Consider the following 576716-nt stretch of genomic DNA (forward strand, 5'->3'; position numbering starts at 1 on the left):
CTCTGGGGTCGCGGACGGACTCAAGTCCGTCCGCGATCCTAATGACCCCCTTAGTGTATGAGGGTGTAAGTCACTTGATACATTTTTTTGTAAAAGGTGAGGACTAGAAACATGGAGTCCTGCCCACATTCACCGATTTCACAACCCTACCATTAAGGCTTCTCGCAGCAGAGGCAAGGAAGAAAGCATGCAGTGTAAACATATTTGAAATTAGTGATCCCAGGGCAAGGACTCAAGGCTGATCTTTTGCATGTGACTGTAGTCATGAATGTCGAGGGAGAAATAACAGGCCAAAGTGGGATGGTCATGGTCATAGCTTTGGGGGCGGGGGGAGGTTAGGGGTGTGCACTGCCCAAATGCAATCTTGGCTTGGTAGTAGGGTCTGGGAACCTTGAGTCGGATATGTTATCTTTGTATCAGTTTTCTATTCATTCCCATTTCACTTAACAGGTTTTAACTTAACTTGTTAATTTCAGAAACTTTAATGTATACACTGACTGGTTTACCAAAAAAGTAGTAAATCTGTACCCATACAAGTACTCCGTGAATGGTTCAAATTTACCACTTTTTGGAATTCACAAACATTGGCAGTAGTAGGCTTGGAAAGCTGCACCAGTTTCAGATTTCCAGGCATACTACTGGCAATCAAACACCCAAAAGGTGATTAGATCAATGCTTAAAATAGTCTACCTAATGCCAATGGCTTGGAGTAGCATTCCAACCCATTCTTTTTGTCCCAATATGTCACTCTAGACAAAGCCCCGCCTACTGCAAATCAGTACTGACCCTGTTCCTCATGGAAACAGCAATCTCATCCCTCTACCCGGGAGCTCACTGCTTTTTTAGTTGGGACATTTGAGATTCACACCCAATGAACTGACAAAGCTACACCTCTGGCAATTCTTTATGCACAATTACTCTATATGTTATTACCTCTTCACATAATTCCTCATTCTGCAGAAATGGAAATTGCCAGCCAACTCAGGAATTTCATAGCACTCTTAATGTGGGTCTCCAGCAGATCTTCATTTTGTAAATACAGTTGAAGATACATTTAACACTGACTCCCATTTCTGTTTTCCCCTCCACTGATACTTTTGAACAAGTGTCTTGCCAAAACGATCCTTACTGATTATCTGAGTCAGTGACTCATTGAAAAACAGCGAATTGTTATTTAATAAAAATAGAAAATCAAACTTCTGCGACAGTATTGCGGGATCAGATACCAAATATTTTAGAGCAGCCATCTCATTGGCCTGAAGTTAAGTGACAAAAGGGTGATTTGCCATAGTTATACACCCACGTCTCATTGTTTTTAGCACTGGGTTTTATCAGCAGAGTGGTCAAAAAGACCTATTGTTTTCTATATAGATATGGCCTAAGTTACTTTATTTTGACGCACAGCAGCACAGCAAGCCTTCCTGCTGCACCACCCTGCATGGCAATAAAAGGACAGCAATGCGCCGTATTTACAAGATGTGGCCCATCCCTGTCCTTTTCCCCTGCACTGGCGCACAAACAGCAGCCGTGCGCCAACGCAGACACCCTTGCGTCATGTTGCATGGGTGCCTGCTTTGTGGGGATAAGTGTTTTTGTGCTGGGAGAGATACCTTCCTGCACAAAAACAATCCTTGATGGCATTTTCCACTTTCTGTTCATGCTGCAGAATGCCTGACGCATAGAAAGAGGAAAAAACAAGGAGAAATAAAAGTTTTTCTTCTCCTTGAGCCACTCCTCTGCCTCCCGTGGGGAGGTGTAGGATTCTTACAAAACGCTGTAAATCTTTGAATTTCAGGTTCCATGGAAGTTGCGTGGGAACACCCACAGCAACATCCATGGAACGCCCATTTCACTCAGAGTAATACGTGAAAGGGGCCCATATTTACAAGGCCATGAAAGGTAACTCAAGGTGACTTTACCTGGCCTTGCAAATATACCCATTGCACTGTCAGTGCATCTTAAAAAAGTGGCGCACTAGCGGCGCAATAGGCTTGTAAATGAGGCCCAGAAAGTGGACTTTGGATGTACCCCTTTTAACCAGTGGCTCACTCTATTCAGTCTCTTTCAGTCATTGGTTTGAAACGTTGTCAATCCTGTCTTGACTCAGTGAACTATGCATTTTTCATCTAATGCTATTGGCAGTGTGGGTACATTCTTCTGTCTTTACTTGAGTGCTTACACTGAAATGCATGAAGGACTACTTTACAAGAAGTCTTTCTCTTTCTGCTCCCCCGTCTTGCTGTAAAATACAAACACTTCCTGCATGACCGCTGCAAAATGCAAATGCCTCAATAAACTCATACTTATTGGCTTTGCTAATGTTTTTTAAGGCTAAAGGTTGCCAATGTATACTTTTTGATAGAGCAGATATTTCCAGCATGGTATAGTGGCGTAACATCTCCCTGATGTAAACTGTAGTAAACTTATACTCCTCGCAACATGGCCACCTTTGTTCATTAGACCTTTCTCTATGTTCACACCTCTTAAGCTTCCCAGTATACCAATGTGCATTCTACTTTGTACCTGAATGTTCCACACTTGTCAGGTGACGTGAACCTGTCCTGTAACTTATCCAGAAGTATCTTGTGATCCATCTACATTTATTTAGAACATAAATCAAACTTCTATCCCCCAGGAGGTTGTTCATATCCATGACTGGTTCTGGGAGTACACAAGACTAGGCGGACACCCAAGGATTCACCAAATAGAAGCATCTAATTATTCATTCAAGCACCATGGGAAGGAGAGGAAGTCAATACATACTTTCACTGCACATTGTTTTGTATTATTTGTATAGCACTTTCCACACCTCTTTCGAGATCTAAAGCATTTTCTGTCTGGTCATGTTTGTACTCACTTTGTTATTTTAAAGTGGTCTTTCTGCATAGAGTATAGGTGCTGTGCAAGAAACTAGGAGATGCCCTCCAATCTTGTCTCAGCTAACTTGTTGCCATGCTGGAGTATGGTGTGTAGTGGAATGATGTGTATTATGGTGTCATATTTGCAACGACATACCACAATTACCTTTTTAAGTTTACATCGGATGTGAGTAACAGGGCTGCAGCCATCAAGAACCCGCAAAAGGTCCCCTCAAAAAAGGAGGTGTTACAACCCATGGAAAAAGCAAGGACTCTGCAGTAGACGGTCTATGAGGCCACCAGAGCACGTGCGTGCAACCCAAGAATCAAAGCACAGGCATCTTGATGGTGGGTCTATGTGGTCCAAATCAGAAGAGTAGATAGTGCCACAGAGCTATGATCGAATACATCACACTAGTATGTCTATGGGGCGATACAGATGTGGAGATGGTGCAACCCAGGAATAACCATAGACATCAACGTAGTGGGTCTATAGGGCAACTCAGAAGAGATAAATGGCACAAAAAGAGATAAAACCATAAACTCCAACGTAGATGATCTATGGAGCCCATCCTGAGGTTGAAACAACCAACAACACCATCCATAGCTGGTATATGGGGTCAGCCAATTATTGGTAATGGTTCAACCCAGGATCTGTACAGACAACATGATATTGGGACTCTAGGAGAGGATAAGATAATTTTCAATGAGTACCAGTGGCAGTAGTAGAATGGAAGAAAAGAGGGTGAAAAAGTAAACATAAGACCTGTTGAAGAAATTTGTGGTTAGATTTAAGATGACCAGGGGGAGCTGGGGAGGATCTTTAAATGGACGTGGGAATCCAGCACTTATTTTGGGCAATTCCAAGCTAAGAACAATGCAAGACTGCAATGCTCAACATAAGCAGCGTGCACTTGACAGTAGTGAAACTCCTTGGCAAAGCATAATTGTCAGCTAAAGTGTAGATCAATTGGACACAAATGCATTACAATCTCAGTTATGGCAAGTGCTGGGCATCAAAAACGCAGAGGAGTGGTTTTCTTTCTGTGCCCCCGACTCTGGTATTCAGACAAAAATGAGTTAGGCAGTTAGTTATCGGTAGCATAGACTCACTGCAGGTGCTTCCCAAGCGGGGAGCATCTTTATTACCTAAGCAGAAGCAAGACAAGACACATTTACCATATGCTGAAACCAGAACCATCAATTCTGCACACTTAATCAACAGTGCGTTTTGTAAAAGAAACATTTAAAGAATGCGAGCAAATAATCATCTTTCTGAACTGGCACGACAGAAGAGACCCTGTAAATAAATGGATGCCGGGGCTATTAATCCCAGAGAACGCCTGACACCTCCTAGGGGCGGCACAGCCGTTTGCATACATGCAATTACCGGCTTCCATTTTCAAGCCAATTCGTATTTATGGCATCTCCGCTCAAAGTGATTGTTTATGACGACTGGAAACCGATTTTCCTCTGAAAGGAGGTTAGAAGCTTTGGAGATAATATTTCCACGTCTCTAGAAGAGAGATTATGGCGCAGGCGTTGCAGCAAGAAAAGATTAATGGCGTCCCAGAGGCAGAAGGACAATGCTGAGGAATATTCTCGATCAAGAGCGTGCGCCGTTCCCGGCGTTCCACTGAGCGAGGCAGCTTGTATAAGCGGGCCTGCTCGAAACTTGCGAATGCTCTGACATCACATCAGGCAGAAATGTGTGAGTCCATTTCCCACGTCTAAATTGAGAAAATTGGAGCTCATCATCAACATTGTGCCTCCTATCAGTGGGTTTGATTGGCTCCTTTTTCAGATTATAAAGGGTCAACAAAATATTTATAACAAGAAAGCAAGCCAATAGTAAAATGGATAGGCCCCCATACCCCCCTCCCCCTCCAAGTATTAGTATTTTCCGTAATACACTTTTTGTGTGTGTGTAAATTTTATTGATTTTAAAAAGTTAAGAAGAATACAGGAATTGATATCATGTCAGGGTTAGAACAACATGGAGCTAAACAAACAATTCTCATATAAAAAACATAAAATGAAGTATTTAACCCCATGGTAGTACAGAGAAACGAACCCTATTAATCGACAACCAAAGCCAGACATAACAAACTGGCCTGGAAGAAAATGCCCATTTGATTTTGGCCTGTGAATTTGCGGACATTGCTTCTCCCATCCGTTTAACTCTGGGAATAAAATAGGTTTTCCCCTTCACTCGTGGTCATTTTCTATTGCCGAGGCAAATTAAATTATGCTCCAATGGAGGAAAAATTATGCAGCAAGGTGCATTAAATTATGCCGCATGAAAAAGAAAACTCTGCAACCATGAAAGACAAATAATATGATATATTATCTTAGTGAAGCCACTTTTCTAAATTCGTTGGTGCTATAAACTAGGCATTTTGATATTTTACTACGCATTACTAAATGCTATTAAATAAAAAAAAGGAAAGAAAGCTCTACCCAGTGACCTGGTCCTTTTCAAAAGGTTGCTTGCCAGCAAATTATATTTTCTTTCATGAAGCATTTGAATGTTGTTTTATTATTTTGAATAAGAACACAAGTATAGAGAGAGGTAAATAGTCCACTGGAGTAAATTATTCCTATATCAAACAAAAATTATTCTCGGAGAAGGAAAATGAGTTCCCGTATGACCAAAGAGGAGTCATGGTTCCCAAGAGTGTGGGTGTGTGTGTGTCAGAGAAGTATTATTTTGAAGGACACCGGCAGCTCAGTCTAAGGCAGAGGTCTTCAAACTTTTTGATGCCGAGACCCCCTTGTAAAACCTTTTTAGGCGTAAGGACCCCCTTCCGACAAAAATTTCTAGAAACTGGTACTCCTCATCATCAACTTTTGACAACCATAAATGCGCCTGTTAGACCTCATCACATCCCTCCATCATTCATCCACCCACACTTTCACACATTCATCCATCCACCCTTTCATCCTTCCATCCATACATCCATCCTTCATCCATCCACCCTTTCATCCTTCCATCCATACATCCATCCTTTACCCATCCACCCTTCCTTCCATCCACCCATCATTCATCCACCCACCTTTTCACACATCTATCCATCATTCATCCATGCAACCTTTTATCCATTCATCCATCCATCCACCCTTTTATCCTCCCATCCATACATCCAGCCTTCATCCATCCACCCTTACATACTCCCATCCATACATCCATCCTTCATCCATCCACCCTTTCATCCTCCCATCCATACATCCATCCACCCTTTCATCCATACATCCATCCACCCACCCTTTCATCCATCCACTCATCATTCATCCCCCCACCTTTTCAAACATCCATCCATGCATCATTCATCCAGGCAGCCTTTTATCCATCCATACATCCATCCACCCTTTCATCCTCCCATCCATACATACACCCATCCTTCATCCATCCACCCTTTCATCCTCCCATCCATACATACATACATCCTTCATCCATCCACCCTTTCATTCATCCATCCACTCATCATTCATCCACCCACCTTTTCACACATCCATCCATCCTTCAGCCTTTCATCCATCCATCCACCCATCATTCATCCACCCACCTTTTCTGTGCTTCACTCATGGGGGGGGGGGGATCAGTATCTCTCTGCGTCGTCTTCCTTCTTCTTTCCCGCTCATGGGAGGGCATCTCTGTGCCTCCCTGCTGGGGGCGGGGGAAGTGTCACGGGACCCACAGCTCCAGGTGCGCAACATCCATTGAACTCAAAGGGCTACATTACAGCCACTCCCCCAGCCCCACCCCCCCCCACCCCCAGCTCCCCACAGCTCGTGTATGTGAGCCCGGCTGTAACAGCTTCAGGGACACACACACAGTCACATCCAAGTACTGGACAGGTCTTTAAAAGACCTTTTACTTGTTAATGAGGCGTTGATGTTTTTCACACCTCGGTGTGAATTAGGCCTCCGCCGTGAGCACCCTCAGCCCAATGCCAGGTACTGCACTCTGCAGAAACTGCTACCCCCTTCCCAGGACTCCACGACCCCCCTGGGGGTCGCGCCCCACAGATTGAAGACCGCTGGTCTAAGGTGACATGGTTTATTACTTGTCCCACTCCTGACAAGGGGAATGTCATTTAACATGGGTGGGTTCCCTTAATTATGAGGCCGTTCTATTTGCTCGAATATGAAGTGATGTGACAATTAATCAAGAGCAGAATGAGGGCCAGTTTCCAAGTGTCTTAAATTTATGGGTTACACAGTCTCTACCCTATAAAACAACGAGAATTGCCTCATGGCATGCCCATTTATTGCTTTCTTGGGTTCACCTAAAGGCAATTTTCAACATCAGGGGAGTGTATTCTTCCTACCTGGTGGTCGACATGTTTCAGCGTTCTACATGTGCCCCTGCAGGGTCAAAAGGATTTATCAGGACTGTTATCTCTATGATGTCTACAAAACACTAGTAGAAACAATTTTAACTAATTGCTTAGTGGATAGTGAATCGAAGTGATGTGTGAAGAAATTAAAACAAACAAACAGGAAAGAACTGAACTCGCATTTCTTGTCCAGTTGGGGTCATTGAAACAGCCTACTAGCCCTGTCAGAAGTAAACCATATACTGGGAGACACAACTCATAAATTACACAGCGAAGGTCATCAATAAGACCAGTCATTTGTAATACCTAGGCCTCGCCAGAGTTAGCGTAGTTCTGCTATGTGGAATTCCACAAAGTGAGTAAAAAACTCCTCTGCTACATGAGGTTCACAAGCGGCGGAGTGTTTGGTCATGCCGTTTGCACTGATTTTAGGCGCCGGATGTTTGCTCCCCGCTGTAAAGTAAGAGGAACAAAATGGAGTGGTGATGGACGGAGCATCTGAATCAATCAAACACTCACACCAAGTCAAAAGATCTGGGTTTAATCCATCACAGTTCTTTAGCCCACTCTGCCACCCCAGTTCAGACATGGCTATATGCAAATCAGTCTGACCCTGACCCTGTGCCTCATGGGAACAGTGCAGCCCGATCTGCCAAGCCATGTCTTCCCTGGACCAGAAACAAGCCTCCGAGGACCGGTTTCTGGCATTCCAGCCGCCTTCAGCCCGGCTTGCTTGAATCCAGTGGCAAAGTGAGCAAGGGACTCACGTCTGAGCATACCGTGCCACACTTATGGTGGCCAAAAGCGGTACAAAAGGGGGTGGTGATGGATGGAGAATCTGAATCAATCAAACACTCACACCCAGTCAAAAGATCTGGGTTTAATCCATCACCGTTCTTTAGCCCACTCTGCCACCCCAGTTCAGACATGGCTATATGCAAATCAGTCTGACCCTGTGCCTCATGGGAACAGTGCAGCCCGAACTGCCAAGCCATATCTTCCCTGGACCGGAAACAAACCTCCGATGGATTTAGGCCCAGATCCTTGTACTGGGGGGAATGTATGACATTGTTCTACATTCTGTCCATCAACTGTGTTTTTTGCAATTTTCACCCAGAGTGTGCTGGGTATACTCAGACGTGAGTCCCAGGCTCTCCACACCACTGGAGTCAGGCTATCCAGGCTGATGAAGGCTGATAGCCAGAAACCGGTCCTTGGATGCTTGATTCCGGTCTGGGAAAGACATGGCTTGGTAGCTCGGACTGGACTGTTCCCATGAGGCACAGGGTCAGAGCTGATTTGCATATAGCCAGTGTCTAACCCAGGGTGGTGTGGAGTGCAAACAAACAATGGATTTAGGCCCGGATCCTTGTACTGGGGGGAATGTATGACATTGTTCTACATTCTGTCCATCAACTGTGTTTTTTGCAATTTTCACCCCGAGTGTGCTGGGTGTACTCAGACGTGAGTCCCAGGCTCTCCACACCACTGGAGTCAAGCTATCCAGGCTGATGAAGGCTGATAGCCAGAAACCGGTCCTTGGATGCTTGATTCCAGTCCGGGAAAGACATGGCTTGGTAGCTCGGACTGGACTGTTCCAATGAGGCACAGGGTCAGAGCTGATTTGCATATAGCCAGTGTCTAACCCAGGGTGGTGTGGAGTGAAAAAAAACGATGGATTTAGGCCCAGATCCTTGTACTGGGGGGAATGTATGACATTGTTCTACATTCTGTCCATCAACTGTGTTTTTTGCAATTTTCACCCCGAGTGTGCTGGGTATACTCAGACGTGAGTCCCAGGCTCTCCACACCACTGGAGTCAAGCTATCCAGGCTGATGAAGGCTGATAGCCAGAAACCGGTCCTTGGATGCTTGATTCCGGTCCGGGAAAGACATGGCTTGGTAGTTCGGACTGGACTGTTCCCATGAGGCACAGGGTCAGAGCTGATTTGCATATAGCCAGTGTCTAACCCAGGGTGGTGTGGAGTGCAAAAAAACGATGGATTTAGGCCCAGATCCTTGTACTGGGGGGAATGTATGACATTATTCTACATTCTGTCCAACAACTGTGTTTTTTGCAATTTTCACCCCGAGTGTGCTGGGTATACTCAGACGTGAGTCCCAGGCTCTCCACACCACTGGAGTCAAGCTATCCAGGCTGATGAAGGCTGATAGCCAGAAACCGGTCCTTGGATGCTTGATTCCGGTCTGGGAAAGTCATGGCTTGGTAGTATGGACTGGACTGTTCCCATGAGGCACAGGGTCAGAGCTGATTTGCATATAGCCAGTGTCTAACCCAGGGTGGTGTGGAGTGCAAAAAAACGATGGATTTAGGCCCAGATCCTTATACTGGGGGGAATGTATGACATTGTTCTACATTCTGTCCATCAACTGTGTTTTTTGCAATTTTCACCCCGAGTGTGCTGGGTATACTCAGACGTGAGTCCCAGGCTCTCCACACCACTGGAGTCAAGCTATCCAGGCTGATGAAGGCTGATAGCCAGAAACCGGTCCTTGGATGCTTGATTCCGGACTGGGAAAGACATGGCTTGGTAGTTCGGACTGGACTGTTCCCATGAGGCACAGGGTCAGAGCTGATTTGCATATAGCCAGTGTCTAACCCAGGGTGGTGTGGAGTGCAAAAAAACGATGGATTTAGGCCCAGATCCTTGTACTGGTGGGAATGTATGACATTGTTCTACATTCTGTCCATCAACTGTGTTTTTTGTAAAGTAAGAGGAAGCAAGACCTCTGACCTCTGGTCCAAGATCTGCTCTCTCCCCGGCAGCTCCACTGTACCTCTCCTCGCCGCTGACCCTGTGCCTCCACCTGCCTGGTGTTCGGGACTGCTGCACTCCTACTGTGAGCATCCCAGCCTGCCAGCTCGCTCCTGCCGGTCAGTGCCCCTCGTTGTGTCCTGCATCGTTGTTGCCTCTCTTTTCCTTAACTGTACTGCCCTTATTGTGTAGTTGTTTAAATCCCTTTGCCAGTTTTGTATAGTTGGAAATCCCTGTGCCAGCCATCCTAGCATGCCCGATGCTGCTGCCCCTGCGGCTCCTCCCTCCTGCTGACCCTTTTCCCACCTCCCAGCTGCTCGTCCCTCTCCCCTCCCCTACTTAATGGCTGGTGCTACATGGTCACTCGCCACTGGTGCACCGAAGGCGAGCTAAAGACAAGCCTGTCTGCACCCGTCTGCAACCAGGCCAGGACCCATGGATCTCTGACCATCCAAGATCCAGGAAGAGACCATCCCAACCATCTAAGAGGAGGACTTGAAATCGCACACAAAAACTCCTTTCGCCTTTACACCTCGAGCAACGCTTTCTCCACCGCAGAACACCTGCTTTTCCAGATCCAGACCAGCCCCAACTCCACTACCTGGGGCACCCTTGACTTCAAACCCCCCCAGCGCCCATGCCCTCTTTGCCGGCACCATCACCGACCTCATACCACCCCACTTCACTGCCTCCATGGACTACATACTTGTCGGAGATCTTAACTTCCACCTCGACAACCCCATCAACCCCAACTCCACCACCCTACTGGACAACCTCACCAACATCGGACTGAAACAACTCATCACCACTGCCACCCAAAAGGCAGGACACACCCTCAACCCCATTTTCGCAGGAGGAAACAGCATCCACTTCAGCCAAACCACGCAATCACCATTGACTGACCACCACTGATTACATTTCATCGGCGACAAACCCAACCCACCCAAACCAACTCCACGCCATCCACGAAGGAACTGGAGCATAGTCACTGAGGAGCATCTTCAGAAACTCCAAGGAACTCTTCAGCATTATCCAAGAATCTACCAATCCCCCAGTGAAACCACAGATATCACCCCCTCCCAGGGCCTCTATGACAAGCTCGGAACTTACTAGCATATGAAAATCAAGAACCTCTACGACAACTTCAACTACCAGACCCCTCCATCGCCTAACCCTCAGCCAATGCCAGCCAGCCCAGCATCTCTTCCTTGACACCGGTCACAATCGAAGAGCCTGCAGTAACCATGAAAAGTATCCACTCAGGGACCTCCACAGACCCCTATCCTCCTCACATCTACCACAGAGCCGCCATTGCTCCAGAACTACGACACACCATCAACGCCATTTTCAAAACCGGCACCTTCTCAGATAACTGGAAATGTGCAGAATTCAGGCCCCTCTTCAAGAAGCCCTCAGCAGATCCCACGGACCTCAAGAACTACTGGCCCTTCTCTCTCCTGCCCTTTGCAGCAAAAGTAGCTGAAAAAACTGTCAACCCACAGATAACAATGTTCATTGACTACAACTCCATCCTCGACCCCTCCCAATCTGGATTCCATAGCAACCACAGCACTGAGACTGCCCTATTCGCCACAACCAATGAAATCCAAACTCTCCTCGACCAAGGCCACACCGCTGCCCTGATCCTACTCGACCTGTCAGCAGCATTCAACACTGTCTCCCAATGCACACTCATCCCCAGACTACACGACGCCGGCATACAAGGATTCGCCCTCAACTGAATCCGCTCATTCCTCACCGGGCAGAAGCCAATGAATCAGACTGCCACCCTTCCTCTCTGAACCCATGGAAATCAACTGCGGTGTACCCCAGAGATCATCATTCAGCCCAACTCTCTCCAACATCTAGATGGCCCCCCTCGCTGCCATCGTCAGACAGCACAGGCTCAGCATTGTACCCTACGCCGATGACACACAGCTCATCCTCTCCCTCACCAAGGACCCACCATCACCAGACTAAATTTACAGGAAGGAATGCAGAACATTACATCCTGGATGAACAACAGCTGCCTGAAACTCAACTTTGATAAAATAGGAAGTCTTTGTAATTGGAACCACCCCATCAGCATGGAACAACACCCAGTGGCCCGCTGCCCTCAGCACCCCTCCAACACCCACAGACCACGCAAGAAACCTCAGCATCATACTCAACTTCTCCCTCTCCATGAACCAACAGGTCAACGCTGTCGCCTCAAGCTGCTTCAACGCCCTACGCATTCTCCATAAGACCTTCAAATGGATCTCCCCTGAGACAAGGAAGACAGTCACACACACATTAACAACCAGCAGACTGGACTACGGAAATACTGTCTACACCGGCATCAACCAGTATCTTCTCTGCAGATACAAAACAACGCAGCCAAACTTGTCCTTGGCATCCCTCAACATGAACACATCAGCCAACACCTACAGGAACCTCCACTGGCTCCCCGTCCAATAAGAAAGTCACTTTCAAGATACTCACCCACACCTACAAATTACTCCACAACACTGGACCCTAATACCTCCACGAGAGAACTACTTTACAAGCACCCAAAAGAGACCCCTGATCCACCAACCTCACTGTCGCCGAAACCCTGCACATCCGCAAAGCCAGGACAGGGGGAAGAGCTTTCTCCTACATCGTGGCCAAGACCAAGAACGAGCTCCCGATCAACATCAGATGCACCCCCTCGCTGAACACTTTCAGGAAGGCCCTCAAGATATGGCTGTTGAACTGAATGGAACTGCTGTCTCCTCATGCCTTGAGACCCTCGCAGGTGAGTAGTGTGCTTACAAAATCCCTGATTTATTTATTTATTTTATTTATTTAGTGTTTTCTATAGCGCAAACATGACCCAGTGTAGAGTATCAGACCGCTTTGCAGTAGCGTTTCATCAGTCATTAATGTTTTACACCTCAGTTTAGCATATAAACATATATACATTCAGTAATAAAATTGAGCAGTTTATAGACAGCAGACCTCCAATATAGTCTTTTGGAAGAAATTTGCTCATATAGTATGATTTTGCTTCTTTTTTGAAGGTAGCGATGGATGTAATTCTTCTGATGTTTGGTGGGAGTGCATTCCAAATTCTTGGTGCTGCTCCTGAGAATGCTCGGTCATAGGTCTTTTTCTTGCAAAAGTGAGTCGGTTTCAGAAGCATGTCTGATCTGCTCATAGAGGGTCGGTTACCTCCGGAGAGCAAAGTTTCTGGGCCAGGTAACCTGGAGTTTTGTGGTGTATTGCATTATGAGTGATGCATGCCAACTTGAATTGAATTCTTACTTCGAAAGGCAGCCAGTTTAGCATTTTCAGGTGAGGGGTGATATGGTCGAATTATTTGGATCCCGCAATCAGCCTTGTGGCTGCATTAAGACAAGCTTTCAAAGGGGCAGTTGAGATATTGGGGAGCCCAGCCAGGGTAGTGCACCTGTATTCGATCCTTGATATGACGAGCACTTGAACTGTAGTTTTAAGATCTGTTTGTTCAGGAAAGGCTTAAGTTTTCGCAAATAGCTTAAGTGGAACCTGGCGTTTTTTGCCATTGTATTAATATGTGCTAACATGTCCAGGTTTTTATCTAGGGTAATTCCCAGTGATTTTGTGGAATCTACAATCTTTGGAGTACAGTTTAAATCAGTGATAAGGTTGGCCCATTCTGCTGACTTTAGTTTGCTTTTATGTGGTGTAATCAGTAAGAATTCTGTTTTCTGAGGGTTTAGCTTCAGGTGATTCTTGGTTAGCCATTGGAGGGTTCTTGATAGTGCATGGTTCATGGCCTTAATCTCTTCTGTTGATGCGACCTTGATGTACAACTGAGTGTCATCCGCATACATGTGGAAAGCATTGTTTGCTTTATGTAATAGTTCTGTGAGTGGTTCAACGTATAGATTGAATAGCCCCGGTGAGAGCGTTGATCCCTGTGGAACTCCGATTGTATTATTTGTTGAGCCAGAAAGGGTTTGGTTGACCCTGAATTTTTGTGATCTGTTCTTAAGAAAGGAGCTGAACCAATTAAGGACTGTACCCTCTAGGCCTATTCATTTTTTCATCCGATCCAAAATTTTTTCATGGTTCACCGTGTCAAACAAAATCCCTGATTGATTTATTTACAGGTCCAGCAAGATTAGGAGGCATGTTTCATTGTGGTCAAGAGCCAGCAGTGCGTCATCTACGATGTGCAAAATTGCAGTTTCTGTGCTATCGTTTAGACGGAAGACCAATTGACAAGCATTTAGCATGTTGAACTCAGAAATGTGTAGACTCAATTGTTGTTAGACACATTTTTCCAGAACTTTGGCTAACATGGGGATGTTAGTTACAGGTCTGAAATCTTTGGAACAGAGGGGTTCTCGGAAGGTTTTTTTAGCAAAGGAATGACTTGTCCTGTCTTAAGTCAGGCTGGGATTTGTCCTTGTGACAATGAGGCATTTATGATCTTTGTCCAAAATGGGATTAACAGGTGGTACAAGGAGGACCAGCACTTTGCTGGTAGGGGATCATTAAAGTGGTTGTTAGGTTTAGATCGACATGATCTTTGAGATGTCTAATTCACTGAGCACTGGAGGGCCCTGCTTCTTTTCTTGCCTCTTGAGTAGATTTTCTACCCCAGCAGCAGTGTCCTCAAAGCGAACGTAAGGTTCCTCAACGCGAGCGGTAGCAACCATCCACAACTGCCCACTTTGCGAAATCTCGCCAGGAGGTGGATTTCCCTCACTCGTGCTTGCCAACTTGACTTTGGCAAGCGAGGAAAAAACTTGGAGTGGAGTTTTGTAGATCTCCGCGTGCTCCCTGGGGGGTGGAAATCTCTGCAAACTCAGCAAATGGAGTGGAGTTCATTGCCCAGACCTAGAAATAACTGCAGTGTTAAAGAAATGTGGTCAACAAAGTATGAGCATGCTGATATATGTAAAAAAATGTGTTAAAGGCCTTGAATAGTGCAGGGACTAATCTAAAAAGTAAGGCAGATATCACTCACCACCACACTTGTGAATATACTCCATTGTGACTTGTGGCCTGGAAACATGATGGCCCAGGTTCACAAAAATGGCACACAACACAGGACACCACCCACATTTACTGCACAATGTTACATGAAATGGAAAAAGGCAGAAAGCACCATATATACTTAGATATGGTACTCCCCTGCTCTCTCTTTTTAGCTGGCACAAGATCAGACTTGCTAGATCCACTCACACCCCGTTTTACCTTAGTGCAAAGGAGTCTGCATCAGTCTAGCATACTTTTTTACTGGAAGATTACCTTCCAGTAAAAAATACCATGGACAAACACACTTTGAAGGTTTTCCCTTGTCAAAAGTGTGCAAAAAATGCAGCACACATACACAGTGGGAAACTGTTAGAAATGGGGTCTCTAGTTGGCAATGGTTTTCACCTTTTTCTAAAAAGGAGCCTTCCTCCCAGTCAGAATAAGGGGAAAACCCTTCTAAAATAACCCCTGCTCACCCCCTTGGTAGCTTGGCATGAGCAGTCAGGCTTAGCTCAGAGACAATGTGTAAAGCATTTGCACATACTACACAGTAATACAGTGAAAACAGTACAAACGACACCGCACCAATTTTTGAAACACAACTAATATTTATCTGTGCAAACCAAGACCAAAACAATAAATGTCCAACATACAATGATCAGACTCTATTCTCTGCAGGAATATCCTTAAAAATGCGGTTCCTTGAAGGCAGTAGCTCCGCCCAGTTCTACTGTGGTGCTGACAACAACCAAATCCACCAGGGTTTGTCGACCGTGTTTGTGCGGACCAGTTTCGGCGTCAGAAGACTTTTAAACAGTACCTTTATGTTCCAGCTGACCGCAGCTGTGTGCTCCGGTGAAGGCAGTCATCAAGGCTGCAGAGTGAATTGGAGTGGTGCAGAGTGCTGTGCCCACAGCCCACGGTGCAAGCAGCAGCTCAGTGGCGGTGGTGGTCATCGTTGGTAAGACCAGGATTGCGGTGTGAAGTGTGGTGTTGCCCTCTGCGGTGCTGATAGTCATGGTACAAGCTTTGGCAGACGTCAGGGGGCAGCAGCTGCGGTGTGGGACGGGCGGTGCTATTAGTGGAGCCCCCAGACCACAGTGCAGGCCACGGTGTCAATGTCAGCTGGCAACGTTGTCGTCGGTGAGACCAAGGTGGCGAAGTAAATGAAGGCAGTGCAGAATGCAGTGCCCACAGGTCGCTGTGCAAGCAACGGCTCAGTGGTGGTGGCGGTCATCGTCATTGGTGAGACCAGAGTTGTGGTGCGAATTGCAGTGGTGCCCTCTGTGGTGCCTTCAGGTCACAGAACTGCCAGTGGTCAGGTTGGCAGCATCCAGTTGTGTTTTCCCTCTGTGGCAACTGAGACACGCGGTCTCTGAGGTTGTGCTCAGAGGAAAATGAAGTTGTGGCTGTCCCTGAGACTTTATGAACAGGAGGCAAGCTCTGTCTCAGGATTTGGAGATACTCAGCAACAAGTAAAGAAAGTTCAGTCCAGTCCTTTCACTGCCTGAGGCAGAAACAGCAACTGCAAGCCAACCCAGCAAAGCAGCAATACAGCAAAGCAGCAGTACTCCTCCTGGCAGTTCTTCCAGATTTTCTTCTTCTTGGCTGGTTCCTTGATCCAAGCGAGTTCCCTGAAGTATGTAATCTCCCTGAGACTTCCAACAGGAGGCAAGCTATACTTCAAGCCCTTGGATAAAGCTCTAAGTGCAGGATAATGAAAGTCAATCCAGTCCTTTGCCTGCCCGAGACAGAAGCAGCAAGCAGCATGCCAACACAGCAGAGCACGCAGCAAAGTGGCAGTTCCTCCTGACAGCCTTTCCAGCTCTTCTTCCTGGCAGGTTCCTTAGTTAGTTCAGCACTAACCTAACGTTCTGTGGTCTGGGCCCTACTATTTATACTAAATTTTCCTTTATTCTCTTGTGGCAAAATTCTTTCAGCTCAGGCCAAACCAGTTCTGTCCTTTCTGGCCCAGCCTCCTGGCAGGGAGTGGAGACAGCAATGTGCGAGGGAGAGAGGGCCTATTCAGGTGCAAGATAAATCTCCTCCCACCACTCTGAAGGCGGACCAGGCCAATTTAAGACAGCCCTGATTTATCCAGGAAAGGATGAACACACATCGAACCTCCAGTGGCTGTCTACAGTGAATGCACATCCCCAGCCTCTGTAACTCCAAAGCCAGACAGTCAATCCACATACCAACAGATTCAGAAAAGGGGGTGGTGATGAACAGAGTGTCTGAATTAAGCAGACCACTCTTACCCAGTCCAAAGATCAGGGATTGATCCATCACCGTTTTTTAGCTCACTGCACCATCCCAGCTCAGAACCTGGCTACATGCAAATTAGTCTGTTCCTGTCCCAGTGCATGATGGGAACAGGGCAAACCAAACTACCAAGCCAATTCTTATACTGGGAAGGAAACAAGCTTCCGGAGACCGGTTTCTGGCATTTCAGCCGTCGTCGGCCCGGCTTGCTTGAATCCTGATGGTGCAATGAGCAAGGGACTCACATCTGAGTATACCCTTCCACGCTTATGGTGGACAAAATGATTCAGAAAAGGGGGTGGTGATGAACAGAGTGTCTGAATTAAGCAGACCACTCTTACCCAGTCCAAAGATCAGGGCTTGATCCATCACCGTTTTTTAGCTCACTGCACCATCCCAGCTCAGAATCTGGCTACATGCAAATTAGTCTGTTCCTGTCCCAGTGCATGATGGGAAGAGGGCAAACCAAACTACCAAGCCAATTCTTATACTGGGAAGGAAACAAGCTTCCGGGGACCGGTTTCTGGCATTTCAGGAGTCGTCGGCCCGGCTTGCTTGAATCCTGATGGTGCAATGAGCAAGGGACTCACATCTGAGTATACCCTTCCACGCTTATGGTGGACAAAATGATTTAGAAAAGGGGTGGTGATGAACAGAGTGTCTGAATTAAGCAGACCACTCTTACCCAGTCCAAGGATCAGGGCTTGATCCTTCACCGTTTTTTAGCTCAGGGCACCATCCCAGCTCAGAACCTGGCTACATGCAAATTAGTCTGTTCCTCTCGCAGTGCATGATGGGAACAGAACAAACCAAACTACCAAGCCAATTCTTATATTAGAAAGGAAACAAGCTTCCGGGGACCGGTTTCTGGCATTTCAGGAGTCGTCGGCCCGGCTTGCTTGAATCCTGATGGTGCAATGAGCAAGGGACTCACATCTGAGTATACCCTTCCACGCTTATGGTGGACAAAATGATTCAGAAAAGGGGGTGGTGATGAACAGAGTGTCTGAATTAAGCAGACCACTCTTACCCAGTCCAAAGAATCAGGTCTTGATCCATCACCGTTTTTTAGCTCACTGCACCATCCCAGCTCAGAACCTGGCTATATGCAAATTAGTCTGTTCCTGTCCCAGTGCATGATGGGAACAGGGCAAACCAAACTACCAAGCCAATTCTTATACTGGGAAGGAAACAAGCTTCCGGGGACCGGTTTCTGGCATTTCAGCCGTCGTCGGCCCGGATTGCTTGAATCCTGATGGTGCAATGAGCAAGGGACTCACATCTGAATATACCCTTCCACGCTTATGGTGGACAAAATGATTCAGAAAAGGGGTTGGTGATGAACAGAGTGTCTGAATTAAGCAGACCACTCTTACCCAGTCTAAAGATCAGGGCTTGATCCATCACCGTTTTTTAGCTCACTGCACCATCCCAGCTCAGAACCTGGCTACATGCAAATTAGTCTGTTCCTGTCCCAGTGCATGATGGGAACAGGGCAAACCAAACTACCAAGCCAATTCTTATACTGGGAAGGAAACACGCTTCCGGGGACCTTGCTCACTGCACCATCAGGATTCAAGCAAGCCGGGCCGACGACGGCTGAAATGCCAGAAACCGGTCCCCGGAAGCTTGTCTCCTTTCCGGTGAAGAATTGGCTTGGTAGTTTGGCCTGGACTGTTCCCATGATGCACTGGGCCAGGGACAGACTAATTTGCATATAGCCAGGTTCTGAGCTGGGATGGTGCAGTGAGCTAAATAACGGTGATGGATCAAGCCCTGATCTTTGGACTGGGTAAGAGTGGTCTGCTTAATTCAGACACTCTGTTCATCACCACCCCCTTTTCTGAATCATTTTTGGCCACTACAGGTGTGGCAGGGTATACTCAGACATGAGTCCCTTGCTCACTGCACCATCAGGATTCAAACAAGCCGGGCCAACGACGGCTGAAATGCCAGAAACCGGTCCCCGGAAGCTTGTCTCCTTTCCGGTGAAGAATTGGCTTGGTAGTTTGGTCTGCCCTGTTCCCATGATACACTGGGCCAGGGACAGACTAATTTGCATATAGCCAGGTTCTGAGCTGGGATGGTGCAGTGAGCAAAATAACGGTGATGGATCAAGCCCTGATCTTTGGACTGGGTAAGAGTGATCTGCTTAATTCAGACACTCTGTTCATCACCACCCCCTTTTCTGAATCGTTTTTGGCCACTATAGGTGTGGCAGGGTGTACTCAGACATGAGTCCCTTGCTCACTGCACCATCAGGATTCAAGCAAGCCGGGCCGACGACGGCTGAAATGCCAGAAACCGGTCCCCGGAAGCTTGTCTCCTTTCCGGTGAAGAATTGACTTGGTAGTTTGGTCTGCCCTGTTCCCATGATGCACTGGGCCAGGGACATATTAATTTGCATATAGCCAGGTTCTGAGCTGGGATGGTGCAGTGAGCTAAATAACGGTGATGGATCAAGCCCTGATCTTTGGACTGGGTAAGAGTGGTCTGCTTAATTCAGACACTATGTTCATCACCACCCCCTTTTCTGAATCGTTTTTGGCCACTATAGGTGTGGCAGGGTATACTCAGACATGAGTCCCTTGCTCACTGCACCATCAGGATTCAAGCAAGCCGGGCTGACGACGGCTGAAATGCCAGAAACCGGTCCCCGGAAGCTTGTCTCCTTTCCGGTGAAGAATTGGCTTGGTAGTTTGGTCTGCCCTGTTCCCATGATGCACTGGTCCAGGGACAGGCTAATTTGCATATAGCCAGTCTCTGAGCTGGGATGGTGCAGTGAGCTAAATAACGGTGATGGATCAAGCCCTGATCTTTGGACTGGGTAAGAGTGGTCTGCTTAATTCAGACACTCTGTTCATCACCACCCCCTTTTCTGAATCGTTTTTGGCCACTATAGGTGTGGCAGGGTATACTCAGACATGAGTCCCTTGCTCACTGCACCATCAGGATTCAAGCAAGCCGGGCCGACAACCGCTGAAATGCCAGAAACCGGTCCCCGGAAGCTTGTCTCCTTTCCGGTGAAGAATTGGCTTGGTAGTTTGGTCTGCCCTTTTCCCATGATGCACTGGGCCAGGGACAGACTAATTTACATATAGCCAGGTTCTGAGCTGAGATGGTGCAGTGAGCTAAATAACGGTGATGGATCAAGCCCTGATCTATGGAGTGGGTAAGAGTGGTCTGCTTAATTCAGACAGTCTGTTCATCACCACCCCCTTTTCTGAATCGTTTTTGGCCACTATAGGTGTGGCAGGGTATACTCAGACATGAGTCCCTTGCTCACTGCACCATCAGGATTCAAGCAAGCCGGGCCGACGACAGCTGAAATGCCAGAAACCGGTCCCCGGAAGCTTGTCTCCTTTCCGGTGAAGAATTGGCTTGGTAGTTTGGTCTGCCCTGTTCCCATGATGCACTGGGCCAGGGACAGACTAATTTGCATATAGCCAGGTTCTGAGCTGGGATGGTGCAGTGAGTTAAATAACTGTGATGGATCAAGCCCTGATCTTTAGACTGGGTAAGAGTGGTCTGCTTAATTCAGACACTCTGTTCATCACCACCCCCTTTTCTGAATCGTTTTTGGCCACTATAGGTGTGGCAGGGTATACTCAGACATGAGTCCCTTGCTCACTGCACCATCAGGATTCAAGCAAGTGTGGTTCTGAAATTCTGGGCCCTGCTCTAATATGGTACCGAGGCCCAACACTCGTGTCACAAAATATCGTCGTACCATGACAAATTTGGTATCGGCAGCCCGGTAATGATTAGGACATTATCCCTATGCATTTGCGTCGTGATCGAGTGATGCTAACACCCTTAAATCATGGTTTCTGTTCTAAACCCTCGGACTATAAAAACGAACTGGCTACATATAAAAATCTGATAATCACAGAAAAAAGCCAATTCTTTGTACACAAAATAAATGAATCCAAGAACTCGAGCAAAGATCTGTTCACAGTAGTCAAAAAACTTGCCAAAATTGAAAATAATAATCCAGTAGATATATCATCTGACTTCTGTAACACTTTAGGCCACTTCTTCGTAAATAAAGTATCATCAGTGTATGAACTATTTAAAAACAATCAGAGTGACCATACAACTCAAAACGCCATAAACAATACAATACTAGACAATCAATCCAGCGGTACCCCATCCTTTAACTGGTCCTTACCCACAGTGACAACCAACTCAGGCAGTCCCTTAGACCCATGTCCACCGAAAATATTTCAAATATGCTCTGAACAAATAGGACAAGCACTTCAAAAATTGTTTGAAGTAATTCTTAACACCAGCATATTTCCAAACGACTGGAAAACCATTTCGATCAGGCCACTACTGAAAAAACCCCATCTAGACAGTGAAGTCCCCAGCAATTACAGGCCCATAGCCAGGATTCCTTTTGTCGCAAAAGTGCTGGAGAAACTACTAAACAAACAGTTCTCACGGTACCTACTGGACAACAATTGGCTTGATCACTCTCAATTTGGATTCCGGGAAGGACACGGAACGGAATCAGCCCTCCTCACGGCCACCGAGGAACTTAGAAGCATACTGGACAGAGGAGAAAAGGCCGCCTTGGTGCTATTGGATCTCTCGGCGGCCTTCGACACGGTCAGCCACGAGATACTAATAAAACGCATTAGGGAAACCGGAGCCAGTGACCACGTGTGCAACCTCATCGCATCCTACCTCAATGAGAGGAAATTTAGGGTTGAACTAGGAGAAACAAAGTCAGACTCCTTTAAAGTACCATGCGGCGTCCCACAGGGCTCGTCATTAAGCCCAACACTTTTTAATTTATATGTGGCCCCCCTTGCCGAATTAATAAGAGAAAATGGCTTCACACCAATATCCTACGCTGACGACATACAAATCGTCATCTCTATAGGCAAAGACAGTAAAGTAACAGCCAATAACTTCCAACTATGCATGCTAAAAATCAGTCAATGGATGCAACAAAATTGCCTCAAACTCAACGGAGAAAAGAGTGAGGTAATGATTCTAGGAGGTAACGCAGATATCTGGTCCCCAGACTGGTGGTCTCCTGAACTGGGAATAAGACCAGAACCCTCTGAGAAAGCAAAAAATTTGGGAGTCATAATAGACACCAAACTAACATACGAAGCCCAAGTAAACAAACTGGCATCGTCTTTCTGGCTGATACTAAAAATGATTAGAAAAATTCTCCCATACCTGCCTCAAGACACACGCAGAACGGTAGTGACAGCCCTGGCACTGTCTCGACTGGACTACGGTAACGCATTGTATGCCGGAGCCAGAGTAAAAATCATGGAAAAAATGCAGCGACTCCAGAATGCAGCGGCTCGACTGATACTGGAAATCCCAAAGTTTCAGCCTATCAGTCACAAACTAGAGACACTCCACTGGTTACCCGTAGCCAAAAGAGTCAAGTTTAAAACACTATGCTTGACCTACAAGGCACTACAGGGCAAAGGCCCTCAATTCTTGAAAACTCACCTGAAGCACTACGAACCATCAAGGCTTCTTAGATCAGGTCAAAAAAAAATGATAGTGATACCCAAGTTCAAACGATCAAACTGGGGAGGAAGAAGCTTCTTCGTGCATGCGGCACGGACATGGAACTCACTGCCACTTGATGTAAAAAACAGCTCAACTCTGGAGATTTTCAGAAAGAGAATCAAGACCTGGCTTTTCACCGCATAAATATCTACTAACTCCAGACCTGCACCGGAAACTGGACAATTCACAGCGCCAAGACACCTACGGGCATTCGTGCGCTTTAGAAATAGAAAAATCAAATCAATCAAATCAAATCACTCTATTTTGTGAACGGCATCCATCTTATGGCTTGCCCTCATATAGTCAATTGATTGAGGCCGAGCTAGATCTGAAAGGACACGTCCACCTTAACTGACTTCCCCATGACCTGGCCGAGCTGACTCCACTGCCTCCAGCCAAACCTGTTCGGGCAGTCCCTCGCCCAGTGGCCGAGTGAGATAGCATCAAGGCACAACATGCCATAAACCATTCACCACATACAAACCATGCTTTATCATACACACACCTGTCCCTGTTTCTTGTTTATGACTAGTTTTACGATGAGGAGGTGCCCGACTTTATTGGGGTTTCATCGATATCTGATGGTAGTTCTGGGTCGGGCTGGGCCATCTGTTACAAACTGGACATCTAAAATATGGGTTGGCCGACATGACTTCGCTTTTTGCCTTATTGTGGAAATATGTGTATGACCGTATTGTCAACTGAAGAATTCTTGCCTGCAGCTATTATTTTTGTATAAAAGGAGAAGGCTGGTTCTGTAAAAATGAACAGTCTCCTGAGAATCTACGACCCGTGCTGTTGTACTTCTAGGACCCCTGTTACTTGGTTGCAGCCAATAAAACTCGATCTCTGACTTCACCTAGAAGACTCTGTGTTTCTGTGGTCCGGAACAGGGAGAACTCAGAGGTCTTTGGGTGCGATCCCCTGGCACCACCGGGTTCCTAAAAACCCGGCACCTCAGTTTGGCGCCCAACTTGGGGCGGTATCAAGCTGTGACGGTCCAAGCCAGATGTTCGTGAGTAGCTTCGTGTGAAAATTCCAGAGGACAGCCAGCCACTTCAGCGACCCCTGTATGTCGACATGGTTCCGAAGGTCTTTGCTGCGAGGTTCCCCGCGTCCCGACGGCTACGAAGGACTGCTGCCCTGACTATCGCCCTGTTTTGGACCCAGTGATCCTTGGTAGAGCAAAACGATAGACGAGTCTTCTAGTGACGTCATCGATCATCAATACTTCAGTTAAGTATAAGTGGAGCGTCTCCCAGTCCTTAGTTTGATTCTTAGTTTTGGTATCCTTGAGATACACCTTGTTTGGAACTTGCAAGCGCCAAAACCGAGGGACTCGTGTATTCGCGAGAATATCATAAATAGATAATCCCTTGAAGTTTGAAGCTAGACTAGTGGGCAAAGATGCCTGGTCTTAGCAGACTTGGAAACTTGTTTTGTCTTGGTTGTAGTAAGGACTCCCGATTAGAGGATTCGTGTCCGGTTCCTCCGATTGGAACTCCAACATATGAACTGTATGTGAAGCACGGAGTAGGCCCTATAACGTACAATGAAATATGGATCAGATACACCCGCAAGGATGGTGTTTTAAAATGGCCCCAATATGGTAGCTTTGACGCAGAAATACTAGATAATCTAGAGGTTAAACTGTTTAAGAAGAAAGCCCGGCCGGCGATGTTTGACTCTTTTCGCTTATGGCGCAAAGAAGCCAAACAGAAAGAAATGAAACTAGCTAAGAAAAATAAAAGAGGTATGTCAATGATGCAAGCTGCCATTGCATACAGGGATAATGAGGAAGAGCAGGAAAGTGAACAAATGCTCAGAAGCAAGAAATTAGCGGTAGACAAATGCTACCCAATGTTGCCCCATGAAGGGCAAGGTTCAAAGGGAACATCCGAGAAAGATCCATTAATGTCCCATTTATTGAATTCACCACCCCCATATACATCGAGTATTACTGCACCCCCGAAGCGCTTTGTTATACCGCGCCCTAGTGCACAAAATGCAGCTATTGCACAAGCACCAGCTCCTCTTCAGCTGGTTCCTACTTCTCCAGTGCAGCCTTGTCAAGGGCCGCCGCCTTTGCTACATACTACCTCTACTGTTCCTACGACTTTACCTACGGCTCCGACTGTTTTTCATGATACTACTTCTGCCACTGCCTCGACTTCCTCTGCTATTGCCTCGACTTCCTCTTTTCACCAGCCTGTCTTTTCCGGCAAATCTGCCTCTCCGCAAGCTTCTTCTTCTGTTCGACTTCTCTTTCAAAATTGCAATTAAAACAGGACGTAGACAGTTGCGTAGCCAACTACCTGATTATGAGGAAAGAGTAGTGCTGAATGAGTTAGCACGCAAATGGGTTACTGACACTGTAAAATATGATGTTCAGTCCGTTATGGAAGTTTTCAGTCAGTGGGACGCACCCACTCAGAGATATGTATTTGAAGAGATGTGTGTATATCTCTGCGAAGATTTGCAGGACAATGATCCCAAACGAAAAATGCAGGAATTATTCCGTATGCAATTCAAATTCTATGAAGGCATGATTGTAGGCGCCGATGTTGAACGAGCAATAGATTTGTTGTTATCTTATAGGAGTAAGGGAAACGTTTCCAGATCACTATATGAGGATGACATATTAGGTAGGAAAAAGGCGCGACAGTACCCCATGAGAGAAGTTCCTCCAGTCTGGAGGGAAGGTGACGCAAATGCGAATCCAGCAATTCTGCCACATTTCCAGCGTGTATGGGTACATGTCCCCTGGAAAAGATCAGAAGTTTTAGCACTCAAACAGACATTGCCTGATCCTCGTAAAAATCCTGCAGGGTATTATAAGGAGTTATCACAGACTGCCAGCTCATGTATAATCAATTTAGCAGATGTAGACATGTTGTTTGGGAATGTTGTTCCACAGCCCTTTTGGAGTAAGATTCGTCATACAGATCATGATCAAGAATTGGGTGACACATGGGCTAATATCACTGCTGCTGATGCTAGACAAGTTGGTGGCTCTAAACCCGAGCCTTTGGTAGTGGATCTTCCTGGTAGAATTATTACATATATGAAGACTTTAATGCCTGAATTGCGTGTGAATTGGGACAAGTTGTCTGCGTGCAAGCAGAAGAAAGATGAGAATGTGTCTGACTTTTTCACAAGGTTTAAAGAGACTTTCGTCGACCACAGTGGTCAGGATATGGCTACCGAGGGTGGCCAAAGATTGTTTGTAGATAAGTTCGTACATAATCTGCTTCCCGAACTATGTAATAAATTGAAAGATTCAGAGAGTGCATGGGCTGTTTCCACGTCAGCACAGATTTTAGCCACAGCCCAGTACTACGAAAATAGGCGCAAAGACAAGCTAGATAAGGCAGACAAAAAGACCAAAGATTTGAAAACTAAAGTTCTTCTCCAGCAAGCCTATCCGCCTCGTACTCCTAGTCAGCCCAATTATCAGCAACCACAGCAGTATTCTAGAAACCCGCAAGGGAACGAGTTTTCTCATCAGCGTTTACCGTATGGTCCGAATCAGTGCGCGTATTGCAAGGAAGAGGGTAATTTCAAGAATAATTGTCCAGCTCTGGCGCGACGTCTAAATGGTGTTTCCAGTGCAAGAGGTAGAGGTGTTCAACAGGCTCCTAGGGGTAGGGGCCGTGGAAATTTCCCCCAGAATACCACTTCTTTTCCGCCTCAGAGTTCTATGAATAGCTTTGATCAACAGAATAATGCGTCTTCTAGGTCAGCTCAGTACTATGCTGATGACTATTACGCAGAAAACGAGAACGAGGGTAATAATTGCTAGGACAGCCATGGACAAAGAGAGGGAGTTGTTTCAGTTCCAGTAGATCAGAATGGACCTTATGTTGAGGTGATTACATCAGGAGTGTCAGAACCTTTTCTGCTGGATACTGGTGCTACAAAAAGTTCGATTATGCACTCAAAACATCCTGGCGCACCTTTGTCTGGCGAAATGAATGTTTCAGTAGGTTTTTCGGGCGCCCCGGTTAGAAACCCGATTTCTAGTCCTATGCCCCTTTCTGTTGGCCCATGTGAATTGGAAGCGCCCCTCATTCTTACAACAGGTTGTGGTGAAAACTTGTTAGGTTTGGATTTGTTAAAGAGATTATATGCGACTTTGTACTGTTCTCCTTCGGGAGTACAACTTACCCTAGGTAAGAAAGTGATCTCACCAATGTATTTGTCAAAGGAAAATATTCCAACAGAATTGTCATCACTTCCGGACATACTTTGGGCTACTGGTTCTAATGATGTGGGTCTTTTGGAGATAGCACCGTATGTCATAACATTGAAAGCCAATGTTAGGTTGCCACGTATTCCCCAATACAAAATCTCTAGCGAATGTGAAAAGGCACTGTTAGCTATCATTTACGATCTGATCGAGAAAGATGTCATTGAAGAGACAACAGGCAACATTTGTAACAGTCCTGTTTTGCCAGTCTTAAAGTGTACTGATCCTTCACAGCCCCCTGTGTACAGATTTGTGATTGATCTCAGAGAAGTGAATAAGATTGTTGTACCACAGTTTCCAGTAGTCCCTGACATTACTGCCTTATTGACTATGGTTCCAGCTTCAGCCACTTGGTTCTCGGTGATTGACCTGAAGAACGCTTTCTTCAGCATCCCAATTGCTGAGGAGAGCAGAGATATTTTTGGCTTCAATTTAGGAGGACGAAGCTTCCGCTTCAAACGCGCTCCTCAGGGCTATTGTGAAAGTCCATCCATATTCAGTCAGGCTCTGAAAACACAACTTGACACGATTGTTCTACATGATGGTGCAACTCTGATTCAGTATGTAGACGATCTGCTGATCGCTGCAGATACTGAGGAAATTTGCAAACAAGCCACATTGTCTTTGTTGCGTCATCTATGTGACATGAAGCACAAAGTCTCTCTTTCAAAACTGCAATTTTGTCGACAAGAAGTGACCTACTTAGGTCACATCTTATCGAAGGAGGGAAGGAGACTGACCCCAGAAACAATATAGGCAATTGCAAGATTGAGTGTCCCAAGGACACAAAGAGAAGTGCGTGCTTTCTTGGGCATTACATCGTACTGTAGACAATGGATACCGAATTTTTCACTATTGGCTAAACCTTTGCTGGTACTAATCTATAAAGACACACCCGATCCTATGCCTTGGTCTGAAGATTGTCAGACAAGTTTCCACGAGTTGCGTGATGCATTGTGTTCGGCTCCTGTGTTGGGCAACCCCGACTACAGTAAGCCTTTTACATTATATGTCCACGAGAAGGAAGGTTGCGCATTATCAGTCCTGACACAATACTTTGGGGACAAACAGCGCCCATGCGCATACTTCTCAGCGACTCTAGATCCTGTGGCTAAGGCATTACCAAGTTGCTTGAGGGCCACTGCTGCAGCAGCTGTCTGTATTCGACAGTCTGCTGGGTTAGTGATGAACAACACACTGATCGTTATGGTCCCACATGCAGTAGACATTTTGCTAAACAGGACAAAGACACAGCACTTAACTAGTGCTCGACTGTCAAGTTATGAGCTGACACTATTAGCGAGTCACATACACATAAAGAGGTGTGATACACTCAACCCCGCTACGTTATTGCCCATTCCGGCAGAGACAGATGAGGTTGAAAAACAAGATTGTTGCTTTAGGACAGAAGAAGAGACAAAAGGGAGAGTAGATTTGCAGGACACGCCCCTTCCTGAATGCAATGATACTTTATGGGTTGATGGTTCATGCTTCAAGTTGCCAAATGGTGATACGACTGCAGCATACGCTGTAACCACATTGCACACAATTGTAGAGACTGCACGTATACCGCACAATTCTGCGCAAGCAGCAGAATTAGTTGCACTTGCAAGAGCGTGTGTGTTGGCAAAAGGAAAGCGAGTGAATGTGTATACTGATAGCCAATACCCCTTTGGCGTGGCCCACAGTTTTGGAAGATTGTGGCGTGAACGTGGGTTCCTGACGTCACATGGTGCAAGAATCCAACATGGTCAGCTAGTGAACGAGCTTCTCAAGTCACTGACCTTGCCACTACAAGTTGCAATCGTAAAGTGCAGTGCACACAGAAAGATTCAAGATGATGTTGGTCGTGGGAATGCATTTGCAGATGAAGTTGCGAAAGAGACTGCAAGGAACACGATGAGTCGAATGTATGTTGTAGGTCCTGCGAGATGGATTGCCGATGTAGGTATGTGTGAGGACACTATTGAAAGTGTGAAATCCATACAGTCTGAGGCCACTGAGAAAGAGGTGAATGAATGGAGAGAAAGCAAGGGTAGATTGGATGCAAATGGTTGTTGGGTCGAATTGTCAGAGCACCAAAGATGGCTGTTACCCGATGCATATGTGCTTGCAGTGGTGACAATGGCCCATGGAACGGCTCACATTAGTGCGAAAGGAATCTGTAAGTTGTTGGCCCCAGTATGGCAGAATAGTGGTATCCCGAAATGCACGGAGAATTTGGTCAGGAACTGTATGGTGTGTTTGAAGTACAATCCCGGTAGGGGAACCCCAACTCCAGCTGGTCATTTTGCGCCTCCAATGTATCAGTTCGAGGTTTTGCAGCTCGATTTCATCCACATGGAGAGATGCAACAATCTGAAATACGTGCTTGTGGTTGTTTGCGCCTTCTCCAGGTGGGTGGAAGCGTATCCCCTTAAGGACAACACTGCCTTGTCAACTGCCAAAGCCCTTGTCAAAGAATTCTTCCCTAGATTTGGTATGCCTAGAATGGTCTGGAGCGATAATGGAAGTGAATTTGTGGGACGAGTGATGAAGAGAGTGTGTGAATGTCTAGGCATACACCAAAAGTTCCACGCTGCAAATCACCCCCAATCAGCGGGATTAGTAGAGTGCTACAATGGCACGTTAAAGTTAAAATTGGCCAAGATCCAAGCCAGCACAGGCCTTAAATGGCCTGACGACTTGCCTTTAGCACTCCTATCTACCAGAACGACTGTCCATTCTAGACTGGGACTTAGCCCCCACGAAATCGTGTTCGGGCGCCCAGCAAACATATGGGGAGTGCCAAGGCCCAAGAAACTAAGCGAGATAGAGCACCCTGTACTGCTTGACTATTTGTGCGAATTGACAACTAAATTGCGTGTTTTACACCAACAGGTTCACAGTTCCTCTCCACCAGCAGCTGATGTTCCAGGTCACGCAATCGAACCTGGCACCTGGGTATTGGTGAAAAACTTTCAGAGAACAAGAAACGAACAGCCCAGGTGGACCGGCCCATACCTCGTCCTTCTTTCCACGAGATCAGCCGTTCGGGTGGAAGGAAAGAAGAACTGGATCCACGGGATCCATTGTAAACGGATCCCTCTGCCTCTTCCATATGACCGGTGGGTCCAGGAGGGAATTGCTGACTCTGAGACCGAGTCCGCACCACACTTTGCACCCTTCAGCGATGCACGATTGAAAGGGACTGGTACCGAAAAGGAGAGTGATCGTGTTCTGCAAGGAACTGTGCCACCGTCAATGCAGTTGGACACTACAGAACCTAAAATCTTGTTTGAAGACCACACCGTCCCTGGGAAGCAACGGTATAATCTGAGGCCAAGAGCTAATAAAAAATAAAACTGATTAAGTTCCCCCCCCAAGAACTATTTTTGATTTTACAGCTCTCTCGCCCAGGGAACTTGCTCATTTTTGATTTTCGAACCGCCATCCGGTTCTGCTGCTAGGGTCGCGGTTGACAGTCTGGGGAGTGCAGCTGGAGACGTTTAGGTCAACGTTTCTGGTCGGTCTGAGGGAATTACCCCGGGCTGAACAGAAAGCACTCTTTGGCAGAATCAATCTCCCACCGCGGGCAGCAACTAGAGGATGGAGTTTCCAAGGGTAGAGAGACCTGCTAGATCCACGAACTTTAGAAAGAAAATATGCACTGTGATGGTCAGAAAAATATTTCTGATAATATGTATTTTAATGTTGTGTAGCATAATGATGTTCTTGATTGGCTATACTTTACTCACATTTCGAGTTACCTTTGTAAATAACACTCAGCCCACACCTCCTCCTACTGTTTCTCCGTACTCCTTTCACCATCTACCTGAACACGAGTCTGCCAGAAGACTAGAATTTGTGAATAACTCATTCATCCAGCTCCTACACTAGCACCAGTCTATAATGAACACCTCGAACTGTTGGATCTGTGGACTCATGCCGCACACAACAGATAAGGGCATCCCTTACTTCGTCCTGCCATTCAGTTACTATGGTTCTCTGTGGGCTTTCCAGACAATGTTCCTGTTTGCCATAGAACCATATCCCCCGCGTCCCACAGGAAGCAATTCCAGCAACAAGGCACTAGTGGCAGGAATAAGGAATATGAGCAGGGATATTGACACGTATCGAACGATTCCCAAGGATGAGTTTACCCCGTACAGTAGATGGAACATCACTAAGTATGGGATTTCCTTGAGTGAGAACAAGAAAACGAAGAAATCCTCCCCGGTTTGGATAGTACCCCACCGAGGTCACCTATGTCTGCAAGGTATTGGCAGGGATCCCAAAGCAAAGTTGGGGAAGAGCGTATGCACGGAAACGTATGTGTTTGCATCCCGAACTTCCCCTCCATTCTTAGCGGCTAAGGGTACCTACTTCATCTGCCATGACAAAGCATACACATGGTTGCCCCCTGACTTCTCGGGCACATGTTTTATCTCGTTTCTGCTGCCACCCACCTACACGGCCAAGGCAAATTACCATCGGACAAGGACAGTTAGGGGTGTTGTGAGTCAAGACGACACTGCGGGTCAAGAGTTTGGAGACTTCGCAAAGGGTTTTCTGCCGTTTTGGGGTCCTATGGTGAACAGCAGGAACATTTGCCAGTTAATGAGGGTAGTTGAATCTGCCGTGACCGAAACGGCCAGTGCCCTTAGTAACTTGACAGCTGAGCTCAAGTCGGACCGACTTATGACTCTTCAGAACAGGGTTGCCCTAGATGTCATACTTGCAGACCGTGGTGGTGTATGTAGAGTGATCCAATCCAGTTGCTGCGTTTTCATCCCTGACAATGCTCCGACAGTGTACCAGGCCATCTCCAAACTACATAAAATCTCTGATTCCCTTCACGTGGATAAAGGGGATTGGTCCCTGCTAGGGTGGTTCTGGGAACTGATCTCTGCCTGGGGATGGAAAACTCTGATCTTCATTGGGATGATCTTAGCCATTCTGTTTATGTTCTGCCTGTTTGTGCAGTGCGCTCCTGCAATATGTGGCCTCTGTGCTACTTCATGTGTAAGGAAGCCTGTGTCAAGGGACGAATTGAGCAACAGAATGATGCTACAGCAGCATCTCCATGACTTCATGAATACAGATTTGGACTCAGATTAGCATGAGTTATTGCCTAATATGAGGGCAAAAGGAGGGTCTGTGGTTCTGAAATTCTGGGCCCTGCTATACTATGGTACCGAGGCCCAACACTCGTGTCACAAAATATCGTCGTACCATGACAAATTTGGTATCGGCAGACCGGAAATGATTAGGACATTATCCCTATGCATTTGCGTCGTGATTGAGTGATGCTAACACCCTTAAATCATGGTTTCTGGTCTAAACCCTCGGACTCCATTTTGTGAACGGCATCCATCTTATGGCTTGCCCTCATATAGTCAATTGATTGAGGCCGAGCTAGATCTGAAAGGACACATCCACCTTAGCTGACTTCCCCATGACCTGGCCGAGCTGACTCCACTGCCTCCAGCCAAACCTGTTCGGGCAGTCCCTCGCCCAGTGGCCGAGTGAGATAGCATCAAGGCACAACATGCCATAAACCATTCACCACATACAAACCATGCTTTATCATACACACACCTGTCCCTGTTTCTTGTTTATGACTAGTTTTACGATGAGGAGGTGCCCGACTTTATTGGGGTTTCATCGATATCTGATGGTAGTTCTGGGTCGGGCTGGGCCATCTGTCACAAACTGGACATCTAAAATATGGGTTGGCCGACATGACTTCGCTTTTTGCCTTATTGTGGAAATATGTGTATGACCGTATTGTAAACTGAAGAATTCTTGCCTGCAGCTATTATTTTTGTATAAAAGGAGAAGGCTGCTTCTGTAAAAACGAACAGTCTCCTGAGAATCTACGACCTGTGCTGTTGTACTTCTAGGACCCCTGTTACTTGGTTGCAGCCAATAAAACTCGATCTCTGACTTCACCTAGAAGACTCTGTGTTTCTGTGGTCCGGAACAGGGAGAACTCAGAGGTCTTTGGGTGTGATCCCCTGGCACCACCGGGTTCCTGAAAACCCGGCACCTCACAAGCCGGTCCGACGATGGCTGAAATGCCAGAAACCGGTCCCCGGAAGCTTGTCTCCTTTCTGGTGAAGAATTGGCTTGGTAGTTTGATCTGCCCTGTTCCCATGATGCACTGGGCCAGGGACAGACTAATTTGCATATAGCCAGGTTCTGAGCTGGGATGGTGCAGTGAGCTAAATAACCTTGATGGATCAAGCCCTGATCTTTGGACTGGGTAAGAGTGGTCTGCTTAATTCAGACACTCTGTTCATCACCACCCCCTTTTCTGAATCGTTTTTGGCCACTATAGGTGTGGCAGGGTATACTCAGACATGAGCCCCTTGTTCACTGCACCATCAGGATTCAAGCAAGCCGGGCCGACGACGGGTGAAATGCCAGAAACCGGTCCCCGAAAGCTTGTCTCCTTTCCGGTGAAGAATTGGCTTGGTAGTTTGGTCTGCCCTGTTCCCATGATGCACTGGGTCAGGGACAGACTAATTTGCATATAGCCAGGTTCTGAGCTGGGATGGTGCAGTGAGCTAAATAACGGTGATGGATCAAGCCCTGATCTTTGGACAGGGTAAGAGTGGTCTGCTTAATTCAGACACTCTGTTCATCACCACCCCCTTTTCTGAATCGTTTTTGGCCACTATAGGTGTGGCAGGGTATACTCAGACATGAGTCCCTTGCTCACTGCACCATCAGGATTCAAGCAAGCCGGGCCGACGACGGCTGAAATGCCAGAAGCCGGTCCCCGGAAGCTTGTCTCCTTTCCGGTGAAGAATTGGCTTGGTAGTTTGGTCTGCCCTGTTCCCATGATGCACTGGGCCAGGGACAGACTAATTTGCATATAGCCAGGTTCTGAGCTGGGATGGTGCAGTGAGCTAAATAACGGTGATGGATCAAGCCCTGATCTTTGGACTGGGTAAGAGTGGTCTGCTTAATTCAGACACTCTGTTCATCACCACCCCCTTTTCTGAATCGTTTTTGGCCACTATAGGTGTGGCAGGGTACACTCAGACATGAGTCCCTTGCTCACTGCACCATCAGGATTCAAGCAAGCCGGGCCGACGACGACTGAAATGCCAGAAACTGGTCCCCGGAAGCTTGTCTCCTTTCCAGTGAAGAATTGGCTTGGTAGTTTGGTCTGCCCTGTTCCCATGATGCACTGGGCCAGGGACAGCCTAATTTGCTTATAGCCAGGTTCTGAGCTAGGATGGTGCAGTGAGATAAATAACGGTGATGGATCAAGCCCTGATCTTTGGACTGGGTAAGAGTGGTCTGCTTAATTCAGACACTCTGTTCATCACCACCCCCTTTTCTGAATCGTTTTTGGCCACTATAGGTGTGGCAGGGTATACTCAGACATGAGTCCCTTGCTCACTGCACCATCAGGATTCAAGCAAGCCGGGCCGACGACGGCTGAAATGCCAGAAACCGGTCCCCGGAAGCTTGTCTCCTTTCCGGTGAAGAATTGGCTTGGTAGTTTGGTCTGCCCTGTTCCCATGATGCACTGGGCCAGGGACAGAATAATTTGCATATAGCCAGGTTCTGAGCTGGGATGGTGCAGTGAGCTAAATAACCGTGATGGATCAAGCCCTGATCTTTGGACTGGGTAAGAGTGGTCTGCTTAATTCAGACAGTCTGTTCATCACCACCCCCTTTTCTGAATCGTTTTTGGCCACTATAGGTGTGGCAGGGTATACTCAGACATGAGTCCCTTGCTCACTGCACCATCAGGATTCAAGCAAGCTGGGCCGACGACGGCTGAAATGCCAGAAACCGGTCCCCGGAAGCTTGTCTCCTTTCCGGTGAAGAATTGGCTTGGTAGTTTGGTCTGCCTTGTTCCCATGATGCACTGGGCCAGGGACAGAATAATTTGCATATAGCCAGGTTCTGAGCTGGGATGGTGCAGTGAGCTAAATAACCGAGATGGATCAAGCCCTGATCTTTGGACTGGGTAAGAGTGGTCTGCTTTATTCAGACACTCTGTTCATCACCACCCCCTTTTCTGAATCGTTTTTGGCCACTATAGGTGTGGCAGGGTATACTCAGACATGAGTCCCTTGCTCACTGCACCATCAGGATTAAAGCAAGCCGGGCCGACGACAGCTGAAATGCCAGAAACCGGTCCCCGGAAGCTTGTCTCCTTTCCGGTGAAGAATTGGCTTGGTAGTTTGGTCTGCCCTGTTCCCATGATGCACTGGGCCAAGGACAGACTAATTTGCATATAGCCAGGTTCTGAGCTGGGATGGTGCAGTGAGCTAAATAACGGTGATGGATCAAGCCCTGATCTTTGGACTGGGTAAGAGTGGTCTGCTTAATTCAGACACTCTGTTCATCACCACCCCCTTTTCTGAATCGTTTTTGGCCACTATAGGTGTGGCAGGGTATACTCAGACATGAGTCCCTAGCTCACTGCACCATCAGGATTCAAGCAAGCCGGGCCGACGACGGCTGAAATGCCAGAAACCAGTCCCCGGAAGCTTGTCTCCTTTCTAGTTAAGAATTGGCTTGGTAGTTTGGTCTGCCCTGTTCCCTTGATGCACTGGGCCAGGGACAGACTAATTTGCATATAGCCAGGTTCTGAGCTGGGATGGTGCAGTGAGCTAAATAACGGTGATGGATCAAGCCCTGATCTTTGGACTGGGTAAGAGTGGTCTACTTAATTCAGACACTCTGTTCATCACCACCCCCTTTTCTGAATAGTTTTTGGCCACTATAGGTGTGGCTGGGTATACTCAGACATGAGTCCCTTGCTCACTGCACCATCAGGATTCAAGCAAGCCGGGCCGACGATGGCTGAAATGCCAGAAACCGGTCCCCAGAAGCTTGTCTCCTTTCCGGTGAAGAATTGGCTTGGTAGTTTGGTCTGCCCTGTTCCCATGATGCACTGGGCCAAGGACAGACTAATTTGCATATAGCCAGGTTCTGAGCTGGGATGGTGCAGTGAGCTAAATAACGGTGATGGATCAAGCCCTGATCTTTGGACTGGGTAAGAGTGGTCTGCTTAATTCAGACACTCTGTTCATCACCACCCCCTTTTCTGAATCACATACCAACAGAGGCAACCGGGATGGTTAGCAACAAAATACCCACTTTCTAAAAGTGGTATTTTCAAAAACACAACAGAAGAATCATCTTTACTTAAAAATGCATTTTTACATTCTGAGTTTAGACATACTAAACTCAATTCCGTAATCTCACCCCAATGGGAAGTTCTACTTGTTAGATGTTGCAAAGTATCTCCCATTCTATCCTATGGAACAGATAGCCTTTCAATAGTGAAAATGAAATACACTGTATTTCACTATCAGGACATGTCTCACACACCAGTACATGTCCTACCTTTTGCATACACTGCACCCTGCTCACAGGGATACCTTGGGCCTACCTTAGGGGAGTCTTACAAGTAAGAAAAGGGAAGGTTAGGGCCTGGCAAGTGGGTGCACTTGCCAAGTCAACATGAAAGTCACAACTGCATGCAAACACTGCAGTGGCAGGTCTGAGAACCCTTTGAAAGGCTGCATGTGTGGGTTGCACAATCAGTGCTGTGGGCCCCTTAGCAGTATTGGATTTACAGGCCCTGGGTATACACGATGCACTGTACTAGGGACTTAATAGTAAATAAAATAAGCCCATTATGGAAACACTAACCCATGTACATAATTTACCAGGAGATCATATTGACTTCAGCACTGAACAGCCATGGTAATGTGCCCAGAGTCCTAACAGCAACAAAAATAGGGCCAAAAACAGGAGGCCAAAAAGCAAAAAGTCTGGGTGTATTCCTGCTGAAAAAGCCATGTTTAACAGAATCATTTGTAGGATTAAATGTATTTCTCCTTTTAAAAGTCTGCTTCTAGGAGGCATGATATTCTGCTGCAAAATCATGTCTACTTTTGTTAGTAGACAGGGTTTTGTTTTGCATGAAAAACCGTGGCTGGCTGCATGGGAACACCATGAAATGCTCCTTTGATGCATAGAAACGCAAAGCAGAGCTGATGCTTTCATTTTTTTGAGGCACGTTCCAGCACAAAACAAGTTTTGCACCGCAATGTAAATAAAAATCAACAATATTTTGCACAGATTTAAGTCACTTCTGTGAGGAAAACCAACAACAAAATGTTTGTAAATCAAGGATGATGAGTGTTTAATTTTTTAATACACAAACCAACTCACCTTCCACAAGACACCTTCATACTTAATCTCCCCAGACCCCAAAGGCAGGGCTTAACTTGAGCCGGTGGTTGCCAATGGGGTCCACAGGGACTTTTTTTTGGGGGCCAGCATGTATTTTCCTGCTCCAGATAATTGTTGAGGGAAACAGAGGGAACAGCACATAGATTGGAAATAAAGAGGAAGACAGTGAAAATTCACAAAGGGAGAAAGCAGGCATCTGCAAAAGGAAGGAAAAGGATCCAGGAGTGTCTACGAATGGATTAAAGACTATGGGGTCAATATTCAAATATTTTGCGCTGGATTAGCATCACAAAAGTGACACTAACTAGAAGGAAATGTTTTTTTCCTGATTTACTTTCCAGTGCAAAACTTTTTTTGCGCAGGAAAGTACCATGAAAGTAACGCAAATCACCAAAATCCCTGCATTGCCTTACTTAGCTTCAAGGGGGCTTTATATGGATGGTATGGCGGAGGAGCGTTGCCCCACTGCTTTCATGCAGTGCTAGAAGCAAAAACATAAAATGATCACTTTCAGTTACTAACATTCTATGTTTTCTTGGCGGGCGGGCAGGCAGGTGGGGATGCTCTGCGAGCAGGGCAGTGGAGGAGTGGTTTGCCCACTCCTAAGTGTGCAGTGACTGTTTGGTCTGCCCTATTGGGCGGCGTAAACCATTAATGCTCACTTTCCCACTTCCCCATGCAAGCAGCATTACAACCTGCATTGAGAACGTGCCCACTGCTCAAGCCCCTGGCTGAGAGCCATGTCACGGCGCTCAGACCAATCATAACACTGCATTGCAGCATTGTGATTGGCGTAGGATAGGGATCCTGGCTGCCTGCTTCCTGTTCCTGAAGTCGGAGCAGGAGAGCAGGAGCAAAGACCAGGGACCAGCGACGGCAAGGTAAGTGATTTTTAATTTTAATTTTGCTCCTTCCTGCAAATGTGACCCACACACAACCCCCTTCCTCCCCCTCATGATCGCCCGCCCCGCCCCTCCCATCCGCGATCCTTGCCGGCCGCAACTGATTGTGGTGAATGCCTTGGTAGGTGATTGTGATTTGGCACACGTCTAATTCTCCAATCAATGCTCTTTACATCCCAGAGAGAATATATATTATTCTAATTTAACTTTAAAATTACAGATTCATAATATATTTCAGAGTTGTGTATATTACACACGGACACATCCTGCTTACATGCCTACACTATGGAAAGTTCAACTACTGACCCTCGTTCGATAAATAATGCATTTTTGAAGGGTTGTTGGGAAATTATACATTAGAAAGAAGAATAAGGTGCAGCAACAGACAGGGAGCGAGCAGTGTGGTCCTGGCCATGGGCGCACTCTGCTGTCTGTGTCTTCTCTGAATCCTCCTAAATTGTAAGTGCTTCTTTTTGACTGAGCTAGAATATATGCCCTTAGTTCACTGCCCTGCTTACTTTCTCTAGATGTCAATGTTCACTCTTTTCCCCCCACCTTTCTGGTGTTTGTTAAATCTCACTATTGTCTTTTATAATGCTCCAAGCATACACTGGCTCAAGGATGTAAAATAACGTATCACCACTATTTAAAACACCAAAAGTAGAACCGTGAACTTTTCAAACGCATGTCTGATATTTTCTTACAAAAAGCTTTGTGAATCTGCCTGATTAAGTTTTCATCAGAACACGTGACAAGCAGTAATTTTCATGTTAAGTGACAGTTTTCAAAGGGTCTTTGATTTTTTATGCATAAATTCTTGCTCATACATACAAAAACAAAAAGAAACATATTACAACTCAGGATTGCATTGCTGCACACTTTTTCTCCAGTTTTACCAGTTACTAACAGACAACGTATTAAAGAGTAGGGCTTGATATAACTGTGCAGCCTGTTGATATGTGATAAGAGAGATTAATCAGATGAAGTAGAAGATATTTATGAGTAAGAACAGATTTGTGAGAAAGAAAAGACTGTATTACTGATATGATATGAGAGGTGAGATTTCTGTGATGAGGGGAGAGATTGTTGTCTTGAGGGAAGAACAATTGCTGACATGAAAGAAAAAAATTAGTCAAATGAGGTTGAGAAACTGATGAGATCATAGGAGAGTGGTACAAAATGAGAGAGAAGAGATTGATGAGATTAAAATGGGGATATTTATGAGAAGAGAGGTAAGAGAGATAAAAGGAGGCAAAGGCAATGTTGAGTTTGAAGATATTGCCGAAACAAGAGTCACTAGATTTGTGCTATGCGAGATATACATTAGTGACACAAGAGAGGAGACATTAACAAAATCGGATTGGAGAGATTGTTAAAATGAGAGTGGCAACTCGGGGAAATAAAATAGGAGAAATTGATGAGGTCAATTTGGAGATACTGATGATATATTGATGACATGAAAGATTCATAAGATTAAAAAAAACTTTTAAAATCAGTTTTCCAAAATCCCATTATATGCTAACCATGTCTTCCTTTTCTTAGCTGAACCGGCCCAATCTGGCCCTCACTGTCTCCGGACGTTATATCTAATTGGACAAGTCTCCCACTGAAGCTAAATTCCAGTAAGTCAGAACTGGTCCCTCTTCACCTCTCAAGAGACTGCTTTGATTGGCAATCCACAATCCCAATCAGAAGACAGTCTTTCAAATACCAGGGAATCTGGGTGGCCCTGCTCCCTGACCTCTCCTGGTCACTTAACATCACCCCACTAGTGAAGAAAGCTCGTGCTGATTTCCATAAATCAAATAACAAGAACAAGGTGCCAATACTGACATCAATAATTCAAATCACAACTGGTCGTCCAAATCAAAAAAAGCAATTCAAGAATGGGAATCGCTATTTAATAGCAGTTTATTTCAATGTTAATACAAAACACTCATTTCTAAATTCAATACATAGTAAACAAGGAACATTGAAAAGTTTATAGGACACACCACACTACCATCACTTAAAAACATCCATTCAAAAACTCAGGCATATCACAGTCAAACAAATCAACACACTCGTACAGAAATATTCAAACACGTTGGAGAGACTACTAAGCCACAGTAAAAAGGACCTAGGTCTGCTTCTGTTTTCAAACTCAAAAGTGAAAAGTCACTTTTAACTAGTACATTCCTATGTATCTCTCATATTTGATGGCAACCAATACAATGAATCACAATAAGGTAATGTACAACATGGAGCTCCAGGGATGTATGTCATTACAACGCATACTTTCACAACGCATGCCATTACAACGTAACTTTTACAACGCAGGATCCATTACAACGAATACCATTACAACGCATGACATTACATAGCAGATGCTATTACAACGCAAGCCATTACAACGAAAAAAAAGGTAAGAATATTATTTTTTTTTTAAATATAATAAATAAATATTTACTAAATCAATATTAAAATTACTTACATTAATTTATTTAATTTTTAATAAGTACTATTTTTAAAACTAAACCCTTAAAATACCCTTGTACTCCAAAACCCAAACCTAGCCCTAAACCCTAAAAATACCCCTGTACCTCATAACCCAAACCTAGCCCTAAACCCTAAAAATACCATTATACCCCAAAACCAAAACCTAGCCCTGAACCCTAAAAATAAGCCTGTACCCCAAAACCCAAACCTAGCCCTGAACCCTAAAAAGACCCCTGTACCCCATAACCCAAACCTAGCCCTGAACCCTAAAAATACCCCTGTACCCCAAAACCCAAATCTAGCCCTGAACCCTAAAAATTCCCCTGTACCCCATAACCCAAACCTAGCCCTGAACCCTAAAAATGCCCCTGTACCCCAAAACCCAAACCTAGCCCTGAACCCTAAAAATACCCCTGTACCCCAAAACCCAATCCTAGCCCTGAACCGTAAAACCTAGCCCTGAACCCTAAAAATACCCCTTTACCCCAAAACCCAAACCTAGCCCTGAACCCTAAAAATACCCCTGTACCCCATAACCCAAACCTAGCCCTGAACCCTAAAAATGCCCCTGTACCCCAAAACCCAAACCTAGCCCAGAACCCTAAATTTAGCCAAACACCCCAAAACATATACCTCAGTACCCCAAAACATATACTCAAAAAGTCATACTTATTTTTAAAAATTACTTAAATTAATATATTAAATTTATTTAAAAAAAATACATAAATTATTTTTTTTTAGTTTTAATATTAATTAAATTAATTAAATAATGTTATAAATTAAAAAAAAGAAAAAAAAAGAAATACTTACCTATACTTACGTTGTAATGGCATGCGTTGTAAGAGCATCTGCTATGTAATGCCATGCGATGTAAAGGCACGCGTTGTAATGGATCATGCGTTGTAAAAGTTGCGTTGTAATGGTAGTGCGTTGTAAAAGTTACGTTGTGATGGCTGTTTCCCTTCAATTATTTAAACACCCAGATACTAAAGCAGACCAGCTAGGAATTGGGCCTACGCGTTTCGAATCCCATATCGTTCATGAGGGATTCTAATCAGGGCCTCGACATATCTGTGAGAAAAAATGAAAAATATACAAAAAGCAATGTTAGAGAGGAAGTGTTTGGAAAAAATAAATAAAACCAAAGGACACAGCAAGAACACTACATTGCACTACTACACCAGCCTCCGCAATCAGCTTACCCAAGTTACTAGGAGCATAGGGCGTTCCTTGGTATATACCCAAACTGGTGGAAAGGGAGCCTCGAAGGACTAATTTTGAGCCTAAAATGAAAGGGTGTCTTTTATTATAATTCTGCACGAGATGTCTAATTACATGCTGGGTTGCGTTATAGAAAAACGTGAAAAGATGTAAGCTTACCGGCGAAAACATCAATGGTTTCGCGCTTGAAAATACAAGGAAGGGGTTACGACGACAGTCGAGTGGCCTGAAAGATACGCATTATGAGACTCCATTACGTCAGAGTTTAGTATAAAGTTGAAAAACATCAACGATGTTCGTACATAATAGTATACTCACCAATTGTACAGTGTTCTTTGATGTACGAAGGACGAACTCGGTAAACGTTTTTACCTGCAGAGGTTTAACATTAAAGTAAGCGTTAGCCAGGGGCGATGCTCCACAGCAGGGGAGAAGAAAGATTTATTGCGGGACTCTCTTACCAAGTCCCGTGCTCCTCGTATCTTCTATTTCCCGATGTTATTACTCAAAGCAATATGTGGTGACACGACCTGAGGATGGAAATACATGGCCAAATTATTAAACCTGATAGGAGGAATCTTTACGATTTCATATATATCCACACCAGTGAAGCGTGTCTTACCACTACTATTTTATGTGGTTGTTTCGGGACCGGTATTGATGTAAGCAGTCATACGGTTTTACCACTCGGTCTGGAATAAGATAAACATCACGTCATCTAACTGAACAGATGCGCGTTGAAGAATCAAAGTTCGAATCAAGGAGTGGTTCTTACCGCTACTATTTCATGCAGTAGTTTCGGGGCCAGTATTGGTGTAAACAGTCGTACACTCAGTCTGGAATAAAGTTAACATCACGTTACCTAACTACAGAGATACACGTGGGGAATCAAAGATAGGAACATAGAGTGGTTCTTACTGATTAAGACTATTGGCGTTTTAAGGGCAGTAGGCGGTCCTGCAAAATGTCCAGAATGTTATCTCTTCGACGGCACCTCTACGGGAAAATAAAGTAGATAGCTGTTATGACGGTGCATTACTGATGAACCGGTTAGGGAACAGGAGGCATTACTTACCCGGTCAGAATCTCACGACGATGTAAATGGCGTCTACACGGGCAATACTTCCTCGCGCATGCGTGTTACAAGCAGGCGCGGTAGTGTGCAATGTAACGGAACACGTCAAAATGCGACGCCCACAATGGGCGTGGCCTTGCTCTGGTGGATATTACTATCTGGCCATCAATTGATGTGAAAAAATAGATATATATAAAAAAAGGTTTTTTTTTTACATTCAACGGATTTCATTAAATGGAATGGCAACCACTGTTGAATGCACAATATGGGGGCGGCCGATATTCAAACAAATAAAGACCACCGTTTCATGAGGGTACTCAATAATGCAGGTAAAAGACAAGGCTTCAGTCTAAAGGAGGCAGGCCTTTCTGGTACTCACCAGTATAACCCGAGGTGTTGGATACATTATACAGGACGCAGTTATAATTTATAAATTTCGGACAGTTCATTTAAGCCCGACACAGCCGTGTCGAACTTGACAATAAGTAGCGCTTCCCTTTTGGATAATTTGAGATTTCAATCGCCCCCGCGGGGATCCTTTTCTACTTTGGAAATCACAGTCCACTTCAAATCACTAAGGTGATGTTGCATCTTAGCCCAGTGATTTACCAAAGGTGCGTTTTCTACCTTTCTTTTGAGTCTGGATTCATGTTGGGAGATGCGTTGGCGCACTTCTTGATTGGTTTTGCCAATATATAGGCGATCACAGGGGCAGTATATCCCATACACCACAAACTTTGATTTGCAGTTGCTGAATGTATTGTGTTTCCAGGATATGCCTTTGTGCTGGAATACGGTCCCTTCCACTGTGGTCTCGCAACACAAGCATGTTCCACATTTGTGGTACCCTAAAATTGGGGCCAATCCCATCATTTGGCGCAGGGATGGTTGGGTTTCTAGTGGCATCGCTGCTCGCACTACATGGTTTGCAACACTATTCTCTTTTTTAAAAGCGAATAGCGGTGGGTCTTTTAGGCTCTCATCTAGATTCTTTACCAGATGCCAGTTTTGTCCAATACGCATTTCAGCTGGTTGGCATTGGGACAGTATGTCGTGACACAGACTTGGCGTTTTAGATCTGGTTTCTTTTTACGTTCAAGAAGTGTCTCTCTAGGGGTCCACCTCGCTCTTTTCATGCAATTTTTTACAAGTTTTTTTGGGGACCCTCGGTCACAGAGTTTAGATACCAAATTTTTAGCATGTTGATGGTAATCTTCATTATACATGCAATTTCTGTGCACTCGCAGAAACTGGCCGTAAGGGTGGTTTTCCTTGAGGCTTCTGGGGTGGTTACTTTCAAACTGTAAAGCCTTGTTGCGGTCAGTTGGTTTGACAAATAAAGATGTTGCTAATTTGCCTGCTTTAGGGAACACTTCTACGTCAAGAAATGGAATTCTAGTTTCAGAATGTGAGAGACTAATTTGTATGTCGGGTGTTTTTGAGTTCAACCACTGGTGGAACAGGGTCAAGTTGTTAATTCCCCCTGTCCACACTATGAACACATCATCTATGAAACGCAACCACGTTCCAATATGATGACCGAATGGATTATTATTATGTATGTGGGTGTTTTTGTACATAGACATAAAGGTAAGGTAAGTAGTGCCTCCTGTTCCCTACCCGGTTTATCAGTAATGCACCGTCGTAACAGCTATCTACTTTATTTTCCCGTAGAGGTGCCGTCGAAGAGAGAACCTTCTGGACATTTTGCAGGACCGCCTACTGCCCTTAAAACTCCAATAGTCTTAATCAGCAAGAACCACTCTATGTTCCTATCTTTGATTCCCCGCGTGTATCTGTGTGGTTAGGTAACGTGATGTTAACTTTATTCCAGACGGAGTGTAAGACTGCTTACACCAATACCGGCCCCGAAACTACTTCATGAAATAGTAGCGGTAAGAACCACTCCTTGTTTTGAACTTTGATTCTTCAACGCGCATCTGTTCAGTTAGATGACGTGATGTTTATCTTATTCCAGACTGAGTGTTAAAACCGTATGACTGCTTACATCAATACCGGTCCCGAAACAACCACATAAAATAGTAGTGGTAAGACACACTTCGCTGGTGTGGATATATATGAAATCGTAAAGATTCCTCCTATCACGTTTAATATTTTGGCCATGTATTCCATCCTCAGGCCGTGTCACCACATATTGCTTTGAGTAATAGCATCAGGAAATAGAAGATACGGGGAACACGGGACTTGGTAAGAGAGTCCCGCAATAAATCTTTCTTCTCCCCTGCTATGGAGCATCGCCCCTGGCCAATGCTTACTTTAATGTTAAACCTCTGCAGGGGAAAACGTTTACCAAGTTCGTCCTTCGTACGTCAAAGAACACTGTACAATTGGTGAGTATACTATTATGTACGAACATCGTTGCTGTTTGTCTACTTTATACTAAACCCTGATGTAATGGAGTCTCATAATGCGTATCTTTCAGGCCACTCGACTGTCGTCGTAACCCCTTCCTTGTATTTTCAAGCGCGAAACCATTGATGTTATCGCCGGTAAGCTTACATCTTTTCCCGTTTTTCTATAACGCAACCCAGCATGTAATTAGACATCTCGTGCAGAATTATAATAAAAGACACCCTTTCATTTTAGGCTCAAAATTAGTCCTTCGAGGCTCCCTTTCCATCAGTTTGGGTATATACCAAGGAATGCCCTATGCTCCTAGTAACTCGGGTAAGCTGATTGCGGAGGCTGGTGTAGCAGTGCAATGTAGTGTTCTTGCTGTGTCCTTTGGTTTTATTTATTTTTTCCAAACTCTTCCTCTCTAACATTGCTTTTTGTATATTTTTCATTTTTTCTCACAGATATGTCGAGGCCCTGAGGAGAATCCCTCATGAATGATATGGGATTCGAAACGCGTAGGCCCATTCCTAGCTGGTCTGCTTTAGTATCTGGGTGTTTAAATAATTGAACCTGGAGCTCCATGTTTTACATTACCTTATTATGATTCATTGTATTGGTTGCCATCAAACATGAGAGATACATAGGAATGTACTAGTTTAAAGTGACTTTTCACTTTTGAGTTTGAAAACAGAAGCAGACCTAGGTCCTTTTTACTGTGGCTTAGTAGTCTCTCCAACATGTGTGAATATTTCTGTACGAGTGTGTTGATTTGTTTGACTGTGATATGCCTGAGTTTTTGAATGGATGTTTTCAAGGGATGGTAGTGTGGTGTGTCCTATAAACTTTTCAATGTTCCTTGTTTACTATGTAATGAATTTAGAAATGAGTGTTTTGTATTAACATTGAAATAAACTGCTATTAAATAGCGATTCCCATTCTTGAATTGCTTTTCTCGATTTGGACGACCAGTTGTGATTTGAATTATTGATATCAGTATTGGCACCTTGTTCTTGTTATTTGATAATCCGGCTCAGCCTTACTGATTAGAGCCAGCCCTTGTTTGTTTTGATTTCCATAAATGGCAAACGCTCCTGCTTAGCCCTCTGGAAGGGTCACCCTCTTTAAAATTATGATACTCCCCTGATTGCTCTACATGATCCAAGACACCCCTTTTCAATTCCCGCGAACCTGGTTTAAGGAGCTTGACCGCCTATTAAATTCCTGTGGGGTGGGCAGAGACCTCGCTTAGCTCTATCCCAGTGCCGGATTCCATCCTTTGATGGTGGCATGGGCAAGACTAATCTCTGCCTATGCGACCCGCTTGCTCATGTTGCATGACTGGATCAATGGTGGCTTGTCAGACCCAGCGTTCAGATTGGAACTGGGTGATCTGAACTTACCAAGGGTCCAGGCGATGATGTACGGTGCCACTACCCTCAGGGCGATGCCAACGGTGACACAAGCGATTCTTCGAGCCTGGCGCACCTCCTTGCACCACACCCAATGGACGAACAAACTGACACAATACACTCCACTTTGGCAGGGAACCCGGCTTCGAGAGGTCGAAGCCCTGGTGGGATTCCGACCAAGGGACCTTTTGGTATCTCGCAACTTGGGAGCATGTGGACGGGTGATCATATGCGCACCTTTGAAGATCTGCAAGCCCACTATTCCCTGCACTCCTTGCAGTTTTACAGGTATTTGCAGCTGCGCCACGCCCTTTACACTCACGTACCTCAAGGCATGGACTGGTGCGCGGCACAGGAGAAGCCATTGTTTGAGGCTTAGGGGTGTCCAACTAAATACCGTAGGGTTTGAGGTAAATGGCTGGAGCAGATAGATTGAACGTATCTCCTTGAAATGTGCAAAATATGTGTGATCTGGGAGACTGGTTAAGGTAAATTAAATTCCTTGTGTATGTAAATGGTAATACCAACTGATTATTGTGATGTACTGTATTTGACTGCTGCTGGTGGTTTGTGTTTCAAACCAATAAAATTGTTTTAAAAAAAACAGTTTTCTGCTACTAGAGGCTAAATATTACTTAGATGATATTGGCCAAATTGAGATGAAATAGGAGAGCTTGAGAAAATTAGACAGCAGATTAATGAGATGAAGAGAGATTAAAATAGGGACGGCGTGAGCAAGGGATTTTATGGTGTTTTGACCCCGGAGGACTCCACATACCAGAGTCCCTTGCCTTGAGAGGAGGGCCCTGCCTACAGCCGCCACCCACTGCTGCTTAATGCGCTTAAAGTGCAGAGAAGACTACTGCAGCATGGGACGCAGTGAGCTGGGGGTTTGATGGTGTTTTGACCCCAGAGGACTCCACATTCCAGAGTCCCTTGCCCTGAGAGGAGGGGCCTGCCTAGAACTGGTACTCAAAGATTCAGAAAAGGGGGTGGTGATGAACAGAGTGTCTGAATTAAGCAGACCACTCTTACCCAGTCCAAAGATCAGGGCTTGATCCATCACCGTTATTTAGCTCACTGCACCATCCCAGCTCAGAACCTGGCTATATGCAAATCAGTCTGTCCCTGGCCCAGTGCATCATGGGAACAGGGCAGACCAAACTACCAAGCCAATTCTTCACCGGAAAGGAGACAAGCTTCCGGGGACCGGTTTCTGGCATTTCAGCTGTCGTCGGCCCGGCTTGCTTTAATCCTGATGGTGCAGTGAGCAAGGGACTCATGTCTGAGTATACCCTGCCACACCTATAGTGGCCAAAAACGATTCAGAAAAGGGGGTGGTGATGAACAGAGCGTCTGAATTAAGCAGACCACTCTTACCCAGTCCAAAGATCAGGGCTTGATCCATCACTGTTATTTAGCTCACTGCACCATCCCAGCTCAGAACCTGGCTATATGCAAATCAGTCTGTCTCTGGCCCAGTGCATCATGGGAACAGGGCAGACTAAACTACCAAGCCAATTCTTCACCAGAAAGGAGACAAGCTTCCGGGGACCGGTTTCTGGCATTTCAGCCGTCGTCGGCTCGGCTTGCTTGAATCCTGATGGTGCAGTGAACAAGGGGCTCATGTCTGAGTATACCCTGCCACACCTATAGTGGCCAAAAACGATTCAGAAAAGGGGGTGGTGATGAACAGAGTGTCTGAATTAAGCAGACCACTCTTACCCAGCCCAAAGATCAGGGCTTGATCCATCACTGTTATTTAGCTCAGCGTTATTTAGAGCCGGTACTCAGACAAAATATTGAGTTCGAAATGTTGACTTTTAAAAATATTGAGTTGTAAATATTGTGACACAGAAATATCGATAGCAACCCTATTGTGATCAAGAATATCGATTTTAAGGTAATAAATATTGTTTTTAAAAATATAGAAGTCATTAATATCATCTGCATAAATATAGTTATTTAAACTATCGATCTTTCATTAGGGTTATGTATTTTAGTATATATTTTAAATATATGTGAAGTATTTTTTCTATAAGAACTAGCTGTCCCGGCCATGCATTGCTGTGGCTCAGTCTGGTTAAATGGAAGAGAAAGAAAAGTGTAAGTGCATGTTTCTAATATGTTTAATTTCACAATGCTTGTGGGTATACAATATGTTTTTGTGACTATTGTCTGTATGCTTCCCTTGTAGTTGTTGCGCAGCAAGGAAATCGATATGGTCTGTTCGGCCCTTCGATTAAAAATACGCACGTATTGTACACGCTCGTATTCGAATCCAAGTTGTGTATATATAAACAGGCGCTTAATCGAATCCAACATTGTGTCAAAATTTCAAAGCAATGGGTGAAGAACTTTTGGAGATTTAATATTTTGAACAAACGAAAGTTGACATTTTTATGTGTCTGTCCGGGCTTTCGATCAAAAACACGCGTGTATTCGACACGCGCGTATTCGAATCCAACGTTGTGTATATAAAAACACGTGCATATTCGAATCCAACGTTGTATCAAAATTTCAAAGCAATCGGTGAAGAACTATCAAAATTTTACAGATTTGAATAAACGAAAATTTACATTTTTATTTATATAGATTGTTTATGTTTTTTAATATTTCTTTTAAATTTTTAGTAGTTATCAATTTTATTTTAATTACATTTTGGGTGGGAAGTGATTTATTTTTAATCAATTAATAAGTTGTTAATTAATAATAATTTATTCATTGAAAAATGAATATGAAAATTGTGTAATTTATTTTAGGTACCGGTGGTGGGGTTATTTGATATTAATGAATTGAATGAAAATTAATGATGGGAATTGTGTAATTAATTTTAGGTATGGGTTGTGGGGTTTATACTGGTAAAGGGTGAAAAGTAATTCTAGTTTTAATTATTAATAATTAGTTGTTGATTGATATTGATTAATTGATTGAAAATTAATTGTGGAAATTGTGTAATTAATTTTAGGTGTGGGTTGTGGCGTTTATAGGGGTAGAGGGTGGGAAGTTATTTATGTTTAAATATTAATTAGTTGATCATTATTTTTTATTAATTAATTGATAATTAATTAGAGTTTATTTTTTGTGTGTAAGTTTTACTTTTATGGGGAAAAGGGTGGCGAGTAAATTAATTTTAATTACTTTATAATTAGTAGTTAAATTCTATTTGTTTTATGATGATACTTTTTATTTGTGTAATTCATTGTTTTACAGTGTGATTTTAGCTGTGGGATGCGGGGATTATTGGGGGAAAGTGTGTGAAGTTTATTAATTTATGTGAATTTTAAGTTGTTCTTTAATTAATAATACTTCTTTAATTTGTAGTTATGTTAATTATGGAAGTACTTTAAAAAAATAGATGTGTGTTGTGAACTGTTTGGTGGTATACGGTAGGTAATATTTATAGGTATTTATCATATGTATTCAAAATTAATATATGTTTTATTGTTTTTATATATAATAATAAATATATATGTATTTTAATTTTTTTACTATTTATATATTTGTATTGAATTTTTTTAGAAACTTATTTTTGTTGTTGTTAATAATTTGTTTGTTTTTAATTTTGAATTGATCGGAGTGGAAATATTAACTGTTACACCTCCGCAATCCAAGACTTTCTCTACTGATTGGAAAGGGAATAGTACATTTTATCCGGCCACTATCCAACACTTTCCCTACTGTTTCACTCACTGGAGTGGGAATAGTAATTTGTATCCCTCCGCTATCCAACACTTTCCCTACTGTTGCTCTCACTGGAGTGGGAATAGTCATTTTGATCCCTTCGATATCCAATACTTTCCATATTGTTGCACTGACTGCAGTGGGAAATGTAACTTTAAAGATTTTTAAATAGTTTCATGTTTTAATTTATAATGGAATAGTTTTCATTTATTAGATTTTATGGTGTTGGTGTGTATATATATATATCACTTTGCGACCGATTTTAGTAACAGAGCACAGACCACGTTGTAGTTCAAAATTGAAGTTTATTCAACTCCTCCAACACAAGCCATCATGAAGTGTTTCGACCCCGAAAGTCCTTGATCATATGATGCGCTCTCAGGTTACAGGTAAGTTTAAATACATTTTTATCCTTTCGTTTTTTCCTTCTTAAAGTGACAATGCAATGAGTGTTTTTGTGGTTGACATGAAGAAAAGACTTGGAGCTTCACAAAATTGTGAATTACTTGTAAACATCAGAATAATGGCAATATATATATAGATATAAATACATAAATATATATATTAAATAGCATTCCATGGTTAAAACAACTTAGGTGTCTAAAACCACTATTGTAAAAACATGCCATATCTGCAATTTAAGACCAACTGATAATAATATGTCATCTTATGCACCTTTCTTTGCTTTGTATCGGACATTAAATGTGGACATACTGAGTTCAAGCTTAAAATAAACCACTATTGGTCCTGGCACAGTAGGTGTGCTGTGACGCTTAATAAGTTGTTTCACATACCTTTTTGGTGAATCAGCCGATGAGATCTGGATTTTGACAACATTTGTCCTTCAATTTGATCTCTAATAGCTAATTATTCTGATGTATTGTTTATTACAGTTACTAGTGTAGGCCAACAGTTTGTCTTTAAGTACTGTATGTAACGTCCCTCAATGGTATTGACTTGACTGTTACCCTTCTCTGCTAAGGTTTGCATGGCGTTCAGGTTTAAATACATTAGTTTCTGCCTTTACTCTGTTAATTGATCAAATTATTACAATGCAGATGTTTGTTGTAGTACTATTACATGTCATCATTAAAATAAGTTATCCGAAAAAACTACCAATTGCATAAAGTGTTAGTGCAAATTGTAAAATTTGTTAAAGTGCAATACTATTATCCTAAGAACCCCCTATCTGAAACCGTGAAAAATGGGTTAAAAAGTGGGTTTATAAAAGTCGTGGTGGTTTTCATTCATGATTTAATCATCTCAATTTTCTGCTGACTGGGTGATGTTACAGATATGCAAAGCAGCAACATTCTGTGTGTTCAGGCTGCTATAGGCAAGTAAAAAGCTCCTCTCTGGCATTTAGGCCCCCCGGGGCCTTTGTGTCGAGATATAAGATAAATAGAGTCTCTAGATGTCTTAGGACTTTTTCCCTGTTTCCTCCTTTCTTTTTTAGGTGGGATGGCATCTCACAGGAAGTATGTGAGTCCCTTGGGATCACCTTTATGTTTCCCCTCGAAATGCCTAGCCACCGGGTAAGCTTGATCATGATTTTTGATGGCTCGGATGTGCTAGGGCACCCTCTTGTGCCCCTGTAGGATTGTACTATCTACATGTTGTAGGCCACAAGGGCACTCCAGCACATAGACAACAAACTCACTTTTACAAGACAAAACTTTGGTGATTGGTTTTTCCACTTCACTGAAAGGTGTCCTATAGGAGGTTTAATTCACCCCAAACTAGCATGCTTTCCAGATTTTACATTTATGGAAACTCTTTCCCTGGGATAACCATGTGCTAGTCAGTAGCCTTCCTACATCATTATGTACTAGGGAATCTCTCATTGAGGGTGCCCTACTAAATGTGATGGAGGCTTGTCTGGGTAACAGATGTCCTATGACGGGATCACCTAACAGGAGTGGCCAGTTTCTCTTGATGATAACTTTGATGCTTTTATGCTGTCTGTTGTAGCCACAAATCTTTCTGAAAGTTGTGTCTTCATCACCCTGATTGGTCTTTTTATTTTTGGCTGGTTTTTTTTGGAAGAGGGTGTCCCGTTGGATAGCTGCACTCTCCTTTATAGCTGCATTGACACATGCCGGTGTATAACCTCTTTCTAAAAATCTAGCTTTGCTATCTGCCTGTGCTTTTCTAACTCCTCTCGACAACTGCATATCCTCTTTAATCTAAGCATCTTCCCATAGGGGATGCTATAGATGAGGTGCAGCGGAGGGGAGCTGCTCGCATGTAAGAAAGAGTTTCCTGGCGTGGGTTTTCTATGCAGTGTGGTCTCTATCTTATTTTCCTTGATAAATACCTCAACATCAAGGAAGGTAATTCTTTCTGAACTGATGGTGGAGGTGAAGTGAAGGTTTAAACTGTTATTGTTGAGATAATTTCTAAGTATGGGTGAATTTTGCGGATCAGCGGTTCGCAAATTCGCGCGAAATCGCAAAGAAATCCGCGAATTCGCGGATTTCCCTGTGAAATCGTGGATTTTTTTGCGATTTTGCACCACCGCTAGTGTGTGTGAGGGGGCAAACGGGGGGCTTCTATGCGAGTTCACATGCCTCTTGTGTGTATAAAAGGACAGGCACCGATAAGAGCAGCAAATGAGGAGAAAGAAGCTTGTGGTCACAGGAACTGCACGGGGATAGAGCTCGTGAAAGTCAAGGATGCAAAGGCCTCCATCAAGCATCATAGCTAATTTTTGACGGTAGATATGGGGAGAACACACCTAATATTGAAAGAGGGGCCCCCTGGCAATGATGTAGGGCAGACCTAAAAGGGGAAAACACAGTATCCAGAAACAAGAAACGTGGCACTGCCCTATGTTTTTGGGTTAAAGGCTCATACGGAGTCCAAATTTTTTTTTCAACGAACAAAGCTCTGAGCTCACTTTCCAATAGGGGCCATTCAATGAGAGTTCAAACACCATATACAAAAATACATCAATTTATTTTCATCTATGATTCTTAGTCAAAAAATATTTTTATACAAAATTTTCCATGGTTAAATCACATAAAATTCAATGACGCGCCCCAAGTATCCCATTCATTCCTCCATCCTCATCACATCAATCTTCTACACTTTCGTCACCCATACAAACACTCATACCTTCTTCATACATCCAGTCAACATCATACACTAATACACTGGAATTGTCCTGCAACATCAACTCAGTGCATCGCTGGGAAGAATGTAGATGGTAGTGGCAGGATCAAATATCGACACGCCAACGCGTGTTTCAGGGCTCGGCCCAATCTATGGCCGCACCTTCATCAGGGCATGTATACAGTGGGACACAGGCAGGGACTACGACAATTCACAGAAATGGCCAATCTATAATAAACATAAGAAGGAAAGTTACTATTAGTAAACATATGCTAAAAATCGAACTTTTAGAACAATCAAGAAAATATGTACACACCTCAACTAAAAACAATGTTTTTATATATTAGCAAGGGTACATAGCGATATCTTATTGTAAATATGCACATGATTTTTTTAAAACAAAACACAACAAGCAGTGAGCTCAGAGAATGTTACATCGAAGCAAGGATGTTTAAAGATAGGATTTTAACAGGATATAAACATGGCCCAGAACGGGCTCAGGTCGAGCACACACAAACAGGAATCCCTTCACAAACAAAACACATTTCATTCCTACAAGCATACATTGGGTCAGAGTAAAGGAAGGTTGCAAAAAGATTTTTTTCAAAAATAGAAAAGGTCCAAGATTCAGTATTCCTAACCATAGTATCCACAGAGTGCGGAATCGGGAAGCTTTTTCCTAGACAGAGTCCTAGCATCCAAAGTTTTCATCTTAGTGGGGAATGGACAAACAGAGTTACAGACTATACCCTCAATCTCCTGTAGCAAGATTTACCTCAAAGAGAGCGGTCGCCGAGAGAAGGGGAGAACACACACCTACCCAGCCTGGACAAAACACACATTGTTTTGGGGCTGATTAACTTTGCCATCGCGCTGAAAGGCGTTGGGGTCCCTCGAGTGAGCTGTCCATCATAGTGGCTAAAGGGCAGGAAGACGGTGCACACCACTAGTGTGTGGGGGGGCAAACGGGCGGGCTTCTATGCGAGTTCACATGCCTCTTGTGGGTATAAAAGGACAGGCACCGATCAGAGCGGCAGATCCGGGGAGAAAGCAGCTCATGGTCACAGGAACTGCACGGGGATAGGGATCGTGATTGTCAAGGATGCAAAGGCCTCCATCAAGCATCATAGCTAATTTTCAACTGTAGATATGGGGAGAACACACACCTGCCCAGCCTGGACAAAACGCACATTTTTTGGGGGCTGATTAACTTTACCATCGTGCCGAAGGGCGCCGGGGTCCATCCAGTGAGCTGTCCATCATAGTGGCTAAAGGGCAGGAAGACGGTGCACACCGTTAGTGTGGGTGGGGGGCAAACGGGGGGTTTTATGCGAGTTTATATGCCTCTTGTGTGTATAAAAGGACAGGCACCGATCAGAGCAGCAAATGGGGAGAAAGAAGCTCGTGGTCACAGGAACTGCACGGGGATAGAGCTCGTGAAAGTCAAGGATGCAAAGGCCTCCATCAAGCATCATAGCTAATTTTAGACGGTAGATATGGGGAGAACACACACCTGCCCAGCCTCGACAAAACACAAATTTTTTTGGGCTGAATAAGGAGTTACTGAATTTGACCTTCAACTCAGGCACCTGCTTTATCTATATCTGTAAGTGCTTCCTGCAGGAGCCTCGTTGTCTACTTGTAACTATTCTCTGACCCTGCTTTGAGGGTCAGAGCAGGGTCAGAGAATAGTTGCAAGTAGGCAAGGAGGCGCCACTCAGGAAGCACCCACAGGGTTACAGCAGGTGCCCAAGTTGAAGTTAATTTCTTTGTAACCATTTTGTAAATGGTCACAAAGTAATTAGCTTCAACTTGGGCACCTGCTGTAACCCTGTAAGTGCCTCCTGAGCAAAATTCGACCCGCTTGCGAATTCACGGATTTTGCCACGATTTCACGCGAATTCGCGAGCGGAACAAATCTTCTGCCCATACTTAATAATTTCCAAATTATTGTGCAGCCTACCTAGGACCTTGCCATACAACAAATAGATCATTAATAAATCTATACCAACATCTGATGTTGTTGTTCAGTGTTGTTTCATGTTGCTTGTCCAGGACCAGCTCCTCCCACCACCCCATATGCAAACAGGCATAGCTGGGGGAGAAGCTGGCCCCCATGGCAACCCCCCGTTGCTGTTGATAGTGGGTGTTCTGAAAAAGAAACATTTTGTTTTTAAAACAGAAGTCAGCCATAGTGATGATCATTTGGCTGTGCTGTTCTTTTCTTGTTCTGGTGATCTTTTTGCAAGGTAGTGACTCAGAGCCCTGAATCCATCTTGCTGGTTGATTGACGTGTAGAGTGATGTCACGTCCAAATTGATCAATAAATAGTCATCTTTCCACTCCATATTGTGTATTTTGGATAAGAAATCCCCTGTGTCTCTAATGTACTAAGGCAGTTGTTGGACATAGTCCTGGAGGTAATAGTCTACATACTGAGATGTTGCTTCTAGCAGACTATTCCGAGCCGAGATTATCGGTCTGCCTGGAGGCTTTAGGGGGTTCTTGTACACTTTTGGAATAAAGTATAAGATGGGTGTAACTGGATGGTCATTGCGTAAAAATGTGTATTCCTGTGTAGTGATCAGTCCTGCATTTTTCCATACGATCTTAGAATAGTATTTGTTGTACATCGTCCTAATTGATATTTGATGACAGCGAAGGTAGCATTACCTATCCTTCAATTGGTTGTTAGCCTCTTCAAAGTACGCTTTTTTGCTCCAAATTACCAAGTTACACCCTTTGTCTGAGTTTCTGATCACTATCTCTTTGTTGGACTGCAACTTCTTTATCAGTAGATGGTAATGTAGTTCATTGGTAATTGTTTTCCTCTTGTTGGTCTTGATGTATTTTGTATTTATTAGATTTTATAGTATTGGTGTGTATATATATATATATATATATATATATATATATATTCACTGAAAAAACCATAGGTTTCACACCAGTTATAGTTAGCTGGAAATTTTACTGATATAAAACCATTGAAATTCCCACGTTATAGTTAGATGGACTCACTATAACTTGCGCGTGCAATGCACTGCTGATGACATCACATATTACATCACTCATGACATGGTCAGTGACATCACTCATGACATCACTGATGACACCATCCAGTGAATGTGTGTCTTTCTGAAAAATAAATATATTTTATATATGTATATGTAAAAGTTGATGGAAGAATAAATGTTTAAATAAGTGTCTAAATGGATGGTTTTTAAAAATTGATTGGTTAACTGGCTTAATAAGACATCATCAGCAGTGCATTGCACGCGCAAGTTATAGTGAGTCCATCTAACTATAACGTGGGAATTTCAATGGTTTTATATCAGTAAAATTTCCAGCTAACTATAACTGGTGTGAAACCTATGGTTTTTTCAGTGAATTTAATAGGTTTTTTAAATGCTAATTCCTAACTATAACTGGTGTGAAACCTATGGATTTTTCAGTGAATTTCGTAGGTTTTTTAAATGCTAATTCCTTTGTATATCGAGTTTCTAACCTTTTTTTTTTTTTTACAATTTGCTGTTTTTTTTAAAGTATTCATGTTTTTTTTATATAATTTTTTTCTTTTGCGCTCTGGGTGCGCGCTCCGGGAAGCTTTCAGCTAAGCTCTCCGGTAAGCTTTTCCGTGAGCTCATCTGAAAGCGCACCCAGAGCGCAACTGTCGTTCGTGAAAAAAAATATGAATGAAAAGTTAATAATAATGCAAATAAAATTAGTTTTTTTTAATAAGGAAAATGATTATGCATTTCTGTAAAAGTTTGATGACGTCACTTCGGCGCGCAACGTAAGTGCCGTCGGAAGCGCCTACGTTCGCGGCGCATAAACGCACGCAAAAGCGCCTACGATCGCGCCACGTTTGCGCCCCGGAAGCGCCTACGATCGCGCTGCGTAAACGCACCGGAAGTGCTCCGGAGCGCGCAGCGTAAACGCGTCGGGTCATGTGACCCTAAAATAACACTTTTCATTGGTTGCTAACAGTTTTTTTTTACAATGAATGAAATCCCCACCCATTTCCTTCACTTCTTCTTTCACTTTTGTGACTGAAAGACCTGCCTTTTTTGCTGTTCCATATTTCTTGATTAATCATGGCTGCCAGACCATCCAGCAGTGAAGATGACTCCAATGATTTCATTGATGAAGAGCCTCCTCAGCCGAAGGTCAAAGAACATTTCATCTGGAAATTTTTTAAGTTTCCAGCAGACCAGAAGAAGGTGAATGCACCAAAAGTAGAGTGCAGGATCTGCAAACAGGTCCTGTCACGGGGTAACCCCCCAAAAAAATACTCTTTTGGCAACTTCACCATGATTCGCCATGTGGAGAGGAGGCACCCCCAGAATTTTGCCCGGGAAAGTGTCAGGGCTCTGGCACAAGAGGTTCCCAGAGATGGGGCCTCTACATCAACAGGAGGAGCAACTTCTTCTGGGAGAGAACAATCGCAGGAGCAGGTGGCAAACATACAACCTGCATTTAACCATGGGGTCGTCAAATGCAGATACTGCAATCAACTCGTCACCTATGGGGAGCAAAGTGTCCTGCTCATGGTTCGAGCATTGGAGAACCATCGCTGCCCTTCCCACCCCTAATTTTTTTCTTTTCTTTTTGCTCCTGTTGAGCAGTTTCCATTCCCTGTTTTTGTTCCTGTTCAGTTAAAAGAAGAAAACCAAAAGTTCTTTTCAGAACTACCTCCAATTCTCATCAAAGAGCTATATTCTTAAAAAAATGAAGAGTAAGTGAAATATAGTGCATTGATAATTGAAAGGAGAATGAGTAAGAAAGAACCGAAAGGTATGAGAGGTGAAAGGAAGTGAAGTAGGAGGAATGAAAGAAGGTGAGTGTTAGAAAAGAAAGTTATGACACAGTGAATAAACTGGAGGCCTCATTTCTGAAAAGTGACGCATCGCTACGTGAAAACAGCGATGCGTCACTTTTCTGGACGCACTCCTTATGACATTCCAGATATGTCATATTTAATATATGACTAATCAATTCGCAAGGAGTTACAGATATGTCAGTATTTCTGACGTATCTGTAAACACAAAAGTAACGCATTGCTGGAGTGCGTCACAAAAGTGACGCAACTCCAGTAATGTGTCCTTTCACATGGAAAAAGCACCATGTGAAAGGTTTGCTGTGAAGCAGGCGCAAGATTTTGGCGCAACAGCATCCTAAAAGTGACGCACTGCGTCATTATTACCAAGCTTTTTGCAAGGGAACACCCCCTCTGCATGCATTATACCTGACACTATTTTTTAAAAAGTGACGCATCTAGGTACATGGGTCACTTTTTAAAACTCTGCGCCACATTATATCTGCATCAGGTATAATGTATGCAGAGGGGGCAATCCCTCGCAAAAAGCTTGGTAATAACGACGTACTGAAATCTATGAGATTTCTCTGCGTCACTTTTAGGATGCTGTTGCGTCAAAATCTTGCGCCTGCCTCGCGTCACTTTCATGTTTACAGATATGTGAGAAATACTGACGTATCTGTAACTCCTTGCAACATGATTCGTCATACATTAAATATGACACATCTGGAATGTCATAAGGACTGTGGACAGAAAAGTGACGCATCACACCAGCAGTGTAATAAAATGTGCCTCGTTGCACTATATTTAAAGGATGCAACAGCATCCTAAAAGTGACGCAGTGAAATCTCAAACATTTCACTGCGTCGCTATTACAAAGCTTTTTGTGGGGGAACACCCCCTCTGCATGCATTATACCTCACGCAGATATAATGTGGCGCTTGATTTTAAAAAGTGACCCATCTACCTAGATACGTCACTTTTTAAATATAACGCAACGAGGCACATTTTTTTACACCACTGGTGCGATGCGTCACTTTTCTGTGCGCACTCCTTATGACATTCCAAGTAACGCATTGCTGGAGTGCGTCACAAAAGTGACGCAACTCCAGTAATGCGTCCTTTCAAATGGGGAAAGCAGCATGTGAAAGGTCTTGCCTCAGTCTAACACCTGCTGTAAAGCAGGCACAAGATTTTGACGCAACAGCATCCTAAAAGTGACGCAGTGAAATCTCAAAGATTTCACTGCGTCGCTATTACAAAGCTTTTTGCGGGAGAACACCCCCTCTGCATGCATTATACCTGACGCTATTTTTAAAAAGTGACGCATCTAGGTACATGGGTCACTTTTTAAAACTCTGCGCCACATTATATCTGCGTCAGGTATAATGTATGCAAAGGGGGCATTCCCCCGCAAAAAGCTTGGTAATAACGACGTACTGAAATCTATAAGATTTCTCTGCGTCACTTTTAGGATGCTGTTGCGTCAAAATCTTGCACCTGCCTCGCATCACTTTTATGTTTACAGATATGACAGAAATACTGACGTATCTGTAACTCCTTGCAACATGATTCGTCATACATTAAATATGACACATCTGGAATGTCATAAGGAGTGCGCACAGAAAAGTGACGCATAACACCAGCAGTGTAATAAAATGTGCCTCGTTGCACTATATTTAAAAAGTGACGCATCTAGATAGATGCGTCACTTTTTAAATATTGCATAACAATGCACATTTTTTTACACCGCTGGTGCGTCACAAAAATTGACGCACAGGAGGCGCAAAACTAGCAGCGCAAGGCCTTCATAAATATGTTCCTGGATTTTCCCCGTGCTTCGTTGGTGCGCATACCATGCGCTTCCCCCGCGCAAAACGAAAAAAATAAAATAAATGTAATGCCCTGCAGGACCCTATTTTAGCCCCTACATCAAACCTAGGGGGTCAGAGGGGTTCTACTCTTCCCCCTTATGGTCATTTGCCCCTTTTTTTTTCAAACCCCTTGTGTCTCAATTTTACCGAGACACAAGATGGCGGCCGCTCCAGACTGTTTAGAATGTTTACAGACACCCAAGAGCCAATCAGCTTCCTGCGCGCAAGTCGCTTGTCGCGCCTGGAGCGCACTCCGGTGCGCGCACCGGAGAGCGCATATAGATATATATATTTTTTTGAACCTAAATTACTCAAAATCCACTGGAGCACATATCTTGAGACATAGCAAAGGCACATCGGGCTACCAGTCCCTACAATTTTGCCAAGTTTGGTGGAAATCCATTCAGCCGTTCGGGCTAAAAGTGAAATCGACCGCCCTATGGAAATTAACATGGGGAAAACGCGTTTTGGGACCCCCCCTTTTATCTCGGCCCCCGCTTGACGTATCCCCCCCAAACTTTTAAGGAAGGACCCGAGCTCGACGAGGCCATTTTCAGGAAATTTTCAGGCAGATTCGTCAACCGGTGCCAAAGTTATTCCAAATAGAATTTTGAGATTTAACATTGAAAAAAATCCTAACTATAACTACCTACTGGCGACCGCCAGTAGGTAATATATATATATATATATATATATATATATATATACATATATATATATATATATATATATATATATATATATATATATATATATATGACGCGATGAAGATCACGCACAATCAGGTATAGACCACACAAATGAGGTAGAAGGTGAAAATGTGCTTATTCCTCCATTGATGGCAGCATGACACGTTTCAACCAGGTAAACCCGGTCTTGATCACATGACATGGCCAAAAACCAGCAAGTTTAAGTTCCCAAATGTTCACAAATACTCCTCCCATATTCAGCATTAACAGTGAGGAAATACTCACATCAAAATTGCAAAGGTAACCAATAAAGCTCACAGTGTAGCAAAAATAGTAGGTACAAATTGCAAAAAATGGCAGTATGTATATAAAAATAACTATTTAGATATATTAAATAACAATACATACATCATATGCAAAAAAAGAACCAAATAAATCGATAAGGGGCAAGTGCCCAAAATGATTGTTGTAATCCCTGAAGAGATACCCTATGCTAAAACAGGAGTATACCAATCTCTACTACGGCAGAAGTCAGTGCAAACAAGATCATCTAAAAAATGCAAAAGTGATATACAAATTACCTATTTATGCATAGGAGATTCACTCAATTTTCATAAAAGCGGATGCTTAAATATCAAAAAGTGCAAGTGCATAAAACTACAATTTAATATTAGATCAAGTTCATCGTGGGTGAACAAAAATATCAATAAATCCCTGGACAAACTTAATCTTACTTCTACTTAAGGGGACAAGGAAGTGCTCAGGTGTTCAGCAGCCGGTGAGCCAAAGCATTGGTTTTGAGGGCGGAGCAGACTACAACCAATCGGTGTGCGGCAGGACACGTTTAAAATCAGGACTTCACTCACACCTCCTGAACACTCGAGGCGCTGAAAAAGGCTGTCATTGCCGAAATGCATTCGCCTAGCTGTGTATTGACTGAATAAAGCTTCCTCCCTGTTGTCCCCTAAGTGGCCTCTGCTCTTTTTTGGAGGAGTTTTGTGTAATATTGAGCGCGGGAGCCAGAGACGCGCTACAGAGGCCCCCCCCCCATCGCTAAGATGGCCTTGGACTTAGCTGGCTTCTGCTGCGGCGGATTTCGTGTGTTTTCCAGGGGACTGGATGTTCCAAGGCCCACCTCAGGGGTCGGGAGAAGATGAAGCGGTGTTGGAGTGATTTCACTCTGCGCTGGGTGAGCTGGATTGCCGGTCTTGCCCCCGGAACGTGAATTCCTGTGCCCAGGAGATTGATGCGGTTTTGGGGACCCAGGAGGGCACCATACTTCAGGTGGCACGCAGGAAATTGGTGCGAGTGATTCCATGATGCCCATCAGCCCGCACAGACACTAGTTTGCCTTCGCATTACTCACCGTGAAATGAACAGCATTCTGGGACCTGTATTCTACGTGCATCAAGTGTTTAGCAGCAGGTGAGCCAAAGCATTGGTTTTGAGGGCGGAGCAGACTACAACCAATCGGAGTGCAGCAGGACACGTTTAAAATCAGGACTTCACTCACACCTCCTGAACACTCGAGGCGCTGAAGAAGGCTGTCATTGCCGAAATGCATTCGCCTAGCTGTGTATTGACTGAATAAAGCTTCCTCCCTGTTGTCCCCTAAGCGGCCTCTGCTCTTTTTTGGAGGAGTTTTGTGTAATATTGAGCACGGGAGCCAGAGACGCGCTATAGAGGCCCCCCCATCGCTAAGATGGCCTTGGACTTAGCTGGCTTCTGCTGCGGCGGATTTCGTGTGTTTTCCAGGGGACTGGATGTTCCAAGGCCCACCTCAGGGGTCGGGAGAAAATGAAGCGGTGTTGGAGTGATTTCACTCCGCGCTGGGTGTGCTGGATTGCCGGTCTTGCCCCCGGAACGTGAATTCCTGTGCCCAGGAGATTGATGCGGTTTTGGGGACCCAGGAGGGCACCATACTTCAGGTGGCACGCAGGAAATTGGTGGGAGTGCTTCCATGATGCCCATCAGCCCGCACAGACACTAGTTTGCCTTCGCATTACTCACCGTGAAATGAACAGCATTCTGGGACCTGTATTCTACGTGCATCAAGTGTTTAGCAGCAGGCGAGCCAAAGCATTGGTTTTGAGGGCGGAGCAGACTACAACCAATCGGAGTGCAGCAGGACACGTTTAAAATCAGGACTTAACTCACACCTCCTGAACACTCGAGGCGCTGAAGAAGGCTGTCATTGCCGAAATGCATTCGCCTAGCTGTGTATTGACTGAATAAAGCTTCCTCCCTGTTGTCCTCTAAGCGGCCTCTGCTCTTTTTTGGAGGAGTTTTGTGTAATATTGAGCACGGGAGCCAGAGACGCGCTACAGAGGCCCCCGCATCGCTAAGATGGCCTTGGACTTAGCTGGCTTCTGCTGCGGCGGATTTCATGTGTTTCCAGAAGACTGGATGTTCCAAGGCCCACCTCAGGGGTCGGGAGAAGATGAAGCGGTGTTGAAGTGATTTCACTCCCCGCTGGGCGAGCTGGATTGCCTGTCTTGCCCCCGCAACGTGAATTCCTGTGCCCAGGAGGTTGATGCGGTTTTGGGGACCCAGGGGGGCACCAAAGTTCAGGTGGCACGCAGGAAATTGGTGCGAGTGATTCCGTGATGCCCATTAGCCCGCACAGACACTAGTTTGCCTCCGCATTACTCACCGTGAAATGAACAGTATTCTGGGACCTGTAGTCTACGCGCCTCAGGTGTTCAGCAGCAGGTGAGCCAAAGCATTGGTTTGGATGGCGGAGCAGACTACAACCAATCGGTGTGCAGCAGGACAAGTTTAAAATCAGGACTTTACTTACACCTCCTGAACACTCGAGGCGCTGAAGAAGGCTGTCATTGCCGAAATGCATTCGCCTAGCTGTGTATTGACTGAATAAAGCTGCCTCCCTGTTGTCCCCTAAGCGGCCTCTGCTCTTTTTTGGAGGAGTTTTGTGTAATATTGAGCACGGGAGCCAGAGACGCGCTACAGAGGCCCCCCCATCGCTAAGATGGCCTTGGACTTAGCTGGCTTCTGCTGCGGCGGATTTCGTGTGTTTTCCAGGGGACTGGATGTTCCAAGGCCCACCTCAGGGGTCGGGAGAAGATGAAGCGGTGTTGGAGTGATTTCACTCTGCGCTGGGTGAGCTGGATTGCGGGTCTTGCCCCCGGAACGTGAATTCCTGTGCCCAGGAGATTGATGCGGTTTTGGGGACCCAGGAGGGCACCATACTTCAGGTGGCACGCAGGAAATTGGTGGGAGTGCTTCCATGATGCCCATCAGCCCGCACAGACACTAGTTTGCCTTCGCATTACTCACCGTGAAATGAACAGCATTCTGGGACCTGCACTCTACGTGCATCAAGTGTTTAGCAGCAGGTGAGCCAAAGCATTGGTTTTGAGGGCGGAGCAGACTACAACCAATCGGAGTGCAGAAGGACACATTTAAAATCAGGACTTCACTCACACCTCCTGAACACTCGAGGCGCTGAAGAAGGCTGTCATTGCCGAAATGCATTCGCCTAGCTGTGTATTGACTGAATAAAGCTTCCTCCCTGTTGTCCCCTAAGCGGCCTCTGCTCTTTTTTGGAGGAGTTTTGTGTAATATTGAGCACGGGAGCCAGAGACGCGCTACAGAGGCCCCCGCATCGCTAAGATGGCCTTGGACTTAGCTGGCTTCTGCTGCGGCGGATTTCATGTGTTTCCAGAAGACTGGATGTTCCAAGGCCCACCTCAGGGGTCGGGAGAAGATGAAGCGGTGTTGAAATGATTTCACTCCCCGCTGGGCGAGCTGGATTGCCGGTCTTGCCCCCGCAATGTGAATTCCTGTGCCCAGGAGATTGATGCGGTTTTGGGGACCCAGGAGGGCACCATACTTCAGGTGGCACGCAGGAAATTGGTGGGAGTGCTTCCATGATGCCCATCAGCCCGCACAGACACTAGTTTGCTTCCGCATTACTCACCGTGAAATGAACAGCATTCTGGGACCTGTAGTCTACGCGCCTCAGGTGTTCAGCAGCAGGTGAGCCAAAGCATTGGTTTGGATGGCGGAGCAGACTACAACCAATCGGTGTGCAGCAGGACAAGTTTAAAATCAGGACTTTACTTACACCTCCTGAACACTCGAGGTGCTGAAGAAGGCTGTCATTGCCGAAATGCATTCGCCTAGCTGTGTATTGACTGAATGAAGCTGCCTCCCTGTTGTCCCCTAAGCGGCCTCTGCTCTTTTTTGGAGGAGTTTTGTGTAATATTGAGCGTGGGAGCCAGAGACGCGCTACAGATGCCCCCACATCGCTAAGATGGCCTTGGACTTAGCTGGCTTCTGCTGCGGCAGATTTCGTGTGTTTCCAGGGGACTGGATTTTCCAAGGCCCACTGCAGGGGTAGGGAGAAGATGAAGTGGTGTTGGAGTGATTTCACTCCACGCTGGGTGAGCTGGATACCCGGTCCGGCCCCCGCAATGTGAATTCCTGTGCCCAGGAGGTTGATGCGATTTTGGGGACCCAGGGGGGCACCAGAGTTCAGGTGGCACGCAGGAAATTGATGCGAGTGATTCTGTGATGCCCATCAGCCCGCACAGACACTAGTTTGCCTCTGCATTACTCACTGTGAAATGAACAGCATTCTGGGACCTGTAGTCTACGCGCCTCAGGTGTTCAGCAGCAGGTGAGCCAAAGCATTGGTTTTGAGGGCGGAGCAGACGACAACCAATCGGTGTGTGGCAGGACACATTTAAAATCAGTACTTCACTCACACCTCCTGAACACTCGAGGCGCTGAAGAAGGCTGTCATTGCCAAAATGCATTTGCCTAGCTGTGTATTGACTGAATAAAGCTGCCTCCCTGTTGTCCCCTAAGCGGCCTCCGCTCTTTTTTGGAGGAGTTTTGTGTAATAAATATATATATATGTCCATAGTACAACATAGCAAAATGTGTCTTGCCCTGAATAAAACCTTCAAAACAGGGTCTCAATTGAATCATCAATATATCAAATAAAGTGCCAAAAGCCAACTATCGCCCAATAAATAGCTACCCGGACCCTGCACCTCATCTCCACCAGACTAAAACTAGTAAAACTAGAAAAACTAGTAAAAGCAGATAACATCTGATTAAAAAAAAATAGGCATAAAAGGACATAGATAAAATTCATCAGTACAAAAATTAGCTTAAAATTCATCATCAATAGCAGCAATAAGGGGTGTTACAAATGAACCGGTTACTAATATCACATTGAAACAATATATAGGGACAAGCCTGTCCCTAACTTGGATTGAATGGGCCAAATACAGCATATAAATACTTAAAAAAGATATTAAATATTTATAAGAAGTTGTATAAATCTTCCCCTGTGTTAAGACCATTCCGAATCTTGGTGTCCAGAAGCAGAATATAGTGTCTCTCCAACTGTCTGAGTTTCCTCTCTTTATCACCACCCTTTTAGAGTATGGGAGTGCGTCAATACCAAAATAACTCAAATCCTTGAGATTATTTTGATGCACTAATTTTTAAATGACGCGCCACAGGGTAACTGGGATCAGAATTAAATATTGCCCGGAGATGCTGCAAGATGCGATTGAAAACCTAGAGCTTAGTGCTCCCAATGTATTGAAGATGGCAAGAACATTGTAAAACATAAACTGTGTAATCAGTTTTACAGGTAAACAAACCCTTAATCTTGTTAACATCCTGACTAAAAGCATCATGGTATTCCAGAGTGTTAGCCCCAAACTTACAAGCTCTGCAGGAACTGCATTTAAGAAAAACTTTTCGATTGGAGAGCCAATTGGATGATTTAACTTCCTCTGGACTGGTCTTAACCAAGACGTCCCTCATAGAGAGAGCCCTCCTAAAAGTAATACAAGGGACCTCACTGAGTAATGGTGCCAGAGTGATGTCAGTTCTCAGAATCGGCCAGTTAGACTTCAAGATATTACGGATCTTTTTTTCATAACAACTATATGTCGTGAGCAGTCTAACTGTTGTGTCCTCTTTTTTAGACACAATATCTCTAATAGGAGTAACTATATCTGTGTTCGACACCTGAGGCAATTCCTTAGTAGTTAAAACCATTCTTTTCAATGTATTTTTCGAATCAATCTCTTTGTAACCACTAACTAGAAATCTTTGGAATGATTCATTCAAACACATTTCAAGATCCCTCTCATTGCTGCATATTCTTTTAATTCTTAAAAATTCCCCATAGGGAATGCTTTTTATAAGATGGCGGGATGGGAACTAGAAGCGTGGAGAATTGAATTGCCAGCAGTTATTTTTCTATGTAGCTTGGTCTGGATGGTATTCTCAAGAATATCAACTTCAACATCCAACAATTCAACTCTCTCATGGCTAATGGCAGCTTTGAATTCTAAATTGAACATATTATTATTGATGCTGGTCAAGTATTGTTCCGCAGTTTCTCCAGACCCATGCCAGATTAAAAACACATTGTCTATGAAATGCCAAAAGTGAATTATCCCTGCGTCTTTGTTCCCATTGCAGCCTAGGGTGCGACCCAGGACATGCTCCTCCCACCAGCATACGTGTAAACACGCATAACTGGGGGAGAAACATTCACCCATGGCCACGACTCATAACTGCTGGTAAACTTCATTGTTGAATAGAAAAAAATTGTTACAAAGGCACAGTTCAATCATTTTCACTAACATCTTACCATGCTCATGGAATTTAATATCTCTGCGCGACTAAAAATATTGAACAGCATGTAACCCATCCTGATGATTAATCGAGGTGTAAAGAGAACAGGCATCCATCACAATAAAGTGATATTCTGAACTCCAAACAACCTCCTTAAGTTTAGATAAGAAATTACTTGTGTGTCTAATGTATGAGGGAAGTGCTTCCATGTAACTATGCACTATGCAAAAAGAAGTCAACATATTTTAGAGATAGATTCAAGTAATCCATTCTGGGCAGAAATAATGGGACGCTCAGGTATAGGGGACACACCCTTATGAACTTTGGGTAACAAATATAGTGTAGGGATAATAGGATGGTCATTCTTCAAATAAAGAAACTCATTTTTTACTGATAAGACATTCCCTTTTCCACTGTGCCAAATATTTGTGTACTAGGTCTTTAACTTTGTTTAATTCATTGAAGGAGGCCTTCCTATAACACAAAGGGTCTTTTAACTGTCTCTCTGCTTCGTTAACATACATCTCACAAGGCTATAAAACAATATTACCCCCTTTATCTGCTTTGTTCATGATTATGTTCCCATGATCATTAATTTTGCTCATAAGAGTGGAGTATCGCAACTCAGCATAACTCCTTCGTTTTGTTTATGCGAAATAGATCTGTTTAGCCCTTTCAAATCATCAACCATACGATCATTAAAAACATCTATCGCATCTCTTGGCATCATGGGAACAAAAGTAGAGTGAGGGCTAAAGGGAGTAACCTCTGTGCTACTACTCACAACACCCATAGATTGTAACACCTCTTGGGCGGCCGCAGGAGATTCATCACCTAAAACGTCAAGGGAATGCACGTTTTTCAAAATTGGCAAATCACAGATTAAAAAATTCTTACTAGGTTGAGAGTCAGCAATCATAGCATTGGCAGAACTATTCACTTTATTCAATTTATGAAACTTTATTAATTTCAATTTGCGTATGAATTTAAATACGTCAATACGAGACTGAACATATTTAAAACTGTTCTTAGGACAAAATTATAAACCTAAGGCTAAAAGTTGAGGTTCTGCTACATCTAATTCAAGATCTGTAAGATTAATGACAGTTTTGCCCACTGCAGTGGTGGTGGCAATATTTAGTTCATTTGAGGAGCTCCCCTCCCTCTCTTCTTTATTGCGAAGCCGCCTCTGTTTCCTTCTCTCTTTGTGGCATTTATTCCGTTGGCGCTGCCTTTCATCTGGGGGGGAGCTCTCTGCCTCAATCTTTGCCTTCTGTCCTCTATCATAAACCCCAACTCCTCAGATGGGGTAAAGCTGCTTGTTGCTGTAAGACGGCCCGCCATTGAGGTCAAATCATCAGAATCTTCACTACTAACTGCCAAACTTAATTCTGTGTCAGATGTTTCAGAGTTCTCTACCTGTTGCACATGCACTATCGGGACTTTGGGTATTAACGCCTGCCTTTTAACGTTTTCAAACTTTTTAGAAAAAGTAAAAATACGTCCGTGCTGGTAATCGGCTTTATCACACGCAAACTTATAGACCTTGCACATTTTAATTATATTTTCATGTTTCTCAAAGCGTTTCTTTCTTTCCTCCCTTTCTTTAATTATCACATCCTGTTGTTCCATCACATTAAGTTCGGCATTCAGTTCATCAATTTGGCGAACAATGTCCAAACTATCAATCTCTGCATATTTGATTAAAATGCACACCATGTTCATTGATGCATCCAAGTTGTTGGCTGCCCATTCTTTCAGCATAAGGGGGTTGGGGTTCTCAAAGGATGGCGCAATAAGAACCCTCAACCCCAGAGGTACTTTGCTGGCTTCTTTATACTTTTCCAGGGACTTTTTTTTCCCACCACATAATGAGCTCTGTCCTAAGTAGCTTTTCCAACTTTTTCAGCGTGGTTTTCACATCGCTCTTATCTCCCCCACTCCTGACCCCTTTGCTGGTTTCAATGGTGTCCGGTAGGTTTAAAAATAAAGCATCCGCTACAAGCTCGCGATCTTTGAGCATATCCACTGCTATTGCCATTACAGCAATAAATTAAGGGGAATAAGTTATGCACAAAAGTAGAACCTGGCAAATGTTACGTGACCGGATCCTAAAAGTCTTATCTCGCAAATCTCTTCACCGCCAGTCGCCTTCTAGGAGGCAGCGGCACCAACAGCTCACCTCAGTTTCAGCTAGGAAAAACACTGGGCGTCCTCTGACTTCACGCTGTATCCGAGCACCGACTTAACGATCCGCCGAGGCAACCGCCGCCATATCCTTCATTTTCCTGGCTGCAGGGGGCTGGCGATAGAAACTCCTTCCGGGTAAAACACGGTATCGCAGCGCGATACAAACTGATAGCCACCAGCCACTTGCGAAGGGATGGTCTGTATAGGCGGAACAGTCACACAGCCAAAATTGAATAAGAACAGGAATCCTGACGCAATGAAGATCATGCACAATCAGGTACAGACCACACGAATGAGGTAGAAGGTGAAAATGTGCTTTATTCCTCCATTGATGGCAGCATGACGCATTTCGACCGGGTAAACCCGGTCTTGATCACATGACATGGCCAAAAACGAGCGAGTTTAAATGCCCAAATGTTCACACATACTCCTCCCATATTCAGCATTAACAGTGAGGAAATACTCACATCAAGATTGCAAAGGTAACCAATAAAGCTCACAGTGTAGCAAAAAAATAAATATAAATATATATATAAATATATTGAATATGATGCACATTAATTTGTTTAATGTTTGTACTTGTATAGCGCACAGCTACCCGCAGTGGGTTTCCCAGTGCTTGTACGAATACCGCAAGGTAACCCTTCCTGGCTTTCCCTGTGAAGTGTCCACTCCTGGGCACCCCCATGGTGCAGACCAGGCATCCCTCGCGTTGTGGGGGCCGTTGTGGAGACTAAGCAAGCTATTGCCCATAGTTGCAGCGTGGGACCCATGATCAGAATAGGCACTAAGGCGAGAATATCCGGTCAGGGGAATTATTGAGCCCGAGACCCGCCGGGGCAGGAATCGAACCCTGGTCCCTGGCCAGAGCTCTGCATCGAGGTATGCCTGCTCTAACCATTGAGCCACACTTCTCCACAAACTTCACACAAACTCGCTCAATCTGCAATTTACAGCCACTGTTAGCAACACAACTGTCATTTTTTGGACACACAGGTATATATCGAAAACAATAAAATTGATACAAGATTATACCGTCAGGAAACAGCTGGCAATTCGACCCTACACAGTACCAGTGCACACCCAAGACACCTCATTAACAGTATCCCCTATGGGGAAATGTTGAGGCTGAGGAGAGTAAATAGTAACCAAATATCACTTAAAAAGGCCCAGGAAGAATCAAAAAGGAGATTTATGGAATGGGGTTACTCACTTAAAACCATTGATGGGGCAGTAGCTAAATCTATGATATCTGAGAGATTAGGTCTGATTAAACCTAAACCTGAGATAAATATGGTGAAACATCAGAATCTACAGTCAAATCAAATCGATGAAAACAAGAATAAACCAGATACATTTTGATTTATCATGGAATACAGCAAAGAACACAGGGAGATACGTAACATAATTAGGCGTAACTGGCCCCTAATTTTGATCGACCCAGTGAAAGAACAGACACTTTCACAAAAAGTCACTATCACTCATAAAAGAACTAGATCTATGAGGGATTGTCTGATGATGACCAATCGAGAAGTTATGGAAAACTGTAGCTGGCTTCAAACCCACAAAGGATTCTACAGATGCAAAACATGCAAAGCATGTCAATTGGGTATAAACATAACTACATATGCAACACCATTCAGCCACAAGGAGATTAGGATCAGCTATTTACTTAACTGCGAAGACACAGTATGTTATATATGTTTTATTGTACCCATGTGTATTTTACAACACATTAGGGCCATAAATAATCAAGATAATCCGTACCCTGTGGCAAGATATTTCCGGGAACACCACAAGTTAAGAAGTCAGGATCTAAAATACTGTCTGATCGACTCAGTGCCCCCGAGTAAACGGGGAGGCAACAGAGAGGCCAAACTGAGAATATTAGAGACAAGGTACATCCTTGAGATGGATACTAAATCTCCGGGTGGGCTAAATAACACTGAAGACATGTACACATGTACATAAATTCGCATGTAGAATCTGGTTACACATACATAAAGGGAAAACATTTAAATGATTGTCACAAATTAAGTACTTTAAGCATTTTACACAGTAAGGGGCTTTTTACTAACATGTTTTTTAAGGTATTTATATATTAATATGTATTTATTTATATATTTATATTTAATATTCCACATCTGAGATACATGTGAGTAAGCCAACTATGAATCATGCTGCTATGCTTTTAATGACATTTAACCTATTTATTTATACATGTATTATCAAACAACAGCAAAATAAGAGTCTAAGTATTTGTAGTATTTACTTCAAGATTCAGAAAAATCTAAATAAACGGAAAGCTATTAGACAACTGTACAAAGAAAAAAGACAAATATATGGCAGATCAATAAACAAAAGATGTTATGATAATAATAACATGAATAATGCTACACACATTTGCAAGATATAGAAGATGAGTTTAATTATGGAATTTAGCACTGGCAGTTTATTTATTTATTTCTGCACCATTTTGCACATTTGAAATAGAATATAACGCATAGAAAATCAAAGGACAAGATTGCATACAACCATGAAGTATTTGTGTGTCGTTTAAATATTATTATTTACGCATAGATCTACTGAGATTTAAAACCTTTTGGACCAATTGAATAACTGCATTTATGAAGTATTAAGGTGATATAATAATATGTAATTCAATAATGGCATTAATCTACTTTTACATGCCAAAATCAAGGGGGAATGACAAAATGAGATAAACAAGATTAGGGCATGATTAGGGCTGTTTCTCTGACCTGACCGGCGCTGTTTGTGCTCAAGGGCTGCCTGCATCCACGACTCGCGGAACCCGCTCCGCGGGTCCCGCTTCGGATTTGCACCACCTTCACCGCCTGCTTCTGGCTTCCTGCTTGGCTGCTTCTGTGGGGGCGTGTAAGGCTGCAGGGCTGCGAGTGTGAACCGGGACTCACCTTCCCAGGAGTCCCGGTCCCGGAGGCTGAGTCACCTGGCCCCGCTCTCCCTGAACGCCCCGCCCCCACCTTTCTGCAACTTAAAAGGCGCCTGGACCCTTCCTTCGTGGGACGCTGTTTCTCTGACCTGACCGGCGCTGTTTGTGCTCAAGGGCTGCCTGCATCCACGACTCGCGGAACCCGCTCCGCGGGTCCCGCTTCGGATTTGCATCACCTTCACCGCCTGCTTCTGGCTTCCTGCTTGGCTGCTTCTGTGGGGGCGTGTGAGGCTGCAGGGCTGCGAGTGTGAACCGGGACTCACCTTCCCAGGAGTCCCGGTCCCGGAGGCTGAGTCACCTGGCCCCGCTCTCCCTGAACGCCCCGCCCCCACCTTTCTGCAACTTAAAAGGCGCCTGGACCCTTCCTTCGTGGGACGCTGTTTCTCTGACCTGACCGGCGCTGTTTGTGCTCAAGGGCTGCCTGCATCCACGACTCGCGGAACCCGCTCCGCGGGTCCCGCTTCGGATTTGCATCACCTTCACCGCCTGCTTCTGGCTTCCTGCTTGGCTGCTTCTGTGGGGGCGTGTGAGGCTGCAGGCTGCGAGCGTGAACCGGGACTCACCTTCCCAGGAGTCCCGGTCCCGGAGGCTGAGTCACCTGGCCCCGCTCTCCCTGAACGCCCCGCCCCCACCTTCCTACAACACGGCCCATTGGTCTCTGGCCCATAAATATCGGAAAGTGACGCTGCGCGGGAGCGCGCAGGAGCATCCGGGGCTAAGACCGGGCAAAGAGCGGGCTGTTTGAGGCCGTTCGAGGACTGAGAGGACTGGACTGGCCCACCCTTTTTCGCTCGATATTTCTGGGATCCAATACAATAACTGAGGGTAAAAAGATCTACCTTCGTCACTGTGCTCTTAGCGCTATGAATTCAAGGGTAACTCGTAGTAAGACTTCTAAAGGTGGGCCACAGATCAGCTGCCCCATGGATGTCTTTATTACCCGCACCAACATAGCCATAGACGAAGAGATATCTAAACTCCAAAACCGGGTCTCACTAGAATTAGAAGCTGCCAGAAGAGTGTCTCAAGTAATTGCACTTTCCAAGAAATCTTCTTTAGGCCACATAGCCACTTCTGTCACCCCTGAGCGCCCAGCCCGCCCGCATTGTATAATCACTCAGGTCGATGTTCATCATTCACCGACCCCGGCTACTCTCCAACCTGCCCTAGGAAGTAAAGATGTGGTAATTCCACCACCATTAAGTGCGCACAACCCTGTCCCCATTGTATCCCTTCCGATAAATTTACCTAACACTACTTCTAGTGGCAAGCAACCAAAGAGGAAACGCAATTCTCGCTCTGCCTATTTCCGCAAAAAAGCGAAAATTGCTGTTCCCAAGATCTGCCTCTGACTAACATCACAGCATCTAATGCTGGCGCAGAGCATACTCTTAATGCACAGCCATCTAGTGAGGGACAGGAAAAGGATCCATCTACTCCCTTCCTTAATCCCCCAGCAGGTGAGGACCTTGAAGTAGACGGGTTAACTAAAAATAACAAAGAATTTATAGAGGTGGTTTGGGAGACACTTAAAAAACTTTTGTCACCCCTAGATCTAAGACTATCAAGGATAGAAAATAACTTGTTAGAAATGGAGAAGAGCATCATTGCTCTGGCCACTCTTGGGTTGAAAAGTCTTGAAAACCAGGGTATCATTGTAGCTGACCCAACGCCACAACCTACCGCACCCCAAACCAATCAAACTCCCTCTTCAGTATCACCCACAATAAAGCCCGTCCCTAAACCAAGGACCGTTACGGTGGAGCAAGCTCGTGACAAACCAAAGGCTCCCCCACGGGGCTCTTTGCGACACCAGCAAAACACCAAACACGAAATACCCAACAGGCCGATTCCTAGTGAAACCCAAGTCCCCCCAGTTAAAGACAACTTTAGAGGTGGCTATATTGACCTCCCCCCAGAGGCAAACGACTATGTGGTTGTTCTGACGGGTGTTCCCACGATAGGTAATGGCCAATTTGAAAACCACTGGTCGCTGAAAAATAAAATAATGCACTGGTTAAATGTAAACAGACCAATCCCCAATGGTCGAAGAAGTCGCATACTGATGGTTCGCAGAACTCCCTGGGTAGGTCCAACGCTGAAAACCAGTCCGGGGGACTGCATAGTAGTGACCTTCGAAGATCCCCACACGGCGCATCATATTTGCTCTTGGCCCAGTAACAATGACTCCGTAGTTATACCTAAACCACTATCCTTTTTTTATCCTCCTCGATCAAGCCGAAACCAGGGGGATAATTGGACATTGGTTCAACAACATCCATGGCTGAATAAGTCCCGGGGCCAGAAGGAGACGCTCCTACACTGGAATGGTCTCTCTACTTACAACAGATTCGGGAGCTTAGAGGAGGTGGATTGACTTCCTGCGCAATCAGTCAAACAACCCCGAAGGGAAATCTTACCATCGCAGGGGCATCATCCCAATGATTGCGCTGGTCCCGAGCACGCAATAAATGAAGTAGGACGACCAAACAGTCCATTGTTTGAAGGGGAGCCATCCACATTTGACACAATAGAAAATCCCTGCAGGGAAGATTGGCCGCACCTACCCTGCATGTCCCACTCTGCAGCTACCTCTACCGAACCATCTGGCCCTACCTGTTCTGGCTGCTATGTGACCTCTAATCACCAGCAAACTGAGCCACCTGTGAGGTCTCCTAAACTTGAGGTTACGACTGTTTCTCCTATGCCTACTGTCTCTACCAAGGCCTCTCCACCCGGTGACTTTTCTCTAAAAATTCTATGCTGGAATGTGGCTGGTCTTGGTCGTAACTTTGAAATCCCCGAATGGAATGATTTTCTGGAACCCTATCACATCTGTCTTTTCCAGGAAACCTGGTGTTTGGAGCCAAGACACCGAGTGGGATTCTCTACCTTTTTTATCCCCGCTGCCCAGGAACAAGGATCTAAAGGTCGCCCTTCAGGCGGCCTTATTATATGGATTAATATTGCACTGGGCTTTAGAGTAAAAGAAAGAAATACCCAGTCACCTGATCTCCAGTGGCTAACGATAACCCACAAAGGGGGAAGAAGCTTGGAAGTTTTCAACATCTACCTGAGGGGTGCTAAAGGCGGTGTATCCCATTTACCATCTACAGGCCTAAACCGCAACCTGGCTGCCTGTAGTGCGGACTCACATGTAATGCTTGCAGGCGACTTCAATTGCTGTTTTGAACCCCTGGCCAGAGAAGATATCTTGGACACTTTCGAGGAGGACACCAGGAGAGGTATCCCTATTCTGAACCTTGACCCGATCCCCAAATGGTCGCAAAACGTAATAGAGATCAATGCTCTTTGTATGGAGCACAATTTGCGATCGACAAACGGTCGATCCAAATCTGACCATATGGGTGCTCACACATACAACAGACTAGGCCATACATCAAGGAATCTGGCATGGAGGTTATAGTGTCGGGTGATAGCGATCACAACCCTTTATCGCTAACTATTTCATCTCCTTGGCAGGCTGGAAACCAAGGCCCACCCGGCTATAAGTGGAAATCTTCCCATGAACTAGCCCCCACAAACTGTAGCAGGCGTTTGAAGTGGGTGAAAGTCTCATCCGACGAAATAAGGATGGGCCAAGCCGGGACTATTTTGGAAGGAGTGGAGTCTCGGATGGACACCTCAAGGCCAACTGATATTAAGATCCTACCCCTATTCACAGAGACTATATTGGCACTGAGTGACTTATTCATTGTCCCCCAATCTACTCATAGGGGTCCCTCAAAACAAACAGATAAGTGGTATACTGCTAAGTGTCGTGCAGCTAAGAGGGAACTTGTTGCCACATTAAAGTCCAAAGACGCAGTTGATATTAGGGCTGCTAGGAAAATCAACAAAAGAACCCTACTCGAAGCCAAGCAGGATTACGATTCTAATTTCTGGGGAGATCTTGTAGAGGCAAGCATTAGGAAGGATGCCAAGAGGTTCTGGGACCTACTAAGATCTAGGGAAAAGCCCATTGACCAGCAGCTAACTTGTAACATCCCAGGGGGCGTATGGTTTAACCACTTTTTGAAATTATACTCTGCTCCTCCAGGTCCATCCCAGTCAGCTCCCCCACCCACGGGTTTATTGCCTAATTCTATAACTGACCCCCGGTGCCATGATGGTCTATTTACCAGCTTGGAAGTAGAGAGAGCAATTCAATGTATTGTCCCGAACAAAGCGGCAGGTCCTGACGGAATTCCAGGAGACCTAATCAAGAATTACCCATCTTCGTGGAGTAGACTAATTGCCTCCCTTCTGAATGAAGTATTATTGGGGGGAGTCTTCCCTGACTCTTGGAGGGGCGCTGAAGTCGTACCTATTTTTAAAAAAGGTTCTAGGGACGACCCAGCGAACTACCGGCCAATTAGTCTATTGGACTCTTCCCAAAAGGTAGCAGGAAAGGTGGTATTGGGCAGGATCATCCAGTGGGCCGATGAAAACCATATCCTGTCAGATCTTCAAGCGGGTTTCAGAACAGGAACAGGCACAATCGAGCAGACGTTCCGCCTCCTAATGATCTATTGGAAAGTGGTGGTGCTGGGAGGGGGCAGTCTGTATCTAGTCTTTATTGACTTGCGGACTGCGTTCGACCTAGTACCACGCGCACTCTTATGGAACGTCCTCGATGGGTTAGGCCTCCCTCCCTACCTGCTGTCTCTCCTTGTAAAATTTCACGACAGGAATTTTGCCCAAATCAGATGGGGTGCACAGGGAGAGAAAACACCTCGTATCCCCGTGGACAGGGGCGTCCGCCAAGGGTGTGTGCTTGCCCCCACTCTGTTTTCTCTTTACATTAACGGAGTGGTGGAGCATTTACTCCAGCAACCATCAGATGCACCCACCCTGGCTGGAAGGAAAATCCCAACGCTCCTGTTCGCGGACGATACCCTCCTAATTTCGAAATCACCAATGGGTATCCAATCGCTGCTCTCCAGCTTCAAGGCCTTCTGTGATGAAAGGGGTTTGGCCATAAATATAGGGAAAACTACGTTTTTAGTTCTTAACCCGCCCAAAAAGTCTGTATTTCCCCTGGTCCTAGATTCTGTCCCACTTGATCGCGTCAAAGAATTTGACTACCTGGGTATACGCATCAGTGACACCATGAGCTGGAAGGCACACCACCAAAAAGTGTTCCTGACTCACAAAAGGGTGGCAGGTGCTTTGCTCAAGGAGCAGCGAGCCTCATCACTAAAACCTATTGGGGCCCCCCTAGATATTTATAGGGCAAGGGTTGTGAGCGCGGCACTTTACGGTGTCGAGCTGTGGGGCACTCATAGAGTTGATACTCTGGCTCATCTTGAGAACAACTTCCATAAAGATCTAATGGGTTTGCCCCACAGCACGCCAACAATCCCACTGCTGCTAGACGCAGGTACCCGGGCAATCTGCGATCAGGCGAAACTACGCCCACTTCTGTTATGGTCCAGAATCTGGAATGTTCAGGAACATAGAAGTTATGCAGAAGCCTTGAATGACATTATGTCCCTACCGGGCTCACATAAGATCATCTGGCTCAGGGAAGTCAAAAAGCTGCTGCACAAACTAGGACTAGGAGAGGCTTGGGCCAACAAATCTGCACCCCTGAAACAACAGCTAAAGAAGGCTTATTGGGCATGGGTAGACAATGAGAGGGTTCGAAGTACAAATCATTGCAAATCTGTAGTCCTGTTTCTGTCGGTCAAAGAGTTACCGTTAAGGGAACCTTATTTGGACACTATCCAGAGCTCATGGGACAGATCACTGTACATCAAGTTTAGGGTGGGGGTGCTTCCATTATGTGAGTTTACGTCCACTTGGAAACCGCCCGGCCAAACCGTACCTTACTGCCCTTTCTGTGACCTAAGGGCAGAGTCTGTGTCCCATATGTTGTTTGAGTGCAGTGTCTATGCAGCCCGAGACGTAGGTGGTTGAAGCCCCTTTGCAGGTGTCTGGGAACTCGTTCTCATTTAGAAGCCCTGCGTATTTTACGTACAGACGCTAGGCCCTTCTTTTCCACATGCATGGCAAAATTCTTGGGCTGGGCCTGGCGTCTTAGAGCTGCAAGAAAACTGTTAATCCAGTGACCGAGCTTCCACACCCAATATACTGCTATGTCTATAAAATGTTTTTTATGCTGATGATTGCTGTTTTAAAAATGTTTTTCAAGATGTATGAAATGCTTTTATGATATGTTTTTATCGAATAAAGCTATTACGAACTAGATTAGGGCATCCTAATTATCAATCCTGCATGTCATAGTTCTAAACTCAAAGATGAAACTGAATTGTATTCAAAGTAGTGAATAACTGTGGGTAAATAAATATACAAAAACACATGTCAAAAAAGTACCAAGGTTGTAATTTACACATTGATGTGATTATACAGGATTTAGAACACTGTTTAATATGTATTTTGTTTATGTCTATGAATATGTGCAAATTCAAACCTATCACTGAGCACTGTGTCACTTTAAATATGTAAAAGATGACCACAACGTTACCATGTGATCAAGACTCGTTCAGAGTTGAAACGCGTAATGGTGGCATCAGGAAAATAAAGAATTAAAATACTTGTACCAACTTCCTGTTCCGTGTCCGTGTGTGGCAGGCGATAGCTGAGGAACTCACGGATATCGAGATATATATACATATTTTCTCAATATTTTTGTACTTGCCTGTTTAAGTATAGGGAGTCAATATTTTTGCATACTATATTTTTCCTCGATATTTTTTACATCTTTGGGGTCGATTCCGATCTCGATTGGATGTCCCTCACAAAGCCATCCGTAGCCTTACCTTCTGACCAACTTGTTTCCGGAGACACTCCGTCCAAACAAGGAAGTACGATGCACAAATGTGTGCATTTCCCGAACAATACACACTCTCTGCATCGAGCAACATTTCCTGTACGAGCCGGCTCCCTAAACGCTGAATGGACTTAAATGTTAAATGTCGTATACTTGTAAAGCGCACAGCTGCCCCAGCAAAGGGGCGTCCCGGCGCAGTATACCGCTGGGGAATCCATCCTGGCTTTTCCTGTGAGATGGTCCCTCCTGGGCATCTCCAAGGTGAAGACAAGCATCCCCGGCGTGATGGGGCCGTTAGTAGAGATTAAGCAAGCTATTGCCCAGAGTTGCTGAGTGGGACCCATGGTTGGAGTAGGCACCGAGGCGAGAATTATCTAGTCCGCTGACCATGGCCCAAGACCCTGCCGCGTCGGGAATCGAACCCTGGTCCCGGGCCGACCTCTGCTTCCGGGTCTGCCGCCTCTAACCAGTGAGCCACACCACTCCACTTGCCCTGAACCATTACCCTAGCAGTTTCTGGTTGGGCAAATATGTTGCGTAGTTCCTCCGCGCCGAACAGGCATGTCACGGCATCCAGAAGAGCAGTACATCAGGTCCGGTTCGTGCCACAAGACAAACACTGCGTACTAGACGAAGCTGCCATGTATCCGATCGCGCATGTCATCCCCATACTGTATGCCTATGACCGAGTCACAAACCGGAACCGACGCGCACGTCGCAGACGGTAAGTCAGACTCCTACCACTCACTAATACGTGACGATCCCATGAAAACCAAAACACACATGGGGGTGGATGCCCACACCCCAGCACAGTCCACCCCAGAAGGTGTAGATGCATTTCCCACAGCACAGTCCACCCCAGAAGTGGTAGATGACCATCCCCCCAGCACAGTCCACCCCAGAAGGGGTGTATGACCATCCCCCCAGCACAGTCCACTCCAGAACTGGTGGATGACCATCCCATAGCACAATCCACCCCAGAAGGGGTGTCTGACCACCCCCAGCACAGTCTACCCCAGAAGGGGTGGATGCCCATCCCACAGCACAGTCTACCCCAGAAGGGCGTTGATGGCCATCCCCCCAGCACAGAGTACCCCAGAAGGGGTGGATGCCCATCCCACAGCACAGTCCACCCCAGAAGGGGTGTTTGACCATCCCCCCAGCACAGTGAACCCCAGAAGGGGTGGATGCCTACACCCCAGCACTTTCCACCCCAGAAGAGGTGGATGTCCATCCTACAGCACAGTCTGCCCCAGAGGGGGTGTATGACCATCCCCCCAGCACAGTCCACACCAGGGGGGTGGATGCCTATCCCACAACACAGCCCACCCCAGAAGGGGTATTTGACCATCCCCAGCACAGTCCACCCCAGAAGGGGTGGATGCCCATCCCTCTGCACAGTCCACCCCAGAAGGGGTGGATGTCCATCCCACAACACAGTCTACCCCAGAAGGGCGTTGATGTCCATCCTACAGCACATTTTGCCCCAGACGGGGTGTATGACCATCCCCCCAGGTGGATGCCCATCCCACAACACAGCCCACCCCAGGGGTATCTGACCATCCCCAGCACAGTCCACCTCAGAAGGGGTGGATACCCATCCCACAACACAGTCTACCCCAGAAGGGGTAGATGACCATCCCCCCAGCACAGTCCATCATAGAGGATGTGGAGGGCAAACACCACACCCTACTCCCATGACATGTTTGTGTGTAATTTGCACAAATATATGGATTCAGTGACACATTATGCAAACAAATGCAGTTACATCCATCATGCTAGTGAACAAAGGCATATTGTGGGATACAAACCCCAAGCATTGACAAGCACATAGGGGAGATGGGGTATCACCCCCACAACAGTGTTGTCACCATAAAGTGATGGGGGATCAAACACCCAGCATTATCAAACACATAGGGAAGATGGGGTATACCCCCCATCAGTGTGGTGCCCAAAAGATGAGCATGGGGTTCAAACCCCCAGCGTTGCCAAACACATAGGGGACATGGGGTATAACCCCCCTTAGTGTTGTCACCATAAGGTGATAAGGGGTTCAAACACCCAACATTATCAAGTAAATAGGGGAGATGGGGAATACCCCCATCAGTGAGGTGCCCAAAAGATGGGTGTGGGGTACTAACCCCCAGTGGTGTCAAACACATAGGGGACAAGGGGTGTAACACCACCATCAATGTAGCGACAAAAAGGTGAGTGTGGGGTTCAGACTCGCAGCATGTGCAGAAAATCATATATGACTCTCTGAGGCCTAAAGCCACTAGTAATGTAGTGACAAAGTAGTGGCTGTGTGCCAACTCACTATTGTTAGGATTATCATATTTGCTAGTAAAAGTATAGAACCTACCATCTCTGTAGTCCCTATCGTCCCTTTTTATTTTGCGCATCTTTTTGTCCCGTAAACACTGCTGTAGTTCCTCAATGACTTTATTAATTATTATGTACTTTTTCTCAACTAAATCCTTGCATTCCATGGCCTCAATTTGTTTTTCTAGGTCATCAATTTCCGCCTGAAGCTTCTGTCCCTTTTCAATTGCATGCTTGATCAAAATGCGCATCATGATACCTAATGCACCCTCTAAAATGTTCTCCCATTCCCCCAAAAGGTTGACGCCCAAATCCTCAAAGGTAGGGAAAATCAAAATGTGAAGGCCTCTTGGTATTTTTGTGTTATCCACGTACTGTTGGAGGGTCATCCCATCCCGCCAACGGGCAAGTTCTTGTTTTTTGACCCTCTCTAGTTTGATGAAACATGCTCGTAGTCCTGTACTTTCATTGGATTTCGTATTATGGGGTTTTGAGGTGTGCTGGCTGGTCCAAGAAAAATTGTGCTACGTGCAGAAGGCCAACAGTGGACTCAAAGAGCCGCACTGACCTCTTATTATTTCCCAGAGTAGCTTGAAATATCTGTATTTATGTTGCGTGCATACACAACTTCTGTACCCACCGTTGAGGGGTACAACCCGTAGCCAGGAAACAAAATTGCAAAGAAGATGGAGTGGTGCACTACCGGAATGTTCAAGAATTAATAATTAAGCTTGATCAGTTCCTTGTAGAAAAAAGTCTTTATTCATATGAATCCAAGTGCATGAACACAAAATAACAGCCAACCTCGTTTCGTTCTTGAAAGAACCTTGTCAGGGCTGGAGGAAAAGACATAAATAACATACATAAGTACCCAGATTAGTAAGACATGGACCCACAGTACATCTATTACACTTCCAACATTTGTGAACATACGGCAAAAGGATTGTGACATCAATTACCTAACATACTACATGACGAAGAGAATACTCAATAACATATGAGAAGACCCAAACTATTTAGGTTAAAAAAGACACAGATTGATAGAAACCTAGGGGAGAGTAACGACCTAAGGTATCTATATTGCACTTAATGTAAAAACACAATTTGGCAGAAAATACATTGTTAAAATACTATGTTGTGGCCTCAACTGTGTATATGGTGGGTAGGGAGCCGTTATTGATACATGCCATGTGTATATATAATATTTAAGAGGCCACTCTAAGTACCTGATATAGTCTGGCCTTGATGCAATATGTAAGAAGAGTTTGTCGGTATGGATAAGAGTTCCAAGGCTACCCATAACTTTAACCAATCATCTTAATATAGTATAAGCTATAGTGACCCTCAAGATAAGTTTCAACGGGGTGTTAGTAGCCATGTAGCAACCTTTTTTTATAACGATAGCAAAAGGCTACCATCGGATGGGGTCATTTAGATACTATCTACCCCAAATTGCCCCAGATAATATAGTGAAACACTATGCATGACGACACAGTGTATCTCTATTAAGATGGACACCCATGTGCATATTGGGAAGTGTCAAACCAGTTGGTCCCTAAAAGAATAATTTTTATATAAAAAATCAGTATCATTGTGTACATACCAAATGTTTTTCTTGAGTGATAATATCACTGTAAGGTTGATTTTAATGATTCGTGAATTCGTCGCTGTTACGCGTTATCAAATTGGTGCTCGGGCCGCCATGATACGGGCCGGTGAGGAGGCACTGTGAAATAAAGCCAATTCGATACGTAAGACCCAAAAGAAAGTACTAATCAACAAATGTTAATATAGAAAAACCACATGTACGCTAGGACCATAGAAGATGTAAACAAGCAATTGCCCTTAAGAGTTCCCGCCGTGAATATGCAGAACGGTACCTATTAGCAATGTGAGAACGGACATCCCTCAAGTAAACAGGGGCAATTGCCAAAAGGCTGTCGATATGGGCGCCTCGGATGCATTTGCAGTAAGAAAAATTAAAAGATCAGCACCGTAAATGGCGGGCAAACTGTAATGATGTACAAACCATTTAACATGCAACAATTAAAAGGCATGCTAAATGCGCGAATACGAACAGCAGGCAGTAATACCTCCGGAGGATCAGAGTGCTGCATATGAACAAGAGGGGAATATAATAAACGGTTGCGCTAACAATATCTAGTAACTCTCTCTAGTATAAGAAAGGCCTAAAAGAAAAATGGTGATATGCCATATAAGTAAGGGAAAGCGAGTAAGGAATCGTAACACTGGCAGCTTATAACCTATAACGTGTCACTTCCCTGCCCAACGAACAAGCCATGTTCGGCAAGCACAATAAACGGTAAGTTTAAGCTACACTAAAACAATGCAATCACCATATACAATCACCCCAGCAAAAAGCGAAAGCTGTTTAGAGCTTTACTACTTTGGGACAGGGGGATACAGGAGAAGACAGCCGGGTACTCTTACGAAAAAATACATGCCAAAAGAGACAGAGCAAACTGCCTATAATCGGCCAGGGGACTGATGGTAAAACAAGGACGCTTAAGACAATTTTCTCGAGCTTACCTGGATCGAGATCATCATGAAATGGCACCGGAGAGTAAGAGCGATTGTAAATACAAAGCCCTATATATATCCGGAAAATAAACGGGCGAAAATCATTAATTAACCGCAATCGTAAAAAGACTCTATTGGCAGAAGGCCAAGAAGAGTGATCCAAAGACTAGTGGTGTTCAACTCTGCTTTCCACTGACGTCAGAGCCTGCTGTCCTGTACGTCATAAGAGTGCCGGGCAGAGTTGCCAGACAACTCGTAACTAAACAAAAAAAGAAAAGAAAAAAGAGACTATGAATCCCGTAACTGTTTGAACAATGACCATATCGTAGACATACCGTAAACAACATCGATCAAATTATTAAACGGGTGAGGCCCTGCGTCATTCGGACATGTAACCGGGTGCAGGTACGCTACTTGAAACACATGCCGGTAATCGAACGCATAATGGAAGGCATGAGGATTGCGACAACTGTGCCGCCTAGTTCGTAAATGCATGAAGATGAATAAGGCAAACTGGAAAGTGGTAAGTCTGTACACCAATTGTTTTCAGACTATGAAGCAAAGGCCGTGCTCGGCAAATCGACACAATAAAATAAATAGGCAATAAATACCCGGTCTCAATAGGGCATGGTACTAAACACAAAGCCCACTCCATATGCCGAGTGCAGCTTGTAAGACTCCGCATGGGCGTCATTCTCTACTACTCTACTACTCTCTACTACTCTCTCTCTACTACTCGCTCCCTACTACTCACTATCTACTACTCTCTACTACTCACTCTCTACTACTCTCTACTCTCTACTACTCTCTCTCTACTACTCACTCTTTACCACTCACCCTCTACTACTCTCTGTTACTCACTCTCTACTTCTCACTCTCTACTACTCTCTACTACTCACTCTCTACTACCCTCTCTCTACTACTCTCTACTACTCACTCTCTACTACTCACTCTACTACTCACTCTCTACTACTCACTCTCTACTACTCTCTACTACTCACTATCTACTACTGTCTCTCTACTACTCTCTACTACTCACTCTCTACTACTCACTCTACTACATACTCTCTACTACTCACTATCTACTACTCACTCTCTACTACTCTGTACTACTCTTTCTACTATTCACTCTACTACTCTCTACTACTGACTCTCTGCTACTCTCTCTACTGTTCTCTACTACTCTTTACTACTCACTCTCTACTCTCTTTTACTCACTCTCTACTCTCTACCTCTCTACCTCTCTCTACTTCTCTCTCTACTAGTCTCTACCTCTCTAACTCTACCTCTCTACCTCTACACCTTTACCTCTACACCTCTACCTCTCTACCTCTCTCTACACGCACACATATACACATATATATATATATATATGCATATATATGCATATGCATTTATATATATGTATGTGTATATATACATATATACATACATATATAAACATATATAATCTACATATCAATATAAGTACAAATATAAATGCATGCATACATATACATATATGCATACATATGCATGTTATTTACATGAATGTTTGAAAAACACTAATAAAAGCAAAGCTAAAAAGCCACCTCATTACAAACAGAATGGCTTTAACTTAAACGAGGGCGAGATCTATTGCATTTTCAATGCTTGTTTACTTTGGTTCCATCAAGAAGGCATTCAGATGTGTCACATATTTGCCATAAATTCTGAATGTTAGCACTGTAGTTGCTCATTAGATCACTGTAGTAAAGCTACTGCTCACCAGGGAAGTCTGCTGCTGGTATTCAAAGTGCATGTTTCAGTCTGCATGTCAGAATTTTTTTAACCCCTTAGCTGCGGCGGCTATTCCGCCGCAGTGCTAAGGGGGAGGGAGGGCACGGCGCTCTCGTACTCGTGACAGAACTGCTCCGTCACGAGCCTCGGGTGGGCTGTGCTTGTGAAGGGAACGGTTCGGTCACGGCCCGCTCGCCTAATAGAACGCTTGATGGAGCAAGTATTCGCATGTCACGCGACTTGCTCGTATCAAGAACCTAAAATAACGTTAATAGACTAATCCAACCTGTTTGTGTTACTAATATTGCACATTTTACACTACACAGGGTGTCCCAGTGACGCTTGCCTATGTGTTTTCTAAAACATAATACGCTTGCCTTTAAAATGGTTGCTGCTTTGAGGGAATTTAGTCTGCGCATGCGTCGGTCATACCCATGTGATGTGACACACTCGCAGTTCTGGTGGGAATCTGTTGCTCATGCGCAGTGCACTTAAGATGGCTGCTTTGTTTTCTCACATGCTCCGTGCTTGCATTGCCGCTTTCGCAAAGCTGTCTGTTCTGCTTAACTCCTAATGCTATAGTTATTCTAAAGTAAGGGGTGTAGTACAGCCATTTCATGGTATACAGTGTAATCTTTTATTCTGTGTTTCTAAATTGTTTTCGCTTACTTTTCATGTACCATACTCTTTGGGCCAGGGAGACGCTAACTACTCCATATTTGAAGCTCACATGGTGCCAGTCACGTGATGGGGGAAATGAACTTTGCGGCAATGGAGCCCAGCCAGCTGGCAGCCAAAGCTAAGATGCTCCTGGGAATCGACCTGTTCCCCAGCAAAACGAAGCTGACTTGTACCTAATTTCGATACAATTGTATTTACTTATATATGCCCTATTGTTCACTGTAAGTCGTATGTCATGGGAAGCTAGAAATTTAGGGGTGGGTTCGAAAATGAATATTACGCCTGAGAAAGACTAAAATGTAGGTGATGTGATGACTTAATCTCCTCCTTTGACCAATCAGAATTTAGGGAACCTTTCACTTGCAACATTGGTGGGTGGTAGTCAAGTCAAGTCAAGTCAGAGAATGTATATAGCGCACTACATACCCAGAGGGTCTCAAGGGGCTAAGGAAGGGGAGGAGGATTACTTGTCAAATATCCACGTTTTAAGTTGCTTTCTGAATGCTAGGTGGTTCTGGGTAAGGCGAAGGTAGGTGGGGAGAGAGTTCCATGTTTTAGCAGCCAGGTATGATAAGGATCTGCCTCCCATGGTGGTCTTGTTGATGCGAGGTACAGTGGCGAGGGCTTGGCTGGAGGAACGTAGTTGGCGGGAGGGGGTGTAGAAGGACAGTCGTGAGTTGAGGCATTCTGGTCCAATGTCGTAGAGTGATTTGTGTGCGTGGGTTAGCAGTCGGAAAGTGATTCTCTTGTTGACGGGTAGCCAGTGGAGGTCTTTCAGGTGACCAGAGATGTGTTTGTTGCGTGGGATGTCTAATATGATTCTGGCTGAGGCGTTTTGGATTCGTTGGAGTTTCTTCTGGAGTTTAGCGGTAGTACCTGCGTAGAGGGTGTTTCCGTAGTCCAGTCGGCTCGTGACCAGAGCATGGGTGACTGTTTTCCTGGTTTCGGTGGGGATCCAGCGAAATGTTTTTTTGAGCATGCGAAGGATGTTGAAGCAGGATGAGGATACGGCGCTGACTTGTCTGTTCATTGAAAGTGAAGAATCAAGGATAACGCCTAGGTTCCGTGCGTGGTCTGTCGGGATGGGTGCTTTTCCAAGGGCTTCCGGCCACCAGGAGTCGTCCCATGCAGAGGGGGATGTACCTAGGATGAGGACTTCTGTTTTATCTGAGTTCAGTTTCAGACGGCTGTGTTTCATCCATTCAGCAACTTCTTTCATTCCTTCGTGTAGGTTATTTTTGGCGGTGCTGGGGTCCTTGGTGAGAGAAAGGATTAGTTGAGTGTCATCCGCGTAAGAGATGATGTTGAGGTTGTGTTGGCGGGCGATGGCTGCGAGGGGGCTCATGTATACGTTGAAGAGGGTGGGGCTGAGTGAGGATCCTTGTGGTACGCCACAGATGACTTCGGTGGCCTCGGACTTGAATGGTGGAAGGCGGACTCTCTGGGTTCTTCCGGTGAGGAACGAAGTGATCCATTCAAGTGCTTTTCCTTGGATTCCGATGTTGCTGAGGCGTTGTAAAAGGGTGCTGTGGCAGACTGTGTCGAATGCTGCAGAGAGGTCGAGGAGGATGAGGACGACTGTGTCTCCATTGTCCAGTAGAGTTCGAATGTCGTCTGTTGCTGCGATGAGGGCGGTCTCAGTGCTGTGTTTTGCTCGGAAGCCAGATTGTGAGGAGTCGAGGGATTTGTTGGCTTCAAGGAAAGCGGCGAGCTGGTTGTTGACAGCTTTCTCGATTACTTTGGCCGGGAATGGAAGGAGCGAGATGGGGCGGTAATTTTTGAGTTCGGTGGGGTCCGCTGTGGGTTTTTTCAGAAGGGCAGTGAGTTCAGCGTGTTTCCAGTTTTCCGGGAAGGTGGCGGAGTTGAAGGAGCAGTTGATGACGTCTCGGAGGTGCGGTGCTATGACGGAGTCTGCTTTGTTGAAGATGTGGTGAGGGCATGGGTCTGTGGGGGATCCCGAGTGGATGGAGTTCATCAGGCGGATGGTGTCCTCAGTGGAGATTGGGTTCCAATCGTTAAGGGTGTTCGCGGGGGAGAATGTTCAGCATGTGGTTGGGTGGGTTGGACTCCGGGTTGGTTTTCGAAGCTGTTGTGGATGTCTGCAATCTTGTTGTGGAAGAATGAGGCTAGGGAGTCGCAGAGGGCTTGAGAGGGGGTGATGTCGTTGGAGTTGGCCGAGGGATTGGAAAACTCCTTGACGATGTTGAAAAGTTCCTTGCTGTTGTGGGCGTTGTTGTCAAGTCGATCCTTGAATGCTGTTTTCTTGGCCTTTCAGATTAGTTGGTGGTGAGTGCGGGTGGCGTTTTTGAAGGCGTCCTTGGTGCTGGTGGTTGGATCTTTTTTCCAAGCTTTTTCAAGGGTGCGGCAGAGTTTCTTGGACTTCTTAAGATCATCGTTGAACCAAGAGGCCTTCTTGTTGCCAGGTTTGCTTTGACATTTTTTCAGTGGTGCTAAGGTGTCGGCGGTGATGGATAACCATATGGTGAAGTTGGCGGCGGCTAGGTTTGGGTCCGAGGAGTGGGCTGGGGTGTTTAGAAGGAGCGATGAGGAGATCTGGTCGGTGGTGATTTTGTTCCAGTTTCTTTGCAGAGTTGGTTGGAGGTGGTTGGTGGGTTTGGGCTTGTTGTAGGTGAAGTGAACGCAGCTGTGGTCAGTCCAGAGGAGATCCGTTGTATGGCTGAAGGAGACATGATTGCTGGAGGTGAAGATGGGGTCGAGTGTGTGACCTGCGATGTGGGTGGGGGAAGTGACCAGTTGTTTAAGTCCGAGGTTGGCGAGGTTGTCCAGGAGGGTATTGGTGTTGCGGTCGTTGATCTTTTCAAGGTGAAAGTTGAGGTCTCCCAGAAGGATGTATTCTTTGGAGGGGAGCGCGTGTGGAGTGATGAAGTCTGTGATGTCTTCACTGAATTTTGCGCGGGGTCCTGGTGGTCTGTAGAGGAGGGTGCCTCTGAGTGTGGTTTTGGGGTCGATGTGGATCTGGAAGTGAAGGTGTTCGGAGTTGGCGAGGTTGGCATCAGAGCTGGTTGAGATGCGGATTGTTTTCTTATGGACGATAGCGATTCCTCCTCCTGTGTGGCTGGTCCGGTCTTTGCGAGTGATCTTATAGTCTTCAGGGATGGCAATGGTGATGTCTGGTGCGGAGGAAGCGTTCATCCATGTTTCCGTTAGGAAGGCGATGTCTGGAGAAATGGTGTCTAGTAGATTCCATAGGTCAATGGCGTGTCTGTGGACCGAGCAGGTGTTGAGAAGGATGCATTGTAGGTGGTTGGGGTTGGGAGTCTGTGGTGTGGTCGTAGCGGAGATGTTGTCGGTGCCGCTGAATTTGCAGGAGTAGCTGGAGAAAGGTCCATGGGTTTGTCCAGGAGCTGCTTGGACGCAGTTGGTGGCGCGACCGGGGTTGAGGGCTAGGAGGGTGGCGGCTTCGTAGGTAATGCGAGAGGGCTGGGCAACGCGAGGGGCAGGGGGTATGGCGCTGGGCGCGGTCCAGGCGCGGACGGGCGTAGACGGGCTTACCTTTGGCGCACCTTCGGCGCGGGTTGGGCGCGGTCGCTGCGCGTGGACGCTGCACGCAGGAGTAGCTGTCATATATGGATAGTGAAGGGGAGGGGCGAGGGCGTCTCAGCTGGGAGGCGGGGCGGGTCACGGAGGAGGACAACAACAACTAAAATGTCAGCGGAGGGGTCAGCAGAGCGGAGCGCTTGGGGCCAAATGCGGTGATACAAATAAAAAGCTTACACAATGACAATTGCGCGTTACAAAATAATTTAAGCAAAGCGGCAAGCAGGGCAGACTGCAGGTAGTCAATCACGATAAAAGCGAAATGCGGTGATACAAATAAAAGCTTACACAATGACAATTGCGCGTTACAAAATAATTTAAGCAAAGCGGCAAGCAGGGCAGACTGCAGGTATTCAATCACGATAAAAGCGCACAACGATACCACAGTTCGCCAGGGAGGCAGGGGAGCGACCACTCAGCTGGAAAGCGAAGCGAGTCACAGCGCGTGGAGGACACGGAGCGCTGTATCTAGGCAGTGGGAGGGCGTCTCAGCTGGGAGGCGGGGCGGGTCACGGAGGAGGACAACAACAACTAAAATGGCAGCGGAGGGGTCAGCGGAGCGGAGCGCTTGGGGCCAAATTCGGTGATACAAATAAAAAGCTTACACAATGACAATTGCGCGTTACAAAATAATTTAAGCAAAGCGGCAAGCAGGGCAGACTTCAGGTAGTCAATCACGATAAAAGCGAAATGCGGTGATACAAATAAAAGCTTACACAATGACAATTGCGCGTTACAAAATAATTTAAGCAAAGCGGCAAGCAGGGCAGACTGCAGGTATTCAATCACGATAAAAGCGCACAACGATACCACAGTTCGCCAGGGAGGCAGGGGAGCGACCACTCAGCTGGAAAGCTGACCCAAAAACAGTATAACCAGCCTAGGTTTAGCAAGAGAAATTGTCCGACTTGTCCGAATAGCTGACCTGTCACTGACCCAACGAACTATATAGGTGATTGATACAGAGAGCTGCGGAGCACTCTGTCCGTAATTTCTACAGACTCAGTCGGGGTTTGGGAAACCTTACGTGCTGGCAAAGCACTTTGCTGGGAGATTCGAAAACCCAATCAGGTTATTGGCAGATCCCTTGCAGAGAGGGGGTAGCGCAGACGTTGCATCCGAAGCTGCAGGTGTTGGTGGTACCTTTTAGTGAACCCGGTCCTGATCCAAATCCTGGGGTTATCCTGTCCTGACTGTCCATGAGCTGTACCTGCTCGCCTACTGGCAACCTAAGTCCTTGAGGGTCCTTTCCCGCCTTTTCAACCTGCCCATTGGCCAGGGTTAGTCTTCGATCTATCCTAGGTAAATATAATCTATGTGGGTGTCTATTATCCAATCTCCTTCCTATCATCTTGAATAAAGCATAAACCTGCACATGTCCTATTTCTCTTTCTCTCCTAAAATAAGATTTTTGTGCATGTTCCAATTTTTACCTACCTTCAGTTAATGCTAAATCGTTCTTTGCCTATATAGTTGTTCCATTCTTACCCTCCCTGTAGATGATAAGTACATCTGAAAAATCAAGTTATCTAAGTTTCATTTCCTCTGAACCGTTAGTGAATTTCGAAAATCTACTTTGATTAGTATGTTCCCTTTCTTTACCCGCCTTTAGTGAAGTTTTGAAATTCTGTTAAGTTAAAATAGCGTGTTCCTTATGTTTCCCTTCCCTTTATTTCCGATTTCTAAATGATTCTTACTGTCATTCATTGTTATTCAAAATTCCTAATTCTAGTTATAGATAGTTTGATCTGTGTTATCTTATTCTCATGACATACGATGACGAAGAAAATTAGATAAAGGTGTTTAAAACTTCTTGCGTCTGTGGGGTATTATAAGAGCACAAACCGTTATTTTCAATGATACTGGGTATTTGTGTTGTCTACTTACTCCCACAGCTATCTCCCTGATCCATTTTGATCATAGGTACCTGTTTCAAGGATTGGTAAGACAGGTAGATGGAAACGTACGGAAGTGAACTGAATTACTGATAACAGTGTGTTGGTTACCTGATTAAAAGTAAATAAGAATATTGTTTTATGGGCCCAAGTGTGCATTATCCGGTAACGAAGTTAGTCGGGTCACCAGCGTGCTCTAACACGCTCAGCGCAGGCGCGGCGAGCGGGCCGTGACAGAACTGTTCCGTCACCAGCACAGCCCACCCGAGGCTCGTGACGGAACGGTTCTGTCATGAGCACGCAAGGGGTTAATGAAATAGAAGAGGATTTGAGAAGTCAAAATGTGCCCTAATTTTTCTTTCTTCAGCACTAATCATAATTTCTATGGCAAAGTGAACCCCTCATTTTGTTCCTTTGCAAATTAAATATTACCACTTTATTCCAATCAAGATGACTTCAGGTGTGCCATACTTTTGTCATAAGTAAGACTGTTAGCGCTCTGCTTTTCAAGTTGAAAGTTACCTGCAAAAGGTGCCTGTGTACCCACAAATGTATAGGTTTAAAGTATGTTCATCTCCTTTTACAGAAAATCCTTTGGTCCCTAAAATTCTTTAAAAAAAGCCATTCTTGATTCATTAGTAGAGTTACATTATTCCAAGAGTCATCCTCGCATAACGCCCGCAATCAATCGGCCTCCGAGATCGCTCATTTGGTAATGGCCGTTAAAGGCACTGGCTTTGACTTCCTCATCATCAGTTTGATCATCATTAGATTTACGTTCCAACGGCAATCTGAAAAGGCAATCTTCCATAAGCTTTCTCACTCCAGGTATATATTCAGTTTGATACCAGAATTCTTGCAATTTGAATAGCCGTTTGGCTGTAATTGGTGTGGAATTCCCTGCACCTTTAGAAATGAAAAAGTCAATTTAAAGCTTGTGATTAACTAGAATTTTAAAATTTGATCCCCCCACAGGTATTGCAGGAAATGGGTGATGCCAGCACACCTAAGACTCCCGTTCCACCACAGAATATGAACTTAGGCTTCGACTAGCAACACTAATATTTTTATACCACACCCATGATGTATTAAGACAGCACCTAATCCATACTAACTAGCGTCAGTCACCACCATGCTGGCATCATGAGTTCAAATGGTGTGTCAGCAGTGGCATCTTTCATATCTTTGTCAAATTCCGCATCACAACATTCATCCCATTACAAACTATTTTTTTCAATAATACATGCATACAGTGCATCTTATCCACATTTGAGAATGAATCATCCATAAAATTCAAACAATGCTCCGAAAAAAGAATCTCGACTGTTCCTTTTCTTTGACAATGGGAGCCTGAATGATGGCCTTGACTAAGCTTTCATTAGGCTCCAAACCTTTGGGAAATAACTTCTGTCCTAAGTAGTTCACACTTGACATTCCAAAATGCACTGTTCTGCTTTCAAGTTAATTCCCCTTTCCTGTAGCTATTGATAAAACTTCTCCTAGCCTCCTGTCATGCGAAAATCTACTTCCAGCATAGGTCAAAAGATCGTCCTAGAAACAACCCATCCACCTCTTTTAGCAGCATCTCAATTAGTCTCTGTTAAACAGGAAAGGAAGAGACAAGGACAAACGGAAACGGCATAAGTGAATATCTGAAGGCCCCTCTTTGTGAAGGACAACTTGGTAGTAGTGTAAAGCCATACCCAACGTGATGAAAAGTACCACATCCTTTATAAGTGTCGGAATTAATCTTGTATTAGGTAAAGCATGCCCGTCTATCCAAATCTTGGTGTTAAGATCCCTGAGATAGACGCACTTCCTTAGGGACCCATTAGCCCTGCTATGTAAAACCACTACAATTCTGAACCCTCTATAGGCTCCCTGATATCCTGTGTACATACACGTTCTAATTCTTTCTTCACTTCCTGGAGATTGATTTAAGTTCAGTCTTGTGTCTGAAACCCTTAATTTTCCCAAAATGTCAGTAAAGATAGCAGGAAACATTTGCCACCACTCTGATTTCTCCAGTATGCACACTTTCTTGAATTCACTTCTCAAATGAGCCTTCTCTGAATTGTTGAGGTCCTAATTTATCTCAAGATGTATTTCTTCTGACCAGTCTAATAAACATTGATATGTTTTCTAGTTCTAGAATCACAGGATTTCTAGACCCCATGCACTTAGGACTTTGTCAACGTGCCAACCTAAATCAGAAGAACAGTTCCACTGCAAACAATATACAATCCACTGAGCAATATCTGAGCAAGATGTGTTCTAGGACACGGTCAGTCACATCAGATATTACGTGGGCAACCAGTTGAACCCCAAAACATCTTTCATTGGGGATTAACACAGACAAAAACACTAGAATAAGAAGGATACATTTTAAATATGTATTTAAAACTTAAACAATAGTCTATTGCACACAATATGAACTGTAACCACAAAGAAGAAAAATAATATGGCTGCAGCTACTGTCACAAAAAGGGCAAATAATAGACACAACTCCAACATGTTATGTTTTTCATACATATCATTCCAACACGATTTCTACTACTTCTAAGCACTAGTCTGAATCCAGACTTCTAGCATAGCAGAAAATAAAACCTATTACGAGTTTCAGAGAGATGGTGCACACTCTCACTCCTATTTGAATAAAGAAGTTCTATTTTCAAGGAAATAGCAAGGCCTGCTATTGTTGACTCACAAGTTCAGGTTACTGATAACTTAAAGGCTAATTGCCTCTCATTCCGGTAAATATGTTCTGTACAACCTGTGCCAGTGTTGCCCGATGAGAAGTCTCCCCTCTACTCTTTACTTTCTGTGTTAAACTTTTATAACATAATCTCATTGATGTTTAGAACTCTTGGTGAAAAAAAACCGACAGAAAGTGGCCTGACACTCTGTCAATTATTTTCACTCTACAAGACTCTGCTATTTAAATATCAACACATGTGAGACCTGTAGTTATCAACCATCTAAATGCTAGCAGAATGTAATAACAAGCAGTCACCAGTTAGATAAAACATTGCAAATATATTCACATACGCCTGATTATCATCCTGCAGAACATAAAAATATCTACAAAATTGGCATAATATAATTATAGTTTAGACCATGTAATTCAAACAGAGGAATGCAAAGGCCAGAATGACGCAATATCCCTGACAACATGACCCATCTTGGGCCAAACTTTACCTATTTATTTTCCCCTAATATTGTGAACAAGGATCAAATACCTGCCTTCAGGTTGATCACAATTCCACCCACACATATGTGACAGAGAGGTCTTTAGGCACATTTGCATTCATTTCCCCAACAATACATTCCAAATTTGTTTCTCCGCCCGATGAAGTATTCAAGCACAAAATCTAGCTTTCATTACTCATATCAGCATCTTTTGATGCTTTTTCTACTTTGCTAACAGCAGTTATATATATTGAATGAAAAGGCTTGTTGGACCTGTAAACTTTGGATAAATTACCCCTTTTTTTCATTTGATGCAAATTTGATCCTGTGTTGGGCAGCATTGTGCATTCTCCAAGTGATCACTGCTTCCAAGCAACATGCAAACACATGCAATACATATATGTAATATGCGACACACCTCCAAGTATACATGCTGTCATCTTGTTTTTTTCCCATTGAAAACAAGTTGTGCATCCTAGGGCAGCATAAGCCCAATTAGTGATGGCACTCTATCATATGTAATAACATAATATTCAGCGAGTCCTAGAATAGAGAAACTTGTCATAGAAAAGAGTGAGAGACAGCCGTTTGTTCTCCTTTTCTACGAACGGGTACAACTCACCATCATCTCCATGAGGAAAACGAGATCTGTGTGTGCCCACTAAATTGGGATGTTCATGATGAAACAAGTGCAGCGAGTGGTCCTGATCCTTTCTTAAGCAGCCCCCCTGACTCTTCCATACAAACTTCTATCCAGACAATCACCCTTCCCATTCTCTCATCCATCCATCCATAGATCCATTCATTCTTTTATTGATCATCAAATCTTTCAACATTCCTGGGGAGAGGAGTTGGCTTAACGGCTAGGGCGGTCGACCTCGGATCTGGGGAACTGGGCTCGATTCTTGACATTGATGCTGAATATCCTGTGATTCTGGGGCAGTCACTTAATCTCCCCGTGCCTCACAAAAATGAATGTGTCCTCATGTAACGCAACTGGTTCTATGTAAATCGCTCCGATACCTGATTCAGGTAAAGTTTGCGCTAAATAAAACTCTGTCAAATAAAAACATTTTTTTTTAAATTCCATCCATCCACGGGCCACCAAATCTTTTGATCAAACTATTCACCCAGCCATCATTTGTGCATGCATCCGTTCATCCTTTGATCCAGCAATACATGTTTTCTGTCTATCAATTAATCCTTTTGGCTATTTAATCTGCCACCCACCCTTTCACATGTGCATCCACAAATCCATCCTTTAACGTTATCATCCCTTTATTTAGCTTTACTTCTTATCATCTTTCTTACCTTTCTTTCACCTGCGGTCCAGCTTTCCTTCTCTTTTCCGTCTACCGATATTTCTTTCTTACTCACACACCTACTTGCTTTTCCATTTTATCATCTCTTTTCCTTTCCCCCATTGTTATAATTTATATTTCTCCACCCCCCTTCAATGAATTTGTTTGATTTTATAGTCTTTGGGTGTTACACTATTATTCCCTTACAGCTTAATCATGACATTTTGTCTGCAGAGTTGCAGACAGAAGAGACCCATAAAGAACACTGCCCTTGCTGCAGCTGCTGAAGGGGGGAGAATGTGGGAGGATGGAGGCTATAACACCCTTGCCTTGAACACTTCCAAGCAGTAGACCTAAAGCATCATTTGTGGATCAGGACATCTGTAAGGAGATGAACCCCTACCTACTGATCCAGCAAAAGGCCAGGGGTTAAATTTCACACTCAAAAATAAATTCAAATTGGGCCCATATTCACATTCAAGTTTCCTGGCTATTCCGCTGGGGGTCAAGTTTTATTTCTGCTTTGATTAGTCAATACCTAACTAATCTTCACAGATTAACACTCTTCCATTGGTCAATGGACCATTAGTCGTGTAGCTGGACTGTGATATTAACAATTTAACTAATTCAACTTATAATTTTCAATAAAATAATAACAGACTCAATTGATTCAATTAATTTTATCTAATAACTCATTCAAAATGAACGCTCATTTATACAGATTCACAGTGCAAACTCCATCAACTTTCATGGGAGAGAAAAACTCATTTATCAAATACATTCAATTCACAAATCTATTTAATAATTCAATACATTAGGAGTGGATAGATCGAGAGACAAAAGACATTATATACATCATACATTTGCAAGAGCTATGCAAATTTAAGACAGACATATATATACTGAATGGTGAAATGGAGACACCCAACCCCTGGCCAAAAGGTTTGGTGGGGGTCACCTGATGAAGAGTCAAGAGACAAAGACTATAGGACAAGTGCAGGATAGGATTATACTTACTACACTTCTCTAGAACCCGACGTACTGGAGTGCATCCCTCGCTTACACTCTCTCCTTCCTTAATATTCTTCTGTGATTCTTCAATCTAATCAGGCTGTCCTTGAGTATTGAATCTTCCTAGTTTGTTCTTTTCCAGCAGCAGCTCCCGCTCACACCTCACTCCGTATCAACGTCAGCATCAATCTCAATACCAGCGATTCTCTCTCTTCTTAACTTAAATCACTCTAGCTATACCCTTTATATCTGCATGTCCCTCCCTCAAAAGTTACAAGTATTCATGAATCATGGACTGTGATTGGACAAGGGCAGGGGAGTTATCACCATCTCATGCTGTCATTCTTTATTTTTTAACTAATTCTTTGTTTAGTAAAACCTTCACATTTAATTTATTCATTTATTTAGTACCACTTCCTTTCACACCCGTTCACGAAACAAATTAGATACAAATTTTATATAATTCCACAGCTGAAGAACGTTCCCCGGCATCTGTCCTTGGTTCTTGGCAGCCTGTCAATGATCTGGTCAACAGGTCACTTCAAAACTTCCAGTGAGCAGATTCAACTTGTGCTACGTTTCATCCGCCATCTTTTTCCCTTGACCTAGCACATTAGGCCCAAACGCACACTATTAATAAAGGAATCATAAACAGATGTTATTTTCTAAAATATATTATTATCACTGTTCACCACCCACTTTCACTCTATCTCATGTTATGTTCTTCTTTGTTAAGCAAAAGCATTAGCAGCGACAGCTCCTTCTAAATCCAAGCAAGCATATGCCAGGGATGCGGTGCCTCGAGACCTACAGTTAGTGACTCCTTGCGCATACGTTAAAGTTTCCCTCTCACAATGGTTAATCACATGGTTATTTGCGCTGTATTGGTTCGCACATGCGCAAGACGATTTTCGGTTTCAAGCGGGATTTCAATTACGCAGCAAATTATTCTTAATTATTTAAGCAAGCATGAAGCCTTTTCCCCATGTATGGATGTTGTGTGTATGTTAATTTTCTTTTATCTATTATTTCTTTTTGTTAGTATCTTGTTAATGAGAGGTTGATTCAAGCAAGTTTCTTTTCCTCGAATCCCTGTTCCATCACTATTTTCAATTGGATTTTTAGGGCAATAGACTTACTAATATGTTGACAAGCTTGCCTTCTGTTTCCATTTTTAACACACACACTTTTTGTCTATCTCTCTTCTCCTCTCTCACCCAAAGCAAAGGTCCTGTGCCTCTGCATTGGATCTAACTATCCTGTTCTCAGAAAGGAGGAATTGGAAGTTAACTTTCCTTTACCTCTTTGGGGAATGTTCATCTCCTGGGTCTTTGGTAACCGCATTTCACTCTTCAAAGTAAATTAGTGGAATGGTCACAAACTAGTACAGGCCATTTTGATTAACTCAAGGCTGAGGAAACAACACATACTTCCAAAACTCTTTCAGTGGAGACGCACATCCTATTTCCCTATAAAACTACATTAGCTGTCTTCACATTCAGATTTAGAAAGGGTGTGTACTTGGAATGTTTATGCTAACAGGTGAGACAGGATTACTTCTCCCAGTTTTAGTTGGTGATTTACTGAGACAATAAGCACAGTTAGTTGCCACTGCATGAATTCTGTATGAGGGTCTAGCTGCTTCTAAGGAGACTAGAAAAGCATTTTTTCTATCTACTATGTGCTGTTTTGACCACAGATCTCACATACAATATTGAGCTTTATATGGTAATGTGTTAGGGTGCTTTATTTTCATACAATGGATGGGTAGGGTAGCCGAGCTGAACACTTCTGAAAACCCTTTGAAGAAAGAACATGCAGTTCCTGACATGCTTCTGACTTCTACTGCCAGGCTGAAATCCATCCGAACCCTTTGGGCTCTCGAGGAATCCTGTCGGTGTTCACTATCCCACCTGCAAGTTTCAATCCACAGAGCTCCCCATCCTCAACTTAGCAGTTGCACATTGGTCCTTAACTTTGTCTGTGCATACTCCTCAGGTACAGGATGATGATTTTTGCATATTGAATTGAGTGGGCAACTGCATGTTCATCATTCTGGACTTGTCAGCAGCACTAGATACAGCTAATTAAACAGGCTCCTTCACATCTTGGAATACCTTATAGGTATTTAAGACAGTGTGCTGAGTTGGTTCTTTGCCTTCCTTACCGATCAGCCTGCAAGTGGTGTGGCAGGAGGAAATCAACTCCAATGAGACCTTCTTATTCTCTGGGGTTCCACAGAGCTTGATACTCACACCAATACTGTTCAACATGTACTTTCTTCTTAGGAGGGCCGGTTTGTTCTTTCATCAAAATACCAGTGAGACACAACTGTAATCTAAAAACAACAATTGAGCATATAATTGAGCTATGGTCACATATAAACATGCTTCACAATTCTTATGCTTAATGTAAAACGCTCGCAGTTACAGAGTGTAGGAACTGGGGTCACCAGTTTCCAGGGGGGTAGCTTGGCTGGAGCAGGTAGGCAACCAGGGACTTACGTGTAAAGTAGCTACACAACACACTCAACCACTGAGACAAACAGTGTGCGCAATAATGGAGACCACACCAGTACTTTTGATTAAAATCAATAGCTTTTATATAGGATTAAGATCAGGGCAATCAATTCGTCAGCATTTCCTAGAGTATTTCACTAAAGCATTTTCATCATGGGAGCAAGGGTAGCAATGCAGAAAATAATATAGCCTGTGCAATACACTTTTCATCACATACAGTGGATACTTCCATTAATCATGAACCAGAATTTCAGGTAGTAAGAATGAGCATTACCCCCTATAAGAATAAACAGTTCATTAAAGTCAAATCATTTCATTGAGGCTGACAACTCCCTTGTGCAGGGCTAAACCACTTCAGGATAAATCAACAGGTCATCAGGCATAAACAGTTGACCAGGTGTAAGTCTATTATCAGGCATAGACAGTTAATTAGGTGTAAGCATGTCCCCAGGCATAAACAGTTAAATAGCCCGAGCAACCTTGATGTTCCTCAGGGCCTCGCAGCCACTAGAGGCTCATTGGGGGCCAACGGGGCCCAGTCACAGTTTTCCCCGGGGGAGGGGCGACTCGGGGCCTTCTGCGGCCTTCCGCCCTCCTCCCCTGGGGGTTACCTTGTGTCTTCGGCCCTCCTCCCCTGGGGGTTACCTTGTGTCTTCGGCCCTTGCGATGGCTCTTGGAATGGGGGAGGGGCTCCGGCCCTCCAGTGGGCCTCACTCGGCCCAGCGCTGCGATGGGGTGGTTGCGGGGACCCCGCGCCAGGGGAGGGGCAGGCCCAGCGTGTGTGGCAGATCGGAGGGGGCCGTGGAGCACGAGAGCCCCCTCCGATCTGAGGGGGCTCTCATGCTCCACGGCCCCCTCCGCGACGAGTTTGAGCTAGGCTGGGCACAGGTGCTGGGCCTCATTTTGAGGGGCGCGATGCTTGTGGCCAATGGCTGCGCGGCTCTGGCGGGGCACGGCCAATGACGTGGCGGTGCTCCCCGTCACGTAATGAGGGAGAGGATGATTTCAGGCCTAGCGCGGCCTGTTGCGCTCGGTGCGGCAGCCCTCTCCTGTCACACAGGGGCCACCGAGGGGGGGCACGAAGACGGCGCTGGCTCCGCTGATGCCGCTGGGCACAGTGCGAGAGGCGGACAGCAGCGCTGGAAGGCAGGAAGTGCCTCGGGGGTGTTGTGCTTGCGGCGCTGGAGCCGCAATCACAGAGGGGTTTCCTCAGGCACCTCAGGAGGGCGCGAACAGCTCCGAGCCGTGGCGGTGAGTCAGCCTGCCAACAACTCGGTCCTCAGAGCGCTGCATGGAAAGTCTCAGTAAGCGCTTCACACGGGGCATATATGTGGGGGCAATCTAGCGCTTGGGGTTTGGGGATTTTAAACCAATTAATTGGACTCAGAAACACACAGAAATTTTAAGATCATTACAGACAGACATGTTAACTAAAACAAAACTGCAAACAAGTGAAAACGAACGCAACCTTGTAATCCGAGTCATCCCAGGAAGATGCGGATTCACATACCTGACCTCTAATGAGGGAGAAACTGTACCAATAGTTTACAAAACACACTTGTACACACAAGCTGAAATGAAATTCAGTTCTACTGAATACATTTTAACTGCGGTTCAAACTGCTGTAGCAAAAGAAAGAGCCCAAGCCCAAGGGAAGAGTATCTGTTTTAACAGCAGTATCGGCCCTTGAGGCAGTAACAAGACCAGGCATTTTAAATGCTATAGCTCTAGATCCAAAATGGATACAATGGGAAAATTCTCTTGCTACAGAAGACGTGAAACACGCTTTTGATCCGAAAATGAAAAAACTAGAAGATCTGGAATACGAACATAAATGCCCTCTGTCAATCGAAATTCTGCCTCTCGAACAGTACACCTGTGTAATCTACACGGACAGATTTGCACAACACTACGTTGTGGAAAAACAAATTTACAATGCTGCATGCACGATTGTTAAAGGTCGCTGGCGCTTAGGTAAATTCAGACCGATTGTCACTAAAACTGAATCACTCAGAAACTGTACAGCTCAGCGATCTGAAATACGATATTTAAAGATGGCGCTTGAAAATGCCGATCGCGAATTCCCGACACTAATAGTGTGCGATTCGCATTACTGCGTCCGGTCTTACAATAATTCCATGCAGACCTGGATAAAAAACAGTCACAAAGATGAGACAGGTGCCACAATAAAACATAAAAAGCTATGGGAACAAGTAGTTCTTTTACAGAAAGAACTACGAAAGACTCACGTGATACATACGCATAGTCTTCAACGTGATGGCGTTCACGTTGCAGGGAATTCATTGGCTGACAGAGCCACGGCGGCAGCTGGTCAACCGGCTTCTGTAGCCACAAAAAAGCGTTCTAAAAAACAAATAGATGGAGAAACGCTGCAAGCAGTAAAAGCCACAATGGAAGGCAATTATGCGGCCTTACCTCTAAATTATCCACTCGGAAATACATACATAATTGATGCGAACTCCGTTCTGTTTGCTCAAATCCCTGGAGTGGGGATAGAGTAATTCCAAACACGAACCGGAGAATCTTCTTGATACAAGAAGCACACATGGGATTGCGTCTGAGGCACCAAGAGATCCTGAAATCTCTAATAGAATTACAATCAAAATACTGGTGGCCGGAGATGAGTGTGCAAATTTATAACTTTGAAATGAATTGTCAGGGCTGCAACAGAGATCGCAGTTGTGAACCGGACCAGACACCTACCCAGACACCTCTATTAGACAGCATCAGGCTATCTATACGCAGACATCCAGACGGAAGAATGCGATCCCATAATTATTAAAACGAGATTCATTTGGATGTGGCCCCAGCGCTCGGCTGACGCCAGAACTGTTATAAAAGATTTGCGAGTCTTTATCGGCACATACGCAATTGGCATGCTACATTCTGACCAGGGTCCTGCGTTTAGCTCTCTGGCTTACAAGGAGGCCATGGCCAGCATGGGCATTGCATTGCGGTACTCTAGTCCATTCCATCCAGAGGGAAATGCGGTATTGGAGAGAGAAAACCGTGACATAAAGCAATCTATAACAGCGAGGGTATTAGGTTTGGGTGACGGGTGGGTCAAACATCTAATAAGTGTCCAATGTAGTCTTAATAACATGCCAAGAAATTCTCTAGGAGGTATCAGTCCGTACAAACATTTGTTTGGTACTAGAATGATCCTCCAGGATCTGGATCATCAGACTTCAGTGGTGAAACAAAAAACTTTTGATATCAAAGATCGTTTGGCTGTTTTACAGGAATTAAATGAAACAAGAAAAAGTCTAAGTAACGAAAAGCTAAAGCCAACGACCACTGAGGAAAAACCATTTGTCCCAGTAAGACCTGTCTGGATTCCAAAGATTAGGGATCTGGTCAGAGAAAAGATCGCGGTGAAGAAGGAATTTGGGCCTTCTTACAGAAAAGCAGTACCTGTCTTATCTGTCAGCGGAACAAGACCAGTAGAACTAACGCCCCTTGCTGGTAAAAAGGAGAACCGAGTTGTATCAATCGACCTGGTAAAACCACAAACATGTGGCCAATAATAAGTAGTAGGCCCAGTGGACTCCCAATAAATAGCAGAAGACCAAATCTTGCTACAATCCAAGAGGTTCAAACTGAGAGACTAATCACATTTGATAAACCTGCAGTGAATAAAAAAGGACTATGCAACAAAGCCATGGAACTTGAACCTCTTGAAACCCAAATTGCAACAGTTTGTCAAGAAACACCTGTCTACAACAATGTAGCCTTGGACTATAAAAATGTAACAAAAGAAAATCCAAAGATCAATGGAAATCCGGAAGCAATTCCACCAATTGACAGAACTGCATCTGGCTACTTTATCAACTTTGATGACTTTTCCGATGATCCAAGTGAACATGGAGACAAGCCAGCAACAAAAACTTTCAAAGATAAAATTACAGAGCTCTTTCATCAACTGAGAGAAACATATCTAATTTCACCATGGATTAAATTATGGATTGTGTTAGGTGTACTTTTCCTCCTTCTGTGGCTCATCTTGGTTTTAAGTTTGGGTAGATTTATTGATGGAAAATATAGTACAATGGACACAGCAAGTTAGAACATCAACTTGGTCCTGAAACCACACAGATCCTCTCACATCGAAAAAAGAGAACTATCATCCGTGAACATCACAGCCATCCCTATACCTGGTGGTATAGCATGGGACAAAACTGACTATGAAATCTATGGCCCGGTTGAGCTCTTGAAATATCCACACCAATTCAAGATCTCCTTGAGTGACTTTATATCACCTAGTGCTTTCTCTGGTGATTGGGACTTTGAAAATATTAATAATATGATGTCAGATTTAGAAATGTCAGCAAAATTCACAGAACATGATTATTTACAGTGTTCTTCGAATTATGAAGAAATGTATTGCTTCAATCACTTTGGGCATCATTATCTGCATAAATCTGCTAATCCTAGAAATGTTTTCAGTTATAATCAGTGGAAACATTGTCCAACTCCGCCAAAAGGCAGTTCAAAAACATTTTATGAGAAATGTCCATACTTCTCAGGGTTTAATTACACAAATCCAGAAACGTTTTATTTTAAATTAATGAATAAGACAGGAGTGAAAAATATGTTGACAAATACTAAATTGATTTATTCAGAAAAATTTTATGAAAAAATGTCTACATTTGGTTTTGAATTTTGGAAAAACAACATTGAGACAAAAACCATCTGGAGTACAAAAGAGTGGCAGTTACAAGGTTTAGAATCATTATTTAGAACCTGCATGATCCCAGAACAAATAATGTTCCTGAATGACACCATTCAACAAACAACCTGCCTTGGCCTAGCCAAGATAAAAGATTTAAACAACCCGTCTATACCAAAGCCTATGCCTGATAGAAACACCACTACAGATGAGGGGTTAGACTTGTCCTATATTTTAAAACAAAACAGAACAATTCCTGATTGGAACAAATGGTTGATCTGGCCCACAGATACTAATAACTGTCAAGATAGATTCTTGAACAAAATACAGGGGTTCAAACAGAATAGGCCAGACCCAAGATATTCCCAACGACAACATCCAGGGATAATTACAACATACAGTGTAGGAAAACTAAGTCTAGAATGGCTACAGAAATCCACACTACCCGAAATTAAACAACACTTAACTTTACTTAAAGAAGGTGCTGACTTGCAAGATTTCATAATGGGACCTCGCAAACAGCGTCAAAAATGTTTCATATACGCTGGTATATACGCAGCTTACAATGAAGCTTGGAAAGTAACACAAATTGAAACTGCAGAAAACATACGAGAAATTGATCGTATTAATTTGGAAAAATCACTTTCTGTAGTGGACAATGGGTTAACGACTCTGTCCTCCAGAATTTATTCACTGGACAGCATTGTATCATCTGCTATTGATATAATAGAACAGGATATGCTAATGTTACTACATGGTCAATCCCAATTACGTTCTATTGTACAGCTAGGCTGGATGTTACAAAACCTCCATTTAGGCTACGTGCCATGGCGTCTAATCAACACAACTTCATTATTTTCTATCTTTAACCTTACTGATAGACAAATCTCGTTGGCACAAAAAGGAGCAGACTATACGGTGCTGAGCATTGAAAAACTAAAGAGATTACCATTGACAATGTCAGAAAGACCTGTCATTGAATGGATAATACATGGCACCATTACAATCCCTATAACAACTTTTCATTTTCAATACTGCCAAAAGTATATACCAGCAGACCTGTATGAAAGGTTGGGTAAAGGATACATCAAGTCGACCTGGAAATTGCCTTATACACATAGATGTTATAGTGAGGGGAAAAGAGAAGTATTTATTAGTGGTAACAAATGTAAAAAATCACTAAGCGGTACACTTCTGTGTCAAGGTATCAACTTGCATGGAGTCTGCAAAGGTTCATCAAACAACCTTTCATGTCATTTGCACGGCACCCCTGCTACACAGATAGAGCCCTTTTTCAGACAACTTTCCAACGGTAGCTACGTTATAATAAGTGACCACAGCTGTTGTGGCATGATGCCAGGAAAAGCCTATCTCCTGAGCGTTACTTCCAGGGTCATTTGTTGTATGCAAGTATTGTATCCAAACAGCCATCCAGACATGAAGGTAGCAATATGGCCTTTTGTGAATATCTCTTCTATTCAAATTGATACTTTAAGCAGAAAGAAGTCTATTCTTTTACAAACAACTGTGCCTTTAACCTCGTCCAAAGAGATGTATGACCTGCAAGTTGCAAGGACAGCCGCAGAGATACATACCCTATTATCGACACATTGCCCCGTGCATTTCGTAGAAATGTTAAGCCAAATCTTAAACATGTCAGATACCAGTGGCATCGCAAATGTATTTAAGAAATTTTTTTGGGGACTGTTAGCACCCTTTGAAACAGTTCTGGGCATCTTCACGAATTTTGTGCATTCCTTTTTCGGTGGCCTGCCTCTTATTTTGGGACTCGTAGCAGGAATTTTATTTTTGTTCCTTCTGCTCCGATATGGCAAGCCAAGTCACAGACAAAACTCAAGCTATAATGGAAGAAACGATCCTAGCGAAACGATACCGAGACCGTATCACTAAGGTCCTCGGATTGGCCCGGCTAAGAAATCTAAATACTACCTGGTTTCTTTCATTCAGACCAATCTGGCAAGATTGCATCTTACCTGTGCTTTGATGTCTGATATGCGGAGAAGAATGTGTGTTGGACATCTGTCTTACACTACAATCAGCTGTACCAATGGATATCGATGCTTTGCTTGGTCCGGTAACGACTCATGCAACGTGTTGTCCCCAGTGGCTACCTATTCTGATGACGGCATTCTTGGAGACTTCACCATTACGATTAGGTGACGGTGAAGTACGAGATGAAAGCGGTACCACACAGGTACAACCTTCCGTGACCATTGCTGATCTAAACACCGATGATGGCAATGCATCGCATATATGCACTATTTCCACTTTTTTCGGAGTTGGCCCAACTTTCACCTACTATGGTAGACGCGTTTTTTGCTGGCCTATCTGAAGTAATGTTCTCTCCTAACAACGAGAATAATATTTGAAATAGCGAGCACACGGCGTTCCCTGAACTTTGAATTCGGCCTTCAGTTTTGATAAACAGCACTGCTGATAACATTTGGAACTATTTTTTCCCATGAAAGCGAAATAATTTTTTCCCAATTTCCACAATATGTAGCTTTTTTTTGGCACATGGTACTCTGCTTAAAGTAGAACTATTCTTAGAGAACAGAACTTCTATTTTTAGAGACTCTAGAGACAATATTTTGAATCAGCCTCTAGCACATTTACAAATCTTGTATAAATATGTGATGAAATGGTCTCGACCTTTTCTTCTGTATTAAGAGCCATTTCATGAATGTAATATTCGTGATTCATTCAGTCAACATTCTAAATGAACAACATTTTATCTGAATGATACCACTGCTTGAAAGCGTACAGTATAATACTCATTTTCGTGTATATATACCATTTCAAATGCATTTGATGTTTTTTGGGGTAGGCTGGAAAACACATGCATAATTATAGATTTATATATTTCTTAGTATTTAGTAATGATGGGCATTATATGTGGAGTGGGTGTTGTGAACGTATCTAGGATCCTAATTAAATATTCCCGATTTATGCTCTTATGTGGTTATAACAAATCATATCCTTATAAAGGCATAAGAATCCTATCCATATTTAGTCATAGCCAATGCAGTCCAAATACGGCAAGGCTACTTCCCTAGACTCCTAGAAAGTACTACGCGTTCTTTAAACAAACCAAACCTCCAGCATCCCGGGAATTCCCCCTGCTTTTGTTTTGATTTGTCCTAGAACTCCTGAGAGTCCTGAAAGAACTGCCAGTTCTTAGTGACAGTTCTCAGTGACGTCCTATGTCCAACCTTACGTCAAACACGGCACCTTCCAGGTATAAATATACCAGCATTTGCCTTAAGCAACACACGGTGGTTTGGAGCAGAGCGGCTATCTACTTACCCAAAGCCCAGCTGATGCGAGTGCCGATGGAAGCCGACCCTCCCATTTGACGCACTGAGAGAGACGCTGTCTTTTCTCCTGCCGAGAAAATCCAGCTCCAGTGTTTCCAGTCACCCTTGCGGGTTGCTGGGAGATCGAGTCCTGAGAACGAGATACAAGACCTCCTTCATTCTAAAACCAAGGTACAGAGCTGATTAGATCCTTAAAGAATTCTTGATTCAGATTTGTGGCAAAACTAACTTAACTTAAACTGCAGCTCACTTACTCCTTCCCACGTACTAGGCTTAGGTTAGGTACACTGGGGTAGGCGTATTTTAGAAGCACCAGTTGAGTACATTTAGTCAACTTTTATCATTGTATGTAATGTATATATTTTATCCGTTTTAATTATCATATTGCTCAGAAACCATATCAATGCTTTTACAGTATTATTTCATAATACTCCTTTTACTGTACACACTTTACTTTATGATAAGTATCGCAATTGTGGCAATTCATTTCTCTTGCATGAGGAAGAAGACTGCTCAATAAATAACACCTTTTATTGAAAACGCCCGTCTCTCTATTTCTCTGCACTCTGGTGAAACTAAGCATGCACGATTGACTGAGTGAAATAGCTATCTATTGTTTTCACACAACTCTGGAGATATACTCCTTATTCTGGAGGGGGCAAAGTTGTCATGTTTATGCGGTTATGCGGTTGTCATAAACTAATCCCTTCTTGTCTAATCAGGAAAGTTAACTCCTTCCTGTTCATTCGAGAAAGTTTCTAGTGATCTCTGAGCTAGCTGGCATACCTAATTAAGTCTAACATATTCAGTAGAGACCTAGTCGACCTCAGTCCTACGTCTAAACTACCGTTATTCCAATGCGCAGAGCCTATTGGGAATATAGGAACTACACTACAGCGGGTTGATCCGGGGGTGAGCTGCCATCTTGCAGGGAGGCGCAGGGTTGGCGGCCTAGTTCTTTCGACCCTGCCACCCTCTCAGGTACTTGAATCGTGCTGTTCCTGCCAAGCACTGATTGGCATTAGCACTTTCACTTTCCTGAGGCAGAAAGCCGGGAAAGTTAGGCAGCACATCTCAACTTTGGTTTTAAAAATTTGTTTTAATCTGTTTTTACCTTGTTTTCTGCTCTCTTGCTCGTTTTGCACTCGGCTACCTTCATTGCACTGTGTATCACCCCGCGCAGCCGATTAGGCGCTGTTGCAGGTTGATCCGGGGGTGAGCCGCCATCTTGCAGGGATGCGCAGGGTTGGCGGTCTAGTTCTTTGGACCCTCCCGCCCTCCTCCTGTTTAAATGTCTGGCACCTTCCGTCCGCGCAGCGGGCGCGCCGATGGCGTGCCGAAGGCTCGCCAAAGGCGGGCCCGTCTGCGCCCGTCCGCGCCCACACGGGCCCAGGGGCCACGACCCCTGACCAATTCACGTCACCTAGGCTCATTTATGTAGCTGATCAACTGCATGCTTTGAGACCCATACCTATGAATGCAGCTGTTACCTTTGACATGCTTGATCAGTTCCCACAATTTTGCCCCCATTGCATTTTCTCTTTGGATGTCCCACAGCTATGTAACTGCCTTGTTCAGCGGACCATTACTCCTTGTTACCCTAGCTATACCTTTCTCAGCTTGAATTGTGGCTCCCTGCATAAGCATAAACGTGAGATTTTTGATCTTCTCACTGATGAATCCCCTGATGCGTTATTCATCACTGAAACATGGCTCCACAAGAGCTCCGGTCCAGACATCGCGGAAGCTTTACCCGTTGGCTATGCCATTGCTAAAAGTGACCGACCCAAGAAAACCGGGGGTGGCATTGCAATTATATTTAAGAATGCATATCTATGCCAACTCGATCCGGTCACCCTATGCAATTGTGAGGCAGCGTATTTCAAGCTTGCTCTTCATCCTAAGGTCACCCTCACGGTCTATTAGTGTATAGCTCTCCTGGCCCAGCTAATGCCTGGCTGGTACGATTCTCGGATTATATAGCTTTGGTTTTAACATCCTCCAGCAACTTTTTGGTTGTTGGGGATCTGAATGTCCACTTGGAGGACCCTAAAAACAGTGTAGGCAGCAATCTTATTGCTGACCTCGCATCCATGAATCTTATTCTACATAATAAGGGCCCCATCCATAGTAGTGGTCATTTTCTTGACCCCATTTTTTCTAATGTACTCCACCTACATTGCTGTTCAGCATTGCCTGTTCTTTGGTCCGACCATTATTTAATTAGGTTTACTGTTACTCCTACTGATTCATTGACGCAATGTAGGGCCCCAGTGAGTATTCCAAAGAGAGACTGGAAAAAGTTGCACATTGGCTCTCTTGACAGAGTTCTTGCCACGCACTTACCCACCAGCCTACCAAATTCGGTTGACATGGAAGCCGCTGCCAGCGCTGTCAACTCCTGGCTCCCTGAAGCTATTGACGCCTGCCTTCCCTTTGTCCATAAGAAGATGAAAATCCTTAAAACACCTGCCCCATGGTATAACGAGACATTACAAACTGACAAATCTCGATGTAAAAAATTGGAACGCGCTTGGAGAAGGGATTACTCCCCTTCAGCTGGCCTTACCTATAAAAATGAGTTGAAGCTTTACCATAAAGCATATGCCCTGACAAGGGCAAATTATGCAAACAAAATGATCTCGGCAGCGGTTAATAAATCTAAAGTACTTTTTAGCGTGGTTAACACCTTGGCTGCTAAGGGGTTTTCCCCCTCGGTGCTGGATTCCCAGATTTTCCATTGTTCGTGACAAGGTCAACTCGTCATAAGCACAGGGCAGGTAAAACCCATGACGAGTTGACCTTGTCACTAGCATGGAAGTGGTTAAAGACCTGGCAGGTTCTCAGACTACGGCCAAACCTCCCCCCCTGTCAAGCAGCAAGTGCGATGAAATAGCTCAGTACTTTATCGCTAGAATTTAAAATATTTATCAGGATATCTCCGTTCAAAGAGACAGCAACATCTCGGCAACTTTGCCCCCTAATTTAGGGGAGGTCACTGACTCTCCTGCTTCGTCCCCGGCATTACTTCTGTCCTGGCCTGATCTTCACCCCTCAACTCTCTTGGAGATCCTGAGCAAGGTTAAGACAGGCTCTCCGATTGATCCCTTGCCTATCCCTATACTGCGCCTTCTGGATACCCCTCAACTCTCTGTGATTTGCACCTTACTTAATCAGTCACTCAACACTGCTGTCGTCCCTAGCTGTTGGAAGCACGCAATGGTTACCCCGTTGTTGAAAAAACCTACTGCTGATCCCAAGGTTCCTTCCAACTTCTGTTCTATCTTTTTATTACCTGCATTTTCTAAAATCTTAGAGAGGCATATTTACCAGCACCTGTCCCAGTTTGTGGCAACTAATAACTTGCTACATCCCTCTCAGTCCGGTTTCCATCCTGGATTTTCCACCGAGACCACTCTTCTTGGCGTCACAGAAAATCTTCGCCTGCTGCTGGACCGAGGTGATACAGTTGCTCTGATATTACTCAATCTCAGTGCAGCTTTTGATACTGTATCCCACGACATACTCCTCAGATCCCTCGTGGCCATTGGCATAGGTGGACAAGCCTTGGACTGGCTTACATCTTTCCTGACGGACCGGACTTTCCAAATCTTTTCTCATTCTTCCACTTCCAAAACGAATTCTTCCCCTTACGGTGTGCCCCAAGGTTCGATCCTCAGTCCCCTCCTTTTCAATCTTTACGTCACTCCTTTGGCACTTATTCCACAATATTCTGGACTTAATCTATTTACCTTTGCAGACGATTCTCAAATCGTCTTTTCTTTATCCCAAGTTGACCAAGCCTCGACCTCCCCCCTGCAGGCGGGTCTCAGCGAATTATCCAACTGGATGAACCACAACCTGCTTAAATTAAATGGTGGGAAGACCGAGGTTCTGGTACTTGGGAACAAACCCGACCTCTGGAGCCCTAGGCACTGGCCAGCTGCCTTGGGTTCTCTACCTTCCCCTTCCAAATATGTGCATAATCAAGGGGTGATCATCGACAATGGTTTATCCATGAAATGTAAGGCCAACAAAGTGGCAGCCACCAGCTTTACCGTCTTGCGGTGGCTGAGAAAAATCTTTTGGATGCAACCGTCCGACACGCAGAGGTCCGTAGTGGATGCCTTGGTGACCTCCAGGTTGGACTATGGCAACGTGCTCTAACTGGGGTCTACCAAGGCAGTCACACGTCGCCTTCAATTGGTCCAAAATGCCGCCGCTCGGCTTCTCTGTGGCTGTCGTAAAACTGATCACATCACAGAATGCCTTCGGGAGCTCCATTGGCTCCGTTTTGAAAGTCGTGTAAAGTTCAAGGCTTTGAGCTACATGCACAAGATCAAGGCGGGGGTAGCTCCCTTGTATCGTCAGTCCCTTGTCAAACCCTACACTCCTTCTTGTTCTCTTCGTTCTTCTTCTCAATATTTATTTTATGTACCCAAGTACAGACTTTCCAGAATTGGTGGCAGTTCTTTTGCTAATCTTGGACCTAGACTTTGGAACTCCCTCCCCCTAGACATTCGCAAGGAGAACTGTCATGCTCGCTTCCTCAGGGCCGTTAAAACCTGTCTCTTTAACCAATAATCCTTCATTTGCTAGTGATATGCTGCTTCTGTCCTTCAGCACCGGGAAACCCTTATGGGTAGCTGTCGCACTATATAAACTCAATAAATTTAAATAAATAAATAAATTCATAGGGTTACTAGTGTGACACTACTATCCTGGAACATTGCAGGGCTGGGTCCTAAGCTAGTACTTCCCGAATGGTCGGACTTCATCGAAGCCCATGATATATGTCTCCTCCAAGAGACTTGGGCGGTAGAGCCCGTGTTTCGACTAGGGTATCTTACCTTTCAGGTTCCCGCGGTAAAACAAGCAAAGGGACGACCAATGGGGGGGTAACGGTTTGGGTACGGCAGACACTGCGGTACAAAGTATCCCAAATACCCACAAATAACATTGATATCCTTGCGATAAAAATCATCCCAGAGCAGGGTCCTAGCTTGTGTATTTTTAACGTCTATGCAAGAGGCCTTATTGGTGGGAGACGTTCGGAGGTTGTAGCGGACCTAGAGAGGTTGTTGGATGGAATGCCGAGGAACACTGGTATGATAGTCGTGGGGGAATTCAACTCTACGTTTGAACCTTTAGGGCTTGAGGATCAGTGCCTCAAGGAGGATGAAGACATTAAATGAGGCATACCTACCCTAGAGATTGAGCCAATTAAGAAATGGTCAGAGGCGGCCATCCAAATGAAGGGGATGTGCGTAGGCCAGCACCTGAGGGCCATAAATGGGCGAACATTGTCTGACAAGCGGGGGGCCCACACCTCTAATAATGGTCTCAGGTCGAGCCGTATTGACTATGTGCTAGTAAGTCTGTCATTGTGGCGGTTCGTAAGGGACATGGTCGTTACCACTCGCGTTGAAAGCGATCATGACCCACTTGTTGTGACAATGACTGGGCTGCTTGGAGAAGCTCTATTTACTAGGGTAGAGGCAGGGGCTAGTGAGCTTGCACTAACTAATGATATGCACATCTGAAATGGAGAAATGTTTCTGAATTTCCAGAAACATTATTAGCCATGAATAAGGAGGTAGACAGGGTAATGGAAGTGTGGGGAACTGGTGAGGGAAGCCAGACCTTGCTGTCTCAGGTTATGGAGACACACACTACGTTCTTTGATCGGCTAAAACTATTCTTCTGCAAACCTGCTGATACTAAGAAAGGCAGGCACAAGAAAGAGGAAGGGTGGTTTAATGATAAATGTCGCCTTTCACGGAGGGCTTTGGGGACAGCTCTAGGTGTTGGGGACCCAGTAAGAGTGAGGTCGGCGCGGGATTCCTATAGGAAAGCAGTTAAAGAAGCAAAAAAACTCTGGGACCAGGCAAGATGGCAGGAGCTCAAGGAAGCATGTGTGTCCCGAAATTCTAAAGTATTTTGGGACATGTAAAAATGGGATGGGGGGGGGGTGCCCGGATCCCCTGCAGAACAATGTTGCCCATCACTTATGGGTTGAATACTTCGAACCTTCCCTGGAGGATGAACAGAACATTGACCCGTATGTCCATTCTTTTTTTACTAGTGGGATATTCACACTAGTGGATGTGGATAGGGCATTAGATTCTATCATACCGGGACGTGCCCCTGGAAGGGATAGTACCCCTGTGGACTTTTTTTATAAGTTATAAATCTTCCGGGCGATTGTACATTAGACATTTAGCAAACGCAACTGCTTGTGGTGCCCTGATCCCGGCTTCCTGGAAAGAGGCGGAGATAATTCCAGTATTTAAGAAGGGTGAAAAATCCGTAGCAGCAGATTACAGGCCAATTAGTCTCATAGACTCCATTCAAAAGATCATGGATAGACTGATTTTGCAAAAAATCCAGTCATGGATGGAAGACGAGCAAATCCTTACTCCACTGCAGGCGGGTTTCCGTCCTCTTACAAGTACCATCGACCAGGTCTTCCATTTTATTAATATTTATTGGAAGACAGTTTTTTGGGGGAAAGGGGCCCTGTACACGGTATTTGTGGACCTGAAGGCAGCCTTTGGTCTAGTGCCACGATGTAGGCTGTGGGGTGTCTTACGTGAGATGGGGATGTCCCCTGAATTACTATCTCTGATCGTCCGCTTACACAAGGGTAACCATGCGCGGGTCCGGTGGGGGGCCAGGGGCGAGGTTACTAAATCATTTGCCGTGAGCAGAGGAGTGTGCGTCAGGGTTGTGTGCTTGCACCGACTCTGTTTTCACTCTTCGTTAACGGGGTGGCCAATTTCCTCTCTGCGGTCCCCTCAGATGCCCCGATGCTGGCGGAAGAACATATACCTATCCTCATGTTTGCGGACGATACCTTAATCATCTCTAAAACTCCCAGTGGTCTGCAAAAAGCCCTAAGTAGGTTTGAGGATTTCTGCGCCATTCGGGGCCTTGTAATTAATATGGAAAAAACAAAGTTCATGTCTTTTAATGAGCATAGATCATTTTGGGGTAAGGTATATATGAATAATGCTATCCTCGAGAAATTTGATGCATTTACTTACCTAGGAGTCACGCAACAGGCAGATATGGGGTGGTCTAAACAAATTGACGTGGCCACATTTTTATACCATTTATCCTACCAATCCAAGTCACCGATACCTAAAGTCCTAAAGGATCAAGGGAGTTAGAGAGAAATAGATAGCAATAATAACATTTAATATTTCATAAATAACCACAAACTCTGGAAAAGTTTTAAAATCTTTATCGAAGTAAAATCTTTTGAAAAATGTATAAACATGAAAAACTCAAAATTAATTTCTTATTTTGTTTAGACTAATGCAGATTTTAAAACATAAACATTTAAGAATGATTTGGAGAGAAAATGTTGTTAAACATTTAAACAGAGGGTGGGTAAGAGAAAAGGGAAAACAGTACTATGACAAACCCATACTTAATATTTACCTATTTCCGTGTGATGACCAACCCTGGTCATAGGCTGAGTCAAAGAAAATAGAATCCCAAAGTTCAGAAGCCAGCAGAAAAGAACAGGTGCCAGCCAGAATCAGGACAGGATACGGACCAAATTGGATCAGGATAGGACCACCACAGGCTAAAACTCGTACCAGAGTTAAAGTTCAAAACGCCAGCGTTGTACAACTTCTCTGCAGCTAACTGTCGAACCCCGATTGGGTCATCGATCTCATCCCCAGAACCCCGATTGGGTTATCGAATCTTCTGACAGAGTGCTCCACCAGCAACTCTGCTCCCGATCACCTATTGAGTGCGTTGGGTCAGTGACAGGTCAGCTATTCGAACAAGTCGGACAATCTAGCTAGCTAAGCCTACCCTAGTTATACTATTTTTCAGGTCAGTGTACCAACCCCAAATGTTGCAAATGTATGAATCCCACAATTTTATTGGACAAGAACGAGGAGTAGTTATCACACCATACTTTTTGGGAGGCAACTTGTCAATCATGTATTCATGACATCCCCTCCCATAACTTTATCAACCCATGTTCTTTTTATTCCTCCCAGTAATGAAATGTATCAAATGTTTTATTTTAATAAACAATTTTATCAATTCAGATCCTCTGTCAAGGCAAGAAGTTCATTCTTCTCTGCCTTCCATGTCCGTCTTGGCCATGATTCAAGACTACAGCTTCTGTGGCTTCAGGACATTTGTCGCACAGGTGCAGTTTCTCCAAAGATAGAGTTCAGCAAAGCGTTTAGGCCCATATGAAAAAATAGAAAAGAAACAGTTTTAGAGACACAGAACAAATGAATGCACTGTATACCATTTCTTTCTACTCTATTCCCATTATTTTATTTTAACTATTGCGTTAGATATTACGCAAAAATAAACAGCTTACCAAACCAGTGATGCAAGCTTCTTGCACATTAGAACACATAACAGCCATCTTAGTTCTATTGCGCAGAAGTTTTCCCTCCAAGCATATCACGTGGGCATGACAGACGCATGCGCAGTAGAAAATTCTGTGTAGCAGCAGCCATTTTAGTGCAAGCGGATTATAGTTAGTAAAAGCACATTGACAAGCTTTCCTTAGATATCTAATATGTCGTGTGCTGCATTATTAATAAGACAAAACATGTTAGTTGGTACATTAGTATTATTATCGAGAGAGTTGAGTACGTGCAAGTCACTTTACGTGTGAAACCTTGCTGTATCAATCCCCTCTTTGATGATATTTTATATCATCACTAATTAATGAAACAGATGCCAACTTTTACACTTCACCCATCTCAATTTCTTCAAACTTTCTGTTAATATTCTTTTCATTATTCATATGGAGGTCTTTCACCTTTCTGGATAAATGTCTATTATATTCTTCTAATTCTATTTCATTGATATTTATTTTCTTTCCTTTTTTTGTATTTATTGCATATGTCTTTTTATGTTTGCGACATCTACAACAAATTATTATCCCTAAAATCATTAAGGCTATTCCCACCATTGGTATCAGTATTTTACCTATAAAACTTTTCCCTACATTAGAAAACCAACTACCTATAGAGAAAAGACCATCTGTTAGTCTTTTCCATGCACTATCAACCTCTAGTGGTTTAAGTTATTTTTCTAAATATGTAATATTCCTTACATACCCTTTCAGTTCTACACTTTTGTCAGGTATATAAGTGCAACAATGTTGGGCTTTCAGCATTCTACAGACTCCGTCCTCTTTTGCCAACAATGTGTCAAGAGCAAGTCGATTTTGTAAAACCATTGATCTTACCGCAACTAATTCTGTATTATCATTAAGAAACCTCCAGCAGTGTCTGTCGATAATCGATCTACCACTGTCGATAATTTGCAATTCTTTGAGTATTTAAAACCACTCCCACTGAAGGTATTAATGCACTAAATATATCACCTACAATTTCTGCTATACTAGCCCTTTTACTACGTATTAGTCCATTGGTGTCTTCATTAATTCCAGTGATTCTATTTATATGTTATACTTTTGGGAATACTATTCCAAAATAGCAACTCCCATACCAATGATCAGGCAATTTGTAATACGCTTTGTTCCCACAGATATAATAAATTCCAGGAAACACCGGTTTAGTTCCATCTTTGAAACCCCAACCCCCAATTATTTTATAAGTGTGTTCACATTCACTGGAACCAATGAATATATTGTTATAATAACTTGTTCTCTCCCTGTGGAGACAGAGTTTCCCTTTATTTTCAAAGTCCAGTAACATAGCAGCATGAGTCTTGCCATTCAAGGTGTATTCTTTATTTTCTGCCCATTTCGGAATCTTTTGTTTCTGTTCTGTAGCTTTTCTTTGGAAATTCACTCTCCTTTTCTCAACTACATTCAAAAATATCTTTTATTCTTCATGTAAAATGCATGTTAAGTCAAAGTCAAAATACACTTTATTCGATTTTTGTTAAAATCATAAAAGGCAAGATACAATACAGAACAATTTTTAAAAAACATCAGTGAATTTGATTACCAATTATGACAATAAATTATTAATCTCATTGTTTCCTAATGTTTACAAATGATTAAAATTGGTTACAGATAAAACCACATTTAAAATAAGATTAAAATAAAGCACTCCGGGGAATTCTTTTGTTCCTTAATCTGAAGGCAGCTGTTAGGAAGCATGCAACACTAAAAATGGTATGGATGTCCGCTAGTGATTGGAGGAAAATTAGCGCTGGCCTTTCTTGAATAAAGCCAGCAGCCTTCAGGACAGGTAATAAATATTTTACCCTCTCAGTGGTATACAGACCACAATAAAATGTAAAATGGAGGGTATCCTGGTTCGAAAACTGGTCACAATCACAGGGCGGACCGTCTTCTGGTTTTGTCCACACGGGGAAACTACCAAGTGAATAGTGAATCAAGTTCATCCTAAATTTTGTTAACAAGAATCTGTGGAGTGAGTTAGCAACAATTTTTAAATATGGTTCCAGAGAGGGGGTAGTGGTTAAAACCATGTAAGCTCTTACAGAGGGTTTCCTCAGTTCCAACTCCTCTCTCTCCAGGCGAGCCCTCTCCAGAAATTCCTGCTTAATCCACCTGATGTCTTCCCTCCTGATGTTAGTTGGTACAGTAAAAAGCTCCGGTCTCCCAAGCGTAGCAAATGCAGATCTAATGTATTTCAACCAGGGTATTCTCATGGCCTGATCCCTTGAGGTTACATCTTTGAGAATAGCAGGGTTGAGTGTTAACTCGGGGTTCAACCATGTTTTAGCCCAAAAAAGAAGTGGAGCTAATTTCTGTTTATCAGTAATATAGGTCAAACCCATTTCCTCATGAATCGTGAAAGAAGGGGTGGATTTGGGGACAGATAGAAATTGTCTAATAAGCCCATTTTCCACCCTCTGGATTTTATTCAGATTTACATATCCCCACAAGGCGGACCCATACATGGCAATTGGGGTACACTTACTGTTGTATACCTTTATCACTGCCTCCATTGGTTTGGCCCCTAGTCTTTTTGTAAAAGCCAACAGGGCTGATGTTGATCGGGCTAAGCTTATGCTCTTTGCCTTGATCTGGGGGACCCAGGAACCTCTCTGGTCAAAAAGAACCCCCAGGTATGGGAAAACAGGGACCCTGGAATGAACCTCACCCTTACAAATAAAAGATTTTGCATGCAACTTATTTCCTTTAATGCCTACAATCATAGTGTGCGACTTCATTACGTTAACTTTTAAGTCAAGATTCTCCATAAAGGAGCCAAATCGGTCCAAAAGGGCCTGTAGACCAATGCCCGTACGGGCAATTAACACAGCATCGTCCGCGTATAGGAGTGCTGGAACCTGCTCTCCTCCTATACGCGGCACGTCAGCCATCCCTGCTTCCAGGTATTTCCCCAGCCCATTTATATAGATGGTAAAGAGAAGGGGGCAGGATGCAGCCCTGGCACACCCCTTTCTCAGACCTAAAACTGTCCGTGCACCTGCCATCCCTAGAGTCCCTTATTTTAGCTGAGAGGTCCTGAAGCAAACTAGCAATGAGAGCTACTAAATGTGCCTCTATCCTAATCTCAAGTAAAAGGGACCATAGCTTAGACCTGTTCACCAGGTCGAAGGCCAAGGAGAGGTCCATAAAGGCCAAATATACTGACCCCTCCCCGGCCACCGTGTATTTAGAGACCAAAAGATGCAGGTTGGAACATTGTTCCCGGGTGCCCCGCTTTTCTCGAAACCCATATTGGATATTCAAGAGCCCCCCGCACAGCTCTGGATTTTCCCTCAGTTTGGCTAATAAGACTCTGCCCAAGATCTTAAAGGCAGAATCGATGAGGGAAATAGGGCGATAACACCCAGGATCCTCCCGGTTTCCCTTTTTAAAAATGGGTACTATGATAGATGTTGCCCATGTATCAGGGAAGGTCCCTTCATTTATTGCCCTAAAGACTCTAGTTAATACTTTAGACCAAAATGTCGGGGAGTATTTAAAAAAGTCCGCCGGCACACCATCGGGGCCAGGCGCATGATTTTTAGAAGACTCCATTATTGCTTTGTGGACCTCCTCCTCAGTAAACTCCACTGCGGGTGAGTAGTGGCCCCCCTCTGTAGTTCCAGCTGTTACACTGCACTTACCGCCATATACATTACTAAAATGCTGGACCCACTTCTCATCAGGGATCATGCAGTTAAATCATTCTTGTGTGCTTCAGCTATATCTATTGTACCTATTGTTAGAAAATGTTCTCCCATATAACGAGCTATGTTACCTTTACTATGTACAGAATTCAGGTTACTATGGATAGGAAGTTCAGAGAAAATCACATCTAGATTAGAATAATAATATTGTAAGGGTCCTCTCTTGTGAAATAAGCTAGCTAAAGTACTACATGAAATACCAGAAGTCAGGGGCAAATGATGATAAGTGACGCCTTCTGCTACAGACAATGGTAACTCCATACATATATAGCAATCGCTTATTTCCATTGCCTCCACATAGTGTACTAATAGATTTGCAAAGACATTCAAATGTGTTCTATTTCTAACTTTATCGTAATGCAATCCTTCCTCATCTGATGCTTCTACTTCTATTCTTTGCTGCCTAACATTGTCTATATTCCCATGTGTGTCTAATTTCTCAGGTGCATCTACCTTCTCATGAATGTTAGTATCATTCTTTTCACTTTTACTCATTAGATAAGGAATAGCTACGGTCAGTCCTAACCATGCTATTAGTACTATTACTACACTACATGTGCATAATCTACAGCATGTTTTTAAGCAATTTCTTTTCAGTTTACCATTAACAGTATGATCAGCCATTTTTCGATTAGGGAGACTTAGCCCCTCTTTGAGACTTTTTCACAGAATTTCAACCTGTGAAATTTTCAAGTTGGTCTTACTTCTTCGTTTGTTGGTTCATCAATTAGTTCATTATCATCATAACTCAGTTCTAATTTTTTAAGATCTTCAAGAATGACATAAGTCTATTCAGGACCTCTGAACTTATTATTCAGTCTTTTCAATCTCAGACTTTTTCTTTTTGGTTGTTCTTTGGAAAGCTCAGTTTGACTTAATATTTCGTTTACTTGCTCTGGTTCTTCATTTATTGATTTAAGACGAAATTTTAATTTCTTAACAAAACCAGGTCAATTATTTCCTTTTCTGAATCTTTTATCTAGCACTATGCTTTGTTTTTCTTCAATTGTTTCTTTGTTTTCATTCAGTTGTGGCACAATTTGTGTATCTTTGTCATCTGTATTCCTCTCTATCTGACTTGGTCCAGGTCTTTCTTCTGTTTCTTCTGCCTGGATACCAATCTGGCCTTGTTCAGGTATGTGCGGCAATTGACTTTGATTTGGTTAGTTTTCTTCTTCCTGAACACATTTATCTACATCTATCTGATCCTCCTCAGGTATCTCGATCTCTTGCTTTTCTTCTTCCTGAGCTCTCACCCTTTTACCTATCTGTCCCTTCTCAGACTCTGGAACTGTGACAGGTTTTTGAAATATCTGAGTATATTGATCTTTCCTTATCTGTTCCTCCTCAGAATTCCTTTTGACTTTGATTTGTGAAACCTGAGTACGTTCTTCTATTCATGACTCATCCTCACTATCACTTTTTCTATCTAAATAAGTCTGGCTTCTGGTTCTCACAACATCTGTGGGAATGTCAATCACTGGAGTCCATTCAAGTAAACCGTTTGCCGAAGCACTCTGTAAAGTAACAACGTTTTGTACAATGACAATATACAAGCATATTCCAGAACACCAATATGACAGAAGTGAACAAAGTTCCACAAGATGAGTAAATCTTGAAGTCTTTAATGAAGAGTACAGCCAGCCGACACGTGTTTCATCGCCTTCGCGATTCCTCAGGGCTAGATGGCCGTGTCAACATCAGAAGGTCGCTTAGCTGGTGATAATTCCGACCCAGCCGGGCCTTCCACTAGTAGCACTGGTTTGAGTGCGTCCAGAAGCGGTGACAGTCCTAATATATATATCTAAAAGGAATATGCGTCTAAGTTGGGCTCGGAAATCACTCGGGGTTCTTCACCAAAAATTCGGACCTTCTGTGGTTTAGACAGAGTGCAAAGTCAATTCTTTTGACAGGTAACCTGATGCGGTTCAAAATTCAGAGTCAGAGAGTGTTCGCAATTTCACCAAAGTCAATTCTTTTGCCAGGAAACCCGATGCGGTTCCAAAATAGATAAACTATCAAGCCGTGTGCGGCGTCTTCAGAGGTAACAGACGAGTGAAGCTCTTCCGGGCCCGGTTCCGTGTTGGTCCAAACACGGAACCGGGCCCGGAAGAGCTTCACTTGTCTGTTACCTCTGAAGACGCCGCACACGGCTTGATAGTTTATCTATTTTGGAACCGCATCGGGTTTCCTGGCAAAAGAATTGACTTTGGTGAAATTGCGAACACTCTCTGACTCTGAATTTTGAACCGCATCAGGTTACCTGTCAAAAGAATTGACTTTGCACTCTGTCTAAACCACAGAAGGTCCGAATTTTTGGTGAAGAACCCCGAGTGATTTCCGAGCCCAACTTAGACGCATATTCCTTTTAGATATATATATTAGGACTGTCACCGCTTCTGGACGCACTCAAACCAGTGCTACTAGTGGAAGGCCCGGCTGGGTCGGAATTATCACCAGCTAAGCGACCTTCTGATGTTGACACGGCCATCTAGCCCTGAGGAATCGCGAAGGCGATGAAACACGTGTCGGCTGGCTGTACTCTTCATTAAAGACTTCAAGATTTACTCATCTTGTGGAACTTTGTTCACTTCTGTCATATTGGTGTTCTGGAATATGCTTGTATATTGTCATTGTACAAAACGTCGTTACTTTACAGAGTGCTTCGGCAAACGGTTTACTTGATATGAGTAGTTCTTTACTCACAGGAGTGGTTTGGGTTTGTCCACTCGCCGTATAGCACCTGGAGAATTTATGTTATTTTGAAACTATATGCGTATGAACAGGAAGTGCACCCTTTTACTGATACAAAAACCTTCGTTCTTCTACTGGAGTCCATTCATCCTGACTTGTGCTCGGTTGTTCAACATCAACTACTTCGGAATCACTTTCTCGAGACTCCTCAGCTGCACAACCTTCAGCTTCAGTTTCATCAGGTTCAGCCACTCTTTTTGTATGGCTCGCATGGATCCAATTCGGAACTCCTTTACACTTTACTGCTGTAGTGGTAACCAATATCACTTGTGTTGTTTTCCCCACCTCAGAGCTAGACAAGATTCTTGTGTATGTTCTTTTATTACAACTCAGTCACCAGGAATCTGATCGTCTGCTGCAGTTGTTTGCCTGGTGACAGCGTCTTCTCCAACCTGGTGAGAGATAGAACGTACTTGGTCAGCCAGTTCTTTGCAGTACTCCAGTACTAAGTCATCAGATACATTTATCAACTTATGTCCTGGCACCCATGCCTGCCTCATTGCTCTTCCCATGAGTATTTCATGAGGACTCAAGCCTGTTTTTCTGTCTGGAATGCTTCTCAGTCCCATCAGAACAAGAGGTAAAGCATCTGGCCATTCTAATCGAGTTGATTCATAAATCTTTCCCAATCTTGATTTGATTGTGCCATTCAGTTGTTCTACCACTCCAGAAGCCTCTGGTCGGTATGCACAGTGCAGCTTTTGCTCAATTTTGAATGCTTCACAGACTAGACCAATTATTTCATTATTGAAATGTCTTCCTCGGTCTGATTCAATCGTTACTGGAAAACCAAAACGTGGTATGAGCTCTCTAAGTAGTAATTTAGCTACTGTGATGCTATCATTCCTATGTGCAGGGTAAGCTTCCACCCTTTTTGAAAATAGGCACACAATGACAAGGACATACTTTATTCCTCTACAAGGGGGTAACTGAATAAAATCAATCTGAAGTCGAATAAAAGGACCTTCTGCCTTTCCAATCTTTCCTGACAACACTACAGTTCTTTTCCCAGGATTCATTTGTTGGCACACCAAACACCTATGGCAAAGACTCTCTGCAACGTTCCTGAACCTTGCATTGAACCAAGTTTGTCTGAATAGTCTTACCATAGCATCTCACCCTAGATGAGAATCACCATGATAGGTCCTAGCCATAGCAGCAAGCATACAGTTTGGCAGCACAGGCCTCCCATCAAGGTAAACAATGACACCATATTCAACCCTTCTCTGACATCCTATTTTTGCCCACACTTCCTTCACTTTCTGTTCCGCATCATTTTGCAAATCTCTCACTTCTTCCCACGTTTTCACTTTCTCAAGCAACATAAGTGGGCAGCTGTTTCTTTTTGGTTCAATTTTCGTGTTTATTGCCATTTTATTCTTGGCACAATATTGAGCTAGTTGGTCAGCATTTCGTTTACCTGCTGTCACTTTGTCATTGCCAGATTGGTGAGCAGCACACTTGACCACAGCTACTGTTTCTGGTAATTAAATTGCTTTCAATATATTTTTCACAAAATTTCAATTTTTAATTGGAGTACCCGATGAAGTCAGAAACTCTCTTTGCAGCCAGAGTTTGCCAACTCCATAGCCATATTGGCTATCGGTAAAAATTGTCACTTTCAGATTTTTCCCAAATTTACAAGCTTATGTCAATGCAATTAGTACTGCTACCTGTGCAGATTTTACTCAAGGTAAATATGATGCTTCAACTGGACCCCATAAAGTGCAAACAGCATAAGCAGCACTCAAACCTCCTTCCTCATGAACCATCTACAAATAGCTCATGTTCTGAATTTATTAGTGGCTCTTCTCTTATGTCTCTTATGTCTGGGCATGGTTTAGTACAATTTTCTGTAAGATCAATACAATTATGTTCTATTTCATTTTTTACTTCTGCAAATTGTGATTCAGGTAACAACGTTGCTGGGTTCAGAATATAACATCTACCAATTGTCATATTTTCTGCACCTACAGCCTACAGTATTTGTTCGTACTTAGTAAGCCGACTAGGTGTTAGGTACTGAGTTTTAATCCTGGTCAATAAAATCACAACTGCATGTGGATTATTTACTGTTACTGGATGTCCCATGATAATGGACTCACTTTGTTCAAGACTCGCACAAGTTGCTGCTACTGCTTTCAGACATCCTGGCAATGCTGCTGCCACTGCATCCAGAGTAGAGGAAAAATATGCAACAGGGCGTCTCATCAGACCATAAGTCTGAGTCAGAACTGAAAGTGCACAATTGTCTTGTGTGTCACAAAACAATGCAAAATCTTTTGTATAGTAATGCTGGAGCTGAACACAAACAATCTCATAATTTTACAAAAGATGACATGGTTTTCGTCATCCCATTCTACTGGGTATTTAGCTCTTTTCCTTGTCATTTGTATTAATGGTTTTGCTAGGACTGCTAATCCCACAATCCATTGTCTGCAGTAACCTACAACTCCAAGAAACATTCTGATTTCTTTCTGTGTTTGAGGTAGATTCATGTTTTGAATTATTCTGAGTCTTTCAGAGGTAACCCTTCTGATGCCTCTCTCTATCTGGTGCCCCAGATATTTCACTGATGTAGTACAATACTGCAATTTTTCAGGTGCTACTTTGTGTCCACCTTTTCCTAAATGATTCAGCAAAGCAATTGTATCAGTAACACAGACTTTTCGATTCTTAGATGCCACCAGTAGGTCATCTATATACTGCACCAGGACTGATTGTCCAGGCAATATCCAAGATTCAAGACATTTTTTCAAGACCTGATTAAAGATCAATGGACTTTCTGTGTACCCCTGAGGGACGCGATTCCAAACATAGATATGGTCATCGAATTTGAACGAGAAAAGATATTTACTCTCTGGGTGCAGTAGTATTGAGAAAAATTCATGGCAAAGTTCAATTACGGTGAACCAGCCTGCTGCCCATGGTATTTGATACAAAATCACAGCAGGGTTCGGTACAACTGGACAATCTGGGATGACAATTTTATTAATTTTGCGGAGGTCTTGTACCTGTATTTTCCGCTTGGTTTCTTGATCTCAATTATGGGTGAATTACATGCACTGCTCATTATTTCCTGGTAAAATTCCTGCTTCCACTAGACGTTTTATTTCTAGTGCGACTCCTGTTTTTATTTCTGGGCTCATTCTATACTGTCGAATATTTGGATAAACTGCACCTTCTTTTACTGTCACTTTTACTGGGTTAACGTTTGCCATTAATCCTACATCTTTTCCTGTGAAATCCCACACTTTAGGGTCTACAGTATGTTGTAATTCTTTTGGTAAGTCTTCTGTGGTAAACGTTTGTTTTTCAGTTTCTTGTTTTGCTAGCATAATTTTATAAATTCCATCTTCATCTGGAGTTTGAATTTCAACACCATTTGGTGTACAAAAGATAGTGCAATTCATTTTTCACAACACATCCCTGCCTAAAAGATTTACAGGACTGGAGTCACATACAACAAATGTGTGAATTTCTTTAAAATTGCCTATTTTAACTTCCATTGGTTCTGTAACTGGGGTACTAATTTGTTTATTAGAAACGCCCACTACTTGGATCGCTTCTCCTGAGAGTGGTAGGTTTGGAACGTCTGCTGTTCTTACAGTAGAACGGGTAGCGCCAGTATCCAACAGAAAGGTAACATAATTTCCTTCAACTTTTCCCTCACTATATGGACCTGACTGATCTACCTGCAAGGATGCGCCAAGTACGCACTCCTCGTCCTCCCCCCTCAGGCACCGGTCAGAAACTATCTTCATCAAAGTATGAGTCGTTCAAAAGAAATTGGGGTGCCACTGTGTCCCTTTTACTACTTCCTTCCCAATTTGTGGTATCTATACTGTATGCTGGTTGACTCCCAGGGTTTGGCATAGGCGCAAATTGTAACTGATTTTGTATTACCAGTTTTTGCTGCTTTTTCAATACCTCATTCTGCGTCTGTGGATTCAAATTATTATTATTATTTAACACAGCCTTACACTCGTTCTTACAATTTCCCAACTTGCTGCACCCATGACAAGGAATATTTTTCTTAGCCTCTTCTTAATTAAATGTAGCTCTAAGTTTATTACCATTTCCATCTCCTTGAGTCTGAATGTTTTTCAATTGAAGTTCTTGTTGCTCTACTAATTTTACCTGTGCCCACATTACTTTTTCTTCTAAATTCTTTCGTTTGTGGAGCTGTGAGGCACTTCGCCCCTATTGGGACCCTATCCTGGACCTCATAGACGCACACCTAGATACACAGCTGTCGCGCTTCCCGGCATACATTATTCTAGGCCTCCCGAACGCCCTCATGTATCCTCTGAAGTCCTGGCGGGGACGACTGATCGCGCCTGCGCTGGGGGCAGTGGTCCAAAACATTGTGGCCGACTGGAGAGCGGTTCAGGCACCGCAACAATTGGGGTGGCTCCACCGGCTCTGGACGATATTGGGGATGGAGAAACTGTCACTGGCAGCGGCGGGGAGGGGAGCGGACTTTGCGGAGCTCTGGCGACCGTTCCTCGCCCTACTTACCGGGGAGTTTCGTGAGGTGAGCTGCCCCCGCTACCTGCGTCTGCTGCGCCTGGCGGAAACACCTCTCCCAGAACCCAAGTCACGCGCCCACAAACGTACAGGCCCAGCGCGTGCAGCACCACCTGACCGTTAATGGATGACGATAAGCCGGCAACTTATCCCAGGAATCGGACAAGGAGAGGGGAGGGTAGGGGTGGGACGGGTAGGGGGGTTGTTTCCAGTTCTTTGTTTTTCTCAGATTGCACTAGTACTACGTAGCATGCACCGCTGTAGCACCTCTTATGACGCGGCCGGCCCAGTTGGGTTGTAGGCGGCTTGCTGTGTTAACTGACAATGTGCCCGCTGGCCTTGTGATGGGTGTTGGTGGGGTCGCTGGCTTAGGCCTCCCCGATGTGGCGACAACCCCTATAACGATCTCAGAGGTGCTTATTGTTTGCCTATGCTCAATAAAAGATTTAATACATAAATTCTTTCGTTTATTATCCAATTCGTCTTCACAATATTTTGCATATTTCAGTATTTCATCTACAGGTTTGGCCTGCCAACAGATTTTATTATCCTTAATCCATTGTGAAATTTCTGGTCTTAATCCAGACACAAACCGATAGATAAAATGCGTCATATCTTTGGTGTCAAGGTTTTCTAAACCACTATACTGTTTAAAAACTTGTAAAAGACGTTCATAATATGCATGCACAGATTCAGCTTTATTCTGTGTAGTTCTGTCTATTCTAGTCCAGTCTGTTTCTTTTGGAGGTACTTTCCTTTTCAAATACAGTATAACCTGATTATACTTCCTCATCACCTCGTCTGATGGTGCTCCTGTTTTCGGGTCTCTAGGATACTCATCATTTGGCCAGTTTACTGCAATTTTACATTCTGTCCATAAATCGACAGGAACAACGATGTCAAATAACCCATCTAGATCTTTTAATAACACTTTTGAAACCTTTACAAATCTCTCAACCTGTCTGTACCAACCTACAGGATTTTCTCAGCGTTTTAGAAATTCATTGTAAATGACAATATATCTTGTCGGGACCATGGAGCATGCACATAACCTCTCATACCCATACTTCTCTCATTGGACACAATCTTTCTACTTTTTCTGTTTCTTTCAACATATATTCTGATACAGTGCTTTTGACTTGTGCTTCTTCCTTTTTCTTTAACTATCTAGCTTTCCATCTGTCTATGTCACCCCATTTTTGCAACAATGATAACAATTCTTTAATCTGTAATTTACGACCTGACACATTCATATTTTCAGAATCTTTGTCAGAAAATTCAGCTCAATATGGTTTCTGTTATACTTTTGATTTACCAATGTCAATCCCCATTTCACTTGCTAAACTCGTAAATTTTTCATGAAATGTTTTTGTATTTTGGGTGATACTTCGACATATAAACAACAATTCATCTTCATTTAATACATTCAATCGATCTAATCCCACATTTCCAGCAATCATTTCTTCTAGTTCAACTCTTAATTTAAAAATATGCAATGTTTTTGACTGTGATTTTGGTTTTTCTATTTCTCTGGACCATCTTTCAATTTCTTCTGGAGTAACTACAGTTGCACTTCTCAAACCTAAAGAGCTTTCTATTTGTACTTCTCTAGTTTTCACAGGTGTGGTTTTCCTAACTGAACTACTTACTCTTTTAGGTAAATACATCAAAGAAATTTCTGACCCACATTTACTTGCTGGGTCATCCACTATTAATGTTTCTTTCCTTGGCTGCACTACAGGTGTAGTTAAACAGGAGGTCTGGTACCGGGACTGGTCTATTTTTCTCCATATAAAGGAACAACTGGACCTATAGTCACTGGAATTGGTAATGGTTCAGGACTAATATTTAACTGCGTAATTTTCTGAGTTAACTCATTCCTTTGCTTAATTATTGTTTCTCGTTCCTTTTCCTGTAACACTTTTTCTAATGATGCCTCATGTAACACTTGTGGAACTAAAGGTGGCTTTAAAAACGGAGCACTAGTATTTGTCTGATTCTGCTCTTCATTATAAGGTGGCGGATTTTTCATTAATAAATCCTCAAGTAATCATCTTCTGGATCAGCTCTTGTCAATACATTTTTATTTTTCTCAGTACTTTTACTCCCTGTTTGTTCTTCTAATGCTCGAACAGGATATAATCCTTCCACCAGCATAGACTGTCTCCATTGTTTCCTCTGCTTATCTCTTGTCTCTATAGGAAATTTAGGATAAAATGTAATAATGATTTTATCAATTCTGGATGTCTCGCTCAAAAGCTTCTGTTTCCCATTCATCCAATGCCTCATATTGGGTTAACCTAATTCTTGGATCTAATTCATTCATGCGTGCTCTTAAAGTGTACAAAACTCTATCATTAAAGGTACCATTTTCTGGAAATGCCAAAATGCCATAATCGTTTGTGTATTCTATCCAAATTTCTAACCATATGCAAGTATGGTAGCCCCTTTCAACCATCATGTATGATGCAGGTGTATTCGATGGTGGAATAATAATCCCTTCTCTGGTTTTTATTGGCTTATCCTTCTTAAAGAAATTTTTAACTTTCTTGACAAATGACATTTTTCTTTTGTGTCCATACATGATATAAGGTCTCCCTCTTATGATCTGTTCTTTAGCAAAATCTAGATATTTTCTATCTGGTCTATTTCCTATGAATTCTGGATCTAAATGCCACATATATTGTATGCCGCTTTTATTTCGTGATGCCACTCAGTTTGTTTACAAGAAATCTTCAATACCAAAACGTTTCTTATTTTCAATGACCAATCAAAAATTGGAATCCAAAATATTTTCAACCAATTGTTGCGCTGCTTTTTCCAGTGAGACGAGTTCTCACGCTCCTGTACTCACCCCTCCTTTACAAAATTACCTCAGCTACACACCCGCTGTATTAAACAATACCAGAGCGGCTCTGAGTGACATCAGCGCAGCTCCGCAACTGACTCCCTCCTTTGCAAGGTAATATGAGAGATTTATTTTTAAATGCTAATTTTAATTAACAACAATAAAAACACTTGCCACTGTGTCTGAGTAACTATTTCGAAAGAAAAGAATGATTTATATTCACTGCGAGTAACTCCCTTCCGTTTACTTTTCATACACTACAAGTAGATCCTTTCCGTCTACCTTTCACGCAAGCATCGGAGAACCTGTTACTCCCTCGTGCTTACCCTTTCTAGGTTATGCAAGGCCAAAGTTTCACCAACGAACCCCTTTGCTGTCAATCAAGCTTAGAAGAACCTGTTACTCCTTCAGTGTGACCCTTTCTAGGTGATCTCACACCAAAGTTTTACTAGCAAACTCTTTGCTATCAATTATTCACACATTTATACAGAAAAATCCCTAAAACAGTGATTCCAGTTTTACCTAACCATGCACTTACTACCTCGAACAAGTGACCTCACTACAGAATGGCTTCCATTTACCACCTGTTATTCTGCCCCCGGGGATTGCAGACAAAACATAAAATAGATACGAACAGTTTTGGTTAATACATAAAATCAATAAAATAACTAATAATCAATCAATAATCAATATATACTATCTATCTATCTATCTATCTACACTAAACCCTAACCACTACTCTGCTACCAAAATAAATGATAGAGCACAGGCTCACCTGCTTAACATACTCTCCTGGGCCCATAATATCTATATATTAAGCAGGTAAACCTACACACTCTATGCAATTGGGGGTTTTTACCATTTGGATTTTGATACCATTTATCTTACCAATCCAAGTCACCGATACTTAAAGTCCTAAAGCATCAAGGGAGTTAGAGAGAAATAGATAGCAATAATAACATTTAATATTTCATAACTCACCACAAACTCAAGAAAAGTTTTAAAATCTTTATCGAAGTAAAATCTTTTGAAAAACTTATAAACATCAAAAACTCAAAATGAACTTCTTATTTTGTTTAGACTAATGCAGATTTTAAAACATAAACATTTAAGAATGATTTGGAGAGAAAATGTTGTTAAACATTTAAACAGAGGGTGGGTAAGAGAAAAGGAAAAACAGTACAATGACAAACCCACTCTTGATAGTTACCTATTTCGGTGTGATGACCAACCCTGGTCGTAGGCTGAGTCAAAGAAAATAGAATCCCGAAGTTCAGATGCCAGCAGAAAAGAACAGGTGCAAGCCAGAATCAGGACAGGTTATGGACCAAATTGGATCAGGATAGGACCACCACAGGCTAAGACTCGCACCAGAGTTAAAGTTCAAAACGCCAGCGTTGTAAACCCTTTCTGCAGCTAACAGTCGAACCCCGATTGGGTCATCGATCTCTCCCCAGAACCCCGATTGGGTTATCAAATCTTCTGACAGAGTGCTCCGCCAGCAACTCTGCTCCCGATCACCTATTGAGTGCGTTGGGTCAGTGACAGGTCAGCTAATCGGACAAGTTGGACAATCTAGCTAGCTAAGCCTACCCTAATTATATTATTTTTCAGGTCAGTGTACCACCCCCAAATGTTGCAAATGTGTGAATCCCACAATTTTATTGGACAAGAACGAGGAGTAGTCATCACACCATACTTTTCTAGAGGTAACTTGTCAATCATGCAGTCATGACATCCCCTCCCATAACTTTATCAACCTATGTTCTTTTTATTCCTCCCGGTAATGAACTGTATCAAATGTTTTATTTTAATAAACAATGTTATCAATTCAGCTTCCTCTGTCAAGGCAAGAAGTTCATTCTTCTCCCTCTTCTATGTCCGTCTTGGCCTTGATTCAAGGCTACAGCTTCCTTGGCTTCAGGACATTTGTAGCACAGGCGCAGTTCATCCAAAGATGGAGTTCAGCAAAGCGTTTAGGCCCATATGAAAAATAGAAAAGAAACAGTTTTAGAGACACAGAATAAATGAATGCACTGTATACCATTTCTTTCTACTCTATTCCCATTATTTTATTTTAACTATTACGTTAGATATTAAGCAAAAACAAACAGCTTAGCAAAGTAGCGATGCAAGCTTCTTGCACATGAGGAAACATGACAGCCATCTTATTTCTATTGCGCAAAAGCAGAAGTTTTCCCTCCAAGCATATCACGTGGGCATGACAGACGCATGCGCAGTAGAAAATCCCGTGTAGCAGCAGCCATTTTAGTGCAAGCGGATTATAGTTAGTAAAAGCACATTGACAAGCTTCCCTTAGATATCTAATATGCCGTGTAATGCAATATTAACACGACAAAACCTGTTAGTTAGTATATTAATATTATTATAGAGAGGGTTGAGTACGAGCAAGTCACTTTACGTGTGAAACCTTGCTCCATCACCACTACAATCAATGCAACAGTAGGGAAAGTGTTGGATTGCAGAGGGGTAAAATTACTATTTCCACTCCAGTGAGTGCAACAGTAGGGAAAGTGTTGGATAGTGGAGGGATACAATTTACTATTCTCAGTCCAGTCAGTGCAACAGTAGGAAAAGTGCTGGATAGCAGAGGGATAAAAATTACTATAACCACTCCAATGAGTTCAACAGTAGGGAAAGTGTTGGATAGCGAAGGGATAACATTTACTCTTCCCACTCCAGTCAGGGCATCAATTGGGGAAAGTGTTGGATTGCGGAGGGGTAAAATTTACTATTCCAACTCCAGTCAGTTCAAAATTAAAAACAAAAAAAATATCATAAACAAAATAAAAATATTTTTGAAAAGGATAGTAAAAAATATAGAAATATTTTGCATATTTCAGTATTTCATCTACAGGTTTGGCCTGCCAACAGATTTTATTATCCTTAATCCATTGTGAAATTTCTGGTCTTAATCCAGACACAAACCGATAGATAAAATGCGTCATATCTTTGGTGTCAAGGTTTTCTAAACCACTATACTGTTTAAAAACTTGTAAAAGACGTTCATAATATGCATGCACAGATTCAGCTTTATTCTGTGTAGTTCTGTCTATTCTAGTCCAGTCTGTTTCTTTTGGAGGTACTTTCCTTTTCAAATACAGTATAACCTGATTATACTTCCTCATCACCTCGTCTGATGGTGCTCCTGTTTTCGGGTCTCTAGGATACTCATCATTTGGCCAGTTTACTGCAATTTTACATTCTGTCCATAAATCGACAGGAACAACGATGTCAAATAACCCATCTAGATCTTTTAATAACACTTTTGAAACCTTTACAAATCTCTCAACCTGTCTGTACCAACCTACAGGATTTTCTCAGCGTTTTAGAAATTCATTGTAAATGACAATATATCTTGTCGGGACCATGGAGCATGCACATAACCTCTCATACCCATACTTCTCTCATTGGACACAATCTTTCTACTTTTTCTGTTTCTTTCAACATATATTCTGATACAGTGCTTTTGACTTGTGCTTCTTCCTTTTTCTTTAACTATCTAGCTTTCCATCTGTCTATGTCACCCCATTTTTGCAACAATGATAACAATTCTTTAATCTGTAATTTACGACCTGACACATTCATATTTTCAGAATCTTTGTCAGAAAATTCAGCTCAATATGGTTTCTGTTATACTTTTGATTTACCAATGTCAATCCCCATTTCACTTGCTAAACTCGTAAATTTTTCATGAAATGTTTTTGTATTTTGGGTGATACTTCGACATATAAACAACAATTCATCTTCATTTAATACATTCAATCGATCTAATCCCACATTTCCAGCAATCATTTCTTCTAGTTCAACTCTTAATTTAAAAATATGCAATGTTTTTGACTGTGATTTTGGTTTTTCTATTTCTCTGGACCATCTTTCAATTTCTTCTGGAGTAACTACAGTTGCACTTCTCAAACCTAAAGAGCTTTCTATTTGTACTTCTCTAGTTTTCACAGGTGTGGTTTTCCTAACTGAACTACTTACTCTTTTAGGTAAATACATCAAAGAAATTTCTGACCCACATTTACTTGCTGGGTCATCCACTATTAATGTTTCTTTCCTTGGCTGCACTACAGGTGTAGTTAAACAGGAGGTCTGGTACCGGGACTGGTCTATTTTTCTCCATATAAAGGAACAACTGGACCTATAGTCACTGGAATTGGTAATGGTTCAGGACTAATATTTAACTGCGTAATTTTCTGAGTTAACTCATTCCTTTGCTTAATTATTGTTTCTCGTTCCTTTTCCTGTAACACTTTTTCTAATGATGCCTCATGTAACACTTGTGGAACTAAAGGTGGCTTTAAAAACGGAGCACTAGTATTTGTCTGATTCTGCTCTTCATTATAAGGTGGCGGATTTTTCATTAATAAATCCTCAAGTAATCATCTTCTGGATCAGCTCTTGTCAATACATTTTTATTTTTCTCAGTACTTTTACTCCCTGTTTGTTCTTCTAATGCTCGAACAGGATATAATCCTTCCACCAGCATAGACTGTCTCCATTGTTTCCTCTGCTTATCTCTTGTCTCTATAGGAAATTTAGGATAAAATGTAATAATGATTTTATCAATTCTGGATGTCTCGCTCAAAAGCTTCTGTTTCCCATTCATCCAATGCCTCATATTGGGTTAACCTAATTCTTGGATCTAATTCATTCATGCGTGCTCTTAAAGTGTACAAAACTCTATCATTAAAGGTACCATTTTCTGGAAATGCCAAAATGCCATAATCGTTTGTGTATTCTATCCAAATTTCTAACCATATGCAAGTATGGTAGCCCCTTTCAACCATCATGTATGATGCAGGTGTATTCGATGGTGGAATAATAATCCCTTCTCTGGTTTTTATTGGCTTATCCTTCTTAAAGAAATTTTTAACTTTCTTGACAAATGACATTTTTCTTTTGTGTCCATACATGATATAAGGTCTCCCTCTTATGATCTGTTCTTTAGCAAAATCTAGATATTTTCTATCTGGTCTATTTCCTATGAATTCTGGATCTAAATGCCACATATATTGTATGCCGCTTTTATTTCGTGATGCCACTCAGTTTGTTTACAAGAAATCTTCAATACCAAAACGTTTCTTATTTTCAATGACCAATCAAAAATTGGAATCCAAAATATTTTCAACCAATTGTTGCGCTGCTTTTTCCAGTGAGACGAGTTCTCACGCTCCTGTACTCACCCCTCCTTTACAAAATTACCTCAGCTACACACCCGCTGTATTAAACAATACCAGAGCGGCTCTGAGTGACATCAGCGCAGCTCCGCAACTGACTCCCTCCTTTGCAAGGTAATATGAGAGATTTATTTTTAAATGCTAATTTTAATTAACAACAATAAAAACACTTGCCACTGTGTCTGAGTAACTATTTCGAAAGAAAAGAATGATTTATATTCACTGCGAGTAACTCCCTTCCGTTTACTTTTCATACACTACAAGTAGATCCTTTCCGTCTACCTTTCACGCAAGCATCGGAGAACCTGTTACTCCCTCGTGCTTACCCTTTCTAGGTTATGCAAGGCCAAAGTTTCACCAACGAACCCCTTTGCTGTCAATCAAGCTTAGAAGAACCTGTTACTCCTTCAGTGTGACCCTTTCTAGGTGATCTCACACCAAAGTTTTACTAGCAAACTCTTTGCTATCAATTATTCACACATTTATACAGAAAAATCCCTAAAACAGTGATTCCAGTTTTACCTAACCATGCACTTACTACCTCGAACAAGTGACCTCACTACAGAATGGCTTCCATTTACCACCTGTTATTCTGCCCCCGGGGATTGCAGACAAAACATAAAATAGATACGAACAGTTTTGGTTAATACATAAAATCAATAAAATAACTAATAATCAATCAATAATCAATATATACTATCTATCTATCTATCTATCTACACTAAACCCTAACCACTACTCTGCTACCAAAATAAATGATAGAGCACAGGCTCACCTGCTTAACATACTCTCCTGGGCCCATAATATCTATATATTAAGCAGGTAAACCTACACACTCTATGCAATTGGGGGTTTTTACCATTTGGATTTTGATACCATTTATCTTACCAATCCAAGTCACCGATACTTAAAGTCCTAAAGCATCAAGGGAGTTAGAGAGAAATAGATAGCAATAATAACATTTAATATTTCATAACTCACCACAAACTCAAGAAAAGTTTTAAAATCTTTATCGAAGTAAAATCTTTTGAAAAACTTATAAACATCAAAAACTCAAAATGAACTTCTTATTTTGTTTAGACTAATGCAGATTTTAAAACATAAACATTTAAGAATGATTTGGAGAGAAAATGTTGTTAAACATTTAAACAGAGGGTGGGTAAGAGAAAAGGAAAAACAGTACAATGACAAACCCACTCTTGATAGTTACCTATTTCGGTGTGATGACCAACCCTGGTCGTAGGCTGAGTCAAAGAAAATAGAATCCCGAAGTTCAGATGCCAGCAGAAAAGAACAGGTGCAAGCCAGAATCAGGACAGGTTATGGACCAAATTGGATCAGGATAGGACCACCACAGGCTAAGACTCGCACCAGAGTTAAAGTTCAAAACGCCAGCGTTGTAAACCCTTTCTGCAGCTAACAGTCGAACCCCGATTGGGTCATCGATCTCTCCCCAGAACCCCGATTGGGTTATCAAATCTTCTGACAGAGTGCTCCGCCAGCAACTCTGCTCCCGATCACCTATTGAGTGCGTTGGGTCAGTGACAGGTCAGCTAATCGGACAAGTTGGACAATCTAGCTAGCTAAGCCTACCCTAATTATATTATTTTTCAGGTCAGTGTACCACCCCCAAATGTTGCAAATGTGTGAATCCCACAATTTTATTGGACAAGAACGAGGAGTAGTCATCACACCATACTTTTCTAGAGGTAACTTGTCAATCATGCAGTCATGACATCCCCTCCCATAACTTTATCAACCTATGTTCTTTTTATTCCTCCCGGTAATGAACTGTATCAAATGTTTTATTTTAATAAACAATGTTATCAATTCAGCTTCCTCTGTCAAGGCAAGAAGTTCATTCTTCTCCCTCTTCTATGTCCGTCTTGGCCTTGATTCAAGGCTACAGCTTCCTTGGCTTCAGGACATTTGTAGCACAGGCGCAGTTCATCCAAAGATGGAGTTCAGCAAAGCGTTTAGGCCCATATGAAAAATAGAAAAGAAACAGTTTTAGAGACACAGAATAAATGAATGCACTGTATACCATTTCTTTCTACTCTATTCCCATTATTTTATTTTAACTATTACGTTAGATATTAAGCAAAAACAAACAGCTTAGCAAAGTAGCGATGCAAGCTTCTTGCACATGAGGAAACATGACAGCCATCTTATTTCTATTGCGCAAAAGCAGAAGTTTTCCCTCCAAGCATATCACGTGGGCATGACAGACGCATGCGCAGTAGAAAATCCCGTGTAGCAGCAGCCATTTTAGTGCAAGCGGATTATAGTTAGTAAAAGCACATTGACAAGCTTCCCTTAGATATCTAATATGCCGTGTAATGCAATATTAACACGACAAAACCTGTTAGTTAGTATATTAATATTATTATAGAGAGGGTTGAGTACGAGCAAGTCACTTTACGTGTGAAACCTTGCTCCATCACCACTACAATCAATGCAACAGTAGGGAAAGTGTTGGATTGCAGAGGGGTAAAATTACTATTTCCACTCCAGTGAGTGCAACAGTAGGGAAAGTGTTGGATAGTGGAGGGATACAATTTACTATTCTCAGTCCAGTCAGTGCAACAGTAGGAAAAGTGCTGGATAGCAGAGGGATAAAAATTACTATAACCACTCCAATGAGTTCAACAGTAGGGAAAGTGTTGGATAGCGAAGGGATAACATTTACTCTTCCCACTCCAGTCAGGGCATCAATTGGGGAAAGTGTTGGATTGCGGAGGGGTAAAATTTACTATTCCAACTCCAGTCAGTTCAAAATTAAAAACAAAAAAAATATCATAAACAAAATAAAAATATTTTTGAAAAGGATAGTAAAAAATATAGAAATATGTTTAAAAAAATAAAGTATAATTAATATTAAAAATGGGGGAAAGATTTTATTATGTTAAATACATATCACATTATTTATTTAGAAATTATTTATTAATAAAAACATTAATTATTACAAACATTTATTCTATTCACAGGTTTCCCCTATACATCACCCAACCCACAACAAATTTTTTTTTGTTGCTTATTGCATATAATTAATTTTCAATTAAACAAATATTATTTAATAAAATTAAAACACTTAAAACTTAATTAACTTTCCAGCCTTTACATCTATAATCCCCACAACCCACAATGAAATGAAACTGTAAAAAAGTAATTACACAATTAAAAAACAAATTCAATTAAATAACACTTATGGCCCCATTCTGATGGCCGACGGATTGCCCCCGCCGGCCCGGCGGGGACAATCCGCCCGCCATCCTTGCAGAAATGACCCTGCCGCCATATTACAATGGCTGGGGGTCCGCGGCGGATGGAAAGACCGTCTGCCGCTTTTGAAAGGGTTCAATATGGTGGCGGTGTCTGAAAGACACTGCCAGCCATAATACAATGTGGGTTTGGAAATACCTTTACGTGGCAGCATTGCGTTGCGGGCCCCCAGGGACTCCGGGGGGGTGCACATGGGGGGTACCATACAATGTACAATGTGGCAGGCACCGCATAGTGCCTGTCACATTGTGCATTGAAAAGCACAACATGCATTTTTGGCATTGCGGCAGGCGGTGTTTTGCAGCATGCCCGCCGCAATCTTAAAAAAGCGGGATGCGCCCGCCACACTGGCGGGCGCATCCTAATGGGATGTACGGGACCACTGCACCCTTAGCGGGCAGTCCCATTTCCCACTGGTATGGCGGGCGGACAGAGTCCACCCGCCATACTCATGTGCCCCTTAGTATTTAACAACTAATTATAATGTAAGTAAAATGTATTTACTCCCCACCCTTAACGCATACAAACCCAAAATCTACATACACAAACAAATTATTAAACAATTACCCTACTTAAGTATCAATTATTTAATAATAATTATCAACTACCTATTAACTAATGAAAAACAAATATTTTCCCACTCTTTACCCCTAAAATCCCCACAACCCGAAACTAAAATTAATAACACAATTTCCATATTTAGTTGTCAATTATCTAATATTAATTAATAACTAATTATTAATTAAAAATATATTACTTCCCACCCTTTACCCCAATAAACCCCACAACCCACACCTAAAATGAATTCACAATTACCATGATTGTCCATTAATTAATTAATATTAATTTACAACTTATTATTAATTTAAAATAAATTATTTCCCACCATTTACCCCAATAAACCCCACAACCTGCACCTAAAATTTACCGTACAAAATTACAAACACAATTAACACCATAAAATCCCAATTAAATAAATAAATAATAAATAAATAAATAGTCACTAACTCATTATAATTAAATTACTTCCCACCCTATTCCCCATTAAATCCACAACCCGCTCAGAACTAATAACCACAAAATGTAATTAAAATAAAATGAATAACTTCTAAAAATTTAGCTCATATTAAAAAAAGTTAACAATAGTTATACAAAAAATACATCACATACGTTTAAAATATATATCAAAATACATGACACAAATTAAAAAAAACAATATTTTAAACAACTATATTTTTTTCAAACGATATTAATGACTTCTATATATTTAAAATCAATATTTCTTACCTTAAAATCGATATTCCTCACCACAATATTCTTGCTTTCGCTATTTCTATGTAACGATATTTAAAACTCGATATTAGTGTAAGTCGACATTTCCAACTCGATATTTTGACTGGATACAGGCTTGAGCCTGTAACTCAGGTTCAAGGCCTTTAACACCCGGTATAGCCCTTGAGCAGTGGGCTATAAGGCTTCATTATATATTCCTTTATTACAAATTCATCACTTTGAACATAAATATGCATATATAAATTCATTTAACAATTGATAAGTCGCTCATTTAACAGCACTAAAAACCTAACTAAGCAAAGCAAACAGCTTATAAAATTAAAAACTTGAAAAAGAGAGAGTCAACTATAATGAGTAGGGCATATGATTCCAAATTATCCCTGACACATAGAGCTTAGCATCTCCCCAGGCTCTTCTCTTATAGCCTTTTCAATTTCACAATGCACATTGACTATGACTCCATTATTTTGACCAAACTACTTTAGGTCTTCATCGGGATGGACAAGATAACGTCTAAGCACATGACACAACATCTTATATTAATGTATCTACAATAGAAAATGATTGTATACATTTTCTACATTTAATATACAGACACTTAATCCTGTAAAATGTTTCCAAGGTTTCCCAAGACACATGAAAATACATTGTGTCTCACATTTTGGAAACAGTTTTGTACACTTGCTAACATAATTTTGCCAAACACTATATGTATTATTCAACATTCATACCAACATATCACTACAGATACATTCATCAATAATTCATCAAAATAAAATGTGCTTGTTTATTGTAATCAAAAATTGTGCAATATAGCAACAATTAATATGCATTTTTTATTGTGTCTCTTACCTTCCTTTTTTAATTAGATGTCTATTCCAACCTTAATAGTTTGATCACATTGGCAACATGTTCATTCTTTTTTTCTAATAGGACAGATCTTAATTCCCTAGTTCATTAGCTCACCTCACTTTCTAGTGAACTTTTCTCATTGTGCAGGATACATAATGGTAATATCTCTCTTTTTATCTTATGGGGGGGCTCTCTGGTTACCCCTTTTGAATTCTTTACATGGTTACCTTTCTACAAGCAAAATATTGCAATTTAGCATGTTTCTTAATTATTGTGATATCACAACAGCTCTCGCTTAGCCTTGTTTCCACCTTGACTTTGAGTCAATCTCGTCTGGATCCAAAGTGACCGTTTTCGATGTATTTTTTAAACAAACCTAATGTTTCAATCCCCTTGTCTTTATGCCCTGTTTCAAATTCTGAAACCAAAAAAAATGGTATACAGGTTTCAAACCTACTGTCAAAATGGCAGTATGCCATTTTTAAATTAGTATTACATCAGGGGAGCAGCAAAGTATTCACAGGGTTTCTTCATCCAAAATCTCTGAATTAACTCACACACATAACTTGCCTGTAGGTTCTCTTTGTTCAAGGGGCACCTTAGGAACTTTGCTGACTTTCATTCAGAGACTTTTGGAAGTATAATTCACTTGATAGAAGTGATTACATGAAAATAGTTGTACTGTAGCACATGTGTGTCCCTTAGAACATTGAGGTGACCTTCCAGCCCACCATATCAGCGCTGTCCAGGGCTCTTATTTCCCATAATTAGAGATCCCAACTGCTTCACAGGGATCTCTGTAATCAACATACTGCGGTGGTCTTTCATTGCTGTTGAATACTGAGTAAGCCATCATATTGAAGCAGCCCACTTGGCCTTCTCTTTGCTCTGTAGCAGCAACTCATAAAACAGGAATTTGTTGCATCAAACAAGAGACGAATGTCACTGATGTCCAGGACACAGAGGGCAATGAATGGGAAACTCCTTTTCATGTCTCAACTTTTTCATAAAGCTCTAATAACCTACTATGGAAATATAAATACTATCAATATCAAACTTCCTTAAGCAGAATGCACATTAAGTGATTTTGAATAAGGCTGTACACATCATGTTAACCTTTCTAAATTACATCAAGACGGATCTGTAGATAACCGCTGATTTTGCAAGTACCACAATTCTCTGATGCTTCCTATGCCATCTATATTCAGAACCATTAATAGTGGACTTCCATACAGAAGCTGGACCCAGCCATGGGAGGCGATAGACGAAAGTCACCTTGATGCCAGTTTTCGAAGAGACTGGTTTTTTAAATCACTTTATAGGATTATGATGTACTATGTATATAACACCTATAAAAATCAAATATATAAACAACATTATATAGAGGTTTGATCTCCAACTTTATGCTTTTGTTACTGGCACACAAATAGATTTATGGGGTGATTGTGGTGTTGCCCCTTTACAGTTTATATCATTAAATTCTAACAGCTTGAAAATCATTTTCTTTGGAGAAGATCTCCACAATTAATTTAAATATAAATGCCTTTTTTAGGTTTGTCGAGCAATGGTGAGTGTGCCATTTATTGCACATGTACTGTATTCTGTACATATTACCAGAAGCAGATCATCTGTGCAGGCTGAGGGGCCACGCTTCACCACCTTTTTTCCCAGACATGAAGAGTGTCTGTCAGGCTGAGCAACGGTCAGCCGGACAGACACTCTTCTTGTTCAGGTCAGGCAGACTTGAGCTGTACATGTGTTAATAGTGCAGGCACTTGACTGCCTGAGCTGAAATTTGCCAGGATGAGGATTTCAAAGCCCTGTAGGCGTGATCTCCTCAGCCTGACAAAAGTGCTTCGTGGTCCTCCACCTTGTGATTAAGTGAAGCATCACTGATTGCATTCGACCTGGGAGCTTCAGTTTTAAGCCCAAAAGTGCCCAGGGCCCGAGTGTCAATCAGATACACCTCGTCACAGAGATGGGAGCAGTCAACAGTCGGGGCTGCTGCCTGGAAGAAGCAGTGGAGCAGGTGGGGGGAAAGGGCCGGGGGGAGGGTTTTGAAAAAAAAACACTGACCTCCCAGTCGCCGCCACCTCTCCTGAGTCCTCTTCCTGGGAGAACCAGGAAGCACCAGGGCTCCCGCGCTTCCTGCAGCTAATCACAACGCTAAAATGCAGCAGTATGATTTGTCTGCGCGTCGTGACACAGCACTCAGCCAGGGGTTGGAGGGTGGCATGTTCTCTATGCAGGCTGTAATGTAGCCTGCATGGAGAACCGGGAAAGTGCGCAAGACTGTTTTGGGCAGCCCAGTGGGGCTGGACGAACAGTCATTTCACACATAGGAGTGTACTACCACTGCTCCCCTGCTATGCAGCCCCGCACGCCCCCTCAAGCAAGCTGCCGCAAGCTGCCACACAAGGAGGAATAAAAAAATTGATACAATCATAACGTTATTATCATTCTATTTTTTTCCTTTCTTTTGCTGCTTTATGGCAGTGGGGCGAGGCTCCACCGCCTTAGCAGAGTACACATCCCACACTGTGACGAGTGAGGGACTGCCGCCTCTTCTCATTGGCTGACGTCATCTTTGAGAGAAGGGAGCAGTCCCAACTCTCCTGGCATCTCTAAGGGATTCCTCCTGAGCTGCAGCTCAGGTACGCTTTATGTTTTTGAAAGTTTGGTGCATGCATGCATGTACGTATGAATTTGTGAGTGAGTGTTGTGAATAGGTTTGTGTGTACATGTGTGTGAATGCATGGGTGTGAGTGAGTGTGTACATGTTCATGTGGCCCACCCCTCCCCCTTCTCAAATTACCACGCCCGCCACTGCATATTTCTAAGGAGCTTCTGTTCAGTCTCCATCATTCATTTGTGTATTTGTTATGTTATGTTATGTTATAACAGCTTATAGAGTGCACGGCTGCCCCAGCAAAGGGGCATCCTGGTGCTGAAAACAGAATACTGCACAGCTAGCGGCCAGAAGGCTACATACAACGGAGAGAAGAGGAATGTTTTGACAGCTTTATGGACAGGCAGCTAGGTCTTTATACTGTGGATGGAAGTGGGGAGCGCGTTCCAGAGTTTCGAGTCCAGCACACAGAAAGGGCACCTTCCAGCACGGACCTTCCTCGCCCTAGGGACAGCCACAAGATTCTGTCTCATAGAAGTTGGCGGGAGGGGATACAAAAAGAATGCAGATTGGCCAAGATACATGGAGATGAAAAATTCAGGATTTTGAACGTAATGCAGAGGGCCTTGAACTCTATGCGCTTGGCCACAGGCCGCCAATGGAGGCGATTAATGGCATTAGAAGTAGTACACCTCCTAGGCAGGTCGAGGAGAGCTTGCGCCACCGCATTCTGAACCCTTTCTAGTCTGACAATTTCGGACTGGTTGGCCCCCAAATAAAGAGAACCGGCATAGTCTAGTTTTGACATGATCAAAGCCTGGACGATAACCTGCCTGATAGGGGGATTGAAGAAACCCAACAGTGGTTTAAGGCCCCGCAATAGCCCAAAACAAGTCCCTGCCACCTTCTTGGTTTGGGTACGAAAGCTAAGGGCTGTCTCAATCCAAACCCCAGGTTTTTTACCACCTGTTTAGCGGTGGGTGCCAGCCCCAGTGTGGCAGGCCACCAGAGCTCACTCCACAGGTCCTAGTCTCTCCCCACCAGCAGTATCTCAGACTTGCTGGCGTTGAGCTGGAGAGAGAGTGTGACTACCAACTAAGTATCGTCTCCATACGATACTACTATGAACCCTCTGTTCTTAGTCACCATCGCCAGTGGTTGAACATATAGGTTAAAGAGGGTAGGGCTCAAAGCTGAACCCTGCGGCACCCCCTGCTTGGTGGCATAAACTCTGGAGACAAAGGGCCCGATGTAGGTAAATCCCATTTACCGATTTTGAAATACCGAATCCTACCGATTCGGTATTTCAAAATCGGTAAATGGTATGTAGGTGCCAACATCTGGATTCGTTACCGAATCCTTAACAATTCTTTAATTACCGATTCGGTAAATACCGAATCGGTAATGCCCATTCATTCCTATGGGCTTTGAAGCCCAAAGGAATGATTTGGCATTACCGATTCGGTATTTACCGAATCGGTAATTAAAGAATTGACAAGGGTGCAGGGGGTGTCACTTTGACACCCTCTGGCACCCCCAAAACAGGCACAGGTGCCATGTGGCAGGCATACCTGCCCCAAGGGCAGGTCTGCCTGTCATATGACATAGGTGTGCATGCACACATGTGCATGCACACCGGAATCGGTATTTTACCATGGATTTGTATTCCATGGTAAAATACTGATTCTGTAAGCCATGTGCAGAAGGTACATTGCCTACCTACATTGCATTTTCGGTAATTTTACCGAATCGGTAAATATTACCGAATCTGTAATTATTTTACCGATTCGGTATATATTACCGAATCGGTAAATTTACCGATTCGGTAATGATACCGATTCGGTAAAATTACCGAAAATGTGCCCCTACATCTCGGTAGCCCTTTACCGATCGGAAACGGCCGAAAATCGGTATTTTCGGCCGATTCGGATCGGTAAAGGGCTACCTACATCGGGCCCAAAGAGAGGTACGGCTACCTAAAAGGACCTATTAGAAAGAAAAGAGGTAAAGCAATCCATGGCGGAGCCCACTATACTCCCCGCCTCCCGACGCCTGAGCAGAATCTGGTGGGGACAGTGTCAAACGCTGCACTGAGATCGAGCAGAATCAGTGCTGAGGTATGACCCTCATCCAGAGCCCATCTCAGATGTTCGGTAACAGCAAGAAGAGCAGATTCTGTGCTGTGCCCAGGACGAAAGCCATTCTGAGAGGGGTCTAGTATGTTATTAACCTCCAGATAACCTGTCAATATGGTATTGACATAAGCCTCGGAGATCTTAGAGACTCAGGGCAGGATGGAGATGGGACGGAAATTCTCAGGTTTAGTAGCATCCAGGTTAGGTTTTTTTAACAGGGGGACCACCCTAGCATGTTTCCAGGTGCCCGGAACAGCACATAATCACATAACTCAACGGAGGGATGAGCGTAGGTAAAATGTTCATCAAATAAGCCGGCTTAAGAGGATCAGTTGGAGAACCAGACTTGACTTTGCTACATAGCACGGACAGCTTCTCTTGGGAGATGGCAGGGAGAGTGGTCAGGAATCATCAAGTAGGAGGACGAGACACGGGGTCGGAACCTGCCGCGACCTGAGGGAAGGATTTATAGATCTTCTCTACCTTCTCAACAAAGAAGGAAGCTTAAGCGTTGTATTGCTCGTCTGATGATATCAAAGTAGCAGTCAAGGCTGTCAATGATTTGACTCAGGAACCTGCAGTCATTGTCTTGAGACACTGTAAAGCACATCTAAGCCTAGTTCACAGGAGTAATCTAGTGTCTTTTTCTTTCTGTTGACTGCTTAAAAGTATCCTTCCACTACCACAGGAAGACAACCATGAAATGTTTAGCATCTGAAAGTAAATATTTTCTTCACACATTTACTTTTTAATCACATTTGTGCAATGTGTACGTAAAACAACCATATTTTATTTGTCTTGCATTGCAATGCACGTTTTTTTAAATACTTTAGACAGCAAGCATAAACGTCTGACCTATTGGCTTTACAAATGGGTGTTTTAAAGAGAGCCTAATTGTAGGGGTGTGTTTTTGAGGACCTTTTTTTCTGCCTTGTGGTAGTCAGTATTTACTAAGAAGTGTCACTTAACTGTAGTTTATCTCTGGTGCCCCTGGCCAAGAGTTACTATGGCACTCCAAAAGACAACCAGTAGCACTCTAGGTATAAATGCCTCTTCAAGGATAACTGTTAGCAGCCAACACTTACACCAGAAAGGTTTCCAACTTAGTTAAAGTATGGCACTCATGATTAGATACAATAAACAGAAAATCTGGTTACAGATATTGAGTTAAAATAGAGATATGCCTTATTTATAAAAGGATACTATAGTAATAACCATTTGATAATCTAAAAAAAAGAAACTACCCTAATACATTCTCAAAAACGTGATGCAATGCTACATGCAAACTTCCATTAGAAGGTATATGCAGCAAATAACATGGAGTCATATAGGTCAAAGGTTGCGCCTTGCAGTCAGTGATATTCTCCCATAATCATTGTTTATAGTCACATGTCAATTAAATGCCAGGTAAACTCATTCAATGTATCTCTTATGCAACGGTGTCTCTGCTCTTTGAACAGTGTGCTCCTTGGCTGCAGGATAAAGAGAAGCAAAATATGCAGGGGCACAGCTATCGTTAGTCCAGCAGGTCGAGTGGCACCAACAGTCATGTGTGTGAGTCACCGACGGGACACTAAATATAGCTGCGATTTACTAGCAAACAAGGAGATGTAGGCCATTGTCCTTGCTTGCGTCAAGGCTCATCGCACCTATGCTGCACCCCAGAGTACAAGTAGCCCAGATAGCTAAGAATCTGCAAAAAAACACCCAGACACCAACAGCCCAAAGATGATCTGGGTCTCCCACCACACTGGAAGAACGACTACTGAATTGGCATGGAAGACTGGTTCAAAGCTCCACAGAATCAACATTATTGATACATCCAGCTGAATAGACTGCTGAATGTTAGATACTGTGGGGCAGATTTACAACAAAGTAACGCAGCACGGTGCAGCAAGTCATTTTGCTGCGCCGTGCTGCGTTAGTTTGGAAAGCACAGAAATGCAACATATTAACAAGAATATGTTGCATCTCTGTGCTTTCCTTGCGCTGGCGCAAAAACTGCAGCCATACGCCGGTGCAGGCACCCTTGCACCATGGTGCAAGGATGCCTGCGCCATGGGGAGATTGTTTTTGTACAGGAAGGGGTACCTTCCTGCACAAAAACAATCACAAGAGGCTTTTTCCTCTTTCAATGCGTGCTGTAGAATGCAGCACACATTGAAAGAGGAAAAAACGAGGAGAAATTAAAACATTTCTCCTTGTTGCACCTCGCTACGCCACCTCTAGGGTGGCGTAGCATTGACACGCATCTCCAGATTTGCAATTTCTCGTAAATCTGGAGATGTGTCTTATTCCATGGGTGTTGCGTGGGAACACCCACAGCAACACTCATGGAACGCCCCTTCCACGCACAGTGCTGCGTGTGAAGGGGCCGTATTTACAAGGAGAGGAAGTCACACAGAGTGGCTTTTCCTCTCCTTGTAAATAATGGAGGAGCCCCCTGCGCCACCAGTACGTCACGAAAAGTGACGTAGTGGTGGCGCAGGGGGCTTGTAAATCTGCCCCATAGTATTTAGAAGGGGGACTAGAAAGTTTTCAGAGAGAGCAGTTGGAGAGCCTGCCTGATCTCGAAGACATTGCTAGAAATTGGTACCTGCTTGTGATGGATCTAGTCTCAGCTCAAAAAACAGGCGTGTCCATGAAGGTCAGCACCTTGCAGAAATTCTACTTTTTAAACTATTTACGAAGAACTAAAAACTCTTTAAATTTGGCCTCATTGCATATAACTCCAGTGTACCATGGTCAATGTGAGTGCAACAGTTTCTTAACTCCTTGGACGCTCATGACGAGCTCAGCTCGTCATGGTGTACACCTCCATACACTCATGACGAGCTGAGCTCGGCATGAACAATGGGAAAAAAGCAAAGAAAGAAAGGGCGGCAGTTTCATGCAATTGCAATGGTAGGTGTCTTCTCCGTAGAGCATTTACAAGATAAGCCATGCACAAGTTCCATTGAGATTAACCCCTTTGTCCCACAGATCTACTCGTGCATTGATGAATCCTTATTCCTGATCTTTTTTCCTGAAGGTACACATACAACTTTTGCAAAGCAACATCCTTTTCTTCAGCTCATCGCCTTAAGTAGTATTTCAGCCTTGGAAGGACAAAACCACAGTTGGCCACCATAAAAGCAGAGTTTGCGCCTCTGATTGTGAAAAGCGGATCCAGCGTGTGCAAATCTATCTTCGCTAGAGATGATGCACCTCACGCTGCCTTTCTATCCTTTGTGGGATGACCAAGACGCCAGGGAGTCATAGTTGGAATGGACCAGAAAGATGGCGGCCTTGACATTGAAGCTCAGAGCATGTGACTCTGAACACGGATTAAAGCTGAGAATGGAATATGTTTGTTTCTGAGACTCTATACTGTACACCTCTTTCGAACACACTTCCAAATGCATATGTTTACATCTGTTCAAAATAGTAACAGTATTTTAGCATATAGACCCTCATACCTTCTGTGGTATGCTGATCCTAAAATAAGGAAAACAATTAGATCAAGTTTACCCACTTTAACTTTATATTTTGAGACTTGTCCTCTCTGAATGATAAATATCAAAGCCACCACCCATAATTTGTCGGCTCCTCATTTGTGTTTTGTTCATACATAAATATTACAATTGTTAAAATAAAGAACACATTTTATACAGGGGATTTTTACTAGCTCATTAAGGTGATTCGAACATCAAAGAGTGGCGACAAAGTAATACAGTATGTACTTAATGCAAGCATAATTTTAGTTGTGAAAAACGGTATAATAATGAAAATATTTGATCGCAATTATTCAGATGAATTCAACATAAGTTTCAAAATATGAACCCTGTACGCTAATTAAAAATGTAATACATCGAATGCTCCTGATGCAGATTTACACATCTGCTTTTTACTCCGTATTACATTATTTTTAATGTATTCTACATTAACATCACCTACATTTCTAGAATAAAATGTGTGCACTATTTGAATGCGTTTTAATATTTTATGAATAACAAATGTATTTCCTTGTATTTCTCTCCATGGACCATATCGCTGCCTGCGAATGTAGTTGCGGTTGTTCCTGTACCTAGCTGCAAAGTAAGAAATGTTTGTTGCGAATATTTTTATTTTTATTTTGAGAATTTGTAAAGCGCGACTGACACCTTGCAGGCTTCCTGGCGCTGGAAATTACTCTGTTGACGGTAAACCGGGAGAACAGTCAGACGGACAATTTATTTGGGGAAGAGCCAGGTCTTGATACGTCTCCTGAAGGGAAGAAGCTGTGATATCTGACGTATGTCAGTGGGCAGGCTGTTCCACAGCTTGGCCGCTGCAACACTGAATGATCTGCCCCCTGTTCTGGTTCTGTTAAATCTGGGTACCTTTACCAGACAGGCAGAGGATGAACGTAGGTCTCTGGCAGGAGTGTACCATAGAAACAGGGCTTGCAGAGGTTTAGGTCCAAGTCCGTGCAGAGCCTTAAAGACAATGCAGAGGGATTTGAAGGCCACTCTTTGTTTTAAGGGTAGCCAATGTAGCTCAGCCAGAGCTGCTGTGGCTGAGGCCCTCCTCGTCCAGCCAAGAGCCAGCTTGGCGGCGGCAGATTGAATTCGCTGTAGTCGATCCAACATCGTGACTGGAGACTCCAGGAGCAGGGCGTTGCAATAGTCAAGGCGACTGAGTATCGTGCACCTGACTATCGATGCCCTGGCTAGTGCCGGGAGAAGAGGCATGATTTTCCGCAGTGATCGAAGCAGGGCTGTGCAGATTCCCACAGTTTTCGTCACCTGGGTTTCCATACTTAATTTGTTGTTCAGCATGGCTCCCAGGTTGCGCACCGAAGGAACTGGCAGAGGTTTGTCTCTAAACTCCGGGGGCCAGAATTCGTTCGGAAACTGGCGGGGTATCTTAGTGCCTGAGCAGAACAGGACCTCCGTTTTCGCGGAGTTGAACTGGAGGGAATTACTGTGTAGCCATCCAGCCGTCTCTCTTAGGCAGTCGTGGAAGGTTGAGAAAGGAATGGCATCTTCACCTTCCCACGAGAGGATGAGCTGTGTATCATCCGCGTAATTTATTGTTTTGACCCCAAAGGATTGGATCAATTTGATTAGCGGGATGAGGTACACATTAAAAAGGATGGGGCTGATGGAGGAGCCCTGAGGGACTCCCTGGGGTACTGTTGCAAAGGCAGATTGAAATGGGGGAAGAGAGACAGCCTGTCTTCTGTCCCGAAGATAGGAATGAAACCAGAGCAATGCAGTGCCTTCCACTCCCACTTCCCCAAGTCTCTGCAGCAGCCTACCATGGTTGACCGTGTCGAATGCGGCAGACAGGTCCAGCAGTATCAATGCCACTGGCTGGTCCCTGTCTGCACGCATGCGAAGATCCTCCATGGCAGTTAAGACTGCTGTTTCGGTGCCGTGGGCAGGACGGAACCCGAACTGGTGATCGTCAAGAAGGTTGTTTTGTTCTAGGTGGGCGGACAGGCACGAACTGACCCAACGTTCGGCGACCTTCGCTGGGAAAGGCAGCAGAGAGATGGGTCGGTAGTTGGAAAGACAGTCTGGGCTCAGGGAGGGTTTCTTTAAGAGAGGGGTGATTAGTGCCTGTTTCCAAGGGGTTGGGACAAAGCCACTGTGCAAAGACTGATTGCAGATTAGGCGCATGGTATCAAAAAGTTCATTACCAAAATTTTTCCAGACTTTTGGAGGTAGGGGGTCGAGTGGAGAACCCGAGGTGATACCAAGCGCAAGTCTTTCAAACTCGACGGCCGGGATCGGAGGGAATTCCCCCAGTCTTTCCAGAAGGGCAGAGCCAGGAGGCGACAAATTTCGCGAGCTGGTGTCTGGTCTCAGCGTGTTAGAAGTTTCTGAAGAGGGGGGTGTTTTCAGGTTGTGAATAATGGTGTTTATTTTATTAATAAAAAACACTGCAAGATTGTCGCAGAAGGCTTGGGTAGGAGGCTGTGTAGAGGTGACACAGTCCGGGTTGGTCAGATTTTTGAGTATTTGAAAAATACTTTCGAGCTGTTCGTGGCGTTGGTTATGATGGAGCAATAATGTTTGGCCTTATTTAGGGCGATGGCAGTTTTATACTCCCGGAGGTTTGCTTTCCAGAGGGTTTTATGAGTATCAGAGTAACCCTGCCTCCATTTTCTCTCTGCTTGTCTGCATACTAGTTTGAGAGCTCTTAAAGAGTCATCAAACCATGGGGCCGGTGCTCGTCTCTGTAGTTTGCCCTTTTTCAGAGGGACGAGGCGTTCCGAGGTGCTGGAAATCCTTGTACAATATAGAGAATATAGAGAAGCAGGGCGGCCAAGCTGCTGAGCTGGGGGCTGATTTTGTTGATGGGGACCTGCTGTACTAAACGAAATTCGTTTTGATTTCATTATTTCGAAGCACACGCAGGTCTCCAGGAATGGAATCAGCCCTCTTCTGGTTGTGTGGGAAAGTCTCCACTCAATCCTGGGCTGCTTCGATATTTATTGTAACATGTTGACTACATTGTGCTCGTGGAACAAATAACAGACTTCGTGAAATGGACTGCCACTGTTGCTGGCAAATGCTTTCTTCATATCTTTGCCTTTGTGGTTACATGGACAACTTATTCCCCTCTAAAGAGAGCGTGGGGCAGTGTGTTTGCCATCTCCCAGGCCTTCTCGACTCTTAAAGACACCTTGGCCCAGGGGTCAATGCCTGGCTCAAAGGGGTCAATGCCTGGCTCAAAGGTGTCAATGCCTGGCTCAAAGGTGTCAATGCCTGGCTCAAAGGGGTCAATGCCTGGCTCAAAGGGGTCAATGCCTGGCTCAAAGGTGTCAATGCCTTGCTCAAAGGTGTAAAGGTTGATAATTAATCCAGCACACCACAATTAACAATTGCAATAATGATGGAATGTCCAGACCGAGTTACCAGTTTAGGACAAAAGAAGTCTATTGTAACCCTGCCCAAAATATAAATCACACACAGCAATAAAATGATACAATTAAAAGCAGTGGCAACACTTGCAAGCCAAGCTACACACAATATGTACTGTTTGCAGTCACTGACACGCTGAGCTGTTCATAAACAAAAGAGAATATCAAAGGTCATGATTCTCTTACCAAAAAAAAGAAACACACAAAAAATGGTTCTGGGTTTCTAACTTATCAAGAACACCAGAAACCCTATGATAACTTTGAATATAAATAGTGCAACCGGGTGGAGAGTTAAGCAAGATTCTAACACTGTGGAATCAAGTGCTTTCAGTCAAGAGTTAATAAATCAGAAATCTGCTTACCTAATGAGTAACGATCAGAATTTGCCTTTTAAACTATACCTTCTACAGGAGAAGCCACGGCACGCCTGGTCTTGGTTTTTCAATGTAGGGGGACAGCTCTCTGTGGTGGAGGGAATTAGATAGATGTATATCACGCTGGCTATGTTGTAGTGTATTTCCTATATTCCCAATAGGCTCTGCGCATTGGAATAATATATCCTAGAGATGTGACGTAGGACTGAGGTCGACTAGGTCTCTATCGAATATATTAGACTTAATTGTGAGTGCCAGCTAGCTCAGAGGTCACTAGAAACTTTCTCGAATTCACAAGAAAGGATTCGTTTCTGACAACCGCATAAACATGACAACTTTGTTTCCCAAGAATAAGAAACATATCTCTAGAGTCACGGACACAATAGATAGTTATTTCACTCAGTCAATCGTGCATGCTTTGTTTCACCAGAGGTGCTGAGAAATAGAGAGACAGGAGTTTTCAATTAAAAGTATTTATTGAACAGTCTTCTTTCTCATGCAAAAGAAATTAACTGCTACAATTTTAATACTGGTTGTAAAGTACAATGCGTACAGTACGAAGAGTACTATAAAATAATACTGTAAAAGCATGATATGGTTTCTAAGCCATAAAATACATAGAATACATAGATTAATAAATAAAGGCTAAAAAGTACTCAACTCTTGCTTCTAAAATGCGCCTACCCTGATGTACCTAACCTAGGTCTAGTATGAGGGAAGGAGTAAGTGAGATGTAGCTTAGTTTCAGTATTGTCTGCCAAGAATCTAATCCAAGAATTCTCTCAGGGTCTAATCAGCTCCGTGCCTTGATTTAGAATGAAGGAGGTCTGGTATCTCTCTCTCAGGACTCGATTTCCCAACAAGCCGCAAGGGTAGGTTGGAAACACTGGAGCTGGATTTCTCGGCAAGAGAAAAGACAGTGTCTCTCTCAGTGCGTCTGCTGGAGGGTCGGCTTCCTTCGGCACTTGCTGCAGTGAGATGCGTCGGGCAAGTAGATAGTCGAACTGCTCCAAACCACCGGGCGTTTGCCTGGGCAAATGTGGGCATATTTATACCTTGAAGGTGCCTAGTTTGACGTAAGGTTGGACATAATAATGTCATCAGAGACTCAGTTCTGTGAAAACTCCATGAGTTCTTGGATAAATCAATATCAAGCAAGGGAAAGTCCCTGACTGCTGAAGGCGGGTTTTTCCAAGAAATCGTTGTGGATTTTCTGAACTAGTGGAAGTAGCCATGCTGTATTTGGACTGCACAGGCTAAGTCTAAATATGGATATGATTTCTATGCCTATATAAGGATAGGGTGATTTATACCTATATATGGGCATGAATCAGGAAAATTACACTAGGGTCCTAAATTCATATACAACACCCACTCCGCATTATTATGTTTAACATTACTAAACTATAAGTACTAAAACATATCAAAAGCATGTGTTTACAATCCCACCCAAAATACACAAAATGCATTTGAAAAGGTTTGTACACGAAAAAATGAGCATTTGACTGTACGCATTTAAGAATAGTGTTTTCATACGAAGGATAAAGCATGAAAGCATTATTACTAACTAAATCAATAATGAAATGTACATTTATGAAATGACTCTTAATAACAGAAAAAAGTTGAGACCATCCCATAGCAGAAATAATATACTGTTTTGGTTTTGAGGACAAGGTCAAATATTGTCTCTAGGAAGTATTCAAAAGAAATTTCTTGTTCTCTAAGAATATTTCTACTTTAAGCAGATTACTTTGTGCCAAAAAAATGTATATTTTCAATTTTTTGGGGAAAAAGTCAAAATGAGTCGTGGAAAAATAGAGTTTCCAAAGCTTTGGAAGTATTGTTTACGAAAAGTGAAGGCCAAATTCAGAGCTCATGGAACGCTGTGTGCAGATTTCAAAAGTTATTCTTGGTGTCAGGAGAAAACATCAATTTGTCTAAGCTTGCAAATAAATCGTCCACCACAGTAGGTGAAAGTGGAACTACTGTAAGCAACCTATTGACCACGGTATAAATTCTGCCTATGAGCCGAATCTACTACTCCCAGGCTCAATAACTTTAGATCAAGAGTTTCAAAAATTATAACAATGTTATGGGTATCACAATATACTGCAAAGCACATATAGAAATTTAAGTTAAAAATATTTATTCACATAAATCATATAAATACCTCCCTATGGGTTACAATCTAAAACAATTCAATGCCAATGTCACTTATTTGAAAGAGGCAAGTATCATTAAAAACAAATAAGTGACATTGGCATTAAATTGTTTTAGATTGTAACCCCTAGGGAGGTATTTATATGATTCATGTGAATAAATTCTTTTCAACTTAAATTTCTACATGTGCTTTGCAGTATATTGTGATACCCACAACATTGTTATAATTTCTGAAACTCTTGATCTAAAGTAATTGAGCCTGGGGGTAGTAGATTTGGCTCATAGGCAGAATTTATACTGTGGTCAATAGGTTCCTTTATGTAACACTTTATAACAGGGTTCGTCCTTTTTTCTTGGTTGTATACCCCCTCCCTGTAAACTTTATTTGGCTACCTTCCTCCTTTTTTGACTGTTGAAAGTGAAACTACTTCATTAAGTAGATCAACTGTGCACAGATGAGAAGCATCGCCGTCAGCCCCAGCCGCGTTAGCAATGTTTATATCAGATGGTACCTGTGTGCTTGTTGATCCGCGTATCTCGCCTCCTGTTGGATTTGCCAGTGAGATCTCAATGAATGCCGTCATCAGGATTGGTAGCCATTGGAGCAACACAACACGTGAGCCGTTACCGGACCCAGTAATACGTCAACATCCGTTGGCAGTGCTGATGGAAGTGTAAGACAAACGTCCAACACGCATTCTTCTCCACAAAGCAGGCATCGTAGAACAGGTAAGATGCAATCTTGCCAGATTGGTCTGAACGAGAGAAACCATGTGGTATTTAGATCTTTTAAACAAGCCAAGCCAAGAATCTGTGTAATTCTGTCACAGTACCCCATGGCTAGGAAGGCGTCTTCGATGGTAGTCTGGGTATCGCTGGTGACTGGACTTGCCATATCGGAGCAGAAGAAACAAAAATAGAATCCCTGCTACGAGTCCCAAAAGAAGAGGCAGGCCGCCAAACACAGAGTGCAGGAAATTTGGAAAAATGCCTAGAACTGCTTCAAAGGGTGCTAACAGTCCCAAAAAAACTGTCTTAAATACATGTACAATACCACTCGTATCAGACATGTTTAAGGTACGACCTAACATTTCTGCGAAATGTATTGGGCAGTTTGTTGATTATAAGGTATGTATCTCTGCAGAAGTCCTTGCAACTTGCAGATCATACGTCTCTCTGGACGAGGTCAGTGGCACAGTTTTTCGCAAAAGAATGGCTTTCATTCTGCTTAAAGTATCAATTCGTATAGAAGAGATATTCAGTGAAGGCCATAACTCCGACTCCCTGTCTGTCTTGCTTTTTGGAAACAATACTTGCATACAACAAGTGACCCTGGCTGACACACTAACTAGATAGGCTTTTCCTGGCAACATGCCAAAACAGCTGTGATCATTCAACATTATGTAGCTACCATTAGATAGCTGCCTAAAAACTGGATCTATCACTGCTGCTGGTGAACCGTGCAGGTGACAAGAAAGGTTCTTTGAAGAACCCTCACAGGCCCCTTGTAAATTAATATCCTGACACAAAAGTGTACCGCTTAGGGAGTTCTTACAATTTTTTCCACTAAGAAATACCTCCTTTCCCCCACTTCAACATTTGTGTGTGTATGGTAAATTCCAGGTTGACTTAATGTTTTCTTTGCCCAACCTTTCATACATGTCTGCTGGTATGTGTTTTAAGCAATACTGAAACTGGAAAATTGTCACCGGTATCGTGATGGTGCCATGTATTATCCATTCCAAGACTTTTTTCTCAGAAACAGTTAATGGTAATCTTTCCAGTTTTTCTATGCTCAGCACCGTATAGTCTGCTCCTCTTTGTGCCAATGAGATTTGTTTATCTGTAAGTTAAATGCAGTAAACAATGACGTGGTGTTGATTGGACTCCATGGCACGTAGCCTGAATGGAGATTTTGTAACGTCCAGCCTAGCAGCATTATAGAATGCAATTGAGACTGGCCATGTTGTAACATTAGCAAGTCCTATTCTATTATGTCAACGGCAGATGATACAATGCTGTCCAAAGAATAAATTCTGGAGGACAGAGTCGTTAACCCATTGTCCGTTACAGAGAGAGCTTTCTCTAAATTAATACGATCAATATCTCTCGTATTCTTTCCGCAGTTTCCATTTGTGTGACTTTCCATGCTTCATTGTAAGCAGAGTATATACTGGCATATATGAAACGTTTTTGACGTGGTTTACAAGGTCCAAGTAGGAAGTCTCGTAAGTCAACGCCTTCTTTAAGTAAATTTAAGTGTTGTTTAATTTCTGGAAGTGTGGATTTCTGTAGCCACTGAAGGCATAGTTTTCCTACACTGTATGTTCTAACTATCCCTGGATGTTGTCTCTGGGAATATCTTGGATCTGCCCTAGTTACTGTGAACCCTTGTGTTTTGTTCAAGAATCTATCCTGACAGTTATTCGTGTCTGTGGGCCAGATTAACCATTTTTTCCAATCAGGATTAGTTCTGTTCAATTGTAAAATATGGGATACGTCTACCTCCTCATCTGCAGTGCCATTACTGTCAGGTGTGGCTTTAGGTATGGACATTTTTTTTAATATTTTATCTTAGCTTAGCCAAGACAAGATGTTTGTTGAACAGTGTCATTTAAAAACATTATTTGTTCCGGGATAATGCAGGCTCTGAATAAGGCTTCTAAACCTTGCACCTGCCAGTCTTTTGTTCCCCAGACAGTTTTTGTCTCAATGTCTTTCCAAAAGTTAATTCCTAATGTAGACAGCTGAGCATAAAAGGTCGCAGAATAAATTTGTTTAGTATTAGTCAACATGTTTTTCATTCCTGTCTTATTCACATTTTTTAAATAAAATGTTTCTGGATTTGTGACATTAAAACCTGAGAAGTATGGAAACTTTTCATAAAATGTTTTTGAGCTGCCCTTTGGGGCGTTGGACAAGGTTCCCATTGATTATAAGTAAAAACATTTCTAGGGTTTCTAGATTTGTGCAAATAATGGTGACCATAATGATTAAAACAATACAATTGTTCATAATCTGATTAACCTTCTAAGTATTCATGTTTTGTGAATTTAGCTGACATTGCTAAATCTGTCATCATGTTATTAACAGTTTCAAAGTCCCAATCATCAGAAAATGTGCTGGGTGAGACAAAGTCACTCAAAGAAACCTTAAACTGGTGTGGAATCTTCAACAGTTCCACTCGGCCATAAATGTCATAATCTGTTGTGTCTCATGCTATACCACCAGGTATAGGAACGGCTGTGATGTTCACTGATGACAGGTCTCTTCGCTCACAATGAGATGATTTGTGGGGTTTCAGGAGCAAGTTGATGTTCTTACTTGCTGTGTCCATTGTACTGTATTTTCCATCAATCATCTATCCCAAACCTAAAACAAGAATGAGCCAAAGTAGGAGAAAAAGTACACCTAACACAATCCAAAATTCAACCCATGGTGAAACCAGATATGTATTTTCAAGTTGATGAAAGAGTTCTGTTATCTTTTCTTTGAAATTTTTATTTGCTGGCGTATTTTCAGGTTCACTGGGATCCTCAGAAAATGTATCAACGTTAATGAAATAGCCAGAGGCAGTTCTGTCAATTGTTGGAATTGCTTCAGGATTGTTTGGAATCGTTGGAGGTGTTTCTTCCTTTGAATATCATTGTAGACAGGTGTTTCTTGACCAACTGTTATTTGGGTCTCAATAGGTACAAGTTCCATGGCTTTGTTGCATAGTCATTCTTTTCTCACCGCAGGTTAATCAAAGGTGATAAGTCTTTCAGTTTGAACCTCTTGGATTGTACCAAGATTTGGTTGTCTGCTACATCTTGGGAGTCCACTGGGCCTCCTACTTATTATCGGCCACATGATGTGGTTTGACCAGGTCGATGGACATGGCTCTGTTCTCCTTTTTTCCAGCATGGAGCGGTAGTAACACTGATCTCGCTCCGTGGATTGCTAAAACAGGTACTGCTTTTCTGTACGAAGGCCCAAATTCCTTCTTCACTGCGATCTTTTCCCTGACTAGATGCCCAATCTTTGGAATCCAGACAGGTCTTGCTGGGACAGGTGGTTTTTCTTCAGTGGTTGTTTGCTTCTGTATTGTGTTACTCAGACTTCTTCTTGTTTCATTTACGTCCTGTAAAACAGCCAAATGATCTTTGATATCAAAGGGTTTTTGTTCTACCACTAAAGTTTGACAATCGAGGTCTTGGATAATCATTCTTGTACCAAAAAGTATTTCATAAGGAGTGATTCCACCCAGAGAATTTCTTGGCAGATTATTAAGACTACGTTGGACACTTATTAGGTGTTTGACCCACCCGTCACCCGAGCCTAATACCCTAGCTGTTATAGATTGCTTTATGTCACGTTTTTTTCTTTCCACTACCACATTTCCCTCAGGATGGGATGGACTTGAGTACGGCAATGCAAAGCTCAAGCTAGCCATGGCCTCCTTGTAAGCTCGAGAGCTAAACGCAGGACTCTGGTCAGAATGTAGCGTGCCGATTGCGTATGAGCCGATAAAGACTCGCAAATCTTTTATAACAGTTTGGGCATTAGCCGAGCGCTGAGGCTATATCCAAATGGATCTTGAGCAGAAATCCACTGCGACCATGATATATTTATAGTTGCCATCCCTTTGTAAGGGACCACAGTGGTCAAGGTAAACACACGCTAGTGGTTCATCTGATATTAGAAGGGGCGTCTGCGCAGGGCGTTTCACTGTAGAGACTTTCATCTTCTGGCAGATTTCACATTCTAGAAGATAGTTTCTAACTTGTTTCCTCATGCGTGGCCACCAATATCTCTGTTTTAATATTGATACTGTGGCGGAAACTCCTGCGTGTGCAGAGGCTAGTCCTTCATGTGTTGCTAAAATTAGTCCTAACCTATGTTCCATGTTTGGAATTGCCCATCCCCCACTCCAGGGATTTGAGCAAAAGGAACATTATTTGCGTCAGTTATATATGAGTACTTTACTAGAAAGCCTTTCGGGAATGTCTTACCACTGTCTTTTGCTGAAGCGGTGACAGCTTGCATTATTTCACTGTCTATTTTTGTTTTTGAACGAGTGATTGCAGCTAAGGAAGCCGTTTGCACAGCTGCCTTTGTGGCTTCATCAGCCAATGAATTCCCTGCAACATGAACGCCATCACGCTGATGACTCAGTGTATGGATCGCGTGAGTCTTTTGTAGTTCTTTCTGTAATAGAACTACTTGTTCCCAAAGCATTTTATGCTTAATTGTGCCACCTGTTGCATCTTTGACACCGTTTTGAACACAGTTCTGCAGATATTGATTGTAAGACATGATGCAGTAATACGAATCACACACTATAAATGTGGGGAATTCGCGATCGGTATTCTCAAGCGCCATCTTGAAAGCCTGTAGTTCAGCTCGCTGAGCTGTACAGTCTCCGAGTGATTGAGTTTACCTTCGCGCCAGCGACCTTTAACAATCGCGCATGCAGCACTATAGGCTTGTTTACCCCCTATTGCAGGCTGCGCTGATCCGTCTGTATAGATTATACATCCGTAATGTTCTAGAGGCAGAATCTCGGTTGGCAGAGGACATTCGTGCTCGTATTGTAGAAATTCTTGTGTTTTCAAGTAGGGGTCAAAAACGTATTCAACGTCTGTTGCAGCAAGAGAGTTAACCTATTGTATCCATCTCGTATGTAAAGCCTCAGCATTTGGAATGCTCGCTTTTGTTACTGCCTCTAAGGCAGGTACAGGTGTAATGATCATTATGCATTTACCCTGTGCAAGAGCTCTCTCTTTTGCTACTGCAGTTTGAACCGCTGTCAGAATCTTTTCTGTTGAAGTGAATTTCATTTCAGCTTGTGTGTACAAGTGTGATTTGTAAGATATTGGTACCTTTTCACCTTCATTAAAGGTTAGGTATGCGAATCCGGATCTCCCTGGGATGATTCGGATCACAAGGTTGCGCGCGTTGTCGCGTGTCTGTAACTGTGTTTTTGCTAACATGTCTGTTTGCACTGAAAGCACAATTTCTGGGTGTTTTTGAGTCCAATTAGTTGGTTTGAAATCAGGTTTGATTAGTTTGTAGAGACTCCAGACGTCTATTGGAGTATTTTATGGGAAAAAGGGGTCTGTGTGAAAAGCACGACTGAGTTACTCCAGTATCTAGCGTTAAATTGTCGCCTTACCAAACGTTGGGTGCCATGTAGTGTAGTTCCTATATTCCCAATAGGCTCTGCGCATTGGAATAATATATCCTAGAGATGTGACGTAGGACTGAGGTCGACTAGGTCTCTATCGAATATATTAGACTTAATTGTGAGTGCCAGCTAGCTCAGAGGTCACTAGAAACTTTCTCAAATTCACAAGAAGGGATTAGTTTCTGACAACCGCATAAACATGACAACTTTGTTTCCCAAGAATAAGAAACGTATCTCTAGAGTTGTGGAAACAATAGATAGTTATTTCACTCAGTCAATCGTGCATGCTTCATTTCACCAGAGGTGCTGAGAAATAGAGAGACTGGCGTTTTCAATAAAAAATATTTATTGAACAGTCTTCTTTCTCATGCAGAAGAAATGTACTGCTACATTTGTAATACTGGTTGTAAAGTACAATGCGTACAGTACGAAGAGTATTATGAAATAATACTGTAAAAGCATGGTATGGTTTCTAAGCCATAAAATACATAGAATACATACATTAATAAATAAGGGCTAAAAAGTACTCAACTCTTGCTTCTAAAATACGCCTACCCCGATGTACCTAACCTAGGTCTAGTACGAGGGAAGGAGTAAGTGAGGTGTAGCTTAGGTTCAGTATTCTCTGCCAAGAATCCAATCCAATAATTCTCTAAGGGTTTAATCAGCTCCGTACCTTGGTTTAGAATGAAGGATGTCTGGTATCTCTTTCTCAGGACTCGATTTCCCAACAACCCGTAAGAGTAGGTTGGAAACACTGGAGCTGAGTTTCTCAGCACGAGAAAAGACAGCGTCTCTCTCAGTGCATCTGCTGGAGTATCGGCTTCCTTCGGCACTTGCTGCAATGAGATGCATCGGGCAAGTAGATAGTCGAACTGCTCCAAACCACCGTGCATTTGCTTGGGAAAGGGTGGACATATTTATACCTTGAAGGTGCCTAGTTTGACGTAAGGTTGGACATAATAATGTCATCAGAGACTCAGTTTTGTGAAAACTCCATGAGTTCTTGGATAAATCAATATTTAAGCAAACCCGCCTTCTGCAGTCCCTGACTGCGGAAGGCGGGTTTTTCCAAGAAATCGTTGTGGATTTTCGGAACTACTGGAAGTAGCCATGCCGTATTTGGACTGCATAGGCTAAGTCTAAATATGGTTATGATTTCTATGCCTATATAAGGATAGGGTGATTTATACCTATATATGGGCATGAATCGGGAAAATTACACTAGGGTCCTAAATTCATATACAACAATGTCAGGATATGGACTGCAGGCACACAGGAAGGCACTAGGATGACATTGACCTTTTCAAGTGTACTGGGGCCATCAAGCATGCGGGGCCTCTGTGTGCATGTTCTTTATACAGGAGGCCATGATCAGTAGAAACAGCCCCATGCACAGTTCAGGGACACTTTGACCGACATAGAGGCCGATTAGCCATCCTATGAGCCCATGCTCACAGAGCAATGGTTGAAGGCTAAGTGTTCTGGGTGCATGACACTAGGCTTCAGGCAAAGGACAGGGGTCAGCAGAGCCTCACCAGCGCATCACCCTTAGTCCAAACCATGAGCATATATCAACATAGCTCTGTGTCAGACAAGCACCGCTTCATGGCACACGCAGATGCCAGTCTGTGTACACCTTTCCTGCACTTCAGTTGAACTCCATCTTGGAATGCCCGTGCTTGACAGATGCACAGATGTCCATATTTGGCATAAGCAATTCTTTGAAAAGGCATCTTGTGTGCAATGCCAGTCAATGAGGCTAAGATATATGAGGAGAGCTGCACATAACATACGGAAAGGACAAAACCAATAACCAAAAACAATTAAAACAACAAAGTAACGTGAGACGGTTTAGCTAACACAAGAAACTAAAATACCACATCCGATGCAACTTGGCCAGGCAACCCCCTCATAAAAGGAGAACAATTACACAGGAGAAAGAAAATATATAAACGTGCTCTTTCAAGAAAGTGCAGCTTATTAGTCAGCTGGTAGGACAAACTCCAGGGGCCTGCTCTGCTGATAGCTCTTATGTAATATCCTCAGATATGACTCAGAAAATAACCAACTTCGAATATAATGGACTAACTATTGGAGGGGCTATTCCTCTTGTTTCTGTTTGAGGGCAGCAGCATCCTCTATGGTGAATTCATCACTGTATGCTAAGATGTTCTCAATCAGTCAGGGACAACCCTCGTGACTGGTGCGCTGAGTGTGATTATTAACATTCTTTCATTGGCACTCGCCCAGGCGTTCACTATTGTTAATAAAAAGTGTGCATAATCAGGGTGGCTTTAGGACTGGTGGTGCCAGGGGCAACAATCTTTGTTGGAGCCCCCAAAAGTCCTTCTTCTTGCATTTCTTTATTAGTCACCACAAACCTCCAATGGTTCCTCGCTTCTCTTGTATAGTGCTACTCAATGTAGGGTGTCAGAGTGCTTTATATCACACGTATATATAGACAATGTCATCATACAGGTGTGTAAATCAATGTACAGGATAGGCCACATAAGACAATAATGGCTATAAGATGTAGGAGTCACATATGATCCATACTTGGAAAGCATTATGGGGCTGATTACGAGTTTGGCAAACATAAGTCTCCAGACAAGTGGTGGTGGTGGTCCCTCCACTGCATCACGACTTAAAAAGTGTTGCAGTGGAGGACCGCCGGCTGCGCCAGGGAACAGTTGTTCCCTGATGGGGGTGGAGCTGTGCCACAGTGCAACATGCTGAGCAAGACTGACGCAGTTCTAGTGCAATTCAACCACTAAATGGGCTTGCTTTGCTACTCCTATGTCCACCATCAAATGACCTCAACTCTGTTGGCATCAATGTGGCCCTGGGTCACACCACGTACCAAATGTTTTGGCATCAAGGAGAATGTTTGTGTGTACCCATGCTTTCGATATATGTTGCACCATCTATAGCTGAAATCAAATGAAAATGACATGAAAATAGTATTTGTAAAGAGTGGCAACTACCCGGAGTGTCTCAGTGCTAGCCACTGAGGTGCAGATAGAAATGAATAACCTAGAAATTACTGGTTGAACCACAAGGTTTTACATTTTTTTCTGAATTCCCACAAGTTTCACTTGTTCCTAATCATAGGGGGTAAACAGTTCCACATTCTGGTGGTGTTGGAGACAAAGTTCTTCTCGCCCCATCTGACAGTTTTGGATTTGGAACAACAAGATTGCTACCTGATGAAGAGCAGAGAGATATGGATGGGACATAGGGTTGAAAAAACTATGTTAGTTAATCTGTGCCAAGGCTATGTATAGACTTGAAGGTTATACACAAGGCCTTGAACTTAATCTGCTTTTCAACCGGCTGCCAATGTAGCTGGACTAGAGCCTGAACTTCAGATTTATGTCTAGGAATACCTAGGAGAAGAAGGGCAGCAGCAAACTGAAGGATCTGTAGTTTTTTAAGCCTCTTTTTTGGGAACTTGTGAAAAGGGCATTATAGTAGTTGAGTCTTGATGATATGAGTGTCATGAATACCGTTTTCTTCAAGGCTGGCAGATAAAGGGGGAAGGGCCTTCCTGAGGACTTTTAAGATAAAGAAGCATAAGGAGGTCATGTGGCTGATCTGTCCCTTAAAACATAGTTTTATATAGAAAATGACACCCAGGTTTTTAGTTCGACAATGGAGGTTGGATGGGTTCCAAGTTCAGATGGCCACCACTTAGAAGACCAAAAGTATTGGATTATTCCAGAAAAGTAGAATCTCCATCTTTGAAGAGTTCAATTTTAAGCAATTGTCCCTCATCCAGGAACCTATGTGGAGCATACAGTTCTGAAACCGAGTCACTGTTGTATCTAGGTTACCTGTTGTCAGCACAACAATTTGAGTATCGTCAGAGTAACAAAAAGAATGAGAAGGAGGGGGCTTAAGGAAGACCCATGAGGCATCACACTTGGCAGATAGAAGGATTGTGATAGAAATTCTCCCAAGGCCACCAACTGGGTGAGGTCTGTAAAAAACGAAGATAAAAGTGCCAGAGATCTATCCTTAATACCAACTGATTCGAGACGGTCAACCAGTAATTGGTGGTTGACTGTGTCAAATGTGGTTGACAGATCCAATAGGATCAAGGATGCATTACCTCCAGGGTTTAGTGTCTGACTAAATTCTTCAGCTGTAATTAAAGCGAGTTATGTTCTAAGGTGGGCACAGAACCCATACTGAGAAGGGTCTAGAATTTGGTTATTGTGAATGTAGGTAATTTGTTCTTGATTATTGGCCTATTTGATTACCTTTGCTGGAAATGAAAGATGCAATATCCGCCTATAATTGTTCGGATCGCTAGCATGTAAATTAGGATTTTTTTCAGAAGTGGAGTGATCAAATCTTTTTTTACTCATTTTGAAAAATCCCTGAACAGAAGATCTTGTTAAATATGGGCGTATGTTGCTTGTCACTTACCTATGGAACCATAGGCAGGATTCCTGGAGGACAAGTATCCCATGGTGCACCAGATTTGACTTGTTTCAAACGTTTTATTGTCTGGTCCACCGTTAAAGCTGGAAAACTAGATAAGGTGTTGTCCATCACATTGTGGGGAGAATTGATAATTAGACAGGGGGATCAGCTGCTAGGACACTTGATATAGCATTCTTCCCTGTTGGAGTGTTTGATCCATTACTTGGAGAAGGAAAGATTCCTGTTGTGTGGCTAGTTGTATAAAAAGCTATAGTGCTAGAGACAGAGAAAGAGTTGTATACTGTTTTAACCTTAGCTTGAAAAGCAGATACCATGGTATCGCAAAACTGTTGGCTGGCAGATACATTTTTTGCCTAATGTAATTTAGAATTTTTTTAACGGTGGCAAACAATTCCTTAGATGAGTTTTTAGAAGCTTCTATTTTGTCTGTTAAGTATTGAGATTTTTGAGCTTGAATCATCTTTTTATGAAGCTGTTCAGATACCGTTGATTCTTTATCAGTCGGCTTGAAATCTAGTCTCCATTTTCTTTCTAGTCTGTGGCATTTTTATTTTTGGAATCTATTGTTCTCTCTGAACCAGGTTGAACATTAATTGGATATGATTGAATGTACTTAGCTGTCCATGACACGCTTCACCATTGTGAGTTTTAATGACGTTCAATAGATAAAAAGAAAAACTGATTAAATCATTGCAATGACTAATACATCCTGTACATTCAGACACATACTATTTGCACATAGAGTGACTTGTTGAATTATAGCAGTATCAGAGGTGGCTATCGTCTCTATTTATGAGGTCTGTTTTATTAAAGCATTTTACAGTAAAAGAACACACTTAATTCCACAATACGGTTGTAACAGCACACCCTTAGCAAGAACAAGCAGGGGTGAGTAAAAGAGTGAAGATGGACTTTTTGGTAAGGGAGGCAATTAGATATGGAACAAGGATAAGGGTGAGTAGGCATGATAGAAGAATATGAATGGAACTGGGAATGAAGGATGGGGTGATGGGATTAAGGTATGCAGAAATTTTAAAGGACAGTATGGCCATATATTGACAAAAATAATGATGTTAAGGGGAGTTGGACTTGGACCTCTCCGCAGGGTCACCTCCTAACCTATTGGCATTACACTCCTGTTTTCAGAATACTTTTTATTTTACTTTTCAGACTCCGCACACTTTCTCACTGCTAACCAGCCCCAAAGTGCTGATGCACTCTTTTTTTTAAAGCATGGTGTAGTTGGCTTACACCTAATTGGCACATTTAATGTACATGTACTTGTAGTACTTGTACCCAGGGCCTGTAATTTTAATGCTACTAGTGGGCCTGTGACACCCACTTAAGTTGTCTTTTCAATATGTCACTGGCCTGCGAAAGCAGCCTGTGCGTGCAGTTTAAACTGCTAATCCGACTTGGCAAAATAACCACTTTACCATTCCTAAACCTTCCTTTTTAATACATATAAGTTACTCCTATGCTAGACCCTAAACAAGGGGGCAGAGTACTTTGTATTTAGGAAGTTGGACATGCATTTTTAAGTTTTACATGTCATGGTAGTGAAAACAATCTCTAAATAGTGTTGCACTATTGTGAGGCCTCCCTCTTCCATAGGATAACATTGAGTTACTTTATTGTTATGTTATTTTAAACAGTATTAATAGAGTGCACATACAGCAAAAAGGTTTCATTGTGCTATGTAAACGAAGGAACATCAGAGTCAAGCCTAACTATAAGCTTGTTTGAAAAGTCAGGTATTTAAGAATGACCTGAATCTCAGATAGGCAGTTGTGGTTCTTATATCAGAAGGCAGAGAATCCAAAGTTGCAGAGCAATCACTGAAAATCTGGCACCACCCACTCCCAGTCAAAGATCTGGGCTGAAATCCATTGTTTTTCACTCAACACAATGTTTCAGTTTGGACCCATCCATATGCAAATCAGTCTTTACCCTGCTCCTCCTGGGAGCAATCAGCTTGAACTGCTAGGCAAGGTCCTCTCTGGACCAGAAACAAGCATCCTTGGACCAGTTTCGGGGTATCACCCCTCATGAACCAGGACAGCCTAAATCCAGTGGCATGGAAATCACAGGACCCATGTCTTGGCATACCAGTCCCACTTGGGGTGAAAAAAGCAAAAACAACAATTGATGGACGGAATGCTGAACAATGTCAAACACCCCCCCAGTCAGAGATCTAGGCCTAAATCCATCCTTTTTTTTGCTCACCACCCTATTCCGGTTTGGACCCACCCATATGTAAATCAGTCTTGACCCTGCTGTTCACTGGAATAGTCTGGCCCGCACTGCCAGGCTAGGTCCTCATGTGCTTGTCATGCGACTGGATTCAAGCTATCCTGGCTGATGATGGGTGATACCCCGAAACCAGTCCTAGAATGCTTGTTTTCTGGTCCAGGGAGGACCTGACCTGGCAGTCACACAGCACAGTAGAGTAATGAGTGACTCTTCAGCATTCAGTTTTATTGGAGGTCCTGCTGTCATTCAAATCCCTCCCCCAGCTCTTTCTCAGATTGTAAACTCACCTGCTCCCCAGTGCAAGGGGAGCTCGTCAACTTATAAGATGAGTGACTAGTTAAAAAATCATGTCAGAACCATCCCTAGAAGGGGTCCCTCCTTGTCAACCATAGTGGGTTGAGCTTGGTTAACTAGAGCATCACTTGATCCACTGATGCAGGCCCCATCTCCATGACATCCCCAAAGCAGTGTAATGAAATATCCAGGAACGTCATAAGCACAGCCACAGTAGCATCCACCCTCAAAGCCCCAATGACCAACCTTGTACCAGTGCCATTATTTGTGGTAGAAATGATCCGAAAGTAGAGTTCGCCCAACTTTGACTATTTTATGCCAAGGTGTGCACCTGCTTTGTGTCCAACCACGATTCTAACCTGCAAATCATGACAACATACGTAAAGCATCAATGACTTTGTACTGAAAAAGCTTGTAGCAAATACCTGACTTTAAACTGCCAAAGTTGGCCCCCACTGATCACCATCATAAGGGACAGAAATGTATGAGCTGCGTAAGGAGAGAGTGAGGTGCCCTGGGGTCAATGAATGCAAATACTTTTAAGTTAGGATTCTTTTTCCTTGTTCTTTCCTCTCCTGTATATTTAAGGTATTTTCTAACAACGTAGAATAAGTTGATGTTCAGAAAATGTTTTTTTGATTGATAATCAGAAAATAAATGAATTGTTTCAAATGATTTAGTCTTTCGGAGATCTAGTTTTGGTTTGTTCTCCATGCTCTAAGACAGATCCAAGTGAATTGCAGTATTGGCAATTGTTGTTGTTTTATCACTTTAAGGCTTGGCCTTACTGCAAAGAAGGCAGACCTGTTGTTGGTTTTGCTGGGGTCAGATCCAGCTGCAGGGGCATCAGAAAGCATAGAGGTATCATCCCACTGACCCACAGCCCTGCCCTCCAATGAGAAAGGAACCCAGACTTTACATAGGTTTATGCTCTCCCTGGCCCCCTCAAAATTTAAAACATGGCACAACGATTGCAGGTGGGTGAGTGTGTGAAATTTGAGTTCCGACATCATTCTCACCTAGGTGATATTCCATGGCAGCACACAAAGTCCTGCTGCTGTTAATCGGACACCTGGTGTTTCCCTTGGTGTCAAATGTAGCTGTCACTTCATTTGGCTCCAGCCGTTGCCATTCACATACAAATTTGTGGATGAACCTTATATGTTAAAGGTTTGGCCCTTGCTATACCAGCACAGATACGTTCCCAACTTGTTGTGTGAAAGGGAATGGAGGGAGCTATATTTGCCCAGTATGGTCCATTTAAAGAAATAAAATGGGATTTTTTTTAAACATGTCTCTTTGATGCCCTTTTGTTATTTCCCTACCACTGCCTCTGTGTATTCCCCCTTTCTCTACTATATAGTCCTTTCTCTGTCTCACTCTCTATACTCAGTCTCTACTTCTAGCAATTCTCTCCTTTCCTGCCTGTTCCCTCTTTTTCATTTTCTTTCCTTCCCTCCAATGTGCAGCTCTTTGGCTTTCATTTCTATCTCTTCTCATTTTCTCATCTCACTTTCATTTGACTTGTCACCCTTTTCTCTTACCCTTAATGCCGTCATGCTCTTTAATCACAGCTGCCCCCCTTTCACCCTTTATATCCCAATTCAAATTATTGTTCAAACCTCTGTCATACTCTTTTCTTTTTCCCCACTCTCGCATCACCTCTAACATACTCCTCTGCTTTCTTACTTTCCTCTAATACTTCTATCTGTGTCTGTTCCACCTAGGGCCAACACAAGAATGTTTGCAGTTGCTAGATTTCAGTATCACATATTCTGGCCAGGTTCTACATTTGACTCTTTTAGCGGAACGCCCTAACTAGGGAGAAACTAGTCATTGGCTGCTTGTGTTCTGGTTCAGGGAAGACCTGGCTTGGCAGTTCGGGCTGGACTGTTCCCATTGGAGCAGCGTCAAGACTGATTTTCATATGTCTGGGTCCAAACTGAAGTGGCATGGTGTGAAAAATAACGATGGACTGGGATGATACCGGAGTAGTTACCAGTGGCTGAGAATAACTCAAGCGTTCCAACCATCAATTTTTTCCCATACTTTAGTGGAACTGTGACACATCCCTGCTGGTGGCGGCATTGACATCCAACTAGTATTCACTACCCCAAAATTGACCCATGCTTTTTAGCCTCACACTACCCTCTACTCTCACTGTTCTCTCTTAAGCTCTTTTTAAAAAATCATGAATCCCCTTTCTTTTCTTAAATTGATGCACATCACACTTTCTTTTCTCAACCTTCCATCTCCCATTCTCTATCTCACATACCGTTTTCCAACACTTTTCATTCACACACACTTTTACGTCCAACCTCCGATACCTTGCTCTTTCTATTCCTCTCTTCCCTCATGCTCACCACATACTACTACTTTTCCTAGCAGTCATCTCATTGTTGTATCTCATAAATTCCTTTCTCTTACACAACCCCCGTTTTTTGTGTCCCATGCACTCTTCCCATCCTTTTCATTCACACACCCTCACCTGTCAATTAAAGGCTTCTCTCACAAACACCTGCACACATTCCACTCCCTGGTTAAGACCTCCTTTCCCAGGAACACCCCATTAGCTCGCCCTTCTCATGCACAGAACCCACTTACACTGATCCTTCTCCAGCTCACATCATTCCCTTTCTCAGCACCTGTTTCTCACAGGCATTTTCACTTTGTCGCTCTTTCATACATAGAAACACACATTCAGGAATGGCTGGGGGTTTTCTTGTCCCTTTCACCACGTGGAATGTTGAATGATCAGTTTGGAAAATGATGCTGGAGGAAACAAAGCAGCGTTCCACGAACTAAGACAGTAATGATTTCAAGATGAAAGATGGACATGCTAAGGGCCTCCAGTGTTCACCAATAGTAACGATTTTATTGGAAGGCGGTGGTCGTGTCTGAGATCAACACTTAATGACATCAAAAGGGCCGCGGTGGGGGTTGCATTGTGCAGCTCGGAAAGGTTCTGGCATTAAACACACCAAGGGAACTGCCGTTGCTGCTATGTGGAGCTCGGAGAATGGCACCTCGGCTAATCAGGCAACTAAATAATTCATCCCTTTCTTTAAATTACAGTCTATTAAAGGACAATAATGATTTTTCTGCTGTCGGCCTCCGCCGTTCATTATGGCCAGCTCGGCTTCCGCAGGACTCCCTGCCACAGCTATTTACCTGGATTTAATTGCTGCCGCGCGAGCAGTTTCGTTTTAACTGTTTCCTTCTATTATGCAAGGAAAAGGAGGAAAATGGAAATCTGAGTGGCTGGAGGCAAGAGGGAGGTTTGGGAAGAAAAAGGGAAGGAAAGGAATGAAGGGACTGAATTAAGAAAAACAGGAATGAAGGAGGGGAATTTAAGAAGTAGTTAAGAATGAAAGGAGGAGACTGGAAGAAGTTATGGAGTATAGGAGGGCGCAAACGATGAGTGAGAATCGAATGTTGTGAAGAAAGAGGAAGAGTGATGAAGAATAGAAGGAGGAAGGAATGCAGAGGAACAAGATGGCGGGTGTTTTGTACTCTCAGTTCGAGGGTACGCAACTGACTACGCCAGACACAGCCGATTACCCGATCCGAACGTTTCACAGGTCTTTTAAAGACCATTTGAATGTTAATTAGTCCCTGCTGTTGTTTCACCCCTTGTTGGAGGCCCTGCCTACTGAGTAAAGGTTCAGCCCCCCCCCCCCGAAATTTCTTCTTAGCACCCATCCCCCCCCCCCCCCCCGCCCCCACCCCCCGAAATTTGGCTCTAGTTGCGCCTCTGGTCCTACTGCACATGATCATACAACACTACAATTCCCTCTTTGTTAAATAAAAAGTACGGACAACATATATACATGAGAGCTCCTCAATGAGTCATCGAGATGCTCGCACCAACCTTCCAGATCAAGTCCTATGGGGTGAAGAAGTTTCATTGTCATCCATTATCGCAGATGTAGACTCAGATGCTTGAATTGGGCTCTCAGGTGAATTTGTCTCACTTGTGATGTCTGGAGCCAATGAACACAGAGGCAGATGCTTGAATGTGACAAGTCTCTCGTAATGGACTTTCCGGGACTTTGAACAGTCACCATATGTCCTTTACATGTCATGACTCTCAAAGGATCAGCATCAAACCGAGCGTAAGCCTTGCATTTCTGTTTTTGTATGACTAGGACCTGGTCTCTTTCTTCAAAAACCATGTCCTTAGCGCATCTGTGCTTCTCTGCATAAGCCTTCATCTTAGTTTTGCGGGAAGTGCCCATGGCCCAAATCTCATCAGTGTCTATTACTCGACTTGTGGTCCATTTTGGTAGCTTTGTCCCAATGGCCCTCCCAAAAAGCAATTTGGCAGGGCGTTCACCAAATGTGGAATAGGGAGTTGACCATAGGCACGAGGGGCTGGACATAAGGCTAACTTGAGATCAATTCTTTTGAGCACAGCACGCTGAGCCACTTTCTTCAGGGTGCCCGTAAATCGTTCAACACCGCCATTTACCTGTGGCTGAAGAGATGAGCTTTTCTGATGCTTATGCTGATGATCTCTCCTATTAAAGGGTGGACAGTTGTCAGATTTGAGAATGGAGGGAACACCCAATGCTGTGCAAATATCATCCACCCTCTCAATTACTTTGTCATGGGTATTTGATGATAAGTCTTCCACTAAGCGAAGATGTGAGTACTCATCAATAACTACCATGAGGTGATGGCCATTGTTTAAAGGTCCAAAGAAATCAACTGCAATTTTCTCCCACACTTGTTTAGGAAGGTCAGACATATTTTGCGGATGCTGGGTTGTCTTGGGGGATAAGCAGTTACACAGGTGACACGCTTTCAGTTCCTTCGCAACTCAAGGTGAGGAAACCACACTCAGTCTCTGAGGGCTCTCTTGGTGGCTACAATGCCATATTGTCCTTGGTGTGCAAGATCAATGAGCTCTTATCTCAAGCTCTCAGGTATGACAATTCTCAAACCTCTTAGTATGATTCTTTCTTGAGTGACAGGAAGTTCTTCATGCACATTTTTTAATTTTTCAAATTCAATGTAATCTGTGAGAGGTTGAGTATGTTTTCTCCGTGATTGTGCTGCAATTACATCCTTGAGTGTGAGCATGTCTCTGTCCATGTTGGTACTAGCACTGATCTACTCACTGGATTGAGCTGACGGTGTGCTGGACTAGACCATGAAATTGATATATGTTTCAGCTGTCTTAGACATTGCACTGTGATGCTGTAACGGCACTCATGAGAAGTAATATGCGAGTTTTGATCCTTTCCCGGCTTATGCACAATGGTGTAATAATACTCTTGTAATCGCAATCCCACCTCTTTGTGTGAGGGACACCTTGGCTGTTGGATTTACCCAAAAGTGGTGGGCAATGCCTGGGAGTAAGTGACAAGGGTGAAACGCTTTCCATACAGAAACACATGAAAATGTCCACAATTCCACACTATAGCAAGGCTCTCTTTTTCTGGCTGAGAATAGGCACGTTCAGTCTGAGATGGACTTCTGCTGGCATTGGCCACAATGTGTATCTGAGCGTTTGGATGTCCATTATGTTGAGCAGGGATCATGCCCAACACACCCGGTTTGCGTCTATCACAATCTCAGTATGTAACTTTTGATAAGAATAATCCAATTACACATATTCTTCTTTTTCTAGTCTCTTAATGGGGCACTCACCGTGGCAAAGTCACAAATGTATCTGAAGCAATAGCTGGCCATGCCTAGGAAAGATTGCTTCATGGTTACATCTTGCGAGGGACACGTGGATGACAATGCTTGTTCTTTTTCAGAGTCAGGAGTCATTCCCCCTTCAGAAAAAAAGTGCCCAAAGAACTTGAGTTTGGTTTTGTGAAACTCACACTTTTTTGCATTTAAAGTGAGACCTGCATTAGAGAGCTGACTGTACACTTCTATAAGAGCATTGTCATTCTCCTTTCCTGTGCACCCAAACACTAGTATATCATCACTGTAGTCACAAGTTGAAGTATTCACTAAATGACATCCTGAAAGATCTCTGAAGCAACAACACACCAAAGCTAAGTCTTTTGTATCTGAACAAACCAACGTAAGTTAAAAAAGTAGTATTGTACCTACAGTTCTCTTCCAGCTCAAGTAGATGGTATCCTATGTTCAAATCGAGAAGAAAGAATAGTTTTCCACAATTTGGCTGTGTAATTATGTCTGTTATGTGTGGACCTGGATGTCTTTCTCTCTTGATCGCATGGTTGGCCTGGCCCATATCAACGCAAATGCACACTTCACCTCCACTTCCGTCTTTGGCACTACCCTTATGGCGAAACACATGTTGTCGGACCAGTAGAGCTCTCTATGAGGTCATGCTTTAATAATGTTTCTTGTTCTTTCTCAATGGCCTGCTGTAAACGAAAAGCAATTTGTCGGTGTTGCCGAGCAACAGGACGAATGTCCTCATTAATGTGGATGTTTGCAACTTCATTTTCTTGAGTTTCCCTAGTCCATGAGACAATGATGGGAATTGACTCACTATTTCAGAATGTGCTTTGAGATTGTAGTTGAGGGATATCACTCCCCTTTCAGCAGCTGTGCTGAAACTGAGTAGACATGCACTTGACGAAGTACTTCGGAGGACATGAATTGATGCTTGTACTCTTATGCTTCATGATAGCAACAAATGACCCTTGACTTTACAATGGTATAGAAGCAACCAGTGAGTACACCTTTTGTTTGTGATGGCTTTAGACAACGTACCGGAGACAGTGTGTTGTATTTTTCGGCCAACATGATATTGATTGATGCACCACTGTCTATAATGAGTTGTGTAGGACAGACATTCACCTTTAGCCTGATCTTGGAACATTGGCCAAATGAATTTGGTCACCTCATGTGATGATCTCCCCTTGACTTGTGTTCTTCTTTGCAAGCAGCCAATCCTACATGTACATGTCTTTCTGCAGTCGACATCAGCAAAGTGCACCCATCTTCTTCACTGTCACTCGACGATGACGCTGAAGAGCATTTGGAGGATTCATTTGATGACGATCAACTTAATTTAGTCTCCTTGTGGGCATGGCAAGAATGCTTCTAGAACTTTCTATCACCCATTTTTTCTTCTCATCGTGATGCACATAGTTTTCTTTTTTTTTTTTAAATGGCTTTCTCTCCCGCAGCCTTTGCATATCTGTCCAATGGCAGGACACTTTCCTTTGTCTCATTGGAAACACAATTTCTTTTTCTTCTAAGACATCGCCTTCTGGGCCTCCACTTTGTGTTTCTGCTTACTTTTCATGAGCAACGCTAAATTATTCTGGTTTGTTCCAGCTTCCATAACAACAGCCTGTCAATCGGCACATTTTCCAGCTCTTACAGCCTTGAGTACCATTTCCAGACTTAGGCCCTCATTAGGATGGCGGACGGACCTGCGTCTGCCCGCCACCCCAGAGTAGGAGGGACCGTCTGCAGGGGCAGAGGCGGTCCCTCTGTGCAGATTAGGATGTGACCGCCACCCTGGCGGTCACATCCTCTATTTTTAACATTGCGGCGGGTGCGGCTTCAAGCTGTACCCGCCGCAATGGTAAAAATGCATACATTGCATTTGTATGCAGAAAGCGGCAGGCACCGTGTGGTGGCTGCCGATTTTTACATACAAATGCACGGGGGTACCATAGGTACCCCCCATGTGCACCCCCCACCCCCCCTTCACCCAGGGGGCCCGTAAAGGGCCCCTGCAAAGAAGTTCCACATGCTTTTCCATGGCGGAAAACCCGCAGCGGAAAAGCATGTTTCAAAGCCCATCCTAATATGGCTGACGGTGTCTGAGAGACACCGCCACCAAATTAGAGCTTTTCCGCCGCGGTTGTAAGCCAACCGCGGCGGAAAAGCTGCGGACGGAAACCAGGACCCACCAGCCATTCTAATGTGGCGGTGGATCTTTGGTGGGTCTGCTGCGATTTTTCCGCATTCTCCGGGCCGGCAGTGGCCGCAATCATAATGAGGCCCTTAGTGTCTTTAACCGCATGCATCGTCGGCTGAATCCAAAAGGCAGCCATCGACGACTCTGAGACGCATGGCTTCTTTATCACTGAATTAATTGAACTTGCAGTGTTTGAGGAGGGCATCTCTTTCGACAAACTCATTCATCTTTTCGTCAGCTTGCTGCTTTGCAAGATTGATAATGTACCTTTCAGAGTCGACATTTGGCACTGATTTGAACTTAACTTCCAGAGTTTCTTTTATTTGCCGGTACAGTACTTCATCAGCTTCCGATATTTTCTTTATCACTTCTTTCACTCCATCACCTGCAAGGTTCTTTAAGTATCTGATAACCTTTTTGTCATCCAATTCTTATAAAGCATCTATGAAGTCATCAAATGTTTTGATTTATGCAGTTGTTCTGACCTCTGATATTCTGCTTTTTGGCTGTGTCGAATGGCGGTAGTGGTTTCAGGAACGCGGCTGCACCATATTTGGCACTTCATTCTGCAGCCATTGGAGAATTTCAATTGCTTGAAGGCCTTCTGTGATGTGATGAATGCCACCAGCTGCTTCTTTGGTATTTTCTGCAGGAACCAAAGGCTTCATAAACACAACCTGCATGTTTGCGCTTGAGTCACCTTAATGGATTTTGAGGTCGCAATGCACTTTGTCTGTTTTCTCTTGGTGAGTATACTTCAGTTTCTTCTGCCTGATTTTGCTGCCTTTGGTGTTTCCTTGCACCTGGTCATCTCTGTCTCTAGAACTTTCTTGCACTTGGCTGATACTGCCTTTAGCGCCTCTTCGTACCTGGTTGCTGCTGCCTTAAACGTTTTTCCTTTGCTTGGCGATGGTTTAGCGTTACTCTGTGGTGCAGTATCTCTTTTTTCCAGCCTTACCAGGAGGCTTCTGTCAGGCTTTCTGATTGTGCTCCTCTGTAGTGCCTCCACCTTCTTTGGGGGCCTCGTAAGAGCTAGAGCTGTGCTTTGACTCTACATACGCCAACCGTAGACATCTTTGGGCACACGTGGCATGCACCAGCAGTTTTCTGGGCCTCCGCAAACACTCAGGAAGAGCAATCTTGTTTCTTCAGGGCATGTATACCATCCTCATCACCAGTTGTTGCGTTCACCCCAGCTCTAGAGCAAGCATATGACCATGCCACAAACGAAGCTCCTTAACGAACATCTTTATTCTTCGGAATGCAACTGTTAACTGAACTTTATTAACCACACCTAAACACATCCTAATACCTCCCAACCAATGCGTAACTTTGTAAGGAGTCCGTCAAGGACCACAAGAGTCCTTCTGTACATGACCACATGACACTACAGAGGGAAAGGGAAATGAAAGAGGAAATGAGGGTAGAAAGATGAAAACAGGAGAATTGAGGTGAATGAGAAGGGAAAGGAGGGGATGGGCAGTTAAACTGAGCAGACAGAAGCATGCAAAAGGTAAGATAAAATGAAAGGTGGAAGGATAGCTCTCTAGGGAATAGATCGGAGATTAATGTTTGGAAAGAAGTATGGGTAGAAACAGGTAGAGAATGGTAGCCCACTATGTAGGCTCATTGTGCCCTTGGTTTCCCAGCTGTGTTGTCAGTCATGGTTTGCATGGAACCATTGTTTTGCTTACTTCTAAAGGTCAATACATGTCTGCAAGTTGGTTAACCAATGTCAGGTTGGTGTTGAATTGCATTTGTAAACACCTGTGCAAGACCATATAGGTTCAGTATTGTTTGCCATACACCGACAACTGGTAGAGCCCAGTTTGAAAAAGAGATAAGCTGTAATATGAAACTTTGACAAATAGCGGTACAAAATGGTACAAGGTGTTATCATAACTAAAACTAGATTTTACTTTAAACAAATTCCCTTCTGATGCAGAGCCCCATTTGGGTGTTTGGCATGGTTTGTGCTTAAACTTTCATATCATTATTGCCATAAAAGTAATCCAAACCAAATGTGCTTTCTTTTTTCCAACCTCCAGAGGATTCTAAAGGCACTCAGGATTTGTAGATTCACCTGCAGGAACTCCGAAAATAACCAAAATGTTGCTAAATATTTGTCTTGTTTTTCCCGGCCCAATTTAAAAAAGTGCTCTGCAAGAAGGTGTATCTTTTAAAAATTACATCAATGAAAGTTTTGCTATGCCAGGATCATCATCTTATTGACTTTCAGGAACGAGCAGAGTTGTAATAAACATCTACATTTGTTACCTTTGTTTTTGCATTTTTCTCTGAAGTAGTCATTTTTTACTCATTGTTTTTGTTTGAAGTTGCTTGCATTTGTGGTAGAAAGAGGTGTGGAACACATGGGTGATCCCTGAGAAAACTCGGGCCCACGCAAACATTCCTAGTCAACCAGATGGTGTTTTTAGCTGCTTGAGAGGTAAGAGGTAGAAACAATCACACCAAAGTCTAAATTCAGTATAACAAATTTGGTTACACAATAACAACTTGACAACTAGAATTGAGATAAGTAAGGTTTCATAAAACAATCAGAAACAGATTGTTGTAAATCAGTCTCAACATTGAAGTATAAAACTATAAGATAAACAGAATGAGTCCAAATCTCCTAAAGAGATTTACCCTTTATAACAAAAAGCATACAAGTAATTTGGTTATGACGATGCAAGCAATGAGGAAGAAGAATTGAATGTTCGCCCTAAAAGATCGCAACCCTTTGCGCCATGGTTAACAGAGGATTTGAGAAATCAGAAACTCGTGTGTAAATGGCTGGAGCGGAACTGGAGGAAGGGCTATGGAGAAACTGATAAGACACTGTATAAGCTCAGTTTGCAAAATTACAAACAACTTATTTTCTCCGCCAAACAAAAGTATTTTGCAACCCGCATTGATTTGGCAAAGAATTCAGCAAAAGAGCTATTTTGAGCTGCTTTAATCTGGCTTCTCCAAGTCCAGCCAGAGTTCTGCCCAACCAGAAACTTTGCGAAGACATCGCCAAGTTTTTCCTGACTAACGTAGAGTCCATCTTTTGCGCTTTTAGTGGGTCGAACACTGGGTGTATATATGCAGCTGGGGAGGAACCAAAGTTAACAACAGTTCCCACTGTCACGTTTGAGAATTTCTTACCAGTGTCCCTTGAAGACATTCAAGAGCTCCTCACAGCAGCAAACTCAGGGTCACCTTATGATCCATGTCCAGTTGCAGTGGGCAAGCTGGCTCCGATCCCAATTGAGTTGTTGCTATTACCAATTTTTAATGGCATGTTTGTAACTAGGCAGTTTCCTACATGTTAGAAACTAGCCTCTATCCTGCCCCTATTAAAAAAAACAGTCTGGATCCTAAGGACCCAAACAATTTCCGCCCCATTTCTAGGCTTCCACTCCCAGCTAAACTGATAGAAAAAAATATGAACACACAACTCAGTGCCTTTCTAGCAGAGACACAAGCTCTGAACTCTTCCCAATATGGCTTTATGGAAGGCCATAGTACTGATACGGCCCTCATCAAGGCCACAGATGAGATTAGGGGAGCTGTGGATCGGGTGGGCAAGGCAGTTTTGGTTATGCTGGATCTGTCCGCTGCCTTTGATATGGTCCATCATGATATTTTGATGGACCGTCTAAAGGCATGCAGAGTCCTTGGGAAAGCTCAGGACCTTTTAAGATCCTTTCTATCGGGCAGAAGACAAAGTGTTGCACTTGGAGCTCATCAGTTAAAGCCTTCCACAGGGCTCTACCCTTAGCCCCACACTTTTTAATTTGTATGTTTCCTCACTGGTGCCTATTGTTAGGGCGTTTGGATGTGGCCCAACATCATATGCGGATGACGCCCAAATTGTGGTGTCACTGCTACCCGGTGATGAGGCAAGTTTAGACAATCGATTCCAAGAGTGTATGTTATCTGTGGGGAGTTGCATGGCTGAGAACTGCCTAAAACTCAACACTGCTAAAACCGAGATTGTGTTGCTTGGTAACAATATTAACTTCTGGACTCCAAATTGGTGGCCAGATTCGATGGGTTATCTCCCCTCGCCCCCTAGTAAGGTGAAAAACCTGGGTGTGATAATGGATGAGGGTCTTACCTTTAGTCAACAGGTTAATTCAGTTACATCTAAAACCTTTTATGTGATCAAAACAATCAGGAAAATATTGCCGTTCCTTCCCCCGAGCAGCCGGCAAACAGTGGTCGCGACTCTCGTAAAGTTGAGATTTGGCTACTGTAATAGTCTGTACCTCAATGCTCAAAAAATGTTCCTGAATAAACTTAAAACACTGCAGAATGCAGCAGCCAGACTGCTCTCGGGCACACCTCGGTTTGCACACATTGCCAAGGAAAAAAACAAATTGCACAGGCTACCAGTAAGGAACCGAGTCTGCTTCAAAGCCCTTTGTCTACATTTTAAGGCGCTGAAGGGTTCAGGACCTGACTATTTAAAACAGCATTTCCACTGGTACACACCGAAATGACCACTTCGTTCATTAGGGGCTAGGGTGGTCTCTGTGCCACGCATTAAAAAAGTTTGATCGGGGGGTAGAAGTTTTACTTACGGTGCGGCCAAAGCCTGGAACAACCTGCCGTTCCAATTAAGAATCATCACAAACCTCTTAGCTTTCAGGAAAAGCTTAAAGACCTGGCTCTTTGCCCAATAAACTTCTTCCAATTTTTTGCCAAAGGAGATGTAACTAGCGCCAGGACACCTCCGGGTAACAGCTGCGGTGTATAAATATCATTAACATTAACATTAACATCACTTGATTATCAAAGATCAAAGATAAGCATAAGCGTGCAACCTCTCCCTACACTACCATAAAAGGGACAATCCTAAAGTCTGAAACATTGAGAAAGCATGAATAATATCAAATATGTCAGCTGTCAGAGTCTTCAGAAGTCAGTCAGTCAAAAAACTGTATTTGCAATGTTTCTTTGCATAATAGAACATAAATATGACTCATTATTACATTATCTAAAAGCATCACAGTAAAGCCATACAAATTAAATTAAATAAGAGCGAAGCATTCTTGACTCATTGACTAAAGATTTTATAAATAATGTCTACGCCTCTATCAAGTTGATCTAACTTTCAAAAGGTTAAAATCCGTACGCAGTAAACTACAAATTACGCCTTTTAACCAATAGCAATGTCCTCCCATGTCAATGGGTGTGGTTTAGAGGAAATAATACATGCACGTTCTCTTTTCATAAATCTTAAGTGCTTTCCTAAATTTTACTGCTGCCCACAGATAAGTGGGCAAAACCAAGCAGACCAATGAGTTCTCGACCCATTGGAAATCAGACAATGCTTGCCTATATTGTCTAAAATTGGTGAAAATATGGTGCAATTATTCTTTTTCTTTGTTAGGAATAAAATATGCTAAAAAACAGTAAAATATTGGCTGTCTGTTCAGAAACACCATCACATGGACATCCAGTACATTTTTATGTCAATAAGTATTTTCTGGAAAGCCCAGTATAAGCAAGATAAAGTTTAGCTGAAATCTGATCAGGACAAATCAGTGCTGCAGAGTCTTCGGTTGAAGGAACTCCAACCAAGGGTCATGTAGCATGAAGCCACATAACACAGAAGAAGAGGTCTGTACCTCCTGAAATCTTAAGATGTCTCTCTGACCCTCACTAAGTTATAGCTTAAGATATAATTAGTCTGCATTCAAGGTAAATCTCGTGATCAGCTCTGGTAACTTTCCATGATTCAGATGGCCCGCATACTCTCACACACCTCCACATAGAGAGGATCGTGGTGGACCCATACCCTCGCCCCAAGCTACTCACCCAGCCCCCCAGTAGATACTATGGAGTTCTTGACTCTGTTAACTCGACCATTCATGCATGGCATGAGTTATTAAAAAGACAAGCGGGTATTCCACTATACTCTCCTCTGCTTCCACTGGGCTGGTGTCACTGGTTCTTGCTGAGTGTGGAGGTTGCGGTGACTTATTTGCTGAGTGGTGTTCAGATCCATAATATAGGTGATTTTGTCACTGAGGGTAGGGTCCGCAATTGGGGCGAGGTTGCCGCCGGAGGGCTATGCTCCAAAACTCTTGCACAGTTTCATTATTTCCGGGCACTTCACACTATGAGGGCACTGCTGGGGGATGAGTATCTGGAGCCTCCTGCGCTCCCTTCTTTCACTACCCTCCTTCACGCCAAATCCCCCTACAAGTTGTTCTCTAATATATGCACCATGTCGCAGGAATACGGGCGTACAAATTATTCTCCGCCTAGAGCCCAGTGGCAGCTAGACTTGGGTGCTCCTATACATAATAGCAAATGGAGGTACTGTTGCGAGGTCACTCAAACATTGTCATTAAACAGCAGGCATAGTTTGAGCACCTCCAAGTTTCTTAATAGGGTATATTACACTCTGGTGTGAATCCACAGGTATGGGTTGAGAGCCTCAGACGGCTGTGAGCGCTGCAGAATAAGTGGCGCAGATTTTTTCCATGTAGCATGGTCTTGTCCCCAGATTTTATCCTTTTGGAATCAAGTATTTCAGGAACTGGGTGATGTGATAGGAATGCCGCTCTCCCCTGACCCTCTTATGGCCCTATTGGAATATACATAGTCCCTGAACAAAGATGTTAGGAAACTCATTGGTTTGGGTTTGCACTTAGCAAAATGGCAGATAATGCTGCGCTGGGCACAAGCGCTTCCTCCTTCAAAGTCTGAATGGGAAAAAGACATGATATTTTGTAATACACAGTCTGAAATATACAGCGAGCTAATGCCCCCAGAGAGCCGCCCCAAAAGTTTGTGGAGTTTGTATAAACCTTATATTTTGGCAAGAGATGTGGGTGAGACAAATGATGATTAGAGTTATTGTGGCGAATAATGTCGCTCACGCAAGGGCGTGATGATGTGGGCCATTCCGGCGTACAATGCTAATTCATTTGATGTTATATCTGGGATGAAGACCCATTTGTTCGGTTGTACTGTCTGACAGGTGGCTATTGTTTCTGTTTCGTATCTAATTGTAGACAGTGATGTGGTGATTTTATTTTTCTGATCATTTAGTTGCTCTCTCTGCTGTATTTTTTAATCGAAACAGAATTATATGCACTGCTGTGAACTGTTGAATAAAATCAATAAATAAAATTAAAAAATTCAAACAAAAAAAATTCTTTCCATGTTTCGAAAAAAAAAGATTAACCCCACCGTAACAGGCAGGGTTTGTAATTTCCTTAAGCCCCTTTAGAGATCATAACCCAGTGTGTGCTACTATTGGTGCATTCTTGTTTGCTCATTCTCCAAGGTTGGGATTGAGAGGGACCTATAAAGCCTTTGATGGAGGTAGGTGGCTCAAGTGGTCCCAGATAATTTCAGATTCTATTTATAACACTCTACTCCTAGCAAAAGAATGAGTTAGAAACTTGAATATTCCACCAGAACAACTCATCTTGTATCCTGGAGGCATTCTCTGAGATCTCTAGTACCATTTCGGATCTACTGACATCACTAGCCCAGCAGGCAACAAGGTATGTTGCAGAGGTGGTTTGACTCAGACTGTTCCAAGGTGTTGAGAACTCTAAAGAGAGCTTAGAGGGCCAAACCAAGGGATCCGTCCCTAGTTCATAAAGGAGGAGGCTTGGCCAGATCTGATAGAGGCTAGTACCTTGAGGAGTAGCTCCAAAATTCTGGAGTATCATCAACAATCCCTATTTCACAGCTGATACCGGTGATGCTCTGGAGGCTCATTTAATCGAAGACAGCTGGGTGGGACATTTTGAGTAAATGTATAACTCTCCATCCTTTGCAATCAGTGAGGGAATGGATAGACTAGAAGTGAACGCTGCCTTAAACTTTTCATCAGAGAAGGTCAAGAAAGGCATGTTGGGGTTATCTCAGAACAAGACCCAGGCATTGATGGGATCTCCTGATCAGGGGCAGTGCGTCCATTAGGGTGCTAGGGCGTTGCCCCCCCCCCAGCCCGCGCCAGCTGCTCCCTCGGCGTACCTGAATTTACGTAAACTCTCAGTTTACTTAAGTTCAAAGACGCCGAGGGAGAACTGACAATCATGTCAGTCAGCATGACGTCGGACCGCCCACCCCCTTCAGAGTGTGAAGGGGGTGGGCAGTCCGGCGTCATGTTGACTGACAGGCATTGTCAGCAGCAGGCAGCATAAGTGCGCATGAGTGGGGAAGGTTTGTGAACTTTTGCGCCATGCCCAGTCATGCACACTTGTGCCTGCTCTGGTTGGCGCATGCCCATTAGGAGATCAAGGGTTGAGCAAAGGCTCAAACCTCGGTCTCCTAATGGGCTGGTGTTAGAAATGGGGGTCTCTAGTTGGCAGTGGCTGTCCACAGTCTAAGTAGGGACCCTTCTTCCTAAGTCAGAGTAAGCAGGCTACACCCTTTGATAACCCCCTGCTCAACCCTGTGGAAACGTAGCACAAGCAGCTAGGCTTATCTCAGAGGAAATGTGTAAAGCATTATGATCATACACAGTAACACAGTGAAGGACACTACAAAGGGACACCACACAAGTAGTTATAAAAAAAAAGTATCTTTATATATAGACTTAACACAATACCAATAATGGTAAAAAGCCACAATACTGGAAAATGGGGGTGCTCTTGAAAAGCTGGAAAAAGAGTTCAAGGGTTCAAATAGGGGTTCAGTTCAAAGCATTGGTCTCCGCTACCCTCTTATTTACAAAGTACCTGGATTCCATAGCAAAACCAACAAAACGCCGCAAAGGAGTTGTAGCGATGATTTTCCCCGCGTTGAATCCTTGCCGCAAGGGAAGATGATGCGCTGGGCTGCGGGTGCGGGCGGGACAAATCGACAGATTTCTTCACGGTAGGCTAGCGATGCGTTGAATCCTTGCAGCGAGGGAGGATGATGCGCTGAACCTGTTGCGTGTGCAATCTTGTTGCGATGAAAGAAAATGGTGCTCCGCAAGGGAGCGACGATCCGGGAGCGATGCGAGGAAAATGGCGGATGTTCGGCGTCCGCGCAGCGATGATCTTGATACGATGATCCGGGGTCAGCGGGCCTTCGAAAAGCCCACAAACGTGCGATGCGATGATCTCTGGGGTTAGCGAGCACTTTGGGGCCTGCAAGCGTGCAATGATCTTTGGTTTGCGAGCACTCTGCAGCAGCAGTGCGTGGATTTTTCTTATGCTCTTCAGCTGCAGCGGCTCGCAAACGGCGTTAGCGACGATTTTCAGCTCTCTTTTCTCTGTAGTAGAACTAGAGGCCCTGGAACTCACAGGGGCCTCATCTGTTATGTTATGTTATGTTATGTTATGTTATACGTTTATTTTTATAGCGCACGGCTACTCCAGAGGAGTGTCCCGGTGCTTTATCGAGGCAGCTCAGAATAAAAAACATAACACCATACAGCGAACAACTGAGAAAGAACAACAGAGGTACTAAAGATTACTAAAGAAATCCTCGCTGGGAGGAATCAGGAGGCTGGTGGTGGAGTTAGTTGAGCCTGTGACTCCAGCAGGAGGCTAGCTCTCTTCTTGCCCTTGGGTGATTGCTTAGCAAAAATAAAAGTCTCTCAAAAGTCAGTTTCCCTCTTCTTCCAAGTCCAAGGGGAATCGCTGCAGGCCAATCCAAGAAACAGCACACAAGCACAAGGACAGTCCTCTCCTACAGATTCCTTAAGTAACACAGACAGAGGTTCCTCTTGACATCCAGGAGCAATACAAAAATCAGGGGTTTGGGCACAGATATTTATACTCCAAAAGTCTTTGTTCTCAGAAGGCTCTAGTCACTGAACCCAACCAGAACCAGTTCTGATCAGGCCTGGAGCACTTTGTTTACCCAGCTCCATCCTTCCTTTCAGAAAGAGGGGGTCTGCCATCAGACGCACAGTAGGAAGTGGAGCCAGCATTCACCTTGCCAAGCACAGCCCTATTCAGGACAAGGAACTACCCCTCCTCGGTATTCTATGCAGATCTCTCTATTCAACCCAGGTCTGACTCAGCCTGCCTTGCCCCTCTAAACCTAGACAGCCAATACACATAACAGCAGAGCACACTGGAGGCTTAGGCAAGAAAATGCCTACTTTCTAAAAGTGGTATTTTCAAACACCGAATATTAAAACCAACTTCAATAAAAGATGCATTTTATTATTCTGACCTCAGGCATACTAAATTTGAATTTCTACCATGTTCCCTGAGTTAGAAAGGACTATAAGATGTAATAGCCTGTCTGCAGATTCTAGCCTATGGAGAACAGGTAGCCTTGCAGCAGTGAAAAACAAAATGGAGGGGGATTCACTACCAGGACATCCTACACATATCAAGCCATGTCCTACCGTACGCACACAATGCACCTACCATAGGGGTGACTAACATGAGGCCAAGGGAAGGGTCAGGGAATTGTGGGCACTTCACAGCCAAGATGGCAGTTCTGGATTGCGCGCAGACACTGCAGTGGCAGGTCTGAGGTACACTTTACAAGCTACTCCTGTGGGTGGCGCAAACCAGTGCTGCCGGCCCACCAGCAGCATTTGGGTTACCAGCCCTGGGCACACACAGGCCACACTACTAGGGACTAACAGGTAAACCAAATAAGCCAATCAGGGATATACCAATTCACAGTCATATTTACACAGGGAGCATTTGCGCTGTGCCACTGAATGGCAGTGGCACATTGTCCAGAGCATCTAATACCAGCAAAAACAGAGGAGACAACAGCGAAAATAGGAAGGGAGACCCACGCCAATGGTGCCAGGTCTAACAGCTGGCGGGCGGAGAGTCACTGTGCCCTGAGTTAATCCTGGCGCTGCTCCAGCGCCAGTATTGGCTGAGGAGGGCGGGGTTGCCACTCGAGTGAAGGCGTCAAGAGCCCAGAAAATGCGGCGTGGACCGGAAGTCAGGCAAGTTTTCTTTATTTTTCTTTTTTTATTCCCCAGCCCCCACCCACGCAAGTATTAAGATGCAAGCCGCGATTGGTACTGCCTGAAGAAGAACTGTTAGGAGGCAGGATGGTTTTTGCACAAAACTGCTACAGGTAGAGTAAGGACGTTATCATGATGGAATGTTTCACAACATCCCACTCCTTTAAAGCAAAAGCAGCACAGCATGAAGAGGCACTGAAATGCACAGACTTAGGTGAGCGACTGTAGGCTTAGCTGCCATGTGCCATACACTGCACGTGGTCAGTGCTTCGATGATTGCTAGATTCGGTTTGGATTTGATCTTAATGTTTCGACCTTTTAATGGCGCACAATACTCCATGTTCAGTGGTGTTGCTTCTGGTGTAACCTGATCCCCCCTCTCGCTCCCCTTCCTCTCAACTCTCTCTTCTCTCATGCTCCCGCTCATCTCCTTTGTCACACTCATTCCCTTTTTAGTGGCTGCTTGGCCTGTTCTCACCTGCCTCTTCCCCAGGTCTCTCTCCCTTTTAGTCCTGCTCCCCTAGACTGTATTCTCTATCTCTCATTCATTCACTTCACCTCACCCCTCCTCCCTCTCTTTACTCTGCTCTCTCTTTCCTCCTCCCTCGCTTTTCTTCTCTCACTCTCTCCACCCCAATCCCCCTGGCTGCTCTGACCAGCTTTCTATAATCCCACTTATATAGGCTGCACCTGCAGCCAAACAGTCTAGGTGGAAGGTTTTGTGCCGTCACGGTCTCCTAAATAAGTGCACTAAGCTCTCAATCATTCATCATCTTTACCGGGACATATTCAGTCTCCATCAGCCTGCAAAGGGTTTCATAATGCTAAGATCTCACCATAACTGAATAGTGTTGTGATCTAATACAAATATTGTGTTTTCGCTTGTCTGGCGAACAGGCTATTTGAGAACGTGGTTCAAATACAGAAAAGCAAATATACACTTTTATTGAGATGGAGGGATGGATGGATGGAAGGGAGGTTGTCTAAAGATGGCTGGATGCTCTGGTGATTTGCCAGTGGTGAAAGGATACGTAGATGAATGAGTGGGCAGAAGAGTTACAGGAGAGTGTGTCCAGAAGGATGAGTGAATGTATACATGAATGAATGCTCCAAATGATGGACAAATGACTGGAAGATTTTCTAGTGAATGGATACATGGATGGATGAACGAATGGGAGAGTCTCTAGAAGGACCGATGGATGGATGAATGAACAGATGAATTCAGTGGATGATAGAAACATGGCTAAATTAATGGTGGATGATTGAGTGAATGATGCATGGGCTGAACACCTCTTATGTCGGCCGCACTCGCTCATTACGTAAAAATCAGCCCCAACTTTTACGCCCCACCACTTTCAAATGTCACCAGCCACCACTGCCCCTGACCTTTACCTACAGGATGTGGAGGTTCTGGGTCCCTGTCCTGACCTCTCTTATTATTGCCATAGTGGAGGCTGGCCCCCCAGAATCATGGGCAAAGTCAATTATTGTACCTTTTTTTAAAAATGATGACAGGGACAGTAACCAATGCTACAGGCTCACATCACTGCTTGACTCAGTGGTTAAGGTGGTGGGGCGCATTCTCTTGAACAGGCTCTCTGAATGGGTAGAGCATAACAACGTTTTTAGGAGGCATAGTATCGCTTCTGGCCGGGGAGGTCAACGGCGGATCAATGCTTGAACTTATAGAAAGTATTAAGTAAATATAATGTTGCAAGGTCTGGCATCAATGGAGCTATCATCCACGTTTAAATGGGTAAATAGATCCAAACTCTGGGAGATTATGTCATCCATGGCTGTTGGTCGGAACATTGTTTTATTTTTGAGGGACCTCCACAGGGACATAGTGGCAACGGTACAGTATTCAAAATGTCACCTGCAATTTTACAATTCAAAAAGGGGTATGGCAGGGCTGTATTGTGGCCCCCTTACTTTTTAAACTATACATTCATAATTTGAAGCAGGTACTATCTGATTTAAAAGTAGACTGGCCCCTGTGGGGCCCCGGCCTCTGCTGATCTTATTATATGTAGATGATGCAGTACTTAGGCCAGAACCACCTGGGACCTGCAGACGATACTGGATTAGTTTGTTTATTTTATGGAGGAGTTTGATTTATCGGTGAACGATAAATTATTTTGTAATGGTCTTAGGCCCCTGATGCATCAAATTGATTACTTTTAAAGTTGGGTATTCTCCGGTGCCAAAGACCACAGAGTTTTCTCATTTGGGTATGTTGTTCGACTTCTGCCTGAGTTGGTGTCCCCTGGTTAACAGCAAAAAAGAGGACCTTGTTAAGGCGTACACCGTTCTATTAAATTTTGCTACACCACTAGGCAGCAGCCCCACTGGCGCTCTCCTTCAGATGTATAGCGCTAAGTACATCTTTAAAGCATACTCTGCCTCAAGGACCTTTTGGTGGCATCTGGGAGGATTTCACTAAAGGAATAAGTACTGAAGAAAGATAATACCACATGAATAAGAGACCAGAGACACCCGATCCATACCAAAGGATGCTAAACTTTGGAAACCATATGCGGTTTGGAATTATCACCGCAAATTATGACATACTTACGTAGAGGAATTAGCCTTGAGAAAGTTGTGGGACGATTTCCCTATTACGACAAAACATGTGTTGGTTATTGAAAACATCCGGGAAAACTTACACTGAATAAAGTGACAAACAAAGAAGAAAGAATACTTACCTTCTGTTCATTATTGCATTTATTTTGTGGAAACACGTTACATACTTGTGTTATTTGAAACTATTACGTGTGCTAAGGAGTATTATTACAGCAGTTAAAGGGAGTGAAAACTGGGGTTACACCAATCAGAAGTAGAGGCAAATTGTCGAAAACACTTTTTTGAGATGTTTCCTGTGTGTCCCACACAGGGCACAAGTCCTAAAAAAAGAAGTGGGGGGACTCTCCAAGGTAGGTGTGGTCACAGGAAGTGACATCACGACAGGAAGTGACATCACGACAGGAAGTGACATCACAACAGGAAGTGACATCACAACAGGAAGTGACATCGCATGTAAGGCAGATCTATCGCGCAATAGTATATAAGTAAGCCCAGTCATTTCCAAAAATATTCAACCATTTGCAAACCTATCCATCATGTATCCTTCCATCTATCTTTTCACTCATCCATCCCTTCATCCATCCCCTCATCCATCCTTTCACTCATCCTCAATTATCCATCCATCCATCCAGCCACCCTTTCACCCTATCCATCTGTACACTTACCCATCCACTCTTCATCCCATCCATCCATTCACTCATCCATTCAGCCATTTACCCTTTCACCAATCCAGCCATCCTTTCACTTACTAATCCTTCCACCCATCCACTCTTTTAGTCATCCATCCATCTTCCCTTTCCCTCTCTATCGACCCTTTCACTTAGCCTTCCTTCCATCCATCCATCCATCCACCCACCCATCCATCCATCTACTCATCCACTCATGAATCCATCCATTGCCCCTTTCACTCATCCACCTATCATTTCACTCCTTCACACATCTATTCATCCTTTTGTCCATCTACCCTCCCTTTCATTCACTCATCCATCCTTACACCCACCCTTTCACTCATATGTCCATTCATTCACCCTTGCACTTATCAATCCATCAATCCATCCATCATTTCACTCATCCACCTACCCCCCATCATCCACCCACCCACTCATCCATCCTTTCACCCACCCACCATCCAATCCACTGATCCATCCTTTCACCCACCCACCATCCACCCACCCACTCATCCATCCATCCTTTCACCCACCCACTCTCCATCCATCCTTCTCCTCATCCATCATCCTTCCCCTCACCCATCCATCCCATCCATTTATCCTGCCCTTCACCCATCCATCCTTCCACTCCATCCATCCTTCCCCCTCATCCATTTATCCTTCCTCTCATCCATCATCCTTCCCCTCATCCATCTTTCCCCTCATCAATCATGCAGCTACCCTTCCACCCATATATCCAGCTATTTACATTTTCTCTCCATCCTTCCCCTCACTCATCAATCCATCTACCTATCCTCTCTCATTATCCATTTATTGAATCTTTCATTCATCCATTCACCCTTTCACTAATGCATCCAGCCATCCTTTCACTTGCTCACTCGCCCACCTTTCCTTATTAATTTTGAGCTGAGCCCTTTTGAGAAGAGGCCCATCAAGAACTTCACCCTCGCTGCATGGGCCGTTCCAGGACTGGGACAGAAGCCACCCAGGGCGGAGACAGGATCCACCACAGGGGGGGACAGGAGCCATCACAGGCGGGGGGGAGGGGGGGGGGGGCTGGAGCCACCACATGGGGGACAGGAGCCATCACAGGCGGGAGTGGACTGGAGCCACCACATGGGGGGACAGGAGCAGGAGTCATCACAGGAGAGGGAACGTGATCCACCAGGGTGGGCACAGGGGTGGGCATGCAGTATTCTAGTATCATCTTGGGCTTCTCGCCCCCTCCTGCACAAGACAACGAGAAGACAGGCTCTCTGTCCAAAATGCCATCCCCCACTGTGATGTACAGTACTTACAGGAGATACTCTAAGAGAACTGATTGAACTGATTGTCCTCCATACTTTGTTAATCAGTGTGGGTGCGATTGTGCCATTTCTTTATTGTACTACATTATGCATGTTTGAAGAACCGAGGTTTGCTTACAAATTAGTGACAGTAATTAAGCTCTGTGAAGAGAACCACGTGCTGCCTTGGTGTAATCAGGGGTGTAATCTGGCCGAGTCTAGGATGTTTGGGGCCCTGGGTAGAAATGGAATGTGTGAGCCCCCCTCTAAATAGCAGATACAAGAGGCATTCAGGGCTGTTTGCATGTGAATGGATGCCCCCTGCTCCTGAAGCTGCAGCCCCTCCCTCTGTCACTTTCAAGCACCTCTTAACAGCCCATCAAGGGCTGGAGGTGTGAGGGTTGCCATCCCGCTGTGCTGCTACAGTGCTTCTGGGGGTCTGAGCTTTCATACAGCATCGGAGTCAAGAAGGGAGGTGGGGGCAAGCTGTGCCCGGTTAAAATTACGGACAAATGGTAGGTGCAGGGGCGTGGTGACCACCGGCGTGCTTGGTAACTTCCCAGATTCAGCCAGCCACTCGCCCACCCGGAAATGCTTTATTTTCTTTGTGCGCGCCGCGCTCCCGTTTTTTATTTAATGGTGGACTCGGTTTTGATTTACTAGGGTGGACGGTGCCCACCCTGAAAAACCCTTATAAGTACAACTTGTCTGATAAGAGGAAGTCGCACTGTTAAATTATTGACAGTTGGCATTTGATGTTTTAATTTAACATTTTATTGCAGGCATATGGGCCTCAAGTTTAGGCAGCAGTGTGTTTTTTTATGGCATGTGCTTGTAATGGAAACAGAAAAAATTGTAAATATGCATTGCCAGACCATTAGGCTTTGCCAATGCTTTTTATATAGTGGGGAACTGAAACTAAACACCAGGAGCTCAGCGGTAGCATATTTATACGTGTTTTTCTATATGGTATGACCTCATGGCGTAAGGGCTGCTAATTTCCAGGCCTAGAGTTTTCTTTATCACACCAATGCACTCTGGGACTTGTAGTCTTGGCTTTGTTCAATTGACTCCATCCGACTATCACAGCTGAAAAAATATTTGTAAACTTAACGGCCAGGGCTAAAAACAGTATGAATTCCTACCATTAAGTTATCTGGGAAGCCCACTTTATACAGCACTACCTCCCTGAACTCTGAAAGCTCAGCTGACATACATATTAAGATTAAGCCCACTCCATAGCAATGATTTTATTCTCCTTCTGAGAGGGGAAAGGCTGGTTCAGTCACACTGATTCGAATTCGTGCGCACAGTGCTCAGTAGATGGCCCAATATCCAAAGGCGCCACCTGAGATGTGGCGAAAGGTGAGATCGAGGCAAATCAGCCTTTGTTTACGGAGATGAAGTCACGAGCATTTTCTAGTTTTGATTAAACTCCCTGACTGGAGCGATCTAGCCAGGGACACCCCCCATCCATGTGTTTCCTATGAATTATCCTTGAAAAGGCATCAACTGGGGGGAATTCCCCTGTATCTGGAACTCGTCCTCTGGGGGCCAGGCTTCTCAGCTGCTACCATCGCTTCCCCTCCTGCCCCGCCATCACAAATCCTACGCTCTATAAATGTCAGCTCATGGCTGGGAGCGCCGACAATGAGTGCAGCTCGTCCTTCCTGGTAACTTCCCAGATTCAGCCAGCCACTCGCCCACCCGGAAATGCTGTATTTTCTTTGTGCTCGCCGCGCTCCCGTTTTTTATTTAATGGTGGACTCGGTTTTGATTTACTAGGGTGGACGGCGTCCACCCTGAAAAACCCTCGGAAATAAGTGGGGGGATGCCGTCCACCCGCGTGGTACCCCGACTCGTGCCCTGGTCCCACAAAGTACCACAAGCTTCCCAGTGCATAATGAATTGGGAGTGGCTTACTTAAACGACATCACTGCCGTTCGGCACTCTCCCTGTGGATACATTTCTGGACAAGGCCTGGGATCCAACTGAGCAAAGAGATTATCAATGACTGCCTGGTTTAAATATATTTGGGACTGTTTTTTGAACTGGGTAGGGATGATTTATTTAGGAATCTGGAGAGTATCTGCAAACAGGACCACATATGGGTAAAAGAACACTTTTTTAGAAGGAGATGGTTGTATGGGGGAGAAGCTTTAATGAAGACTAGTGTTCGTCGATATGTCCTCTTGAAAACTGTGCCCTCTACTCAGCCTTACCTCTTGTGTGTTAAGAGCAGGTACAACCGCTTTTTACTCACCAGGTTCTATTTGGACCAATTGCTGTTACTGTTAGCCTACCCACGAGAGGGACTAGGGGTGTTAATCCAATATCCTGCGGCTGCAACAGCAAGTCTCTGCAGGACAAGCTACATTTTATGATGTTTTGTAGCTTCTATTAAGTACACAGGAAACATTATATTCTCCCTATACTGAAATAAGCTAATTTTACTCAGGTTCGCCCTACACTCATATACTTGCAAATGCTTTCGGGAGATATTATTCTCAACAATTAAAATATTTTTTTAGCTTTTTAAAAGTTTCTGTTAGGTTGAGAAACAGCTTTTATTAAACCCCATTAGAGTGTAAGACATTCGCCATGTCTATATCTTTTTCGGACTTTTTTAATTGTGTATTTATTCTATGTATTTTTAAATTCTGGATATTGAGGATGATTTTGTAGTGTGTGTCATGACTTGTTTTACTTTTATGGTTTTTATTTCAAAGAACAAATAAAGTTTATATTGATTGATTGAATCAAATGTTAGAGAATAGAACATGAGCTTGTGCTGAAACTATACTTGAGGCCGCAATATCTTGTCAACATACTGGTGCATAGGGTTCCAAACATGTGCACATTACCAAACACATAATAAATGAAGTTTCTTAACTAATGAATACATTGCAAGGATTACATAAAAGATGTTATTTCAAAATACACCAATTTGAATATAAATTCTTGCTACATGGATAAATGTCTAAATATTAGTCCACATGTGTATCATATCATTCCTTTTCCCAATGAGAAATGTTATAACGTGCACGTTCTCTTAACATATCAATATACAAGTATTGCAGGAATTACTATTAGTCACATTTCTAGGTACATCCTTTATAAATCTCATTAGTTTTCATGCAGAGTACTGTAAATATGCCGTTCCCCATCTTTTCCTAATAACATTAATCACACAGAATGTATTCAAGTGTTAACTACATATGATTATAATGCACTTCTACAGTATCTTAGGGTGGGATCAAAATTACACTGCTCCATCCCGTACAGCTATACAATAGACACAATTCTGAATTCTAAAAGGGGTCACTGTGTACATTCCTCAAGATTTTCTCAAGGAAGCTAATTGTGGAAATCAAATATTTTTAAAAAGAGAAGGAAAAAATAGCCCTCTATGGCAGCATTTTCAGCAATAATTTTTTATTGCAATGTCCAATTTACGAAAACATAACACTGTTATGTCCTATACACTCTTTTGGTCACAAGGATATATGCGGTTTGTAGATTCTCTAAACACATGCCATATCAACGGTCAACAACTGAGCTGCAGCTTAAAAAAAATGTTCATGGTGTACCGACCTGCATGTAATTCGTTTGGTTAAATTAATGAACAAAACATTTGAACGAAGGAAAACTATATATTACTAAGAAAAGCTACTGGGATTAGGGAAAGTGGTAATTTGAACACCTCTTAATTTGGGGGTACCCTTACTTTCATGTGGCTCAGTAGGCAGTTTGCAAAATGTCTTCTTTCTTGCACACTGGTTTACAGTTGGAAAATAAAAGCATAGAGAAATCTAATTAGTAATAACAAATGTTCAGCTATTCTGTATTTCCACGTATCTTCGTATAAAACAAAATCCCACTTTGCAGCTGGGCCAAGCGCCTGCAGCACAAAATCAGTGCTTTTTTCAGAATAATGGGTAGCTGCGAAATTTGGACCCCATCTCATCCGATACCCAAGAAAACATACCAAACCAAACATTTCTGAAAACGAGACATCCAGTGGAGTCGAGGATGGTGTGACTCATGTGGATCCCATGAACTTATTTCAACCTAAATGCCTTCCAAACGTTACTTTGGGTAAAAAGACCCATTTTCTCACATTTCTATGGGAGAAAGTTGGAAGCTGCAAGGGTCCACAAAATACCCCACTTGTGTGCCTGGGCATAGCCCCGAAACACAAAACGCACTACAACATGTGATAGAGACATACAAAAATCTGAGATCAAAATTACCCTGTTTGGCAATATTTTGTTAACTGGGTATTTTGGGTACTGACTCGACAACCACAGAGGGTAAACTACCAAACTCAGACATTCCTGAAAACCAGACAGCCAGGTAAGCTCATGATGATGTGAGTTGGATGGATCCTATAAAGGTGTTTTATGCAGAAGGCCTTGCAAAGTTCAATCCTTGGCTAAAACAGGCATTTTGCCAACATTTCTGTGAGAGAAAGTCCTGGAAACTGTGGGGAAACACATCATTCTAACCACCCAATGTTCCAAAGTGTCCTGATAAAAATAGTAGCACATCTCTGTTGTTTGGACTAGCTCCTGTGACACAAAACACCTCAAAATCGGACATTGAGACATCCCATTTCACAAATCGTACCCCACTTGTGTGAGCATCCCTATCACCCGTAGCTCAAAAGTCCCCAAAACATGCACATCCACTCACAATTGATTCTGTTTTGCAAGGTGGGTAGATGTGTATTTGGGCCTGTGCTTTGTGGACACCGCTGGAAACCTATCAAATCCATAGTTTTTTTTTTAACTGGGCACCCAGTGGATTGCCAAACCAATTGTCTTATTTTACTTTCAGTTTTATAGTAATGACATCAGCGTGCCCTACAAAAACAGGCTCCTGGGGTTCTCTTCCTAAACTGAATTTAAAAAAAGGGAAACTGTCTGAGGCCTGCACCAGAGATATTCCCTTTTCTGAGTTCTTTAAATTGTCATCTGTATCCATAACACCTGGCTTGGAGTGCTGTTTACGTGGAGGTCACGTCAATAGTGCAAAAGGAGTTCAAATGGTCTGCCCTCTGACTCAGCGTTACTTCTTTCGCCAGACTCTTGTTTTAAAAAAATGATTAACAAAAAATTATACGGAGCAGCACTTTAAGTCAGCACCCTTCATCTATTCGCCTGTTGGCATATCCATACTGCTTTAACTCATCACAGTATACTGCATTGTCAGTGGGTCACCCACTTTGGATGCTGTCTCCCCTCATTGTGAGTTATGGCATTTTACCAAAGTGAAAAAAGAACAATTGATCGACAGAATGTAGAACAATGTCATACATTTACCCCAGTACAGAGATCTGGGCCTAAATCCATCGTTTTTTATGCTCAACTGGGGTGGCGTAGTGAGCTAAAGAATGATGATGGATTCAACCCAGATCTGTAACTGGGGGTGAGTTTCTGAAAAGTTTCAGCACTCCGTCCATCAGCTCCTTTTGTTTGCATGTTCCCAAAGTGCACATGGTCATCCACACAAAAAACAGTGCACTTCAATTTCAGGGTTTATATGGAGCGATAGTTTATATCTTTTCTTTTATTTGCATGGGTACTGTAGCTTTCTACACAATGCTACTAGACTGCTCTTTAACCTCTAGGTGTGCGACATCCTGCACAGGCAATGCTGTTATGGACTGAAGTTTTGCTGTTGCAGGGATTCTGATCAGCAACAAAGCAATGCTTGTGAGCATAGAACATCAGTAGCTAGTGACTAGATCGCCGTACCACCTCAGTACTATGAGCCAGAGTCCGACGAGCTAGTGTCTCACTTGCCCTCCTACTCATAACCAGAGGAACAAGTGAATTGACACCCCAGAACACAGCACTCATGACCCTCTCAAGTTTCGCGGTGACAGGACACCCCCTTTCGCCCGCACACTCTTATAAGCCCACAAAAAGATATGAAAGAGACACGAAGGAAGTTTGAAATGTTTATTTAAACTATCGTGCTCTGAAATGCAGTATACGTGCCACCATTAGAAATCAACTACCATCAGCATTGTCAACAAACAGTATGTTATGACAAGCTCTGTCATATTATAAGACAGTATAGCATACCCCTCCTACAGAAGCAAAACTGATTATACAGCAAAGATGTTTGGGTTTAGCAGCAGGCCCAGTATCTTAGCATACACAGATGTACATTCCACATCTCAGATACAGCCGTGATTTTCTCTCAGGAAAAATCAGCCTGTCTTTCTGTGTTACAATGATGAGCATACCTATATGGCAAGGTTGACATGTTCATAAACAACAGCTGCATTTCTGTGTTCTGTCTCTGTGTAAGTGCCTGACTGGAACAAAATAACAAGGGACATTTTTTTTTACCTTGTCTACTGTTCAGAATAAATCCCAGGTAAGAACAGAACTAGTAAACAACTGCAGGTTCTGTGTGAAAATATAATGCAGCACAGAAGCAAATGTGATTATGTAATAACGTGTGCAAATCTAATGTGGCCTTTGCCTTGCACTGTTAGGCTAACATAGGGAAAACTACAATAGGCCCTTTATAGAACACATGACAATGGTATTCTAGTAAATTTTTCCCAAACTTCATATTAGTTTCCTATTCCAGGATGTCTTACAGCCATTCTGTAACAGCAAGTCAATGATAAATATGGCAACTATTCAACTATGGCCATCACTTGGGTGTGCATGCACTAATGGCCATCGTTGAATATTTTTTACATTTTTAAATCATTCTTTATCATTCCAGCAAGCCTCATATATTACTTGCAAATGCATTAATGATCATGGAATGGTAAAATATGGGCATGTGTAGTTACATTTAAATATTTTAAAGGTAACTGCCCACTAAATATTTTTTGCACATTTTATCATTTTTTATCCTCCCAGCTTAGCTAACTTGTCAACTGCCAGTCAGGTTACATGACTATAGCTGTAATCACTATAGAAGAAGTGAGAGGAATACCACATCAATCACCCTCTATTTTGACAACTCAACACATTCTGTGATTGATGAGGAACTGAAATGTGTACCCACATGCCATTAAGGTTTATACTCTTTAGAGGCAATGTCCTCATCCACTGATCCTGGCAACCGTCATCGCCAGGTATGTCTTAACAACCACTGTGCATTCTTATGTACACAAGTTGGAATTCAGTTATTCCTGAGGAGCTCAAAGTTATACTGAGGAATCTGGAGCTTTGCTTTATAACTGTCATTACAGGACACCCATATGTACTGAACATATTGCTGGGTTCCTATGAGAGGATTAATAACACGGCAAGTTGGGTGATCACAGGGTACTTAAAAACGCCCCTCTGGGCCATCCATGTAGGTTGGCTGCCTTCTTCAGGACTACTGGCGGCCAGTCATCGTCTGCAAAAATAATATTATAAACTTTATCCCCCTCAATTTCAAGCTCTGCATTATAAATCCCATCTGAAGAGTTTACATGTCTGTTAGAAATGGAGGTCTCTAGTTGGCAAGGGCTTGCACCTTTGTCCAAGTAGGGGCCCTTCTCTTAGTCAGGATAAGGGAGTTACACTCCTAAAATAACCCCTGCTCACCCCCTTGGCACGCGCAGTCAGGCTTATCTTAGAGGGAGTGTGTAAAGCATTTGCACATAACCGACAGAAATACAGTGTAAGCATTACAAAGTGACACCACACAAGTTTAGAAAAATAGCCAATAATGTTATATACAAGACCAAAACCGATAAGATTCTACTATACAGTACTTACAAATCTACAGTTATCAAAATACACTTTACAAACAGTTCCTTGATGTCGATAACTCCGTTTGGGGCTATCAGGGCATCGTGAGCAAACAAATCCAAACAGTTCAGGCTGGTTGTGGCGTTGCAGACCAGCTACGGTGTCGGGAAGACCTGCAAACAGTACCTGTTAGAGATGCATGGTGCAGAGGTCCTTGAAGTCACTTATGTTGCAGATTGAGCTCCTTTCTGTTGGTATCAGGAGCGCTGGTGTCGGCAGGCATCGGGTGCTGTGACGCGAAGTACAGCGGTGCAGTGTAAGGTGCCCTTAGGGCGCGGTGCGAGCAGCAGCTCAGTGGCGGCATCAGATGGTGTAGTCTGTGAGACGAGGGTCACGGTACAATGTGAAAGCGGTGGCAGGTCCCGGTGCAAGCATGAGCATTGTTGTTGCTGAAGCGCTGTCGTCGGCTGACAAACGGGAGTTGATGGTGTCGGCGTCGGTAGGCCACGGCTGCGGTGCGGGATGAGGGTAGTGCGTCGTGTAACTTTACGGGCGGTGCCCTCGAACCACGGTGCAAGCAGTGGCGTCAATTTCAGCATGGAGCAGCAGCGTTGGGGAGGCCAAGGTGTCGTCGTGAAGCGAGGCGGTGTGGAGTGCGGTTCCCGCAGGTCGCGGTGCAAGCAACGGCTCGGTGGCGGCATCAGCAGGCGTTGTCGATGAGACCAGGGTCGAGGTGCAGCATTGTGGCAGTGCTCTCTGCGGTGCCCAGGCTTCAGCGTGAAGTGAGGCAGTGCTGAGTGCGGTGCCCACAGGTCGCAGTGTGAGCAGCAGCTCGGTGGCGGCATCAGCAGGCGTCGTCCGTGAGACCAGGGTCATGGTGCGGCAGTGCGGCAGTGCCCTCTGCGTTGCCTTCAGGATATGGAGTCGCCAACGGCGTCTTGGACGCCGTCGAGTTGCTTTTCTTCTGTCACAGCACAAAACACACAGTCCCCATTGCTGAGGGCAGAAGAGCTTGAAGTCTTTGCTGTTCCTGAGACTTCTTGGACAGGGGGCAAGCTCTAAGTCAAGCCCTTGGAGAAATTCACAAAAGTATATTGCAGAAAGTTCAGTCCAGTCCTTTCAATGCCCAAGACAGAAGAAGCCACTGAAGGCCAACCCAGGAAAGCACACAGCAAAGTGGTAGTTCCTACTCACAGCTTCTCCAGCTCTTCTTCTTGGCAGTCTTCTTGATCCAAAAGAGTTCTAAAGTTCAGGGGTCTGGGCCCCAGTATTTGTATCCAAAAATTCTTCAATCCTCTAGGCAGAGGGTTTGCAGAAAGAAAAACGTGGTCCAGAGATCCTAGGTCTGGATATGAATCCCTAGAGTTTTGGAGGGGTTATGCAAGAGGCTCTGGACCTGTCCAGCATCAGAAGGAATAATGTAGAAAAGGATTTTAAGCAAATGTTCCTCCGTTTCAAATATATATATTCTCACCCATCGATGGTTTAATCTCTAGATTCATTATTTTGAGAACAACACAGTACAAGTTCGTCAGAGTGTGGATAGCTCTTTTTATTTATATTTTCCACTTTATTGTATCCATGTCACTCATTAGTCAATTTTCTGTTAGTTTTAGTAAAGCGAAAGACAACATTTGTCATTTTCCATATTTAGATATTGCAACGTGACAGAAAAAAAACAGCCGACACGTGTTTTAACCTGTTCGGCAAGTAGAGCCAGGGCTTTCTCAAGGCTGTTGGAAGGAAAGAGTAGAAAATATTATGGATGAAATTTACAACTATTAAGTAAAAAAAACAATTTGATAAAGTGAAAAGCACCATCCCAGTGTGGAATAGAAATTGTTAAGAAAAGGAAGAGTGTTTTCTACTGTTTCTTAAGCCCAAAGAGGTGCCAGAAAAAAGAAGGTTGAAAGACTGATTTTTTTATAAATATTCTAAAAGTCAAAGGACTCCTTTGAGTCTAACAAAAATGTCCATTGATCTTTACTCAGGCTGTTTACGAGTAGGAGTGGTACTGATATCTGGCATTTTACACAAAACATAGGGTATATATTCAGTAATGCTGAAAGATCATACTAAGAGGTGGCATGCAGGTGTGAAAGGAAAGCATGTGCAGACAGGTCAGGCTTAAAGGAAGAGCAATAAATTCAGTAGGTACCTAATTAGGATCATCCAATTATGCAGTCTGTCAGCATAACTTTCTTGCATTTATACATGTTTGATCGAGTTATTGTCGATATATATCCATATCTGTAGAAAATATACATATTATGTAGACAAATGTAATATTATTGTGCACATTTAGCTGCCCAAACAACTACCCTTGAGTTATATATCAAAGAAATTGCAATTCTCTTACAATATTTATAGGTGCAACTTGATCATCATGTGTATTTTCATCATCTTAGCACATTTAAAGATCTAGTTTTTTAGTTTCTTAAACAGGGATGTATTAATGTTTGAATTATACTTTTGTTTAGTGTTCCGACATACTGAGGTATCCAATTGTTTTTTTTAGTTAATAGTTGTAAATTTCTTCCATAATATTTTCTACTCCTTCCTTCCAACAGCCTTGAGAAAGCCCTGGCTCTACTTGCCGAACAGGACGAAACACGTGTCGGCTGTTTTTTTTCTGTCACGTTGCAATATCTAAATATGGAAAATGACAAAGGTTGTCTTTCGTTTTACTAAAACTAACAGAAAATTGACAAATGAGTGAAATGGAAACAATGAAGTGGAAAATATAAATAAAAAGAACTATCCACACTCTGACGAACTTGTACTGTGTTGTCCTCAAAATAATGAATCTAGAGACTAAACCATTGATGGGTGAGAATATATATATTTGAAACGGAGGAACGTTTGCTCAAAATCCTCTAGGCAGAGGATGTCTGTGGCCAGCAAGAACCAGTTCTGCCTTCTCTGGTGCGATTTCCTGGCTGGGGGTGGAGACGGCATTGTCAGAGGCAGACCAGGCCCTTTGAGGTGCAATGAAATCTCCTCCCTGTTCACCCATCACAGCCCAGGTCTATTCAGCCCTTTCCTGACCTACCTAGACTATCGGTAGCCACCCTTGCTTCCTAGCCATCTGTCGCCCAAAACCCAGAAAGGCAAGCCACATTCCAGCAGAGGTACACAGGATGACTGAGCAAGAAAATAACTGCTTCCTAAAAGTGGTATTTTCAAACACAGAATGTAAAAATCACCTTTACTAAAAGATGCATCGTTAGATTCTAAGTTCATGCATACTAAATGTTATTTCCCAACCTAGTTCCCAGGGCTAGTTATGTTTATAAGATGTTATGAACAAACTTCCCAGTATGTCCTATGGGGAACAGGTAGCCTTGAAATAGTGAACAACAAAATGGGCTGTAATTCAATATCAGGACATGCCACACACACCAGGGCATGTCCTACCTTTCACATACATTGCACCCTGCCCACAGGGGTACTTTTGGGCCTACCTTAGGGGTGCATGACATGTAACAAAAGAGAAGGTTATGGAATGGCCAGTGTGTGCACGGGCTAAGTCTACATGACAGTTACAAACTGCGCGCAGACTCTGCAATGCCAGGTCTGAGGTACCTTTACCGGGATACTCACATGGGTTGCACATTCTGTGCTGCAGGCCCACACGTAGCATTTGATTCCCAGGCCCTGGCACACTCAGTGCACTTTACTAGGGGCTGACAAGAAAACCAAGCAGCCAATCATGTAAACACAAATCCATAACATACTTCACCACAGGATCACTTGCACTTTACCACTGATCAGCAGTGCGAAAAGTGCGCAGAAACACTATTCCAGCAAAAACCGGGTAGGCAGAAAGCAAAAACTCAGGGAAACACGCCGAAAGATGCCAAGTATAACAATGTCCATCCTGTATTTTAACCTGTAAACATTCATCAGTTTGATTCACTACCAGAAGCTCTTGGTGTGTCTGATGAACAATCTTTGTTTTTGTTGTACTTTGTAGAAGTGCCAATACCCAAGTACCATTCTGTTGAAGTGTCCATAGTTTGCAGGACATTTTGTGTAGTTAGTTTGACCACTTTTTAAAAAAAAAAATTTTATTGAGAATTTTCTTCCCAATTTTCTTTATAAAATGAGCAGGGCACAATAATTACAATACAATAGAACACAGAATCATACATACATATTCAAATATTCATCTAGACAGGTTCTTGGTCTTTTAACAGTCAGTACCTAACTTCCATCGAATAAAAGGACCCCAAATTTGCATACCCAATTTCTTACCCTTTTTTCCCTTCCTAGCATATACGGCTGTTTACAGTTTTTGTATTGACAGTACTTTACCTAACCATTGATGGTATGATGGAGGGTTAGGATCAAGCCAAGCAGAAGCCACTAATAATCTCAGGATCGCCATTGCTACAAATATGAAATTTCTACAACTCGACTGCCCGTCAACACTTATCCCCAATAACATAATAGCTGGTGTTAACTCTATTGTTGTTGACAGTGCATTCCGGAAAAAATTCACAATATCCTGTTTCGTCTTATCCAAATGGGGACAAACTGAAAAAATATGTATCAGATCAGCATCTGTGCTGCCACATCTAAAACAAGTAATACCAGATGTGCCCCCCCACTGGGCAATCTTCGCAGGTGTATATTATAGATGGTATAATATCTTATAGTGTTGGGCCTGAAGGGATGATGAACACAGCATTTTACTCCCCATTTCTAATGACTAAGTAAAGATATCCCTGCCCATATCTAAATCAATAGACCACTTATCTATCCATTTCTCTAAATCATCTTTCTTTAATTTTGTCATTTCTAAATAAAACATCTTAATAGTACAATCAAAGCCACCTTCTATAAGGTCCATCACCATATTTCTTTCGAATCCCAATGTGCCCCCTTGTTTATTTGATATGCAGCTTCTTATTTGAAGGTATTTAAATGTTTTGTATCCAAAGCATAACTATTTTGCAGTTCCTTAAATTGTAATATACCATGATGGCCCAACATATCTCCAAACTTTCTTATCCCCCGCCTCTCCTATTCTTGAAAGACAGCTCCCAAAAAAACCTCACTAGGTAGGGAAGGGTTATCTTTTAGTCTAGTATATGCATTATACTTCCCAATTCCCACCTTTTTAACAAACCCTTTCCATATATTATATGCAGCCATTACTGTCTTAAATCGTGTTCTTTTGAAGTAACTTTCCTCCGTGAATCTCATGAAATACATTTTCAGCATTTGTACCCAGGACCAAACCGTAAATAGAGAGCGAACCAAACTTGTTGCAACCTTCCACTTCAGCACCTCCAATCAAGCCCACCATACATTGCAATGCTGCTGCCCAATAATAAAGCTTTAAATCCGGTAGTGACCAGCCTCCTCTTTCCCGGGGGAGCGATATGAATCTCAATGCCCTCCGTGTCTTGCCTTTTGCCCAAATAAAACGGTTAACCATTTGTTCACAAATTTTAAACCACTTATTGTCGACTAAGAGTGGAATTGCTCTAAAAACATACAAACATTTTGGCAAAACCAGCATTTTAATAATGTTGACTCGTCCTACTAGTGACAAGTGAAGATTCTCTTATCGATCCAGATCTTTCTTTACTTTATCTATTATTGGGACGATGTTTTTTTTCCACCAAGGCGTCAAGATCAGCTGATATATTAATACCTAAATACATCCCTGCCTGAACCACTCGGTTATCATCACAGAGAATCATAGAGTTTTTGATGATCTGAGTCTCTGAGGTATTCAGGGCATAACCCGAAACTTGCCCAAATTTGCGAGCCTCTGCCTCTACCAGCTCAGTCGCCTCCATGGGGTTTGGTGTTATCACTGCCACATCGTCAGCGTAGGCAAGTATCTTACAGGGGCCCAATAATGTATTTAACGGGGTGATATCTGCACATAACTCTATCCTGCGGATTAGTGGGTCCATGTACATGGCAAATAGCAGCAGGGAGCATGGGCACCCCTGCCGTGTGCCTCTCTTAATCTGAAATTGTCCCGTGATGCCCCCGTTTACTCTTAAAGCCGCAACCGGTTCCCTATACAGAGTCTGTAGCGCTTTCACGAAACCCCCCTTAATCCCAGCTCTTATTAGGGTGTCCCAGGAGACCTGATCAAATGCCTTCTCAGCATCTAACAGCATTACGGCCATCGGATCTCCTGTGACCTCGGTGGCATCAAACATGGTTATAAATTTCCGGGTGTGGTGTGTCGTCCCTCTTCCGGGAATAAAACCGTGCTGGTTGCTACTGACTAGGGCACCTATTACTCCTGCAAATCTCGTTGCGAGGGCTTTCGAATATATTTTTGTGTCATTGTTCATCAACGTGATTGGTCTGTAGGACCCTGGCTCAATCGCTGGCTTCCCTTTTTTTAATATTAGAACAATATCTGCACCCCCCCCAAGATTTTGGGATAGACTCCCCCGTCTGAGCAGCTTGAATCGTTCTACTTAAATCCTGCCCTAGACTCCCCCAGAAAGTTTTATAAAACTCTAAAGGGAGCTGATCCGGGCCAGCGGCCTTTCCTGAAGGGAGATTGCCCATAGCTTCTTTGATTTAAGTATAATCCAGCAGCTTCTCTAATCCTTCTGGGTCTTCAATAGAAACCCTCTCAGCCGGGATATTCTGAAGATATTCACTTATCTCTTCAGCATTACTGGGGTATTGGTCATCATATAGTGTCTGATAAAATTTCCTAAAGACTTCCCTAATTTCCTCAGAGTCTGAGTGTAACCTTCCATTTTCATCCCTAATCTCCCTGACAGTTCCGGCTGCCGCTATCTGCTTAGTACGCATGGCAAGAACATGTCCAACTTTTTCGCTAAACTCGTAGCATCTCTCCCTTCTATTAGTATAATACTGAGCTGCCTTGTTTGCCAAGTCATCCTCAGCTTCACTTTTTGCTTTCATCAATTCAGTCAGTCAGTCAGTCAATTATCTTTATTCGATTATTAAAAATCATAAAAGAACAAACATAGTTACATAGCAACATTTCATCAAAGCACAAATTAATACATGATTAAAACAAACAGTCGTTATTTTAAAAACTCTAAAATCACAGTGTACAATGAGTCATACAAAGATGTTAAAAATATTAAAAAAGGGGCTTATTAAAACACAAGGCGTTTTAAATAAATGAGATAAAAAGGGAAATCATTATTCAGGAGTGGGGTGCCTAAATCTTGTACGGTGCTTGTTTATACGTGCTCCTGCGACTAAAAAACTAGCAACATGAAAAGCTACTCTTACATTAGGAAGGAGTTGCAAAAACATCAGGGCTGGTTTTACCTGAATAAAGCCTTGATTACGCAAGATAGGAAGCAAATATCTTTTCCTAATCTCAGTATAATGTCCGCAAAACATGGTAAAGTGCATCGTGTCCTGTGTGGAAAAGTGGTCACAGTCACATGGTTCAGCATCATCGGGTCTATTCCAAGTTTTAAAATAGCCCAGAGTGAAATGGATCAAATCAAAACGGAATCTTGATAAAAGGAAACGATGATAAGGTTTAGTTACCAGGAAGAGGTATGGTTCCATTCCTGGGACAGATGTCAACAATCAATGTTTCCTTACCATGGTTTTTTTTTAGCTCTATGGCTTCCCTCTCCAAGAAGTATAAGTTTATCAGGGTATTTTTTACTAATTTAAGGTCTTCCTGTCTTATCAAGTCTGGAGATGAAAAAAGCTCCGGTCGTCCAGCTAAAGTTAACTGCATATGTACGTATTTTACCCACTGAATGTTTTGGGCTCTATCCAGGGCTAAACAATCTTTTAAAATAATGTGGTTTAAAGTAAGCTCCTGGTTAAGCCAAGTTTTCATCCATCCAATCACTGGGGCTAGTTTTAAAATGTCAGTTATATAGCCCAATCCTAGCTCTGTGTGTAATGCATAGGTGGAAGTCGATTGGGGGACTGAAAGCAGAGATCTCAACAATTTATTTTCTACTTTCTGTATTTTGTCAGGACTAGTATACCCCCAAATAACAGAGCCATACTGGGCAACGGACAAGCATTTTGCTTTATAGATCTTAATGATGCTTTCCATGGGACGGGCACCTAATTTTTTAGCAAAACCAAGCAACCCTGCTGCCGCTCTTGCAACAGCGTTGCTTTTAACGGAATGCTGGGGGCCCCAAGTGCCCTTTTCATCGAAGGTCACCCCTAAATATGGGAAAGAAGGGACTCTCCTGACCTCTTTCCCAGCACAGAAAAATGTTTTCGTCTTTCTTTTCCTGCTTGCGGCACCAGCAATCATTACATGAGATTTCTCTGTGTTGATTTTCATATCCAACGAGGACATAAAATCTCCAAAAGATGAAAGGAGTTTATTTAGCGCCACTCCGGAGCGTGCCAGAAGAACTGTGTCGTCCGCGTACAGGAGGACAGGTATCTTTGTCTCACCTGCACGCGGAATGTCAGTATGGGATGTTGCCATGACTGCCTCCAGATCATTTATATAAAGAGTAAAGAGGAGGGGGGCAAGGATGCACCCTTGCCTAACCCCCCTCTATGACTTAAAGTGGCAAGTGCATCTTCCTTCCCTAGTCGCTCTGACCGAGGTCATGAGGTCCCTATGTAGCTCAGCTAGGTATCCAACCAAGGGGGGGTCGAAGCCCATGGCCAGAAGGATCCTCCACAGCTTTGCCCTGTTGACCAGGTCAAAAGCTGATGAGAAGTCCATGAAGGCCATGTACAGGGAGCCCCCCTTGGCGACTACGTATTTATTTAGAATTAGTTCTAGATTTAGGCACTGATCTAAGGTTCCTCTTTTGGCTCTGAAGCCATATTGTGCGTTTGATAGGACACCCTTCCTTTCTAAAAACTGGGTCAGTCTTCCCAAAAGGACTCTTCCCAAGATTTTGACACTAGAATCAATGAGAGAAATTGGCCTATAACAGGCCGGGTCTGTCCTCTGTCCTTTTTTGAAGATCGGTACTATCGTGGACCTGGCCCAGCTAGTGGGAAAAATGAGATCCCTTGTGGCGTTAAAAATATTTGTGAGAATCTTGGTACTTAGTTCAGGAGCACTTTTAAAGAAATCTGCGGGGACCCCGTCGGGCCCCGGTGCCTTTTTACAGAGTGTATCGTTAATTGCTTTTTTCACCTCATCTTGGTTGAAAGGGGAGATGGAAATTATCGGTTGTGTGAGTGGCATCTCACATTCTGTAGTAGCAATAATATTAGTACAGCTATAGATGTTACTGAAATGTGTCACCCACTGTTCATCTGGTATAATGCAATCTGCTCTCTGATTGTCTAGTCCCGCGAAGTATGGGTGATTTATAATTGCCCAGAATTTAGCGCTATCTCTCTGTGTTTCAGGCGATAATAAATCACTCCAGGCCTCGTTTTTTATCTCAGATTTCCTCACCCTGATAGCTTGACTGTATTGTTTTCTCAATGACGCTATCAGCTCTCTGTCTCTGGGTTTGTTTTTTAGAGCCTTTAGGAGGATTGAGTGGGCCTTGGAGCAGTTTGAATCAAACCATCTAGGGCCCCTAAACCTATTTGGCTTTGTCTTTACGGTCAGGTCTAAATTGACCCGACGGCAAATAACATTGAAAGCCTCGATCATATTGGCACCAGAGTTCTTGTTATCCAGACAAATGGCGACCTCCCCCTCGACTTTAGCCAAGGTTTCCTGTATGAAGGTGATTGGGGTTACTTGGTCCCATTTCAGTCTCCTATTCTGATCTCTCAGAACTAGTTCTGTCGCGCATAAAGCATCGATCTTCCTATTTCCCAAGACTCCCTGAGCTATAATCTCTAAAATCACGGGGTTGTGATCGCTAAAAATTGTAGTTTCTACCTTATAATTAGTAACTGGATAATTTTCCCCTCCGGGTGCCCCTTTTCTGTTATTGTTATGTTTCTTGCCCTTTTCATGGTCAGGAGCTCAAAGCGCCGGGACACTCCTTTGGAGTAGCCGTTGCGCTATAAAAGTCCCATTTTAACATTAACATTAACTTCAGGCAGAATACTTGGAGATAAAAAGATATAATCTATAATTGTGCCTGAGTCATTGCCCACATATGTTGGTAACCTCGGGCCTATGGAGCAACTACATGATTCATAAAGATTAAGAGTGGCTAAGAGCAATTCCAGTGCCTCACCGCGTGGTGTATGTTCGAAATGCGGTGGGGAGGAATAGGGGGGAAATTCCTCATATTCCCCCGTGGCAATCCACATGGCATGGGTGAATATTAAAGTCTCCCATAAGGAGCACCTCATACCCATCGGCACTGTTCTCACTATGGCTACACATGAATTCCTCTAGGGTTACCAAATGCTCGTTTGGGGTTTGACTGACGGGGGAATTATAAAAGTTGACGAATAATATGGGATGGGAATTTGATGTGGTTAGTTCAACCGCTAAACAATTTTTTGAGTTGGACTTAATAAGTCTAGGCTTTCCTTGAACATCTAATGAAATGTACATAGCCAAACCCCCCTTTGCCCTCCCTGCTTTACTAGGGTCTGCAGGTACATTAAAGTGGGAAAAGCCGTCCAGAGCCAGTCCGTCTGACGTTTCCCATGTTTCTTGAAAGACAAGAATGTCATAGGATCTAATTATGGCCAGCCAGTTCTTGTCGTTAAATTTGGCTCTAAGACCAGCAATATTCCAGCTCATAATTCTACAGACCCTAACACCTGCAGAATTCTGAACTAATGGACTAAGAGCAGGCTGAGGGCCCTCACCATCACTATCTTGTCTTGAGCAGAGTCAATCGTTTTGCTCCATGAAAGATAACAGGGCATAACGATTGAACAGCTCAAGGGGTTGTGTAACCGGGTTAAACAGTACTGAGTGATGACGATGAGCAGCTACGTTATGCCTTAAATCCTGTCCCCATCTGAAGTTTGAGTCCCAATTGCTGTCCCACCCTGGGGCAGGGGTCCTTGGGTAAGTAACATTCTGCTGTTCCCCATAAAAAAACTTTAAAGTTAAGGGAACAACAGTACCCCGTCTGCGTTGGGGAGGGAATAAGTTCGCAAGGATATTGGGAAGAACGTCTTGATTCGAAAAGCTCACTGCCACGCAGTCCCCTTTGAACTTTTTCGGCCGGTTGCCCAGCCAGGGGACCCTGGTTGCTGACTTGATTACACTTGCCAGATGGTGCTTTCCCCCTGGTGCTAGCCGCGTGTTACTGATTAGCCAGTGTAAGGCTTTACTACAAAGAGAAGTGGGGCTTTCCACTGTTCCCCCTTCCAGCGGGGGGACGTTTGCAAGGACTAAAACCACAGGTGTGGCTTCAACTATGAATTGCAGGGGATCCGTTGAATGGGCTTGTGCTTGTGCTGGGGGGATATTGACCAAAAGGGTTGAATCTGTAGGAATATTGTCTGATGTCAAACCCTCGTTGTTAGCAGTCAAGGTTGGTGGGTGTTGTGATGAGTTCTCCCCGGGCAGTTGGTTTCCTACTCCTTCGCCCACGTCACCTCCAACAACATTTCCTCCTGTGTTATTACTCAGGTGTGTTACTATCGTAGTTATATTTTCAACACCACTTGCAACCATATTATGAAGTCCACCCAGCTTCTTGACCTCCGCTTGCAGTTTATCAATTTTAGAAATTAGAGGTTTGATAATAGTGTTGATTTTTATCTCGAGGAAATCAGCAATTTTTTCAAAGAAAGCCTCCTCAAAAGTGTAAATTGGTTTATCCTCAACACTATTCACTTGCTTGGATTTAGGGGTAGTAGCCCTCTTCCGTCTTGTCCCTGAACGTAACCCTCCCCGCTTTGGTGGATTTTTAGTGCATAGTCGTTTTGGCCTGGCGGCATGCCCTATAGGAGACTGCTCATCCGCAGAAACGCAAGTCTGTTTCTCTTGTTCAAGTTCAGTATCAATATCTGTGTCGCCCTCAGCCTCTGCGTTAGGTCCCTCAGAGGCCGGGGCTGCGTTAACAGGTGTACCAGGTGTTCCTTGGGAAGTAGTGTCACTAGTAGTGGTCATGCAGTGAGCTTCTTGTAGTTGGGTATCATCAATCAAGATAGAAGCAGAAGGGGACAGACATCGTAGATCAGGGGATTGACTCAACCCCAAAGACTCCCTCCTCTGCATATTTATCTTTTTAACAGTCTGAACAAGGTAATTGTCAATAGTGTTTAGCAGGACTTCATCAAGTTTTTTAGGCATAATTGCGAGTAAAAACAAACTTAATGTTGTGCTAACAAAAAAGGTAGATAACAAGATCTTGAAACAACAAGTCTTACTTGAGGGATGAAACACGGAGATATTTCCTGCAGCGTTTCTGGCCCTGTCCCTGCCTCCTCCTGCCGATGAGGGCCGTAGAGGGCCCGCCCTTTGCCCGGGCTTAGCCCCGGGCGTCCCGCGACGCAGGTGTTTGATGGGCTTTATGCCGCCATCGGCGCTGCCTCTGCGCGTCCCTGCGCGTCACACAATGCGCCGCTGCGAGGCCTGCCGGGTGTTGTGGTTCACGGAGCGGCTTGGTAGTTTAGTCTGCCCTGTTCCCATGATGCACTGGGCCAGGGACAGACTGATTTGCATATAGCCAGGTTCTGAGCTGGGATGGGGCAGTGAGATAAATAACGGTGATGGATCAAGCCCTGATCTTTGGACTGGGTAAGAGTGGTCTGCTTAATTCAGACACTCTGTTCATCACCACCCCTTTTCTAAGTGGTTCACGGAGCGGCGGCGCGGTTCTCTGGAGATAGGTGACTCTCGGCGGTGGCGGCTTCTCCTGCGGCGCGGTGTCCTCGATGTGGCAAGGGTAAGTGGTCTCCCCCGCTCTGCCGGTGTTTGACGGGCTTTATGCCGCCCTCGGCGCTGCCTCTGCGCGTCCCTGCGCGTCACACAACGCGCTGCCACGAGGCCTGCCGGGTGTTGTGGTTCCCGGAGCGGCAGCGCGGTTCTCTGGAGCTAGGTGACTCTCGGTGGTGCTTTCATCAATTCTATAATTGATTGTTCTATCGGTTCACCCATTATTACGCACTTATGGAGTTGCTCCTCCGCCTCTGAGATGGCCCTCTCTATGCCACTATCCCTAAGTCATTCTAATTTCCGTTTATATGCGCTAAAGCTGCATGTCTCTCCGCGAGCACCGGCCTTAAAGACGTCCCATATAACTCCCACTGAAGCACTCCCTCTGTTATTCTCAAAAAACTCACTGATCCATTTGGACATATGCTGTATATAATTATTGTCCAGGAGGAGCCCTCTTTCAAAGGTCCAAACCCTACTTAATCTAGTTCTCCCTTCTAGCTTCATTGTTAATATTAGGGGGTTGTGGTCACTGAAAATTCGTGGAAGCCTATCAATTTCTACTCTAGTTATTAAGTCATTAGATATCAAGAAATAATCTAATCGGACACATATACGATGTGGTGCAGAGTAATATGTAAAACCTGTTTGATCCGATCTAATTCTACCCCAGACGTCTTGAAGAATATTATTCTCTAAAAGATCAACCAATGCTTTATGTACTCTTTTCTTCCTGCCTTTATAGCTTCTAGTCAATCCTACCCCCAGCCCCTCCGCCCCATTGATATTTAAATCACCTCCTATAATAACCTGAGGAGGCCAACCCGCTAACTCGGCATCTAAAAACTGCAGAATTTCTGGATCATCCTGGGTTGAGCCATAGACTGCCACCAAAGTTGTCCATACTCCCTCTATTAAGATCTCAACCATAGCCCATCTACCCCATTGATCTTCTAGTTTTTTTCCGGTTACCACATTTTTACTTCTTGAAAGAATAGCTACCCCTCTGTTTTTCGTCCCTTGCTTGGACCTTGCTATTAAATGGAACCCCAACTGATTAAGACAAAACTCCTGGGTACTCATTATGTGTGTTTCTTGCAGGAATACGTAGTCTACATTCATCTGCCGCAATCAAACTGCTATCTTTTGTCTTTTTTTAACGTTGTTTAACCCACATACGTTCCACGTTACGAATCTAAGAGACATATCTAGTTTTTAAGGGGCTACCGACTGACTGCTCACTACTAATTACCAATCTTCCCAGCTTGTTCTTCACTACTTCTATTTCAAAGACTCCCATTTTAGTGATCTCAATCCATTCAACTCGATACCCATACTCGTGCTTCCATTCTAGATCAAGTTCTTCATAATCCTGACAAATTCCAATGCCTATGTGCCCTGCCCCTGCTCCCCCCCTCCCCACCCCAGACAACCCTCCCACAGATACCCACCCCTCCTACAGGCAAATAGGTCCGAAGGACCTATGTCTGACCGACGATGCCTACAGGATGTCACGCCCTCCCTTCCCTGATTCTCTTAAACCATAAATTTCACTCATGGTGCTCCCCCCGAGATAATGTTGAGCCCCAGCTGACCCCGATATCACCTAGAACTATTGACACCCACCAGTGCACCAATACACACCGATACACACCTACCCCTCCACCGACCCAAAGAAGAAATATACAATCTTAACTCATAAGTCAAATATTTAAACAAGCAATAGGCTTCTCCTACTGCATAGTGTTATTAATCTCTTCTTTTTACTACTTCTTCCGGGAAATGTCTCTAATAGCAACCACTTGGGCGTCATGCTCCACAAGCTCCTTATGTTGTGCCTTATGTTGACCTCTAGTTTCACGCAAAAAACTAAGGTACTCTTGTGCCATAATTTCAGAATAGAAGATCTTAAAGTTTCCATTTAGTCCAATCTTCAATCGTGCTGGAAACATAAGGTAAGCCTCACAACCAATGTTCTGAAAGGGAGTGATCATCTGCCTCATCCGCCATCGCCTTTCCACAGTGGCGTGGCAGAAGTCAGGACGGGCAAAGAAAACAACATCCTTATAAGTACGCTTTGCCTGCGGTTTTGCCTTACTGATTATCTCTTCACGTAGTAAAAAGTTCCCTACATAAAGTAATATTGTGCGCGGCTTACCCTGTGTCTCCTTTGGCGTCATCGGGAACCGGTGTGCCCGTTGTACCTCGTGCTCCCAATCCCATGAAGCCATCTCCGGAAAAGCACCCTTTAATAACTCAACAACAAATCCCCGTACATCCCCCCCCATCCTTTCCTTCCTGTAACCCTAGTAGTCTGACGTTATTACGCCTTTGTCTGTTTTCGAAATCCTCAAGTTTCCAGAGCATATCCGCTGTTGTCTTATCCTGATCTCTCTTAGCATCCTGCAGTTTCACGAAATCGTCCTCCAATTTTCCCGTTCTGTCCTCCACCTCAGATACTCTCCCGAACAGCTTCTTCGTACATTTTATTGATTTTATGCAAAGAAGTTTGAATTTTTTTATTTGCATGCCTGGCTCTTCTGCTTGCCCTTTGACTCTCAGCTCGAGCATCACCCTGTATTTGCTTTAGAGTAGAAAGCAGGACTTCAAAGTTAGAGGCACTCCCCTCAGGCCCCTGAGAGTTAACATCGTGGATACCCATATTTGTGTTTTCAGGCCCCCCCATAGACAATGCATGACTTTCCAGTGTATTGTCCCAATCAAGTTTCTTTGCAACTGATTTCGCCGGAGCTTCCTGAGATGCTCTGGCCAAGTTCTTTCGTCTAGAGTTATTTTTAGCTTTACTCTTACATTTGGATCTGCTGTTCAGTACTGGCTTATTCATCTCTATGGCAGCGGTCTTTTGTCTCACCTTTGGGACTTTTTGGACTGTCTCTTGCTCCAAATCGATAGACTCCGTGTCACTATCCAGAGAGATTGAAGCACTGTCCGATTCTGTCTCATTATCAATATCTAAATCAGTACCCTCTTCAGAGCCAACTGACGTTTCCAGATCTGAGTCTGTCTCCAAGTCGGAACTACTGTTCTCACTCTCATCCTCGTCGTCTGCCTCATCATTGCCTGTGAAGAAAGCATCTTCACTGGGGGAAGCCAAATTAGATCCTAAGATAATTGGTATTTTTTTGCCAGTTTTGTGGGTTACATTTGCGTTTGCATTTGCAGATTTCTTGACCCCTGATTTCACTGGGTCGAGGGCTGCCTCTTTATCTACATTCTCTTGGATCAGCTCTGATGTTGATATTACAATAATATGCCCATTCTTATCAGCTGCGTCTGCATCAGCACGGGCTTTAGGTGATTCATGGGGTGTCTCTGTCTCTTTAAATGCAGTTTCTTTTGTAGTTTCTTTCACTTTTGATTGCTCAGCCCCACCCCCTACCATGTCCATAGAAAGCCCTGGCGATCTCGAGGGCTCTGTAACTTAACTGCAGCTAATGGGCTCCACCAAGCAGGTTACTCCCTCAGTCGCTCCCGCGAGGCTGTTATGCTGTTTCTCTCCAATTAAGCCGCACAAGGATGCCAATGACGGAACCACAAACACCCGATGCAGAGCAGGCTGGACACTCGGTAAAGGTGAGAATGTTTCCACAATCGTAGTTTGTCGAAGCGACGCCTCTCTCCCTACCACCTCGCCAGCAAAAGTCTACGCCTCGTTACTTTTTTTAAGTGAAGCCGTCATCCTTTTCTTCTCCGTTTCTTTTTCTCTGATCTTCCGCATTTTGCTCTCCTTCGCAGCCTCTCGTCTCTGTTGCTCCTTTGATCTCGCTTTACCCCTCAGGTTAGAAGCTGGGGCGCCAGAATCATCTGCAGGCGCTTCCTCTTCATCATTGCCCCATCTATCTCGATCACGAGTTTTCTTGGGCGACCGCAGGAGTTTAGGAGCCATTACTCTCGATAGCTTCTTCCAATGGATCTGCCCAGGCCACACAGCCCGTGCTGCAAAGAAGGAAATAACCTTGCATAGGGTCCTTTCCTTTAGCTGAGTTATATATTCTGCTCGTACAGGCAAAAGAATAGACACTCCGAGCATCGCATCCAGCATCCAGCAGCTAACTGTTCTCTTATCTATTTTCTCTGGTTTTTACCTCAGTATCACCTCAGTTTGATCAAGTATTCCATTTAGAGCATCAACTGTGGTAGGTAAAACCGACTGAAAAAAAGCCAAGGATTGAGCACCAGATGCACCAAATACACCACCATCAGGAAGAGAGTCAGGTGTGACTTTCCTCTACAGCGTCTCGGCGGCCATCTCGCCCCTCTAATCCTAGTTTGACCACTTTTTAAAGTGTGTCTGAGTCGGGACCTTTTTTTTCTTTACACTAACCTCAACTTCATGTCCTAATTCACTATTCTGCTTGGCATACTCATCATTTTACAATGCTCAGTCCATCCAGTCTTCTCTGCCTTCTTACTGTCAGAGCCTTGAAGAGAGTGGAAAGAATGGTTATCAGTATACTGATACCAATCAGGCTTTTATCACAGTCTCTCAAATTGTAATCACCTTTGCTGGACTCCGAAGTCAATGAAGGTTCAGTTTTTTTTCCTGTCTCACATTTTTCTTCTTCCTGGTCTCTGGCTCAGCTTTTTTCATACAGGAACCCCCAATCGGACATTTTTTATTGAGATGCGATTTGGCAGCTTACAAAGGTGCATACATTTCTGAAATTATCTTTGGTAGCTCCTGATCACGATCCTGAACAGGAACTGCTGTAATGCTCTGGCCTTAAATCACAGAACAATTTCAGAAGCCATTTTGGATTTTTTAAAGGTAATTTACTAAAAATGAGCAGCCCCTATTGTCACTAATTGTCTTTGCTAGTCCAATTGAACAGAATGGAAAGGAGGGTTGTCACTTTTCCCACGAAAGATACTTTGAATGTTTCAGGAAGACTGTTTAAACATTTCTATTAATGTCATTCCTAAATCAAAGGCCTGTGCAGCTCTGTGTACATTTTGTACTTGTTTTAATACAATGAGTAGTAAAGCCAATAAGGGTGTGCCATGCATTGCAGTATAGATATTCACAAAGATACTACCCCAGGAGGTGAATTCTTCTGTGGGCTCTACCATCCTAAGGCAAGATACATTGTCAAAAGTGTAAGCTTGACTTTTGGTGTTGCATAAGGGTAGACCGCTTTGATCTGGTTTGTCTTGTGAGAACTCCACAATTCAATCTCTTCTTGTTTTATGGGCATTTTGCATATATTAGCGTGTATGGTCTGTGGACTGATTGCATGTATGGTAACCAGGACTTGTGGTACAGGTTCTATTGGAACTGCTCTGTCAACAGGCGTCTGTAGTACATATTATCTAAGCCACCTGCAGATTGTTACTATCTGGTGTAACAATCTTTTTACATCATCATCCAAATAATGTATTTGATTTGGATACAGTGTAAACTTGTCTAAGATTGGCCAGGTGGCCTTATCCTTAATTCAGAGGACCAGTCTGACATTCAGTGGTGTATCGGGTAACTGAACCCCAAACCAATTTTAATTTTCTTGGTTGGTCAAAGGCACTTCCAAGTCATGATAAACTAGGTTTTATTGAGGTACTGATTCATGAGGGCATTTATGGGAAATATCCATTTGCGCCATCTACAGCATCAAACTTCACCCACGAGTAAACACATGTCAAAGGCAAATGCTGAATGTGTATTTAAAACACATGTATTGCATTCCCTGTGTAAGGAGGGCCTCTGTCTACATGATGTTGTCTAACTGCTCTCCTGCAATTTACTCCTATCAGAGCAGTAGTGGGTTGAGCCATTCTCAGTGAATGGATTCAATAAACATGAGAAACAAAATGAAGCAACAAAACCACAGGAGAGGGAATGCCCTTTTTCTTGCTAGACCAACAAAAAATAGGGATATCCTATCCAACCTGAAGGAGGTAACCAATATTTCAATTGACAGCTATGTATATTTGCAATAATTGGCTTTTTCAGTGTTTCATCATAAACTACTTAAAGATTCAGGTAATTCGAGCCCTGCTAGGGGGGCAAAAGGATGTAATCTGGGGGGCCACATAGAGCCACAGGGGTCAAATTTCTAACTCAATATGACAATATGAATTACAAATCCAATTGGATTTCAACACACACACAACCCACCAAATCATACTGTGCAGGAAGTGTTTATTGGTACTGATCAGTCCCACAAGATGATTCAGTGTCGCAATTGAACTCAAAGCCTCTTCATAATTGAGTAACAATATCAAAATTGCAATAAGAACAAGGAAATGTATTTTCAAATGTTATTTTAAAATCGCAATCTAGTACTTAAAATATGAATGGTAACGACACAGAATGCAAAAACATAGCTACTAAGCATGTCAACGACGGGGTGTTGTCTCGCTGAGCAGTAAGATGGCCGCTCTGTGAGAGGGCTCTGTCGGCCGAGATTTCATCCGTAATTTTGCCTGTATCAGGCGAGGTGGAGGAAACCTACAAGCATGCAGACACATTAAAGGAGAGACCCGGCATCGGATGTTACCGTAATAAGCTCTGGCAACAAGCTAAAAGTTGCTGGCAGAGACTTTGTGAAACGGGCCGGCCGGAGGCCGGTGCAATAATGATGAGCCGTCAGTGGGCGCGGTGTGAACCTGTATCCGACGGCGCTGCTGACTGGGAGCAGAGGCGGCCCGGTTCGTTCCGGCGAGAGACTGATGGAGGTACCTTACATAGATCCGGATGTTGGCGGACTAGCAGATTTGTAAGAAGGCGCTGGGCTTGGTGCCATTGTGGGCTCCGAGGAGCTGCCGGTGCTGGTCGGAGGCAATCTGCTACTCTCCAGCGCGCAACCTGTGGAGCTGACCAGTGCTGCCCTCTGCCTAGAAGCGAGCACATGGTCGGATTCTCAGGAGGAGTGCGAGGAGCAGCTTGGGACTAGTCGGCGCTGCATGAAGCCCTATTTTCAGCTTCGGTGAGTGAGGCTTGTGAAAATGTGGACTCGCAATGCACCAAAGCCTAATACATCTGGCATAGTCTCTAATCGGTCCTTGCAAAGGGGAGGTACTGCTTTCACAGATCACATCAAATATTAAAAGTGAGTAATATCAGGCAGCATAAAAACTGGAACTATATCAACGGACACTAAGAGTCAGCAACACTCAAAATAAACCACAGATCAAATCATGCAATACTAAAACCTAGCGCTGCAGTCATGGGGAATCATGGGGAAACATGATACAAAGCAAACAAAACTTATGTCTGAAAGCATGAGACTAACTCGCCAAACTGACAATGATACAGCAACCGATTCAGAGCAGGGAAACAGTGACGAACACAAAGGGCACAAATAAAGACCTCAGATAACTCTTGCTGGAAGTTAAATTGAGCTTCAGGACAATAGACAGCATGCTCGATATTTTAACAGCTCAAATGGACCAGGTCAAAAAGCAAGTTGATATGCATAAGCTACGCCTCGACCAGTTAGAGAATCGGGTATCTGACACACATGACCTTCTAGTGGAATCCAGGGAACAGTTACTCAACATGGAGAAAGTCCTAAATGTGATAAAGGCTAAAAACGAGGACTTGGAATCCAAGTCTCGAAGAAACAACCTCAGGATCACAGGTATCCCAGAGACCACAGCTATTGGGAGAATGGAAATGTTTGTGGAAGAACTGTTAAAATAAATATTCACACAGAACTCTCTGAAAGGGTTCATTGTTCAACATGCACACCAAACACTGGATCTAAAGCCGCCTGTGGGCGCAAAACCCCATCCGATCCTGGCAAGGATCCTAAACTACTGAGATCATCATGCTATTTTGGGCAGTGCCAGAGAAAGAGGGAACATCCCACATAAAGGCAACCAAGTGTCATTCTATCTGGATTTCACCCCGCATGTGCCGGCTGCCAGACGTGAATTCATTCCACTCAAGTGTATGCTACAGGACACTGGAGCCTCTTACGCCCTGGTTTACCCAGCAAAATTGAAAGTCAATGAAACAGGAATTGGTAGTGGTGTTTCCCACAATGGGAAAGACCGCACTATCTCTTGTCGATTTATTTAAAAAGATTCAAATGGGATTCTAGTATGGTTTAACACCTTTAGTTGAGGCGGAGTGCTACACAGACCACTGTCACCCACTACCAAGAGTGACTCTTACCAATCAAAAAAGGTCGGTAAATCAAGACATGCACAATAGGGTCAAAGGGAGCACAATCCTAAACATATGTAAAGTAAGTGATAAGTGATCACAAAATATTTTTAGGACAACAATTAAGTTTTAGTAAAGTCCAATTGAAAATATCACTAGGTCTTCTTTTCCATTTTCAGATAAGGTACACAATCTTCGTCTCGAAGACCTACACAATCTCCTGGTATTAAATCCCCCACCCCCAAGTGATGATCTGGACGTAGGATATGACCAGTTTTGCCTCTGGATCACCCAGGCACTCAACACCTTGATTCCTGCCAGGTGTACCAAGGTCCGCACTCATACAACCAGCCCTTGGTATAATTTCGAACTAGCAACTTTGAAAAAGGAATGCAAAAAGGCAGAGAGGGGTTGGAGGAAAAACTACGATGCTAATCTCAAACAGGAGTATGTTCTGCTCCAAAAAACCTACCATCGTAATGTTTGCAGAACTAGAGCGGCATATTATGCCAATGAAATCAGCAACAGCTCCAATACCTCCAAAGCTGTATTTAAAATTCTGAAAGACCTCTCTGCAAAAAAAACAGTCAATACCATTACCATTTCTCCTGACCTCTGCAATAATATGGCTAATTTTTTCACTAATAAGATCAAGAAAATCTATGACACCTTTCCAAAAGGCCCGCAGCCATTGGCCATCTCAGACCCTACCAGGCCCTCTCTATCCTCCCTTCCTACACTTGAGCAAGAGAGTTTCCTAGAAATCTGCAAAAAGATTAAATCTGGCTCCCCGGCAGATCCCCTAAAACCGGATACCTTCTGTGAAGCCCACGAATTTATCACTGAACACATCCGAGACATCATCAATCTGTCTCTGTCCACCGCCAAAGGTCCCTCCAAATGGAAGCAGGCTTGGGTTTCCCCCATCCTAAAAAAACCTACTTTAGACCCTTCGCTTCCTGTGAACTTCAGGCCCATCTCCTTGCTTCCCTGGCCTGCCAAAATCATCGAGGCACATGTCAACAACATTCTGTCCGACTTCCTCCTTACCAACAACATCCTGGATGACTCCCAACACGGGTTTAGAGCTGGTCATAGCACCGAGACCGCCTTGCTCAGTGTTTCAGAGGACCTCCGTACCATCCTTGACACCGGCGGTACGGCAGCACTGGTCCTGTTGGACCTCAGTGCTGCCTTCGACACAGTGTCGCACGAGGTCCTCTTGACGAGATTGGAGGAAATTGGAATCACAGGGACAGCCTTGGGATGGTTTAGAGACTTCCTTTCCAACAGGTCTTTCAGAGTCTCTACCCCCCCTTACATCTCTGAGGAACATAACATTGGACAGGGAGTGCCGCAAGGCTCTTCTTTGAGCCCCACCCTGTTCAATGTATATGTCCGCCCTCTGGCGGAGGTGGCTAGAAGAAACGGACTCGCACTGGTATCCTATGCAGATGATACCCAGTTGGTGGTGGCCCTTAATGACAACAGTGGTCTGGAGGCTCATCACTTTAAACAGACACTCACAGACATCACCAACTGGATGACGGCAAATTTCCTTCAATTAAACGCCGGGAAAACTGAGATACTGCCCTTGGGGAAAACACTTTGTCCTGGGGAGACAACTGGTGGCCTGATGTCCTAGGCCCACCCCCTATGCCTAAGGAATGCGTTAAAAATCTGGGAGTCTGGGTGGACTCAGCTCTAAAGTTCACTCACCACACTAAAAAAATTGCTGCCACGTGCTTTGGCATCTTGCGTAACATCAGGCCCATTTTTAAGTTCTTTGACTGCCGCACTCGCCAGTTAATTGTCCAGGCGACCATTCTCTCCAGACTGGACTATGCCAGCTCTCTCTTATTGGGGGCAAATCTGGCTGAAATCACCAGATTGCAGAGAGTCCAGAATGCGGCAGCCAGGGCTCTGGTAGGTCTCCCTCGCCATTCCTCAGTATCTGGAGCCTTGAAAAAGCTGCATTGGCTCCCGGTGGCCAAAAAGGATCCAGTTTAAGGCACTGTGCTTAGCCTTCAAAATCCTTAAATCTGCCACTCCCCCAATGTTGCGCCCGCTCTTGTCAGAGTACATTCCTAGAAGATCGCTTCGCTCAGAGGGGCAACATCTTGCGACCATCCCCCGCACTAGACTGGCTAGAGTAGGCGGCCGCTCCTTCAGCTTCCTGGCTGCCAAGTTATGGAATAGTCTGCCCGAAGCTATCCGTGGGATACAGGACCTCCTAGCCTTTAGAAAGGCGGTCAAAACTCATCTTTTTCAATAACTGTTTCACTTTCTACGCCATTATCTCTCTGTAAACTGTTTGCTCGCAGCGCCGGGACGCCCCTTGGCTGGGGCAGCCGTGCGCTATACAAATTACCATAACATTAACATTAACAATCAACTGTAGTCAATGTGTGTTTATTTCTGCATTTATTCACAAGGCTTCATAGAAGATAATCAAAACAGTCAACAAGAGCAGCCAACACGTGTTTCGTCGGTACATCCAATCTGTACCGTGACTTTTTCAAGGCTAGATAAACGAGTAGGAGCGTGGTGGATCGTGGCCTCGCTCATGAATCTAAGTATAAGAAGTCTCGTCTAGAACCTATATCATATAAATGATGGACATTGTACGATAATCTTCAATGTAAGAATTTATCAAGTAGAAGCTGGGTTTCTCAGCGGGACAGTTCCATCATAGACATTCAAAGTTAACAAGTTGTAGATATAAAGTGGTCGAAATCAACCCAATGTGTAGACGATCCCTAATAGGTGCGTTTTGTTTCTCCCAACCTTCCTGCCACTGCTCGGCCACCCTGCCTTTCAGGCTGTGTAATACACCGGCGACTCCTCACCTCCAGGGAAGGCTCCCATTTCTGGTTTGCATTCAAGTACTGGGGGTTTGTATGGCAAGTCGGGGGGGTTGGTTGAATTGCTCAACCTGATTAGGGGGTTGGAGCGGGGGTGGTAACTAGGGGTCTGTAGTTATTGTTGTAGGGGACGGAAACCATAGAGTAATGCACACTTTATTACTCATGCACATTCATCAACGTATGCTAGAATAATGCACACCTGATCACTACATACAGACACACAAGCACAAGACAACATCTTTCTCATCGTGTTCCGCAGCAAAGTGCAGTATGCCTACTGAGCAACTACAATGGCATTTAAATTTCTGACATGGAACATTAGGGGCTTAAATGATCATAGAAAAACTAAACATATTCATTCCTACCTGATAAGACATAAAATAGATATCTGTTTCCTTCAAGAGACACACTTACAAGACACTGCAACCACAAAACTACAGCACAGGCATTGGGGAAACATATATACTGCAGCTTATTCTAACTATGCGAGAGGAGTGGCGGTTTTAGTAAAATGCGGAATAGCATGGCAAATGGTGCGAACCTTGGTGCGTAATCACAAAGGAGCTCAGAGGGAAAAGGCGGGTACCTACGGGATAGCCCTCCACTCAATTAGATTCAATAACAACAAATCCCTGTACCCTGGATATTAGTTAGCAAGCGTCTAGTCGGCATGAGAACCAAAACTGCTGGACCTTTGCTTTGATTCCAACACCACCCCCTCTCAATTTATGGTTAGGTGTATGTTCTCTAATGTCATACTATCCATACCAAACCACTGTTTGTAACTGTAAGTGGGAGACTCCAGGAAGGATTCAACTCGACACATCCAATGAGGTCTGTCCCACTGAAACAGTCCATCCATCCACACTCAAACCAAAGATAGATGAAAAAATGTGTGGCGGAGAGGAAGGCACCTCACGGGCGAACAACCCTCGGGGATCTTGGCAGATATTACCAATACTCAGCCCCTTTCTCATCATCGGTTGCCATTTCTATTCCAAGAAAAGAACAGTGTCAAAGCAAAAATTGTGCAAACAGAAAGGTGCTAAGCAGGAGGCTCAGGAAAATCGCTACCTGATGTGACAGACAAAGAGAAGTGAAGTTTAAAATCAACAGACACACCAATTGTACAACTTTTATTACTAACTTAGGTGTGTGCTGGTGAGTTAAAAAGGCTGGAAGCTTACTGTCGCATACTACTACCTGTAACCGACATGCTTCACTGCCCGGTAGACTTTATGGCAGATTCATCAGGGTTCACCACTCTGTCACTGCACCAGTGTTGGACATCTTTAAATAGGAAGCCTCAACCAGCCATGTCCTCTCATACCAGCTGGTCAGGACAATTCTCCGCCCTGCTGTAGATTGTTATATCAATCTGTAACCGACATGTTTCACTGCCCGGTAGACTTTATGGCAGATTCATCAGGGTTCACCACTCTGTCACCGCACCAGTGTTGGACATCTTTAAATAGGAAACCTCAACCAGCCATGTCCTCTCATACCAGCTGGTCAGGACAATTCTCCGCCCTGCTGTAGATTGTTATATCAATCGTACAAATAGGAACCAGGACCGTATCTCATCCCAGCGAACCTTGGCACACCTGGATGGGCGCTTGATTATTGTGGAGGGGCAGCTGGGTAATACCAGAAAAGTCCTAGCGGCAATATATGGCCCTAATATAGATTAACCGGATTTCTTTGCAAACATTTGGGCAAAGATTTGATCAACAGGATACAACACAGTTATCTGGGGGGGACTTTAATGCAATCAAAGATGACACCATGGATCGCAAAGGGATGGCTCGTAGGTTACACACTAATGCTAGTACCACCTTGAATAATATAGTGGGGGTTAGTTGACATCTGGAGGCAGTGGAACCTAGATAGAACTGAAGGCACATGCATCACATCACAGCACAATGCCTGGTCCCATTTAGACTATTGGTTAATCTCAAGAGATGTGGCTTCATGGGGTGTTGACATTAAACACCTCCCGAGGACGCTGTCCAAACATGCCCCTTGCCTCTTGAGGATACTGTTCCCCGCCACAGCGGGCAGTACATTTAGCTGGGGTTCCCACCTAAGGTGCTATTAGATGCTGCATTGAAGGAAGAAATATGAGGGGATATAATTGAATATTTTTTACAAAACGAGTGGTCAGTTTCCTCCCCAGCTTCACAGTTGGGAAGCCTTCAAGGCAGTTATTCGCAGGCATTGCATAGCTAGACAGGCAGGGGTAATGAAGGCCCTTAGGCAACTTACTAAACTAGAAGCGCATATCCAAGACATAGAATTGAAATACGAATGACCCAACACACCTGGCACACCTTAGGGAGAAACTCACTGAATACGAGGAGGCGGCACAGAGGGAGGTTAGGTTCCTTAGTAAATTTACTCAGGCTAGACGCTACAGTGAGAGCGATAGACCTTGCAAAATGCTTGCATCCCTCTTGAGAAAACCCAATAGCTCACCCTATATCACAGAACTTTCTGACGAGAACGTAGAGCCTATACGGGGGCACAGGAGATACTAGAGCACTTAAACTTCTTTTACTCCTCACTATACACGTCAAAAATTCCAGATATACCGGATGAAATACAAATATATTTAGACTCCCTGGAATTGCTCTGGCTGGGTAGGGCACATAGGGCATACCTAGCTGAGACTACTAATGAACAGGGGAATAGTGCTTAGGTATATTGGAGCCACTCTGGACAATAACACATGTATTTCTACGGATCACTGACATAATATTGAGGGACATAATATCAACTACCAAAAATATCGGTGACAAAATATCGACAGACAGAATATCGACTTTGTATCTACAAACAGGTAAGTACAAAAATATTGAGTAAAAAATATTGTTTACAAAAATATCGTTTGTAAAAATATCAACTTTATTAAAAACAATGTTAAATTTAATTAATATTAAAAATTATTTAGTAAAATATACTTAAAACTACTTAAATTACCTTATAATAATTAAATAATTAATTAAAGTGATAAAAACATTTTTACAATCATATTTGTTAAAACATATATATATAGTAACATAATATAATGAAAAAATATCCAATAATATTACCGTAGGATAGCGAAAGTATAAAATTACTATTCCCACTCCAGAGAGTGCATCAGTAGATACGGCGTTGGATAGCGTAGAGGTCAAAATTACTATTCCCACTCCAGAGAGTGCAACAGTAGGGAAAGCGTTGGATAGCGTAGGGGTAAAAATTACTATTCGCACTCCAGACAGTGCAACAGAAGGGAAAGGGTTGGATAGCGTAGAGGTAAAACTTACTATTCCCACTCCAGAGAGTGCAACAGTAGGGAAAGCGTTGGTTAGCGTAGGGGTTAAAATTACTATTCCCACTCCAGAGAGTGCAACAGTAGGGAAAGCGTTGGATAGCTTAGTGGTAAAAATGACTATTCCCACTCCAGAGAGTGCAACAGTAGGGAAAGCGTTGGATAGCGTAGGGGTAAAAATGACTATTCCCACTCCAGAGAGTGCAACAGTAGGGAAAGGGTTGAATAGCGTAGGGGTAAAAATTATTATTCCCACTCCAGAGAGTGCAACAGTAGGAAAAGGGTTGGATAGAGTAGGGGTAAAAATTACTATTCCCACTCCAGAGAGTGCAACAGTAGGGAAAGCGTTGGATAGCGTAGGGGTAAACATTACTATTCCCACTCCAGTGAGTGCAACAGTAGAGAAAGTAGATACTTCATATATTATTTAAAAATATATATATATATTAATATCTATAAAAAATGTAATTAAAAGTAATTACCACTTTAATATAATATAATAATTAATTAATTACAAATACTAATTTAATTTAATCATTACAATTAATTATCTATTAACACTAATTAATTACAAATTAACAATTAAATTCTAATAAATACACAAAAAATATTAACATATGTAATTAGTTATAATTAAATTACTTCCCACCCTATTACCCTATGAACCCACAACCCGCTACAGAAATTAAATTACTTAAATTAACATAATTATCAACTAATCAATTAAATAAAATTATTTGCCAGTTAAAATTTAATTAATTACCAAAAAAATAATTTAACAATTAATTATAAACAAATACCAATAAATAAATTAACATATTTAATTAACTAAAATTAAATTACACTACATAAATTAACATATTTAATTAATTATAATTACACTAGCAGCCCATCCCGACGTTGTCCGGGAGCAATTAGCCTTCAGGGCCCCCGCCCGCCCTGACGTTGTCCGCGGGTCCCCGGAGCCTTCCTCCATATATTGCAGTATTATACCTCTATGTTTACTTTGTACGCTTTTGTAACCTGCACACATAACTTTTTCCTCCTGTAATGCACCATTTGGCTCACTTTTTTAATGCTCTATTTGCTTCCTCTTGCTACCTGCACACATCACTTTTTCCTCCTATACCTCTATGTTTACTTTCTACGCTTTTGTAACCTGCACACGTAACTTTTTCCTCCTGTAATGCACCGTTTGGCTCACTTTTTTAATGCTCCGTTTGCTTCCTCTTGCTACCTGCACACGTCACTTTTTCCTCCTATAACTCTATGTTTACTTTCTACGCTTTTGTAACCTGCACACATAACTTTTTCCTCCTGTAATGCACCGCTTGGCTCACTTTTGTAATGCTCCGTTTGCTTCCTCTTGCTCACGATGTACGCTTTTGTGACCTGCACACGTAACTTTTTCCTCCTGTAATGCACAGCTTGGCTCACTTTTGTAATGCTACGTTTACTTCCTCTTGCTCACGATTTTCATTTTTGCTTCATTTTTCCGCCGCTCCTAAATAAATAAATAAATAACCTACCTCAACTGCTGCTCACCGCTCCTCCCCGCCTGTCCGCCGCTCCTCACCACCTGTCCGCCGCTCCTCACCACCTGTCCCCCGCTACTCACCGCTCCTCCCCACGTCATGTCCGCCGGTCCTCCTCCCGCTCCTGGACGCCGCTCCTCCCCGCGCTCCTCACGTCGGGCACGCACGTCGCGGCCTGCGCTTCTTTCAAGGGACTACTTTTTTTTCGGTAAATTTTTTAAATAACATATATTTATTACGTTTATATAGCCTATGTCCTTCTGCACACCCTGAAGATTACAACGATGTATCGGGTGTGTGGATTGGCGCTGTGGTTCGCGGGTTTACCCGCCTCAAAGGTTCAAAGTTCTTCCTTTATAATAGTAGTATAGATTACTTTCCACCCTACTCCCCTATAAACCCACAACCTGCTACAGAAATTACATTTGTTAAATTAACGTATTTATCAATTAATCAATTAAATAAAATTAATTGGCAATTAAAATATAATTAATTACAAAATAAAAATGTATTAACAATTAATTATAAACAAATACCAATAAATAAATTTACATATTTAATTGATTATAATTAAATTACTTCCCACCCTATTCCCCTATAAACCCACAACCTGCTACAGAATTAAATTATGCAAAATTTAAATAACATTAAATTCATTATTTAAATTACATTATAACATAAATAAACACTTTTAACACATAAAATACACTATAAAAAAATCGATATCATTAAAAGTTCGATATTTTTCTTAACCTATATTATGTACTTCGATATTTTGACTATCTATATTTTAAAATTCGATATTACATTACTTACCTTCAAAACGATATTTTTGATCTCTATATTCTGTCCATTCGATATTCTGTCCAGCCTATATTTTGTACTCAATATTATGTCCATTCGATATTTTGTAGTCGATATTTTGTCTGTTTACCATTTCTACATAAAACCACTTATCTGGAAGACAGTGCTGTAAGGTGAGGAGAACCACCAACCTACCCAAAATAGCGGCCAAAGCTTCTCGAGCTACACGGAGAGCGACGTTTGGGACGAGACCATCAGACTCATGAGCTCAAGATTTGGGTACAAAATAGGATCCCTCAAATGCATGGACTGCCTTATTGATGTTGCACAAGATACTGAATCCCTTTCTGGGTTGGAAATATAACCACAAAAGAAAGGTCTTTATCAAAAAGGACATAGCCTTGAGAAAGTCGCGGGACGATTTCCCTTTGTAAGCGACAAAACACATGTTGGCTTTCTGAAGCAAGACAAAAGAATAAAGAAAGAAAATAAGAATTGGAATAACTTGTGTATAATTTGTGCTTACATCGTGCACTTAACAAATTCTTGATACACCTATGACGTGTGTTGAGGATCTTTGCATTCCTAGATGAGCCCTTCACCACAGAAGACATAAATCAGATAATAAATAGTCTAATGATAAGGCACCCAGGCTGGACGGCCTAACCACCTCCTTTTGTAAGTGCTATGCGACGCTGCTCGCCCCGCACTTGTTGATGGTATATCAAGACTCACTACAGAGTGGTAAGCTGCTGCCCACAATGCGCGAAGCAGTTATTTTGACACTATTGAAGCCAGGAAAAGTCCCTGGCCTAAAAGCCTCATACTGCTCCTTATCCTTAATAAATATTGATAACAAGATACTTGCTAAAATGCTGGGCAGTAGATTACAGCAGTTGTTGCCCCTTATCGCCAGGCCTGCTCAATCTGGGTTTATTCCGAATAGCTCCACTGCCCATAAGCTCCGTACCTTCTTGGCAGTCCTCCACTATCTTGACCCAGATACGCCTGCGTTGGCGGCCTTATTAGATGCAACTAAGGCTTTCGACTCCCTGGAGTGGCCCTACCGATTTGCTGCTCTAAGACGTTTGGGACTAAGCCCATTATTTATCCAGCACATTAGATTATTATATTGGTAACCCATGGCTCAATTGAGAGTGAATGCCAGATGCATTAAATGTCAAATCATAACATAATTGCAGATATACATTCTCTGTCATATATGTCTGACAAAATAATAAAGAAGTGTCAACGTTTCGACCCCTAGAAGGAACAGACAATTCTGCGTCTCAGGGGCAGGGTCTTCATCATGACCAAAGTGACAGGAGGGGAATGGGCACCAGTAAAAACAGCTATATTGCTTTGGGCTGTGACTAGGAAAGCTGGGCTCTATAGACTCTCAGATTTCTTCATAGATGATCTTAGTATTCAAAAAGAAGGAAGGGCCCAGGTTGATCAGTAACCTGTGAATTCAGGCTTCAATTATGTTATGATTTGAAATGTAATGCATCTGGAAGGAAACTGTCAGGATAATTTGTTATTAATTTTCTGATGTGTATATACGCTCACTACTGTCCTTCTTTACAATCATTCCCATGCACTTATCACCTCACCCCTCTGTGCACCTATTCTTCTAAAAATATTCATTTAGGATTTGTTTTGTACTTTATAAATTGATTAATTTCAACATCGTGATGAAATAAAATCACATCCATTTTAGGAAAGACTGTATGGTGGTGCATAACTTTGTTTAGATACAACTGATTAATTCTTGTAGTGATGTATCTGTTTTGACTGAGGCGGGTTGGACCTTCAAACTGGCAGGTCCTCTGGCGTAATATCCCTAGTGTGACATCCCTCTCTAACTATGGTTCGATACCTGTTTTTATAATATCTGGTTGCTGATTTTATCTTATTTTATGACAACAAATGTGGAACTTGCAGGCACAAGACTAAGGAATAATGTCAAAAAATGCATGGTCTAGATTATCATATTGATTATAGGTAAGCAGCATTATAAACAACAAAAACATGTTACCTCAGCCTGTAGGCAGATATAATGCAAATAGTTCAGTGCATGTCTTTAAAACGTCACAGTTTTTGTGCAAGTGATAGAAAGTCTGAAAATAGGAACAGAATAGAAATAGTAGAGTCTAATATTTCCAATTATGGGTAACATAAAAGCTGGAATCGGAACTGTCGTAGTGTTCACAGCAATTTAGGAACTCAGAGTCATAGAAATCCGCACCAAGCTTGCTCCTAAACTACCTACTCACCTAGAATCTCCAAACCTGGTAGGAGTACTGTCTTAGAGTCAAAAACGTGAATGTGTGAGCCTGTAAGACCTTTATTTTGATGTTCTATCATAATATAAGAAGTCCCTAGATGGAGAGCTTTATTCTGTGTGGTGGATATGACTTCCAACCTGGAAAGGATTGAGCCACCTTACTAAAGATGAGGAAAACTGCCAGTTAAATTAAACTACTTGAAATTGAGTTAATAAACAAAGAACAAGTCAATAAGAGTGAGTTGTTTTTGACAGGTGTGTAAAGACAGCTGCTCTTTTTGAACTTTGTGAACCTGTAACCTATCTGGGTAGGCAGACCATTGTTTTACTTTTCTATTACTGAAGACCCTTCTGTTATTTTCACCTAGATCTCTATTTCCATTGAAGAATCTTGAATTTTCTTGCACCATTGAAACTACATTTTGGCTGAGAAACTCTCAGAAACTCAGCATTTGCCCCACAAGGTTCTCCGCTCAAGTGCACTCAGAGTTAACCATTGTTAAATATACAGTAATTCAGTATAAGAACAGCAGAAATTTCTCGTTACACTTATGATTTCTCAGCTAATGCTATAGACTCATCCCCCAGGGAATACTCAACTCACTGACACATTGTCAGCAGACGTTTTGAGTACCCGTATCCAAGACAAAGGGAGTCTTCTTATAGGATGCAAGCCTTGTGCACTGATAGACTCAGATTCCATGGGTAAGGAGGGCACTCCTGGGTCGATGGGATTTAGGAGACTCTTTAGTGGTCACTCTGCTGACCAGGTGTACTTTGTATTGATGGTGTATATAGCCAGTTTGTATATTCTAAGCAGTAACCAGTGCCAGAACAGTTTTGTGTTTAATCAGTATTCTTCTGGCAGGATTGGTTTCTTCGCGTGCTATTTGCTCCCAAATAAATTGTGTTATTGTGAGATTGCTTTCGTGAGCTTTGTAGGTGACCTACACTGACTCTATCCCAGGGTCCACCATCTCTATTCGTGACTTTTCTCAGCCCGTTGAGGCTCAATTACCAGTCACAGTGCTGAAGATCCCCGATACATGATCCTTAAGGTACATTTACCTTAAGGATCATTCTCCTACCTGCAGTCTGAGCTCTGGTGATCTCATCCTCTCTGAGACACTCAGCTCAACAAAGTCAATCAAAGTGGGATCCTGTTCACTGAATATGAAGTCTCTCGTTTTTATTCATAAAGGTTTAGGGTAGAAAAGTACATTTCCTATTGTCAACGTCTGCGGCATAACATAGTTGTGATACCAGACATTTCCTACAGAGTTTGGTATTATCATTATTATGAATTTTTTCAATGAATCGTTTTGTTATCGTTTTTTTTCCTCAAAACTTTAGCTTTTCCAATCCTTTTATAATTCCAATTACTGACAGTAGAGAACGGCCCTCAACAAAACATTCTTTAATATTGCAGCAACTGAGAAAAGCGTGATTCACACAGCATGGAACGTGGTTCGGTCATACAGTATGGAGCTTGATGCAGTGTATACGTAATGCAAATGCTTACCCATATTTCTCATTTGCTGATAAATGTATAACTTGGGTGCAAACAGAGTCGATTCTCAAGGAAGCAGCTGTAACATTTCTGTCATTTAATTGGTCAAGGGCTGGGGCCTTCTCTGCTGTGTGTTCTGCTGAGTATATACGCCAGTTCTCCGTACCTTTTCTTTATTTCGCAAAATGGCTGGTAGCAGTACTGGAATTGGGGGGAAAAAATATTCTCATAGAACCTATAAATTGGGGGTCAAGGGTTTACAGAGGAAAAAAGGGTGGAATCACAAGGGGTGGAGTTTGAAAGCAGAGTCTAACAGTCAAATATGCTGTAAAGAATTTGTCGACAAGGACACATGCAAATCTGTTCAGGCATGCTTGACCACCCAGAGGCTGCATTTTGAAATATTTTAAGGGTTACCATTCCTACTGCAGAGATGTTTGGGTGCCCATACATCAATTTAAAAGTGATTATAATAGTGTTTACATAATTCTAGCGGTTAAAATAGTTCTGGGAGAGTTCTGTGTGTTGTTCAATCAAAGATTTGGCTCAAAGTATACCATAGAAAGTTATTGTACCTGCAGCAAAGCACAAAGCACATTCAGGCACCTGCATCAATATTGCATTTTGCGATTCCTTAATTGTGAAAAATAAGGAATCGCAATTAAGGAATTGCAAACTGCAATGCATCAAGAAATCGCTATAAAAATAGGGATTTCTTAAAATTCCTTAATCGCGATTCTCTAATTGAGAATCGCAATTAAGGACTACTTTCCCATCCATTCCTATGGGCCTAGAGGCCCTTAGGAATGAATGGAAAGACAGTCTTAATTTGCAATTCCCCATTAGAAATTGGCAAATTAAGAATGCAATTTCAAGGGTGCAGGGGTGTCCAAAGGACACACTGTTGCGCTCCTGAAATCTGCTTAGAAGTACATTTTACACACTCACATGCCCCACTTTAGTGCATTTTTCAAATTTTTCGCAAATTACCATGAAGGTCAACTTCATGGTAATTTGCTCCTCTTATTTGCGAATTCGCAAATCTTCAGAGTTTGATGCATTGCATTTAAGGAATCTCAATTTGAGATTCCTTAAATGCAATCGCAATTTAAGAAATCACAATTTTGCGATTTCTTAAATTGCGAAAATTACAAAAATGTTAATGCATCCCAAAAATGCAATTTCCTTTGATGCATGTGGCTGATTGTGTAATATGCAGATCACATATTATTTTATTTTATGGAGTTAGGTAAATCGGCTACTGTTTTATATCCCTCTAGTTTCTGATATTAAGTGTAACCTTGCCAGGTAGGGCCCTTTGTTCATCTCCTTGATAGGCTGGATGGACATACCTAACTAAGAGACCCCGCTGCTCATTTCATCCAAGCACCAGCACGCAGCACCGGTCTGACTGAGAGACTGCGCTGCTTTTACCTTGATTGCTGCCTTGCACTACTGCTGTACGGTGATGCTCCTTTCTTTTAAATATTGCACTGTGTTTATTAGGCATAAGCGACGTTAATTTCGAAGCACATGTGGTAACTAGAAACTTTGTTTTAAAAACTCACGGATGCCTTGGCACTCCGCTCCGCTTCTTCCTACAAATCCTGACAGCTCTGCCCAATCACCCTGGTTCGTCACGGCAAGTGCCGATTGAACGGAAGGTGGAACGGGCGAGAGCTGATCTACTTCCTGCGGGGGCACTTCGGGTGAGGCGGGCGTGTAGCGGTCTAGTCAACCGTCACCCAGGCGTTCATAAGCAATGTCAGAACGGACGTGCAGCGGACGTGCTCAGCGGGCACGCCGACAGCGCGCCGAAGGAGCGCCAAAGGCAAGCCCGTCTGCGCCCGTCCGCACCTGGACCGGGCCCAAGGCCAGTACTATTGCCAGTCTGGGATCAGACCCTACTGCTATCAGCTATTCTCGGGAAGATCTACTCGCCATCAGGCCTAAAGCAACATTCCCCACATTTCAGCGGCTTGATACCAACGCTTGTTCAAACTGCAACTTATCCCAGAACGTGCAAGGTAACAAAGGGTTGAATGGGGTAGGACCCGCACATAATAATCCACCACCTAAAGTTTTCAAGGCAGGCTTAAATAATACACGATCTCTTGTGAAACATAATATAGAGACCCTGGAATTCATCGAATCACCAAACCTTGACATCCTTTTTATCACAGAGACATGGGCAGATGAAGCTTCTAATATTGACCTAGCGCTAGCAATTCCGGTGGGGAATTCCATAATTAGAGCAAACAGGAAGGGAAAAAGAGGGGGCGGCCTGGCTATTATTCATCGCAGTGCCCGAAGGACCAAAGGCCAAATTGAGGACAGTAACCCGGACTGTGAAATGTTGCTGTTCCAATCAAACTTAAACAACAACGAGACGTTCAGAGGCCTTCTTATATATAGACCCCCCCAAAGGGACTACATCACTAACGCAATTATTGAGCCCATACCTGGAATCAGGGGTGTACAAACCGGACTCCACGGTGTTGGGGGATTTTAACCTTCATTTAGAAAAGAGCACGGACAAGGACACACTAACACTGACAGACGCTATGGCCACTTTAGACATGACTCAGATAGTCACTCAAAGCACCCACAATGCAGGCCATACATTAAACAGGATTTTTACTTCCAATAAAAAGGTCTCACTATCAGAAATCCTCCCGGTAGCATGGTCCGACCACAAGTTAATAATTTTCAGGATAAAAACGGGAAACCCGCTAGCAGAAATCCCCCCTACAGTCAAACACACAGACGCCCGTAATTGGTACTAAAATAAATACCACACTATTAGAGGACCACCTGTCTAATTCCATCCCAGTCTTGGACAAAGACTGCAGCATAGCCTCGACCCAAATAGCAAGCTGGATAAAAGCGGCAACTATGGTGGCGGCGCCTAGTAGTACAAAGACAGTAAATAGAAAATCGCCTTCCCAGCCATGGTTTACAACTGAGCTAAGAACCCAAAAGAAGGCATGCAGGAAAGAGGAAAGGAGATGGAGGACGAAATATGAGCCCGAAACAAGAGAGAATTATAAATCCTCCCTGGCTACCTATAAAAAACTGATATTAAGGGCAAAAAGTAAATACTACATACATAAGATAGAGGAAGCGAAAAATTCAAGTAAGGAACTCTTTTCATAGTAAAACAATTAACCAAAGAAGACAACTCGGCTCCTCCCGAAATCAGCTCTGCGTTTTGCAATACCTTGGGACAGTTCTTCATAGACAAAGTGGTTAGTGTCTATGAGTCTTTTAGAACCACGGGGGAATCTAATGACCACCAGATTCCACAGACTATCGCTCGCCCCTTCCAATTTGACCTACCATCAATTGAACAGATCAGCCAGGTCGTGAGGCTAACAAAGTCTGGAGGCACCTCCGACCCATGCCTGCCCAGGATAATGCACCTTTTCCCAGAACTACTGAGTGAACAATTAGAGTTGCTCTTTAAAGAAATAGTTAAGACCAGCAATTTCCCAGAGACTTGGAAAACTGCATCAGTTCTTCCTTTACTAAAGAAAGCCACCCTTGACCCACAAGAGCCAAGTAGCTATAGACCTATATAAAGAATACCTTTCGCAGCGAAGGTTCTGGAAAAACTTCTGAAGAGGCAATTATCCCAAGTTCTGTATGATAATAATCTGTTGGACCATTCGCAATTTGGCTTTCGAGAAGGGCATGGAACTGAAACAGCCCTGCTTACTGCCACAGAGGAACTGAGGTATATTCTGGATGCCGGGGGGAAGGCCGCCTTGATCCTATTAGATCTCTCAGTGGCCTTCGACACTGTAAACCACGATACCCTACTCAGCCGACTCAGAGAGGCGGGAGTACACGAATCAGCCCAAACTAGCATCCTACCTGTCTAACAGGACATTCACGGTGGAAGTAGGGGAAGCTAAATCCATACCTTTCAGTTCCCCATGCGGCGTGCCACAGGGGTCGTCGCTAAGTCCCACTTTATTTCATCTTTACGTGGCCCCCCTGGCGGCAATAATAAGGAACCATGGCTTCATGCCGGTCTCCTACGCTGACAACACACAGATTGTGGTGTCAATCTCAAGCAACATCAAGGAGACGGCAGAGAAATTTAAAAAATGCATGCAACACATCTTTCAATGGATGCAGGGTAACTGCTTGAAATGAAACGGGAGCAAAAGTGAAGTTATGCTGTTGGGGACAGACATGCAATTGTGGTCACAGGAATGGTGGCTGGAGGACCTAGGCTACTGTCCCATCCCAGTTGATAAGCTCAGAAACTTGGGTGTCCTCCTGGACGACAAACTTACGTTTAAAGCACAAACAAACAAGTTAGCTTCTTCCGTATGGTATATTCTCAAAATAATCAGGAAACTCCTACCTTTTATTCCCCTTGACTCATGCAAGACATTGGTCACAGCACTAGCGCTATTGAGGCTAGATTTTGGAAATGCACTGTATGCAGGGATTCAGGTCAAGCAATTGGCGACATTGCAGCGTCTTCAAAATGCAGCAGCCAGATTGGAGCCAGTGGAGAGGTGTGGCTCACTGGTTAGAGGCGGCAGACCTGTAAGCCGAGAACGGCCCGGGACCAGGGTTAAATTCCCGACGCGGCAGGGTCGTGGACCAGGGGTCAATTCTCACCTCAGTGCCTACTCTAATCTAAGAACACACTCGGTAACTCTGGGCATTAAGCTTGGCTCATCTCTACAACGGCCCCCACAGACGCCAGGGATACCTCGTTTCACCCTGGAGATACCCAGTAAGGGACCATCTCACAGGGAAAACCAGGACAAGATCCCCAGCGGTCTGCAGCGCCAGGACACTTGGTTAGAGTAACAGTGCGCTTTACAAATATCCCACATTTACATTCCAAAGTCTGAACCAGTGACACACAGATTTATGGGGCTCCATTGGCTGCCAATTGCCAAAAGAGTCAAATTCAAGTCCCTTTGCCTGACATACAAGGCACTCCATGGAACAGGGTGCCAGTTCCTGAAAACTCACTTGAAATGGTATGAACCCTCAAGATCCCTGAGATCCAGCCAATTGAAATTGATTCAGGTTCCAAGATTCAAGCAGGTTAGATGGGGTGGGAGAAGCTTCAGACTGCACGCAGCCCGGCTTTGGAACCAGCTCCCAACATCAATTATAAACTGCCCTTCCTTGTACTTCTTCAGAAAAGAAATAAAGACTTGGCTGTTCACCACAAGTCTTTGAACGACGTCTTGAGGTAGCAGGTCCCCTGGTCTCTCAGCGCCAAGACGCCCATGGGCATTCGCGCGATCTACAAATCCCAAATCAAATCAATCAAAATACCACAAAATAAATATTTTTCACGTCTTTTGTACCCCTTTCAAGAGATAACAGCACTCATCACCAAAACAAGACCTGCAACAGTTACAGAAAACTTGTGACAGCTTTGTTTGGCAAAAAAAGCAAACCAAGGGTAGCTAAAAAGGTACTGTAGAGATATAGGGAGAGTTTGCCACTAGGACTACCTTATATATATACCAAACACGCCCCTACCCAGCTTTCAATGGCGTTCAAATGCTCACTGGGGAGACAGAGAAACATTGGGAAGTACTAGAAATGCATTTCCTGGGGTGCCCTCTATAGGATTCCCTGTGGCTACCCAATCAAGCCAGGCCCAAAGTTGCATTCGCCTCTGACATCAAAAGGAGCATGCTGTTAGTATGGGATGAGTTGACAAGACGCCATACTGTTACGACGTTCACCTTCACACTATTAATGAATAACCCCAATGTCACAACGGCCCTAAACACGACCAAATATGGCACATGATGTAAGGGTGATTGTGCAAAGTTCAAGGAGCTCTATCAGGGACAGACAATTCAGTAGTATACCCAGTTCAAGATGGAGTTCAACATTATGGAATACAATAAGCCACTGTTGCATCAATGTATACAAGGAGGTGGGGAAGAGAAAACACATTTTGAAAAGCTATTGAACACTATAAGACAATGAGGGGTTAATTCCCAGTAATTTATACTGCTTTAAAACCATTACTGGGGGAACATCGATGACCCCATAGGAGTAGATGGGAAAAAGCATGGGAAGGTGAGTTATCACGGCAGCAGTGGTCCAGGTTTTGGGGTGAGATACCAAAAATGTAAGCAAATATTTCTTAACAATGATGTAAAAAATAAAAGTGCCTGTCCAATTTTTTTAATTCACTGCACCCTGCCTAGGGGCTGTTCAGGGCTTACTCTCGGGGTGACTTATATGTATGAAAAGGTAGGTTTAGGCCTGACAAAAGGTTTATTTTTCCAGGTTGAAATGTCAGTTTAAGCTGAACACACACATGCTGCAATGACAGGCATGACACCATTTTTTAAAAGACTACTTAAGTGGGTGCCACAATCGTCTTGCCGGCACACTAGTAACATTTAATTTACAGGTCATGGCTACATGTAGTTTCACTTTACTAGGGATTTGCAAGAAAATTTAATGTGCCAATTGGGTATAATCCAATTTTACCATGTTTAAAGAGCGAGCACGCACTCTATCTCACTGGTTAACAGTGGTAAACTGCGTAGAGTCCTAAAAGCCAACAAAAACGAGTTCAGAAAACAGTAGGGTGAAGACAAAACATTTATTTGTGAATGACTCAGCAGAAAGGACCAAGTAAAACACACACATATATAAATCTTGCATTCTTACAGTGCATGCACATGTCTTACATACAAGCCTCCAAGTCATAGTTTCTCTGACGCTCTTCGGAAGTGATAAGCTTTGTGGCTTTGTCTTCTTCCATTTCATTGCCATCTAGGTAATAGGCTACAGGGACTCACAGACACAGTGATACATGAACAAAAGAAGCTTGATGGCTTTTGAAGTCAGGCCTTTGTTTTAGGCCGACCTGAATATTAAAATGAGAAAGCCTCCTTATTCCTGGCAGGTTGCTTTACCAAATGGATGCGGACCATGATAAGGCGCTCCTGAATTATGTCCTGGTGCTGCCAAATGTCACCAGGACAAATCAGCACATTTCCCTATGATAAAAATAGCCGGCGGAACCAGAGGCCCGATGTAGGTAAATCCCATTTACCGATTTTGAAAAACCGAATATTACCGATTCGGTATTTCAAAATCGGTAAATGGGATGTAGGTCCCAACATCTGGATTTGTTACCGAATCCTTAACAATTCTTTAATTACAGATTCGGTAAATACCGAATCGGTAATGCCCATTCATTCCTATGGGCTTTGAAGCCCATAGGAATGATTAGGCATTACCGATTCGGTATTTACCGAATCGGTAATTAATGAATTCACAAGGGTGCAGGGGGTGTCACTTTGACACCCTCTAGCACCCCCAAAACGGGCATGTGTGCAATGTGGCACACAGACATGCCCTAAGGGCACGTCTGTCTGTCACATGGCACATGTGTACATGCACAGATGTGCATGTACACAGGAATCGGTATTTTACCATGGATTTGTATTCCATGGTAAAATACCGATTCTGTAAGCCATGTGCCAATAGAAAATTGGCTACCCACATAGCATTTTCGGTAATTTTACCGATTCAGTAATTATTACCGAATCGGTACTTATTACCGATTCGGTAATAATAACGATTCGGTAAAATTACTGAATATGTGCACCTACATCTCCCTAGCCCTTTACCGATCGGAAACGGCCGAAAATCGGTATTTTCGGCCGATTCCGATCGGTAAAGGGCTACCTACATCTGGCCCCAAGATCTGCTGGGATCCCCTACTTTCCAGCACTGGCTGGCAAATTTTACTCTACGGTCATTTTGGGACTGTAAGCGATGTTCTTTCACCCATCTCCACATAAAACGGTTTCATTTCTTGTCTACGTGGTTTTGTTGTTTTCTCATTGCACCTTCAGTCATTTGAGCATGTTACCTGAATGGTTAGTGTCGTTTTTAAATGCTATGTGCTGCATTTTGATGTGTTTACAGTTCGTTGCCACTTGTGATTTAGGCATTTTGAGATTTGTTTTCTGGCATTACCCATGTTCTTTACATAAATTGTTATATATCCTCTCAACCTCCCAGTGTTTTCTAGAGGGAGTGTCAAACTAGTCCTACATTGACAATTTGAGTTTGCTTGTCCTGAAGGACTGTCGTAGTTTGATCGCTAGGACCTCTATGGAGGGAAACATTTGTGGACTCTATCATTACTATATGGCATACCTGCAAATTTGCTGACATGTGTCAGGAGGAGATTTCACTGAGATCTTTAAGTTCAGGACCTTACTGCCAGAGGATATCCAATAACCTCCAACACCTTTCCTTTGTGCCTGTGAAAAACAGTGAACGTAAAATATACTTATACAATATTTAACAGAGAAACTGAACATCTGCCAGCTCTCAGTAACTAGAACAATTTACATACATCCAAATCTGCAAAGAATCCTAACTAAATGCACTGAAATCAGCCCGTTGCACAACTGTCAGTGAGAACTCTCAGAACCTACACATAAAAATGAAGCACAGATAAGCATCAGAAATTCAACAATAGCAGCACATGTTGACCCTGATCAATGAGAACTCTAAGAATGTACCTTTCATCTTTCTTCAAAAGTATTCATTAGGCACAATCTGTGGCAACACCGCACTCACAACACTCCTCCACGTCTGATGGTCGGAGAAGCATTTCCATCTCTGCAACACACGCATATTCAGTTATATTGATCTTTCACTCTCCTCAAAAAATACACATTAGACTCAACCACTAGTTACTAGCCATGGTTTGAGCATGAATATACTAGTGACTAGTATATTCATGCTCAAACCACGGCTGTTTTCCATAAAGTTGATTAAGCCTTTCCCTCTCTGCATCACACCCATATCAAATTGCATTCATACATCCAACACCACCAATTCACATTGGTGAAAACGTGAGACCATAAAGAGCACAGTACGGCATCAAATCAAGAAGTGCTACCTCACAACATATCAATATCAAGTTATGGCTGCATATCGGGGTAGTGTGGTATAGGCGCTCCTGAAGTGATCAGAACTTTTATGTGGCTCCTTGGATCAGCACCGCACTTAACTGTGATTTTGCAACTGCCAGGGCACACGACACACAGACTGGACCACCTCCCCCTGCCTCTCTCCCCCGTTAGAGTGTCCGTCCATGGTGGGCGGACCATACCTCCACTCAGCCAGTGGATTACTCTTCCCCTGTGTTCTGTTGAGGAAGGAAGCAATATGGCAGCCATGCTCTTAGCAGAGATATAGCTGCACAGCTGCTATCCTGAGGTGGGGTACCAGGCCCACGATGAAGCACAGGGGGTGCAGTTGAGACAGGACACTAGTACAGGAGCTGAATGGTGAATTTCAGCATCCAGCCTCTCTTTCCTGCGCCATACGGAGCCATGCACTGTGTAAGCTGGTGATGCTTAGAGGCTGTAAGTGGGAGCTGTTGTACCTGCATAGGGGTTAGAGGTCTGTCATATGCCCTGACCTTGTTCCTGGTCTGATATACTCAGCTCTGGAGGAGATTAAGGACTTCCAGAGGGCATTGATGGTCAGCACCCAGAACCTTATCTCAAGGAATGGCTGACCTCTAAAGTGTACAATGGTAACTGCACTAAATTCCTGCAAGGAAATGCCTCTTTTTGCTTGATCACCCACAAAGCTTTGGAGTGATGCTGGTGGTGTTTTGACTATGAGAGTGCACTGAGGCCTGCTAACCAGACATCAGTGCCAGTGACCTGATCCGTAAAAGTGTATTTTTAATTGGCTTATGAACCAATGGGACTAAGGTAACTTACTTATAAGTCTCTAGTATATGGTACCAGGGGTACGGAGGACCTGCAAAGTAAAGTGTCCCTCGTGGGCTGAACAACTTATTGTGACACCATGAGTGTGGCAAAGTAAAACACCACAGACTGGTAGTGCAGTTTAAAACTGCTAACTCAACTTTGCCATTTAAACTAATGATAACGCTTTGACCTTCTTTTTTAATTTACAAAACACCACTAAAGTAGGCCTGTAGAGGCCTAAGTCAGAGTGCTGTACATAAAAAGTAGGACATGTATTTTTCTATGTCCCAAAATGAAAACCCAAATTGTTGTTTTTACTGTAGAAAGGATAATACCCCAATTGGCAAGTACAGTGTTACACTATGACCACTCAGCTATGCAAACTTCAGAATGGGACTACTAAAGTTGGTTGGTATTTTGATGTATCAAAAGAATCATTACATTAACCCCTTGGCCACGGCGGAACGCTGGGGGCGAGAGGGGGGTGCGTGGCACCGCCATGCTCGTGACGGAGTAGTTCCGTCACGGCCCCGCCAGCTCATCAATTCAGCCGTGCTGGTGTGGAATTGATGCAGCGTGGGCGGGGGGGCCCGGGCGTGACGGAACCAGTCCGTCACTAGCACAGCGCGCCCCTTGCTAGTGACGGAGTGGCTCCGTCATGAGCATGGAACTGGTTAAAACCGACATGATGCCCAAGCCGAGTTTAATGTAACTTTAGAGTATGAGGCAAACCAAAAAAGTTACCACTTCTTTGCCCAGGTTTTCCAGTGAACACTTACAGTTGCTGAACATGAGTTAGCCTTCTGCCGTACTAGGGAGAGGTGTGAACAACTCCCAGAAAATGGCACAATAGAGGCCTGCCATTGGCAGAGCTGCTACCTCTCCCTGGTAGGAACCCAAAAGGGGAGCTTCCAAGGGTAAGTCGCATTTGAATGTCAAATGGTTCACACACATGAGAAGGGTTTCTCTTTTGTTCTGGTAGAATGGTTGGCCTCTGGGAGAGGTGCAGGGAAACATTGGTTGCACCAGTTTTCCCATGGGTGTGTAGACCTCAGGTATCCCCACTCTAGGGTGGTCTACCAAGCTCCACACACAAGAGAAGGGTACTGCTTTCTTGGAGGTGGGCAGAATATTACACTCTGAGATAACTGGATGCCACACATTGCAGGAAATTGTCATCAGGCAGAAGGGGACCTGGTAGCCCACTCCCTGGTAGTCATCACATCCCTTGAAGTTGTGTGCATATAACTGGCACCCCTGGAACCCAGACCAGAGTTCACATCTGCCATAGAAAAAGGACGAAATAAGGACGTCCATGATGTGGTAAACAGCATTGTACAACGGGGGGTTCAACTCATATGTCCCTCTGTCATGCTATATGTTTCTTCCTTCCTTATCCTGCCCACAGAGGTGGTGCGAGCCTAGGTAGCCCCTGGGTGGTCTACATGTTTCCCTCACCAAGAAAAAGATGCAAAGATTGTCCAGATGGATACACTTTGTTTTATAGTTTGTGGTTTATGTTCTTGTATTTCTGTTCTTAATTTGAGTGGTCAAATAAAGGCCAGGATGGGTTTTGTTCTGGACTCAGAAGGTGTCACTGGTTGTGGGAAGGGACCACAAGAAAAAATAGATGTGGAGACTTCAGTTGCCGAAAAGGCCAATGTGCACTGAGGTATGAATCCTTAGGTTGGGACTGTCTGCAAACCCCTATGGTGCATAGTTTCCTGAAGGGGCAACTATTTTCTAGTCCTCTTGGTGCAGCATAATCTACAATGCCTCAGAACATGACGGGCCTGGGATACCAGGCTAGGAGATATTGTATCTTTTCATTTCTGAAGAGACGTAAAATTCAGATTGGATGCCTCCAAGAAACCCAGATGACTATGACTGAGATCCCTAAGCTGAGGGAAAAGGCATAGTCAGCCATATGGGTTAGCAACATACCCCTTGTTTTCCAGGGTTACATTGATCTGGATAGTGCCAGTGTTCCTGTATGTGTGGCATGATTCCTGTGTACATCTTGAGGTGCAAAGTAAGATTGATGGCAGGTCCTTGGTGCTTGCCAGTGTGTATGCACCTAATGTTCATCAAGCATAGTTCTTGAATGGATTTTGTTCCATTTGCTTGCGATATGCTTAGTTGCAGAGACTCTGGTGAGGCAAGTTTAAAATGGTGCATGGCTGTGCAAGGCATAGATCTCATCATTGACTGCAAGGATCCAAAGCCACTTCCCTTTCTATCAAATTTTCAGGTTAGATACAACAGTGGTAATTTTTTAGATATATGGAGAGGTCCACATTCATAAGCTCAAGAGTTCTATTTATTTATTTATTTATTCATTTGTTTTTATATAGCGCGGACATAACCCGAAGGTGTCAGAGCGCTTCACAATAGGAACAGTATTGATACATGAGGAGAAAATTACAAGTGACCCCTTTCTGCTTCTGTGCTCACTTGTTGGGAGTGGACCCTTGCTGTTGCTGAAGCGCTACTGACATCTCGAGCGCTGCTTCCCCCACAAGCACTACTTCTTGCCGGACCCGCTCCACGGGTCCCGCTTCGCTGTGCTTGCTCTCTCTGGATACTGGGGAAAGGAAACCCCCAAAGACTGCTGCGGGCGTTGAAGAATCAGGGCTGCGAGCGCATCGGTGCTCGGACTCCGTTTCCCAGGAGTCCCTGTCACTGACATGACCCGAGGCACCTGGGCCGCTCTCCCTGACCGCCACGCCCATTCCAAGGCTGCTAAAGCTACCGGCCACCGAACCTGCGTGGGACCCCTTTCTGCTTCTGTGCTCACTTTTTGGGAGTGGACCCTTGCTGTTGCTGAAGCGCTACTGACATCTCGAGCGCTGCTTCCCCCACAAGCGCTACTTCTTGCCAGACCCGCTCCAGGGGTCCCGCTTCGCGGTGCTTGCTCTCTCTGGATACTGGGGAAAGGAGACTCCCAAAGGCTGCTGCGGGCGCTGAAGAATCAGGGCTGCAAGCCCGTCTGTGCTCGGACTCCGTTTCCCAGGAGTCCCTGTCACTGACGTGACCCGAGGCACCTGGGCCGCTCTCCCTGACCGCCACACCCATCGTACATTCGTACTTAACCAGCCCATTCCCCGTGCTCGCGGGACGCGCGCAGGACGAAGCGCAGTGTGAATCCCGGGCAAAGGGCGGGCCGTTTGAGGCTGTTTGAAGACTGGAGAGACTGGACTGGGCCTTACCCATGTCGCCACCCCTGCTTTATTGGTACTGTTATTTTGTCACTATTTTCAGGCGGGTCCCCTAGAAACCATGTGTTCACGTGTAAGCCGTAGCCGGGCTGCTAAAGGAGGGAAGATGCTGAATGGGACTCTCGACGATTTTATAACTAGGACCAACACAGCCATAGATATTGAAATCACTAAAATACAAAAGAGAGTCTCTATAGAACTAGACACAGCTAGAAGATTGTCCCAAGATATTGCTATGTCTAAGAAATCATCCCTGGGCCACATAGCAACTGCTAAAACCCCCGAGCGTACGTCTGGCCTACGGCTAATTACCACACAGGCTGATGTCCACCATACCTTAGCCACAACCTCACTTGCACCAGTTCCTACTCCAGGGCTTGCCCATCCTCATACCAATCAGAGTCCCACCTTGAATATACTTGATTCAGAATTGGGGTCACCTTCTGAAAGAATTCCTCCAACTAATGAGGTGTATGAGAATAACTTGTGCGCTAGCAATAAGGGTGCAGTACATAAAAGGAAACGTAACATAATATCTGCCTATTCGAGGAAGAAGGCCAAAGTTGCTAGGGCACATTATCCTAATGATAGAAATTCTATTGTAGAAAGTGGGGTAGGTAGGGCCGTAGTCCCTGCGCAGGCGCTTCCTAGCGTTGAAGAGAATTGCTCGATCATAGATGCCACCAAGATAGATAATATAGAGGGGGATAATGATCCACATAAAGGCGCTGTGAAGAACGGGGTACCCACATGCGAGGTAGAGGGAAAAGATGAGGAATTCTTAAAAATAGTATGGGAGACCTTAAAAAAGCTCCTACCCCCCCTAGAACTCAGGCTTTCACGCATAGAAAATCATCTTCTAGAGGTAGAAAAGAGTATTCTAACACTAGCCAGCCTTAGCCTTAAGGAGAACAAAACTAATATTCCATCGGAAGCTGATAAAATTGCACTGGTACCTACCGTTGCTTCAATAATACCGCCCCCAATTAAACCAATACCCAAACCACGTATGAAGGCCTTTGATCATAAAGACACTAAATCCCCACCGAAGAAATTGAAACAACTCCCTTCACAATCAATACCACTACAAAAAGAAGTTGCTGCCCCGAGGACGAAAGAAACTAAGGCACATCGAACCAACTTACAGGGGCCACAGATCATAGAGAACTTCAGTGGGGGCTACATAGATCTCCCCCCAGATGTAAGGCCATATGTGGTGGTGTTAGCTGGAGTACCTGAAATTGAGACCCATCATCAAGAACATTTCTGATCTCTTAAAAATAAGGTAATCCATTGGCTGAATGTAAATAGACCGCTACCCAACCACTTGAGAAGCAAAATCTTAATGGTGCGAAGGGTTCCTTGGATAGGTCCGTCATGCAAATCCATTCCAGGCGATTGCATTGTATTCTCATTTGAAGATCCACACATGGCACAACACATATGTTCTTGGAACACATGTGGTGAGAACTCATCTATCGTAGTTAGACCACTTACTTTTTTCTATCCCCCACGGCCCAGCCTAAATCACGGGGGGAACTGGTCACTGGCCCGACACCCTGCTCGGGGAGGAGATAGAGATGGTTGGCAAGGCACTAATAGATGGTGGAATGGGGCACCAATCTTTAATAGGTTTGGCTGCCTAGAATAGGTAGATTGACTCCCTACGTTACTGGCACCCCCGACTGGCTCCAAAGACATACCGCCTTTGCCGAACACTGAATTTATGTCTATCAAGTGTAACATAGGCAGGATTAGTCCACTTGTAAGAACAGAAACGGACATAGGAAGGACAGTGACTAGTGTTTTAGATCCTAATCCAGTCACAAAATACTCCAATGACAAAACAGTCTTGGAGGCTCCAGTTGAGCAGGGCGTGTTGAGCAATCCCTTTCAAAGGGCGGCCCATGCTCCAGGCATTTTGTCCCAGACTTCCCCAATACCATTGCCACCGGATGCAGTAATCCGTTATAAAAACACTCTTGGTAGTGATTCTGATCCTTCATTGATGCTACCCTCAGGGGCGGAGACTATTCAGCCCTCCCCGGGGGTAACTGAGGCGGATCTACTGCCGTTGCTCACAGCTAGGAAGCCTAGCTTCACTCCTGACCCCTTGTGTCTGCCTTTCTGTCAGGGTCTGGGGGTGTTGGTAGTGCAGCGCTGAAGGTGCTTAGCTGGAATGTAGCGGGCCTTGCACGGGACATTGACATACCCGAATGGAGTTCATTTGTTGATTTGCCTATTCCAGGAAACCTGGTGCTTGGAACCACGTCACAAGGTGGGTTATTCCACCTACTTTGTGCCCGCGGCACAACCACCTGGCGGTAAAGGCTGCCCGTCTGGTGGCCTATTAATTTGGGCTAGTATCTCCCTGGGTTTAAATATCAAGTCCATACCAACAAAATCACCTGACCTGCAGAGACTATCAGTTAAAGGTTCTTGGGGGAAGAAGCTAGAAGTTTTTAACATCTATGTAAGAGAGGCAAGGGGTGGTGCTTCTATGCTGCCACTCACAGGAATTGAGGAGGAACTTGGTTCTTGTAAAGGTGATTCCCTCGTTTTACTAGCTGGGGACTTTAATTGTTAATTCGAACCACTTGCCCGCGAGGACATACTAGGCACCAGGGAAGATGATGTTAGGAGAGGCATCACCCCCCTCACTCTCACACCCATCAGAAGCTGGACCCAAAGTCCCATAGACTTAACGCTCTCTGCTTGGAATTTGGCTTTAGGATAACCAATGGTAGATCTAAGTCCGACTCCCTTGGGGCACACACATTTAACAGGGTGGGCTACTCCTCACGGATTGACTATATACTCCTGAGCTCTGGGCTCATCTGATAGATATGGTGGTCTTGCCATCCACTGACAGTGACCACAATCCCCTAGCTTTGACTTTGTCCTCTCTCTGGAAGGGTATGACTCCAGTCCCAACCTCACACACATGGAAAACAACGCATGAAGTACGCCCTTCCAACTGTGGCAGGCGGCTGAAATGGAATAAAACTGCTGCTAATGAGGGAAAGATCTTAGAAGCAAAATCCATAATGTCTAAGGCGATGATGTGTTTAGATTCTTCGGGACTTAGTAAGCATGATGTCCCAATTCTGTTTTCCGAAACTACCAATGCACTATGCGAATTGTTCACTGTTCACCCAGCAGGTATGAGGGACAAGACAAGAGGTGGACCTATGGGCAGTGTGAGTTGGTTTTCCTCTGCCTGCCGCTCCTCAAAACGGGAGCTAATTAAAGCAGTGAAAGCTAAGGATGGCGGCCAGATTAGCCTTGCTAGGAAAATTTACAGAAGGGCTTTAGTTATGGCAAGGGCTGAGCATGAGACCCAGTTTTGGAACGACCTAAAGGCGGCTAGTTCTAGGAAAGATTCCAAGGGCTTTTGGGAATTGTTGAGAGCAAGGGATAAACCCGCAGATTCTCTATTAACATGCAAAATAACCGGTGAGGTGTGGTTTAACCACTTTTCCCAGCTCTGTTCTCTGTCAGTGGGTCCTACTGCTAGCCTGATGGGTCAGCCCCTTACTGAATGTACCGACCACAATGAGGACAATCTCTTCCTGTCCAAGGAAGTAGAGGGGGCGATTAAGTGCCTGGTTTCAAACAAGGCTGCGGGACCTGAAGGCATCCCAGGCAATCTACTTCGGGTTAACCCAGAAGAGTGGGGGAGACTCATTGCATCCCTTTTGAATGCTGGCTTGTATGGTGGGTCTCTCCCGGACTCATGGAAGGGCGTGGAGGTCGTCCCAATCTTTAAGAAAGGGAGTCAGGACGACCCCGCTAACTATCGCCCTATTAGCCTGTTAGACTCTACTCAGAGGGTGGCTGGCAAGGTAGTCCTAAGAAGGGTCTTACAGTGGGTTGAGGAGAAGCAAATTCTCTCAGACTACCAGGCTGGCTTTAGAACTGGCACAGGGAACATCGAACAGACATTCCGGTTATTAATGATCTACTGGAAAGTGGTTGTACTGGGCAAGGGCAGTCTGTACCTTGCATTTATAGATTTACGGACTGCCTTTGACCTGGTCCCACGTGGCCAACTCTGGAGTGTTCTTGATGCACTGGGTATCCCTTCATATTTACTTAATATGCTCATAAAGTTGCATGAGGATAACTTTGCGCAGATCAGGTGGGGTGACCAGGGACAAAAAACACCATGTATCCCTGTAAATAGGGGTGTGTGCCAGGGATGTGTGCTAGCCCCCACTCTGTTCTCATTATATGTTAACGGAGTGGTGGAGCATTTACTAAAACATCCAGCAGATGCACCTTCCCTGGCTGGTAGGAAAATTCCTACCCTCCTATTTGCAGACGACACCCTCCTGATCTCAAAAACCCCAGTAGGCCTGCAATGTCTCCTTACCAGTTTTAAGAACTTTTGTGATTGCAGGGGACTTGCTATCAATGTAGGGAAAACCAAGTTTCTGGTCTTAAACCCACCGAGGAAGACGTCAACCCACCTTCCTTGGACTCTGTCCCACTCGAGAGGGTTAATGAGTTCGACTACTTAGGCATCTGCCTATGTGATTCCACGAGCTGGAAATCCCACCACCAAAAGATGTTGCTGACCCACAAGAGGGTGGTGGGGGCCCTTCTTAAGGAACAACGTGCCTCTTCACTTAAACCTATTGCTCCTGTACTGGACATCTACAGGGCAAGAGGGGTGAGTGCAGCTTTGTATGGGTCATAACTATGGGGCGTGCAGAACGTAGATTTTTTAACCCGCTCAGAAAACAAATTCCATAAAGACCTTATGGGCCTCCCGTATAGTACACCATCTCTTCCACTTCTTCTAGATGCTGGTACTCGCCCAATTAGCGACCTGGCGAGGCTACGCCCCCTTCTTTTTTGGGCACGCATTTGGAGGGTCCCAGAACTATCCAGTTATGCAGAAGGCTTAAGGGAACTTCTATTAACACCTGGTTGGCACAAGGTTCATTGACTAAAGGAAGTTAAGCGCCTCCTTTTTGACCTGGGCCTTGAAGATGCCTGGCCTAATAGATCTGCCCCGCCCAAGCCGATTCTGAAGAAGCTATATTGGACCTGGGTGACCGATGGTAGAAATAGCAAGGCCAACTTGTGCAGAACGACTGTAGAATTTTTGATGGTTAAGGAGGTGCCCTTTTGTGAACCATATCTGGATATGATTTCAAAAACCTGGGACAGGGCACTATATTTTAAATTCAGGGTGGGCTTACTTCCAGTGGGGAAACTGACTGCCAGCTGGAAGGTCCCGGCACAGATGACTCCTTTTTGCCCCTTCTATGCAGCTCCACGCCGCAAATGGCTGAAGCCACTCTGTAGGAGCCTTGGTACTAGATCGCATAAGGAGGCCCTACGAATCTTAAGATCAGACCCTTGTCCCCTGTTTGCTTGTGGCCTGGCCAAATTTTTCGGTTGGGCATGGCGAGTTAGATCCTCTAGGCTTCTGTATCTTGTATAAATATCTATTCTAGCCTGTACCTATGTGCAATCCCTTTGCTTTTCCAAATATGAAATGTACGCTTTTATTTATGCATTGAACTTTTTACTGTTTTTATCGATTTGTAATGCTTTCAAAGATATGTGAACTATATCGAAATAAAGCTTGTTACTACTACTACTACAAGTGAACAAATTACAAAAGCAAACGTTAAGTTACATGAGTCAATAGTGACAATTGTGAGCAAACAAAATACAAGAGGTAGCAAAGGTACATTACAAGAGGAAAAAGTGACATGTGTCCACGTTTCAAAGGCGTACAAAGTACAAGTAGAGGTATAATACTGAAATAAATGGCAGACACTCAAGCACAAGAACAAACGTTACGTAGGCAATGGTGGCACTTGTGCAAGTATGTAAAGCAAACAAAATGTAAGAGGTAGCAAACAGTGTGTTACAAGAGAAAAGTGACGTGTGCATTTTACAAAAGGGTACCAAACACAGGTAGAAGGATATATTGCAATAAATGGCAGACTTTAAAACCACTAGAACACACTGGAAGGCACTTCCATAGTCATGAAGAATAGAATTTTCTATAATGAAAGGTCTTCCTTCAGATAATAGAGAGGGCGTGAATTAAATTTGGAGGTGTCTTTGAAGGAGGAGAACTTTGAGGTAAGTTTTGAAGGCCTGGGAGGAGGAGGTGGTCTGGAGCTAAGGCGGAAGTAAGTTCCAGATTCTCACCGCATTGCCTGGAAAGGATTGGGCTATCACTCTTTCCTTCTTGAAAGTGGGAGGTTCAAGCAGTAAATTTTCCGCATTACGTGATGGTCTAAAGCCTCCAGAGAGTTTCAGTTTATTCGCCAGGTAGCGAGGAGAGGAGGAGTGCAAGGCTTTGTGGGTGATACTAGCAGTCTTGTAGATAGATATTGCCTCGATGGGAAGCCAGCGGAGGGTGGATAACATGGGTGTGATGTGGTCGCTTCGTTTGGCCCCATAAATGAAACAAGCTGCTGAATGGAGAACAGATTTAAGAGGGGACAGGTGGGATTTGGAGAGGCCAGTAAGAAGGAAATTGCAGTAGTCCAGTCTGGAGAGAACCAGCGATTGGACCAGGGTTTTAAGGTCATGCTCCGGGAAGAAGCGACAAATTCCTCAAAGAAGGCGCAGTTGGTATGGAGCAGACTTTGCGATGAATTAATGTGGGAGAGTAGATTGAGTTTTGTGTCGAGTATGACACCAAGGGATTTTGCGCTGTCAACAATGATGGGTTTATTGTTCAGTAGATTCATCTGGTCCATCCATGATTGAACCAGGGGAGGAGAAATTGAGGAGGAGAGGAGGAGGAATTCAGTTTTGGAGGAATTCAGAATCAGTTGATGAGTTGACATCCAGTTTTGAATGGAGTCGAGAGTAGAGCTTAGGATGGAGAGATTGTGAGTGGAGGCAACCTTGAGGTAGATTTGAGTATCGTCTGCATAGAGATGACAGTGGATCCCGGATTTACTTAGGAGATTTCCTAGTGGTTCTAAATAAAGATAGAACAGTGTGAGGAACACCTTGACCTACCGCCAAAGGAGATGAAAGACTGTTCGCGATTTTGATCATTTGGGATCTATCAGAGAGGAAGGAAGGAAACCATTTAAGCACAGTGCCCTCCATGCCCATTCTCTGTTGAAGAGTGTTGAGGAGAGTGTTGTGATTGACAGTGTCAAAGGATGCCGAAAGGTCAAGGAGAATTAGAAGATAAGACCCCCCCGAATCGAGTATCCGCAGCGCGTCATCAATCATTTGCAGCAGGGCTGTTTCAATACTGCAGTTTTGGATGAAACCGTACTGAAAATTGTCAAGAAGATCATTGTCCTTGATATGACGAGAGAGTTGTTTCGCTACACATCTTTCTGTGATCTTCGCAAGAAAGGGTAGGTTAGTGATGGGGCGGAAGTTGTTGAGATAATTCGCAGCAGCAGTGGGTTTTTAAAGCAGTGGGGTGACCTGCCCAGTTTTGAAGGAGACAGGAAGGGAGGCTTGACCATGGGCATCCACAGAAATTTTCCAGGGGGGGGGGGCAAAATGTTAATATCATCACCATCCTCCGACATGATGTGTGCCAGGTGGGGCACAAGAAACACTGGGGTGCAGGAGGAGCCATGGGGGTCAGGAAGCAGGCCGCATATGATCTCATACACCATAGGGTTGTTGTGCCACAGCCATCTCTTTCTTTTGTGGCACCCCAAAATCCATACCTGCCCTGCTCCCTAAAATTACCCACTAGCACCCCAAAACCCATATCCAACCTGAACCCTAAAATTACCCCACCCCCCAAAACTCATACCCTCCCTGAACCCTAAAATTAGGCCCCTGGCACCCCAAAACCCTTACCCAACCTGAACCCTAAAATTACCCTCTAGCACCCCAAAACCCATACCCACCCTGAACGCTAAAATTACCCCTGCCCCCCTAAAACTCATACCCGGCCTGAACCCTAAATTATCCCCCTGCTACCCTTAATCCATACCCACCCTGACCCCTAAAATTGTCCCCCTGGCACCCCAAAACCCATACCCACCCTGAACCCTAAAATTACCTCCCTGGCACCTCAAAACCAATACCCGCCCTGAACCCTAAAATTCCCCCATTGCACCTCAAAACCCGTACCTGCACTGAACTCTAAAATTACCCCCCTGGTACCCTAAAACCCATACCCACCCTGAACCCTAAAATTATCCCCCTGGCACCCCAATCCCTCACCCACTGTGAACCTTAATATTACTCCCTGGCACCTTAAAACCCACACCCACCCTGATCCCTAAAGTTACCCCCTGGCACCCCAAAAGCTGAACACTACATTCTGATTGTGTATCGTGCCGTCTCCCTGCTCAGGGAGGATCTGCTGGTCCGGATGGGCTCACCCTGGTCCGGTTCTGCTCGCCCTTCTCTGGAGCTGTTCTGCCTACCCTGTCCCTCTTTCGGACCCACCGAGCCTGCCTCGATGCACACTGCCTGGACCTACTCTGCCTGGCCTGGTTCTTTCTCGTTTGGACCCGCCGTCTTCACTGGGGGAGTTAGGACACAGGTCTCACTTCTCTGACGCTGATCTCTCTATCCCTCACCCAGACCCTCACTCCCTCTCCACTTGCTCTCTCACCTTCCTTCGTCCCTACTTCTTGGACTCTCTTTCCCCACTGCTTCTCTCTCTCTTTCTCTCCCCCATCTTCGTTCACTCTCACCCCCACCATATCCGTCTCCTCGACCCCACCAAGTCTTCCTCTGTCCCCCCTCTCTCTTCCTCCTCCTCATGTCGGTGATACGGAGCCCGGGCCCTCTCTGAAAATGCGAGCTGGAAGTGACGTTAAGTGTGAAAGCACCAAGGTGTGAACCGGGAGAAGAGGCGGGGAAGGTAGAGAGTCAAAGGTGGCACTGGCTCTCAGAGAGGTGAGAAGGGGTGGGAAGCAGCCTGAGGACATAAACAACACCAGAGCAAGAGGCTGACGCTCCGCGGGGAGCCTGGTGTAAACTGAAGAAACGTACACTTCTTAGCACTACAAAGCAGCTGAAGGGCGCCTTACACTAGAGCTAAGAACCTGACCCATCGCGAACAAACAGCAGCCACTGGAGAATCCAGCGGTGTCATGAAAACAACAAAGGACAGAGTGACAGACGACTGCCGCCGAAACCTGGAAGTATAACTTACACCTTTAACAAAAGGCAATTCCTAATGCAAGCACCACACGCCAGAACCTTGCAAATAAACAAGGTGGATCTTTGGGTTTCGGTTCATGCTGCTTAATGGATTATATAGAGAACAGTGAGCATTGCACAATTCGGTGTCTATATGCAGAATTGGGAAAGTATAAAAGTGACGACAGGGATAAATATGCGAGGAAGTGGGAGGGAAAAATTGGCTTAAAACCAGAGGGCTTTCAACTATCGCTTGATTTGGGTCGAAACACTTTATGCTCTACAACCTTACAGTCACAGCACTATAAAACTTTGTACTCATTGTATTATACGCCGGCAAGGATTGCACAATGGGGAGGTACAACAGGAATTACGTGTTCTAGGTGTGATGATAAGGATGCAGATATAATTCATGTATTCTCAAAATGCCCGCAATTGTACTCTTTAAAAAATGATATTGAAAAATTTATTGACGTTTCATTAGGATATAAAGTAAAGCTGACAGATGAATTATTGTTGCTGGGGGTGGAGACAGGGGAAGATGTTATTCCCATCGAGTTTATGTTTATGGTAGCCGCGGTATATCGTATATGTGTTGCAACATTATGGCTTGATAAAGCACCACCAACGTTTCAAATGTGGATTGCTAGACTATTGGCTACATATAATATGGAGAAAGCAATATATGACAGGAAAGGGAAAAAAGGAAGATCTCTGGGCAAGAGGATTTGGGACCCAATTGAGAATTGGAAAAATAGACCAATAAGGTAGAGAGGGGAGGAGGTTAGGTAGGCTTATGAAATGAAATATGTCAGTATTTGCGAATGTCTAATTGAATAATGCGTGTTGTAAATGTAACCGTGATTTTTGAAGAAAATAAAAAATTTTAAATATAAAAAAAAAAAAAAAAAAAAAAGGAAGTATAACTTACACCTTTAACAAAAGGCAATTCCTAATGCAAGCACCACACGCCAGAACACTATAAATATATAAATCTCCCATCAATACCCACCTGAGAGTGAATAAAAAGTCGAGCAGCAAACTAAGGCAGTGACTGACAGACACTATGCTGGTCCTCTTGTACTGTGTCCTATTGATACTTACTATGTCGCCAGTCACTCCAGCGCAGAAGAATTCTTTATTGATTCTACTCTGACCAACCCCATGTACCTCACTGTCTTGTGTAGACTAATATGTTTTGTCGGACAAAATGAAAAATATTTTTTAAAAAGCTGTCTTTTACGTTATGCCGCTATTGTCCTCGTAAGTTTCTCCCAGAGAAAAAAGGGTGGTTTCCTTCCACAAGGATGATATGGACTGTGTGCACCCACACCCTCTTCCTGCAAAGCTATCCCCTCCTCGACCCAGGAACCACCAGCGCTCCAGTATGCAACAGCCTTTTTACATGTTGTGATCAGCTGGTTCCTCGGTTTCCAGCTACACTGGGAAATGTTTTTTGTGCGCGACACTGACCCTGGAACATCTGATTGGTTCCCTCGCAGATCTGGGGGTACGTTAAGCACCTGCTGCGCTTGTAGGTTAACTTAATGTTGGATTCGACAAGCAGAAGGCAGCAGAGGGGCCAGTGGAAGCAAATAAGCCCCTGAGGAGCGCATATTTCCCAACCAGGGCATCTCAAGTGGTGAAGGAACAGGCTGAATATTAAGCGCTACAAACCGACTAGCTTGCCAGAGGCTTCTAACAGGCACAACATTTCCTATTCTCAGGGCCCCAATGTAGTTTTAATAAGTAGTCCATTGTGCTCCTCTTTACTTCGGGTACTGGACCAGGACCAGAACCTGTGCTATCCTGGAAATCTTCCTGTCTTGAGGTTTGGGTGTTAGTTTCAACTTGTGGCGCCCCCCTGCCTAGAAGGTCTATGTATGCGAAGGATCTTGGAATAGGGGTCCTCAATTATGCAAATCTCACAACCACTACATTTAGACCCTACATTCTTCTAAGCACCTACTGGCTAATTAGTTGGCTGCCTGTGTCAAATGTATACACAAATAAAAACACGTGTTATGGCCATTTTCAACACTTTACTGTGATTAAGAACAACTGTGAACAAATGGACAGAAAAAGAGATTCAGCCCAAATTTTAAAAAGAATGGAAGGATGGCCTTTTTTGTCGCTTTACAAAGTACCTAAGTATGGATTTTCGACCTTCTGTACTGTATTTTTGGTAATTCGGGAAGGGGATGATACATGAAAATGAAACAGATGTTTCTACAACCATTTTTACTCTATACCTCACAAATTACATTTACCCCTTGTACTGGTGTTACTTAACTTGGTTACCTTTATTAAGCTCAAGCAGTCTTAGAGCATGTATGTCAATTCTAAAATTAGGTCAGAGTGGAAGTTCGAACTGCCTGGTCATCACTGCCCACTAACCCCTTGCCCTTGTTTCTGATGTCCCCAGATAGTAACTTAGTGCAGGTGAGGAATGCAGACATAATTTTGGCAGGATGCTACGGAAATATCTTCGCCAGTCTACTCAAGAGCACCTGCTACACTGAGTTTGTGTTATGTTTTCATACTCATTTCTGTGTCATTGCATGACTCCCCGAGTTTTACTGTTTTCTCTCTCAGACCGTCTCATTTTGTCAACAGCATGGGCTCAGACTCTAGTGCACAGGTTGGGAGACTCTTAAGTGTGTATGAGGCACTGCCCTAGTTTTGGGGCCCGCCAGTAGTGAGAGGTAGCTGCGAAAAGTGGCTCTGTCATCGGCAGCCAGGTGCTTTCCTCACTTTGTCTGTTTACGGTCATCACAGAGGTCTGAACTCACTGAGGCCACATTCACCACACAAGCGCAGCCACAGCATCTTAGTCTAGAGCACACGGGTAAGGCAGGCCCAACCTTACTCCACCAATCACACTCTACGCTGTGAGTAGAATATGAGGCACTCAGCAGGGATACCCTAACAGCAGGGCCACTGTAATTATGAGGCAGGGAGGGTCACATAAAGCGGCAGGGTTGAGTGAATTATGCGTCAAGAAAAAGCAAATTATGTGGCACATTTTGTGACAGTATAACTTCATTTTGTCATTTTTAAACTTGGTAACACTGTTTGGGCAATAGTTGCACCTCATTAGTACTAGTTAAACACCCAAATATAGTATCAAGCTACACAAAGTTGATCAGTCAACCTTTGCAAAGGACTTTCTACTGCCGACAACATGTGTCGCTGCGTTTTTACTAACTTTTGAACTGTTTGAGCTAGAAACATTTTTTTTCTCAAACTCTTCAAATTATGCGGCATATGTTGGATTAAGCAACAAATGCAGCAAATATACAAGTATGCGAAAATCGCCGGCACAATTGAATAATTCAAGGGGCCCTGCCTATCAGTCACATGGATGTAAACTTTCCGTTGTTTGGCTATCTAAACCGTTGGGCGGAAGAAAATGTTAAGGGACAAAAAAAGTATTTTTAAAGAATACATCCCTGATTTGCATGAGAAATCTGTAATGTTGCGGCAATGCAGGCAAGTGCCCAGAAGGAGTTGCTTAACCCTCAATGAGAAAGACTCAGAAGGGCTGTATGATAATTTCTACTGATGGATACATCTTACATATGCCTGCTCGTTGTGCCTCCTCCTGGCTCGGGACTACAGTGGTGACTACACATGGACTGTAGCTGTTTTGCCTGTTGTCACGACTTTCTTCAGAATTGAGACTGCAACTAAACTACACTCAATTCAATAAACGATTCAGTCTCCTAGTTGCACGAGTGATTCAATCGATTTGAAGCAGCTACGCTGGTTTTGCGAAGATTATGATTCTATTGAGACGACATTAAGATCGTAACTTATCTGCATTCATTGTAACCGTTTGCCATAGACAAAGACGCTTCTACCTGTTGGCCACTTTTCGAAACCTGCATCACATATCCCAAGTTTCTATCGAGAGGAAGATGCCCTGTTTCACATCCTTTGGTTACGTAAACCCCTCAATATTCGGGAGCAATTGAATCCATACGTCTAAGATAAAGTGTCACATCACAGGGCATTACAAATATAAACAACACAGTCCTGAAGATGGTCTCGCAGATGGATACATAAGAGACCGAAACGTCGACCATCGCCTTTTCCAACCAACAATTATTTTGCAATTTTGATAAGGAAAGGTGTTTGCAGTACCTACAGTGTTATATATTGATGTAATACCGATATTCCTCTGGGCCTGTTTTCATATTTGTATGTATTTGTGCCTTATTCCTTGCGATAAATTCAATACTTTCATATACACCCGTTCTTGTTTTCTTTCTTAAAACTTTCTTACATCTTTTGAAATTTATATATGACTTAAAAGAAACTTACTTTTTGATTTAATTTTCAACCTTAGTGTAGAAAGGTGGACACCTGACTATGGTTACCCCAGATTTTTTGTCTTGTGTTTAGCTGGTTTTTGACTTAGTTGGCCTGGTTCCCTGCTAATCAGGGCCCCAGGCTATATGCTCTCTCCTTAAAATGGACTCCATGCACCCTAGGTGCATAACCAATCAGGTACTGGACACCTTGTCAGCCCCTGTACAGTGCACTATAGGTGCCAAGGGCAATAGGTGCATCCAAGGCCTAGCAGGGGCTTCAGCATAGCTTTGGCCACCCCTGGCTGGTTCTTAAATTGACACAACTGGCTGATCACTCAGCTGGGGCAAGTTGGTGAAATCACCCCTTGCTTAGAAATAGTATACCTATATCTAAACCTATATCTGGACACATATAAACCTATGAGTCACTCCTATGGCAGGCCTTATCAATCCTGGAGGCAGAGTGCTTGGTTTTACGTGAGATGGTGCTCGAGCATGAGCTGAGCCTGTCTGCAGCTGTCGGGAACAACTCCCTTAGCTGTTCCGGGATATTGCCATACCATATACTCTTAAGTGCACTATAATCCATCGCGGTTATGTGCTAACTTTGGTTTGGCTTTATCAAAACATGTCGTGTAAGGTGTCATACGATTTCTAATACTATCCCTTCGACAGTCCTGTCAACAGGGATAGCATTCCACCCTTTTAGAGGGGCAAGGCATGTTACTTTACTAAAACGCGGTTAATCCTAACTTGAGCCTCAGCATCACAAAATGGATGCTGCTGCCACCGACACAAGTCTGACCTCCTGCTGCTGACCGAAACTTGGCAGAGGAGTCCTAGACAAAGAGTTTCCTATCGCAGGGAGGTGCTACACCACCCCAGACAGGAGATAGTGTATTGGGGCAGGGAGGGCTGAAAGAAACTAGACAGTGCCTGGGGCACACAAGGCTTCCCCTTGGATAAACCGGTCAAACACCAGCCCCAGTCCCAGCGTGACCCTGGACAAAGGGAAAGGGGTGTAACCACCCCCGTCCTGGGTCCCACCCATAGGAGGGACCTAGCAGGTATTCCAGCCCCCAAGATTGGTATACGAATGGGAGCAGTGCCAACGCACTTAGATTATCCTGCCTGAAACTTATGAAACAACACTCTGGACCCTTCGACCTCCTACTCGACGTAGAAGACTGAAGAATCTCCCTTGTGGTCAAGGAGTGACCACCCTGTGCAAACAGGCACCATCCAGCACCCCGATGTTTGCTTTGTTTCAGTTCCCGCCGGAACTCCAGCAACAGAGATCAACAAGACCCAGCGTGCCTGCCTTCTAACAGCCCGATCCACAGTCCCTGCAGAGCTGAGACCCGTGGAAGTGACCTGAAGCGTGGGGCCCACCATCTTGGAAAGACCACAAGGCGCTCACCGTGCAGCTCCCGAGGCACCCTTGAAGCTGTGCATTGGGATTTTAGAAGCCCCAGCCCTGAGCCTTTCTTGCACCAAAGCTCACCCCTCTACACTCACCGAGTGTTGCCTGGGCCCCTTCAGCATGTTTTGGCTCAACGCGTTGGTCCGGTCGCTTGCCCATTGGCTAGCGGGCCCAGTACCGACGAACCTTTGAAATTGCTTATGAGTCTGGTTGCTCTAGACTTGACCTTGCTCCCCTGAAAAGGAGCACCCGCTCTGACCCTCCTGATCTGAGTAAGAAGCGATCTTTGAATCCTGTGTGGGTTGCGCTTGCCAAGGTTTGTTTGCTCCAATCCGGAAGCCGATAGCGCCGACAGCGAGAACCTGCATGTGACAGCTCGTGATCCACTCCTGGACATCCTCGGTGCCCCAGAGTCTACATGGCAGCGGAGACACGCTTCATAACATCGACCTAATTGCGCCCGATATTGCCTGGTTCCTTCCTGGTTCCACCCTGGTCACTGCTGAGTGACCCAGACTCGGTCCCCTCTGCTTTCAGATCATCTATATCTTCGATCCACCCTTGGATCACACCGGACACTTCTCTTCTCGACGCCTGCAGCATCTTCATCTTCAGCCACCATCAACCTGCGTGACGAAACCCGACCCTACTTTGCACCCGTGCACTCGCTTCCTGTGGGTGAGGTAACTCAGCAACGCTGGTGCTCCTGCACTGGTACACACCTCTAGTGTATATGTCTAAAGTTTTGTCCTTCTAGGTTAAACCGAAATCTCCTTTTACAGTAACTTTGTAACTTTTACGCACCATTGACTTTACATTGGTGCATGCCTGTGCTTTAAGCGCTGCACCCGAATCCCGCGGGCTTTTCCCGACTTCAGCATTGCTAGTCCCGATAGCTCCCAGCGATTCCCCAGGCCCTAGGCCTGACCACTGTTCGATTAGTGATACTTATACCACTTTTTTGATATATGGTTTGAGTGGCCCCCGGGCCTCATCCATAATTGTGCAACTTCTATATATTTAACTGTGCTTTTGTTTAAACGCTTGTGCTTCTAGACTCATAAAGAGTATAGAGGATTATTCTAGAAATCAATACATATATTGTTATAATATATAACTTGTGTGGTGTCCTTTCATTTGATATTACAGGATTGTGATTGGTAAAACAGCTCGCTTAACACGACCTCTTGAGTTAAGCCTTTAAGGCTGCTTAGTCCATGCTACCCTTAGGATAGCTTGTCTATAAGGTTGACTTACAACCTGACACCATAAGGGATTGTTTGGACTGATACAAGGTGCCCCCAGAATTGTAGACATCATATATCAGGCCAACTTCTCACATTGGTGCGCAGCGGTGCGGATTTGAGCTTACTGTTGTTTTACCATTGCAATCTTTTATCAAATTGAAAGATCACATCAAGTACCTTAGGTACATATAAACAAAAGCTTAGCATATTTAAGTACTTCTGAACTTAGTAGTTGTAGATCAAAGGGCTTAGCACACCCTGCCCTCAACTCACTAGCAAGGTACAGTAGGAAAACACTTAGTGTAGGTAAGTGCACCACTTACACCTCACTAGCAGTCATGTCTGCCACAGGTGAAGCTTCCAGCTCTCTACCTGTGAGGGTTGACCTTACCAATGCACCCTCCAGCTATGACAACCTCAGCCACAGGGACTTGAGTGCCTTGTGCACTTCAAGGGGGCTGGGAAAGGGTCACAACCCTACCATTCCCATCCTGATAGCCATCCTGGACAAGGATGACCTTGAGAAAGCTAGTATAGCTCCTTCAGGATCAGGAGATGGAGTGACTCCCCCAGAGAATGAGAATAGCACCCCAGAAGATGAGGTGGACCCAGAATCAGATGGTAATGAGTCAGATCATGATCAAGGGGATATCCAGGTACATGTGGGGAGGCTTAGCCAAGCCAACTTGGACCTACTTGGAAATGGAGAGGGCCAGCGCCTCCCCAGAGTACAAAGCAGAATTGTTCCAGGCAATAGAAGATTGAGATCTCCCTCCAGGGACTCTCACATTTCTAGTGCCTCAAGAGAATCTCAAAGGAGAATGACTTCCCTCAGGGAAGAGAGCATAAGGCCAGAATGAGGTCCGTTCAACTCCAGATAGAGAGGGAAGAGGTAGCTTGGCCCAAGCTAGACTTGCTTTGGCAAGGGAACAAAAACTGAGTGGATTAGATTCCACTGGTGGCAGCATAATTCCTAGAGAGAAAAACAGGTCCTAGGATATTAGAAACCTGAGAAAGATTGTGCCCCCCTACAAGGAAGCGGATGACATCCACAAATGTATGACTGCTCTGGAGAGAGCCTGCATGGTACAGCATGTTCCTCAAGAACAGTGGGCAGCTGTCTAATGGTACTCCTTTTCTGAGAAAGGGAGAGATAAGCTCCTCACAGTTATACCTGAGGATGCTAAAAATTACAATGTCCTGAAGAGTGCTCTGATAGATGGGTTTGGCCTAACCACTGAACAATACAGGTTAAAGTTCAGAGATACCCAGAAGACACAGACACAGGACAGGGCTGATTTTGTAGATTGTGCTACTAAGGCCCTGGAAGGTTGGCTACATGGCAGCAAAGTACATGACTTTGCAGGATTGTATAATTTGATTATGAGGGAGCAGATCCTAAGTAATTGTCAGAACCAACTTTTACACCAGTACCTGGTGGACTCAGATCTGACCTCTCCACAAGAATTGGGTAAGAGGGCAGACAAATGGGTCAGAACCAGGATTAGGCCTAAGAATCAGGGCAATGACCAGAAGAAGGAGTCTACCAAACCTCAAGATAAGGGTGGGGATAAATCTAAAGAGGAGACTTCCCCAGGGCCCCAAAACTCCAAGGATGTGGGTGGGTCCCAAGACACTTCATCTACTCAGAAAAAGCCATACTGCCATGCCTGTAAACAGACTGGCCATTGGAAATCAGACAGCTGTTGTTTAAAGAATGGCAATAAAGAAAATATTCCTCCAAAAACAGATCCAACACCTCCTGTCACTGTCAGCAGTGGTCCCCCGGGTGGTGGGAGCACCCCCAAGAATTTGGGTGGGTTTACTTTTGGAGCCCAGGTGGACTCTGGCCTATTCAGGCCCCCTACCACAGATACTCTTGTCTATGAGAATGGCATGGGGTTTGCCAATTTCACTGCTTGCCCAAACACTTCGAGCAAGTACAGACAGGAGCCCCTCATCAATGGTTTGAAAGTTGAGGCCTTTAGAGACACAGGGGCTAGCATCACCATGGTGGCTGAATATATATCCCCTCAAGGCAACTTTTACCTGGTGCCACATACCAGGTGACAAACATTGATGTAATAGAAACCAATCATCCCATGGCAGTAGTCAGTCTTAGCTGGGGAGGTGTCACTGGCCCAAAGAGAGTGGCAGTGTCAGCAAACTTGCCTGTAGATTGCCTACTTGGTAATGATTTGGAAATCTCAGCCTGGGCTGAGGTTGAACAGGAAATCCATTCTAGAATGGTAAATGTCCATGGAAAGGTTAGTTGGGCTGTGATGGCTACAGCCCCATTCCAAGATGTCCTTCCTGAAAAGGTTGGTAGGGCTGAGCAAACCCCAGCCCCATTTTTAGCAGAAGCACTTCCTGAACAAGTTAGCAGAGCTGTTATGATAACAGCCCATACCCAAACTGAGTCTCCACCTGAAAAGGTTGGTGGGGCTGTGATGGCCACAGCCCAAACTCAAACGGATTTCTGTGTTGTGAAGCCTGAAATGATGGATCACTCCACACAAACAGAGAGCATTGAGGAGGAAGAGAAATCGCCCTCCCACCAGACATTAGGACAGGATCAGCCTCCTCAAGGAACTGATATTACCACTGATGAAGGAACTGTCCCAGAGGTTGTTAGGCCTGGCCTGACAGAGCCCCTGATGGCAGTGACCCTTCTCAGGTGGGACCCAGTCTGGGGCAGGTAACCCCTCTCTACCTTGCCTTACTCAGCCCAGGGCTGCAGAGGACAAGAAGGACAGTGAGCCCCACAGGGCCCCTTGTCAAATAAAGCACTCCCATCAGCAGATTAGGGGCACCAAAGCTAGCAGCCCTAGCCAGGTGAAAACTCTGAGGGATCCCCCCTAAAATTAGTTAGGGACCTCCCACAGATGGATTCTGTTGGGCACAGCCAAACCTGGGACCCAAAGGGCCCACACCTGAACTGTCCCTCCAGTAAGCCAACAAAAGGGACCCCGCCTCCAGCTTTAGGTAGCCAGAGGTTGACCCTGAGAGCACAGTGCAACCCAGTTGATGAAAGAAAGGCACACATGGTGGAAGATAATTGGAGGAAGCTGAGCCCTAAATTAGTGGAGCCTCACATCAGTACTCCATATCAACACCAGCCTTTTACTTTGCAAAACACACCCAAGGTAGTGATTCCCTATGGTGGAGACCCTTTAATACCCCAAGGGTGAGGGATTGCTTAGTGGACCATGAGACAGGGGGTAACCATGCTAGTGCAGATACTTCCTTATATGGCCACTCAGGCAATATAGGCTTGCCTGGTCAAGGAGAGCCGTATCTCCTTTCGTTTGGGGGGGAGGGGTTGTGTAGGAAGGTGGACACCTGACTATGGTTACCCCAGATTTTTTGCCTTGTGTTTAGCTGGTTTTCGACTTAGTTGGCCTGGTTCCCTGCTATTCAGGGCCCTAGGCTATCTGCTCTCTTCTTAAAATGGACTCCATGCAGCCTAGGTGCATAACCAATCTGGTACTGGACTCCTTGTCAGCCCCTATACAGTGCACTATAGGTGCCAAGGGCATATTTGCATCCAAGGCCTACCAGGGGCTGCAGAATATCTTTTGCCACCCCTGGCTGGTTCTTAACTTGACACAACTGGCTGATCACTCAGCTGGGGCAAGTTGGTGTAATCACCCCTTGCTTAGATACAGTATACATATATCTAAACCTATATCTGGAAACTTATAAACCTATAAGTCACTCCTATGGCAGGCCTTATCAATCCTGGAGGCAGAGTGCTTGGTGTTACGTGAGATGGTGCTCGAGCTCCCTTAGCTGTTCCGGGATATTCCCATACCATATACTCTTAAGTGCATTATAATCCATCGCGGTTATGTGCTAACTTTGGTTTGGGTTTATCAAAACATGTCGTGTAAGGTGTCATACGATTTGGAATACTATCCCCTCGACAATCCTGTCGACGGGGATAGCATTCCACCCTTCTCGAGGGGGAAGACATGTTACTTTACTAAAACGCGGTTAATCCTAACCAGAGCCTCAGCATCACAAAATGTATGCTGCTGCCACTGACACAAGTCTGACCTCCTGCTGCTGACCGAAACTTGGCAGAGGAGGCCTGGACAAAGGGTTTCCTGTTGCGGGGAGGTGCTACACCAACCCAGACAGGAGATAGTGTATTGGGGCAGGGAGGGCTGAAAGAAACTAGACAGTGCCTGGGGCGCACAAGGCTTCCCCTTGCATAAACCGGTCAAACCAGTTCTGGGGCACACCAGCCCCAGTCCCAGCGTGACCCTGGACAAAGGGAAAGGGGTGTAACCACCCCCTTCCTGGGTCCCACCCATAGGAGGGACCTAGCAGGTAATCCAGCCACCAAGATTTGTATAAAAATGGGAGCAGTGCCAACGCACTCAGATTATCCTGACTGAAACTTATGAAACAAAACTCTGGACCCTTCAACAACCTACTCGATGTAGAAGACTGAAGAATCTCCCTTGTGGTCAAGGAGTGACCACCCAGTGCAAACAGGAACCATCCAGCACCTTGACATTTGGTTGCAGTTCCCACCGGAACTCGAGCGACAGAGATCAACAAGACCCAGCGTGCCTGCCTTCTAACAGCCCGATCCACAGTCCCTGCAGAGCTGAGACCCGTGGATGGGAACCGGAAGTGTGGGGCCCGTCATCTTGGAAAGACCACAAGGTGCTTACCGTGCAGCTCCCGAGGCACCCTCGAAGCTGTGCATTGAAGTTTAAGAATACCTAGCCCTGAGCCTCTCTTGCACCGAAGCTCACCCCTCTACACTCACCGAGTGTTGCGTGGGGCCCTTCTGCATCTTTTGGCTCAACGCGTTGGTCCGGTCACTTGCCTGTTGGCTAGCGGCCCCAGTACAGACGAACCTTTGAATTTGACTTGGGAGTCTGGTTGCTCCAGACTTGCCCTCGCTCCCCTGAAAAGGAGCACCCGCTCTGACCCTCCTGGTCCGAGTAAGAAGCGATCTTCGAATCCTGCATGGGTTACCCTTGCCAAGGTTTGTTTTCTCCAATCCAGAAGCTGACACCGCCGACAACCAGAGCCTGCATGGGACAGCTTGTGATCCACTCCTGGACATCCTCGGTGCCCCAGAGTCCACGTGGGACCGGAGACAAGCTTCACGACATCGACCTGATTGCGCCTGAAATTGCCTGGTTCCTTCCTGGTTCCACCCTGGTCACTGCTGAGTGACCCAGACTCTGTCCCCTCTGCTTTCAGATCATTTGTATCTTCGATCCACCCTTGGATCACACCGGACACTTCTCTTCTTGACGCCTGCAGCATCTTCTTTTTCAGGCACCATCAACCTGCGTGACGAAACCCGACACTACTTTGCAACCGTGCACCCGCTTCCTGTGGGTGAGGTAACTCAGCAACGCCGGTGCTGCTGCACTGGTACACACCTCTAGTGTATATGTCTAAAGTTTTGTCCTTCTAGGTTAAATGGAAGTCTCCTTTTACAGTAACTTTGTAACTTTTACGCACCATTGACTTTACATTGGTGCATGCCTGTACTTTAAGCGCTGCACCCGAATCCCGCGGGCTTTTCCCGACTTCAGCATTGCTAGTCCCGATAGCTCCCAGCGATTCCCCAGGCCCTAGGCCTGACCAATGTTCGATTAGTGATACTTATACCTCTTTTTTGGTATATGGTTTGAGTGGCCCCCGGGCCTCATCCATAATTGTGCAACTTCTATATGTTTAACGGTGCTTTTGTTTAAACGCTTGTGCTTCTAGACTCATAAAGAGTATAGAGGATTATTCTAGTAATAAATACATATATTTTTATAATATATAACTTGTGTGGTGTTCTTTTATTTGATATTACAGGATTGTGATTGGTAAAACAGCTCGTTTAACACAACCTCTTGATTTAAGCCTTTAAGGCTGCTTAGTCCATGCTACCCTTAGGATAGCTTGTCTATAAGGTTGACTTACAACCTGACACCATAAGGGATTGTTTGGACTGATACAAGGTGCCCCCAGACTTGGAGACATCATATATCAGGCAAACTTCTCACACTTGGGACCATTGATTTGTCCTTAAAATTGAGTTTTATTAATTTGAATATAGATCAGAAACTAATTCCCTTGAAGGCACCTTTTACCTGTTCACTTACACATGGACTCAGCCCCTCTCCTCTTAGCATCCACGCTTCCTAGCTCATCTGGATAACCCCCTCTGTACTGACTTATGTCCAACACTTCATTTACGTTCGTTTTCTGTTTGTGTTATCTTTCTTGATTAATGCAACTTATTAAATCAAAAATCATCCATTGATGTCCACCATTTTATGTCAGAGCGGTGTCTACGTTAAAATATACTCTTTTATTCAAATGTGACTTTTCTTTCTGCTTAGTAATTTACTTAACAGCAACTGTTCTAGGCAGTCCATCACTATAATCCAATAATTATTTGAAAAGACTTTGCCTCAATCTTGTTATTGTGTCAGAGTGTGCTGTAAATTCCAAGGTCTCCAGGTGCTTCTGACTAATTTATAAGATGGAGGGGGGGTGGCAGAGGGACTCAGAAGGATATAGAAAAGAGCAGAGCTCCCAGGTGTTGCCTAGATGTGACGTGCAATGAGATGCACAGGAGTTCACCTAGAAGAGAGTGCCAAAGGGACGTGCAGGAAAATGAAGCCCGCGTCTTGTCCTACTGAGCCCTGGGACGCAGAGGAGCTTCAGACTAGAACAGAGAGTGCAAGCTGAAGAGAAACAGTGGCTGGAGCACCTTGTGTAATGCATAGTGGCACGGGTGTCTGCAGGGAGCAGGGCGGGCCTTAGCGCTAGTGGCATCCAGTGCGACAATGTTAGTTGGCGCCCCCAATGACCACCTCTACCACGGATTCTCTCACTAGCACCCTTTAACAGTGACCAAGTCTCCATAACCACTCTCTCTCAGATGCATTAAATTCATTATATAGCGCTACTCATACCATTAAAGTATGTCAGAGCACTTTGCATCACACACATTACACAGACAATCATACTTGTGTAAATCAGTGTATAGGAAATGTTACATTAGCCACGGGACTAAAAGTGTATGAGTCACATGTCATCCATACTGGTAGGCAGTATGGTTTAGGAGTGCTTGGTGTGGAGAAGCACAAACTCAGATGCGAAAAAGAAACAGCATAGTTGGGAGTTTTCTTTAATAATAAGAATCCATTTCTACCCAAATTAACCATTTTTGCAACATGAATCAATGTTTTGTACTTAGCAGAGTGCATGCACTTCTATGATGAAAGTTAATACCTCGCTGTTCTATATTAGGACTTTAAGTTATAAATTGCAAGTAACAAAAGGATGGCTCTTTTAAAAGCAGTAAGCTGCTGATCTATTTACATTAAATGCACTATGTAATCTACTTGGTACACGTTCTTTGCAGTAGGCATATTAACCCTCTGTACTACCTTCACATAAGTCAAAAACCTCAACTTCACAAATCTCTGATCTCTGGCTAGGAAGAAAAATGACCGACCCCCATCTTGATCCTTGAAGCCCTTGCAAAAATTACCCTGACTCCCTCCCTCGCCCTGATCCCTAAAACCCTTCCAGAAACTGCACGACCTCTCCCCCCCCCCTGCCTGTGAACATTTTTATAAGTTTTCTTTTGTACTTGCTCCATGCTATGATTGTTTAAACTTTTCACACTGGCCAATGATCTTTCAAACCGTTGTAAAATGCAGAGCAGATTAAGGACGGTGAGTTTGCAATGTTTGCCAGTGAGAAGTAACCCTTAGCTGTTTACTTTTTTATGAATATGCTTTATCATGCTGAATTCTACTTTCGTGAAATACAGACAGGCACCGTTTGCAGCAATAAAGAAACACTGATCAGTGTGGCTGATTCAGGTTTATAGTTAAGCTTTGGTGTGTTCAGCATGAAGATGTGCTTCATGACTTGTTTGGTTCTGAATAACGTCAGTAATTATTGTAGTATATATTTTAGGAGATGATATGCTTCACATGGAAAGGATAGGAACATCTGAACATTGGATACCAAGGCACAATGATTGTGATAAATAGTTACAGCAACAAAGACCAGCTGGTTAGCAACTATAGGCTATGATGTTACGGCATGCAGGGCATTGTTTGCTCTAAGTCCTAAAAACCTTCCAGAAAGTGCCCTGACCCCTCCGCCCTGAGACCTAAACCCTTCCAAAAATTACCAAGACGCCCCTGCCCCACCCTGAGCCCTTCCAACTGACCCCAGCCCTTTAAAACTGACTACTATACCCTAGCCCCACTTACTGGTCTGGATCTGGAGCTTCCTGTTCAAACGCTTTCTCTTCTGATGCATCCCTGCTCATCCAGACAGCGAGACCACGTACTGCCTTAACCATGTATTTGCGTGGTTAAGGCATATGCATGGTTAAGGCAAGCGTGGTTTAGCTTGTGGGGAAATGGTGCGCTTTTCAGCCCACGTAGTAAAGCCGTTTCCCAAATCTCATTCATTGAGGTTGTCTGGGCTCAAGGCGTATATTCAGAATAGCAGACTGCCACGTTTAGAGGAATCCCAAATGTTGAATCTTTCAGAAAAACTGCCCGAAAATAGAGGCTGCTTTAGCGGCTTTGCCATCGGGCAAGGCTGCAGGGAGGACTCTATCCCTTTGGAATTTTATAAGCTTTTCAAAGATATTATAGTTTCCCCTTTCCTTAGTGCAGGGCTGGACTGGGAACCAAAACCCGGCCCTGGCAAAGTGCTCGGCCGGCCCCCAGGGGGGAGGTTAGGTGTGTGACTGAGCTCTTTGCGGGGCCGGTTTTTGGCCGATTTTGTTACAGGGCTGCAAAAACGGCCCTGTAACAAAAACGGCCCCCAAAGGCCCAAAACCGGCCACCTCCGTTGCGGTGCACCGAGGGATTGCCCTGTGCCCGCAACAGCCAGTACGGCCTTGCCTTAGTGTGATATAGAGTATCATTAAGGGTGGTGAAGTGGCCAGCACTTGGAACATGACCAACTTTACTATATTCTTGAAGAAGGATAAACCATCTGATGAGATGGGATCATACCGACACATCTCTTTGATTAATGCTAACGACAAAATCTTTGCTAAAATTCTAGTGAGTTGACTTGCTCCTCTCCTCGCAGGTTTAGTCTCACAACAACAACACAGCTTTATCCCTGGCAGGGACACCACCAGTCACATTACCACAGCAATTTGCTTCTTTCGAAGTGGGAAAAAATCATAGAAAAGCTGGGTCTGATATTTCTGGATGTCGAGAAGGCTTTTGACCATGTGGTTTGGGACTTTCTGTGGATCACGATCGGGGCATTTGGGGTTGGGGACAGGTATTGCAGATTGGTGCAGTCTTTCTTTAAGACTGCATGTGCCATGCTTGTTTATTCTGGGACTTGCTCGCTTTCCTTTAAGATACAGCGGAGCACCCGGCAAAGTTGCCTGCATCCCCACTTTTGTTAATTGTTTAACTTGAACCTTTATTGCAATCATTGCAGTAAAATGGTGGAATTTGGTCTATGGTCTCTGGAGACTACAAACTCAAAATTAACATTTTTGCTGACGATGTAGCTCTATTTTTGAGCAATCCATCTGACGCTATGAATGCATGACTGAAAATGCAGAATGGTTCGGCATATGCTCTTGCTATAATTTAAATCTAGTTAAAACTTAGTTGTTGTTGTATTTTGGGCCATTGTCCAAATATTTTCGGTAGTTTCCTTGCTTACTTACCTGGGTAATAAACTGGGTGCACAAATTAACAGCAACTTCAAGCTAAATTACGAGCCCGAGTTCTCTCTAAATTGCAGTTTTTGAGTCAGCTTCCACTAAGTATTACCGGCTGCTGCAATATCATAAAAATGAACATACTGCCTAAATTCTTATGCGTATTCTGGGCAATCCCACTCAGGGTCCCAAATTCCTTTTTCAAAGTCCTTGAAGAAGCCATAAGTAACTTCATTTCGGGATGTAAACTTGCTCTACGAGCTGTTCAATCTCTAACAATTCTCTACTAGCCAGGGGGATTACAGCTACCAGCTTTTAAGGTGTAGTATAAGGCAGCATTTGACAGCAGACTTCCCAAATTGCTACTTTATTTAAACAAGACCTGTCAGTACAGGGGTATATGAAAAACGTAGCCCTTTAAATATGAAGTACAGGACCCAGGTATAAATTGAGTCAAAAGGTTTAGTCTCCGAAAGGATCCCATCCAGCTAAGCCCATCAGATGCTGAACAGATATGCCAGTCACACAGCACCTGGGCATTCTCTATGACAGGGCTCATTCCATAAACATGACTACTTCCACATGGCAAGTTTAAATATATACAAACACCTTGATGCCACACATTCCCCTCCCTTAATAACTTTAAATACAACATAATTTGTAATACAACAACATACAAGGAAAAGGTAAATATGAAAGAGATAGAATTTTTCATGCTCCCTAATGTGCAAAAGGTATATCTATTTCACATACTCCCTTAAGTAAACAGGTGGTGTAGCCTTCCTTACAGACCTCCAGGGAGACCACTCTGGGGAACCAGAGTCCACTTACCCTTTGCACATTCCATCCTTTCTCCACCCTGGGATACCAGGGTTAGCTGAACTCCTGCTGATTACCTCCTTTCTGAGCTCCAAATTCCATATGTCTAAACAGCTTTTTTGAAAACGTTGATTATGCTCATAGGATTGAAGATGTCCGTAGAACCTCCTTTCTTGCACAGTTTCTTGACAATAATCCATTTCCCTACTTTGATTTCCGTTTTCTTAACATACAAAATGTTTCTTGTGAATCTCAATTTTCCTGGCCACCCTAAGCTCCCAATCACCACCCTGTTCATCATTTCAAGATCTAGATTCCATATCATTGACCCATGTTGGCGCTATCAGGAGTTTTTCCACTCTCCACGCTTCCAGCTCCTTGATGACTTCTATCCAGTACAATCCAGCATCATTGGCCATGGTTACAGGGTTCTTCAACATGTGATTGAAGCTTTCCACCATTCCATTAGTTTTTGGATGATACAGAGAGCATTTCTTGTGTCTCACTCCATGTTGACACAGGAATTGCTCCATTTCTTTAGATATAAACTGCAACCCATTGTCTGGAAGGATGGCACCAGGTATGCCTTCCCTCCCAAACAACTGCTTAAGAAACTGTCTCACATGATTGGTTTCTATTCCTTTGGTGAAGGCGATTTCGGGCCACCTAAAGTACAAATCAACTAAGACCATCACATATTGTTAAAGATTGCAGGGATTTGTTAGCATGAGCCAAAAAGCCATTTTGTATTTTGGCAGCCATTTTAGGTAGCCATGTGCTTGCCGTGTGCTGTTTCCCTCTTCAGAGCCTTGCACATGCTCAGAGAGGTCTAACTAGTAGAATGCACCTGCTCCTAGTATGGAACTGTCAGGCTATTTTTGCTGGTGTATGGAGAAGTAACTCTCCTCCCACTTTGTTGAGCAAAGTGATCTTGTATGCCCATATTAGTCATTTTGCATACTTACATGTGCCAGGACCTCCCATTGGTCTTATGCTGACTATGTAACCCTAAGCATATATAAGGCCTCTGTTTTCTGTACTCCTGAGACTTCCTCATTCAGTTGCTAAGGCTTCTGTATGACGTAGTCTCCCTCATTTGAGGTTATTAAAGATGTTACTTTTATATAACACCTTCTGTGGCAATTTCTTTTTTGTTGATTTAAAAGTATTAGTGAGACCCCTGAGAAGGTTTCTATTTTCTACAATATGACTCACTACCAACAGCACAAATTGACCCTACTATGTCAAGGGCAACTTCTTTCCATGGACCAGTGGGTTGGCCTCTTATCACCATAGGTTGGACTCTAGGGTTGGCCACTTTGGCACACTTAAAACATTTCCTGATGACCCTCTCCACATGAGTGTCCATTCCTGGCTATCAATATGTTAACCTAGGCCTTTCTCTAGTCTTGGACATCCCTTGTTGACCTACATGTTCAAAACTGATAAGTTCCTCCCTGAGGGAAATGGGCGGAACCAACCTTGTGCCCCTGAGCAAGAAGCCATGTTTCTCAGATAATTCATCCTTTTCATGCCAAAACTTCTCAGATTTTTCATCACCTTTGGGCTTGATGCTCAACCCTTTCTTCAGTAATTCCATCGATCTCACCATTCCCTGATCAGAGACCAAAGCATCACGCTATCTCTTTTCAGTAATGCCACCCTCATTTATTTTACAGACCATCTTCTCATCCTCCTCAGAAATGCTAGAATGGCTCTCCTCATCTACCTCCGCCCATCTGGATAATGTGTCTGCTACCTTGTTATCAACTCCAGGTAAGTACTTAAATTCAAAATCATACTCTTGGAGGGCAACTATCCATTTGTTGATTCTGCAGGAAAAAGCATAAATCCCCCATTTAAAAAAAAAGATTTCACATAAGAGCCTGTGTTCCATCCTTACTTCAAAACCACTGCCCTATAGCAGATTCTTAATTTTTTTACAACCTAATGTACAATGAATGCCTTTCTTTCCACAACAGAATTACGCAATTCTGCCTCTTTGAGATTTCAAGAGAGAAAGAGAATGACATTGTTTGGTCCTGATTATTTTTGCTGTAATATGGAACCTATGAAAAAGGGTGGGGTAACACATGTCACCCCAAAACTAGTCGCAGCTGCCATCATTGCGCCTTTTGGCAAAATTCCATCCACGTTTTTCCATTTTCAAATATTCCATAGTTTTAACCATATTATTCCACAGTTCATCTCATTTTGTATGTTGCTCTGTCATTTCACTTCACGTTCAGGTTATGTTCTGCCATTTTCCAGATTTCTAATGCTTGAACCGTGCCCTCCGGACCTCATTTTCAAACATGATAAACGCAGTGGTTCGTCCAAAGCAATATTTATTTAAAATCCAATGCATTTCGGGCACCTCATTGCCCTTCGTCAGGGAACACTATAACAATAATAGCAAAAAGTAAGCATCGTGTATTCACTTGCATCAATTCAATATTAGTTTAAACGATTAAATGTTTATACAGCAAATTTTCTTATGCAACCTGTCGCCTCAACACTAGCAAACTCTACCTTTTTAAACAGAGCCTATCTAACCACATTTTCTCACTCGTATTCAGCGCTATTGTGCATAGAGACTGTGGGCTCTTATTCACCTTCCCGTTTGTATATCGTTTTCTGTTCACCCTTTACTGTCAGAAGCTACGTTTTCTACCCCTTTGGATTATAACATGATTGCCTCGAATTCACTTTCAGTGCGTTTTTGATGTTAAATAAAGTATTCATGTTTTCATTCACAAGTCTGCAGACCCATTGGTCTTTTTCCATCTCCCTGCTACATTTTGAATCCTTACACGTACCTGCAATGAACGCTAAAACCCATCCTGTCTTGCTTCCGAACCGGTAAAGTTACCCTCCTGTTGTTACCCCTTCATTTAAAGCTCATCTCTATGCTACCTTGTTCCTAATTGGCCCGTGCCGTGCGCTATCACACGCTCTCGTGTTCACGTGGTGGTGCACATCATTTCGCTTGAGACTACGTTACCCACAATACCATACTAACCTACGCGTAATACTAAAACGTTCTTAAATCTTCGCGCTTTGTTACACAATTGCATTTATCACTGAAAAACTTTAATCATCTTTACATGAACAACATGTGCCATTATTAGTGTTGTTGAATTCAACCTGAAAAACATTGCTCTTATAAAAAACGAACCAGATCTTATTCCGTGAGTGTCAATTCTTTTAAGGTAATACGGCAAGAATCTAAGAGACTGTTACTTCTGCGGGTGCAATCCCAACGTTACGGGGAAATTTATGAACAATATGAATGAGGGTGGGATGCACACCTTTGTACTCATTTTTTAGAGTCAATATTTATTTATCTTCTATTTGTCCAAAGTTCATCATTTACGGCGTGCAATACTGGTTTTTGTGCCTCCCCCGGTGACACCTTTGAATCAATGAAAAAGGGTGGGGTAACACAAGTCACCCCAAAACTAGTCGCAGCTGCCATCATTGCGCCTTTTGGCAAAATTCCATCCACGTTTTTCCATTTTCAAATATTCCATAGTTTTAACCATATTATTCCACAGTTCATCTCATTTTGTATGTTGCTCTGTCATTTCACTTCACGTTCAGGTTATGTTCTGCCATTTTCCAGATTTCTAATGCTTGAACCGTGCCCTCCGGACCTCATTTTCAAACATGATAAACGCAGTGGTTCGTCCAAAGCAATATTTATTTAAAATCCAATGCATTTCGGGCACCTCATTGCCCTTCGTCAGGGAACACTATAACAATAATAGCAAAAAGTAAGCATCGTGTATTCACTTGCATCAATTCAATATTAGTTTAAACGATTAAATGTTTATACAGCAAATTTTCTTATGCAACCTGTCGCCTCAACACTAGCAAACTCTACCTTTTTAAACAGTGCCTATCTAACCACATTTTCTCACTCGTATTCAGCGCTATTGTGCATAGAGACTGTGGGCTCTTATTCACCTTCCCGTTTGTATATCGTTTTCTGTTCACCCTTTACTGTCAGAAGCTACGTTTTCTACCCCTTTGGATTATAACATGATTGCCTCGAATTCACTTTCAGTGCGTTTTTGATGTTAAATAAAGTATTCATGTTTTCATTCACAAGTCTGCAGACCCATTGGTCTTTTTCCATCTCCCTGCTACATTTTGAATCCTTACACGTACCTGCAATGAACGCTAAAACCCATCCTGTCTTGCTTCCGAACCGGTAAAGTTACCCTCCTGTTGTTACCCCTTCATTTAAAGCTCATCTCTATGCTACCTTGTTCCTAATTGGCCCGTGCCGTGCGCTATCACACGCTCTCGTGTTCACGTGGTGGTGCACATCATTTCGCTTGAGACTACGTTACCCACAATACCATACTAACCTACGCGTAATACTAAAACGTTCTTAAATCTTCGCGCTTTGTTACACAATTGCATTTATCACTGAAAAACTTTAATCATCTTTACATGAACAACATGTGCCATTATTAGTGTCGTTGAATTCAACCTGAAAAACATTGCTCTTATAAAAAACGAACCAGATCTTATTCCGTGAGTGTCAATTCTTTTAAGGTAATACGGCAAGAATCTAAGAGACTGTTACTTCTGCGGGTGCAATCCCAACGTTACGGGGAAATTTATGAACAATATGGGTAACGTAGTCTCAAGCGAAATGATGTGCACCACCACGTGAACACGAGAGCGTGTGATAGCGCACGGCACGGGCCAATTAGGAACAAGGTAGCATAGAGATGAGCTTTAAATGAAGGGGTAACAACAGGAGGGTAACTTTACCGGTTCGGAAGCAAGACAGGATGGGTTTTAGCGTTCATTGCAGGTACGTGTAAGGATTCAAAATGTAGCAGGGAGATGGAAAAAGACCAATGGGTCTGCAGACTTGTGAATGAAAACATGAATACTTTATTTAACATCAAAAACGCACTGAAAGTGAATTCGAGGCAATCATGTTATAATCCAAAGGGGTAGAAAACGTAGCTTCTGACAGTAAAGGGTGAACAGAAAACGATATACAAACGGGAAGGTGAATAAGAGCCCACAGTCTCTATGCACAATAGCGCTGAATACGAGTGAGAAAATGTGGTTAGATAGGCACTGTTTAAAAAGGTAGAGTTTGCTAGTGTTGAGGCGACAGGTTGCATAAGAAAATTTGCTGTATAAACATTTAATCGTTTAAACTAATATTGAATTGATGCAAGTGAATACACGATGCTTACTTTTTGCTATTATTGTTATAGTGTTCCCTGACGAAGGGCAATGAGGTGCCCGAAATGCATTGGATTTTAAATAAATATTGCTTTGGACGAACCACTGCGTTTATCATGTTTGAAAATGAGGTCCGGAGGGCACGGTTCAAGCATTAGAAATCTGGAAAATGGCAGAACATAACCTGAACGTGAAGTGAAATGACAGAGCAACATACAAAATGAGATGAACTGTGGAATAATATGGTTAAAACTATGGAATATTTGAAAATGGAAAAACGTGGATGGAATTTTGCCAAAAGGCGCAATGATGGCAGCTGCGACTAGTTTTGGGGTGACATGTGTTACCCCACCCTTTTTCATTGATTCAAAGGTGTCACCGGGGGAGGCACAAAAACCAGTATTGCACGCCGTAAATGATGAACTTTGGACAAATAGAAGATAAATAAATATTGACTCTAAAAAATGAGTACAAAGGTGTGCATCCCACCCTCATTCATATTGTAATATGGAACCTAACACGTTCATGCTAGCATCAGTAATCAATATCGATTTGTTCCTCAGGTCAAAATTCCTTAATTTAGGGTCATTGCCCAGTTTCTCTTTCACTACCTTGAAATTCTCTTCACACACCTCATCCCATGCAAACTCACCCCTTTCCGAAGCAGACCTCTTATGTGGATACATATTCCTACAAATCCCTGCACAAATTTGCTGTAGTATTCTGCCATCACAAGAAATTTAATCAATTCCTCCTTCTTAGCAGGAGGCTGTAATTTTCGTTTAGCATCAATCAAATCAGCCTTGGACATCACACCATTGCCAGAGATCTTGGGCCCTAAATAGTCTATAGACTCTCTTTTAAACTTACATTTTTCCATTCTGATAGTTAAATTGAATCCATTCAGCCCGCTCAATACCTGCAATACCCTCTCATCGTGTTCAACACTATCCCTTCCGAAGACAAACACCTCATCTTGATATATTCTCACACCAACAAGCCCAATCAGAACGTTTTCCAGGGCCCTTTGGAACACAGAGACTGCCGACACCAAAGCAAAAGGAAGCCAGACAAAGCACAAAATGTCCCAAAGGGGGTGACAAATGAATCGAGGTCCTTAGAGGTCTCATCAAGCTTTATCTGATGAAACGCAGACTTGAGGTCAATGGTAGAAAATATCTTGACCTCTTGCAATAACATCAACATGTCAGCTAGTTTTAACAATGGGTACCAATCTACTACCACATGCTTGTTTAACTCCCTCATATCCACACACAAGCGAAAACTTCAGTTGGCCTTCTTAGCTGCTATAACTGGGGCAAGCCACTGTGCTCCTTCTACCTCCTCAATAATGCCATCTCTCTTGAGTTTGACCAACTCTACTTGAACCTTCTCCCGCACTGCCACTGGTACATTATACACACTATCACAAATAGGTTTTGCTTTCTCAACAAGGCGTATGTGGTGAATATAGTGTTGGGGACAACCAAGTGATCCTCAAAAAACACATGAAAATCTTTCCTCCAAGCTACATACTAAATCCTCGGAGGAATCAGCTTGGGTATGTGTTGTAAAGAAGATTCTTGACACCAGGAGAAGGTAAGATCAACCTTTATTCTGTCACCCACTCTCCGGACTGCCTGGAGAAGCTCAACGTTCTAATGCAGACTCCAGTGGAACACACCAACAGGTAAGGGTCCGGAGGGGTGGTCAGGATGTACCACTATGAATATATAACTTAGCAAGCAGATTACAACACATCTCCCTTCGCTACTAAAGGGAAAACGGAAGAAGAGGGGGGGAAGAAACGAGGAATGGAAGGAAAAGGGAGGGCAAATGCGGAGACAAAGGAACAGGGAGGAAGGGGCAGCAAAATGTCGCAGGAGGATGCCTATGCGCCAACTGTAAAGTATGCATAAACGTGAACCTAGGGAAGGCAGGGTAAAAAATTACACATGCATTTACACAACTGCAAAAGGTACACATGTCATGCATAACCGAGGTCCTGAGGAAGGAAAGGTAAAAAGGTTACACATGCATTTACACAACTGCAACAACTGCAAAAGGTACGCATGTCATGCATAACTGAGGACCTGAGGAAGGAAAGGTAAAAAGGTTACACATGCAGTTACACAACTGCAATAGTACACATGTCATGTCGCCAGCCCAATTACAACAGTACACGTGCCCCCTGGTGCAGAGCACAACGGAAAATGTACGCACCGAAGGAACGGAGTGGCTGTACTCCTGGTCTTAGGGTTAAACAGCAGATGACCTGCAGATACTAGAACACAAACTTGGGAGTCTGTTCCTCTTCATTGTGTACCACCTTAACCTGATTCATCTCCCCTTCTTTGCATACTCTGGCAAAGTGGCCCTTTTTATTGCACTTAATGAAGGTGGCATTACGTGCGGTGCAATGAATGCTGTTTGCAAGGCGATTACTGCTCCCGCATCTGAAACACCTCAACCCTTCCGTAACACTGATAGGTTTCTCACCTTTGATATCCTTACACCGGATCTTTAGAACTTCCCCATCTCTATAATCCTCTAGCGCAATACTCTGAATTTTGTTCACCCCACTCACAGGTTCCTTAGGTACATTCATTTCCAGAATACACTTCGCAGTGTGTTCGATGGACTGACCCATAGCAATGGCCTCTCTCAATGAGGGTTTTTTGCAAGCAACTTTTCTTTTATTTGCGGGTTGTGTGTGCACCTCACGAGCTGATCTCTGATAAGTGAGTCATTCAAATCTCCAAATTCACATAACTGGGTAAGACCTCGGAGTGCGGCTACGTAATTGGTGACAGACTCATGCTTACCCTGCACTCTCGAGAAAAACTTGTGCCGCTCTAGGACTACATTTACTTTGTCCCCGAAGTGGGTCTCCAGTTTCAACATTGTTATCCTAAACACGTCTAAATCCACCTCATCATCCTCTAATTCAGGACTTGGAAGGGTGTCATAAATTTTCCTTCCCTGAACTCCCAGATTATGAAGTAACACATGCTGTTTACGCAATGCCGGAATTTCCCCCCCCTATAGCAATGAGGTAGGAGTCAAAAAGGTTGACCCAGTCTTTCCAGTGAATATCTGGATCCCCAATTTCATTTAAAAAGGAGAGGGGGGGTTCATGCATGAAGCAGCCATGGGACAAGAACTACCTCGATGCTACTGGGTGAGAAAACTCACAAACGTTACGTTCAAATGGGCCTAACAACTAAAACTTGTAGAGCTGCTGGACAGGGAGTTAATCAAACGCTGTAAGGATGGAGGGTGGCACCCTAGAGGTCCCAAAAAGCACTGAAATTGTACAGAAGAACAACTGGACAGGAAAATACTGGATGCTCACAATGGGAGGACTATACTGCGCCGGAGTATTACTTGGTGTACCGGTTATCACTATAACTCAGTTATGCCTGCACTAGTCACAATGCACCTTAAGACTACACACAAAGTTTGTACTATGCCACAGGATGCACCCCCCCGCCCGACAGGTATGATACCTACAGAAAGTGACAGGGGAAGACTAAACACAGGCTACAATGGAGTACCTAAGTACCTAGAATATAATAAGACATAGCAGCAAATAGAAACCAAGGAGGAAATATAAGGTCTATGGAGAGTGGGGGGGGAAGGGGGAAGCACTGGGTAGGACGAATTTATCAAGGGGAATATTCCTTGCAGAGGCCTAAAGGGTTGGAGGGTAGAACAACCAAGTACCGTCTAACGGGGACTGGGAGGCGTGGCAGTCTTGGGCAGTCTTATTTGAAAACCAGCAGTCCCCACGTCACCCAAGCACAGTCTTACAAAGGACCAAAAAGTAATGGGAGTGAGGCAGTCTAGTGGCAGTCATACTTTGAAATGGACAGTCCCCAAAGTCTCCTTCCGCACAGGAACCGTGTACCTGGTAACACTTGCCCGAACAAAGGAGCCTCCACAGAATTACCGTCCAAGCAGGAAGCTATGAAGGCGAAAAGTACGGCGGCCCTGAGGTGGCTGGGGCGCCGGAACTCACTCCTCCTCCGTCGATTTCAAAGCTCCCTGACAGGAATTACATTGAACGCTGATGCGCAGGCCCAGCCACCAACACGCCACAGGAACCTCCTAGACTAAATTACTGCCCAAAGGAGGATACGAAGACGAAATGTACGGCGGCCCTGAAGTGGCTGGGGCACCGGAACTCACTCCCCCTCCGTCGATTACAGGGCTCCCTGACAGGAATATGAGTAACGTTGATGCGCAGGCCCGGCTAGCACACGACACAGGAGAGCAGTGTCTCAGCACGGCGCCTGCTCTCCGCTGATCGGAATTCCCTCATATGTTGGCGCGTTGGTAGAAGGAAGCTGATGAGGAAGTTGGGGAAGAATGGAGAGCGCCTCTCCTATGACTCGGAAGGCTGCCAGGCTATCCTCCCAACTCCGGGGGAACAGCGCGCTTCTGACCTGGAACTGGGGGACTTCTCAGAGGGGGACTAACTTGCACTCGGCAGGAGGAAAGGCAGCATGGAGCAGCGCTGGAGGAGTCCGGAGGAAAAGTCGCACTGCTGCAGACATGAACATGAGCAGGTCACTTCAGGAACACCGTCCCCAATGACTGTCAACTTCACCTCCCAGGCGTAGAGCATCGCAGGCGGACCGATGCAGGAAAGGGCTGGGCACACTGCCAGGACTCTGCTGCTAGCACCCCGGACACAGGAACTCCAATAATCACCGGGCTCACCAACCAGTCCCTCGAAGTGCCAGCAAATTCAAGGATAGATGTACCTCATCGCAGACGAACCGATGCATGAAAGGGCTGGACACTCTGCCGGGACTCTGCTGCTAGCACCCTGGACACAGGAACTACAATAATCACCGGGCTCACCAAGCAGTCCCTCGAAGTGCCAGTAAATTCAAGGATAGATGTACCTCATGAAAGCAGTATCTGACCAGAAGTACCACACCACACACCACAACCAGACACAAGTGTGAAGCTGTCGTCCAGCACCGGCAAAATCAGTAGGGACACAAATCGTCTTCTCATCAATGACACTGTTCAATTGTACTTCAAATGTAACAGCAGATTCACCTTGAACTCGCAGCAAACGGAGAGAGCACTGAAAGGGGAGGTGACAGAGAGGCCCCCTTCGCCAATTTCGTCGCCAGTGTTGTAAAGAAGATTCTTGACACCAGGAGAAGGTAAGATCAACCTTTATTCTGTCACCCACTCTCCGGACTACCTGGAGAAGCTCAACGTTCTAATGCAGACTCCAGTGGAACACACCAACAGGTAAGGGTCCAGAGGGGTGGTCAGGATGTACTACTATGAATAAATAACTTAGCAAGCAGATTACAACAGTATGCATACTTCTCACATCTAAACTTTCCTTCAGCCTGATGGGAGGGCAACTATTAGGGTCCAGAATCACCCCAAGATCCCTCACGTGGAACCAACTAAGTGTACTTCCCCCTTTTTGAGAAATGTACATTTTTGCATTGGTGTTCCTCCCTTTATATTCAATAAGACCCCAAAAATCTCCAAATAATTTGATGGGTTCACGACCATATGAGCATAGTCTTATGTCAATGCAAAATACTTTAGATTTCTCCTTTATCTTCTTTAAATACAGGTCTCTTGAAACAATGGTGATTATGACCAATACCAATCAAACAATACTCTGGTAGTCAGACTTTCTACAATCACCTCATCTGCATGGCTGCTACCTCCATTACCATTTACTTGCAGAATAATGTCACGATTGCCGATGTAGTTTCCTGGTTTAAGATGGCAGCTCTCTACCGCGCATGCGCAAAGAAGACAGGCAGGTTGAAAAGCCTGACTTCCTTTCTCATCGAGGCTTCGTGTTCTAGTGTTGCCTTGTTTCTGTTTTTTGGACTTCCTGTTTCTGGACTTCCTCTCGTGACTCCCGCGAGCCTGATTCCTTGTTTGCTTGTGCTGGACTTCATTGTTCACCTTTCTGCACGGTTTTTCCGCTTGCCCGCATTGCTTTAGCGGTTACCGTATCTGTCCCTTATCCTCCGTGTAGCCAGACATCTCTGGTGAGTGTGAATGCGCGAGCGGGATTGTTCACGTTCGGCTCCGCAGACCTGCCGGGTTTTGCTCCGCGGGTCTGCTGGGTCGGTCGGGGGGAGTTTCGTTGGTAGTAGGGCTCACTGAGAGGGTGTTCCGCTGTGCGTGAGCATTTCCCTTTTTTACATCCCATTTTTTTCCGTTCTTTTGGAACAGTTTTGGTGCTTGGTCCGTCTATCTTATGTATCGCTGCTGACAAGAATCATCGTCTAGAAGACCTTGGGTTCATGGTAAACAGCGCGTTGCGCTGCTTTAATTACCTGTGTACATATATTTAGACTACTGGTTGTTTACATTGTGTGCTTTTACTTTATAGGAAGTGCAAAAAACTATACAAAAGCTCATCCCAATCTGTGAAACAACAGTCTTGGTGAGCTGTATGTTTGATGAAGAGATATGGAAGACACTGTATTTACTCGTTAATACTTACAATATGTCTTTTTCCCTTAGAAAGACTAACCCGTTCTTTAGGCCTACATTGAGATTTCCAGTCCTAATAGAAAGCCTGAGTATTAGATAATCCTCTGCGATAACAGTACTTTGAGTAATCTGACACTCTGAAACTTACCTGCCAAACGCCGCAGCTTGCCAGACGGCCACGGTCCACGCCGCCACCACCAAGAGTCACCCTCCCAGCAGTTTGGTCGCGCCGCCGCTCCGGGACTACGAATCCCGGCAGCCTACGCGGCGGCGCGCGTTTGTGACAACGCGAGGGCGCCAGGGAGGCGCAATAAAGCACAGCAGGACCGGCGGAGCAGGGGGACACGCTGAAACTTACCTGCCAAACGCCGCAGCTTGCCAGACGGCCACGGTCCACGCCGCCACCGCCAAGAGTCACCCTCCCAGCAGTTTGGTCGCGCCGCCGCTCCGGGACTACGAATCCCGGCAGCCTACGCGGCGGCGCGCGTTTGTGACAACGCGAGGGCGCCAGGGAGGCGCAATAAAGCACAGCAGGACCGGCGGAGCAGGGGGACACGCTGAAACTTACCTGCCAAACGCCGCAGCTTGCCAGACGGCCACGGTCCACGCCCCCACCGCCAAGAGTCACCCTCCCAGCAGTTTGGTCGCGCCGCACCTCCGGGACTACGAATCCCGGCAGCCTACGCGGCGGCGCGCGTTTGTGACAACGCGAGGGCGCCAGGGAGGCGCAATAAAGCACAGCAGGACCGGCGGAGCAGGGGGACACGCTGAAACTTACCTGCCAAACGCCGCAGCTTGCCAGACGGCCACGGTCCACACCGCCACCGCCAAGAGTCACCCTCCCAGCAGTTTGGTCGCGCCGTTGCTCCGGGACTACGAATCCCGGCAGCCTACGCGGCGGCGCGCGTTTGTGACAACGCGAGGGCGCCAGGGAGGCGCAATAAAGCACTGCAGGACCAGCTCCGCGGGACGCGAGCGGGACGCCCGGAGCGAAGCCCGGGCAAAGGGCGGGCCCTCTACGGCCCTCATCGGCACGAAGAGGCAGGAGCAGGGCCAAGAACGCTGCTCAATCTTAACAAAGTAAGTGCTGCCACCCCATTACTTCTGCATCTGGCGGGATCTTCATTTTGTTTGACACCCCAAGGACTGCCTTTGCTGACACTAATATGACTAAACCCAAAGCATCCTCCGCTCCAATTAATACAATTGAAAACTATATGGTACAGAAAGTTGCCAAAATCAACCAAGATAGGAGGTCCTCATTGGGTCTTAGCTATTCTCCGGACATGCTTATTGGCAATACACCTCCACCAGTCTCAATTCTTGACATTAGCAATGAGGTCTTTCAAATACCCGATACTAACTCATTGACCCAACTTCTAGTTGAAATTAATGAAACAACCCCCGACTGCACTATAGACGTTGAAAGTAATACCCTAGAGGAGGAAGCCCCTACACCGGTGCCAGCCCCCAGAATAACGAAAAACAAGGGTAAAAATATACCTAAAAGGGGCGGACTTAGATCGGGGAAAAAATGTCTTGAGGCTCCCTCAGAGGATAAACATGGTGACGACATTGAGAATAAAGGGGGAGGTGGAATCCATCTAGACGAAGACCAATTTAAAAAGCTACTGAATGCTATAGATAACAAAATCAAAGTGACCACCAAACCACTTCTAAGCAAAATTGACTCGCTCACAGCAGAGGTCACTAGATTGGGATCGCTTCTGCAAAAAATTATATTAGAAACACCTAGGCCAGCCCATACAAATTTGACAATGGTAGACCCAAAAAACACTAAAGCCATATTCTGCCCAGATAGTGCCGCAAGCACTTCTCAAAACACCACGCACCAACCTGGCCAAGGGGGAGAAGGGATAGGAACTATAAATTCAGCCCCGAGGGTTGAGGACTCAGCAGGGCCTGCTACCAGAAAAACCAACGAGATAGAGAACTTGGATAGGGGTCCTGTAGAACTAATAGTAGAAGCTTCCCCATTAATTCTGGTTCTAGCAAATGTTCCTCAATTAGAACCAGGACAAGAGGAGAATATCCCTTCATTGATAAATAAATCACTCCATTGGCTATCCAAGAATATGGCTTTTAAGCCAGGAGGCAGGGACCAATTGGCACAAGAAATAGTAAAAGCTAGAAGGGTCGAATGGATCGGAGGTGGCTGTAAAAAGTTTAGGGGGGACTGCGTGGTGTTGCACCTCTCAGATCCCGAAGCCCTACCAAACATTCTAGCTAATATATACCCCCCCCCCAGCGAAGATCAACAGAAATTGTGCCACTAACGTTGGACTTCTTTTATACAAAAAGGGGAAATGCCATAAACCCAACGTTGCTAAAAACTAAATGGAACACCATTACTAGAAAATCCAAATACCCACCAAACAAAAGTAACTGGGGAATTACGTTAGAAAACAGGTTCTCTGCCATATCAGGATTAAGCCAATGTGATTGACTGGATAGCCAGAAGAGTGCAGGGCATCTAAAGATTATAGAGGTTCACCATGGGAACCCTAGTCTTACTATGGTAGAAGAAACAGGCCGTAGGACACCCGACCCTAGAGGTTGTACCACTGAATCAGTGGAGAACAGCTTACCAGCTGCTCAACCAGGTATTACATTGATTGAAGTAAGGTCCCTATCTGATGAACCTTCCCCTAACCTGACTACTCCCTTAAATAAGAGGAGTATGGAAAGAGGAAGCCCCATCAAGATTATCTCTTGGAACATTGCAGGTATCCAAAATAAAACTGAGACCCCGGAATGGTGCGACTTTATAGATTCTTATGACATTGTACTGTTACAAGAGACATGGTCAGTGTCACCAGTATTTCGCCAGGGATTCTTGAACTTTTATGTGCCCGCGAAGAAGAATCTTAGGGGACGCCCTTCAGGGGGCTTAACCATATGGTTACGGCAAACTCTGCAATGTACTATTAAGCAAAATCTTATTCCAAACAGTGACCTAATTTCTATCCTGCTTACTTGCAACGATGGTTGCAAGTTGGCAATATACAATATCTATGCCAGGGGGACTCTAGGGGGCATACCCTCAGATATAATAGCTGCTCTAGATGCGGATCTAGAGAAGTTATCTACTCAGTATAATATATTAGTAGGAGGAGACCTAAATACAACATTTGAACCTCTAGGCTGTGAGGACAATGATCTGACCTACGAAGAAGACACGAAATGGGGAATACCTCAGTTGGACATTCCAGTGGTTAAAAAATGGTCACAAGTAGCTATTCAGGTGAAAAGTTTATGCCTAACCAGAGGATTGAGGGCATTAAATGGCCGTACTCCTTCTGATCCTCAGGGCAGTCATACATTTGATAATCTAAGATCAAGCAGCAGAATTGATTATATTCTGATAGATATTAGAGTCTGGAACAAAGTGATCGATATGCAGGTCATACCCAGGTTGGAGAGTGATCACAACCCTCTGTCTTTAACATTTAATCTTGAACAAAAAATAAAGACAGAAAATTTAGCTAGGAACCTTATGACCTCAGACGTTGTTTTAACAAACGACGTTCGTCATGTTAGATGGGCAACTTTAGTGGCCAATGCAGAGGATAGGCAGATCCTCGAGGGGCTAGTTATTGATGAAGTTGCCAGATTGCAGGTTTTAATGAATGATGGAAATTTTAAAAGGATAATTGAAGAGTCACAGCCAAAGTTTTTTGCCAACCTTCAGAAATTATTCTTGAAAGCTGGCAAGAAGAAGAAGGGAAATGGGCAACCTATAAAAAAGGGTTGGTACGACCAATCATGTAGAGTAGCAAGGCATAACCTTAGTAATGCTCTTAGGTCTAAAATGGGAGTTTTGAAAGCCAGAGATGAATATAGAAAAACCCAGATAAAGGCAAAAAAGCAATGGGATGAGAATCTCTGGTTAGAACTGAAGAAGGCTTGTGCTGACAAACATCAGAAAGAGTTCTGGGCCATACTAAAATGGGGTTCAGGGGGTGTAGCGGAATGCCCAAAAAATCACGTCCCGAAAGAGTCTTGGGTTGACTTCTTCAAACCCCAATACGCTGACAATATAGGACAACAGGTAGTTCTTCCCCTAGAAAGGGTCTTCTATGCCAATGGACCATTCACACTAAAAGATGCACATGAGGCAATGGATGGAGTGACCAGAGGCAGGGCACCAGGCATTGATGGTATACCGGCTGACGTTTTCTTATTAGACAGAGATAGCTGGTGCAAATATTTCGTATGGCTCGGGAATGCTATCGCACAGGGGGCGAAGATTCCCCCAACGTGGAAAGGAGCAGAAATTATTCCAGTTTACAAAAAAGGAGACAAGGCTCTAGCAAGCAACTACAGGCCAATCAGCCTTATCGATTGCGCCCAAAAATTGATGGGTAGGCTGGTCCAAAAGAAGTTACAAGCCTGGATAGTTGACAAGGACATTCTTTCGCCTTATCAAGCTGGTTTTCGCCCTTTAACCAGCTCGGTCGATCAAGTGTTTCACTTTTTAACCATATATTGGAAGAACGTCACCCTGCTAAATGGTCCCCTGCTCGCTGTTTTTGTTGACCTGAAGGCCGCATTTGATTTAGTTCCCCGTCAAAAACTTTGGGATGTTCTAAGGGATCTAGGAATAAGCCCGGAACTACTAACTTTGCTTGTAAGACTCCACGAGAACAACTACGCCCGGATTAGGTGGGGAACCCAGGGGGAGGTCACGGAAACCTTTCCTGTGGAGAGAGGAGTAAGGCAGGGCTGTGTCCTGGCTCCCACGCTATTCTCCCTCTACATAAACGGCATTGTGGATTGTCCGAAGCAAACTCCGACGGATGCTCCATTACTGGATGGGAAGCGAGTCCCAGTACTTATGTTCGCGGACGATACCTTGCTGGTCTCGCGGACCCCCAGCGGCCTACAAAAGACACTAAACGCTTTTGGAGAATTCTGCCGGATCCGAGGCTTAGAAATAAATACATCTAAAACAAAATTTATGAACCTGAATCCCTCCAAGAAATACAAGGGGAAAATGATCTACAATGGGGCTTTTTTAGAAGAAGTTGACGCCTTTACCTATCTAGGCATCTCTATGAATGCTTGTATGAATTGGAGATCTCATATGGACTTTGTAATGTTAAAATATAACCAGTTGGCAGGAGCAATAACAAAGAAGCATAAAACTTCATTTTCAAAACCAATACAGCCAACATTGGAGATTTACGGCATGAAAGTGCTGGGTGCATGTCTTTATGGGTCAGAACTTTGGGGCTTCACCAATTTGAATGCTTTATCAGCGGCAGAAAATAAATTCCTGCGAGGCTTAATCGGAGTCCCACAGAGTACCCCCACCACTCCTCTCCTTTATGATCTGGGGAGGAAAAGGATTGAGGACATGATTAGACTTCGCCCCCTCCTATATTGGAGGCGTATAAAAACTACCCCGGAACTGAGCCACTATGCTGCTGCCTTATTGGATGTTGACAATTCTGACACCTTTCACAAAGTAGTTTGGTTAAAAGAGGTGAGGAAACTACTTCAAAAATTGCACCTTGAACACTTGTGGTCTGAAACCGACCCAGATGACTTTCCTTCCAAGAATGCATTAAAAAAGCTATATTGGGAAATGGTAAATAATGCCGTATTGGTCTCCAGCCAATCACCTGCCTTGACATCCCAGTTTTTAGAGATAAAAACTCTCCCTATGTTTGAATTGTACTGGGATCTGATCTCCAAGCCTCTAGATAGGAAATTGTTTTTTCAGTTCAGAGTCGGCACCCTACCCCTAAACGCTTTTACTGTTAAATGGTCCCCTGATAACGTTAGCACATGCTTTTATTGTAAATCCCATATAGAAGATATTTTGCACTTTTTATTCGTATGTCCATTATACGCTGCCCCAAGGAGCAGATGGCTGAAACCTGCATGCAAAAACCTGGGCACAAGGAGATGCCTCGAGGCTTACAGGGTCCTGAAATCAAATTGTGCCCCCCAACTTGTAACTGCAGTCGCCAAATTCCTGGGATGGGCTTGGATAATACGCACGCGCACTTTAAAACCCCCATGAACTACATGAACTTCCTTTGGACTGTGATGATACTTTTAATGTTTAAATTTTAAAGATTTTTTATTCGCCAACAAAGCAATATTGCATGCCATTTAATATGTTTTTTTACTATTAGATTAGTATTTATTATGCTTAGATAGGGATGAAAGCTTTTATGACAATGTTGTCGAATAAAGTATTTAAACTTGAAACTTGTAATCTGACACTCTTCTCTTGTGTTTTACCACAGTATTCCCTTCCTTTGCAGAAGCCATATTACCTACCTGCCAGCAGTGAGAGGGCTGTAGCACGAAGACTGTCTCCCCCTTCTTTCCTTGTTTTGTTTCCCTTCTTTCCCTTGCTTACCTTTGCGCCCTAGAGTTTGATAGGGGTAATTGGTAGTAAGGGAAGGTTGAGGACCTAGCCACAAGTTCCTGGTTTCCTGACGCTCCTGTGGAACCATGTTGGTAAGATCATTACAAATAATCTGCCCCCACTCCAAATCTGTATCCTCATTACTTGAAAAATCACATCCATCCTTGATTTTGCTCACTTTCCCCTTGAACACCCCTCCTTTGCAAACAATGGCAAAATGTCCTTTCCTTTTACAATTGCTGCAAGAAGCCTTACTTGATCGACATTGTCTGTCATTGGCTAAGAGCCATGTTTTCACACAATGGAAGCATTTACCTTGAAACATACTTTTCTTCTTTCCTATTATCAACATCCTTCCTTTTTCTGAGTTTTGTGCTGATGTTTAACTACGTGCACCAAATTCCTTTTCTCTCCATCCTTTTTTATTACCTCAGCACACTTAATGGAATGTTCTATTCTTTTAGCAATAAGAAGAACATCATCAAGAGAAGGTTCATGCTTCTGCCGCAGCTCTTCTCTCACACATTCATTATTGCACCCTAATATTCTTTGATATCTTATCCTTTCATCCACTAAAGCATCACATTTATAGGACAAGGTTAATTTCTTTAAACTTGTTATATATTTTCCACTGTTTCTACTTCCATCTGGTTATTACAACCAAAATGGGAATGTTTGAGTGGAAGGTTTCTGACTTTAGGTCGGGTGTGCCATCCAATTTAGCCATACAGAGTTCATACTCACTGAAATCTTCACCCACAATATCCAGCAAATGATCAAAAACTTCTTGCCCTTCTGAGCCTAAACAGTGCAGAAGAAACACAGTTTTCTTTTCTGAACTCAGTGATGTCCCACACACCCTGGAATATCTTTTAAACACCTTGCCCCATTTCTGCCATTTGATAGGTGGATCCCAAGGTAATGTAAAAAAAATGGTGGCGCTGTTACCTTCTGTGTACTTTGAATGTATATGTAGGAAAGACAACTGAATGTAGAAATGCAGATGAAACCTCCCAAAGATTAAAACAACAGCCTATATTAGTCCCACACAGACTTAAAACAAAATGTTTGATGCATTTGCATAAAATGAAACCACCCAAACCACACCTACAATGAGCAGAAGTATTATATATGTTACACTGTAGTGCGGCAGGGAGATAATGTAGAAATATAATATAAAAATATAAAATAATTAATGAACAAGTAAAAGAAGAGTGAAATGAAAGGAGAAAAGAAAGAACAGAAGTCCAATCAACTCCAAGTAACCAATACTTAGTAAATACATAACCTCCAAAAGTTAGGACAGTGTGTCTGTCACTGAAATGAACCTGAGAGGAACGGCACACAGTAGTTACGATGAGTATGACAACCAAGTGTGCGTGTTACTGACAAAAACAGCTGTTGATAAACTCTTGGTAGCTATCCACGCTCGCTCACTCCTGGTAGAGGAGAGCAGGTCCAAGCACCAACCAGCAGAATTCAATAAAATCCTGAATGAGAGCAAGGCTTATCACAGGAGTAATAAACACTTGATCCTGGGCACATGTGACGTCTGGAACCTTCTCTTTTTTTCCCTGGAATATGGTAACACATCCCATCCTTGTCACTAGTGAAACAAGGTAGACCTTTAAACAAGAAGTACAGGAGCCAGGTGTAAATTAAGTCAGAAGGTTTAATCTCCAGAAGGATCCCATCCATCTATGCCCATCACCTGATGGCCAGATTTGCCAGTAACACAGCCCCTGGGCATTCTCTATGACATGGCCTCATTCCAAAACCATGGCTACTTCCAGATGGCAGGTTTAAACATGCACAAACACCTTAGATGTCACAGATATTGACTGACATTGGGGTCTGATTACAGACTTTTTTCTACATATTGACAGACTCCAAATTCTATAAGCTGGTTAGATTTACTTTCATTAAGGATATTATTTTTCTTTGGCAGGAGATATGTGCAAACTATTCATTAGTGTTAATACATTGCAATATGCTCTTCTAGGATAACCCTGCATTTTCAAAGTTATTTCATTACTCTATTGGTTTGGTCCAGATTAGGAGTGGGAACTGTGGACAGTTGGTTTGATGGGCTTAAAACCTCCCACAATATACCCCAAAACTATTTGTTCAAATACCTTCAGCTGAGGAAATATTTTAGCCTAGATGCAAGGTTCCTAATGAACCTGTTGGTTCTAATATTATAACATACCTGGACAAAGCTAGTAGGAAATCCCTAATTTGCAAAATGTATCTTGGGTTCAAGGTGGACGATGGCTCAATTCTAGCTGCTAAGTGGAGTAAGATGCTCTCCTGAGAGATTGTACCATCAGAAGTATACAGCGCTTTGGAGACTGTAAAGGAGTCTGTGTATTCTTTTAAGCTCAAGTTACCGCAGTTCAAGGCCATCTGTATGGTATTCAATACACCGGAGAAAATGTACGAAGTGGGGTGGAAATATTGGAGCTGATAAAACCAGCTGCCCTAAGTGTGGCTGCCCTGCTTTTGATAACCTCCTTATGTTTGTCAGATGCCCTGTACTGCAGGAGTTTTTGGTAGGGTGAGTCAACTGACAGTATTATGCTGTGATTTCGAAACAGAATTTACCCCTAAGGAAATATTGATGGGATATAGAATGGAATATGATTCTGGTCTAAGGCAGCTGTTTTCTATAATCATTGTCTCTGCCAGACTTTGCATTGCTAGATGTTGTGTGTCTTCAGCCCCGCCGCAGGCCACGGAGTGGTGGTCTAACATTCGGAAGATATACAAGTCTGAACTCACTCTCACCAAAGTAATGGGTACTTGCTCGCTTAGGAAGTTTGACAGAATCTGCTTGGGGTTCCACTGGGACTCATGAAATAATTTACAAACTGAACCATGATTTGCCTATAGTAGATCTGAAGGGTTGGATGGGTCTCTGTTCGTTTTTGTATTATTCCTCTCTCTCTCCAGAATTTTTCATTTCTTTATTAGGTCTCGCATAGCGTTGCAGCGCACATGTGCTGCTCGCTTTCCGAGGAATTCAGTATATACTATAGCGGGAAGCTGCCTGGAAGCTCCGCCCTCTCTCTGCCCATATTTTTGATTGGGTTAGATTGTAAATGCTGTCTCCTGATTGTTTTTAGGCTTGTTAGTCTCTCCTCCTGACGTCCATGTTGTTGTTAGTATCCTTTCCTGGCTATTATCCCCTTTACTCTAACACTACTTTCTTCCCTGTGTTCCCCCGCCCCCTCCCAAAGTCCATGACTTCTCGCTCCCTCACCCCCCACTCTCGTTCGTGCCTTCTTGGATACCCACACTCCCATTTTTAATGCAATAGGTCTCCCGGAAACACGAGCCCTATTGCATTACAAATGCTTGTTTGTCGTGGAATTGGCTGGGGGATTGCACTCTTTTTTGGGATCGCGCGCTGCTGATGGCTATTTTTTGCATGCGCAGTTGCTCACGGAAATCAATTGCAGAAACTTCTTCGGTCTCCTCATGGTAGATTTTCATTGCTGTCTATGGGGGCAGGAGGCAGTCAGCGGCCCAGCGGCCCTAGGGCAAAGAGCCTGCGAGGCTACGTTTTTTTCTGCTGGTTGGCAATGTACCCAGCAACACGTGGGGCTTTCTCCGGCATTGGCAGCCCCACCCACAACCAGGCACAACTCTGCCTGACTTACGCCCCAGGTCTCGGCCCTCGTTGCTACCACAACCCGCAAACACACTTTCTGGAGCTCAGCAAGACCTCGCAGGGGCAACGCTGGAGTACTCGTCACTGTTTACTGTTTGCTGGGCTTTTCAATATTAAATACAATGGCATGCCGGGCCATGTCCTCAACCCCATCACTTCGCCCCCAACAGATCCTGGCCCCGCCACTCACACACTCCTACTGCCAAGCTGGCAGGGAGCCAACTGCTCAGACACAATGCACAAAGGCTCCCCTTGTCTGGTTTGCGCCCACCCTCAGCTCCTTCCTTTCCTGTTACAGTACTGCAGATGCTTCCTAGCTCAGTAATTACTGGGTGGCTCATAGATATGCAGATGATGTGTCCCGTCTTGCTGCTTGTATAATCCCTGCATGTGCATATCATCAGCTGGAGTGCTTCTGCGAGGTTTCCACGGATGGAGAAATTATTCCCTGCCTAGAAGGATTTGCCGAATTGGAGCCATTTCTTTCAAGCCTGATTATCCAGGCTACATTTTTAAAGTAAAGCAAGGGTGTGTGTGCATACGTCTAGGGTGGCGTAGGCAATCCTGCCGCAGAAGTAATATAGTTCTATACCTCATAATCAAGCTGCGAGGTACTAGGGATGGTGTTTTTTTGTGTTTATTTTACTGAGGGTGCAACACAGTGATTGAGGGACACATTTGTACTGTTTCTGCATCAGCAGATGAGAAGCAGATAGCCCAAATGTGGGCATGATGTATCAACATAAGTTATGGTTTTGACTGATGAGGCATTTTTAACCAAAGAGCAAGGTCAATTGTAGAGCACAACTGTGTGAAAAAATGTACATATTACTAATATGCCAAGTAATGAATGGTCAGTTCGGTGGCATCACTGTTGGCTTTTACATGTTTATGTAGAGATAAGAAAACTTAAGGAAAAGGTATAAGCTGGGCAGGACGCTTTGCACTAGAAGTTTTTTTAATGTAATATTTATTTTAGTGCTACAGCGCCCTCAGTGAAATTGTATCTGTAAACTAACACTCTATATTAGTGCAGTTGCAGGCTATCATCTTTTCCTCCATATCGCTCTTCCCACTCGTTCCAGCCCCCACCAGAGTTGTATCCAGGGCAGTTAAGGGTGGTACTGTTAGAACAGTAAATGTTTCAGCACCCATGCTAATATGCTGCATAGATAAATACATATAAGGCCCCAAAGGCGAGACTGATTGCATTGCAAATGCTCATTTATTTCTGTCAATTGATCGGACACAGTCTCATACCATAGTGGATAAGTCGATTACTTCGTTTCCATGAGTGTATCCACGTGTTTTCAACTGGGGTTACCCCTTAACTGCTTCTCTTACTTTTTTATGCTTTTGTTGTACCGATTCTGATAAAATCTAATAAAAAGAAATAAAAAAGAAAGAGAAAATGTTTTTTTATATGGCAAGCGGGAGAAAAGCACTTGTCAGTCTGATGTTGGAGTACATTAAAGAACACCTTTCATAAAGTGTATTTCAAACAACTTTCATGTGGTCATAATGTTGTAATCAACAACACAAGAGAGTACTCAATCTATAAAAGTGGTCTTTTCGCATCTTTACAAGTTCTGTTCTTAAAAACTCCATGACAGAACCTAGGCTACCACTATTCAATATCCATTAGTAAAGGTTATACTAGTGCAATGTAAGCTTGTCAAATTGGATTCATCTGAGAGACCGATTTTCTGGTGGGATGCGGTATAGAACAGCATGACACGTTGTATAATGAAGATGTGGCCATATACATGGCATCTTGACAGTAATGACATTCCTGTTGAATTAGCAGCAATTTTTCAGCAAACCCTTTTCATATATGTTTCGTGTTCTTTTTAAACCAAATCTCTGGCATGCGGTACACCCTTTTATTGAAGTGAACTCACTGTTTGTGTAGTATTTTAGAAAAATTCCCCCAATATCTGGAGACCGTTTTGCAAGCATTTCCTTCTTAAGACAGCACAGGTTGTTCTTAGCTTGAGAATTGCTGCTGTTTTCACTAAACCGTATCGATCGCTTTCCATTCCTTCCAAACCACCCGCCTCTACAGCAGGAGGAAGTATTCATTGATCTTAAATATAAAAACTTTCCCCTAACTTTCTGCCAACTTCTCCTGCCAGTTTTGTGAAAATAATGTCTGTTTTTTTTCTTTTTGAAGTGTATTATAGCTGGCAACTTTGCTCCATTATATTTTTTCTATGATTGTGTGGGCTTCTTCTGCTGTCGAACACAGCCCTGCTACTGTTTCTGCTGGCTGTGCAACTTGATAAGTTACTGGTGCTGCCTGATCTAGATTACGACAGCAGAGATTTGGTACTGGATGGGTACGTGAAATGCATGGAAAGTGATGTTGGGAAATAAGAGTGTCCCATTTTTAGAATTATGTCTATATGTATACAAAGGTTATTGCTTATATTATGCATCATAGTAATTGTGCTCTTGTGAGATGTGCTGGTTTCATCTCCTTCTCAATGATCCTTCTTCGGCAGGTTCCTTCCTCACAGGATGAGGTATGGTCACCTCCTGCAGGCTCCCCATACTTAGAAACGAGCCAAATGTTGTTCTCCTGCTTAACTGTGACCCCATGATGGCTGTCCATTAAAACGGTATGTAGGTTTCTGTAATCTATTAAAATGACTCTAGTAAGTCTCTTCTTACTGGGCTGACAGGTACTAGTACGGCCATCTAAAGGCATTCCTGCATGATGCAGCGAGACATTACCAAAATAAAAAAGGTAATCACATTTCACATGCATCTACATCCCTCATATTAACTCAAATTGAAGCCTTCTGCTTTTCCAAAACAGCTGCAGTAATTTAGATTGATGACAAACGTTTCCTTCATAAATGGTATGACTACCCATCTACTCGGTAAATACTTTTAAAGTTATCTGAATGGAGCATTATTTTAAAATTATCATAATAATGAATTATATTCATGCTCCTACTGTATCCTTGTTGGTGGTTTTTGAGATTTTTATGTTATCCTCTGCTTTCTTTTCAACTCTTTTAGGATGTACTATAACACCCCTATGTAAATAACCTTATGTGATCTGCTTCTGTTTTGTTCTTGAGACATATAGGTTGTAAAGATTTCTGACGTTCCCCAGATGGTATAAGCTATACAAGAAAAACTAATAAAAACAAAGGAAAAGCAAAATATTAAAATATAGGATTGAGAGAAACACCTTTATAAATATCAGTAGTTCAAGTTCAAAAAGCTTTATTCGAAATGTAAAAACAATTCATAAAAGCATACAATATAATCACAATCATTAAAATTCATTATGGTTACACTTATTAGTTAAAATAAACATGAGCTTTCAATAGGAGCACATAGATAAAAAAAATAACAAGTGCTAGGATTAATTCATCAAGGGAGCAAAGATTATTTGAATATAATGGTCCGTCTTAGTCTCATTATTGCTCTTAAGTACGTCGTTACAGTATTAATCGTATAGTGATCTTCTAAAGTCCGTAGTTTGTTGTAAGCCTCTCTCGACTTTCTTATTCCCCATGATAGCAAAAGAGGTCTTATTATTTGTCGCCTTGGGTACGAATATAAAGTGCAAAATAGTGTACAATGGATATTAGATTGAATTGATATCTCATCACAGGGACAGATAAGTTTTCCCTTCGACCACTCATTTAACCTTGGGGGCGTTATTAATCTGAAAAAAGTTTCGAGACGAAAGGATGTTAATAATCTGCAGTAAAAGAAAGGTTGATCGACAACAAGGTACAACTGAATGTTTCTATGGATTGTAACTTCGTCGTGGTTTATGACTGATAACTTGGAACTTTCTCTTTTCCATCTATTCGATTCAAAATATTCCAAGAAAGTTTTTTTAAGCTAGATCTGGAAACAGAGTCCATTGTAGTCGGGCTAGAGAAATATTCCGGGTGACCAATGTCAGAGAGAGAGTTCTTTATATAGGTAAGCCATGTGATGTTTTTTACCCACTTACACAGCAAGCAATCCTCTATTACAGTTCTATTCAATGTTGTGGCGGGGTTGGTCCAGATGTTATGCCATAATAGAATTGGTGCCAACTTAATGATATCTGAGATGTGAAGTGGATATCTGAGTGGAGAAGTGTGGCTCAATGCTTAGAGCGGCAGACCTTGATGCAGAACGCTGGCCAGGGACCAGGGTTCGATTCCCGCCTCGGCAGGTTTCGGGCTTAAATTCCTCTGACTGGATATTCTCGCCTCAGTGCTGATTCTAAGCATGGGTCCCACGCTGCAACTCTGGGCAATAGCTTGCTTAGTCTCCACAAAGGCCCCCTGATACACAAGGGATGCCTGGTTTCACCATGGGATGCCCAGGAGTGGACACCCCACAAGGAAAAGCCAGGAGGGGTTCCTTTGTGGTAGGAGTACAAGCGCCGGGATGCCTCCGGGTCACTGTTCGCGCTATACAAATACGCCACATTTACATTTACATGTTGTATGGCAAGCTCAGCATGGAGCACGTATGTTGATGTGCTATTAGGCGTTGCCAATACATATCTTAAGAATTTGTTCTCTATTAATTGAATAGTTTCCAGAGGCTGCGACCCCCATAAACCTGCACAGTAAGTGCCTATGGAGACGCATTTTGATTTATAAATTTGAAGGAGCTCCCTGGGTGGCCTTGATCCTATCTTTTTTGCAAAATTTAAAAGTGCTCCTGTTGCTTTAGTGAACGCTAAGGCTCTCGCTTTGACTGCAGGTTTCCAATTGCCTCGCCTGTCAAAATGGACACCTAAGTAGCAAAAGGTATCTGCTAAGTCAACGCGTCTATTTTCTAAAATTATATTGCACGGTGCTCTGGCTTTCCTTGGGCCACAAGACATTGTAAAGGTCTTAGAGACATTTATGTGTAGCCCCCTTTTACTCATGTATTGTGAGAATGTGTCTACCGCCTTTTGTAAGCCTCTCTTAGTCTGTGACAGAATTGCCGCATCGTCGGCATAGAGGAGTATGGGTATGGATTTTCCCTTAATTACTGGGTAGTCATTATAATGTTTTTCCAGGAAAGTGCCCACATCGTTTGTATACAAATTAAAAAGCAGGGGTGCCAGAATGCACCCCTGTCTTACTCCTCTGTGGATAGGGAAAAAATTGGAACATTCTCCTTTTTAACCAAATCTCACACGAGCACCTGCCCCAAAATAAAGTTCTTTAATAAAAATACAGATCCTGTTGTCTAGCCCAATTTCCTCTAAGATTTGCCACAGAATGTCATGCCTTACGCAGTCAAATGCAGAGCTAAGGTCTACATAAGTTACGTATAGATTGTTTTTTTTAGCATGTATATATTTTGACATAATAAGGGCAAGATTTAGACCTTGTTCTATCGTTCCCTTACCTCGGCTAAATCCATATTGCAATGTGGATAGAATATCGTTTTCGTCAAGCCATTCCTGTATCCAGGAGAGAATGATCCTGCCTGCCGTTTTCATTAAGCCATCTAAAAGCGAAATAGGCCTATAGCAGGCAGGATCATTTCTATCACCTTTTTGTATTTGGGAACCAGGACGGCCTCTTGCCAGGTCTTAATAAAGCCAGTTTTATCAGCGGAATTAAGTACATTTGTGAGAATTGGGGCCCAGAGATCAGGGAAATTTGTAAAAACATCATTTGGGACTTTGTCAGGTTCAGGGGTTTACCCGCTGAATTTTCTTTTGAAGCTTTTTGAACCTCTTCTAATTCAAAATAAATATCTATCGGATAACTGCTTCCCCGTTTTCAGTTGTAGATCCTACATAGGTAGGGTCTTCTAAGGGAGCAGAAATACTGTAAAGTGCCTGAAAATGTTGCACCCATTCCTGTGCGGAGATTGCGTTGTCTACGGAAGGGCCCCAACGCTCCTGATAAAATGGTGCGTTTACGGCCTTTCAAAAGGCAACATTGTCCTTTTTTTCACACGCCGTGTGCAGATTGGCCCAAGCTTTTAATTTAAGATCTTTTTTCCTGGAGGTTAGGGCCAGGCGATAGTTTCGTCTAGCAGTTCTAATCTGTGTTCTGGTGGATGAACTGGTGTGAAGGATGTTTTTGAGTGCAGTAAGTGCACTTCTACAATTTCTATCAAACCAGCCCTGGAGGCCTTTAGTGGTATTACGAGGAGTTCTTGTCAAAAGATTTTTAATTCTAGAGCAGATGTTACCAAAAGATCTAAGAACAGAAGTTGAGTCTTCTTCTAGGGACAGGCAAACATTAATGTCATCAAGAGTAGAACTCACCAGACTTGTTATAAAGTTTTCTGGGATTACTTTTTCCCATTTAATTGTAAACCCATTTTTTTGCCCAAGGATCGAGTTGAGATCATAGTGTGTGTCAAGGGAGTGAAATCGATTGCTAAGGCCAAAATTATAGGTGACCGAAATGGGAAAATTATCGCTCATAGCTGTATTAAGAGTGAGCCAATCAGTTACCTGAGCAGCATACCGTGTTGAATATAAAGCAAAATCTATAGTTGATTTTGCAATTAAAGGTTGGGGTGAATGTTTTAGGCGGGTTACATAGCTCATTCATAAAAGCAAGGGAGTAGTCTCCCATTATTTTGTTCATTAAATCACCAATCTTTGTATGGCAGAAGTGGTGGTGTAATGCCCCATGATCTTCTCCTTCTAGGCCACACACCCCCTTTGAACTCATAGGGCATATGGTACAATTAAAATTGCCTACCCAGATGATTGTCATATCCCTGGTCACGGATTCTTCAATAGAATTGAGATTGTTAAGCAGTTTCTTAATTACATTTTCCACTTCTGGTGGCGAGATATTATTATAGAAGTGTATAATGATTAGATTTTTTTGAGGACCCCAGGTGGAGATTAAAATTTGATAGTAGTTATTATCCAGGTAGCTTTTTAAGATAGTTGAACCAGTAGTTATTGATATATATAGGGATAGTCCTCACTTTGATCTGCCTCTTCTACTGGGTATAGCTGGGGTGAAAAATGTTTTGTATCCCAGAAGATGGAGTGGCTCGGTTGCCCATGTTTCCTGAAAGGCAATGACAGAATGAGTTGTTGTCATTGCCTGCCATTGTATATCTTCTATTTTACCAGCTAAGCCCGCCACATTCCATGTGATAACAGAGGCTAGTGTGTCAGTCGTTAGTGAAGAGGACAAGATATTTTGAGGGGTTTGAGACTGTACAGTATTAATGATTTGAGTGAGTGGCTCGATTACACTACTCCCAGAAACTCCCAATGTAGGTTGAACTATTGATTGATAACCTGCAGAATGAAGTTGAAAGTTGGAGGTTGACTTGGGGGAGATCCCTGGGTACGTCAATCTACACCATCTAACCCCAGGAGACAATGATATCTATTTGTTAAGGTTGGTGAGTAGTAATAATCCTCCTGCTGTCTCTTGTGTACAGGGTCCAGATTGTGGTTGGGAAGTATCAGTGTCCTAGGGTAGAAGTATTTTAATTGCTGTAGCTGTATACCCAAGTTACCCCCTTCCTGGTACCACTCGTTTAAAGGGTTCATTACTCTGTTGTCTCTAAAGTTGATGATTATGACATCTCCACTGATGTCTTTTGGTCTCAGACCCAACCATTTTGCCCTTCTAACGTGGAGGATCTCTCCATTATTATTTGGAGGGAGAGGTCTATTCCTTTTGAGCCAATATATTGTTTTATTTTTAAGGCTCCCATAGTCCTCATATTGGGTTGGAAGTAACTCAGGGAACCCTGTCAACACAGCAACAAATGGGGCTGATTCTGGGGGGAGCGTGATTTGAATCTCCCGCCGAGTTCTGGATCCTAACATATTTTGGGCCGTGGGATTGTTTTTACAAGTTGTGGTATTTGAATCGTTTTTGGGCCCATTAGTGACTGTTTTATTTTTATTGGGGTCTTTGTATGCGGTGTGTACCCTTGTGGTTTGTTCCCCTGTGCTTATTGGGCCTTGTTGGATTTAAGGTGCATGGGTGTGATTATTTTGGACCTGGCCTGATTGTAGGGGTTGAGCCATCGCGGTTTTAACAGAAATTGGTTTAGGGTTATTTTGTCCTGTCACTGTTTTAGTTGCTGGTCTAATAGCTTTCTCCTGTGGAGCTGAAGGAATGGTAGGTTTCCTGCATACTATGTTCTTAGAAGTCTGCTTAACAAGCTCTCTAGTTAATTCTACATTAGTTTGTGTTGTGCTCTCTGGTTCGCCTAATTTTTCAGAGATGATTTTTAACCTGTGGACTAACGGTAAAATTAGGGATTTAACCAAATGCTCAAAGTTCTCTACCAGTTCTGTAATTGGAGGGGATTGTGCTACGAGTTTATTAGAGGTGTTTAACTCGAATCACTGACAGAATTTCGACTACAGAAATATCGACCTACAAGAATATCGAGTCAACAATATCGAGGGCAAAAATATCGACATCCTATCTACAACATGGTAAGTACAAAAATATCGAAAAAAAAATATCGATGTAAAAAATATCGATGTTAAAAATATCGTTTTTTTTAATATATAAATGTAAAATTAAGTCTATAAGACTAATAAATAAAATAAACATATTTAAAAGTATCTAATAATGTTTAAAAGTAATAAATAATACATAAATATTAAGAATACATTAATTAAATATATACAGTAAATATGTAATATATATGCACTGAACAATAAGTATTAATAATTATTTTACGAATTTATAAATTAATGAAATATATTCTAATTTACTAACACATTTACAAACATAAAAGAGTAACATAAATAAAATGTAAGTAATATAAAAAATAAAATAAACATTTGATATTTTAACAATTAATTAAATAAAACGTTGGATAGCGTAAGGGTAAAAATTTCCATTCCTACTCCACAGAGTGCAACAGTAGGGAAAACTGATCCTGAACTCAAAAAACACCCCTTTACCCAAGAACTGAAACTGACCCTGAACCCTAAAAATACCCCTTTACCCAAAAACTGAAAACTGACCCTGAACCCAAAAAATACCCCTTTACCCAAAAACTGAAAACTGACCCTGAACCCTAAAAATACCCCTTTACCCAAAAACTGAAAACTGACCCTGAACCCTAAAAATAACCCTTTACCCAAAAACTGAAAACGGACCCTAAACCCTCAAAATACCCCTTTACCCAAAAACTGAAAACTGACCCTGAACCCTAAAAATACCCCTTTACCCAAGAACTGAAAACTGACCCTGAACCCTAAAAATACCCCTTTACCCAAAAACTGAAAACTGACCATGAACCCTAAAAATAACCCTTTACCCAAAAACTGAAAACTGACCCTAAACCCTCAAAATACCCCTTTACCCAAAAACTGAAAACTGACCCTGAACCCTAAAAATACCCCTTTACCCAAGAACTGAAAACTGACCCTGAACCCTAAAAATACCCCTTTACCCAAGAACTGAAAACTGACCCTGAACACTAAAAATACCCCTTTACCCAAAAACTGAAAACTGACCCTGAACCCAAAAAATACCCCTTTACCCAAGAACTGAAAACTGACCCTGAACCCAAAAAATACCCCTTCACCCAAGAACTGAAAACTGACCCTGAACCCTAAAAAAACCCCTTTACCCAAAAACTCAAAACTGACCCTGAACACTAAAAATACCCCTTTACCCAAAAACCCAAAACTAACCCTGAACCCTAAAAATACTCCTTTACCCAAACTTAATTAATATTATTTAATTAGCAATTAATTATTAATGAACAATAACAAATAAAGTAAATATATTAGCACATTAGCTGTAATTAATATAATTTATTAATTAATATTATTTTTCCCCAATTAATTAATTAACAGTAACTAAAAATTATATATAAATAAATTACTCTAATTAATGTAACTAATTAATATTACTTAATTAACAATTAATTAATAATTTTAAATATGTACAAAATTATAATAATTAATTAACTAATTAATATGAATTATTTCCCAATAAATTAAATATAAATTTTTAAAAACATATATTAATTAATTAATTATTAATAAATTACTCCCCACCCCATTCCCCTATAAACCCACATCCCGCTACAGAAAATATATATCAATTAATCAATTAATTTTTTCCCAATTAATCAATATTAATTAGCAATTAATTATAATTAATTAATTAATCTTACTAATTATTAATCAACTTACCATAATTAAATTACTTCCCACCCTATTCCCCTATAAACCCACAACCCGCTACAGAACATATATATCAATTAATAAATTAATTAAAATTATTTTCCTATTAGTTTCACATAATTACCAATTAATTTTAATTTATTAATAAATCCTACTAATTACTAATCAATTTACCATCATTAAATTACTTCCCACCCTATTCCCCTATAAACCCACAACCCGCTCCGGTACAAAAACATAAAATTTACTTATAAATGTATTTATTATTATATAAAATTTATACACATATAATAGTAATTATTTTAAATACTTAAATTAAACATATAACACATACATAATAAAAAACTATACAATAATACAAATATCGATATTAGTGTCATCGAAATTAGTAACATCGATATATATGCTATCGATATTACTAACTTCGATATTACTTACATCGATATTAAGTATTTCGATATTACTTACCTAGGGTCGATATTCTGTCCTACGATATTCTTGCCTTCGATATTATGCACCTTCGATATTTCAGACTCGATATTATGGTGGGTCGATATTTCCTACTCGATATTTTGACTGTGTACCGTTTAACTCAATAGAAGTAGACTCTGTTTGAATTTTCTTAGAATTCCCGCATTTGGTATCTATTCTCTTCCTGGATTTAGCGCTTCTACCTTGGTGTGGTTCTGCCTCCTGTTTCCTCTTTCTGGGTGCAAGGCGATTCTTGGGAGTTATAGGGGAAAGGGTAAGTGGTTGTGGCAATGACAGCAAGGCCCCTTCTAGTGGAGCCTCGTTTCCTACTAGATCTATGGTAGAGATGGGTGACGTGATCTGGTCACGTAGCTGGAAGGGAATGCTGATATCTCCCACCTTATCCTGTGTGGTAGGGGGGTGTTGTGGGGGTGTAACTTTAATAACTACTCCTACCAAAACCATAATATCATTGATCAGTGATGGAGATAAAGCCGTGAAGTCCAGGGAAGGGGATTCCGTTATTCTAGTATCTTTTGAGGGGGTTGTGAGTGTGTTACAGATGGAATAGGTGGGATACCTGGAAGGGATGCAAACGATGGCAATAAGTAAGAGTCCTGAGAAATGTTGGTGGTATCCAATAAGTTAATTATGGAGAGTGGGGGCAATGAGCCAACAGGTAGCGACAGGCGTCTTTCGGTATGCTCTATGGCAGTTGTCACTACTCCTATGGTCCTTTGCAACATACGATCGATAGCTGTAAGGGATTGTATGTTGGTTTTGGGTGGTTTAGCTATTTTTGAGGAGGGCATGTTCGCTGAGATAAGATTAATGGGAAACAGAACTTCCAATAAGCAATATGTTCAGTTCTTACTTAATCAGGCAGTAAAGTCCGACGAAGTAGGGACAGCCGGTGACCAAGAGGGGTGGCCCAGCTCGGCCTCCTTCGGCCCCCATACGGCCACCATTTGACCCGCCCTTTGGCCGGGCTTCTCCCCGGGCGCTCCCGCGCGCTCCTGCGTGCTCCCGCGTGCTCCCGCTCGCTCCTGCGACTAGGTTGTGTCGGACGATTTATGGCGCCTATGGGTGCGCAAGATGACGTGGCGCCGCACTGCCTCCTGGGGATGGTAGTCCTTCACTCGGCGGCCGCTCCGATGGAATTGCGGCGGCGGGAGGACTACCGGTCACTGGGGTGGCTGGGCGGCTGCAGGCAAGTGGACAACAGCAACGAAATGCAGGGGTTCCGCGGGCAGGCACAAACAAACAGTGGACACACTCGCTCCCCGGTGTGTCGGTCGATTTATGGCACCTCCGGGCGCGCAAGATGACGTGGCGCCGCACTGCCTCCTGGGGATGGTAGTCCTCCACTCGGCGGCCGCTCCGATGGAATTGCGGCGGCGGGAGGACTACCGGTCACTGGGGTGGCTGGGCGGCTGCAGGCAAGTGGACAACAGCAACGAAATGCAGGGGCTCCACGGGCAGGCACAAACAAACAGTGGACAGTAGTTAAAAAATAATGAAACTGAATATAATACATTATTATTAAAAACAAACATACTTACGTTCTCTGTTTTTCTCCTACATGGAACCACATCAGTCCGACGCACACTCATTGGTTGTGCCACTTCACTTCACTAACTCAGTCATTGTCCCTACTCTCCTCCCCCTTGATGTCCCATCTGCTTGGCCCCCATCTCATCTTCTTTAAGCTACTTAATTTGAAATGACAACCAAATACGTCAGTGGGCACCACCAATTACAGTAGGTGCAACTGGAATTATTTTGATATAAACATTTTATTTGTTACGTCAAGGAGAGCACAATGGCGGAAAGCCTTTCTCACCCTATTCTCAATTGCATCAACCAAAAAAAAAACAACAGAGGTTTAGCTAAGGTAGAAACAAATACCAACGGTGCAGAGCACCCTTACCAGATAGCGCACTCAGGAGCTACAAACCGCAATGAGAAAACACTCGGGACGAAAGAATTTCTGACGCAGATTCTGGGCTCCGACTTCCTCATATGTCGTCTTCTCACGACGCCATACGTGATGCGCGAAGAATCATGGGAATTGTAGTTTTGTCTTTGACGGAACCGAATGAAAGTAAGTATTCCGTTTTCCACTAGTCTGCGCTCACCTGGATGCATATGACAATGATATAGTGTCCCAGATTGTTGCAGGGCCGTAGCCCAATATTACAGCTGTACGCTAGGGGCTCCCCATCCTCCCCGGTCCCTAGGTAGCGTCAGGTTTTTATAGGCTTGACGTACCTTTTGATACCTCCAAATAAATTTAGAGAACCATGCCTCAATTCTATGTATTTTAGTGGCAGTAAGCTCCAGTGGTATTGCCGAATAGGATACAATATTTTAGGGAAGATCTTCATCTTGGTTAAGTTTTTTCGAACAATAATTGTGAGATGTAAATTATTAATACGTGTTAGGTCGTTATTTATTATTTGCAGTACTGGATCAACATTAATCGCCCAAAGTTCACTAATGTCTGCTGTTTTTTTTACCCCTAAATACGTTGCTGTTTTACCTACATGAGGATCTTGAAAAGAGCAGTTCAAAGAACAAATGATTTGCGTTTTAGTTTTGTTTAAAAGATACCCAGATTTTTCCCCAAATTCGGCTGCCAAGCTTTCAATTTCTTTATTAGGAGTTCGGGGTTCGGCTGTGATAATCGCCATATCGTCTGTGTATGCTAACATTTTTGTTCTCATAATCACAGATTTTAACTGGTTTTATCAGCTGATTATGTAAAATGCGGTTAATAAAAGGATCTAAAAAATCTGCAAACAAAATAGGGGAGCAGGGGCAGCCTTGACGCGTCCCCCTGGCTTTCTCTATCCTCGTAGAAGTATGACCCATAATTTGAATCTGGGCATGTGGTGTAAAATACATTACCTGGAGAGTCTTTACAATTCCTGGATAAATGATGAAAAACCCAGTTAGTAAAATTAAGGATTTTTATCAAGAACTAATAGTAAAGGTATCAGACGATATAGGTAAAACAGAATCTAAGTGGCCTTGTAAGCTTGAGGATGGGGAAATAGATATAGGTATGGTGTTAGAGATTGGGAACAAGGTACTCATGACAGCTAAACCTCAAGGCCCAGCAATATAAAACTGTATACAATCTTTATTACACTCCGGCTAAATTATTTAGAGGGGGGAAGAGGCAAAATAATAAATGCCCAAGATGTCAGGTGGGCCCAGCGGACAGCATACACATGTTTTTTTCATGTGAAAAGCTGAAACCTCTAAAAGAGGTTATTGAATAACTTTGGTTTCAGTTATTTATAGGGAGATTAAAATGACTCCAACAGTGATGCTGCTAGGATTCGATGCGTGATTAAACTTAATTTTGGGGGAGGGGTATTTTGTGTTGTTAACAATGGTGATAGTACGCTTACTGATAGCCACAGTTTGGAAAGATAGTGAGCCACCTACATATTCTCAATGGCTTTATAGGCTACTATATCTTGGCCGCCAGGAAATTGCTTTGTATTAATGTAAAGGGGTAAGGGCCAGGACAGGAGGAAATTCGAGAGCATATGGGAACCTCTAATAACATGGATGGAAGAAAAGGGGCGGCAGGGGATTGGGTAGATATGTCTATTTATAGAAGAAATATGATTTGGATTTTTGGAAAAAAACGGTGTACACACACAGATTAACAAATAACTTTTGGTTTCTGGCCTATAGGGAAATTTGAAAAAAAAAAATCATGGTATGTAAAAGATGTGATAAGATCTGTATGATATCTCTGATTTCAATAATAAAAAAATAAAAAAATAAAAGAAAGCAATGAAGAAACTTCCTGATTAGCCAGCCTGGTGGAATTGCTCTAACCCGCTGAATTTAGGCAGATGCTAGCCAGCTGATTTTATGTTTAGAGGTATATTTAAGGGGAGTTTAATGTATTTCATTGTGGCAGCATCTCCCTCAAAGGAGTTCCAGGAAAGCACTTTTGTGTTGTTCAAGGGTTATGCAGCAATGCCAACATTTAAACATATTTCTCAGTTCACAGTCTTGTGATGTTGATTAGAGAAATATGCTCAAAGAGTGTTTTTAAGACTGGCGTGACCGGAGGTGTGTATGTGACACCTTTGGGCATCCATTTTGTTGGACGTATTTGCCTCACACACCCAAAAGGGTGTCATGCTTCATCATAGGCGTTGCTCCTCGTCGGGGAGGCGGTGCAATCCCCGACGGGCTCACCTCGGAGAGGGGCTCTTTGGCGGAGATCTTTTGTGTCCAACAGCCTATTGGTGAAGTGCGGGTGTGTGGGTAGGGCAGTAAGTTTCCTGGAGAAAGTGATTTAAAATGTAGCAGGGGGTGCCGGAAAACACTTTATTCTGGGGGTCCCCCTACTGCAGTTAAAAACGTGAATCTAGCTCGCTGGGTGACAGCAGGTTAGGTAGCGTGACCCTAGAAGAGACTAGAAGGAGGATTGGTCGACATGTTTCTCGCATGGGGTTATTTTCCCGCGATTCATCAGGACCTAGTGAGGGTGAGAACTAAAAAATGTACAAGAACAACATGCTGGTGTCATGTGTTTAGTGTGGGTATAGTTTACCTCTATGGTTAATCCTATGCCTAATGGTCGGGGATTAATTACCACATGAGTGTTCGGCGGGTCAGTATATCGGGGTTGTACCTTTGGATTTGGCTCAAACTTGCCGTGTCCGTGCGGATTCACCTACCCATCACCGCCGAGCTCGAACCTATTCGAACCTATTCGAGGATTAAACATAGAGGTAAACTATACCCACACTAAACACATGACACCAGCATGTTGTTCTTGTAAATTTTTTAGTTCTCACCCTCACTAGGTCCTGATGAATCGCGGGAAAATAACCTCATGCGAGAAACATGTCGACCAATCCTCCTTCTAGTCTCTTCTAGGGTCACGCTACCTAACCTGCCGTCACCCAGCGAGCTCGATTCACGTATTTAACTGCAGTAGGGGGACCCCCAGAATGAAGTGTTTTCCGGCACCCCCTGCTACATTTTAAATCACTTTCTCCAGGAAACTTACTGCCCTACCCACACACCCGCACTTCACCAATAGGCTGTTGGACACAAAAGATCTCCGCCAAAGAGCCCCTCTCCGAGGTGAGCCCGTCGGGGATTGCACCGCCTCCCCGACGAGGAGCAACGCCTATGATGAAGCATGACACCCTTTTGGGTGTGTGAGGCAAATACGTCCAACAAAATGGATGCCCAAAGGTGTCATATACACACCTCCGGTCACGCCAGTCTTATTTAATTTCTCACCTTCCATAGGAACAGTTCAGCAACCCCCTTTTGTTTGACCTGTAATTGATACGGGCACAAGCTGATACTGGACCTTCCACCTCCTTGAGTGGTAATTGGTGCCCGTTTGATCGATTGATCACCCTCCCTCCTTTTTGATGATTACAAAGAGTGTTTTTCCCTTTTCTTTGATGCATAGCACGACACATATCACTGCTGTGTAAATATCCAAGGATAGGTTGTTTTAGAATGACACTAACATAGCCAGTAGTTTAATTCCTTCAATGGAGATTTGTCCGAATGGAAGCTACCAGAACTTGTTTGCAGGTTGGCTTGGAGCTAAGCTTTTTTAAACAGAATGAGTAAAAAAATTGATACTTTACAAGCCTGTGCTCTAGAGAAGAACCTCTTGTCTTGTGACCAGAATTAAGCATGAAATAGACCAATCTTAGAAAATGCCTTTTGGTCAGTGTTATTATAAGTCAACAGTCACGGCTGACGTGGTAGATCTTGAACACCTGATTTAGAGATTTCACGTAAGCTCACAGAGAAATCACACAAGTTATCACTGGCCCTTCCCCTCAGCTATGACATGAAATGGTCTTGGATGGGGAATGCAGTAAACATGCTAGCCAATTCGTGAATGCGGGAGCATGTCCGGTTTGGTGAAGACACTAAAAACACAAAGTGTATAGGAGGTGCACTTAATATACATTAAGAGCATATAGCGAAAGCATAATGATTACAGCATCTATTATTAGGACATTAACTTAGGTAAAGAGACTGTAGGGTCTTCCTTAGCCCAGGAGCACGCAGATGAAGTACACAACACAGGAGCTCTTCTTAATTCCTCAGTGTTAGAAAAGGGGTTCTCCAGTTGTCAATGGCTTGTACCTTTGTCCATGTAGAGACCTTTCTTCCTAGTTCGGGTAAGGGGGATACACTTCTAAAATAATCCCTTCTCACCCCCTTGGTAGCTTGGCATGAGCAGACAGCCTTATCTCAGAGGGAGTGTGTAAAGTATTTGTGCACAAATACAGTAATACATTGAAAACACTACAAATGGACACCACACCAGTTTAGAAAAATAAGTAATCTCTATCTAAACTAAACAAGACAAAAACGACAAAAATCCAACATGCAACAATGAAAATGTGATTCTTAGAAGGTAAAAACAATTCTGCTCATAGCAAACTATAGATGCAACATTTTCAACACAAATTACCTTGCATGCGTCACAATCATAAGCAAAAACAGCTGCAGGGAAAGTGATGCGTTGGTTCCTCATACCCAGGGAAGGTGATGCCTCAGTTCCTTACTCCAGTGAGGTGATGCATAGGTTCCTTACTGCCACACAGGGGAGATGATGCATTGGTTCCTTACTGAAGGGGAGGTGATATGTCTGCTTTTTACAGTGCGGGTGGTGATGCGTCGGTTTCTTACTCTGCCTCAGCTATCTTGCACACATGGCACCCTCGGGCGATGTGTGGGGATTGGGGATGCATCGGTTCTGGATACGATGGCAACTACGCTGCGTTATTTTCTCCCGCCGCTGTCCTTTTGAGCTGCTCAGCGCCAGGATACCTGCAAGGTGATAGTGCGCTCTATAAATTAAACAAATAAATAATAAATATTATTCATGAAGTTCCACCTGCAAAATGTAAAAAGAACAATGGATGGACAGTATGTTGAACCCCTCATCAGCCAGGATTGCTTGATTCCAGTGGCATGGATATCACAGGACCCACGTCTGGGCATACCGGTCCCACTCGGGGTGACAAATGCAAAAATAACAATTGATAAACAGAATGTTGAACAATGTCAAATATTCACCTCAGTCCCAAGATCTGGGCCTAAATCCATTGTTTTCTTGATCCCCATGACATTCCAGTTTAAACCCAGCCATATGCAAATCAGTCTTGACCCTGCTCACTAAGGGAACAGTCCAGCCTGACCTGCCAGGCCAGGTCTTCCCTGGACCGGAAACAAGCATCCTGGGACCAGTTTCGGGGTTTCACCTCTCATCAACCAGGCTAACTGGATTCCAGCAGCATGGTGAGCACGGGACACACGTCTGGGCAAAACCGTCCCACTCGGGTGATAAATTCAAAACGAGAAATTGATGGACAGAATGTTGAAAAATGTCAAACATTCACCCCATAGGTCATTTTGAGGGAAACTGAAGAGAAACTGAAGCTGGCATATTCTTGGTTGGAGCAAAGCAATGATTTTGACTATCTGAGAGCGAGGATAGGATGTAGATTATCATGGGCCCCCCAACTATTGAAGAGCCAGATGGCCCAACAGTGTGTTGAGTCAGCAACCATGAAGAAATTGAATACATATAACTTCAAACAAATATTACATGCATTTGAATCTATCACACAAGAGGACTTGGTGCAGCCCTCTATGGTGCAGAATCCTGGGATTGGATAAAATCAAGGGCATGGTGAAAATAGAGAATAAATGTATACAATCAATACTCATGCTGCCCCAAAGTGCTCCACTTACATGATGCGCTTATACCTAGGCTTCAAGAATATAGCAGATGTTGTGACCCTCAATTCATTGACTTATTGGATAAGGCTCTGGACCAGCAAATCTCAGATCCCCCTTAAACAAGCATTTGCTGATCTGAAAGCCTTAGATAATTCAAGCTCAATATCTTGGTTCAAACACATCAGGACTTGGATATTTGAGTTGAGCCTACATATAGTTTGGGCTAATCCAGGGCAGATTACCAAGGAGATGTTACGAACTAAGGAAAATATATTGGAAGCATGTATTAATATGGTGGCTGATTGAACCAGTATCCAGTATTTTGACAAGGAGATTCCTTCATTTTAAGTGCAATACTGAATTTGAATTGTTCCTGGATATCATATAACTACCCCAAGCCAGATTTATATTTTAAAAGGTTAGATATGGGCTCTTACCTGTGAATACATTTAGAAGTAGGTGGCGAGAGAGTATCAGTTCACTTACCTGACCACTTGCAAAGCAAGTCCTGAGTCAGAGGAGCACTTTCCTTTTTTTACCCCTCTTGTTATAATTTGAGGAAGACTGCCTCATCCCTTTTAAAAAACAGACAGACCCAGGGGATGGGTCCCTGCGGACCTAGATGGCTCAAGGAGGAGGGCTGCATGGCTCCTGCCCCTTTAAAAATACAACACACAGCCACTGGGTATTGGGTCCATGGGGCCTAATAAAACTTGGAAAGGGGAGGCTAATGGGCTTTCCACCTTAGAATTTAGCCTCAGGGGATAGGTTCCGGGGGCCAAAAAAAGCTCAGGGAAGAGGCCTCTTACCCCTCCTCTGTTTAAAGTTATTTGCTCCCAGGGAATGGGGTACCTGAGGCCTTTTAAAGCTTGGGGAGTGGGCTCATGTGCCACATACACTTATTATTCGAGTTTGGACCAGGGGACAGTTAAGGCTCAGGGAGCTATATAAACCCTCACCTTAATATAAATATATATTTTTGCCCCAGCGGATAGAGTCCCCAGAGTCAGCAGACCAACCCTACGCCATTCACGCCAAAGATTGAGTGCAGCGTGGGGTTGATAGCCTGTCCACGCTTCTGTTTTAAAAAAGGAAATTGGTGGGAGACACAAATCCAGCGCAGCTTCTGCTGAATCAGATCTAAGCACGAGATCAGGAGGGAATGCGAGTCCTCTGTGTTGCTATATATACAATTGAAATGTCTTTTAATAACTCTGTGACTACTGAACAGATTTACACCAAATGACAAAGACACTTCCCTGGACCAACATCTACCTTTCTGTCATATTTGGTGTAATTCTATTCAGTAGTTCGGGCAGTAGCCATGTCTAAAATTCCTTTGAAAATTAACATGGGGAAAAATGTGTTTTGGCTCCCCCCTTTTTCTCTGCCCCTGCTTGAATCACTCCAAAACTTTAAAGACAACAGCTGAAGTGAGTAGCAAACTTGTTCTGAAAATGTTGCCAGGATTCCTCAAACAACGTCAAAGTTATTGGCAAATGATAAAAACATTCTTCCTATAGAAACAAGGTCCTACCTATAACTACCAACTGGCAACCTCCAGTAGCTAATATGTATCCATGTACCAACAGCAAAGCAATGCACAACCTGAGGAAAAAGCTGAAGCAGCCAATTTGTGAATCAGTGCACAGTTCCTGGGTGGGATAAAGTATGAATAGGATATAAGAGGTCAGGGTAGAGGTATCCTGACCCCTAAAGGGACTGATGGAGGGGTCTGTGGGGAACGCCTCATTGGCAAGATATTTGCCAAAAATGTTTTATTCATCACACATGAGGATCTGTGGATGCACCTGAGTGCTCAGCATGGCATGAATACATGGCAGATTAGCGGATCCTAAACCCAATTAAAAAAAACATGCACCCACTCACAGACCCATTCATATACTCTTTCACACACTCACACACACTCTTACATTCCCATACAGTTACTAATACATCCACTCACAGACCTAGAGAACCACTCACACACTCACTCCAAGATCTACACAGGCACTTACATACCCACTCATACAACCACATACACAGCCATACCGCCACTTGCACACCCATTCACAAACCCACACAGCCACTCACACACCCATAAAGCAAAACAATTGACTCACACACCCACACAGCTATACTCATGCCACTCAGAGACCTACACACCCACTCATACACCTATGCATCGACTTACATTCTGTCTCTATTTGAATACACAGTAGATCAATTGATCCTGACCCCAATGAAAACACATACACTCACACACACACAGCTATCCACTCACCAGTTAGAGACCCACACAACCACTCACACACCCACTCATCCACTATACACCCATTCACACATCCTCTCACAAATCATACATTTAATCAAACATCTACTCAGAGACCCAGAGCATCCCTCACACACCTACTCACAGACCCACTCATGCACACCCACTTGCACACACCCATATAGCCACTTACACACTCACTCACAGACCTACACAGACACTTAAGTACCCACTCATACTCTCATATAGCAAAACAACTCACACACCCATACAGCCACTCACATACCCATACAGCCACTCACATACCACTCATAGACCCACACAGCCACATACACACCCACTAATACAACCACATACTCACATACCCACTTACAAATCCATACAATCGCTTACATACCCATAAAGCTACTCATATACACACACAATCAGCCACATACCCACTCACAAACCAAGTCACAGAATCACAGAACCACTTACATACCCTTACAACCACTCACACACCCATACAGCCACTTACACACCCAGTCACACATCTGTAAAACCGCTGACACCCACACAAGTATTTTGCAACTATTCACATGGCCACACCGTCACTGTCACACCCAGTTACACACACACTAACTTACCCACTAATACACACATATAACCTCTCACACACCCACACAGTTACTTATACAGCTACTCACACACCCACACACAGGCTGTGATGAAATGTTATTAATTTTAAGAGGATATCTTTGTATTAAAGGTGTTGTTTGGTATTGAATGTTTGATTTTGGTTAGGGACGGATTTGTGAATCCGCCATGGATCCACCTGTAACATAGCCGGCAGACCCATATTATAACTGTATTTCAGTTACAAAAAAGAGACCCTTAAAAGTATATTTAAAATCACAATTAAAATATGAACACAGATGCACCAATAAAATCAATTCAGAAAAGGGGGTGGTGATGAACAAAGTGTCTGAATTAAGCAGACCCCTCTTACCCAGTCCAAAGATCCGGGCTTGATCCATCACCGTTATTTAGCTCACTGCACCATCCCAGCTCAGAACCTGGCTACATGCAAATTAGTCTGTCCCTGGCTCAGTGCATCATGGGAACAGGGCAGACCAGACTACCAAGCCAATTCTTCACTGGAAAGGATACAAGCTTCCGGGGACTGGGTTCAGGCATTTCAGCCGTCGTCGGCCCGGCTTGCTTGAATCCTGATGGTGCAGTGAGCAAGTGACTCATGTCTGAGTATACCCTGCCACACCTATAGTGGCCAATTATAATAATATATAGTCATACAGCTTGCAATGAAAAATGAATAAACTCACCACATCCTATGAAAATATTCTGGGGATTACCTCAAACACAGAAAACATTTGGATTTCAGTATCACATAATGCTCCATTTAAACCATCAGATACTACTAAAGTAGCTTGTGCATCGAGGAAGCTCACTTCAAAACACCATCAATGTAAAGATAATAGATATAAGAATCTAACAGTTTCCTTGGGCTAACTATACATATTGGGTTATCAGGGCCACAAGAAAAATTATTCTTTGTTAAGGCATCAAATGCATATTAAAGTGTCTCGTACTTTGTCTTTCAATGAAAAGTATCTAAACAACTCACTTGAAATAAGGCACTGTTAAAGGACAAATGCTCAAGAAAAAAACATATTAATCAAGGAGTTCCTAAACAAAAAAACAATTTAAAAATACGACCCACTGTAGATATTCATAATTTACAGTAGCATGAAATACATAATACAATTACACATAGTCAAATGTGTGGAAAACTTGGAAGCTCACATAATTAATCTCTAGTGGCATGTAACCAAATTACAGATATCTGGAAGAGAAAACATCAGAGCTGCCAAATTCTGGGACATCACATTGTTAGCACTTTGCTCCCCTTAGGTGATTTAAATAAAATATGGGCATACTACTTAAAACTATTAGCCCTTGCATCCCAGGCCCAGTTTTAAAAACATGACAGCGCAAATAACTATTGCTTCATATGTATCAGATCTCAGAATGCACAGGGATAGAAAAATGGGAATAAAAAATGGGACTCGGTTTCAATAACTGACAGGCAGAAGGGGTAATCACATTTGATCTCCTTCCATTTTGCAATCAAAAATGTAGGGGAAGGGAGCCAATTCTACAGCAGAGGTACAAGATTTTAGCTGAATAAGGAAAGATCCTGTCAAGAAAAGTTTCTTATTTTGGCATATAATTATGTGTTTAAAATTTGTCTATCAACCACTCGGGCATGATTAGCGCCAGACTTCTAAAAGGATTTGATCCCAGTATAACCTTATGATCTGGGTACCCACATTTCTGCTCAAATGTTCTGAGTGCTACTGAACATTGAACAGTTGTAAGCTCAAGCAGAGCTCTTTAACAACCTTAAGGCGTGGAACAATTTCATTCAAAGAAGATCCTTCAGGGCCTCTCTATAAAACAGCAACTCAGGTGTAGTCTAAAGTCTGACCTAGTACTTTAGGATCCTTAGATGCATAATTTGGTCAACCCACTGGTTGTTTAGGTCCCACTTTAGTGGTATTATTGGGGTACTACAAGGTAAATTGATTAATGACATGAGAAATCTGTTTTCCATTCATACTAACAGGCTAGTGTCGCAATATCCTTAGAGGTCAACCCCATAGAGGGACCCACCCAGAGCTACTGCTCTATAGACCTCAAGGACAGGAGAAAGCTTCATAATGGAGGTATGTCTGAACTTTTTAGACTAAAAGCATATATATGCTGAAGCAAGGATTTACTCTTTTCCAGTTGGGGCGCCCAAGAGAGTTTATCAGAGAATCTCAGACCTAGATAATCAAAACTCTTGACCTGTGCAATAAAGTGGCAGACCCCTTATTTGGCTGAAGGTTTCCACTGTGGTTCTGTTGATCCAAGTGAGAAATTAGAAAAAAGGATTTGAAAGCAAAAAGAAATAGTCTTTGAGAAAAAGTGTTGGCTTTAAAAGGACCTTTGTGTCTATGCTGTGTAGATAACAAGTGCACATAGAACAGGATGCAGTCTTTTAAGTTGTTGAGGAATATCCTGTTGCCTGTGTCTATGAAATGAACTCCGTCTTTTCAATATATTTTGTTAATGTCAAAGCGTAAGTTGTTATTGTATATAGAGTATATGTTGTGCTCGTGGAGAAATGCAGAAACAGCTTTATTGACATGTTTCCTGTTTTTCTCGATCTGCAGACAAAATTGGTTTGACCAGTGCCACTTCTGTCTTTGGCAAATATTGGAGAACACTGAGGCAGTATGTAGGAAAAGTGACATAAATTTACCTAAGGTACCCTTCATTAGGATTTCTCGTCCTAACTCAGTAACTGTGCCTATGTCATTGCCACCACAAAGCACAGTCATGAGACCTGGATGTTGGCAATCAGCAATAATTTCAACCAAAGGCAGCAATTGATGCCACTTTAACCCTCTCTGGCCATCCCAAGTAATGTTGACGTTAGGTAAATCTAGGCCCCTGTCAGTGTCACTCTTTCTAGCACTCCCCGTGGCACAAAACAATGGACCACAATCCAGACTGACCATTTTGAAGACAAGCAGGAGTAGCACACAAGAAAAGACTGCAGCAGAATTAGGTAGTTTTGAAGATGGAAGGGAGTTTAAATGGAGGACAGGAAGTACCATATAAAAGAACATATTTGATTGGATGATGGAGATGTGCAGGGAACTAAAAAAGGTTATGAATTAGAAAATAAGTAACTAACTCTGTGATTGGCTTCGGAAAAATAAAACAAAGTATGTTGTTTGGGAGATGTTTGGAATTGCAAACAGTCAACCACACATGCTACAGTTAATATGAAGCTTGTATGCTGTTGTGGGAAAGACTATTGGAAACATGGGTGCTATTGAAATGGAGCTGAAAGAGTATGGGGGAAGGGAACAAAAGAGACTGCAGTGTGAAATTGAAAAGCATACTAGTATACACAAATTGCTCAGTAGGGAGTATATGTCTTGTAATTGACAATATTTGACAAAATAAAAAAAAAAGAAAAGCTTTAACAGCAGATTGCTGAATGCGTTTAAGGGCTTTTGTGTGGATTCACTGGTAACCACACTTTGGGGGGTCTGGGGGGGGGGGCTGAGCCCTGCTGTGGATCTGAGAGAAACCTACAAATTTGGCTTCTTTTCATAAAAGATGCAAAGGGTAAAAATTATTGACTATTTAGAAGTCATATAACAAAAATAAAAGATGTAAGGAAGTCTGATTTACTAAGTATAGGACTTTGAGTGAGTGTACAGTGAGACGGGTAGCCATTATTGGTACTTTTGTACATAGAGGGGAGGAAGATTGCCATATTTCTGACTTGAGATTTGCAGTGTTAAACAGATATTAACGGATGTTTAAATAAAAGTTGGACAACAGAAAAGAGATTTTACAAGTATGTTAATTAGGTTGTACTATAAAAAATATATTTTTTTTAAAAACCTTTGAGTATACATAAGCTGAAAGAAAATGTGCAGGTTATAGATACTATAGTAAAAGGTGAAATAGAAAGGAGGTTAGATGAGAACATTACCTAAAAATATAGTGAGCAGTAAAGGTGAAAGTGGAATTGCTATACTGAAAACATAATTGTTTTATTAAGCCAGTATGAATTAATGTGTTTGAATTTAGATGTGTGTGGTTGCTTATAATAAATCATTTAATAGTGTGTAATTTGCACCCACTCAGACAGTCAAGCAGGTACTTACACACACAGTTATACTCTCAAACTTATGTGCCCATCATTTATATAGCCAGTGACTTACACACTCAGTCACACACCATAAAACATTTTACACACACATGTACTCACCTATACATCCACTTATGTAGTCACACCCATACAGGCACTGACACATCCACTCACACACCTCTGCAGCCATTCATGTACCCAGCACTCAGACTGTCACTTACACATTCACACTCACACACTGATACACCCAGTTATACACATAGTCACCCACTCACTCATACAGCCACTAACATACATATTTACAAAACCAAACAGCCACTCACAAATACAGTCAGGCAGCGATAGAGACACCTTCACATCTACTTACATACTCACACACCCACACAGCACTTATATATCCACCACTAACAGGCCAACGTGAATACATAGTTACAAAAACAAACTAACACAGCCAGTTACCAATCCATACAGCTACTTGCATACCTATTTAGCAACCCACACAGTCATTAAAACACCCAGTCACACACTGACAAACACACAGACAGGGCTGGACCGGGAACCTTAACTGGCCCTGGCAAATTGCTCGGCCGGCCCCCTGGGGGAGCGGCCAAGCTGTTGACTAGGGCCGTTTTCAGCTGACTTTGTTACAGGGAGCCGATATTGCCGGCTCCCCATAACCAAAACAGCCGTGCAGTGCCCAAAACCAGCCCCCACCCTCGTGTTCCACCAGGGTAATGCCCGGTGACTGCTACGTTCACTCCGGCTCTACCAGCAGAGGCTCTGCGACACTCACTCACATATCCACATAACCACTCACACAGCCAGACACCCACACATACAGCCACTTTATAGACACACATTTATTCATCCATACTCAGACACTTACACATCCTTTTACATACTGGCATAACCACGTATGTAGTTACTCACTAGTTTACAGTATGCAATATAATAGTATGTAATGTAAAGCTAAATGGATTCTATATTTGCTTTTCAGATATCTACTTGTATTTAAAGAGGAGTGGAAGGTGGGACAATGTGGTGAACATTTTTTTAACATTTATGCTTCTTGTCAGCATCAATGAACTGGGCAACAGATGATATTTTTAGTGCAACTGACATATGACATTTGCCACAATGAGTCACCATACCTTGCATTTTTGGTGATATAGCGGGGATGGTAACCATCTGGTTATGTGTTAAGGGTTCCACAGATGGTCCAGCGTCTGCTGCTGATGCACTATATTCCCTCTCTCTCTCTGATGGTATGTATGGTTTTCAGGTGTTTCCACAAAGAGGATGTGCCATGTGAATATTTCTTTCCCTTACCTCTTAACAGTAATAATAATATTTTTTTTATTGTTTAGTTTATAAAAACTGTAACAAATTTTCTTTACAGTGTTTGGCCAATGTTAGCCTAAAACAACCAAGACAATGAAAAACAGTAAGAACAAAATTTCAATAAAATTACTTTCAATCGTGATCTTTCTTAAAACCTTAAAAAAGCAAGTCTTAAGTAGTGTTTACAAATGTAAATGAGAAACTTCCTTCTGACTTAGACCGCAGTGCTAAAGTGAATTATTAAAATTAATTTGTTATGGACTAGTTTGCTTTCAAATGTTTTTCATAAGCTTGCAAAAACGTTATCATTTTGCAGTTCATTTGGGGGTCAGTTGGATCCAGGCCCCCAATAATAGCAGTCCTGCATGTACGTATTCTCCTTTCCCGAAAGGCTTTCTTCAAATAAGTTGCTCGTTCACTGTGCAGCATCTTGCAATGGCATATTATATGGATTAAATCATCCTTTACGTTTCCACAGAGACGGCATTCCTTTGACTCAATGTGCCTCCAAGATGGTTCATCAGCTAAGGTTGGAAGTTTGCCAAAGCGCAAGGCCATAAGTCATTTTTTAATGTAAATAGGAAACGTTGTGTCCAAGTAGGCTGCCGGTTTAAGAGTTTTATAATTGTTGATCACAGTCCATGAGTGGGAGCAATGAGAAAAGATACCTTTATCTGTTAGCAACGAGTGGAGTTTGGCAGCTCTATTTAGTGCCTGCTTGAATGGTATGAAAGGCAAATTTTTATTCCAGAGGTTAGAAGAACATGTTGACTCCAGTGCACTGGTCACAAGTTTATTGGCCTGTGATTTTTTTGTGTTTCTAATTCCTGCCATAAACATTTATTGAGGTTGTTTTCACCAGCACTTTGCTTGATTCAATACCACACCTTTATGTAAGTATAAAGTCTACCCAGTGATTTGTTCATTAATCGGAATTCTAGTCGCATTTGTGCTGGTGAGGCTGAACTGGAAGTTGAAGAACCTTTTTATAGATTTTTTTTTATTAAGTTGTTAAGAATTTCGGAATCTTTTCCATGCATAGCAGCGCTGGCATAAGATAAGGTCGGCATTGCTTTTCTGGAGATTACTGTCAGGAGAGGCCTCAGTGATGGCCCTTCCAGCTTATTTGCCAATGTGCTAAATGTGAATATTAAGGACCCAGCTCTCTGTGTCATATAATTTTTCTGATCTTTTAAGGATAACTTGTCGTCTATGTAGTATCCCAGGTATTTTTAGCAGGATACATTTTCCAGTTGTTTACCTTCTAACCAGATGTTATGATTTACAGCTCATCGATTGGTAAGTAGCATTGTTTTTGTTTTTGATGAGTTAAGGTCCAACTTGTTTCTAAACAGGAAATTTGAAAGTACAGTTGGGAGCCTCGTCAAACCAACTTTCGTTAAGCTCAATAGCACAATGTCGTCTGCGTGAGCTAGGTGAGAAAGTTTTAGCTTACCTAGTTTCGGGGAGTGTGTATTGCTGTTATCTAGTTTTCCGGAGAGATCTGATATGAAAGATTAAATAAACGTGGTGCCAAGACACACCCCTGTTTTAATCCGATAGTTGTATACACTTTGCTCGATAGGCTGATACCGTCCCCAAGTTTTACTTAAGTCCAGGTGTCAGTGTAGAATATTAACAAACCCTTCAGTAAACTCTCTGGTATTACCCATGCTTTTAACGTTGCCCACAGCTGATTCCGGTCCACACTGTCGAAAGCTGTTTTTAGGTCTATGAAACACAGGTGCAGGTCCTGTTTCTCACGCTGGCATTTTTCAGCAACCATTATAATAGATAGTATGTTGGAAGTTGTTACAATCCCTTCTCTGAATCCTGTTTGGTTAATTGGAATCAGGTTTTTTTCCCCGGACCAGTTTACCAGGTCTTTCAGAAGAAGTGATGCAAAGTATTTAGCTTCAACGTCCTGCAATGAAATTAATCTGTAATTAGGTGGGTTTGTTCTTTCTCCTCCTTTATAAATGGGCATTATTAATGAGCCTTGCCAGCTATCCCGGACTTGGCTATTAATCTGTATATCGGCAAAGAGGTTCTCGAAGTGAGAGCTTCAGTATTCTGATGCGTGTTTGTAAATCACTTGGGGAATGCCATTCGGCCCTGGAGCCCCATTGCTTTTACCCTTTTTGATTATTTTTGCTATCTCCTCTGCTGAATAGATGACATGATTTACTACTGGCGTGGATGTTTTGCGTAGGTCTGTTGTTAAGGACTGACAGCAACTTTCTTCGTCTGAGTTCCTTTTTATCAGATTTTCCGATGTTGATTGTTTCCGTGGAGCTTTTGATACATTTTCTTTAAATTTTTGCGAAACGAAGCTGACCCATTCCGTTTCCTGCACAGTCGATGTTAAGGTGTTTCGTGTCTAGTCAATTGATTCATTGTCTTCCAAATTGTATTTGAGTTTGGATGCTTAATACTAAATAGCAGTTTAGTCCAAAAGCTCTCAGTTTTTCTTTTTTTGAATTCCCAGATCTTCTTTTTGTATTCTTTTCTTTGTTGGAGAAATGTCTCCTGTAGTAGACCTTCTGTGTTATTTAATTGTAACTTTTTTTGTGATCTTCGTAAGGCCCTTTTTAGATCTTGCACCTCTTTCGGGAGTTTACTGTTTGGATCGGGTCTTTTGACCTTCATGCTCGAGACTTTCATTTTCGTCTTTAGTTTATCTAAGAAGAGAGACCAGGCTTGAATCTTTTTCATTGAAGCGTTTCCTAATTCAGCCAGGATATCCTTTAATAATTGAAAACCACTCAATTTTATTTGTCCAATCGATACATTTTTGATTAATTGTGTCTAATTGGCCCTCCAGTATGAGAGATGGCTGAAATTTTTTCCTGAAAAAATTAAATTTGATGTGTTTAAACGGATAATCACTCTAGGGGGTGCAATCTATATGAAAACTGACTAGTAATTGGATTAGCGAAAGGCTTACAATTGTAAAGTCAAGTGTTGATTGGGCCCGCGGGCCGTAATACGTTTTTTTGGGCGGATGGTCTTCGTCTGTCCTTCCATTAAGCACTTGATTACCTTGGTACTCAAGATCTATCACTAATTGCTTGCCAAGTCGATCCTTTCGAGTTCTCGCCCTAACTTGAGACTGCTGTGGGACACACCAATACATATTATCTGCTGTCAGTATTTCGTCATCTTCCAGCAAAAATATAAAGTTTGAATTGAAGTCTCCAGTCACTATTATATTCCACGAAGGCTCTGTGCTGCGAAGGTCTGTAATTACTTTGCTTAGTAAAGCATTCTTTATCTTTTTGACTAGGAACTTAGGTTGTGTGTAATAATTAATCAAGATTGTCATTCTTTCGTTAAATACGTTTTGTTCCGAGAATTTAATTAGTTGTATAGTAGGGTCTGGGGATTTAAGCTGTTCTGTTTTAATTAATAAGGTTGTAGATTCGTAGTCTGTTAGGCCGCCTATTGAGCGACCATAGTGCATGCATTTTTTTGCTGCTACGGAGTAGTGGACGAAGCCTGCTATCGGGATATCTTCTTGCAACTACGTTTCTTGTAGGGCAACTACATTGCAATTAGCCCACTCTTTAAAAGCCACTCCCTCCTCTAGCAATTTTTTTGCCCCGGCTATGTTCCACGATAGTAAATGAATACTGTCGGTTTCTGCGTGTGTCACCCTTTGGCTCTTTGGTCAGTTTTTCCTCTTATCATTTAGAAAGCTGGGAAGCCAATTCCATTGATTCGTTGTTGGTATGGACTCCCCTACCCTACCTACATCTTCTCCTGCCGAGAAGTTGGCTGTCACACTTCTGCCTTTAGCATTATATAAAATTGAATAGACTTGCTTTTGTGATGCCTGCTTATCGAGTTTTCTGTTAGTTTGCACTCTGCATGTTTTTTTTAAGGGAAACTGATAATGAGGAGTACTGGGCATTGATATTTGTATGACCCATGTTAGAAATTGGTCCAATCTTCTTAGTATGATTTGCACTATCCCTGGCGTTTTCCAGGTGGTTAATGTTTGTTCTTTTGTTTCCTAATTGTTCCCCTGAAGAATTTGTACTGATACTAGAGATTGAATGTCTCTTTATTCCTTAATTTCAGCCATAAATTTCAAAATATTACTCCTATTCAAAGCGTCATGACAGCCCTGCATCTCGTACTCCAGTGTCCATATTATTTGGTGATGTATATCGTCGGGCTTTGGACAACCCCTCATTATGTCCTTACCATCGTGATAGTTAAGTTGTAGGTTTTCCTGATTTGATAAACAAAAGCTTAGTTTGCCTTGATTCAAATGACATTGTTTTCCTGATGTACCTATTGATGTTTGACGTTGAGGTACTTCCATGAAATTTTGATCTCCCATTTCTTTCGCAATCTGTGTTGATGAGGCAGTCTTTATCTTATCCTCTGCATCTATGCAATGTTCCGTGTTTGTTTGGGTGATTCCACAATCTGATTCTTTGATTGTAGGTGGGTCCCATGCTGGTTTATGAACGATTGACTGGATTTATGGCTTTAATATTGTTATTTTCTCAGTTATTTTTGGGTGCCCCTCTGCCTTATCCTGAAGTTGCACACTCTTCTGGGTTTCTATTGACTGCATATTTTCTTCAATACATGAATGACTGATTTTTCATCTGCCCGATTTGTGGTTCATACATTATTATCAGCGAATCCTGTCGTGGTTATTGATTTGCGGGTTGAGGCCTCTTTCTGCTTATCTTTCGTCGTGAGTGAGAAACAAACCTCTCTTTCTAATGTTAATGAGCTCTTAAGTTCTTTGTTTGGAATCTGGATTATGTCGATAATCTTTTCATCTCTTCCTACAGTATAGGAGGCCGAGATATTTAAATTTACTTCCTGACTAGTTTTGCAAGTGAAATCCTCTTTTGGTATTCTTGCTTTAGATTTAGAAAAAATAGGGTATAATCTGTTACCAGGCTGGGACTCTGAGACAAATTTTTTGTTCCTTGCTTTTCTTTCTTTCTTTCGTTGTCTCCTTGACTGTGCCGGCTTTGTTTCTTGACGATCATTTGCATCTTTTGTTATTATTTTTTTTGTATTATCCTTTCGTTCGACATTTCCATGTTTAGTGATTTGTACTTCGTTGTTTTTCTCTGAGCTAAGATAAGTGTCGGTTTGTGGTTGTTGTGGCTTATTTATAAAAGCTTTGAATGTTTCTGTCTCAGGTGCTGGGTTGATGAGACGTTATTCAAGGTAAGGATCTGTTCTAGCATTGTTGGTAATAAGCTCAATTTATCTAAAATTGGTCCACAGGTACAGACTGGTTCCGGCGGGGGATTAATTTATTGTGCTTTTTTGATTACATTATTTAGATTGTCCAGTTTCGTGTTTATCCCTGATATGTATGATGCAATTACATTCATTAAGTCTATTTGTTTGTCTAATTTATCTGAGTGAATTATTAACGTTGTTGTTGATGTTTGCAATGCTTGTAGTAATGGAGTAACCAAATCTGGTTGCCCTTTAGTGTTGTGGGAATTTGCCTTATCCTCGTTTTTTGATGTCTGGTGACGTCTTTCGTTTTGTAATGTTGACGTATTTACTCTGACGTCTGTTGGCGTATATTGACTGTTATCGTGACATATGCTGCATGATTTATTCGCCGCTTCTTCGCTTTCTATTTCTTCCTCTGATGCACCTCTTTGAATGCTGTGTTTTTGTCGGCCAGAGGCTCGCCGTTTTGTCTAGTGTATAGCATTAGTTATGCCAGAGGTGAGCAAGATCCTCAATACTTGAATGTATAGATTGTGTAGAGTTCGGTTGATCATTCCTTAATGCTTCTGAATTGGGACTCGTTATGGTCTCCGATGTAACCTCACTAGTTAATATTCTGTGTCCTTTATTTGTTCTTGAGGTTGATGGATACTCTTGCTGCGCTGCTATATTTTTAAAATCCTCTGAGGCCATGTGTACTGTTGCTAGAGTGATAAGGCTATTTTGTGTTGGAGTTTCCTTATTTGTTTTTTTTTGTTATGTATGTCTTCCAGTTGTTCTGTCCTTTTAAGCAAGTTACATTTTTCACTAAGAGGTAGGTTTGATGTCTCAAGACTTATCGTTTGAATTTCATCTACCCACCTCTGATCATTCCCTGCTAGGTGCTTCAAGAGAGCCAAAGGAGTCATCAAACCCGGAACGTCCCCAGTGGTTGCAAAAAGAGATGATCTGGGATCCTTTGCGAATTGAAATCGTAAATTCTGTGTGTTTTTTTTATTTGAATACGCTTTTTCAAATAAAGAGGCCATTGGTGAGATTAATGGGCTTTTTAAGGTGTCGCTTGCCTTATTTGCACTTGTTTTTTCGATATTTCTCCGTTTAGTCAGTCCCTTTGAGGCCGCTGCCTTCTCTCCCGGAGCCTTCCTCACTCTGCCCGACCACATAATTGCTCTGGCTCTGACTTTGGCACTGGCTATGCTCCTGCTATACTCCTGCTCCGCTCGCCAAACTCCTCCCTCCTCTCGTCACGCTGCCCCTCTGCGCTTAGCCTTGAATACGTGGTAGACCCATGCTGAGGGTCGGTCGCAGCGTAAGATAGATTGAAGTGTGACCCGCTGCCCTGCTAGGTCTGGTCTGGGATGATCTGGGATCTTCGGTCCTCAGTCCTTAGTCTTTATCTGGTCTGGGTTCTGGGTTCTGGGTTCAGGGTCAATTTTAAGCCCTCTCTACATGCCTTCTGAAGCCGCTCTTGATTCTGGGGTACTTAGAGGCTCCCAGGAGGTTCCGAGCGTGAGCCTATACGTTCTCTAAGTTATCATACACTAGCGCAAGGTTCTGACACAGATGTCCAAGATGTTTCCGCCGTAGTTCTGCCTGAGCCACCCCTCCGTTCAGGGGTCCCGATGTCTTTCACAGCCCTTGCTGCCTTCAGTGCTAAGGCTTGAATAGCTGGCCTGGACTGGGGGGTTGCCGAGATGTGTCGACGTAAGCTGATGAGAGCTTATGTGGTAGGCGCGGGCTGTGTGTTGACGGACGGGTACAGGTATGGTACTGGTGCATGATGCAAGATGCTGCCACTCACTTCTCACTCCTCACATCCTTTCCACCCCCCGGTTGAATACTCCTGACTGCTGTCTCCCAATGCTCCTGACTGCTGTCTCCCAATGCTCCCAATGCTCGCTTCTTTTGCTCACCTGTAATAGCAGGATTGGAGTAGAGCTAAGGCAGTTAAGGCAGCGTGGTGCAGTGAATGTGACCTGTTTTCCTGACCGGCCCTCTCTGACCTTACCGCCCGGCTGTGCTCCTGCGGGGGTAAGGCTCTGTCCAAGGCTCTCATCCGATGCACTTGTCCGATGCTGGGGTCGGAGCTGGGACAGGGGCTGGCTGGCTGCTAGCTGACTGTAAGCTGGCTGCAAGCAACAAGCTGAGGCCCGGATACCCGGTTAACAATCCGGTTAACAAGCCTGTAATGACCCGTCCTCTGATAGTCAGCAATCAGCCGCCTGGAGCCCCTCGGAGCCCAGAGCCGCGTTGGCAGAGCTCCCCTCCAGATGCCAAACTCCTGCTCCTGCAGCAACGCTTTTGGTCTTTGGTCGGCTCACGCTCCCTCTGCACTTCTGCTGCCGCTGCAATCCATGGTCCGAGGTCCTAGGTCTAACTGCACGATCCGAGGTCTGACTGCTGCTGCCCTCTAGCGGATCACTAATGCTTTTAGCTGCATATATTGCATTAGACAATTTTTGGAACAACTTTCTTCTCTACTGAAGGCAGGGAGAAATCTTTCTGAAAACAGGAGGATTTCTTTGGAGGTGGTAAGTCTTCTTCTTCTTTGTTCTGCTTTTCCCCTTCTCTTCTATCCTTAGCAGAATACATCAAGACTTTAAAACTGTACTTTTGAAGGGAAGATAAAAAACAGGATGGAGCAGGGGTTTTCAGTCATTCTACAGAGAAATGTGAAATCCGAATAGTGGATGTAGGGTGTGGGTTGCAATGCGCATGGGTGAAGACTTATTGTATCAAATGAGAAGCTGAGTTTTAGGTGTGTTCCTGGAATTGCAGCAGATCCGTGGAAACATAAAAATCATTTTTTTGAAAAGAGATAGATTTGGTGTATTGCATTTAAAGAAAGACTCGGGCAGTAACTGGAACTTGTGTGTATATATATTTCTCAATACTGATTTCCATTTAAGATCACATGATTGTTTTTAAATACCTCATCAATTACTCCCATTGGAGCACAAAGCATTTACTATGGTGATGGTTGTGAGGTGCCGGGTTTTTAGAGACCCGGTGGTGCCAGGGGATCACACCCGAAGACCTCTGAGTTCTCCCTGATCTGGACTTACAGAAACACAGAGTCTTCTAAGTCAGTGATCGAGTTTTATTGGCTGCAACCAAGTAACATGTGTCCTAGAAGTACGACAACACGGGCCGTAAGTTCTCAGGAGACTGTTCGTTTTTACAGAACCAGACTTCTCCTTATATACACAAATAACAGCTGCAGGCAAGAATTCTTAAGTTTACGATATGGCAATACAAATATTTCCACAATAATACAAAGAGCGAAGTCATGCTGGTCAGCACATATTTCAGATGTCCAGTTAGTGATGGATTACTCCGCCAGATCCAGAACTCCCATCAGATATCGATGAAATGCCAATAAGGTCGAGCACCCTCCCATCATAAACGGGTCATAAACAAGAATCATGGACAGGTGTGTGTGTGTATGGGAAAACAGGGTCTGTATGCAGTGAAGGGTTTATGACATGTTGTGCCTTGATGATATCTAGCTCGGCCAATGGGTGAGGAGTTGCCCAAACAGGCTTGGCTGGAGGCAGTGGAGTCAGCTCTGCCAGGTCATGGGGAAGTCAGCTACAGTGGACGTGTCCTTTCAGATCAAAACTCGGCCTTAATCAATTGATTATATGAGGGCAAGTCATAAGATGGATGCCGTTCACAAAATGGCGTCTGAGGGTTCGAGACGGAAACTACGATTTAAGGGTGTCAGCATCACTAGATCGTTACGAAAATGCATAGGGATGATGTCCTAATCATTACCGGTCCGTCGATACCAAATTCGTCATGTTACGACGAGATTTTGTGACACGAGTGTGCGGACCCCGAGGCTGGTGAAACGAAGGGGGTCCAAAATTGCAGTTCCACAGACCCTCCTTTTGCCCTCATATAAGGCAATAACTCTAATCTGAATCCAGATCTGTATTGACGAATTCGTGGAGATGCTGTTGGAGCATCATTTTGTTGCTCAGTTCGGCCCTCGATACAGGTTTCCTTACACATGAAGTGGCGCAGAGGCCACATATTGCAGGAGCGCACTGCACAAACAGGCAGAACATAAACAGAACGGCTAAGATCATACCAATGAAGATCAGAGTTTTCCATCCCCAGACAGAGATCAGTTCCCAGAACGACCCTAGCAGAGACCAATCCCCTTTCTCCATGTCAAGTCAAGTCAAGTCATAAAATTTATATAGCGCACTACATACCCAGAGGGTTTCAAGGCGCTTGGGGAGGGGAGGGGGATTATTTGTCAAATATCCACGTTTTAAGTTGTTTTCTGAACGCTAGGTGATTCTGGGTGAGGCGAAGGTAAGTGGGAAGTGAGTTCCATGTTTTGGCAGCCAGGTATGAGAAGGATCTGCCTCCCATGGTGGTTTTGTTGATGCGAGGGACAGTGGTGAATGCTTGGCTGGAAGATCGAAGTTGGCGGGAGGGGGTGTAGAAGGACAGTCGAGAGTTGAGGCAATCTGGTCCGATGTCGTAGAGTGATTTGTGTGCGTGGGTAAGCAGAGATTTTGTGTAGTTTGGAGATGGCCTGGTACACTGTCGGAGCATTATCGGGGATGAAAATGCAGCAACTAGATTGGATCACTCTACATACGCCACCACGGTCTGCAAGGATGACATCTGGGGCAACCCTGTTCTGAAGGGTCATAAGTCGATCCGACTGAAGCTCTGCTGTCAGGTTGCTAAGGGCACCGGCCCTTTCAGTCACGGCGGACTCAACTATCCTCGTTATTTGTCGAATGTTCCTGCTGTTCCCCATAGGCCCCCAAAATGGCAGAAAACCCTTTGCGAAGTCTCCAAATTCTTGACCCGCAGTGTCGTCTTGACTCACGACACCCCTAACTGTCCTTGTCCGATGGTAATCTGCCCCGGCCGTGTAGGTGGGTGGCAGCAGAAATGAGATGAAGCATGTGCCCGAGAAGTCGGCAGGCAACCAAGTGTATGCCTTGTCGTGGCAGATGAAGTATGTACCCTTAGCCGCCAGGAATGGAGGGGAAGTTCGGGAGGCAAACACGTATGTTTCCGTGCATATGCTCTTCCCCAACTGTGCTTCAGGATCCCTGCCAATACCTTGCAGACATAAGTGACCACGGTGGGGTACTACCTAGACTGAGGATGATTTCTTTGATTTCTGGCTCTCACTTAATGAAATCCCATACTTGGTGATGTTCCACCTACTGTATGGGGTAAACTCATCTTTGGTAGTGGCTCTGATCGTGTCAATATCTCTACTCATGTTCTTGATTCCTGCTATTAGTGCCTTGTTGTTTGAGTTCTCCCCCCGAACATATGGTTCAAGGGAAAACAGGAACATGGTCTGGAAAGCCCACAAAGAACCGTAATAACTGAAAGGCAGGACGAAGTAAGGGATGCCCTTATCGGTTGTGTGCGGCATGAGTCCACATATCCAACAGTTCGTGTTGTTCATAACGGATTGGTGCTGGTGTAAGAGTAGGACAAATGAATTATTTACAAATTTGAGTCTTCTGGCAGACTCGTGTTCAGGTAGGGGATGGAAGGAGTGTGTGGAAATGGTAGGAGAAGGTGTGAGCGGGGTGTGGTATATGAATGGAACTCGAAAGATAGATAGAGCATAGCCAGTTAAAAACATTATTATACTACACAATATTGAGATGCTCAACACTAGAAAACGTCTCTTTGCCATTATAGTGCATATTTTCTTTTTGGAATTCATACGTCTAGCAGGTCTCTCAACCCCTGGAAACTCCATCCTCTGGTTGCTGCCCGCAGTGGGGGGTTGCTTCTGCCAAGATGTGCGCTCTGTCTAGTCCGGGGTGATTCCCTCAGACTGACCAGAACCGTTGACCTAGGCGTCCCCAGCTGCACTTTTTGGACTTCAACCGCGGCCTTAGCAGCAGAACTGGATGGCGGTTCGAAAATCAAAAATGAGCTAGTTCCCTGGGCGAGAGAGCTGTGGAATCAAAAATAGTTCATGGGAAAAGGGAAGATCGCACTAGTTCGAGTATGTCAGTTCTTTGGTCTTGACCTTAGATTATATTGTTCTTTTCCAGGCACGGTGTGATCTTCAAACAGTGTTTCAGGTTTTGTAGTGTCCAACTGCATCGACGGGGGCACAGATCCTTGCAGAATGCAATCGCTCTCGTTGTTGGTACCAGTTCCTTTTAATCATGCATCGCTGAAGAGGACAAAACGTGGTACGACTTCAGTCTCGGAGTCAGCGACTCCTTGCTGGACCCATCGGTCGTATGGAAGGGGCAACGGGACCCTTTTGCAATGGGCACCGTGCACCCAATGTTTCTTGCCGTGGACACGTACTGCAGAGCGGGTAGACAGTAGAACCTGGAAAGGTCCGGTCCAGCGAGGCTCCTCGTTCTTCACTCGTCTGAAGTTACGAATCAGGATCCAAGAGCCAGGTTCGATAGCATGGCCTGGATCGTCAGATGCCGGTGGAGAGGAGCTGTGGACCTGTTGATGTAAAGTATGCAGTTTAGTTGTCAATTCGTGCAAATAGTCAAACAGTGCAGGGTACTCGATCTCACTGAGCTTTCTAGGCCTCGGTACTCCCCATATATTTGCGGGGCGCCCGAACACGATCTCGTGTGGGCTAAGTCCCAGTCGAGAATGGACAATCATCCTGGTAGACAGGAGTGCTAAAGGCAGGGCGTCTGGCCACTTGAGACCTGTGCTAGCTTGGATCTTGGCCAGTTTCAATTTAAGCGTGCCATTATAGCACTCTACCAATCCTGCCGACTGGGGGTGGTTTGCAGCATGGAACTTCTGGCGGATGCCTAGACACTCTCACACTCTCTTCATCACTCGTCCCACGAATTCACTTCCGTTATCACTCCAGACAATCCTAGGCATGCCAAATCTAGGGAAGAATTCTTTGACAAGGGCTTTGGCAGTTGACAATGCAGTGTTGTCCTTAAGGGGGTACGCTTCTACCCATCTAGAGAAGGCGCAAACAACAACAAGTACATATTTCAGGTTGTTGCACCTTTCCATGTGAATGAAATCGAGCTGCAAGACCTCGAACGGATACGTTGGAGGTGCAAAGTGACCAGCTGGGGTCGGGGTTCCTCTACCGGGATTGTGTTTCAAACACACCATACAGTTTCTGACCAGATTCTCTGCACATTTTGGGATACCACTATTCTGCCATACTGGGGCCAACAGCTTACATATTCCTTTTACGCTAATGTGTGCCATTCCATGGGCCATTGTCACCACTGCGAGAACATAAGCGTCCGGTAACAACCATCGCTGGTGTTCTGACAGTTCGACTCAACAATCATTTGCGTCTAATCTACCCTTGCTTTCTCTCCATTCATTCACCTCTTTCTCAGTCGCGTCAGCTTGTATAGATTTCACGCTTTCGATGGTGTCCTCACACATACCCACATCAGGGGTCCATCTAGCAGGACCTACAACATACATCCGACTCATTGTGTTCCTTGCAGTCTCTTTCGCGACCTCGTCGGCAAATGCATTCCCTCGACCAACATCATCTCGGATCTTTCTATGCGCGCTACACTTCACGATTGCAACCTGTAGGGGCAAGGTCAGTGACTCGAGAAGGTCGTGTACTAGCTGTCCGTGTTGAATCTTAGCACCATGCGACGTCAGGCACCCACGTTCACGCCACAATCTTCCAAAACTGTGGGCTACGCCAAAGGCGTACTGACTATCAGTGTACACATTTACTCGTTTTCCTTTCGCCAACACACTTGCTCTTGTGAGTGCGACTAACTCCGCTGCTTGTGCAGAATTCTGGGGGATGCGAGCTGTCTCTACAATCGTGTGTAATGTTGTCATGGCATATGCTGCAGTCGTATCACCATTCGGCAACTTGAAACATGAACAATCAACCCATAGATTATCATTACATTCAGGGAGGGGAGTGTCCTGCAAATCTACTCTCCCTTTTCTCTCCTCTTCTGTCCTAAAACAGCAATCATGTTTGTCGACCTCATCTGTCTCTGCTGGAATGGGTAATAATGTAGCAGGGTTGAGTGTATCGCACCTCTTTATGTGAATGTGACTTGCTAACAGGGTCAATTCATAGCTGGATAGTCGAGCACTAGTTAGGTGCTGTGTTTTTGGCCTGTTCAGTAGGATATCTACTGCATGCGGGACCATAACAGTCAGAGTATTATTCATGACTAACCCAGCGAACTGTCGAATACAGACAGCTGCTGCGGCAGTGGTCCTCAAGCAACTCGGTAATGCTTTAGCTACGGGATCTAGAGTCGCGGAGAAATATGCGCATGGGCGTTGTTTGTCCCCAAAGTGCTGCGTCAAGACTGATAATGCGCAACCTTCCTTCTCGTGGACGTATAATGTAAACGGCTTGCTGTAGTCGGGGTTGCCCAATACTGGAGCCGAACATAATGCATCACGCAACTCATGGAAACTCGCCTGACAATCTTCAGACCAAGGCAAAGGGTTGGGTGTGTCCTTACGCATTAATGCCAGCAAAGGTTTGGCCAACAGTGAGAAGTTCGGTATCCATTGTCTACAATACGATGTAATGCCCAAGAAGGCACGCACTTCTCTTCGCGTCCTTGGGGCACTCAGTTCTGCAATTGCCTGTATTCTTTCTGGGGTCAGTCTCCTTCCCTCCTTCGATAAGATGTGACCTAAGTAGGTTACTTCTTGTCGGCAAAATTGTAGTTTGGAAAGCGAGACTTTGTGCTTCATGTCACATAATTGACGCAACAACGACAACGTGGCTTGCTTGCATATTTCTTCAGTATCTGCAGCGATCAGTAGATCGTCTACATACTGGATTAGAGTCGCGCCACCAGGTAGAACAATCGTGTCTAGTTGTGTTTTCAGGGCTTGACTGAATATTGATGGGCTCTCACAGTAGCCTTGAGGAGCGCGTTTAAAGAGGAAACTTCGTCCTCCTAAATTGAAGCCGAAGATATCTCTGCTCTCCTCGGCAATCGGGATGCTGAAGAAAGCATTCTTCAGGTCAATCACCGAAAACCAATTGGCTGAGGCTGGAACCATTGTCAATAAGGCAGTAATGTCGGGAACGACTGGAAACTGCAGTACCGCGATCTTATTCACTTCCCTTAGATCAATCACAAATCGGTACACAGGGGGCTGTGAAGGATCGGTACGCTTTAAGACAGGCAAAACCGGACTGTTACAAATGTTGCTTCGATGACATCTTTCGCAATCAGATCATGGACGATCGCTAACAAAGCCTTTTCACATTCGTTTGATATTCGATATTGGGGAATACGTGGCAACCTAACATTAGTTTTTAATGTTATGACATACGGTGCTATCTCTAAATGACCCACATCGTTATAACCATTCGCCCAAAGTACATCTGGAAGAGATAACAATTCAGTCGGAATTCTTTTTCTTGACAAATACATCGGGGAAATCACTTTCTTACCAAGGGTGAGTTGTACTCCCGAAGGAGAACAGTACAAGGTCGCATATAGTCTCTTCAATAAATCCAAGCCTAACAAATTTTCGCCACAACCTGTGGTAAGAATGAGGGGTGCTTCTAATTTGCATGGGCCAACAGAAAGGGGCATGGGACTGGAGATCGGGTTTCTAACAGGGGCGCCAGAAAAACCTACTGAAACATTCATTTCGCCAGACAAAGGTGCGCCAGGAAGTTTTGAGTGCATAATCGAACTTTTTGTAGCACCAGTATCCAGCAGAAATGGCTCTGACACTCCGGATGTAATCACCTCAACGTAAGGTCCATTCTGGTCTACTGGAACTGAAACAACTCCCTCTCTTTGTCCATGGCTGTCCTAGCAATTATTACCCTCATTCTCGTTTTCTGCGTAATAGTCATCAGCATAGTACTGAGCTGTCCTGGAAGACGCATTATTCTGTTGGTCAAAGCTATTCATGGAATTTTGAGGAGGAAAAAAAGTGGTGTTCTGGGAGACATTTCCATGGCCCCTACCTCTAGGAGCCTGTTGAACACCTCTACCTCTTGCACCGGAAACACCATTTAAGAGTCACGCAAGAGCTTGACAATTACTTTTGAAATGACCCTCTTCTTTGCAGTAAGCACATTGATTCGGGCCATACGGAGAACGCTGATGGGAAAACTCGTTCCCTTGCGCGTTTCTTGAATACTGCTGTGACTGTTGATAGTCGGGCTGACTAGCCGTGCGAGGCGGATAGGCTTGCTGGAGAAGAGCTTTGGTCTTTAAATCTTTAGTCTTTTTGTCTGCCTTACCTAGCTCGTCCTTGCGCCTATTTTCGTAGTACTGGGCTGTGGCTAAAATCTGTGCTGACGTGGAGACAGCCCAAGCACTCTCTGAATCTTTCAATTTATTGCACAGTTCAGGAAGCAGTTTATGTACGAATTTGTCTACAAACAATCTTTGGCCACCCTCGGTAGCCATGTCCTGGCCACTATGATCAGTGAAAGTCTCCTCAAATCTCGTGAAAAAGTCAGACACATTCTCATCTTTCTTCTGTTTGCATGCGGATAGCTTGTCCCAATTTACCCGTAATTCAGGCATTAACGTTTTCATGTACGCAATAATCCTACCAGGAAGTTCTGCTATTAAAGGCTCGGGTTTAGAACCACCAATTTGTCTAGCATCAGTAGTGGCAATATTAGCCCATGATTCACCTAGTTCTTGATCATGATCTGCATGACGAATTTTACTCAATAAAGGATGCGGAACAACATTCCCAAACAACATGTCTATGTCTGCTAAATTCATTATACATGAGCTGGCAGTTTGTGATAACTCCTTGTAATACCCTGCGGGGTTTTTACGTGGATCGGGTAATGTCTGTTTGAGTGCTAGAACTTCAGATCTTTTCCAGGGGACATGTACCCATACTCGCTGGAAATGCGGTGGAACAGGTGGTTGTGCATTCGCATCACCTTCCCTCCATACTGGAGGAACCTCTCTCATGGGGTACTGTCGCACCTTTTTCCTATCTGACACATCATCTTCATACAACGATCTCGAAACGTTTCCCTTACTCCTGTAAGATAACAATACATCTATGGCTTTTTCGACATCAGAACCTACAATCATACCCTTATAAAACCTAGCACGCATACAAAATAACTCATTCATCTTGCGTTTGGGATCGTTTGTCTCCAAATCATCACAAAGATATACACACATCTCCTCAAAGACGTATCTTTGAGTGGGCGCATCCCATTGACTGAAAACTTCCATAACAGACTGAACATCATATTTAGCAGTGTCAGTAACCCATTTGCGTGCTAACTCATTTAGTACTTCTCTTTCCTCGTAATCAGGCAGTTGACTACGCAACTGTCTACGTTCTGTTTTAGGGGTCGTTTTGGGCGACCCGAAGAAAGGTGATAATAGACCAGTGACAGTACTTGTCACTCTCTGTCTGACAGAAGGAGAAGCTTGCGGCGAAGCAGATGCGCCAGAAAAGACAGGCTGATGTAAAGAGGAAGTCGAGGCAACAGCAGAGGAAGTCGAGGCAGTAGCAGAAGTAGTATCATAGTGGATAGTTGGAACTGTAGGCAAAGTCATGGAAGTAGAAGGAGTATGTAGCAAAGGCGGCGGCCCTTGAGAGGGCTGCGCCGGAGAAGTAGGAACCAGCTGAAGAGGAGCTGGTGCTTGTGCAAGGGCTGCTTTTCGTGCGCTAGGGCGTGGTATAACAATACGTCTCGGGGGTCCCACAACACTCGATGTATATGGCGGTGGTGAATTCAATAAATGAGACATTAACGGATCTTTCTCTGATGTTCCCTTTGAGCCTTGTCCCTCATGTGGTAACATCGGGTAGCATTTGTCTATTGCTAGTTTCTTGCTTCTGAGCATTTGTTCACTTTCCTGCTCTTCCTCATTATCCCTGTATGCGATGGCAGCTTGTACCATCGACATACCTCTTTTGTTTTTCTTCGCTAGTTTCATTTCTTTCGGTTTGGCTTCTTTGCGCCATAAGCGAAAAGAGTCAAACATCGCCGGCCGGGCTTTCTTCTTGAACAATTTGACCTCGAGGTTGTCTAATATTTCTGAGTCAAAACTACCATGTTGGGGCCATTTTAAAACACCATCCTTGCGGGTGTATTTTATCCATACCTCATTATACGTGATAGGACCTACTCCATGTTTTATATATAACTCATATGTTGGAGTTCCAATCGGAGGAACCGGACACGAATCCTCTAATCGGGAGTCCTTACTACAACCAAGACAAAACAAGTTTCCAAGTCTGCTAAGACCAGGCATCTTTGCTCACTAGTCTAGCTTCAAACTTCAAGGGATTATCTAATTATGATATTTTCGTGAATACACGAATCCCTCGGATTTGGTGCTTGCAAGTACCAATATACAAACCGTATCTCTGGGATACCAAACTAAGAACCAAGAACCAATACAAATCGTATCTCTAGGATACCAAAGCTAAGAACCAAACTAAGGACTAGACTAAGAACTGGGAGACGCTCCACTTATACTTAACTGAATATTGAAGATCGGTGACGTCACTAGAAGACTCGTCTATCGTTTCGCTCTACCAAGGATCACTGGGTCCAAAACAGGGCGATAGTCAGGGCAGCAGTCCTTCGTAGCCGTCGGGACGCGGGGAACCTCACAGCAAAGACCTTCGGAACCACGTCGGCATGCAGGGGTCGCTGAAGTGGCTGGCCGTCCTCCGGAATTTTCACACGAAGCTCCTCACGAACATCTGGCTTGGACCGTCACCGCTTGATATTGCCTCGAGTTGGGCGCCAACTGAGGTGCCGGGTTTTTAGAGACCCGGTGGTGCCAGGGGATCACACCCGAAGACCTCTGAGTTCTCCCTGTTCTGGACTTACAGAAACACAGAGTCTTCTAGGTGAAGTCAGTGATCGAGTTTTATTGGCTGCAACCAAGTAACATGCGTCCTAGAAGTACGACAGCACGGGCCGTAAGTTCTCAGGAGACTGTTCGTTTTTACAGAACCAGACTTCTCCTTATATACACAAATAACAGCTGCAGGCAAGAATTCTTAAGTTTACGATGTGGCAATACAAATATTTCCTTAATAATACAAAGAGCGAAGTCATGCTGGTCAGCACATATTTCAGATGTCCAGTTAGTGATGGATTACTCCGCCAGATCCAGAACTCCCATCAGATATCGATGAAATGCCAATAAGGTCGAGCACCCTCCCATCATAAACGGGTCATAAACAAGAATCATGGACAGGTGTGTGTGTGTATGGGAAAACAGGGTCTGTATGCAGTGAAGGGTTTATGACATGTTGTGCCTTGATGATATCTAGCTCGGCCACTGGGTGAGGAGTTGCCCAAACAGGCTTGGCTGGAGGCAGTGGAGTCAGCTCGGCCAGGTCATGGGGAAGTCAGCTACGGTGGACGTGTCCTTTCAGATCAAAACTCGGCCTTAATCAATTGATTATATGAGGGCAAGTCATAAGATGGATGCTGTTCACAAAATGGCATCTGAGGGTTCGAGACGGAAACCACGATTTAAGGGTGTCAGCATCACTTGATCGTGACGCAAATGCATAGGGATGATGTCCTAATCATTACCGGTCCGTCGATACCAAATTCGTCATGTTACGACGACATTTGTGACACGAGTGTGCGGACCCCGAGGCTGGTGAAACGAAGGGGGTCCAAAATTGCAGTACCACAGTTGTCCTATCTCTATTTCCTGATTACAAACAGCATGTGGTATCTTTAAATAGGTTGTTGCACTAAAAATGTATGTCAATGTCCTTGGGCATATTACAGCTTGAGTAGCTCCTATTTTCAAGCGAAACTCCGCCACCCAGCACATTATTATCATTGCACGCTGGCTGGATTATTTTCTTCATTAAAAATCACGAATAGGAGCAGCCTTTATTCGATGTATGGTACCTGCTCCCCTCTTTGCTGCACATACCAATTACAGAGAATGCATCCGAAGGTGTCAGCAGGCATACCTCTGTGGCCGCAGCGGTTCTGGTAGTTCTACTTAAACATTGCAACCAATTTCCACTCCATGCTGCCGAAAACCATAGAACGGGTGCATCTGTCTTGTGAGACTGGCTTCATGTAAGTTAATTTACAAACAACATTCCCAAAGGAACACAGAGCACTCTGCGAGTCACTCAAGGTACCATTTAATCATCAATATCATCAGTAGACGCGTTTCGGCACACTTCCTTTTCAAATACTGATTTCCATTTAAGATCACATGCTCGTTTTTTAATAACTCAGCAATTATTCGCATTGGATCACAAAGCATTTACTATGGAGATGTGTTGTCCTATCTCTATTTCCTGATTACAAACAGCGTGTGGCCATCTTTAAATATGTTGTTGCATTAATAATGAATGTCAATGGCCATGCCCTTGGGCATATTGTAGCATATATATATACATATATATATATATATATATTACCTACTGGCGGTCGCCAGTAGGTAGTTATAGTTAGGATAATTTTCAATGTTAAATCTCAACATTCTATTTTGAATAACTTTGGCGCCGGTTGACGAATCTGCCTGAAATTTTCAGGAAAATGGTCTCATGGCGGTCCGGTCCTTCCCTGAAAGTTTGGGGGGGATTCGTCAAGCGGGGGCCGAGATAAAAGGGGGGTCCCAAAACGCGTTTTCCCCATGTTAATTTCCATAGGGCGGTCGATTTCACTTTTAGCCCGAACGGCTGAATGGATTTCCACCAAACTTGGCAAAATTGTAGGGACTGGTAGCCCGATGTGCCTTTGCTATGTCTCAAGATATGTGCTCCAGTGGATTTTGAGTAATTAAGGTTCAAAAAAATATATATATCTATAGCAGCGCTCCGGTAAGCGCACCGGTACGCGCACCGGGCGCGTCACGCGACTTGCGCGGAGAAAGCTGATTGGCTCTGGGGTGTCTGTAAACATTCTAAACAGTCCGGAGCGGCCGCCATCTTGTGTCTCGGTAGGATCGAGACACAAGAGGTGGCCAAAACAAAGGGGGAAATGACCATAAGGGGGCAGAGTAGACCCCCCTTGACCCCCTAGGTTTGATGTGGGGGCCATAAAAGGGCCCCACGGGGCAAAAAAAAAATAAAAAAAAATTTTGATTTTCGCGGGGTGAGCGCCCGGTACGCGCACCGGGCGCGTCACGCGACTTGCGCGGAGAAAGCTGATTGGCTCTGGGGGGTCTGTAAACATTCTAAACAGTCCGGAGCGGCCGCCATCTTGTGTCTCGGTAGGATCGAGACACAAGAGGTGGCCAAAACAAAGGGGGAAATGACCATAAGGGGGCAGAGTAGACCCCCCTTGACCCCCTAGGTTTGATGTGGGGGCCATAAAAGGGCCCCACGGGGCAAAAAAAAAATAAAAATTTTTTTTGATTTTCGCGGGGTGAGCGCCCGGTACGCGCACCGGTAAGCGTACCGGGGAGTGTACCATGGGGAAAAAGAATGACAGTTTTAAAAGTAGCTGATTAGAAAAAAAAATGTTTAGTTGTTTTTTTTATATATACACATACATATATATAAATGCATATGCACATATATATATGCATATATGTCTATATGTGTGCGTGTAGAGAGAGGTAGAGAGGTAGAGGTGTAGAGGTAGAGAGGTAGAGAGGTAGAGAGTAGAGAGTGAGTAATAGAGAGTAGAGAGTGAGTAGTAGAGAGTAGTAGAGAGCAGTAGAGAGAGTAGCAGAGTGAGTAGTAGAGAGTAGTAGAGTGAATAGTAGAGTGAGTAGTAGAGAGTAGTAGAGAGTGAGTAGTAGAGACTGAGTAGTAGAGAGTAGTAGAGAGTAAGTAGTAGAGTGAGTAGTAGAGAGCAGTAGAGAGTGAGTAGTAGAGAGTGGGAGAGAGTAAGTAGTAGAGAGTAGTGGAGAATATTCCAAAGTTTGGCACAGCACCACTTTCACAATGAGTCCAATCAAATCATATCACTTAGAGTACTTATTGAAGCGCTGAATCTTGGTGTATATTCAAATGCTTTTATTTTCCTTAAGTTTATGTACCACAGCCAGCCGAAACGTTTCGTTCTGTACAACAGAACTTCTTCAGGGCGTTCTTATTTCCTTCAAGTTATGTCGGTATCCCGTTGTCATATAACTAGATATTTCTTCCAAATGTTAGACGAGACATAAGTATATTCTTATTAAAAGTGACTAGGTATCAATTTTACCCACACAATTCGGGCAGACTTGAGTAATTTATAGCATCCTCAAAGTCAGTCTTTCAAAAATTCCAAAGTATAGGACATGATAATCCAAATCCAAATGTTTCTCAAGAAAAGTCATTTACAATCGTTCGGAATATCGGTGTTTGGGCAGATATGATCCAGGGACCCCCAGTATGCAAGGGGAATTAGTCCCCCCTCTGCAAACGCGCCAGTGGCCTGCATTGCAGAGAGGTGTAACAAGGGTGTGGCCTCATTACACTTCTCTGCAATGCAGCTCCCTCGTGCATACTGGAGGCTCCTGGTGGACTAGTTGACCCCAGGGACCCCCAGAATGCAAGGGGAATTAGTTCCCCCTCTGCAAACGCGGCAGTGGGCTGCGTTGCAGAGAGGTGTAACAAGGGGCATAGTCTCATTACACCTCTGCAATGCAGCCCCAGGCGCATACTGGAGGTTCCAGGTGGGCTAATAGGCCCCCAGGGGCCCCCAGTATGCAAGGGGAATTAGTTTCCCCTCTTCAAACATGCACGGGGGCTGCGTTGCAGAGAGGTGTAAAAAGGGTTGTGGCTTCATTACACCTCTCTGCAATGCAGTCCCCTGGCGCATACTGGAGATTCCTGGTGGGCTTTCAGGTCTTATATAGTTAGGAATTAGCATTAAAAAAACCTTTGAAATTCACTGAAAAAACCACAGGTTTCACACCAGTTATAGTTAGGAATTAGCATTTAAAAAACCTTTGAAATTCACTGAAAAAACCATAGGTTTCACACCAGTTATAGTTAGGAATTAGCATTTAAAAAACCTATTAAATTCACTGACAAAACCAGTTATAGTTAGCTGGAAATTTTACTGATATAAAACCAATGAAATTCCACGTTATAGTTAGTTGGACTCACTATAACTTGCGCGTGCAATGCACTGCTGATGACGTCACATATTACATCACTCATGACATGGTCAGTGACATCACTCATGACATCACTGATGACACCATCCTTGTGACATAGTGACAGACCTCCTTTCACTGTAATGTAACCCTTGAAACACATATTCAAAAATAGAAACTGAAATTTAAAAAAAAATGGAGATACCCATATCAGTTACAACAAGCAATTCAGTAATTCCACCATCTATATGCACATCCAGTCATTCACCAACAGTTCTATATAGTCACTCATACATATACTCACTTATCATATGAAGTGATACACCTATACATCCTGTTACACACCGACAGTCATCCAAAAGTTACTCACACACATACTCACACGTGCAAATAAACTATTGAACATCCATTTATTTGAATATAGAGTTATACACACACTTCCACCTTACTTGTATTGAAAAATACACATATTTATTCTCTTAAACAATCACTTATAGAAACACATACTTATTTAAACAGGAACTCTTACAATCTCTTACTCTCACATATACTCACTTATATACATCAATATTCACATATACTAGATTAAAACATATGTAGTTACTGATAAAGACACTAGTGAGACAGTCATTCACTCACTAACATACACATATACACACTCATCCATCTATACAGTCCTGCACATATGCTGTCTTCAAAACACATACAAACAGCGAGTCAGTCACTCATGCATCTATGTGCTAAGTAATACCCCCACCAAACCATATAGACACTCATACTGATACTAAGAGAAACATCTAATAACCCATATACATACGCATGTAGCTACTTACCAACACATGTAGCCACTTATAAACAAAGTGAAACAATAATATATATATTTAAATATTTAAACATTACTCACTAATATTTATTTTTCAGAAAGACACATATTCACTGGATGGTGTCATCAGTGATGTCATGAGTGATGTCACTGACCATGTCATGAGTGATGTAATATGTGACGTCATCAGCAGTGCATTGCACGCGCAAGTTATAGTGAGTCCAACTAACTATAACGTGGAATTTCATTGGTTTTATATCAGTAAAATTTCCAGCTAACTATAACTGGTTTTGTCAGTGAATTTAATAGGTTTTTTAAATGCTAATTCCTAACTATAACTGGTGTGAAACCTATGGTTTTTTCAGTGAATTTCAAAGGTTTTTTAAATGCTAATTCCTAACTATAACTGGTGTGAAACCTGTGGTTTTTTCAGTGAATATATATATATATCATCCAAAGAGCACTCTGCATTTGAGGGCCACCCACGTTGTACATTTCCCATCTGTTGGCAGAAAGAAGGCTTGCAAGGAGTTTCCTTTCACGCATATTTATTCAGCTTGCCTCATTTTCGAATTTCCAAACATGTTTCGGGCAGCATTGCCCTTGATCACTGGTGTAGGCAACCTCACCGGCAGCGTTAGTTCAAAGAAGCACACCTGCGCCTTTTAAATGCACGCCCCTCCGGGCCTCCACTCGCTCTGCATTATGGTCAATGTAGTCTTTGCATAGTGCGTGCTGCCAGATGAATGCGCTGTTAATCCCTTAGTGGGTCTGCATGTCAGTCACTCGCTGCTCACCTTGACAGTGTTCATTTTCCACCAGCTGGCAACAACGTTCCGCATAGCGCTTTTATTCTTCCCAGCGCTCGGGACCTGCTAAGGTGCAGTGGGGCCTCTCACGATATGAGTCATACCGTAATAAATCATCCAAAGAGCACTCTGCATTTGAGGGCCACCCACGTTGTACATTTCCCATCTGTTGGCAGAAAGAAGGCTTGCAAGGAGTTTCCTTTCACGCATATTTATTCAGCTTGCCTCATTTTCGAATTTCCAAACATGTTTCGGGCAGCATTGCCCTTGATCACTGGTGTAGGCAACCTCACCGGCAGCGTTAGTTCAAAGAAGCACACCTGCGCCTTTTAAATGCACGCCCCTCCGGGCCTCCACTCGCTCTGCATTATTGTCAATGTAGTCTTTGCATAGTGCGTGCTGCCAGATGAATGCGCTGTTAATCCCTTAGTGGGTCTGCATGTCAGTCACTCGCTGCTCACCTTGACAGTGTTCATTTTCCACCAGCTGGCAACAACGTTCCGCATAGCGCTTTTATTCTTCCCAGCGCTCGGGACCTGCTAAGGTGCAGTGGGGCCTCTCACGATATGAGTCATACCGTAATAAATCATCCAAAGAGCACTCTGCATTTGAGGGCCACCCACGTTGTACATTTCCCATCTGTTGGCAGAAAGAAGGCTTGCAAGGAGTTTCCTTTCACGCATATTTATTCAGCTTGCCTCATTTTCGAATTTCCAAACATGTTTCGGGCAGCATTGCCCTTGATCACTGGTGTAGGCAACCTCACCGGCAGCGTTAGTTCAAAGAAGCACACCTGCGCCTTTTAAATGCACGCCCCTCCGGGCCTCCACTCGCTCTGCATTATTGTCAATGTAGTCTTTGCATAGTGCGTGCTGCCAGATGAATGCGCTGTTAATCCCTTAGTGGGTCTGCATGTCAGTCACTCGCTGCTCACCTTGACAGTGTTCATTTTCCACCAGCTGGCAACAACGTTCCGCATAGCGCTTTTATTCTTCCCAGCGCTCGGGACCTGCTAAGGTGCAGTGGGGCCTCTCACGATATGAGTCATACCGTAATAAATCATCCAAAGAGCACTCTGCATTTGAGGGCCACCCACGTTGTACATTTCCCATCTGTTGGCAGAAAGAAGGCTTGCAAGGAGTTTCCTTTCACGCATATTTATTCAGCTTGCCTCATTTTCGAATTTCCAAACATGTTTCGGGCAGCATTGCCCTTGATCACTGGTGTAGGCAACCTCACCGGCAGCGTTAGTTCAAAGAAGCACACCTGCGCCTTTTAAATGCACGCCCCTCCGGGCCTCCACTCGCTCTGCATTATTGTCAATGTAGTCTTTGCATAGTGCGTGCTGCCAGATGAATGCGCTGTTAATCCCTTAGTGGGTCTGCATGTCAGTCACTCGCTGCTCACCTTGACAGTGTTCATTTTCCACCAGCTGGCAACAACGTTCCGCATAGCGCTTTTATTCTTCCCAGCGCTCGGGACCTGCTAAGGTGCAGTGGGGCCTCTCACGATATGAGTCATACCGTAATAAATCATCCAAAGAGCACTCTGCATTTGAGGGCCACCCACGTTGTACATTTCCCATCTGTTGGCAGAAAGAAGGCTTGCAAGGAGTTTCCTTTCACGCATATTTATTCAGCTTGCCTCATTTTCGAATTTCCAAACATGTTTCGGGCAGCATTGCCCTTGATCACTGGTGTAGGCAACCTCACCGGCAGCGTTAGTTCAAAGAAGCACACCTGCGCCTTTTAAATGCACGCCCCTCCGGGCCTCCACTCGCTCTGCATTATTGTCAATGTAGTCTTTGCATAGTGCGTGCTGCCAGATGAATGCGCTGTTAATCCCTTAGTGGGTCTGCATGTCAGTCACTCGCTGCTCACCTTGACAGTGTTCATTTTCCACCAGCTGGCAACAACGTTCCGCATAGCGCTTTTATTCTTCCCAGCGCTCGGGACCTGCTAAGGTGCAGTGGGGCCTCTCACGATATGAGTCATACCGTAATAAATCATCCAAAGAGCACTCTGCATTTGAGGGCCACCCACGTTGTACATTTCCCATCTGTTGGCAGAAAGAAGGCTTGCAAGGAGTTTCCTTTCACGCATATTTATTCAGCTTGCCTCATTTTCGAATTTCCAAACATGTTTCGGGCAGCATTGCCCTTGATCACTGGTGTAGGCAACCTCACCGGCAGCGTTAGTTCAAAGAAGCACACCTGCGCCTTTTAAATGCACGCCCCTCCGGGCCTCCACTCGCTCTGCATTATTGTCAATGTAGTCTTTGCATAGTGCGTGCTGCCAGATGAATGCGCTGTTAATCCCTTAGTGGGTCTGCATGTCAGTCACTCGCTGCTCACCTTGACAGTGTTCATTTTCCACCAGCTGGCAACAACGTTCCGCATAGCGCTTTTATTCTTCCCAGCGCTCGGGACCTGCTAAGGTGCAGTGGGGCCTCTCACGATATGAGTCATACCGTAATAAATCATCCAAAGAGCACTCTGCATTTGAGGGCCACCCACGTTGTACATTTCCCATCTGTTGGCAGAAAGAAGGCTTGCAAGGAGTTTCCTTTCACGCATATTTATTCAGCTTGCCTCATTTTCGAATTTCCAAACATGTTTCGGGCAGCATTGCCCTTGATCACTGGTGTAGGCAACCTCACCGGCAGCGTTAGTTCAAAGAAGCACACCTGCGCCTTTTAAATGCACGCCCCTCCGGGCCTCCACTCGCTCTGCATTATTGTCAATGTAGTCTTTGCATAGTGCGTGCTGCCAGATGAATGCGCTGTTAATCCCTTAGTGGGTCTGCATGTCAGTCACTCGCTGCTCACCTTGACAGTGTTCATTTTCCACCAGCTGGCAACAACGTTCCGCATAGCGCTTTTATTCTTCCCAGCGCTCGGGACCTGCTAAGGTGCAGTGGGGCCTCTCACGATATGAGTCATACCGTAATAAATCATCCAAAGAGCACTCTGCATTTGAGGGCCACCCACGTTGTACATTTCCCATCTGTTGGCAGAAAGAAGGCTTGCAAGGAGTTTCCTTTCACGCATATTTATTCAGCTTGCCTCATTTTCGAATTTCCAAACATGTTTCGGGCAGCATTGCCCTTGATCACTGGTGTAGGCAACCTCACCGGCAGCGTTAGTTCAAAGAAGCACACCTGCGCCTTTTAAATGGAAATTAACATGGGAAAAACGCGTTTTGGGACCCCCCTTTTTTCTCGGCCCCCCCTTGACGAACCCCCCCCAAATTTCCAGGAGCTGCTCAGAAACAAAATGTGCCATTTTCCTGAAAATTTCAGCCGATTCCGTCCACAAACGCCAAAGTTATTAGACATAGAATTTTCAGAAATCCCATAGGGAAAAAATCCTAACTATATATACCTACTGGCGACCGCCAGTAGGTAATATATATATATATATATATTACCTACTGGCGGTCGCCAGTAGGTAGTTATAGTTAGGTAGTTATAGTTAGGATTTTTTTCAATGTTAAATCTCAAAATTCTATTTGGAATAACTTTGGCGCCGGTTGACGAATCTGCCTGAAAATTTCCTCAAAATGGCCTCGCGGAGCTCCGGTCCTTCCCTGAAAGTTTGGATGGGATGCGTCAAGCAGGGGCCAAGATAAAAGGGGGGTCCCAAAACGCGTTTTCCCCATGTTAATTTCCATAGGGCGGTCGATTTCACTTTTAGCCCGAACGGCTGAATGGATTTCCACCAAACTTGGCAAAATTGTAGGGACTGGTAGCCGGATGTGCCTTTGCTATGTCTCAGGATATGTGCTCCAGTGGATTTTGAGTAATTTAGGTTCAAAAAAATCTTGTACCTCGGTAGGATTGAGGTGGTAAAAATCAAAGGGGGAAATTAGCAAAAGGGGGCAGGGTACACCCCCCCTGACCACCTAGGTTTGATGTGGGGGTCATAAAAGGGCCGTACGGGGCAAAAAAAAAATATTTTTTTTGATTTGCGCGGGGGGAGCGCCCGGTTCGCGCACCGGGGAGCGGACAGGAGAGCGTACGATTGAGAAAAAGAATGACACTTTTTAAAAAAAAAATAGCATTTTTTTTATAAATTGGAGGTAGTTCTGAAAAGAACTTTTTTTTAGTTTTTGTTGTTTTATATTTTTTTATACTTTTTGAAACGATTTTATATTTTTGGGGGATTTTTTACAGGGAAAAACAAAAACAGGGATTCAAAAAATGCTCAACAGGAGCAAAAAAATGAGAAAATTTAGGGACGGGGAGAGCATCAGTGTTTCTGTCTCTTTATTGCAATGAGTTCAACGCTCTGCTCCCCATAACAGAGTAGTTCGTCACAGTCCTTGCATAAAAATGTTATGCCTGCAAAAACCGGCTGGACGTTAGGGACCATTCTTGCACGTGTTGAACCTGAAGGTGTTGCTCCACCAGTGGAGGTGCTGCTGCCATCTCTTCGTGCCTTCTCTGCCAGCTCCCTGACACTCTCCCTGGAATAATTTTTTGGGTGTCTTCTTTTGACATGCCTAATTAAATTGGCATTTCCAAAGCTGTATTTTTTAGAGGATTGCCTCTGGATAAAATACTTCCACATATTTTACAAGTTACTTTACTTGCATTAACTTTTTTTTGTCCTTCAGGGATGTCATACAATTTCCAGATGAAGTGGTTCCTTGTTTTCTGGTGAGGAGGGTCCTCTTGCACAAATCCATCTGAATCACTGCTGGATGACTCCCTTGCAGCCATTGCTGTAGATCAGGAAAGTAATGAGTTGAAAATTCACAAAACACCTCTTGCTCTCTCCAAGTACAAATCAATAGTGAGAGAAATGGGTGGGTTTCTCTAAATTTAGAAAAAAATAAATATTGAACCAATGAAAAGTGTTATTTACAGGCCACATGACCATGGGCTTCATCATTATGAAACCAAAACTGTTATGAACCAATGAAAAGTGTTATTTTCTGGTCACATGACCCGACGCGCTTACGCGACGCGCCCAGGGGCGCGGCCAGGGGCGCGCCGCGTAAGCGTGTCAGATGCCTACGTTGCGCGATCGTATTCGCTCGAGTGCTTCCGGGTGCGCTTACGCCGTGCGTATCACGCGGACGCGGCTACGCGATACGTCACGATCATGTTTTCGTTCGCGATATTGGCGCTCTCGGGACTCTCCCCGAAGCGCGCCCCGGGAAACTTTATAGAAAAACGCTTTTTGGGGCGCGCATCGGGAGCGCTCCAAAAAAAAAAAAAAGGGGAAAATTGTAGGGACAGGTAGCCCTATTCTGAAGTGCTTTTTACGAAAATTAACTTTGGAAAAATATGTATTGTGCTACATTGGGCTTTATATATGTTAGAGCAAAAATGTAGCCCAAATGTAGCCCAATGTAGCCCAATGTAGCCCAAAGATGGCCACCAGAGACAAAAAAAATATAGCTCAAATATAGCCCAACTGTAGCCCAATGACAGAATGTATCACAGTGTTCTAAACAACTAGAGCACTAACAGTCTTACTTATAAAGTGAGACTTATAGTTGAGAATTAGCATTGAAAAAACCTATGAAATTCACTGAAAAAACCATAGGTTTCAGACCAATTATAGTTAGGAATTAGCATTTAAAAAACCAATGAAATTCACTGAAAAAACCATAGGTTTCACACCAGTTATAGTTAGGAATTAGCATTTAAAAAACCTATTAAATTCACTAAAAAAACCATAGGTTTCACATCAGTTATATTAAGCTGGAAATTTTACTGACATAAAACCATTGAAACTCAACGTTATAGTTAGTTGGACTCACTATAACTTGCGCGTGTAATGCACTGCTGATGACGTCACATATTACATCACTCATGACATGGTCAGTGACATCACTCATGACATCACTCATGACATCATCCTTGTGACAGAGTGACAGACCTCCTTTCACTGTATTGTAACCCATGAAACACATATTAAAAAATATAAATTAAAAAAAATTTAAAAATGGAGATACCCATACCAGTTACAACAACCAATTCAATAATTCCACCATCTATATACACATTCACTCATTCACCAACAGTTCTATATAGTCACTCATACATATATACACTCATCATATGTAGTGATACACCTATACATCCTGTTACACACCGACAGTCATCCAAACGTTAGTCACACACATACTCACACATGCAAATAAACTATTGAACATCCATTTATTTGCATATACAGCTATAAACACACTACCACCTTACTTCTAAGGAAACTTACATATACTTACTCTCTTAAACAATCACTTATAGAAACACATAATTATTTAAACATGAACTCTTTCAATCTCTCACTCTCACATATACTCACTCATATACATCAATATTCACATACACTAGATTAAAACATATGTAGTTACTGATAAAGACACTAATGAGACAGTCATTCACTCACTAACACACGCATATACACACTCATCCACCCATACAGTCCTGCACATATGCCGTCTTCAAAAAACATACAAACAGTGAGGCAGTCATTGATGCATCTATGTGCTAAGTAACACTCCCACCAAACCATACAGACACTCATACTGATACTAAAAAAACATCTAATAATCTATATACACACATATGTAGCTACTCACCAACCCATGCAGCCATTTATACACAAAGTGAAACACTGATACATATATTTAAATATTTAAACATTAATCGTTAATATATGTATTAACTAAGATACACTTAATAAGCCAGTTAATCAATCATTTTTTTTTTAAAAACATCCATTTACACACTTATTTAAGCATTTATTGTTCCATCGACCTTTACATATACATATATAAAATATATTTATGTTTCAGAAAGCCACACATTCACTAAATGGTGTCATCAGTGATGTCATGAGTGATGTCACTGACCATGTCATGAGTGATGTAATATGTGACGTCATCAGCAGTGCATTATACGCGCAAGTTATAGTGAGTCCAACTAACTATAACGTTGAATTTCAATGGTTTTATGTCAGTAAAATTTCCAGATAACTATAACTGATGTGAAACCTATGGTTTTTTTAGTGAATTTAATAGGTTTTGTAAATGCTAATTCCTAACTATAACTGGTGTGAAAGCTATGGTTTTTTCAGTGAATATATATATATATATATATATATATATATATATATATATATATATATATATATATACATATATTTGCCTTGAAACAGTTCAATAATCTGTGCGCTCTCAGGGAAAAAGGAACCAAGCTCAGTACAATTCAAAATTCACCTCCAGTTTATTCCTTTTTTTTTCTTTTCAAAATTCACCTTCAGTTTATTCACAACGCGTTTCGCTTCAGAGAAGCTTGATCACGTGAATGTGCAAACCAATGCGGGCAGTAAAAATCGCCACAAAAACATGATCATAGACATAGGACTGCATTCTGATTGCATCTTGTACTTTTCATTATACATGGTTACAAAAGTCAGTGACAATTTCAACTGAAATACGTATGTTGGCTAGCCAATAATGTGAACAAAATGAGAAAATAAAGTGAAATACAATAAATACATTTTTTGCCGTGCCTCGTAATTGCACTGATAATTGAGCCTAACTTGGAAACAAAATATTGTGCATCAAGAATATTGCCCAGTATAGGAAACCCAGTGTGATGTGCGGATGACTATAAATGGTTACTATGGGGGTGGTCACATGCCTCATACATCCGACCCTGAGCCATTTATGTGTACATCATGTGTCCCTGGTGTGTAACCACGGTAACCGGAGCACAAGAGTCAATAGGATATAGAGAAGGCAAGTGTCATACCTCTTCTACGCAGCGATGAATCGTTGCCGAAGAAAATAATGCAGGGATAGTTAATAAGTTTCCCAAGTGTTCGTAGTGATGTCACATGAAAGTCAGCAATAATCAGAGGGGGAATATGTATTTGTATCTTGGCACGTAAGTATCGTATTTAGGGTCCATAGGATCACATGCCCAAATGTATGATCCTGGATAATACTACGTGTATATAAACACAATAATGCTGTTCTGGCATGGGCACTGCGCAGTATTGCCATAGTAACGTTGTTCCAATCAACGGAAAAAAACTTAAATACCCCACATAATGTTATTCTGGAAATAACATATTGTCAGTAATTGACCTGTCCGCATCTAACAGAATGCAAAATCAACACAATCCATCAAATATAGTGGTATGCAGCAATCAACACAATAATGCTGTTCTGGCATTGAATGTACACGGTATTGCCATAGTGCCGTTGTTCGTTCCAATCAAGGGAAAAACCTTAAGTACTTCACATGATGTTTTTCTGGAAAAAACATTGTCAGAAAGTGACCTGTCCGCATCTAACACAATGCAAAGTTAACACAATCCATCAAATATAATGTTGTGTCGCAATCAACATTACCCATATACAGTGCAAGTGACAAAGTGCTCAAATATGTAGCAGAGGAAGAAGAAGAAGAATGAGGGTAAGTGGTCCGTGCCCGTGAAAGTCAGTAATGGGAGTACAAGAGTCAATAGGATATAGAGAAGGCAAGTGTTATACCTCGTCTACGCAGCGATGAATCGTTGCCGAAGAAAATAATGCAGGGATAGTTAATAGGTTTCCCAAGTGTTCGTAGTGATGTCACGTGACAGTCAGCGATAATCAGAGGGGGAATATGTATTTGTATCCCGGCACGTAAGTATCGTATTTAGGGTCCAAGGGATCAAGTGCCCAAATGTATGATCCTGGATAATACTAGGTGTATATAAACACAATAATGCTGTTCTGGCATGGACACTGCGCAGTATTGCCATAGTGGCGTTGTTCCAATCAGCGGAAGAAACCTTAAATATCCCACATAATGTTATTCTGGAAAAAATATATTGTCAGTAATTCACCTGTCCGCATCTAACATAATGCAATATCAACACAATTCATCGAATATAGTGTTGTGCAGCAATCAACACAATAATGCTGTTCTGGCATGGATTCTACACGGTATTGCCATAGTGGCGTTGTTCCAATCAATGGACAAAACCTTAAGTACCCCACATGATGTTTTTCTGGAAAAAACATATTGTCAGAAATTGACCTGTCCGCATCTAACACAATGCAAAGTTAACACAATCCATCAAATATAGGGGCCGATTATGATCGCGGACGGACGTGCGTCCGTCCGCGAACATTGAGGAGGAGGGGACGTCCGCATGGGCTGCGGAGTCCCCTCCTGTGCGATTAGGATGTGACCGCCACCCTGGCGGTCACATCCTCTATTTTTAACATTGCAGCAGGTGCAGCTTCAAGCTGCACCCGCGGCAATGTTAAAAATGCACGCATTGCATTTGCATGCAGAAAGAGGCAGGCACCGCGCGGTGCCTGCCGCTTTCTGCATGCAAATGCAGGGGGGTACCATAGGTACCCCCCATGTGCACCCCCCACCCCCCTTCACCTAGGGGGCCTGCAACGGGCCCCCTAGGTGAAGATCCGTATGCTTTTCCACGGCGGAAAACCCGCCGCGGAAAAGCACTTTTAAAATCCCATCCTGATATGGCGGACGGTGTCTGAGAGACACCGTCACCATATCAGAGCTTTTCCGCCGCAGTTGTAAGCCGACCGCGGCGGAAAAGCTGCGGACGGAAACCAGGACCCACCAGCCATCCTAATGTGGCGGTGGGTCCTTGGTCAGTCCGCTGCGGTTTTTCCGCATCCTCTGGGCCGGCGGTGGCTTCCGCCGGCCCCGAGGATGCGGAAAAACCTCAATCATAATCGGCCCCAAAATGTTGTGCCACAATCAACATTACCAATACAAAGTGCAAGGGATGAAGTGCTCAAATATGTAGCAGCAGAAGAAGAAGAAGAATGAGGGTAAGTGGTCCGTGCCCGTGAAAGTCAATGAGTGGACCCCTTCCTTTCTTCCTGTGAGACAGATTAGAGAAAGAAAAGACAATTACCATCTTAAAACAGATCCGATTATTGATTGTACTAGACAACTCAAATCAATTAAAAACAGTGCATACTGTGTTTGTCTTGCAAAGCGAAGAAGATATAACAATGAGGAACATAAATAGCTAGAACTTATGCAGGAAAGTAATGAGAACAAAAGGAAGGAGAGGATAGCCTAACTCTACAAAACTACATAATGCTACTAGTGAATAGGCTACATCAAAGGAGATATCCTGGAGCTAATCTATATGATCTCTTTTTTTTTTTAGATGTATTGATAACTCTTCTTCCTGATTTAATCCCCCCAGGTTCTTAGTTAGATAGTCTAGGATATATTTAGACTCCCTTTGTCTCAAAGTAAGCGCCCTATTGCCACCCCTACGGTGTTTGTCAACCTGTTCCAAAATGAAGTAGCTTATATCTTTAGTGTTGGAAAACTGTACGTGCCTAAAATGTCTGGTTACTGGGTACTTGGGATCAAAATTGGTGATGGCTCTACCATGCTCAAGGATGCGTTTTTTTGCCATGCATGTAGTGCTGCCAAAGGACCACAAATTAGAGGTACACTCGATAGCGTAAATCACAAATTTAGTACTGCATGCAAGAAATTGGGTACTTATCTTTTTAATCCCATTCTAAGAAAGCTGACTCCTGGAGGTACAGTTGTTACATGCTTTGCAATGACCACAATGGTAGAAACCCTTGAGGCCATGCTGATTTTTCTGTGGGTAGCTAGTGTTGTCTTTGTGTACCAGCATGTCCCTGATATTCTTGGCCCTTCTGTAAGTGATGCTGGGTCTATCAGGTATACTGTTACCTATGATGTTATCATTCTTTAAAATGTTCCAGTTCTTAGTCATGATCCTTTTGATATTGTGAGCATCCGTGCTGAAAGTCATGATCAGTCTTGTCTCATTGCTTTCTGCACCAATGTCCTGGACAGGTTTGTCTATGATGGTACTTGACCTGTCAATCTGATCGGCCCTGTTGAAAGCTTTTTTCAAAACCAACTTTGGATAACCACGGCCTAGAAAGCGACCAATTATGGTATTGCTTTCTTGTTTATAAGCCTCAGTGGTATTGCAATTTCTTTTCACCCTCAGCAGTTCCCCATACGGGATACTCCTTTTAAGGGTGTCTCCGGGTGATTGCTGAGAGCATGTAGGACACTCTTGCCCGCGTGCTTTTCCTGAACAAAGATGTATGGACAAAATTGTTGACAATTTCAAGTTGAATATCCAGGAACTCTACACTCTTCTTACTGATAACCCCACTCAGTTTGATGTTCAAATTGTTGGTATTGAGCTTTTGTATGAAGTATTCAGCCTCAACTGTTGAATAAACTGGAGGTGAATATTAGTTCGTACTGAGCTTGTTTCCTTTTTTCCTGAGAACGCACAGATTATTGAGCTGTTTCAAGGTATATATATATATATATATATATATATATATATATATATATATATATATATATTACCTACTGGCTATCGCCAGTAGGTATATATAGTTAGGATTAATTCCCTATGGGATTTCTGAAAATTCTATGCCTAATAACTTTGGCGTTTGAGGACGGAATCGGCTGAAATTTTCAGGAAAATGGCACATTTTGTTTCTGAGCAGCCCCTGAAAATTTGGTGGAGTTTCGTCAAGGGGGGGCTGAGAAAAAAGGGGGGTCCCAAAACGCGTTTTTTCCATTCATTTTTCCATAGGGCGGTTGGACTCACTTTTAGCTCGAACGGCTGAATGGATTTGCACGAAACTTGGCAAAATTGTAGGGACTGTTAGCCCGATGTGCCTTTGCTAGGTCTCAATATATGTGCTCCAGTAGTTTTTGAGAAATTAACGTTCAAACCAAGATATATATCTGTAACAGCGCTCTGGGCAGCGATCCGGTCCGCTTACTTTTCGCGAAACGGAACTTTGCGCGCAGAAAGCTGATTGGCTCTCCGGTGTCTGTCAACATTCTAAACAGTCCGGAGCGGCCGCCATCTTATCTCTCGGTAGGATCGAGAGAGAAGAGGTGAAAAACGAAGGGGGAATTTATTGAAAGGGTGCAAGGTATACCCCTCTTGACCCCCTAGGATTGTTGTTGGGGTTATTAAAGGGTCCCGTGGGGAAAATAAAAAAAAATGATTTTTCACGGTAGAAGCGTTTCCCGGGCCGCGAACTGGGCCGCAAACTGGTAGCGAAACGGGAATTCGCCATTTTGTGCTTCGTTTTAATTGTTTAGAGACAAAAATTATCGCCGCACATCGGCCACAATGCATGAATATCGTTGAAAAGTCAGCGATATTCATGCATTATCCAGCAAATGCTCTTAGCCATGTTATCCACCTTCCATTGGATAACAGAAAGCTGATTGGCTCTCCGGTGTCTGTCAACATTCTAAATAGTCCGGAGCGGCCGCCATCTTATCTCTCGGTAGGATCGAGAGAGAAGAAGAGGTGAAAAACGAAGGGGGAATTTATTGAAAGGGGGCAAGGTATACCCCTCTTGACCCCCTAGGAATGTTGTTGGGGTTATTAAAGGGTCCCGTGGGGAAAATAAAAAAAAAATTATTTTTCACGGTAGAAGCGCTTCACGGGCCGCAAACTGGGCCGCAAACTGGTAGCGAAACGGGAATTCGCCATTTTGTGCTTCGTTTTAATTGTTTAGAGACAAAAATTATCGCCGCACATCGGCCACAATGCATGAATATCGCTGAAAAGTCAGCGATATTCATGCATTATCCAGCAAATGCTCTTAGCCATGTTATCCACCTTCCATTGGATAACATGGCTAAAAACCGCTCTGTGCGTGAGCTTTTTTTTTTTTGCTGCGTGACGTTTGTTAACGTTCGATTCGATGGAAATCAGGAAGTGTTGAACACCATTTTGTCACTGCGAGTAAATATTTTGTTATAAATGAATCCTTATTGATAAACATTGTCTGCGCCATCTTGCGTTTTTGTCCAATGCCACAATTTTGTCGTGCACGGCAGCCATTTTAGATGCCTTGACCAGGGCCACTCTCTGCACGCCGTCGATTCTCAGCATGGCTCCCCACCCTCGCACGCATCTCCCCCACGCAATGGTCACCCCCGCTCTCTCTCTCATGCATGGGCCATATACTTCCCCCATCTGCGCTGCTCTTCTCTGAGAATCACACCCTGTGCCCGTTCGACACCTCCCTTTCACCCTATTCACTACCGCACCCTCTGACACTTCTCTTCCTCTGTGTCCGATTGTCCAGGCCGGACCTAGGCTATCACCTAGCCCTGCGGATGTAGTGTATGGCTCCAGCTGTAGAGTATCCAGACATGCCAACCCTCCCGATTCAGGTGTGAGACTACTGATTTCAGTGTTAGTCTTTCGTTTCCCGATTCCTGCAAGGAAAAACCCGGGGGCATATTTCCAACAACTAGCGGTAATTTTTGACTCTAACTTGTTTAGAGACAATAATTATCGCCGCACTTCGGCGAATTTTATCGCACATAAACCTTGCTATTAGCAAGGTTTATCGCAAATGCGATAAAAAACGGCCGCAATGCATGAATATCGCTGAAAAGTCAGGGATATTCATGCATTAGTCAGCAAATGCTCTTAGCCATGTTATCCACTTCCCATTGAACAAGCGCATGGTCTTTTAAAGATTTGTGAAGTACTCGGGGCGGGGGGGGCACTGGCAGCAATTTGCAGGCCAGGCAGTGTTCAACACGTGCATCACCCTTTCTCTGCCTGCTATTGCGCTCCATGTTTCGGAAAGGTAAGAAAATGAACGTGCATTTGAGTTTGAAATGTCCGATCTTGTAGCAGTACACTTGCAAAGCCCACACATGACAATAACCCGATTCAAGGCCCCATTCACCCGATTTTTTAAAAAAATATAGTACTCCAAGACAGTTACATTTTAAAACTTTATTAATATTTAAATATAACGAACGCAACAAAAACTGTAAATATATTTAACAATTTTTTGAAATTAACCAGAACTATAACGATAACAACAACAACAACAATAATATAACTTTTATGCCTAAATTACGCAAACATTTAGCTAATCTGCTAAAGGGGGGAGTCGCCATTTCTTTACAATAATCAATAATGAAAAATCCACATCAATAGGGTTGCCCGTTTTGTCGATGCAGCACTATAGTGCAATATACACAGCACCTGGGGTGTCAAGAGTGAACAGGTCTTTCTTTGTTCCTTAAAATGTTATCTGTGTCAACCTCTTCCGAGAATGCTGATGCGTTAGGGATTTCCTTGTGACAGCTGCTTCATAGACAGACGATATCTTTGTTAAGTCATTAGTGTTAAGTGTGTCTGAAACTACAGTGCCCTTCTGTTTTACTTTCCACAGACACTACAGAGTTTTGTGTGTTGTTCTTCTGAGCGACAATTATTCCAGAGGTTTCAGGTTCACTTGTTTTGTTCTGCAGTGAGTTAACAGCTTTAGAGAGTTCATGTTTATTTGCTATGTCCTGCTGTTCGTGAACTGCTTCAGAGACGTCAGCCTCATTTTTTATGTTTCAGTAGATCCTGGACCTGCCCGGCCGCGCCCAAAATGGCGCCGGTGTAAATGGGACTCGTAACTGCTTGTTTTGTACTGGTTGCCCAACCTTGATATCACGAGATACATATGCAGTTTTGAAGCACATGGCGGAGGCTTGTCTGCTGTAGTGGGGCGCCCCTTTATCGTTTCAGTCGCCATTCCGCCCGCTTTTGCTACACTGTGCCTCATCCGCCATTCAGCTGTTTACCGCCCGCTCTTACGGCTACAGCGTCTCGCTCACCATGTAGTTGAGTTGCTCCCACTCTTGCGGTGCAGCGGTAGGCGGCTTCCACAGGACTCTTAAAATGGCGGCCGGCTCTTCGGATTTGGGCCTGGTCCAGTAAAATGGCCCTGGGACACCTTGGAACTCGGACGCTTGTCTGCCAGGGCTTGGGTTCCATTCTCGAAAGCGTCCCCTCAGCCTTGAAGATTGTACAAAAGTCTTGGGGGCCCTCGACTCCCGCAGGCTTCCGGTGGGGAGCGGCTGCCATGATTGCTTGCGGAATGGCCACGACGGAGCTACGAGATGGTGGTGCTCTCATGGTGACGCCAGCTTCAGTCTGAAACATCCAGAAACAAGGTGGGGCTTTCATCGTTTGGGGAAAAAAAATGTTTTAATCCAATGAAAAGTGTTATTTTTAGGTCACATGACCTAGTCTTACATAATTAGGAAAAGAAAAGTAAAATGAACCAATGAAAAGTTTTATTAACAAGTCACATGACCTGTTATGCTTACGTTACGCGCTGCGCGGCGCGCTCTGGATCGTTTCCGGGAAGCTGCGCCTTGCGCACCGGAGCACATCCGGGTGCGCTAACGCGTCGCGTCATATGACGCATTACGCGACAATGCAGGTGCAGAATATAGTCAAAATGTCTCCACCAACCAGCGGTCGGAATTCCACCGCTTTCAGCAGTCCAAAAAGTTCGGTCAAATCTTAAGAGCGGGAGCAACTCAACTACATGGTGAGCGAGACGTTGTAGTCGCAAGAGCGAGCGGTAAACAGCTGAATGGCGGAAGAGGCACAGAGTACCAAAAGCGGGCGGAATGGCAACTAAAACGGTAAAGGGGCGCCCTACGACAGCGTGTCTTCAGGTGAAACGGATTGTGGGACAAGGTCCAGAATGAAAGATTCTTCAAAAGGGAAAAAATTCCGCCGGACCCCGGGAGCCGGCCACCTATGCCGGGGGCGATCTCAGGCCTCACCAGGGCAACACGACTTGGGGAGGGGGCAGGAGCCAAGCGCCCCCTCTCAGTCCGCGCCATCTCACCGCCCCTCGGGAGCCTCCGTCAAGCGGTTTAGGGAGGCACCGTATCACATTGTTTTCCAATGCAGTCAGGTCCACAAATGGACCCCACTACTTTGAATAGTGAAGCTGCAGCAGGTGCAAATAAGGTTTAAACAGTGTTACAAGAACTGCTTAGAACTCTGAAGTATGGCACTCAATAACCAGGACTTATGCCATTTATGTAAGGCAGTGACATGGAAGCAACTCAGGGACAAAAAGCATGAACGAACATTCACGTATGAAAATCTTATTTGGAGAAGGGGTAGAATCCAAACGCCCCCTGCCAGTTCGCGCCACTACACTGTATGTGGAAAATCTGAAGACATCATTCTACAAACTCTCAACGCTTGTTATCAGTGCATGACTTTCATGCTCGATCGATTGAGCTAGCCAGATCGGGCAATAAGAAGTATAAAATAGTTATGTAAATAGTTATTTAATAAAATGTTTTATTCTGTTTCTTTGGTGGTGTGTTGTGTATATTTATAATATTTGCATAGGGTTTGCCGTTATTTTTGGCGGTGTGGGTGGCGGAGTCGAGCTGTTTTGCAGCCCTCATGGTGTGGAGCTCAATTCATTTCACTATTTTCGTATTTCTCATGAAGGGTTATTCCTAATGTTTGTATTTTACCGAGGTTAAAAACAGATCGAATTAGTGGTCTACTGATTTTGCTCGATTACTTTTATTTTTTTACACGATTTTTCACTATCTGCAAAGACTAAACAGAGTATTGCGACTTTGTGCTTGTTTGTAAATAGAGAATGATCCAAAGAGAACCAATTGTAAAACAGTAAATGCTTGGATAATAATCAATCAAATGGAGAGACAAGCAGGTACGACGGATTACAACAGGGGTAAAGGTCTGCGTTAACTACCGTTCACTATCTGCAAAGAGAGAGTACTACTAAGAGAAAAGAGGGGAGTGGGGGGGGGGCAGCGTTCAAAGCACATCAGCGTGCATAAACACGAAAACGTTTTTACCTATCACGTACTTGACATTTGACAGCTTTTGATGTTTGCTATTAAAAAACCATTGAAATTCACAGAAAAAACCATAGGTTATACTCCATATATAGTTAGGAATTTGCATTTACAAAACCTTGAAAATTCAATGAAAAAACCATTGGTTTTAGGCCATATATAGTTAGGGATTTGCATTTAGAAAACCTTATTTTACTCGCATAAAACCATTGAAATTCCATATATAGTTATAAGCGCTAACTATATATCGCGCACCCGCAATCCACTGCTGATGATGTCACATATTACATCATTCATGACATGGTTAGTGACATCACTGATGACATCACTGATGACATCTCAAATGACATCACTGATGACATCACTGATTACAACATCCAGTGACTGTATGTTTCTGTAAAGTTAAAATATGTTTTACATATTGATGAATGTGTGGATATATAAGTGTCTGGATGAAGGATTTACTAGGTGCATGACTGACTGATTGAGTGAGTGATTAAATGTGTCTCACTGAGTGCATGGGTTAGTGACTAAACTGTTTTAATTTGTGCATCATTATATCTGTTGTTCTACAAACTGCTGCATATGTTGATCAGTAGCTATATGAGTAACTGTATGGGTTGATTGGTTGTCCAAGTATTTGTATGGGAAACTGAGTGTGTGTGTATGGGTGGCTGGAAGGTGTGTGATTCTGTACATAGATGTGTGAGTAGTTGATTCACTATATGTATAGATTCAAAACTGCATGTGGAAACAGCTGTATGGGCGGTTGACTGTGCATGAGTGTATTAGTGAGTGAATGGATATCTCAGTGCTACATGTCAAATTAAGTACATATGTAAAACACAGTACATGTGAGAGTTGACATCTATAAATAACTGTGCATAAGAGCTAGTGAATGTGTGAGTGGCTGTATGGATCATTGTGAACATGTATCAGAGATTGTATAAGAGAGTAAAGTAAATATGTGTTAGTATATGTTTGAATAAGTAAGGTGTGTATAACTGTATAGTTGAGAAAATGGAGGTGTGATTGATTTTTGGCATAACTGACTAGGTGTGTGAGTAACTCCATGGATGAGTGATTGTCTGTTTACACTGATTGTATCTAAGGTTATATTAGAGTCTGAAGAGGTTCATGGTATTATCACATGAATGATATCATCAGTGATGTGATCAGTCATGTCAAATGAGATGTTATCAGTGATGTCATCAGTGATGTCATTTGAGATGTCATCAGTGATGTCATCAGTGATGTCACTAACCATGTCATGAATGATGTAATATGTGACATCATCAGCAGTGGATTGCGGGTGCGCGATATATAGTTAGCGCTTATAACTATATATGGAATTTCAATGGTTTTATGCGAGTAAAATAAGGTTTTCTAAATGCAAATCCCTAACTATATATGGCCTAAAACCAATGGTTTTTTCATTGAATATATATATATATATATTTCACCTCTCAAGTAGACAAACTACCAGTGACGAGACTTTGTGCAGACCAAAGTGTTTATTTTATGTCGCCCTCGGACGCGTTTCGCCTGACCAGCAGGCTTGCTCACCGATACTTCAGTGAATTACAATCGCCATTTTTAAAGAAAGAAAGTGCACCCAAAACAGTCATGTGATTAGAACTACAGACTGACTGACAATGAAAACAGACTCGTAGGTTTTCAAAATACATGCCATTTGCTCATTTCATATTGCTCACTACTTTCATTAAACTTGCCTCCATGTTCAGAATAAAAAAAGCTTTTAGTTGTAATATAGCATAGTTAGGTCATTTTTCCAATATATACATTTTGTACATTTCATTTCGTATCCGAGTTGGCTCGGATGCTTTACAGATTAAATAACCGCTTAGTGCATGTTTTCTGAGTCGCGCCGAAGACTGTGCATTACATAAAAGCTTTATATTGAGCCCGTGGTGGGCGTATACTTAAACACATGGTAGTTGGGCATTGTAGTGATTAAAAATCATCTGTTTAGAGTTGTTATTTCTGGAGAAATACTGCCCCAGTGGGCAAAGTAACCAGTGTCGTCAGGAGTAAAAGGGACTGTAAGAAAAAAGAAGAAAAAGGAAAAGGTTTGGAGGAAGGTGAAGGTGTGGGAGAAAAGAAAAAGTGCCGGGAGGGGAATAAGAAAGAAAAGGAGGGAAAGTGCCCTTGTTTTAAAACCACAATATTTTTACATGATTGTGTGTACAAGCGTGGAACATACAATTGAGGTTAACGTTGCTCTTCATCTTTGAATTAACCAGCATTCATATGACACCTAAATTTTCTTCAAGACAGTGAATAAATATTCGGAAGGCTAGGCTCGTACTGCCTATTATAAGTGTGTGCTTAAATCTTCTTCAAGGTTCAGCCCTCCCGGGGCCTTCGAGTTGAGTTCTAGAATATACCTTCATTCGAGGCGTCTCAATTTTTTCAGTCTATCTACGCCTCTCACACTTTTGGGGATTTGATCAATAACAAAGTAGCTGAGCCCTGCCTCATCTTTGTTGTGCTTCTCTTCAAAATGGCGTGCCACTGGGTAGGATGGATCTGTATTTCGGATAGCTCGCATGTGTTGTAATATGCGAATATGCACTGGGTGGATAGTGCTGCCCACGTACCTCAGGCCACATGGGCACTGGAGCACGTAGACAGCATAATCCGTCTTGCAGTCAAAGAAACCTCTGATCTGTTTAACTCTGTTAGTGAGGCCCCCCTGATATGAGTTGGTATTAATTCCTAACTTACACGCCTTGCATTTCGTACATTTAATAAAGCCAGGTTTTCTCTTGAGCCAATCTGCTCCTGCTCCTTTCGTTTTGGGTTTAGGGGGCAGGATGTTGGACACTAGCATTTGTTTTAGGGACCTGGCTTTTCTAAAGGTAATGGCTGGTTTTTTGGGGACTAGATCTTGTAAAAGAGGATCATTTGCAATAAGATGCTAGTGACGGTTTAAGATTTTTCTTACATCTGCATGCTTTTTATTGTAAGATGTTATCATTCTGGCCTGGTTTGTTTCACTCTGTTTAGTAGCTTTTGGTTTATTTTGGTTGAACAGAATTTCTTCCCTGCTGCGTTTTTTTGCTTTCTTAATGCACCCACTAATGTTATCCTGTGAGTATCCTCGCTCTGAAAACCGGGTATTGAGTGTTGACAGCTCTTTTTGTGATATTTGTGATATTTGTGGGGGTATTTCTAAAGCGCAGCGTTCGCTCCGAAGGGAGCATCTTGGCGCTGACATTCTGGGTCACTACAGTTTCTGATGGCTCTTAGGCTTTCTCCATACGGGATGCTTCTGATTAAATTGGTTGGATGAAAGCTTGTTGCGTGAAGCAACGTATTCCCTGCTGTAGGTTCTCTATATAGATTAGACTAATTTCCTATCTTTTACAAAAATGGTAAGATCTAGGAAGTTCAGGGATGTAGCACTGATGTAACTTGTAAACTTTAGATTAAGGTTGTTATCCTGAAGTTTATCAATAAAGTTTTGTGCACTGACTTCTGAACCTTTCCATATAAGGAACAGGTCGTCAATGTACCTGCTCCAATGGAGGATATTGTCGTCCCACTCTTTGTGGAAATTCGCTTGGACCACCTGCTCCTCCCACCAGCCCATATGCAAATTAGCATAGCTGGGGGCGAAGCAGGTGCCCATCGCGGTCCCACATACCTGTTTGTACAGGTTGGTATCAAATAGGAAATAGTTGCTATTCAAGCAAGTCATAATCATTGACAGAAGCATTTGTTTGTGGAGCCAAAGATTAATTGGGCGTTCTTTTAAGAAATGCTTTACTGCCCGGAGGCCGTCTTCATGCCTTATACTTGTATAAAGCGTAGAGACATCAATCGTTACCAATAAAAGATCTGGTTCCCAAGGAATATCATAGATTTTGCTTAAAAAAATCGCTTGAATCTTGGATAAAGGAGGGAAGTTGTTTGACCAGAGGACATAGAAATGAATCAATAAATTTGGAAGTATTTTCCAGGCCCCCCCCTATTGACTAAATAATTGGGCGGCCAGGTGGGTTGACCACATCTTTATGCACCTTAGGTATAAGGTAAAACACTGGGGTAGTCGGATTGGTAATTTTCAAGAACTTATATTCTTCTAAGGATAAGAGGCTTTGCTGGTACCAGCCTTGCAGCTGCTGATTGAAGAGCTCGAACTGTTGTTGCATAGCAAGTTCTGTTGTCTTGACATAGTTCGAGCGATTGTTAAGCTGCTTATATGCCTCGGCTAAATATTGTCCCCTGTCCCAGAGAACAGCATTCCCTCCTTTATCGGCGTTTCTCACTATACAGTTGTGATCAGCTTTGAGTTTAGTGATTAATGCCGAGTATTCTTTTTCTTGTTTGCTGAAATTTTTATGTTTTACACTTGTGCATTTTTCAAGATTTTTCAAGTCATTTACAACCAGTTCATGGAAAATGTCCACCGTGTCTCGGATACTAAGAGGGGTAAACTTTGAACTCGGACGGAAGTTGGTGGTCACTGATTTATTGATATTAATGTCTTGTTCCTCAGCGATCATGGCTGCTTGGCTACTAGTAGCTTCGTGAAATTCTTCCGGGTCAGGAGTTATGATTTGTGTTAGGGTATCCGTTTCAACATTAACTCGAGTATCGTTGCCTCGTGGGTTAAGTAAAAGATCCATGTCGGATATAGAAAGATTATCATCAATAGCAGAAGATTGAGTGTCTCTTGTAGGTTTCTTGGAGTGTTTGTTTTGAGCAAAGAATTTTTTTAATTTTAAATTTCTCACCAATTTGAACATGTCAACGCGCATTTACACGTAGTTGAAGTCCGCCGGTGAACAAAAAGAAAGGCCTAGTTGCAGGACTTTCTCTTCTTTGGCGGTCAAAACAATTTTGGTGAGGTTCAGGATCGAGTGGTCATGTCCCGAAGATTGATCATTTACTTCTTTGCTCTGTTGGGCGCTGTATTGGATTTGTTTTCTCCTCTTGCGCCGCCTGCTCCTCTGCCTCTTCCTTTTTGATTGTCTCCGTAGTTGACTCTCCGTCTCGGTCTCAGGTTGAATCTCCTCTCCTCCTCTAAAAAAGCAAATTCGTCGATGACTGAAGGGATCGGTTGTTTGCTCGATCTACTTTGTCCTTCCTCTAAATCTGTATCGACTTCTGAGCTGAGGAGGCTACTATCATCTGACTGCGGATCAGTGCGTTTTGTATTGGGATTGAGACGTTGTTTACGCATTGAGTCGAATTTTTTCGCAAATGTATAAATCTGGCCACGTTCAGTCTCGTTTGTTCCTCAGGAATTTTTCAGCTTTTCTTTCAGTTATACTAGCTTCCAATTTTTTGAGACGTTCTGCCATGTCTTTTTTGAATTTGGTAATAAAATCCTGATCCGACTCTTTATCCAGCACCTGGAGTATTTGCGCAATTTCTGTTAGCATTTTCTCCCGATCCGATTCCGCATACTTGATCAAGATTGCCAACATTTTACTAGAAGAGTCATGGTTGTTATCAGCCCACTCACGTAGCATATTAGGATCTGGTTCCTCATAAGTTGGCGCCACCATTATCCTTAAGCCACGTGGGATCCGATTTACCTCCAGATAGCGTTGTAGGGATTTTTGTTCCCACCATTTAGAGAGTTCTCCACGTTTTAGTTTTTCTAGGCGCTTTAATCTGGCCGTTACATCTGATGTTTTTGCTGGTGTTTCCCTTGTTATTGGTTCAGCGCCTGCTGTCTTGGTGTCATCAAAGATGGAGAGCGCGGTTTCCTCTCGTTCCTGAAGTTCTTGGGCAGACATCATTGTTAGATGACAAAATCTTGGAACTTGCATTCCAGTTCCGCAACCGCTAGGATTTCCACGAAAGTGCCGTGAAAATTTCTCTAATTGCACCCTAGCTTTCCCGCTTCCCGAGGCTCTTCCAAACTCCTACCTGCCCTCCGTAGCTTGCAGCGTGGACCCTCCGGTTCTCGTTGTTCGCAGAGTCGGGCAGGTGGTTTGTTTTATCACATCCAATGGAGAGTTTCTCCTTCGTGCAGCTTCGGGGGGGCGGCAGGTCAAACAGCTTCTACTTCTCTTTACTTCAGAAGAAAACTGCCGCCTTCCAGAACAGCGGGCGTCTCGTCTCAAAACGGGACCTCTGAAGTCAGGCCCCGACAACACTTCACCTCTCAAGTAGACAAACTACCAGTGACAAGACTTTGTGCAGACCAAAGTGTTTATTTTATGTCGCCCTCGGACGCGTTTCACCTGACCAGCAGGCTTGCTCACCGATACTTCAGTGAATTACAATCGCCATTTTTAAAGAAAGAAAGTGCACCCAAAACAGTCATGTGATTAGAACTACAGACTGACTCAAGAGAAAACATGGCTTTATTAAATGTACGAAATGCAAGGCGTGTAAGTTGGGAATTAATACCAACTCATATCACGGGGGCCTCACTAACAGAGTTAAACAGATCAGAGTTTTCTTTGACTGCAAGACGGATTATGCTGTCTACGTGCTCCAGTGCCCATGTGGCCTGAGGTACGTGGGCAGCACTATCCACCCAGTGCATATTTGCATATTGCAACACATGCGAGCTATCCGAAATACAGATCCATCCTACCCAGTGGCACGCCATTTTGAAGAGAAGCACAACAAAGATGAGGCAGGGCTCAGCTACTTTGTTATTGATCAAATCCCCAAAAGTGTGAGAGGCGGAGATAGACTGAAAAAATTGAGACGCCTCGAATCAAGGTATATTCTAGAACTCAACTCGAAGGCCCAGGGAGGGCTGAACCTTGAAGAAGATTTAAGCACACACTTATAATAGGCAGTACGAGCCTAGCCTTCCGAATATTTATTCACTGTCTTGAAGAAAATTTAGGTGTCATATGAATGCTGGTGAATTCAAAGATGAAGAGCAACGTTAACCTCAATTGTATGTTCCACGCTTGTACACACAATCATGTAAAAATATTGTGGTTTTAAAACAAGGGCACTTTCCCTCCTTTTCTTTCTTATTCCCCTCCCGGCACTTTTTCTTTTCTCCCACACCTTCACCTTCCTCCAAACCTTTTCCTTTTTCTTCTTTTTTCTCACAGTCCCTTTTACTCCTGACGACACTGGTTACTTTGCCCACTGGGGCAGTATTTCTCCAGAAATAACAACTCTAAACAGATGATTTTTAATCACTACAATGCCCAACTACCATGTGTTTAAGTATACGCCCACCACGGGCTCAATATAAAGCTTTTATGTAATGCACAGTCTTCGGCGCGACTCAGAAAACATGCACTAAGCGGTTATTTAATCTGTAAAGCATCCGAGCCAACTCGGATACGAAATGAAATGTACAAAATGTATATATTGGAAAAATGACCTAACTATGCTATATTACAACAAAAAGCTTTTTTTATTCTGAACATGGAGGCAAGTTTAATGAAAGTAGTGAGCAATATGAAATGAGCAAATGGCATGTATTTTGAAAACCTACGAGTCTGTTTTCATTGTCAGTCAGTCTGTAGTTCTAATCACATGACTGTTTTGGGTGCACTTTCTTTCTTTAAAAATGGCGATTGTAATTCACTGAAGTATCGGTGAGCAAGCCTGCTGGTCAGGCGAAACGCGTCCTAGGGCGACATAAAATAAACACTTTGGTCTGCACAAAGTCTCGTCTCTGGTAGTTTGTCTACTTGAGAGGTGAAGTGTTGTCGGGGCCTGACTTCAGAGGTCCCGTTTTGAGACGAGACGGCCGCTGTTCTGGAAGGCGGCAGTTTTCTTCTGAAGTAAAGAGAAGTAGAATATATATATATATATATATATATATATATATATATATATATATATATATATATATATATATATATATTCACTAAAAAACATAGGTTTCACATTTTGATAGTTAGGAATTAGCATTTAAAAAACCTTTGAAATTCACTGCAAAAACCATAGGTTTCACACCATTTATAGTTAGCTGAACATTTTACTCATACAAAACCATTGAAATTTCCACGTTATAGTTAGTTGGACTCACTATAACTTGCGCGCCCGCAATCCACTGCTGATGATGTCACATATTACATCATTCATGACATGGTCAGTGACATCACTGATGACATCACTGAGAGGAAGACATGAGCAGCTGATTTCAATGATATCGCTATCAAGTGTAAGCAGTGTGATGAACTGCTTTGCTACGGAGATCAGAGTATAATGAACATTGTACGCACAAGGGAAACCAGCGCTGCAAATTTTTCCCCTTTTTTTGCTCCTGTTGAGCAGTTTGGCATTCCCTGTTTTTTGTTTTTGTTCAGAACAAAAACATAAAAAAGAAGAAAAAAAACAGTTCTTTTTAGAACTACCTCCAATTCTCCAAAAAGAGCTGTATTCTTTACAAATTCAAAAGGAGTGAGTGAAGTTGAGTGTAGTCAGAAAGCAAAGGAAAATGAGTGAGGGAGCAAAGAAAGGGACGAGAGGGGAAGGGAAGTGAACTAGGGGGACTGAAAGAAGGTGAGTGTGAGAGGTGAGTGAGGAGAAAAGGGTGAACAAGGGGAATGAGGATAAGTGAAGAAAATAGAGTAAGGGAACGGGGGTGTGGAAGGGTAAGAAAAGAGCAGTGATGTTGAGGAAAGAGTGGTGATACAGAATTGATAAAGGCAAGTGAGCGTGAAGTCAAGTGAGTAAGGGAGTGAGGAGACAGAGGAAGTGAAGGAAAAAGTGACAGCAGAGGACTGAGTGAGGGAGGAAAGAAAGAAAAGTGATGGAGTGTGGCTGAGTTATAGGGCGTAAGCGTAACAGAAGAGGAGTGAGAGACTAAGAGGATGGAGAGAATAGGGGTAACAGAGAGAAAGTGAGGAAAGGGGAGTGAGTAAGTTAGAGGACAGAGGGATTTAGAGAAGGAGTTACTGAAGTGGAGTAACGAGAGTAAGGGTAGGGAAAAGAGTGAAAGAGCAAAAGAAGGGAAGCGAGAGGAAGAAAAGTAAAGGAGAAGGTCTGAAAGAAGGTGAGTGTGGGAGTATGGCTGAGTTATACAGAGTGAGTGTGACACAAGAGGAGTGAGAGACTAAGGGGATAGAGACAATGAGGCTAACAGAGAGAGAATGAAGGAAAGGGAGTGTAGAAGTAAGAGGACAGAGGGAATAAGAGAAGGAGTTACTGAATGGGAGTAAGGAGAGTAAGGGAAGGGAAAAGAGTGAAGGAGCGAAAGAAGGTAAGAAACAGGAAGGAAAGTAAAAGAGAAGGTTTGAAAGAAGGTGAGTGTGGGAGTATGGCTGAGTTATTTGGAGTGAGCGTGACAGAAGAGGAGTGAGAGACTAGGAGGACGGAGAGAATGAGGCTAACAGAGAGAGAATGAGGGAAGGGGAGTGTAGAACTAAGAGGACAGAGGGAGTAAGAGAAGGAGTTACTGAAGTGGAGTAAGGAGAATTAGGGAAGGGAAAGGACTGAAGGAGCGAAGGAAGGGAAGAGAGAGGAAGGAAAGTAAAGGAGAAGGTCTGAAAGAAGGTGAGTCTGGGAGTATTGTTGAGTTATAGGGAGTGAGCGTGACAGAAGAGTGAGAGACTAAGGGGATGGAGAGAATGAGGCTAACAGAGAGACAATGAGGGAAAAGGAGTGTAGAAGTAAGAGGACAGAGGGAGTAAGAGAAGGAGTTAGTGAAGTGGAGTAAGGAGAGTAAGGGAAGAAAAAAGAGTGAAGGAGCGAAAGAAGGTAAGAAACAGGAAGGAAAGTAAAAGAGAAGGTTTGAAAGAAGGTGAGTGTGGGAGTATGGCTAAGTTATAGGGAGTGAGCGTGACAGAAAAGGAGTGAGAGACTAAGAGGACGGAGAGAATGAGGCTAACAGAAAGAGAGTGAGGGAAGAGGAGTGTAGAAGTAAGAGGACAAAGAGAGTAAGAGAAGGAGTTAGTGAAGTGGAGTAAGGAGAATAAGGGAAGGGAAAAGAGTGAAGGAGTGAAGAAAGGGAAGAGAGAGGAAGGAAAGTAAAGGAGAAGGTCTGAAAGAAGGTGAGTGTGAGAGAGAAGTGCGGAAAAGGGGAGTAAACGTGGGGATTCAGAATAAGTGAGGGAAGCGCAGTAAGGGAACAGGGGTGTTGGAGCATGAGAGAAGAGTAGTGAGGTTAAGAAAAAGAGTGTTTAGAAAGTAAATTTTGTACGTCAAACTTACCTTATAAGTAATGTCAACTTAATTACATATTTTCAGTAAATTTAATATCTGTGAAAGAGAAAAAAAAGTAAGTTATAATATTTACAATATATATTTCACAATACCAAAGACAAAGTAGGAGATTAAAAGTCCTAAAAAGTTAGTAAGAGATGAAGTAGGAGTGAAGGACTCTGAAAGGAAAACAAATGAATGGTGAAGGTCAGAGAGAGTTAAAAAGAAATAGAGGGAGAGCAATTTACTAAAAGGATAATGACATGGATACATTCAGTGACAGAAAAGAAAAGTACACCGTCAGCCAGATTAGGATGTGCTTGTAAACATGCTTTTCCGCGGCGGCTTTTCCGCCGTGGAAAAGCATGTGTTACTTCACTGCGGGGGCCCGTTGCGGGCCCCCTAGGTGAAGGGGGGGTAATGGGGGGCACATGGGGGGTACCTATGGTACCCCCCTGCATTTGTATGCAGAAAGCGGCAGGCACCGCGCGGTGCCTGCCTCTTTCTGCATACAAATGCAACACCTGCATTTTTAACATTGCCGCGGGTGCAGCTTGAAGCTCCACCCGCCGCAATGTTAAAAATAGGGGATGTGACTGCCAGGGTGGCGGTCACATCCTAATTGCACAGGAGGGAACTCCGCATGTCATGCGGAGGTTCCCTCCTGCTCTGGGGTCGCGGACGGACGCAAGTCCGTCCGCGATCCTAATGAGGCCCTTAGTTTTATTAACTGCTGCAATCTTCATAGGCCAATTACCTTCCCTAAAATATTGGTTGTAAGAACACTAGGTAGGAATTTTGTAAGTCAGAAGGCAAACGTTGTTTGAAAGTCAACTGAGTATCATTGCAGTGTTTCCAACCTTTATGACATTTTAAATAAGCTGTGTAATGTCCTGATGTTGTTGAAGGACCATCATGGTAAATAATTGCTGCAGTTGTAAAGGTTCTTCCTGAAATTGATAATTGAGAAGCCAAAACATTTTTCATTAATGTTGTCAATTTAGTTCCATCAGATCTACATCGATGGAACATTAAAATTACATACTGTCCATATGTTTGTATAAATAATGTTGATAGCATTGCAGATTTACATTGAGTACAGACCATGCTTTGATTTGCTTGCCTAACTAGATTATTAAATGACACTGATTTGCAGTCTGGTAAAGTAAAATATATAAATCTTTCAGTGTCTATTGTAGTACTACTTGAAAAGGAGCAATTGTCGCAGTCATGCTGCCGTTTATAAGAAAGGCCAAAAAGACTTTCTACATCTACACCTTCATCTTGCAAAACAACAAGCATATACATTAGAAATTCCTGAAAATCTTGCTGAATATTCTGTGAAAATTGATTTAGACCAGAACATATGTCTAAAACATTTCGAATTTCAGAAACACTTTGTATTTTGGTTCTATCACTGCTACATTTCTCAAACACAGAATTCAATAAACAAAATGGTTCATCACTATTTTCAGCAATCTGTTCTTGTACAGTTTGGAGAAAAAAAACAACGTTATCCACTGCATTAGCATAGCTGTTGACACCAGAACTGTTTTCAAACTAAAATCCAACACCATCTTTAACTGAATCCTTTTCATTTCTGCTTACAATTACTGGTTCATCTACTTTTTTTCTTTTTGCTAGAACTTCACTACAATTTTTCTCATTTCTTCTTTTTTGACCTACCACATGCTTTTCAAATAGAGGATATTGAGGTAAATTTGGAGCATACTCTTTTCTTAATCTATTATATTCTTTTACACAATTTAGATCTGCACTAATCTTGGTCTCATCCAAATCAATCAAGTACAATCCAGATAAAGTTCTGACTTGAGATAAAGCAACATATGCCATACCCTCCTTGAACACAGATCTTCCAACATTCACCAAAGTACTATCTACACTTAAACCCTGATATTTATGAATAGTCATCGCATATGCCAAAGAAACAGGAAATTGTTTTCGGCGGGCATATAAATCTTTCACAAGCAAAAATCGGGCAGAACAACGACTGATTTGTTGTACTTCTTCAATACCATCAAATTTAATTTCTATAAATTCAATTCCATCTCTATTTCGGTAATTCACAAAATCAACTACATGACCCATTGCTCCATTTAGTAAACCTCTTTCCACATGTAAATTACGTTGTAAAATTATACGACAATTTAAATATGCATACAGAGTCTTTTCCAAACCAGCTGTTTTAGATATTTTCTTCTCTAAAGAATCCATTTTTGATTTCAACTTTTCTGACAAAATAATAGTTGCTCCTTCATGTTCTATTTTATCAATAGCTTCCAGTTTGACAATCTCTTGATTTTCCAACTTTAACCTTTTGTTGTTGAAGATTGAACATTCCTGCAGAGTTGGCATCAAGCATATGATAGATTTGTTTTCTGGAATTTTCTTAAAAATATTCTCTGGGAGAATGTTTTCTTTTGGAAACAAATTTGAAATTAATAGTGCATGTAAAGCTGCTTTCCCATACTCACTTAGTTTTCCAATTCTTACATCTTGTAGAATCTTTTTATAATCATTATCCTTTGCCTGTTGCATATTTTGTAGCAGTTCTGCATATTTGAAATTTAACCATATGTTAACATTTCCAATGCTTCCTAGGCACTTCCTTGTATCTTCATGTGTAAGCATTTTAAACACTGGTTGTCCTTTCACTAGAGTTAGTTGCAGTAGATCTCCAAAAACAATGATGTGTTTGCCTCCAAATAACACATCATACTCTGTTTTAAGAATTTCTTGCATTCTTAAATGCGCAAAAGCAAGCATTATATTTGATACCATGCTTACTTCATCAATGATAAGAAGTTTCATTTTATTTAGGACTCTTGAAACTTCCCCACAAGCTTCTCCAGATAGCTTGGAGTACTGTAATTTAATATCATGCTCTACTGGCAGCATCAATAAGCGATGTAAAGTAATCCCTTTAATGTTGTGTGCTGCCAACCCAGTTGGAGCGGTAACAACACAAAATAGCGATGACTCCGTTCTTTTCTGCAGATACGTCGCAATTGCTTTAATCAAAAAACTTTTTCCAGTTCCTGCTTCTCCACTCATGTACAGTCGAACAGGTATAAATGATGTACATGAGCACTCTTTTTTCTCATGAGATAAACCATGCTCAATGTGTTCTGTGACTTCATCAGCTATTTGTCTCTGCTCAACGTTTAGTTCTTTTTCCAAATCTTCTAAGTTAACTACATCCTCCTGAACTTGTTTCATGGCTCTTTCAACTTCATCCATGGTGGTGGCAGCTTCATGTTGTATAATTGGTCCTCCTAGTGGATCCTGACTCAATGAAGCAGAACTCTGACTGTCTTGAGAACTGTCTCTAGCAATCTCTGCTGCAATTGTAGCTTCTTGCTGTATTTCCTTGTTCAACATTTGCAGATAATTTGAAAAAACAGGACATTTTATAGTATCCTTGGTTGCATTGAATGAATCTTCATAAGTAAGAAAATCTCCAAGTAGTTCCTCTTCTGTACGCCAAGGCTTAAAGAGTTGCAAAAGAGCTAAGTAATAAAATTCCCTTTTGTCTGGAGATTCACAACTCAATTTTCGATGATTAATCAAATGGCCTTTTCTTTGTTTCACCAGACAGCCTTCACATGCAATTACAGCATATGCACCTTTATTGATGTCTTCTGTGACGTTCCTCTTAAAAGTATAGGTTTGCAGAACTTCATAGAGACAAACGTTCTCAAGATCACTACTTCTATTTGGATAGTATGTATCCAACATGTTTGTTTTTAAAATATCTGTACTGTCTGGTTCTTTCTCCGCCAAATATTCAATTTCTTGTACAGATTTCAAAACCCGGTTTCGTGTTGCAGCAAGACCTCGCCTCACCCAAATGATGGTTCTAGATTTGGCATATAGACTTACTGATGATACCGATCACAACATTCATATGCTCCAATTTCTTGATGTGACAACATCTTCAGACTGTAACTGTATAATTTCTTGCTTAGACTCTTTTCATGTGAAATTTCCTCCCCCATTTCGTCAGTTCCGTCTTTTCTGATTTTGTGATGTAAGACGTCACATATCGAGCCACAGCAATAGAGTTATCAGCAACATATTGAATATCCATGTTAGCATTCCACATGAACAAAATGACTGGGTAGTAGTCATTTATGTTTTTGGACTCCTCATTTCTTCTGAGGTTGTACGTATTTTTGGTGATTTTCTTGTCACAGTATGACGCAGAGAAGACAAAAATTGTTCACTCTTCCTTTTGATGTTACTGGACTTGGAAATGCAAAACGAAATTTCGTGTAGAACTTGTCCTTGGATTTGGATTTTCGACGACATTATTTCCCACAACGATGGGGTTGCAAGCGTAAAACTTGATGTCTTAAATTGTTTTCTTCTGTACTTTTCGGGTCAGCACATGTAGAATACTGCTCAATGAAATTCATCACTTTCTCATCTGAATCTGTTCCAAATGTAGGTGCATCTTTAATCCATAGCAGCATATGTATGTGAGGAGCACCTCTTGCTTGATACTCCTTTCTCCAAAAGAAATCCAACACCTCTGCAAGCGGAGGATTTTTTTTGTTCGTAATAAAAGACATCATAGCTTTAAACCTATGATTGAAATACCTGCATGCATTAACTGGATCCAAAGAGCACAGGGGCATATTACCAAGGGCCATTATTGCCGCATTAGCGGGAATTTTTCCCGCTAATGCGGCGAAAATTTCTTCGCCCTATTACCAAGCTGTCGCTAACACCAGTTAGCGACAGCTTGTAGGTGATAGCGGGCATTTAGGGGCCCACTTTGCATGTCAGCGATAATTATCGCTAATGACATGCAAAGTGGGCGTGCCAAGATGTTAGCGATTGGAAACAGTCGCTAACATCGCTATCTCCGATTACCAACTTTTGGAAATATTCGCGCTAAGCGCGAATATCTCCAAAAGCTAACACCTGCCCTGAGCAGTTCTTAGCCATGTTATCCAATGGTAGGTGGATAACATGGCTAAGAGCATTTGTTCGGTAATGCATGAATATCGCTGACTTTTCAGCGATATTCATGCATTGCGGACGATTTTTATCGCTTAGGAGATAAACCTTGATAATAGCAAGGCTCCTAAGCGATAAAAATAGGCGAAGCTCGGCGATAAAATTATTGTCGCTAACCAAGCATAGCGATAATTATCGCTTATGCTTGGTAATATGCCCCACAGTTCTCCAGGTGTCTTGTATTCAATATTTTCTATGTTTTTATCTGCCTCTCGTAGAAATTCAAGTAAGTCTTCCCAAGCATACTCAGCACAGCTAAGAGTGAGGAACCATGTAGGAGTTCCTAGGTTTCTTAGCATACATTTCAATTCCCCAAGACGACGGTACCAATACTCGTTAGTACCACGCTGACATGCCATGAGATTAATTCGCTGAGATTCCAAAACACTGTCTTGCAGTTTCACTTTATCTATAAAGTCCCTTGCCGAAACTTTTTGTAGATGTGCTCCACTTTTCAGTATGTGGTTCACTGCATAAGAAAGTCCAGACAAGTCACTCTCAAACAGTAGATGGAACAAATATGGAATGCATTGACAAAACATTGGATCTTCTGCATATGATCTTGAAGTCTGGTATTCAGATGCAAGAATTTGAACAGGTCGGTCGTCATATCGTCCACCTTCACCTGTTGGAAATAACTATGGAAAACAATGAACTTCCAAACTTTCTTCCCATACACTAATGGGACTTCCTTTGGCTTCTTTCATTTGAAACAGTCAATAGCATTCCCCATTACTTCTTTGGAATGCAATGGATGAACACTATAATGTTCATGCATTTCTTCACTTCTAGAGATATCAACTTTTTCAATTTGCCCAGCTAAGAAATCAGTGTCGTCTTCTACCGTTGTTTCCTCTTCTCCCACATACACATTTTTATAGTACTGATTATTTTTTACCAGATACAACGTTGCCTTTTTGGATTTCCTAACATCCACTTATTGTTGCCAGATTTTCTTACTCTTTGTCAGAACACCATTAACTAGAATAACCAGAGGTTCCTCTTCTACTTTTTCTACACCAATTGTATCACTATTTTTTTTAATCTAGAGGCAAATAAACAACTCTTCCCTTTAATCCTCTCTGTAAATCTGAAGGAGGTAATTTCCCTGTCTTAGGCTCCATGCGAACAATAGCCTGAAAAGGATGCACACATTGAATCAGAATAGACTCATAGGTATTTAAATCCTTCAATTCAGAAGAAATGTCTAATAACTCCAGATTATTATGAATAGCTCTAGCAGGTATTCTGTTTTCATTTAATTTATTATAACAATATTTACAAATACGTTGATCAGAACCCAAATCAAAACAATTTTCTACCAACAAATAAGTTGCAAAATCCTTCCACTCATTATTATTTACCTTTTCGCTTTTTACATATAAATCAACTAATCTAGTCTGATGCTTATAATGAGTTCGTCGACAACACACACAAGTAAACTAAGGCCTTTCACTTGAATTGACCTTAAACTTTGTAATTTCATGTTCAAATTTTTCTGTACTTGAAATCTCTACATTCTCTTCTACATTACCTTCTATTACTGTATTAATGTCTCCACTATCCTCTTTTTCACCAAAGTAACAAAACTCAATTTCTTCACAAATGTTTTTCACATTTAATTCAGTTTCATGCAAAAGAGCACTGTTTAACTGTTTTAGTTTAAGTGCTGGACTTTTTGCATAATACAACCTTCTCACTAATTTCCTCACTTTATTATGATGCACTGCTAACATCCTAAACTGGTGAAAAACACTCTGACATACTTTTCTTGAAAGACAAGCCACTGAATGCCCTTGGAAACAGCTTTTTTCTCTTACTCTACAAGGATCTAACTCTTGCAAAATTTTCATTTTTTGTTTTAGACTTTTCTTAGTATATGTCCGTGAAACAAATCAATTGAATCCTGTCACACACTGCAAATACTACTACAATTCCAAGTATACACTGGAGTCTTAGGACATCTCCCTAAAACTTCACCAGCTAACAACTCTTCTGTATTTCTAGGCACAATCTTTACTTTTTCAACCAGACAACCGTCCTTCACCTCATATGCTCGACCACTGGTGTCAACTGCATGCACCAAATCATTATCCTGAAAGTAACTTTCCTCGTTAAAAAATGGCTCATAACTTGAACTAAACTTCCATTCTCCGGAAAAAACATCACAAAAATTAGTCCGATTAATTACTCTTTTCCACTTACATTTTGATTTGAACACATTAATTACCTTATCTAGAATACGAATTCTATTCATTACTAAACTATACAATTTATTTTTCACTTTAAATGCTTCATCCACAATCTTAACTATGGTTTTTTTCTTGTAAAAAGCGGTCTTTTTTGATACCTCTTTACATTTTTTAATAAATTCGATACTATTCTGTTATAAAACATTCGTCGACGAATTTCAATAAATTGAATTTGCCTTCTATTGCTATAGTTAATATCATCTCTTTCCACAGGTCTAACATTTTCGGAGGGACACAAGTTCTTCTTTCTAATTAGAGATGTCTTATTCTTCTTTGAAACAACACTTTTTCCTTTTTGACATTTTAATAACTTCCTGAGAAAATTCTTAGTTTGCTTACCAGGAGCATTATTTTTTTTCACTGAAGATTTTGTTTTCGATGAGTCTTGTATTTCTCTTTTCTTAGACCTTAAATATTTTTTATATTTTTCTTGACGTCTTTCTTTTGATGGCATATTCTTTTATCTTTGTATAGATGATTATAATCTGTGGTAAAGAAAAAATAACATTAAAGAAAAATACAAACATATTACATAACAATTACAATAAGTTATCGAAATAAACACTAGTTTACAACATAAGCCTGATATACATTACATGTGCTGTGCTTTTTGTCAAAAACGATTTACTATGTAAAATGTTTTCTGACAAAAAATGTCTGGCTTTAAATTTTTTGTCAAAAATCACACTGAGTGTCTGTGTGAAATAAGGAATTACATTTTCACATTTTTCAATCATGCCACCTGTTCGTTCGAACGGTTTGTCTCTTTTAGCTTAAAAGGTACTCTGTGTCTGTGTCTCGTGTCACTTTGCATGTGCATAATCTCTCTTTTTATGTTTGTCATTTCTCTCTTTGTATGTGTGTCATGACATGTGTCTCATGTGCCTAAGATCACACTGTGAGTCAAGTTTGATTTTAAATGAATCAGGGTGAATAATTTGTTTAGTTAATATGTTTAAAAGTACATGTACTAGTAAGGAATCTTAGGAAGCATGTCCATTAGGCTTCTTACATCTGAAATAGGCTCTAAGCTGTGCAATCAAGATCCAGGGTGTCTTATAAATGTTCATATATATATAAGCAAGACATAACATTCATTTCTCATTACATGTAACATCCTGGTCATGTGCATACGACCACACTGTGAGTCAAGCTTCATTCACCCATCAGTGTGATCTTAACCGCATCTTTGCTATCGTATATTCCCGTGCTGAGCTGCAATTTTCAAAATCCCATTGCTTGTGACAAGGTCAACTCGTCAAACGCAGAGCGCAGGTAACACCCATGACGAGTTGACCTTGTCACAAGCATCGAAGGTGTTAAGCACATAACCAGGATGTTACAAGTAAACTACCATATCTTTAAAAAACATGTACTTCCATGTTTTTAAAGACATCAATTAAGCATAGTATTCACCCAGATCCATTTAAAATCATGCTTGACTCACAGTGTGATCTTAGGCACATGACCAGAATGTTACATATAATCTACCATGTCTGTCTCTGCAAGCAGTATGTGTGTCTCTGCTCATATTATTTCACTGTCTCTACTGGCAAAACACAGGCCACCTATATATAAGCAAGACATAACATTAATTTCTCATTACATGTAACATCCTGGTCATGAGCCTAAGATCACACTGTGAGTCAAGCTTAATTCTCCCATCAGTGTGATCTCAGGCACATAACCAGGATGTTACATGTAATCTACCATATCTTTAAAAAACAAGTACTTCCATATTTTTACAAACATCAACTAATCATATTATTCACCCATATCTATTTAAAATCAAGCTTGACTCACAGTGTGATCTTAGGCACATGACCAGGATGTTACATATAATCTACCATGTCTGTCTCTACAAGCAGTATGTGTGTCTCTGCTCATATTCTTTCACTGTCTCTAGTGGCAAAAACAGGGCACCTATAGATAATCAAGACATAACATTCCTGTTTCATTTCAACAGCACACCCTGGATCTTGATTGCACAGCTCAGACCCTATTTGTGAAGTAAGACCCCTAACAGACAAGCTGCCTTATATTCCCTACTAGTACATATACTTAAACCTAACTAAATTTAATAAAACATGTATTTCCATATTTTAAAAAAACATATCAACTAAGCAAATTATTCATCCAGATCCATTTAAAATCAAGCTTGACTCACAGTGTGATCTAAGGCACATGACCAAAATGTTACATATAATCTACCATGTTTGTCTCTGCAAGCAGTATGTGTGTCTCTGCGCATATTATTTCACCATCTCTACTGGCAAAAAACAAGCCACCTATATATAAGCAAGACATAACATTCATTTCTCATTACATGTAACATCCTGGTCATGTGCATAAGATCACACTGTGAGTCAAGCTTCATTCACCCATCAGTGTGATCTTAGACACATAACCAGGATGTTAAATGTAATCTACCATGTCTTTAAAAAACATGTACTTCCATATTTTTAAAGACATCAACTAAGCATATTATTCACCCAGATCCATTTAAAATAAAGCTTGACTCACAGTGTGATCTTAGGCACAGGACTAGGATGTTACATATAATCTACCATGTCTGTCTCTACAAGCAGTATGTGTGTCTTTGCTCATATTATTTTACTGTCTCTAGTGGGAAAAAACAGGCCACCTATATATAAGCAAGACATAACTTTCATTTCTCATTACATGTAACATCCTGGTCATGCGCTTAAAATCACTTTTTGAGTGAAGCTTGATTCACCCATTAGTGTGATCTTAGGCACATAACCAGGATGTTACATGTAATCTACCATGTCTTTAAAAAACATGTACTTCCATATTTTTACAAACATCAACTAACCATATTATTCACCCAGATCCATTTAAAATCAAGCTTGACTCACAGTGTGATCTTAGGCACATGACCAGGATTTTACATGTAATCTACCAAGTCTGTCTCTACATGCAGTTTGTGAGTCTCTGCTCATACTATTTCACTGTCTCTACTGGCAAAAAGCAGACCACCTATATATAAGCAAGACGTAACATTCCTTTTTCATTTCAACAGCACACCCTGGATCATGATTGCACAGCTCTGACCCTATTTTTGAAGTAAGACACCTAACAGACATGCTACCTTAGATTCCCTACTACTACATATGCTAAAGCCTAAGTGAGTTTAAGAAAACATGTACTTCCATATTTTTAAAACCACATCAAATAATCAAATTATTCACCTAGATCCATTTAAAGTCAAGCTTGATTCACAGTGTGATCTTAGGCACATGACCAGGATGTTACATCTTTGACCACATTTTAAAAGTCAGACGTTTTACCAGAAAACATTTTCCATAGTAAATTATTTTTAAGACAGAGCACAGCCCATTTGAATACCCTCTACAAAACAAGGCAGAAACCTAACTCATTTCCAAAAGACATTTCAAATATGCCCTACTAAATTTTTTAACTGCATTACAGAAAAACATGCCACACAATGCAGGAATAAAGAAGCACAATAGCTTCTTAATCTTCCCCATACTACATACAGCAGTCTATCATTATTAAAAGAATCATTACTCACCTTTAAAAATGCTTTGGAATATGTAGAACAGTGTCAGTCACACACACCAGATTTTCTTAAGCAGAATCTCTGAATAATGCTTCTGTCACTGCAGCCTCAGAATAATGGCACAGATTACGTCTCATTTCAGACCCATATTCGTGTACTTAACCAATCAGAATTCTTCCCACACACATTCAAAACCAAACTGCACATTGTGATTGGTTGTACATTTCAAAACATTGAAACTCACATAATATTCACCCATCCCCCCAATGCTCATTCACCCTGTTACCATGGTAACTCCCACCTTACCCAGCACACAGTTCAAAAGTTCATCATACTATGTTGCAAAAGAATCCAGCAAGGGTGTTTGACCTCTCAATGTACTAGCTAATCATGTGCAATGTTTCTTTCAATGACTTTTTTACAACCAATAAAATTACTTCTTTAAAAAAAAACATGCACCCTTATTTTCAGTGGTGCATTTAAAGAAAGAACCAATCTTTTCTTGTTTTTCAAGTGCACTGAATCCCAACCACTTTTTTTCATAATTCCTACTTTCAAACTGCCATTTCATTTTCACAACTCATCTGAATAGAAGCACATCTACCTTCAAGATGCCAAAAGTCTGGTTTGTGGGTCATAGTTTTGACTACTGGAGTGAAAAATTTGCAAGTAACAGAGGTATTTACAACCTTGATTTACCAAATGTGGACATTGAGTGGATCGGACAGAGAGTCACCAGTTGATACCATTGATAAAATCCTTTATGCATCTACCACAGCCTGACCTCATAATTGTGCACTGTGGTGGCAATGACCTGGGCACTTTGACTGGGGTAGGTCTGGAAATGCTTTTAAAGGACATTTTGGGTAATTGATGTCACTTTTTCCAAAAACTGCCTTGGTATTTTCTAATATATGCCAAAGGCAAAAATGGAACTGGTCCAACCGATTTTGTCCACAGATTGCGAAAGCCAGGAAACATGTGAATAAATCTGTTTCTGCTCTCCTCAGAGACTATGGTACAGGTTCCATTTACCACAACAACTTGGTTTACAACATGCAAGGCATCTATAGGAGAGATGGTGTCCATTTTACAGATGAGGGGAATAGAATCTTCCTTTTGAATTTGAGACTCTGCATTGGTACCTACTTGTAGGTACAAAAACACCCACATAACACAACAGCTCTTTTTAGAGCTACCCTACCTCTAAGCACTCTAAATTATTTTTTAAGCATAATTTTTTACACTGTTTTTCCCCGTGGTGCGCTCAGGGTGCACGCACTGGAGAGCGCACATGGAAACGCACCCAGCGCTCACTCTGCGAAAATTAAAAAAAAAAAGTTTTTGGGCACGTCAGGGTCCTTCTAGGCCCCCCTACGAAAACCTAGAGGTTCAGGGAGTGTGTACCCTGCCCCCTTTTGATCATTTCCACCTTATAATTTTTACCTCATGTGTCTCGATTCTACCGAGACACAAGATGGCGGACTCTCCGGACTGTTTTCAATGTTGACAGACATCCACAACTAATCAGCTTTCCGCTCGCGCACTCTTGTAGCATGCCGGGTGCGCTCCTCGGTACGCGTACCAGAGAGCGCTTGGAGCACGCCTATAGATATATATGTGTTTTTGAAGTTGCTTTTCATAAAAACCACTGGAGCAAATTTAAACAAATATGGAAAAGGCCCTACTACGTACCAGTCCCTACCATTTTGCCAAGTTTGGTGTAATTCCATTTAGCATTACGGGCTGTAGACGTGTGTAAATGTCCTATGACAAACTGCATGGGCAAAACACATTTGAAACTATTGAAAATTAGAACCAATCAAAATGTTACTTACGTTTTGAATTTGTATGTGATTAAGTATGATTGGTTATGTATATATCTTAAATGAGAGGAAAACACGGCCATTTTGTGATACTCCTGTCTGAGGTACTTTTGAGAAGAATATTGGGTGCTCAATTTCTGGACTTGGAATTACACAGTTTTAACTCTTCTCCTACTTACAAAAAGGTGAGTTGTTAATATGTAAGAGGAACTATGTTGTACACTTTAAGATAATTTGGAAAACGTTTTCTGTTAGCTATTTACAGTCATTCTGTTATAATTATGGATTAAGATAGATTTAATCCCATGCAGTGCTTTATATTTCTAGTTTCTGCCTCATACTATACACTACCAATTAATTTAAAAAAACTAAATACTTGATTAAGCTACTTTTATATTATGTATTTATAAAAACGATAAATGAAAGTGATTACTTTTTTCTGCAATTTACAGCAAGACATTTGAAATTAAAATGGATCTGAATGAGGAGACCAAAGAAATTTCTTTTGAAATTACAACAACATATCTTGAAATTGAAAATGTCATGGATATTGAAAGCACCATGTTATCACAAGGAGGAGATGACATTAGTGATTTTTTGGATTAATCTCGAGATGAAGAATTAATTGAATGTTTGGACACAATAGAATTCGAAGAAACATCAATGAACACTTTTCATGAGGAGATTAATTATATGATTGTAGAGGAAATTCCAGATGAGGACATGCTACAAGTTCTATTAAATTTTGAAAATTCTGAACAATAAAATATTAATTACAAATTAAAAATTAGTTGACATAATATTAATTTGTATTTCTAATTTATGAGGTAGAAGCGAAGTGATTGTAGTATAATGTGATATTTATAGTATAGAGTGCAAAATGTGTATGTTACATAGTAACTTTACTCATATTTACTTCCCTTCTCCCACTGTATTTTCACCAATGTATATTTGACATCTCTTCTTCATCTCCTGCCCCCTTTCTCCCACTGTCTGTCTCTGATACACCCTATCACTGCCATTTTGTGTAGTTACAGAAGAGAGTGAAATATAATAGTTCAAAACGTGAAAAGGGAGCAGGGTAGACTGCCCCTCACCCCCTAGACCTTCTCAGGGGGTCCAAAAATGATCTCTTTCTGCTTTCATGAAAGACTATGGTATGAGTTCCATATACCACAATAACTTGCATTACAACATGCAAGATATCTACAGAAGAGACGGTATACATTTCTCAGAAGAGGAGAACAGAGACTTTCTCTTGAATTTTAGACTCTGCATCGGTACCTACTTGTAGGTACTTAAATCACCCACATAACACAACAGCTCTTTTTCGAGCTACCCTACCTCTAAGCAGTCCAAATTCTTATTAAAAACTATTTTCTTTCACTGTTTTACCCCGTGGTGCCCTCGGGTGCGCATACCCGTGAGTATACATGGGAACGCACCCAGCGCTTACCCCGCGAAAATTGCAAAAAAAAAATTTGTTTGCCCTTCAGGGTCCTTCTAGGCCAACCTACCCTGCCCCCTTTTAAACATTTCCCCCCTTTTATTTTCACCTCTTGTATCTCGATTCTACCAAGACACAAGATGGTGGACTCTCCGGACTGTTTAGAATGTTGAAAGACATCCGACAGCCAATCAGCTTTCCGCTCGCGCACTCCTGTAGCGCGCCGGGTGCGCTCCCTGGTACGCGTACCAGTGAGCGCTTGGAGCGCGCCTATAGATATGTGTTTTTGAAGTTAATTTTCAAAAAAACCACTGGAGCAAATTACACCAAATATAGCAAAGGCACATCTGCATACCAGTCCCTACAATTTTGCAAAGTTTGGCGTAATTCCGTTTAGCGGCTCGTGTCAGAACGTCCTATGGAAAATTGCATGGGGAAAACACGTTTTGGGACCCCCCTTCTTTCTCAGCCCCCCACTTCACGAATTCCCCTGAAACTTTCCGGAAAGGAGCGGAGCCGGCCAAAATTTTGGAAAGTAACACGCAAATTCATCAACTGGCGCCAAAGTTATTCCCAATAGAATGTTGCCGATTTCCTATGGTAGCTAGGTCCTACCTATAATTACCTACTGGCGACCGCCAGTAGGTAATAGATATATATATATATATATATATATATATATATATATATATATATATATATATATATATATATATATATATATATATTACCTACTGGCTATCGCCAGTAGGTATATATAGTTAGGATTAATTCCCTATGGGATTTTTGAAAATTCTATGTCTAATAACTTTGGCGTTTGAGGACGGAATCGGCTGAAATTTTCAGGAAAATGGCACATTTTGTTTCTGAGCAGCCCCTGAAAATTTGGGGGGGTTTCGTCAAGGGGGGGGCTGAGAAAAAAGGGGGGTCCCAAAACGCGTTTTTCCCATTCATTTTTCCATAGGGCGGTTGGACTCACTTTTAGCTCGAACGGCTGAATGGATTTGCACGAAACTTGGCAAAATTGTAGGGACTGTTAGCCCGATGTGCCTTTGCTAGGTCTCAATATATGTGCTCCAGTAGTTTTTGAGAAATTAACGTTCAAAACAAGATATATATCTGTAACAGCGCTCTGGGCAGCGATCCGGTCCGCTTACTTTTCGCGAAACGGAACTTTGCGCGCAGAAAGCTGATTGGCTCTCCGGTGTCTGTCAACATTCTAAACAGTCCGGAGCGGCCGCCATCTTATCTCTCGGTAGGATCGAGAGAGAAGAAGAGGTGAAAAACGAAGGGGGAATTTATTGAAAGGGGGCAAGGTATGCCCCTCTTGACCCCCGAGGAATGTTGTTGGGGTTATTAAAGGGTCGCGTGGGGAAAATAAAAAAAAAATGATTTTTCACGGTAGAAGCGCTTCACGGGCCGCGAACTGGGCCGCAAACTGGTAGCGAAACGGGAATTCGCCATTCTGTGCTTCGTTTTAATTGTTTAGAGACAAAAATTATCGCCGCACATCGGCCACAATGCATGAATATCGCTGAAAAGTCAGCGATATTCATGCATTATCCAGCAAATGCTCTTAGCCATGTTATCCACCTTCCATTGGATAACATGGCTAAAAACTGCTCTGTGCGTGAGCTTTTTTTTTTTTTTTTTTGCTGCGTCACGTTTGTTAACGTTCGATTCGATGGAAATCAGGAAGTGTTGACCACCATTTTGTCACTGCGAGTAAATATTGTGTTATAAATGAATCCTTATTGATAAACATTGTCTGCGCCATCTTGCGTTTTTGTCCAATGCCACAATTTTGTCGTGCACGGCAGCCATTTTAGATGCCTTGACCAGGGCCACTCTCTGCACGCCGCCGATCCTCAGCATGGCTCCCCACCCTCGCAAGCATCTTCCCCACGCACTGGTCACCCCCGCTCTCTCTCTCATGCATGGGACATATACTTCCCCCCATCTGCGCTGCTCTTCTCTGAGAATCACACCCTGTGCCCGCCCGACACCTCCCTTTCACCCTATTCACTACCGCACCCTCTGACACTCCTCTTCCTCTGTGTCCGATTGTCCAGGACGGACCTAGCCTATCACCTAGCCCTGCGGATGTAGTTTATGGCCCCAGCTGTAGAGTATCCAGACATGCCAACCCTCCCGATTCAGGCGTGAGACTACTGATTTCAGTGCTAGTCTTTCGCTTCCCGATTCCTGCAAGGAAAAACCCGGGGGCATATTACCAACAACTAGCGGTAATTTTTGTCTCTAACTTGTTTAGAGACAAAAATTATCGCCGCACTTCGGCGAATTTTATCGCACATAAACCTTGCTATTAGCAAGGTTTATCGCAAATGCGTTAAAAAACGGCCGCAATGCATGAATATCCTTGAAAAGTCAGCGATATTCATGCATTATCCAGCAAATGCTTTTAGCCATGTTATCCACTTCCCATTGGATAACATGGCTAAAACTGCTCAGGGCAGGTGTTAGGTTTTGGAGATATTCGCGCTTAGCGTGAATATCTCCAAAAGTTGGTAATAGGAGATAGCGATGGTTAGGGACTGTTTCCAGTCGCTAAAATCTTGTCACGCCCACTTTGCATGTCATTAGTGATAAATATCACTGATATGCAAAGCGGGGCCCAAGATGGTCGCTATCTCCTTTTAGCTGTCACTAACTGGTGTTAGCGACAGCTTGGTAATAGGGAGATCATTTTCTCTCTTTTTTTTTTGGCTTTTAAAGCCAAAAAAGCGGAAATAAACCCCCTTGATAATATGCCCCATGATTTCTCGGGGGTTTCAGCTGACAGGGCTTGGTATTGTGTTACGTGCTAATTCTTCCAGGAAACGTCAGAGGGTCGATGCAGGGCTTCTAGAAGGGGTGATAAACCATTTAAGCCTCATGAACAAGCGCATGGTCTTTTAAAGATTTGTGAAGTACTCGGGGCGGCGGTGTGTGTGTGCCCTCTTTCAGGAGCGGGCGGGGGGGCACTGCCAGCAACTTGCCAGGCCAGGCAGTGTTCAACACGTGCATCACCCTTTCTCTGCCTGCTATTGCGCTCCATGCTTCGGAAAGGTAAGAAAAAGAACGTGCATTTGAGTTTGAAATGTCCGATCTTGTAGCAGTACACTTGCAAAGCCCACACATGACAATAACCCGATTCAAGGCCCCATTCACCCGATTTTTTAAACATATATAGCACTCCAACAAAGTTAGATTTTAAAACTTTATTAACATTTAAATATAACGAACGCAACAAAAACTGTAAATATATTTAACCATTTTTTGAAATTAACCAGAACTATAACGATAACAACAACAACAATAATATAACTTTTATGCCTAAATTACGCAAACATTTAGCTAATCTGCTAAAGGGGGGAGTCGCCATTTCTTTACAATAATCAATAATGAAAAATCCACATCAATAGGGTTGTCCGTTTTCTCGATGCAGCACTATAGTGCAATATACACAGCACCTGGGGTGTCAAGAGTGAACAGGTCTTTCTTTGTTCCTTAAGATGTTATCTGTGTCAACCTCTTCCGAGAATGCTGATGCGTTAGGATTTCCTTGTGTTTCTTAATAGCATTGGTGTCTGTACACTTCTTTGTCAATTCTGTCAAGATGATAACTGCTTCATAAACAGACGATATCTTTGTTTAGTCATTAGTGTTAAGTGTGTCTGAAACTACAGTGCCCTTCTGTTTTTTTTTCTTCAGGCTCCACAGAGTTTTGTGTGTTGTTCTTTTGAGCGACAATTATTCCAGAGGTTTCAGGTTCACTTGTTTTGTCCTGCAGTGAGTTAACAGCTTTAGAGAGTTCATGTTTATTTGCTATGTCCTGCTGTTCGTCAACTGCTTCAGAGACGTCAGCCTCATTTGTTATGTTTCAGTAGATCCTGGACCTGCCCGGCCGCGCCCAAAATGGCGCCGGTGTAAATGGGACTCGTAACTGCTTGTTGTGTACTGGTTGCCCAACCTTGATATCACGAGATACATATGCAGTTTTGAAGCACATGGCGGAGGCTTGTCTGCTGTAGTGGGGCGCCCCTTTATCGTTTCAGTCGCCATTCCGCCCGCTTTTGCTACACTGTGCCTTTTCCACCATTCAGCTGTTTAGCGCCCGCTCTTACGGCTACAGCGTCTCGCTCACCATGTAGTTGAGTTGCTCCCACTCTTGCGGTGCAGCGATAGGCGGCTTCCACAGGACTCCTAAAATGGCGGTCGGCTCTTCGGATTTGGGCCTGGTCCAGTAAAATGGCCCTGGGACACCTTGGAACTCGGACGCTTGTCTGCCAGGGCTTGGGTTCCATTCTCGAAAGCGTCCCCTCAGCCTTGAAGATTGTACAAAAGTCTTGGGGGCCGTCGACTCCCGCAGGCTTCCGGTGGGGAGCGGCTGCCATGATTGCTTGTGGAATGGCCACGACGGAGCTACGAGATGGTGGTGCTCTCATGGTGACGCCAGCTTCAGTCTGAAACATTCAGAAACAAGGTGGGGCTTTCATCGTTTGGGAAAAAAAATGTTTTAATCCAATGAAAAGTGTTATTTTTAGGTCACATGACCTAGTCTTACATAATTAGGAAAAGAAAAGTAAAATGAACCAATGAAAAGTTTTATTAACAAGTCACATGACCTGTTATGCTTACTTTACGCGCTGCGCGGCGCGCTCTGGATCGTTTCTGGGAAGCTGCGCCTTGCACACCGGAGCACTTCCGGGTGCGCTAACGCGTCGCGTCATATGACGCATTACGCGACAATGCAGGTCCAGAATATAGTCAAAATGTCTCCACCAACCAGCGGTCGGAAATCAACCGCTTTCAGCAGTCCAAAAAGTTCGGTTAAATCTTAAGAGCGGGAGCAACTCAACTACATGGTGAGCGAGACGTTGTAGTCGCAAGAGCGGGCGGTAAACAGCTGAATGGCGGAAGAGGCACAGAGTACCAAAAGCGGGCGGAATGGCAACTAAAACGGTAAAGGGGCGCCCCACGACAGCGTGTCTTCAGGTCAAACGGATTGTGGGACAAGGTCCAGAATGGAAGATTCTTCAAAAGGGAAAAAATTCCGCAGGACCCCGGGAGCCGGCCGCCTATGCCGGGGGCGATCTCAGGCCTCACCAGGGCAACACGACTTGGGGAGGGGGCAGGAGCCAAGCGCCCCCTCTCAGTCCGCGCCATCTCACCGCCCCTCGGGGGCCTCCGTCAAGCGGTTTAGGGAGGCACCGTATCACATTGTTTTCCAATGCAGTCAGGTCCACAAATGGACCCCACTTACTTTGAATAGTGAAGCTGCAGCAGGTGCAAATAAGGTTTAAACAGTGTTACAAGAGCTGCTTAGAACTCTGAAGTATGGCACTCAACAACCAGGACTTATGCCATTTGTGTAAGGCAGTGACATGGAAGCAACTCAGGGACAAAAAGCATGAACGAACATTCACGTATGAAAATCTTATTTGGGGAAGGGGTAGAATCCAAACGCCCCCTGCCAGTTCGCGCCACTACACCGTATGTGGAAAATCTGAAGCCATCGTTCTACAAACTCTCAACGCTTGTTATCAGTGCATGAGTTTCATGCTCGATCGATTGAGCTAGCCGGATCGGGCAATAAAAAGTATAAAATAGTTATGTAAATAGTTATTTAATAAAATGTTTTACTCTGTTTCTTTGCTGGTGTGTTGTGTATATTTATAATATTTGCATAGGGTTTGTCGTTATTTTGGGCGGTGTGGGTGGCGGAGTCGAGCTGTTTTGCAGCCCTCATGGTGTGGAGCTTAGTTCATTTCATTATTTTCGTATTTCTCATGAAGGGTTGTTCCTAATGTTTGTATTTTACCGAGGTCAAAAAGAGATCGAATTAGTGGTCTACTGATTTTGCTCGATTACTTTTATTTTTTTACACGATTTTTCACTATCTGAAAAAACTAAACAGAGTATTGCGACTTTGTGCTTGTTTGTAAATAGAGAATGATCCAAAGAGAACCAATTGTAAAACAGTAAATGCTTGGATAATAATCAATCAAATGGAGAGACAAGCAGGTACGACGGATTACAACAGGGGTAAAGGTCTGCGTTAACTACCGTTCACTATCTGCAAAGAGAGAGTACTACTAAGAGAAAAGAGGGTAGTGGGGGGGGGGCAGCGTTCAAAGCACATCAGCGTGCATAAACACGAAAACGTTTTTACCTATCACGTACTTGACATTTGACAGCTTTTGATATTTGCTATTAAAAAACCATTGAAATTCACAGAAAAAACCATAGGTTATAGTCCATATATAGTTAGGAATTTGCATTTACAAAACCTTGAAAATTCAATGAAAAAACCATTGGTTTTAGGCCATATATAGTTAGGGATTTGCATTTAGAAAACCTTATTTTACTCGCATAAAACCATTGAAATTCCATATATAGTTATAAGCGCTAACTATATATCGCGCACCCGCAATCCACTGCTGATGATGTCACATATTACATCATTCATGACATGGTTAGTGACATCACTGATGACATCACTGATGACATCTCAAATGACATCACTGATGACATCACTGATAACATCTCATTTGACATGACTGATCACATCACTGATGATATCATTCATGTGATAATACCATGAACCTCTTCAGACTCTAATATAACCTTAGATACAATCAGTGTAAACAGACAGTCACAGACTGTCACTCATCCATGGAGTTACTCACACACCTAGTCAGTTATGCCAAAAATCAATCACACCTCCATTTTCTCAACTATACAGTTATACACACCTTACTTATTCAAACATATACTAACACATATTTACTTTACTCTCTTATACAATCTCTGATACATGTTCACAATGATCCATACAGCCACCCACACATTCACTGGCTCTTATGCACAGTTATTTATAGATGTCAACTCTCACATGTACTGTGTTTTACATATGTACTTAATTTGACATGTAGCACTGAGATATCCATTCACTCACTAATACACTCATGCACAGTCAACCGCCCATACAGCTGTTTCCACATGCACTTTTGAATCTATACATATAGTGAATCAACTACTCACACATCTATGTACAGAGTCACACACCTCCCAGCCACCCATACACACACACTCAGTTTCCCATACAAATACTTGGACAACCAATCAATAACCCATACAGTTACTCATATAGCTACTGATCAACATATGCAGCAGTTTGTAGAACAACAGATATAATGATGCACAAATTAAAACAGTTTAGTCACTAACCCATGCACTCAGTGAGACACATTTAATCACTCACTCAATCAGTCAGTCATGCACCTAGTAAATCCTTCATCCAGACACTTATATATCCACTCATTCTTCAATATGTAAAACATATTTTAACTTTACAGAAACATACAGTCACTGGATGTTGTAATCAGTGATGTCATCAGTGATGTCATTTGAGATGTCATCAGTGATGTCATCAGTGATGTCACTAACCATGTCATGAATGATGTAATATGTGACATCATCAGCAGTGGATTGCGGGTGCGCGATATATAGTTAGCGCTTATAACTATATATGGAATTTCAATGGTTTTATGCGAGTAAAATAAGGTTTTCTAAATGCAAATCCCTAACTATATATGGCCTAAAACCAATGGTTTTTTCATTGAATATATATATATATATATATATATATATATATATATATATATATATATTCACAGAAAAAACCATAGGTTATAGACCATATATAGTTAGGAATTTGCATTTACAAAACCTTGAAAATTCACCGAAAAAACCATAGGTTATAGACCATATATAGTTAGGGATTAGCATTTAAAAAACCTTATTTTATTTGCACAAAACCATTGAAATTCCATATATAGTTAGTTGCACTAACTATATATCGCGGACCCGCAATCCACTGCTAATGATGTCACATATTACATCATTCATGACATGGTCAGTGACATCACTGATGACATCACTGATGACATCTCAAATGACATCACTGATGACATCACTGATGACAACACCCAGTGACTGTATGTTTCTGTAAAGTTAAAATATGTCTTACATATTGAAGAATGAGTGGATGTATAAGTGTCTGGATGAAGGATTTAGTAGGTGCATGACTGACTGTATGAGAGAATGATTAAATGTGTCTCACTGAGTGTATGGGTTAGTGATTAAAGTGTCTTAATTTGGCAATCATTATTTATGTTGTTCTGTAAACTGCTGCATGTTTAAATCAGTAGCTATATCAGTAACTATATGGGTTATTGAATGGTTGCCCAAGTATTTGTATGGGAGACTGAGTATGTGTGTGGGTGGCTGGGAGGTGTATAACTCTGTGCATAGATGTGTGAGCAGTTGATTCCCTAGGTGTATGGGTTCAAAAGTGCATGTAGAAACAGCTGTATGGACAGTTGACTGTGTGCATAAGTATATTGGTGAGTGAATGGATATCTCAGTGCTACATGTCAAAGTAAGTACATATGTAAAACACACTCCATGTGAGAGTTGACATATATAAATAACTGAACATAAGAGCCAGTGAATGTGTGAGTGGCTGTATGAATCATTGTGAACTTGTATCAAGGATTGTATAAGAGAGTAAATATGTGTTACTATATGTTTGAATAAGTAAGGTGTGTATAACTGTATAGTTGAGGAAATGGAGATGTGATTGATACTTTGCATGACTGACTAGGTGTGTGAGTAACTCCATGGATGTGTGACAGTCTGTGAGTGCCTGTTTACACTGAGTGTATCTAAGGTTATATTAGAGTCTGAAGATGTATTATCACATAAATGATATCATCAGTGATGTAATCAGTAATGTCAAATGAGATGTCAGTGATGTCATCAGTGATGTCATTTGAGATGTCATCAGTGATGTCATCAGTGATGTCATTTGAGATGTCATCAGTGATGTCATCAGTGATGTCACTGACCATGTCATGAATGATGTAATATGTGACATCATTAGCAGTGGATTGCGGGTCCGCGATATATAGTTAGTGCAACTAACTATATATGGAATTTCAATGGTTTTGAGCAAATAAAATAAGGTTTTTTAAATGCTAATCCCTAACTATATATGGTCTATAACCTATGGTTTTTTCGGTGAATTTTCAAGGTTTTGTAAATGCAAATTCCTAACTATATATGGTCTATAACCTATGGTTTTTTCTGTGAATTTCATTGGTTTTTTAAAAGCTAATATCTATAGCTGTAAAATATATTCTTTATTAAGTGACGTATCACGTAGCCCGTGAGACGCCTCATGATGCATCGCATAACCGTGACGTATCGTCTCTGCAGCGCAAACCAAACCCAAAACGTAAGCGCGCCAGAATACGCTTAAAGATATATATATATTTTTTTAACCTTAATTAGACAAAATCCACACGTGCACATATCACAAACGTTCAAAAAACACAATATGTCGGACTCCCGTTACGCTGCCGGTTAGCTGCCCAGTTAACGTACCAGGAAGCACCTTTACCGCGAAAAATCGCAATTTTTTTTTCTTTTGCCCCGCAGGGAACTTTAATAGCCCCCTCATCAATCCTAGGGGTTCAGGAGGGGTCTGCCTTACCCCTTTCATTCATTTACACCTTTTTTTTTCCACCTCTTGTCTCTCGATCCTACCGAGAGACAAGATGGCGGCCGCTCCGGACTGTTTACAATGTTGACAGCCAATCAGCTACTCCTCAGACTCCCGTTACACTGCCGGTTAGCTGTCCGGTTAGCTGCCCGGTTCGCGTACCAAGACGAGTCTCTACGGCGAAAAAATCGGATTTTTTTTTTTTTTTTTTTGGGCCCCGCGTGGCTTTATAATATCCCCCTCATCAATCCTATGGGGTCAGAAGGGGTCTACCTTGCCCTCTTTCCTTCATTTCCCCCTTTGTTTTGGTCTCCTCTTGTCTCTCGATCCTACCGAGAGACAAGATGGCGGCCGCTCCGGACTGTTTACAATGTTGACAGCCAATCAGCTACTCCTCAGACTCCCGTTACACTGCCGGTTAGCTTCCCGGTTAGCTACCCGGTTAGCTGCCCGGTTCGCTTACCAAGACGCGTCTCTACGGCGAAAAAATCGGATTTTTTTTTTTTTTTGGGGCCCCGCGTGGCTCTATAATATCCCCCTCATCAATCCTAGGGGGTCAGAAGGGGTCTACCTTGCCCCCTTTCCTTCATTTCCCCCTTTGTTTTGGCCTCCTCTTGTCTCTCGATCCTACCGAGAGACAAGATGGCGGCCGCTCCGGACTGTTTAGAATGTTGACAGACACCGGAGGGCCAATCAGCTTCGCATCGCAAAGTTCCGATACGCGAAAAGTTCGCTAACCGGATCGCTGCCCGGAGCGCTGTTACAGATATATATCTTGATTTTAACGTTAATTTCTCAAAATCCACTGAAGCACATATATTGAGACCTAGCAAAGGCACATCGGGCTAACAGTCCCTACAATTTTGCCAAGTTTCGTGGAAATCCATTCAGCCGTTCGGGCTAAAAGTGAGTCCAACCGCCCTATGGAAATTAACATGGGAAAAACGCGTTTTGGGGCCCCCCTTTTTTCTCGGCCCCCCCTTGACGAACCCCCCCCAAATTTCCAGGAGCTGCTCAGAAACAAAATGTGCCATTTTCCTGAAAATTTCAGCCGATTCCGTCCACAAACGCCAAAGTTATTAGACATAGAATTTTCAGAAATCCCATAGGGAAAAAATCCTAACTATATATACCTACTGGCGACCGCCAGTAGGTAATATATATATATATATATATTACCTACTGGCGGTCGCTGGGTCACTGGGTGTTGTCATCAGTGATGTCATCAGTGATGTCATTTGAGATGTCATCAGTGATGTCATCAGTGATGTCACTGACCATGTCATGAATGATGTAATATGTGACATCATTAGCAGTGGATTGCGGGTCCGCGATATATAGTTAGTGCAACTAACTATATATGGAATTTCAATGGTTTTGTGCAAATAAAATAAGGTTTTTTAAATGCTAATCCCTAACTATATATGGTCTATAACCTATGGTTTTTTCAGTGAATTTTCAAGGTTTTGTAAATGCAAATTCCTAACTATATATGGTCTATAACCTATGGTTTTTTCTGTGAATATATATATATATATATATATATATATAAATGAGGTATGTCCAGTTCCCAGTAAAAGCAGCGCAGCGCAGTCAGCCACACCGACAAGCAGGAACCAGCGAGACCCAAAGTGGTGCAATTTGATTTTATTTAAAGTTCAGCCCAGCACCAATCCGCCATGACGCGTTTCGGCTAGAGATAGCCTTGATCATATATCATCATGCACTTGCATATTTATAACATGATATGCGTACAGTGATAGAATATTTGAATTGTATTTTTATGCTACTTTCTCTTCGCTCTAGTGTCTGTAGCTTAGTGACTTGCATCTTTTTAACAGGTTATTTCTCATCCACTGCTCACCATGCACGGACCCCAAGACCAGCTTCTGCAGTTAAAGAGTTGGTGTGTTCTGATATCTCCAACTGGGTATTAACAATTGTATGGTTGGCAGTGCATAATCCAATTTGCTTGAGATCACATTTGGTATTCAATCCACTTGGCTGGATATGTCTTCTAGATACAGTAAAATATTTTTGTTTAGAGATACTAGGTAAGCCTACTGTTCTCCGAATTGAAGGTTGTGCGGGTTGTTAAGTCTCTAGTGTGGGGGTGACCTGATTTGTGGCACCTTTTTGTTGCTACTTATGGTGTAAGGGAAATATGTTGAACCAGTTTGGCGTTCAAGGCCATATTGATGTTGGGGTCTGCTGTTTGGCTGTATGAATAGGTAGAAATGAGTGCATGATTGACTTGTGTATGAATTTCAAGTGCTTATTCAAACTATAAACACTCTAGGAAGAGAAATCTATATGGTAAGGAACATGTATTACTGTGGATAGAATAATTTATTTTATGGTATAAATGTTGGATCTTTACATTGGTGGACATAGCAGCCCACTTGGGATTAATTTTGAATCTATTCCCAGTGGTTCATGGCATACGAACAGCATGGTGTACCAGTGGTGTAAAACATACATTCACTGCATTCCATTGGGTTTAATCTTTCTGTTAATCAGGGCATTCAGTAAGTGACAGATAATTATTTATAATTGGTTGAAGGGTTATGAGGGTGGGATCTCTTGCAACACTGTTTTTAAATGTTGTCTGGAAGAACATTATAGTACATAGGACTCTGTAACACCTGTATATTCATCAGTTTCCAATTTCTTTATAATTGGTGACATGTAACGCATCAAGTCAATGACTAAACAGAAAATATGTCAGAACTCGACTATCATAAATTATTACAGTCGCGTTCGGATGTCACAATGCCTGTTGCCATAGCCAGCAACTTTGGTGGAAGGTATGTCAGGTCATGAAGCATAATTGAAATAGCTGTTTGGCAAGAAAGCAGAATGTTGCTTTTCTTTCTTCTGCTCTTTTTTTCTGGCTTACAATGGCAAGCAGAGAGAATGTGTTTATTTTTTGTGGTCCTTAGATAGTTAGAGATAAGCTAGAATATTTCTGCATGTTTCTACACATTCCAAGGTAATGTAGCTTTCATTTGAACTGACTTGTATTGCACTGTTTCTAATAACTGTTTGCAATAAATATCTTTTTTTTTAAGTTTCAAAAAATATTTATTGTTGTAATGATGGTACATCACATAAGTTACATTTCGTAGACAGTGGTTACACTGAACCATATCTGAATTACAGTAAACTTGCACTCATGTAGTACTCTTTATGTCTGAAACCAACAGTAAACAACCCTGCCACCCAGCCCGTTAACATCAGTCTCGAGATAGTCTGATCATTGTTTACATCTCAAAATATGGGTTATGACTTCTCTTAAGACTAGACATCCCACTTTATTAGTCAAGTTATTATCAATTCTGTGTATATAGTTTCCAAGCAAGTTTGGAGGCTGCACATTCATGTGTTTTGGGGAGTGTGGCTTTAGCGAGCCCACCATTTAAAGGCCTCTAAATCCTAAGACCTATCCATCAGTGGTGAGAGGGCTACTGTGGTCTCTCCTCTCACCTGTTCTTCCTGTTCTACCTCCTCTTTATCTTCGACTTCATCCGAGTCATGCACTATGAGATATGCAGTCAGGAGCCCCCATATATCTTTCGGTCTTGATTTCAGAGGTAAGAGGTCGGTGTAACAGTTCAGTTGCCCTTGCCAGGTGGTTAAGTTCTGTATCCAATCTTTTAATTTAGGGGCACAGCCTCTTCCCCACCTACAGGCCACTTAGCGTTTCGCCAGGAGCAGACTTAGAGCTACATATTTTTTGTGGACTGTAGTAACTTCCTGAATGCAGCCGAGCAATGCTATCAGCGGGGACAGTTGTACTCGTGTTCCTGTCATTTGTGATATTCCCTCAAACACTTGCTCCCAATAGTCCCGCACCTGTGAACATTGTCACGCGAAGTGTAAAAATGTCGCTCTCTCCTCACCGCATCTCGCGCATTTATCATCTTCCCTTAAGTGAAACTTATGTAATTTAAAGGGAGTGTGATACAATCAGTGGAGAAATTTGTAATGAATACGTTTTAATCTACTGCTAGCTGTGGCTGTTTCTGTTTGTATGCAACTAAATTCCCATTGTTCGTCCGTCAGGGGTGTTGCCATATATTTTTCACATTCCGCTCGTGCAAGCGGAGCTCGGGGAGATGGTGCATTCTATGTGCGTCTGCTTAGCAAGGACGTGACTTGTTGTGGTACTTCAGGTTGTACCAGCGCATGCAGAGGGGGCAGCACAATCGGCTCTGCAGGGAAATTCGGGTGGCAGCTTTAACGCTCTGCCGGAGTCTTATATACATGAACAGATCCATAGTGGGAGGGGGTGTGTCCCAAAGAATTGCTCTCTGGAGCGACACTCCCCTCCCACATAAAGATCCCCCCACCTGGTGTAATGGAGATTTACTAGCATTTTTCTGCTTAACCCTTCACTCATGACCTGCAGCAAGGGATTTCCCATCAGAGGCAGTCCGGGGAGTACACCATTGGAACCTCTAGCTTGTGAGCGATCCTTCGCCAAGCGGCAACTGTGCAGTCCACAATGGACGGATCTCTTTTCTGTTCCTTTACTGCTGTGAATAAGTAGCCTGAGGGTGGTGTTGGGGCCATGTGGCCATCCTCAACTGCTAAATGTGGCATTACCGGTGGAGGATTAAACCAGTAGGTAGCAAAGTGTGCTTGGGCGCAATAATAGTAATATTCGAAATTAGGGACCTCAAACCCTCCCTGGTGGTATGGCAGCATCAATGTGGTCAGATTTAGGCGTTGTGTTTTAAGTGTTTTAAAGAAGAACCTCCTTGGAAAGTAGGGTATATTTATAAATAGATAGAGAAGTTTTGGTAAGATGACCATCTTGATAAAAGATATTCTTCCTGCCATCGAAAGTGGCAGCTGTACCCATCTAGTTATGTTATCCGTTATTTTATCTCTGACAGTCCCGTAGTTTGTGAGCATGAGCTCATCTTTGTCCTGAGTTATGTATATACCTAAGTATTTGATTCCATCATTCTTCCATTCCAAGGGATAATCCAATTGGAATGAGGTGGTGTTGTCCGTTAGTGGGAAGATCGCAGATTTAGCCCAGGTTATTTGTATCCCAGAGATTGCACCGAATTTGGTTATTTCCTGCAGAACCGGGTTGAGGTTGTCCTGGGGTTTCTTTATATATGAAGTCATGTTGTCTGCATAGAGGGAGATAAGCAACTGGCGGACGAGTATGCTAACGCTCTGTCTTTATGTTGCTGTCTATTCTTTGCGGCAAGTGGGTCAATTGCCAGGGCAAATAGGATGGGGGATAGGGGTCAGCCCTGTCTTGTTCCCTTAGCTAGGTTGAAACTGCTCGATTTGGCTCCATTTAGCAATACCGTAGCAATTGGTTGCGTGTAGAGCAGCTGTACCCAGTTCAGAAAGACGGGGGCATCCCCATGTACTCCAAAGTACCTTTGAGGAAATCCTACTCCACTGAATCAAATGCTTTGTTAGCATGGAGGCATACTGCCACAGCTGAGATAGTAGAGTCTATGTACTGCATGACTGCCAGGAGGGTTCTAAGATTATGTGACGTGGCTCTGTTTGGAAAAAAACTTGCCTGCTTGGTCTGGCAATGCCAGTCGTTCCATCGGGAGGTTAAGCCGATTCGACAGGCCCCTGGCAAGTATTTTGGTGTCGCAATTCAGTATGAAAGGGGTCGATAGGATTCACAGTATATCGTGGACTTGTCAGGTTTTAATAAGGAGACTATCAGGGCCTCTTGCATGGTTCTCGGTAAGTGGCCCTCCTCCCCAGCTTTATAAAAGACCCCTTTCAGGATAGGAGCTAGTTGTTTCACATAAGCTTTATAAAAGTCTATGGGTAAGCGATCTGACCCTGGTGCATGTCCTGACTTCATGTGCATGATTGCCTCTGTGATTTCATTCACTTCTATTTGCAGGCTTAGGAATTTGCGTTGTGTTTCCCCAAGCCAGGCCGATGCTGTGTCCTCATAGTACTGGGGGGAGATCAAGCGGAGAACCTCTTTGGAAAGCATACAGGGAGATATAGTATTCCACAAATGTTTGCAACTGATCAGGTAAGTTTCTGTGTTTCCTGCCATGGGGGTCCTGTATCTCCGCCACATAATTGAAGTACTTGGGTTGGCGCACTATGTTCATCAGTGCCTCCCCGGTCTATCATCTTCCCCATATGTTCTTGCCTTGTGGTACTTTCCTATGAATTTACATTCCCTTTCTGCAGCGTTTTCATATTCAGTCATTTTCTCCCTCAGCTGGGTTCTAGTCTCATTCTCATTTATCCCAGTATTGAGTTCCCTCTCAAGGGCCTTGATATCTCTCTCTAAGCCTACCAGTTCTCTCTGTTTTTGAGTATGCCACCCCCTTTTGAAATACACCAGCCCCGTGCCGTGATCTTGAATGCTGTGAGGCTGTACATCGATGATAGATTACGCTCAAAGAAATCTTGTACTTCCTGTTCGATCTCAGTTTTGAAAACTGTATCACGTAGGTGCAGGGGATTCAGCTGCCAGCCAGCATAAGGAGATTGGTCCACAGGGTCTGCATGACCGCTAGCACTGGAGAGTGATCTGAAAGCGTTTGGGCTAGATGTGTTGCTGTGTCCAGCCAATGCGCCATACCCACTGATACAATCAAACAGTCCAACCTGGACCATGTTGAGTGAACCGCAGAATGGTATGTGCCTTCTCTCAACGTCGGGTTTTTGTATCGCCATCTGTCTAGTAGAAAGTTTTTGTCTATCAGGTCTTTTAGTGTTTTCTGTATATTTGTGTGATGGAGGGGAGAGACATGGGATCTATCCTCTTGCGGGCATACTACCGTATTGAAGTCCCCACCCCAGATGACGTAAGTGTCACCTATTGCCTGAATCTTACCCCAAAGTAGGTTCAGGGTATGTGGGTCATCAGTGTTGGGGCCATAGTAATTAGCAATCATCCCGTCCCTTGCTTCAAGCCTTCCCCAAATGAGGCAGTACCTTCCATTGGAATCAGACTACGACCCTCCCAATTCGAATCTGACGCCTCGCTTGATGAGGATGACAACTCCCCTTGAATAACCAGAGTATGATGAGAAGCATCGGTGCGATTCCCATCTTGTGGCAAATGGTGATGTATTCTCTGGATTGAGGTATGTTTCTTACAATAGGGCAATGCTACTGTGTTGCCTATCAAGATACCCTAGTACCTGCCTTTTTTTCCTCGGATATTCCATGTTAGTATGTTCAGTGTTTTATGTTGTTGTGTCATGTTTGCCATTTCTCTATATCCTGTAAAATATATTTAAATATAGGACTATTCATTTATACAGTGAGCAAGATATGCCATGTTCAGGCTAGGTCCCCCCTCCCACTCCGACTTCCCCAACTTGTCGAGCATATTTACCCTCCCCAACCTTAGGAACACTTAAAACTGTCAATTACTAAGTCTTATTATGCGAACCAATGCAAGAGAAAAAAGGGGATCACCCTCTTGGGGTCGTCACTAGGGGACCCTGTCTTATCCACTCTCCTCCACTTTTTCACCCACCTGTCATCTGGCCACGGCAGGCACACAGTGAACGTGGGATGGGTGTCCGGGTGGGACCATGCTCAGAGCGACGCTTGATGCAAGTTAGTACTGGGATGTACAAGCTCATAGTGGGAAGCTCAGTGAGAGCCAACAAATGTGTGCCGATAAGAGTCTCGCACTTCACTCCGGGTTCGACATTGGAAAGTGAGATCTGGAGCACCGACGAGTCTCCGTCTCTCTAAAAGATTCTCGGCGGCAGTGTTTGAGGTAGTCCTCGGCTTATTGTGGGTTCTGGAAAAGATTATGCTTTCCTTGATGTGTGATACCCAGCTTTGCCGGGTACATCATGTCATATGGGATTTCCTGCATCTGAAGTGTCTTCTTCACTGCTGCGAACTTGCGCCGTGTCTCATGCACGTTTTGTGTGAAATCCGGAAAGAATGCCAGTGTGGTCTTTTCGTATGGGCCCTGCTTTTTCTCCCGGGCAAGGCTTAGGACAGTATCTCAATCCCAATAATTTAAAAATCGAACGATCACCGGGCGTGGAGGCGCCCCAAGAGATGGGTGAGTAGTTAGGGATCTATGTGCTCTCTCTACTGTTAGGTGTGTGGAAAAGGAATCTTTGCCAAACAGCTCCACAATAATCTTTCCAATGAAGTCTTCAAGCGTCCTCTGTTGGTTGATTCGGCCAGGTCTAAAATTCGAACGTTGTTCCTTCTTGAACGAGCTTCCAAGTCCTTGTTTTTATCCACTATTATTTTAAGTAGCTTGTCCATTTGTGAAACATTATCTTTATTAGGTGTGGCCCCATCTTCCAGCTCTGATATTCTGGTTTCTGTCTCCTTGAGGCGTTGATCGTGCTGGTCTAGGTTGTGCACTACAGAGTCCAGTCCCGCGTTCATTGTGTCCATTTTCGCATCAATGGACGACAGGCTGTGCTTCATGCTAAGTAGTAGTGTCTTCCAGTCTTCTTCTTGGATTTCCGTCGCCTCCAAATCCGTTTGCTCCGCAGCACCAGTTCTGGGCATCCTAGGTGCCTCAAATGGTATCTTCGTTTGTTTTGTGTCAGTGCGCCCCATGATGTAGTACCTCTACGTGCTAAGTTTTTCCAGATTATAAGTTTTGCTGCCCACTGCTTGTGGTTCTGTGATGTGTTGTGGTTTCCTCGCGTACCTTCCTCTCTAACACACTGATCCTGCTTAAAATAGGCTATGCTACATGCATCAGAAGGCAGTCCTGCAGTAATTCCTGGAGTTTACAATGTCTGCTTTAGGCCACAGATTGCCGGGTGGTGTTGCCGGGGTAGTAATCACCTACGGCAGTGAAGCAATGTGGTGGGGAAATGCCAAGGTATTAGACAGCACACTGGTCAAAGCCTATAGGACCATATTTTGCCTCCCGCATTATACTTCACTGGCTCAAATAAGGCTGGAGTTCGGACTCTTACAACAATCCCTGGCCAGGCACGGGTCTTACATCATGAGCTGGCACAAGGTCAGAAGCACCACCTCAAAAACATTAAATTAAATCAACTGCTATGGCACGAAATACTGCACAGAGAAACTTCCAAAGTGAGAAGCTACCTCCAGACATATTTGGAAACTTCCAGGCTCATGGGACTTTGGAATACACAACTCGGTCATCTAACTTTCAAAACATTGGTCTGGAAATGCATAAAATAAATCTCTTTGCTGGAGGACAAGGCAACTTTCTTAGATAGATCTCATGCCTAGATGACCTTAAATGCCTATAAAACACTTGCCCACAAAAGTTCTTGAATCAGGGTTATCCCAAAGCGATTAAAATGAAATTTTATAGGCATAGACTGGGTATCCTCCCATGTACTCAGCACCTTCCACCATGGCTGAGGGCAACACTCCAAAGCATGTGTAGGCTGTGCAACACCAACCAAGGAAACATCTTACATCTAATCTGCACATGTAAGGAACTGCATCAGGAACGGTCCCAGTTACTAAAAGCCCCTTTAAGCAGATATGCATCTGCACCAGGAGGCAAGCGGTGTCGGCCAGCCTCAATCCACGGAATATGCAACAGAACTGCAGATTGGTAAAATATCTTATGTTGGACGAAAAAAAAATGCCTAAAATATGATAATCCAATTGCTGCCACATATGTAAGAAGTTTCCCGTGATGCAATCGACCCGCAAACCGGGAGTGGCTTTTCTCAACCACACCAATGATGGAGCACTAGCGTGTTTCTGGAATAAATTTTGAGCAGACTCTAAGATTTCAACAATATGCTCCATGTGGCACTTCACTATACTCATGCCTGGCATCAGTAAGGCATAGCGATTGCACTGCACTTTATCTTACCGACTAACAAATCTCCCCATTGCCTGCACTGTCAACTTTTTTCTATTGTACAGAATCTTTTAGGACGTGTTTTATTGATTTTATTAGTGTATAATAGCAATTCTACTGCATCTCTTTTTTAAAAATAATGTTTCAATGGTTTTTAGTAACTATGCAAAATAAAATTAAACTTGAAACGTGCAACTTGAACACTCAGAGTGATATTATCTTACCATGACATTTAAAAGAGCTAATAAGGATTCACTGTTAACTTTCAGATTGCACCTTCATTAATACACATAATGATTCACGATTAACTCATCCTTGGCAATAAAATATTTCAATAGCCTTCATTAAAACCAGCAATAGTTCACTGTTAAATTTGTCTTTGTCAATAAACCGTTTCATTTTTTACTAGAGGCTGTGTATGAGCTTTTTTCTTTTTTTAACATGCTGCAAAGCCATAAACATAAGTCCCACACAGCAGAGCTTGTGGGCAAAACATCAAGCTCCCAGAGTGCTTTAAATATCCTGAAGCATATCCCAGGTTCCTCAATGTGACTCCTGGGAGAATTTTTCAGACAGTAGCAACCATTAAAAGAGGCTTCTATGGGGTTGCTGTGCTTCTGGCAGCCCGCTGGGTACTTTGTTAAACCACCTGATAGTGCCACTATCCACTTTGGGCACCTCAAGGCAAATATGCAAATTTCAAGAAGCACCACAGACGCCTGTTGGGAGTTTTTTCTGTCCAGCTTATCTGCCTGTGGGGGCTTAGGATGATCCCTGACATGTGATCAAGTTCTATTCCCCTTATGTATGCACTCTTTGATGTGTTTGGGTTTATTTAATCAGGTCAGGGTGCTCTGTCTCTGCTGCTGTGGAGCACACATGTCCTCTGCTGCTCTGGGCTCATTGTGTGTCCGGGACTATGCGTTTCGGACAGCTTAAAAGAGTTGGCATGAGAGCAAGGTCCTGCATTCGTTCTGTCATAGTCCATGCGGCTGGGAAAATGAGACAGGGTGCGGCTTATTCCCCCGGACACAGGCATGGGGGGGGGGGGGGGGGGGGGGTTGCAGAAGCAGCACCCAACACTGTGCTTATGGTCCCAGTAAACCTCAGTATCCCATTCTGGATAATAGCTTGGTGACACTCCCTTTTCTTAAGTCACCTGGAAAGTGGGGTCTCCGGGTGCATTGCTGAGCTGTAGCACGGTTGTGCCTGGTATATTTATTGTCGCTTTTCTTGCTCTTCGTCATTGGCTGATGGGGACTCAAGGAAGAAAGAAGAGCCTTCAAGTGTCCACAAAGTTTTCACTCGATGCTCCTGCAATCTTGCTGCTGTAGGCAGTTCAGTATGCTTGAACCTTTGAACAATATCCAAAAACACTAATTAACTGATATCTACACTTGTTCTAAAAAATACCAACAAACTAACCTATCCTCTACGGACAGTACCTTTCGACGTAGAACACACTGCTCCTCAGGATTGAACCGAACAAACACGCTTCTCGCTGCCATGTCACAAACCACGGTACAACTGTGCGCGATAATGATGCACATTGTCATCGTAATCAACAGAGGACAACTCAAACCAGAAACGCCCGCCATCTTGGAACAGGTAAATACACCAGTTCCTGTATTCTATATGGAAACTAACCTTTGATCTACCAAGCAGGATCATCGCAATTAGAATGGTGCACAACTGAATATACATTTGTGTTAGAGAAGAGGAAAACAGAAATAAAAATGAAAAAAAGAAAGCATAAAACACCTAAAAAAAGTGCACCAATATCGTCACCGTATGAATGAACAGAAGTATACATTCAAATGTACTGCATCATGAATCAACGGTTGCATCAAAAAATAGTGTTTTATCATATTGCGTAACAATTTCTCTAGATAATGAAATGAAAATACAATAACTAAATAATGGCAAAAGGACAATATCGAAATACCACTCTCATTCAGATATTAACAAGTCATAATTTCAGGTCATAACAACAAAGAGTGTAAATTGTGATCTTGACTCATGAACACCTAATGCTCCTATCCAATGTGTTGAAGTAAGTGCGCTTGTTGAATGTATATGTCACGGTCCAACGGCTCCTCAGGATCGGAGTGATGCTGTAATGGGGTCCACCTCCAGCTTTCCCCGCACTTTGACTACAATAGTTAACAGAGCACGGTAGTAAGCAGGTGAGGGAAAAAACGCCGGGCGGGAACCGTCGTGGAAGGGATACCTGTAGAAGACAAGAGACCATGCATTAGTTGCGTTCTCCCAACTTCTCCTGTCACTCTCTCTCTCACTAAGATAGTTCCCCACCTGATTCATCTCAGACGTTATCTCCCTTCCTTTCGAAATAATAGGATGAGATGTCTTCTCTCAAAATATAGTATGGTATTCCTGAAAGAACAAATGCCCTTCGTTAATCTGAATATTTCTACACAGTAGTATCTGTATAACTCTTAGCATTCACACATACATACCATACGTTCTCGCCCCAGTGATTTAAGGATTCTAAAGTTCGGAAAAGAAGGCTCCTGTGACAAAAGAAAGTAAGAAAAAACAGCACAAGAGCAATACTCAGTTCTAGCTTCCCACAGGAACTACGATAATCTAGAATGTTTCTGTAGCCACTATGTACAAGGAATTTCCAAAGTCTTACAGAGACGGCCGTTATATATCCATCACTCGTCAAATATAGGAACAATACTTTCTTACCGAGATAGTTGTTTTCTGCTCCGGCTGAGAGAGGGGGCAATCCTGCATCTCTCGTACTGACCTTGTGCACTCCGACTCGAGAGGGGGCAAATCCAGCGTCTCTCGTCCGGACCTAGTATACGCCGACTCGAGAGGGGAAAATCCGGCGTCTCTCGTATCGACTTGAAAAGGCACTATGGCGCGAGGGGGGGGGAATCATGCGTCCCTCGCGATAGTACCAACTACCACCAATATCACCAACCAGCAGTTTGAAAGAGGAGGAAACCCGCGTCTCCCTTCCAACTAGAAAACACCCAAACACTCTCTGCCGTTGGGTCAGTCCACCCAACAGTGCGTAAGTCGCAGCCGCAAATTACTGACAGGAAAATAAGCGATCTTCCCAGAAAGACACGGAGAACCAAGACGTCCGTAGTCACGGGAAACCAGCAAAGACAAAATCACGTGCACCGCACCCGGCGTCTTCCGGAGCTTTAAGGCCTCTCCCACTCCTCCATCCTGAAGGAACTCGGAGAGATGTAGTTCTTGGCCTCATCATTGGGTAGGCACACGTCGGACCCTGACAGTATAACTATGTATTACTCCAATTTGTTACATAAAACAGATAATGTCAAGCTTATCATTGAGCCCTTTCGGTGACATTGTCTCCAAAAGTTTGATCTACCAGATCTCCCGTTGTGACAACCACTTAGCATTATCTCTATCTGGCTCCACTCTGATCTGCTCTAAGACTTAACTCCAATGACCTATGATGAGTTGCAATCTGCCTGTCATCTAAGTTTTAAACTTTTGCCAGTTTGAGGATGTATAATCGAGATTTCTTTTAAAGGGGCAGGCCCTGGAGGGGTCCCAAAATGGACAAGGAAAGGAGATGCTTCGCCAAACTGCGGGGGAATTGTAGGCAAACCACAAGCCCCAGGAGCCAGCGGGGAGTGCCCTAGCCCCTTCTTCCCCACCGGCAGCCGCAGGATTTAAACGCCTCGCGCCTCCCGCTTTGTGGGAGACGCTTTGCCAAACTGCGGGGGAATTGCAGGCAACCCACAAGCCCCAAGAGCCAGCAGGGAGTGCTCTAGCCCCTTCTTCACCACCGGCAGCCGCAGGATTTAACGCCTTGCGCCTCCCGCTTCGCGGGAGACGCTTCGCCAAACTGCAGGGGAATTGCAGGCAAACCACAAGCCCCAGGAGCCAGCGGGGACTGCCCTAGCCCCTCCTTCACCATCAACGATTTACAAAAAGGGGGTGGAGATGAACAGAGTGTCTGAGTTAAACAGACCACTCTTACCCAGTCCAAAGATCAGGGCTTGATCCATCACCGTTATTTATCTCACTGCCCCATCCCAGCTTAGAACCTGGCTATATGCAAATCAGTCTGTCCCTGGCCCAGTGCATCATGGGAACAGGGCAGACTAAACTACCAAGCCAATTCTTCACCAGAAAGGAGACCGGCTCCTGTGACAAAAGAAAGTAAGAAAAAACAGCACAAGAGCAATACTCAGTTCTAGCTTCCCACAGGAACTACAATAATCTAGAATGTTTCTGTAGCCACTATGTACAAGGAATTTCCAAAGTCTTACAGAGACGGCCGTTATATATCCATCACTCGTCAAATATAGGAACAATACTTTCTTACCGAGATAGTTGTTTTCTGCTCCGGCTGAGAGAGGGGGCAATCCTGCATCTCTCGTACTGACCTTGTGCACTCCGACTCGAGAGGGGGCAAATCCAGCGTCTCTCGTCCGGACCTAGTATACGCCGACTCGAGAGGGGAAAATCCGGCGTCTCTCGTATCGACTTGAAAAGGCACTATGGCGCGAGGGGGGGGGAATCATGCGTCCCTCGCGATAGTACCAACTACCACCAATATCACCAACCAGCAGTTTGGAAGAGGAGGAAACCCGCGTCTCCCTTCCAACTAGAAAACACCCAAACACTCTCTGCCGTTGGGTCAGTCCACCCAACAGTGCGTAAGTCGCAGCCGCAAATTACTGACAGGAAAATAAGCGTTCTTCCCAGAAAGACACGGAGAACCAAGACGTCCGTAGTCACGGGAAACCAGCAAAGACAAAATCACGTGCACCGCACCCGGCGTCTTCCGGAGCTTTAAGGCCTCTCCCACTCCTCCATCCTGAAGGAACTCGGAGAGATGTAGTTCTTGGCCTCATCATTGGGTAGGCACACGTCGGACCCTGACAGTATAACTATGTATTACTCCAATTTGTTACATAAAACAGATAATGTCAAGCTTATCATTGAGCCCTTTCGGTGACATTGTCTCCAAAAGTTTGATCTACCAGATCTCCCGTTGTGACAACCACTTAGCATTATCTCTATCTGGCTCCACTCTGATCTGCTCTAAGACTTAACTCCAATGACCTATGATGAGTTGCAATCTGCCTGTCATCTAAGTTTTAAACTTTTGCCAGTTTGAGGATGTATAATCGAGATTTCTTTTAAAGGGGCAGGCCCTGGAGGGGTCCCAAAATGGACAAGGAAAGGAGATGCTTCGCCAAACTGCGGGGGAATTGTAGGCAAACCACAAGCCCCAGGAGCCAGCGGGGAGTGCCCTAGCCCCTTCTTCCCCACCGGCAGCCGCAGGATTTAAACGCCTCGCGCCTCCCGCTTTGTGGGAGACGCTTTGCCAAACTGCGGGGGAATTGCAGGCAACCCACAAGCCCCAAGAGCCAGCAGGGAGTGCTCTAGCCCCTTCTTCACCACCGGCAGCCGCAGGATTTAACGCCTTGCGCCTCCCGCTTCGCGGGAGACGCTTCGCCAAACTGCAGGGGAATTGCAGGCAAACCACAAGCCCCAGGAGCCAGCGGGGACTGCCCTAGCCCCTCCTTCACCATCAACGATTTACAAAAAGGGGGTGGAGATGAACAGAGTGTCTGAGTTAAACAGACCACTCTTACCCAGTCCAAAGATCAGGGCTTGATCCATCACCGTTATTTATCTCACTGCCCCATCCCAGCTTAGAACCTGGCTATATGCAAATCAGTCTGTCCCTGGCCCAGTGCATCATGGGAACAGGGCAGACTAAACTACCAAGCCAATTCTTCACCAGAAAGGAGACCGGCTTCTGTGACAAAAGAAAGTAAGAAAAAACAGCACAAGAGCAATACTCAGTTCTAGCTTCCCACAGGAACTACAATAATCTAGAATGTTTCTGTAGCCACTATGTACAAGGAATTTCCAAAGTCTTACAGAGACGGCCGTTATATATCCATCACTCGTCAAATATAGGAACAATACTTTCTTACCGAGATAGTTGTTTTCTGCTCCGGCTGAGAGAGGGGGCAATCCTGCATCTCTCGTACTGACCTTGTGCACTCCGACTCGAGAGGGGGCAAATCCAGCGTCTCTCGTCCGGACCTAGTATACGCCGACTCGAGAGGGGAAAATCCGGCGTCTCTCGTATCGACTTGAAAAGGCACTATGGCGCGAGGGGGGGGGAATCATGCGTCCCTCGCGATAGTACCAACTACCACCAATATCACCAACCAGCAGTTTGGAAGAGGAGGAAACCCGCGTCTCCCTTCCAACTAGAAAACACCCAAACACTCTCTGCCGTTGGGTCAGTCCACCCAACAGTGCGTAAGTCGCAGCCGCAAATTACTGACAGGAAAATAAGCGTTCTTCCCAGAAAGACACGGAGAACCAAGACGTCCGTAGTCACGGGAAACCAGCAAAGACAAAATCACGTGCACCGCACCCGGCGTCTTCCGGAGCTTTAAGGCCTCTCCCACTCCTCCATCCTGAAGGAACTCGGAGAGATGTAGTTCTTGGCCTCATCATTGGGTAGGCACACGTCGGACCCTGACAGTATAACTATGTATTACTCCAATTTGTTACATAAAACAGATAATGTCAAGCTTATCATTGAGCCCTTTCGGTGACATTGTCTCCAAAAGTTTGATCTACCAGATCTCCCGTTGTGACAACCACTTAGCATTATCTCTATCTGGCTCCACTCTGATCTGCTCTAAGACTTAACTCCAATGACCTATGATGAGTTGCAATCTGCCTGTCATCTAAGTTTTAAACTTTTGCCAGTTTGAGGATGTATAATCGAGATTTCTTTTAAAGGGGCAGGCCCTGGAGGGGTCCCAAAATGGACAAGGAAAGGAGATGCTTCGCCAAACTGCGGGGGAATTGTAGGCAAACCACAAGCCCCAGGAGCCAGCGGGGAGTGCCCTAGCCCCTTCTTCCCCACCGGCAGCCGCAGGATTTAAACGCCTCGCGCCTCCCGCTTTGTGGGAGACGCTTTGCCAAACTGCGGGGGAATTGCAGGCAACCCACAAGCCCCAAGAGCCAGCAGGGAGTGCTCTAGCCCCTTCTTCACCACCGGCAGCCGCAGGATTTAACGCCTTGCGCCTCCCGCTTCGCGGGAGACGCTTCGCCAAACTGCAGGGGAATTGCAGGCAAACCACAAGCCCCAGGAGCCAGCGGGGACTGCCCTAGCCCCTCCTTCACCATCAGCAGCAATAAAACAACTCATGCATCCAACTGCGTGGGACACACGTGGGCATGCACCGGGCAAAGCCCGGGCCAAGGGCGGGCCCGTCTGAGCCCGTATAAGACTGTCAAAGGCTGGGCTGGGCCATACCCCTTGGTCCCCGCTTTTGGAATTTTCTTCTGGAATTCTCCACTGGACAAGTTGCAGACACTGTGAGTAGCTGGCTTGACCAGTAATAATCAGCATATCCCTTCTTGGCAAAGGACCTCATACAGGCTATTAAAGAGCTTGGTTGACTGTGTTTTTTAATCTCCACCATTTATTTGGTTTAATTTTTCAATAAGCTTTGCGTCGGTGGCTTTAGAATTAGACACTCCTACAATTTTAACTTTTTCTCTTGTATTGTTTTTTCTCTGGAGATTAAGTACGTTTGTCTGATTTGACCCTCCATATATGTGGGTACCTGAGTTCACTTTGGTATAAGTAGTATTTTGTTAAATACGTTACTATAGACATGTTGAAACGTAAAGGTAACAAAAATAATGTTGAGCCCGTGGGTTCGACTATTGACACATATCTTGTGAAGGTGGTGAGCGCCATTAACGTTGAAATTGATAGGGCTGAATGCCCACTTTCACTAGGCTTAGGTAGCTTGCCAGCCCCTGTAAACTTGATAGACCCCTCTCTAGAGCCTAGTAATCCCTCTAGCCCAGGTACTACACATACTGTGGATTGTGCTGAGATAACTCCTATACTTAAGTCCCCAGAGCCCAGAGATGTCCTTTGTTTGTTGTCTACCAATGAGGTGCCCACCGCGCGAAAGAAAATGGGATGTAAGAAAACCTCAGCTTAAACAGGGGACGATAAGTTTGAGCAAAGGAACTAAAACAACTCCTGCCCCCTGTGCAGGAGAGCAACTAGTTAGCACTGGTAGGTTAAACGATACACAGGTCAATCAGATCATTAACGTCCTGATCGCCAAAATTAAAATATATTTAAAACCGTTACATGACAAAATTGACACACTCAATGGGGAAGTCACCAGGCTAGGTGGGAAATTGAATATCTATTATGAGCTACTTAAAGCAACTAGTAACAGACAGACAGAATGCCCCCATATTATAAGTAATGCCCGAACAGTAGTAACAACAGAAGAGGTACCTGGCACCGTCAGGCCGATGAAGGCCAATTCTAATCCACACAATTTGGCTATGGGGGACAATCTAGTCCCTCCAGGCCCTACTAAGATTTTAGTAGGGAGTAATCATACAGGAGATATGTGTAACTTAAATACTGGAAAAAAGGAGAGCTCATTGGAGACTAAAACCCGGACAGAGACAGAACCAGTGGAGGGGAAACGTTGTAGTACAATTAATCTACCCCCAGATTGCTCACCATATGTGGCAGTCTTGGTGAATGTTCCCACCCTCAGTCCGACACCAATGGAAAGACATGCATCACTCAAATGGTGCATTGACTTAACCACCATTGTGGCTGCCTGGTGAATCACGCTGACCAGATCCTCACCACAAGAAGGGTTAACTGGATAGGTCCTTTAAAGAAACATATACGGGGAGACTGTGTCCAATTTTAAAAACCCACATTATGCCAGGATTTCCCTTACTAGAGCAGCATCCCTGCCAGCTAATGAACAGGGTACTTCATTACTCCCACTCAGTTTCTTTTACATTTAAAGCAGGTATTCTCCAAGGGGCAACCCAGGACCGTCAAAAAACAAGCTGGGCCTTACCGTTTCAGCCATTTTTTGATTTACCTGTATCTAATCGATTTCAACCCCTCAGTACTCTTGAGGAGAAAGATTGACAGGATCTAGACCGCCATACTATCAATATGGTGGATAGTTGGGGGATCGATGACCCAGGGGATGAAAACATAGTGGGACCTGTGGATTTGGCCAACCTACAGAGAGTTACATATCCATCTGGTGAAAGACATCTTAGCCAAGACTACGGGGCGATCCCTGAAGGTAACACTGCCCAACCCGCAGAACCAGAAATTGCATGTCAAGTTAAAGGGCTCTCTATAGCTAGTTGGAATATAGCTGGGCTGGTTCAAAAGAGGGAAATGTTAGGCTGGACGGATTTTCTTAAGTCTCTGTCTCCAAGAGACCTGGTGTACGGAATTTGTTAGTTTTGAGGGGTTTGTCTCTTATGACTTACTAGCTCAGGACTCTACGGCCGGTAGAGCAAAGGGGGGCCTTTTAATTCTTTGGTTAACTAGCCTGCCAATAGAAGTAAAAAGGCACATTAACATCGGGTCTCACTCACAGATACTTTGGCTAGACTAAAAACATGCCCAGGATGTTCTTTTAATTAATTTCTATAATAACCTTTTTGACAACTCACGGTCTAAAGTTGTTACTGAACTAGAGAATGTTATTGTTAAGTTAAGTTCAGAAGAGGATGTTATTTTTTATATAATTTGGGTTGGCGATTTTAATATACCCATATGTTCTCAGTCCACTACAAAAGTTTGTGGGGTAAAAAATTATATAGGAGATGATGGTATTCACTTCCCCCACAATTCATATGGTGAATCACTGAATATATTTATGGCAGACTTTGATTTGGATATTATGCAATGTGCAAGAGACGGTTTGGGGAATTTGGTCCCAACCTATACAGGTAGAAATGCGAACCCAATCATGGATCATGTCCTGGTATCGACTAATATCATCCCAAAATGTTCCACCCCCAGGATTGAAGAATCCTTACTTAGTGATCATAACTGTATTATTATGATAGTAGAATTATGGGAAAATAGGTCTGCAAATATACCAGTAAATGTGGGTAATATCGAAACACATAGACCTAATGGTAAAAGAGCAAAATGAAAAGGGGTGAACACGGATTAGGTCCTAAAAAACATTGTTACCAAATGTTCAGTGGAGATCAACGATAATTTGAATGTTAATAGTGAGCCTGCGTTGATTTTAATGAATTTTAACAACATTAATAATACTATTGACTCTATTTATACTAAGACCACTAACGGGGAATTTACCCAGAACATGGGTTGGTTTGATCACGCTTGCCCCTACTCACTTTCCCAGTTAAAACAAGCATTGACGAGCAGACCTAGGGACCCGATGCTTGTAACGAAATTAGGATTAGACTACAAATCTATACTTAAACAGAGGAAGAAAGAGCTGCAACAGAAGGCTTGGGATAAACGTACTCAGGCCGCAGACACCTCAGACTGCCAACTGTTCTGGGCGACAGTTAATTCCCCTTTTTTAAAAGATGAGGCGGTTCCTGAACTGATATCTTATGTTAGCAGCGAGGCCTGGGTCGCCCATTTTTCTTGCATTTTCAAATCAAGTAACCGTAAAAGTGATAATTTTAATAACCCTAATATCTGGCCTATAGTACGGCTAAATATAACTCTAGAAGAGGTGAAACAAGGCAATAAAACTAGTAAGGGAGGTAAGGCCCAGGGCCCGGATGGGGTCCCAATTGATGTTTATAAAGCTGTACCAGCTTTATGTGGCCCTTTTCTAAATATTGTTTTTAATGCCACGGTAACTGATGGAGTTCCTCCTACATGGGTAGAATCAATTATTATTCCCAATTTCAAAAAGGGGTTTAAATCGGATGCCAAAAATTATTGCCCAATTTCCCTTCTAGATTCCTCCATTTAAATTATGAGTAGGATTTTACTTGTTAGATTAGAAGAGTGGGCAGAGGATAATGGGATTTTAGCAAAAACACAATAAGGTTTTAGGAAAGGGAGGGGAACTCTTGAACAGTGTATTAATATAGATTTATAAATTGGGAAATACACTTGTGCCAAGCAAGGTTCCCTTTACCTATGCCTCCCTGACTTAAGCAGCGCTTTCGATTTAGTGGACCATTCCATTTTATGGCGAACCCTATCAGAGCTTGGGGCCCCTGAGCCTGTAATTTATTTTTTGGCTAGGCTCTATGAAAGACTTCAAACATCTGTACGGTATGGGCATAGGGGAGAATGTACCCCTAAATTCAATTTTAGATGTGGCATCCGACAGGGCTGCGTCCTTGCCTCTTTGCTTTTTATTATTTTTATCAATGAGGTGGACGCAGCGCTCAAATTAGTAAAATCAGATGCACCACAGGTGAAAGGCGAAGATGTGCCGGTACTGCTTTACGCAGACGATGCCATGCTTTTATCAAGGACCCATATTGGCCTTCAGCGGCTGATAGATAGGTTCGCTGATTTTATCACTATGAGGAAGTTGCAGATTAATAATAGTAAAACATACACTATGGTATGCGACCGAAGTCGAAAAAAGACCAATTCTTTTTTTATAGATGGGCAGAAAATCCAAACGGTGGACAAATTTTGTTACTGAGGGATCACCTTTGCCAGAGACGGAACATGGTCACATGAGATGCTGAATGTCCGGGCAAAAATGGCAAAAAGTGTCCACTGTGTTTTTAGATTTGCAGCGAAGCTGGGTGACCGACGAATCAGCGATATGACCCATATTTACCAGTCAAGATGCACCTCTATCGCACTTAATGGTGCGGGGTCTGGGGTCATTACTCTGTTAGTAGTTTACAAATAGTGGAAAATATGTTCCTCAAAAAATTGCTCTGTTTACCATCTTCAGCGCCCACAGAGTTAATTCATAGGGAAGTTGGGATTAGCTACCTGTCGGACTTAATAGCATTTAGGCCCTTACTGATCTGGATATCCATATGGCAAAAAGAAGAGACTGTTTTTAACAGAACAATAATTAAAGATTGTCCCCAAACGAATAACTGTCTTAAGATTCCCTGGCTCAAGTATATTATATATAGTTTTAAGGAAGTTTTTAAACTAAACATTCTGGACGACCCTAATGCCGTAGCAGAGCTGCCCAAAGCAGAAATGAGGAATTTGTTTCTGTTACACAGAATAAAGAGGCGCCTGAGTAACAATGGGCATTTAACAACTTGCTAATTTTACAACTGCTATTCAGTCTATGAAGGTTTCCAAACATATTTGAGCCAGGTAACTAGAATCTCACATAGATATGTTCTTACTAGATTGAGATTCGGGCTTGTCCATCATTTGGTAACTTTCTCACGAGTAAAACAGCACCCAGCTTCTTTCTGCCCCAGAGACGGCCACACTAAACAAAGCACTCTGCACTTTCTCCTTATATGTGATTTATACATGAATTTTCGTATAGCATCTTTAAAAACCATTGTTTTTAAAATATGGTACTTTCACTACGGAAGCAGCGATGAGGTTGCTTTTTACAATGCAGGAATCTGATATATGTTTTTTTACTGCAACTTTTATTCCTAAATCTATCAATGCAAGGAAGAGCATGATGTTTTAATTGTCTCAAACCTTTACCGGATTTTAATCATTTATTATACAGTGATGTTCTCATATATATGTCAATGTATTTTTTTAATGTGCTTTTATGGTTGTTCTTTCTACGAACCGAATAAAGCTTATTAAATTGAATTGAATTGGCCAAGGAAAGGGGGTCCACGCAGCCCCTTCCTAAAAAACTTGAAAAAAAGGCTGGCAGCTACCAAAAGCCCCACCCCCTTTCTCCACCACTCTGCAACTGCACGTTCTGGGGTGCTGCAGGTTTGGGGATGAAGTCGCCTTGGCTGCTGAGGGTCCTTAGGGGCCAAAAAGGCCTCCTGTTACCTCCAATAACCCCATACAATGGGATTGCCGAGAGGTGATTGGAGACAACACCCCCTTTCTCTATCACTCTGCAAACACGCCTCTCAGTGCAGTGCTGGTGGGGGAAGGAGGCCCCCTTGCCTTCTGAAGGCTTCAAGACTAAAGTGGACTTCTTCCCCCAAGCATATGCGTGTAAAGAGGCTCATTTGCAGAGTGGTGGAGAAAGGGGACGTGGCCTCTGACAACCTCCCAGCAAACAAGTTATGTGGGTCTTACTAGAGGTAACAGGAAGGCTAGTTGGCTTCAAAGGACACTCAAGAGCGAAGGGGACTTCATCCCCCAATAGTAGTGCATCAGGAGATGTCCTTGCAGAGTGGTGAAGGAATGGGGCAAGGCCACCAAAGACCTCTTAGCAAACCCACTTTGTGGTACTTGCTGGAGGTAACAGGAGGGGTGGTTGACCCCCAAGGGCCTTCAATAGCTAAGAGGAATTTACACTCCAATATTAGTGCGCCAAGAGGAGTGTTTTCAGAGCGGTGGAGAAAGGGGAAATGGCCTGTTACCATGTCACAGCAATCCTACTGTGTGGGACTTACTGGACGTAACAAGAGGGGTAGATGGCCCCCAATGACGTCCTTGGAAGCCAACTACCCCTTCTGTTATCTCAAAAAAGTCCTACACAGCGGGATTGCTAAGAGATCTTTGAAGACCACATACCCTTTGTCCACCACTCTGCAAATGCAGCTTGTGGGGCACTACTGATTGGGGCATAAAGTCCACTTTACTCCTGAGGGACCTTGGGATCAAAAAGCCCTCTTGTAAGTCCTACACGATGGTATTCATAAGAGCTAGTCAGAGGCCAAGCCTACTTTCTCCACCACTCTGCAAACATGTCTACTAGTTAAAAAACCATAGAAATTCACTAAGAAAAACAAAGGTTACAGACACGTTCTAGTTAGACTGAGTTGTCACTCGTACAAAACCAGAGAAATTCTGCCGTTACAGTTTGTGAGCTAACTATAACTTGTGCCTCCACAATACACTGTTTATGACCTCACATATTACATCACTCATGACATGGCCAGTGACATTACTGATGAAATCACTGATGACATCTCAAATGACAACACTGATGACATCATCCATAGAATATCTGGCACATCCACTCACACCCCAAAATAACCTTTCATACACCCACTCCAACTTCCACACTAATATTCTCAAAAACATTGACACACCCATACCAGTACTTACACACTCACTCACTGATTCATAGGTCTAGACACACATCCAGTCACCCATAAATCCACTCAAATACAAACTCACTCAATAATACAGCAATTGATATATCCACTCACACCCATACAGCCACTCACACACTGTCAGTCACCCATAGAGCTACTCACAAACCTACTCCCTCACCCATAGAGTCAATCCCAAAGACACTTATTTACCTATACAGTTATATACACACATACTCACTCACTTATTCATCCAGATACTAACACATACTCACTCGCCTATACAGTCACTGACACAAGCACATAGTCACCCATACAGCCACTCTCACAATCACACCCTCACACATACAGCCAATCATATAGTCCAAAACTCACCTATACTGCCTTTCACATATGCAGTTACTCACCCATATACCACTAACACATCCATTCACTCACTGACAGCCATAGACACACTCATTCACTCATAACACCCTTCACATATGTACTTACTAACCTATACAGCCCCTGACACACCCACTCACTCATCCATCCAGAAAGTCACACACACCCTCACCCACCCACGCGGACACACCTACCCCCATACAGGTAGTCAGACAACCAATCAATACCCCGTACAGCTGATCACATACCCACTCACCAACCCATACAGCCACTTAGACACCAACTGACTGACTGATCCAGTCATTCACACAATCCAGTTACTCACCCATACTTCCACTGAGACACCTAATCACTCACTCAGTCAGTCATGCACCTACTAAATCATTCATATTGGCACTCATACACCCACTGATTCACCAATAAAAACTTGAGGGATACATTTAACACTCATAAACTTTTTAAAAACACTCACAGTCACTGGATGATATCATCAGTGATGTCATTTGAGATATCATCAGTAATTTCCTGAGTGATATAATATGTGAGGTCAGAAGCAATGCTTTACGGGGGTGTGAGTTATAGTTAGCTTAGCTAGCTATAACTGCTGAATTCCTCTGGTTTTGTACAAGTGAAACCTAAGCCAAACTACAGCGTCTCTGTAACCTATGTTTTTTAGTTAATTGCTAAGGGTTTTTCAAATGAGATGTTATGTCCCAGGGACCCAATCCCCCGGAGCTTGCCGCACTTAAAAAAAGAAAATTAAACAAGGGAGAGTGGATCCCATCCCCCTGGGTCCGGTCTGTAGTGTGGGTGCTGAGGTCTGACCCAGGGCACACACTATAGAAATATTGGGGACAGCGAGGAGCCTGAAGACCCCTGCGGTCCCTGCCGGCTCTCCACCTCCTGAAGGAACTGGCATTGCTTTGAACCCGAGGAAGCTGCTCTCTGGGTCCCATAGCAAATTGCTGTTTTCCTGCTCGAGTCACAGTCAGCAGGGAAATAGACACTTGTCTGCTTTCAGCAAGACAGAGCATTTTGTGCTCTGGCTTGCTGAAAGCAGAGCAGTGCTCCCACCAAGCCATAGCAAACTGCAATGCCCCGGGGTAGCCATGGGGGTTGGCTGTAATAAGGACTATGGAGGGGGGTCACGTTGCCTCGCCTATGTTGAAATTTTCCCTGTGGAAGTTGTGGTCCACGAGTCCACAATGGACCTGCTTCATTATTTAATTTGTGCCCCAGGGGGTAGAGCATGGGGGAGCAGAGCCCTCTCCATAGTACTATTTTGTTATAGGCTCTGGAAGGTGGTGCCCCCCGGGGCAGGCAATATTTTATCTGTACATATCTGCCCCAGGGAGCTGGTAGTCCATGGGCAGTGGGGGAGCCGCGAGGCTCCTCCACAAATAATTAGGTTAGTGCTCCGGGGAGGCGGATTGCCCAAAGATGGGGACTCGTATGCCTCCTGGCACATTTGCATAATGCCCCAAGACGTGGCTCACCAGGGGGCCTAAATTGTCACTGCTTTGAAGCGCCAATCTTGAGTCTGTGACAAAATTATAAAAATAATGCTTTTAACTCCGGGGTGGGTTCCTGAGGACCCACCTGACCTTTTCTTTTCTTTTTTTCAGGGACTCAGCTTTAAGTCAAGATCAAGATGGCTGTTAATACTTCCTGGTTGAAATGTTGACAGCCAATCACATTTTTGTAGGATACGCCACTCCACTGCAAGGACTTGCATCCCCCAGATATCTATAGTTTTTTAAAGTTTAATGTCTCTAAAGCTACTGAAAGGATTTACCCCAAATCACAAAAAGCCCACTTTCTGGTCCAGCATCTAGCTTTCTGCCGAATTTGGGGTAATTTTTAATTTAGAAAAATCTTTATTTTCATTTTTATGAAATCAATACTGTATACATAGGAAATGGGGCACGGTATACAATTTGGAATTCCTATGGTACCTTCATTTGTACATAGATACATAACAAATGTGGCCAGCTCAGTTGCAGATGACTGATTAAGGAAAAAAGGACATCATTACAGCGCTAATGCGCAGTATTTATCTCGCGCTGGAAATGACCGACAGTTATGGGAACAATAGATTTCTATATCCAGATCTGGGCTTACCCCAATAGGTTTGCTTGCCTATCTGGTTTTGTCCTCTCAAATGCCATTGTCTGCATTTTAAGAACAGCTTGATGCAAATGTAACACATTTTTTAACAACACAACAATAACTTTCCGTCACACTGAGGTCATTCCTAGCAAGTAGCAATGGCTGCATACTGAAGGCTGTTTGTGTACTTATCTCCCATCCCCTTCTTGCAGTATTAAGGAAAATACAGTCCTGCCTCCCCTAAATATTACCACCCATTTTCCCTGTACTGTATGCTCATTCGGTTGACTTAACCTGAACCAGGGTTGCAGTGTGTTTATTACCTGTATCTGAATCCATCCTGTCTCCGTTTTGTGAGTTATTACTTTTGGTATCCCTATCTGCAAGTTTCAGCTCCACCAGCATTACGTTCCAGAATTATGCAATGGGATATTTTCGCAGACCTGCCATTTCTTCCCTGTGCAAAGCAATGCTTTCTGCCTGTGCCCAAATCGCCTGTGAATTGTTCCAACTATCGAGGGCTGGGGGGTTTCTGTTTTTCCACCTATTAGTAATTAGTCTTTTGGCGATTATGAGTCCTAGGTCAGTAAACCTGGAGGTAAACCTGCACTTTTCAGATGAGATTTGACTGTTTAAATATCTCAAATCCACACACAAGCGGGCCTTTCCGTTGGCCTTGCGTGCGACGAGCAACAGAGAAACCCACTCTGCTGCTTCTACTATCTCAATAACCTTAGAGTTTAACAACTTATCCAATTCAGATTTAACTTCATCTTTTATGATCATTGGAATATTCCATGGTTTGTGAACTCTAGGGACTGCACCCTCCTTCAATCGGATATGGAGGGTAAATCCTTTCAACCTGCCCATTCCTTTAGAAAAAACAGAGGGAAACTCATTAAGTACCCATTTTTTTGTGTCTTCACCCTGACAGAAAACCAAAACTTGTTCTTTGCTGTTTGGATCTAGAATGATATCTAAACTTTTCTGGTCCTTCCATCCTAAAACGGATGGTCCATCTTTCGAAATGTATAACTTGCAAGTGGCATGTCTTCCTTTAAATCTAAATACTAATACTCTTAAACCCAAAATGTCAATTCTTTCTCCCGTGTAACTTTCTGGAGCAATGTCAGAAGGTTCTAACCCCCCTCCAATTTGGGAAACAAACTGTTCCTCCCAAATATGCTGAGCTATGATAGTGAAGGGGGAACCAGAATCAGCTGCTAACTGGGTAAGAACTCTGCCTAAAGACACTTGGCACAAAGGTTTATCAGATGACCCAGAAATATTCAAAACAACTTTTTTCTTTTGAACCATTTGTACTTGAACACCCTCATCACTGGATGAAGAGCTGCAATCTGGTTCTATCTCTTGAATGCATTTTTGTTCATTTTCCCCTGCAGCCTTTCGCAAAATGCCCTACAATTCCACATACTAAGCATTTTGTCATTTTTGCAGGACATTTAGTATAATGCGCAGAATGTGAGTGACTGCCACAACTATAACAAACTAACTCTGAGAACTTTTTTGTTTTCATGTTATCCTTTTTAACTCCTGTCTTCATATCTCTACTGCTTTGTAATTGCTCTTACTATCCGAGATTTTATTAACGACTTCTACATCTTTTCTTTCATTGGATAAAGATGCTTTTGCACATCTTTCGGATAATTCAGCTTTTTTAACCATAGCAATAATTTCTTTCGATGAATTATCACCCTCAACCCACAGCTTATGTTGAATAGATTTGCTTTTTGCACACATCACCACTTTATCACGCACCAACTCATCATGCAGCTGAGCAAATTTACATTTGATAGCTAACTTTTTCAATGCAGACACATAATCGTCAATAGATTCATTTCTGTCTTGCTTCCGTTGAAAAAATGCGTGTCTAGTAACAGCAATACAGACACTCGGTGAAAAATGCTCATCTAGGTCCAGTAAAGCTGCTTTGAAAACATCAATGTCTCCACTGTCTCTATCTTGCTTGTTTTGGTTGTAAATCCGTAATCCTTCTGGGCCCAGAGCTAATAAAAGGATTCTCTTTTTCCTTTCAGGTGAAAATGACCCTCCAACATCTTCCATGTTGGCAATGTAGTTGAGGAAATATTCCTTCCAATCTAGCCACTCAATTGGAGGATCACCTGCAACTGTCATAAATTCCCTTGGAGACAATACGTTCATGCCCTGTGATGTTTCTCTAGAGGCAGTGTCACTGGTGGAAAGCATGGTGAATAAAAATTAAACACAAAAAAATACACAAAAACATTTCTAAATATATGTATATTTATGTGGGCTGATATTTGAAAGTAAACTTTTGAAAGTAGTTGCTAGAATAATGCCAATGAAGATGCACCAACTCCAATTCCAACTCAGTATTCCTAATTACATGTAAGTGATTCTTGAATTTGCAGGGCAGCACCTTTGAAAGTCACTAAATGATCGTGTTAGAATAATAAATGAATACCGTTTATAATCATGCAGCGCTGTATCCTTCCTCGTCTCTTTATCACTGTGTCGGTCGTAAACAACAGATAACAAATGTAAGATGGCCGCTTGCGCGACCTTACGTCAGGTCGCGTTGAACATACCCAGAATGCACCTTGCTGGGTGACGACGTTCCGGATTAGTTCTGAAGACAATGCGGTCACAGGGAGAGCGCGCAAGGGCTACGCTGCATCTTTTGACGGTGATTCTGTTCCGTTAGATATCGTTCCGTTAGAGGCCCGGGGCAATCTTCGTAAGATGCACTCTGGCTCAATGTTGATAGTAAGACACACTTTCTAATTAAAAAATGCGCTTACCATTAGTCACTGATTTGAAGATCCCAGTTCGCCTCTGATGATGATGAAACCGAGCAAATACGATTTTTTTTTTAGGAAAATGCAGATAAGGCAAAAAAAATTCTCAGAGCTCCGATTTCTTCAGATGAGGGAAAAAAAATCCTTAATCCCACGATGTCGCCAAATCTATAGTGACTCCACACAAATGGATTAAGTTGAAAAGCTTCTTTATTCCAATAAAGTTAGCAGGTAGAAATAAGGGTGCTGCCAGCTGCAGGTGCAACTCAGATCTGACAGCTAACTCTAGAATGTACAATAGATTGCACATAACTAACATTCTACATTCCACATGCTATATACTATTCATTACTAAACACCCAGTTACCACAATATGTCACAACAATATTAGAAAAAAGACAATGGAAAATTCGTATAGTTACAGGATTTACTATACGACATAAGATACCATCGTAATGAAATCATCAAGGCGTCTTCCAGACCTAGAAGTCCTAGCCTCTGTACTTGGTAATCCCTCGCCTCCGGGTTCCCCAGAAGTCCCTGCACTGGAATCTTGACAACTCCTGGGTAATGTATCACTACCTTCAGTCGTGAAATGTTTGAGATATGTATCAACAAGTACCCTTTCCGGATCTATATCCTCAATCAAATAATACCTCCTGGCCCACAATTAACATTCCCTCCTTTTTCTATACTCATTATTGTTTATAACCGCCTTACATTTTGACAATCTTTTTGCATGCCAGATCTTGCCAACATTTAGCAATGCTGAGCTGCACAAAATTGTCTCCACCCTCAATGGTTCTGAAAATCTATTCCCCCATTTTCCAACTATTTTGCCTTTTCCTTTTCCTACCCTCACAAATCTCCAACTCTTAAATTAACTTTTTTGACTCCATGTAAGGAATCGTAAATTTGATTATGTATTTTTCCTGGCTCATCCTCATCTGTTCCCTTACCGCTACAGGTGACCAATACACTTTAGTATGCACAATACAAAACTTTAGAAATAAATAAATAATAGTCCTGTGTAACCAGCCTATATTGTCTTTAATGTGGGGAATTCTCCCTTCCATTAATTCAAAAGGACTATGAGCAGTGGAGTCACAGCAGGTAATTTTATAAACCCTAACTGTTTCGGAAAACTCCTCTTCCCAGTTCATGTTGTTACTGTTGGCCAATTCGATCATTTCTGGAACCGGTGATTAATACAAAGCCTTTCCTCATGCCTCACCGCTGCGAAAACCCCTTCCTCTCTGGTCCGAGATCCAAAAACTACCAGGAGCCAGGAGAGAGCTGACCAGCTGGGACACTTCACATTCCCCATCTTTCTTCCTCATGTATGGGTCAATGTTTGATTATGAAAAGTATGTCCTGGTCCCCAAAAATAAATGCTGGTGCTCTCTACCAGCAACTTTCCTCTTACGACTTACAAACTAGGACAAAGGACTAGGACAAAGGAAAGAAACCCATGCATTTCTTACCATTTTATCTTAAGTAAAGTAAAAATAAATCAACTAAAACATAAGCCAACGATAGGAATGTTTCAGGTGTAAACTCACCAGGCAGAGGAAGGTTTAGAATCACAAATAATTCATCAAGGGAACTGCAGGTCAGAAAGAGAGAATTGATTTACACAGTGCATCCTAGGTTTGGTCGAACTGCAATCTGAAAACAATATACAACATAAATGTAATAGCAAATGCGTTAGTAGGACAAAGCCCAGCAAAGCACACACTTGTATTCACAGATCATTTCAGAAATTGGTGTATAAGATCAATTCTTAAATACTTCAGTGGACAAAGCAATGAATGGAAGGTTGTATAAAAATGATTACTCATTCACATATGTTGTATAGTTTCATCAATAAAGCGGGTGATCGTGTACAGAAGGGTAATTTAAACTGGGAAATGAAAGAAACGAAACACCTGGCTAATGTTATTAAAAATAGAGTCAAAGTAAGAATGTATCTGCTCTGATGGTAGGCAGATGAAATGATCTGACCATGTTTTCTATGGTGGCTCCAGTTAAATAGACTGAAATAGATATTGATCTAACATATATGAATGAGCGTCTGCTAAGGCTTTAAGTTTTCATTACGAAACAAACCGGTGTATGGTTAGTTTTCGAAAGCATCAAAGGTATGTAAAGAAAGTTAAAATAAAAATGATAATGTTAATCAAGAACACAACAATAAAGTGCAAAACATAATTACTCGAAGGCTAAACATAATTTGTTGATGCACAAAAAATCCCACAGCCGTGAAAAAATAACTACCGAGAGCCAGACAAATGCAAGAGTTGGAGAGCGGTACAAGGCTGTATTTGTACTATTAGGTTTTAATTTTCGGCCCTGGTTGATGAGAAGACGGGCCAGTACGTTTCAAATGTGAGAGTTGAGTATGTTCTATATTTGTCTTGTATCAAGTTCAGTCATTATTTTGCAGTCTGATGGAAAATTTAGAGTCAGATAGTGAGAGAAGCTTGTAACATCAATATATCATTTGCTTTCTCCAGCTTATAATACTTGTCATCCTTGTGTCTCTTGATCATTAGAAAATTGGAATGTTGGGATCTCCACTGAAAACAATGGAGTGCTCCAGGCTTCTAGTGGCCAGCACAGCTGTTGCTGTGAACAAAAAGCCTCAGGGGCAGAATGCTCTAATAGCTTTAGAGCCCTCCATAGAAGGCTCTACCTGCCATTAAAGGCCTGCTCGCTCGTTAAAAATCCTCACCTTCAGTTCGGGCCTTTAATGTCCGGAGAAGACCACTAAGGCAGGCTCTAAAGCTATATAGAACTTTACCTTTACCAAGAAAGTTTCTACCATTTAGTCTTTAATTCTCAGAATGATCAATAGTAGCCTCAAAATGCTTTATGGAAAAGGCTTTCCGATCTTGAATATTCCTAATTTCCTGGAGAAGAAGAAGGATATCGCAAAATAACAGAAATTACCTAAATAAAAAATATTCAGAGTACCCTAAGAAACGTATTTTAGAAATAGGAAAATCACTTTTAAGGCTCATGTGCATTAACCATCGACATCACTAATGCAAATTTGTCATAGCCTACTATCAGATAACAAAACTGGCCCTAATGCCCAATCAGCTCTTTTAAAGAATAAGAAAACAATGCTATATATACATATACGGTTAAATTATCAGCCTTGTCACCTTTTAAAATAACATTAACTGTCCTGGGGTCACGCGGTACATTGAAAACAATGCCTACCATTACAACGCATACCATTACAACGCATACTACTTTTGGGGTAACAGTGGGGTAAGTGTTGGATGGTGTAGGGGTAAAAATTACTATTCCCACTCCAGTGAGTGCAACAGTAGGGTAAGTGTTGGATAGTGTAGGGGTAAAAATTACTATTCCCACTGCAGTGAGTGCAACAGTAGGGTACGTTTTGGATAGTTAGGGGTAAAAATGCTATCCCCATGTACCCCAAAACCCATACCCACCCTAAAACAAAAAAATCCCCATTACCTAGGTCAGCCAATGAGGCAAGGCAGCAGTCCCAAGCCTTCTAGAACCGCTGAGGCAGCACAGAGCTGGCTGAAGGTAAGTGTGTTTTGTTTTATTTTTAAATTGTTTTGTGCGTGAGTGCATGTATGAATGTTTGGGAAAGAGTGTTTTGAATGAATGTGTTTGTGTCTGTGTTGTGCACGCATGTGTGAATGCATGGTTGTGAGTGTTATGTGTATGTGTGCATGTATGCGTGTCCCGCCCACCCCCCTCGCTCCAAAACCTATTTCCAATCCGAAAATTATTTAAAAAACTGTTAGAACCCAAAGTCATACACTAGTGGTTCTTTAGGTATCCTTAAGGGGATTTCGTCCTCTAATAATAATAAAAGAAAATCTTGTGAAGGCGTGATCAAAATGTTAGCTGCTCGGTATATTATGGAGAAGAAAATAAAAGATTAAGTATACTGGACTGTAGAACACAACCATACTCAAGTGGGAAAACTTTGGACTACTTCTTCCTTCAAATTCAAGAAAACTGGAACATTGCCCTATTTACACTCACAAAATTTAGCAACCTCCTTGCAGGGCTTCACCTTTGAGGTTGTCAACGAGGTACTGCTAAAATATAAATTAGGCTCACAGTTTTCTTTTTTAAAAACAGAAAAATACAGAAAATTGTGCTTTTTGTAAATGACTTTTGAAACTGTCCTGATGAATTCCAAGCCAACACCTGATCACAGAGAGCATGGGGAGTTTACAAATAGGATGGAATTTCCTTAAATATAGACATGTCTTAACATATATTTGTATATATTGCTAATATTTACATGTGGGTTTAGTGTTCTGTTGTATTTGCTCCTAAATTTGCTAAAACTCAACAGGCATTAAAGTACGAGTGCATATTTATCAGTTTAATAAATGTGGAAATACACCATGTTACGACTCCATTTATTAATAAAACACAAAACAATTATGGATTAATACCAATAAGATGGCCGAAAAAGAAATTTGGATAAATACAGATGGAAATGTTGAAAAAATAAATACCATAAAACCAGGAGACCTAAATATAAGTAGTAAAAGGAAAAGAGAGCGGAAATAAATATAACTGAAACAATTAAAAACGCGTCATTGCACAATTGCAAAACAAGAACCCTGGGTACGTTAAATAAATCAGGAATTACCTATAGCTCTCCAACAAAAAAAACTTGATCTAGCCCATCTTTTCCCAGATGACATCACCCCTTTAAGCAGATACAGCATCATTACCAATCTTCATTTAATTCCTCAGTTGAGATCTTTATCTCTTCATCCTTTAAAGATATTAAAATGGTAAAACTTCTATCAAATGGCTTGCATACAAAGATTCCAAGAATATAATTTGTTTATAATTCGGCTCATTCTGTAATGATGATGCAAGTTGACACTTTAGGAATGAAAAGCATTGACTGTTATAGTTTATGAGAGTTAATTTCCATTGTGGGATGATACAAAAAACTCACACAGTATGATTTCAGCATCGCTATCTTCCACTTTTTCTCTTCTTGGAGCAAGGCAAATTAATATACATTTTGGGCCTTAATATAGACTTGTCTGCTAGACCCAATTAAACGACAGACTGTCAATTTCACAAAAATTCAGGACTATTTTTCCATCCCCCAAAGAACACTTGCATATGCAAATGAAATTAACGCATATACTGTATTCAGTAAACTTGAACCATTAATTCTTAAAAAAATAGCTATTGTGTTATTATGTTAGAAACCAAGCTTAAAAATGTAGCTACCCGTAAAGTGTCCTGGTCTTACAAGATTTGACCTCACAACTCTTCCCAGATGTTAGTTGCAAGCATGTGCCTGTACCACATAACTGTAAGCCAGCCAATCTCCCTATTACTTTTTTACTCGTACATCTATCCAGGTGTAAAGTTTAATTCCAATGTTTTGCAAGCCTTAGGCAAAATTGCAATAGTAATACCAAACAGAAAAGCAAATGTGTAGGAAAGTGTCCCTTTTTGCATTTCTGCCCCCACTTTTTGCCTAATGTTGATGTTCTTTGACTGTGCCCTGGGTTCCTGCCAACAAGCTACCCAGGGCCTATGTTCTTTCACCAAACTGTATTGTTGCAAAACCCAGTTGGCAAATCTCTGGTCACATGTAAGTCCTGCGTAAAAGGTACCATAGGTACCAAAGGCACTGTGACCAGGGAAGGTCTCTAAGGGCTGCAGTACTTATTGACCACCCTTAAAGGCCCTGTACCTTACTCACACACTACCATCGGCCTGGCAAACATCCCTGTGTACCATGCCTACAATCCACTGCACTGGCATTGGTAATCCACTCCTCTAGCTGGGTGCACTAAACCAGTGGTGAGGGTACAAGTGAATGAGCCCTGTACCCCCACAGTGTCTAAGTCAATTCTTAGACATTGTAAGTGCAGTAATGCCATAAAGAATATATGGTCTGGGAGTTTGTCATTACAAACTCCACTGCACCATAATGGCATTACTGAAAACTGGGAAGTTTGGCATCACACTACTCAGCACATTAACCACCCACTGATGCCAGTGTGGCATTTAATGAAAAATGCCCTCAGAGGGCATTTTAGAGATGCACCCTGGAAGAAACCTACACTCTAGTGTCCTGGCTAAGTGGCTGCTCGCCAGCTGCCACCACCAGACATGTTCTGGACCCCTTGGCGAGAGCCTGCCACTCTCGGGGCCTAAAACAAAGCACATCCTAGGTCAAAGTTCCAAGCCTCCTCCTGCAGGATGAGCTGGGTCCATGAAGGGGAAGCTTCAAAGGCTTTCCGCCATTGTGAGTTACCCCAGCCATTTGCTGCTCCCAGCAACTGGCCCCCACTGGTTCTGATCCCCACTTGGGTGGGAGAATCGGCAGGGAAACCAAGTTAGGTGGAGAGGTGTGCCCACCTTTGCCAACCCCACCCCTCAGGTGGGGGTGGCAAAGCGAAGCACTACCGTCAGTCCCGCCATCTCGAAGATGGGGGACCCAGCCAACCAGAGTAAGGCTTATGCCCCCTCCCACTCGAGGGTGAAATAATAGGGGGTGTACCCACCCTCAGGAAGGGACCCATTGCCCCCAACCTGTGCCTATCTGTAACACCCCCAAAAGTAGTATTTAGGGGCAACCCTGAACCTTGCCTCCATAGACAAGAAGAAACAAGAAGAAGAAGGACTGAAGAGCCATGATGAAGAAGAGGACACCAACTGACCTGACCCCATCCTACCCGCCTGTCCCAACCTCGACCAACTACATCAAAATCCTAGTTTGCCCAGCAGCCCCCAAGATCCCGGAGGATCTGCCATGCCTTTGCCAACCAAAGGCTTTGTCTCCTGTGAGAATCGGATTTGCTCAAGACCAACCGAATCTAACTCTGGACGACTCTGTGAATGCCCCCCTACTCAGCACCCAGTGCCTTGTGCTCAAATCCAAGTGACCCAACACGCTAAGGAGGTCCCCTCAGCAATCCTAGCCTAGGTGGCGGTGCCACCTGAACCCCCACAAGCTTCTAACCCGAGCCTGCAGCCCTTACCTCCAACTGCGACCAAAGGCGACACCCAACCGTCTCTCTGACCGAAGCGGTCCAAAGAGCCCAAACATGACCGCCTGACCGACTCCGTCTGTGGTCACAAGGCTGCAAAGACCCCATTCACCATCCTGGTCGCTGACTGCCTCTCAGAAATCACCGACCAACTCTGCTGCTTGGACCAAGACTAGTGGTCTTCACTGAGAACCGTGGGGATTCCCGACGACCGCACCCTACACCCGGCCACCACTGTGCCACTGACGTGTAGTGTTTGTGCTGGCCATTGGGCCCTTCAGTTCTAACCTTGACACCAGGAGATTTTTGCTATATCAACCAGGTGGCCTGCCCTTTGGCAGTCCCCAAACCAGTGACTGTGCTTAGACCTTTAGCTAACGTGTGGTCGCTGCACTCTGCACCCGGCCGCCTCTGAGCAGCTGGTGGTGCGAACTTAGTGTCCACCTGACCAAATCTTACTCACTGACCTTACACTCACTTTTGTTATTTCAGGACTAAGAGGGTCTCGTGCGTAACCTTGCCAAACTGTACACTGTGTTACAGAATGCATTAACTTCTTTTCCTTCTCTTAGCAAATGTATCTAGAGATACCTCACTGAGTAAGAAAAGTAATTATAAAAGTAATTTCGACTGCCAAAGTCTACAAACCAGTAACAAAAGCTAAGTCAATATCAAATGCATATTCGTGATACTTAGCTTTGGGAGTACAGTTTTGCCTATGATTTGGTTCTAGTAATAAAATAAAACAAACAATATTTTTATACAAATCAATTGGTCTGAGTTCAGTCTTTGAGTGTGTGACAACATTTCTTGGCTGAGTGTATAATGCTTAGCCCTACCCTCTAATAAAGCTTTACTGCTCACCCACACTACCGCAAATAGAGAGTAGGGTATTGTCTACTTTTACCTCCATAAGCCTTTGGGGATCCCTGGACTCGGTGCACACTATACCTTACTTTGGTATAGTATATACAGAGCCGGATTCCCACAAAACTAATTTACCACTGTTTGAGATTTAAATGCCAAAATATCCAATCAAGCAATAGACACTGCTAGATTCTCTTTCAGAGGGCCATGGGGCACTCATGGGCTTCTGGGCCCAACTGTGGTGGTTGAGGTCTTTTACTCCTGAGGTCCCTTGAGTTGACCTACTATGGTTCCTGGGCAACTGAGCCAAGCGTCTTGTGCATTTTACCCAGTGGTTGCTGTAGTCGAGAAGTCAAGTCTTCCTTCGGGGGAAGTCTTAATACAGGTCAGTGCAAAGAACTCAAAATTCAAAGGTCACTCTGTGTGAACAATGAATCAATGTCTAGTCAAACACTTGTTTCATTTAATGAAGATAAGTATTTTATTGCTAGCACTACACATGCAAAGATATATGACATTCAAAAGCAACAATACAAATCCTATTAAGGTCGGGCTGCAGTGCTTGTGATAAATCTCTATCCCACCCTCCTTCATGTAACGTGTTGGGGATTATTTACCATTCTCAGATGGCCGCATCCAGGGAATGCACACCATTAGGGCATACTCAAGAGTTCTGGGTGACTTTTCAGAATTTTAGTCAGGAGTGTCTATGGTGCCATAGCACAGTTAGCAGCGAGTTCCCTGAGGCCCAACTGGCCCAGTTGATGTCTTTCCGATTCTCACATCATGGAAGTATTTGGCGGAGCAGCGGGTGCCCTTGGAGTGAGCACCCCTGAGTCCTGCTCAATTCGAAGAAGTTGGGTTGATTGTGGCCCACTCAGCAGCACCTGGTGGCACCGGTTTTCTCTTCGGAGTGGTGCTGCCGGAGTCCTTCTCAGTTGTCAGAGCAGCATCTTACTCATGAAGATGGGATGAGTTGTCATTACCTGTCGTGGGAGGTAGGGCTCTTTTCTTCCTCCTTCCTAGGGCCAAGTGAGGGTACAATGTCAGTCACAGTATCTTCGTCTGCCTTCAGGTCAGTAGAATGCACTTTCCTCACAGTGTGGGTTCAACCTGCGGAACGAAGCCTCAGTCTCTCCATCAGGTAATGACCAAGTACCAGCAGCCCCTCCTGGCATACGAGTTGATGCAATACTTGGAAAACACGGTAACCAAATGTCTTGGTGTAAATTCCCACAAGGAAATGAAGATGAGTCCCATGGTCAACGAAATGGTCATGAGTCCCAGGGACAGGCGCCAAAACACCTCCGTGCATTTGTTGTGCTCTATAAATTTAAAAATCAAATTAAATTAGTGTTAACTTTACCTGTGGCACTCTCTGGCATATGAGTCACCGCAACAAGGCGGTATGGGCTCCCCTAGCCCCCCATTGCACTTAACTATCAGCTTAGTCTCTGGTGGCCCTCTCCTAGCACAGTTGTGGTGATAGGCTGATGTATTGCAGAGCTTTACCTTCTCACACAGCCTGTTTGGCTGCCTGTTAGATGACAAATTTTGTGGTCTCAACCTCCCCTTCTTTTAGTCTATTTCCAGATACCAAATTGCATTTAGGGTCTTGGTATTTGAATGTTTATTTTGGGGTACTGCTTCCTTTGAAGTAGACACTCCTCCTTTTCTTCTTTCCTCATAAAAGACTATCTGTCACGGCATTCAAAAATCTAAAGCTGATTGTCCCATTACACCATTCATGGGAGGCACCAGAGTTCACATCTGGATGTCAGCCACAGTGAAATGTGCATCAACGAGTTAATCCCAGACCCCTGTCCTTACTCTTTATGATTCCCTTATCAGACCCTTCTCCCTTCCTTAGATGTGTCCAAGCGTTTTCCCTATGCTCTATCACTGAATCAAAGAGCAGTCTTTTGAAGTATAAAGGTAGTCTCTTCCTTTTTGCCTCCAGTGTGTGTCCTACTCAGGTCACAGGAATGCAGCAATACACAAATCAGTCTAAGGAGTTTCCGCTCATTCTCATATCTTCACCAGGCAGGCCGCAGTTCCCCAAAATGGATCCCAGGGTCCTCAAAGCAATGTTCCATTGTAGGCACACTTACTCAGTGTACATTCACAGCACACTTATTGTTCAGCACTAGTACATCAGTGCTTGTACCTTTACATGAACACATGCATTCAGCACACAGGCTCAGTCGGTGTGCACTGTATAGCACTGAAACTTTTCTATATTTACACACTGCCAGCACATTCACTTACCATGTGCACTCTGCACAACACTCCACTCTTCATGTATTGTACTTCACGCAAGCACATATACACCCAGCACATGCTCTTATTGCTACAGTACTACACAGCACTAAATCTTTTGTGTCATGTATTCCTCACAGCCCTACATACACCCAGTACATGCACTTATCATACACGTACTACACAATACTGTTCCATCCCCGTCCTGTACCCTTCCCAGACACACAAACAACCAATGCAGAGTCACTACTTCCACGCTGTGTTGCACTCCACATATATCAGATGCAGGCCAAAGATTGAGTTAAGCATGCAGCAGCAGAACTTTAAAAAGGTGTGTGCCTGTAACAAGGCCAGACTGGGAACCCAAAGCAGCCAAGGCAAATGTTGTCAGATCAGTCCCTGTACGGTGCATAATCAGTGCAGCGAGCGAAATTGAACACTACAAGGAGGGTTTGGGTGGGGTTCTTTCCCCAAGAAAATTTGGACAAAAATGACACACTCTACAACAAATATTTCATCACATACTCAATTGTATAAAGGTAGTCTCTTCCTTTTTTCCTCCAGTGTGTGTCCTACTCAGGTCACAGGAATGCAGCAATACACAAATCAGTCTAAGGAGTTTCCGCTCATTCTCATATCTTCACCAGGCAGGCCTGAGTTCCCCAAAATGGATCCCAGGGTCATCCAAGCAATGTTCCATTGTAGGCACACTTACTCAGTGTACATTCACAGCACACTTATTGTTCAGCACTAGTACATCGGTGCTTGTACCTTTACATGAACACATGCATTCAGCACACAGGCTCAGTCGGTGTGCACTGTATAGCACTGAAACTTTTCTATATTTACACACTGCCAGCACATTCTCTTACCATGTGCACTCTGCACAACACTCCACTCTTCATGTATTGTACTTCACACAAGCACATATACACCCAGCACATGCTCTTATTGCTACAGTACTACACAGCACTAAATCTTTTGTGTCATGTATTCCTCACAGCCCTACATACACCCAGTACATGCACTTATCATACACGTACTACACAATACTGTTCCATCCCCGTCCTGTACCCTTCCCAGACACACATACAACCAATGCAGAGTCAATACTTCCACGCTGTGCTGCACTCCACATATATGTGATGCAGGCCAAAGATTGAGTTAAGCATGCAGCAGCAGAACTTTAAAAAGGTGTGTGCCTGTAACAAGGCCAGACTGGGAACCCAAAGCAGCCAAGGCAAATGTTGTCAGACCAGTCCCTGTACAGTCCATAATCAGTGCAGAGAGCGAAACTGAACACTACAAGGAGGGTTTGGGTGGGGTTCTTTCCCCAAGAAAATTTGGACAAAAATGACACACTCTACAACAAATATTTCATTACATACTCAATTGTATTAGCTTTTAAAGCATAGTAAATGATGACTTTAGAATGCACCAGTATTCAACAATCTTTATTTAGGCCCTTCAATGATTCCCTCACTTTCACCCTCCAACGGTGCCTCTCATCTCTCCATTGCCCCGCTCTCATAAGTATTTCATTTGTTTTATAGCACCTCTCTTACCAGTATAGGGTGCTGGAGCCTTTTACATCACACAAAAATACAGAGGTAATGAATCATATGTGTGTAAATCAGTACATAGAAAATGTTATATAAGACCAAGGGGACAACAAGGTGTAGGGTTCACATGTCGTGCATTCTGGTAGGGATTTTTTAAGAGTGGTTGGTCTGGAGAAGCAGAAACTCAAGATTTAGAGCATAACACAGTGGTTAGAGTTGGCTTTACTAATAAGAGTTAGTTGAAACCAACATTTGTTGATGTGACAAGATCAAGCTTCAAGATCAAGATCAATCATCCTCAGGTTTTAGACCTACCCAATATGGCCCCCACACTGGTTCATCCTTTAGTTTCAGTTTTTCACCACCTTGGCTTACCCAATCACTACTCATAGGCGTTATATGCCTCACTACGTTTTTTCACGTAACTTTGCACCGGGATGCCACAATCGGCGTTGCTCCACGAAGTCGCATTCACGCCACTAAGTACGTTTTTTACATTTATTGACGGTATATTCCGCTAGTTACATTCTGATTAGCCTAATACTTACGCGGTTATGTTACTTACCACCTTTTATTTTTCAGCCTTCTGGCTTAATTTGACGTTCCATACACTCATTTTGTAAGTACGTGGCTCATGCCACAATCCATATCCCCTCACCAGTGCCGTATAAAATCCCAGCCACAGTCCGGTTACGATGGTCGGTTACGTCCCCCACCCAGTTTCATCCTTAGCCCATTAACTAATCACTAACGCACTTTGCCCACACAGTTGAACCTTTAACATCACAGCTTTTTATAAACTACAAGCACGGGCACCTTGCACATTTATTTTACCTCACCAACACGCTTGTTCACACAAGCCTGACTGCTTGTCATATCTTCTTCGTTTCAGAACTCCTTGATAAAGGGCTGGGTTAGCCCGAAATGCATTGGAGTCTTAATTGAATGGAATAATAGAACTCAACATGTTATATGCTTGAAACCCCTTGTAATTGATATGCTACAAATATCATGAACGTAAAAACTTTATGAATAAAGAAATTCATTAACCTCATGGCTGCTAATGGTTTTCCCCTCCTGTGCTGAAAAAACGCAAATACCAGTGTTACATGACGAGCTGGGCTCGTCATCAGCGTGTGAGGAGGCTACACCATGACGAGCCTAGCTCGTCATCAGCCTGGAAGGGGTTAACAACTTTGCAGTCTTCAATGAACCCTAAGGAGTGCCTCAAATACATGGGATGCGCCCACAATGATGGTTGCACAACTCACTACGATTACAAGATCAAGCTTGACATGATCTACAAGCAACCACTGGAGAAAGAAACACAAGAAGATATTTGCGCTTGATAGCTTTGCAAATTGGCACAAGGAAATCTCCTGAGCCAGTTTATATCACCCCTAAGGGTTTATGGATACACTATGTTGCTAACTTGTATGTGGATTATGATAACAACATAGATAATCACGCCCAATCTTTTATATCGACTTCATCACCTCCATCTTGTCTCACAGTACCCACAGTTAATCAGATTTCTCAATATATTTTCTCAGCTAAAGTCTCTAATGTTTTCAAAACCATGGCAACTCTGGGGAGAATATATAAATGTCGTATTTAATCTTTGTTATACTTAAGGTATATTTCAAAGTAGCTGGAACGGCAGTATAATAATGCCTAGATATAAGAATGAATTACATAATGATCCATGGAATTGCAGGTAGATTGGTCTGTTGGACACTACTGAAAAGCTGTTTCTAAAAAGTCTATTTGAAGATCTGGAAGAATGGGATGCAGCAAAAAATCCATATCTCCCTAGCAATCAGGCTTCAAGGAAATTTCCTCAACTTTAGATAACATCAGTGCAATTAACCCTATCTTTGATAAATATAGTAGAATTAGGCATCAAACTGTCTATCTGGCCTTTATTGACTTTATGACATTATTCAACTGTGTAAAAAGACTGACACCCTGTAAAATGTTTGTAGCTCTTCAAATTCCCGATATTACTGTTAATAAAATGATGTACACCTAGGTAGTGCAGGTGTTTAAACTGACATCCAATGTGTGGTATTGCCCCAATCGTTTTACCTTCAACCCTCCTGTTTTTTTAAATTCTGTTTTGTTGGCATTCGTTTTTTTCAGTTTTCTTTAGTCGGCACAGGATGATATGTTATGTTATGCTATGTTAGCGACCCTTACAGTGTGCACAGCCACCAACGAGTGTCCTGGTGCATATGCTGCTAGGCGGTTAGACGGATCTGGGATATGACCATAAAAGCACATAATAAACATGTATTTATTTATTTATTTATTTATTTTTGATATTTCTAAAGCGCAAACAAAGGCCGGTAGGCGTCTCAGCGCTAAGTATCTGAAGTATTCACCCTAAGAGGAAGGAGCGGGATCTATCGATTAAAAAGCCAGGTCTTGAGTTGCTTACGAAAAGACCAGAGAGAAGGGCTGGCTTTGATCAAGTGGGGCAAAGTATTCCACAGCTTTGGAGCTGACACCAGAAATCTTCTGTCACCCCATGAAACAGTTTTAGTGCGGGGAACCACAAGATCAATTAGACGTGAGGAACGTAGTGTTCTAGACGGGCGATAGGGAATTAGATTGTGGACGAGATAGGCTGGTCCTAGATTATGCAGTGCCTTATACACAATGCATAGAGTCTTAAACTTTATTCTGTTTCTGATGGATAGCCAGTGTAACTCTCTGAGGGTATTCGAGGCAGATTGATGTTTGGGAATTTTTCCCAAAAGCCTGGCAGCTGAGTTCTGTATTATTTGCAGTTTGTTTAAGACTCCTTCTTGTGCATTGAGGAATAAAGCATTGCAATAGTCCAGAGTGGACAGCACAAGGGAAGTGACCAGGGTTTTACCAGCTTTGTCTGGAAGAAAAGGGAGGATTTTTTTTTAATGAGTATCAATTTGTAGAAGGCTGAGGAAGTGATCTGGTTGGCATGTGGGTGAAAGGTGAGGCGGTCATCAAAAATGACACCCAGATTCCTCACCTTGCTAACAGGCTCGGGAGGGGGGCCTAGTGAAGATGGCCACCAATTGGATGACCACTCAGGAGTTAGCGGTCCAAAGATGACTACTTCCGTCTTATCGGAGTTTAACTTTAAACAATTGGAGGCCATCCAACTCCCAATTGCTACCATGCCTGATTTAAGATCGTCCGCTATTTTATGGCCATTGTTCTTGATGGCTAGGACCAGCTGTGTGTCATCAGCATAGGATGTAAGGCTCATCCCATAAGCCCGAATGACATTGGCTAAGTCCGACATGTAGATGTTAAAAAGTGTCGGACTTAGGGATGAGTCTTGAGGTACTCCACATGGCAGAGACAAGGTGGACGAGTGGAAGGGTCCCATTGTGACTACCTGGGTTCTGTCAGCCAGAAAAGAAGCCAGAAGTTTGCTGGCATTCCTTTGAACACCCCTGTTTTTGACACGGTCGATCAGAGTAGCGTGATCGACCGTGTTGAAGGCTGCTGATAAATCAAGCAGTATCAAGACTGCTGTGCCCCCAGCGTCACGGATGGATCTGATGTCATCCGCTGCTTTAATCAGAGCTGTCTCCGTCCCATGGAATTGGCGGAAGCCAAACTGGGTTTCATCAAGTAAATGATGTTGCTCTAAAAAGGCGGAGAGCTGTTTATTCAGAGCTTTTTCTGCTATTTTAGCCAAAACTGGTAGGCTGGCAATAGGCCGGTAGCTCTTAGGTTCGTCCATATCAAGGTGTTGTTTCTTTAGGAGTGGTTTAATAAGGGTTTTTTTAAGCTATCAGGGTAGATACCTGTGCTAAACATAGCATTGCATATGGAAGAAATAGCAGGAAGAACCACTTCAATGACCAGTAGTAGAACTTTGAATGGACATGGGTCAAGTGCCGAACCTGATCTGATGGTGGATATTATATCCATGACCTGAGAACTGGAAATTTCTGCGAATTGAGAGAGAATAGGTCCAGTATGTATGTCGGTCAACATGTTAGAGGGACTTTTGGCTTTTTTGGCAAAGGCAGAATAAATATTGTTGACTTTACTAAAGAAGAAACTGGCTAATGCATCACAAAGGGGTTGTGAGGGGGGTGGAGTCAGATTGGGGGAGTAGCCGGCTAACTGCTTAGCGGTTTCATACAGGGCTTTATTGGAGTTTTTGGCTATCTCAATTCTATGACTAAAGAATATTTTCTTGGCCTCATCAATCATGGTTTTATATTTGGCAACCGTTTCTTTATATTTTATTTGAGCCTCCTCTGAGTAGTCTTTCCGCCAGTGCCTCTCCCTATTCCTGCACTGTTGTTTTTGTTTTCTTAAGGCTGCGGAATACCAAGGGGCCGATGGAGTGGATCTATTACGCGATCGTTGTTTAACCGGAACCAGCGAGGATGCCGCCGAACCCACCCACTCATAGAATTGAGTGGTAGCGATATTAGGGTCGGTTGATAGAGAAGGGGTAGAAGTGATTAAAGAAGTTTCCAGGCTGGAGCTATCAATGTCGTTCCACACCTGGAATGCCTGATGGGTGTTGAAGGGGAGTAAGGAAGCAGCTATATGATGAGTGGTTAGTGACGCCATGATAACATGGTGGTCTGACCAAGTGACAGGGAGAATTTGAGAGACATGTACATTTTGTGAATTAGTGAAGATACCGTCCAGTGTATGGCCCCAATCATGCGTGGATGATTTGACTAGTAAAGGTAGACCGAAAGTGGTCATATCCCCTAGGAACACAGCAGTGTCTTTGTCCTCCATTTTATCAAAATTAAAATTAAAATCACCGAGGACAGTGAAGGAACTGTCGAGAGCGGATGATTCCAAAATGAACCTAAGGTCAGAGATAAATCCAGTTCTTGATCCCGGTGGACAATACAAAAGGATCCCTTTAAAATTATAGGAGGGGGTCAACTTGACAGAGAATTGCAGGGCTTCACAGGATGGTAGAGGGATCGTGTTCGTTCTGACAGTGAAAATGTCACGTACAATGAAGGCGATCCCACCACCTTTCCTGCGTTGTCTGTCCAGTCTGTGGATGGAGAAGCCTTTAGGCACTGCAATTACTATATCAGGCTCGGACGAACTGTCCATCCAGGTTTCTGTCATAAATAGCATATCTAAGTTATTGTCCTCCATCAGGTCAGCTATGTCCTGTCGGTGTTTCCCGAACGAACGGACATTTATGAGGGCAAGTGAGAAGGATTTGGGTGAATAGGACTTGGACTTGGTGGGAGGGGAGGAGTTGAGATAAGAGGGAATCTGTGTTTGACAACAGGGAGAGATTTGGGGAGAATCCACAGCAAGTAACAGCGGATCCAGTACAAGACATGACTGATGTTGAGGGGGTCGTAAAAGCCTGAGCATGTTGGACGTATATGGTCTAAATGAATCTGGGCCAGTGTGACTCGGGAGACCAGGGGGACTGGCCCTCGGCCCGGTCCAGGCGCGGACGGGCGCAGACGGGCTCGCCTTTAACGCGCCTTTGGCGCGCCGCCGGCGCGCCCGCTGCACCCGCCCGCTGCACGGACGGGCAGGTCTGTTGTTTTTATCCATCGTTTGGGGTGGGAGGAGGGTGGGACTAGCGATCAGCTAGACCGCCAGCCTTCCCCAGCCCAAGATGGCGCCTGAAGTGAGTAAAGTAAGGGACCAGCGCCTAACAGCGGCGGCGCTATGTCCAGTAGGCAGGTCAGGAAGCAGCCTTGGGCGACGAGAATCTCGCGCCAATGTGGGGGCTAAATTTAATAACTACAATTTAAAATATTTACAATTGTTAAAATTCGTTATTTTTAAATCAATAACGAAGCGCAATTGATTTAAAAATAACGAATTTTAACAATTGTAAATATTTTAAATTGTAGTTATTAAATTTAGCCCCCACCTTGGCGTGAGATTAGTATTACACAATCAAAATACATAGACAAGAAATAAAAATACTTGGCCACTCCTATCCAATATAAAAAGATAAAATACAGATGAAACACATAAAAAATAATTACATAGACCCAAAAAAGGTGCAACACCTTAAAACAGGGCAGGAAGGTCTATGAATCACATCCTAGTCAATACAATCCCCAGATATAAAGTGGTGTTACGTGTTTTGCTTGTTTTACTTGCATAAGCTAGGAAGTACGCTGTAGCAAAACAAATCTTTACATCATTCATTTCCATCAAATATTGGTAAGGTGTTTTATTTGTAAACAAGCCTTCATTTAGGAAGAGGGGCCTAATGTACTTTATCCTGCCCTCAAGGACTTGCAGAAAATGGTTGCGTGTACAAGTAGATTGAGTTGTCTCATTATCGTAGAGGCATTTAATGTCCTCTTCTAGGATCTTCACAATGGGATGAAGGCCTAATTCCAAATGTGTGATGGTGCTTGCAATCGATTTTGGGACTGCTATCAGCATTTTCAAAAATGTGTCTTCTTGTTTTTGTTAGTTTTTATTGTCCCCCAAAAGCCATATTCTGCCTCATATAATGCGGCTGAAACTGTATTTGCGCTGTATATTTTTATCATTTCTAGAATACGCTTAGACCCCAGATTTCTAGCATATCTGAAAACAGCCTAATTATTCCTGGCCATATTCAGCACACAGGTTTCTATATTTTCCTTCCACTCCCCATTTTCTGTAAATCTGAGACCTAAGTTGCTAAAGAGCTTTGTGCTGGCGATTTTACTGCCCTTCAGATAAAAAAGATAAGATCTCCCTTTCTTGGTGCTGCCCTGATTTATCTTAAGATCAATGCCTTCCATAAAATCACTAAAAGAATTAATAAGCGTTTGTTGGCTTGTTGGTTTAATGCTACTAAAAGTACAGCATCATCTGAATATAGCAGAATATGTCCCGATCTGGCTGCTAATTTAGGGGAGTCTGGGCCAAGTGATTGAAGTTGTACATCAATGGAATTAATATAGATTGAAAGTGAAAGGGGGAAAAGACACACCCATGTTTAACGCCCCTGTGAATACTAAAAGGATTGGTTATATCCCCCTGTTTACCATACCAAACTGTAGTAATTAGGTCCACGCTGTTGTGATGTTTCAAGAGGATTTATTCAAGATAGTTACAGCTTTGAAGTACAGATGTTATCAGCCCCACCAGGAGCAGCCAGCAAGGCTCTCAGCCCTTCTCCAACTGACCACTACAAGTCCCAACATTCTAAGTGACATCAATATCATGGAATTCTACAGTGGAGGGTGAAAAGCATGTAAGGCATTTTAACTAGGATATTACATATCCTCTTCTCTTCCAAATGAAAACAAAGGAAAAAACAAAATGCATTCAGGTGTATTAGAAAAGAGTGCTAGAAAGAAACAAAGCAAAAGAAGAGACAAAGAAGGCAACAAAGAGAAACAGAAAGAAACAGATAGACATATATCCTCTTTTCTGATAATTATGAGAAAGAAACAAGGCGAAGAAAAAGAAATAAGGAAGAAACCATCAATGATTACTCTCTGCACACCAACTGGCCAGGAAAGCATGCGAGTGAGTAATCCACATCAGGAGAAAAGAAAGTGACAGAGAAAGAGAAATACAATGTAAAACTCCTTCTCCATACATTATAAACATTTGAGTAATGAATAAAGATAATAAGTGCTGGGTATTAACAAGAGAGAATCAAACTATTGTGCACAGTAGAAATAAAACATTCAACCCAACTAGACACCTTACGTAAGGTTACAACGAAAATATGGGACTAGAACCCATAAGAATGATGTAGATGGGACTGACACCCACTACAGAAACATGGGACTTGGACCCATAACACAAGGTAGGTGGGACTGACACCCACTACGGAAACATGGGACTTGTACCCATAACAACGAGGTAGATGGGACTGACACCCACTACAGAGACATGGGACTAGTACCCATAACACCGATGTAGATGGGACTGACACCCACTACAGAAACATGGGACTTGTACCCATAACAACGAGGTAGATGGGACTGACACCCACTACAGAAACATGGGACTTGTACCCATAACAACGAAGAGAGAAGGTAAAATAATTGTGTACACTACAGAAACATGGGACTTGTACCCATAACAACGAGGTAGATGGGACTGACACCCACTACAGAAACATGGGACTTGTACCCATAACAACGAAGAGAGAAGGTAAAATAATTGTGTACAGAGTGAAAATTACCCTATGTGGAGCAAAACATTCCTACAGGCATGCTGGGTGATGGGATAAAAACCAAACCCCCAAACAACAAAAATAAAAAAAAATAAAAAATTCATGTACCTGTTAAATAAAACAAACCATGGAGAACACAACATGACCCTGAAGCGAAAGCAAATTCTAAACCCCCATTTCTATGTTAAAACATGTGAATGGTGTGCCTGTCACCGGAACAAAGTTGACAGGCATGTTTAAGCCTCCACGAAACGTTTTTACCAAAATGTCATTGGTGTGCCCGTCACCGTGTTGTAGTGCAGGCAATCCATAATGTGCATGCAGGACATGACAGAGCTTCAAAAATGTAAATAACCGAGTTGAAGTTCCCCAGCAGCTCACAATGTACTCACACGCAGGATCATGCACCACAGGTAAAGGCACAAGCAGACGAAATGCCGAGGAAAACATTTTTCCAAGTCGACAGACAGCTTATGACCAGGAGATGGCGTCACGCCACTTGACAGAGAACCGGATGGCTCTCGGCGCGTTACCGCTTGCGGGCGTCACCAACATCCAGCGTGAGCATTACGGAGCACAATAGCGTCGTGGTTGGCAAAATGTCAAAACAAAATGGAGGCACGCTTTCTGACGTTCCCCCGTGTGGCTCACGGCACATCCAAGCACAAACAGCATCAGAGGACGGGGAGAAGAAGACACGTCACAGGAGCTCTCGAGGAGGAGACAGGTAAGAGCGTGGACACGCGCCCAGTATTTGAACAATGGTGAATGACGGTTGAACTGACCAGCACTGCACTGGTTAGGTTTTCAGTGAAATTTCACTGAAAATGGGCAAGAATAATGAACGAAGAGAAAAATAATTAAATAATTGCCACACCAAAACTAAAGATGATACGTTGTTAAGCCAGTTTAACGAGGAAGGTCTACCCAGGCAAGAAAAGTTTTTTTTTTTAAAACACATACTGCGTGGATGTTTACTGTTAATAATAAAGAGAAACTTGCAACAACAATTTCTTTTCCACTTTCAAGCTAGGTAGTTCAAGTACTCTTTCCAGTTTTCCGTCGCTGTCAATTTCAACACATTTCCTAAACGCTTTGCCTTTTCGCTTGCCAGAATCCACTTTGAAAAATGACCATAACTGTGCTATAAAGGCACAAAGCTTAGGCAACCTTAAAACTGGGTAATGACTGGAACCAGTACGTGTAGCATAGGGAATACAAGCTGTAGGAACCAACACAGAAGGGGGAGGCTTGAATTTGTAAAAAGAAACTCAACTCCTTGTTTCTTGTAAATAGGGAAGCGCAGTGAGGACACACAAATTGAATCGAAAGGTGCTGCTTGCGTCGCAAAGAAAGTCTTTTACACACACTTTGGGAACAGCAGGCAAGGTGTGTAGGCAAGTAACAGGGAAGCAGATAACGCAGGACGCATGTTGGCAGGCTTACCCTCATTGAAGAAAACAGGAACTCTAACTGGCACTGAGCGTTGAGGGCGACCGGTGGGTGGTCACTGGTGGGGCTGATGTGCCAGATGAAGAGTTGAAGTGGTTGAAAATTTCAAACTTGTTGGGGGTTGCTTGAGAGTAGAAGTCAGGGTGTCCACAGCGGTCCTCAGAAGTAGCAGATGCGGGTTCTTTGGTTAAACTCATCGCCATAAAATATGTAGTAATTAGGTCCACGCTGTTGTGATGTTTCAAGAGGATTTATTCAAGATAGTTACAGCTTTGAAGTACAGATGTTATCAGCCCCACCAGGAGCAGCCAGCAAGGCTCTCAGCCCTTCTCCAACTGACCACTACAAGTCCCAACATTCTAAGTGACATCAATATCATGGAATTCTACAGTGGAGGGTGAAAAGCATGTAAGGCATTTTAACTAGGATATTACACAAACCTTTGCTGTGAGCTTGCTGTACATATAGGCAAGAAGTGTAACAATGTCAATCAGGACCCCACAGGTGGACATACATCTCCACAATTTATTATTATTCACCAGATCAAACTAACTGCTTACATCCATGAAACACATGTAGAAATTGCCTCGCCTAGCTTTCAGATATTTGCTGATTACAAGATGTAAATTGAGGCATTGTTTCATGGTTCCTACGCCGCTTCAGTAACCATTTTGTGCGCTATACAGTATGTTGTTGGCCTTGGCCCAGTCCTCTAATCCTTCTAATAAAATTCAACCCAATATTTTGGCTGAGGAATCCAACAATGAGATGGGTCTGTAGCATGTTGGATCCTGTCTAGAACCTTTTTTATATATTGGTATTATTATAGACTCTGACCAGAATGGTAGAATACACCCCTTCCCTTCTACCTTTCAAACCTGTTTAAGCAGTGGTACCCATAGGGCCAGTTGGTATTTATAAACATCAATGGGTACTCCATCTGGTCCAGGGGCTCTCCCCTGAACAAACTTTGCTTGGGCTCTCTGGACTTCCTCAAACTCAAAGTTAATATCAAATTGAGTTGTATAATAGGGCTAGCTATAGCATTTAGCTCTGGAGTGGAAGCAAAGATTGAGGTTAACTGATTCACCCAGTCATTTGCCCAACATAGATCTCATTAGAGTATTGGCACCTTGTCACCTGCATATAGTGTGCTAACATACGCCCCTCACCACTCAACCCTATAATACATAAACCAGACCTCCCACAGGTCATGTTAGACCACCACTTCAGGGACTGGAATGTAGGAAATCCCATGAGTTTGGGAGATTTTTACTAAGATGTTACTATGCTCACCAAAGAGGGGATCCAGGAGGGCAGGCGACTTTTGTCTCATACCATTGATGCACTAGACTGGTTCATGAGCAAAACAAAGCAATGCAAACCATGCTAAACTTCCCTCAAGACCATATATGGGGAGAAAATACTCCAGAAGGACTTCACATGGTGCAGCACACAATTTAAGACCTTACCTCTTAACCTAAAAATTGATACACACAATATAGGAAGAGAGACCTGGAGTAAAATATGGCAAAGCCCGCAAAATATTCCATATGCACTGTTCACAAAGAGAAACCATACAAACTCCTCACTAGATGGTGTCTGTCGCCACATGACTCCAATCGATGTTTGGAAGCCCAGAGGCCTGCTGGCAAACTGTGGCAAATGGTTCACCTTTTTCCACATGTGATGGTCATGCCTGCACACAAAGGATTTCTGGAAGGCTATCATCTCCCAAATATGAGACATGTTGGGGTTCACGCTTCCATTGCAACCCCTGCTACTTTTGCTGGGTGACTCCGAGGACACCAGTGTGCACCCATTAACTACCCCTCTGGGAAACTTATTACTCATCTTCTGGTGACAGCCCAAGTTTTGCTTGTACAATTCTGAAAGCAGCCAAATGTCACGCCATTATCTATTTGGTGGGGAAGGTATAGTCCATTTATGCACTTAAAAGGCTGACCACGCTGGTATGTGATGAGATGGAGAAATTTGACACCACGTGGCTCTAATCTCAGACTTTCATGAAACACAACCAGCTGGTGGTGCTCGATACTGGTTGAATACCGGGACTGGTTCGGATAGCTGGTCTCTTTTCATGTACTGTCATGACTCGTGAAAGTGGCTCATCGAACGCAGACGCACCCCAATGACCCTACACCTCCTTTACCATAGACCCTATACTATACTCTGATACATGTATTGTTGAAGGGAAGCGTTGCCAAAATAAGGGTCTTGGAATCCGATGATCTGATTGTGTTGTTTCTTCTTTTCCTTTATTCCTAATCCATTCCATTCAACAAACTTTATTTTGGTTATAAAAGGCCATAAAAAGTAAAGAATACATATACAAATAAAGCATTGTTCAGACAAATCTTGAGAATTCATTGATAGCAGATTACAAAGTATAACCAAGGAGCATTTTAGTTTGTCCAATATTGTTACACTGGTTAAAAAATAGACTAATTAAAACCGGATAAGAAATGTTGAAATTGTATGACTAAAAACAACAATAGTGCAGTGGACATTTTTTACAGTTGATGAGAAATGTTAAAAAAAGGCCCTACGCCTGTGCCGCAAAGAATTGAGGAATTGAGACACGCCAAAGACTATGGGGGGGTATGTGTCATATCTTAAAATTCTATACACCTCCAAACACTGTGTACAGCCCAAGTTTCTGCATAATGGTATGAGCCAATGCCATCTGGCAGATTTATAGCCAGGGCAAAAGAAAAGAATATGAATGTCGTTCTCATCAGGGCTGTTGCAAGCGGGACATCCAACAGTGGGTTCTTTTGACCATTTGCTCGTAAAAGCATTAACCGGGGGGGGGTCCCTGTTCTGAACTGGAAATACAGTTTCCTTGCCATGGAGAGCTGTATATTATCCAGAAAACGCTCAAGGAGATACTCAGCTTTTATGTTAAGTAAATCAGCTGTTAAGTGCCCGAGTTTGGTGTTCCCCTGCAAATCAACTATTTTGAGCGATCTATAAGCTCTTACAAATTGTAGTCAAGATATTATTGGGGACACATCCCCGGGATTACTCCACAGGTTAGGCATACCCATTCTGGCGCACGCTTCTTTGATGTACTTGAACCATGGTTCAATCGTCTGGCTCTGAGGTGTTTAATCGTTTCTGAATAATGAATTGTTTGTGTCTCCTTTTTAATGCACCAGAAATTACCAATAAAAAAATAAAAAAAAGATGTACTTGAACCATGGCAATTTTCCCACCCCCCGAAGTCCCAGGACCCCCTTGAGTTCAGTTTGGTAGGATGCTAATTCAGGGGTCACCCACAGTCTGCGCCAAAAGGTCAGTGGCCTTAGTCCAATCTCTTCTACAATGGGTTTGATTCCTAAATCCAGGTGCAGGGAATGAGGGGGGTGCTAAACGATAAGCCCAAGAGCTTTCTCATAAATTGATTTTCTATTTTGGCCAGTCCGCCAGAGGCACAGTGACCCCCATAGTTCTGCCCCATACATTACAGCACTCCTTACTTGTACTTTGTATATTTCAGCACCAGAGCCTGGCAGTTTGTATAGGGAATTCCTGAATGTTTTAGTGATTTCCCCCACCATCTGCTTTACCCTCAAGCCTGCCTTGTCAAGTTGTGGGCCCCATTCGAACCTTCCCGACAGCGTGACACCCAGGTAATCAAAGACAGTTACCCTCTCTAAGAAAGTGCCATTTAAGGAGGCGTTTGGGAGAGATGTTTTGGGTGGGTTGAAGACCATGAATTTGGTCTTTATTGTGTTGATCTCAAACCCTCGATTTTTACAGAATAAAGAGAAACTGTCTAAGATCCTTTGAATGCCCATGGAAGACTGGGACAACAGCAATGTGTCATCCACGAACATCATTGCTGGCACCCTGCCTTGCACCAGCTTTGGGGCGTCATTGTCCGCTACTTCATTTGATTGGGCCAACAGGGCATTAATAAAAAAGCAAAGCAGGGTGGGGGTCAGCACACACCCCTGTATCACTTCTCTGTTAACTGGGAAGTGGGGGGACCATTCTCCGGATTTCCCATACCTGACTTGGGCAAAGTTGCCTGTATGCAGTCGTATAAACAGTGACAACAGGTAGGGCGGGATACCCAGCTGCTCAAGAACCTCCCACAGTTTGGCTTGGGGGACCAGATTGAAGGCCAATTTGAGGTCAGTGAATATCAAATAGAGGCTGCCACCCTCTAGTGATACCGTCTTCCAGAATAATAGTTGGAGCCTGAAGAGCTGGTCGATGGTGGAGGTATACTTCCTAAACCCAGCCTGATACCACTCAGAACTTCACGCTCTTCCATCTAAGAGTGGAGTCGCTCAAGGAGGATCATGGCAAACAGTTTCTGGGTGACATATATCAAGCTGATCGGCCTATAGTTGAAGGGCAGGAGGGAGGAGCCTTTCTTGAAGGCTGGGAAGATTTCGGCCCCTAGCCACGTATCCGGTATTTTCATGCCTAACAAGATAGCATTGAATGTAGCCCAGAGATAGGGTCCCCAGATGTTAGGGTCCTCCCAGAATAGGTCCCCAGGGATCTTATCTAACCCGGGGGCCTTTACTAGGGGAGCTTCCTGATTGCGTTTAGGACTTCTTTTAGAGTAATCCATTGGGGGTCTTCCTTGCGATTCCCTAGGATTGCTAAAAACACAGCATCTTTGGGCTCTGTGGGTTCCTCAATAGAATATAGAGCTTGGAAGTGCCGCTTTCATGTGGCTGCAGCAATGTTTGGCTCTATCGCTGAGTTCACTGTGCTACCGTCTGTGCTCAATAAAAACCAGAACTTCTTTGTGTCCCTATTATAAAGTGCTGCCTTGATGTTATCCCACCTTTCAAGCTCCCATTCTTCTTTGCCAATTCGATGTTGTCTCTGTACTGGGCCCTGCTTGATTTGATTAAGGATCTATCCTTGAGTTTAATAGCGTCTATAAGGGCATCCTTTGCCTTGCGGCAAGAGTTATTAAACCAAGTTTGCTTGGGATCCTTATTGGGCTGAAGATGTGTCATAGTGTTAAAAATATTGGTCAGCCTTGGTGATAGTTCTTCATGCAGTACCTCTAGTCTAAAGGTGGTTTGTGGAGTGTTGAGAGTTGCAGCAGTCAACTCCATTTCCATTAAGGGCTGGATGATTAGAGAATATAATGTGGCTGCCTTATCTGGTGACTTCTTTAATTTATCCCACCTGATTTTCCTTCTATTATTGACAAGTATTAAGTTGGTACCAGTAGGGGTGCCAAGAGTTGTGGGATTATAAAGTCCTGGTGGCTCGAGGTCCATTGTCAGGGCTTTATGATCACTGTCAAGTCTTGGCATGACAGCAAAATTGACCACCCACTGCCAAATGCTTGTCTCCACTAGGATATAATTCAGCAGGGAAGATTGTCCTGTTCTGGTAAAGGTTAGCTTCCCTGGCTGGTCAGACTTGGAACGGCCATTAAATCCCTTTTCTTTTGGTGACTCTCATCCCTTTCTGCCTAATATTGTTGTAAAATCACAAATATAGTGTTTAAAAAAAATCCAATAGAATGGTGACGTCAGATTTTCAATAAATATTAAGGGAAACTAAATTTTTGAGAGTTACCCCTTACCTGCCTGTACTGTCAAAAGGCTAAATAGGTGTTCCAGTGTCACATGCTTCCCTACCACTCTTACCCGTTTCCTTCCTTCTTAGGTTGCAGAAGAGCATTGTGTGCTACTAATGATCTATGATTTGAACTGCAGAACAATAATAAATACAGAAATAAGCATTCATCGAATAAATACACAAATTATGAAATATGTTATTTAATTTGCAAGCAAATATTTTAAAAATCTAATTTTTAATTTTAATAGGGAGGGTGAAGATTTTCTAAATTCAAATGAGGCCACACATCATCCATACTACATTCTGTTTATGCATTTACTAGGCTTCCAATATTAAATCTGAGGATATAAACTTAATTTTTAGTCTATAATTTCTAAGGACTTCACATTTACGAAACCTTTTAACATTTTCAGTTTTCCATTGTGCTTTTTTTTTACATGCACTTTATTAATATTTTAATAATTTTGAATTTCCTGAGCAGTTGTAGTCCCCCTGCGTAGGCTTTGTGGAACCCCAGGAGTCCCCGACCACAGGTTAACAACCAATGTTCTAGAGAACCTGACAGTTCCTTGAGAAATGTTAAAAATTCTTAAGGAACACTCATGAAATATTCCAATACTTTAATTGTGTGCCAGACAATGGTGAATGACCCTCATTCAGGGTGCTATGGGTCTACCAGCTTCAAGAACATTTTAAGAAAATAGGAGCACAACTGTGAAGTTTTCTGCAGTTCCCGGCATAATAAATTATTAAATGCAAGAGGTGGTAAAAGCAGTTATGAAAATGCAATTTCAGACAGTTCATTATTTTTCATAGCATCGTTTTTTCAGATAGTACCTTTTATTTATCTTCCTGTCCATTCCAAGTAGATTCTCAGTCGTATGTCATGGTAAATGGACAGATAATATTAAAAGACTGCATACTTATCACAAGCTGAATCCACTGAGAGCAGTGCTGCAGGTTTTACAGGCTTATACATCAGTGCCGTAGCTCACTTTATGGATACTTAGATGATTTGACAGCAAACAGGTTAGGACACTAAACAAACTCTGTTGTGCTTGGAAAAAAGGGAGGCTGTGCAGTAAATCCATTGCTTCTGAGAACCATAGACATAATTTACGGGTTGCAGCTGACTTACCCCTTGTGACTATTGGGACTGCCTTTGCGGCCCCTCACCTCAGAGGTGGCAAGATCAATAACAAGAAGACAGAGACTACGTTCTCCAGCGGCCTTATTTTTAGCGCCACTGGGAATATTTGGGCACTGGCACTTTTTTTTGGGACAGCACCGGGATTCATGACTGTGGATTCAGCAGGTCTTCTTTCTGCCTCAGTGACCTATGCTACTCTTGCGGCAAAGAGTAGGCACAAATTCCCTATTTACTTACTGTTGTTTTTCCCTTTGTGGAGTTGGCGCTGTGTTAAGTGTTACAATATATATAGATTTTGGCCGCTGGGCACCATGTCGACTGCAAGACCTGTAAACACCCTCAGCTCTGGTTGTTTTCTTGTTTAGGTCTTGACTTCCATGCCCATTAAAAATTAAAAGCTCATATTTACTCCTTCCAATTGTTCAATTTCAGACTTTAAATGCAGGGTAGGCCAAAGAGAAGAATAGTCAAGGAGGTAGCCGAAGCGAGTAGGTAAGAGCTTGCTGGGATAGGGGATTGGCTCAGTAAACTATCTGAAGCAGTAGAGCCAGTGGTGGCCGCCATCTACAAAGAGAGGAAGGCATGAGGAGGGGGCGGAGGGGGAGAGGGAGCCCAGGGACATGGGGGAGAGTGTAAAATAATATTTTTTTTAAGTTATGCTTTCCTGCTGCTGCCCACCTTTCACTCGAGTCTCGGTGCTGGGACTTCCTTGTTCCAGCAAGACACACTGTGACTACATCACAGACTCCCTGTCAGGGATTGGCCTGAGCAGGCTAGAAAGATGCCCTTCTCACACCAGGAAGTATGTGGGGTTTCTCCTGCTCAGCGCAGCCGGGCTGGCGAAACATAAGTGAACATATGAGTTTTGGTCGGCTTGAAACGGCCGGCCAAACACACATGAGCACATAGGGTGTGCACCTAGCACCACTCCTTCCCCTCCAATGCCTCAGCCTCGCCCCTGCCTGTACACGCTGGCAGAACAAGCGGCTTAAAAATAAATAATATTGAAATATTGTTTTATTTTTTTGCTACTAACTCTGAGCAAGTGGGGTGACGCTTCTCTGCCATTGCGGAGGGGCCGCCCCTGAGTAGAGCCTGTAAATGTAGGAAAGAGCTGTTAATTTCCAAGATTCATATGGGCTTACTGCGATAAGCAACTAAAGCAACATCACAGAATTTAGAATTCCGATTCACTCGGCTTTGAACTGTAAACACTTTCAAGCTGTGGTGCTGTCCTCTGCCTGCCGACTCGGGTGATTTAGGCAGAAGCAAGTTATGTGCTAAACTTGCATGCATAGTTGCAGGGCTCGAGTAGGGGTACCACGCGGGTGGACGGCGTCCCTCCACTTATTTTACCGGATGGATGCGGTCCCCCCTGCCAAACAGCTGGACTTTACTGTTTGACCTCTCTGGGGCGAGATTGGAGCTCACTTAGCACGCTGCTCACGCGCTGGCTTCTCAGATGCAATCACATCAAAGGGGTGAGCACGGGGAGGCAATGAGCCTGATGGTGCAAGTCACCTTTTGTGATGTCACTTCCTGTCGTGACCTCACTTCCGGTGACAGGGTCCCCCCACCTCTTTTTAGGTCTCGCATAAGCAATTGCGTTAGCAATGCTTGATGGCGAGATATTATGTAGGGGCTTTAAAAAATGCACCCAAAGGCATTTCTAGGCGGATTGCCTAAAGTGCATGTGTGCCGGGCTCATGCACATCGCACATCATTTGCCAGCCTGTGAGCCTCTCTGTGAAATTCGCTGCTTTACACTTCAAAGGAATCTGCTCCCCCGCCCCCTCCGTGAAATGCCAGAGCTTGTTGTGTACAGACAACACCTCAGCTGTTTTTGACCCGAGGCAACGCAGAGAGTTAAACCCAGTCCCAGGGTCAGCAGCTCTACTGTAGTATGCATTTGTTGTGTTATCCCACTACCCCCTGACCTTTTTGCCACCATGGTTTTCTTTTTTAGGTCTCGCTGAAGCATCCCGTTAGGGATGCTTTGGCGAGATTGAAGTAAGGGCTTTCAAAAGCGCTGTGTGTCTCTTGTTTGTAATTTCGGGCATAGCCCGTACTATAACTGTTTAAGGCCACAACTGCCTGGTCCATGACAAATAACCATGGGCATTAATACACCTTTCCAATTAGAAGGCAATTGCGATCATAACCTAAATATCACAATCTGTGACTTCTCCCGAATAGAATGCTACTGCGATAAAAATAAAATTATTGCATGCGATTGAGCACGCACCAATTGATACTTATATATCGATCCCTGGCACTAACAGTAAGCGCTCACGAACACGATATCATCACGCTCATTATCACCAGAAGTTTTTCCATCTATCACTGTGGCATAAAGTATGATAGCACTGAGAACCTGCACGACGTAAAGGCTAGTAAAAATGTTTGCGCCTGACACCTGTTTACTTTCTCTCCCCACAGGTTTTTTACTCATGCTCAACATTCTTTTGAGCATACTACCTTTGGCAATTTTTCCAATGGTATAGAACGGATTTATGATAGGGTGAGTCTTTTAGGGGACCCACACCGTCCATCTCCTTGGTCCTGATGAATACCGGGTATTTTCCCACATGGTAGAAACATGTTGACCAACTCACCATAGCACATACAGAGATACTAAGGTCATAACTCTCCTCCCAGTATCTCGCCCCTTATTTTTATTATTGTCCAGTTGCTTTTTAATAAAACTCACTTTTTCAAGCTAAACCAGGACAATTTTTAACATTTATTTTTTCTGCACCCACATTCACAACCTGCTCCACTGTACTACAGGTGTCGAAGCACACCCTGGTGATGCTAGGCCACCAGGGTGGACCCCGATGATGAAGCATGTCACCACTAGGTGGTGAGTGAGGGGTTTCTTACAAAAGGAATAATTATTCCTCTTCTTGGAAAACCTTCAGCCTAACTTCGGGTGATACTCCTCCATTTGTTTTCTATAACCTTGATCAGGGAAACAGGAGTATTCCCCTTCCACCACGGTGGACACTATCCCTTGCTCTCCCCCTTGATTTCCCAGCACCACTTTCAAAAGTGCACCTAAAATGCAGATCGGGTACAGTGCATGTGAGCACACCACGTGCATTGTGCACAGCTTCCATTTGCCACCTGACACTTCGTGCGCTCGCGCCGCACTCCGCCTCTGCTGCCACACTTATTTAGCTCACCAGGCTGCACACCCCCTCATCCCCCCATATGCTCGCTCGCCAATGTCCCTCCCACCCTTCCTTTGATCTCTGCCACGCGTTCTCACAGGCTCCCCTCCGCCCCCTTCCTTTAATGGCCCTCCCCCAGCACAGAGCACGCATCACTTGTTTCACCTCTCTTTACCTCCTCGCATTCATCCCCGCTCCCCTATTTTCCATTCCTTTCCTTCCTTCTCTGGTCTCTCCCTTCCTCAGTCTAGCTCCCTGTTTTTCCCCACTTGTTCCATTTGTCCGCGTCAGGCTGTGTTTTTCTTTTTACACCCATCCTTCTTCCCTTGTGCCCCCCAATTTTTGTTCTCTGTTACTTTCTTCCGATCAGTCCTCCGTCCTCCCACAGCCTCTTAATCTATTTTCACTTCGCAATCCTTCTCTATTTTTTTGTACGACCTCTTCCCCAAGTTCCTTCATCATAACGTCTCACTTTCTGCTTTCTTTCCCCCCGTACAATTTCGTCTTCTCCCTTCATTTCTTTTAATCAGGACCCCCTCTCTCCCCTGCCCCTCACTTAGTCCTCACACCTCCATTCCCCCTTTCATGCCTGTTTTCTCCCTCCCCTTGCCTCGTCTCTCTTGCTGCTCCAGGTGCGATCTGCACTTTTCTTCTCCCTTCAATTCTTTTCAACAGCCCCCCCCCCCTCTATCCCCTGCCCCTTCCTCAGAACTCACACATCCATTTCCCTTTTTCATGCCTGTTTTCTCCATCCCCTTGCCTCATCTGTCTTGCTGCTCCAGGTGTGATCTGCACTCTTCTCCCTTTAATCCTTTTCATCAGCCCCCCTATCCCCAGCCCCTCCCCCTCAGCCCTCACACTTCCATTTCCCCCCTTTCATGCCTCTGTTTCTTCCCTTACCTCGTCTCTTATGTGTGATCTGTTCCCGCTATGGCGGCCCCCGGTCGGCCCTTATGCTTTCCCTACCACAGCCTGTTCCTCGGAGCTCACCTGTCCCTCGCAGTGCAACCACGAGTGAGGGACTGGCCTATGGGGTGGGGAGGATCCGGGGGGCTTCCAGACAGAAGCTGCGGGGAAAGTTACATTTGTGGCAAATGCACCTGATTGGAACCGTTTGGATTCATATTTGTTTTTAAAAAAAGCAACATTAGTTATATTTCAAGAGGTAGACTGCTTTGGTTGCTGCCCCCTACCTCCTAAACTGGCGGACTTGGGGGTGGGGGAATTGCCATGGACTCAGCTCGGTGGAGGGGGCTCAAGGCGGCAGGGTTTGAGCAGAACACGGACCTACCCAGGCGTTGAACATTATTAAATGAATAAAACCCATGTCAGAATAAGCTGTGACGGCTGCTAATGGCTGGGCATTAACTGTAGTACTCTCAGCACAGCACCCCCTACCCAAACACAGCCGTGAACTTTAACATAATGAGTGCTGCATTCACTCTAAAGTACCCTGTTTACTCCACAGAAACAAACAACTTACCATAATCCAGAAACACACTGAAAACACAGATGGACAAAGAGCATGCAGAGCTCTGTAATCACTCGGACCTCAACTTTTCACTTCCATTTCAAAGCAAACACAGCGGCACACAGGCCACACCCAGTGCTTATTTTGAGCCGGTGGTTTCCGGTGTTTGGCACAGCACCTGCACTTAATTGGTTTCCGGTGCTTAATTGGTTTCCGGTGCTGAGACATAGCAAAAGACTGGTTTATGAATACAGTATGCATTCAAAATAAATTACTAATACCTGCCTCCCCAGCCAATATTTTAGCTATGGGGACTTGAAATAATCTGAACTGACTCACTTGCAGGTGAGAGAGATGGTTCTTAGCTGTTTTGGTGCCTTCTTTGGCAGTGATGACGGGGACAATGGGTGGTGCAAGGTGCCGCGACTTCCTGGTCAGGGCCCGGCGCTTATTATTTTACAAACTAAGCACTGACCACACCCCTCCCTAGCTCAGAGGAACAACTATTTATTTCCATTCACCCAGCATACTATCCATCACCAGCCACATTCACAGGAGCGGGAAACTCCAGCCCGCTCAACTCTTCCAAAGAAGGCCCGATCGGTTAACAGTAAGACACACAACCCCTTTCCCCCTTTCACATCCTTCACAACCTATTATCAGTGAAAGAAGACATGTGAGCAGCGGACCCCTGCTGTCTCTTCTCTCTCCTTGGGAATCAAGCTCTCTGGGCCTATTGTACTCAGTGTCGATCGACCATTCCTTATGTCAAGGATTGACACACAGTGCTTATTTGGTTAACAAATAAGTGCTACTACAGCTGCACCACACATTGCTCCTGCCAGCACTGCCAATGATATTAAAAACACAACTACTAACCATCACACTCCTACAAGAGTGATGAATTGAACTAATCCAGGCCCCCAAAGCGATAAGAATGGTTTGGGCGGTAGGTAGTAATTTTCAATCCATTTTAAATTAATAAACAACTGTTGCTTTGCTCATGTATAAATTAGATAGACAACATCACCATGTGGCAGACTGTCACAAGCATCAGTTTTGACAATTAAGTGCTGGTGCCAAAGCTATCTGCTTAAAACAACAATCTTTCTATTGAACTGCTATAGTGTTCTTTATACTTATTTTTTAATATTTGGCTAGATCGCTTATATCAGATAGTTAGATACTTCTGTCAGTATCCTGCTTCAGACAAGTTAGATCAGGGAGCCATTAATTCAGGGTTGAGCCCAGAGTTACTGACTGTCCTGCTATTTTCTCCACTCAAGCCTTTTTGAAAAATAAAACTTGAAACATTTTTATTCTGCTAATCTCCACCCTATTTCGCTCTCAGAACTCCAAACTCCATAATTACTTTGACTAGATTATGCCTAATAAATAACTGAATAAATAAAACTGGAAGTATTGTTGGCTGAGATAAATAGATGGAACAAAATTGTGAAACCCTCAAATGATAACCAACAGCTTGAGCAGGAATACAGTAAAAACTAACCCTGGATGGGATGCAAACATCTTGACACGATATATGAACAGTTTTTCCAAGGTAAATATCAGGATTCCTAGAAAGGGGCATTGCTGATCCTGGTATACACAGAAAAGATTTGTTTCTGTTCTGGGCACGTGTTCGAACAGTCTTTGGGGTCAGCTCGTTATTTCTTGAGCTGTAATGTCTATGAGAGCTCCGATAACAGCCCATAAACAACCTGTGTTGTTGCTGGGGCCTCATTCCTGCGTTTCTGCCAGTCTTCAGAGAGCCTTTGAGGAATGCACTTACTCGAGATAAGCACAAGTTTTATAGGGTCCTTTTGTTTCACCCAAAGAATTCCTTGTGTCCTCTGCAGAAGTGGAGGGAGGGGGGGGGGGGGGGTGGTTTATGACCCTTCAGTTGTACGCATTCCTATCCGTTCTGGTCTCGTTTCTTAGAGGTTTATGGTGCTGTTCATTTACACTTGCCAGAGATGCCGAAAGAGCTCTTTTGAGCTTCTAATTTAATTATGTCCTAAGAAATTTTTATTGTGTACTATACCGTGATGCCAAATTCTGTGCATTGCAACAAATGCCTAGAGGCACTGCTGAATTTTGCACAGCCTGCTGGTAGACTTCTGCAGGATTACCACCACACCCACCTCCACCAACACCACGTCCACCACCCACCACCACCACAACCATGTCCACCACCACTACCACCACCACCACATCCACCACCCTACATCCACCACCACCACATCCACAACCACCAGGTCCACGTCCACCACCACCACTGTCCACCACCACCACCATGACCACAACCACATCCACCACCACCACATCCACCAGCACCACCACATCCACCACCACTGTCCACCACCACCACATCCACCACCACGACATCCACACCCACATCCACCACCACCACATACACCACCACCACGTCCACAACCACCACCACCACCACGTCCACCACCACCACATCCACCACCACTACGTCCACCACCACCATATCCTCCACCACTACGTCCAACACCACACCCACCTCCACCACCACGTCCACCACCACCACCACACTCAACACCACCACACTCAACACCACCACAACCACATCCACCACCACTACCACCACCACCATATCTACCACCACCACGGCCACCATCACCATGTCCACCACATCCACCACCACCATCCACCATCACCACATCCACCACCACTATATCCACCAACACATCCACCACCATGATGTCCACCACCAACATGTCCATCACCACCACGTCCATCACCACCATGTCCACAACCACCCCATCTACCACCACCATGTCCACCACCACGAAACCCATCACCACGAAACCCACCACCACATCCACCACCACCACATCCACCACCACTACGTCCATCACCACCATGTCGCACCACCAAGTCCACCACCACACCCACATCCACTGCCACCATGTCCACCACCTCTGCGACCACCACCACATCTACCACCACCATGTCATCACCATGTGCACCACACCCACCACCACCATGTCCACCACCACCACATCCTCCAACACCACCACATCCATCATCACCATGTCCACAACCACCACGTCCACCACCACCACGTCCACCACCATCACATCCACCACCATCACATCCACCACCACCTCCACCACCACATCCACTACTACCACGTCCACCACTACCACGTCCACCATGCCCATCACCACCACCATGTCTACCACCACCAAATCCACCACCATGACCACCATGTCCACCTCCACCACCACTATATCCACCACGTCCACCACCACCATGTCCACCACCACCACATCCACCAACACAACATCCACCACCACCACATCCACCACCACCACGTCCACAACCACCACCTCCACAAGCACAACCGCCACTATGTCCACCACCACATCCACCACCACTATGTCCACCAGCACTATGTCCACCACCACCATGTCCACCACCACCACGTCCACCACCACCATGTCCACAACCACCACCTCCACAAGCACAACCTCCACCACCACCACGTCCACCACCACCACCACATCCACCACCACCACATCCACAACCACTATGTCCACCACCACTACGTTCACCACCACCATGTCCACCATCACCACATCCAACACCACCACCACCATTTCCACCACCACGTCCACCACCACCACGTCCACCACCACCACGTCCACCACATCCACCACAACGTCCACGTTCACCATGTCCACCACCACCACGTCCCCCACCACCACGTCCATCACCACCAAGTCCATCACCACCATGTCCACAACCCCCACGTCCACCACTGCAATATCCGACACCACCACATCCACCACCACTACGTCCACCACCACCATGTCTCCCACCACCACGTCCACCACAACATCCAACACCACCACAACATCCACCACCACATCCACCACCACTACATCCACCAGCACCACGTCCACCACCACCATGTCCACAATCACCTCCTCCACCACTACATCCACCACCACTACATCCACAACCACTATGTCCACCACCACCAGCTCCACCACCACCACGTCCACCACCACTTTTACCACCACCATGTCCACCACCCCCACATCCACCACCACACCCTACTCCACCACTACCACTTCCAACACCACCACACCCAGCACCGCCCCCACCTCATCCACCACCACCACGTCCACCACATCCACCACAACGTCCACGTTCACCATGTCCACCACCACCACGTCCCCCACCACCACGTCCATCACCACCAAGTCCATCACCACCATGTCCACAACCCCCACGTCCACCACTGCAATATCCGACACCACCACATCCACCACCACTACGTCCACCACCACCATGTCTCCCACCACCACGTCCACCACAACATCCAACACCACCACAACATCCACCACCACATCCACCACCACTACATCCACCAGCACCACGTCCACCACCACCATGTCCACAATCACCTCCTCCACCACCACATCCACCACCACTACATGCACCACCACTACGTCCACCACCACCATGTCCACCACACCCACCTCCACCACCACCACGTCCACCACTCACCAATACCACCACATCCACCACCACATCCACCACCACCACGTCCACCACATGGTTGATGACATGGTGGTGATGGATGTGGTGGTGATGGACATGGTGGATATGGTGGTGGATGTTGTGGTGGTGTTGGACATGGTGGTGGTGGACATGGTGATGTTGGATAGGGTTGTGATGGATGTGGTGGTGGAGGACATACAACATCCAGCACCACCATGTCCACCACCACCACGTCCACCACCACCACAACCACCACCACCATGTCCACCACGTCCACCACCACCACGTCCACCACCACCTCCACCACCACCACATCCACCACCACTACATCCACCACCACTACATCCATCACCACTATGTCCACCACCACCACGTCCACCACTACCACATCCACCCCCACCATGTCCACCACCACCATGTCCACAACCACCACATCCACCACCACACCCTCGTCCACCACCACCACGTCCAACACCACCACACCCAGCACCACCACCACACCTACCACGTCCACCACCACCATATCCACCATGTCCATCACCACCACATCCATCACCACCATGTCATCAACCACCATGTCCTTCACGTCCACCACATCCACCACCACCACATCCACCACCCCTACGTCCACCACCACCAGGTCCACCACAACATCCAACACCACAACAACATCCACCACCACCACAACATCCACCACCACCACCACCACATCTACCACAACCACATCCAAGTCCACCACCACCACATCCACAATCACCACCACCACCACCAAATCCACCACCACCAAATCCACCACAACTACATCCACCACCACCACGTCCACCACCACCATGTCCACCACCACCACACCCACCTCCACCACCACCAAGTCCCCCACCCACCAACACCACCAGATCCACCACCACCACGTCCACCACAACCACTTCCACCACGTCCACCACCAACACATCCACCACCACTATGTCCACCACCACCATGTCCACCACCACCATGTCCACCACCACCATGTCCACCAACACAATGTCCATCACCACCACCACCACACCCTTCTCCACTACCACCACATCCCCCACCACTGCCACCACTTCCACCACCACCATGTCCACCACCAACACCACCATGTCAACCACATCCACCACCACCACCACATCCACCACCACGTCCACCACCACCATGTCCACCACCACCACCACGCCCTTCACCACCACATCCACAACCACCACGTCCACAACCACTACCACCACCACATCCACCACCACTCAGTCCACCACCACTACATCCAGCAACACCATTTCCACCACCTCCATGTCCACCACCACCACCACACCCACCTACACCACCACCACGTCCACCACCACTACATCCACCACATCCACCCCCACCTTCACCACTTCCATGTCCACCACCATGTCCACCACCACCACCATGGCCACCACCATGGCCACCACGAGGCCACTACCACGTGCACCACCACCATATCTACCTCCACCACCATGTCCACCACCACATCCACCACTATATCCACCACCACCACGTCCACCACCACCACCAAGTCCACCACCACATCCACCATGTCCATCACCACCACCACGTCCACCACCACCACGTCCACCACCACCATGTCCACCATCACATCCACCACCATGTCCACCACCATCACATCCACCACCACCACGTCCACCACAACCACGTCCACCACCACCACGTCCACATCCACCTTCACATTCACCATCACCGCTTCCATCACCACCACGTCCACCACCCCCACCATGTCCAACACCACCACATCCACCACTACCATGTTCACCACTACCACATCATCATTCGTCGCCACCACAACATCACTCAGCGCCACCACAGCATCAATCTTTGCAACTATTCAACAACAACTGATTCAAATATGTTCTCTCAATATTTCAAGCTTTATTACAAATGTCACAAAAAGAGGTTAATATTTCACTTCTGTTCTTGGATTTTTGTCACAATAATATACACTGAACATATTCTTCCATTATTAATATCACTACATATAAGTCACATGAATACAACACATATTGCATTACAAATGCTATAGGTTTCACATTTGCGAAAGCTATAACTATTGGTATTGTTAATTTCGCTATTTTCAAAACCAACACATAAATAAAAAATGTGTCATTTACAATACCAATAGCTCAAAATGTCCTAATGCGAGACCTATTGCATTGCAAATGCGTGTTTTAGTACGTGTGCCCTGCATAGTTGCATACCGTTTAATTTAAATTACGGAAAAGAGAGGCATCAATGCCTTTTTATGCCTAATTTACTGTACATGTGTTAGGACATAAAGTGGTAAAAAACAAACGTGCCTTTCCAAACGCATGTGCAGAAATGACAAGTGCTGTGCAATGCATTTGTTTACAGGTCACAGTCGGGTGATGAGGAGAGCCGCAATAAATTCTATATTTTGTGTTTTTGTTTTTCATTTTGTCAAAAACACCAACTGCAATATTTAGAAACCTAGAGCGGCCCGGCTGCATGTCCCCCATGAGCCTTGGACGTTGTAACCATTAGCTATTCATAGGGGCCTGGAAGACTGCTGCGGGGTCCTGATTGTGTATGCTCCGATGTTAAATAGGAAAGGATGGGTCTTTAAAATTGTAGCCACAGCAACATACATACAACATTATTTTGTATTTGAGAGATGCTAATCACGAGCAATGTGAAAACCTTACGAGAATTGCCAACAAACAGGGGATTTAACCCAAACAATTTAGTGTACCCCAAATTTCCTTTATCCTTGTTTAATTAATAGTTCCCCACCCCTGGTTGACAACATGCAGTTTGTTAAAAATGTGCTAATTTAATTATGTCCACTCTTCATTTACTGCCTTGTGGTAAATAAAATTACCGGGACTATTTTCCATACATTAATAACAATAAGAATAGCTCATAAAATGAGAGGTAGAGTCCGTGGTATCTGAGTCATACGTGCTTTAATTAAGATGACTCGAGTCACTGAGAATCGGGTTCCATCACCACTAAGGTTCAGGAAGGGATATCTAACGTTTTATTAACATCAGACATTATATATAGTAAAACCATACAATTACAATGAATACAGTAGGCGTAACAAGTGAAGATAGAGAGAGATAAGAACATATGGGCGTAAAAGAAGGCGTGTAAGGAGGCGTACACAGGGGTGTGCACTTGATGAGTCATAGAAGTGTCATAGGTGGGTGGATGCATAGAGAAAATCTGCAGGGTCAGCAGAAACCTTTACCCTACATGTGCGCGCAACTGAACATGATGTGAGATTGACGTGTAGCTGGGGAGAGCTGGGGGTTTGACTTTAGCACTAGTAGAGGAGCCTGGAGTCTGGGATGTCAGAACGACCTGCACCTTTGGCATATCTGATATCTTGTGTTTGGAGGATGTATTATCTGAAGTAAAGGTCTCTCGAGCAGAGGCCGTTCATCACTGAATGCTAGTGGGTGCATATATTTCTTCGTGCAATGCGCGTGGCCATGGGCATACTATGGCAACAGGTTGAGTAAATCACTTGCATGGAGACAGGAAGGCTGGGCCCTATGCTCTGCAGGCGGAAATATGTTTACCTATTTCACTAGACTGGAATGTGTTTTTGCGGAGACTGAGCAGATAACTGTAGGCAAAATACCGTCTTGGCAGGCAGGCCAGGCCAGGCCGGGCACCGCTCGGCTGGGCAGGGAGTAAGGTAGAGGTCAGGGATGCATACCTAAACTGCAGCTTTCAGAGACAGAAGAGGCTCAGAGCCTGAATTCAGGGCCTGGCTCGGCTGAGCCACAAAAACGTGTGCTTCGCGATATTTAAAAGTGTACCATGTAAATGAATTGGAAACGTAGGCCTTAGAGCGGAAATAACATTACATACATGGAAGGCCTAATAACTGACATGCTAACATTGAACGGAAATAAAGGGGCATTATTATGACAGGCATGGGTAGGGAATTACATGGTAACAGGGACATACATGGGGCATAGGTACATGGATAGGGTGCGAGGGGGGGGACACACTGACTACCTAAAATTTCTGTTTCCTCATTCCCTCCTTGTCCCCTACTGCGCCCTTTAGGATATATCGATTTTCATGAGACCATCTATTTGTTCATATAACATCATTTGCTCGTCTTTTTTTATTCGAGCACGGGAACGTGAACGTGGACGGGGAATACAAGCAGTGGCACACAAGCCGCAAATCGCTGGGCCACATTGCAGACAGAGATAGCAACTGAATAGTATGAGCAGTATCATACCTAGGAATGACAATACTTTCCATCCCCAGGTTGAGATCACGCTCCAGAGCCAACCGGACCAAGTCCAGGTGCCAGGATTCTGGTGTATCTGGTGAGCTATTTTATGGAGCCTTGTTATTGCTGCATATACTGATGGTGCGTTATTAGGAATAAACACACAACAACTGGAGCCGATCACTCTACAATCTCCGCCCCTATCGGCCAGGATGACGTCAAGAACAAGGCGGTTCTGAAGAACAACAAGTCTCATAGCAGACTGCTCTTCCGTTAAGTTACCTAAGGCAGAAGTAGTCTCATTCACTACTGCTTCCAAAGTTCTGGTTAATCTACATATTAATTTACTATTTTGAATGGGACCTATGAAGAAAAAGAATCCTTTATTGAAATCTGTATATTGCTCCAATGTTGTCTCAGTCTGATCGAGAATTGGGGACTCGATCTCGCTCTTGTGTCTGACATGTACGAGTCGGGGATCTCGATGATAATTGGATGGGGCTAGAAAAACTGGTGGCAGTAAGAATGCAATATAACATGTTCCACCCCAATCCAAGGGCAGACGTACATAAGCTGTCTGACCACAAATAAAATAGGAATGGCGGAAAGCTTTGAAAGTAGACTTTCCTTTATCACTGAATTCGACCACAGTATTACAATCACTGTGTCCTAAGTACACTGAACCATTTTTCTTAACGCATAATTCACCTTTTACTGGTAAGACTGTTATAAACGGCAAATCTGTATTAGTCTCGGACTGGAGGTTCAGAATCATGAGGTTAAGGGAAAAATTTCCTAATTCGTACACTTCATTTTCTAGATCGGTTCCTGTCCTTTGGGGAAGACCGTCCTTGTCTGGGAAACATGCTTTATTCACAACTGTGTTCAGGTCTCCCCATATCCAATCGCCTTGTGAAACTGTGGACTTACTGTCTAGTGAGGACATTAAAGTAAACCATGCTCCGCACGAACCATTGTGCGAAAACGGATAAGGAAAGAGGGGCAGAGCTCCCTTTATTTTCTGGTAGGGTGGGAGTCGGCCACATACCCAGCAATTCGTGACATTGCTGGTCTGGTGAGAATGGTGTAACATACGGATAAAAGTGTTGTTGCGCAGTGCTAGTCGATAGGATAGTTTGTGATGTGGCAGGTCACTGAATGAGTGCTCTACAGTGTCATTGAAAGAAGAATGTACATGTGAACCAAGAGGAGGAAAGAAAACATGTAGCGTCAAGCTTATACATATAATCGATATACTTAGAAAAAACATAATGATCAAAGTAACTATACATCGACTGCGTATATTTTTGCAATATTTGTCTCTCTTTTGACTCTGTCTATCGCTCTCACTATTTGGGTCTACAGTCTTATACATGTCAGGAACCTGTCTAACCGCTTCACCCTAGGGGGACTTAAACAATTAAACGCTGTCTGACTTACTAGACCGTAGCTTAGAACGATACTCCTGTTGCGGAGTTTTTTCTAACAAAGGGAGTTTAGTGTCAGTATCAGAACTGTTCTCAGAAACCTTCGCAAAACAGTCTTTGGAATCCTTTCCTGAGCCAAGTCCATGAAATCGCTTCACGTGGTGGGCATGGATCCAGCCCTTACGTCCTTCCACTTTAATAGCCGTCCTCGTCGTCAGTAGCACAAGCTTCGGTGACTTCCAACGCGGCTCCAGAGGGCTTGACCGGTCAAAATTTCTCACCAGGACTAGATCACCAGGGACGATGACGTGATCCTTAACCTGGGTGTTGTCTGGGAAAGCGGCGGCAACCTGTGAACGACAAGAGAGTAGTGCAGACATCAAGGAAGCCAGGTAATCTGTCAGCATATTACTGTCGACATCTGTGATTTTTCTAGGCATAGGCGTACCCCACATATTTGGCGGTCTACTGAAAACTACCTCATATGGAGATAGTCCGGTTCTGGAATGAGCTACCATATGCATGTAAAAGAGGGCAACCGGCAGGGCTACCATTCAATCCACGCCTTTTTCTGCACAGACCTTCGCTAGTCGTGTTTTTAGAGTCTGATTGTGTCTCTCGACGAGGCCAGCTGCCTCTGGATGTCGTACGCAATGGAACTTCCACTGGTACCCTAACAGAAGAGATACTTGTTTCATTAATTCTGAAGAGAATGGCTGTCCATTATCTGAGTACACGACACGGGGCAAGCCGTATCGCGGGAAGAATTCACGGACCAACTGTTTGGCAGTGGTCACAGCAGTGTAATCTGGGACTGGGTACGCTTCTGTCCATCTGGATAGGGCACATACAACTACGAGGACATACTTAAATCCTCGACATCTGTCCATCTGGATATAATCCATCTGGAGGACTTCAAAAGGGTGATCAGGAGGATGAAATCCACCTTGTTCCACAGGAAGGCCTTTTCCTGGATTGAACTGACAACAGATCATGCAAGTACGTACTTTCTGTTTCGCTGCTGCACGTAAATGTTTGTTGAACCAGATATTCTGTATACTGTCTAACATGGCTTTTTCTCCTAAGTGTGCTGGACTATGTGCTGTATTTATGATAGCTTGAACCATAGAGTCGGGGAGAAACCATATGGCTTTTACCTTTGTCATCCATCCCTGATCGGTTTGGACCCCTCCTTGTTCAGTACATTTCTTGATTTCGTCTGGAGTGGCATGTGTCTGTATGTCGAGTACATCTTGTGAGGGATCCCTGACTGTCATACAATTCGTCAGTGTTAGTACTTCAGTCTTTGTCGTGTCAGTTGAAATGTCTGTATGAGTCTGTGCTGTAAGTTCGGCTGTTCGATCTGCCAGGTCGTTACCCTGGGAAATAGTGTCAGTGACTTTCGTATGTGCTTTGCACTTCATGATGGCTATTGCTGTAGGCAAGTGTATTGCATCTAACAGAGCTTGAATGAGGGGACCATGCTGTATCTTGGCTCCATGAGAGGTCAAAAAACCTCTCTCCTGCCAGAGAACACCGAAGTCGTGAACGACTCCGAATGCGTACTGTGAATCTGTGTATATATGTTTACTTTCAGGTTCTTGGCTCATATACAGGCTTGTGTCAGAGCAATGAGCTCTGCTGCTTGGGCAGACAAGGTGTCAATTCGATGTGTTTCTATGACTTCAGTATCGGTAGTTACTGCATATGCGGCCACTAACTCTCCTGTGCTTGTTCTCATACATGAACCATCCACATAAAGTGTCAGGTCTGGGTCGGGCAATGCAATGTCTGCCAAGTCTTGTCTTGGCTTCGTCACTGTGTTAATGACTTCCACACAGTCATGTGGTGTAGGGTCTGCTGTGATTGAGGGTAAAAGTGTAGCAGGGTTTAATATGTTACAACGCCTGATCTCTATGTGTGGCTGGAACAGTGTCAATTCATATCCTGTCAATCTTGCTATGGTCAGGTGTTGTGTCTGTGTCCTGTTTAAGAGAACTTCCACTGAGTGTGGAACCTGTACTGTCATGGGATGTCCTAACACTATGGAGTCGCTTTGTCTGATTGCTAGAGCTGTTGCTGCAACTGATTTTAGTGTAAAATGAAGTGGCCAGCAAGGGATTTAATTTTATGAAGTTTCAGCACTGGGTAGGACTTGTTGAAGGGTAATCAAAGTACCTAAATCTGAGTTCAATCAGAGGCTGTTCAATTAAATTAAAAAGTTTCTGACAATGAGAAACAAAGGATGTTACCACACTAACATCATGGGTACAATAAATGAATAATAAAACATGAAACCAGGATAGTTTGTTTGTCTGAAAAGTTATTATTTTGAATTCAAGACAAAGAAAAGTTCTGTACAAAAAATGAACAATAACATAAAACAGGGTACATACAAAGATATACTGTGGATATTTAAGGTATTGGTGGCTTTTCCTATAATATATCCAAGAAAACAGTCCAGACTGCTAGAAAAAGGTGATAACTTGATTTCCACTATCAATCAGGAGAGAATCAAGAGTCAATACAAATCATACTGTGCAGAATTGGACTAGGTAGGTCGACGTTTCGGTCTTATCTTGATCACCTTTCTAAGCAACTGATTTTAGGCACGCAGGCAGAGCCTGGGCCACTGGATCCAATGTACTAGAAAAGTAAGCACAAGGCTTGTGTTTTCCTGCTTGATCTTGTGTAAGAACAGATAATGCTGTGCCATCGCGTTCTCCTAAAGAGACACGTCATACCGCATCCACCTAAATGGACACGTCTATACCGGATCTGTGTACCCAGACCCGTCTTGACCGGGCTCAAATAAAATGAACCCGTCTATATGCGTTCCCAACAACGGTACTCACCGGGAAGCAAAGCTGAAGGCCTCGGAAACTCGATATTGGATTGGACTGCTACGACTTCTTGCTGCTACGCATGCGCCTCGGAAACAGGTGGGCCTCTGGATACCTCGGACCTTGCTCTCTCGGCTTGGGCTCTGGTCGGGACAGTCCGCAATCCTCACCGCCTCGTGTGGATGCCTGGTCGCAGTCTCCGTCTCCTCCGTGGGCCTGAGGGAGTTAGCAGGAAAACCCGCGGATGTGCACTGAAGGGTCCGTCACGGCTGTAGAAGGGGTCAGGGGGCTGCGTTTACATCGCCGGCGCTTGGGGAAGGGGACTCGTCCCTATTCGGGCGCCAGATTATGTGGTAAATAAAATTACCGGGACTATTTTCCATACATTAATAACAATAAGAATAGCTCATAAAATGAGTGGCAGAGTCCACGGTATCTGAGTCATACGGGCTTTAATTAAGATGACTCGAGTCACTGAGAATCGGGTTCCATCACCACTAAGGTTCAGGAAGGGATATCTAACGTTTTTTTAACATCACACATTATATATAGTAAAACCATACAATTACAATGAATACAGTAGGCGTAACAAGTGAAGATAGAGAGAGATAAGAACATATGGGTGTAAAAGAAGGCGTGTAAGGAGGCGTACACAGGGGTGTGCACTTGATGAGTCATAGAAGTGTCATAGGTGGGTGGATGCATAGAGAAAATCTGCAGGGTCAGCAGAAACCTTTACCCTACATGTGCGCGCAACTGAACATGACGTGAGATTGACGTGTAGCTGGGGAGAGCTGGGGGTTTGACTTTAGCACTAGTAGAGGAGCCTGGAGTCTGAGATGTCAGAACGACCTGCACCTTTGGCATATCTGATATCTTGTGTTTGGAGGATGTATTATCTGAAGTAAAGGTCTCTCGAGCAGAGGCCGTTCATCACTGAATGCTAGTGGGTGCATATATTTCTTTGTGCAATGCGCGGGGCCATGGGCATACTATGGCAACGGGTTCAGTAAATCACTTGCATGGAGACAGGAAGGCTGGGCCCTATGCTCTGCAGGCGGAAATATGTTTACCTATTTCACTAGACTGGAATGTGTTTTTGCGGAAGCTGAGCAGATAACTGTAGGCAAAATACCGTCTTGGCAGGCAGGCCAGGCCAGGCCGGGCACCGCTCAGCTGGGCAGGGAGTAAGGTAGAGGTCAGGGATGCATACCGAAACTGCAGCTTTCAGAGACAGAAGAGGCTCAGAGCCTGAATTCAGGGCCTGGCTCGGCTGAGCCACAAAAACGTGTGCTTCGCGATATTTAAAAGTGTACCATGTAAATGCATTGGAAACGTAGGCCTTAGAGCGGTAATAACATTACATACATGGAAGGCCTAATAACTGACATGCTAACATTGGACTGAAATAAAGGGGCATTGACAGGCACGGGACGGGAATTACATGGTAACAGGGACATACATGGGGCATAGGTACATGGATAGGGTGCGAGGGGGGGGACACACTGACTACCTAAAATTTCTGTTTCCTCAGTCTGTAGTATGTTAGTCTGTGCTGGCCACCCACCGTCCCTTCCTATTAAGAAGACACAAGAAGGATGACGAGCATGGGAGAGGGTTTTGTCTTTTTATTGGTCCTCCATTGTCAATATCTCCAAAACTTCTGGGGTATTGGGTCTTTTGAGAAAGGAAATAAAGGGGAAAAGAAAAAAAACATGGGTCCTCAGTGAATGATGGAGTCAGCGCCCTAGGGTAGTCTTTGCTTAGTATGTTCTTGGTCTGGGTAGGCTTGCAGCAGGGCTTTGTCCGTCTCCGTGGAAGGAAACCAAAATAGACACAAAAAAAAGAAAAGAGTCAGGCTGCCGTCCTGGCGTTACATGTAGGGGTTAGTGCTCCCATCGCCTATTCCTTAATCCTATGAGGTGCCTAAGTGAGAGGAAGGGTTGAGGTGCTTTATGGTTTAGTGCCCCGTAATCCTGCCCACCAGCCCCGAAATGAAAAGCAAACAGGAACTTGCCTGAACTCACTGTCCTCTTGGACCAGGGGGAGGGAAGTCACAGCCTCCGCTTCCATTGCTGGAGTACCGGACTCGGGGGCACTGCTCTAAGAGTGGACAACGTTGTTTTCTTCCGTCTTGCTTCGAGGTGGGTTCCTGGCCTGTGGTGTCTCCTGGGCTCTTTTCCAGTGGATGCCAGATTAGTCCTTCTATTCTCCTGGGTCTGTGTTCTCGAGTCTCTCTTGCTCCACACCACCAGCGATAGCTGTCTCCAGCTTGAAACAGGCTTTCATTGCCCCCCTCCAGGGCTTGCTGTTACCAGCGTGTGAATTCCGGTGTTGCGGTCTATACTGCTGGGTCCGTTTCCGGTCTGGATCACCTCATCCACCATGTTGGAAATGTCGGGCTGTTCCAGTGGGGAGGGGAATCCACCACATTGCATTTCATCCAGGAATGGACAAGTGGGTCATTCGGACACTGGATTTCGAGAGAGGAAGCCCACGTTGGCCTGCTGTTTCCCCGGGACATGTAAAGTACAAAAGGAAAAAGGTTGTAAGGCAAGGAACCAATGGAGCACCTTTCAGTTTGAGTGTTTGTCGAGGGAAAGCCAGGTAAAAGGGTCATGGTCTGTCAGGAGAATGAACTGCCATCTCAGGAGGTAATATTGCAGAGCCTCTACTGCCCATTCGATGGCTAAGCACTCTTTTTCTATGGTGGCATACTTTGTCTCCCTAGGGAACAGATTTCTACTCAAGAAAAGGATGGGGCATAGATCGCCTTTGTTGTCGGGTTGGGAACGCCGCAAGCCCTCTGCTGGAGGCGTCTGTTTGGAGAAAAAAGGTCTTTTGTGGTCAGGACAAGTAAGGACAAGAGCATTGCATAGGGTTTTCTTCATGAGGGAAAAGCTATGTTCTTGGGGAAAAGACCATTGGAGGGGTTTCCCTGATGTGAACTTACCCAGGAGGAGGGTGAGATGTCTAGCGATGTCAGAGAAGTGGGGTATAAACCTTCGATAATACCCAACCAAACCCAAAAAGGAGCGGACGTCTTTCCTAGTAAGGGGTTGGGGAATGTTTGTAATGGCCTGTAGTTTGTTTAGCTAAGGTCTGATTTGTCCCTCCTGGATGTCATACCCGAGATATTCGATATGATCCGTACCAAAAGTGGTTTTCTTGGGGTTGATTGTTAGCCCTGCCCTCCTGAGGGTGCCAAGAATTGCCTCTAGATGTGTGAGGTGGGTTTCCCAGTCTGGACTGTGAACAATTATGTTGTCCAGTTAACTACAGCGTATATGTGGTGTTCCCGCAAGAGGACATCCATCCGCCTCTGGAATGTGACCGGGGAGCCATGAAGGCTGAATGGAAGGACTCTGATGTGGAAGAGGCCTGATGGGGTAGAGAAGGAGGTTTTTTCTTTGGCCTCCTCGGCAAGGGTGATTTGCCAGTAGCCTTTGGTGATGTTGATCGTGGACATGATTCTAGCTTCCCCCAGTCGTTCTATACATTCAATGATTCGGGGCATGGGGTATGCATCGAACTTCGATATGGCATTAAGCTGTCGAAAGTCAATGCAGAATCTTATGCTCCCATCCAGTTTGGGAACAACGACCACCGGGGAGGACCAGGCCCTATGGGAGGGTTTGATAATATTCGCCTTCAACATAGAGGTTATCTCCTGGTCTATGGCCTTTCTCTGTGTGTCTGGTATCCGGTATGGTTTCAGTTTTATAGGTCGGGCCCCTGCTGTGTCAATTGTGTGTTCTTTCAGGGATGTTTGGCCGGGTGTCCCTGACATGTCGTCAGAATAGGTGCTGCATAAGGCAAGAAGTCAGTGTTTTTATGTCTCAGACAGCTGCTCTCCTAAGTGCACAGACTCGTCCTCTGTGGAAGAGGGTACAACCAGAGTCCGGATCATACCGCCCGATTACACTGATTAATGCTGACCTAAAAATCTTATCGAAAAAATTAGCGGACAGACTTGCTAGGGTAATAGAGCAACTAGTAAGTATTAATCAGCATGGCTTTATTCCACACAGAGGAACTACACTCCATGTTAGAAAAATGATCACGCTATTTGATGTAAAAGGGGCGGAGGAGAAACCTATGGCAGCTATGTTACTAGATGCCGAAAAGGCCTTCGATCGTGTGGCGTGGGAATTCCTGTGGGCAGTGTTAAGGAAAGGGACAATCGGAGAAGGATTCATAAAATCAATACAATCATGATATGTAGGACCAACGGTGTGTGTAAGGGTGAATGCAAGCCGCACTACCCCATTTAGAATAACACGGGGCACACAACAGGGGTGCCCATGCTCACCCCTGCTTTTTGCACTTTACATAGACCCATTAATTAAGAAATTGGAGCTAAATGATGGAATTAGGCCGCTAGACACTAAGATGGGGCTGATTAAGGTACTAGCATATGCAGATGATATTGCGGTTATCACACCCTCACCATCAGAGGCCATCAGTAAAATAGAACAGGAGGCAGAGCAATTTGGGCGGGTCGCGGGGTACGCACTAAATAAAACTAAGACACAAATCATAAAGAACATATATGCAACATGCACGGATTCACGGGTGGTGGCTGAGGGGGTTTATCTAGGAATAACAATCATGGCTGACCTGGGCAATCTAGTGGACTTAAACACTTCTCCTATCATCGCGAAAGCGAAGAAGGATTTGGATAGGGTACATAATCTGCACATGTCTATAGTTGGCAGGGTAAATTATATTAAAATGAATCTCCTCCCGAAATTTTTATATATATTTAGAACTATACCTCTATTTTTTAGCCCACTTTTGTTTGGTAGAATAGAGCTCATAATAAACCGGTTTATTTGGTCACAGGGCAAAACAAGAAGGGCACTAAAATATATGGCATTACCAAGAGAGAGGGGGGGGTGGGCCCTACCTGATCTGAGACTCTATTACTGGGCAGCAGTGTTGCAGCAAATAACGGGCCTTATTGGCGGGGCCGAGATGGAAGAAGAATTCTATACCGGCTCGTTAGAGATCTTCAGTTTGATTTTAGGCGAGGAGGCACAGAATGTGTTCCTGAGATATACTGAACCGAGTTACTTCAAGAGAACCAGATTCAAGACCCTGGAGGCAGCCTATAAGGTGTGGAAGGCATTTAAAAAGAGCTTTGGACTGGGTAGATACCATGCATACACTAGGTTAGGGAATGATCCCACATTACCCCCAGAGATCTTTGCTGATACTGTTTTCAAGGAATGGGGACGGTTAGGAGTGAAAAGAATGGGGGATTTGATAGGCCCGCTAGGAGTGTGCCAATTCTCAGAGATACAGAGAAAATTTGGGGTCAGTACAAGGACGTTTTTTAAGTATTTGCAGACAAGAAGCTTATTGGCTGGAAAGAGAGAAGGACCTCTAGGATTTGGGGACAATACAATATTACAAATAATAGAAGCGGGACACAGCTGCACGATAAAAAGGTTCTATGCCGAACTTATAGCACACAGGGGAGATGACTTGGGTAAATTTGAAGCAAAATGGATGGATGCGCTAGGGATTCGGGAGGGGATCTTTGAGAAGTCATTGCGGATGGGACAGGAGGTTCTCCGCTCTTCTTCATTGCAAACCCAGCACTATAAGACCTTGTGCAAGCTATACTACACTCCAGCCAGAATTGCACAGTGGGGGGGCACACAAGGCATAACATGCCCAATATGCGACAGCCAGGAGGCAGACATAGCTCACATGTTTGGCGAATGCCCCAACCTAGTTCCTCTGATAAAAGAAATCGAAGGGTTTTTAGATAGATCACTGAATTGTAAGTTAACAATGACACCCCAAGTAATATTAATGGGATTGGACGGGACTGGAGAACAACCACAGTTGGAGAACTTTCTGTTCGTAGCTATGGCAGTATTTCGTCTATGCATAGCTTCAGCATGGCGAGACAAGCTCCCCCCCACTATGCAGCAATGGTTGGCCAGGCTTTTGTATATATACAACATGGAAAAAGCGCTATACGCCAGAAAAGGGAAGAATGCTACATCCCTAGGTCTGCAGATCTGGAAACCAATAACAGATTGGAAGAATAGGGTGGCAGGAAACTTAGAACTTCCATAGGGCCTCAGGGCGGGTGTATAATGCAATCAGGAATATTATTCTAGCTGTATACATGGGGTTATGTTTGGTTATTCTCCCTTTAAGGGGTTTCTACCAGTTGTTTTTAATAATGCTCTAGCTTACCCAGTATAATTTGCCAGTCTGAATTATTGTAAATTGTAACTTGAGATATAGTAATGTCAAGGAAAAAAACGAAACTTGATTGTATTCTTTTGCTATTTTTCATGTCCTGTGCAGGGGGGGGGGGGGGAGGAGTTAAGGGAAAAAAAGTTGTCAAATTTTTTTTTTTGAATAAAAACATTAAAAAAAAAAAAAGGAAGAGGGTACAACCAGAGGGATGTCAAGGGGTTAGTTTAGAGATAAATGTAATATCAGATTCTTTCTTCTTGGAGAAGCCAGTATGGGACCTTCCCATGCCTTCAAGAGGTTCACATGGTAAATCTGGCGCCAGTGTGTTGTTTGTGGGGGACTGCTGAGCTTAATGTTATTGTTGTACTGAGCTTTCTACATGGTCTGTGCTTTTCCATGTTTGTATGGACCTCCTCCCAGAGCGACGTCAGGGTGTCTCGTAGTGGCTGGCTGTATTGTAGGCGGGGCTCACTTTCATCCTCTTCCTCCACACATTGTTCAATTGTCATGTCAAGAAGTGTACGAGGTTTCCACCCGAACAGCAGTTCGAACGGGGAAAAACCTGTTGACTTTTGTGCATGGGTTTGTATAGCAAATAATACCAGAGGAATCTGTTGGTCCCTGTCCCTTCCTCCTTTGTCTATTACTTTCTTTAGCATAGTTTTAATTGTTAGGTTATACCTTTAAACTAGGCCGTCTGTCTTGGGTGGTATACAGCGGTGCTTATTTGTTTAACCCCTTTTCTGGTAGGCCTTTTTTTTGCTATTTTGGGTAATTTGCGCTTGGCACCATGTAACTTTTTGACCACATAAGGTATCCACGCCAAATTTGCGTCCTTTTCTTCCGACATCATGGGATTTCTAAAGGTACCCAGGGTTTGTGGATTCCCATTGAGGGGTCCCAGAAATTAGCCAAAATACAGCAACATTCAAAATACAGCATCATGCTGGGCTTTTAGCGCCCAGCAGCCACACTCACTGCTGGATTCCCTTACTAACCTGGCGGCCACTCACCATAAATTGATTATCCTGGTGGACTTCAATTTGTGGTCTAATGGATCTCTTGATTCAGGCCTTTATAACCGGCTCCACTCCTGTGAAGGTCTTGGCCTTTATCAGCAGGTCTCCAAGGCCACCCATAAGGCTGGCCATCTCCTTGACCTAGTTATCTCCAAACCCCATCTTCTCCACATTAGTGAGATCTTACCTATGGACTGAATGGACCACTTTTTCGTGAAATTCCTTGTTAAATTTAGGACCTGTCATACCCAGGTCCTGCGTCCGACGACTGAATACGCTGGCAGAAACTGGAAGTCTCTCACACGCTTGAGGAGCGGTGGTTCTGTGTTCAAAGTTGTTGAAAGCTTCTCCCCTGATAAACCTGTTGAGAAGAACTATGCCTCACTGTGTCTAAGGATCACTTAGATCCTGGACTCGATGCCCATCTAAAAAAACACAGGTAAAGGAAAAGTTTCTGCCCCATGGTTTAATGCCGCACTAAAAGACCTGAAATTTGGGTGTAAACAGGCTGAGAGTAGATGGAGGCATGGGTATAAGGAGACAGACAAGCTGCTGTGGAAACAAACAATTGTGGAGTATACAAATGAGATTAAAAGGACCAAAGATGACTATTTGACCTCCATAATGTGTAATGCCTCCAATAGTTCTAGAAGCATCTTTAACATTCTGAATAGTCTCACCAGCCCTGATTGTTCCAGGAATGAAATAGCTCCTTCTCAAAAACTTTGTGAGAACTTGACTAGTTTCTTGCAGGAAAAGATCCAGCTGATTATCGATTATCATGCGGGTGGTCAGTTGGCTGCCAGGAACACTGCTCCTGAGGCTAGGCGCAATGGTGCCCCTACGAGGGAGGAGTCGGAGGTTGTGGTTAATGGCCGGGGTGGCAGGATACTGAAATCCTATCTGAGTTCAGGCCGTTTTCAGCAGAGGATTTCAATCGCTTGGCACAGGGTATCACTTCCAGCTCACCCCTAGACCCAGTACCACATAAGATCTGGAAGTAGTATGACGATGAACTCCTCCCCACCCTTCGCCTGATCTGCAATCAGTTGCTAGTGAGTGGTGTAGTACCCAGACAATGGAAACAAGCCCTAGTGTCCCCTTTACTGAAAAAGCCATCTCTAGATCCATAATGTTCTAAAAATGATAGACCCATTTCCTTACTGCCGTTCCCATCTAAAATTGTGGAACGTGCTATTGCCATCACACTTTCCACGCACCTTGAACAACACAGTTGGTTAGAAGAGGCTCAGTTTGGTTTTCGACCGGCACATGGGACAGAGACTGCCCTGGTGACCGTTATGTATGAGCTTCAGACAGGGGTCAGGCAGCTGCCCTGACCCTTCTTGACCTGTCTGCCGCCTTTGATACAGTAAATCACGGAATCCTGCTGGAAAGACTTAGTGAGGCCGGGGTGAGAGGCTGCGCCTTACGTTGGTTCTGTTCTTTTCTGAAGGACAGACAGCAGGCAGTGTCCCTCTCTCCTTTCCATCCACCTTCTCTAATGTGCTGCATGGTGTATCTCAGGGATCGGCAATTAGTCCTATTTTATTTAACATTTACTTAAAACCTCTGATTGCGGTCATAAAGTCTAACTATATTGATACTGTGAACTATGCACACAACACTCAGATGATCCTCTCCTTTGATGGAGAGGACTCAACGTCTGTGGAGGTATCTCACAATTGCCTGCAGGACACGGCCCAGTGGCTCCAGGCCAATTCCTTACAATTTAACGCTGGTAAGACAGAGGTGATCGTATGTGCTGCAAATAGGATCCCTCGTCTTCTTCCTGGCAATTTCTGGCCCCTGGGTTTTTCAAACACAGTACAGCCTATAAAAACTGTCCACAACCTGGGCATTATGTTTGATAGCAAGCTTTCCCTGAAAGCCAGGTTACAAAAACAACAGCCTCCTGTTTCGCGATCATAAGGTCCCTGAGCAAAAAAATCCGCTTTTACCTTCTCAGGCGCGCGCCTTAGTGGCAAGGTGTACCATCCTCAGTAGGCTTGACTACTGTAATGCCCTTCTGCTGGACTCCCCCAACTTCCTGCTGGACAGACTACAAAGGATCCAGTCAGCAGCAGCCAGACTAGTTTGAGGGCTGCCTAGAAGGTCCTCCGATTCTGCAGCTTTGGCAAAACTTCACTGGCTCCCTCTGAGATAGAGAGTGCACTTTAAATCACTCTGCCTGGTTTTTAAAGCTCTTCATGGGGTGGGACCGGTGCTCCTGCGCAAAAAATTTGACTGGTACACCCCTTCAAGACTGCTTTGTTCGTCCTCTGCCAGACTGGTGAAGGTGCCAAGATTTAAGAAAGTCTGGTCAGGGGGTAGATCCTTCAGAGTGGCTGCAGCTAGACTGTGGTACAAACTTCCCTGGGAGATCAGGCAAATCAGGGAACTTCTCCCCTTTAGGAGACTTGTTAAAATCTGGTTGTTCCCCAAGAACTAGCTGGCTGGCTTCCGCCTTTGACTCACTTCTACTTTTGAGCTGCTTAGCGCCAGGATGCCTGCAATGTGATAGTGCGCTCTATAAATTGAATAAATAAATAAAATAAAATAAAATAACATTTTGTTTTTGGGGGGAAAAATGTGCTGCAAATTAAAGCGTCTGGGTTTTTCCATGCAAATGGTACCAAAAAAGGGTTTGTGGGGCTGAAATCAACACTTTCCCAGCTTTAGGGGAATGCCAGACTTTTCAATACAAAAGGGGGAACCTTGATAGGACGATATTTAATGGGGTCCACTGTACATGTCCCAACAGTAATCTACAATTAGAAGTACAGAGTTCCCCAGAGAGTGTTGTGATAGTGTGTGCCCAAGAGGAAAGTGAACCAGCAGGGAACTGAGGGGTTCCCTTGGTGGGACTAAAGAACCTCACACATCCAGCAGGCTAAGTGACATACTTCATCACTCAGCGGCTAGGTGTCGTGCTTCATCACCGGCCCTTTGCTCCTACGTCACACCGGCGCTGCAATGACTGGCGGAGTACCCGAGGGTACTACTTTTGGTGGAGATCTTTTGTCCCGGCCGAAAAATGAGCGAACGTGTGAGTGTTCTCGTGTGGTGTAGTCGTGAAAAAGTAGTGAAGGGTATTTAAAAAAGGTGAGTCAGTCCACAGGGGGAGTTTAATGGCGTGGCTGGCTCCCTTAGTAAAAGGGTGAGAAGGGGGAGTTGAAACCTGCCTAGTTAGTCCAGGTGACTAACTCTACCCTCTTTATTGGTCGACATGTTTCATGCCACTAGGGCAATTCTTCAGGACCTATCGGTAGCGTACTACACAGTGCACACAAGTGAAAATATTAAAAACATAGAAAGTATAAAACCTTGGTAGGTCGGTAAACGGGCAGGCCTTTGGTCCTACTCTGTGGGATTTGACCCTAAGTGAAACCTACTAGGGCCCCGCAGACTGTTCCCGTGGGTTCGACACGCATATGGATATGGTACCTGAGCGGCGTGGGAACATCACCTGTCAGCACCTACCCCCACGTACAGCGCCTGGTCTGGGCGGGGAACAGCTGGTGCTGGACTTTTGTCAGAAAACGAACATTTTTTGCACAGTTTTGACATTTTTCTGGGAGATAGCCTATTTTTGCTATTTTTTGTGCTTTTAACCTCCTTCCAGTTAATGGTAGAAATGGGTATGAGAGCAATACTGGATCCTGGGAAGCTATACATTTTTGTATAGTTGACAAAATTCTGAATTCAGCAAGGAATCATTTGTGTAGATCCTTCAAGGTTTATTTATAGAAACTAACAGTTAAATATAGGAAAAACTGAAAATTAGGTAAAAAAAACAGCCTTTTGTGTCAACGTTTTCACCTGTAACTTTTTCTAATTATGACAGCTCTTTCAAAGCAATATACTGTTACATTTGCAGGACCTTACTGGTTGTGGGGATATATAGGACTTGTAGGTTCACCAAGAACCCAACAAACCCAGAGCCAAAAACTGAGCAGCGACTTGCAATGGTTTTTTATTGTGTAGCGGGTATATAGCAATTACTATATACATGGAAAAATTGATATGAAAGACACCTATGTATTTCTGAAATGGGAACAAAATATAGAGTTTAGAAACAGTAGATATTTGCACATTTCCGAAATTGGGAACACTCATACTCGCATGAGAATTATCTGTCATTTTTCAAACATTGTCTTTCATTTGGAAGGCTGAAATGCATTGAAAGTCAATAGGTAATAACAGTTGCTTTACAAATCTGAAGTACCCTAAGAATCCTGATAAAAATGATACCTCACTTGTGTGGGTAGGCATTATTCCCACGACAGGAAACTGCTCAAAACGCAACATGAACACATCACATTTTCACAATGAAAAATTACACTTTTTTTGCAAAGTGCCTAGCTGTTGTTTTTTTAACCCTAGCTCTGCTGGCACCTAGGGAAAACTAGCAAACCTATACATTTTTGAAAACTAAACACCCAGGGGAATCCAGGATGGGGTCAATCGACTGCCTCTCACCAGGTTCTGTTACCCAGAATCCCTTCCAAACCTAAACAACTGTCCAAAAGAACACATTTTCCTCACATTTCTGTGGTGGAAAGTTCTGGAATTTGCATTGATCCACAAATTTCTACCCAACCCGCATTTTCCAAAGTCTTTCGAGAAAAATGGTACCTCACTTCTGTGGGTAGGCCTAGTCCCCTCGACAGGAAACAGCCTAAAATGCAACGTGGACACACCATAATTCCACAGTGAAAAATTACCCTCTTTTGGCAAAGTGCCTAGCTGTAGTTTTTTAACCCTAGCTCTGCCAGCACCTAGGAAAACCTAGCAAACCTATACATTTTTGAAAACTAGACACCCAGGGAAATCCAGGGTGGGGTGACTTTACTGCCTCCCACCAGCTTCTGTTACCCAGAATTGCTTGCAAACCTAACAAATGGACAAAAAAAACCCAATTTCCTCACATTTCAGTGATGGAAAGTACTGGAATCTGCGTGGATCCACAAATTTCCACCCACCCCATGTTTCCCAAAGTACTTTGAGAAAAATGGTACCTCACTTTTATGGGTAGGTCTGGTTCTAGCGACATGAAACGGCGCAAAACGCAAGGTAGACACACCACAATTTCGAAGTGAAAAATAACCCTTTTTTGGCAAACTGCCTAACTGTAGTTTTTGAACCCTAGCTGTGCTGGCACCTAGGGAGACCTAGCAAACCTATACATTTTTTTAAACTATACACCCATGTGAATCCAGTATGGAGTGACTCAACTGCCTCCCTCCAGGTTCTGTTACCCAGAAACCCTTGCAATCCTAAAAAATTGTCCCCCCCAAAAATTTTCCTTACATTTCTGTGGTGGAAAGTTTTGGAATCTGCGTGGATCCACAAATTTCCACTCACCCTACATTCCCCAAAGTCTTCAGAGAAAAATGGCACCTCACTTGTGTGGGTAGGCCTAGTGCCCGTGAAATGAAACGGCGCAAATTGGACATACCAGAATTTCACTGTGAAAAATTACCCTTTTTTGGCAAGGTGCCTAGCTGTAGTTTTTGAACCCTACCTCTGCTAGCACCTAAGTAAACCTAGGAACCCTATACATTTTTGAGCAACAGACACCCAGGGGAATCTAAAATGGGGTGACTCGACTGACTTCCTATAGGTTCTGTTTCCCAAAATCCTTTGCAAACCTAAAATAAATGGCCAAAAAAACACCTTTTCTTCATATTTCTGTTGTGAAAAGTTCTGGAATCTGTGTGGATCCACACATTTCCACCCCCGCGTTTCCAGAAGTCTTCCAAGAACAATGGTACCTTACTTGTGTGGGTAGGCCTAATGCCCATGACAGGAAACGGCCTAAAATGCAACATGGACAAACCATAATTTCACAGTGAAAAATTACCCTTTTTTGTCAAAGTGCCTAGCTGTAGTTTTTTAACCCTAGCTCTGCCGGCACCTAGGAAAACCTAGCAACTCTATACATTTTTGAAAACTAGACACCCAGGTAAATCCAGGGTGGGGTGACTTTACTGCCTCCCACGAGGTTGTTACCCAGAATTGCTTGCAAACCTAAACAATGGACAAAAAACCATTTTCCTCACATTTCAGTGATGGAAAGTTCTGGAATCTGCGTGGATCCACAAATTTCCACCCACCCCATGTTTCCCAAAGTCTTTTGACAAAAATGGTACCTCACTTTTATGGGTAGGTCTAGTTCCCGCGACATGAAACGGCGCAAAACGCAACGTAGACACCCCACAATCTCAAAGTGAAAAATAACCCTTTTTTGGTAAACTGCCTAACTGTAGTTTTCGAACCCTGGCTGTGCTGGCACCTAGGGAGACCTAGGAAACCTATACATTTTTTAAAACTATACACCCATGTGAATCCAGTATGGAGTGACTCGACTGCCTCCCTCCAGGTTCTGTTACCCAGAATCCCTTGCAATCCAATTGTAAAAAAAAAAACTAATTTTCCTCACATTTCTGTGGTGAAAAGTCTGGAATCTGAATGGATCCACACATTTCTACTCACCCCTCTTTCCCCAAAGTCTTCCAAGAAAAATGGTACCTCACTTGCATGGGTAAGCCTAGTGCCCGCAACATGAAACGGCGCAAAATGCTACGTGGACGCACCATAATTTCACAGTGAAAAATTACCCTTTTTTGGCAAAGTGCCTAGCTGTAGTTTTTTTACCCTAGATCTGGTGGCACCTAGGGAAACCTAGCAAACCTATACATTTTTACAAAATAGACACCAAGAGGATTTCAGGATAGGGTAACTTGACTGCCTCCCACCAGGTTATGTTACCCAGAATTCCTTGCAAACCTAACAAAATGTTTTACAAAACACATTTTCCTCACATATCTGTGGTGAAATGTTCTGGAATCTCTGTGGATCCACAAATGTATACCCACCCCACGTTCCCCAAAGTCTTCCAAGAAAAATGGTACCTCACTTGTGTGGGTAGGCCTAGTGCCCGCGACAGTAAACTGTGCAAAGCGCAACATGGCCACAGCACAATTTCACGGTGAAATATGACCCTTTTTTTCGGCAAAGTGCCTAGCTGTAGTGTTTTAACCCTAGCTCTGCCGGCACATAGAGAAACCTTGCAAACCTATACATTTTTTAAAACTAGACACCCAGGGGAATCCAGGATGGGGTGACTCGACTGCCTCTCACCAGGTTCTGTTCCCCGTAATCCCTTGCAAACCTAAAACATTGTCCATAAAAATACATTTTCCTCATACTTCTTTGGTGGAAAGTTCTGGAATTTGCGTGGATCCACAAATTTCTACCCACCCTGCATTCTCCAAAGTCTTCCGAAAAAAATTGTACCTCACTTGTGTGGGTAGGCCTGATGCCCACACAAACAGTGCAAAACACAAAATGGACACACCACAATTTCACAGTGAAAAATGAACCTTTTTTGGAAAAGTGCCTAGCTGTAGTTTTTGAACCCTAGCTCTGCCGGTACCTAGAGAAACCTACCGAACACACACAATTCTGAAAATTAGACACCCGGGGTATTCGAGTGAGGTATGGCTTGCTTCGATCCACCAACGTTTCCTTACCCAGAATGTGTAGATTTGGTAGGTTTTCCTAGGTGGCCGCCGAGAACCGGGCCAAAAACCCAGGGGACCCCCCTTGCAAAACCAGGTCGTTTTGAGATAGGGAATTTTGATGTTGCCTCACTACATTTTGGGTCCTTTCCTGTCGTGGGTACTTGGGCATCCCACACAAGTGAGGCCCCATTTTATGGGAAGAACCTGGGGTGGTAGGAAATTTGTTTCAGCCCGGTCATGTCACTACTTTCCTAATCAAAAATGTGTGGAAAAAGTGATCTTTTCAGCTAAATTTGAGGTTTGCAGGGGATTCAGGTTAAGGAAGCTTTGGGGGATCCACACAAGCCATACCTCCCTGGATTCCCCCAGGTGTCTAGGTTCAGAAATGTGTGGGTTTGGTAGGTTTCCTTAGATGGCCGCCGAGCACAGGCCAAAAATCCAGGTGACCCCCTTGCAAAACCAGGTCATTTTGAGATAATTTGTTGTTAATTTCTTCAGCATGAACATTTTGGCACAATATTGCAAGAAAATGTGACAGATATTTTGATGTTTGCAGGACATTGCAGATAAGATAACTTGTTGGGATCCACAAGAGAGATATCACCATGTACTTCCATGGGTGATTAGTTTATGACAATATCTACAGTTGGTAGGTTATTCTTAGATGGAATGTACACCTTGGCAGAGAGACTAAAAAGACAAAGATTACTGCACAGCCATCCATTCCTCAAGTACACACTTATACTGGTTGCATTTGGCACGAGGGCGAGTGATGGTTCAGTATATACAATTTTATTAACAAGAGATTTCACAAAAATGAAATGCACTGTCAATAATGGAAACGGAACCAGTGTCTCGTAGCTCGTGAGCTGTAAAGCCACGTCATGGCCCCAACCGCTTTACAGGCCATTCACACACCTTTCATATGTGATACACCATGACTATTCACACCACAAGGCACAAAACCAACACATTACAACATTCACAAAAAGAGACAAGATACATCCTGCTTGAGAAAGACAAAATAGACAAATATTACTGCACAACCATCTAATCCTCAACCACAAACACATACTGGTTGGATTTGGCATGAGGGTGAGTGATGGTTCAGTATATACAATCGTATTAACAAGTGATTTCACAAAAATGAAATGCATTGTTAATAATTGAAAGGACGAGAAACTGAACATTGACTCATAGATCGTGAGCTGTAAAGCCACGACAAAGCACCAACCTCTTTACGGGCTATTTGTACACCTTTAATACACATACAAAACCATTCACACTGCCAGCCGCGGACCCATCACATTACAGCACTCACACCAGCTGACAGCACCATTCAGGGACGCATCACTTTCACACGCCCACATTCCTGACACAGTAACCACACAAGCTGATGGATTGCGTTGAGCGGTGCTCGGCTAGCAGTGTGTGTCGTGACCAGCAGCAAGTCACTTCTCACAAACCGCAAGCCAAGGGCCAGTCCACGCACATGGCCATCCAAGCGCCAGTCCACGCACACCGCCAGCCAAGCGTCAGTCCACGCACACCACCAGCCAAGCGCCAGTCCATGCACACTGCCAGCCAAGTGCCAGTTCACGCACACTACCAGCCAAGCGCCAGTCCATGCACAATGCCAGCCAAGTGCCAATCCACGTACACTGCCAGCCAAGCGCCAGTCCACGCACACCAGCAGCCAATCGCCAGTCCACGCACACCACCAACCAAGTGCTAGCCTACACACACCACCATCACATTTAGGATTGTTTTTAACTAAAAAGAAAACACAAACAAATTGCAAATAGATCCAAATCCACTAACACAAAATCTGAACCTAAATAAATTGCACTAATGCCAAACTAGAAACAGTATATAATAGGACAGAGCCACCCAATAATCCCACAAGGACTGGGTATAATCAATAACAAAATTACAAATTGTCCCCGTAGGAATTAATTTACACAATATTCTTCAGTCAATTTCAGTCACAATAGTGATCATGAATTTATAAAGCAGCAAGGAAATTAGAGTTTTAAGAACTGTTATTTTATTTTGTTTTTATCAAAAAGTTTTCTTTTTTATGGCAACAAGGAATACTACACAATATATACACTTTTGATTGTAGTATTGGACACCTTCTGTTTTTTAACATGGGAAACACATTACCATGCAAAACAATAGTAGTTATGACAAAGTTCATTCATTGTAACAGACATTCAAACAATGAAACAAATAAAGTGGTGTCATGCGTCGACGTTTCGGTCCCTCGTTGGTTACAGCGAATCCATCGGACCATCATCAGGACTGGTTGCACATATATATCTAAAAATAGATACACCAAATTATACCTTGCCTGCTAGGTATCGTCTAATCACCCAAAGGGGAGAGCAACAGAAACATTCTATAGAAAGTATCAAATCTATACTTTTATCACCGAAAATTAAAGTGCCAAACCCACATAAAGAACTATCTACAAATCATGAGACTCACCATAGTGTCAGAAGACATCACCATTGTACCAAGTGCAAAACCTTGTAACAAAAACCTATGTACACAATAAAAAGTCTTACCAATCGGCCTCCAGCCGGAGGTGAAAAAGACTAAGGTGAATTGAGTTGTTTAACCAATCTAAAAACCAAATGTAAAATGATGGATCATAAATGCCGGTATAAAGCTAATTCAATGAAGAGTGACTATCACTTCAAAAGAGTACTCACATTGCCCACTCTCAAATGTGTCTTAGCTCAGCGTTGCGAATGCGATTGTTGGTTCAACAGCGGCAAAATCACCTGTGAACAAGTATATCTATTTCAGTGCTCTAAACTCATTTGAATATAGGTCCAAACGTATACAGTACTGACTCTATACATTGACCAACTTAAGGAACCCACATCGTACTTACTGGTAACGGAAAGTACGTGATTGAATCCGAATTCAATTTCAATTAGATGCACCAAGGACGACTTCTGGATGCATAAAAGGTAGGCATCTTACAAATACTTCGGCAGCAGCGCCTGAGTCACCTGTAAATAAGTCAATAGTCTCAATGTACCACGAGCGAGAAACCACACACTCACGCTGTCTACTCTGCTAACTCGTCAGATATTGATTCGGTTAGGTACTTACTGGTCAGGAGAAGTGGCGTTCCTATCTTTCTTTCAGTTAGTGGGAAAGCGAGTGCCGGTCCCGGCTACTTCCGCATTTCCTATGGGGACGGCGACGTGATGACGTCACCCGTACCTGCTCGATAAATATTACACCACTAGATGTTAAGGTGTAAGGGCCACATAACTACACAATACTTCAATGCTACCCAATACTGCGCTGATATCAAAGTCCGAATATTTATACAGTGCTACCATCCACACGGGGAAACTTCTAAGGGGATATTTATAAGACCCCTATGGCGGCCATCTTGGAACATGTTCCAACTCATAGAATACTCCCACAGCTCAAAAACAGGTTAGGTATACAACCCGAATCCCATTCAACAGATGTACTAATTACCACAAAAAGTACTCGCATGGATCTAATGTACACGTGGAAGACTGTCTAAAAGTACTTGAATACAACATATTCGACAGTCGGGAAATATCACCAGAAACTCAGGAGTCCAGATAATAGAAAATAGAAAAAGGGGGACCATATTTAAAGAAGAGACACAGCGTGCCATTCGATTAAAGAGTTTAATCCCCTCTCAACGGTGTTACATGTCCATATCCATTTGTTCTCCCTGAGGGTGAGAAGACGATCCACACTATGATGTCTTTTAGTACATTTGATTGCATCAATGACAAACCAACACATTTCATTGGGGGCATGACCTTTTTGATGATAATGTTCAACAAGAGGGGCTGTGGTGACATTGCACCTTATACGTGATTGGTGTTGCAGAATCCGTTTTTTTATTTCTTGCGTGGTTTTCCCTATGTATAAGAGTGAGCACGGGCATTCTATACAATAAATAAAATTTTTCGTGTTACAATTCGAATGATGGAAGAATTTTATTTCCTTGCCATTTAGTGTGCAACCCTTCATTACTTTTGTGGTTTCGCAAGCAGTGCAATTACCACAGGGATAATGCCCAATAATCGGTGCTAAGCCCCACTGTGATTGAAGTGTGGTTACCGGTGGTTCTTTGAATGCCTTCACCAAATGGTCTCTTAAATTTCTCCCTCTCTTGAAAGCAAACCTAGGTTGTGCTAACTGGGGTTCCACCTTTTTTATCAAGTGCCAGTTGTTCTTAATGATAGTCCTGATCTGGTTGGATTCTGATCCAAATGTCATTACACAAGTAACAGGATTGGTCATACTAGCCACTGTATCGGAATAAACCTTTTTGGTGAGTAAAGTGTCCCGATCATAGTACCATGCGCGTTTCATTGCCTTTTTTACTAATCTGTGAGGATATGCACGCATCACTAGTTTGGACTGTAAAACCCTGGCCTCACGGAAATAGTCCTCTCTCTTGGTGCTGTTGCGTCTAAGACGCAAAAACTGCCCAAAAGGGAGGTTATCTCGTAGGCTACGAGGATGTTGACTGTCATATTTTAGAAGCGTATTTCTAGCTGTGGGTTTCGTATATAATCGCATGGATAATGCATTATTATCATTAAATATGCATAAGTCCAAAAAACTGATCATAGTCCTGTCCCTTTCTAAGGTGAAGTCTAAGTTAGCATCTTGTTGATTTAACCATACAAAAAATCTGTCTAGGTTTTCATCCGTACCATTCCAGACTAGGCAGACATCGTCGATGTATCTGAGATAATGTTGTAAATTATCTCTGAAAGGGTTATTCGAGTAAATTACTCTATCTTCGAACGCAGCTACATACAGATTGGCTATGTTCGGAGCAAAAATTGCGCCCATTGCTACGCCCCGTAGTTGGGCATAGAAATCTGTTCCGAAGATAAAATAGTTTTCATTGAGGGCAATCTTCGCACATTGGACAATAAAATCTGAGGGAACCTGGTGAGGTCGTGGCCTGGTTTCTAAGACATTTAGGATTATTGATAAAGCCTCATTCTGTGGGATACTGGTATATAAATTGGCGATATCCATAGTAACCAGGATGTTAGACGTAGGATCAAATGTGACACCTTCAAGTTTAGTAATGACATCCCTGCTGTCTTGAGTGTAGGATTTGGTGAGGGGTACAAAAGGTTTTAAGAAGAAATCGACATACTTTGGCAGAGTATGAGGCTGTAGCAATGGGCGCAATTTTTGCTCCGAACATAGCCAATCTGTATGTAGCTGCGTTCGAAGATAGAGTAATTTACTCGAATAACCCTTTCAGAGATAATTTACAACATTATCTCAGATACATCGACGATGTCTGCCTAGTCTGGAATGGTACGGATGAAAACCTAGACAGATTTTTTGTATGGTTAAATCAACAAGATGCTAACTTAGACTTCACCTTAGAAAGGGACAGGACTATGATCAGTTTTTTGGACTTATGCATATTTAATGATAATAATGCATTATCCATGCGATTATATACGAAACCCACAGCTAGAAATACGCTTCTAAAATATGACAGTCAACATCCTCGTAGCCTACGAGATAACCTCCCTTTTGGGCAGTTTTTGCGTCTTAGACGCAACAGCACCAAGAGAGAGGACTATTTCCGTGAGGCCAGGGTTTTACAGTCCAAACTAGTGATGCGTGCATATCCTCACAGATTAGTAAAAAAGGCAATGAAACGCGCATGGTACTATGATCGGGACACTTTACTCACCAAAAAGGTTTATTCCGATACAGTGGCTAGTATGACCAATCCTGTTACTTGTGTAATGACATTTGGATCAGAATCCAACCAGATCAGGACTATCATTAAGAACAACTGGCACTTGATAAAAAAGGTGGAACCCCAGTTAGCACAACCTAGGTTTGCTTTCAAGAGAGGGAGAAATTTAAGAGACCATTTGGTGAAGGCATTCAAAGAACCACCGGTAACCACACTTCAATCACAGTGGGGCTTAGCACCGATTATTGGGCATTATCCCTGTGGTAATTGCACTGCTTGCGAAACCACAAAAGTAATGAAGGGTTGCACACTAAATGGCAAGGAAATAAAATTCTTCCATCATTCGAATTGTAACACGAAAAATGTTATTTATTGTATAGAATGCCCGTGCTCACTCTTATACATAGGGAAAACCACGCAAGAAATAAAAAAACGGATTCTGCAACACCAATCACGTATAAGGTGCAATGTCACCACAGCCCCTCTTGTTGAACATTATCATCAAAAAGGTCATGCCCCCAATGAAATGTGTTGGTTTGTCATTGATGCAATCAAATGTACTAAAAGACATCATAGTGTGGATCGTCTTCTCACCCTCAGGGAGAACAAATGGATATGGACATGTAACACCGTTGAGAGGGGATTAAACTCTTTAATCGAATGGCACGCTGTGTCTCTTCTTTAAATATGGTCCCCCTTTTTCTATTTTCTATTATCTGGACTCCTGAGTTTCTGGTGATATTTCCCGACTGTCGAATATGTTGTATTCAAGTACTTTTAGACAGTCTTCCACGTGTACATTAGATCCATGCGAGTACTTTTTGTGGTAATTAGTACATCTGTTGAATGGGATTCGGGTTGTATACCTAACCTGTTTTTGAGCTGTGGGAGTATTCTATGAGTTGGAACATGTTCCAAGATGGCCGCCATAGGGGTCTTATAAATATCCCCTTAGAAGTTTCCCCGTGTGGATGGTAGCACTGTATAAATATTCGGACTTTGATATCAGCGCAGTATTGGGTAGCATTGAAGTATTGTGTAGTTATGTGGCCCTTACACCTTAACATCTAGTGGTGTAATATTTATCGAGCAGGTACGGGTGACGTCATCACGTCGCCGTCCCCATAGGAAATGCGGAAGTAGCCGGGACCGGCACTCGCTTTCCCACTAACTGAAAGAAAGATAGGAACGCCACTTCTCCTGACCAGTAAGTACCTAACCGAATCAATATCTGACGAGTTAGCAGAGTAGACAGCGTGAGTGTGTGGTTTCTCGCTCGTGGTACATTGAGACTATTGACTTATTTACAGGTGACTCAGGCGCTGCTGCCGAAGTATTTGTAAGATGCCTACCTTTTATGCATCCAGAAGTCGTCCTTGGTGCATCTAATTGAAATTGAATTCGGATTCAATCACGTACTTTCCGTTACCAGTAAGTACGATGTGGTTTCCTTAAGTTGGTCAATGTATAGAGTCAGTACTGTATACGTTTGGACCTATATTCAAATGAGTTTAGAGCACTGAAATAGATATACTTGTTCACAGGTGATTTTGCCGCTGTTGAACCAACAATCGCATTTGCAACGCTGAGCTAAGACACATTTGAGAGTGGGCAATGTGAGTACTCTTTTGAAGTGATAGTCACTCTTCATTGAATTAGCTTTATACCGGCATTTATGATCCATCATTTTACATTTGGTTTTTAGATTGGTTAAACAACTCAATTCACCTTAGTCTTTTTCACCTCCGGCTGGAGGCCGATTGGTAAGACTTTTTATTGTGTACATAGGTTTTTGTTACAAGGTTTTGCACTTGGTACAATGGTGATGTCTTCTGACACTATGGTGAGTCTCATGATTTGTAGATAGTTCTTTATGTGGGTTTGGCACTTTAATTTTCGGTGATAAAAGTATAGATTTGATACTTTCTATAGAATGTTTCTGTTGCTCTCCCCTTTGGGTGATTAGACGATACCTAGCAGGCAAGGTATAATTTGGTGTATCTATTTTTAGATATATATGTGCAACCAGTCCTGATGATGGTCCGATGGATTCGCTGTAACCAACGAGGGACCGAAACGTCGACGCATGACACCACTTTATTTGTTTCATTGTTTGAATGTCTGTTACAATGAATGAACTTTGTCATAACTACTATTGTTTTGCATGGTAATGTGTTTCCCATGTTAAAAAACAGAAGGTGTCCAATACTACAATCAAAAGTGTATATATTGTGTAGTATTCCTTGTTGCCATAAAAAAGAAAACTTTTTGATAAAAACAAAATAAAATAACAGTTCTTAAAACTCTAATTTCCTTGCTGCTTTATAAATTCATGATCACTATTGTGACTGAAATTGACTGAAGAATATTGTGTAAATTAATTCCTACGGGGACAATTTGTAATTTTGTTATTAAACTAGAAACAGAACAACATTTTTTAAACAATACAGACCAGGCAGTTCACTTTACTACTCATGTATGCTCCCAATAGTTATTTTGCGTGTGGTACATTCTAAAACAAGCAGGCACAAACAGCCCAAGGTTAGAAGGACACTTGTGGCAGTACATGAGAGTCTTGTTCTGCGTACCTCTTCGCCAACAGACTCTACATCTCCTAGTGGGAAAGTCTTTTGAGGGTGTGGGCAGAATGTGATCAGGAAAGTGGCGATCTTTCAATTGAGCCACATCCTCCACCACTCCAACTCTAGGAACACTTGCCTGTTCCACAACAACAAGGCTGCCTATCACAGACTGCTGAAACTGAACAAAAGTCAACTTTGAGCGAGGTGACCACTCCGTGAAAACAACAAAAGCATTGAAAGTTGCTAAACTGAAGAGATGGATGGCCAACTTCTTATACCAAACGTAAGCCTTACGAATAGCAGTGTAAGGTTACAAACTCTGATCTACTCTATCAACACCACCCATGTGCTTATTATAGTCTAAAATGCACACAGGTTTGCCCACTTCAGCAATCTGACCCCAAAGAGGCACAGGTGAAGTACTCTCATCATGGAGGGTAGTAAACATGTAAAAATCCCTCCTGTCCACAAATTTCACAGCTAGTAGTTCCTCACTATGCAAGGAACTGCACTGCCCCCTCTGAAGTTTTTTGCAAACAAGCTCTTTTGGATAACCTTTACGGTTAGAGCAGATTGTGCCACAAGCAAAAGTGTCCACTTTAAACAATTACTTAAATAATTATACAGCAGTGTAGAAGTTATCAAGGTACACATGTTGGCCTCTGTTAAACAATCTTCTAGCAAGATCCCACACAATTTTCTCTGAAACTCCAAAAGTGGATGGACAACCAGGGGGGTCAATAGTGGAATCCCTACCAGTGTACACACGGAAATTAAAAATATATCCTGTCCTAATCTCAGCCAACATATACAGCTTAATTCCATAGCGTGCCTTCTTGCTAGGAATGTACTGCCTAAAAACCAAACGGCTCTTGAACAGGACCAAAGACTCACCAATAGATATTTCTTTCCCTGAGTATAGATCTCTGAAAATCAATCTACAAAATGATCAAGAACAGGCCGAATCTTAAAAAGACGGCCACAGTCAGGGTGATCTTGTGGCAACGCCAAAGCATTATCAATAAAATGCAGCATCCGAACCAAAAGTAAATACCGATCACGAGTCATAACTGCAGGAAATATGGCTGTTGCCATCAAGGGACTGGTAGACAAATATGAAGCCATGGAGGGCTTCCTTGTCAAACCCATCAAAAAAGTCAAACCCAAAAACTTCTTCATCTCTTCCAGATTTGTGGGAGTCCACCGGGTAGCTCTATAGAGGGTCCTGAGTTTGTCACTGTTGTCCCTCAAAAACTGTTCACTATACAAATTAGTCTGCTCAACAATCTCACCCAAAAATACATCATCCATAAACAACTTAAAAAACTGTATAGGGTAAAGAATTTCACAATCCACTCTACACCCTGCATCACCACTAAAGGCAGGCAATACCGGCTGCACCATGTTTGGATCAACCCAGAGTCCAGCACTTCTAGTAGGAAGCCTAGCAGCCTCAGGCTGCAATTCAGATGCTTCTTGCACCATCGGCACAGCAGTATCCTCCTCTAAAACAGGCACTTCATCCGCACTGAGAGTAGCTTCATACACACTGAAGGTAGTTTCATCGGCACTGAGAGTACCTTCATCATCAGATGATACCATGTGGAGAGAAAACTCACTGCCTGAATCTTCCCCTCCCTCCTCTCCCTCAGACGCGCTCTCAGTCTCATAATGGAGAAGTGTGGCTCAATGGTTAGAGCGGCACACCCTGATGCAGTGGTCTGGCCCGGACCGGGGTTCAATTCCCGCCTCAGGTGGGTCTTGGGCTAAATTTCCCCGGACCTGACAATTCTCGCCTTGGTGCCTATTCTAATCATGAGTCCCATGCTGCAACTCTGGGCAATAGCTTGCTTAATCTCCACAACGGCCCCAACAGCGCCAGGATGCCTGGCCTCACCTTGGGGGGCCCAGGAGTGGGCCTTTCACAAGGAAAGGCCAGGAGGGGTTCCAGAGCGGTATGTGTACAGCGTCGGATACCCCTTTTGGGGATTGTGCGCTATATAAGCACTACAACATTTACATAATCCTGCTCAGAGAAAGATTCAAGAAGCATACCAACCACCTGCTGAGCAATCATTCTACGGCTAGCCATAATGCTTACTAATAAAGGTTACTTGTCAAACAAGTCAACAACAACAACAAACCCTTTGTAATGAATAAACAAAATGTCGCAAAGAATTTCATGCTCTGAACACTAACAAATGTGCTGCCATTATGACACCACTTACAAAAAAATGTATTCATGCATGACAATAATACTCATTTAGAGTAAACACAACAAAAAAAAATTCGTACAAAAAAAATGCAATTACGTAAAACTGCAGAACAACCACTGCCAAAACTGCAAAAAGGAATCAAAAGCTTTATACCAGTACAAAAAGGAGAAAATAAACCATTACAATCACATATTCAAATAATGCACCAGTCCAGACACAATCCACCAGCTAAGCTAAGGGGTAGGTGGGCCTAAGAGTATACATAAAATATTCACCCCTGCAAAAGGGGAGTAACCCTTGCCCTTGAGGCCACTCCCCAATTCAAAAATTTTAAAAAACCCTGTTGTCTAGTGGCTTCTGCCCCCCTTGGGGGCGGATGGGCCTAAAAAACATACTGCTGATCTGTCACCCAAATTGGACAGAAATGGCCACAATCATTCGCCCATAAAGGGGATCGATCCTTGCCCTAGGGGCCACTCCCCACAAACAAATCCCTGGTAGTCTAGTGGGCCCAAACATGACAAGCCCCAGCCCCAGAGGAGAGCGACCCTTGCCCAAGGGGTTACTCTCCCCCAAAAAAGCCTGGTTGCCTAGTGGGCCCTAGAATAAAAAAAGGTGAGCTCTGCCCCCCCCCCATGGGGGCAAACAGCCAAAAACATAGCCCCCGAAGGGGAGTGACCCTTGCCCAAGGGGCCACTCCCCACAAAGTATTCCCTGGTAGTCCAGTGAGCCACTTTAAAAAAATTGTGAAATCTGCCCCCCCGGGAGGGCAGACAAAGCCAAAACACATTGCCCCTGTAAGGGGAGCGACCCTTGCCCAAGGGGCCACTCCCCACAAACAAATCCCTGGTGGTCTAGTGAGCCAAACATGGGGAGACACAGCCCCCCAAGGAGAGCGACTCAGCCCCCAAAGGAGAGCAACCCTTCCCCAAGGGGTCACTCCCCCAAAAACAATACCCTGGTGGCCTAGTGGGCCCTAGATTAAAAAAGGGTGAGTTCTGCCCCCCCCCATGGGGGCAGACAGCCAAAAACATAGCCACCGAAGGGGAGTGACCCTTACCCAAGGGGCCACTCCCCACAAATTATTCCCTGGTGGTCCAGTGGGCCAAATAAATTGAGAAATCTTCCCCCCAGAGGGACAGACAAAGCCAAAAACCATTGCCCCCATAAGGGGAGTGACCCTTGCCCAAGGGGTCCCTCCCCACAAACAAATCCTGGTGGTCTAGTGGGACAAATATGGGGGAAGACAGCCCCCAAGGGAGAGCGACCCTTGCCCAAGAGGTCACTCTCCAAATAAAAAAACCCTGGCGGCCTTGTGGGCCTTAGATAACAAAAAAGAGGCATGATCTGCCCCCCCATGGGGGCAGATAGCCATAAACATACCCCCAAAGGGAGTGACCCTTGCCCAAGGGGCCACTCCCCACAAAAAGCGGACTCGTGGTCCAGTGTGCCAATTAAAAAAAAAAACAAGAATCTGCTCCCCCACGGGGGCAGACAAAGCCAATAAAGTGTGCCCCTAAGGTGCCGCTCCCCCAAACAGAAAATCAATTGGCGATCTAAAAAATAATAAATCTCTGGCTATAGTTGGCATTCCTGTACAGCAGGAATGCACAAACAAAACATCAAGGGAAATTAAAACCCTTTCCTTTCACCCGATGCCTCTTTTGCTAAAATTCCCCTCTCCCAAGAGGAAAAACGTACCTCTTTGTTTCCCGACGCGCTGGACGCAAATGGCTTCCAGTTACGTCGGGGAAGAAAGGGAAACCTCCAATGACGTCAGTGAACCTCGCGCGCTGACGTCATTGATGACGTGGAGGGGGGGTGAAGAGAAGCAGAAGAAGGGCTTTCCCTGCCTTCCCCGGTGAAAACACAAAGATTGGTGTCCCACGAGGAGAGCGCCATGACGGCCTGAAGCCCACTGTGTATCATGACGCCTCCAGGATGTCATGAGTCCCGAACGCGTTAAGACCTAATGGGCTGCATGTTTGTTTCATAAGGCGAGATACAAATGGGGTACCCTGATTTGTTAGCAGTTCCCGGGGAGATCCCACCCTAGAAAAGAAGGAGGACCATCACATGGGCTATAGCTGTGGAGGACATGCTGGTCAGGGGATTTGCCTCCAGGTAGTGGGTGGCATAATCCACCAGCACAAGTAGATATTGGTGCCCGCGGGAGGAGGGGATAAGAGGCCCAACTAGATCCATTCCCACCCTCTGAAAGGGAACGTCTATAATTGGGAGTGGTTGCAACAGGGCTTTGGGAATTTAGGGGTGTTGACCAGCTGGCACCTGTTACAGGAGGCACAGTATCTTGGTACCTCAGGATAAACCCCGGGCCAATAAAATTTCTCTAACAGATATCTCAGCGAATGCTCCTTACCATAGAGGTTGCCCCTAACCTGACTATGGGCTAAGTCTAACACCTGGTTTTGGAATGGTTTTGGGACAAAGAGCTGTTCCTTTACCCGTTCTGCTTCCCGGGTTACCCTAAAGAGCAAACCCTGTTTTACACAGAAAAGGGGGCCTACTTTTTCCACCTGGCCTTCTTAGGTTTGGTCCCAGGCGTGCATTATCTCTCTGAGCGGCACAGAAGTTCTGTCCTGGCGTCTGGGTTGTATCTGGGGAAAGAAGTATAGGAGACAGTAGGGTACAATGGTTCTTAAGGTATGAAGCCAGTTCTTCTCTTCTTTCTCTAAAGGATTTAGTTTGTTTGGGTTTGGGGCCCTCTGTCATTTCTTGGGAAAATGGGGTGTGATTCAACCACCCCAACACAGGAGATGGAGAGGTGAGGAATGACCGGGACTCCTGGAACTGAGAATGATCAGTGCCTAGGAGGACGGATTCAGGGAGAGATGGCATTATGCCTACTTTCCGTAACTGGGACTCCTGGTCTATCTCTAACAGTACTTCAGCAAGGGGGTACTTCTTTTTCTCCCCGTGTACACATGGTGCCTGTAAGAAGTCGCTCCCGAGGATTTGGGAATCAAGGATAGGGTTTTTGCTGATGACGGTATGATGACACCCGGTGTCAAGAAGGGCCATTCCGGTTTCCCATTTATGCATATGCTCTTTTTATAGAGTTGGAGAGTTTCCCCTTCAATCAGGACATGACCTCGGGTGTACCCGACCTCCATGGGCTCTTGAGGAGGGTTGCGTTTAGGGCACTGTCAGACTATGTGCTCCCATTCTGCACAGTGGAAACACAGAGGATCCTGTAGGGCTGATAGGATCACTGACATAATATTGAATACAAAAATATAGAATTATCAAAATATTGATGAAAAAATATAGAAAGCAAAAATATCGAATTCCTATCTACAAACAGGTAAGTACAAAAATATTGTTTTAAAAAATATAGTTAGTCACAATATCAAATTTTTTAAAATGTCTTGAAAGTAATTTAAAATTCATGAAATAATAAATATAATTAACTAAAACATATTTAAAAATACTTAAATAACCTAAAAATGATAAAATATTTAATTTAAGTTATAAAAAAATATATAATTTTATTTTTTAAAACATATATAAATAATAACGTAGTATTATTAAAAAATATACAATATTTTTACCGTAGGATAGCGGGAGGGTAAAATTTACTATTACCACTCCAGTTAGTGCAACAGTAGGGAAAACGTTGGATAGCGTAGGGGTAAACATTACTATTCCCACTCCAGTGAATGCAACAGTAGGGAAAGCGTTGGATAGCGTAGGGGTAAAAATTACTATTCCCACTCCAGTGAGTGCAACAGTAGGGAAAGCGTTGGATAGTGGTAGGGTAAAAATGACTATTCCCACTCCAGTGAGTGCAACAGTAGGGAAAGCGTTGGATAGCGGGAGGGTACAAATTACTATTCCCACTCCAGTGAGTTTAACAGTAGGGAAAGAAATGATTTAATATATTAATAAAAATAAATTAAATATCAATACAAATAAAAAAGTAATTAAAAGTAATTACCAATGTAATATTATATAATAATTAATCAATTAAAAATACAAATAAATATTAGTTATTAAAATTAATTTCCTATTCATAATTAATTAACAACTAATTAATTTGCAATAACACAATCTAATTAATAATAAAAATAATACGAATCAATAAATATTTAACAGTACATTAATTATCAATACACAAAAAAAATTTAATATGTAATTAATTACAATTAAATTACTTCCCACCCTATTCCCCTATAAACCCACAATCCGCTACAGAAAATAAATAATACAATTATAGTAACTATCAATTAATGAATTTTTACAAATGAATTACCAATTAATAAAAAATAATTAACAATTAACAATTAATTAACAATAAATAAAAAATCAATACCAATAAATAAATAAAAAATATTTACTTAATTACAATTAAATTACTTCCCACCCTATTCCCCTATAAACCCACATCCCGCTATGGAATAGAAATTAATAACATTAGCATAAGTATCAATTAATCAATGAATAAAAAGTAATTACCAATTAAAAAATTAATTTGCAATTAATTCAAAATGAATACCAATAAATAAATAAAAACATTTACTTAATAACAATTAAATTACTTCCCACCCTCTTCCCCTATAAACCCACAATCCACTGCAGAACTAAAACGCAAAATTACATTATAAATATTTAGTCATTTCTAAAAATTAATATTTAATTTAATATAATTAAAATACTTCCCACCCTATTCCCCTAAAAACCCACAACCCGCTACAGAATTAAACCATACAAACGTTAAATAACATAAAATTCAGTACTTAAAATAAATTATTTTAAAAAATACACTTTTCACACATATACTAACATACAAACCACTTTTAATAATGTGATATTATTAAAAATTCAATATATTTTAATACCTATATTATACACTTCGATATTTTGACTTTCTATATTTTAAAAATCGATATTATATTACTTACCTTCAATTCGATACTTTACACCACTATTTTCTGTCCATTCTATATTTTGACTTCGATATTGATATTATGGCTATTCTATATTTTGAATTCGATATTATGTCTAGTTACCGGCTGATATACCCTGGGTAGGCCGGGCTGTAGGTCTCACCAGGTTTGGAGCCTTGTTTTCTGGGGTCGTGGTAAGGGGTCTGGGCATGTGTACAGGTTGATGTTGGGGTTGGACTTAAACTCCGGGATCTGTGAAAGGCGCATGCCAGATCCACAGCTAAAGTAACAGTTAAGTAGGGGTGCTATTTAACACAAGCACGGGTGTTGTGTGGGAGGACTTCAAGCTATTGTTCTAGGTATATATTTTCTGTGACATCGTCCATGGTGGAGGAGGCGGGTTGTAACCACTGGTTTCCTGGGTCACATATCCTGTAGTACAGGGCTCTAGGGTTGTCCCCTGATGACCACATTTCCTTGTGAAACCGGCTGCGAAAATACTCCTGGTTGCCGCATAGCCTCTCCCGAATGGCCTTTTATATGTCACTGTAGGGGTTGGTATCGGCTTGGTTGGTGGTTTGAAAAGCAGCATGCAGCTCCCCGGATAGCAAGGGGGCTATATATTGTCCCCCCCTCTCCTGGGGCCAAGCAGCAGTGGAGGTGATCCGTTCGAAATTGACAAAAAAGAAATTGCGGTCATCACCCTCCTGGAACTCCTGTAAAACGATACCAGGCACATTGGGATGTACCAGTGCAAAGGCAATGGCAATGGCATCTTGCTGTTTAGAAGCCATGAGGGATGCCTGGTCCTTCAGGGCCAGGTGTAGGGATTCCCGTTCGCATTGGGCCAGATTAATCTGTTCTTCAAAGACGAGCAGGCGGTGATGTTGACCATCCGCCAGTTGAGATATGACGGATTTCATGGTGAGGGGTTGTGTCATGTTGGGCTAGATATAAATCACACTTCTGAAACCACTGCAGTATGTCAGTCTGTGCCGGCCACCCAACGTCCCTTTCTATCAAGAAGACACGAGAAGGGTTACGAGTATGGGAGAGAGTTTTGTCTTTTTATTGGTCTTCAATTGTCAATATCCCCAATACGTCTGGGGTATAGGGTCTTTTGAGAAAGACAATAAAGGGAAAAAGAAAAAAAACACTGGTCTTCCGTTAATGATATCGTCAGGGCCCTAGAGTAGTCTTTGCTTGGTGTGATCCAGGTCTGGGTCGGCTTGCAGCAGGGCTTTGTCCATCTCCGTGGAAGAGACCCGAAAGAGACACAAAAAGAAAAAGAGAAAAGAGTCAGGCTGCCGCCCTGGCATTATATGTAGGTGGATAGTGCTCCCATCGCCTGTTCCCTACTTCCTTGAGGTGCCTAAGTGAGGGGAAGGGTTGAGGTGCTTTATGGTTTAGTGCCCTGTAATCCCGCCCACCAGCCCCAAAATGAAACGAAACCAGGCACTTGCCTGAACCCACGGTCCTCCTGGACCGTGGGGAGGGAAGTCACAGCCTACGCTTCCCTTGCTGGAGTACCAGACTCAGGGGCATTTCTCCAAGAGCTGACAACATTGTTTTCTTCCATCTTGCTTCGAGGCGGGTTCCTGGTCTGTGGTGTCTCAGGGGCTCTTCTCCAGTGGATGCCGTGCTCGTCCTCCTCTTCTCCTGGGTCTGTGTTCTTGGGTCTCTTTTGCCCCACACTGCCAACAATAGCCGTCTCCAGCTTAAAACAGGCTTTCTCTGCCCCTCCTGCCCCACCTCCAGGGCTTGCCGCTGCCGGCGTGTGAATTCCGGTGTAGCGGTGTAGACTGCCGGGTCCACTTTTGGTCTGAATCCATGATGGAGAGGTCGGGCTGTTCCAGTGTGGAGGGGAATCCACCACACTGCCACTCAAACCCTTGCGGCACTACCAATCAAACTGATTGAGTAGTAACACTGCAGCCTCCACCACCCTTGCATTACTCTGTGTCGTCTATTATTGGACTTCTAATAAAGAGTTGCCTCTGCAAAATGGAGGGGAAGGATCAAAAAGCAATGTTGCACAATGTTTAACTCTCTATTTCATTTGATTACTCTGCACAGTACAGTTTTTTATTCAGTAAATGGCGTTCCTCTTTCGTTTCCATCAATTTTATGCTTGCACATTATTTTTTATACTTTACATTGAACTGAAAGATCCCAGCCAAATATCATGCATAGTTTTTTCTTTTTGGAAGTTGTTTATATGAAATTAACAAACATTTGTGGAGCTGGATGTCTTAGTTGATAGAACATCACACTTTAACCCAAGAGTCCAGGATTTGTGTTCCTGTCCAGTATCGTCATTTTATGTAGATATGATGCTTTTGGCTTTACCGTGATCGTACACTTGTTAGAATACATGTTACTGCTTTCAAGTGAATGGACTCATTTTATTTAATGTGCTTGTGTTGGTACATTTTTTATTTTGTCTGCTTTTGAAATATGTAGATGTTTTCTAAGGTGCAAGTTTTCCAACTACACTAAAGTTTATTAGCTTTTCCAAATGCTAGAAGCTATCAAGGCAAAAGTGCTCTGGAAGAGATTTTGAGCAATATTTGTGCTATCATTTCTACACAACTCTACTCACAGACATTGTCAGATCTCACAACATCAACATCATCTCCTACCCTGATGACACCCAGCTCATCCTCTTGCTATTAGCTGACCCCACCTCGACTAAGATCAACTTCCACAACTGTATGAAGAACGTGTCAGCCTAGATGAAGGACAACTGCCTGAAGCTCAACTCAGACAAGACTAAAGTCCTGATCTTCTGTAAACACACCACTCTTTGGAATGACTCCTAGAGGCCAACAGTTCTATGACCCACCCCTCACCAAAAGAACATGCCTGTAAGTTTGGCATCATCCTTGACAGTGAAACCTCCATGAAATGCCAGGTCAATGCTGTTTCCTAAGCCTGATTCCAACCACTCTGCATGCACCACCAAATCTTCAAGAAGCTCCTCATCAGCACCCAATAGACAGTAACACAGGCCCTCCTCACAAGCCGACTGGACTACTGCAACATGCGCTCCGCATGCACCACCACTGAACCCATGCAAAGATTCCATATAATCCAGAACGCAGCAGTCAGACTGATCCTCAACCTGCTCAAGAGAACCCACATCACCCAACAACTGAAAGACCTCCACTGGCCCTCGGTCCAGAAGGGATGCCAATTCAAGCTTTTGACCCACGCCTACAAAGCCCTACATGACCAAGGACCCTCCTAAATGAACCACTGCCTTCACTTCCACCGACCAACCAGGAACCTCCGTTCCTCACTCCTTGTCCTTGCACAGATCTCGGGCATACCCCACAGCCAGGTCAGAGAATTCTCCTTCTCCCATCTTGTCGCCAAATCCTATATCATCTTTCAACTCCGTACCACACCCTCGCTGACAGGCTTCAGGAAGGGGCTCACAGCCTGGCTCTTCGACTGAAAACTGCAGCTAACACCTGGATACAACTTAATTCATTGATTGATTACTTCCTAACTTGGTATTCTATGTCACCAGTAAGGGGGAGTTGTGAGATGTAATAAGGAAAATACCCCTTCTTTGTGAGTACAAACCTACGATTTTCCTTTTTTATCTGGGTTAGTACTGATGAAGTCATATTTACTGTTTTAACAAGTAAACTGTAAAGCCCAGTTACTGTTAAATTCTGCCAGCCGTGATAAGTGCCATTTTAGTACTGCTGGGAACTCTCCCTATATTCTGGTTTGTCCGTGTGTTTTTACACTATTTTTGGTAATTTAATTACATAAAATATGGAAGATAATATATAATGTGAACTAGACTGACAATATTCAATGCTTTTAAGTTTTTTTTAAAATAAAAGCATCAAACAGCTCTTGGCACACTCCTGCCCCTGCCTAAATGTGCCATCATAATACTTGAAGAGTTCAAGGGTGTCCTTTGAAACCCTGTGAAATTGTGCTATAAAATGCTCCATTAGGCAGTACTTTGCAAAGGTTTCATAGTGAAGAACCTTCAGTCCCCCAAGTCCCCATTGAAGAAGCTGGGCTTCTCATTTCACTGGTTAGCTCAAATATTTTTTGTGCATATTTTCCAATCAGGCAGCAGGTGCGCCAGTGATGGAAGTGGGTGGCACCAGTGGAATAACAGGGTGCTACCATCTATGGAACAATTTTGTGTACCTGCACTTATTTTTTCACAAATTTAATACTACATTTTTCTTATAGTAATTACGAATAATATGTAACATTGTTCTAATTAAAAATGGAACACCAAGAGATGGAGCAAGACCTTCACTGGCAGCTGAGGCGATTAAATACTTTTAAATATATATTGTGTGTACACTCGCTTGTGAGAGTGTGTTTCTGTGAGAGTGAAATTTTGTATGTAAGAGCATGTCTATATGTGAACATTTGCATGGTTACGTGAAAGTGACCAAGAGGTGGTCAGTGAGTGAGAATGAGTGAGATTGATTGTAAGTGTATATGATGATCAGATTGAGTTGGAGTGGGTGAATGTAAGAGTGACTGCAGGTAAGAGATTGAGTGACTGAGAATGAATAAGAATAAGTATGAGAAACTTTAGGGCATGTGAGTGAGAATGAGTGTGAGCAAAAGTGAATGTATCTGTGAGAATGAGTGAGTCAGAGTGAGTATAATATGAATGAGTTAGAGTGATTTCAGATTATTGTGAGCGAGTGGGAAATTGTGAATGAGTCAGAGTAAATGTGACTGAAAGTGAGTGAGGGTAAATGAATGAAAATGAGCGAGTCAGAGTCAGTGAACATATGAGATTGAGAATGAGTGAGTGCAAGTAAGTGTGAGTGAGAAAGTATGAGTACATCAAAATAGGAATGAGTGAGCGTGAATGAGTGCAAATGAGTGAGAATTAGAGTATTAACAGTAATAGTGAGTGCAGGAGCAAGTGAGAACTGAGTGAGTGCAAGTGAGTGGAAATTAATGAGTGAGACTGAGTGTGAGTGAGTGAGATTGAGTATGAGTGAGTAAATGTAAGTGATTGTGAGTGAGCATATATTATTACTTTGCTGGTGAGTCTTCCATTTGCCCTAGCATACAGAAGGTAATTCTTGGCGTATAATGGCACACATGAAAAAATATTGGCACCAGCATACTAGAGGTAATGCATAGCATGATAGGCACCCATAATAAAATACTGCCACTGACACAGTGGAGGTTATTCTTGGCATAATGCGCACCCATTGTAAAATACTGGCTCTTGATTACTGGACATTCTTGGCATATGGGCACCGTTAGAAAATGCTGGCTCTAGCACATTTGAGGTACTTCTTGGCAGAAAAGAGGACAACCAAGGAATATGTGCAAAGCAGAAATGACAAAATGCTGGCCCTAACATGCCAGACGTAATTATTTTGACTAATGTTTTACCCTTGATTTATGGATGGCCTACATGGCACTGGCATATTTATGTGACATTTGAGAAGGGGGCACCCATGACAAAATAGTGTACCTGGCCTATTGAAGGCACATTTTGACATATGGGGCACCAGCATCAGATTTTGAAAAAACAGGGGTAAAAAAAAAAGCATCAAGTTTAATAACTCAGCGCAAAATAAAGAACTTGAATATTTAATGAATGTCTTTTCAGAGGCCAAGCTTTTTAGCAAATGTATGTGAAAATGGTGTTTTCCATCAATCAATCAATCAGGGAGTCTTTAAGCACTCTGCTCCCCCGTGAGGGTCTCAAGGCACTGGGGGGAGGGGGGCAGCGGCGGTCAGGCGAAGAGTCAGGTCTTGAGGGTCTTCCTGAAGATGTGCTGGGTGAGTGCATATCTGATGCCGATCGGGAGGTCATTCCAGGTCTTGGCTGTGATGTAGGAGAAGGTTCTGCCACCCAATCTTGCTCTGCTGATGTGCGGGGGTTCAGTGAGGGTGAGGTCAGCCGATCAGAGGTTCCTCTTAGGTACTTGGAAGGAGATTCTATCATTGAGATATTGGTATCCGGTGTTGTGGAGGCATTTGTAGGCCTGGGTGAGTATCTTGAAAGTTACTCTCTTCTCAACGTGGAGCCATTGGAGATTATGCAGGTGTTGGGTGATGTGTTTGTGTCCAGGGATGCAGAGGACAAGTCTGGCTGAGGTGTTCTATATGGTCTGGAGTTGGCGGAGCAGAGACTTGTTGATCGTAGAGGGCATTTCCGTGGTCCAGTTTGCCGGTTATGAGTGTGTGGGTGACGGTCTTCCTTGATTGAGGGTGGATCCATTTGAAGGTCTTTGGGTGGATGCAGAGGGTGTTGAAGCAAGTGGAGGTGATGGCGTTGACCTCTCAGGTTATGGAGAGGGAAGAGTTGAGTACAATACCAAGGTTTCTGTCATGGTCCATGGGGGTGGGGGCGGCTGCGGAGGGCAGTGTGCCACCAGGTGTTGTCCCATGCGGAGGGGAAGGGTTCTAGGACGAGGACCTCCGTCTTTTCTGAGTTGAGCTTCAGGCAGCTGCTGCTCATGCAGGATGCTACGTTCTTCATTCCTTCCTGGAAGTTGAGTCTGGTGGCGATGGGGTCCTTGGTGAGGGAAAGGATGAGCTGGGTGTCATCGGCGTAGGATACTATGCTGAGTCCATGCTGTTTGACGATGGCGGAGAGGGGGCCATGTAGATGTTGAAGTGAATGGGCTGAACAACGATCCTTGGAGTTCTCTGCAGTTGATTTCCATTGGTTCATAGAGGAAGGGTGGCAGTCTGATTCCTTGGGTTCTGCCGGCGAGGAAGGAGCGGAGCCAGTCAAGGGCGGTTCCCTGTATGCCGGCGTCATGGAGTCTGGTGGTGAGAGTGTGGAGGGAGATGGTGTTGAAGGCTGCAAAGAGTGTGAGTAGGAGCAACCCAGGCAAGGGATAATAAGAACGACAGTCTCTGTTTCGACAGGCTAGAGGTTCCTCAGCACACATATGAGGAAAGACCATTTGGAAAAAACAGTGAACAGTGCACCCGCGCGATGACTGGAATCCGGAGTGCGCAAGTCAGGAAGGAGTAGCGTCTTTGATTCGTGACGTGCCTGGAACTTGTTGTGGTGAAAATGCAAACGTTACCGTGTAGATTTACGCTGGAGGGGGAACAACATCTCCTCAGATTACCTGCCTCGTATGGTGAAATTGACACAGAGGCACTTTGAGAGTCGCAAACAGAGACAGGTGACGTGCCGGCAACTCTTTGAGGAGAAGGCTAATGACTAGTCGCCGGAAAGTGTGCCGCTTCACTGATTCCCGAAAGAATTGTTGAATTCTGAGGGAACACCACTTGTCAGATTTCAAACAGCAATGATTTTTCTGGAGCCCAGTCGTGCTTGAAATTAACAGAAGGGTCCTCGCATGCCAGCACCAGTTTTGTGTAATAGTGGCTGGAGCAAGCACAAATGACGCAGTCGATGGGAGAAACTACTCTCTCACCGCTTATTGTACATAATGAAAGGCAAACCACAAACAGTCACGCTGCTGGCAGTAGCCACTGTGGACTACTGGCTCCACTGAAATGCAGATCAAAAGAAAATAGCGGATTACAGTAGGTACTCAAAAGCAATAAATGTCTGCAGCTCGCTGTCCCAATAGCAGATAGTGCACAAAAACAAAGTACTGGAATGATCAACCCTCCGGCAGCGAGTGGGATCATCGTGACATTAGTAAAGAAGGCACCATATTATCAGGCAATGAAATGAACATCCCAATATCTTCTCTTCCGTACTCTTACCACTAGGATGTTGGAGAGAGCACACAAAGGGGAAATGACCAAATCTGCCCCCAGCGCAGCGGATCGTCGCCAATGTTGGAAGAAACAAGGTACTGAGGAACGGGGTAAGATTCAGTATCGTTTACTGGTCATCCACTCTCCACAGACACAGAGCTCTGCTAACATTCTACTGTAAACTCTAATGGGAGAGTCCAAGGAGAAAGGAGGAGAGGGCGGGAATGTACCAAAGATGGGCGGGTAGGAAAGAAGGAAGATTACAATATGATGATTGTCTTTCCTCTCAAGACTGCTTGAGGGACTCCCATAGTTCAATTTGTAAGTTGACCAAACCATTGTTGAGCTTAAAATATTGTTCGATCTAAGCTTTTAGGGCCACCCTTAGTTTAATGTTCTAGAGCCACCATGCATTTCTGTGCAATATGCCTGGTATTTTTGAAAAGCCCAGATAAGTGCCCTGCTCACTTGCTTGGGGGGAGAGCCCAAGTGCTAGAATATGCAATTCTGTCACTCTGTTTCTATTACAGGGACAAATAAGTAATCAATGTGTGAAAACTGCTTATGTGAACCTGAAAAAAGGTGAACCCCATCTCTGTGTATTAAGCTCTCAGGATGTAGTGGGCTGTGGCAGGTGTTCAGAGCTTTCTTGAATACCTCTTAGAAGATTCATTTTTGTAACCTTGAGGCAATCCAGACCTGAAAATGTGAAAGCTAAAAACTATTGTTTGTCAGGATGTATGGGAATCAAAAAGAAAGCATGACACAAGTCTACTAACATGGACCATGCAGTGATCACTGGTAAACATATGCAGAGTAGAAAGGTCGGGTACAACGGGAAAACTTGGCAGCACAGCACCATTTATGGAACATAATCATGCAGAAATATATATATTCGTATGAACAATTTTTTCACTCAACACTGCAAGGACAATACTCTTTTATTCCACTGGGAACGTCCAAATAGATGCCTTCACTAGTATTCAAATATAGGCCATGGGCAGAGCCTAGATGCTGAACAAGCAGTCAGTATCCTCGAAAATCTATGTAGCAGGGTCGGGCATGGTGTCCTAGTTGACTGAATCCAAGCGGCATTCTTAAAGAAGAACTCTGGACTGGCTAAGAGAGACAACATAGGGGTCAATTGAGACCCTCCCTGGGATGACACTCCATGCTTGAGTACTCCCCGTGGCCTGCTGCTCCAGCCACTGATTTCCCCCAAATAGTGCCAGCCACATGGCTCAAAGAAGCATCTTACAGTGGGATACAGATAAGCCTGACAGGGCGGATTACACTTGAAGTGATGCTGCATACCACAAAATACCCTTGGTGTGGCATGCCTAGATATGCCTCACAGGCAGTGAGCCCACCGCTCCTACACTCAGAGAAAGTTCATGGGATTCTTTGAACCCACAAGAGTTCACTCTAGGAAAGGTACATTTGAGACACAGTGTGGTGACCAGTCTGAGGATTCACCAGCTATGGCTTTGACAAAAGAACAGCTCCTGGCTTGTTTACAAGTATTTAAATCCGACTTCATGAAGAACTCAAAGGTCACCTCTTGAAAGAATTCCATACTATCAAAGCAGGTCTGGGGTAAAAGACAGTGGCATCAAGAACTGATGTGGACTTGGTGGGCTATAGGGTATTGGAGGTCAAATCATGTGTAGACTGTCTAAAAGAGAAGAACCTAACCCTTATGAACAAATATACCTCTCTACATGCCCAAACTGACACCCTCTCCGAAAGGTTGAGGACATGAAAAATCATTCTAGATGAGATAACATAAGAATTTGAGGACTATGGGAGGGGGTATAAGGTACAGACATTGAGCATTTTGTGCTTGGTTACTTCTCAGTTATAATTGATGTGAGTCCTACAAAATGAAACTGGAAAGAATCCACCATGTCTGCCAAAGGAGATTGGAAAATACAGGTAAAGCTCAGTCTGTCCTGGCAAAACTCCATGATTATAAATGCAATGAGGGGGTCTTAAAAGTGTCTGGGGTATAAAACCATATACAACATGACAGTTACCCATGCTCCCTATTCCATGACATCACCCCTGCATCCCATGTGTGAACAGTTCAGATCAATACTGGACCACCTCCGGTGTAATAAAATCTGTTAAAAATGGTTTGAAGATTTGAAGTAGCTTTTGACTATGGCACCAAAGCTACCAGACCTCAGACCTCTTAAATGCAGTCTGATTGCTGGGGATCACAAACAGGTGCTTAAGTCTAAAAAAGATTCCCTTTGGGATATTCAATTAGCATACAATACATCCATACAGCATTTAAGCACACAATCGTACCTCAATATTCAACAATATTCTTAGACATATATTGGGCCAGTTACCAGAAAGTCAATATACCATCAGTTACCAGAAAGTCAATGTATAGACCAAAGGGATTTTTAGTTAGAAAAATGTATTAGACTAATTCATATAAAATCATTAAAAAGTACTAAAAATAGCAGATCAATGTGCACATTAAAAGCATATGAAGAACCAGTTCACAAAAATCCAAGGAAATTTATAACAACCTTCACATTATTATAACATTGTGTACATATGCATTTTTACATATGTGAGCATAAGACAGCGACGAATTTCGGAGGAATATATTGGTCCACCTCCTTCTTCAGGCTTGCTTACAAATGTATTCCAACACTGTGCATCTATATAAATATACATACAAAGACATTATTTTTATTTATATTATACATGACATCAACAATATATATTACATATGATTAATTCTTTTAGAGGTTTTCAGTAGATTTGTAAACTAGTTAAAACTAACAGTGCTATTAGTTGAGTTGCTGGTACTACTCACAGACAAACCCAATTCAAGGAACACTACAATCGTTCAAACTCCACATCCATATGTTTGAATTATGTTTACCTAGGAAAAATTTCCAAAATTAAAACCACCTTATACGTCCTAACTCACTGTTTGTTTATACTAGTGAGTTGTTATGTGTGATAAACTCTCATGATTATTTGGAGGGTGATTATTAGACATGAAGGGTTTAACAGCCTCCTTCGTTATATGAACACATAGATATAATGCCAAGGTACCCACCATGATTAGCACAGGTTACCCCAACAATCTGCACTTGATATCTTCTTGATGTTCAGTATAGCAAATTGTTGCCTCCCAAATTCTTAATTTTTTGGAGAACACTTCATTACAGTTGCCACAGCCAAATAGATTCAGACAAACTTAAACGGGGACGTTTTCAAATTCCATCAAATGTGGGCAACCAATCCTGTGAGTTATATTTTTATTCTCTTCCACAGTCTTCCTTTCAGTTTCCTTTCCGTGGTATTCATTTTTTATGTATATATATATATATAAACCAAAGGATCTGGCAGTCCAGCCGGGATTAAAGAATCTCCTGCCTCGTCCGCCACGATCACAACAGGTGAACATTCGATAACCAGGGCAGAGGCCACGGGGACGGGATTAGAAGGGAAATTTTTTACCACATTGCCATGGCAGGCACCATGTCTACAGCCATATCAGGGAACACTGCCAATTAAAGACACAGTGCAGCCTTACAATATACAGAGAAATGCTGAATCCTGAAGAGGCAGTCATTTATCACCCCATGTCCAGTTGGAGATCCTTACAAACAAAATAAATAATATGCCAGGAGCCCACCTGGAAATTGTGAATCAAAAGAACTGCAAGATACATAAATCTATGACTTGACTACAAAGAAATATTATGCAATGCATGGCAACATGGGCACAGATCTATTTCCTGCAAGAGGGGAAGGGAGTCCTATTGCTTGGGGAAAGACCCTGTTGGCACCGACAGAAAGCTTTATTTACCAATACTTTAGACTATGTTCCATTACTGCTTATAGGGAAAGTTTTATCGTGAATAGAAGGGCTGCAATGGACTAACACTAAGACACATGCTCTGTTTATCATTAGTGTCACAAACTCATCCCAACTGAACTCCATCACATCACATTCAACACAGCAACATGTCTTACCAGTGGTTATATCTATCATACAGAGGGATTCTGAAATGGCTGTTGCCACACATACGAGATACACCTATGGTTAAAGTCCTTTCCGTAAACGGTTAGGGACTCAATGCCCTCAACAGGTAAACCAAAATATAGATCATGAAACAAGGGAATCATGATACATTAGTAGTGCAGAAAAGCCATCGCGAAAGAATGGAAGAAATGAAATTCAGGCATAAACACCACCTCCATGAATACTACTCCTCAGGGAACAACCAACACAAAGGGTAGCATTTTTTTTATGTAAGGTCTCCCTTTCCATCACCTAAAATGTAAAAAAGATAGAGAAGTGAGATACCTCTTCATTAAGGGTACCCACTAGAGGGCACTTCACTCACTATTGCAAAAATCTACACCCTTAATGAGAGTTAAGATCATTTCTTATGTAAAACCCTTAAACATTTAGGGGTCGATTATGATGACGGTGAATCCGCATCCTCCGGGCCGGTGGAAGCCACCGCCGGCCCGGAGAAAGCGGATTCACCGCCGCGGTGACAGAAAACACTTACCGCCAGACTAGGATGGTGGTGGGATGGCATTGAGAACAGCGGCGGACGGCAGGTCCGTCCGCCGCTGATCTGCGTGATGATGAGCGCTATTTGGTAGCGGTGTCTGCAAGACACCGTCAGCCAAATTAGGATGTGTGGTGAGACATGCTTTTCCGCTGTGGCTTTTCCGCCATGGAAAAGCATGTGGAACTTTACTTCTGGGGCCACTTGGGGGCCCCAAGGGTGAAGGGTGGGTGGGTGTGCACATGGGGGGTGCCTATGGTACCCCCTAGCATTTGCATGTACAAAGCGGCAGACACCGAGCGGTGCCTGCCATTTTGTGCATGCAAATGGAAAGCATGCATATTTAACCTTGCGGCGGGTGCTGCTTAAAGCAGCACCCGCGGCAATGTTAAATATGCAGGATGTGACCGCCAGGGTGGCGGTCACATCCTAATTTGCACGGAGGGACCGCTGCTGCCCCTGCGGACAGTCCCTCCACCTCAGGGGTGGCGGACAGACGCTGGTCCGTCCGCCATCCTAATAGGCCCCTAAGTACGGTTTGCTGAAGGAGGTATTGTACTCATGCGTGACTTCAACTCTATCTGGGTGCCTAATTTTGACCAAACAAATCCAGCAACTTATACCCTGGGCTTTCTCATGAAAACTTCAAAGCCAATTGAAGGAGATGTCTGGTCTGAGGAGCACGATGAAGAAAGAAACCACACATACTTCCCACATGTCCACAGAGCATATTCAAGAATCAACTACATTCTCTTGAGATCTCCACTCTTGCCTGTATCCTCAGGTTCAGAAAAGGTACAATCTGGAATCCAGAACATACCCCAGTCAGTGCTATAACAGAATGGAGAGAATCCCTCAGAGCAAGAGGACACTTGCATACACATATATGCACACATCAATATATGCACAAATTAACATTTTCAATACATATTCAATATGTTGTATTATTTATCTGTGCGCACTTATATTATTTATGTGTGTAAGATACATAGCATACAAAAACAGTTACTTATATACATATATTTATTTATAGATATAAAATAAATATTGTACGAGACACATTCATATTAAGTGAGTTCAGCTGCGCCAGCAGGGTGGTTCTTTATGTGAAATTCTCCCTCTGGTGGACGTCTCGGGAGACTGATTAATTCACTGAGCCTGCTGGTACTGATAGTCTGCTGTACTTTTTGAACTCACGTTCTTGAGTGGTGCCGATTTAGTTGATACTGCAGAGTAGATGTCACGGCACCCAGCATGTCCCTTTTCAGACTGCAGGGGCAAATCCAAAGTCCAGTCTTTGGAGGCTTCACGTTGCCCTTGTGCTCTATCAACGACTGAAAGATGATCCAAGTGCGGGCAATTTTGTCGCTCTTTGTAGGGGTGCCGTGTTTATAGATATAAAATAAATATTGTTTGAGACATATTCATATTAATAATTTAGATATAAACTACATTTTATATAATGAGAATAATAAAGGCATATTCATTATTTGATTTAAAAAAATTTGAAAGAATAAAAAGAACTATATATATATATATATATCACGCTCTGGAGGTCACCACACAAGCAGGAAAGCACACGAACAGCAGGAAGGTTCACCTCTTAACCTTTAATCTTCGGTACAGGCGAGTATGGCAAGCAGGTAAGTTTAAACAGTTCCAGCGCTCTGCCTGACGCGTTTCGAATGTCTCTTCATCAGAGGCGTGTCGTGGAGAACGTGCAGTGATGGACGCACCCCCATAGATATGCTCGCATCATATTGGTGCTTTATGGGAGATATAGTCCGTTATTCCTTATGAGTCTAAGCACTTTTATATCAGTTGTGTTCAAGGCTCTGCATGAGCCCCCCCGCTAGCCTGCTCGTCTTAATCCTGTGCCTGCTGTTCCTTCATGGGGCGGGTGTATCCGAATCCTCAGCGGCCCCCGGTGTTCGCGGGGTGGTGCTCTCCCAACGGCTGGGCTGCCGCTAATATATCGGGGGCCGCTGAGGATTCGGATACACCCGCCCCATGAAGGAACAGCAGGCACAGGATTAAGACGAGCAGGCTAGCGGGGGGGCTCATGCAGAGCCTTGAACACAACTGATATAAAAGTGCTTAGACTCATAAGGAATAACGGACTATATCTCCCATAAAGCACCAATATGATGCGAGCATATCTATGGGGGTGCGTCCATCACTGCACGTTCTCCACGCCACGCCTCTGATGAAGAGACATTCGAAACGCGTCAGGCAGAGCGCTGGAACTGTTTAAACTTACCTGCTTGCCATACTCGCCTGTACCGAAGATTTAAGGTTAAGAGGTGAACCTTCCTGCTGTTCGTGTGCTTTCCTGCTTGTGTGGTGACCTCCAGAGCGTGATATATTAGCGGCAGCCCAGCCGTTGGGAGAGCACCACCCCGCGAACACCGGGGGCCGCTGAGGATTCGGATACACCCGCCCCATGAAGGAACAGCAGGCACAGGATTAAGACGAGCAGGCTAGCGGGGGGGCTCATGCAGAGCCTTGAACACAACTGATATAAAAGTGCTTAGACTCATAAGGAATAACGGACTATATCTCCCATAAAGCACCAATATGATGCGAGCATATCTATGGGGGTGCGTCCATCACTGCACGTTCTCCACGCCACGCCTCTGATGAAGAGACATTCGAAACGCGTCAGGCAGAGCGCTGGAACTGTTTAAACTTACCTGCTTGCCATACTCGCCTGTACCGAAGATTAAAGGTTAAGAGGTGAACCTTCCTGCTGTTTGTGTGCTTTCCTGCTTGTGTGGTGACCTCCAGAGCGTGATATATTAGCGGCAGCCCAGCCGTTGGGAGAGCACCACCCCGCGAACACCGGGGGCCGCTGAGGATTCGGATACACCCGCCCCATGAAGGAACAGCAGGCACAGGATTAAGACGAGCAGGCTAGCGGGGGGGCTCATGCAGAGCCTTGAACACAACTGATATAAAAGTGCTTAGACTCATAAGGAATAACGGACTATATCTCCCATAAAGCACCAATATGATGCGAGCATATCTATGGGGGTGCGTCCATCACTGCACGTTCTCCACGCCACGCCTCTGATGAAGAGACATTCGAAACGCGTCAGGCAGAGCGCTGGAACTGTTTAAACTTACCTGCTTGCCATACTCGCCTGTACCGAAGATTAAAGGTTAAGAGGTGAACCTTCCTGCTGTTCGTGTGCTTTCCTGCTTGTGTGGTGACCTCCAGAGCGTGATATATTAGCGGCAGCCCAGCCGTTGGGAGAGCACCACCCCGCGAACACCGGGGGCCGCTGAGGATTCGGATACACCCGCCCAATGAAGGAACAGCAGGCACAGGATTAAGACGAGCAGGCTAGCGGGGGGGCTCATGCAGAGCCTTGAACACAACTGATATAAAAGTGCTTAGACTCATAAGGAATAACGGACTATATCTCCCATAAAGCACCAATATGATGCGAGCATATCTATGGGGGTGCGTCCATCACTGCACGTTCTCCACGCCACGCCTCTGATGAAGAGACATTCGAAACGCGTCAGGCAGAGCGCTGGAACTGTTTAAACTTACCTGCTTGCCATACTCGCCTGTACCGAAGATTAAAGGTTAAGAGGTGAACCTTCCTGCTGTTCGTGTGCTTTCCTGCTTGTGTGGTGACCTCCAGAGCGTGATATATTAGCGGCAGCCCAGCCGTTGGGAGAGCACCACCCCGCGAACACCGGGGGCCGCTGAGGATTCGGATACACCCGCCCCATGAAGGAACAGCAGGCACAGGATTAAGACGAGCAGGCTAGCGGGGGGGCTCATGCAGAGCCTTGAACACAACTGATATAAAAGTGCTTAGACTCATAAGGAATAACGGACTATATCTCCCATAAAGCACCAATATGATGCGAGCATATCTATGGGGGTGCGTCCATCACTGCACGTTCTCCACGCCACGCCTCTGATGAAGAGACATTCGAAACGCGTCAGGCAGAGCGCTGGAACTGTTTAAACTTACCTGCTTGCCATACTCGCCTGTACCGAAGATTAAAGGTTAAGAGGTGAACCTTCCTGCTGTTCGTGTGCTTTCCTGCTTGTGTGGTGACCTCCAGAGCGTGATATATATATATATATATATATATATATATATATATATATATATATATATATATATATATATATATATATACTACTATTATAAAGGAAGAACTTTGAGGCTTTGAGGCGGGTAAACTCGGGAACCACAGCACCAATCTACACACCCGATACATCGTTGGAATCCTCAGGGTGTGCAAATGGACATAGGCTATATAAAGTTAAAAAATACGTTATATTTAAAAAATTTACATTATAAAAAGTAGTCCCCTCGAAGTAGTGCCGGCCGCGACTTGCGTGCTGACGTCAGGAGCACGGGGAGGAGCACAGTCCAGGAGCGGCGGACATGGCACGGGGGAGGAGCAGTGACGACCGGCAAGGAGCAATGGACTGAGGAGCGGCGGCTGAGGTAAGGCAGCAGGGGTCGGGGCAGGCGGCGGGACGGGGTGATGTAAGGCTCCAAACTACCACCATCACGCTCATTAGTTTTACCTCAAACACAGCTCAGGAAGTTGAACTGCAGAGCGCCAGCGTTTCAGCGTTTCAGCTTTAAGCGTTTAGGTTGACACACGGGCATTATGTTACCATGCTGGAATCTCGGCACGACGAGCTCCGTCACGGGTAAACCCCGCTCAAAGAGACCCCACAGGAGAAAGTGATCCGTCAACCTCGGAGCCGTGTTTAAATGTGCCCTCTTTTCGTCGTACTTTGCATGTGGACTGGGAAAACAAACAGCCCGAAGCGCACTGCTGTGACTATCATATGTCGCGTTTTTAAGGCTCCGGGGGACAATGTCGGTGCAGGCGGGGGTCGGGGCAGGCGGGAGACGGGGCGGGCAGGGACGGGGAAACCAAGCAGCCTGAAGGAAAGCCAGGAAATCTGGTTTGGTTTATCCCCACTCTAAACACATGGAAATGGTCATTTCCAGGCGAAGGCTGGAGTAATAGCTGCAATACAGTGAGACGGTTTTACATTATAATGCACTGCTGTGACTATCATATGTCGTCTTTTTAAGGCTCCGGGGGACAATGTCGGGGCAGGCAAGGGTCGGGGAAGCCTGATTACTCCCGGACAAGGTCGGGACGGGCTGCTAGTATATAATATCTATATATATATATATATATATTACCTACTGGCGTCTCGCCAGTAGGTATATATAGTTAGGATTTTTTCCCTATGGGATTTTTGAAAATTCTATGTCTAATGACTTTGGCGTTTGTGGACGGAATCGGCTGAAATTTTCAGGAAAATGGCACATTTTGTTTCTGAGCAGCCCCTGGAAATTTGGTGGGGTTTCGTCAAGGGGGGGCCGAGAAAAAAGGGGGGTCCCAAAACGCGTTTGTCCCATTCATTTTTCCATAGGGCGGTTGGACTCACTTTTAGCTCGAACGGCTGAATGGATTTGCACGAAACTGGGCAAAATTGTAGGGACTGTTAGCCCGATGTGCCTTTGCTAGGTCTCAATATATGTGCTCCAGTAGTTTTTGAGAAATTAACGTTCAAAACAAGATATATATCTGTAACAGCGCTCCGGGTAGCGATCCGGTCCGCTTACTTTTCGCGAAACGGAACTTTGCGCGCAGAAAGCTGATTGGCTCTCCGGTGTCTGTCAACATTCTAAACAGTCCGGAGCGGCCGCCATCTTATCTCTCGGTAGGATCGAGAGAGAAGAAGAGGTGAAAAACGAAGGGGGAATTTATTGAAAGGGGGCAAGGTATACCCCTCTTGACCCCCTAGGAATGTTGCTGGGGTTATTAAAGGGTCCCGTGGGGAAAATAAAAAAAAAATGATTTTTCACGGTAGAAGCGCTTCACGGGCCGCGAACTGGGCCGCAAACTGGTAGCGAAACGGGAATTCGCCATTTTGTGCTTCGTTTTAATTGTTTAGAGACAAAAATTATCGCCGCACATCGGCCACAATGCATGAATATCGCTGAAAAGTCAGCAATATTCATGCATTATCCAGCAAATGCTCTTAGCCATGTTATCCACCTTCCATTGGATAACATGGCTAAAAACTGCTCTGTGCGTGAGCTTTTTTTTTTTTTTTTGCTGCGTGACGTTTGTTAACGTTCGATTCGATGGAAATCAGGAAGTGTTGACCAACATTTTGTCACTGCGAGTAAATATTTTGTTATAAATGAATCCTTATTGATAAACATTGTCTGCGCCATCTTGCGTTTTTGTCCAATGCCACAATTTTGTCGTGCACGGCAGCCATTTTAGATGCCTTGACCAGGGCCACTCTCTGCACGCCGCCGATCCTCAGCATGGCTCCCCACCCTCGCAAGCATCTCCCCCACGCACTGGTCACCCCCGCTCTTTCTCTCATGCATGGGCCATATACTTCCCCCCATCTGCGCTGCTCTTCTCTGAGAATCACACCCTGTGCCCGCCCGACACCTCCCTTTCACCCTATTCACTACTGCACCCTCTGACACTCCTCTTCCTCTGTGTCCGATTGTCCAGGCCGGACCTAGGCTATCACCTAGCCCTGCGGATGTAGTTTATGGCCCCAGCTGTAGAGTATCCAGACATGCCAACCCTCCCGATTCAGGCGTGAGACTACTGATTTCAGTGCTAGTCTTTCGCTTCCCGATTTCTGCAAGGAAAAACCCGGGGGCATATTACCAACAACTAGCGATAATTTTTGTCTCTAACTTGTTTAGAGACAAAAATTATCGCCGCACATCGGCGAATTTTATCGCACATAAACCTTGCTATTAGCAAGGTTTATCGCAAATGCGATAAAAAACGGCCGCAATGCATGAATATCGTTGAAAAGTCAGCGATATTCATGCATTATCCAGCAAATGCTTTTAGCCATGTTATCCACTTCCCATTGGATAACATGGCTAAAACTGCTCAGGGCAGGTGTTAGGTTTTGGAGATATTCGCGCTTAGCGCGAATATCTCCAAAAGTTGGTAATAGGAGATAGCGATGGTTAGGGACTGTTTCCAGTCGCTAAAATCTTGGCACGCCCACTTTGCATGTCGTTAGTGATAAATATCACTGATATGCAAAGCGGGGCCCAAGATGGTCGCTATCTCCTTTTAGCTGTCACTAACTGGTGTTAGCGACAGCTTGGTAATAGGGAGATAATTTTATCTCTTTTTTTTTTGGCTTTTAAAGCCAAAAAAGCGGAAATAAACCCCCTTGATAATATGCCCCATGATTTCTCGGGGGTTTCAGCTGACAGGGCTTGGTATTGTGTTACGTGCTAATTCTTCCAGGAAACGTCAGAGGGTCGATGCAGGGGTTCTAGAAGGGGTGATAAACCATTTAAGCCTCATGAACAAGCGCATGGTCTTTTAAAGATTTGTGAAGTACTCGGGGCGGCGGTGTGTGTGTGCCCTCTTTCAGGAGCGGGCGGGGGGGGGCACTGCCAGCAACTTGCCAGGCCAGGCAGTGTTCAACACGTGCATCACCCTTTCTCTGCCTGCTATTGCGCTCCATGCTTCGAAAAGGTAAGAAAAAGAACGTGCATTTGAGTTTGAAATGTCCGATCTTGTAGCAGTACACTTGCAAAGCCCACACATGACAATAACCCGATTCAAGGCCCCATTCACCCGATTTTTAAAACATATATAGCACTCCAACAAAGTTAGATTTTAAAACGTTATTAACTTTTAACTATAATGAACGGAACAAAAACTGTAAAAACATTTAAACATTTTTCACCCAAAAAAGCAACAATGGTCAGAAGCTGTCTTTTGTGCGAATAGTCCCAAGGCAGCACAACGTGCAGAGTTCTGGACGGCACCCAGGTGATGTCGCCTGGGTGCCGCACTGGTTTTGGGATCCTACAATGCTGCTCCGAAAATTGGCGGGGGGCGTCCCGGGTGGTGCGGGGGGAGGCCTCGTCAGTAGCGGTCTGTTGTGCGAATAGTCCCAAGGCAGCAGTACGCGCTGAGATGTTGATGGCACCCAGGTGATGTCCAGTAAACTGCCGCACTGGTTTTGGTATCCTACAATGCTGCTCCGAAAATTGGGGTGCGGTGGCCCGGGGGGGGGGGGGCGTGGGGGAAGCGACGTGAACGGACCTCCCCAGGTGGCGGCCATCCAGCTGAGTTGCGCCCGCTCTTGCGGCTACAGCGTCTCGCTCACCATGTTGTTGAGTTGCTCCCACTCTTGCAGTGCAGCGATAGGCGCCTGCCACATGACTCTTAAAATGGCGGACGGCTCTTCGGTTTTGGGCCTGGTCCACTGAAATGGCCCTGGGACACCTTGGAACTCGGACGCTTGCCTGCTAGGGCTTGGGCTCCATTCTCGAAAAGCGTCCCCTCAGCCGTGAAGATTCTACAAAAGTCTTGGGGGCCCCCGACTCCCGCAGGCTTCCGGTGGGGAGCGGCTGCCATGATTGCTCGCGGAATGACCACGACGGAGCCACGAGATGGTGGTGCTCTCATGCTGACGCCAGCTTCAGTCTGAATGATCCAAAAACAAGGTGGGGCTTTCATCGTTTGGGAAAAAAAAATGTTCTAAACCAATGAAAAGTGTTATTTTTAGGTCATGTGACCAAGCCTTCCATCTTTAGGAAACCAAAAGTAAAATGATCCAATGAAAAGTTTTATAAACAAGTCACATGACCTGTTATGCGGCATAGGGCTACAAAAAGCGTAGAAAATCCGTTGGCACGTGAGGCGGCGTCAGTAGCGGACCGATGTGCGAATAGGCCGAAGGCAGCACAACGCGTCGAGATCCGGATGGCACCGAGGTGGTGTCCAGCAAATTGCCGCACTGGTGTGGCCATCCTACAATGCTGCGCCGAAAGACGGCGTGTCCAGCTGAGTTGCGGTCACTCTTGCGGTACAGTGACTCGAACGCGCCGAGATCCGGATGGCACCGAGGTGGTGTCCAGCAAATTGCAGCACTGGTGTGGCCATCCTACAATGCTGCGCCGAAAGACGGCGTGTCCAGCTGAGTTGCGGTCACTCTTGCGGTACAGTGACTCGAACGCGCCGAGATCCGGATGGCACCGAGGTGGTGTCCAGCAAATTGCCGCACTGGTGTGGCCATCCTACAATGCTGCGCCGAAAGACGGCGTGTCCAGCTGAGTTGCGGTCACTCTTGCGGTACAGTGAGTTGAACGCGCCGAGATCCGGATGGCACCGAGGTTGTGTCCAGCAAGTTGCCGCACTGGTGTGGCCATCCTACAATGCTGCGCCGAAAGTCAGCGTGGGGTGCCCCGTTGGCTTATGAGGTGATGTCAGTAGTGGACCGATGTGTGAATAGGTCGGAACCAGCACAAGGCGCCAAGATCCGAATGGCAAGTCCTGGATGTTGAGTGCCTCAGTTGAGAGTTCTGAGCAGTGCTTGGAAGACTGTCTGAAGCTTATTTGCACCTGCTGCAGCTTCACTATTGCCCTGGTGTGGCCAAAGGTCGCACATGACATAGGCGGCCGGCTCCCGATGTCCGGCGGAACTTTTTTCCTTTTCCTTTCTGCTTCTTTTCCTACAATCCGTTTCATCTGAAGACACGACCAGGTCCCTGAATGTGTGCAGGGGGACGCTATTGATTGAATGAAAATGGCGGCTTGACACAAAGCTGACTCAAGCGTTGCTGTTGATGCTATACAGACAAAAATTGGTTTTCAGTTTGTACATTCTTCAGGATTTTTTTTTCCATCCAAGTCTGATTGAGAGTTTGTAGAAAAATGGCTTCAGATTTTCCACATACTACTCTTCAACATTCTTCCTAAATTAAACAATGTGAAACTCACTAGGAGAACGGCTGTTTCTGTTTCCTTTCAAAATGCTGCCAACAATATTTTCTGAATGGAAGACACCATCTTGTAGCATAAAGGGACGAAAGGGGTTCTGGTCTGGCCGATGGTTGGTGGAGACATTTTGACTATATCTTGAACCTGCCCGGCCTCGCCCAAAATGGCGCCGGTATAAATGGGACTCGTAACTCCTTGCCCGCAAATGTATATCTAGAAAATGTTATTGTAAGTGGCCCTGTCTTATTTTAATTACAAAATGTACGTCCACCGATTCCGCAACTGTTAGACACCTTTGTTCTTGCAACCTAATGGCCCGCTCGTTACGTTCCTCTACAGTGTAAATGTCTCCTCATCATATACGATTTCAGTTTGCTCCGTGGCCGGCCCACGTGGTTATAGGCCCGTATTTGTATACTGACATTTTCACAATAAAGGTTTTTAAAACAAAACACGGTAGTAGTATTTACATTGGTAAAGTTTTTACTTTTAGTCACTGTTTTCGAATCAGTAAAAGGCAAGTGAAATAAAGCAGTCCAATTACATGACGGATAAAAGGTATAATATGTAGGAACGCAGTAAAGATAAATGGTCAAGGGCAGTTGTGTTTTTCATTTCTGCAACATAAAGTGATCGATAAGAATCTGATAATCAGGCGTATCGGCGACTAAGACAGCAGGCCGAATCTCTTTTACTCAACGGCTCCGTCATGGAAGGAAGAAACGCCCTTTTTCTCGAAAAAGGAATATATTTTACTTGCAGGACAGTTGTAAATTTTCCGGGAAAGTACATTAGCCTGGAATATTATAACATATGTTTAAAAAAAAATAATGTTCGAAAACAATAAAAAGCGTAATTTTTAGGTCATATGACCAAGCTTTTCATCATTAAAATAACAAAAGTAAAATGAACCAATGAAAAGTTTTATTAACAAGTCACATGACCTGTTATGCTTGCGTTACGCGCTGCGCGCCGAGCCTCGGATCACTTCCGGGTGCGCTAACGCGGCGTGTCATATAACGCATTACGCGACAACGTAGGTCAAGAATATAGTCAAAATGTCTCCACCAACCAGCGTTCGGAACACAACCCCTTTCAGCAGTCCAAAAAGTTCTGTTAAATGACAACAGAGGGGACAGGCAACAAGAACCATCAGTCAAAGAGGGGAGGGCAAGTTCTTCTCTTCCGGGTCATGTTGGGGCGCTACCGGAACTGATCGAATTGGTAGTCTACAGTGTTTCTGGATGTTTCAGACTAAAGCTGGCGTCAGCATGAGAGCACTACCATCTCGTAGCTCCGTCGTGGCCATTCCACGAGCAATCATGGCAGCCGCTCCCCACCAGAAGCCTGCGGGAGTCGGAGGCCCCCAAGACTTTTGTAGAATCTTCACGGCTGAGGGGAGGCTTTCGAGAATGGGACCCAAGCCCTATCAGGGAAGCGTCCGAGTTCAAAGGTGTCCCAGGGCCATTTTAGTGGACCAGGCCCAAAACCGAAGAGCCGGCCGCCATTTTGAGAGTCCTGTGGCAGCCGCCTATCGCTGCACCGCAAGAGCGGGAGCAACTCAACTACATGATGAGCGAGACGCTGTAGTCGCAAGAGCGGGCTGTAAGCAGCTGAATGGCGGAAGAGGCACAGTGTAGCAAAAGCGGGCGGAATGGCAACTGAAACGGTAAAGGGGCGCCCCACTACAGCGTGTCTTCAGGTCAAACGGATTGTGGGACAAGGTCCAGAATTGAAGAGTCATCAAAAGGCAAAAAGTTCCGCCGGACCCCGGGAGCCGGCCGCCTATGTCGGGGGCGATCTCAGGCTACACCAGTGCTATAAGACTTGGGGAGGGTGTCGGAGCCAAGCGTCTTCTCCGAGTCCATGGCCATCACACCGCCCCTCAGGGGCCTCCGTCAAGCTGTTTAGGAAGGTAACATATCACATTGTTTTCTAATGCAGTCAGGTCCACAAACGACACTCACTTACTTTGAGAATAGTGAAGCTGCAGTAGGTGGAAATAAGCTTCAGACGGTGTTACAAGCACTGCTTAGAACTCTTAACTATGGCACCCAACATCCAGAACTTATGCCATTTGAGAATGGCAGTGACATTGAAGCAACTCAGGGACCAAAACCATTAACGTACTTTCACGTATGAAAATCTTACTTGGGGAGGGGGCAGGAGCGAAGCGCCCCCTCCCAGTCCGCGCCACCACACCGTATGTTGAAAATCTGAAGCCATCGTTCTACAAAGTCAACCAACCTTGGATTAAAAAATCTAGAAAAATGTACAAACTGAAAACCAGTTTTGGTCTGCATAGCATCAGTAGCAACGCTTGCTATCAGAGTGCATGAGTTTCATGCTCGATCGATTGAGCTAGCCGGATCGGGCAATAAAAAGTATAAAATAGTTATGTAAATAGTTATTTAATAAAATGTTTTACCCTGTTTCTTTGCTGGTGTGTTGTCTATATTTTTAATATTTGCATAGGGTTTGTTGTTATTTTGGGCAGGGTGGGTGACGGAGTCGAGCTGTCTTGCAGCCCTCATGGTGTGGAGCTCAGTTCATCTCACTATTTTCGTATTTCTCATGAAGGGTTGTTCCTAATATTTCTATTTTAGCGAGGTCAAAAAGAGATCCAATTAGTGGCCTACTGATTTTGCTCGATTACTTTTATTTTTTTACACGATTTTTCACTATCTGCAAAGACTAAACAGAGTATTGCGACTTTGTGCTTGTTTGTAAAATAGAGAATGATCCAAAGAGAACCAATTCTAAAACAGTAAATGCTTGGATAACAATCAATCAAATGGAGAGACAAGCAGGCACGACGGATTACAACGGGGGCAAAGGCCTGCGTTAACTACCGTTCACTATCTGCAAAGAGAGAGTACTACTAAGAGAAAAGAGGGGAGGGGGGGGGTGCAGCGTTCAAAGCACATCAGCGTGCATAAATATGAAAATGTTTTTATCTATCACGTACTTGACATTTTAAAGCTTTTCATATTTGCTATTAAAAAACCAATGAAATTCACAGAAAAAACCATAGGTTATAGTGGATATATAGTTAGGAATTTGCATTTACAAAACCTTGAAAATTCAATGAAAAAACCATTGGTTTTAGGCCATATATAGTTAGGGATTTGCATTTACAAAACCTTATTTTACTCGCATAAAACCATTGAATTTCCATATATAGTTATAAGCGCTAACTATATATCGCGCACCCGCAATCCACTGCTGATGATGTCACATATTACATCATTCATGACATGGTTAGTGACATCACTGATGACATCACTGATGACATCTCAAATGACATCACTGATGACATCACTGAAAACATCTCATTTGACATGACTGATAACATCACTGATGATATCATTCATGTGATAATACCATGAACCTCTTCAGACTCTAATATAACCTTAGATACAATCAGTGTAAACAGACAGTCACAGACTGTCACTCATCCATGGAGTTACTCACACACCTAGTCAGTTATGCCAAAAATCAATAACACCTCCATTTTCTCAACTATACAGTTATACACACCTTACTTATTCAAACATATACTAACACATATTTACTTTACTCTCTTATACAATCTCTGATACATGTTCACAATGATCCATACAGCCACTCACACATTCACTGGCTCTTATGCACAGTTATTTATAGATGTCAACTCTCACATGTACTGTGTTTTACACATGTACTTAATTTGACATGTAGCACTGAGATATCCATTCACTCACTAATACACTCATGCACAGTCAACCGCCCATACAGCTGTTTGCACATGCACTTTTGAATCTATACATATAGTGAATCAACTACTCACACATCTATGTACAGAGTCACACACCTCCCAGCCACCCATACACACACACTCAGTTTCCCATACAAATACTTGGACAACCAATCAATAACCCATACAGTTACTCATATAGCTACTGATCAACATATGCAGCAGTTTGTAGAACAACAGATATAATGATGCACAAATTAAAACAGTTTAGTCACTAACCCATGCACTCAGTGAGACACATTTAATCACTCACTCAATCAGTCAGTCATGCACCTAGTAAATCCTTCATCCAGACACTTATATATCCACTCATTCTTCAATATGTAAAACATATTTTAACTTTACAGAAACATACAGTCACTGGATGTTGTAATCAGTGATGTCATCAGTGATGTCATTTGAGATGTCATCAGTGATGTCATCAGTGATGTCACTAACCATGTCATGAATGATGTAATATGTGACATCATCAGCAGTGGATTGCGGGTGCGCGATATATAGTTAGCGCTTATAACTATATATGGAATTTCAATGGTTTTATGCGAGTAAAATAAGGTTTTGTAAATGCAAATCCCTAACTATATATGGCCTAAAACCAATGGTTTTTTCATTGAATTTTCAAGGTTTTGTAAATGCAAATTCCTAACTATATATCCACTGTAACCTATGGTTTTTTCTGTGAATATATATATATATATATATATATATATATATATATATATATATATATATAGTTCAACAAAGTACAACCGCACTGTGAAAGCAGCGGTGATTGCATGAAAAAGACGCACTCACTCGGATGTGGTGAAGTCTTAATGCAAATTTATTTTAAAAAACGCTGCCTCTCCTAACGTGTTTCACCTTCCCCTGAAGGCTTGATCACGAGATCAAGCCTTCAGGGGAAGGTGAAACGCGATGGGAGAGACAGCGTTTTTTAAACAAAGTCACCGTAAGAACTTCACCACATCCGAGTGAGTGCGTCTTTTTCATGCAATCACAGCTGCTTTGACAGTGGGGTTGTACGATGTTGAAATTTAAACAGGCGTGAAAAAGACGCTACTATTATAAAGAAAGAACTTTGAACCTTTGAGGCGGGTAAACTCGGGAACCACAGCACCACTCCAAACACCCGATACATCGTTGTAATTGGCAGGGTCTGTAGATGGACATAGGCTATATAAAATAAAAAATATACGTATTTAAAATATTTACCTAAAAAAAAAGTAGTCCCTTGGAAGTAGCGCCGGCCGGCCGCGACGTGAGTGCTGACATGAGGAGTCAGGGAGGAGCGGCGGACATCAGCGCGGGGAGGAGCGACGGACAGGCGGGGAGGAGCGGCGGACAGGCGGTGAGGAGTGGCGAGGAGCGGCGGACAGGCGGGGAGGAGCGGTGAGCGGCGGATGAGGTAGGTGAAATACAAAAGCTACAGGCGGGGAGGAGCGGTGAGCGTAGGTGAAATACAGGCGGGGAGGAGCGGTCAGCGGAGGTGAAATACAGGCGGGGAAGAGCGGTGAGCGTAGGTGAAATACAGGTGGGGAGGAGCGGCCAGCGTAGGTGAAATACAGGCGGGGAGGAGCGGTCAGCATAGGTGAAATACATGCGGGCAGGAGCGGTGAGCGTAGGTGAAATACAGGCGGGGAGGAGCGGTCATCATTAAATGAAGCAAAGGAGGTAGCAAACCGTGCATTACAAAAGTGAAAATCGTGAGCCAACAAAATACAAGAGCTAGCAAACGGTGCATTACATGAGGAAAAAGTGACACGTGCAGGTTACATAAGCGTATAAACGAAACATAGAGGTATTATACTGCAATATATGAAGGAAGGCTCCGGGGGACCCACAGACATTACAAAAGTGAGTGCATTAGAAAAGTGAGAATCGTACAAAAGTTAGAATCGTGAGCCAACAACATACAAGAGGTAACAAGTGGCGGGGAGGAGCGGTGAGTGTAGCTGAAATACAGGCGGGGAGGAGCAGTGAGTATTACATGAAGCAAAAGCGGAAGCAAACCATGCATTACAAAAGTGAGTGCATTACAAAAGTGAGAATCGTAAGCCAACAAAATACAACAGCTAGCAAAGGGTGCATTACATAAGCAAAATGTGACGTGTTCGGGTTACAAAAGCGTACAAAGGAAACATAGAGGTATAATACTGCAATATATGAAGGAAGGATCCGGGGGACCCACGGACAACGTCGGAGCGGGCGGGGTCCTGAAGCATGATTGCTCCCGGACATGGTCGGGACTGGCTGCTAGTATATATATATATATATATATATATATATATATATATATATATATATATATATATATATATATATATATATATTACCTACTGGCGGTCGCCAGTAGGTATATATAGTTAGGATTTTTTCCCTATGGGATTTCTGAAAATTCTATGTCTAATAACTTTGGCGTTTGTGGACGGAATCGGCTGAAATTTTCAGGAAAATGGCACATTTTGTTTCTGAGCAGCTCCTGGAAATTTGGGGGGGGTTCGTCAAGGGGGGGCCGAGAAAAAAGGGGGGTCCCAAAACGCGTTTTTCCCATGTTAATTTCCATAGGGCGGTTGGACTCACTTTTAGCCCGAACGGCTGAATGGATTTCCACCAAACTTGGCAAAATTGTAGGGACTGTTAGCCCGATGTGCCTTTGCTAGGTCTCAATATATGTGCTTCAGTGGATTTTGAGAAATTAACGTTTAAATCAAGATATATATCTGTAACAGCGGTCCGGGCAGCGATCCGGTTCGCGTACTTTTCGCGTAACGGAACTTTGGGCACGGAAAGCTGATTGGCTCTTCGGTGTCTGTCAACATTCTAAACAGTCCGGTGCAGCCGCCATCTTGTCTCTCGGTAGGATCGAGAGACAAGAGGAGGCCAAAACAAAGGGGGAAATTTCCATAAGGGGGCATAGTAGATCCTCCCTGACCCCCTAGGTTTTATGTGGAGGTTTTAAAAGGGCCCAGCAGTTTTTTTTTTTGCGCGATGAGCGCCTAGTACGCGAACCGGAAAGCGTTCTGGGCAGCGTACTATAAGGATAATAGAATGATACACTTTTCAAAGACTGTATGTTAATTGTTTGTTGTTGTTTTTTTTTTTTGTTTTTTTTCTTTATTTTTAAAGTTTTTTTTTATTTTGATTGTTTTTCATAATTTATTAAACTTTCTAACATTTCAGTGTCTGAAATGTCATTATTTTCTTGAAATATTGTTTGCAATCTGTGAGGTTGTAAAATGTCCTCATTTGCAAGGAGGGCATCTACTGCTTGGACACATTGCAGCAGTTCATTATCCAAGCTTTCATCCATAAATTCCATGTCAATTTGTTCAATCAATTCCTGGCTGCTCTCTTGCAGGTCCATTTCAAAAGAAACTTGGTTTTCGCCTTCCATTTTGCCTGAAATTTGGATTAAAAAAATGTATATTAGTAGAGATAGGGCACTGTTGGGATTAATTTTAGATAGGCAGTTTTTATCAGTGAATTTATCTTTTGGCAGTGTATAGTATCAGAGTGGAAATAGGACTATAAAAAAGTGTATGTGATTTAACCAAGACAAGCCTAACTCCATTCATAACTATAACAGAGAAGTCTATCTAAATACATTACTACTACAGAGGGATAGTGTATATCTAGCAGAAAAAGTCTACTATATTAAGTTATAGTGCACAATATATTTCATTTTTATAAATTATAACTTACCTTCACAAAGAAGTTGAAGTTTTTGGAAGCTATTGAAATGTGATGTACAACAAGAAGTAGTAGTCAAAATGGCTGTGTTTTCTTCTCTTCCTTTATATATATTCAAGTATATAACCAATCAAATGTCAGGTAATAAAAGTAGAAAATGAAAGTAACATTTTCATTGGTTGTCAATTCCAATAGTTCAGATGTGTTTTGTGAAGTAATTTACCTCACGGTACTTGGAGAGGTCTACAGGTTAAATGGCTAAATGAAATTTCAATCAAATTTGTGAGAATGAAAGGGATTGTTATGTAGTATGAGCTAATTTATATTTGGTGAGAGTGTCTGTAGTCGTTTTTCTGTAAATTACTTTCCCACCTTTTTTTTGGACCGCTTCCCGGAAAGCGGTCCGGTCCGCGAACTAGGAGCGTAACGGGAGTCCACCATTTTGTGTTTCGGTCGAATCAAGGTATAAAATGGAGGATAAATAATGTTCTGAATGGGTAGAAGGGGGCATGGTACAAGTATTTTGCCACCCTACGTTTTCTGAGGGTGGCTGAGGAGGACTATATGTGCGAAGAAAAAACTTTTTTTTTTAAATTTTGCGCGGTTAGCTTCCAGTTCGCGTACCGGATAGCGCTCTTTGAGCGTAGTTTGTTGAAAATTACAGAAAAAAAGTTAGAAAAAAAATAATAAAAGTGTGTGATCAGATGAAGGGTAGCTCTGAGAAGAGCTTTTGGGTTTATGGTACATTTAGGTACTTATAAGTAGGTACCAATGCACAGTCTTAAATTCAGAATGAAAATTCTGTTGCCCTCATCTGAGAAGTGAACTCCATCTCCTCTGTAGATATCTTGCATGTAGTAACGCAAGTTATTGTTGTACAGAGAGCCCATTCCATGGTCTCTCATGAAAGCTGAAACAGATTTGTTTATATGCTTCCTCGCTTTCTCAATTTGTGGAGAAAATTGGTTGGACCACCTCCATTTCTGTCTTTGGCATATATTGGAATATACCAAGGCAGTTTGAGGAAAAAGTGCCATTAATTGCTCAAAGGTGTCCTTTAAAAGCATTTCCAGACCTACCCCTGTCAAAGTGCCCAAATCATTACCTCCACAGTGCACTATTAACAGGTCAGGTTTTGGCAAATGCATAAAGGTTTTCACCAATGGTATCAATTGGTGACATTTTAATCCTCTTTGGCCCAACCACTTAATTTCCACATCCTGTAAATTGAGGTTAGGTAAATTTCTGTTCTCAGCATACCTTTGAGCCCAGTGGATGTAACTATGTCCATCAATCCAGACCTTAAACATGGTGGGAGAAGGTTGTTCTGCAGTCAGATGAAGTGTGGTAATGAAAGGGCAGTTGAAACAGTAGGAGTTTCTAAAGAAAAAAAACTGTGGATTTCCAATGCTAATGAATCATTAGCAGTGATTAGTGCATTTCCATTTCTGAAAACAGAAAGTTAAGGTGCATGGATGTGTTCTTTGAAAGATGTAATTTGAATGGTCAAGGAAGAAACATTTAATGAAAGATTGCACTGGATACGCAGGTGCACTGAGAGTTCAGAGTTCAATTGAAACATTGTTGTGTGAATTTGCAAACATGAGAGGTCTTCCAGGAGGTGGTTGCTATGGAAAAAAGGCAGAGAGGGCAGAGGGGGGAAGGGTTTTGATTTGAAAAAAGTGAGGGAAGAGTTATGATTGGCTAATATGAGAGATATGTGAAATGAATATCTGTATTTCTGTGCTTTCAATAGCTGCAGCCTCTGGAGTGCATCCTTTTTCTTCTGCTGAAGACAATTTGGTGTATTTCTGAGACTGTTTTCAAAACTCAAAAAGTATTTGCTAAGGTGAGAAAAGATTTATTTAATTTAGATAGAGAATAGTATGATTTAAGGAGAAAATGATGAAGAAAGCTGTGTTTTTAAAATGTGGTTTTGTCTCTAGTGATATACAAATAGAATTAGTTTCTTTGAGAAATTTTAATTGCATATTCGGTGTAGCATTCTGGCATGCAGTAACACAAGTTATTGTGGTACATGGAGCCCATTCCATGGTCTGTTATGTAAGCTGAAACAGATATGTTGTTTTTAAAAACGATTTTAGAAATCAATTACATTTCTGGATATGTACTGCTAGAGCTTCATAGGTTGTTTTGGGCCATATTTATAAGGCATTTGAGTGTCTTTGATGTTATGTTTTCCTTTTAAAATGGAAAGTGTTCCTCATGGGGCAAGTGTCTTGTAAATATGCTCCCACCTGCGCTTGGCAAATTTAGATTTTGATTATGGGAGTTACCTAGCCATGTTAATAGTGTCCCAAAAATGGTGCTAAGGCATTCCAGAAAACACTTTCATGTGTCTCAAGGACATTTTCAGTCATTTCTTCATGAATGCAGGTATACAATTGATTTATATGCTGTGTTTAAAAACGAATTTTGAAATCAATTAAATTTCTGGATATGTACTGTTAGAGCTTCATAGGTTGTTTGGGGTCATATTTAGAAGGCATTTTAGTGTCTTTGATGTTATGTTTACCTTTTTAAATGGAAAGCGTTCCTCATGGGGCAAGTGTCTTGTAAATACGCTCCCACTTGCGCTTGGCAAATTTAGATTTTGATTATGGGAGTTACTTAGCCATGTTAATAGTGTCCCAAAAATGGGGCTAGGGCATTCCAGAAAACACTTTCATGTGTCTGAAGGACATTTTCAGTCATTTCTTCATGAATGCAGGTATACAATTGATTTATATGCTGTTTAAAAATGAATTTTGAAATCAATTAAATTTCTGGATATGTACTGTTAGAGCTTCATAGGTTGTTTGGGGTCATATTTAGAAGGCATTTTAGTGTCTTTGATGTTATGTTTACCTTTTTAAATGGAAAGCGTTCCTCATGGGGCCCTGAGCAGTTCTTAGCCATGTTATTTAATGGGAAGTGGATAACATGGCTAAGAGCATTTGCTGGAAAATGCATGAATATCGTTGACTTTTCAGCGATATTCATGCATTGCGGCCGTTTTTTTTCGCATTTGCGAGCAGTTCTTAGCCATGTTATCCAATGGGAGGTGGATAACATGGCTAAGAGCATTTGCTGGATAATGCATGAATATCGCTGACTTTTCAGCGATATTCATGCATTGCGGCCGTTTTTTATCGCATTTGCGATAAATCTTGCTAAGGAGAAAATGATGAAGAAAGCTGTGTTTTTAATCTGTGGCTTTGTCTGTAGTGATATAGAAATAGATTTTGTTTCTTTGAGAAATTGTAATTGCATATTCGGTGTACCATTCTGGCATGCAGTAACACAAGTTATTGTTGTATATGAAGCCCATTCCATGGTCTCTTATGTAAGCTGAAACAGATATGTTGTTTTTAAAAACCATTTTTGAAATCAATTACATTTCTGGATATGTACTGCTAGAGCTTCATAGGTTGTTTTGGGTCATATTTATAAGGCATTTGAGTGTCTTTGATGTTATTTTTCCTTTTTAAATGGCAAGCATTCCTCATGGGGCAAGTGTCTTGTAAATACGCTCCCACCTGCGCTTGGCAAATTTAGATTTTGATTATGGGAGTTACATAGCCATGTTAATAATGTCCAAAAAATGGTGCTAGGGCATTCCAGAAAACGCTTTCATGTGTCTCAAGGACATTTTCAGTCATTTCCTCTTGAATGCAGGTATACAATTGATTTATATGCTGTGTTTAAAAACGAATTTTGAAATCAATTACATTTTTGAATATGTACTACTAGAGCTTCATAGGTTGTTTGGGGTCATACACCATTTTTGGGAAATTATTAACATGCCTATGTAACTCCCATAATCAAAATCTAAATTTGCCAACCGCAGGTGGGAGCGTATTTACAAGAAATTTGCACCATGAAGAACGTAAAATAGCATAATAGACACTCAAATGCCTTATAAATATGACCCAAAACAACTTATGAAGCACTAGCAGTGCATATTTCCAGAAATGTAATGGTTTTCAAATAATGACTTACTTCATTGGTAGGCCTTCACATGTATTTTCTCCTTGGTTTTTTTCAGTGAAAATCTTATCTGCAACCATGTGTTGGCCTCACCTCAAATAAACAAAACAGGTGATGGACCGAATGTGGATCAATGACACACATTCACCCCAGTCCAAAGATCTGGGCCTAAACAAACCTTTAGATAGGCTACATCTTATCGTCATCCTGAATTAATCATTTAAAATATTAGGGAGTGATTTATGATTGTTCTATGCCTGTTTTGTACCATTGAGTGTCATTTTTGTGATGCAGTGCTGGTGCAAAAGATTTGCTATGTTAAATAATTAGTAGGGCATTAAGTTTTTGATGAATGTTATTCATTTACTGTTTGGTAATAGTGGTTAAAAACATTTTTTATTATATTTTTCCACAGATTCAACTGCAGATTCTTTCATAGTTTGGAAAATGCCTACAAAAAATAGAATTAGAAAGGCTAGAAAACGTCAAAGACAGCAGGATGATGTTTTATTGCAGCAGTCCTCTTCCCCAAATACTTGTCAAAACACCAAGAAAGGTCCGGTAAGAGCACGAAATCATTCTTAAGAAATATTTGTAGTAAAAAAAGTATTTCTCCAAAAAATGTTTCAGTCCACAAAAAGAAAAGCAATTTAAATGGAAAGGAGAGACCCATCAAAAATGTTACTGGTAGAGGAAGAGATAACTCTGTGCATGATAGTAGAAGGAAACAACAGTTTAGGGACATTCGAAATCGAATGTTCCGTAACAGGATAATAGTTAATTTATTGAAAAATATTTAAAAAAAAGGCCAACAGAAAGCGGCATTTTATAAGAAGAAGAAAAATGTAGAGAAAATTATTGATCATGCTTTTGAAATTAAGCGAAAGTTGTTTATTTTGGTAATCAATAGAATTAGGAAACTAAGCAAGGTAATTTCTGATTTCAAAACAAAAAGTAGATGGAAGAGAGTAGTAAATCGTACTAACTTTTGTGAAGTTTTTTCCGGAGAATGGATGCATAGTTCAAGTTGTGAGGCATTTTTTAATGAGGAGAGTTATTTTCAGGATAATGATTTGGTGTTTGCAGTTGACACTAGTGGTCGAGCTTATGAAGTGAAGGATGGTTGTCCAGTTGAAAAAGAACAACTTGTGACAACAGAGACAGAAGAGGCGCTAAGTGATGAGGTTTTAGGAAGACGTCCTAAGGGTCCTGTGTACATTTGGAAGTGTAGTTCTATTTGCAGTGTGCGACAGGTTTCCATCAATTTGCTTTGTGATTTTATACGGACATTTAATAAGAAAAGTTTGAAGCAGAAAATAAAGTTGTTGCAAGATTTAGATCCTTGCAGAGTGAGACAAATGACAGGTTTGCGTGGTCATTCACTGGCTTGTCTTTCCAGGAGAGTATGCCAGAGTGTTTTTCATCATTTCAGGATGCTAGCAGTGCATCATAATAAAGTGAGAAAATTAGTGAGAATGTTGTATTATGCTAAGAGTCCAGCAATTATGCCTAAACAATTATGTGCTGCTCTTTTGCATGGTTCTGAAATAGATGTGAAGAATATTTGTGAAGAAATTGAGTTTTGTTACTTTGGTAGTAGAGATGAGAATGTTCAAATTGACCCAGAAGTAGAGGGTTATGTTGAAGATAATATACAGGTTTCTAGTTCAGATAATTTTCAGAAGGAAATTGCCACGTTTCAGATGAAATCAAGTGAGAGGCCTAATTTCACTTGTGTATGTTGTCGACGCACTTATTATAAGAATCAGACTAAGTTAGTGGATTTATATGCAAAAACTGAAAGGGAAAATAATAGTGAATGGAAGGATTTTGCCACATACTTGATGGTAGAAAATTGTTTTGATTTGGGAGTGGACCAACGTGTGTGTACTTATTGTTGTAATAAATTAAATCAAAACCAGATGCCTGCTAGGGCAGTTCATAATAATCTGGAATTGGTTGAGATTCCTTCAGAATTGAAGGATTTAAATACTTATGAATCTATTTTGATTCAAAGTATCCATCCCTTTCAGGCTATTGTAAGAATGGAGCCAAAGACAGGGAAGTTGCCTCCAACAGATTTACAGAGAGGATTAAAGGGAAGAGTTGTTTATTTGCCTCTAGATTTGAACAAAAACATTAACACAATTGGAGTTGAGAAAGTGGAAGAGGAACCTCTGGTTATCTTGGTTAATGGGGTTCCGACAAAGAATAAGAAAATATGGCAAGATTTAGTGGATGTTAGGAAAGTGAAAAATGCAACTTTGTATTTGAAGAAAAATAATAAGTACTATATGAATGTATATGTTGCAGAAGAGGAAGTAAGTGATGAAGAGGATAGCGTTTTGTGTGCTGGCCAAATTGAGAAAGTAGAGGTGTCTAATAGTGAAGAAATATATGAACATTATAGTGTTCATCCTTTGCATTCCAAGGAAGTCATGGGGAATGCTATTGGGTTGTTTCAAATGAAACAAGCCAAAGGGAGTCCCATTAGTGTTTGGGAGGAAAGTTTGGAAGCTCGGTGTTTCCCACAGCTATTTCCCACAGGTCAAGGAGGAAGATATGATGAGCGACCTCATCAAATTCCTGCGTCTGAATACCGGACTTTACGATTGTATGCAGAAGATCCTAGGTTTCGTCAATGCATTCCCTATTTGTTTCATCTCCTGTTCGAAAGCGATCTGTCAGGACTGTCATATGCAGTGAACCACATTTTAAAAAGTGGTATACAGATGCGAAACATCTCGGCAAGTGATTTTATGCATAAAATCAATGTCCAAGACAGTATTTTGGATTCTCACTTAATTAATCTCATGGCGTGTCAGCGTGGTACTAATGAGTACTGGTACCGTCGTCATGGTGATTTAAAATGTATGCTGAGGAACTTAGGAACTCCGACATGGTTCCTCACTCTGAGCTGTGCCGAGTATGGCTGGGAAGACTTACTTGAATTTCTACGAGAGGCAAATGGAAATATTGAAAACATTGAATTCAAGACACCTGGAGAACTGTGTTCTTTGGATCCAGTGAATGTATGCAGGTACTTCAATCATAGATTTGAAGCTATGATGTCTTTCATCACAAATAAGAAGAATCCACCTCTTGGAGAGGTGTTGGATTTCTTCTGGAGAAAGGAGTACCAAGCAAGAGGTGCCCCTCATATACATATGTTGTTGTGGATCAAGGATGCACCTAAATTTGGAACAGATCCGGATGACTTAGTGATGAATTTCATAGAACAGTATTCTACGTGTGCTGTTCCAAACGCAACGGAGAAGAAAAGCCTAAGAGAACAAGTTCTACGTTTCCAAAGCCATCGTTGTGGAAAGTACTGTCGTCGTAAATTCAGAAACAAGGACAAGTTCTACACCAAATGTCGTTTCAACTTTCCACGACCGGTGATTTCTAAAGGAAGAGTGAACAGTTTGATGTCTTCGCTGCGACATAATGTGACGAGGAAATCACCCAAGAATACATACAATTTGAAAAGGAACGAAGAGTCCAAGTACATCAATGACTACAACCCAGTGATTTTGTCCATGTGGAATGCTAACATGGATATACAGTTTGTGGCTGACAACTGTTTGGCTGTGGCTCGGTATGTGACATCTTACATCACCAAAAAAGAAAAGACAGAACTGAAGGATATGTGGGAGGACATTTCCCATGAAAAGAGCCTCAGCAAGAAGGTGTACAGTTTCAGTCTGAAGATGTTGTCGCATCGAGAAATCGGAGCTTACGAATGTTCTGATCGATTGTCTTCAGCAAGTCTCTATGCGAAATCCAGGAGTATCGTTTGGGCGAGTCTTGGTCTTGCTGCAACGCGAAATCGAGTTCTAAAACCTGTCCGGGAAATTGAGTATTTGGCAGAAAAGGAACCAAACAGTACCGACATTTTGAAGACCAACATGTTGGATACATATTATCCAAATCGAAGCAGTCACCTTGAGAATGTTTGTCTATATGAGGTTCTCCAAAATTATATATTCAAGAGGAACATCAAAGAAGATATTGAGAAAGGAGTGTATGCTGTAATTGGAAGTGAGGGATGCCTGGTCAAGAAAAGAAAATGCCAATTAGTAAACCATCGAAAATTGAGTGGTGAATCTCCAGAAAAAAAGGAGTTTTTCTATTTAGCAACTTTTCAAGCCTTGGCGTGCAGAAGAGGAACTGCTTGGAGATTTCCTCTGTTACGAAGACTCTTTCAATGCAGCCAAGGAGTCCATAGAATGTCCTGCTTTTCCTAAATATCAAGAAATGCTAACTTTGGAAATTGAGCAGGAAGCAACGATTGCAGCCGAGATTGCCAGAGACAGTTCTCAGGACAGTCAGAGTTCTGTTTCCTTGAGTCAAGATCCACTTGGAGGACCTATTATCGAAAAGGAAGCTGCCACTGCTATGAATGAAGTGGAAAGAGCCATGGCACATGCTCAGGAGGATTCAGTTAACTTAGAAGACTTGGAAAAACAACTCAACGTTGAGCAGAGGAAAATATATGATGAAGTTACCAAGGAAATTGAGCACGGATTAAGTCATGAGAAGAAAGAGTGCTCATGTACATCGTTGAAGCCTGTCCGACTGTACGTGAGTGGAGAAGCGGGAACTGGAAAAAGTTTCCTCATTAAAGCAATTTCTTGTTATTTGCAGGAAAGGACTGAGTCATCGCTGTCTTGTGTTGTCACCGCTCCTACTGGACTGGCAGCACATAACATTAAAGGTATTACTTTGCATCGTCTACTGATGCTGCCAGTGGAGCATGACAACAAATTACAATACCACAAGTTATCTAGGGATGCTTGCTGTGAAGTTTCAAGAGTCTTGAGGAAAATGAAACTACTTATCATTGACGAAGTAAGCATGGTTTCCAATGTCATGCTTGCCTTTGTGCATTTGAGAATGCAAGAAGTACTTAAAACTGAATATGATGTGTTATTTGGTGGCAAACACATCATTGTTTTCGGAGATCTTCTGCAGCTGACACCTGTAAAAGGTCAACCTGTGTTCAAAATACTCACGCATGAAGATACCAGGAAGTGCCTAGGGAGCATTGGCAACGTCAATATATGGTTAAACTTCAATTATGCTGAACTGCATGAAAATATGCGTCAGGCAAAGGATGAAGATTACAAGAATATTCTACAAGATATTAGAATTGGAAAAGTGACCGAGCATGGGAAAGAAGCTTTAAATGCACGATTACTGTCAAATTTATATCCCAAACAAGAGATTGTGCCTGAGAATATTTTTCAGAAAATTACTGAGAAGAAATCCGGGATATGTTTGATGCCAACTCTTGCAGAATGTGCCATCTTCAACAACAAAATGTTGAATTTAGAAAAGCAAGAGATTGTGAAACTTGAAGCTATCGACAAAATAGAGCATATGGGATCAACAATTATTTTGTCAGACAATTTGAAATCAAAATTGGATTCATTAGAGAAGACTATATCTAAAACAGCGGGTTTTGAAAAGACTTTGAATGTGTGTTTAAATTGCCGAATCATTTTGAGAAGGAATTTACATGTAGAAAGAGGTCTGGTAAATGGATCAATGGGTAATGTTGTTGATTTTGAGAAATACAGAAATAGAGATGGAATAGAATTTTTAAAAATTAAATTTGATGGCATTGAGGAAGTGCAGCTAATTGGTCGTTGTTCTGCTAGGTTTTTGCTTGTTAAAGACTTATATGTTCGCCGTAAACAGTTTCCTGTTTGCTTGGCATATGCGGTGACAATCCATAAATCGCAAGGTTTAAGTGTAGACAGTGCATTGGTGAATATTGGCAGTTCTGTGTTCAAGGAGGGTATGGCATATGTGGCATTGTCACGAGTTAGAACTTTATCGGGATTGTACTTGATTGACTGTGATGTCACTAACATTTGTGCGGATCTAGATTGTGTTAAGGAATACAATAGGTTAAGAAGAGAGTATGCGCCACATTTGCCTCAATATCCTTTGTTTGAGAAACGTGTGGTAGGCCGGAAACGTAGAAATATCAGTAATAGTAGGGAGGTTGTTGCAAAAAGACTAAAAGTCAATGAACCGAAAATTGTTAGCAGAAAGAAAGTGGATTCTGTTGAAGATGTTGTCGGTTTTCAATTTGAAAACAGTTCTGGTGTCAACTGCTATGCAAATGTAGTGGTTAATGTTCTCTTTTCACTAGAGAGTTTGAAAGAACAGATTCTGTTGAATTCAGAACAAATTTTATGCTGTTTGTTGAATTCTGTTTTCGAGAAATGTAGCACTGATCGAACAAAAGTAGAAAGTGTGTCTGAAGTTCGTTATCTGTTAGATGAATGTTCAGGTCAAACAGACTTCTCTGAAAATAATCAGCAAGATTGTCAGGAGTTTTTAATGTATATGCTTGATGTATTGCAAGATGAGGGTGTAGATGTAGATCACCTGTTTGGGCTTTCTTATCAATGGCAGCATGACTGCGAGAACTGTATGGTATCAAGTACTACTAGTGTAGACTCAGAAAGATTTATATATTTAACTTTGCCAGACAGTAAATCAGTGTCCTTTAATAAGCTAGTAAATGCAGCGGATCACAACATGGAGTGTAGCCAATGTAAATGTGATATGATGTCAACATTATTTATACGTAGATATGGCCAGTATGTCATTTTAATGATCCAACGATGTAGGCCTGATGGATCAAAATTGTCAACTTTAATAAAAAAAATTGTGGCTTCTCAGCTGTCAATATCAGGGAGGACTTTTGTAACTGTAGCAATTATCTATCACGATGGTCCTTCAACAACATCAGGACATTATACAGCTTACTTAAAGTCTCGAAACGGCTGGTCATTCTGCAATGATTCTGTTGTAACTTTCAAAAAAAAATTGCCGTTTGACCTTAAAAATTCTTACCTGGTGTTTTTAAAACCAAAATTTTAAAGAAAGAATTTTGGGATTTCCTGTGAGGAATTGGAAATTGTTCATCAAGTAGAGGGAATGTAAGTCTGCAATGCTGTCTAGATTATTGGTCCAAAACTTGAAATTATAATGTCAATTTTAAAATCCAACTATATAAACCTGATGCAAGTAAGTCTGCTTCATAGTAAGCAGTATCAGTGTCATAGGAAAAGGAGAACATGAGTGACAAAGAAGAGTAAGATATTAGTAGTCCAGGATTGTGAAAATAATCTCAAATGTTTTCTTTTTGAAAGATGCGAAAATAGAAAATGACGGGATTTGATTGGAAGAATTACAAGAGTTGCGAATCGCTGCAACATGATTTGGCCTAGTGGAAACATGTGATAGAATGTGAGAAGTCTTTTCTTGTATGTAACATATTTTTCGAAATGATGGAGGTTTTCTTTCAGAAAGTGGCGGGCTGAAAATATTTATAGCACAACAGAGTGGATGCTGTTCATAGGAGATCCTTTGACGTTATTGAAAGTAAGTTAATTTTAAGGAGTTTTGAATTCAGATTTCTTAGGTTGTATGGGTTTTTTAAACACAATCATTTTGATTGTGTTTTTTTTTCCCCGCTGTTACATGATGAGTACCTTCAAATCACTGATTTAAGTGAAATTTGATACATTCTGAGAACAGCAAAAATAAACCATTTAACATGTATAATTAATGTTCTGCTTTTTGTACTTATGATATACATTTAGAAATGTGAGGTAGATATGGAAAAACTGAGTCTTCTGTAAGTGTCAATTCTAATGCTTACAGTGCTGTACTTCTGGGTACTGTTTTTTTTTAAAAAAAAGAAATAGGCCTCACCTCTAAGAAAGCTCTTGAAAGCACACATCTTATTTGCATCCTGAAACAATCATTTAAAATGTTAGACACAATTTTATGATGGTTTTACATCTCTTTTGCGCTGTTATTGCATCACTATTGTGAGACATAAGCAATGCAAAAGAAGCATCATGTTTCAAAATAGGCCTAATTTCATCAGCATGAAGATACTGTTTGTTTAAAATAAATATCTTTAGGATTGTGTAGGGGTCGTAGAGAAGTAGAGGTTTCTGTAAGTGTCAAAGTTGTTTAAAAACTGTTTCTTCTTGAACCTTTTCCCTTCTTTTTTCTAATTTTTAAATACATGTTTTAATATTTTTGGAAATGTTTGTTTTCTCTTTTACAGATTGAATGTATGAAAAATTTTCTTTAAAAGTTAACAAGAATTATAAGGTAAATGTTTTCTACTTTTTTAACCCGCATTCCACTGCTGATGATGTCACTGACTATGTTATGAATGATATAATAAGTGGGCATCTTTTACTACAATGGTAGGTCTTCACATCTATTATCTCCTCTGTATTCTTCAACAAGCATAAATTTGATATGCAACCCAGAGTACGGTTCACCTTAAACAAACTTTTAGAGAGGACACACCTTATCGTCACCCTCAATCAATCATTTAATCTATCACATTTAACATCTATTAGTTCTACTGCTTCATTTCTTTAATCTTTACTTTCCTGTGTTTGCTACTTCTCTCATTCCTTTCTCTATTACTTAATTTTTCTACTCCTTCCAGTATTTTTCTCACTCCCTCTCTTCTCATACTTCTTCATTATTATTCACTAATTCTGTCTCTATTAATTTTACTGTTTCTGAATGATCTCCAAAAATTTTTAAAACAAGAACAGTAAGTATAAGGATAGGAAAAGACATTTATGTTACAAGAAAGACAGCTATAGGAAGTAAACAAAAAAAACTGTTACTCGCAATCCACTGCTGATGATGTCACTGACCATGTCAAAAATTATGTAATATATGACATGATCAGAAGTGAATTGCGGGTAACAGTATCTTTTCTTTACTCCCTATAGCTGTCTTTTTTGTAACATAACTGTCTGTTTCCTTTCCTTATACTTACTGTTCTTTTTTTTAAAAAAATTTTTTTGGTTCGCTCAAAGTTCGCGTACCGGAGTGCGAACTGGGAGCGAACTAATAGAAATAGAGCTTGGCAGAGTTCAAAGAATTCTACCAATTTTTTTTAATAATGGGGAGGTAGTTCTGAAAAGAACTTTTTTTTTGTTTTTGTTGTTTTAAATTTTTTTTATTCGTTTTCTGAACATTTTTTATATTTTTTTGTTTTTTTCTGAACATTTTGTATTTTTTTTTATTTTTTGGGGGGAGGGGGGAAACAAAAATGATTCATCGAAGAGGGCTCAACAGGAGCAACAAAAAAAGAAGAATTTATTTTTGGGGGCGTTTTGGACATACATGATTTTTGATGGCTCTTATTATAAGAGTTATGCTACTTTCGCGGTAGCATAATATTTGATTGCACCTCACACAAACTTGTTTCACTTCCCCCATGTCCATTTGAATATTTGGGATCAACTCCCTTGCTTCAGGTCCCGTAACTTCTGGCACAACCGATCTTCTGGCTATTGCTGGTGAATTCTGTTGTTCGTTCCGAAGCTGAGCTGCACTATAGTTATTTGGGTGCCACCTGCTCATGTGTCTGTGCATAGTGAAATTCCCATAACTATATTTTTTGTCCGTGCCTCTAGAAAGACGATCATCACAGATACGGCAAAAGACATACCTGGCGTTCACTTTCTTTTGCCCTGGTGGAAATTTAAAAAATTGCCAAATGAAATTTTCCTTCCTGTTGTACCTCCTGGGCTCCTCTGGCAAATATTCAGGCTCTTCCTCCTCTTCCTGATCTTCCTCTTCTTGAAAGATTGGTTGAGTTGGTGGTCCTTTCTTTCCATGAGGAGGTGGAGGTGGTGGTGGGGGAACACTACCAGAAGCAACAACAGAAGCCATTTCTCTGGATTGTACAAAGGTCTTTCTCTCACCAAGATGAAAGTCAGAGTGAGGAAAGAAGGAGGGGTTTTCATCATTTGGGAAAAGCCAAAGTTCTAAACCAATGAAAAGTGTTAATTTTAGATCACATGACCTAGTATTACATCATTAGGAAACCAAAAGTGAAATGAACCAATGAAAAGTGTTATTACCGAGTCACATGACCTGCTGTGTTTACGTTTCGCGCTTTGCGCCGCTTTCAGTCCGCTTCCGGGTCCGCTAACTTGGCGCGTCCGATGACGTATTACGCGACAACGCAAAACGTCATTCTAACGTAACAGTTACGCTGAAAGAACGTTTACCGGTTCGCGGACTAGGAGCGGCTTTAAAATGAGCTAACGGAAAGCTGACCGGTTCGCGAACTGGGAGCGGAACAAAAAAATATTTTTTAAAAACATGTATTAAAAACATGTAAAATATATTTAAAGATTTAAAAAAGAATAGATTTTACAGCTACAGATATTAGCTTTCAAAAAACCATTGAAATTCAATGAAAAAACCATAGGTTATAGTCCATATATAGTTAGGAATTTGCATTTACAAAACCTTGAAAATTCAATGAAAAAACCATTGGTTATAGAACATATATAGTTAGGAATTTGCATTTACAAAACCTTATTTTACTCGCATAAAACCATTGAAATTCCATATATAGTTAGATGCGCTAACTATATATCGCGCACCCGCAATCCACTGCTGATGATGTCACATATTACATCATTCATGACATGGTCAGTGACATCACTGATGACATCACTGATGACATCTCAAATGACATCACTGATGACATCTCAAATGACATCACTGGTGACATCACTGATGACATCTCATTTGACATTACTGATCACATCACTGATGATATCATTCATATGATAATACGATGAACCTCTTCAGACTCTAATATAACCTTAGATACAATCAATGTAAACAGACACTCACAGACTGTCACTCATCCGTGGAGTTACTCACACACCTAGTCAGTCATGCAAAGAATCAATCACATCTCCATTTCCTCAACTATACAGTTATACACACTTTACTTATTCAAACATATACTAACACATATTTACTCTCTTATACAATCCCTGATACAAGTTCTCAATGATCCATACAGCCACTCACACATTCACTGGCTCTTATGCACAGTTATTTATATATGTTAACTCTCACATGTACTGTGTTTTACATATGTACTTACTTTGACATGTAGCACTGAGATATCCATTCACTCACCAATACACTCATGCACACAGTCAACCGCCCATACAGCTGTTTCCACATGCACTTTTGAAACCATACATCTAGTGAATGAACTGCTCACACATCTATGCACAGAGTCACACACCTCCCTGCCACTCACACATATACTCAGTCTCCCATACAAATACTTGAGCAACCAATCAATAACCCATATAGTTATTCATATAGCTACTGATCAACACATGCAGCAGTTTACAGAACAACAGATATAATGATGCACAAACTAATATAGTTTATTCACTAACCCATGCACTCAGTGAGACACATTTAATCACTCCCTCATACAATCAGTCATGCACCTACTAAATCCTTCATCCAGACACTTATACATCCACTCATTCTTCAATATGTAAGACATATTTTAACTTTACAGAAACATACAGTCACTGGATGTTTTGTGATCAGTGATGTCATCAGTGATGTCACTGACCATGTCATGAATGATGTAATATGTGACATCATCAGCAGTGGATTGCGGGTGCGCGATATATAGTTAGCGCTTCTAACTATATATGGAATTTCAATGGTTTTATGCGAGTAAAATAAGGTTTTGTAAATGCAAATTCCTAACTATATATGTTCTATAACCAATGGTTTTTTCATTGAATATATATATATATATATATATATATATATATATATATATATATATATATATATATATATATATATATATATGGATGTACGTTGTTACAACGCATGCTTTTAGCACGCATGCCGTCACAACGCAAGTTTTAAAACGCATCCCATGACAACGCATTACACTAAGGGGTGTTGGATAGTGAATATTTTAATTTACTATTCCAACACCAGTCCCCGTGGACACTAGGGAAGGTGTTGGATAGTAAATTAAAACAATTCCCTATCCTAGAGCGCCCCCCAGTGTAATTCGTTGTATTGGAATGTGTTTTAAAGTCTGCGTTGTAATAGCACTGCGTGCTGAAAGTTGTGTTGTAAACGACATTTCCCATATATATATATATATATATATATATATATATATATATATATATATATATATATATATATATCCATCAACAACGATGCTCCTGCTGGAGATCCGTCGCCTTCCCAGGGGTGGCTCGTGACCGGCGGAGCGGCCGGAGATAAATATCCAAACAGAACGGCGTACCTTGTAGCACTTAGTTCACATATAAAACACAGGCAGACGAGTTCTTAAGCCAAGATAGGCAGGTTTATTCCAATCATAAACCTTGTGACGCGTTTCGCGCTCCATAGAGCCCTTGTTCACACAACATTTGTGTCTACAGTTCGTGCTTATAAAGAAATATACAAAAAAGTAGAAAAACAACATGTGTTCAATTCATACTCATAGAAAGAGGACTTTGTTAATGGCCGCCAACTCGTAAAGGTTCACAAAGCTGTACATATCAACATTGCATGTGTATTTCATTCATAGTTATTACTTAGCGAAATTCCTTGCGCTCTTCATTATGTTTCGACCCTATTTACATAGCATGTTTTGTAGAATTCATCAGTGCGAATTTATAGACCGATCTGATGTGAAATGTATAAAAGGTTCGTATTTAATGTCATACATTCTAGGAGATGCATTCTATTATGTAGTTCGGAAAGCCCGACTCTCTTAAATGCGAATGTAATTAACTTCTGCAACAGCTCTCAACCCAGATATTAGTTACAGAACTACATTTGTCCTCCATATTGCTATTACTAAATAATGGAAGAAGGTTTTTGTGCGTTATAATGTAAGCAACACAAACGACAGGGTAATGGCTGATTAGTGCCAAAATCCGACAGCAGGGTCTAACATAAATAATGTATTTTGCAGCACGGATATAGTTCATGGCTGGTTAGTGCCCAACATTGAATACACCTATCAAAAAGTCATATAACTATCATGCCCCAAATGATATAACCGTTAGGGCGGATGTAATGATCAACACGTCCTTCTTTAGCATGAAAGAAACCTCACATAATAATCGTAAACAAATCAATCAAAATTTCAGTGCACGTGAAGATTAGTGTTAAAACCGTATACTTTCAAGGAAAGATATACATTACAGCCTGTGATAGTAGATGAAGGACGAATCACGGAGAAAGGTTTGAGGTGCAAATGTTGCAAACCTGCGCCAAAGTCCCTCCCTTCCTTCCTATGAGAGAGACACGAAAGAACAATAGAGATTAGAAAAATAGAATAAAACTGACCTTTTTACAGTAAATGCTAATCAACTACTACAATAGCAGTTGTTTCTGCTCGAAAATACACTATCCAACAAACATAACCTGGTAAACAATACATATGATAGAAGAAATATGTTGCTTAGTACAAACCCTCTACCTAGAGAATAATGTAACATCAATGAAGATTATTCATCCTGTGAATGTATGGCCATCTCCTCATCCATATTATGTCCTTTCGGATATCGAGTGCACATGTTGATGATATATCTAGATTCTCTTTGTCTTAATTTCAGCGTGCGATTACCACCTCTCTGTCCCACGTTCATCTGTTCTACAATAAAGTACGACAGTTTGGTTTGATCTGAAAAGTGGTGCATTTCAAAGTGTCTGGCAATGTGATATTGCTTATCGTTTTTGTTGATCGCCCTAGTATGTTCCAATATTCTTTTCTTCGCCATATGTGTGGTACTGCCCACGTATTTAAGATCACATGGGCAGACTAATAGACATATGACGAAAGTGCTGGTATAGGTCAGAAATTGTTTTATTTCAATCATTTTATTGGAACTAGGGCTCCAATATTCCTTAACCATGTGGCTGTTGTTACAGGCTTTGCAGTGCCTGCACGGGTAAAAACCACAGAGATCAATCCCTCTGTTAACTTTAAGTTTAGTAATATCATTGTGTACTACAATGTCTTTGAGATTACAGCCACGTCTGTAGGTTATGCTTGGTCTCTCAGGGAGATTCGGACCAATTACTGGATCTCCTTTAAGGATAGTCCGATTTTTTACTATACATTTTCGAACCATCTCGTAATTGCCGTTATAGTTCAGAATAATTCTTGTTTCTGAAGTCTCCATATTTTCAGTATGTGAGACAGGATTGCTATTAAGTAGAGTCTCATGTTTCAGCAATGTTACCTTGTCACTGGCTCTTTTAATGACCCATATAGGGTAACCTCTAACTCGGAATCTTTCTGTCATCTCTTTTTCTTCCAGAAGGAAGTCTGCCTCTGAACTACAATTTCTTTTAGCTCTGAGTAGCTCACCAAATGGAATGCTCCATTTTAGATTTTTGGGGTGGCTGCTCAGGCCATGTAGTAAGGTGTTACCTGTTGTGCTTTTTCTGTAAAGGATGGTATGTAATCTATCCTCTCTTATCAGGACCTTGGTGTCTAAGTAGTCTACTTCGTTTGCACTTATATTACAGGTAAGTGAGATGTTGCACTGATTCTGGTTAAGTTTGGCTATGAAATCCAGGGCTTGTAATTTAGTCCCTTTCCAGATGACAAAAATGTTGTCAATGTATTGTAGCCAAATTTTGACCTTGGAAAAATCTTCAATGAGATTGTTGTCTACTCTCAGGTCATTCTCCCATGCCCCCATAAAAAAGTTTGCAAAACTTGGGGCAAAACATGTACCCATCGCGGTCCCATGTGACTCTGCATAAATGTCATTGTTAAAAAGATAAAAACTGTTAGTTAAACAATGCAAAATCATCTCAAGTATCATAGTGGTATGTACCAAATAGCAGATCTTCCTATTTTTCAGAAATCTGGTGCATGCATCTGTTCCCTGTTTGTGTTCAATGACAGTATATATGGAGTTGACATCCATAGTTATTAAAAGGTCATCCTTCTCCCATATCAGATTGTTTATTTTGTCCAAGAAATTCTTTGTGTCCCTAACGTATGATGGCAGAGACATAACATATTCGCTCAGAAAGTGATCAACATAACGTGATACGTTTTCTAATACACAACCCCTAGATGACATTATGGGTCTTCCCGGGGGATCAATTCTACATTTATGAATCTTAGGCAGAAGGTAGAGAATAGGTTACACAGGATGATCTTTAGTTAGAAGCCAATATTCTTCCCATTCAATGAGTCCTCTATCCTTTCATTCATTCAATTTGTCCCAAATAGATTTAATACAATTGTTGTATTCAAAATGACTGTATTTCTTGTAAGTTCTACTGTCATTTAGTTGGCGTTCCGCTTCATTGATATACATTACTAGTGGGAGAATAACAATATTACAGCCTTTGTCCGTGGTTCTAACCAGTATGCCTGTGTCTGCCGCCAATTCTCTCATAGCTTTTTTCTGGGCCAACGATAAATTGTGATTAAAATTTTGCATGCGTTTAGGCCAGTTGGTACTTCTTAAATCAAGTAATTCCTTTCCTACCCTCTCTTGAAAGGTAGCAATGTTATCATGATTTATTTTGGGCAAAAAAGTAGATTTGTTTTTAAAGTCAGAACAGGCTACTTGATCATGCCTGATTTGCATGGCATCAAGAATGTGTAAAGCATCTGTACTGAGATTATGATTAGTCTCATCATTACTCAATTCATCACAGACTACCATGGTATCAATATCTCCTATTATTAGATCATTCATCAAATTACAGCTCTCATCAGTTTGTCGGGGTTTATTTCTAACCGGTTTTATTTTGTTCCATTTCTTTCATTTTAAGTTCTGCAGAATTTAAACATATCAATTTTTTCATCTGCATAATTCATCGGTACAGCTAGGCAGAATGATAAGCCTAGGCGCAGAGTTCTTTTATCCTATTACTGATATCTTTAGAGGATAAGTTTATTATGCTTTGATTTACCTGTTCGTCATCCGTAATTAATTCTTCTTGTATTGAGCCTTTCTGTTTCCCACGTGCTCTTGATTTTTCTTTTTGTTGCTTTCTCTGCCTCTGTTTGTATTTTTTCCGCCTCTTCTTCCGATACCCCTTGATCTTCCTCTTTCGTTCGTTCCTAGATTGTCCTTCCTCTACCTTATCCTGGAGGATGATCTTGTTGCTTGTCGATTCTCTTTCAGGAGTCTGTACTCTTCTAAAACAGTACATCGTCGTGAAGCAGCTTCTGTCTCTGAATTGGAGCTTTCTGAGGATCTTGTGATTTCCAAACGGTCGGAGACGTAGTCTATGGTGTCTTCATTCACCTCTTCATCGTTAGCAAAAGTCATTTTGTTGGTATCTGATGCATCTGTCCCTTCATATAGGTGGTCAAATTTTCTACTGTGTGTTAGGATGCGTCCTGTTTCGTAATCTCCACAGTCTATGTGGAGTTTGTATTGTTTACGTTGTTTTATATCTTCTTTCATAGATTTCAGTCTCTTCCTCATTTCCTCAATGAATTTAGAAATCAGCTCTTGATCTACATGAGCCTTAAGTTCTTCTGCTGGAGAATCTATTTCCTTCTTGATGTTCACGCAGTCTGACCAAGCATATTTGACCAAAATTTGCATCATGTTCCTTGAACTGCTAGCAGAGTTCTGTGACCATTCTTCCAGCATATGAGAATCAGGGGAATCATAGGATGGAGTAATATAAATCCTATGGCCACGCGGAATCATATTTTTGTCCAAGTAATCCTGCAATGAAGTGGCCTCCACATTTTGAGATTTCAAGTTGATGCAATTGTTCATATTTCCTTAACCGATCCATGATTGTTTTATCTGTTCGCGCAGTAAAAGGTATACTTTTGCCTTTTCCTGGTGCTCTTGCAAACAGCAATTGTGCTGCTTCCCTTCTTTCTTGATCATCATCCATCGTGCACTTCAAATGTGTAGTTTTAAAATCAATTCTTTGTTTGGCTTCAGGACCCTCCCCTGTGTAGTTGTACGAACCCTCTGAAACTTACAGAGTCCCCCAATGTCGTGAAAGAGTTCCTACTTCGTAATCAAGTGTCAATATCAGCTGTCAGTGTTGGCTTTAGGCTAGGGTTTTGTTAAATAGCCCCATACTCTTCTTACCTTCACGTTGAATCCCTCCTGGGAGATCGTGAGGTGAGTGCTTCTTAGATGGGCTTCTTCCCATGGTTCAAAGCTTGCCGACACTTCCACAACCGCATAGTTTCCCTCAATAAATATCCATCAACAACGATGCTCCTGCTGGAAATCCGTCACCTTCCCAGGGGTGGCTCGCGACCGGCGGTCGGCCGGAGATAAATATCCAAACAGAACGACATACCTTTCGAGCACTTAGTTCGCATATAGAACACAGGGAGACGAGTCCTCAAGCCAAGTTAGTGAGGTTTATTCCAATCATAAACCTTGTGACGCGTTTCGCGCTCCACAGAGCGCTTGTTCACACAACGTTTGTGTCTACAGTTCGTGCTTATAAAGAAATATACAAAAAAGTAGAAAAACAACATGTGTTCAATTCATACTCATAGATAGAGGACTTTGTTAATGGCTGCCAACTTGTAAAGGTTCACAAAGCTATACATATCAACATTGCATGTGTATTTCATTCATAGTCATTACTTAGTGAAATTTATCGCGCTCTTCATTATATTTCGACCCTATTTATACAGCATGTTTTGTAGAATTCATCAGTGCGAATTTATAGACCGATCTGATGTGAAATGTATAAAAGGTTCGTAATCACTGTCATGCATTCTGGGAGATGCAGTCTATTATGCAGTTCGGAAAGCCCGACTCTCTTAAATGTCAATGTATTTAACTTCTGCAACCGCTGTCAACCCAGATATTAGTTACAGAACTACATCTGTCCTCCATATTGCTATTACTAAATATTGGAAGAAGGTTACCCTATCGTTTGTGGTGCTTGCATTATAACGCACGAAAACCTTCTTCCATTATTTAGTAATAGGAATATGGAGGACAAATGTAGTTCTGTAACTAATATCTGGGTTGACAGCGGTTGCAGAAGTTAATTACATTGGCATTTAAGAGAGTGGTCTTCGTAACAAATATACGCGCTTGTTGGCAGCGCGTGAAAGGGGCCCCACTCTCAACGTGTTCTGCGGCTTTGCTGACAATAGTGGCGACCTTTCCTTTGAATACCCGAGTTATCGGATTCTGCAGACCAGCCTTCAACACCAACTTGGGCAAGTGGCTACTGCTTGAAGCAGCTCGATATTGTAAATGAAGGTGGGGTCACTAAAATCCACGTCTTCAGCCCTACCCAACATGTGTGTTCCCAGGCAGAGTGTTGGGGACCGGAGGAAGAACTGACAAGAAAATACAGGTGCTGCCAAGAGACATTTAATCCCCCCGTTTTGGCTTGATATTTCAGCGTGCATTGAGAGAGAACTCTGCCAGTGCACTTACCTTGGTGCATGATGGGAGCTGCAGTCTCCAGTACTTTGACAGCAGCTACCAGTGATGTGGTGGGGTGAGCTGACTTTCCCCTCAGGGGATGACCACAGGAGGATAAAAGGAGGGGCTTGGTGGTACTTGCAGTTTGCTCCAGCGTCCGATGAAGGCACAATTGCCAAAATGCATTACGCTGTGCAATTGGTCACAATAAATATTCCTCCAGAAGTTCCCCGCTGTGCCCTCTGATCTCTTTTAGTGAAGCGGTCTATTGGTAACATATATATATATATATATATATATATATATATACAAGCAAAAATCTTCAAACAGCACACTCCCGCTGTAGAAATGAAGACACGGACCCATAGGCTGCAGTGAAGGAGATTTATTAAAACCTCACAGGTTACGCGTTTCGAGCAACTTGTGCTCTTGGTCACACACCGCGCACCTGGTCAGCAACAAATTTATACACATTTTTTTACGTGATGCTCCACCTCTTCTGTGAGTCACATGGTGTATAAACATAAAAAACACACTATTGTAGTTTTATCTACGTGCACACCACTGAGTAAATATGAATATAAAATAGTGAGTAGGGCACTGGAACAAAATAGCTGCATGAATGCAAAAACTTTGAATTGTAACATAATGTACATATACAATATACAGTCCTGTATCTGATATATATATATATTCATTGAAAAAACCATAGGTTATAGACCATAGGAATTTGCATTTACAAAACCTTAATTTACTCGCACAAAACCATAGAAATTCGCATATATAGTTAGTTGCAATAACTATATATCGCGCACCCGCAATCCACTGCTGATGATGTCACATATTACATCATTCATGACATGGTCAGTGACATCACTGATGACATCACTGATGTAAATGTAAATGTAAATGTATAGGCATTTATATAGCGCACTACTTACCCGGAGGGTCCCAAGGCGCTTCGACCGCTGCGAAACGCTTCCTGGCTTCCCTGAGAGATGGCCCCTTAATGGGTATCTCCAGGGTGAGACCAGGCATCCCCGGTGGTCTGGTGGGGCCGTTAGTGAAGATGAGGCAAGCTAATGCCCAGAGTTGCCGAGTGTGATCGCTGATCAGAGTGGGCACCGAGGCGAGAGAATTATCTAGTCCGCTGACCCTGGTCCAGAAACCTGCCGCGCCGGGAATTGAACCCTGGTCCCGGGCCGTCCTCTGCTCTCGGGTCTGCCGCCTCTAACCAGTGAGCCGAGAAAAAAGGGGGGTCCCAAAACGCGTTTTTCCCATTCATTTTTCCATAGGGCGTTTGGCCTCACGTTTAGCTCGAACGGCTGAATGGATTTGCACGAAGCTTGGCAAAATTGTAGGGACTGTTAGCCCGATGTGCCTTTGCTGGGTCTCAATATACGTGCTCCAGTGGATTTTGCGAAATTAACGTTTTGAAAAACAGATATATCTATGACAGCGTCCCAGATAGCGCTCCAGTTCGCGTACTTTTCGCGTTACGGAACTTTGCGAAGCGAAGCTGATCGGTAGGATCGAGAGACAAGAGGAGGAGAAAAACGAAGGGGCAATTTAATGAAAGGGGGCAAGGTAGACCCCTCTTGACCCCCTAGGAATGATGTTGGGGTTATTAAAGGGTCTCGTGGGACAAATAAAAAAAATTTGATTTTTCGCGGTAGAAGCGCTTACCGGTTCGCGGACCGGGTCGCGAAACGGGAATTCGCCATTTTATGTTTCGTTTTAATTAAATTACAAGATGGAGGAAAAACAATGTGAGAAATGGGTATAAGGGGGTACGGGAGACGTATCCTGACCCCCTATGTTTTCTGAGGGTGGCTGAGGATGCTCATATATGTTGATACATGTCTTCCAGCGGCTGCGCGTGAGTGTTTTTTTTTTTTTGGGCTGCGTGACGTCTGTTAACGTTTGATTCGAAGGAAATCAGGAAGTGTTGTCCGCCATTTTGTAACTGCGAGTAAATATATTGTTAAAAATAATTGTTATAAATTAATCCGTATTGATAAACATTGTCTGCGCCATCTTGCCTTTTTTCCAATGCCACACTTTTGTCGTGCACGGCAGCCATTTTAGATGCCTTGACCTGACCCACTCTCTGCACGCCGCCGATCCTCAGCATGGCTCCCCACCCTCGCAAGCATCTCCCCCACGCACTGGTCACCCCCGCTCTCTCTCTCATGCATGGGCCATAAACCTCCCCCCATCTGCGCTGCTCTTCCCTGAGAATCACACCCTGTGCCCGCCCGACACCTCCCTTTCACCCTATTCACTACCGCACCCTCTGACACTTCTCTTCCTCTGTGTCTGATTGTCCAGGCCGGTCCCAGGCTATCACCTAGCCCTGCAGATGTAGTTTATGGCCCCAACTGTAAAGAATCACCCCTCTTCAAAGGAGTTACAGTAGATCAAGGCCCCCACCCCATGAGATCCGTCACACCACACGCGTTCCTACTATCTGATAATGATCCTGTATTGTGATTGGGGAGGGGATTCTCACTGTAAGGGTGTGTGGGACCGAGCCTGAAGCGAAAGATTCCAGGGATGCCTTTTTGTACATCAAAGTCTTCACAATTATGTGTCACATTAAAAATATATAGCACTCCAACAAAGTAGTAGGATTATAACACTTTAATAACTTATAAATATATACAACGCTCCAACAAAGTAAACACGTTAAAAAAAAATTTTTTAAACAACTATTTACATGGCAGCCTGCTGCAACATCCATCTCAAAGCAACAAGGGGCTGCTTTGGTTTGTCTTTTAGTCGTCAAAATCCGTCGGCCTGTGAGGTGGCGTCAGTAGCGGTCCGTTGTGCGAATAGGCCGAAGGCAGCACAACGCGCCGAGATCTGGACGGCACCCAGGTGGTGTCCAGTAAGTTGCCGCACTGGTCTGGCCATCCTACAATGCTGCGCAGAAAAACGGCGTGGGGCGCCCCCGGGGGGGTGAGGCGACGAGAACGGGCCTCCCCCGCCTCCCCAGGTGGAGGCTCCTCTGCTGCAGTGGGGTGCCCTTTAGCGTTTCAGTCGCCATTCAGCTGTTTAGCGCCCGCTTTTGCGGCACTCTGCCTCATCCGCCATTCAGCTGAGTTGCGCCCACTCTTGCAGTGCAGCGATAGGCGGCTGCCCCAGGACTCTTAAAATGGCGGCCGGCTCTTCGGATTTGGGCCTGGTCCACTAAAATGGCCCTGGGACACATTTGAACTCAAACATTTGCCTGGTAGGGCTTGGGCCCCATTCTCGAAAGCGTCCCCTCAGCCTTGAAGATTCTACAAAAGTCATCGGGGCCCCCGACTCCCGCAGGCTTCCGGTGGTAAGCGGCTGCCATGAATGCTTGCGGAATGGCCACGACGGAGCTACGAGATGGTGGTGCTCTCATGCTGACACCAGCTTCAGTCTGAAACATCCAGAAACACTGTAGACTACCAATTCGATGACTTCCGGTGGAGCCCCAACGTGACCCGGTAGGGAAGAACTTGCCCTCCCCTCTTTTGACTGATGGTTCTTGTTGCCTGTCCCCTCTGTTGTCATCTAACAGAACCTTTTTGGATTGCCGAGTGAGAAAAAAAAAGGTGTGGCTTTCATCATTTGGGAAAAAAAAATGTTTCAATCCAATGAAAAGTGTTATTTTTAGGTCATATGATCAAGCCTTCCATCATTAGGAAACCAAAAGTAAAATGAACCAATGAAAAGTTTTATAAACAAGTCACATGACCTGTATGCGGCTTTGGGCTATAAAAAGCCTACAAAATCCGTTGGCCTGTGAGGCGGCGTCAGTAGCGGACCGATGTGCGAATAGGCCGAAGGCAGCACAACGCGCCGAGATCCGGATGGCACCGAGGTGGTGTCCAGCAAGTTGCCGCACTGGTGTGGCCATCCTACAATGCTGCGCCGAAAGTTGGTGTGGGGTGCCCGGGGGGGGGAGGCGGCGCGAACGGGCCTCTCCCACCTCCCCAGGTGGAGGCACCTCATCTACAGTGGGGCACCCCTTAGCGTTTCACTCGCCGTCCAGCTGAGTTGTGCCCGCACTTGCTGCTACAGTAGGCCGAAGGCAGCACAACGCGCCGAGATCCGGATGCACCGAGGTGGTGTCCAGCAAGTTGCACTGGTGTGGCCATCCTACATTGCTGTGCCAAAAGACGGCGTGGGGTGCCCGGGGGGAGGGAGGCGGCGCAAATGGGCCTCTCCCGCCTCCCCAGGTGGAGGCACCTCATCTGCAGTGGGGCGCCTCTTAGCTTTTCACTCGCCGTCCAGCTGAGTTCCGCCATCCAGCTGAGTTCCGCCCGCTCTTGCGGCACAGTGCCTCACCCGCCATCCAGCTGAGTTGCGCCCGCTCTTGCGGCTACAGCGTCTCGCCCACCATCCAGCTGAATTGCACCCACTCTTGCGGTGCAGCGATAGGCGGCTGCAACAGGACTCTCAAAATGGCGGCCGGCTCTTTGGATGTGGGCCTGGTCCACTAAAATGGCCGTGGGACACCTTGGAACTCGGACGCTTGCCTGCTAGGGCATGGGCCCCATTCTCGAAAGCGTCCCCTCTTTTGACTGATTGTTCTTGTTGCCTATCTCTTCTGTTGTCATTTAACGGAATCTTTTTGGACTGCCGAAAGGGGTTCTGGTCCAACCGCTGGTTGGTGGAGACATTTTGACTATATCCTGGACCTGCCCAGCCTCGCCCAAAATGGCGACTCGTAACTCCTTGTTGTGTACTGGTTGCCCAACCTTGATATCACGAGATACGTATGCAGTTTTGAAGCACATGGCGGGCGAGGACGAGTACTGATTGAACATTTGGACATCCCTATTGATATTAAGTTCTGATGTGTTATTGATTACTGTACTATTGAAAGTTCGAATTAACGTCACCCATGGTACTTGCCCGCAAATGTATATCTAGATAATATTATTGTAACTGGCCCTGTCGTACTTTAATTATAAAATATACGTCCACCGATTCCGCAACTGTTAGACACCTTCGTTCTTGCAACCTAATGGCCCGCCCATTACGTTCTTCTACAGTGTAAATGTCCCCTCATCATATACGATTCCAGTTTGCTCCATGGCCGGCCCACGTGGTTATAGGCCCGTATTTGTATACTGACATTTTCACAATAAAGGTTTTTAAAACAAAACATGGTAGCAGTACCTAGATTGGTAAAGTTTTGAATAATAGCCACTGTTTTCGAATCAGTAAAAGGCAAGTGAAATAAAGCAGCCCGATTACATGACGGTTAAAAGGTATAATACGCAGGAACGCAGTAAAGATAAATGGTCAAGTGATGTTGTGTTTTCCACTCCTGCAACATAAAGTGATCGATAAGAATCCGATATTCATGCCTATCAGCGGCTAAGACAGCAGGCCGAGCCTCTTTTGTTCAACGGCTCCCTCATGGGACGAAGAAACGCCCTTTTTCTCGAAATAGGAATATTTTACTTGCAGGACAGTTGTAAATTTCCCGGGAAAATACATTAGCCTGGAATATTGTTAGTGATAAACTGTAAATGCATCTGGGTCCTTTGCTTTACAAGTCAGAGTGAGAAAATAAAAGGTGTGGCTTTCATCATTTGGGAAAAAAAAATGTTCGAAAGCAATGAAAAGTGTTATTTTTAGGTCATATGACCAAGCCTTCCATCATTAGAAAAACAAAAGTAAAATGAACCACTGAAAAGTTTTATTAACAAGTCACATGACCTGTTATGCTTACGTTACGCGCTGCGCGCCGCGCCCTGGATCGCTTCCGGGAAGCTGCGCCTCGCGCACCGGAGCACTTCCGGGTGCGCTAACGCGGCGCGTCATATGACGCATTACGCGACAACGCAGGTCCAGAATATAGTCAAAATGTCTCCACCAACCAGCGGTCGGAACACAACCCCTTTCAGCAGTCCAAAAAGTTCTGTTAAATGACAACAGAAGGGACAGGCAACAAGAACCATCAGTCAAAGAGGGGAGGGCAAGTTCTCTACCGGGTCACGTTGGGGCTCCACCGGAAGTGATCGAATTGGTAGTCTACAGTGTTTCTGGATGTTTCAGACTGATGCTGGCGTCAGCATGAGAGCACCACCATCTCGTGGCTACGTCGTGGTCATTCCGCGAGCAATCATGGCAGTCGCTCCCCAACGGAAGTCTACGGGAGTCGGGGGCCCCAGTGTCTGTTGTAGAATCTTCAAGGCTGAGGGGATTCTTTTGGGAATTGGGCCCATGCCCTAGCAGTCAAGCGTCCGAGTTCCACGGTTGCCCAGAGCCATCTTTAAAACACAAAAATGTTTTTACCTACCACGTACTTGACATTTTAAAGCTTTTGATATTTGCTATTAAAAAACCATTGAAATTCACTGAAAAAAACATAGGTTATAGACCATATATAGTTAGGAATTAGCATTTACAAAACCTTGAAAATTCACTGAAAAAACCATGGGTTATAGACCATATATAGTTAGGAATTAGCATTACATCAGTGATGTCATTTGAGATGTCATCAGTGATGTCATCAGTGATGTCACTGACCATGTCATGAATGATGTAATATGTGACATCATCAGCAGTGGATTGCGAGTGCGCGATATATAGTTAGTGCAACTAACTATATATGCAAATTTTAATGGTTTTGTGTGAGTAAAATAAGGTTTTGTAAATGCTAATTCCTAACTATATATGGTCTATACCCCATGGTTTTTTCAGTGAATATATATATATATATATATATATATATATATATATATATATATATATATATATTTATATATATATATATATCCACCACCACTCCCGCTTCTTGACAAGAAACGGGACCGACACATGCGTTTTGGAGGGGTATATATATATATACAGTAGATTGCGGTGCGCGATATATAGTTAGTGCAACTAACTATATATGCAAATTTCAATGGTTTTGTGTGAGTAAAATAAGGTTTTGTAAATGCTAATTCCTAACTATATATGGTCTATAACCCATGTTTTTTTCAGTGAATATATATATTTATATATATATATGGCGGCAGCGCTGGCTCTCAGAAAATAAACACTTTTCACCAGCACCTTTTGGGTCGGCTCTTTGTTGCTCAAGACTTGGAGACTTGCTGTTCCGTGCAACAAGGTTCGCTATATATATATATATATATATATATATATATATATATATATATATGAAGCAGTTTTAACCCTGATTAGTGTTGGCGCTCTTTTCTCAGCGTGGTGCAGTTTCCTTCGACCGGGTTAGTCGTTCAATTATTGCTCAGGGTTCCCAGCAGGGAAATGAAAACGCACTCACTCGTCACAGCTCAGTTACAGTGGTTTATTTCAGCAACTAGTACCCAACACGTTTCGCGTCTTACAAAGCTTGCTCACAGGATGTTGAGCCGGTTTCTAAGTCCTCCTTTTAAACACAGAGTCATGTGACTTCCTGTGAAAATAATAGATGCATTCTGGTTAATGTAGTCGCCACTACATTTTCGTCACCAGTTTGCTTCTTTTTATGTCCTTGTGCAATTTTTAACAGAAAGATAAAAAGGAGGGGAGTGCAAATGTTCGTGTGCAGACAAATTAATTGACTCTTTAGTGAGTTTGTTCAGTTTTCTTCCAATGAGCCCATTGGACTATTTGTGTCACTTGTTACTGTTCCCAATTTTTGGTTTGTTGAATCAGTATTCCGGTCACACAGTGTTTCAACGTTGTTTGAATTTGTATGAGATTCCCTCTAGTGGGTTATTTCTCCATATTGAGATATAGGGTCCATTTCTGCATCCTGCTTGCCAAGAAAGTTAGAGGTGTACATAAAGTTCTTCAGTTAAGTTAAGACCTCTGGGTTCAAGGGTCCTAAAATTGATGATATGTTTGGACTCCTTGCGTCTCAGGTTTTTCAGGCGGTCACCACCTCGCTCCGTTAGTGGGACTTGTTCGATGGCACAAAATTTCAGTGATTCCCAATTGCTATGATGTGCTTGTTCCATATGTTTCGCTACTGCATATGAACGGTCTTTATTTGTTGTTGCCCTTGTGTGTTCTAATATCCTCTTCTTTGCCTCAAAGGTTGTGCTACCTATGTATTTCTTTTTACACGGGCATTTCGTTTTCGCCCAACTACGCAAACTTAACCATGGGATGGTTCGAACAGCATCAGGCATGGCATACAAGCAATTATCAATGGAGCACGAAAGTCATCTTGTGGCTTCGATTTATTGACGATTTGTTAATAATCTGGGATGGCTCCAAAGAAGATTTTCTCACATATTTTGACAAACTTAACAACACCACCACCAATCTGAAATTCACGATGCAAATAAGCACGGACAGGGTAACGTTTCTGGACACAGAAATCTACATCAGAAACGGGAAGATACAAACCACCTTGCACCGCAAATCAACAGCTACCAACGCCATCCTCCATGGAGAAAGTTTCTACAAGAAAAAACTAAAATGGAGTATTCCGTATGGAGAATTCCTACGATTCAGGCGAAATTGCTCGGACGATGAGGAATTCCAGCGACACAGTAAAAATGCGGCAATGAGATTCAAAGCAAGGGGATATCCCAGTAAGGTGGTGGAACAGTGCCAACAAAGAGCTCTAGCACAGGATCGCAAGGAAATCCTGCACAAACCGGAATATCTGGAAGCAAGAAATAACACAGGCAAGGAGGTGATCCGACTAATAACAACACATAGTGCGGAAAACAACAAGCTGTCAAAAATCATACAAAAGACCTGGCCAATTCTGAAAATGGACCCCACCCTGTCACAAATCATAGGTGATCACCCAAACATAACTTACAGACGAATGAGAAACCTTGGAGATCGTCTAGTTAATAGCCATTTCAGAGAAACACTGAAAACTGACTGGCTACAAAGAAAAGGGTTCTTTCCATGCAGACACTGCAAAGTATGGAAGATTGCTAAACCTACAAAAGAAATTGAGATCAGAAAAGGAACGAAATGGACAATACCCCAACATCTAACGTGCAAGAGCACATATATGGTGTATCTAATTGAATGCCCCTGTCAAAAGAAATACATAGGTAGCACAACCTTTGAGGCAAAGAAGAGGATATTAGAATACACAAGGGCAACAACAAATAAAGACCGTTCATATGCAGTAGCGAAACATATGGAACAAGCACATCAAAGCAATTGGGAATCACTGAAATTTTGTGCCATCGAACAAGTCCCACTAACGGAGCGAGGTGGTGACCGCCTGAAGAACCTGAGACGCAAGGAGTCCAAACATATCATCAATTTTTGGATCCCTAGAACCCAGAGGTCTTAACTTAACTGAAGAACTTAATGTACACCTCTAACTTTCTTGGCAAGCAGGATGCAGAAATGGACCCTATATCTCAATATGGAGAAATAACCCACTAGAGGGAATCTCATACAAATCCAAACAACGTTGAAACACTGTGTGACCGGAATACTGATTCAACAAACCAAAAATTGGGAACAGTAACAAGTGACACAAATATTCCAATGGGCTCATTGGAAGAAAACTGAACAAACTCACTAAAGAGTCAATTAATTTGTCTGCACACGAACATTTGCACTCCCCTCCTTTTTATCTTTCTGTTAAAAATTGCACAAGGACATAAAAAGAAGCAAAGTGGTGACGAAAATGTAGTGGCTACTACATTAACCAGAATGCATCTATTATTTTCACAGGAAGTCACATGACTCTGTGTTTAAAAGGAGGACTTAGAAACCGGCTCATCAACATCCTGTGAGCATATATATATAGTATATATACATACTAGCAGCCCGTCCCGACCTTGTCCGGGAGCAATCATGCTTCAAGACCCCCGCCCGCCCCGATGTTGTCCGTGGGTCCCCCGGATCCTTCCTTCATATATTGCAGTATTATACCTCTATGTTTCCTTTGTACGCTTTTGTAACCTGCACACGTCACATTTTGCTTATGTAATGCACCGTTTGCTAGCTGTTGTATTTTGTGGGCTCACGATTTTCACTTTTGTAATGCACTCACTTTTGTAATGCACGGTTTGCTACCTCTTTTGCTTCATTTAATACTCACTACTCCTCCCCGCCTGTATTTCACCTACGCTCACCGCTCCTCCCCGCCACTTGTTACCTCTTGTATGTTGTTGGCTCACGATTCTAACTTTTGTACAATTCTCACTTTTCTAATGCACTCACTTTTGTAATGTCCGTGGGTCCCCCAGAGCCTTCCTTCATATATTGCAGTATTATACCTCTATGTTTCGTTTGTACGCTTATGTAACCTGCATGTGTCACTTTTTCCTCATGTAATGCACCGTTTGCTAGCTCTTGTATTTTGTTGGCTCACGATTCTCACTTTTGTAATGCACGGTTTGCTACCTCCTTTGCTTCATTTAATGCTGACCGCTCCTCCCCACCTGTATTTCACCTACGCTGACCGCTCCTCCCCGCCTGTATTTCACCTACGCTCACCGCTCCTCCCCGCCTGTATTTCACCTACGCTCACCGCTCCTCCTCGCCTGTATTTCACCTACGCTGACCGCTCCTCCCTGCCTGTTTTTCACCTACGCTCACCACTCCTCCCCGCCTGTCCGCCGCTCCTCACCGCTCCTCACCGCCTGTCCACCGCTTCTCCTCGCCTGTCCGCTGCTCTTCCCCGCGCTGATGTCCGCCGCTCCTCCCTGGCTCCTGATGTCAGCACGCACGTCGTGCCCGGCCGGCGCTACTTCCAAGGGACTACTTTTTTTTTTTAGGTAAATATTTTAAATACCGTATATTTTTTTATTTTATATAGCCTATGTCCATCTACAGACCCTGCCAATTACAACGATGTATCAGGTGTTTGGATTGGTGCTGTGGTTCCCGAGTTTACCCGCCTCAAAGGTTCAAAGTTCTTCCTTTATAATAGTAGTATAGATATATATATATATATATATATATATATATATATATAAAACACTAAATTCCTCAAACTACATGAAGAAGTCTGCACTCGAGGCGCAAGATATGCTTTTCTTTATTTTCAATCATCACAGCAGCTTGAATTTAGGACACATTTCGGCTGTGTCATGCAGCCTTTGTCAGCAATACAGAATGCCAGTAGGTGTAGGTTTAAATAGTTTGCATGTGAGCCCAATTAGACTGCAATAGGAGAAATACTTCTGCCCTCTGCACCCAGCTCCATATATATATATATATATCTTCCAGCTCTTGCCAAGAGAAACGGAAGGCACAACTGTGTATAAAATAAAGACCTCACCACTTCAGTGCACTTCTGGTTGTGTGGATATTCTGCCAGAACGAAGGATTGCAGTGCTGCTGAAGGACAGCCACTCTGCTGGACAGCACTGTGCTGCACTCGTCCTTTGCTTTGCTGATCTGCTGAACTCTTACCTGTGTGAGAAGGACTGGACCTGCATCTCTTGAACTCAGAATGACTCCAAACGCTAGTTGGCTGGCCTCATAATCTGAAGCCTCAGGGACATAACAAGCTTCCAACCACCTGCACCTGGACTCTACCATCTTTGCGTCTACCCTGCCAACTGGTGCCACATCTGTCCTGGACCCTTGGAAGTGGGCCTAAGGTGCTTCCCAGTGGAAACATTTATTTATTTATTTATTTAGAGGTTTTCTATAGAGCTAGCCAGACCCGAGGGTATCGGAGCACTTTACAACATGAAGAAGAGGAGACAAAAAACAGAACAGTATCAGGGATAGCAAATATAGAAGAGTTGAAATTTTACAGTTCTGCTGAATGTCAAAGGTGTGTCGATGAGGTAGAGAGGTCGAGAGATCCGAGTTGAAGCCATGAGGTAGAGGGGTCAAGAGGTAGTCTCAGAGCCTAGAGGAGGCAAGTCTTGTCCTCTAATTTTCTCTCAGCTGTGCCGACCCAGTGGTTGAGAGTTTGGGGAGAGGGTATGGGGTAGGTAGTGATTGAGCGATGTCTGATGGCTGCGCAGTGTGAGCGCGATGTCAGGTGACTGCCTGGAGGAGGCGTGAGTGTCACGTGATTGCGTTGGGGAAGGCGCAGTTGAGGTAAAGGGTTTTTAGGAGGCTTATGAATTTTGGAAAGGAGGGGTTTGTTCTGATGCCGATTGGGATGGCGTTCCAGATTTTCGGATCGTTTCCTGCAAAAGAGTGGGCTACAGTCTTTTGTTTCCGCATTTTCAGGGGAATGAGTAAGAAGGAGTTGGAACTCCTGAGGCTTCTTGATTAACCGGCTTTCTTGAGTTTGGCGGCAAGGTATTCCGGTTTCGCATTGTTGGAGGGCTTTGTGTGTGAGGCAGGCCGTTCTGAAGCTGGCCAGCATTTCCACTGGGAGCCATTTTAGATCTCTGAGTGCGGGAGACATGTGGTAAAAAAAATTGATTCCGGTGACCTTTCTTGCCACCGCATTGAGGGTGGTTTTGAGTGGGGCCAGGTGGAAGTGAGCTGAATGGGAGAGGACTGCGTTCCCATAGTTCAGTCTGGACAACACCAGGGATTGGGTGGCTTGTTTGAGGTCGGTAGGAGGGATGTGGGGTTTGATTTTGTTGAGGAGTTTCAGATTGAGTAAAGTACTCTTGGTGGAGTTCTTGATGTGATTGGTCATGGATAGTTTGTGGTCCAGGGTGATTCCCAGTCATTTGACAGAGGTTGCAAAGGTGAGATTTCCGTTGAGGGCATCGATAGCTTTCAACCAATCAACGATTTGTGGGTTTTCTTCCTTGTTGGAGATGAGGAGGAGCTCAGTTTTTCCTAGATTGAGTTTGAGATGGTTCGTTGATAGCCATTCTTGGATTTCTCTGAAAGTATTGCTGAGTCTTCGGATGTTCTTGAAGGAGGACGTTTCTAAGTAAATTTGGGTGTCATCAGCATATAGATGAAAAGAGATGTTCGCTTTTATCAGAATGGAGGTGAGGGGTTCCATATATATGTTGAACAGTTGAGGGGAGAGAATGGATCCTTGAGGGACACCTCTGTTCACGGGGAGGAGATAGGAGGAAAAGAATTTGATTTTAACTCTTTGGGAGTGGTTTTGGAAGAAGGAGGATAACTATTTGAGGACCACTTTGTCTGCACCTACCCGCTCTTTGAGGACTTTGATGAGAAGACTATGGTCTACAGTGTCAAAGGCTGCTGACAAATGTAGGAGGATGAGTAGATAGCAGTGGTCTGAGTCGAGGGAGTTGAAGATGTCGTCCATGATGTTGAGGATTGCAGTTTTGGTGCGGTAGCCTTTTCTGCTGAGCGATGCATCTCGAGCAGAACCAATGCATTTTTTCAGCTGAGCAGCACATCCCGGAGCAGAACCGACACATCACTATTGCTCCGTGGATTGGACCAGTCGTAAAAGACTTGCACTGCGGCCACAAACCACATCTTGGGACCAACGCATCACCTTCGGAACCACCACTGTGCAATGCTTTCCCCGGCATGGATCCTTGCATCTCTAGATGACAGCAGCCTTGAGGACGACATTGAATCACCACATCGCAGCTTGCCCACTCATTGGACTCAACTCATAGCCTCGATTGCACATCGCATCCCCGACACCGTACTTCCCATTGCAAGCTCTGTCAACAGGATCCTCGACATTGATACAACCGGACCTCACACGACAGCCTCGCTGCATCTTGGAACCCATGCATTGCCTCAGCTGTGAAATGCATGTTCAACGCATATCCACACAATGCTCTGCAACCCAGATTTAAAGTATTCTGTTCAGCGGACCTAGCTGGGTCGCTGTAGCTGGCTCACACTCCATCATGGTCGGCCTGAACTCATGATTTTGTCTCGTCTGGGGAGACGAGATACCCACAAACATGTTTTGCTTTTTGGTGCTATTTCTCACTATAAACTGTGAAATTGAACATCTTCAGTTCTACTAATCATATTTTTGTCTTTCAGGTCTTCATTTAGTTATTAAATTTGGATCTAATATTCTAACCTAGTGCAATCTTTACATGTGGTGTTATCACTGTTTAACTGTTTCAAAAATTGCACAAATACTTCACACATTGCCTCTAAGTTTATCCTGACTTCTCTATGCCAAGCTACCAGGGGTTTGATCACAGGTTAATTTGGGGTTTGCTTGTGCCTTACCCTAGGATTAAGGCTGCTGATCAGGGCCTGACCGTAGCGGGCACCAGGCGTTTTCCCACTGGGCCGTAAGTGTATGGGCCTGTTCTGGACCTGTGGGGCGATTTTTGCTACAGGTGGCCGGTTTTGCAGAAGTGCAATATTGACCCCCTGTATCAAAAGCACCAGCAGTGATTTACAGCAGCAAATACCCCCCCATGCTCACTGTGGCCGATCAGACTTAATTGCCAGTGCTGGTTTGCATTCCAAGTCCGGCCCTGTTGCTGATTGACAATGGCTCACACCCCAGTCAACCAGTAACCCAATTTATAACAACACCTTATTAATCTATTAATATTAATCATTTGTTTAAGTTGTCACAGACCCCCTGAGTAGGCTTCTGAGACCCCCCAGGAGTACCCTAGACCACAGGTTAAGAACCATTTATCGAGACTGCTTCTACACTCTCTGGAATATGATTCAATGGAGGCGACCAATTTGGAAGTAAATATGGACCTCTCCACACCCAATTCCAGAGATCACGTCACTATCAATCTGTGTCAAACCAATAAAGAAGGCAGAAAACTTCACCATACAAATATATGCCAATGAATCATCCTGTAACTGTGGGCATTGGGTACGTGACTCCAGTTAACCCAGGCCTGAAGTGCCATGTTCTTAACATCTTGGAAAACCAATGAGACTCAGCCTGGGCATCGCTAGCAAAGGTCGCTAGCAAAGGTTCAATAATAATGAGTGGTTACTGTGTAGTGATGTAATCCAAAAAGAAGTCCATAGGTAGCCATGAAGTAGACTTAAGTAAGAGGTTTATTAAGCTTAGTTTCAGGATAGTAAGTAGGATAATAGGTTTAGCAGTTCAGCCCCACCAGGAGCAGCATCCTTGCTGCTCATCCCACACACTCCAACTGTCTTTCTGTAAACCTCACCAGGCACTCCAGCATTCTACTACATCATCAAGCATTCAAACATTCCACATACATCACATTCATACTGGCTGAGTAGCAGGGAAATGATAGCTACGGTAAAGGATGGAAAACAACATCACAAGTTACGACCCATCTCCTTCTCTTACGGAAAACAATAATAATAATAATAATACAATATACAGTGGACGTACACACCAATCGACATCATCAATATGAAAGAGAAATATATAATTTACAAATAACAATTGCAATTTAAAAGAACTAAATACCAAATGCATTGAAATTACACAACTGTAATATTATGCAGTACTGGGAGAATGGAGGGCGCTGTAGTGAGGGCTGGGCCTTGTTACTCACATTACTATGTTAGCATAAGCTTATTAGAAGTTTAAACGCCATTTTACCTTTTTGCTGCTTTTGCACACAACACTACATATGAATGTTGTTGTAAGTTAGGCTGCGTGAAATGCTTCACATGAGAAAGGCTTATTTTCAGCATCCCTAGACTTACATCAAGACTCTAGGCTGCACACAGTGTTCTAAAGCGTACAAGGTTATCATAACAAGGTAGCTGTTGATCAGGCTGATCGGCTCATGTTTTAGCCATAACATATATGCAGCTGCAGCCAACATGATTTTGGCACCTTTAATAATGCACTGTAAGCATGATTTCAGACACTAGGAAGAAGCCTGTTTTCCAGAGAGACAGAGAGCTTTTGCAGATCCTGATGTGATGCACTGCTGCTGATCTTAGAGGTATGGGGTCCCCCAAATAAGCCTAAGAGACCTTCTATATTTTATAAAACATAGTTCCTATCTAGGGAGGGTGTTATACTAGGCTCTATAAGACCAGTTTTCACCATGATTGTAATATGATTTCTCCTTTTGTGTTTTATGGGATTGTGACAATGCGGACCATATTATTTCTGATTGTATGTCTGCTTATGTCAGCAAAAATACTGCGTCTTAGAGCATGTTGTTAAAATAAATATTTTAACTTTGCCCGTGTCTCTATTTACTCCTGTTGTGGACTGGTAAGAGAGTATTACGAAAGAGTGTTCTTGTTTCCCACCTATCCTGAGTATAACCAAAGTTGCATGTTCTGGATTGTCTAATCATTGGTTCCTTTGCTATAGTACGAAGAGCTAATGTGACACTGGTGCTAGCTGGTTAGGGTTTCTAGGCACTAAGGTGAGTTTTTTGGTACACCACAATTCTCTGAGGTCCTGGGTCTCTGTGCACAGTTATGTGTAGTTCTTTGTAGGAGCACAATCCCTGCGACAACACAACTGAGGTGTAACTCCATCATCACTTCACCCCCTTCTGCAAACCACACATAGCACAACTGACAGAACAAGAAGTCTCTCGTAAAACACAGCACAGAGTACACAACCCTTCAACGCACACCTAGGTAAAACAACGGAAGATGGTACACGATCCTTCAACGCACCCCTAGATAAAACAAAAGTTCCCAGGTTATATGATCCCTCAACGCACCCCTAGGTAAAATGACAGAAAAGGGTACACAATCCTCAACACAACCCTAGGTAACACAAAAGTACGGGGTACACAATCCCTCAACACGCCCCTTGGTAAAACAAAAGCGCAGGGTACACAACCCCTCAACGCACCCCTAGGTAAAACAACAGAACAGGGTACACAACCCTCAACGCACCCCTAAGGAAAAACAAAAGTACAGGGTGCACAACTCTCAACACACCCCAAGGTAAAACAAAAGCACAGGGTACATGACCCCTCAACATACCCCTAGGTAAAGCAACAACACAGGGTACACAACCCTTCAGTGCAACAGAGTCCACAAAAGCAAAGCCACACACCTTATAAGACCAGACACCCAAGCATTGCACAATACACATTGGCTAGAAATTAATGATAGCCTCACTAAATCAGTACAATATAGGCAGAACCACACCCATAAGAATATGGTGTACAAGATAGCAAGCTAAGCACCGCATGCAATAGCACATGGCATAAGCCACCACAGCCAGCAAGAACATGGCATACTTGGAAGCAAACTCAGCAAATTTGAGCATGACGTATATCACCCAAGGCAGCAAAATTGACCAAGGCACTTAACTACAAAACAGGAAGTACACAGCAAGCATGGTACACTGTAGCACAATGATAGATAACAAGCCATGAAGTAGGCTTAAGTAAGAGGTTTATTTAGCTTAGGTACAGGATGGTAAGTAGGATAATAAGTTCAGCCGTTCAACCCCACCAGGAGCAGCATCCTTGCTGCTCAGCCCACACACTCCAACTGTCTCACTGTCAACATCACCAGGCACTCCAGCATTTCAGTACCTTATCAGGCATTCCAACGTTCCACACACATCACATACAGACTGGCTGAGCAACAGGGAACAGATAGCTAAGGTAAAGGATGGAAAGCAACATTACAAGTTACAACATTTAGCAATGGGAAAGCTTATGTGCCTGGATGCCTGCAAAGTCAGTATTTCAACCGCGTATCTGGGGAATTATTACTTGAACTGACTATCTTTCGTTATTGTGACTTTGAAACTGAAATCTCAGTACTAATCTAACCATAAATATGTAATTATTGTACCCTTTCTAAAGTAAAGCACTGTGTCACCCATGGGTCCTGTCCACACTATAAAAACTGCAATATACACATGAATAAAAACATCATATCTGCCCTGAGGGTCATAAAATAAGCCCTAGAAGTGTTATGGAGCTATTACTTTGAGTGAGGCCTGCACAGCAAAGTCAGCCAGTGTCAGTGACGTTTCAGTTGTCACCCCAAACTTGGGGGGTAGGAGACAAAATTGTGTATTTCACCAGAGACCGGATAGCGAGGCATGCCACAGCTGCCCTAACCCCACTTAACTCTCAGAATGTAAAGACTTCCCTGCTCTCTTCCTCATGACTATTTCTTATTAACACTGGACAGTTATAATGAGAGAAGAGATGTTTCTTCAGCTCACCCTGACAGCCTCCCTCCCCGGAGCCCATGATCGTAATAGGGTCTTCAGCATGCCAAGAGCACCTCATTAATTGGAGCTAATAAAGCACCATTCCATCAATTAGCATGTACGTGCCTCTCAGGCAATAAATTATCAATCCCCGTGCACAGCAGGCGCCCAAATTAAAACAAAAGGGCCTTTCCGGACCAATGAGGTCGATCTGATAGGAGGGAGCTCCACTCCTCTTCCCGCCACGCCAGACCCGTCCTACTTTGATGATTCAGACCCCCTTCTCGCGTCACGGCATTTGTCCCGCGAGGCTCGAGGGCAGCTGCGTGGCGGCTGATAAAGTGCGCCAAGGTCCAGGTGGCGTCCCCAATGCCAGGTCTTGCGAGGAATAATTAATGCGCGCGCAATTATCTGCAACAGCTACGTGACTCCATGCAATTTATGGTTGTATACGGCGAGCGCTGGCTTTCACCTGCGGAATCTCATCGAGGGCTGAAAGGCCTGCTGCCTCTCGCCACGAACACTAGGACGCGACTCCCTCTCTGAAAAGGAAACGAATGCTCGGCTACCCATGCGTTTGGTTTCTTGGCATTCTACGTTTTAAAGTTTGTAACGTTTTATGAAGTGGGTCTGGCCTGGGAATCTATATTTTGTTGAGCTAGGATCTGGGCATTTATAATGTACCCCCAGACAGTCCATATCAGTGAAAAGTGTGCCCTGTACAAACAAATATCAGCAAAAACGTTTCGTGAACAATAGTGATGGCAAGGCAAGTATGGATGGTATCTGAAAACCACATCTCTCTCTCTCTCTCTCTCTCTCTTACATCCTTTTGCTTCATGCCATACTCTAGTGCAAACGCAAAATTGCCATAACATGTTTAAGCAACAGCCCAGAATCTCGTGCACAAATCCAAAATACTTCCCACGCAGACCACACGATGATCAACATGAGAAAGTAGCTTTCAATTGCTCCATTCCAGAGTACAACATTATTTGCTGCTCCAACTATTTCAACTGCCTGAACTGCACACTGTACTTGTGCTGTGTGTTCATAACTGCCCAGGCCAGATGGACCCACTATTATTCTCTCCACGCTGCGCTTCCCCCCTGCACTTATCCAGTGTCCTGTCACACTGCTGAGTCTGCCGCCTGCCTTCCAAGTTCACATGTTGTTCGGTCGTTTTACTTATTACCTTTCACCTGCTGTCATGGCACGCTGTGCTGCCTACAAAACGATTCAGGAGGCACGTGTTAATATCATTTGCATGGTACCCTTTCATATCATTTGCATGATATCCTTTCTTCTGCCTCCGTGTGTTACGAGCCACACGTCAATGCATATTGTATTGTAATGCAAAGTTACGAAAAGTTCAATAAAACATAAAATAAGATGAGAAGTTATCTGCTTCCTCCACCACCGAGTGGTTTTGAGGCCTGGTTAGGGCTTGGAGTGTGTCACACAATGCTACAATTCAACAGACTTCGATATGGATTTTGGCAAGTGCTCCTGGCCACTCTTGCGCCAATTCTCCCCATCATTCAAGTTTAATTTTCTTTTTTGGGGACCTGTTGATAAATGCATGTACACATTAAACTCTTTAAATTGCAGTGTGAAGCCAGGTCTGTCAAAATACACATTAGAATTGCATTATACAGAAGCATGCTTATCAGTAAGAAATATGATGTTCCAAAAGAATATACTATTGCTAAAATTAGGATAACATGCAAGATATACACTTTATTTATAATTAGAACAAGGAATCCAAGACATTTCGCTTTTTCCTTCCTACACTTTGTTACTTCCCTCAAGCCCTATGAATTAGTCGTAAAGCAAATCAATTGTTAGGAAAATATCTCAATGAAACAAAATGCATTTGTATTTGAGCAGTATCTATACTGCAATGTGAAGAATGTGAAGAAATGTATGTGGAAGTGGATCTCGCACAGCTAAGGTGATCCCAAAAATAAGGATGTGGTTTAGAGTTTTCGTGTGCCGCAGGGTGGTGAACACTGTCTAGCCAAGCAGTGTGTAAAAGAAGATTCCAAAAGAAACTCTCCCGCCTAGGGAGAGGACAACCCAGCGCACTACTTTAGTAAGACCAGTGGTCTAGTTCCATAATCAGTTTTAGACAATAAATCATAATCCAAATGAAGTTATCATATATCCAGATTTATTCCAATGGATGCAGCGATGTTGGTTTTGTTAAACCATATCAGTATATAGCATTCCACAAGTATTCTCAAATCAGGTGTGTTAAACACATCACACGACCCAATGCATTTCGGGCATGGCCCGTCGTCAGGGGAATTACTCTACAAACGAAAACAAAAGACCAGTTGTAAAAAACCGAATAAACTTCTTAAGCAATCAAAAATAGTTGTGACTGTGTGCCCTGATAATTCTCAAAAACGGAAAGCCCACGTGAAAGACAACAGCGTGAACAGGCTGCATTAAAGATAAAACGGGAAAGTAAACGTGGTGAACATTAAGAGACTGAAAGATTGGGTGTGACCGGTGAATTCAAAGGATAAACGCGAGGTAAAGCGCATGCGAGGTAAATAATGAGGGAAAATAGTAACCACCACCAGTAGCGCGGGGTGTATAAAAAGTATGAAAGCCAGCATACTCACAGATGTGGAAAATAACACGGACTCCGCGGAGTTCCGAGAGGGTAAACACTTCGTGAGCAAAACAGAGACGAGCATTAAAGCGGAGGTAGAAACAGAGGTAGGACTACTCCATCCGCAAAAGGATGAGCGCCATCTTGGAATGTGAAAAGCAGATGTGAAACATTAAAAAAGGACCAGAAATGTGAAATGAGGAAGTGCCATAAAAGAGTGCCATCTTGAAACATGCAAGAAGGTGAGCAACTACAAAGTAATAGCCAAGGAATAAAGATAAACAAAGAGTAAACAATAATGAAAAGTCATAGGTAACACAGAAATTCCATTCTGTCATTAAGACCCGATGGGGCCATCGTGGATAGATAACGGATCCAAAAGTTCTCTCTCTTCAGTAGATGATTCTTGTTATTCACTGTGATGGGAACTTGTTCTAGTACTTGGAATTTTAATTGTACAACTGAATGTCTGTTCTCCAAAAAGTGGATAGCCACACTAGATTTCTGATTTTCAGTGCGGATGTTGCTCTTGTGTTCCAAGATTCTCGTGCGGATCTTTCTCTCTGTGTGACCGACATAACATTTCCCACATGGGCATTTGAGAGTGTAGATTACGTTCTTGCTGTTGCATGTGGCGTTCACTTTCAATTTGATCGGAAAACCTTTCATTGGATGGTTCATCACATTGCCTTGTATGCTATTATTGCAATTACTGCAATTGTAGCAAGGTTTGAAACCATTATATATGATTTTGGTTTTAGGACCACTGGTATCACTCAGGATCTCTTTCAGATTCTTGCCTCTGGAAAAAGCAAAGATAGGAGGTTCAGTAAATAGACCGTTGAAATCTGGCTCCTGTGTTAAGATGGACCAATGTTTCCGAATTATTTTCTGGAATTGTGAGGAAGCGCTTGAGAACTTAGAGACTACCACGAGACGATCCGCGGGAGTCTTAGGTCTGGGTTGTAACAAAGACGCTCTACTTCGTTTCTCACTTCTCTGGACAGCCAAGTCCAGAATGGGGGCAGGATAGCCTCGTGCTCGTAACCGGTCCAGAACAGTTTTTATCTGTGATTTGCTTTCCTCTGGTTTCGAAACGATCCTCTTAACTCTCAAAATCTGTGCGTATGGTAAGTTGTTTTTAAGTCCCATACGGTGGAAGCTTAGATAGTGAAGGGTAGAGTTCCTGTCAGTGGGTTTGCGGAATATGGTAGTAGACCAATCTCCCAGTTCTCTCATGATTTTAACATCCAAAAAATGGATGCTGGAGATGTTGATTTCCCAAGTGAATTGTATTCTTTTAGTGACTTGATTCCAAGTGTTAAGGAAAGTGATAAGGGTATCGTTGGTACCTGCCCAAAGCAAAAAAATGTCATCAATGTATCGCAGATATAGTCGGCCATGTGTTTGCCAAGTATCTTGAGAAAGGATGTGATTTTCTTCAAAATTACGCATGAAAATATTGGCGTAGCAAGGAGCAGCCGAGTTTCCCATGGCCGTGCCATTGAGCTGTAGTAGCCATTTGCCAAAGACAGTGAAATAGCTATGATATAGCGTGAATATGGTGAGCTCCATAAGAAATATTTTCAAGTCGTGATCAATGTCAGATTGAGCCAGAGTTCTTTCAATAGCATCGATTCCCGCATCGTGGGGGATTGAGGTATACAGGGAACTCACGTCCACAGTGCACATGATGATGTTGGTATCTTTCTGAGCATTCATAACTGGTTCCAGTTTAAGTAGGAAATCCGTAGTGTCTTTGACAAAAGAATCAGCTGTGGTGACGAATGGTTGTAAGTATTTGTCCAAGAATTTACCCACGTTCTCGTGGATGCTGTTTATGGTCGACACAATGGGCCTAAATGGAGGATTGGTAGGATGTTTGTGTAGTTTCGGTAACATGTATAAGACAGGAGGTCTTGGATTGTTAGGTGTAAGAAACCTTTTCGTTTTTTCGTTAATGGTGCCGTTGTCAAAAGCTTTATTAATGATGATGATCAAATCTTTAGTGTACTCTCCTGTGGGATCTCCCGGGAGAGTGTCGTAAATGTCAGTATCTCCAATGTGTGTGGTGACTTTTTCTTCATAAAAGGTGGTGTCCATGATTACCAGAGCCCCTCCCTTGTCTGCATTCTGGCAGATGATGTTGGGGTTATCAGCAATTTTTTGTAGGACATTTCTTTCTTTGCGGGTGAGATTCCCACGTTTAGCCGGTTGTATGAAAGGAAGTTTTAGAATTTCTTGTCTGACCAAGTTTTCAAAAGTGTCAATAATTTTATGGCTTTGTGGAGCCATAAAAGTGCTGTGTGGTCGCAAACCTCTAAGCATATCTTCTTCCTGAAACTCAATGGGGCAGATGTTATGAAAATAATGTTTCAAGCGCATGTTGCGTATCAATTTAAATGTACTCACTTCGAGTTCCAGGGTATTGGTTCCCGTGGTGGGTACAAATGATTGTCCCCTTTGAAGGATGTGTGTTTCTTCGTCCGACAGGTTGGTGGAAGAAATGTTAATCACTAAATTCTCCTCTGGGTTCAGCGTCTTCCTTTGGCTTTTTTGCTTTTTGCCGGTGGTGTTTTTTCCGCTTCCTCGGCGGGTTTTTCCCCCCCGGGCTCTTTTTGTTTGTTGAGGCCTGGCTCTAAAAAAGGAACCGCAGTATTGGTTGAGGTACTTGGGGTTTGATCATCCGTTTCATTTCTGGTATGTGTGGGTCTTGATCTTTGGTCATCCTCGGAGGATGATGTTTCATTGGCCGAAAAAGGGTTATACGGTTTGTTTGGACGTCGGCGGGCATACGCCTCGGCCCAAGAGTAGACCTCGCCGAGTTTATAGTCTATGGTGTCCCTTTTAAATTTTCTTAGTTTTCTCTCCTGGGTTTCTTTTACATGTTTGTCTAATTGTATATTTATATCCTCTAGCATTTTCTTCAGTTCTTCCTCGGTCAGGGTATCGTCTAGCTCCTTTCTGACATTCGTAATTTCTTGTGTAAGTTCATCCAAAGTCTTTGCCAGCTCCTCCACGATCAATAAAATAAGATCAAGGGAACATTTATTTAAAATGGAATACCAGCGTTCCACAAATTTAGTGTTGTTCTTACAGAGCAGTGGTTTAAGAGGGACCCGCAGGCCACGGGGGATCCGTTGAACACGATGGTATCGGATCAAAGTGCTTGCGTGAAGTTTTTGGTTTGATTGTTTTTTTAGTAAGTAGAGTAATTGGCGAAGGTTACTCTCTACACTACGGGTGTTGCCAGTGACTGTGACTTCTTCCTGTATCATCCCATAGATTATATTTGCGTCCTCTGTAGAGTAAGCGAAGGTAGTAGCTTTCTGATCGGTCATGCCTGAGACCGATTCGAAATTCATGGTTTTAGCGTGCTGAGTTCCGTTTGGCAGAAAATGAAGAAATGTATGTGGAAGTGGATCTCGCACAGCTAAGGTGATCCCAAAAATAAGGATGTGGTTTAGAGTTTTCGTGTGCCGCAGGGTGGTGAACACTGTCTAGCCAAGCAGTGTGTAAAAGAAGATTCCAAAAGAAACTCTCCCGCCTAGGGAGAGGACAACCCAGCGCACTACTTTAGTAAGACCAGTGGTCTAGTTCCATAATCAGTTTTAGACAATAAATCATAATCCAAATGAAGTTATCATATATCCAGATTTATTCCAATGGATGCAGCGATGTTGGTTTTGTTAAACCATATCAGTATATAGCATTCCACAAGTATTCTCAAATCAGGTGTGTTAAACACATCACACGACCCAATGCATTTCGGGCATGGCCCGTCGTCAGGGGAATTACTCTACAAACGAAAACAAAAGACCAGTTGTAAAAAACCGAATAAACTTCTTAAGCAATCAAAAATAGTTGTGACTGTGTGCCCTGATAATTCTCAAAAACGGAAAGCCCACGTGAAAGACAACAGCGTGAACAGGCTGCATTAAAGATAAAACGGGAAAGTAAACGTGGTGAACATTAAGAGACTGAAATTTGGATTATGATTTATTGTCTAAAACTGATTATGGAACTAGACCACTGGTCTTACTAAAGTAGTGCGCTGGGTTGTCCTCTCCCTAGGCGGGAGAGTTTCTTTAAGAATGTGAAGAAGCCA

Source organism: Lissotriton vulgaris, chromosome 11, assembly GCF_964263255.1.
Source record: "Lissotriton vulgaris chromosome 11, aLisVul1.2, whole genome shotgun sequence".
NCBI classification, from domain to species: Eukaryota; Metazoa; Chordata; class Amphibia; order Caudata; family Salamandridae; genus Lissotriton; species Lissotriton vulgaris.